Here is a 563,960-nt window from a genome sequence, read left to right on the forward strand (position 1 = left end):
ACCTCAGTGCATTCTCCAGGTTCCTGGGCTGCCTACGCCAGACGTGGGCCAGGCTGCCTAGGAGTAAAGGGGTCTGAAAGACCCGCCCGGAGGGTACGTGGGACGGGGCGCGAGTCGAGAGCACCAACGTGAAATCACCCCCCGCCTCTGGAGGTAAACTGAGGCCTGGGAGCGGAAGCCGCTGCTGCTAAATAACCTGTCACTTCGGGCAGTCTGAACACAGAGGGGAGGCGCCAGAGTTGACAGCTCCGCGCTCCGACCGCCCCTCCCCGCCGGGCTCCCAGTTCACCACTCCGCCCTAAAAGACGCTGTTCCCCTTTTAAAGAAGCGCCGGAGGCTCCCACCCTCGCCGCGTCAGCCCGTGCGGGGCTGCGGCGCCGTTGCCCTTTTAAGAGACAGCCTCTGTTAACCCTCTCTTAACAGGGCGTCCCGGCGGGGGGGGCTCCCGGCGCCCGCCAGCAGCCAGCCTCCTCCCCGCGCGGCACTTCCGGACCCCCGCCGTTGCCCTTTTAAGAGGCAGCCCCCAGCAGCGCTTTCCCCCGCCCCTTGTTGCCGGCGCGCGAGGCGGGGGAGCCCGGCTGGAGTGGAGAGCGCTGTCCGCGCGGCCACTGGAGACCGGGCGGCCGGCGGCCGGGCAGGCGGCGGCGGCGGCGGATGGGGACTTGGAGTCGGGCGACTGTGGCGGCTGTGGCTGTGGCAGCAGCGAGGAAGCAACTGACGGGCCGGCGGCGGCGGCGGCGCTGGCGGCGGTGACTGGTCCAGGCCCCGGCGGCGGCTGCAGCGACGCAGTGGCGGGCTGCGGGCTGGCGGCGTGAGGAGCGGCTGCGGAGAGCCGAGCGGCCGGGAACCGAGGGCGCCGGGCCGCCCCTTGCCCAGTCCTTGCAGGCCGCCAGGCCCCCTCCAACCGGGGCCGTGGAGCACCGGGGCAAAGGCCGGGGCCCCCCCATGAAGGAGCGCGACGCGACCCCGGCCGAGCGGGGCAAGCCGGCCACCTACACCGGGGACAAGAAGGCGAAGATGGCGGCCAAGACCAACAAGAAGTGGGTCCGGCTCGCCACCGTGTTCGCCTACGTGCTCTCCGTGTCGCTGGCCGCCATCGTGCTCGCCGTCTACTACAGCCTCATCTGGCAGCCGGTGGGCGCCGGGACCTCGGGGGGAGCCGCCGGCCCGCCCCCCGGCGGCTCCAACGCCACCGGCCCGTCCGGGACTTCGGGGGCGGCGGCGGGGCCCAACAGCACGGGATTGTCCCGCCGCGAGGCGCCGCGCGACGCGCCCCCGCTGCAGGCGGCGCGGCCCGTGTCTCCGGAGCCCTCTGCCGACAGCCCCCAGGCCGGGCCGCTGGAGCAGCCGCGGGGGGCCGAGGAGGACGAGGAGGAAGCGGCGGCAGCGCCGGGGAGTCGTTGAACCCCTCGGTGGCAGGGGCAGCCGGAAACCATCCTCCCCAAGCCCGGAGGCAGGACTTTGCAGCAGGACCGGGCGGGGAGCCCGCGGAAGTGACCCCCACGGGAGTGAACGCCTCTCTTCCTCCGATGATCGCCGGCTCGCCCCAGGGGTGAGGGCCCTGCAGCTCATCTTCAGCCAAGGGACCACTATTCCCCGGGGGCTCCGGGTTTGGTCTTCCTACGGACGGTGCTGCGCCAGGGCCCTGAGCCATAAGGGGGGTGGGGGAGGGGTGGGGAGATCCCAGCACTGAACCCTTCTGCGCCGCTAGCTCTTATGTATCCTACGTGGAGGGGTGACTTGGGCTTTCCCCCAAGACTTAAAGAAAGGAGGGAGCTGTAGGGGCTCTTCTTTAATAAGCCGAAGCTCTTGCAAGGAGGCAGGCACGGAAAGTAGTGGAGCTCAGGTACGTCAACCTAGTTGCAGTGGCCACAGATGCATTTAATTTATAGATCCCTGTATATAGTTGTTGACATATGCACTAGAAGCTATAATTACATAGAACTACATGTATCCTCCCACACCCTGGGTAGCTACTGACTGATGGGGTTAAGCAAGGGCTATTTGCTGGCCCCCAAAGTGCAGCTAGCCAGAAGGGCATAAACACTTTTTCATTACCCACTTTTTTACCTTTTCCCCCTCCTATTTCAGAAAGAGGTTTATGATACAAAAGAGTATAATCGTTCTCAAACCTGTTGAAAGGACAATGGAAAACCTTTGAAGAAGTAGAAGCAGTTTGGGGAGGGTGAGGAATGTACCCATCCCCTCCTCTTCCCACCCTAGTGCCCCCACCTAAGAGGCTTTCTATTCCAGCCCTAAGTATCTGGATACCCGCCAGGGAAGAAAGGAAGGGAAAGAGCAATGTCTCTGTGCTTCAACCCTTGGCCTTCTCACAGAGGTTAGGAAGAGCAAGCTTTTGTAAGTAGAATGGATCACAAATGTTTTATCTTTTTTTTTTTTCCCTGTTCTTCAAGGTTAGGTCTTGTTCTGTAATCACCTTCACCTTCCCTCTTGCCCTGAGCCTGTGGTGACAGTGTAGCCCTGTGATTAGAATGAAATCTGTTGTAAATCCAGAGCTTTGAGCACATCCTCTGGTTTTGAGTTGTACTATGGAACTCGAAGGGCTGCAAGATGGGCTTCAAGCTCAGGATTGTGTTTTGATAGCCAGATAATAGACCACCCATGGAAAGTTAAACTGGCTAGTCTTTACCTCTCCTGATAAGCCCTACTTACACACAGCCTATACTTTCATTGAGATGAGAAGCAGTAGGTGAAATGACAGATTTGTAAAGCTAGCTCTGGGGCCACAAGAATTCTACATCCTCAATTTGGATTCCATTTCCTTCAGCCACTTGCTTTTAGGCAATTGAGTGTGGGTAGTGACAAGATATCAAACCCCTTCATGTTTCCTTTTTGGGAAATGAGGCACTTTAAAACAACGACAACAACTTATCCACCTGAGTCCTGAAACAATTTGTCTCTCCAGTTTTCTGGCCTATACTCCAGTTAGCTCTGATCCAGGTTTACAGGACCACAGCCTCGATTTCAGCCATGTCCTGCTGTGGGCAAGATAAAAGCAGCTGAGCTGTCATTGCCTAGGGGCAGGCTGGTAGCACCCCCAAGGTGTCTTGGCTGAAGGAGATTTCCGAGCACTTGACTTTGGTCATCAGGAAGCCTTTGAGACCTTTTTAAATTTTTGGTGAGGGCCTGGAGGAAGAAACATAGAATGCCACTTTATAACTTCAATAATAACCTGTAATTTATATTTATTGTGTGAATTTTTAGTCCTATATTTTAATAATTTGTAAATCGATCTCTTATTCCAAGAATCCTTTGAACTGGCAGGAGAACATCTGGGAGTCCAGTCCCCTGTCCCCATTCTGACCCCTGCATTCTGGACTGTTGAATCCACTTTGGGATGGATCGGCGTCTAGAGAGACCACTTGTGGGTTCAGCTGTTGGCCTCCAGACTCTTAACACCTTCACTGGAATTGGGACATCAGCTCCAGCCCCAGCTGTGAGCGTGACCAGAGACATTATTTATAATTCAGCCATTTAAGATATACCTGTACTCAAAAAGTCCTGTATATTTTTTAAAAGTTTTATTTTTCAGGTGAACAAAAATACATTCTAAGAACTCTACGTCAGCCCGTGTAAGTTGATCGTTTCTCTTTTCATACTTCTTGGGGAAGGAGTTAGAGGTTGAAAGAGGCAGTGGTCTAAGGTGTGGTGGATGGGTGATGATAAATAAGTGTAGGAGGGAAAAGAAATTGCTCTAATGTTCTCTGTGCCTGATGGTTTGACCAAATTGATCAGTGAAGGGTGGCAGGAATCCTCTTAGTCCGGAAGCAATCTCGGGGTGGGAAGAACAGTGATATCTAGTTCAGCTACCTTTGGCTAACCTCACACTGGTTGGAAAAAGTTCTTTTAAAGGACTCTGAGCAGATGCCTAACTGAGGAAGCTAAGGGACCAGTAAGCGTGCATTTAAGAATTATTATAAACACTGAGCTGGCTGAGACCTAGAAGATCAGCTGCCTGATAGAATCGCTGTTCTCACCTTTAGACCATTGGCCCCTAGAAAGCTCAAGAAGCGCTAATATTGGGGGAGACAAATGGATGCATCTGCAGTGGTTGGTCAGAGCGTTGTCTACAACGGAGGAGGAGGCGAGAGAGCCACAGGGCAGAGAGAAGGTGTGGGTTGCTTCAAAGGTGAGGCTTTTTCTTCCCTAGAGCAAACAATAAAAGACTTGTGGGTGAAAAGCACAAATATGAGGAATTAGTTGTGCTGCAAAATACACAGCAAGCAATTGAGCTCAGCTCATTATTAGACAATGCTGCCCTGCGCAAACCAGAGTGAGAAGCCAGTGTCGGTGGAGCCCCCTGAGGCCTGCACTTCTCCAGAGCTGTTGGGGGTGGCTGCTGTGCTTTTATATCACCTTGTAGTCCACAGGGGAGCCAGGAAAAGTCCGCCCTTCTTTTCTTTCTTTCTTGAACCTACACAATGGCTTTCTGTGAGAGGGCTTGGTAAGGCAGAGCAGAAGGGGAGTGAAAGAGTTTCCAAGGTTTAGCCAGCCCCTCCTTTCTGGAGCCAGGAACATGTGGCTTCTGCCATTGAACACGGCTTCACACATTGGGCGCGTATAGCAGTGTGTGCAGCGGGAACCTGCTGACCAAAGTGAAGGGCACTGCTCCACCAGAGCAGGGCCTGGTGGTGAGAGCAGCGGTCAGAATCGGTTTATTTTCAAGGGTTAGAAATTAGCTGCAAAATTGCCCATCAGGTTTTGAGCCAGGAAGAAGTCTGGGCAAGATTACTTTCCTTTTAACTGCTTTGCACCAGGACTACCTGGACCATTTCTAGGTATTTGCTTATATTACAAGTGACTGTATGATTTATTTCCTGACAGCCTGAATTTGATGAAATAACCACCTCTTATGAAAGTGTATTTTGGAGAATGAGGGGTTTGCCGAGCCGTTTAGACTGGGCTTGTGTGGGTATCATTTCTGTCCCCCATTGTGCTGAGGAAGGGTTTCTCTGAAGTTTCCAGTATAAGAAACATTTTTCTTCCTAACAGCTCTAGATTTCCACACATATGAGACCACAGCTTTGGAATTTTTTCTGTCTACCTTGTTTTTTGCTTTTCACTAGGGAGTCCTAAGATAGTGTGTTCTTGCATTGAGTATTTATATCCTGTTTTGAAATGCTGAGTGGAGAGCATCAGCTTGTTTCTACATGTTTCTTTAAGGGGAACTGAAAGGTCAGGTCCCAAGCTTTAGGGCTACCACAGCTATTTAAAAGAGGTAGTAACTGTCCCCCCCTTCCTGTGTGCAGAGAATGGAGGGATTTCTGGAATTGCAGTGCACTTACAGAAGGGCCACCACGGTACTCTTTGTTGATCTCCCTCGGCGGAGGGAGGGACCACAGTGGCCTTGTTCGTTTCAAAGACCAGCACAGGGCCTGCACACAGGAACAGGCACTCAGGGTTGTCGATCATCTGCTTGATGTGTGTTGGCTAGAGCCAGCCCTAGTGTCATTGTGGTGTCACCATCGTGATCCACTTGTGTACCTACATCCACAGTCGATAACCTGGGTTCAGGGGTGAATTGCTAGATGACAGCCTCACTGGCCACTCTGGTCAGAGTTTCTTCACTGCCAAGTTGAGGGGCTTGGGCTTGGCTGCCTCTTCTCGCCAGGTGCAGGAAGTCCACAGTTGGGTTCCATGTGGTGCTGTTAACAGAGCAGCATGAACTATGTAACCCCTCCATTGTCCCCTTTGTTCTGGCTCCGTGGCCTAATCGTGAGTTATAAAAATATCTGCTCTACAGACAGTTTTTTGGTCACATTATGTCCCATAGGACATAGCCTGTGGGTTTCTACTACCAGAAAACCGGTGTTATGCTCTTTTTTCCCTCCAGTAGCTAATTTTAAAAGACAAAGACAAAATTCTTTTTTTCAACCACACACCCAGACTCTACCAGGCCCTCTATCCTGAGTGCAGAAACAGCCATGGCTCCCAGCAGCACACTGAGCATGTGAACCACCAGAACCAAACCAGCTTCCCGTGCCAGTGCCATTCTGTAAACAGTTGATAGACTACTGTGGGGCCAGAAAATTACCATACAGTGTTTGCCCACAAGGGATGTATAGTCATTCCAACAAGAATCTAGTCTTGTTACTTCTCTGTTTTCTTAACTTATCTGTTTTTGCAATAGCCTATCCGTTAATCAATGACAAGATTCTTTTTTAAAAAAATATTGATTTGGCTTCACTGGGTCTTTAGTTGCAGCTTGCCGGATCTTTGGTCTTCATTGCAGCATAAGGGATCTTTAACTGTGGCATGTGGGACCTAGTTCCCTGACCAGAGATCAAACCTGGGCCCCCTGCATTGAAAGTATGGAGTTTTATGCATTGGACCACCAATAAGTGCCAGCAATAAGATTCTAATTTTTCTTAGAACATTTTCCATAAACTGCTACCATTATTTCAAGAACTCTTTATTTATCGCTTATAGTGTGCCAAGCGAGCCTCAGAAGTCCCCAAACCAACTTGTTCAAAAAATTGGTTGTTGGTCACCAAGGATTTCCTTTTAGCCATCCCTCTCTGCTAGCTCAGTGTTCAGAGGATGAATTGAGGCCTCCTCTCACTTCGTCCTGGAGGCCACCTGTCCCCTTAAGCTCCCTGCTAGTAGTCTGGGTGTCTGGGCAGTGTTGAGTCACAGCCAGTCTCTGAGCTGTAGGCAACTCACAATATCACCAGGACCCAGGCTGACCCGGCAGCGGGCTCTGGGGAGGGACCCCTGAACTGGAAGAGACACAACCTACAGACTCAACATTGCATTAGTTATCACCCTTGACCCCTCTCTTTCCTTCTCACCAAATGGGAATTCATGAGAGCAGATGGAGCTAATAGATATGACAGGGCTTGGAGATCTTGGGAATAAAAGTACAGTATATCCACATGGGGTAATTAATATATTTTTAAGGGAGTGTCTGTCCCTTTGGGCAAAAATGCTGCATAGAAAGAAATGTGAAGGAGCAAGGAGTAAACATTACACCAGAGCCCAGATCATCAACATCAGCATCACCTGGGAACTTACAAGAAATGCCATGGCTTAGCTCCCATCCCACAACTACTGAATGAGAAAGTCAGGAGATGGAGCTGGGCAGGGCGTTAACTAGGCTTCCAGGTGATTCGGATGCACACTAACATGTGAGAAGCACCAGCCCACTCTCCCTCTGATTCAGTAAGTTGGGGTTAGGGTATTACTGTTTGGACAGATGGTTATCAAAGGTGACTTTTGACCTTCCTTCTTGGTTGAAGCCAGCTGCCCTGCTGGGGGAAGAGGAAGCACTGTGTCCCTAGAGTTTTAAAAGGGAAAAAGCCTTCATTGTTGGTTCTTTTTGAAGGTTGCAGGAGAACTTGCCCTGGAAAGCTTGTTAAGAAGGAGGCAGGCCTGAAAGAGTCCTCTCTCCCTGTCCCACAAAGATACTGATGTGTTTGCCTGACCTCCTGCCTTGGGGCCTGCTGCTCCTCGAGCCAGTCCTTAAAAGGAGCAGTGGGTGCCACATTTGTTCCTTCTGGTGCCAGGTCTGTGCTATTTCACTTTGCTGGCGTCAAGTGGATGCTTAATGAGAGGCCATGACGCAGGCCGGCAGACTCGTTGAGAGAAAGCAGCCTCGGACTGTGCTTTCTGCAGCTTCTCTCACTGCCTTCCCCAGCCTCCCATTCTCCCCCCACCTCCTGTGGGGCTGTGGTCACCGTGTGTCTGCTCTTCCGCATAAGCCCTGATAGCCCTCGCTCAGGACAAGATGCTTGTAGGATCTGTGGACACTGATAAATGACTCAAGAGGCAGAAGTGAAGCGGTGCCTTTCGTTTCTCCTATTCCCTTGAACTCCCTGCCCGGGAGTTATCTTAATCCCCCAATTAAGAAGATATGGCCATATTGGGATTTGGGGCATTTCCCTTATTCTTTTCTGGGGCCAGTGCCATCTTTTCCTTTTATTCCTGTCCTTGAGGCTAGGATTTGGGGCTGGAACTGATTGGTGGTCAAACCTTCCAAACTTGGACCTTTTTAGATAGCTGGGGATCCTCCACTTCCAGGGATCCCCAGTTACCCATCCCTTGATTATATGAAAATACAGACATGCTACTCCTTCGGGTGGTAAAACTTGGGGAGGCATGAAGCCAACTCCACAAAGGAGTCTGTTTCTGGGGAATGAGTTTGTGAGATTGCGGCTGATGTAAACAGAAGAAAAAAGGAAATGCCTGAACTGCAAAAGCCAGTGTCAAAGTTAGGGGGAAAAGTTGAGGACATCCTTGTGATCCAGTGGGTGGATGAGGGCAAAGAACATTTCCTGTAAGAGGAGAGTCGCTTCGTGATGCTTTTAACTCACCCAGACCACCCCAGGGAAGTAAGGCAGCTTACTGTCCTAGAAGGGAGTGCCCTTTACAGACCGCCCCTTCTTTTGAGAGTGCGTTGACCCCAGTGAAGATGAGACTAGAAGAGGAGGCAATGGAAAAGATAGAAGACAAAGTAGACCAAGATCACACCAAATCACTACTTCATTTATTCAACAAACATGTACTGAGTGTCTTCTTCATGCCAGGCAATAGAGTGCCAGGGGTATTTTGCATATTTTCACCTTTAATTTTCTTAACAATCCTTCAACATAGGTATTACTAGCTCCATTTTGCAAACAAGAAAACTGAGGCTTTTAGACATTAAAATTGACCAGAGTCATCCAGCTAGCAGGTGACAGACCTAGAATTCAGATTCAGTCTCTTGGATTCCAAGGCCCGGGTTTGTTCCGCTCTACCATACTGCCTGTCATCCCCCAAATACTTCCCTCACAGTGTGGTCTCCGCTCCCCTCTGTGAGGTGATCGGCGCCAGGATAGAGATGCTTTCCACCTCTTCTGCCTTGTTTTGAGACCTTGGGTAAAGCTGTCATGTCCCTGCTGGCCCCCTACTGCCCTCTGCACTCTCATCAATTCCTCCAGCTCTGTGCCTGGGCTCCTGAAGCCATGTCCCATGAAGAACTTCCCACCTTTGAGAAGCAGTTTTGTCTGTTGGTTGGAGAGGAGAAGGACATCCAAGAAGGCTCCCAGCCAGGCCTTTAACCAAAGGATCCAGGAAGAAGCAGAGCAGCCTTCCATGGCCCCGAGCTTTGTGGAGGGATGTTTACCCTTCCCTCCTGCCCCTTAGCTGGTTTCATCCTGGAGCAGGGTTTGTGGCCACCAGAAGTGCTGGCTCATTGCTCCTGAAGGAGGGCTCCCCTTTTCTAAGGAAAACTCAATGATACTTGCCTTGTGCTACAGTTCTTCCTATAATGAAGATATCCTATGCCAGACTCCATTCTCTCCAACTGCTCCTGACTCACTCCCATGACATCCCTTTCTCCTAACACCCGGAAAGAGAGAAGCCCATTTTTCCTTAGCCCTTTAGCCCAGCTTCCTCTCCCACTTAGGTCTTGTCATGAGGCCTCAAGCAGACCTCTGCCCAAACTACATCTCCAGCCCACAGTAAAACATGACTTAGCACATACCCTTTAATGAAGGCACATCTGTATAGTTGGTAGCATTGGCAGTTGGGGGAAGTTTGTAATTCTTAGAATCCAAATTCTGGTTCACAATTTGGGAGACATCTGAATTCAAGGGCTCTGCTTGAACCTGCTCTACTCCAGCTCCGTCCTTGGGAGTCATGGGTTCCAGGGCCAGTTTCATGCTCTGAAGTCACAAATGTGTGACCAAATGGCAAGAGGAAAACTTAAGCTTGGAATTTTTCACCCTTGCCTTTTCATATCTCACAGGGGTCTTCTCCCTACATGCACAGAATGTTCCTAAGCCTTTCTGGAATTCCTCTGATTAATCCTCACCTCTTCCAACCACCTTCACCTCACCCCATTCCCAATCAACTTTCTCACTCCCCACTACAGGAAGTTGGCACCACCAGCTCTCAAGCCTCTAACCCAAAGCCTCAGCTTCCCACCCGACTCTGAGACCAGGAAGCTCCCACCTGGCAGGGGCAGCCTGCCACCACCCCATGTAGAGCCAGCAGCCAGCCCTTAAGAGTCTAGAGTCTGTCTCTGTCCTCAGCCCTCCATATATTCTAATCTAAATCCTTCCTCTCAAAGTGTGGTCCAGGAACCCGCAGTAAAGGCAGCACCTGGAGCCTATGAGAAATGCAGGTTCCCAGGCCCAGCCCAGAGTTAGAGTCTGCATTCATCTGCACCTTAATGTGTAAGAAGCACTACTCGAAACAATCTGATCTGCTGAAAAGTCATCCCCTCCACCCTCCTCCTCAATAGAGGGGGTGGCTCGTGGAGCAAGAGCCAGTGAGGAAGCCTGGCCTCACAGTTGAGCCACAATTCAGACCTCTTTTTCACAGTGGAGAGAAATGCTGGGGATGATCTGGACACTCCAGAGAGAACCCTGAGAAGCCAGTGAAGCCTGGGACCATCAGCAGAGAGGAACAGCCACGGCCGGGCTATGTGGGGAGATCCAAGCAGGGGTTTGGGGGCAAAGGGGACACCCGATGAGAAAGAAAGGCGTGCCCACCTTTGCACACAGCGGTGGGGTGGTTCCCTCTGGGCTCCTGCCACCATCTTCAGCCCCTGTCGGGCACCTACAGCCAAGAACAGCTCCTGCTGTGCAGCCTGGATCTGCCGGATGACGAGGCTTCTTCCCTCCCTCTTGCTGGCAAAGTTACCATCGCCCACTGGCTGCATTGCTGGTAGTGGGTGCTCAGGAAATGTTTGTTGAATTGAGAGGAAGCCACAGCTTGTGCGGAGTCTGGATAATTCACCAGACGTGGGTCTCAGTGGTTGGGGTGGGGGGCGGGGAACAGGGACTAAGTAGGAAAGACGAGTCCTGATGTCGTACTTAGCTAGAGTTGCTGTTTCTCTGCCTCTTGAGTCCCTTCCTGAGACCTTGCTTTGGCATGACACAGTGCAGGGAAGTGGTGGGAAGAGGAAGTTGGAGATGGCAGAAAACGACCCCAGGTGGCAGGCTCCCCCTCCCCCATTCAGGATGCACTCAGGTCTAACCTGGGGGTGGAGGAGGAGATCCCTGAAGATGAGCTCCCCAACCCTGCTGTGGGGAGAGACAGCCATCTGTCCCCTCTTCACCCCACCCTGCTTCAGAGACTTTCTCGAGATCCTTCCTTTCACAGAGGAGACCTGAGCTCTGCTCTTCTGTCCCCAGCTCCGTCCCTGCCGGCTGTGGCCTCCCTTCCTCTGGGCCTCAGCCTCCTTTTCCCGAAAGGTAGTAGGCAGCCAGGTGATTGTGAGGTTCCCCCAATGGTCATCCAGTGATTCTGGGACTGAGAGTCACATGGGTGCAAGGCAGGGGAAAGTGTAGGAAAGGGCCCCAGGCCTGGGCTAGCCATGCCAGCTGCTGCGGCTGGCATCAGTTGACAAGCTGGCAGTACCTGACGAGCCAGGAGCCAGCAGCTGGAGAGGGTGGCCAGGCCCTGGGGGTGACGGGTGCTAGGTGAGCCAGCTGCTGAGTGCTTCCAAGCCTCGTCCTCTTGTCATGGCAGGGAGCCTGTGGCCTGGGCAGCAGCAGGCTTGGGACAGAGTTCACCAGCCTCACAGACCAGGCGTGGCGCGGGCGTGCACCAGGGGCTGTACCTGCAGGTGAGAGCACATGCGTGCACAGGGGGCACCTGTGAGGGCGGGGGCTGGCTCCTGGCCTTCACGGTCTCACTCCCCTGGAGAGTTTGCCAAACTGCTCAGCCAGGCCGCCACAGCCACCAGCCACCACACACCCATGGCGCAGACTCTGGACAGCGCCTCCCCTCCTCTCCCCAGCCTGGTCCCCTGCTCCCATGAGCTTTTCTCAGCATCTTCCTGCAGGGCCAGGACCCCCTGTCCTGCTCCTCACACCTCCTGCACCCCTCGCCCTTTGGCTGCCTCCTCTAGGGGCCCTGCTCCGAGGTGTCAGGCCCTGCTGGGCCCCAGCCTTGCCAGGCCTGTCTTCTCTGGGCTCCAGGGGCTCTGCCCCTTTGGGAGGCCTGGAACAAGTCTGGGCTTCTGGCCCGGCCTGGGGCTCGGTCGACCCTAGGGGCTGCTCCTGGCCCTCCAGCCGGGACACAGCGCTCTCCTGGGCCCCAGGCTTTGAACTGAGCATACACGTGCTCTCCTGAGGCCCAGAGCTACTGGCACCTCCTAGGGAGAGATCGAGGGGAACCAAGTCTGAGTTTGGTGGAGAGCCCGGACTGGCTGGACTGGCTGGACTGGCTGCCAAATCTCCCAACTCCTCTTTCAGCCCCTCTGGTGATTCCGATGCTGGGGTGGGGGTGGTTCCGCCACCCGGGGCACTGGTGGGTCCTCCAGGCTCCATCCTGCTCTGAATCTGCTCATGTTCCTTCTCATTCGGAGTCTTTCTGGTGCTTTGGCTTCCCTGAAAACAAGAGGTTGGCTCTACTGGTTGGTGAATTTAGGGCTCATGTCCCTAGCCCACCCCATCCTAGGTCCGAGTACCCACCTCCTGGCTCTCTGGCTCCTGCCTGTCTTCCTTCATTTCCCACCTGCAGAAACACAGCACTTGGCAGGTCCCACTCCCAACCCACCCCACCTCATGTCACCTGCTCCATAGCCGGCAGCCCACATCCCCCAGGGGGAACCGAAAGCCCAGGGGTCTCAGAGGAGAGTCAGAGCCACAACGAGGCCCCAGGATGTTTCCCTTCCAGCCTGACCTTCCGCCCCAAACCCAGCCATTTCCTCTGAACACTGCCCACTATAGCGGGTCCCCAGCTGCTGTTTATGGCCAAGCCTGCAGCACCTTGAGTTCTGTGGGGACGATGGGCGTGTCCCAGCCTGTGCTGCCTGGGAAAGGCGCGCCTGACTTCCCCCGGGGAAAGGAACTGCTGTAATTACCGCCGGCCTCCCAGGGCACCAGGCTCTTGCTGCAGCTGCCTTTGCCGATGGCCTCTCCCAGCATCTCATTAACCCGCCACCAGGCAGCAGTCAGCCAAGAGGCAGAGGCCCTGGGGGCTGGAGCAAGCACCTGGGCCAGGCGGCCTGACCTCCCAGAGGTAAGGCAGGGCCAGAAAGTCCAGGAGCCCAGAACCTCCCCCGATTTTGCTCCCTGTCTCACGTTACCTGCGGGCCCTGCCAGTCAGCCTCTCTGTCCCTCGAGCCTTGCTGCGTGTGGCCAGCGCCACCACGGGTCTGCCCTGTTGCCCACCCCAAGTAGCACTGCCTGCAAGAGATGGTACACATCAAGAGAGAAGAGGGTCATGGCAGCCCGGTTCCTTCACCAGCTCCTGGGACCTGATCCTCCTCCTCTCTCAACTCACCTTTGCCTTCAGGGGGCAGTGGTGGGGGCTGTAGCTTTCGCTGACTCCTGGGACCTAAAGGGGAAGAGGAAATTGGGAAAGGGTAGGATCACAAAAGAGCCAAAGCAGCAACATCAGCTCTTTCAGGACCAGGAAGTTGTCAGTCCTTCTCTTGGTCCAGTTGTGAGTGTTCTGGTTCCCAGAAAGATGTCTGGCCTGGGTGCTGGGTTTGGGGGGTGCGGTTAGGGCAGTATCAGGGGAGCTGGGCCCCTGTGCTAGCTTTGCCACTCTGGCTAGGTGACCAGCAGAGCAGCCTCTCCAGCCTTGGCTTCCTCATGTGTAAAATGAGGGGCCAGCGATGCAGTGGAATTATCCCTATATTAGACAAGGAGCAGCTGCCACCCAGGAGGGTCCAACACCTCAAAACGACCCCAGTACTGACTTCCTAGTGAGCCTTCTCTCCAGACCTTCTGGGGGCAGAACCCAGGACAAGGCTTGTAGGTTTAGAGGATGCGAAGAAAGGTCATGGTGCCTCCTCTGATAGGGAGCAGAGGAAGGAAGATGTTCTTTCATGCTTCTTTCCAGCTCTGAAAATAGGTGGTAAGCCAAGAGACAGAGGACAGAGAGAAAGAGGGAGCAAGGGGTGAAAAACTCCAGGAGGCGTGGGGTTGTGGGGTTTTGGCTCACCCCTCGTGCTGCCCACCCTGGCTGGGCCCTCTTCCCGAGGCTTGCTGGAGCCCTGTCGCCTGCATTGCAGAGAGAGGGAGTCAGGCTGGCTGGTGGCGGGAAGGACAGAGGCTGCAGAGCTGCTGGTGGGCCAACACCCCCTCCCCCACCCTAGCCCCAGGCCTAAGGACAGCAGGGAGAGGGTGGGCCCAAGAAATATGGGAAACCCAGTGCCTGCACAGAGCCCTTAGCCCAGGGCCCAACCGGAGGGCCCAGGCAGATCCTCACCACCCTGGGAAGGGTCCCAGCCGCCCTCCAAGAGGCGCCCACAGTTAGCCTGACACAGCCCCACAGCATGTCAACCCAGCAGCTGCCGGGCCCTGCCACCCACGTGGGCTTGGCCTTGTCCAGGTCCCACGGGCGGCGCCAGTCACCCTGTGCGTCTCTGTGCCGGGCCAGGCGGGCCTGGTCGATCTGCTCCCGCTCCTGCTTCCACTGGACATAGTCCCAGCTCACCTCCAGGGGGCCCCCCAGTGCCCGGCGGGGAGCTGGGCCTGGGACCAGGGCTGGACTCCCAGGCTCCCGGACACCCTGCAGGGAGAAGACACTAAGCACCATAGGGTGGAAGCAGAAACAGCCCTGGGTTTGGGATGGGGATCCAGAGAGTCTGCTAACCCCTTCCTCTCTGAAGGTTTTGACGTCCCCACCCCAAAATTAGATCCATTCCATGTCGGTTAAATCCTGTTTGCCATAGGCATGGTTTCCATCCAGGGTTAGCTGTGTCTTTGGGGCAAGATGACGTCTCTGTTGGTCATTTCCTCATCTGTGAAATGGGGATAATAATAGTGCTATTCACGGGGTTGTTGCTGGGGTGTGTGGTCAGGCCGAGGGTGGAGAGACACCCAGCTGCTGGGAGCAAGAGCCAAGACTAGGGACTGCTGCCATCTAGAGGTCACACCTGGCACATGGCCAGTCTCTCACACCCTAGACCCACCTCCAGACCCCACCAGCTTGCCACCAGAGGTCCAGGAGGGGTTAGGGGCTGGGACACATCTCTCACTTGCACTGTCTCTGCATGACCCACCCAATGTGAAGACTGGTCAGAGAAGGGAAGAAGGAGTGGGAATTCTTGCCGGTGCTGCCTGGGCCACATCCCCCCAGATGGGGACATATGTGACTCAGCTTCCATGCCTCCCCCAAATGGGGACCACCACATTCATGTCCCCATCCCTTCTTGGGAAGGTACCTTCCGTACAGAATCTGAGCTGATGGCCGTCGGCATGGAGGGGCTCCGGCCCAAGCCCCCTCCAGGTGACCCTTCTGCTCCCTGGTTCCGTGCTCTGGTGGGCTTCTCACTTACGATCCGCTTGGCCTGGGGGAGATGAGGATGGGCAGTGTGGCACAGGCAGGGAAGAAGAGGAGGCTTCCTGGCTCATAGGCTTCCCCTACCCACCCTGCTCACCTCAGCTTTGTTTTCCATGGTCACGGCCAGATCCACCCGCTCCCCTAAGCAGAAGGTGCCAGTGTGGGCCTCTGCCTGCTCATCCTCAAGCATCTCACTGGCTGTTCCAGGTCCACGGGCACTCCTTGCCCAGTTCCGGCTGACCACCCGCTTCCCCTGCAGAATGAGGTGCCATGCCGTGAGACCACATGGGCAGCACTGGGCAGAAGTTGGGGGTTGGGTCCTTTGGGTGCTTCCCCAGGCTGGGTTCAAGCCCTGGCCCTCCCTGGAATGCCCACTGAGGAGCTGCCTCTGTGAGGCGTTCACATACCAGTGGCATTAGGTTATCCAGGCCTGGGGCCACCCAGGGGCCCAAGACGCCACAGTGGCCCATCTCTGAGCTGGGAAATCCAAAGCACTCAGACAACGAGGCTCTGTTCTCAGACGCTGTTCCTGGCATTCAGCCCCAACGTCTCTGTGCCCTGGGACTTGGGGTTTAGGGGCAGCCTATGCGTGGGGGCACAGGTGCAGAGCTCTGGGGCTGGAGAAGGGCATGGTCACCTTCCAACTGTGGCTCTTTGGGGTGGGGGCCAGCAGTGGCCTGGGCTGCATGAGGTTGGTAGGTGTGCCCCTGAAGAGAAGTGGGAGAAGCAGAGGAGCAGGGGCAGCTGTGCTCCCCTGGCACAAGCTGGGCCGCCACCTCCCTGCCACCCCACCCTGTCTCCCAGGTGGGTCCTCCTCCAGGAACCTGGCTGACGGTGACAGTGAGGCCATCAGGACGAAGGAGCTCCGGCGTGGTCACAGCCATGCCCCCCTGCTCTGCCTGCCGTCGGTCTTCCTGGATCTCCTGTGGGAGGGCCCGGGGGTCAGCACAGGCCACGGCCCCCCAGAGGCACAGATACACAGACGCTGACAGGCCTACACAGAGAGACACCAGTGGGACACCAGGGGGCAGGCGCACCACGTCACAGAGTCCCCAAGACCCCTGCAGAGCCTCTGAGATGGAACACACCCACCCTCACCCTGGTCCCAGACCCAAGCCGGCACGGGAGAGACCACCGTGCCGGAGTCTGCAGGCCAGCCCCGGAGTGCCAGCCCAGTCGGTCCTCCCACCTGGCACAGCCCACTCACCTGGTACCTGCGCAGCAGGGCCTGGTTCTTCTTGCGAAGGGCAACTATCCTCCGGTCCAGCTCTGCGTCCTTCTCCTCCTGCCTGCTCATCGGGGACTCAGCCCCATGAGGCCCCTGTGGAGGGCAGGGGCCCAAGCTCCTGACTGCTGGGCCCATCCCTTACCAGTTCCTCAACTTCTACATCCGCCCATTCTACCCTATTCTTACCACCCAAGGAACAGCCCCAGACCCAGAGCTAGGGTCGCGTGGGGAGTCGGCCCATGGAAGGCCGTAAGCCCCCACCCTGCTAGGCCCGTCTTGCCATCTCCCTGCGTCCTCTCTGGGGGCTCAGGTCAGAGCTTCATGCCCAGGCCCACAGCTCCCAGCAGTGGCTGCCCCTCCCCCCGGCTCTCCAGGGAGCTCAGCTGCGGAGCAGAGCCCGGAATGGGAGTTATAAATGGCTCTGGCAGCGGAACCTGCCGTGACTGGGAAGTTGCCAGGGGATTCAGGAGGTCGAGGGGGGAGCTGTTGGGCTCCCAGGCCGAGAACCACAGTGAAAAGAGAGGCCCCTGCTCTGTGCTGGGCTCCCAGGCCATGGACCCCACTTCTCAGGCCTGCGCCCAGCCTGTGGGAAAGAGCCGCTCCCACAGGCCCAGCCTTTCCAGGCCGAGAGCAAGAGCTGCTGGCAAGAGTCAGCTCCGTGGGTGGGCCCCGCCGAGGAGACCCCTGGGCACACTGTGATCCCTGGGACCCTCCTTATCTGGCTGCAGGGACTCCGTCGTGGCCCACACCCCTGCCCAGCGCCCTCCCCTCCCGCCTAGGCACAGCCCTCTTCCTCCTGGGCCCAGCTGTCCCCGGCTGCCCTCAGAATGTGGCCGCCTGGCGTCCCAGCCCCAAGAAGCCCCCCGCCAAAGGCAAGGTGCCACTCACAGCTGAGTGCATGGCAACAGCGGGCACGGAGAGAATTCCAGAGCAGTCCTGGGGGGAGCTAGAGCGGGAGGGAAGCCGGAGCCACCGGAGCCGGGCCTCCCTCCGCCGGCCTCTCCCTGCCGGCTTCGCTGCTCAGCACACGAGATCATGTTGTGATTACAAAAGACTCCTCTGGGCTCCCAGCCAGGAACGCCGCGGCCACCGCCCCCACCATCCACTCTCAGAGGGCGAGGACCAGGGCACCGGCAGCCAGCTGGCCCTGCCCAGCACCTCTCCCTGCCCTGCCCCATGTCCCCAGACAGACTGGCAGGGACTTCTGCCTGGCGGGGCGAGCCCACACAGGGGGCCCTATGCTTCACTAGGACCCCAACTTGGGCCTGCCTGCAGACAGATGGGCAGCGGAGTAGGTCTCTGTCCCTCCCATTAGTAAAGAGAGGCCTATAGTCCAGCCTGTTGCCCTCCCTGGTCCAAAAGCCTCCACTCAAATGAGCGTCCCCTGGCCCCTCACTCTCCTCATCAGTTCTGGTTTAAGTAATGCGAAGGGATCAAGGAGTTCACCTCCCCTAGGCCATCAAGTACTACTGCATACCTAAAATAACACCGTTAGTCATTCATTCCTTTGGGTTCAGCGTTGTCTTCCCTGTACTTTCAAGTACACTTGCTCCTGGGACACTCAACTGTCCAGGTCACCCCTTGGTGTGGGGCGCCTCCCTCAGGGCCCATGCCGCCACAGCTCAGGCCTGGCCAACAGCCTTCCCCCTTGGCTCCTACCTGGGAGCCCTTCCTGGCCTTGCTCCCCAGGGCTGGCCCTCTCAGCCTCTCTGACCCTGAGACTGGAAGCAGCCTTTTCTGGGAAATTCTCCCCCCAGATCTTGCTGGTACACCCGAGGCTGCTGTCTCTGCCCTGGACAGCAGCTTGCCTGGCACCCCTAGTGCCTCCGAGACCAGGAGTTTGGGGGTGCCAGGGGGAGAGGTGGTCTCTGTATCAGGAGCACCTGGGGTCTGGTTCTGTAGTAACAGGTCCCCGATCTCCAGGCCCTGAAGGACAGGTCAGAGGTTCCTGCATTCCCCCTCAGCCTTGACTGACCGGGGCCTATTTCCCTAATCCCGTGGACACCTTGTCCCCTCCTGTTTCCAAAGCAGAAAGCCCTGCTGCCCTCTCCTTCCTACCCAGACCAGCCCAGGCAGCCAGAGAGCCAACCCGTGCTCCCCTTGAACCACCCCTTCCTATCTGCCCACCCCTGCGCACCACACTGAGCCTCTTTCCAGGCCAGGCCTTGGAGCAGCACCGCTGACCCAGCAGCCGATCTCCGCCACCCTAGAGTTCCATCCTGCTTGGAAATGCCACTGAGCTCTCTCTTCCTTTCATGCCGGATGTTCCCACTGAGTCAGACTCCTCTACATTCCCAGCTACAGTGACGCACCCAGGCTACATACACGCGCGCACACACACACACACACACACACACTTCTTCTCCTACCCTCTCCACGTGCTGCCTACTGAGTTCCAGTCTAGTCTCTGACAGCCGGAGCAGGGCCCTGGTGGGGTGGCAGTCGGGCCTCCTGTCACTTGCCCCATGCCCTGTGGTTGGAGCTGGAAGGCCCTTAGAGCCTGGGAGTGAAGGATGCAGCTGAGACCCAATGTTCTCCATGATCTTTGGAACCCAGGTCTGGGGAGGAGGAGTGGAGATAGAGGAGACGAGGTCTGCTCTCCCCATTGCGCCCGTTCCCAGCCAGGGTGGGGGCCAGACAGCAGTGGGGAGCAGCAGGCTGGGTAGAAATCCAGCCATTCTGCAGGGTGGGCGACCCAGATCTCTAGAAGGGCCTACAGGAAAAGACGCCCCTAACCTCGTGGCAAAGACCTCTGTATCTAGCAGCCTGAAGGCCCATGTGACCAGGATGGACGAATAGTCAGACAGCCCCACGGCTGCAGGCCATGTGCTTCCCAAGTGCTACTCACACAATGTCAGCCTCAGAGCAGACCCCACATTGTCCTATCTTCTCCAGAGTCTGTGGTGTGCCTGTCTGCTCCCTACTGGAGAGAGGCTCTCTAAGGGCAGGAATGGTGTATTGCTGTTGCTGCTGCTGCTGCTGCTAAGTGACTTCAGTCGTGTCGGACTCTGTGTGACCCCACAGACGGCAGCCCACCAGGCTCCCCCGTCCCTGGGATTCTCCAGGCAAGAACACTGGAGTGGGTTGCCATTTCCTTCTCCAATGCATGAAAGTGAAAAGTGAAAGTGAAGTCGTTCAGTAGTTTCTGAGTCTTAGTGACCTCATGGACTGCAGCCTACCAGGCTCCTCCGTCCATGGGATTTTCCAGGCAAGAGTCCTGGAGTGGGTTGCCATTGCCTTCTCCGGAATGGTGTATCGAGGGCCTCTAAATCCCCAGGGCCTGGCACAGTGTCCCTGAAAACTACAGTGCCTTCCTGAGGGGGCTTGCAGAATGAATACATGAGTGAGTAACCCATGCTGTCCCGCACATGGCTCTGGGTACCTGTGCTTCAACTGGGGCTGCTGTTCCCTCTACCCAGAATACTCGCAGTGCTGAGGGAGGAGGTGGCCGGTAACGTCGCTAACTGTGCATTTCCTTTCCCTGTCTGGTGAAGGTAGGGCGTGACCAGCATAATGGTCCCCGGTGTAGGGGATTGGGGACCACGCCGCTATTAGTCTGTGTCACCACTAGGGGGCAGCAGGGCTTCAAAAAGCCTGGTTAGAGGTGGGGGATGGCTCTTCCCTCGCTTCTGCCGGCAGCTCCTCTCCAGCAAGTCTGAATCAACCCCACCTCCCAGCTCCATCAAACTAGAGAAGCCACACAGGCTGTAGAAGCCCTATTTTATCGGTGATGAGACCAGAGAGGTAGCACCCACTACCTGGGCTGTTCAGCCTGTTTGTGGCTCAGAAGAAACCAGCAGCTAGACATCTGCCTCCTGCCCATTACTCTTCCTGGCTGCTACAACAACACTGTTTCTGTTGACACTTCATGCTGTGCCCTCCCTTTCTTTGCCCAGGAACAGGCCCATTGTCCCAATACCTCAACCACAGGTCTAGGTCATGTTTCTTCTGTGGCTGGTTCACCACCCTCTCAGGCAGCCTGCCAACTGGGCCTGTAGCCATAACTACTCACCTCCAGCACCTTCTTGGATCAAGAAACTGCTGTTACAATTCCTACTGACTAGGGCTTTAGTTTAGGCCTCTCAGCTCAGGCCAGGCCTGGCCCTGGGTAAGGAGGACTCAGAGTGCGTGATGTAAGGGCAGACGGATGAGCTCTTGTCAGGCTCCAGCTGCCAGGGACAGTCGGGGCCCTATGGCTCCAAGAACACACATGCCAGAGAAGTTGTTGTTGTTGCTGTTTAGTTGTCCAGTTGTGTCCGATTCTTTGTGACCCCATGAACTGCAGTACACTAGGCTTCCCTATCCTTTACCATCTCCTGGAATTTGCCCAAACTCATGTCAATTGAGTCGGTGATGCCCTCCAACCATCTCATCCTCTGTCGCCCCCTTTTCCTCCTGCCTTCAATCTTTCCCAGCATCAGGGTCCTTTCCAATGAGTTGGCTCTTCTCATCAGGTGGCCAAAGTATTGGAGCTTCAGCTTCAGCATCAGTCCTTCCAATGAATATTCAGGGTTGATTTCCTTCAGGATTGACTGGTTTGATCTCCTTGCTGTCCAAGGGATCTGGAAAGTATTCTCCAACATCGCAGTTCAAAAGCATCCATTCTTTGGTGATCAGCCTTCTTTATGGTCCAACTCTCATATCCATACATGACTACTGGAAAAATTATAGCTTTGACTAGATGGCCCTTTGTCAGCAAAGTCATGTCTCTGCTTTTAAACATGCTGTCTAGGTTTGTCATAACTTTTCTTCCAAGGAGCAAGTGTCCCTTAATTTCATGGCTGCAGTCACTGTCCGCAGTGATTTTGGAGCCCAAGGAAATAAAGTCTGTCACTATTTGCATTTTTCTCCCATCTATTTGCTATGAAATGATGGGAACAGTAGCAATGATCTTAGGTTTTTGAATGTTGAGTTTGAAGCCAGCTTTTTCACTCTCCTCTTTCACCCTCATCTAAAGGCTCTTTAGTTCCTCTTCACTTTCTACCATAAGGGTGGTGTCATCTGCATATCTGAGGTTATTGATATTTCTCCCAGCAATGTTGGTGCCAGAGCAGGGTGGAGCCGAAATCCTTTGAAGCAGCGGGTGGCAGAAAGATGGTCCAGGGACCCCTCTTCCATTCTGCTCTCCAGGGCACACCCTGGGCTGGGGTATCCTGAGCTTTCCAGCTCCAGACCAGCAGTGGGAGGAGAGCTCTGATATGGACTGAACTCCTGATCTACTTCACTGGCCCCCTTCAGCACAGGGAACAAAAAGTGAAGATCCAGGCTCCACCTCAGAGGTGTTTGAGGATACCAGGCCGCCTTAGCCTGAGGCCAGGGTGACATGGGACCCAGACCAACTGAGGAGTTTTCCAGAAGATAAGCTTCCAGGGGGATGAGCAAGACTCAGCAAGGGGCTGGCAGTGAGAATGTTGCACAAATGCAGCCTGAGAAGTGGTAGTGGCTTCTTACCAGTGAGGGAACATCAGCTTAGGAGGGTGCAGTCCTAAAGGGGAGGTCACTGAAGGGTAGACCAAGGGGGCAGAGGAGTCCAGAGGGGCTCACCGAAGGTTTCACAGTGGGGGCCAAGGAGTGCATGCAGCGGTTTAGGAAGCCAGGGAGGAGGCTGAGTCCAGATCCTGGAGGGAAGGGTCTGCACCAGGCAGGGCAGGGGACTTTACAGGGAAGAGTGAGCAGAAGCACCTCAGAACATCAGTGTGTGCTGGGGTGGGGTGGGGGTGGGGTGCGTGCATTCAGTGAGAGATGGGGCAGGGCAGCCAAGACAGTGTCAAGGACTGGAGCCTGGGGCCCTCATGGCTGTAGGGAGCAGGCGGGCTTGCCTGCACATGCCCGGGTGCTCCTTCCTCCCAGCAGGCAGAGAGGCTGGAAGGCTCTCCCCACCTTGACACCACAGAGGGCTGACTCTCTGGGGGGTGAGATGTGGGTGGGTTCACACCCTCCAGGGATGGAGAAAAGATCTGGCACAGTTCGGAGAGCAGGCCGCCTGTCCCACTGAGAAGATGACAGGGCCTTTGGAATGGTGGGGCGTGGCATGGGTGGCGTCACCCAGCCTGGAGGCTTCAAGGCGGGAGAGGGTGACTGGGTGAGAGAGAACCTGGTCACCACGGGGAAGAAAAAGCAGCCTGGGGGTGGGAGGGCAGTAGGTGACCTGTTGTCCAGGTTTGCCTAGAATGGAACCCAACTCAGCACTGACAGTCCTGTGTCCAGAGCTCCCTTGGTCATAGGTGAGCCTGGCTGTTTGGTCACTTTCTGGGGAAGGAGGCTGCAGCAAGTGGCTGGAGCAAGGAGGGAACCTCTCAGGAGCCTGTGAGTGAAATATTCTGAGTGAAGCTGGAGGCCAAAGGTAGGGATGTGTCCTGAAGAAAGATCCCAGTGTGAGCAAGGGGAAGAACAGTGAGGCCAGGAAGACACCTGGGTCATCAGTGCTGATACTACCAATCATCACAATAACACCTTGCACTTACACCCAGCACTGCCAAAGCCCTCACACACACTGTGTCATTTGATCTCATCAGGCTTTGAAATCTGTGAATTAGTCAGTGCTGGTGTTTTTCACTTTTTGGAGATCAGGGTCAGTGACCTGCCCAGAGGTCTCTGTAGTGAGGTGGAGGTCTCCCACCAAACCTGCCTGGTCCCCACGGCACTCTCTCCAGCCCAAGCCAGAGCCAGCCACCTGTGCCCTCCTGCCATGGGAAACTTGTCCACCCTCCCACCCCAAACCCTGCAAATGTGCCTGGCTCTCCTGTCTCCCTCTCCACCCTATAGGACAGTCCAGGAGCAGGGGCCTTGCTGGCTCTGCTGAAAGTGATTAGGGAGTCACAAAAAGGGCCGATATCCTGCCTTTTGGCCTTCACATGCTCCCTAGGACCGCCACCCTTGGCCTCTCAGCTTCTCTTCTCCCTGAGCCCAGAAATGTTTCTTCTTGTCCCCTGAGTGCCTTTATTCTCCATTTGGTGCCTTTCTGGCAGGGAAGGGCCACCTCTCTCTGCCAGGCAATAAACCCAAGCACTTGGTGAGAACTTAGTATCTGTCAACTAAAAAGATGCACAACGTAAGAGTTGCAAGTTCAGTTTTATTAGGGGCAAAATGAAGGCTGCAGCCTGGGAGACAGCACCTCAGATAGCTCTGAGAAACTGTTCCAAAGAGTAAGTGGGGGAAGGTCAGTAAAATGATTTTGGTGAAGGTGGAAAAGTAAAAGTGTTAGTTACTCAGTCGTGTCCAACTCTTTGCGACCCCATGGACTGTAGGCTACCAGGCTCCTCTGTCCATGGAATTCTCCAAGCAAGACTACTAGGGTGGGTTGCATGTTCTTCTCCAGGGAATCTTCCAGACCCAGGGATCAAACCTGGGTCTTCTACATTGCAGGCCGATTCTTTACCATCTGAGCCACAAATGGCAGAGTTTAGTGCAGTCAAGGCTTACTTTACAAAAGGTTTTCTTAGCCATGAGGAGCTGATGTCACCATGAAGGGATTTAGTGATTTTCTAGATATGAGGAGATGCGAGGGTTGGGATCTTGACATCAGTTCCTGCAAATATCTAACTATGTAAAGACCTGTTCCACCAGTTTCTCTGCAGCACAGAGTGCCTCAGTCTCCACCCTGAATCCCCCTCAGTGGGTATTGAAGGTCAGCAGCTGCACAGGATTCAATCTCCTCCGAAGAACAGATGGCAAATGCCCTTGCTACTGTTGTTCAGTCACTGGCAAATGCTCTTGGCTAGTGCCAATTTGTAGCTGACCTATCTGTAGTGCACAGTGCCAGAGGGTGGGGGGACTCACACGTGGTCTAGGCTCTGCTCACCCACAATATCTTAGGACTGGGAAGGGGGATCCCATGAACAACGTGCATGCTCAGTTGCTCAGTCGTGTCCGACTCTTTGTGACCTTATGGACTGTAGCCCGCCAGGCTCCTCTGCCCATGGGATTCTCCAGGCAAGAATACTGGAGTGTTGCCACGCCCTCCTCCAGGAGATCTTCCCAACCCAGTGATCGAACCCATGTCTCTTACATCTGCATTGACAGAAAAGTTCTTTACCCCTAGCACCACCTGGGAAGCCCCACATCATGCTCTGCTATAAATTGACTACAGTGTGCCCACCACTGCTATGGGAACTCTCCTCGCTTCCCAAAGGCCTGTGTGCCACCTGTCTGAGGACCCACTCAGATGGTTCTCACTTCTCTGTCCACCCCGTCAAGATGGGTCTCCCTCCTCAGCCCAAGACCTTGGTACTGCCTACTACCTACCTGCCTGTCATGACCCAGACCCTGAACCCAGACCCTGACTCCAGAGACACAGAAAACTGGGGTACGGAACTTCTAGCCCAGAGCTGCTACTGCCCTCCTCAGCCCTGCAGCCCCTCTCCCCTTGGGGGTCCATGAAGTCATAGGCCTCTTTTTTCAGCTTCCAGCTAAAGGCTGGGGCTGGAGGTGACAGTTCATGTCATCAGGGTCCCGGAAGGGGAAAAGGACGGTTCCTGAAAGAGGGGGCTGGGAGGGCTGGGGAGGATGGGGTGTGGTGGCCACAGGTGGTGCCATTCAGGCAGCCCAGGCTGCAGGGTGGAGCATTTCAGTCCCCTGCCTTTGTGAGCCTCTGCCCGCCCTCCATGCCCTGGATCCCTGAAGGCTCACAGCAAATGTGTGCATGATGGATTAATAACTCCCCACCCAGCCATAAACCAAAGCCCTTTGTCCACAGTGTTACCAAAGCAGGCTGGAATTTTTCAGAAGAGCATTCCTGAAAAGAGAGACAACATAATGTGGGAAAGGGGTCCAGGCTCTAGACTCAGATGGTCCCCAACCGGGACCAACTACACACGGGCTAGGTGACCTCAGGCAAGTGTCTTAACTTCTCTGAATCCTGGCTTTTTCTAATCTAGAAAAGAAGATAATAACACATATCCCCAAGACCTGATGTGAGATAATTGGTATTTTAAAAGAAGCTGACACACAAAATACTTTCCATGCCTGCCCACCATGGAAATAAAGGAGAATCACTATTTTCCGCCTCTCTATTTTTCAAATTGTTTTCTGATGTGGTTATGTTGCTTCTGTTTTTATGGCTCTGATGGAAGCCAAAATGATATACCAGAAATGGCACAAATTGTACAGTTTAATAAGTTTACGCCATGAAAACATCACCACAATCAAGATAATGAACACATCCATGAAACCCAAAACTTTCCTTGTGTCCCTTCCTAATGGCTCCCTCCAGCCCCTCCCCTTCCCACCTCATTTTCCCTGAGCAACCACTGATCTGCCGTCATTATCAATTAGTTCACGTTTTCTGGAATTTTACACCATTCTAGAATTTTATAGACAATTATATAGTGTGGATTCTTTATGTCTTACCTTCTTCACCAGCAGTGATTTTGCGGTTCCGCCCTGTTCTCTTGTGTAGTTCATTCCTTTTTACTCTGGTGTTCCACGGCGTTCATGTATCATTATCCATTTATTCATTCATGTACTGATGGATGTTTGAGAAGTCCTGCCATTTTAATTATTCCAAACAAAGTTACTATGAACATTCAAGTATAAACTTTACTGAGGCCCAGTTTTTCCCTTCTTACTTTTTTTAAATTTTTTTTTGGCTGCATCAGGTCTCAGCTGCAGTACTCTGGATACTTGGGTCATATGGAATCTTTCACTATGACATGTGAGATCTTAGTGTCCTGACCAGGGATCAAACCCGTGTCCCCTGCATTGAAAGGTGGATACTTAACCCCTGGACCACCAGGGGAGTCCTAGGTTACTTTTTTAAAATGAATTTAATGCAGTTCAGGTCAGGCTTTTTCCAGGCCAACCTGGAGACCGCAGCTGCTTTAACCTCTCTGCTTCCTCCTGTGTGTTCTAGATTTCACATGATCATTGTTCTCCTGGATTGAAACAGGGCCCGACCGAGCCCCTTGGCCTGAGGGTGGGAGTGTCAGTGGGCCTGTTTCATCCAGCACAGTGAGCCCAAGTGTAGGCAGCCTGAACTCAGGTCAGCTGAGGAGCTGCCTTTCTGGGAGAGATCCTCCTGCTCCTTTCTCTAGGAAGAAAAAAAAAAAAAAACCTTAAATTTGTAGAAGAGAGAGAAAAATAAGCACAGAAATCGAGACCAGTTATAACCCAACAGTAACTACGTGAAACAGATTCAAGTGATGGGTGTGTATTGATAAACATAAAGATTGCTTCCAGGACTATAGAGTGGATACTTTTCCCTCATGTGTTAAGCTTTTAAATTATCAGCTGTATTGATTTAGTGGCTTCCCAGGTGAAAGTGGTAAAGAATCCACCTGCCAATGCAGGAAATTCAGGAGACGAAGGTTCCATCCCTGAGTCAGGAAGATCCCCAGGAGGAGAAAATAGCAACCCATTCCAGTATCCTTGCCTGGGAAATCCCGTGGACAGAGGAACCTGGCAGGCTACACAATCCAAGGGTCGCAAAGAGTCGGACGTGACTAAGCAACGGAGCAAACAGCACACAACTACACTTGAACCTTGCCTTCATTCACCAGATTGTTACTGGACACCTGCTGAGGGCCAGGAGATCTGCTAAAGGCCAGTCCCTGGGAATACAAAGGTGAGCAGACAGTCCTGTGGAGCAGGAGACAGGAGAAGAAAGAACCCAGGGAGAGAGGGGAGCTTGTAACAGGGCACCTGATCTGTCTGAAAGGGCCTAAGGGAGGTCAAGGGGTGTGGCTCACAGCAGAGGCCAGTGGCTCAGGGGGCCCAGGCCCCAGGGGCTTACAGAGCACAGACAGCTGGCCCGCTGCAGTCTGGACTGCAAAACCCCTTCCTGCTTGTCGATATTCCATCTCCAAAGTCCTGCCTTTGTTTTGGTTTTCTTTTTTTTATATCCTGGCAAGTGATTAATCTCATCCCTAGTCCTGCTTGAAAACACTTTTTTAAGTTGAAATGTAGTTGACTGACAATTATTTTCATAGATTATATTCCATTAGAGGTTATTACAAGATGATGAGTATAGTTGCTTATCTTTGTTGCTTATCTATTTTATATATGGTACTTTGTATCTGTTACTCCCATACCCCTGATGTGTCCCTCCCCTCTTTGACAACAAGCTTTGTTTTGTTTTTTTCCTGACTCATTCAGTTTCCACTCCCAGGCAGCTCCCTGACCTGGGGTGCACATGGGAGAGGTCAGGCCTGGGGTTTGCTGTGCAGAGCAAAGGTTCCACAGGCCCCTCCACGAGGCGCATCGTTTCCTCCTCCACCCATGGGAACAGGCGATAATCTCACTATTCTGTATGACTCAGTGGGTTAACTAAAGAGTGTGAAGCACCTTGTGGCCTGACATTCAGTAGAAGCTTCGTAAGTGTTCAGAGATGGCCCCTGGGTGCTAAACAGCCTTGCCATGGTGTGGGCCCCCGGCCTTGGTTCTGTGGCATCTTGTTACCAGACTGATGGGGTACTGGGTTCTTCCCTGCTCCCTCCCACCCAGCCTCCTTACACACACACACACACACACCCTGCACGCATGCATGCACGCACACACACACACACACACACCCCACCCTGCTTCCAACCACTCTTTGCCCTGTTTAAGTTTAGCCCAGCCCTGTTCATTCCTCCACACCCTCTGCCCGGATCCTCCCTGTGGACCTGACCATGCTAGCCCCTCCCCATCCTTTACAAATACTCCTGAGGACAGCCAGCACCTTAGATCGCCTATTGCCCCCTGTTCTGCACTCCCAGGTAAGGGTCCAGCTCTGTGGGCTGTGGGAGGCGACAGGAGGGGCTCTGTGAGCTCGTGTTGTGGCCTTTGTGATCATGGTCCCCCTGGGTACGTGTGTATGTGTACTGAACTGGTATCTATGTCACTGTGTCGTATGTGGGTGTCGTGTGTGGGTGTCGGTCTGTTTCTCTCATAAATGCAATGTAGGCCTGTGTGCTGTGTCTAGGTGTCTGCCCCCTGCCCGGCCCTGCCCTGACTCCTGGGTCTACTCTCTACTTGAGTTAGAAGTGAATTTACAGCCTCTAATGTGCCAGGCACAGGGGTTTAGCTGAGGTCGAAGGGATTGTATTAGTTCCCTTCCAGAGCCACCAACTCCTCTCCCTCAAGCACCTTAGTCTGAACTGGGGAGGGACAGTCTAAGGCCTGTCTTTTTTTTTTAATTGAGGTATAATTATCGATATCAATGTCTATATCAGGTGTCCAACAGCTTGTACCATTTGACTGCCTTCACCCACTCCACCCAAGCTCCACTCACCACCTCTGGCAACCACCAATCTGTTCTCTGATTCTATGAGCTCAAAGTTTTGTTTGTGGATTTTTTTAGATCCCACATGTTAGTGAGATTATATAGTACTTGTCTTTCTCTGACTTAACTTCATTCAGCATAATGCCCTCAAGATCCATCTATGCTGTCACAAATGGCAAGATTTCATTCTTTCTTATGGCTAAATAATATTCATTGTGTATAATTTACATTTTATTTATCCATTCCTCTGTTGATGGACACTTAGACTGTTTTCATGTCTTGGCTGTTGTAAATAATGCTGCAATGAATATGTGAAGGTGCATAGATTTTTTCAAGTTAGGGTTTTTGTTTTCTTTGGATGAATACCCAACAGTGGAATTACTGGATCATATGGCAGTTCTATTTTTAATTTTTTGAGGAACCTCATAGTGTTTTCAGTAGTGGCTGTACCAATTTACATCCCCTTTTCTCCACATCCTTGCCAACATCTTTCTTATTTTTTGGATAACAGCCATTCTAACGAGTGTGAGGTGATATCTCATTGTGGTTTTGGCTTCCATTTCTCTGATGATTACTGATGTTGAGCACCTTTTCATGTACCTGCTGGCCATCTGTTTGTCTTCTCTGGGAAAAAAAATGTCAAGTTCTCTGCCCATTTCTTAATGGGATGGGGTTTTTTCCAAAGCCAGTCTTTTCTCTTTCTTCCAAGTCAGATCCTGGCTGGCCCTAACATTTTCTTTACCACTCCCTCCTCCAGAACTAGTCCCACGAATCTCTTCCAGACTCATCACTCATTAAGGGGAAGGAGGAGGGGGCAAGAAGGATCATAGCATAGCTCAGAGGCTGACCTCAGCTCAACATTTGTGGCCCAAGTAAAAGCCAACAAAATAGGTGACTCAAAAGGTGCCAGGGTCCTGTGTTGCAAGAGGCTTGGGCTGTTGTAGTACAGACGTGTGTGCGTGTATGTGGTATGTAAACATTTGTGCTTCTATGTTCAACAACCAGAGTAGCCTGGCATTTGGTCTGTATGTTACATATTATATTCTGAGTTGTGGGTCAGAAAAAAAAATGAATATACCGCATTCGCACTGGGTCCATTCTGGAATTGCCCATTATGACTTATGGACCAGCCCCATGCAAGACAATGCCAGCCTTGGCACCAGAGCACCTCAGAAGCCCAGAAGCTCCATCCTGTGGTAGCACACTTGTTGGCAGATGACAAATTGACTCAAACCACCAAGCCAGCTTCCACTCCTAGTGGGAAGAGGCAGGAACAAGCAGCTTGGATCAGGGAAGGTTTCCATTCATTTGTGGCTTGGAGGCACAGGTCTTAGGATCCCCTGCATCGCCCAGAAGCACCCACCCACTAACCCAGTCCTCCCAGCTTTGGGTGCACCGATCTCCAAGCTTCCCCCACTCCGACCCCACCACACATGCTGCCTTTATGCCAGACATCACACAGGGACAAAAGTCTCTAGGGACTGACTGAGTACTATGGCCTGACGCATGGCAGGCACGCTACACAAATAACTAACATGATTGAAACTGGCCCAAGTAGAAATGAGTTCATACATGATTGTGAGTCTGGGGGTGGATCTCGAGAGGTCACATGTAAGGGTATATGGTTCAGGGATACATAATGTTCTCATGTCTCTGTCTACATACCGGATGGATAAACCCACTGCATTCACTCAACACCCATGCCTGGCACCTACTCAGTGCCCAGCTCCATACGGAGTCCCAAGCTAAGCTAGAGGGAGCAGTTTATCCCTTTCATCTCTTAAGGGGCTATGTGTGTACATCCCTGGGAGGAAGAAGGAGAGATTGAGGTTTAGATTACAGTAAACTAAACTTTACCCTTTGACTCATAGGTGTTCCTTTTGTCATTCCCTGTGCCTGCTCCAAAAAGATGGAGCCACGTAAGTACTATGGTGGGAGGCCGTAGCGTGGAAGAAGGAATAAGAAGGAAGGGAGGGTCATGAAGTCAGGGGCAATCAGTCAGTCACATCTACTGCAAGCCGTGTGTGTGTGTGGTGGTAGGGTTCCAAAATGAAAACAAGCCCTATGTTTTTAATACACTCTACAGTTTAAGACACATGCCTACACATCCTTCATGTCACTAGGTCTTCAACTTCAGGAATGAAACAAACAGGGGCTCCCTCCATTGTACATGTGAGCTCCAGGGAAGTTATCGGTCTTTCTCAGGGTGAGGCCCTGGAGGTGTGGCAGGATCTGGGGCTCAGAACTCACCTCTCAGCAGCTATGACATTGGCTCCCCTCAAAAGGAACAAAAGACCATGATGGCCCTCAATATAAATCTCATCAAGTAGGTGATTCCCACCAACAGAGCACTACAAAATACTCAGGACCAGTCAGATAGGTTATGGCAAGAATGAGCCCACTGGACCCGAAGCTGGGCAGGCAAGGCAGGCAGGATGGTCCAACCCAAGCGAACTTCCTCCAGGAATGTAACACAGAGTGAAGCAAGAAAGATTTCCAAGTGGCAGGAGACAAGAGCAAAGTCTGAGAGCTGGAACCAGAAGGTTATAATCAGGAGCAAAGAAACAGCTGAGGATCTGAGCAGAGATCAGCCTGAGAAAAGTGGAATCTGGGGGGAGGGAGCAGAGGAGGAGGCTATGTGGGGCCCACCTGAAGATGTAAATAAAAGAACCAGGGCTCCTCCTTTAGCGTCATGGAGTTTGACATAGGTTGGGAGGGTACACTTTGTACAGTTTCTGTGTTGCAGAAATTAACACAACATTGTAAAACAATTATACTCCAATAATAAAATTAAATTATTTTTTTTAAAAAAAGGTTGAGGGACTTCCCTGATGGGCCAGGTGGCTAAGACTGTGCTCCCAGTGCAGGAAGTCAAGGTTTGATCCCTGTTCAGAGAACTAGATCCCACATGCCACAACTCAGAGTCCACACACTGCAACTATGACCTAATGCAGACAGATAAAAAAAAATTTAAAAAACAAAGGTCAAGGAGGCAGACAACTGACAGAGTGAGGACTAGAACCCACACTTTCTAACCAGCCCCACCCCACCCAGGAGAACTCAGCCAACTCTTAAGCAAACAGGGACACACCACTGAGCTTTGCATTTACACACACACACACACACACACATGTATGTATGTATTGAGTGAATGAATGAACGAAGGAATGATGGTCAAGCAACTGGTCAAGTCTGAGGAGCCTTGTTGGCGGAGGGCGGTGGAAGGTGGGCACACAATCAGCACCAGGAAGAAGACAGGATTCTCACTGCAGAACCAAATAACCAAAGCTCTTTGTTTTTTTTCTCCTTCCTCTCCCACAGGCCCACAGGTAGGAAAGTTTCCCAGCCATCTCCCTTTTCCCTCCCTGCTGTCAGTCCCCTTCCTAGACAGTCTGGCGGCCATGGCCACGGACATCCCCCAAATGTAGAGTAGGGAGGCCTCAGCCCCATGGGTTGGGGTGGGGTGGGGAGGGGAAGAGCATCACAATACAAGTCCAACCCCTGCTGGCGGCAGCCTTCTCCACTCCTCCCCAGTTTTCCCATCTGTCCCTCTTCTTTTCTCACATCCCCTCCCTGCCTCAGCAGCTCATTCTCTCTCCTGCTGCTTCCCCTCCTGTTCCATGCTTCTCTGCTTTCCTGGCTACCCACAGCCCTCTCAGATGGCTGGCTTGCTCCCAAATCCCAACCACACTGCAGGGCCCCCATGACCTGCCTCTGCCTGCCCTCCTCCCTGCTTCCCCTCCCCCAGCCCCCCACCACTAGCAGACCCAACTCCTAGGCCTGGAATGCCCCCACCACAAAAGAGTCATAGAAGAGGCAAGCAGGGTGGGAAGTGGCAATTTCCAGGCGTCACTGAGCCTGGATGGGGCAGCAGCTGCCTTGATATTGTCACAGAAAAGACTCCTAACCCTGGAGCCTGCCTCTTTCCCAGAGGTTATAGGCCATTATCAGGCCCTAGGAAGCAGAAGCAGACTGGGGAGTTATCCAACCCCTAGGGACTTCCCAGGTGGCGCTAGTGGTAAAGAATCTGCCTGCCCATGCAGGAGACTTAAGAGACATGGTTTGATCCCCGGGTCAGGAAGATCCCCTGGAGGAGGGCATGGCAACCCACTCCAGTATTCTTGGCAAAAGAAGAGTCAGGTCGCAGAGTCAGATACACCTGAAGCGACTTATGCACACACACAGAGTAGGGCCATAACCCTCCACTGCCTGCTCCCTTGGGGGGGCCCCAGGCCCCCAGTGCCCAGCACCAGAAGAAAAATTGTCTCCTCTCTCCCCTGGGCCTGTGCCAAGAGGCAAAGAAACTCCTCTGGCCTTGGGGCCTCAAGAGTGGTTCCAGCCAAGACAGAAGGTTAAACCACCCATTCCAGGACTCTTCTGTCTCAAGCAATAAAACCTTGATTTTACTCTCTGTTCTTCCTGATTTCATGAGTCTGGCACCTGCTCAGGGACAGGTATGGGCTCACATGTACTTCCGTTGACATGTACACACATCGCCAGGCACATGCACCCATAGGCATGTACCTGTGTACACAGAAGGCCTTTATAGGCTCATGTATATAGACATAACTATTTTTATGTAGAGGCAGTACAGATCTTTACCTGCACACATGTACTACCTACATAGAGAACAAGCACATCCTTACCTTTGTCTCCTCCCACCCTTCAGCTGACTCCTCCTTCCCCTTGGCTCCTGCATGTCTCCTCACTGTACCTCCTGTCTCTTCCATGCCCCTGGTTCTCACTGAGTTCCTCTGTAGCCTCCCCCAGCCCTACCTTCATTTCTAAGTAGTCAACATGGCAAAACCTCTAATCACTCTTCATGGGTTCTTGAGTGAAGGAAGGGAGAAGATGAGATACTTCAGCTTCTTAGTCACAGTTAAATAAACTGAGGTCCAGAGGATGGGAGTCATAGCTCAAGGAATAGAAACCAGTTGATCTGGTTTCCTCCCATTGTGTCTGCTCTGTGCTCTGGTTTCATCAAGGCAAAAGGCCTAAAACTAGGAGCAGTCACTTGCTATTTCTGCCTCCCAGACCTCTACCATGAGCCCCTACTAGTACCCAGGAATCCTGAGTCCTCTAGAGGAGGAGCAGCAGAGAGACAAGGGGAAGGGAGAGGAGGAGTTGATCTCAGGTAAGACTGGCACTGACCTCTGACTCTAATATTGTTCATCTGATTTTCCACAGGGGCACAGCCATGGCCATGGGCACCCCCCTGGCCCTGGGCACAGCCACGGAGGCAGCACCCCCCTGGCCCTGGGCACCACCCTGGCCCTGGGCACCCCCCTGGCCCTGGGCACCCTCACCCTCCATGTCCCCACCCTGGATCAGGGCACTGTCCTGGAGGGGGCCACCCACCTGGGCCCCCTGGGCATCCCCCCGGCCCACATCACTGAGGAAGCAGAAGAAACAAGACCCAAGAATGGGGAGCATGATCTAGCATGGGGCCTGAACCAGAATCTTCTGTTCCTAATAAACAGCCTCCTAGAGGCCATATTCTATTCTTAAAAGAGCCAATCTTCCTTCACATCCAACCTGACACTCAGGGAGCCCAGTGGTCTCTGAATTTCCTAGTTATGAAAATTGGTACCCAGTCAGGCATACTCAGTAGTTTGGTTCAGTGGTGTCCACAGCACATGGTTGAATAAGGTCACCCCTCCTTTGTTTTCACTTCTGCCCCATCCCCCATTAAAGGGTCTCAAGGATGGTCTCATCACCTCTACCACATCACATACACTCAGACACAGTGGGCTGTGCATGCCTCCTTCTAGAAGGATCCACAGACACCTTCAGTGGATCCTGAACTAACTATGCCCTGAAAATATATAGAACTTTCCAGACTCCTTAACTTTGCACAGTTTCTCCATCACTACCACCTCCACCTCAGCCCCGGTCAGGAATGCCTTCCTTCCAAGCCAACCAAAGCTCTACCATCAACATGAAGCCTTCCCTAAGGCCTTTAGGATGAGTGAGGTCCTTTCTGTCTTTGCACATTGCTCCTTTCTCTGTAGCTTATATCGACCATTGCATGGGCCCAACCACACCCTACCCAGTTGGCATCAACTAATGGGACAGCTTTTATCTCTCCAACCAAATTAAGCTACTCACCACTTCTACACCTCTAGACTCTCCCACCCTCATCCCCTACTGGTCTACATCTTGCATAGAGTGGCATTTGCACACAGTTTAGGGATACCCATAGTCCAGACACTACTGGGTTCTGACTCTTCCCAGCCCTATTCTTCGGCCAAGGCATCTCCCAAACATACAGACAGCCTACTTGCTGTAAAACCCCTTCTACCCAGTCAAATTCCACATTTGGGGGCCTCTCCACTTCCCAATTCCTAGGCTTCTCATAGGGACCCTACCTATTCTAGTGCTACCACAGCTCTCCAACCATGCCTCTCTACCTCCCAACACATTGCCCCTCTCTTACAGCCATTCCTTGATGGGGGAGACAGCAAGAACTCGGAAGTGAGTGGCTAATGATTACATTTCCAGGTTGAAGTGGGGTAGTTATAAGAAAAGGAGCTGGGGATTCTCTGAGTCGCTTCTCTCTCTTCCGGGTCATACTCGCACTTGAATAACAGAATCGAGGCTCCACATTTGAGGGGCACAGACCCAGGTCCAGACCAACTTGAAGAAAGACCCAACTTGAACAGGTGCCTAGCCTCACTGGGAAGTGGTGGGGGTCCGCTGAGGGAAGCTCAGAGAAATTTGGGAGTAAACGTAGCCCAAATTGTCAACCCCTCAGCATTCTGAGCAGTAAAGTGCCGGCATGGAACTGCTTGCTCTTCTGGGCTTGAAGAATCAGTTACAAGTTATGAGGCTCTCGACACGGAGCCCGGGGTCGGTTTTCCTGGTCCCTCACGGAAGACCGATCCCCCGCAGAAACGCCGGTGTGCGAGCTACAGCCAGATGGCCAGACTCCTAACAGCAGCTGTCAGACATGTCTTGGGTAGAGGGGCCCACAACAACGTTCGGGGGATATTTTAAAGACAGGGAGCCCCCAGCTCCTACAGCGCCGCGGCGGGAAGTCTCTGTCCCCGCCCCCCAGTGACGCGCCCATTGGCCAAGCTCTTCCTCGGCCCCGCCCAGCGACCGGCCCGCTTGGCGTCGACGCATGCGCAGAAACCCGCCGCCGCCGCCGCCGCCGCCGCCGCTTCAGCACCGGCGCCCGGACAGCGGCGCCGCCCACGGGCATGGACGGTGGTGGCGGCAGCAGCAGCAGCAGCGATCCGGTTCCCGGCCCGGGTCCGGAAGGGGAGCAGCGGCCCGAGGGGGAGCTTTTGGCCCCAGAAGGCAGCTCCCCGGACAGGTAGGGGCGGACTGTTCCGCAGACCCAGCTCTCTCTCAGTCCTTCCCAGAACCCGCGCCCCAGATATTCCCAGTAGCCGCCATATGTCGCCCCATTCATTCCCCAGACCCTCCCAGAGCCCGTTCTGGCGCCTCCAGACTCCTGGCCCCCTGGCCACGCCCTCTCTCTGCCGATTTTCATTCTCCCTGATACCCCCTAATATCAGCCCCCTTCGCCCTCGCTGCCCCCGGGACCTGCCCCACCCACTGTTTCTACCTTACCTCTAAGACCCCGAGTTCCCCCCACCCCTCCGGCCTCCAGAACCCCTCCCTCTAGGCCCTGCCCCCACGTCTTCTCTGTAAGCCCCAAGCCTGCAGCAACCTCAGTCCGGGTTCTAGCATGTCAATGTGCTCAAGGGTGCGTGTGTGTTGTAGATGGACTCGCCAAGGTGTATGTCCTAGGGAGACGCCAGACACTTGGCCGCCAAACTAGGGTCTGTCTTTGTCCATCACCATCAGTCTCCAGTCTGCCGCCCCGCATGGCCAGCTGCGCACGTGTGGGCTGGAGTCCCCACGTGTGGCAGCCACCTGCACTCTTTGGATGTGATGGGTTGGCAGGCTCTGAGACTCAGGTCACGGTCAGTACCTTCCCTGAAGGAGCACCCGGCTGGCAAGACAGAAGGAACACCTTCCTGCTGAGGGCCCAGATCTTGGTGCCTCTCCTCTCCCTTCCTCCACCATATGTGTGAGGGAACAGCCCAGCCAGGTAACAATATGGCGCAATTTCTGTGCCCTGCCTGTTCTGCCGCCCCCAGGATCCCTCACCTGACATGACGCTGCCTCTCTCTCCTGCCTGGACTGAAATAGGAAACATTCTTTGGGGGCAAAAGCAGAGGTGAACACATTATCTCCAGACTGCCCCAGTTAAATGTATAACCTGTACCTCAGAGTGAAGAAGAGATCCCACAAGCAGAGAGAAATGTTTCCTTCCCTCTACTGTCAAACCAGCCTGGATAGATTTAGCCACCTTTCAGACTGAAAGGCACAGAACTTTCTGCGATGGGATGAGAGACAGGATTAATGTGCTCCTTGGACCAGGGGACTGCCTGGCACTATGGCCTGACCAAAGAGCCAAGGATGGCCAAGGCAGAGATAGTGACAGGGCAGGGGCCAGGAGCATCCCTAGAAGGGGCTGGAGAGTCTTTTGCTGCCTCAGATATTTTGCCCAGGATCAGCCTTATCTTGGACTACTCACTTCCCCTGCACATAGGGCTCATACTTGAACACAGGAACTATTTGCTGTCTTCTAGTAACTCCCTGAGACCTCTGGCCCCTCTCTGCCCCTCCCCAGAGACCCTGGACAAATCAGGCAAAGGGACTCATTTCAGTCCAAGAAACAAAAATTCCTGCTGAACTAAGCAGCACCCTGGAGAATGAATAAGACAGCGCATGCATGCAGTCATGTGCGTGCATGTGTGCGCGTGTGCGCGCACACACACACACACACACACATTTACTAATGTAAAGACAACAGGGCAACTTGAAACAGTTAATTCTTTGCATCTTTAAAATTACTTTTTATTTTCCTAGTGGCATGAACTGGAACTCCCTCATCTGTCCTGACCATTCTGCCTGATCACATGGATGTTCATATAGCTATATGTCTGTGGCCTTGGGGCATGGTTAATACTCCTGTATATTTGCCCGTTATGGGGCTCCCAAGTGAGGGTCTGGGGCACTATTAGCCAGGCCCTGACTTCTATGGCCATGAGTCAGACCTGTGTCTTCCCTTTTCATTGACCTTCCTACCTGCCCCAGTCACTTGGCCAACAGGCCAATGTGCCCAGGCAAGCAGCCCAGGAAACTGCTCATCCCAGGCAGAGCCATGGAACTGAGGGTGAGAATGAAAGCCCCCAGGGGAAGCAAGGCAGACAGCTGATCCTAGGTTCCTGGAGAGGGATAAAAGGGATGGGGCTGGGCTAGGGAGATCCCAGTAGAAGCAAACCAATGGTGGAGACTTAATTTCCCCTTGAACAGGAGCCTGCTAAGCAAGGGGGGCGCTGATGAGATTTGGTAGGCTGGTTAAGGAGGACTGAGTTTCATTTCTCAGCCACTACCCCCTGGAGTGCTGGCTTCCCTTCATGAAAAAGAAACTGACACTCCAAGTGGGGACTTGACTCCTAAGACAAGCCCAAAGCTCAGTGATGCTTTAAGATCATGGGCAGCTGAAATAGGCACCCTGGCTGCCCCACCCTCCTGACTCTGGAAAGCAGGCCCTACTCTAAAGAGTGAGACCAAGACTAAAATGGGTCACCTTGTGCCTCCCTGGTGGTCCAGTGGTTAGGACTCCACCTTTCAAGGCAGGGGACATGGGTTCAATCCCTGATCTGGGAACTAAGGATCCACACCCCACAGGGTGCAACCAAAAATGTATACAAAATAAAATGGGTCACCTTCATGCCTTCAGGGTCCAACCCAGACCAAGCACAGTGCCCAGCATGTGGCAAGTGCTCAGAAAAGACCTGCAGAATAAAAATCTTAAAGAAATAGATATCCCCACTTATACATATGAAACCCAGGTCATTTTTCCAGCTTCCCTTTGGCCCATGGGGATGGATGTACAAGGGATTTATCTGCCAGGACACTGGTTGCTATATCATTAACTTTATGGGGTCATCTGAGGTCTTGCTTGAAAACAACTTCAGTCAAATTCCTATTTTTCTAAATGTAGAGTTAGTAAAAAAAAAAAAAAGAAGAAGAAGAAGAAGAAGTAGTGGTTTAAATCATGAGATAAATTCTAATGCAGCTGTTGATAACAAAAAGAAAAGTACTGAGACTTCCCTGATGGTCCAGTGATTAAGGCTCCATGCCCCTGATGTAGGGGGACTGGATTCTATCCCTGGTCAGGGAACTAGATCCCACATGCTGCAGCTAAGACCCAGCACAACCAGAAACAAATAAATATTTAAAAAAGAAAAGTAATTATAATTATATATGTAGAGAGATTCTTAAGGCGTGAGAAGTTCTCAAATGGAGACATATTATCTGAAGTGCCTAAAGAGTTCAAATTGTAAATATAAATATACTTCTTAATCTACACACTTCCTGCAGCACTGAGTGTGAAGAGGCAGGAAAGCAAATGTCTTCCACATGCCAGGCTCCATGCCAGGCACCTCACAGATCTTACCTCAGTTAATTCCCATACTAACTTGAGCTGCTGCTAAGCTGCTAAGTCACTTCAGTTGTGTCTGACTCTGTGCGACCCCATAGACGGCAGCCCACCAGGCTCCCCCATCCCTGGGATTCTCCAGGCAAGAACACTGGAGTGGGTTGCCATTTCCTTCTCCAATGCATGAAAGTGAAAAGTGAAAGTGAAGTCGCTCAGTCGTGTCCGACCCTCAGCGACCCCATGGACTGCAGCCTTCTAGGCTCGTCCGTCCATGGGATTTTCCAGGCAGGAGTACTGGAGTGGGTTGCCATTGCCTTCTCTGACTAACTTGAGAGGGGGGACCTTATTCTCATACCCCGACTCAGCAGACAAGGATGTCAATGTTCCAAGAACTGTGTATCTTTCCCAAGACCCCAGAGCTAAAGGATGATGAGGCCAGGATCCCACCTCCACTGCTCCCTCATTTTAGTTTCAGCACGAGGGTTATCCCCTCCCCCTCGACTGTCTGCCACCCAGCTTTCTGGCAGGAAGAGAAGGAGCTTATTTTTTTTCAGTTCCTCTACTTGATTTCTGGGCAGAACCCAGCCTCTTTGGGCAATGTCCACTTGCCATCACAGCCAGGACCCTGGCCCATGGCCCCTTCAGCAGTGCAGCAGGCAAGACTGGAAGCCAGGGTTGGATCAGCAGACACCTGGCTGTTCCATGGGAGCTATGCAAATTCTAGCAGGCCAGGTGAGCCAGGAGGATGGAAGGAAGGAGACTCACTGGTGGGCCCAGAACCCTCTGGGAATCACCCATGGCCCTCAGGCACTTGGTTCTGTGACCATCTTCTGTCCTAGGTCTAGCAATCCTGCCACTGGGGTAGGACTTCAACTCCTCCTGCACCCAAGGAGTGGGGCTGGGTCCATGCACAGAATACTGCCCCCATGAGTAATTTGGAAAGATGAATCTATTGCTGACTCCTTCCTGGCAAGTCCCTTGGGGGTCCTAACTCCCTTTCCCAACTGTGCACACTCTTGCAGAGCAAACCTCTTCCCAAAATCCTAGGGTTGGTAAAAAAAGGCAATAATTGCTTATGCCAAACTTTCCCTGGCTTTTAAGGTGGGAACAGAAGTGCAGCAGGTGCTTAATCAGCGTCTGACGAGAATGAAGAGACGATTGCAGCAGACAGAGCTGGGCTCAAGGCCCAGCTCTTCAGGGCTCACTGAACCTCAGTTCTCAAATCTATAAAAGGAAAGTACTTCCCCTGTACGGTTTTTAAAGGTGCAAATTAAGATCATATGTGTTTGGGGGTGCAGAGACCGATGAGGGAATGAGACAATGAACCCCAAGAAGTAGGCTGGAGGTGTAGACCCAGAACCCCCATCCTCGTCGCCTCCTGCCAGAACCAGTAACAGAAAAACCCAAGCCCCATCCATCTCAGCTCACTGAACACTGCTGGGGCATGGTATGGACCACCACTATCCCACCCCCATTTTCCCTGCCTCCTCCTCCCCCAGGTCCCAGAGCAAGGCTGTGGCCCCGGAGGCCAGCCCAGAGAGGAGCTGCTCCCTCCACAGCTGCCCCCTTGAGGACCCTTCCAGTTCTTCTGGACCACCACCAGCAACTTCCACCCTCCAGCCTGTGGGCCCGTCCAGCCCCTTGGCCCCTGCTCACTTTACCTATCCCCGAGTACAGCAGGAGTACCGGGGGGGAAGCTCCCTGCCAGGGCTTGGGGACCAGGCAGGACTGTGCTCCCATGGCTGCAGCCTCAGCCCTTCGCCAGCCCCCTCACAGCGTGATGGGACCTGGAAGCCAGCATCTGTGCAGCACCACGTGGTCAGCGTCAGGTAAGGAGGAGTCCAGTAGCTGGCCAGCTGCCCTGGAAGGTAGGGCAGGGCTTCAAAGTGGGGCCAACTCCCTGAGGTCTAGATTCCTTCCCTAGGAGGCAACCCAAGTGTCTCCTGTCTCTGATGGAGGAGGCAGCCTGGAGGGAAGAGGAAGGAAGGGTTGCAACTTGGGAGTGGGGAGGCTTGCAAGGGTCGATGCCAACTTCCTCTACCCTCTACCCCTACTCCAACCTCCCACCTTACAAGAGGACTCTAGCAAGCAAGTGTCTTTTCTTCTCTCCCATAGGCAGGAACGGGCCTTCCGGATGCCAAAGAGGTAGGCCTGGGCCTTCTCTGGACCCATGGGGTGACCAGGCCCAGTTTAGCTCCACCATCCCTTCTTGGTGGCTTCTAAGCTCACCCATTCCCTGCTGCCATGCCCAACGCCAACTCATGGGGGATCTCTTCCTCTTTCCCAGCTATTCCCAGCTGATTGCGGAGTGCCCAGTGGCCGTGCTGCTGCTGTGTCTGGCTTTCATCCTCCTCTGCACCCTGGCTGGACTGCTGGGGGGCCAGCTACCTGATTTCTCCAAGCCCTTACTGGTGAGGGGCCACAGGGAGGGACGGGGCCCCCATGCCTGACAACCTCAGCTCGATCTGGGGCAGAACTTTGGAGTGGTCCTGCTGGGAGTGGACTCTCCAGTGAGAGCTCAGAAAGGGTACAGAGGTGATCCTCGGGTCCAACCATACAGCCAGGCAGGCCAGCCCTCCCTGCTCCAGGGACCCAAAGGAGCAGAACTGAGAAGGAAGAACTCCCCCTCTTTCTGGTCTGATCTTCTCTGCCCTCCTCCCTCCAGGGCTTTGAGCCTCGGGACACGGACATTGGGCGCAAGCTAGTGGTCTGGAGAGCACTGCAGGCCCTCACAGGCCCCAGGAAGCTGCTTTCCCTTTCCCCAGACCTTGAGCTGAACAGGTAATGGCTTCCCATCTTTCCACTTTTGGGGGCAACCGGAAATAGAACGAGGTCTCCAGAGAGGAGCCAAAGACAGGTCAGGGGACTTCCCTGGCTATCCAGCAGTCGGGACTCTGCACTTCCACTGCAGGGGACACAGGTTTGATCCCTGGTCGGGGAACTAAGATTCCATATGCCATGTAGTGCAGGCAAAAAAAAGTAAAAAAAAAAAAAAAAAAGGCAGGTCAGAGGGCCTTGATGGAACCCCCTAGGCAATGGCATCTGGCCTCTTCTGAGCCCCTCACCTTCTGGAGAGTGCCTGGTAAAGATTTTTTCTCCACCTTAGCTCAAACCCCCACACCACCCTGAGCCCTGCCACACCCTGGAGCAGTGCCCAAGAGGGGATGGTCCGGCCTTGGAGGATGGTGGAGTCCTTGGAGGACAGAGGGCAGGACAGCTTCTTCTGTGGCCCCCCTGGTAAGCTGCAGCCTGGCCGGTTCCTGGCTTTAATGGTGGTTCTCCCTCTCCCCATCTACTAGAACTGGAGGGCCCAGGAGAACAAATCTGGGCAGACAGAAGGGGAAGGAGACTGGCCAGTCACATTCAAACCAAGGAAGTAGGGTTACAGATGGGAGGATGAGGCAGGTCTCAGTTGCTCCAGCCAGGAAGGGTCAAGCTGGACGGGGGTGTGGCACAGGGGAGGGATGTAGGCCCAGCATCAGGCAGCCAGGCACAGGTTTGAGGCTCCTGAGAATCTGAGCCTCATATGGTCCAGAGTAAGCATCTTCCCTTTGGTGGGCCCAGGATCTGGGGCCAAAGCACTAAGCTCTGGGCCGTGTGTTGCAGAGAAGAGCTACGCACAGCTGGTGTTCATGTCCACCTCAGCGGGCAGCCTGTGGAACCTGCACGCCATTCATTCTATGTGTCGCATGGAACATGACCAGGTGAGCCAGCTGAGGAGGTGCCGGGGCTTGGTGGGGTTGGGGAGAGCCAGGGACACCAGGGACCTGATCATAAGGAAATACAGTTGAACCAAGGTTGCCAGGCTGGGCTAGGAAAACACATTCCCTGCTTAGAAAATTATTGCAACCCTGCTAAGAGGCTCCAGGTTGTAGGGGAGAGGAAAGTGAAGAGTCAGCTGCTTCCAGAAGTGCCAAGACATAGCTGCTGGGAGACAGACCCTCAGAGCCCGGGGATTTTCAAAAGGTCCTGAGGCTCCTCCTTAAAGGAGTCAAGATGTAGCTGCTGGAACAGGGGCCTGACCAGTCAGGTCAAGATACCTCTCTGCCTCTGCCCTGCTGCCTCAAAAGAGGTGAGAGAGCCTGGGATAGTGCTTGGAAACCTGGGCTCCAGCAGTTCCCCTGAGCTCTCTCCTGCTGTGTGTGCCCTACAGATCCGCTCCCATCCCAGCTTTGGGGCTCTGTGCCAGCGTACAGCAGCCAACGAGTGCTGCCCAAGTTGGTCCCTGGGCAACTTTGTGGCTGTGCTCTCCAATCGCTCCTCCTGCCTAGACATTACTCAAGCCGATACAACGCGAACACTGGCCCTGCTGCGGGCCTGTGCCCTCTACTATCACCGTGGTGCCCTGGTGCCCTCCTGTCTGGGACCTGGAAATGACAAGCCCCCACGCTGTACCCAGGTTCCCACCAAGTGCTCCCAGAGCAGTGCTGTCTACCAACTCCTGCACTTCCTGCTGGACAGGGACTTTCTGAGTCCCCAGACTGCAGACTACCAGGTGCCCTCCCTCAAGTACAGCCTGCTCTTCCTGCCCACCCTGAAGGGTGCCTCCATGATGGGCATCTACCTGGACCGCCTCGCTATGCCCTGGGGGCTCTCCGACAACTACACGTCCGTCACCGGCATGGACCTGGGCCTCAAGCAGGAACTGCTGAGGCACTACCTGGCCCAGGACACGGTGTATCCCTTGCTGGCCCTGGCCGCCATTTTCCTCAGCATCGCCCTCTACCTGCGCTCGCTCTTCCTCACGCTCATGGTGCTGCTGGGGGTGCTGGGCTCTCTGCTGGTTGCCTTTTTTCTCTACCGAGTGGCCTTCCGGATGGCCTACTTCCCCTTCGTCAATCTGGCAGCCCTTGTCCTGCTGAGCAGCGTCTGCGCTAACCACACCCTCATCTTCTTCGACCTCTGGCGCCTCAGCAAGAGCCAGCTGCCCTCCGGGGGGCTGGCGCAGCGCGTGCGCCGCACCATGCACCACTTCGGCTACCTGCTGCTGGTCTCGGGCCTCACCACTGGCGCGGCCTTCTACGCCAGCTACCTGAGCCGCCTCCCGGCCGTGCGCTGCTTCGCGCTATACATGGGAACGGCTGTGCTGGCGCACCTGGCGCTCACGCTGGCCTGGCTGCCCTCCTCCGCGGTGCTGCACGAGCGCTACCTGGCGCGCGGCTGTGCGTCCCAGGCGCGTGGCCCGTGGGCCGGCAGCGCGCCCCGGCGACTGGCACTGGCACTCCACCGACGGCTCCGCGGCCTCCGGAGGGCGGCCGCCAGCACCTCGCGCCTGCTCTTCCAGCGCCTCCTGCCCTGCGGGGTCATCAAGTTCCGCTACATTTGGATCTGCTGGTTCGCCGCGCTGGCGGCTGGGGGCGCCTACATCGCAGGCGTCAGCCCCCGCCTGCGGCTGCCCACGCTGCCGCCGCCACGCGGCCAAGTCTTCCGGCCCAGCCACCCCTTCGAGCGCTTCGACGCCGAGTACCGTCAGCAGTTTCTGTTTGAGCGGCTGCCTCAGGGCGAGGGCGGCCACATGCCCGTGGTCTTGGTGTGGGGCATCCTGCCCGTGGACACGGGCGACCCCCTGGACCCTCGCAGCAACAGCTCGCTGGTGAGCGACCCTGCCTTCTCAGCCAGCGGTCCTGAGGCCCAGCGCTGGCTGCTAGCCCTCTGCCACGGAGCTCGGAATCAAAGCTTCTTCGGGGCCCAGCCGGAGGGCTGGCCCACATTGTGCTTCGTGGAGGCCCTCCAGCACTGGATGGAGAGCCCCGGCTGTGCCCGCCTGGGGCCGGGCCTCTGCTGTGGCCACTCGGGCTTCCCCTGGGCCCCGCAGCTTTTCCTGCACTGCCTCAAGATGATGGCTCTGGAGCAAGGCCCGGAGGGCCCCCGGGACCTGGGACCCCGCTTCAATACCCAGGGCGGCTTGGCTGCCCTGGTCCTGCAGTTCCAGACCAACTGCCCCTACAGTCCAGACTATAGCCAGGCTCACCACTTCTACACTGAGGTCAACCACTGGCTGGCAGCAGAGTTGGGGAGGGCACCCCCTGGCCTGCGCCGGGGTTGGTTCACCAGCCGTCTAGAGCTGTACAGCCTGCAGCACAGCCTAAGCACCGAGCCTGCAGTGGTGCTGGGCCTGGCGCTGGCGCTGGCCTTTGCCACACTGCTGCTGGGCACCTGGAATGTTCCACTTAGCCTGTTCTCAGTGGCAGCTGTGGCAGGCACCGTGCTGCTCACCGTGGGGCTCCTGGTTCTGCTTGAGTGGCAGCTCAACACTGCCGAGGCCCTCTTCCTCTCTGCCTCGGTGGGCCTCTCCGTGGACTTCACTGTCAACTACTGCATCTCCTACCACCTGTGCCCGCACCCTGACCGCCTGAGTCGAGTGGCCTTCTCACTGCGCCAGACCAGCTGCGCCACAGCAGTGGGGGCCGCAGCCCTGTTTGCAGCCGGCGTGCTCATGCTGCCTGCCACGGTGCTGCTCTATCGCAAGCTGGGCATCGTCCTCATGATGGTGAAGTGCGTCAGCTGCGGCTTCGCCAGCTTCTTCTTCCAATCTCTCTGCTGTTTCTTTGGACCAGAGAAGAACTGTGGGCAGATCCTCTGGCCTTGTGCACACCTGCCGTGGGATTCCGGAACAGGGGAGCCTGGTGGGGAGAAGGCAGGTCGACCACGACCGGGGCCGGTAGGAGGGGTACCCGGGTCCTGCTCAGAGCAGTACGAGCTACAGCCGCTGGCGCGACGCCGGAGTCCCAGCTTTGACACCAGTACAGCCACCAGCAAGCTGTCTCACCGGCCCTCAGTGCTCTCTGAAGATCTACAGCTGCATGATGGCCCCTACTGCTCCCGGCCCCCGCCAGGCCCTGCATCCCCAAGAGAGCTGTTCCTGGACCACCAGGCAGTTTTCAGTCAGTGCCCGGCCCTGCAGACTTCCTCTCCCTACAAGCAAGCTGGACCCAGCCCCAAAACCCGGGCCAGGCAGAACTCCCCAGGGAAGAAGGCTGAGCTGGTGCAGGCCTCACTAGAAGCCCCAGCCCACCCTCCCAGGCCCAAGCCCCAGGTCGTAGAGCCCTCTGATTGCCTCTGCTCCTCAGCCAGCACCCTGGAGGGGCTCAGCGTCTCTGATGAGACCTGCTTAAGCACCTCTGAGCCCAGTGCCCGTGTGCCAGATTCCGTGGGTGCCTCCCCAGAGGACCTGGATGAAGCTGAGCAGACAGTACCTGAACGGGGCCAGCTCAATGAGAAGCGGGACACACTGTGGCTGGCGCTCAAGGAGACTGTTTACGACCCTTCTCTGCCCACCTCACACCAGAGTAGCTTGTCCTGGAAAGGCCGTGGGGGGCCGGGGGATGGCAGCCCTGTGGTGCTGCCCAACAGCCAACCAGATCTGCCAGATGTTTGGGTCCGCAGGCCCAGTACCCACACTTCAGGCTACAGTAGCTGAGGGAGGCCCAGGGAGGCCCGAATGGGGCACAGAGCCTGTCAGGGATGATGAGGCCAGAGCAGCACCAGGCTAGAGCCTGATAGTGTTTCCCCACATCAGCGTGGGGAGGTCTCGCTCTCCAGTTGTGGACTTTAAACCCTGCCAGGTGTTCTAGCCCCGGTCTGGGCTGCTGCTTACTCCCCACACCTGGAGGATTGATAAGGGGGGTGGTCTCTGGAGTGAAATGCCAAGCTCTCCTTGTGACCTGTGAAGGGCTCATCTGCTCCCACAGTGCCAACCAGGACCCACCCTCTAGAAGGGCAAAGGTCATGTGTGCAGCTCCATGTATCAGGGGAGGCTGACTTGGCCCCCATGCCAAGGGGCATGAAGGTCAGTGGGACTAAGGGACCCAGTCCTTGGGATCCTATGGGCCCCTTCATCAACCAAGAGCCCTGGGAAACCTCAGCAGCCTCCTGGGCCTCTCTCACTTTTCAGAGGCTTTTTTTTATCAGGACACTTCCTTTTCTTTGGGAGAGCCTCTTGGAGTCATAATTGGGCTGGGGTCTCTGTCCTGAATGGTCTACCCCCCTCACATTACCCAATCTGTCAAGAAATTGGTGCCAGCCAAGCAAAGATGGCTTCTGGGAGTAAAGTAGGTGGTGGAGAGATGGTGAGTCCCAGAGCATCCCTGAATTGCTAACGGTCCCTCATGGGAAGATGCTCTGGCATGGAAGTGTCCTCTCCCCTGTTAACACCAGTAAGAATCCTTTACATCCCGCCTATTTTGGTTTGCAGAACACTTCCATACCCATTGTGTCCTGGGAATCTCACCACTTCTGTGTGAGGTAGCCTGTAGTTGGTTAGGTCCTTTGGCCCCCAGGTTGCAAAACTAAGGTTATCTGTTTTCACAAAGTCCCATAGTGAGTGGGTGGCAGAGCAGGTTTCCTAACTGACTCCACAGCAGCTCCCACTGTCCTCCTGTTTACCTGCCCAAGGGACGTTGGCCTACAGCTGTCTTGATCTTTGCTCTGGCACCTTTTAACAACCTGTCTTCAGAGGTGCCTCTGGGTACCACTTTAGGCCTCCGTCTGCAGAAGAAGCTACACTCTGAGCAAGCCTGGAGTTCCTCCCCATAGCCCCTGGGCTTCCTTCCAGCTCCAGGTGAGATGCCTACCATCCATGAGGCACCTAAGCTGATCTGATTCCCAAGTTCAGGGTCAGGAGAAGGCCTTGTCCATGGCTTCAGTGTGCGGAGAGCCCCTGCCAGGAGAGGCACTGAGGGCAGTTGAGGCTGAGCAGAATCCAGTTAAGGCAGGAACTCAGGCCTGCCCTCTTTGGGGGTATGGCAGTCTGAAGGTGTTTCGCAGGTCAGGGTTCTGGTTCCCAAAGGACAGGTCTCTCTAGGGGCACTCAGCAGACAAAAGGCTGACTCTCCTTCCCCAAAGCAAAGGGTCTCTCTGGAAGGTTTTATCTCACATGAGAGCTCATGACACCTGGAACATCAACAAATTTACTGAGCACCACTCCACCTCTGGCACTATAAGAGGACAGAGGCATGGAGGGAAAATCAGACATCTGCCCTCAAGGATCTCACCCTCTAGCTGGGGAAACAGCCCCCCCACCCCATACATGTAGGCATCAGTGGGTCACTGATGGCACCATACAGCACTTGCTGAGGGCCATATGCCTGTCACCATGAGCATTGCTGGAGCTCAAGCACCCAGGACTGGTAACCAGGAAGGATTCCTGAGCTGGGCTTCAGTATCTCAGTCTGGAAGTGACCTTAACAATCATTTGTTTCAGCAGTTCTCAAACTTTGGAGGCTCAGGACCCTTTGTTCAAAGAATCCTTGTGTGGAAACACTGCATATAAAGCTGAGAAAAAGCAACTACACTGTTGGGTGCTGGGGGTGGGGAAGTCCAGAGCCAGGTCAGCCTCCTTTTTTACTGTGCCTCTCAGGGGACCCTGGGGAACCCTGAAAGCTCTTGGTGGCTCTGAAGAATGTGTTTTGAAAACCACTGATCCAGGTTATTTTACAGATGAGCATCACAGAGGGGAAGGATTTTTCTGGGGCCAAAGAGACAGAACTGGAGGCAAATTCGGGGCTTTGGGCTTTTTATATATATATATATACCTGAGACTTACCTCCCACGCCAACTTATAAGAAGTGGGATATGGCGATATCAATGAGATATGGGAGTTGTGGAAGTGCCAGAAGACCATGGGCAGGAATGACAGGTACATCGGCTTTGCAAGATAAAGATGCCCATCTGACTCCCGGTGTCAGGAAGGAGAGACAGTGACTAGCACTAACTTGGACCATCTCCCTGGAGTTCTGAGGGACCTCTCTTCACGTCAGAGAGGAATTCAGCCTCTCTGGCCTAGGGCTGCTCATCCGCCTCTGAGTCCTGGCTTCCCTGACTACAGACTGTCTCCTGTTATCACACAGCCAGGTCGGCAGAGCTCTGGTCATCTGGGATCATCACCCAGAGGGAGGACAAGCTGAGCCCTTCCTCCTGAACATGAGCGGAAGTCTGGCCTTGACTCCATCGTTGTAGCTGCCTCTCAGTGACTCACTGCAGCGCTTCTGCCCTGTGATGTAGGAGGACAGCAGGGCCCTGGACCAAAAGAACCTGCTCCCTGACACCCTCTTTTGTGTCTTATAGGGGGAGACATTGGTGTCTGGGACTGAGGCTTCAGAAACTAGGCCTGAACACAACCACTGACATGTTTGAGAGAGTATGAAGGGATGGATGGGGTGGGCATCATCTGAGCACAACGAAGAGCCCTCCTCGGGGACTTCTGGGTGCCCTTCTCACAGGCCAGGGCCACACAACCCTTCAGGAAGGCAGATGAGCTGGAGCAGCCAAAGTACTGACTGGATTTGTTCTTTATACCAGCGTGCCCAAAGGACTGGAAGAACTCAGTGTAATCCCAGTCAGCACCTCGAACCTGGAGTGGCCCAAACCAACAGCAGGCATCACAGCAGTGGGTAATCCCACCTGCATCTCTAGCTCCAACTTTGGTGTTTTTTTTTTATTTGACAGGGTCTTAGTTCCCCAACAAGGGATCAAACCTGTGTCCCCTGTAGGGGAAGTGCAGAGTCTTAACCACTGGACTCCCAGGAAAGTCCCCCTTGCCCCAGCTTTGGAAAGCAATTTGAAGTATTTTCAAAAGATTTACTATCATCATTATGGTGGTTACAGAGTGTATGGCCCTGGACACACATAGAGAGAAGCTTAGAAGCATGCTGTGAGGCTCTGGAAAATTCAAGAAATGGCTCCTTAGCACTGAGACACTGCATTAACACTGATTTGGGACTTGCAGTCATTTCTCCTATTTGTGCCACAGATCCTTGAACTCATACACAGAGCATGAGTATGTGTTATTGTATGTTTTAAAAATGTAACTTGGTATAGTTTGTTACTATGGGAAAACCCATCCTTCCATGGCTGTGGCACTTTGGTGACAATGTCAGAGATTGAGTTGACTGGTAAATCTTAGATTTTACAGGCACAGGGCCTACCCTATACCATGATATTTAGGCAGTATCTCAGCTTGAGCCTGATTCTGAAAGAGACATCTCACGAGAGATTTATAAGCCAAATGCCCTTAGCCCCCTCAAACTCATTCCTCTCCTTCCAGTCCATGACAAGGCAAGTGAGGGGATCAGGAAAGAAGATACATTGGAGAGTTTCTGATCTTTTCTTTTGTGGTGGCCTTATCTTGGCCTTTGATAATACATGTGGGCAATTATGAGCTCTCTGGCATCCATGACATGCATCAAGATTTGCTTGGGAATGGGAAAAAACAGACATTCCTTACCCTTTCTACCCTCACCCTTGTTCACAGGGATGACAGTAGCTCAAGGTGGTGTAGAGGTATTTATGCTTAGGAGAAGTTGTCACTCAATTCACTGGGAAGATGAGAAACAAAAGAAAGCCACCGCGTGCTATGTAAATGGTGGGCTGTCCCAAGCCACCTTGTGCTGAAGAGCCCTGGAAGGACCTTGATAAACTTATCGTGATCATCAGGCCTCTGTGTGGTTATTCATGTTATACCTCAACATAAGGGGATGATCAACAGTTTACCAAATTCACAGACAACAGATTAGAGCTTCAAAATCACTAAAGAGAATCCCTCAGCTGGGCAGACTGATGTGGATTTGAATTCATGATCCCAGCCTCACCTGTAACCTCAGCTCTGCCTAGCCTGCTTCCATTCTAGTTACTAGTTTCAGTTCTTTGCAGCAGTCATTTCATACTTTCTCCTCTTGCTTCCAACATCAGATGCCCTTTACCTCTCTGCACACCTACTTTCAGTAGTCAAAAAACTCATTATTCATAATGGAATCTGGAGGCATCAGATAGAAATTTCCTCACCTTCAAGGCACCAAGTCCCCAGCTTACCTACCCTGCTCCTACTGGCTTCTCGCCTCATCCTTTCTGTTACAAAGAAGGAAGCACTTAATGTCCCCACCAATGATTTATAGCAGATAGGTAGATATAGATAGCTTGGAAGTCAATTTCAAGAGCTTCCTTCTTCATAAGTTCCCTCTCCTCATATTGATCAGCCTAAGAAGGAGTCTTTGGCCAGAAATCTCTCCCCTCCAGCAGTGACCCTTCCTTCATTCTGACTCCTACTACTCTGGCACCATTTTCTGCACTATAAAAAAATAAATAAAAGGACTACTTGAGAATGTTTTGCTTGAGGAAGTCTTTGAGAGAGCAAAGCCAAGAACATATGAACATTATCATAACTGTATTCCATATGGTCACATAGCTTAAGTAGAGACTTGGAGAATATATATGTATAAAGAAAATGGGGCTTCCCTGATGGCTCAGCAGGTAAAGAATCTGCAGGAGTTACAGGAGATATGGGTTTGATTCCTGGGTCAGGAAGATCCCCTGGAGGAGGGCATGGCAACCCACTCCAGTATTCTTGCTGGGAAAATCCCATGGACAGAGGAGCCTGGTGGACTATGGTCCATGGAGTCACAAAGAGTCTGAAGCAACTGAGCACATATTTTAAATACCCACATTGAACTTGTAGAGATGAAAACTAAAATGTCTGTGATTTAAAAAAAAAAAATCCCTGGATGAAATCAACAGTTTAGAAGTTTTAGATCAAAAGGATTAGTGGACTTGAAGATATAGCAATAGAAATTACCTAAAATGAAACATCAAGGGAAAAAATAAGTTTAGAAATAAATACAGAGCATATACAACAGGCAGAAAAAGTGTCCTTTACAGTTATTCAAAATTATGAAATAATTTAGGCAATAACCAAAAATGAAGAGGGTACCTTTTAAAAATAAATATTTTGTGAAGGAATATGAACAAAGGAGTCTGAAGATGCTGCTCTAGGTACCATCTCCCTTGCCCCTTTCTCTCTGACTTTGCTCCTTTGATCATCCCATCTTCCTTCTGAAGCATCCTTTTCTTTCAGCTGGCTCATTCCCATAAGCACATGTATCCACCAGTATCTACATCTTTGAGAAAGTTCTACCTTGACCACCAAAACCCACCTCCAGTTACTGCCCAATTGATCTAGTCCATTTACAAACTCTCTTTGACACCTGCCGTCTCTGCCTCCTCATCTCTCATGTACTCTTCATTCTGCTCCAAGGTAGCTTCCACTCCAGCCTCTCCACCAGAATTCCTCTTCCTAATACTCACCAATGACTTCTGTGTGTGTGTATGAGAAAACATACGCATGAGTTTATTCATTGCAGGATTTTGTACTCACCAATGACTTCTTTGTTGCTAAATTAAATGGATCCATTTAAATTCTCATCTTGCTTGCCCTTTATTTTTTTAATAGCTATTTTATTTTTATTTAACTGCAGTAGGTCTTTTGTAGCATGCGAGATCTTTTTAGTTGAGGCATGTGAATTCTTAGTTGCAGCATGTAAGATATCTAGTTCCCCAACCAGGGATGGAACCCAGAGCCTCTGCATCTGGAGCTTGGAGTCTTAGCCACTGGACCACCTGGGAAGTCTTGAGTTATTTTCAATAGTTTATCACTTCCTTCCTCAGCAGTTTACCACTTCCTCCTTCTTAGCTTCTAGGACCCCACTCTTTCTTTGTTTTCCTCTCACCTCTCTGGCACCTCTTTATCAGATTTCTTGGCTTGGCACCTTCTTATTATTGCAACTTCTGAGTACTGGCATCAATGTCCTAGGTCCTAAGGCTCTCTGTACATTTCTTCCCTTGGTAATCTCATCCAACACTGCAGTTTTAAATACGTGTGTGTGTGTGTGTGTGTGTTAGTCCCTCAGTCATGCCCATAACCAATCCAGGCTCTCCTCTGGGCTCAAAGGGTATGTTTTCAACTGCCTACTTGACAACCCCGCTTGAATGTCTCAAAGGCATTTCAGGTCTGTCATGCTCAAAACTGAACTCTTAATCTCTCTCCAACACAAAATAATGACTCTGATAGCTTACAGTGATTGATGTCAGATTCATGATCTCTGAAGAAGAAGATTTAGTTTTGGGACCAGGAACCAGGCTTGATCACTCAGAGCTTTTGTGTGGCAGAAGTTCTATTGTGACATAGACATCAGGAGGGGGACAGAGAGTGTCCCACTCCTAGTCTTATCAAGGCCTTATATGCTTTTACCAGACCCACTCCTACAACATACATCTTAAATTAACAAAATTAGAACTAATCACTAGGGCTTCCCTGTGGCTCAGAGGTTAAAGCATCTGCCTGGAATGCGGGAGACCTGGGTTCGATCCCTGGGTCGGGAAGATCCCCTGGAGAAGGAAATGGCCACCCACTCCAGTAGTCTTGCCTGGAGAATCCCATGGAGGGAGGAGCCTGGTAGGCTACAGTCCATGGGGTCACAAAGAGTCGACTGAGCGACTTCACTTTCACTTTCAGAACAACAGAAAAGTATTACCACACACACTCTTACAACATACACTTTGGATTAAAAGATTAATAGAATGTTATTGTTAGGAAGGAGAAACATGACCTTGAGCAAGATACATAGTGTTTCATAATCATTCAGTTCAGTTCAGTTGCTCAGTCTGACTCTTTGCGATCCCATGGACTTGCAGCGCACCAGGCCTTCCTGTCCATCACCAACTCCCGGAATTTACTCAGACTCATGTCCATTGAGTCAGTGATGCCATCCAACCATCTCATCCTCTGTCGTCCCCTTCTGCCCTCAATCTTTCCCAGCATCGGGGTCTTTTCAAATGAATCAGCTCTTTACATCAGGTGGCCAAAGTATTGAAGTTTCAGCTTCAACATCAGTTCTTCCAATAAACACCCAGGACTGATCTCCTTTAGGATTGACTGGTTAGATCTCCTAGAAGTCCAAGGGACTCTCAAGAGCCTTCTCCAACACCATAGTTCAAAAGCATCAATTCTTCAGTGCTCAGCTTTCTTTACAGTCCAACTCTTACATTCATACATGACTACTGGAAAAGCCATAGCCTTGGCTAGACGGACCTTTGTTGGCAAAATAACATCTCTGCTTGTTAATATGTTGTCTAGGTTGGTCATAACTTTTCTCCCAAGGGGTAAGTATCTTTTAATTTCATGGCTGCGGTCACCATCTGTAGTGATTTTGGAGCCCAAAGAAATAAAATCTGCCACTGTTCCCACTGTTTCTCCATCTATTTACCATGAAGTGAAGGGACCGGATGCCATGATCTTTGTTTTCTGAATGTTGAGTTTTAAGCCAACGTTTTCACTCTCCTCTTTCACTTTCATCAAGAGGCTCTTTAGTTCTTCTTCACTTTCTGCCATAAGGGTGGTGTCATTTGTATATATGAGATTATTGATATTTCTCCCAGCAATCTTGAGTCCAGCTTGTGCTTCATCCAGCCCAGCATTTCTCATGATGTCCTCTGCATATAAGTTAAATAAGTAGGGTGACAACATACAGCCTTGACATACTCCTTTTCCAACTTGGAACCAGTCTGTTGTTCCATGTCCAGTTCTAACTGTTGCTTCCTGACCTGCATACAGATTTCTCAGGAGGCAGGTCAGGTGGTCAGATAGTCCCATCTCTTTCAGAATTTTCCATTTTTTTGTGCTCCACACAGTCAAAGGCTTTGGCATAGTCAATAAAGCAGAAATAGATGTTTTTCTGCAACTGTCTTGCTTTTTCAATGATCCAGCGGATGTTGGCAATTTGATCTCTGGTTCCTCTGTCTTTTCTAAATCATATAATCATTAGTATAGGGCTTAAGGAAAAACATACCTTTGAACAAGATGAGTTGTTTTGTTATTTAATCACTGAAGTGAAAGTGAAAGTCGTTCAGTCCTGTCCAACTCTTTGCGACCCCATGGACTATACAGTCCATGGAATTCTCCAGGCCAGAATACTGATATAGGTAGCCTTTCCCTTCTCTGACTTCCCTGGTGGCTCAGACGGTAAAGCGTCTGCCTACAACGCGGGAGACCTGGGTTCAATCCCTGGGTTGAGAAGATCTCCTGAAGGAAATGGCAACCCACTCCAGTATTCTTGCCTGAAAAATCCCACAGACAGAGGAGCCTGGTAGGCTACAGTCCATGGGGTTGCAAAGAGTTGGACATGACTGTGCTACTTCACTTTCACTTTCCCTTCTTCGGGGGATCTTCCCAACCCAGGGATCAAACTGTCGACTGAAAAAAGATGTACAACTTGAGAGTTGAAAGTTAAGTTTTACTTGGGGCAAAATGAGGACTGCAGCCTAGGAGGCAGCATCTCAGATAGCTCTGAGAGACTGCTCCAAAGTAGCAGAGGGGGAAGGTCAATATATAAGGTTTTGGTGAAGGAGGAGTTCAATACCATGAAGCACTCATTTTTACAAAAGGTTTTTTGTTATTCATGAGGATCTGATGTCACCATGACAGGATTTAGTTCGTTTCTAGATATGAAGAGATTGAGGATTGAGATCATAAAATCTGTTCCTAAAAATATGCAACTATCTAAAGACCTGTCCCAGCAGATTCCCTGGAGCACAGAGTGCCTCACTCCACCCTGAATTCCCTCAGGGTTTTTTGAAGGTCAACAGCTATAGCAGCATGGGGTTCACTCTCCATAGAGGCAGATGGCAAATGCCTTTGTTGTTCAGTCATTGGCAATGCTCTTGGTAAGTGCCAATTTGTAGGTGACAGAACCCAGGTCTCCAGCATTGCAGGTGGATTCCTTACCAGCTGAGCCACAAGGGAAGCCCAAGAATACTGGAGTGGCTAGCCTATTCCTTCTCCAGTGGATCTTCCTGACCCAGGAATCAAACCAGGGTTTCTTGCATTGCAGGCAAATTCTTTACTGAGTTATCAGGGAAGCTAATAACCATTAGCTTTAATCATAAGCTAATAATCATTAGCTCTGAGCTTCAAGAAAGTTAGTCTTAAAGATTGTTGTCATAACAACTCAGAGTTTAAGAAAAAAATGTATTATGTGACTAAGACAAAGCAATGTAGAAAAAAAAAGTTTGTGCCTTTCTCCTCCTCCAGAGCCCTGGACCCCTTTCTCCTCCTTGAGGGCCCCAGACCCCTTCCTCCTTGAGGACCTTGGACTCTTTATCAACCTACCTAAGAATTAACTCTCTCAACTCTACCCACAAGATTATTCAAGCCTGGGAGTCATCCTTAAGATCTCTCTGCCCCTCAGCCCTCCTTCTCCCACATGCAATCTAGCACTGAGTCCTGAGATTCTGCCTTCAAAAATGGTGTTAAATATGTCTGCCTCTCTCCATCCAAGCCACCATAATCTCTCACTTGAATGATTAGAGTAGCCTCCCAACTCTTTCCAATCCCTCTCTTGCTCCCCTTCAATCCATTGTCCATGGAGTAACCAGAGGAAACTTTAAAAAATATAAATATAAATATATTTAAAATATTATATTTTAAAATATAAATTGGGGGGGGTTCCCTGGCAGTCCAGTGGTTAGGACTCTGGGCTCCTACTGCCAGCAGCTCAGGTTTGACCCCTGGTTGGGGAACTAAAATCCTGCAATTCAGACAGTGTGCCAAAAATATTTATATATTGAATGACACTCTCCTCTAATATTTCAATGACTTCTAATTAGTCTTAGGAAATCTCTCTACTTTTGGTCTACAAAGACTTTGATTTCCATTTGATTTCCTATCTCTCCACCTTTATCCCCAAGAAAAATAAATGTAAAAAGGCAAAATGGTTTTCTGAGGAGGACTTACAAATATCTGAGAAAAGAAGAGAAGTTAAAGGCAAAGAAGAAAAGGAAAGATATACCCATTTGAATGCAGAGTTCCAAAGAATAGCAAGGAGAGATAAGAAACCCTTCTTCAATGATCAATGCAAAGAAATAGAGAAAACAATAGAATGGGAAAGACTAGAGATCTCTTCAAGAAAGTTAGAGATACCAAGGGAACATTTCATGCAAATATGGGCACAATAAAGGACAGAAATGGTATGGCCCTAACAGAAGCAGAAGCTATTAAGAAGAGGTGGCAAGAATACACAGAAGAACTATACAAAAGAGATCTTCATGACCCAGATAACCATAATGGTGTGATCACTTACCTAGAGCCAGACATCCTGGAATGTGGGCCTTAGGAAGCATCACTACGAACAAAGCTAGTAGAGGTAATGGAATTCCAGGTGAGCTATTTCAAATCCTAAAAGATGATGTTGTGAAATGCTGCACTCAATATGCCAGCAAACTTGGAAAACTCAGCAGTGGCCACAGGACTGGAAAAGATCAGTTTTCATTCCAATCCCAAAGAAAGGCAATGCCAAAGAATGCTCAAACTACCACACAATTGCACTCATCTCACATGCTAGCAAAGTAATGCTCAAAATTCTCCAAGCCAGGCTTCAACAGTATGGGAACTGAGAACTTCCAGATGTTCAAGCTGGATTTAGAAAAGGCAGAGGAACCAGAGATCAAATTGCCAACATCTGTTGGATCACAGAGAAAGTAAGAAAGTTCCAGAAAACATATACTTCTGCTTTATTGATTACACCAAAGCCTTTGACTATGTGGATCACAATAAACTGTGGAAAATTCTTCAAGAGATGGGAATTGCAGACCATCTTACCTGCCTCCTGAGAAATCTGTATGCAGGTCAAGACGCAACAGTTAGAATTGGACATGGAAAAAAATAAATAAATACATAAAAAATATTAAAAAAAAATAAAAAGAATTGGACACAGAACAACAGACTGGTTCCAAATCGGGAAAGGAGTACGTAAAGGCCGTATATTATGACTCTGTTTATTTAACTTATATATTAAAGTTATATATGTTCTTTACAGGCTGGCTGTAACGAAGCACAAGCTGGAATCAAGATTGCAGGGAGAAATATCAATAATCTCATATATGCAGATGACACCACCCTTATGGTAGAAAGTGAATTAGAACTAAAGAGCCTCTTGATGAAAGTGAAGAGGAGAGTGAAAAAGTTGGCTTAAAACTGTTAGGTAGTTAGAATAGGCAAAAGGAGTCCAAAATGGCGGTGGCTAAAACACAAGGAAGGGAAAAGCCCACGAAAATAGAACAAAGGAAGGTCAAAGGAAGGTCCGAGGACTGGAGTGAAGACCTCAGGTAGAACAAACAGCACTCCTGGCGAAGCCCAATTTGCATAGGGCAGGCCCAGGTGGAGAAAAAACATAAAAGGAGAAGCCAAAGAACTTTCTCTCCCCTCATCCACCCTGCGCCTGCGCTCTTTCTCTCTCTCTTACTCTCTCTCTCTCTCCCCCTCCCCTGCCCGCTGGCACGCTCCTCCACTCTCTTAGTGTCTCTGGGTTGGCATGCCCTCACGCTTCGAGTATGGATTCTCCTGCTATCTTCTAAATAAAATAGAGCTGTCACACTGATTTGTCTAAGAGCTATAAACACAGTTTGTCCAAGACCTAAGAGCTGTGACACGCCGAGGGCTTTAATGTCCATCACTCCAACTCTTTGTTTGTGACGAGACAGAACCGAGGAGCATACAACTCGCCTGACAAAACTAAACGTTCAGAAAACTAAGATCATGGCATCCGATCCCATCAGTTCAGTTCAGTCACTCAGGTGTGTCCAACGCTTTGCAACCCCATGGACTCCAGCACACCAGGCCTCCCTGTTGTAGGGAATAGGCTATGCACAGGCCTCTACTATAATTAACAGGGCTTCTTTGAAAAATAAGAATGATTTTCTCATCACCCCAGGTGAAGGGCTCGGAGAAGTAAAAAGTACATTGTGGAAAAATATCTTGAAAACAAACTATTGATGTACTGATGTGACTGATGGAAAACCGTTAGTGACTGTTTCCATAACCAGAGCCTTTAAGGGAGTTGCTGAGAAAGGGCGTCACTAGCTGAAGGGCTAAACAGAGTCATGAAAGGCCTGAAGGTTTGACATTGAGGACTATGCATTTTATATCTTTATCCCCAATCTGAGATTGTAAAGAACAGATATCTCTAGAGCATGTACAAGGAAGTAGATGTTAACAATAAAAGGCATGCAAGGATTAGGATCTGGGCTTTTGCCTGTGAATGGCATCAGCCCCCTGATCCCCACTTTATTTCTGAGTCTTATTTTTCCTTATTCTTCTGCGGTACTGCTCCCTCAGGTCGGTTCATTGTTCAGCTGGTTCTGACACCTCTCCATCACCAACTCCAAGAGTTTACTCAAACTCATGTCCATCAAGTTGGTGATGCCATCTAACCATCTCATCCTCTGTCGTCCCCTTCTCCTCCCGCCTTCAATATTTCCCAGCATCAGGGTCTATTCCAATGAGTCAGTTCTTCACCTCAGGTGGCCAAAGCATTGGAGTTTCAGCTTCAACATCAGTCCTTCCGACGAATATTCAGGACTGATTTCCTTTAGGATGAACTGATTGGATCTCCTTGCAGTCCAAGGGGCTCTCAAGAGTCTCCAACACCACATTTCAAAAGTGTCAATTCTTCGGCGCTCAGCTTTCTGAGCCGGTCCCATCACTTCATGGCAAATAGATGGGGAAACAATGGAAACAGTGACAGACTTTATTTTGGGGGGCTCCAAAATCACTGCATATGGTGACTGAAGCCATGAAATTAAAAGATACTTGTTCCTTGGAAGAAAAGCTATGACCAACCTAGACAGCATATTAAAAAGTAGAGACATTACTTTGCCAACAAAGGTCCATCTAGCCAAGGCTATGGTTTTCCCAGTAGTCATGTATATAGTCATGGACTATAGAGAAAGCTGAGCGCCCAAGAATTGATGCTTTTGAACTATGGTATTGGAGAAGACTCTTGAGAGTCCCTTGGACTGCAAGGAGATCCAACCAGTCAATCCTAAAGGAAATCAGTCCTGAATATTCATTGAAGGGCTGATGTTGAAGTTGAAACTCCAATACTTTGGCCACCTGATGCAAAGAACTGACTCATTTGAAAAGACCCTGATGCTGGGAAAGATTGAAGGCAGGAGGAGAAGGGGACGACAGGGGATGAGATGGTTGGATGGCATCACCAACTCGATGGACATGAGTTTGAGCAAGTTCTGGGAGTTGGTGATGGACAGGGAGGCCTGGTGTGCTGCAGTCCATGGGGTCACAAAGAGTCAGACATGAATGAGTGACTGAACTGAACTGAAGAAAAGCCCATTCTTACCTTGGGATTATGGATTTCTCATCAGGTTAACTCCTACTCCCCCTTTTAGTCAAACATCACTTAAGATACCTTCCCTGACTCTGCAATTTAAACTAGGTTTCCCTGCTTTTCTCTCATAGCACGTTGTACTCTCCTCTAATAGTTTTACTATAGTTGATAAATACATGTTTGTTTTTTTTCCTAGTTTAATTGAGATATAATTGACAGGTTTGTATGATTATTTGCTGGTCACTGTGTTGTAAACTCCAGGAGGGCACAGTCCAAGTTAGTTTTTGATATTTGTTGTCCTCATCCCACCCGCCCACTTAGAATTATGGTCTGACACAAAGCAGGTGCTCAATGAATATTTGTCGAATGAAATGAATTAGCGCACTAAATGTTAGAGAACTCTGCCCCATTGGCTAGGAGTAGCTTTGAATTTCGGCTTAAATTCTGGATAAGTGTTTTAAAAGTTAGGACTGAGGACAGGTGTCTCAGGTATTTCAGCTCACAAGCCCTCTCCAAATCTCACCTGCCACTCTTCTCCGTGTAGTTTTTTTCTACCAATCCCTCTCTGCGCTCCTGGCTTTCCGGCATCATGCACCATCCCTAACAATCACAGACCAAATAAAGAGGATTGTGACAAAGACACTAAACGTGACTGCGTTTCCGTCCCAAGGCCAGAATATGACGCCAGTCGCTCATAGCTCCATTAAAGACGGCAAAGTGCACCACTTCCCTTCCCCCGCCCAGACCTGGGGACTCCTATACCCAGCGCCAGGAAGCTCAAACTCTGGCATCGACTCAGATCTTCCGTACAGCATGGCAGCTGCCGAAGACGTCGCCCACGCCAGTGACTGCCGTACAACATGGCCTCCTACGGAGAGCGCACCACACCTCCTTCCGCCCGGTCGCCGGAAGTTTCCCTTTGAAACCCAGGCGGCAGACGCGGTCGGTGGTACGGCAGTTATTGCCGAGCATCTTTTGAACCAGAGCGACGAGGCGTGCGGGCAGGAGCAGCAGGCACCTGGGTTCGGCTCTCCCGGGGCAGGAAACTGGGCTGGATGTGGGAAGTCGATGGGATGGGATGGGAATGGTGGATTTTCGCTCTCCTGAGTCGCGCTCTCCTGGGGCCTCCGCCTGCTTGGTCGCCTTGGCCCAGCCCTGGGTAACCATTCACCTTGTAACTTCTAGGCCCCAGCCGTGCCGCCTCGTTACGATGACCAGCGTGGTTAAGACAGTGTACACCCTGCAGCCCTCCTGTGTGCTGAGCAGCGGTCTGCCTGCAGGTGGGTGTCCACGGGGCTCTTGCCCCCTGGCACTGCGAACCGGCCCTGGAGTGGTCAGGCCAGGAGTCTGGGGGCGTCAAATCTGTTGTTGGGGATGGGTGGCACCGGCAAGGAAGGGCATTCTACCGGCTTTGACAGCTTACTAACTTCCCTAGAACCGGGCTGTCTAGTTTATGATGGGAGTTAGGGAAAGGGCAGTAAGGTAGAAATTTAGACTTGCCCCACCCCCCTGCTTCTTCAAACCGACCTCTGCTGCACTCACCAATTAGATTCAAGTTGCTAACTATTCTACAATATTATTCGCAGTAAGCTAGGGATCCCTTTTATACGTATCTGTTTTATTTCCAGAATTGGGCTGTCCTGAGGGACTGGGTTTGTTGTCAGGGAGGAGAGAAGAGAGTCATTTAAAAAGCAGCGTAGTTAGGGAGAAGCACTAGAGTTCACACTGTGTCTGGTTCCCATTTGTAACTGCACAGTGTCCTTTATATAGTACATTCTCAGCAAACATTTGTTGAGTAAAGTGAGAGAGAGGGATCAGGCCTAACTAATGCTCCAAAACTTTGGGAGAGGAGGCATGATTAAAAGCAATGTTTGATTGCTTTGCCATTTTGCTTTGTGTGACTCAGCTTGGAGTTGAAATCATCTCCTAAATTCTGCAACTGTTGAGCTGCCTAATCTAGAGATTATTGCAGAGAATTGGTTTTAAACATGAGAACTGGGTGGTGGTGGAAGGTTTTGAAGCAGCTATTTAAGATCGTTTCCCAGGTGACTCCATGCAACTGATTGATGAGGCTAGTAGGATTGACCTATGAAGTAAATAGGCTTTTCTCCAAAGGCCTTCCAGGATTTTGTTTGTCTTATATTGCTTCAGAACACCTGAATGGCAATCCTGTCATCAGCAGGGCTTAGGAGTTGATGGAAGAACTAGAGTCAGTCTTAACACTGCCTTTCCCTTAGAAAGCGGCATCTTTAGTGCAGTGGGGAGTGACTGGCATCTCCCCACCCAAACTGGAGGTTTTCATCTCTTTGCTTCTTTCCCTGTCACAGCTTTACAGTCATATGTAACCTCAATATTTAAAAAATTTTAGGCTGCCTCCCAGGTTTTTTGATGTTAGGCAAGGGTTGGTTGTTTTTTAGTTTTTTTTAACAGATAACATATCAGATCAAATCAGATCAGATCAGTCGCTCAGTTGTGTCCGACTCTTTTCGACCCCATGAATCGCAGCACGCCAGGCCTCCCTGTCCAGATAACATATACACCTGTTAAAAAAAAAATTCCAAAGTTTGGAAACGATATACAGTGAAAAATTAGTCTTTCCATCCTTGGCACTAGCCATTCAGTTCCCTCCTTAGCATCTCTCATTTTAAGAAGATAGTCTTTGTTAAACACTGCTAAATTTTTCCTACAATACCATCCTTAGGTTCTAACAAATATGGGTTATTGGAACCAATTCCAGTCAATGAAGAGTGTTAATTTTGATCAGTTTGCTGTTGATACCTTTTTACATGAGATATTTCTTATCATATATGACTTATTAATACCTGAGAGAGGAGAAGGTAAATTCATTCACCCAAGGTTACCTTTTTTGACAGATCTCAGAAAGAACCCTTTTAATACTTGCTTTGTGTGAAAGAGTGTGGAAAATAGGATGTAAGTGCCCATTGAGTGTACCTATAAGTGAAATAATTTGTTAGCCTGAGAAATCATATTTATTCCAAACTGTTGTGCAGCTAAAGTCATCAAAATAAATCTTTATCAAACACAAAGTTTCCTAATGCCTGCAATTCAGTGCTTTGTACCTCATTTCTTCATCTTGATTTAATCGTTGATTTCTTCAACTTAAGATAGGTCAAGGTTTTTAAAACTATTTTTGGTTGCGCAGTCTTTCTATAGTTTTGGAGAGCGGGAGATTCTTATTGTGGTGGCTTTTCCTGTTGCAGAGCACAGGCTCTAGGCAGGCTCAGTGATTGTGGCACGCAGGCTTAGTTGCCTTGGGGCGTATGAAATCTCAAAAAGCAGAGTATGGGCCCAGGTTTTTAAAGGGGCCATTTTACAATGAACAAAATGAAAGTTGGTATAAAGTAGAAGAATCCTTTGCATGTATTAGATGGGGTAGGGTGAGGACTTAACTCCAGAACAGGTTACTTGGATTTGCTATGGAATGAAAGTGGTAGAAAGAGATGTGTGGCAGAGGGCAGCATAAGGGCTAGGAGGCAGATGCTCTCTTCTAGGGAAGAAGAGTGTCATGTCAGGGCCATTTCTCTGGTTATCTGGCAATAGCCTACCAGGATCAGAACAGAATGCCAAATAAGGAACCTAATATGAAACTCTAAACTTAAAGATGGATAAACAAAAATGGATGATGGTAAAGGCCAGCATGGAAGAGGGAAGACAACGAAAGGAGCTACTTTAGAGATGGTCTGTGAAACTGACATGTTCCGTTTACTCAGTAAGCAGGTTTTGAATTTTTGCTAATATGCCAGGTACTCTCCTAGATGCTGAGGTACAAAGACATCTCCAAAGCAGGGGGCCCCAGCCTCCGGAATCTAATGCCTGATGATCTGAGGTGGAGCTGATGTAATAATCATAGAAATAGAGTGCAGGATAAATGTAATGCACTTGAAGCATTCTGAAACCATCCCCACCCCACCCCTGGTCTGAGGAAAAATTGTCTTCCAGGAAACTGGTCCCTGGTGCCAAACAGTTTGGGGACCACTGTCTTAGAGAGCTAGTTAGTGAGCCAGTCTGGTCAAAATAACTAAGCAACAGCTGAAGCTTGAAACAGCTTGCGTGTAGCTTAGGGGAGCAGGCAAAGTGCTTAAGAGCAGAATGAGATAGTTCATTGAATTGCTGTGTGAGGCAGGGTTCAGCTGTGTTTTGCCTTGCTGGCAGCCACACCGCCTCTTGTGGTCTTTGCTTATATGAATCTCCACCTTCACAGCTACACCCTCTGGCCATTCGGTTTGCTATATCGTCAAGCTTCTGGCCACTCTCAAACACACTGCATTGTCACATTTAAAGAATTTTTGGTTTCTATTCCCAATTGGTCTACAAGTCTTATTCTTCAGGATTTATAGAATTGGCAGCTGTTGGTCATGATATGTGAGGTTTCACCCTCTTGTTTTCCTTTGCAGATGCACAAACTCGAGCCACTTTTAAGAGCCAGTTACCTGTTAAGTCCAAAGAAGTTGATGTTTCCAGACCTCATTCAGGAGCTTCAGAGAATGATGTTACAAAAATCATCAAACCGAGACGAGAGAATGGGTGAGAGTCAGAACATCAGTATCCAAATAGAACTTCTTGTTAGAAATTGCTCAGTACCAAGAATTAGTGTTTTGAAGAGCAAAAGGTGTCTCATGGATTGGCCTGTAGTCAGTGGCCCAGAGCATCACAGCATTGCTGAGCTGTTTTTCAGAACCCTCAGTATTGATAGCTCAGAAGAGGTGCAGGCAGGGTTATAATAGATACTTTTTTCCTCTCTCAGCATTTGCTCTGCATGTGCAAATAGCAGCACTGCAGCCAAACACCAGCCCTAAGTGGTAGTCATGGCAGGTGGGTGCTAGTTGTGAGCCTAAGTTGCTAGTGTGAGCACAGGCCAGCCTGGTGTAGTGTGTGTGTGTGTCCTTCCCCCAGTGCTCAGCTCCCACTGAGTCAGGTTGACATGTGGGAGCCACACCATTCTGAGCAGGAGCAGGTCTCTCAGGCTGTCAAAGCGATCAGGAAGGGAGCCCATTCCCTATTCATAAGCCTTTTTCAATAGTCTGGGCGGAAACAAAAGTGTGTGGTGCCTCAGAGCTTCTCAAGCTTGTACTGTCTGCACTGTATGTAACCTTGGGTTCTTGCCTTAGAAAATCAAGCTCTTTTTGTTCTGCCTTGTTCACAACATACGTAACAACAGTACCATGATTCTCTGTGATTGATTCCTTTGTTGTTATTATTTAATTGAGGTGTAGTTGACATATGACATTGTGTTAGTTTCAAGTATACAACATAGTGATTTGATATTTGTGTATACTGTTAAATGATCACCACAGTAAGGCTAGTTAACATCCTGATTTGTTTTTGCTTCTCTAGGCAGGTGAAGGCTACAGACACCTCCAGGAGGAACCTCAGGAAGAGGTGAGCAGCAGGGTAAACAAAACTTGGCCACCACTTTAGGGTAGTGGGGCTTAATACAGAGTGTGGCTCTGGTTGTACCTCAGAAACACTCATGGGACTTGTTTTATCATGTTGGAGTCTGGTGCCACCTCAGAAATTGGAATGGAATTTTCAGGGGTGAGACACAGCCAGGCCTAAGACCCAATGTCAGGGCAAGAGTCGGTGATGCAACAATCTTGAGTTACAGACAGGAGTTTGGAGGCTCCATGCCAGGACCACGGCTTAAACCCAGTGATGGCCTATTAACAAGGGCAGGAAGCCCTCAGGATGGGAGAAGCTGCATGTGTTAGTGATTTCAAAATGAGTGTTCTGCTAGTGGTAAAATCTTGGAGAAAACTACATCTTGCTATGCTTGAGGCTTGCTTGGCCATTGTAGTCCCGAAGGCAGAAATAATATAAGCTGGAAAGTTTGTAGAAATATGTTGTAACTCCACATCTATTATTTGAGCATGTCTTAAAAGTTCTAAAGACAAAATACTATTAAAACAGACTCAGTTCAGTTCAGATCAGTCGCTCAGTCGTGTCCGACTCTTTGCGACCCCATGAATCGCAGCACGCCAGGCCTCCCTGTCCATCACCAACTCCCGGAGTTCACTCAGACTCATGTCCATCAAGTCAGTGATGCCATCCAGCCATCTCATCCTCTGTCGTCCCCTTCTCCTCCTGCCCCCAATCCCTCCCAGCACCAGAGTCTTTTCCAATGAGTCAACTCCTCGCATGAGGTGGCCAAAGTACTGGAGTTTCAGCTTTAGCATTATTCCTTCCAAAGAAATCCCAGGGCTGATCGCCTTCAGAATGGACTGGTTGGATCTCCTTGCAGTCCAAGGGACTCTCAAGAGTCTTCTCCAACACCACAGTTCAAAAGCATCAATTCTTCGGCGCTCAGCCTTCTTCACAGTCCAACTCTCACATCCATACATGACCACAGGAAAAACCATTGCCTTGACTAGACAGACCTTTGTTGGCAAAGTGATGTCTCTGCTTTTGAATATGTTATCTAGGTTGGTCATAACTTTCCTTCCAAGGAGTAAGTGTCTTTTAATTTCATGGCTGCAGTCACCATCTGCAGTGATTTTGGAACCCAAAAAAATAAAGTCTGACACTGTTTCCACTGTTTCCCCATCTATTTCCCATGAAGTGATGGGACCGGATGCCATAAAAAGATTCAGTATTGATGATGATAATGGTTATTACTGATTAAAATTTACTATGGGTCAGTAGCTCTGTCACAAATTGCATGTATATTCTCCTTTACCCTTCACAATAATAATAATATGAGGTGAGGGTATTAATTCTACAAATGAGGAAACAACCTGAGAGGTTACAGAGCTCCCTGAAGGTCATATTCCACTATGTGGTGAGGCCAGGATTTGAACCAGCCTGTTTGTGTAACTCCATAGCCCATACTCTTAACCCCTCCACCTCTTCATCTAAGTACAATTATCATTACAGCTACAAACCATTGAGTAAACAGAAATCGGAAGAAGAGCTCAAGGATAAGAACCAGCTCTTAGAGGCTGTCAACAAGCAGTTGCACCAGAAGTTGATTGAAACTCAGGTAAGAGACCCACCAGACCTCTGCCATCAGCTGCCCTGGTGATGCATGTGGACTCCTGAGGGACCACACCAAGTGGTCCTGAGGGCAGGCAGAAAAGACACTGGGCTTGTGCTGTGGCTGTTCCCAAGGAATGAGATGGGCCTGACCTGTCTGCATGTTCACCCCAACAGGGAGAGCTGAAAGACCTGACTCAAAAAGTAGAGCTGCTGGAGAAGTTTCAGGACAACTGTTTGGCAATTTTAGAAAGCAAAGGCCTCAACCCAGGTAAGAACTGCCTTCGGAGGAGTCTGTGCATGTGCCCTTTCCTGAGTGATTCTGGGCTGTGTGGCAGGAGTTCAGCATGGTGTCAGCTGACCTGGTCAGGGCAGGGGTTGCCTAGTAAAGCCCCGAAGATTTCAGGGAGCTCCTCTCTGGTCTCTGGTGGTGTTGACTCTGCCTGCCCAAAAGCGTTTCAGATGTTATGGAGACAGGGTTATCTCTTTCCTACCTGAACACTTTATGCCATTCTTTTGATGCTGACAGGTATGATCTTGCAAATAGATCAGAAATATCTTCTTTGTTTCAAGGGATATGGCACACAAGGAATCTTCATGGGTGGAGAGAGAGAGATGATACTGTTGAAAAGGTTCTGAAGCTGGCTAGTAATCTCTGAGTCATGATGGTCAAAATGTGATTCTTGTTCTTACCCTGTCCCTAGAGGGTAGTCTGTAACAAAGAGGAGACAACGGAAGGCATTACCCAGAGACTGTCAGAGAGCCTGAGTTGAGGAACTTGAGAATAACCAGGGAAGGAGCCCATGCTTTTTTGAGTTAGAGTACTGATTTTGAATACTGCCATTAAAATAGTGCATTTTAGGATATATTTGTTATAGTCACCATGTACGTTTTTGCATGATTTTAATTGCCTATGTATGTGCATTGTTTTTACAATAAAAATGTTGAAGGCCTGTAGAGATTTTAGAAATAGTTTTATGTACTGTAAACAGACCCAAAACCTATACATTTCTTTTGGACAAATTTTCTGCTGAGCTGAGAAGAAAGTTTTGGCCATATCCATACCTGGAGAGGAAGGGGAAGTAAAATCCAGCTCTGGAGAGCAGGCATGGGGGACACTGCCGAGGTGAAAGCTTAGGAGAGAAAGTCCAGGCCCAGACCCTCAGAGAAGTTTCCCTCATGAATACTCCTGTGGAGGGCTTTTTATTTTCTTTTAAGTTGCAGTTCCCTAGGCAGGGCTGACTCTGTTGTATCTACTGGTTTTAGGCAGTGAGACCCTGGCGTCACAGCAAGACTCCACCGCAGATCACGTGGACTCCATGGTGAGGGGGCAGGTGTGAGGGGGTGAGGGCCCAGTGAGCGTGGGGCCTTGCCGATCTAAGCAGTTCTCTGCCATATTGTCGGCAAAGCCCACGAAGCAGCCTTTGGTTATCCAGGAAGAGGGTTGGTGGATGTGTACTCAAAATAGCATATTTTCCTTAAGGGTGACTTTGTGCTTACAAATAAGAGTGAGTCTAAGTTGAAAATGTACTACTTTAAAACCCATAGTAGGGTGGACTAGTGGAGACAGCTTTCTGGTTTCTCTGTTGTATGCTTTACCAAATTTTTCCCCTTATTCCTTTGCTAAGAACTGTGTCTTACAAAGGCCCAGCCTGAATTAAATTAGTCCTCTCTTTGGTTCCTTCCCCGAAGTAGGAAGGTAATTTTTGGGGATTAAAGCCTTTTGAGCTTCTGTGATCTCTTCCCCAGGAAGATCAGTTGTCATCTTAGAATACTAGGCATGGACACCTTCCTCAGCTCCTCAAGGCAACTTAGTCAGCCCTTCAGTGGCTCCTGCCTTTTGTTCATAGTGCCTGTGTAGCACGGAGCATGTGGAGGTGTAGTCCTCTGTCCCTCCTGTGGACTCCGTTTCTCAGAGGAGCCTGGCACGTGTGTGGACACTCAGTAAATGACCGAATGCAAGGGATGTTAGTGATCATCTAATTCAACTCCTGTGAGGAGAAGAGTTTATATGAAGAAAAGTTCTTACCTTTCAATAAAGATCTGTTACTATATTTGCTACTGCTTTTCTCTTAGCTGCTGTTACAAACTTTGCAAGATGAACTGAAGCTTTTTAACGAAACAGCCAAAAAGCAGATGAAGGAGTTACAGGTGAGAGGCAGACATCACCCCAAGGCAAAATTACCATTTCTTACCACAATAGGAGGGTCTTTGGAGGACTCTTTTATTTATCTATTTATTCATTTTTAATAAACTATTTTGCAACAATTTTAGATTGTGACAAAGTTGCAAAAATAATAGAGAATTCAATTCCCCTAATATTAACATCTTACATTGTCGTGGTATATTTGTCAGGACTAAGAAACCAATATTGATGCATTACTATTAACTAAATTCCAAGACTTTGATTTCACTATTTTTTTCAACTAATTTTTTTGTTCTAAAGATGCGTAGAAATGTTCACATCCACAGGGCACAAGACAGTGTGCACATGCCAGATTACTCCAGGTGAGAGTTGACACCTGTGCAAAACCTATGCTGTGGACACTTGATATCTCAGGGAAACCTGTAATAGGAAACCCAGATTCTTGGGTCTGGACTTCTTTGAATTGTTTGGATGAACCGTGGGATACTACATGGAATCCTAGAGGATTTCATTGCTCCAGCTGAGATAACAGATTCTGTATTAAAGACAGTTCTTAAAGCCAACACAGATAAATCTAAAAAGAGACAGTGTGTGTTAGTATTCCAGTGGTCTTCCTCAATGGAACAGAATGTTCTGGTTATTGTCTTTTCTGAGTCAATGTTTTGTGGGGTTTTTTGTTTATTAATGTCTTTCTGTGCAGGCCTTAAAGGTAAAGTTGAAAATGAAAGAAGAAGAGAGAGCCCAGTTCCTTGAACAACAGACCTTATGTAGCAATCAAGTAAATGATTTCACAACAGCCCTTGAGGAAATGGAGCAGCTATTAGAAATATGATAAAAGCAGGTGGCCACATGGCTCTGTCTTGGAGATAGACTCTCAGAGGAAGCTACCTAGGACATCTGCTTCTTGGCCATGATCTTCTAGGACTCACCATCCCCAGAATGAAAACAGTTTCTGCAGTAGGATTAAAGATAGTTGATGTTGGAATGGCAATTCCTCCCTTAAGCAAGCATTCGTTCCCAGCCTCCAGATTGTCCAGCTCTCCTGAACCTCACAGTTCATAATTAGGGCCTACAGGAGAGGAGGCCTGAAAGCTTGGATCAGCCTCCTAGGATCAAAAAGCAGCACATCATTAGCATCAGGAGACTCTAAACCAGCCACAACCAGAGAAGCCAAAAGATGTGCAGGAAGAAACAGTGAAGCATACATGCTCCATGGGAGACATAACTGAAGAGTCACGTGGTCCCTTCCTAACTTGGAACACATTCTGTCCCATCCTGACTGGGCTCTGTAACCTCACTGTAAATTTATGAACTGAAAGTTACCTGAAGTGGCTTAATAATGGGGTGAAGGTATAGATAGCAATAACAGGTATGAAACAATACACCTTGGAGCTTTTAATCTAAATCATTTCTGTGTTGTTTTTTTTTTTATAAAGTGTTACTTTAAATAAATATTTCTGTAACTATTCAGACTGCAGCATTGACAAATGAAAATAGCTTTTTAATCTAAATATGGCCACTGAATACTACTGAACTAATCTGTTAACAAGTTCAAGGTTACAGTTTCACCCAGAATGTTTTTCTTCTATTTAACCCAGAGTATTTTTCTTCTACTCATTTTAAGTGCTCTATGACTGGCCCCCTTCCCCACCCCCTCTTCTGTGAGCATTAGTCAGTCTTCTGTGGGTGTTCCCTGTTTGCAGCAGTGTGTGCCAGACTCCTTCCACCAGGTTTGTGTCACCAGCTGCCTGTATTCCTAAATATGCTTAATCTCTGCTGTTGCCTTGCATGGCCAATCCTGGACCTGGCCCGCTGGATTATTAGTCAACTGAAGTCCACAGCAGACCTTCTCTCCCCCTCCTTCCCCCATGGTTCACCAAAGGTGCAGCTATAATTCCTTTTTTTTTCTTACTGGATCCCAGTTCTCCAACCAGGGATTGAACCCGGGCCCTCAGCAGTGAAAGTGTGGAGCCCTGACCACTGGTGTGCTTGGTCATTCAGTCATGTCCAACTCTTTATGACCCCATGGACTGTAGTCTGCCAGGCTCCTCTGTCCATGGGATTCTCCAGGCAAGATCGCTGGAGTGGGTTACCATGCCCTCCTCCAGGGGACTTTCCAACCCAGGAATTGAATGCAGGTCTCCCACATTGCAAACAGATCCTTAACATCTGAGCCACCAGGGAAGCCGATAACCACTGGACCTCCTAGGAATTCCCCATATTTCATTTCTTAGTCAAACTAGGCAGACTTTGACTTTAGCCATCTCCCATTTTTCCCTGGACCTCCCAATTTCTTCACCAACTCCCCCTACTCTTTATTATTACTGGAACTGTCCAGAGGCACCCAATCAACTCAAGTAACATCCCACCCTAATATATAGGGTTAAAATTCTTTGCCTTCATGCCCATATTGCATTCACACAGTTGATTATGTCTCAAATATTTTGAGGGGGAAACCCAGTTAAATAATTCACAGAAGAGCTGGATATTCTAACCATTTTCAGAATGTTTAAAAGGTTATTTGAAAGAAAAAAAGTGAAAGTGTTAGTTGCTCAGTTGTGTTCAATTCTTTGTGACACCATGGGCTATAGCCCACCAGGTTCCTCTGTCCATGGAATTCTCCAGTCAAGCATACTGGAGTGGGTGGCCATTCCCTTCTCCAGGAGACCTTCCTGATGCCGGGAATCAAACCCAGGTCTCCTGTGTTGCAGATAGATTCTTTACCATCTGAGCCATCAGGGAAGCCCCAAAAGGTTATTTACCCAAGTGAATCTGTAATTGGCGTTTCTGGTCCCCTTAAGAGTTCTACTTGCTTCTTGAGAGAAAGGGTAGGAAACTCAGCTGTGAGATCCTCACCTCCTTGTCCTGCCTCCCTAGTTAACTCCTAAGAATGAACCTATGTCAGCTCCTCCATGACTCATTTTTCCCAATGTACACACCCTGTTAGCTCGAGGCCTGGCCTCACAGGGGCCTTTTGCCCCACAGTTCTGCTTTGCTCCACCAATCAGCATTTGTGCACTTTGCCTTTTCTCCTGTGCCCTCTAACCTCTGCTCCATCTCCCTTTTGTACATGTGGAGGTATGTGGGTGTTTAATCTGGTCTGGAGCCTGAATAAATTCATGCATTACCTGAACTCCTTGTGATTTGCAACCTCCACGTTGCTAGTTGCTATAGGAAACTTTAATGTCACGTGACATTCTTAACCTCAAAGATGCTTGCAGTACACGCAACGAAACATTGCACAGGTGACATAAAGGTAAATAACAAAAGCAATGATTTATTACACAGTGGGTCCTGTGATGTGGTTATGTGCTATGGTAGTTAACAGTTTGGTAAGGAAAGGCTTGATGGAGGAGGTAGCCTGGGAGTTCACGGAAAAGTAATACTTGGAGAGGTTAGCTAGAGGGTTGAGAACTTCCCAGGTTGATGAATGTGCGGAGATTAGGGGAGAGGAGCGCACACAGGACCTTGAAGCTTCATGCCTTTTCCGCCTGCCTTGCCCCGTGTGTCTCTCCCATCTGGTTGTTACTGAGTTATATCCTTTTATAATAAACCAGATCTGAGTCTGTGAGCATTCTAGCGAGTCAAACCCAAGGAAGGGATAATTGGAACTTCCAAGGAGAAAAAACTATGAGAGATAGAGGAAAAAAAAAAAAAAACACTTGAGGGAATATCCAGATGAGTCTTGAAGAACTGAGTAAGAACACTGATTGGGCTTGGTCAGAGGGTTGAATTTAAGAGATTAGTTCTGATGCTTAAGGGAACACTTGTAATATACTATATGTGATGTTTATTTGTACATGTTTATGGGTACATGGTGTTACTAGAAGTTTTGAAGAACCTTAAGTTCTTCAAAGGCAGGCCAGAGGTTTCCAAACTGTCTTAGTTCAGTGTTCCTAGTATCTCAATATTTTATGACATGCCAAAATAAACATGTAAAAGTTCTATTTTTTTAATATCAAAATGATAAGCACTTAATGTCTGAACAACTTAATAGATATTTGAAAAAAGAATACACAAAAATCTAAAGGTATTTTTATTTTTAAATAACTGCAGTTATTACTAACAAGATGTTGGGCACCTTAGCTTCTCAGACCTTGGAATCAAACTGGACACTACCACCTTTCTTTCCTGTTTGATACTGAGAGGAATATTGCATGATCTAACCTTGAAATTAGCCTTCTTCAAGCTAGTAGTTCACATGTTGTCTAATATGTATCACTACGATTTCCCCTAAAGTTTATTCTGTAGCATCCCAGGGAGCTTGCTGCCCAGTGGTGTCGTGGATCACAATCTGGGAACCATTAATCTAGGTAATAATGACTCACTAACACATTTTGATCAGGTAATCATCATAATGAATGTTTAGAAAAATTAATCTAGCACTGTATGAAAGATGGATGGCAGGATTAAGAGAATAGGGTCAAAGACATCGGGAAAACAGGAATCAAATATATTAGGACCATGACAGCAAAGGTATAAAGAAAGATTTGACCACTATGGGGAACAGCATGGAGGCTCCTTTAAAAACTGAAAATAGAGCTACCACATGATCCAGCAATCCCACTCTTGAAGCGATTTAGCAGCAGCAGCAGCCAGACTTTGGTGCTGGCCATAGTTCACTTTTACAGCAATCCATTAAGACAGACATTATCTCTACTTAACAGGTAAGAAATTAGACTGAGAGAATTTGCAAAAGACCAGTTTTTAGTGAGTACGCTGGGAATGGGCTGCAAGCTGGTTTTTATATCCTAATTTTATAACCAATTCTTATTCTGTCACCCTCGCTCAAAACCTTTATGTATGTAGATTCTTTCCCCCCACACCCATATGCCATCAACTAAGCCCACCAGGCTTCCCTGTCCCTGGGATTGCCATTTCCTTCTCCAGTGCATGAAAGTGAAAAGTCAAAGTAAAGTCTCTCAGTCGTGTCTGACTCTTAGCGACTTCATGGACTGCAGCCTACCAGGCTCCTCCACCCATGGGATTTTCTAGGCAAGAGTACTGGAGTGGGGTGCCATTGCCTTCTCGTCTGGCAGAGGTACTCAAATCCTGATGATTATTGATAAAGCTCAAAATGTACCTTGGCAAATGATAATCTTCTTAATCTTGCCCTTTAACTTTCACTACTGTACACTATATCCTTCTTACTCTCTTCTCTCTTCTCTGTCTCTGGCTCTCTCTCCTTAGTTCCCTGATTTTACCTTGTATTGGCAAGCCTCCAATACTCAATATCCCTGTCAACTGGGAACTCTCAACTTTAACTGGGGCTCAAATTACAACCACCTTAAAAAACAAAGCACCCACTGCCATTCCCTCCAAGTTACTACCTACCCTCGATTAACAGTCAAAAGTCTCAAAATTAATAAATGAATATTTTTTAATTAAATAAATTGTTTTATCATTCCAGGACTTTCTTGGCAGTCCAGTGCAAGACTTTGCCTTCCGATACAGTGGATTGGGGTTCCATCCCACATGCTTCGAGGCCAAAAAAAACCTAAATAGAAAATAGAAACAGTATTATAATAATTTCAATAAAGACTTAAAAAAATATTCCACATTAAAAATGAATAAAGGGAATTCCCTGGCGGTCCAGTGTTTAAGACTCTGCTCTTCCACTGCAGGAGGCCCAGGTTCCATCCCTGATTAGCAAACTAGGATCCCACAAGCTGTGCCACACAGCCAAAACAAACAAACAATCTCAAGAACTCATTGTTCTCTTGCCTTCCAATTTGGCTTAAAAGCGAAAACGATTTTATAAGGTACCTAGAGTTGGCAAATTCAGAGGGACAGAAAGTATACAGGTTACAGGTTACCAGGGACAGAGAGGAAAAGTGAAGGGGAAGTTATTTTAACATCTGCAGTTTTTGTTTGGCATGATGAAAAAGTTCTGGGAATGGACAGTAGTGACAGCTGCACTGTATTGTGAACGTACTTAATGCCACTGAACCGAACACTTAAATACGGCAAATTTTACGTATATTTTACCCTGGCTCAGATGGTAAAGAATCTGCCTGCAGTGCAGATGACCCAGGTTTGATCCCTGGAGCAGGAAGATCCTCAGGAGAAAGGAATGGCTACCCACTCCAGTATTTTTGCCTGGAGAATCCCATCAGCTATAGATCAAAGAGTCAGACATGACTGAGTGACTAAGCACCACCACCACTAGAATTTTAAAATAAAATGTAATGAGGCTCAACAAAGTGTACCAACTTTAAGCATACAGGTCGATAAATTACTGCCCCCTCCAGAGATGAGCACTAATCTGACAGGAAATCACCCTCTATGAGTACTGTCTCTTCTCGAACTTCACATAAATTGATGTGTCCATTTCATCACTGTTAAATAGAACAGAACAAATTGCTCAACATATCGTTTTTTGAATCTATAAAGGATCTGAAGTCTGCCCTTTTATTCTCAATATTAGTAAATTGCAATTTATCTTTTTTCTTGATCTGTCTTGTTAGGGCTTATAATTTTTATATTGATTTTCTTGGTTATTTATTTCATAATTCTATTGTTTATTATTCACTTCCATCTATATTTGGGGTTATAATTTACTGTTCTTTTTCTAGATTCTTAAAATAGAAGGATAGATAAATCCATTTCAACTCTTACCTTTTACAGTATATGCATTGACAACTATAAACGTCCCTCTAAGGGCCAGGTAGTTGAATCTCGAAAGTTTTGCTAAGTCCTATTTTCATTATTTGTCTTTCCTTTAAAAGCATATTCTAATTTCCATTGTGATTTCATCTTTCACCTATGGGTAATCTGGCTTCATGTCTCATTACTCTACCAAAGCAGCTTTTGATAAGGTTGTATGAAAGAAAATTTTATGGCAAGACAAGAAAAATTGTCTATTTGGCCGAATCACATAGGATGTGGGATCTTAGTTCCCTGGGGCCAGGGCAACCTGGCATTGGAAGCTCAAGAGTCAACCACTGGACTGCCAGAGAAGTCCCAAGATAAGAATAAACAATATTTAAAAAATGTTCTCTGCCCTTTAGCTTCCTGTCTCCCCTCTATTGTGCATTGTGTATTTGCATTTTGCATCAGCAAAACCTTCCCCATTGGCAGGAATGGGGCACCACAGAGGCTGATAACTTAGCACTCCAAGCACACAAGACAGTCTAAAGAACATCTTTAGACTATTGTCTCAGTCTAAAGAAACTGAGACACGCAACAGAGACACACTGATGCAAGGGTAACTCCTGCTCGACCGCAAACAGCAACATTCCAGCATCAACAAGACGCCTTAAAATCAGATTCCTATGACAGTGCACTGATCTGGATTAAGTAAACTGCATAAACTGGATTGTGTAAACACATCATCTAATGATAATGATCTCCAAAGTTTTTGGCACCAGGGTCCAGTTTTGTGGAAGACCATTTTTCACAAGAGTAGGGCGGGGTGGGTGTGGTTTTTGGATGATTCAAGTGCATTACATTTATCATGTACTTTATTTCTATTGTAATTACATCAACTCCACCTCAGATCATCAGGCATTAGATCCCGGAGGTTGGGGACCCCAGATCTAATGTATGGCCCTCTGTCTCAGAAAGTTTATGTAACTGACTTCTCACAGGCAGAACAGTTCTCAGAACCCAAATTTGAGGGTTACAGTCCTCAAATTTGGCTCAAATTTCTTTCATAGATTGACTTGATTAATTTTTCATTGATATACGCTTGGTGTAGTGGGCAGAATACCAGAGACACCCACCAGAAGATACCTGGAAGACACCTCAAATTGGTACTCAGTACTAGCATGGGTATTTTGAGCCTCACTAGCTTCTCAGCATCTCTCACCAGGTGTTCTGGTGAGTTCTCCTCATACATCCAGAGCTCATGTATGCATCGTGATGATCCTGAAAGTTTTATTTGGACTAGTTTTTATTCATCTTAAGGGGCATCCATGCATTTCCTAGGCAGAGTCCCAAGGGGATCTGCAGAGTAAGTCCAGGGAAAACATATGTGGCTGACTTTTGTTAAGTTCAACTTAAACTAAAGAAAAAGGGTAAATTGATACATGGTCTGAACAAAATTTTTTGTTAGTGAAATGAGAGAGTTCTTCAGCTCTGAAGAATAAAGGGACATTTTGCTCCTATCGGCCACAGGCTACCCTCAGATGTGTCAATCCTTACCACATGCAGTGGTCCTACAAGGGAACCTGCTAGGAACCTGCTATGACCATTAAGTAAATACTGCCCCTCTGGGGGGCACCACAGAGGCTGATAACAGCGCTCCAAGCACGCATGACAGTCTAAAGACTGTCACCAGGAGAAACTGAGACACGTGACAGAGGCGCACTGACCCAAGGGTAACTCCTGGGGAAACTAGTGCACACCCAGTCCACCACACTGTCCTCAGAAAATTGTTCAGATGGTATCTCACACCTGAACCAGACTACCAAATCAATAATGGGAACCTGTGCCTCAAGGGCCCAGCAACTCTTGGATGAACAACTCTTGGATGAACCTATAGGAACTTCAGCTGGGTTTAAGAAACTGACACTTGCAAGTATGTAACTTAACGGCAAGGTCTGACCAAAAATCATTTGTTCCTGAGATGGCTAAAAGGGGGCACTTTTGATTTACCTAAGTTGGTTTATTTGCACACTAACTTAGAAAAAGTAGGCTTACGATCAAACAGCTAGAATGGAGACATTTTAATTGGCACCTGGAAGCCTCAAAGTAAGGGAAAGATAAAATGGCTTCACTGCAAGAGACAAATCAGAAATTATCAGAAACAGTGACTAGATTAGAAAAGACCTCATAAGTCATCACTGCTTCTCCTCCTTTCTCTTCTCCTACTTTGGCTCTTTTGTATCTTCTTTTTTCTGAGCATCCCTATCCTGATCTCTCTGCTCTTCCACCTGTAATCCCAAAGGAAGAACTTGTGGAATCTAAGGGAAAGGACAAAGATACCCCTTAGGTAATAGTCACCCTCTTTAAGGAGAAACCTACACGTAGAGGGGAGCCTGTTCTTACCTTTACACCCTTGGACTAGGACAGAATTTTAAGACCTTAACTAAGGAATTTCCAGATTGTTCACAGGATCCCTTGGGTTTTGCTAAATAATTTCATTTTATAGTAAGAATTTATAAGCCTGGATATTCAAACTTACACCAGCTTGTACTTACTAGTTCTTGACAGTGCAAGTAAAGCAAGGGAATGGCTCCAAGAGATAAACTGGAAGGCACCCATAGAAGATTTTCACAGTCATGAGTCTGCAGATCACCAGAAATGTAGAGAACTTGACCACAATCTATATCAGGTTATTCTGAAAATCTTCCCCACCTGTGGGGTAGGGGATAGGGCTTGATATGAAAGGCAGTGAGCTGAAGAAGAAAGCATTTTAGTCTAGACAAGCTGACAGAGCCTGGCTTCTGTCTTAGCTGTGTTTGAAACCTTGGACTAATGGGGTACTGTAAGAAGGATCAAAAAGCGTTGCTATTAAATATGTAATTTCCTTTATTCCTCTTTGCATTAGGTGGTATTATTTTCATTTAAAAATGATGAAAGGAGACACTTGCCTGGCAGTCCAGTGGTCAACATATTGAGCTTCCACTGCAGGGGGCACAGGTTCCTTCCCTGGATGGGGAACTAAAAGTTGCATGCAGCATTGCAGCCAAAAAATAGGGGAAAAATAAAAAATAAATAAATTTAAAAAATAAAGACAATGAAAGGGAATTCCCTGGCAGTCCAGTGGTTAGGATTCTGCACTCCCACTGCCAAAGGCACAGGTTCAACCCCTAAACTGTGAACTAAGATTCCACAAGTCATGTGGCACAGCCAAAAAAAAAATATATGTATATAATGAAGTAAAGTCTGAAAAGATCCAAGAAACTTGTCTAAATTCCATATCTAGACAGCAGGATTGCAACACTGTTCCTGGACTCAGGGCACTAAACTATCTGAGATGAATTGTTCAAGAGCATTGACATCATCCCCTACCCCTAAACACACACACACACACGCACACACACACACGCACACGCACACACATGAACTCACAACAGAAGTGGAAAACTGCAAAGCAGGGAAAGGGACAGAAGCTGAATTCTATCTGCTCTCTTCTTTCCCCTCATACATGATTCTTCCTTTCTGCCTCCCTGAAATGGAGCGGTGTTGCAGCAAAAACAGAGGTGAGTGAACAGCCTTTGGCACATAACAGCCAAACAGGCCTACGAGAGTTAAACAATCTCCATTATTCTTTATCTGTTATTACTAGCAAACACTTGTAGCTGGACTTGTACTTCACAAAGCTAATGTCTCTCTGACTCTCTATAGATTGCCCTCTGGACTTGGCATTCTTTCCCCCTACACTCTCTTGTAGCATTCTGCATTTCAGAAAGAAGGTCATGGGCTGATAACCTCAGGGACACAGATCGGTTGCTAAGTTGTCTGATGCCAGCTGTGGCCATCAGAAACTCTGCAAGAGAAAAAAAATAAAGTAAGACCTCCAAGAGGATATAAAACCTCTCCCTATTCCCCAAAAGGGGAGCATAGTTCTTGAGGCACTAGTTTGCTGTTTCCCTTTTGCTTGGCAAAAATAATAAAGCTCCTCTCTTCTGTTTCCTCCAAACCCTGTCTCTATATACCTATTTGGCATTGGTGGACAGGGAGCCAAGATTAGGACCCTGTGATGGGTACAAATCCTTTCTATGTCCCTATGTCCCTGTTTCTTATTTGTAGTAAAGAGGCTTCAGCCTCCTAGACCTTCCCTGAGTGCCAAAGGGCAGGTTTAAACAGTTGCTAAACAGAAAAATCACAATAAACTGTGGAAAATTCTGAAAGAGATGAGAATACCAGATCACCTGACGTGCCTTTTGAGAAACCTATATGCAGGTCAGGAAGCAACTGTTAGAACTGGACATGGAACAACAGACTGGTTCCAAATAGGACAAGGAGTACGTCAAAGCTGTATATTGTCACCCTGCTTATTTAACTTCTTTGCAGAGTACATCATGAGAAACGCTGGGCTGGAAGAAGCACAAGCTGGAATCAAGATTGCTGGGAGAAATGTCAATAACCTCAGATATGCAGATGACACCACCCTTATGGCAGAAAGTGAAGAGGAACTAAAAAGCCTCTTGATGAAAGTGAAAGAGGAGAGTGAAAAAGTTGGCTTAAAGCTCAACATTCAGAAAACGAAGATCATGGCATCTGGTCCCATCACTTCATGGGAAATAGATGGGGAAACAGTGGAAACAGTGTCAGACTTTATTTTTTTGGGCTCCAAAATCACTGCAGATGGTGACTGCAGCCATGAAATTAAAAGACGCTTACTCCTTGGAAGGAAAGTTATGACCAACCTAGACAGCATATTCAAAAGCAGAGACATTACTTTGCCAACAAAGGTCAGTCTAGTCAAGGCTATGGTTTTTCCAGTGGTCATGTATGGATGTGAGAGTTGGACTGTGAAGAAAGCTGAGCGGCGAAGAATTGATGCTTTTGAACTGTGGTGTTGGAGAAGACTCTTGAGAGTCCCTTGAACTGCAAGGAGATCCAACCAGTCCATCCTAAAGGAGATCAGTCCTGGGTGTTCTTTGGAAGGAATGATATTAAAGCTGAAACTCCAGTACTTTGGCCACCTGATGCAAAGAGTTGACTCATTGGAAAAGACTCTGATGTTGATAGGGATTGGGGGCAGAAGGAGAAGGGGACAACAGAGGATGAGATGGCTGGATGGCATCACCGACTTGATGGACGTGAGTTTGAGTGAACTCCGGGAGTTGGTGATGGACAGGGAGGCCTGGCGTGCTGCAATTCATGGGGTCGCAAAGAGTCGGACACGACTGAGCAACTGAACTGAACTGAAACAGAAAAATGAGGGACGACAGAAACAAAGGAGCAGTCAAGAAATTATAGTACAATAACAAAGCAGGGGACTGGTTCCTCCTCAAGGAATATACCTAACAATATTTTTGAGTTCTTCTGCTGGAACTAAGGCCACCCCTGTGGAGAACAGTAACTTTAGGCTGAGCACCAGATTTCTGGAATAACCCTGTTACCTCACCACCAACCGTTGAGAAGAAAGTCTGCACATAGTGGAAGATCAGGAAGACTCTGACCCCCATCCCCTTACCCACCACCCCAAATGGTTAACTGCAGTTAGCTTTCCCGCTCTCTCCCTTTAAAAACATTCAGTTAGTGCAAAATCTTCACAGAGTTGGTTCTTGGACAAGAATCTGCCTTCAACCCAGGTTGCCCTCTGAATAAAGCAATCCTTTCTATCCAACCAACACAAGTCTTTCCAGTGGGGAGCAGCTCAACCTGAGTTGGGTCCACCTCTACCCCACCCCTGTTAAAAATAAGCCCTGACTTCTGTTCTTAGGTACATTAATTAGGAAAACAGCAACTCCTTAACAACCCCCTTCCCATAAAATTCTATCAAAGTCAAACTCTGCTACATAATAAAGCAAATTTCCTGAGTTATAACCAGCGTGCACCCTAGAGCAAGGGTTCTTCTCCTAGATTTACTCTGACAATGTATTGCCAAGCATGGGGCATTCCATGTTTTTCCGTTTGCAGATTTGTTGTGGTTGTTAGGGCAGAAAGTGAAGAAGAACTAAAGAGCCTCTTGATGAAAGTGAAAGAGGAGAGTGAAAAAGTTGGCTTAAAGCTCAACATTCAGAAAACTAAGATCATAGCATCCGATCCCATCACTTATTTCAGAGCAAACAGATGGGGAAACAGTGGCTGACTTTATTTTTCTGGGCTCCAAAATCACTGCAGATGGTGATTGCAGCCATGAAATTAAAAGACACTTACTCCTGGAAGGAAAGTTATGACCAACCTGCTGCTGCTGCTGCTGCTAAGTCACTTCAATCGTGTCCGACTCTGTGCGACCCCATAGATGGCAGCCCACAAGGCTCCCCCGTCCCTGGGATTCTCCAGGCAAGAGCACTGGAGTGGGTTGCCATTTCCTTCTCCAATACATGAAAGTGAAAAGTGAAAGTGAAGTCGCTCAGTCGTGTCCAACTCTTAGCGACCCCATGGATTGCAGTCTACCAGGCTCCTCCGCCCATGGGATTTTCCAGGCAAGAGCACTGGAGTAGGGTGCCATTGCCTTCTCCCTATGACCAACCTAGATAGCATATTAAAAAGCAGAGACATTACTTTGTCAACAAAGGTTCGTTTAGTCAAGGCTATGGTTTTTCCAGTAGTCATGTATGGATGTGAGAGTTGGACTATAAAGAAAGCTGAGCAGCGAAGAATTGATGCTTTTGAACTGTGGTGTTGGAGAAGACTCTTGAGAGTCCCTTGGACTGCAAGGAGATCCAACCAGTCCATCCTAAAGGAGATCAGTCCTGGGTGTTCACTAGTAGGACTGATGTTGAAGCTGAAACTCCAGTACTTTGGCCACCTGATGCTAAGAGCTGACTCATTTGAAAAGACCCTGATGCTGGGAAAGATTGAGAGCAGGAGAAGGGGAGGACAAGATAGATAAGGACGTGTTTTTCCTTGGATAAGGACGACAGGAGAGGATAAGATGGTTGGATGGAATCACCGACTCAATGGACATGGGTTTGGGTGGACTTCGGGAGTTGGTGATGGACAGGGAGGCCTGGCGTGCTGCAATTCATGGGGTAGCAAAGAGTAGGACACGACTGAGGACTGAGCGACTGAACTGTGGTTGTTAACTATTTTGGCCCCGCCAGCGTCAAAAGTGAAAAAGTGAGTGTTAGTCGCTCAGTCTTCTCCGACTTTGCGACCCTATGAACTGTAGCCCGTCAGGCTCCTCTGTCCGTGGAATTCTCCAGGCAAGAATACTGGAGAGTGTTGCCATTTCCTTCTCCAGGGGACCTTCCCCACCCAGGGATCAAACCCGGGTCTCTGGCGGGTGAGATCCTATTTCTCCCACCAGGAATCGAACCTTCCTCGGTGAGTGGAAGCGTTGAGGGACGTTCAGCGAATTTCCTGATTATGGTTTTAACAGTTGTTTTCCCACAGATGTCTGCAATTAGGTACTGCTATTTTTAACGCCGCGGAGATACTGCATCCTCTACTCAAAAAGACTTTCTGCTCTTCCACTTTAAAAACAAAAACAAAAACAAAAACGCAACCCGGACAAGTCCCTGGCAGATCCAGCTTACTCGCCAAGCACACCCACCTCGCCGGGTTTGTGCCTGATTGGCTGGTGCCTGGATAGCTTGTCCTTCGGCGGTCAGCTGAGGATGATTGGCTGCTGGAGACCCACCCCCTCGCCGATTGGGTGGAGGCAGCAAAGCCGGGGATTGGTGGAGCTCGCAGGGCTGGCTCTCAGCTGCCTGGGCTTCAGCTCCAGGGGCAAGGCAGAAATGGCGACTGCGGCTTGGTTACTGGGTCGGCGCGTGGCGAGCTGGAGGATGCGACCGCCGCTGCAGTCTCTTGCTGGCCTGATTACCCAGCGGACCAACTCGCTGTTGCCTGTGGACGATGCAGTCAATGGGCTGAACGAGGAGCAGAAGCAGGTAGGGAGGCTCACCCTCCTGCCTCTTATCGGTGGTCTGTGGTCACCCGGGCGCTTTTCTGCCTGGCGCTCACACAGTAGCAATGAATGATCTGAGGACTCTGAGCTCGCCAGCGCAGGGGCGGCCGCGGGCCCGAGCATCCCGTTGTGGAGGCATCAAGGCCTGGTTACGGAAGTTAGGCGAGGAGTCGAGGACAGAAAATCTCCTGGGAGACAGGAGTCGGGGGAGCATGAGGGGATGTTTTGGTGAATCGGCAGAGGATTACCCTCGTTTGCCAAGAGGGCCCTCAATCTCTCTGAAGTCCTCTTACACCTCAATACTGTCTAAGGCTGTGGTTCTCAAACCTGGTTAATCATCACCATTAAATCTTTTTCAAATACACAACTTGGGGTTGAGGGTGGAGTTGAAATGCACAAGGGAGTTTGGCTATTTCTTCAACCTATGGGGTCAAAGCACAAAGCTGAAAAAAACTTTAAAGAGGTTGTTACAAATGAAGCGGAACCGGAGTTATTCCTGGCGGAAGGAGACTGTTCACTTGGACACTGGCTTGAATTTCCGAGAAATGTGGTTCTCCTGTGGGCCTAAGCTTGCTGAAAACTCCAAAAATCCAGTTGCAGTAGGCAGCAGACCGAGCTTTGTATCCTCTCAGGCAGGAAATGCTCAGTTCCAGTTCTCAAGATTTCCTGCCAGAAGGAGTTTCTAATTTCTTTTGTTCTTGTTATCCCTGTCCTTCAATATCTCCTAGAGCTTGCTCAAACTTGTATCCATTGAGTCGGTGATGCCATCCAACCATCTCATCCTCTGTCATCCCCTTCTCCCGCCTTCAATCTTTCCCAGCATCAGGGTCTTTTCTAATGAGTCAGTTCCTTGCATCAGGTGGCCAGAGTATTGGAGCTTCAGCTTCAGCATCAGTCCTTCCAATGAACATATGCTATCTAGGTTTGTCATAGCTTTCCTTCCAAGGAACAAGCTCTACTCTCTTTTTGAATTATTCCTTTTAGTCAAAAGTTAATGCGCAAAAAAAACCCCAAAAAACCTGACACGTGCCATGAACTGAAGGGAGCGTGTCTGGAGCACAGTGAATGGGAGATGAGAAGGGTACTGGGGAAGGCTAGAAGAGCTGCAGGGCTTACCTCACAGGGCCTTCTGGTCCTGGATAAGGAGTTTGTCTTTTTTTTTAACAATTAAAAATTGAAGTATAGTTAATTTACAACGTTGTGCTAGTTTCAGGTGTACGGCAAAGTGATTCAGTTATACATGTATAGGGAGTTTGTCTTTTAAAGACAATGGAAGCCCATGGAATGATATCCGTAGGGGAGTGACATTTAAAAAATAATCTTTAAAAAGAGAGGTGAGGATCACCTCTAAAGGAAGCATAAACTAGTGGGTCCTCTCAGTTTGATGCTGTTTGGTGAGGCTATTTGTGTCCTGTTTCCCTGAAAGTGTCCTCAGTAGTGGAGACACTGTCCCCAGCGGCAATTATGTACTGTTTTGGCAACATCCATCCACCTCTCTCCTTCTAGCTTCGTCAGACCGTGGCTAAATTCCTTCAGGAGCATCTAGCCCCCCAGGCCCAGGAGATCGACCAAAGTAATGAGTTCAAGAACCTGCGAGTAAGTCGTGAGGCCCAGACTGAGAGGGACAGGGGTGGGGCAGTCTGGGAGCTGGACCAGGCTGGGCTGGGAATTGCACTGTTTCCTGGCAAGACTCACACAGTCTTCTGGTGAATAAAAGCCCCCTAAGAATGCAGCCCCTTTTTGGGAAGCCCTTGCATCTCATTGTTCCAGAGGTGCCTGGCACCTGTAACTGGTTGCCTTCTCACAACCCACTGTGCGTCTCTGTTGGCAGGAGTTTTGGAAGCAGCTGGGGAACCTAGGAGTCTTGGGCATCACAGCCCCTGGTGAGTGTGGTTTCTTTCCCAAAAGAGAGCTTTTTTTTTTTTGCATGCCCTTTAACACATTCCCCAAAGAAGAAGGAAAGGAGAGAAAAGATCTTACTCAAAGTAACCCAGAGTCTCCTCCTCCTTGGACCTGAGAAAGTACCCAATAAATCACCCAGACAAGAATGAGCTATTTCTTTAGGCGGTGATGTTAACAAGATAAAGGATTTAGGTCAGTGTGGTTCACTTGGGTCACCCAGACTCTTGAACTCTGCACACTTAAGAAGTTCCCCCAAATGATCTGGGGAGTTTAGAAAACTCCAGATTGAGCAGTGATCTTAACACCCCAGGCTTACTGCCTCCCCTAGTCCCTAAGTTCTGCCCTACCAGTAGTGTGAAGGCAGAACCACTCAGGGCAGTGTGTCCCTGTGGGGGATGCCTGTGTGTCCTCTGCCTACAGCTTGGCCCAAGAGCTCATTTGGAAGCAGACTGGGGGGTGGTTTGGGAGAGGGGCACCCATCTGAGCCTCCATGTGAGGTGGCCAGATGGTATATTTAATAGACTATCCCTCGGCCCGTCCAGAGTCCCCTGTAGGCCTTACTGCTTGTTTCCAGGAGATGAGGGCAAGGAGCTGGTGGGCTTTGTTTCAGATGTTAGCCTCTGGTGCAAAGGCCAGCCTGGCTTTCAGTACCCAGTAAAGAGATCAGCCTGCAGCTTCACCGGCCAAAACCTGGATGGCCCACCCTGCTCTGGCCTGTGTTCACTGGGCATTAGAGTAAAGGTGGACCACAAAATTCTCCTTACACCACCCCCCTCACCACTTGGAGCAGTTCTTGGGATTTTAAGCTGATTGTAGAAATTTTACATCATGAGTAATGATGTAACCACTTAAAAATTAATTTAGACTTATGCACTTCTTAAGCTCTCTGAGTAGTGGATGCTCAGGTCTTCTTGTCTTCATTAAGAGATCTGTCTGAAATATGGAATTCCCCGGTGATCCACAGGTTAGGACTCCACGCTTTTACTGCCAAGGGCCTGGGTTCAATCCCTGGTTGGGGAATTAAGATCCCCAAAACTGCATGGTGTGGCCAAATAAATAAATAAAATCATTTTTAAAAAGAGCTCTGTTTGGGATAAAGCAGGAGTTGCAATGACTGTTTTCTGAACCACACCTTAGTTGACCAAGTGAAAGTGAAAGTGAATTCGCTCAGTCCTGTCTGACTCTTTTCGACCCCATGGACTGTAGCCTAGCTGGCTCCTCCATCCGTCCATGGGATTTTCCAGGCAAGACTACTGGAGTGGGTTGCCATTTCCTTCTCCAGGGGATCTTCCCAGCCCAGGAATTGAACCTGGGTCTCCCTCATTGTAGGCAGACACTTTTACCATCTGAGCCACCAGGGAAGTCCTTAGTTGACCAGAGGCGGCAGAAAAAACTAAAACGAGTCCTGTGAGCTTGCAAGCAGGGTCCACAGCCATCCGCCTGTTGACTTTGCTAGAGGGAACTTGAAATAGGTGCTGTCACAGTATTCCTCTACAGCAGGTAAGACAGTGTCTTCATTTAACCTGGTCTGCCTTTTCCACTCCCCTGCACCCCCCACTCCCCACCCCCAGTTCAGTACGGTGGTTCTGGCCTGGGCTTCCTGGAAAACGTGCTGGTGATGGAGGAGATATCCCGAGTGTCTGGAGCAGTGGGGCTCAGTTATGGAGCCCACTCCAACCTCTGTATCAACCAAATTGTGCGGAATGGAAACGAGACCCAGAAGGAGAAGTACCTCCCCAAGGTGAGGAAATGGGGCTGGAGGAACACACCAGCATGAGGCTCCTCTCCCACTGGGGAGGGCTGGTCAGACTTGCTTCCTGTAGTGGGCTGCCCTGAATTTGCTAGGGCTAGGAAGGGGTCAGAGATTTGCTTTATGATACTTCAGTCAAAAAAATAATTAAACAGGGCCAGAACACCCAAGGCGTCACTGAATGTTTACTTGAGCACTTTAATAAACAGAAGCCTCAGACTAGCTTCCCTTGCAAAGGGAATGATGGGAAAAGGAGAAAGAACTTCAGCCTTGTGGATACAGAGCTTCTCTTCTAGGACTTTTCCTGTACCCGGATCTGAGAGGACTTGTAGGGGTGTGACATGACCAGGCAAGAAGTGGTCCCAGTGAGCCCCTACTGGGTACTTCAGGTCATAATGAGGCCCTTTGGGGTTTTTCTTGCAGCTGATAAGTGGTGAATACATTGGAGCCCTGGCCATGAGTGAGCCCAATGCTGGCTCTGATGTTGTCTCCATGAAGCTGAAAGCAGAAAAGAAAGGTGAGGCTGCTCTTGATTTGGGAGCTGGAATGGGCAGAGGGACAGACCTATGGGTTGATTGGAGGTGCCTCTGATGGGTTTCCAGAAGCATTTGCCAGCTGGACAGTTTCTTGTCAACAGAAGTGGTGGTGGACTGACTGGTTGAGACAGGCCCACACCGCTTGTACAAGTAGCCAACTTCCTCTTCTTCAGTTCAGTTCAGTTCAGTTGCTCAGTTATGTTTGACTCTTTGCAACCCTATGGACTGTAGGACGCCATGGTTCCCTGTTCATCACCAACTCCTGGAGCTTGCTTAAATTCATGTTCATCAAGTCGGTGATGCCATTCAACCATCTCATCCTCTGTTGTCCCCTTCTCTTCCTGCCTTTCCCAGCATCAGGGTCTTTCCCAATGAGTCAACTCTTCGCATCAGGTGGCCAAAGTATTAGAGTTTCAGCTTCAGCATCAGTCCTTCCAATGAATATTCAGGGCTGATTTCCTTTAGGATGGACTGGTTTGATCTCCTTGCTGTCCAAGGGACTCTCAAGAGTCTTCTCCTACACCACAGTTCAAAAGCATCAATTCTTTTGTGCTCAGCTTTCTTCATGGTCTAACTCTCACATCCATACATGACTGCTGGAAAAACCATAGCTTTGACTAGATGGACCTTTGTTAGCAAAGTAATGTCTCTGCTTTTTAATATGCTAAGTTGGTCATAGCTTTTCTTCCAAGGAGCAAGCGTCCCTTAATTTCATGGCTGCAGTCACCATTTGCAGTGGATTTTGGAGCCCCCCAAAATAAAGTCTCTCACTGTTTCCGTTTCCCCATCTATTTGCCATGAAGTGATGGGACCTGACGTCATGATCTTAGTTTTTTGAATGGTGAGTTTTAAGCCAACTTTTTCGCTCTCTTCTTTCACTCTCACCAAGAGGCTCTTTAGTTCTTTGCTTTCTGCCATAAGGGTGGTGTCATCTGCATACCTGAGGTTATTGATATTTCTCCCGGCAATCTCCTTAGGAGATCACTATGTCCTGAATGGCAACAAGTTCTGGATCACCAATGGTCCTGATGCAGATGTCCTTGTTGTCTATGCCAAGACTGATGTGACTGCTGTGCCAGCTTCTCGGGGCATCACAGCCTTCATTGTGGAGAAGGTGAATGTGGGGGAGTTATGGTGGGAGGCTGAGAATGGCACCAGAGATGACCTCCTTCAAGTGATCGTACAGACCATCAGTGTGGTGCGCTCTGCCAAGGCTCCCTCCTGGGATGGGGCTGGAGCAAGAGAGGAGGCTGAAGGGAGGGTAGCCGAAAAGTGGAGCCCGGGGAGGAGGGGTCAAATCCGAGGACAGTGGAACCGTCCACAGAGCCAGGTTGTCTGGACATCCTGGAAGATGAGGGCCATCAGGGTGTCGGGTGGACCTGGAGCAAGCCACCCACAGGGTGAGGGTGGGAGGATGCTGGTGGGGACCAGAGACTGCACCTTCCAAGAATTGTTAGTAGAGGCACAGGCCAGACGGCAGGAGTTAGAGTGAAAAGTTGGCAGTTTCAGTTGGCTTTTAGGAATGGGAGAGAACTGAACCATTTTTTTGGTAAAGAGAAAAACAAAATAGGAGAGAGAGAAAGTGAGATGTGTGAGAGCGAGTAAGCAAAGCACAATGGTGAACTGAGGGAGAGGAAGCAAGGCGGGGTCGGAGGAACCCCGACCTTGTTAGTTAGTGGAGGAACCAGCTGCTTAATGGTTCCTAAGGAGGAGGCCAGGGCCCCAGGGAGGGTGGGCAGGGGAGTGGACAGTGGGTGGGACACTCACCCAAGGATGAGTGTTGTAAAGGTTTCCAGTACCCTGTGTGGGGAGAGGGTGGAGATTGTCCTACAGGGACTGGAGGACACGGACGTGGCCGAGACGAGAACTCTCCTGGCTGAGCCGAGGTGTTTGCGTCTCCTAGAGGAAAGGGAAGTGCCCTCCTGGAGGGCATTGCTCCGCTGGGCACCTGCCTGACCGACCATTCTGCATCTGATGAGTGCAAAGCGCACAAGTGGTTGAGTTGACCCCAGGGGGAGCTCCATGAGGTGCAGGTCGCAGAGGGACAAGGAGGGCAAAGGAACTGAGTGGGCCGGGGCAGTGTCTTAGAAATGACTTCCCCAGAGGAAAGGAACCACAGCCAGGAAGAGTCAGGAGGGCCCCGGGGATCAGGTATTTAGCTGGGAAAAACACTGCTCCTGTGAGAACTGGGGGAAATGCAGCCAACGGCAGAGAGGCTGGGGTAAGGTGTTAGGGCTGGCTTCTCCAGGAATGGGGCAGTCACACACAGAGTAGGGGCCTGGTGAGTGGAACGCTGGTGTATCAGGCAAGGATGGGGACTGGATGGGAGGATGGATGCTTCCCAGGGGTCTTCCCTTTCCTTGGCCCCCTGGGGGGCTGCTCTGTAATTAGGACCTCCTTTTATTCCCATAAAGGGGATGCCGGGCTTCAGCACCTCCAAGAAGCTGGACAAGCTAGGGATGAGGGGCTCCAATACCTGTGAGCTGGTCTTCGAAGACTGCGAGGTTCCTGGTGAGTCTCTGAAAATGAGGGAGGCCCTGTCCTGACCCCGTCACACGCTAAGAAAGCCTGACTCTTGGTCAGAGAGCCTCACCAGTGTTAGCTCACCAACCACATGTGGCCAGACAGTAGGCCTGCCACTGTGCCCTGGCCCACTAGCCCAGAAGTGTGGGTCTCAGGCTGGACAGCTGTCCTTCCTGGCCAGAGCCCCTGCAGCTGCATGCCCGAATGTCGCTGCAGAGATGGGTGATGCTTCCTGTGTGGACACACACCGTGCCTGGGGCTGGCATTGCAGTCTCTGGGCTAGAAAAGTAAGCTCTGCCCTCCCCCACTCTCATCCTTTGGATTGCCTCATACGTACAGTTGCCTGTGGAGCCAGTGTGAGGTAATCATTAACGATGCTGAAAAGCTGTCTGAATAAATGGGTGGAACTGGACTCAGTGAAGGAAAGGCAGTTCAGTCTACGAGTATTTCTGCCCTGAAGTGAAAATGCTCCATGCTGTGGGAGAGCCAGCAGCCCCGTGATGCACTGAGGAGATGGAGGGCACAGACTTGATCAGTTAAGCTGGCTCTGTGCCTTAGCCAGAAACCATCCCTTCCCTGCTGCAATCCACCATCTGAGGTTATAAGGTGCATCTAGAGAAGGGTGATCGGTGCAGACTCTCCTCTGTCGGCAAGAAAAAACTCCACTAACGTTAAAGACGGGTCAGGGGTGTCAACCCTTTGCACTCAGCTTCTCACCCACAGCCCCCGAGGCCACCCGGTGTCCTTGCTTCCAGGGTGGGGATGTGCTCAGCAGTTTCCGTCACCAGCTCCAAAGGGCCCATCTCCTGGACAGCTTCGTCCATGGACCTCGCTAGGGAGGGAGGAGGGTTGTATTGACCAGAGCCATCTCACATAACCTGGCTTGTGAGAGAGCCCTGTTACTAAACCCAGCAGCTTTTCTAAAAATGAAGAGGCTGTGGACTGCCCGCTCCCCTCTGACCGGCACTTTTCCCCGTAGCTGCCAACATCCTGGGTCACCTAGGTAAGGGCGTCTATGTGCTGATGAGTGGGCTGGACCTGGAGCGGCTGGTGCTGGCCGGTGGGCCCCTTGGGTGAGTGCAAGGCTTGGGGGTGGGGGTGGGGGGGCTGTCACAGCTCTTTGGCAGGTGGCCCCACTGCAGCTTCCCCTTGGGGGCCCACGGGGGCCACCTCCCAGCTGCTACGCCTCCTCTCCCAGAGACAAAAAAGTTACCTTTCCTGTCACATTTGCTTTCTTCACACTGAAGACAAATATCATTAGGTGACAGACAAAACCCTGAGGAGCCATCCTGACTAGCTACTCAGAACTTGAAGCAGCAGGGTGCCTGGGTTACATCTCTTCAGGGTCCCACCACTCCACCTGGTCTCAGGGGAAGGGACACAAGTGCTGGGCCGTCAGTGCAGTGCCTGAGCAGGGGTGATGAGCGTCCTCAGGCTCCTTACTCCTGCCTCGGACGCCAGCTCCTTGTCTCCCCTGGCTGCCCCCACCTCAGGCCTTTCCACACTAGCATCCCCCCCGCACACACACAGCTGGCAGTGGGATAAGAGCGAAGCCCCTCCTCAGTGTTTCTCTCCTTCTCGCAGGATCATGCAGGCCGTCCTCGACCACACTATTCCCTACCTGCACATGAGGGAGGCCTTTGGCCAGAAGATTGGCCACTTCCAGGTGAGTGGCATGGTTTTGTGAAGATGTACTCATTCTCTGGTTTCAGGTTTTAACAAATGAGCAAATGGGGCATGTGCTGTGGGCATTTACTCTTCTTTGTCCAAAAATGAGCTTGAGGGACTTCCCTGAGCAAGCCTCAGCAAGATCCGGCAAGCCTTGAGATATGGCCAAAAAACAAACAAAAAATGCATTTGAATACTTGGGGCACTGGTTTCCTCAGCCTGCTACCTGGCTTTGGAAGCCGTCAGGCAGTCTGTCTCCTGTCACCTTCCTGCTTGTTTGAGGTGAATAACCTAGGAGGGTTGGAGGGTGAAGCCCAGTTGGTTGTGGGGAGGGAGTAACATTCCAAGGCATGCTTTCTGGTCTGTGAGTAGATGACCAGGTCTGCGATTCAGCGGCAGCTCTCTGGCCTGAACTCCAGGCCCGCTGCCGGGTCTGCCCTCCTAGGCAAGTCCCATCGCCTCTCTGTGCCTGAGGGCCCCCAGTCCTGGCTCTCAGGTTGCTACTGCGGACAAGGGAGCGATTCTGAGAGGAGCGTGTCTCCAGCACACTGACCTGTGGCCTACTTTTGGGCACAGTTGATGCAGGGGAAGATGGCAGATATGTACACCCGTCTCATGGCCTGTCGTCAGTACGTCTACAACGTTGCCAAGGCCTGTGATGAGGGCCACTGCACTACCAAGGTGAGGGCCGGCCCCAGGGGATGGCACACACCAGGGAAGGGGCGGGGTTGGGCCCCCTCCGCGCAGTCCCGGCTGACCCTGCTGACCCGGAGCCTCCGCCCGCAGGACTGTGCAGGGGTGATTCTTTACTCGGCCGAGTGTGCCACACAGGTAGCCCTGGACGGCATCCAGTGTTTGGGTGAGTGCCCCTCTCGCTCCCTATTCCCAGAGCCTGTGGCTGCCTCCGGGAAGAGGCTCCCCTCCACTCCTCACCCTGTGCTGTAGCTGACCTGTACTTTTAGTACAGTTACCGGGAGGACATGGAAAAGCAAATGGGAAACCACCAGAGACCACAAGTTGCTACTGTCTTCGGCAGTGCCCTCCTCTCATCTCCCCAGCCTGGTCCCGTCACTGGGAAATGGGGGAAAGGAGACACTTCAGAGGTAGAACAGCCTCAGTTCACTGCTGCACAGTGGTTAAGAGCGCAGGCTTGGGCCAGATGGCTGGGTTCAAATCCTGGCTCTACCACTGGCTGGCTTTGTGACTTGTGCAGCTCTGGGCCTGGCACCCAATAACTACTGTGCAGTTTCCTCCCGCCGCCTTCTCCATGTCTGCCAGTGGTTCCCCTGCCTCTGCCAGGCATCCTCAGCACTCTGAGTGGCCTTCCGGCCACCCCCCGACCCCCATCCACCCTCCCTCTCACCACCTTTTGCTGCTTCTCTTCAATCAGTCTCTCCTCCTGGCCCATTTCTAGATGTTTGATCTTGTTTGCTTCCCTTGCTTTGCCCACTGCCTATCACTTTTCCCACTGTCTTTCTTCTCTGCCCCATCCATGGCTGCAGGTGGCAATGGCTACATCAACGACTTTCCCATGGGCCGCTTCCTGAGAGATGCCAAGCTGTATGAGATCGGGGCTGGGACCAGCGAAGTGAGGCGGCTCGTCATCGGCAGAGCTTTCAATGCAGACTTCCACTAACCCCTAGACCCTTCACCCTGCTTCCCAGCACCTTGAGGCCTTTCTCTGGAAGGACAACTGCCACATCTCTCCTCCCAACAAGCCCCACCCACCGGCCCAGAAGTGTGCAGTGATTTAACATGGACTCCTCAGGAAACAGGCTAGCTTCTCTGGGGCTTTGGTGACTGTGCCCTTGCTCTGTAACTTCAGAGCCTGCTGCTCCCACTCCCAGGAGGGGCACCTTTTCCTCGGATGAGCCTGTGCCAGGGAACCCTCTGCTCAAGTACACCAGAAGTATTACCAAGTTCATTAATTTGAACTTGGTAGTCTCTTTTCTTTATGGGGAAAAATACCCACAAAACCCAGCCTTTGTTTCTGCCAGTTTCTGTGGGGCATTAGCTTTCATCAGTGTGTCAGTGCAGCCTCCTCCGTCCCTCATTTTTTAGAGCTGGAATTCCATCACTTGGGCAGAGCTCTAGGAACAGGCATTTCAGAACACCTGTGCCACCCAGAGTCCACAGTGGGCAGAGGTCTGCATGCTCGTGAAGGCCGGGCTCGATGCCTCCAGCACTACCCTGCCAGTGTCACTGTCCATTCCTGGCCATGTGACAGCCCCCAGCTGACTGGGCAGCAGGCCTGGGTTGGCTGGCTCGACTCCAGCCGAGGCTGCCTGCGCACATTTCTCTGGACACCCTATGGCTATTTGTTATCACTCCACAGTGGCTGCTGCCATTTTGTATTAAACATATCATGAAGCAAACCCATCTGCTTCTAAACTGGTGTTTTGGGAGAGAAGCAGTCTACTTGTTCCTGCCTTCTGTCTGGCTCCAGCCCTGTGTCCTTGGAGCGCAGCTGATCCAGGCCCTGCTTCCAGCCTGCTCACTGGTGATGGGAGACGCAGGGGTGGAATCAACCCACAGGATAGAGGAGTACTCAGTCCTCCTTTTCCAGATCTTGCAGTGATTTTTAAAGAAAGGAGGGAGCCCAGGGTGGAAAAAGTCTTGGAGCCAGAAGGAAACATAAATTGCCGGAAACCATCCCCATGTTTTTTTAAAAGGATCAAAACAATTTGGTTTTCCCCAAATCAGAACTGGAGCTAGAATCCAGATCAGCAGAAATAGGGGTTCTGAGAATGCCAGCGTGGAGCCCCACTGCATGGCTGCTTGGATGGAGCACAGTCAGGGTGTGACAGTTTTGGGTTGTCCCACTCCATCTGAGTTCCCTAAAAGAGACCTGGTTTTCTTGGTCCGCAGCCCAGCGGCGCCTGTTCTGACGTTTGGTCCTGGCCTGTAGCCAGGAGCTGTTCCCAGCCTGATGCTTGTGACAGGTGCTATCCGTTCCTTGCCAACCCCAGCCCAGTCCTATGCTGAGGGGCTTGTAGCCCTGTCCCTTCAGTTTCCCACCCTGCTCCCTACTGTGTTGGAGATGAATGTGGCTAAAATGGTGGTCTTGCTGGACTTAAAATGTAACTGGGGACTTCCATGGCAATCCAATGGTTAAGACTCTGTGCTTGCAATGCAGTAGGTGCAGGTTTGATCCCTGGTTGGAGAATTAAGATCCCACATGCTTTGGCACCAACTGAAATGTGTTCTGGAAAAAAAAATAAAAAAATAAAAAAAGATCCCACATGCTGCATGGTGCAGACAAAAAATAAATAATAATAAAGTTTTCAAAATAATAAAGTGTAGCTGGAAGCCCAAAAACATCAGAATGGGGTATTTCAGCCAGTCAGTGAGGATAATGTAGCTCTGCCTCCAGCGTGGGGAGAACAATGATTTTACAGATGCTATATGTGAAATAAAAATATTTAAAAGTAAAGCCAAAAAAGTGAAGTCTGAGTCGTGAACAATGGGAAAGCAGGGGCCACGGGGTTCTTGGAGTGTGGGGTTGATTACATGCATTGTGCAACTCTGCAGCACGAGCTGCCAGCACCGCTCCTTCCGGGGGGCTGCCTCCTTCCACTCCAGTTTTAGGCAGGTCACTATCAGCCCAGTTCCCCTGCTGACGACCATCCCGTTCTTTGTTTTCCTACTTGCCTGCCTGTCCTGACGGCAACAGAAGCTAAGGGAATGGTTTTCCAAGTGTGGTCTGGGCACACCCTTTATCAAAACTTGGCAACCCTGTGGGGAAAACACACACACACACACACACACACACACACACACACACAGGGATTCCTATATGGGCCCCAGACCTAATCACACCTCCAGGGATAATGAGGAGGTACAGGCAATCTTTTAGAACAGCTGAGCTGGGGCCTTGAGGACACGCCTCCAGCGGCCCGAGTCCCAAACTCATATAACCTGGTAACGACACTTCTTCCCCTATATAAATATTTCAACTCTCATTTTGCAATACTAACTCCTTGATCATGACAATCCGGTCCAAGACACAAAGTTGGCGCCGGGCCCGCTTCCGGAAGATGGGTGAGTTGCCCACCGTAGGCGAAAAAACCGTAGGTGAACCAGCCACGCCCAGACGTGGAGCCAAGGCTGGTGTCAGCCAAGCGTGGGGGACTGAGAAGGAGCGCCTCTTTTTGATTTGGGGACGGACGCCCAGTCCACGTCCGCCTGATGGAACCGAGACCCGGGACCCTCAGTCGAGAACCCCAGCCTAGGGCAGGTCCAGGGTCCAGAGGGTCCAGGGCCCTTCCTCTGCCAGACCGTCTCACCCGAGGCGTCGCGCGCACCGCGGAGCTCGGCTCTGGCTCTGGCTCTGGCTCGCGAGCTCGGGCTCGGGCGCGGCTCCGCCAGTCCTGCGTGGAGCTCTCCTGACCCCTGTCGGCCGCTCGCCACATCTGCAGGGTGCTTGCGACTGGCGGCTACCAAACTCGTATCTCAAGATGCATAGGGCTCAACAACAGCCGGCTATTCTCTATCTTATATCGCTTCATACAAGAAAGGCCACTTTTTATCAATTAAAAAAAAACATAAATTCAGAACAAAGGCCGGTTTGTGCGGGGGTGGGAGTTATTTGTTTTATGTGAATGGTTTTTGAACTATGTTAATTTAAAGAAACAAAAACTGCAAACCCTCCCCTCCATCCAGTTCCACGGTGAAACTCCTTTTGAATCTTTAAGAGCTTTCTGTTGGTAATTCACTTCATGCTTTTAAGCGATATGGCTACTTTACTGGTTTAATTGCAGATAGATCTTTAAAGTGCACACGTTTGATTTATAAGAAGTTCACTACATGACTCATGTCCACAGGCCAGCATGTGGGGCCCTAGGATCAGATGATTCAAAGCCCCATCCACATTTCTGGCTGTCCCTGCCTCTGCCCACACTAGTCCCAGAGGGGAGCCCTGTGTGACACACCTGGTCACTCTGGCAAGGATCTGTTCCTGAAAATGGCCTCTCCTGCACCCACCACCCACTCTCAGACACAGCTAGCCTGTCAGAATAGTTCTTTGATCCACAACAACCTGACAACTTGCCTGTCTTCTTCCAATCCATATACCTCAACCCTTCCTCTGTATTGAGCTAGGGTAACTATCAAGCCCCTCTAAAGCCTCCAGTGGCTCCCAGCACTTATAAGATCTAAAGTTTGCCAGGCAAATGTGACCCTGATCTGCCTTGGCCATCCCTTCCAGCTGCTCCTCTCCCATCCCTGCTGAGTACTTGTATTCTGGTTGGAAACAGTCCTCCTGAAACTGTTTCTTACCCTGTACCTTTGCTCCAGCTTATCCCTCTGCAGAGGATGTCCTAGCCCTTCATCTTGGTCTTGTTTCCTCATCCCTGAAAGCTTCAGTTCAGGAACTGCCTCCTTCAGGAAGGCCTCCCTTCTCCAACCTTTCCTAGTCCTCTGTCCCCATCTCACCCATCCTGAGTGGTGCCTCTTCCTGCTTCTCCTGGGCATCTCTACATCAGGGGCTTTCCCCACTGTCATAGTTATCTCGTCTGTGTCTGTTCCCATGCATTAGACTAAGAACTTAAGGGTCAGGGTTGTGATTGAACTGCCTTTTTATGTTCACTATCCAGCACAGTTTCTGGCACATAATAGGTGTTCAACAAACATTTACTGAAAGTGCAAATGAGAGGTCATGTGATACTAAGCTCACATTTTGCCTGTATTGATACCATAGTTATTTGTATATGTGATTACCTCTGTATACGGTACAGATCTTTGAGGTCAAAGACCATTTCTCACTTATCTGAACCCTCCTGACAGCACCCAGTACTCACAGTAAGTGCTCAGTGGCTATGTTCACGCTGAATGAGTGAAACAACAGGTGGGCCAGAGCCCTGGCCTAATCCCCAGAGTTGGCAGAGACAGCAGAGCCAGCCGGCCTCTCCTGGCCCTGCTTCCCCCAGGCCTTCCCACTCTGGAGTAGCAGGGCCCAGCTGCAGAGGGAAGGCCCTCACCTCCCATAGTCCTCTGACCCCCTCAGAAACAGAAAGGAACTGTGATAAGGGACCCCCGCCCCCTCTCTGCCAGCTGAAGACAAGCGTAGAGATTGGATGTGAAAAGAGGGCAGAGTCAGGGCACACACCATCCTTTTTTTTTTCCTTAAATAAAACATATAGTATTGAACATATACAGAAAAGTATATAACATGTATGTATGCAGTGTGAAAAACGACAACAAACTCCTTTGTACCCGGCACCCAGGCCAATGAAGAGAACATTCTAAGTATTTTAGGAGCCTGTGTGCCTCATGATTCTGAATTTAGTGACAGTCCTCTCCTCACTTTTATGATTTCCTGCCTCTGTGTGTTTCCCTTAATGGTATTATTTTGATTATCTGTTTAAGCTTTGTGCAATGGGACTCATACTAAATATATACTTCTGTCTTGCTTCTCTGGCTCATCATTGTGTAGTTTTTAAAGATTCATTCCCATTAATGAGTGGAGCTTTAATTTGGTCACTTTTGCCCTGTATCATATTCCATTGTGTGAAAATACTACAATTTAATTATCCATTCTTGTGTTGATGGACACTTGGGTGGGTTCCAGTTTGGGGCTATTCTAAAATATTCTGTATATGTCTCCCGGTTTATAAGTCTCCAGGTACATTCCCAGGAATGGGATTTCTATGTTGTAGGTATACATGATCACCTTTATTAGGTAATTCCAAATTGTTTTCCAAAGCTGTTGTATGCCTATATTTTTTACAGTGATGCCACCAGAAGTGACCCAAGGTAGAGGTGGCATACCAGCCCTGTGGCCAATACCATGAGCTTCTTCTCAGCAAAAGGAATAGTCAGATAACAAAAGAGTGTGCATCACTGCTTTCCTGCCCAGGCCTATAAGCCATAGTCAACAAACCTTTATGGACAAGCTGAGAACCATGCCCTGGACCAGCACTGAATTAGCACAGACCAGCCTCAGAGAGGGACAGTTTTATTTCCACTTACTCTGCCAGGCAGCCTGATACAGCTTTACCCTGGAAGACATGGAAGAGTACAGGCTAAACAGGTAAGTGGGAGTGGTCTTGGAGAGAGGAATGATATTCCCAGCCTAGGGATATCTCAGCACAGGCAATATCTTCCCTCTGCAGAGGATAGGGGCTCAATGGAGGAAGTACAGAGGGCTTCCCTCACCAGCAATAGACCGAGGGACGAAAGGAGAGAAAAGTAGGGCCATGCAGGGAGCCCCAGAGATAGGCCCATCTCCATCCAAACACACCCATGCCCTGTGCCCACTGGGCAAACACACATGCACACATACAGATGCTCACATGGCTGCACTCACCAAGAGACAGGCTGTTAGACATGCCACAGGAATGGAGGCAAGGAGCGTGAGCTGGCAGCTGCCCGAGGGAGATAAGCCCTGCAATGGAGGCCACCTGCCTGGCCTGCCTTGAGAGTCCCTGGGGTGCATCTGCCTGGGTTTCAGGAGGCAGCCTCTGCAAAGCTGAATATTTTCAGGGCAATCCAGGACCCATCCCAAATGCTGGTTCTATTTATGGGAACAGAGTAGCAAAGTTTCTGTCCATACCTGTGTACCTTGCCTGATGCTGCCATGTTGGGCAAGGTTGGCTATACAGTAGGTCCTTTTACTTGCTAAAGTAAAATGATTTACTTAAATGTATTGTAAGATGAATTAAGATCTAAAATCAGGGGAGGAGGACTCGGAAATGAGAAGAGGCTAGGGATGTGAGACCTTACATCCTTCCTAACTGGGCTGCAGCCTACCCAGCCCTTTCTTTCTTTCCAGACTCCTGCTGTTGGCCCAGAGTGAAAGGCTGGGGTTGGGGCCATTGCAAGGTTGTTCATGAAGACTGCAGGGATGTGAATTTTGTATGACTGCACTGGCTGGGGAGAGCGGGGATCTGCTCTGCAATGCTGAGGCTACTTCCAAGGTCCAGAGCTAGCAGTTAACAGTTTCCGTTAAAGAATCACCACCTAGATGTGTAGATCCAGCAAGAGCTGGCCCCTCTCACTACCTCTTCCTGCCCCCATCTCCTGGGTGCCTCTGGGCACAGTACACTTTGTGGTAGGTCCTGCAAGGCTGAGAAGAGGGCCGTTGGGATCTCCACCTGCCCGCACACCCTCCTTTCCTGGGAGGCTGCCTGGCTCCAGAGAGAAGGAAGATGAAGTCCTCACTGGAAAGCAACTGGGACCGCTCTTGTCTTCTCCTATGCAGGATGCCCCGGTGCTTGAAACCCTGCCACACATACCCCTAAGCCCCATTCACTGATTCGTAGGGTCCTTTCAGAGTTTCATGCTGCAATTTTTTGGCCCTCCCCACCTGATCATCCAAACTTCCAAGTGGACTAGAGACTCATATCCTGGACTCCTGTGCCCTGAAGATGCCCTGGAGGTGCCTCAGAGTATCCCATATTTGGGACTTCCCTGCTAGTTCAGTGGCTAAGACTGTGCTTGCAAGGCAGAGGGCCTGAGTTCAATCCCTGGTCAGGGAACTAGATCCCACATGCCACAACCAAGACTTTGCACACTACAACTCTAAAGATCCCATGTGCTGGAACTACGACGAGGCACAGCCAAATAAATAAATATTTTTTAAAAATAGTATCCCATATTCTGCATTCCTTAAACTTCCACGTTCCCCTCTGCTCTGAGGATGGGAGCCCCAAGTGGCTCAGCCATTTTTCTTCCTCACTAGATTCTCTGATCTGCCCCTTCCCACCACTCCTTGCCACCCCAGCCTGCCCAATCACCAGGAAAAGCCAGTCAACTCATTTCCCTGCAGCCTCATGGAAACTCCATCACTCTGCACCTCAGAGTCTTGCAAGGGTTTCCTGGGGTCCACCACCCAGTCTCAGCATCTGTTGGTGGATGGACCAGTTTATCCAGTCTCGTCCTGCCCCTCAGCCTGGCACCCCAGGCTCAGAACACTTGAGTGACCCACCTCTCCATCTCCCGAATCTCCAGGTCAATGAAAAACAACCTTCATTTAGGGGTGCCAGGATTCAAAGGCAAGGAACAGTTATGGGGCCAAAGGAGTTTGCAGTCTACTTGGGGAGATAGATGTGAAAACACTGATAAGCACTTAATCACCCCAATTATTTCTTTTTCAAAGTATATTTTATTTTATTTTTTATCATTATTATTTTTGGCAGCACTCTTCGTTGCTGCTTGCGGGCTTTCTCCAGTTGCGGCGAGCAGGTGCTATTCCCTAGCTGCACTGCTCAGGTTTCTCATTTCAGTGGCATCTCTTGTTGCAAAGCACAGGCTCTAGGCACGTTGGCTTCAGTAGTTACAGCACACTGGTTTAGTTGCTTCACAGCACGTGGGGTAGTCCCAGTCCAGGGATCAAACCTGTGTCCCCCAGACTGGCAGGCGGACTCTTAACCGCTGGACCACCAGGGAAGTCCCCCCAGTGGGTTCTACTGTTATCCATTCCTTAAGACCCAGCATGAGCACTGCTCATCCAAATATTAGTATCTGGTTTGCTGCTGAATCCCCAGCACTGAGCCTGGCTTAACAGAGGTACCCACCATTAAATACTTGCATAATGAATGCCTTCCTTGGGGGGCTGCAGGAGGGGACCACCTCTCTTCCTGTCAACCTCCACCAAGCTCATTTAAATGAAGTCACATTTAACTAAAACATCCAGAGTGGACTTGCAAGAGGAGGGGCAGAAGAGGGCAGAGGAATCCCAAGGCTTTGCCTTGAACTGAGTTCTCCAATCTTTTAAGTAGCAGCTAAAAGAGCAGGATTCTGGGGCCACAGATTCTAACTTCTCTGCGAAGCCATCTGGACTGCCAAAGCCAGCACCATAACGTTTTTGTCTCCAGATTTCGAAGAGTCTTCCCTGTGGAACCCACAGGTATTGTAACCCAAGCACTGAATTAATCATCAGAAAATTTTATAGGAAGAATACACACAAATTATAAAACCCACATACACTGGAAACTTAGAGGCCAAGGTAACATCACAATTACTCCCGCATACAGGAAACCAGGCTGGGAGGAGAGAGTGTAAGGCCAGGAGCAGGGCCTGGCACGCAGTGTGGCTACAGGAGAGAGTTTTCTAAGCTGAAATGAAAGTCCAGCACTGTGACCACCTGGCAAAGCAGGCAGACCGCAGAGCTGCTGCTGAAGCACAGGCAAAGGCTTGCTTTTTCTGCCATTCATTTATTCATTCATCATTCAGTAACTGCTACTGAGAACTAGTGTGTGCAGGTACCCTGCCAAGCTGAGGGGAAACAGTAAGACCCAGTGCAGGCATGGTCTTCACCCCAGGCCTTACCCTCAGTGGCCCAGCAAGGTTTGGTGTGAGGGGAGCATTGCCGGTTCAGGGGTACAGCTGGAAGAGGTATGGGGGTAGGGATCAGAGAGCTTCCCAGCTGGAGCAGCCTCACTTTTCTGTTCCAGATTCGGATTTTATCCTGACAGCTAGCAGGAACCATAGAAGGGTTTAAGCAGGAGAAGAAGGCGATGTGATCCGTTTGGAAAGATCCCTCCAGCTGCTGTGTGGAGAACAGGCTTCGGGATTGGGTGGGGGGATGGGGTTGGTCTGAGCAGATGCCATGGCTGCTGTCGCTGGGGTGGGGAGGAGGTGCAAGGAGTGGAGGTAAATGACAATCAGGTTGTGGTGACAGATTAGATATGGATGGTGGCTGAAAAGGGAGAGGGAGGTGCCAAGGATGACTCGAGGGTTCCTGAAACACAGAGAGTGCTGGGTTCGCCTGTAGTTGGAAGCTGGTTAAGGTGTATCTGATGTCCTTGAAAGAGAACATTATTTCAGTGTCAAAATGAGTGCAGAGGGCAAGGAAAGGGTATTTTTGCTAAGGCTTTGCAAAAGGAATATTCTTTTTATAAAGAAATATGATAATACACTCACAACATTTTGCCTCCCAGTCTAATAGTGAGATGAATGTTGCTCACAGCAACTTCATGTGTAAAATTCAAACTAGTTGCTAACAGACATTTGGAAAATACAAGAATAGGGAATTGTTTGGAAAACCTCTTTTAGGAACAAGAGATGAAGGAACAATTAAAAGTGACAAGGCTAGGATTTGACTCCTGACTCTGCTACTTATTAACTGTGTGATTCTGGGCAAGCTATCAAACCTCTCTGCCTCAGTTTCTTCATCAGTAAAATGGGAATAATATCTTCCTGTTTCATAAGACTGGCTGAAGATTGGAAGAGAGTATATAAAGAACTTAGCTCATGGAATCTCTCCGAAAATGTTATCTGTCACTACAGAACACCCTCCAACAGAGAGAAATAAATGAAAATGAAAGTTGTTGATTTCCCCATATGCATTTCAGTAAAGAAGAGTTGCCCATATAACCAATCATGATTTTTGCAAATCCCCTCATAAGATGTTTAAAATTTAGGATAATATTCCCAAATCAGGGGAAGTGCTTGTCAGACCTCATGCCTGAGTCTGTCACCTGCCTCACTACTTACTCTCTGGCTCACTCTTGCTTGGGTCATGTACTCAGCTGGATTCTCCCGTTTCAGAGGGACTCTTCTTTGCTGCGTGGAGGGGAGGCTGTCCAAGTCAGACGCGATATAATTGCCATCACGTTCCAGGTCCACTGGCGCCAAGTATCAGTGGTGCTGTGGTTGGTCAGCACTGCCCTTGTGGCCCAGACTTTAGTTTGGGGACCTCTCCAGGAGGTGTCTCTGCTGGGAGGAGCTGATTCTGGGCTCCCGTGCGTTCACTGAGGTTAAAGGAAGATGGCAATTAGCCACTAGTGATTCTGCCTCTGCTCTAGGTTTCAGAAGACTCGGTGGGGAGGGGTCCGTGGCTATGGCTAAGAGCCTATAGGAGAAGGAGGCTTGGGGGATGTGATCAGCAATGCCATGGAAAATCTTTCCAAATGCAGAAGATGGCTGTAATCATGGAGACTGCTCTGGTGTTGGGAGGGTAAAGTGGGAAAGCCACGGGGAAATCAGCTGGCTCCTCCCCCAGATGCAGCAGAGAGGCACCCAGCCACCTGAGACCAGAGTGGGGCGCGCTGCAGTAGGGCAGACAGAATACAGCCCTGAGCACCAAGTAGTAGGGGCTCCCCATGTGAGACCAGTGAGGGGGCGAGGCTGGGGGTGGGCGGGGGGCAAACAGAGGTTGCAGGACTGCATTCCAATACCAATACAGAAACAGGGCAGATGGCAGGATGGATGGGGGAATGATTCATAACTGCTAGTGTTTTGAGGGGATTCACTGAGGGTCAGGCACTGTTTTAAGCACTTCGCATGTTTTAAAAAGCTATAGAGCCAGGACTCCAACTCAAGGAGTCTGGCTAAAAAAGTCTGTATACTTTAATCGCTACACTATGTGAAATGTGGAAAGAGCAAAGGTTTTAGACCCACAAAGGGTGAGACCTCAGTTAACCCTTTATGCTAAGTGCCATCCTTAAAAAAGCAAAGGTTTGGAACCACTCCAAGCCTGTGTGCTCTTGAGCTGTTACTTAAGACTCTACAGGTCTCAGTGTCCTTATTTATTTGTAAATTTGAGAATAATATTAAACAAAAAGGTTAAAGAAAGAAATGCATGCTGAGTGTCTACCCACACCTTCAGTAAGTCTCCTGGCTTTGGAGCACATGGTCCATTCCAGATCTCTGTTTTCTCATGGTCCCAGGAGTCTGCAGGTCTGAGTTCAAGGAATCACAGTGGGTACATCCCTGGATTTCCAGTTCACAGTCTTCTGGTTCCTCATAAGTGGGGTCCCCTTAACATACTTGCATTTGACATCTGAGTGGATGAGGGTCCTGATCTGATAGCAGTGACCCTGAGGAAGCTGAGGTCCCAGGTGACCCAGATCGTCACAGACATTTCATGTTTCTTGGAACTATTCCATTAATTTATTCAGTTCCCATTTACTAACTCATCAAACATTATTAGGCACCTACTATTTGCCAAGCATTACACCATGTTCTTCAAAGTAGTCACCAGAAGAGTCCACACACTCTGGACTACGTTGAAATTATCTTTTCATCTGCAACCTGGGTCCATGGGTCTTAGAGTGTGCTCAGTAAACAGTAAAGGTATTATGAGAAACAGGCTGTCGGGATGTAATGAGGCTCTCCCAGCAGGGCCCAGGGAGGCAGATACTCCAAAGGCCTGGACCATGACACCCACCTGTGTCTCTGTAGTCACAATGCAAGGATCACAACCTGAAGACTTTCAAGGATCAGCCACACAGAAATGCTGGAAGAGGGCAAGGTGGGACCATGGCACACTGAAGCACACCTGCCCTGTAAAGATGGCATTTACTACTTGGGACCAGCCTATTGTTGCAAGTGGAAATAGGGGCCAAAGGTAGCCAGATCTTCTGATTTTCCAAGAGGAACTATAAATCTGGATTTTTATTTGAAATCTCCAAGCATTTCAGCATTCATTCCTAATTTTAATCTTTTTTAAAAGGCTTGTGAGAAAGAAAAAGCTTGTCAAAAGGAACTTTCCTGCCTGCTAAAATCTGCTCAAAGATTGCCAAATTGGGACCCCTGAGTGGATCTGTTCAAGGGGAGGGGTCAAGGGCTGTACTGGAGCTAGGTTCTGAGGGACCTAGAATGCCATCCTTCCTTGAATCCAAGGGTGTGCAAGACACACAGGATACCATAAAGAGGAAGTCAAAGCCACAGTCCTGCCTTCCAGGGGCTTACAGTCTCAACACTGAGACCCAGGCAAAGAGGCAGATGGTCAGGAAGGCATAGCAGGAGGCAATGTGGGGCCTCTAGGAGTCCAGGACATTAGGGAGCAAGGCATTCTTAAGCTTTGGGAGAACTTCACCTGAGCTTCAGAAGACACTCCCAGGAAGTCAGGCTTGAGACTCTGAGGATAAGGATTCGGGAGGTAGAGAGCCCGGGGAGATCTGGGAACAAACTTTTCTGGAGACTCCAAAGAAAAGCCCTGTAAAGTTTGATTCCAGATGTCATGGGGAAAGGCTGGCTACAAAGTGCAGGGCTATAGTATAAAGCTTCACGGATACCTCCCACCCTGTCATACTCTGTCTGGCAATACCAGCAATGGTCTTGGTCCAAAGGGGCACACAGCCCAGCATGGCTGTCCAGACTCATAGAAAGCAGTGCTGTGGTCTGCTGCCAGGGGATCCAACCCTGACCTGAAAGTCGGGCAAACTGGGGTGTAAGTCTCACCTGTGCCACATGAGACAGGCATTAACTGCTTTAAGCCTCAGTTTTCTAATCTGTGAAATGGTGCCAGTGATCATGCCTGTCTCCTGGGATTGGGATGAGGATGCAACCAGCTCAACAGGGTTTTTATCATCAATGTCCACTGCCTGAGAGTTCCAGTCCCTAGTGGCAAGCAGGAGGGTAAAGGCGGTCTCCCTGCTTGCCGACGTCTCATCGCTGCTCCAGGAAATGGCAGGACTGCTTTGAAGGGGTGAGGGAGGAGATGGAGGCATTGGACACTCCCCATCCCTTTGGGGGAACAAAGGTAGAACCCATGCTGGGCGGTGGGAGCCGCGTTGAGAGAGGACTCTTCCCCAAGGGCAGACCTTTTCCTCCCAGTGCTTCTGGAAGGGAGCGGGGAGATCCGAGGTAAAACATCCCTCTGAGAAGCCAGCGCTGGGGGGGGACAGAGGGACAACATCACACCACTCCCACCCCCACCCCGCTCTGCTACTCCAGATCTCTGGCATACTCAGATCTGACCAGGACCTTCCTTCCCTTTAAGAGCCTCCGGTACGCGATGCTTTGGAAGGAAGCCCACTGGCAGGACTTACAAACCCGCGTGGCTCTTGCCGCTTCTCTGGCCTCAACTTCCGACTCACCCCCTACTTCACAGCTCTGCGCCTTTGCTCAGGCCAGAACCCCTGCCCGAGGCGTCCTTAACTTTGCCTCTACAGAAGGCAGGTCTGCGTGGAGAATGCCTGCTCCTTCATAAAGACGTTGTTCATGGCTTAGCCCCTTCTCGAACGTTCTCGCACCTCACCCCAGCGCCACACCAGGGGAGACCTTGGCACCCCTCCTTTGGCTTCCTTAGCAGCCACTGCGTGTTCCAGTCAAGCCACTGCGTGTTCCAGACAAACAAATTGTTTGTCAAGCTGTTTTCTGTGTACTTGTCCTTCTACCCCGAACACATCTCAGCCCCCGACTGGAAGCTTCTCGAGAGCAGAAAATTTAAAAAAAAAAAAAAAAAATCGGTCTAGTTACTCGTGGTAACCCAAGGGCTAGCCCTTTGGGTGGGGGCATTTTGGCCCCTCAAGAATCCCTCAAGGGGTGGACGGCTGGGCGGAGGCGAGGGCGAGTGGGTGGCTAGATGGAAGAACTAGAACGACGGATGGGGCCGCTTTTGCAGAACCGGCGGGGTGGGGGTGGGTGAGGTGAGTCTTTGACCCTCTGCAGTCTGCGCCCGTAGAACCCAGCCCACCCAGCCCCGCTCCCTCTCCCGCTCCCGGGGCCGGTGCCCACTGGGCCAGGTGATCTCGAACCTTCTCCCTCTCACACCCCAACAACAAACAACCCTCGCGCTCTCCCTCCGGAGAAAGGAGGTGGAGCCTGACCTCAGCCGGAGGCTGCAGCAGCTGCGGGAGGTGCGGGAGGGGGGTAGGGCTCGCAGCTCCGGTCCTTGGGGAAGCCTCTCCTCTAGGGAGTGGCACGGGTGGGGGCCTAGGCGGGTCCTAGGAGCCCGGGAAGCCCTCAGGCGGCAGCCTCGACCCTCCGCGGGCGAAGGGAGGAGGGGCAGAGGGGTGGCTTCATTGGGAGCCTGCTTCCGACTCTCCCTCTCGGTCTGGAGTGCCCTCGGAACCCCCTCCCCCCTTCATATCCACCCTTCTCGAACCCCAAGGGACCGGTGGGACTTGGTGCCGAGTAAGCGGGGTGGGAAGAGGATGCCGCTCGGCTGGGCTCCGAAGAGCCGAGATCTGCCCATCCCCCACCCCCTTGGCTGGGAGGGGGGTTGGAGGGCGCACGGGGGAGACACGAACCCCCGGGACTCGGCGACAAGAACAGGAAAGAACCTGAAATGGGGTTTGATCTGCAATTGTTGGGGCTTTGGTGGAGGCAATTTGGATGAGGGGCAGAGAGGGCACCCCAAAGGGAAGGCCTGGGGCCCTAAAGAGGGTGGGAGTCGGGAGTTGTGAGAAGGAAGGAGAAAGAATAAACAGCTTTTTCGGGGGCGGGAGGGCAGCCTGCAAAGACCTCCCCTGGCCAGCAATCTGGAGACTAGCACTGGACAGATGGGGGTTTTGGACACCGCGCCATGGACGTGTTCCCCAAGGTCTGATGCAGGAAGCCCCCCCCTCCAGCCCCCCTTGTTCATTGTGCAGACACTGGGCCCACACGAGCCGCTGCCTCACCTTGACCTTCCCCTCATCCTGTGGCAGTGGGTGCCATTAGAGGAAACAGAGGTCCTCTTCCTAGCTAGGCACTCAACACCTGGCTCTTTGGCGGCGCGGGGGAGGCTTTGCCCCTCCAGCTCAGAGTCACAGGGAGAGCACTACAATCTCCCCTGTCCCTAGGGGAAAGGGCCCCAGCAGGTAAAGACCAAACAGACGGCAGCACGTGGATTTGCCTGGGGGCAAATAATTTCTGGAGATCCCTTTAAGGAGGGGGTTTCGATCCCTTTAAGAGGGAGTGGGTCAGATAAAAAGGACTATAAAAGTCCAGCTTCCTTTATTTCCCAACACCCCCCTCCATGATGGGGGAGGGGGGCAAGTGCTGCGGCCGCTTTTAAATGGTGTGCTGGTATCCCTGCCCCAAGGCACCTTGACCTCCAGTTTGTCCAGTGAGGCTGAGGGACTAGGTAGCTCAGTTAGTGATCCTGACTCCTAGAGTTCAGGCATTCTTGGGCGGGGGGAGGGAGAAGGGGGAATGCAAGGGAGCTGCTGCCCCACTCTCAGGAAAGATGGGACCGGGGCGTGGAATGGAGGGGAAAGTGGTTACCGCCACCACTGCAAAGACTGCGCTGCCTCGGTGGGGTGCCTTGCCCGGTGCCAGGTGGTTGGAACCGAGGGCAGGCGGTCTGCAGGGACTGCGGCGGGCAGTGGGGGAGGTGCCTGGCGGCTGGACTGGAGATGACGGAGCAGCCAGTCTGTCCCGGCTGTCAGTCTGGTCGTACGTGGTGGGGGAGGGGTGTGCAGCGTGTTTTCTCTCAGCCCTGGATGTTTTCCCTCTCCGCATCTCCCTCTCACTGCTCTCCCGTTCTGAGGCAGTTAACCCTTCATGATGGGTCTGAAGGGGCAGGGAGAGTCCCTGCCTCCAGGCTCCAGGCTCTGGAGACCAGATGAATCCAGTCCTCTCTCCAGATGAAGCAACAAATCCTTTTCAGTGGGGGACCCCCTGGGCTGCTGGGTGTGCCAGGGTGACGAAAGGTGAGGGTTCCCTCTGGCTTTGGCACAGCCTTGGTGGAATGGGGTGGAGGCAGCATTCATTCAGGAAAGGTTTAGAGGAAGAGGTGGAGCCCTTCCACACCTGGGACTGGAAAGGAAGGAAGCCCAGGTGAAGAGGTCCCTGAAGTGGGGTGAAGAAGGAAGACCAAAATGTCCCTTGGAGAACAGGCATGGTGCAGCCCCTGGCTTCTTGGCTGGCTTGTTGACCAGCACTGACAAAGGGGATGCAGAACAGAGGTACATTGGGGGCTGACATAGGAGGAACATCAAGTGCCTTTCGCCAGCCTGTCTCCAAACCATAGCTCACCCAGAGCCTCCTGGGGCAAAGAAGACAGCCACCCACATGGGGGAGGCTCTGAGAGTAGAATTCCTCCAGCTGCTGGGCAGGCTGGGCAGGCTAGGTAGGCTGGAATGGGCTCTCATGACCACTCTGCCTCCTCTCCAATCATTGGTCCCTTTTATTCCTCCCACCAGGGTCCCAAATAAAGACAACTCTTTACCCACTATCCCAGCCCAGGGCCATTAGATCTTCACTACTAGATACTGGGGAAAAGTCCAGTCCTCCATCTTCATCCTGCAACTACTTCTTAGGCCGAGCTCAGGCTTCCTGCCACTTGGGTCTCCTTCCCTTTGACTAGGTACATTTTTCTGAACCTCTTGGCCTCGATCTCTGCCCATTAGTGGGCATGAAGCCAAGGTCACCATAGGCTGAGCTGCTGACGGGGGTCCCTTCCCCTCTTCTGTCTTGGTTCTAGGCTGCCAGAATGGCGTGGCTTAGCTCCAGCGGTCACTTATGCCGTTACCCTCTACCACTGGGCTCTGATGAGAGGTGGGGGGTGTCATCCTAAGGGACAGACTGTGACAGGGGGAGGGGGTATTTTGTGATGTGGGGGTAGGGCTGGCCTGATGGTAATGGGGAGACCGCTAGGAATCTTTGTCCTGGGAGGCTCAGAGAGGGGGAAAATCCCTTAGTGTTGTTCTACTTTTATAGGTGTAGAGACATTGCTTTCCATAAGGGTGTGAGGTAGGAGAAGTAGGGGACTGTTGTCTGAGAAGGACCTGGCCCTTTGAAAAGAGGTTGTGCCACTGTCTTAGCTTTCAGCTTCCATTCACACCCTGTTCAATGGCCTCCTCCTTTAAACATGTCCCCCAACACAGCAAAGACAGTCTGGGCCCCATTGACAGCTCTACAGGCAGACAACAGAACCGTCTTTAGAGTTCTACTTCCCAGCCATAGGGGTTGGCCGCCCTGATCTTCATAGAGAGCTGAGTCTCAAGGTCTAGGAAAAGCTAGGCATAATGTGTGGTGCAGGAGGAGAAACACGCCAAGGCTGGGTTTCTCCTCTAGGAGCCCCAGCACTGGGGTCCTTCTCTCTGTCAGAGGTGTTCCTCCACCCAGTCTCTCCCTGGGCTACTCCCAGGCTCTAGTGACTCGATACTACCCTTTTTGCTGCGCCTCCTTTTACCTCCCAAAGCTCCCCTCCCCCACCTGAATTGGGAATGAGGCTTTGTTCTAGGGTGGACTCAGCATTTCTCAAGAACCTACTATGTGCGCATCCAGTGCTTGCTGAAGTGAGGCCCTTGGCCGGCTCTGGCACTACAAGGTGCCCAAGACACAGCCCCTTCCCGCACCTCCCAAGGACTCCCACACCTCCATGTGACCTCAGCCTGCTGTGCCCACCCACCCCGCTGACCCCGCGGAGCGTGCTCGGGCTTGGAAAGGCACGTCTGTGGGTGTGAGACGGAGCCACAGCATTCGGTGACTAGGGGGAAGCCAGGTAAGTGTCCACACTTGGTCCCATCCTCGCTTGGGGACGCGAGGGAGGGAGTCCAGCCTGGGCTGTCAGGCTGCCCGCCCCCACCTCCCTCCCCCGGAGAGCTCGGATGTTCCCGCGGTGGTGGAAGAGGGTGTGTGGGTGTCAAGGACTCACAGACCAGGCTCTGCTGTCGGCTGCAAATGGATGAGGGTTCCACACTCTGCTTCTAAGAAGGGTGAATTAGGAGCTGGAGTGGGGGGTGGTAGGTGAAGGGGAGAAAGAGGAAAAAGAGATGCGGGTGAGGGGTTACCAAGCCAGGACCGACCTTGCTTGAAAGGAAAGGAGACGTGGCAGGCAGGGAAGTCGGAAAGATGAGGCAAGGGCGGGAGGGGCTTCTCAGCAGTCGGGGCCCTTTCGTTGGAGTCTGGGGCCCTTTCTGCGGGAAAGGGGGGTTGTCCTCGCTTGATTTTCAGCTGATCTTCCCGAAGCTTTGCCCTGGGGGCAGCAGCCGCTGGCGAGCGTGGGGGTGGTCCTCGGCCCGCAGTTTTCTCCCGAGGGTGTTGGAGAGGAGAAGGGGGACGAGGGATGGAGAGAGGTGACCGCCAGGGGGGGTGAGATTAGATTTCGGGGTGGGGGGTATCAGCTAGGGGATTGGGGCTCCAGGGTCGGGTCACCATGGGATACTGGCTCATGTTCCGGAGATGAGAAAACCCAAGAAGCCGGCAAAGAAAACCACCTTCCTCCACCACCCTTGGCACCGTACCCCTCCCCCCAGGCCCCACCACTCCCCGCACCGCCTCCCCCGGCCGCCTCGTGCTGCCCCCTGCGTTGGGACGACCGACCCACGGTTCTGATTGGTTGGAGACCGGGAGGGGGAGCCGAGGGCCGGATTGGCTGGCGGGGCCAGCGCAGGGCGGGGCGGCTGATTGGCGGAGCTGGCAGAGGGGCGCGCTGCTGATTGGCTGGGGACGAGGAAGCAGGAAGGAGGGCGGCGGAGGCTCAGCTCTCGGGGAGTTTGTGGGGGAACCGCGAGCGGCGTAGCGGATCCCGGAGCCCGGCCCCCGCCGCCCGCCCGTCCGGCTGCCTGCCCCGCCCGTCCGGCCCCCGCCGTCCGCCCGCCCCGGCCAGGCGCGCCCGCCCCCCCGACGGCCCCGCCCGGCTGCGGCCCCCGCTCCGCCCGCCCGGCCCCGGCCCCCAGGAGGAGGCGCTGACGCAGCAGCGTGGAGCCCGGGAATTGAGCGCCCCCGGGGGGTTCCAGCCGCCGGATTCCAGCCCGGCCGGGGCCTGCGGGCGCCCAGAGCCGCGCCGTCCGCGCCGCCGTCCCGGTGAGATAGGGGCCTCGGTCGAGGAGGGGGGAAGGGGCGAGCGGGCGGGCGGGAGCAAACGAGGGAGGCAGACGAGTGAAGGGGAGAGGACCGGTCGCCCGTCAGCGCGCCCCACCGAGCGCGCAGCGCCGCCGCCCCCGCCAGCCCGGGAAGGGACGGACGGACGGACGACGCGAAGCAGGTGCGGCCGCCCGCTCGCTCGCGCCGCCTCTCTCCCCCGGGTCCGGCGCCACGGTCCCGCCATCGGGGAGCGCGGAGCGCCTCGAGGTGACAGCCCCCGGGGGCCGCCCGCTTCGCAGGCCGGGGGCGGGGTGGGTGGCGGCCGCCGGGTGGCAGCTTGGCCGGGTGGCGGCGGCGCGGGCGTCCCGGGCCGCGGAGGGCGGGAGGACGCCGGTCGTTTCTTGGCCTCGGCGGAGCCGGCTCGCCTCCGAGTGCGCGGGCGGCGAGGCCCCCGCCCCCCCGTGCCCCCTCCCCCCATCGCGGTCCCTGAGGCAAGGGGCCGCGGCCGGGGGCGGCGCCGCGGGATCTCCCGCACAGGGTGGGGGGCGCCCTCCCGCGCTGGGAGCTGACCGGTTATTGCTGGATGGGGGAGCAGGGGATGGGGGCCACGCCAGGGCGGGGGGTAGTATAGACTCGACCTGATCGGACTGGGAAGAAGGGAGGCGCCGAAGAAGGAAAGGAACCGGTTCGAGAAGCGAGTGTGGGCCGCGGGAGGCCCGGCGAGGACCGTGCGGAGCGGCGGCCGAGTCCGAGGTGGGGCGGGGGGATCGAAGTTGTCAGACCGCCTCCAAGTGACAGCGGGACCCAGTGCTCGCGGCCGGGCCTGGCCCTGCCCTGCCCGCCTCGCCGCCTCTTCTCCGGGGCCGGGGGCCGGGTCAGGTCGGGCCCGAGGGGCCCGCTTGGCGGCGAAGCGCCGGACAAAGGCGGCGCCGGAGCGGGCGCAGGTGGTGGCGTCGGGGAGGGGAGCGGGTCCGAGCCACCCACCCCGAGGGGCGGGCGACCGGGCCGGACTCTGCCCCGGGGATTGCGGGGGCCGGGGCGACCGCCGGGAGGAGCTGCGGCACTGGCTCACTATTCCAGTCTCGGATCGACTTGCTGTTTTGGAAAGAGTGGGGTCGAGCCAGTGGGGCAGAGGTGGGGGTGTGCACGCGGTGGGCTTGGCCAGTGGCGACCCGGTTGCTGGACTTGCCCAAGAAACAGTTCGGTGAGGAGCTCTCGAGCCTGCCAGGAATGAGGTGTTTCAGCGAGAGGAGTCTGCCCAAAAGGTTAATCCCACCTGGGACATCTCCTAGTGTCCTGTTGTCACTAGTCTTAAGAGGGCAGAAGACCAGTTGGACTGGGGACTAGGAGATACCTCCCAGAAGTGCTCCTGGACAACCGTCTTCAGCACTTTTCTTTAGCGAAAGAAGGTACTCACAGAGAGAAAGGAGAAGCTGAGTTGAGGCAGGAATTTAATGATTAAGTTTAAAAGGTTTCCTATCCCCTGAGAGACTTTCCTCCCACCCTTGCCACGCCCGTGCCTTCTGAAAAAGAGTGAAAAGGGCCCTAGAGAGACCGTGTGTTCTGGAGGAACACCACTGTCCTTGACCAACTAGAGGACATTTGGGAACCAGTGGCTTAAGCCGTGAGCCCCTTTTGTCCCACCAGTGACCAAGCTGGGTGCTGTTTTTCCAGTTGTAAAAACCCACTCAAGAGTTCCTGTGCTCTATCTTGTGATCCCATATTTAATGGAAGAGTTGGGACCACAAAAACAGACTCAGGGTGTTTAGAGTGTAGACTTTTGTTAAAAATCCGGGTCCCACCGGGGGAAGGTTTTGATGATGAGCTGCTCCCAGCTGTGGTTGAGTGTAATCCCTCTTTGGGAAAGCAGCCTGTCACCCCTGCTTAGTCTGAGCATGGAGTTAATTCATGGCCACCCTCTGTCCCTCTCCCCAGGAGGGTCTAGACCCCAGCCTGGGTGGAGTTGAGGCTTGTGGGAAAGAAAGGGAGGTATTACCTCATGCAGGAGACTTAAAGTTTTTTTCTGAGGGAATTTAATTGTATGTCTAAGATCCAGAGGATGATGAAGCATCTCAAGGTCTTTGTGTCTTCTGTGGGGCTACCCAGTGTGCATGTGATTCTTCTGGGGGCATCAGAAGGGGGTGACCTGCTCTGGCCACCAGAACAGAAAGGAGAATGGCCAAAACAATGGTTCCCTCTTTGGCTCTCTGGCAGGAGACTTACGCAAGTCAGATCAAGTAGTTAAGAGTTTGCTCTGTAGAATTTAGCCAGTGAAGAGTTTCTCTCCTTTCTATCTCCCTCTCTTTCTTCCTTTCTGTTGCTCTGCTGTTCCCATGTCAGGCCTATGTTGTTGTCATGGCCTTCCTTTCCCTCCTGTTTGCATTGGCCCTTCTGATCCATTTCCGTACACAGCTGCTAGATCATTCTTCATAAAGCACTCCTTCCCCCATGTCACTCCCCTACCCACAAACTTACAGTGACTCCCCGTTTCCTGCAGTCTCATCCTGGACAGTGTCCCTTAAGGCTTTCCCCTAGCCCTGATGTGCTGAGCAGGTTTATCACCGTGCATCTTTGCTCCTCTTGACTTCCCCAGTTGTCCCCAGTTAAGAGTCCCTTGCTGCCTCCTTCTCCTGCCTGAACCCTACTCATTCTTCATTTCAGACCACTCCAGGCTAGCGTTGCTTGCCTCTGAGATTGTGACCCTGGGTTTTATAACATGGCATCCTCTTGAGTGCTTTTGTCCGTTGGAAGTTTCTTAAGGATAAGGACAGTATGAGTATTAAACCTGTGTGTGTGTGAGTATTCCAGGATTTGTGATACAGTGCTGTGCATGTCATTTTTATTGAATGAATAAAAGCAGTTGACTGCTTAGTTGAGTGGGAGCAGAGGGGAAACCTTCCCTTCTGTTTCCCCAGAACTCCAGAGAGTATGGAGTCCTCGGTGGTTTCCGACCTTTTCTGCCTAAGGCACATACATAGGGTGTGTTTGGGGTGCTTTAGCATGGGGAGCAAATGATTGCTTCTGATTTTCCAGCTGGTGAAGAGTCTGTCCTGTGGATTGCTCACATGACACCATATAGACATGAATTGGAAAAGGGCTGTAATCCTGTTTTCCTCCTACCTCACCAGGCCATTCTCCCCACCCGGCTTTGCTGCTCTTATGCAATTTTCCTTGTTGTCCATGCTAAATGAATCCATATGTTTTATCTCTTCTCAATCCTGGGTGTAAATAGGGGAGAAAACGCGATGCTGAGAGCAGAAGAGAAAGATTCCTGGTCTGGCCTGTGAATGGGGCTTTGGGGACTGATGTTGGAGATGTTTATAGGGGCATCGCTAACATGGGAGGCATGATCGGCCCCACACTGGACCCATCAGAAAGGACAGCTATGATCCCAGCTCTCTTGGAACTTCCATTTTTTGTTTACTACCAACCCTGGACCATGGGGAGATGGGAGAGGGGACTGGTGACTGGTTTGAGTCTAAACAGTGGAAAAAATAAATTCTGCATCCACCCCCTTTCCCCCAAACCTCCCTTTTGTGCCCCAGTTTGATGATTAATGGACCAGCATTTCCCTTCTAAGCGGGAAAGCCACCCCTCACAGTTGCCATGGCAATGCAGACCGCTCCCCCGTCAATTAAAAAAAAAAAATCTGTACTAGTTCTCTCCTCCTTGCTTCTACAGTAGCAGGAGACAGGCTACCTCTGAATGAATCTCCTGGCCTCTCTTCTCAGCTGCTCAGGCTGTTTTCTCTGTGTGTCCTAAAACACAGCCCTTCCTCTTTTCTGAGGTTCGTCTGAGTTTCTTCACTCTGAGCAAATCTTGCCCCTCTTAAATCCAGCAGCCCATGGAACACTTTTACAAAGAAGCAGAGAAATTTTCTGCCTTTTTATTCATCCACAATGTAGATTAAAAACCAGAAAGAACCTTCTATCTTTTCCTTTGGGGTTAAAAAAAATCCCTCCACACCATCTCTGGTTTGTAGAGGCTTAAGTTCGGGAGCATTTTGACATCCTTAAAGGAAGTTTCAGTAAACCTGGAAGGGATTCAACCTTCAACATGAGTAGTTCACATTGGAGTTCTATGGGGATTTTCGATTTATTTTCATTTCTCTCCACCTCTCCGTCCCAGCACTCAGGAGGGCTTGTGTGTTTTCATTTTTATCTGTTCTTACTCCTCTTGGCCTTGCTCCGGCAACATCTGGCCTGAGCGCCCTGTCGCAAGGTGAGTCATTAAAGAGGGAAAAAAAAAATCTTAAGGGGAAAAAGTTGAGAGGCAGCCTGTGTCAAACTAAAGCTGCCAGTTGAAGCTGCCGGGTTTATGGAGCATTATACGAACAGCCCCAACATTAAAGGGCCTCCGTTTTATGAATGGGTTGTGAGGAATGTAAATAAGGCAGCATCTCTCAATGGGGAAGCATTTTACATAAGCAGTACTACCCTGGCCCAAGCATTTATGGGAATTTGCTAGCATAGTCTGGCAGGACTCACTTCCTTTGTGAACTTGCCATTGTGCTGGGGACTTTGTTAGGGACAAGAAGAGTGCTCTTGGACACGGAGGGCAGCCCCAGCACTCTGCTCTGCGGGTCCCCAGCCTTGATGGGCCACCTCACCCTGAGAAGATGGAGTCAACAGCCTGTAGTGATTAGAAGCGTAGGCTTCCGGGGCCTGGGGTCCTGAGATTCTGCAGGTTCCCACTTCATCTTCAGGCTGCTTCGACCTCCAAGGAACAAGGGACAGGGAGGTCCTGGGTGATGAAATCCTGCTCGGTTTTATGGGAGGCACCTAACTGGAGTAAAATAGACTGGTTTGAATTTCAGCTCCTTTATGTTTCCCCTGCCCACCTCCTGGTTCTGCCACTAATGAGCAGTAAACCAGCTAATAGGGAGAAGGGAGGAAGAGCAGCAGCAGTCGGGGGTGCTGCAGGCTGCCTGCTCAGGGCCAGGCAAGTGCCCTTCGCTCCACTGAGCTGGCTTTGCAGAGTGGCTGAGCACTAGCCTGGCCCTGGGGTTCCAATGGAGGGATTGCTGTCCTGCCCTAGGCAACTTGGTCTAGAAGCTGAGGGTCTGAGGATTGTGGGTTTGGTGAGCAGGCCTCAGGGCAAAGTCATGTCCAGGACTTTGTGTCATGTCCTGGGAAGGATTTTCATCCAGATTCCATTTTTCCCAGTGAGAAACACCTGCAAAGTTGGGTGGTTATTAACCTGACTCAGCCTCCCACCAAATAATAATAATAAAAATAACACTACCCTTGAGATAGATCCTCTGCAAGCATTAGGAGTAAAAGAATGGCTTTTTTTCTCAGCCTCCCTGAGGTTTGAAACAGGAACTTATTTCTGAGGCACCATAATAACCAAGTTACCTGGACAAAAAAATGACAAGTAACTCGTCTTAGTTAACAGGATCAAGCCAGGCAGAAACTCAAGGTCTACATTTTTTGGTGTGTTGCTGCCTCTGTGATGCCCAGGTCTCATCTGGAGCGGTGCTGACCACCCTTAGTTCCTCCCATCTTCAAAGCCTGTTTAGGCCTTACCCTCCTTAGATGCAGCTCTCAGTTTCCTCCATGAAGAGGAGAGGGGTGGCCCACACTTAAGCCCTTCTCCAACTGCAGCTGAGTGTCTAAAAGTGTCTGGAGAAAATTCAGTTTGTTAATCACGTTTTCATCTGGTCAGATGGTTCAGAGGTGTATTATTATTGGCCATGCCATGTGACTTTAGTCCTCCAACCAGGATTTGAACCCCAGCCCGGCAGTGAAAGCATCATGTCCTAACTGCTGGACCGCCAGGGAATGCCCTAGAGTTGAATTCTTAGTTTTTAGAGGATCTTTGTAGATAACACAGGAAAGGTATTAGGGTGCTGCTTGATGCCAGGATATTGTGATGTGTATATCAGAATGGAAGATGGAGTCAGGTTTGGCAAGCCTGTCTCAATATTGGGGGCGGAGCTGTTCTCTGCCTGGAGGGTTTCACACAGTTTGGACAGAGTGTAGAAAAAATTGTAAAATAGATGAAATGACTGTAAGAGATGATCATCAGGGAGAATTGGAAGGACTTGAATTTATTCAGCCCAAAGAGGTAGCCAAGAGGTCAGGTAATATGTCTTTGAATATTAAGATGGCTGATTGGAGTGTGATGACCAAATTTCAGTCTTCATTGCAGTTCATGCTGGAGATTTCATTTGATTCAAGAGACGTGGTTAGGTGGGGGGGGGGGGGGGGGCGGACTCTAGATTCTTTTCCTAGATTTACTGTAAAATCAAGAAAACCTGTCTTTGCAGCCCCTACCCCTTTCAAGGATATAAAATGGGTTTGTTTTAGAAGTGCATCTAAGAACATACTGAGAACCTTGAGTAGACTTTTCTGTAATAACAGTCTGTAAAATTATGTATATGTTCCCTGACCAGTACATAGATGCCATTTAATTGTAGTACATCTTCAATTCCCTTGTTGTGAAAAATCAGGAAAAACTAATAATGTGTTAATGCCAATACTTAAAACAGCTCAGAAAAGCAAAATTGCACATGCAGGATTATTGGCCTGTGACTCAGCAGCCATCCTGTGTTGCGGTTCGGGGCGTGGACTTGGGGACTGACACCAGCCGCCCTGCCTCCACCCTTGATGGTGCGGGAGTGTGGGCAAGTTCTCTTACCTCTCTGTGCTTCTGTTTTCTCCTTGCTAGGATGAAATGATAACAGCCCCCAGGGGGTGGGGAGTGGCAAGGATGAATGAGAGTGATGGTGACTGTAAGATGTGGAATGAGAGAAATAGTCTCCCGAGATAGCTGGGCAGGTTGGGAGAGAGAAGGATGGTAGTGGAAGAAGGTTGTGCTGTGTAACATGAGAGAATTCCTAAAGTAGCCCATTGAACTGTGGATTACACTGAAGAGGCATGGTGGACTCCTGGGGATGAGGGAGAGCTTTGAGGTCAGAGTTTCTTGTCCTGGGCTCCAAGTGGTGCCATCAGTCTAGGGTAGAAATGTTATATGAAGGGAAGCAGGTGGGCAGCTAGATCTTCATTTGTTCAGCAAGCTCTTAATAAGCCCTATGGATGAGATTTACTGGTAAGGAAGGCAGACCCTGCCTGTCCTGGTAGAGCTTGCATAATGGGAGTGGCACTAAACACTTAGTTAATTAGTGAGATATTCAGGTTAGGTGCCTGTAACTCTAGTAGGGGCTGCCTGTGGTTCTGTTGGTGTTGGCGGAATGTTGGGAAGGCCTGGTCTTGGGTCTTGTTCCCCATGGCTGTTTCATTCAGGAGGTCAGCACTTCGCTGGGAAGCCCGAGGGCCGAACTCCCATGTTGGCCTGGTTGGCCAGTTTCTTCATTCAAGATACTAGATAGCACCTCTGGTCTTGGCAAGCCATCTTAGACATCTAAGTTATTGGTTCCTGGAGTGTCCTGGTGGTTGAACCAGCCACATATCCTTTGCCATTCCTGGGCAAGTGCCTGGAGCAAGCTAATGAGCTGTTGTGTTTTATGGAGAACAGGGCATCAGTTCTTGAGGCTTCCTCCTGGTGGGCCTGTTGCTGAGCCTTGAGGCTCTGTGGCCCTGTTCCTGCTGTATCTCTTCAGCACTTTCACCGCCAGGAACAAATAGGTCCTGCCCCAGCGGGAGATTTGCTTCTGGCAGGGGACTGAGTCTGAGAGGGGGAGGGTCTGCAGGAGACTTAGCCCAGAGCTCCACTGTCCCTCAGCCTGGAATAATCCTGTATGGAGCCAGTGGTGGGCAGTCTGGGGAAAGTTGCCTTTGTCTCCTGCCCTTTGCAAATGTTTGTGAAGCAAATTTTCTAGACTGCTACCCATTTCCCACTGGGCTTGGTACACCTGGCATGAAGTAGCCCCTCAGGAAGAAGCTGGAAGTCCTGGCTCGGGTGTGCCCTCTGGGAAGCTGCCTTGGAGCTGAGCTCTCTCCACTGAGCTCTGAGCACTCTGCCACAGCCCTCTCACACACTCTTGTCCTCTGTCTTCCTACCGGCTCAAGCTCCAGTTTCTCAGTTTTGCATTTTTTCATTTCATTTTTGCATTTCCAGTCTGTTTTGCATTTTTCTTCAGCTCTTTGCCTGATAACTTGACACGTAGGGGGCAAGAATGAGCTTGTGTTGATCGCCATTGTTGTATACCATTCTTATTTACCGGGTGCTCACAACTCTGCTGTGTCGATAAGGAAACCAGGGTTCGTGAAGTTCAAGCTGTTCGTTGATCAAGCCCACTTGGGATTAGTGGCGGCATAAAGTGGCTTCCAGCCCTGTGTGGGTCTCACCTCGCTGAGTTGTGGCGAGGGGCCAGCAAAATGTTGGCCGAATGAGCAAAGGTCACAAGAGGTGCCATGTGCCTGGGCATGAGTGGCGGGCGCTCTGGCTTAGCTAGACCGACACCTGCCCTGGGAGGTCTGCCTGGTGCACACTGGAGCAGGGCACCTGAAAGAAACTAGGGGAAGGCAAGTCGCCTTTGGCAAGGACTTGTGCCTTTAAAAGAAAGCCTCTAAAGACTAGTTTTGTATTGCATGTGATTACCTTCTAATTTGTCAGATTTGAGTTTCTTAGAGCAGAGCACTGAGATATGACTAAATACAATGCTCTCTGCCCACTGTCCGAGCTCAGGGGGCTGTGTGTATAGATTGACTTCTAGATCCAAGGGGTAGGTCTTGTCTGCCTTACTCTCAGCCCCCTCCCTGCAGGAGGGGCCTTGCCCTAAGACTAGGAACTGACTGTTTCCAGTGAGAAAGAGGAGATTCCACCTATTCTACTGTTCCTGTATTCCTGTGTGTGCATGCTAAGTCGCTCAGTCATGTCTGACTCTTTTGCAACCCTATGGACTGTAGCCTGCCAGGCTTCTCTGCCCATGGGATTCTCCAGACAAGAACACTGGAATGGGTTGCCATGGTCTCCTCCAGGGAAATCTTCCCAACCCATGGATTGAACCATCGTCTCTTACATATCCTGCATTGACAGGCGGGTTCTTTACCAGTCGGATACGGATCAACTTAGCACACACGTGCATGACATCTGACTTTGTGTCCAGAGCCAGAAGTTCTTGGAGGTTCTGGACACCTGTGTGTCTGGGCGCTCCTGTAGGGAGGGTCAGAGTGAACAGGAGTAGCCAACGCTAGGGCTGTGGGACTGGGCTGGTTGCCACACTGGACCCTGTGTCTGGTAGGGGTGGACCTTTCCTGTACCACTGCTCCCACCTCTCTGGGCTTTTGGGAGCCCCCAGTGTGAATTGTGAGGAGCAGGTGGTCTGACAGACCGGAGATAGGCTTGGTGCCTCCAGGCCAGGTGAACCCAGCTCCTCAGATGGTCGCCAGACCCCGGGGGCAGCCTATAAAACCAGCCGCATCCAGACGGGTCAGGCCAGTTCCCTTTGGTTGGCCGCAGCACTTCCTGCCCAGGTGTTTGTAGGAGCCCAGCCTGACTGCAGAGTGAATCGAGTACCCACAGCAAGTGAGGCTGAATGGGCACCAGGGAGGCCTTCTCTCCTCAGGGGCAGAACCCTGGGGCTTGAGCTCTGAGCTGCCAGAGCCAAGACTTCTGCTCTCTCTGGGTGCCTGTGCTGAAGCCACAGTCAGATGGTGGCAGCAGGCAGTGCATGCTCTCTGACCCCATCCCCTGGGTCTTTAGCATCTGAAGATCTCGCCTTTCTTGTTTCTTGGAGGCCTGGAGCAGTTGTTGAGGGTCTGTGGGATACAGTTTCTGCCCCTGCCGTCTCGCTGCATTGTAAACCGAGCCCCTCGCAGTTCACCTCACACTGGGTCTTTCTCGGGAAAGCAGTGGCACTGCCGTGTTCCCTGGGGTGGACTCTCAGGGGTTTTCAGTGGAACAGTTGCAGGGCAGGGTTCAGATGCAGGCTGCATTTTCAGATTTCTCACCACCCCCGCTGGCTCTGGACTCCTGGTGTGGGGATTTGAGGGCCACGGCTGGGCTGCCCTCCCCTGTCTGTGGGATCCCCAGGATGTTGGCCTGCCGGGTTCCTACTCTGCTTGGCTCCTGCGTGGTGACTAGTATCATTCTCACCAGCACTCTTAAGTAAGGTTCCTTCTGATGTGTCTCTTTGGGATGAGAAATCTGAAGTTCAGCAAATTTAAGTAAGTTATTCATGATGGGCAGACTTGGCATTTAAATCCAGGTCTACCTGACTTAAAGCTTTGGTTTTTTCCATTTTACCAGCTCTGGGGGATTCAAGAGAAATCAGCCGCATCTTTATCTGGCTTTATCACAAGAATTTCGGCAGCTTCACCTCTCTGTTTTTCTATGAAATAACATCAACTGAGTTTAAAAGAACAGTAGCTTGCCTTTGTGCTTTTGCTGCTTTTCTTTTCTGATAGAAGCTTCAAGAAACTCAGTGTCCATGAAAAAGTATTATTCCTTTGAGAGGTGGGGATTCTTCCAAAAGAGATTGCAGAGGTGGGCAGTGCTTAGCTCGGTGCCAGCTGCGTGGCTTTAGGTGTAATTGTAGGGAGGTGGCTTGGGACAGGGCCTTTCTTGACCCTCACCTAAGGGGCCACCTGGTCAGCTCTTGCCTAAGACCCCCCCCTCAAGTACTCCCTCCCGTTAAGAATAAACCAAAAAGACCGAAAGCCAAAATTTAAAGTGTAGTGGTAAGAGAAGTTTCAGGAAGAGCACTGGGGGGGACATGGGTCCTGAACCCCTAAGGGTGAGGTGGGGGTGTGGTCTAGAGCCGGGTAATTTAGGGAGACCTACTGGCAGGGTTGAGGGCCACTTTCCAACCCAGTGCAGTCTCTGCAGGAGTGAAGCAGACTTTATCTGCTCATTCAGGCCCCCACCTCCCTCCTCCTTTCCCCTCTGGTGCCCGTGGCCCATCTCCTCCAGGCCTTTGACCTGCTCTCAGACACAGTACCTTGGGGTGTGCGCCACCTGGCCTAGTGGGTGGTGGAGGCTGGGTATAAGGTGCTGCTACAGTTTGAGGGCAAACTCCCCTTTTTCTGTTTCTGTGGAGATAACTTCACCCAGCCAGGCAGACTTGTGATTTTGGATTCAACTTGTGATTCAATGTGTCTTCGGCTCTGAGGACCACCAGCCGGCCACTGTGCTTCATGGCAGCTGTCAGACTGGTTTTCTTCAGTGACAGCTTGCTTGACATGGTCTCGGCAAGCTGTAATATGCCCTAGGGAGTCTCTCCTAGGAACCTTCTCCCAAGGGGGCCCAGACTACCTGTCCCTGGGAGGACAGGGCTTCCCAAAGAAGAGGAAGGTAGTCCGAGAACCTAGGCACCCTGGTGGTGTGTTGGCAGTGGTAGGAAGTTCCTAGTCTGTAAGTGGGAGAGACAGACGGCAGGGGGCTTGGCAGGGCTGGAAGGGAAACCAAGCTTTCCTGGTTCAATGGGATCTTCCCCCATTGAGCTAGGCCCCCCTGCAGGTTAGAGGGGCCGTGGCAGGCTGGGCGCCCCCTCCAACCAGCCCCACCCAGGGAAAAGCTGCTGCCGAAGTTCTCACACGTCCATCTGGCTTCAAAGCATGACTCACTCTCTTCAGCCTGGAGTGAGTGTGGTAGGCAGCAGAGACCCCAGCCTCTCCTGGGGGGTTGTGGGGGAGTGCCGTGGCTGCCTTAGGCACCACATGAGAGCTGGGAGTTGTTCTGCGGGTGACAAGATTTGGCAGATTCAGGGGAGGCTTGCAGGAGGCCTTTATGCTTGATTTGGAAATGTGACTTGCACCCTGTGATTTAGAGGCTTCCCTGGAGCGTTAGCCTCAGGGACAGTGAGTGTCCCTGAGGGACTGGAGGGCTGAGAGGGAGATGTAAGAGTGAATCCTCTGCAGGAAACAAGTTCTCAGGTTCTGGGGACAGCTCCAGAAAGTGGAAGGCTCCTCTCCTAATCTTTCATGTTAGGAGGGAAAGACTGAGTGGGACCAAGTATCCCAGAATCCCTGGGCCATCCATGCATGTGGCCGGTCTACCAGCCAACTAGGGGTGGAGAACAGACCAAGTCCTTCCTCGGTCTGCTAAGAATTCTTCATTGACCAGACTTGAAAACACCTCCCTCTGTTCGCTTTCCATTTCTCATCTACCCCTCCTTATTCTGCACTTAGTGTCAATGTCCTTAAAGGCCAGGTGACCTCAGCCTTGGCCACCAGCCATTCCCAGGCTAATTGCTGTAGTAACCTGGGGCCTGTTGAGGGGCTTTGGCCCCTGCTCAGCTGTGTGATCTGTTCCCTGTTCTCCAGGCCTTTTGGGAGTGGAGGAGGCCTGGGTGCGGACTTGTCCAGGAAGTACAGATGTCTTTCTCCTTGTTCTTGCTCCTTCATCTCCGCACAGGGGTGCCCTGCCAGTGAGGGAAGGGCCTAGGGTTGTAAGCACCTGGGATGCTTTTGAAGGTGAAATGAGGCATTGCTAATAAGCGTGCTGAGCAATCAGGGATGGGTGGTCCCCCTGATGAGAAGCAAGAAAGAGTCTTAGGGAGCCTAGCAGATGCCTGGAATTTTTCAGGAGCACTGCAGTCTGTGCTTCAGGAATGAATGGATTTGCCTTCTGTGACTCTCTGTCCTGCCTGGGGCCTGGTCTCTGGATATGCAGGTCCCCGCACGTGGCCAGAGCAATGCCTGGCATGCTGCCTCCCTTTTCCAGTTTTCCAAGTTCGTTCTCAGGGGTGAGGGAAACCCACGCTGCCCTCAGCCTGGTTTTCGAAGCACTGTTTCTCGGCTAGCCTGGCTTATCTCTGGAGAGAAGAGACCCAGTGATCCCAGACACTGGCCCAAGGCCACAGGAGTTACTGGAAGGGCTCAGGACTTGGGATTTTCAGGGTTAAATCCTGGCCCTGCAGCGACTGCTCCCAGCTCCTCTTGTGGAGTGAGAGTGAATAACAATAGCAGTAGGGAAATTAAGCTGAAAAGCCGGAGTGGGGTCGCAGAATGCTGGCGAGGGCAGAGCCCAGTCTGACACCTTACTTGGCATCACCTTGCTTTGTTGGAGTATAGGTAGAGAGTGAACAGACCACCACCTGGGGAAGGGCCGGGGAGGCACCCGCCCACCCCGCCCCTCAGTTCTTCAGTGGCTATGCCATGCCAGCTTCCTGCACACAGCCTACTTTTTCATTTAGGAGGAGACTCAGGGGGGCCCAGGTATGTGGGAGGTGGGGGTGTCTGCCATGCACATTTAGGGGGTGATGCCTGGTCATGGGCATTGTCCTGGGGCTCTAGGTTTCCAGTGATTCTCTCCTCCATCCTGCCCCTTTCTGGCATCTTGCCTACCTGGAGGGAGTCCTGATAAAAAGGGCTGGACTAACATGGCTGAGCAGCTTTGTCCCCTGAGTCAGTTCTTCCCTTTGGTACTTTCTTTTCCCAGCTCTTGGTGGCTGGTGGGCTTTTAAGGTTGTACCACAGGTCTAGAGTGTGGTCCGTGGGTCTCCTACCTGGGAACCCTGGCCCCAACCTTACTGCCATCCCTCCCCCAGGTACTGGGCTGTTTGGAATCTGAACTAAGGTGGGGCTGGCTCCAGGGGCTGGGTGACAGGCCTTCATCCTTCAGGGGGCTTTGCAGCAATACCCAGGTTATGGCCATCCACTGTACTTGCCAGGCAGGTGTCCTCACAGACTAGACCTGGCGTTCTCCACAGCCCAGCAGGCAGGTTCCTCATCTCAGCTTCTCACTGTCCATCTCCTTATCCTCCTTGGACAATCTCCGAGGCCCCAGGAAGGGGGAGGGATTGATAGTATCTTTGAGGGACTAGATGGACTCCCACCACCCAAGCTCCTATCCTGCTTCAGTGTCTCAGAGTCTCTTCCTGTCCTGTGATGAATATCCAGTGGGAGAAAAACAGGTGGAAACAGCTGCATATTTTGTCCCCAGCCTTTTCTGTCTTCTGACTCTGGGTTTGCATCGCGCCATAGGCTCCCCAGGTGCTTGGTTCAGAGGAAAGTGGGGTAGCCAGTCCATGCACAGCTGCTGGTAGCCTGACCCCACTAGACTTTTGCACTCTGGAAGAGGGGTCCTAAGAAAATCCAGGCTGGAAATGCAGTGAGGGTAGGCCAGAGTTATTGCAGCGGATGCTGGAAGGGCTTCAGTGGGGAAGAAGGCAGACCAGGACAGGCTTCTCTCATTGCCTGTTTCTGTCCTGCAGGTTGGAGATACTCCATGACACACACTCGGAGGAAGTCTCTTCCCATGCTGAGTTCAGGCCCTACAGGCCGCCAGGAGCCCCTGCAAATGGAAGGCAGCAGTGTGGAGCAGCGGGCAGAGGGCGTGGAGCCAGGTCCTCCTGAGAGCTCGGAGCATCTTACAGGGCGCCGCAAGAACTACCCACTGCGGAAGCGCCCGTTAGTTCCCGAGAAGCCCAAGACCTGCAAAGTGCTGCTGACCCGCCTGGAGAATGTGGCTGGTCCACGGAGCGCAGATGAGGCTGATGAGCTGCCCCCCGACTTGCCCAAGCCCCCTAGCCCAACCCCATCCAGCGAGGACACTGCCCTCTCACAGCCCCGCAAGCGGCGCCTGGCCTCCCTCAATGCCGAGGCCCTCAATAACCTGCTGCTGGAGCGGGAGGAGACCAGCAGCCTGGTGGGCACTCGCCGCAGCCGAGGAGGAGACCCCCACCGCAGCCGGGACCGTGACCGGGCTACTGGAGGCTGGGCCTCCTCTAAGAAGCGGCCCCGGCTTGGGAACCTCGGAGAAGGAAGTCGGGACCTGTCTCCAGAGCCGGCACCGGATGAAGGGGCCCGCAGAGATGGTGATCCAACTCCCAAGAGGCTGGCCAGCCTGAATGCAGCTGCCTTCCTGAAGCTGAGCCAGGAGCGGGAGCTCCCCCTGCGGCCGCCTCGTGCCCACCCTGAAGCAGATGGGCACTCTGCGGAGCCATCAGCACCCAAGGGCCTGAGGCCTAAGTGGGCCAAGGTCAACAGCAAGAACTATCCCAAGGCCCGACAGGGAGCTGGCAGCTCTGGGGAGGCTGCAGGCCCACCCGGCTGGCAAGGGTGCCCCGAGGAGCCTTGGCCATCTTCCCCGCCTCGTGGGCCAGCCAGCCAGCCACTTTACCAGCCCCTGAGCAAGGCTCTGGAGAGCCCCTTAGGGCTGCGCCCACAGCTGCCCCTGCTGATGGGGGGCCAGGCAGCCCTGAAGCCGGAGCCTGGGCGCCCAGGCGAGGAGTCACCTGCCCCCAAGCAGGAACTGCACCAGCCCTCGTTCCCCACACCGCAACTCTCCCCGCTCCCGATGCCTGGCAACCCTGCTGACTACAATGGCCTGTATGGTCGGCCTGAGCTCACCGCATTGGGCAACTTCTATCTGTACTGCAGCCAAGACAGGTTGCAGTGTGGGGGCTACTCTTCCTGCCCTATGCTCCCTGAGGGCAAGCTGTCCCCAGTGGCTGCACCTAACGAGGGGCTTCTTTTGGCTCCAAGCTCAGTGCCTGCAGGCACCCCTTTCCAGCACCCTCCATGGGGTTCTCGCTATTGCCCCGACGAGGATACTGGAGCGAATGGCTACAGCATCTGTGAAATGTTGTCCACGTCTCTTACCCACATCGGCACTACCTGTGGCGGCTGCCCCTACAAAATGCCTTTTGCAGCAGGTATGCCTTCCCAGAGGTGGGGTATCTCAGGGCATCTCTGAGATGCGGTGTTCCAGGAGAGTGGGCCGTGGACTGGGGTGGGGTGTCTTGGCATCTACAACTGCATGGGAAGGCAAGGGGTTTTGAGAAGGGCGGATTCCCCTGATTTTGTGCGATCAGCCTAGGAAATTCCCAGGAAAGAGGCCCATGTTTAGTTCTCAGCAGCCCTGCTGTGTCCCCGCTGTCTGTAGAGGTTTCTCACCTTGGCAGTTGGCAGCGCTGTGGTGGTAGAAAGGGCGAGGACAGTCTCTCCTGCCTCCCCACTGGGATACCCATTCTTAGACTTTGAGTAGCAAGATAGATGTTGAAATTAGCACTTGTGCCATATTGTTCCCATGTCCCTTTTGCCTTTCTTGAGGAAAACTAGAATTCATTACTTCCCAGGAACCCAGACCATCTGCTTGCCAACCAAGTGCAGTATCCATGGGAGGGATGGTGGATACAGGCCTGGTAGGTGGTGCCAGCTGTATTAGGGTAGTTTCATCCTGGCCGTACAGGCCTTGAAAGAGAAGTAATGCTCAGACTTAGTATTACCTTGCTAGGTGTGGACCAGGTGGGTACACCCGGAGAACAGACAGGCTGCTGCTGGGGCCTCTGGCTTTGGTGTGTACCTTCTCAGCAAGATCAGACAACTGAGAGCTCATGCTGTAGCTGATGAGACAGCCCTAAGTGATCTCTCTGCCCCCAAACTGGCAGGAGTGTCTTCACATGCCTCTCCAGGCTCCCTTCTGGGTGGAAATGACATGACCAGAGCCATGCTGGCCAGGATGTCTGCTATGCTGCTGGTGAAGTGAGGGGCCATGCCTTCTCAGGGCTTTCTGCCTTCTCCTCCACAGCCCTTCTCGAAGGGGTCTATAAAACAACTTAATAGACCGCTTGACTCTCGCCAGACTGGTTGTTTCAGGTTCTGGCGTGAGTAGGAGCTCTGGAGAAATGAGAACAGGCTTCTTCTTAGGCTTTTATTTCTCTTCTGTACCACTCCCTAAGTTTAGTCACCTAACCCGTGGGACCCAAGACCCTTAGCCCTTTGCCCTGGGACACCGGTAAGTACCATGTGCCAGGTGCTTGTTCTTGGTGCTTTATATATTGGAGGCCATACAGCATGTTAATTGAGCACAGACTCTGTGGCCAGACTGAAATGTTCTCCCCAGCCACGTGATCGATCGTGTGACAAACCAGTAACTGCTCTGTGTCTCAGTTTCCTTAATTGTAAAAGGAGAGTAGTGGCACCCACCTCCTGGGCTTGTTGTGAGGATGAGATGAGTTGATAGAAAAATGCCTAGGACATACTACATGATACTTGAAATGACTGCTTTTGTGGCAAGGCACTGAGAGGTAAAGTGACTTGCCTGAGGTCACACAGCTGGCGAGTGGCAGATCAGGGACTCCCATCCTCATGTAGCTTCAGATCCCCTGTTCCCAATCACTGTGGAGGCCTTTAGAAAAGGAATATTAAGTCAGAGCTAGAGATGCTATTCCCATTCTACTTCTTTCAGGCTAGAAGCGGAGATGGAGATGGCTATGGGCCAGTCTCCCAAGGTCAAGGAAAACCATTGGCAGTCCCTGATCATCTACCTTAAGGGCCTCTGACCCCACCTGCCACTGCATTGGCCTTGGGTTCACACTTAGAATTAAGATGGAAGCAGGCTTCCCTGATAGCTCAGTTGGTAAAGAATCCGCCTGCAATGCGGGAGACCTGGGTTCAGTCCCTGGGTTGGGAAGATCCCCTGGAGAAGGGAAAGGCTATCCACTCCAGTATTCTGGCCTGGAGAATTCCACGGACTGTATAGTCCATGGGGTCGCAGAGTCAGACACAACTGAACAACTTTCACTTTCAGGCTGTGAAAGCAGAGGTGCTGGGGATTCACTGCTTGTCCTTACCTGCCTTGATTCCCTCTCTCATTTTCCCAGAAGGCTGCAGATCCCTGGGCCAGCTGGAATTTCCTCTCCCGGCAGCCGGCCACCCTGCCTCACCTGCCCACCCCCTCCTGGGGTGCCCTGTGCCCAGCGTGCCACCTGCAGCAGAGCCCGTCCCCCATCTTCAGACACCCACCTCGGAGCCCCAGACAGTAGCCCGTGCGTGCCCTCAGAGCGCCAAGCCTCCTAGTGGCTCCAAGTCAGGTCTGCGCACGGGCTCCAGCTGTAGGCACACTGCGCGGAGCAAGGCCGCCCGCAGGCCCAGCCACCCCAAGCAGCCTCGCGTCCAGCGCCCACGCCCCCGCCGCCGTCGCCGCCGCCGCACTAATGGCTGGGTGCCCGTCGGGGCTGCCTGCGAGAAGGCCGTCTATGTCTTGGTGAGCGCCAGCTCCCAGCCGATGGGGAGAAGGGAGGGTGGTGGCAGGGACACAGGACCTGCAGTGAGGTGGTTCCCAGCCACCCCTGTCTCTGGCCACTCTGAGAGGTGACAAGGGGTTCCAGCTCAGTTTTACCCTGGGGAAGTGATCACGCTGGCCCAGCCTGCTCCCCCAGCCCCTCCTGACCCGGTGCCCTGTGCCTTGGGGAGTCAGGGAATACACAGTCAGTCACAGCTGGTGGCTTCCATCTCCATCACTGACTCTCAGAGAGGCCTCCTGATGAGTCTTCACCTCTCTTCCTGGATTGTAAAGTAGAGGACTTCCCTGGAGACTTTTTGGATAAGTATGTACAGTGGAAATGGGGATAAGCATAGGAAATTAGTGACACAGGAATGTCTGGGATGATGAGAAGAATGTTGGCTAAAATGTATTGAGCACTTCTGAGGGGCCAGGACTGAGTGAAATTTTTGCATGCATTATCCGCTTTCATCCCCGCCACTGCCCTGTGAGGTACGCCGCACTCTGTGGTCCTGTAACTACCCTCATTTGAAGACAGGCTTAGCAGTAGATTAAATAATTTGCCCAAGGCTTCGCCACTTACCGTGGTGGTTTAAGAGTCAAAGTCAGACTGTCCATTAGGAAACTTGAGGACCGCCCGGTGCTGGGGGCTTGGAGCGCGAAAGCCGGCTGTCAGGGGTCAGGTGTTCAGACACAGCCCCAGAAGTTTCGAGTCACTCTCTTACCTCTGCTCTCATTTATCGCCCTTTCTCCCACTCTGCCCCGAAAGCCAGGCTCAGGGAGGAGGGGACAGAGCATTCACTGCTTTTGTAGTCTGCTGTCCTCAGTGGTTTGAGTGCTCTGAGGAGATCACAGAGGGAAACGATGTCATTCCCTCCCCGTGCTGAGTGTGGCCCCACAAGCCTTGTTTGTGTCACTGGGTTGTTGCTCAGGATGAACCGGAACCAGCCATCCGAAAGAGCTACCAGGCAGTGGAGCGGCATGGAGAGACGATCCGAGTCCGGGACACTGTCCTGCTCAAGTCAGGCCCTCGGAAGACGTCCACACCTTATGTGGCCAAGATCTCTGCCCTCTGGGAGAACCCCGAATCAGGTACCCCCTGCCTAGAGTTCAGCCGGGCACTAGTGTCCCGCATTCTTAGCAGAGTCTGCCTCCCTCTAAGCCAGCATCTGTCTGTTGCTCAGGGCTGCAGACAGCCTTGGGCTGGGCTTGGATCAGCTCATTAACCTTTGCAGCTATCAGGGACCGGGCACCCATCACCCTGCCTCACCTGTCAGTGCCTTTTTCTCCTTCCTCCACGCCTAACAGCATTCTCAGCCACTGAGTTACCAGACTTGGCCCAAGGCAGGGGATGGGGTGGCCAGAGCTCACAGGATTGGCCCAGGCTTTGAAGTTGGATGAGCCTCCAGGGCAGGTGGCCAGCCCGCCTGCCCATCTCAGCCATTCTGGAGTTGTCAGCTCAAGCCCTGATTGCTTCTGTTTCCCTCAGGAGAGCTGATGATGAGCCTCTTGTGGTATTACAGACCAGAGCACTTACAGGGTGGCCGTAGTCCCAGCATGCACGAGGTGAGCTACCTGGTGGCGGGGAGGCAGGGGCATGGAGAGTATGGTATGGGGCAGCAGCCTGGCTGGTCCGGTCCCTGGACTTGTCACCTTGGACACAGAGAACCTGGGGAAGGGCCTGAGTTGTAGCCTCTTTTGCTAACACTGCCTAGTTCATGTTTCAGTGGGTCTTTTGTCCTGAAAGGCGGGGCAGAAAGGGGCCCCCTAAGGCAGGGGGTGCCAGAATGGGAACAAGTATATACGTCCTCCTGGTGACAGGAAGGGGGAGTGCACACCTTTAGTGTCTGCAGCGTGAGAGGGAGGGGAGGGAACACTCTCCAGACACACCTGGGTATCTCCCAAGCCCTGCACTCGGAGAGGTGATGCCATCTGGGTGTCGTTGCTCCACCCCCAGACTGGACTCCCTTTTGCTCTTTTTCCCCTTGCTGGGACCTTTTTCCTCTAACCGGGAGGATGTGCACAGTTGTTGGGGGTCAGGAGGCTGATGTCAGTCAGGGGCCGGAGTAGGCACCTGGCTCCTCCTGAGAAGGACAGGACCTAGGAGGAATGCCCTGGGCTGTTTGATGAAAACGGTTAGGCTGAAATTCCAGGGAAGCTCCTTGGCTTCCTGGGCACTAGCTGGAGTTAATCTATTTCTGGTCAGGAGTCCCAGCAGAGTTCATGTCCATCTTGCTCTTGGAGTTAGGTGCTTCCCACCCTGGTAGCCAACCTCCTTCTGTCTCCCCTTGAGCCTTTGCAGAATGAAGTCTTTGCATCGCGACATCAAGACCAGAACAGTGTAGCCTGCATCGAAGAGAAGTGCTATGTGCTGACCTTTGCTGAGTACTGCAGGTGGGTGGCGCCCTGTACCTCTGGCTTGCCTCTCCCCTCAGACTCCCCAGACTATTCGTGGGTTGCCTGTGATCCCCAAGGGGATTTGACTCATTGGACCTGACCTCCTAGAACTTTTTTCCAGTCTGCTTCCATCATCTGATTTTTATAGGAAAAAAATAAAATTGTTCCCGTTTTGAGGCAGAGTGAATTGGGACAGAGTTTCAGGGGTGGGGATGGTCACAATACTGCTGTCAGAAGGAAATCAAGGAGAATTGGCAGGTGTTTGGTAGGGAGGTTCGGTAGGTGTGGGTCCCCAGTGACCAAGAAGATGGAGTGGTGGTTGGCAGAGAGGGCATAAACCCCAGGACAGGAATGGAGGCAGCAGCTGCCCTTGTGGAGGTGGGAGGGGATGTCCTGCTCTCTGGGCAGGGTAGGGAAGGAACTGGTTTTCCTGCTAAGACAGCTGTGAATGGTGTGTCACTGCAGATTCTGTGCCATGGCCAAGCGCCGGGGCGAGGGGCTCCCCAGCCGAAAGACAGCACTGGTGCCCCCATCTGTGGACTACTCCACCCCACCACACCGCACAGTGCCCGAGGACACGGACCCTGAGCTGGTGTTTCTTTGCCGCCATGTTTATGACTTCCGCCATGGCCGCATCCTCAAGAACCCCCAGTAGCCTCCTCACACCCATGCTGGGGCTGCCCACGGGCAAATGGGGCTCAGGGCAGGGGGCACTGCTTGAAGCACAGCACTTGGTTAAGGGGCCACAGGAGCTCAAGGTGGCTGGCCTGTGGTTCTCTTGTGGGGGAGGGCAGGGGCCCCTGTGGGATTGGGCCCCATGGGAGGGAAGGGGAGGCCAGGGTATAAGAAAAGCATCAGAACCTTCAGCTTGGCCCAGGGTGCCTCTCTGGGGTCCATGGGCAGAGGCTCCTAAAGAAGCAGTCTTCCCTGAGGCTGGGCCAAGCCTGAGGGGCATGGGCCCTGGAGGGACTGGGGGAAGGTCCTTCAGGAACCATGCCCTTCTTTATCCTCCCCTGGGCCCTTCAAGGGGGCATGGGAGCCAGCTTTACCTCACCCACTGTGACCCGCTGCCTCCCCATTAGCCTGGGACCAGGCTCTCCCAGATTCTAGCACAGCTCCGAGCCCATTCCTTTGAGACCTGGAGAGCCAGTGTCTGGCTCCCAGAGCGTTGACTTTCTCTTCCTGGACTTGGGGCCTTTCTCCGGCATTCCTCCTTTGCCCTTGCAGTAGCCCTTGGTGCTGGGACAAGTTACCAGCCCTCACAGTCATGGGTGTGGCCCCCTCGTGGGAGTCAGCTTCCTGTCCACCTCCTGGTGAAGGCCACCCAGCAGGTCTGGCTGCCCAGAAGTTAACTGATTAACGCGGGCTTTGTCATGTCTGGGAGAGCAGAAGGGAGCTGGGAGGGGGTGGGGGCAGGGGGCAAGGAAAATTGCTACCTGATTTATTGAAGACTTCTCCTCTTGCCTTACACTTGGAGGTTCTAGGAAACCTCTTGCAGAACTTCACACATGACTCTTCAAGCCACACCCACCTGAAATCAAACCAAAGGAGTGCTGTGGCTCCCTTTGCCTCTGACACCCCTTTCCCTAGTCTTTTGTAGATTGCACTAATTTACATCCCAGCAAGAATCAACACTGTATCAGTCCACAGACCTGCTGAGCTGCAGCCACTCACTCTAGGAGCTAAGGACCTGCATTTTTAGTTTGTTCCTGTTGCCAAGGGGCCCTGTTCTCACCTCATGCCGCTCCCCAGAGTAGATTAGGAGGCTCAGCCCCCTGCTGTCCTTGCCAGGACTAGGCCCTGGCCCTGGGGCACTTTGTGGGGGCTGGAGCAGCCTGGTTCTTTCCTATTTGTACCAAAGAGGAGCCTGACGGGGAGAGGGAGCGTGGCTTGGGCCTGGCGCTGGGCGCATGCTCAGCAGTTCTGCAGGGTACCACCTTGGGGACAGGAGCCAAGGAGGGCAGCACTGGGTCCCCCTCCCCTAGAGAGGGGCAGACACGGACCCCACAGGCTGAGGAGGTGGCACTGGGTGAGGACGGTTGGGCAGAAGCTGGAGAGGGAGGTGGAAGCAAACCCTGAGGGCACACCCAGCAGTCCCCAGCCCTGCCCTGTCCCTGAGCAGATGGCTCCTCCTGATTAGTCACCAGGCTCAGGTGAGGCCTGGACCATTCAGAGGTGAATTCACACATGGGAAACCCAATCTCAAACCCCAAGGGAAGAAACTTGGGTCCCTTCTTACTGAATAAGCTGTTTGGAGGAAAACATCAGTCAAGGAGGGTGGGGGAGTAAGAGAGGGTGGCAGAGTGGGAGCTGCTAAGGAGCCCAGCCTCACCCAGCGGGAGGTCAGGCCTCCTCCAGGGAGGCGGGGTCCACTGCCCAGAACTTAAATGCTTTTGAATCTCTTAGATGTGGAAATATTTTTCGAACCTGAAAATGCAGCTGGTAGAATTTCAGTGGAAGCATAATTCATGTAAAATATATTTTAGTTGATATTTTGTAAAATGCACTTTTTGTGTGTGTCGACCCTGGTTTCTCAGATCTGTATTTCAGTGTTTACAAGGGAGGGAGGACCTTTCCTCACCTCCCTTTTGACAGAGATTAGAAGTACTTCTTTAAGAAAAAAATAAATTTGAGAAATTGTATTAATTTAGAAAAGGACCATTTTCTGCGTGTCCTGTCATCTTTTTGTGTGTGGGCTCACACAGAGGGGCTCACTCCTCTTTATTTTGGTGGGGCTCCTTGCATTGCAGTGCAGGGACTCATTGAGGCCAATAAGCCAAGAGCACAGGAAAGGGGAGGGCGGGTGGAGAGCAGCATGAGGAGAGGACACAGGGACTGGCAACTTGGAGTTGACTTCTTCGCGTCGCAGTAGCTGAAGCCACCTGCCTGGGTGAGGGAAATCCTTGGGTCGCCAGTTCTCACCTGGCTGGTGACCTGGGAACTCGCCTCCAAGTGGTTGCATGGTGAAGATACTACTTCATCACCTTCGGTCATGCCCCTGGAGAACTGGTCAGCAGAAGCTGTTTGAGGGCCTTGGCATCTTGCAGCTATCACTCATGAGGAATTGAAGGCCACATCATGAGGCAAGGAGTCAAACCTGGACCATTGGTTCAGTCAATCCAGCCCTCGCCCCAAAGCCTCAGTGTTGACTGTGTCCAAGGTGGGCCGTCGTCTAAGGCTGGGGGTGTTCCCTGGAGGCAGTTAATGCTGCTTAGCCGTCTGCTGCGTTTTGTAAGCACGTCTGGGTAGGTGCATTTCCATAAGGGTTATTGGTGACACAAACACCACCATGGACCTACTGTAGCACTGACATCAGTGTGCTGCCCACAGGAGTCCCGTGAGATGGGCGGTATCCTATCATTTTACAGACAGGAAACTGGTCTGGAGACAAGTATTTTGTCTAGGGACTCCTTTAGAGTAAGTGGCTATTCCTGTATTCAGACTGCCTTACTGTGACTCTTAACAGAAAACTGCTCAGAGAAGTGAACACATGTGACCCATTCAGCAAACACTTTCTCAAAGTTGTTTTTTCTTCTGGTATAAAAAATGTTGTTCAGTCACTTTAGTCGTATCTGACTTTTGCAACCGCATAGACTGTAGCCCACCAGGCTCCTCTGTCCATGGGATTTCCTAGACAAGACTGTCAGAGTGGGTTGCCATTTCCTTCTCCAGTGGATCTTCCCAACCCAGGGATTGAACCTGCGTCTCCTGCATTGGCAGGCGGATTCTTTACCACTGAGCCACCTGGAAAAGCCCATAAAAGATGTACTTTTATTCTTTTTTTAAAAAGACTTCAGTAGAAGTAATCCCACTACCATAAATCTACCTTCGGTTCTCTTGGAAACAAGGAGCAGTTTAGTGAGGAGTGAACCCTGATGCAAACTTCTAAATCAGTGAATGGTGCAGCCTTAGCATTCAGACTGGGAGTATGGAGTCTGCTCTGAGGAGCTGAAGGCCTCCAGGCTTCCCATTCCTGAGGACTCCTCATCCTCTGAATTCCGCTCATCACTCACTAAACTCAGAGCCTCTGGCATCTTCTTTGCCATTTCCCCCTCAGTACAGTGTGTTCTGGGGTCAGCTGCTTTCTCCCTCCACATTTGTGCTCCATTAATCTCAGAAGGATTGTGATTGGGAATTTAGGTTTTAGAATCAGACCAATCCATGTAGAGTCTCAGCTTCCCTGAGCCTCTCTTGTTTCTTGAGCTGCTCAGTGGGAATGCGCAGCGTGGCTGTGACAACTAGAGATAATGAATACAAAACACTGATGACACCTGCCTCAACAACTGTGGACACTACTCTGTTTCAGAGCCTCGCTGGCTGCCCACTTTTAACAGTGAAGTGTGGATACAGTTCAGATCAATAAAAACTGTCCCCTGACATCCAAGTCTTTCCCTGTCTGCCTCTATCTACATGGCTAGCCTGGTGGGGTTGAGCACACAGTTTGGCTCCAGGCAAGGAAGTTGCTACTCAATGGCCCCAGCTTCTCATCCTTCAAATGTGTGCTGATCACACCAGTAGTCATGAGGTACCAACTTGTCACCGGCCCCTCACCAGAGAGTGTCCCAGCTCTTCAGGCCTGGAGGAGGGAAGACAGGAGATTCCATTTCAAGACATCCATTGGGTAAATGGATAAACACTGTAACCACCAGCTGCTGTTTTAAATCCTAAGGGTCACCATAGAGCTGATCCATTGTCTCTGCCTGACAGTCTAGTTGCTTTTTATTGGAGTAGCCCGACACAGCACATAGGGGAGCACACTGGGACCTCCAGAAATTTGGGAGAAGGGTGCAGCGGCGCCTTGCCTCCAGACCTGTTGGAGTAAGGGCTCTGCCGGGTCAGAGAGTGCGGCGGCCGGGCATTGCGTGCAGGTTCTGTCCGTCCAGCTTCCTGAGCACGCGGTGCCTGGGAGAGGGAACCGCGGCCTCGGTCTTTTCTGCCTTTGGGGCCTCGGCAGCTTTTGTGCCCGAAGGCCGGAGGACCAGAGCGACTCTGGCTCAGGCGCCCTTTCCAGGGTAGGGGTCGGCACACGCCCTCCCAGCCCGCTCACTGCAGGGGGCCCGCCCCTCTCCCCGCCCCTGGCCTGGGCCCGCCCCTGCGCCTGTGTCACCGCGGGGCCGGGGGAGGAGAGCGGCCGGGCGGGACATCCGGCCCAGGTCCCTCGCGCGCTGCCCGCTGCCCGCCGCCCGCTTCGGCGCCGCATCCCGGGAGTGGGCCACCCCGCGCGCGCCGGGGGCCTCCAGCCAGCGCTGCTCTCCCGGATCCCTTCCGGGCTCCGCGGGTCCAAGCCCTCGGGCCCGCCCCCAGCCCGAGCCCGCCTCCCGTACAGCCCTCGGATCAGCCTGGCCCACGCAGGCCCCCGCCCCGAGAGCACAATGTTCCCCCGCCCGCTGACCCCGCTGGCGGCCCCAGATGGCGCCGAGCCCCTGGGCCGGGCGCTGAGGCGGGCGCCCCTGGGCAGGGCCCGGCCTGGGCTGGGCGGGCCGCCCCTCCTGCTGCCGTCCATGCTGATGTTCGCGGTGATCGTGGCTTCCAGCGGGCTGCTGCTCATGATCGAGCGGGGCATCCTGGCCGAGATGAAGCCCCTTCCCCTGCACCCTCCCAATCGCGAGGACGCGGTCTGGCGCGGGACAGTCCCCAGGCCTGGGAGGCTGTCCCTGGATGCGGGGGACTCGGACCTGCAGGTGAGGCAGGACGTCCGGAACCGGACCTTGCGGGCAGTGTGCGGACAACCGGGCATGCCCCGGGACCCCTGGGACTTGCCGGTGGGGCAGCGGCGCACCCTGCTGCGCCACATCCTCGTGAGTGACCGCTACCGCTTCCTCTACTGCTATGTGCCCAAGGTGGCCTGCTCCAACTGGAAGCGGGTTCTGAAGGTGCTGGCGGGAGTCCTGGACAACGTGGACGTCCGCCTCAAGATGGACCACCGCAGCGACCTGGTGTTCCTGGCCGACCTGCGGCCTGACGAGATTCGCTACCGCCTCCAGCACTACTTCAAGTTCCTGTTTGTGCGGGACCCCTTGGAGCGTCTTCTCTCTGCTTACCGCAACAAGTTTGGTGAGATCCGAGAGTACCAGCAGCGCTACGGAGTTGAGATCGTGAAGCGGTACAGGGCTGGAGCGGGGCCCAGCCCTGCGGGGGACGATGTCACCTTCCCTGAGTTTCTGAGATACCTGGCGGATGAGGACCCCGAGCGCATGAACGAGCATTGGATGCCCGTGTACCACCTGTGCCAGCCTTGTGCGGTGCGCTATGACTTTGTGGGCTCCTATGAGCGGCTGGAGGCGGATGCCAACCAGGTGCTGGAGTGGGTGCGGGCACCGCCCCATGTCCGATTCCCAGCTCGCCAGGCCTGGTACAGGCCAGCCAGCCCCGAAAGCCTGCACTACCACCTGTGCAGTGCCCCACGGGCCCTGCTGCAGGACGTCCTGCCCAAGTATATCCTGGACTTCTCCCTCTTCGTCTACCCACTGCCTAATGTCACCAGGGAGGCCTGTCACCAGTGACCATGGGTGTGCGCCAGCAGTTTTGGGGGACTGGTTTTGACAATGCCAGCTTCTGTGTTGCCATACAGTGAAACCCTGGCTCCAGCGTGTCTCTTTGTCTAAATGCCTAGCTGGAAAGGACTGCCCTTGGAAATTCCTTGTCCAGGGCGGGTACCCACAGTGGCTCAGATGACAAGGTGGGACAGGTGGCCTGGTGCTCTCCATAGGGGCGTTTCTTGGGAGCCAATGTGATCCTTCTTGCCCTGGCAGGGCAAGATACCAGTTTTTCTAGTGAAGCAATACATCTCTTCTCAAGACCGGCTCCACGGCCCTGCCTGCAGGGATTTTACTGTCCACTTGATCAACCTTAATTTAACCTGTAGCCAAACCCAGAGGGGGTGCCAACCAGGAGCATGACCGGAACTGGGGGCCATGTGGCTGTGATCTCCTGTTCATCCACTTCATGTGCCTTAGGGCTGGAGTCAGTTGTGCCTTATAAATGACTTCTGTATCGTTCTGCTTCAGACTTAGAATTTCCTATGCTTGCCAGATTCTTTACATTTTTTCCAAGGAAAGGAAAACTGAAAGGGCCCCTGCCTGGTAGCTCTAGTACCTGGCCCTACAGCATCCAAAGACCCCTGTGCCCAGCCTCTTCTTGGGACTCTGGGCACTTCTCCCATCCCCCAGGGTTGTGACTGTGGCTGGTGTATGTGGCTGCCACTTTTCTGATGCATTTATTTAAAAATTGTACTTTTTTTATAGAACCTTTGAGAAGGCTTTGTTTTCCTAATTGCTGAATTTTTTAATAAAGCCATTTTGTATACAAGGTCAGTATCTCTGATTCTCCCTCTGAGCTCCTGTGTGTCCACCAAGTCCCCCTGATGTCCCTCTCCCCAGAACAGGGGAGAGAGCTTGCAGGTAGAGAAAGTTGTCACTTGCTAGGGCTAGTGCAGTGGGCCATCATCATACCACGGAGCCTTTGAGAGCTTCCCATAAGCCATACCAATCACTGACTCAGCTTCTGGGGCACCACCATTAAGAAAGGCCCTAGGCCTAGAGCACATCTACACGATTATTCCCTGAAGGTAAGTAAAGATATTTCTCCTCTTAGGCAGGAATACTTCTTGACTGAGGAGGCCCTCAGTTGAAAAGGGGGATCATTGCATGAGCTGGGGGAGGTTATTCCTGGCATTGAGAATTATAAGGAAGGCAAGGAGGTTGAGTGGAGGGGCCAGCTTTTGCTGACTTAGATTCAGAGGAAGTTGTGAGCAATGTGGGAGGAGTAGGATCAGGGTAGTAGAGGACAGGCCTCAGTGTGACTCATTCAGCTTCTTCTCTCCAGAGACCCCCAGACCCACCAGGGGATGAAGAACAGGAGGCAGGGCCTGCCAAGCCCCTGGGAGAGAGTCACGGCCAGAGCTGGCTCTAGTCCTAGTTCATACGTCCCCCATGGGAACCGCTGTAGTTCAGGGACCTGGGGCTGTGCTGAGAGGTGATGCCTGAGGGAGGGAGGGAGGGAAGCAGGAAGGGCCTCCTTGCAGATGTCACTTTTACCTGGCATTGCTATTGGCCTGACTTTGGAGAAGTAAACTAACCACATTTGGGGGAAGGGGCTTCTTTGGGCACTCATGTTTCTTTGCCGTGACTCAGCAGGAGGCCTTAACTGATCCCCTGTGTGGGATCCTCAGTTCCTGGAGGTTCCACCTCAGATAGCTCCTACCATGCTTGCCATATCTGCCCAGTTACTTATCAGTCTCTCACGCAATTCACAGAATGTGAATTGTGTGAAGGTGAGACTGAATCTGTCCTGTTCATGTGACATTCCCAGGACCTAGCCCAAGGGACCGGCAGGAGGTAGATGGCCTGGCAGAACCAAGGTGGACATCTTGATGCAGGATGGAGAGTACTGTGCTTGGAGTCACCTAGACTGATTGAGTCCCACCTCTGCTCCTCGCCAGCTCCCCAAACATCTCTCTGACCCTCCATGTGCTCCTCTGTATCATGGGAATAATAATGCTTATCTTACATGTAGATCACTGTGAGGAGTAACGAAGAAAAAATGAGTCAAAGGGCCCAACCCAGCACCTGGTTTGATAGATGCTCTCTGAAATGCTAATTGAACACCTGATCCCTTGGAGGCCAATGGGGACAGGGAGAACCCAGGACACTGTGTCCACTCAGCGCTGGGGATCAGAGCTGCCTCTCGGCAGGGCCCTTTGGCCCTTCACTTCCTCTGCCAACTGGTCAGATCTTCTCTGGGCTTCTGGCCCTTCAGGACCTCCCACTCCTACCCCCACCCTCATCTCCACTCTGTCCCCAGTCTCTTGCTCCTTGGCTGGGAACTGCAGCCCCAGATCCACGCCAGCTCCTCAGTCTTCCTCCCAAGGCCCTGCAGCATCGAGCCCAGCTGCTGTGTTTGCCTCATCTCCTTTCAACCCCACAACAGCCGGGTGCTACAGGTTTTAGCCTGTTCTACAGATGCAGAACCTGGCACAGAGAGAGTTAAGTATCCTAAGTGAAGTCCCTCCCAGGGACCTCCCAAATTGTAGGGGCATGGGTGTGCAGAGTGACAGAGGGAGAGATGGTAGAAGGTGAGGGTGTGGAGAGAAGAGGGGATGGAAAGGTTAAGGAAGATGAAGGAGGGTGGGGGGGGGTGGATGTGGGTGGGTTTAGGGGCATTCACACATGTTCTACCTCCGCAGTTCTTTCAGTCCTTCATTTGCAGAGAACCCAGTTCAGCCCAGCTGACATTTGCCAGTCCCTGCCCTGGAGGAGATGCCGTCCTTGATGTGGTTAGCTTATTGGCTACTCTCTACTAAACAGAAAAGGGTGCCAGGCCACAGAGCATCCCGACAGCCAGAACCAGACACCTTGTGGTGTGGGAGGAGGGTTTGAGGTAAAAGAGGGCCTGCTTAGATGAACTGCCGCCTTCTGTCCTTTTTCTCCCTAGAATCAGCCCCTGAGGAACTTCACTGGGGATCTACCTTTCCTTTCAGAAAAATGGACTTCTTCAAAGAAGCTGCCACGGAGGTAGCAGAGAGTTGTGTGGGTGCGGCTAGTCCTAGTGGGGCTTGCCTTATACTGGGTGCCCAGGCCAGAGCTGGAGGTGTGTGGTGAGCTGTGGGTCGTCAGGGATGGGCCGAGGGTATTCTCGGGACCAGACACCTGGCCTGTGTCTACTCAGGATTCCCCCTTTCACTGGGTCCACCCTCATCCCCACATGGAACCAAGCCCTACGCCACTGCCTGGTGACTCTGAAGACAAAGCCCCCTTTAAAACTCACTGCATCCCTACCACTGAGTCCTCTTGGGCACAGGAGCATGTTGCTGGCAGCTTAACTTCTCTCAGCTGAGGGTTATGAACAAAGGAAAGAAGAGGGACCCAAAGGGGCCTGGCCTTCTGGGTCTGGGTCCTGGCTTCACCTCCAGGATCCAGTTCTGATCCATCTTTCATCCGTCTGAAGCTACTGCCCAGAAACCATGTCACCTTAAATTCTAAGGTCCTTTCCCCTCCGCTTCCCATCTCTGTCCACCCACCACACGGATGCTCTGCAGGAAACACCAAAGTCCAAGTGGAACCACTGACCCTCCCCCTGGGTGAATACAGAGCCCTCCCCTTTCCCAGGGGCCAAAAGGAGAGCCCTCCCCCTCCCAGGGTGAACCCAGTGCTTTTATTTATTTATTGAACCAGTCCCTGCCTGGCCTCAAACAAGAGAAAAGACATTCTTTCTCTTCCTAAAGGGAAATAAGAATTCACAAGGGCCACTCTGATCTGAGAGTACCTGTGCCAGCCGCGCAGTGGAGTGCTTTAACTCATCATCCTCTCCCTTCTTACAACAACCCAACAAGGTAAGTAAAAGTATTCCCATTTTATAGATGAAGAAAGTAGGACTAAACGACTTACCCAAAGAGGTGGTGGGGCTGAGCTGAAAACCCAGCTCCATCGAGTGTTTGGTCCTCCATAGGTGAACATGTGTCACAAGTTACCCAGCTCATTGCGTTTGCTGCAAAGCATCATGTTCATTTTCTCTAATTTTTGAGCCCTTTTTCTCCAAATCTCCTTCCAACACTCCCCCAGCAATTCTGTTTGCAGGCCTCTCCAGCTATTATAAAACTGTCCAGAATTGCCCACCCTGAGAATCTACTTTCCAGTAGATCCAGACTGAATATAGTAGATTTTCAGTTTGGGTCTTCTGAGAAGCAGATACCAAGAACTAGATGTGCAAGAGATTAATAGGAGAAAACAGCTGTGAAGGGGGAAGGGGGCAGGAACAGGAGCAGAAATAGGCAGGCAGTGTCTCCTGACCCTTGAGAAAGGAGAGCAGGAAGGAAAAATTGGGTGGGAAGAGTCTTAGATTACAGTGCCCCTATAAGAAAGTCTCAGCAAGGCTAGTGGGGAGTCCCAGGCCAAGACTGCTTTTTGGAAGAGTCCTCCACTGAGCAGAAATGGGGGGACACGAACCTCATAGCAGACTGAGGTGCAGCAGCTGGGACCTATCAGCCAATTCTCTCCTCACAGCAGGTTCTCTTGAAAGGAGATGTGAGCCAGGCACTTTCACGGCTGCCACACAGACCTAGTTACTCCAATCTGTGGGCACTGGTCTCCATAGGTTCTGTTGACATAAAGACCTTTTTCACAAATAGAAAACAGCTGTTAGCCTAGCAAGAGCCTCTAGGTGTCGGGCATCTGTAAGTAAACTATTCCCCATGGTCATTCCTTGGCTTTATAGCAGGACTACTGCCCCTGCTCTTCGTCTGGGTGTTGGAAGACGTGTGCTATCACTGTTCCCAAGTGCCCGTACTGTAATTTTCATGATGTTTTCTCTGAAATTTACCCAACTCACTGCAGGTTTTGGTTATCTTTGTTCTGCATCATTGTCATTGATTGGGTGGATATTGATGATTATCTTTGCTTAGCTTCCATGTCTCATAGGCTCACCCTTTCAGCTGAGAGCAGAATCACCCAGAGATTGAGTCTGGGTGATGGAGCCCCAGATCCCCAGGGCATACAGTCTAGATTTTCTCCCAATAGGCTCATCCATATGGACTTAAGCCGCAGGACAGCCTGAGAGGGAAGCAAAATTCCCCTAAAGAGAGCTACTCTGTAGACTCCTCGACTGAGCTCTTTGTATTGCCTGGGCCCGGACCCCTCTGTAGAGGAGTCCCCATGGAAACAAAGAGAATCCTAGTGTTAGTCCTGATGGTGCCCTTGTGGGGAGATCAGGAGGACCAAGTTTGGGCCTGGTCTTCTGCTCCTCAACCCTCCAGCAGGAAAACTTTGCCGGTCTCAGCCTTTGGGTGGGGCTTGGGAGACAGAAACACTTGAGGAGCCTAGGAAGGAGGTGCCTGTTATGTTACTTTTTCCACTGGCCCTGCAGTGCCTGCCCCAGCTCTGCTGGGCCACCACTTCAGGGACAATTTGCAGATGGAGGGAGCCATCCATCTCACAGCAGCCTAGGAGGCAGGAAGTCATGAAGCCTCTACTGGACCATTTCTCTGTCCTTAGCCCTGGAGAGCTGAGTTGCATCTGAAACCCCCACCAGAGCCCTAGCAGAGTCCCAAGAGTCCAAGCACTGTGGTCAGAGGGACCATCAGGGCAGAAGAGTCTTTGGGAGCCAAGTTTCAGGCTGGCCCCGAGCACACTGCTGCCGAGGGCTGTGGGCTGCCTGGAGGAACGCACTAGAGGCAGGCCCAAGAACGTTGGTTTGGCTAGTTGAGGGGAATGGGGCAAAGCTTTCTGGATGAGGATTTAAGCCATACTGGGGGTCAACTGATCCCTGGAAACGCAGACATGCCTCCATCACACACACATACACACCCCCACGTCCCCCCTCCTACCCCCTGCTTAGTGAGAACCCATAACGAACCTCTTCCCCAGAAACTGCTGGGAAAGCAGCAGTGGTAGGCTGGTTCTCTGAAGGTGGGGGTAACTCCTGCTGCCTGAGTGCAAGTGATTGCAAGGGTCCAGTGATAAAAAGAGAGCTCTTCTGATAGATGAAAGCGAAGGCTGGCCTAACTAAAGCAAGAAAGCCAGGAGGTAAGCCAGGAGGTAAAACCCAGCCCCTGTGCAACTTTTGGGGAGGAGTCTTTGCTTTCTGTCCAATGGGACTGCCCTCAGCCCAAGCACACAGATAACAGAATGAATGAATGGAGTACAGGGGGAACGATGGGCGCAGAGGAAGGATAGAACCAAGAAGACTCGGAGTCAAAGCTCAGATACCTGGCCCTCCCTGAAGGCCAGTCAGAAAACTGGTCAGTTTTCTCCTGACTAGTTAGCCCCTTCCTCCTCTGAAGTCCCATGGTCCCTAGTACATACTTCTAGGAGAGCTTTCTACCCATGTTGTTACTTGTCTGCCCCTGCCCTATAGCCTGGGAGTTTCTCAAAGGCAAGAGTCAGACTGTTTCTCTTTGTATTTGTAGCACATAGTAGGTGCTCAATAAAGGCTGAATAAGTGGAAGGTCAGCAGAATAGATGGAGGAATACATGAATAAATGGATGAATGGATAGATGGATGGATGGATAGGTGTGTGTGTGCAATTCTGAATGGGAGGATGAATGGCTAAATGGATAAGTAATTGGATGGAGGGCGGGATGAATGGATGGATGGGTACGTGGATGGATGGATGGATAAACAGCAGCAAGGAGAATAGAGGAAGAGGAACTTCTGTAGGAAGAGAAATCAGGAATCACAGTGAACATCTACCTGGTGGCTAGCATATTGCTTTTAAAAGGAGAGAACTAGAAGGAAGGAGAGATATTCCACTAAGGAAGCAATGGCAGAGGTTTATGAGATGGAGCAAGCAGCCCAGGATTCGGCCGTAGGCTTGCTGTGATGCAGGACAGAAAGTAGTGCTACCAGGATTGGCAGGAAAATAGATGAGAGACAGATGTCATGAAAAGTAAAACTGAGAGAAGCCTGGGAGTTGAAGTGTGACCATGTGAATTCCCCAAAGGGAGGAACTTTCAACAGTCGAATGGCTTCCCTAAAGCAGAGGTGAAAGGGGGCCCTATTCGTTTGTTCCTAATCCAGCCAAGCTTCCAGAAGAGGTGGGTAGGAGTCTCCAGGGGTTAATAGGGAGGGAGTACCTTGGAGTACCCCTGGAGGAGGAAATGGCAACCCACTTCAGTGTTCTTGCCTAGGGAATTGCATGGACAGAGGAGACTGACAAGCTACAGTCCATGGGGTTGCAAAGAGTCAGATATGACAGAGCATGCATGAGCACAGTTAGGGTATTAAGGACACAGAGTGACCCGATTCCTGAATTCCAGTCCGCACTCTGCCACACGCCTCTGATGATCTGGAGCAAGCCCTTCTCTAAGGTTCACTTTCCTCACTTGTCATCTTCTCTACTTTGTGGGGTTATGGGGACTTGCAGACCACACAAGGAAAGGAGTTTGATGCGGCATAAAACTCTGTACCAACAGAAGGCTGGAGAGTGGTCATCCATGGGATGAGAGCTCAGGAGTCAAGCAGTCCTGGCTTCAGATGCTTGGTCTCTTGCTCAGACACTCACTAGCTAGGTCAATCAAACCAGCCTCTGAACTGTTTCCCCCACAAGTGAAATGAGCAAAATGAAACCTGTCCCGGAGGGTTGTTGTGAGGTTTCAAAATAAGTCACAGAACATGCCTGGCATTCAATAAATGAAAGCTATCATTACATTGTCATTATTCAGTCGTTCAGTCGTGTCCGACTCTTTGCGACCCATGAACTGCAGCACATCAGGCTTCCCTGTCCTTCACCATCTCCTGGAGTTTTCTCAATGTCCACTGAGTCAGTGATGACATCCAACCATCTCATCCTCTGTCACCCCCTTCTCCTGCCCTCAATCTTTCCCAGCATCAGGGTCTTTTCCAACAAGTAGGCTCTTTGCATCAGGTGGCCAAAGCGTTGGAGCTTCAGCTTCAGCATCAGTCCTTTCAATGAATATTCAGGGTTATATAGAAGGGATTAATCAGGGCTGCTGTGTGCAATTACATGGCTGGTGCCTGGACACAGACTGGATCTCCCAGAGGAAGAGCACCTGTTTTTCACACTCACAAAAGTATCATCCGCTCCACATCTAGGGGGCCGCAGCCGTCAAGCCTGGGATTAAGAGTGTTGTTTCCAGGTCTAATCTCTTATCCTGCCTAGAGGAGAAGTCTCAAGGCCAGGCTGTGAACAGGACCAATGGCCTGGGTTGGGCTGGCTGGGACGTCCTCCTCCCAGAGGTGAGAGAAGGGGCTCTTGCCTGTGTCATGGACACTGTCCTCACCCTTGGGGGCCGGCACAGCAGGAGCCCCAGCACTCCAAGTCCGGCCACCATCCAGCGTGAGAGCCTGTCATTCCATTTTCTATGGTCATTCTTTTGGTTTATGAAATCATCCCTTTGTAGATGCAAAGGTCAATCATAGTTTATTAATTACTTCCTTGTGCCAGGCCCTGTGTGAAGAGATTTCTGTACACCTCTTCTTCTTTTATTTTGAAAATGTACAAACCTACATAAAAGTTGTAAAATTAATACAGTTAACACCCATAGACCTGGATTCATCGGTTCACATTTTGCCACATTTATTTTATCTCTCTGTGTATGTTTTCCTGAACCATTTTAGGATGGATTTCAGACATCATAGTGCTTCACTCTCAAAGTATTTCAGCATGTATCCTGAGGAAAAGGACATTCTGCTAGGTAACCCCATACTACGATCAAACCTGGGTCATTTTATATTTATACAGCAGTATTAAGTCCATATTCAAATTTTCCCATTAGACTGGATAACGTGTTTTGACTTTTTATTTCTTAAATCAAGGCTCACACCCTGTACTTAGTCATGTCATGACTTCTTAGTATGCTTTCATCTAAAACAGTCTCCCACTCCCCCACCCCACCCCCGGCCTTTTTTGGTCTTTCATGCTGTTGACATTTTGAAGCATTCAAATCAGTTGTTTGCAGAATGTCCCTTAACTTAGATTTTTGGATAGGCTCCTCCTGGTTAGATTCAGGTTGGCAGGTCTGATACTCCTGGTGACTCTCTGATGGAATTTACCTCTTTATGTTACAGAAATGGAGGCTGAGGGGTCAGAGAGGGCTGTCACACACTTACTGAGAGGCTGACCCGGGGTTGATGCAGAGAGCTCGTTTCTCAGCCTGTGCTTGTTCTCCACACTGTTGGAAGCAGCTGGGAAGTCTTATCACTTGGATTCTTACAATGGATGTGTTTAGTAGTCACTTTTAGCCCCTTGACCATGAATAGAGAGCAGATTTTGATAGGATTTCAAAATAGTGTGGGAAGGAGAAGGACACCCCAAAGGGATAAGGGGAGGGGTGCCTTCAACATACTACGGTGAAGCCTAGCCTTCATTGTCAGCCTTGCTGGAACCCCAAATTCCCCTTTAAGTTCTTTTAGAAATTTCACTTTTTCTGCCCCTTTCTAGACCTCCAGGGAAGGGATGGGTCATATCATACACACACACCACGTGCCAGACTACCAAAGGTGTAACAGATTTCTGGGTACCATCATCAGTGAATTCTATCCTGTTGCCTAGCAATCCTAGGGCAATTCAGCCCTTCCTAGCCAGAGGGTGGGTAGAGAGGACAGTCAGGTGACTGGGGGTCTCTCGCTCTGGAGGTCTTCTGGGCCCCACTTCTTCATGACCTGTTGCCTAACAACCAGGGGGTCCCTGTACTCTATGTAATTACCCCCTCCCTCATAGGAAACGAGCAGAATCTCTTTAGGGCCTTTCTTCCTGACTTGGGATCCATACAAGTGCACTGTAAAATGTGGGGCTCCTCCCAGGGAGGAGTTTCTGAAGGCTAAGGGGAGGATACATACCTCACCCTGCAGTGAATCTTTGAAGAGAAAAAGGTAAAGGAGAAGATGGAAGTAAGAGCCTTCTCATGCCAGGACAGTTCAGCTCTTCATGGTATGTTGCCACAGAGACTCAGAGATCTGCTGGCCAGAAGTGCTGGGTTTGGGTCCGGGCCAGGGCAGCTCCTTAATCATCCAAGCTTGCCTTTAATCTTGAATACATGTATATAATTTTAACCATTTTATTTGGGTAAGATTTAGACCAAGCGTCCTTGTCTAGGGTCCTTGGGACCCCTTAGAGGTCTGACGACAGTTTTCAAGAGGTTGCTAATCTTGGGAAAAGTTGTATCTTTATTTTCTCTAACCTCCTCTGAAATATGAGATATTATAAATTCATAGTTTTATGAAATATTAGTAAAATTGGTGACTTTGACATTTAGAGACATCACAGATATTTTTAATATCACTTTACCATCGTTGAAGATATCACAAACTATCAATTATACTCATTACTACTTAGAAATTATGTTATCAGACCTGCCACTAGATCCTGTGAATAATATATTCATAAAGAAGCATGTATTAATACCACATTTTCATTTCTTAATATACTGATAGCTAAATTTCAATATAATTGGTTTCCTTTGCAATCCTATGATTTGTTTACGCAACATGCAATTCTGAAGCTTCACCAGACCACCAAAGGGAGCTGTGGTACAGAAAAGGTACCTCAGGTTTGGGCTTTGGAAATTTTTCTCAGACTATGACCTACAGACATATTCTGGGGAGTCTTATAATTTTGAATGTTCTTTGGTGGTGACCTAAGCAAATTATCGTATAATATTCCTGATGGTTTGAAGCACTACCTTATAATCCGGTGCTTCTGTGTCATCTCCGCTTCCAAGTTTGCATTTACAACAGAGGTGGTGCAAGCAACTCTACCAGAGCTCTTCCCTGATGATAGTACCAAAAAATGGTGTGGAAATTGATAGAAGGAAGCAAGCTGAACTCAGAGAACCTGCATCTTTGCAGTTGGCACCATAGTCGGGTGGACAGAATTCAGTGCAGCAACAGCACCATTTATCACATAAAATGAATGATTTTAATTTGAATGATTTTTAGCTGTGATTTTCTTTGAACCTGTAATTTTGTTTTTTTTTTTTACAGTAATATAATAAGTATTTCCATAAATCTACTTTGTTTTATACTTACTTGAGTAACAAGTGGATGCCAGAGAACTGGGCAATTTTTTTTCTCTTTTAATGGGGTGTATGTTCCTCAATGGCACCCCACTCCAGTACTCTTGCCTGGAAAATCCCATGGACAGAGGAGCCTGGTAGGCTGCAGTCCATGGGGTCGCTAGAGACACGACTGAGGGACTTCACTTTCACTTTTCACTTTCATGCATTGGAGAAGGAAATGGCAACCCACTCCAGTGTTCTTGCCTGGAGACTCCCAGGGACGGGGAAGCCTGGTGGGCTGCTGTCTATGGGGTCGCACAGAGTCGGACACGACTGAAGTGACTTAGCAGCATGTTCCTCAAGAGTGCAAAATGCTGGACCCTGGCACTTACTGGTAACTCTTCACATTTCCCTCTCTAACTCAACCCTTTTTCTTTTGAAGAATAACTGAGTTAGGGTCTCAAGCATTAGAGTGACTCGATTTCAAAGGCTTCCCAGATACAGGATTAAACAGCAAATTGCCTAGTAATTTCTGGAAACGTCAAATGTGTGATTCCTTGATTCGTCCAAAATGACTACATTGTGTGGACTGAAGTGTATAGGTACATTTATTCCGGGGAATGCTTTGGACTGTTATGACTTTCCCAGGATATGGCTTCCTTGTGATGTGAGCAGTAATCACTGTGGCGGGAGGTCAGGGGGGTGGGGGGATGGGGAGAGCACAGGAGGTGCCTTACTGTCATGAAGTCAAGGAGACAGGCCAGGCTGAGCATATGGTATATGTGAAATAGCCCTTCTTTCCTCATCTACTTTGCAAGGCATTTAAGTTATGTTTTCTATAGATCCATAGTTTAAAATTTTTATATATATATATAATATATATAATACATATTTTGGACTTCCATTATATTATATATAATATATATAATACATAATTGGACTTCCCAGGTGGCTCAGTGGTAAAGAATCCACCTGCCAAGCAGGAGACACTGGTTCAATACCCGGGTCAGAAAGATCCCCTGGAGAAGGAAATGACAACTCACTCAAGTATTCTTGCCTGGAGGATCACATCACAGAGGAGCCTGGTGGGCTACAGTCCTTGGAGTTGCAAGAGTTGGACACAACTTAGCAATTAAACAACAATATATATAATTATATATATGTGTGTGTGCTACAGAAAAAAGTATATATATAAAGTATAAATATATAAAAGTATATATATATTTTTTCTGTAGTAGGACCTAAAAACTTGAAAACCTAAAAAAGTATGAGTTCAACTTTAAAGTCTGTCTCAAAGGAATCAAAAATGGTGATTAACTTTGACCCTCTTGAGGATTAAATATCAAGCAATTTACCAGGATTGGCTTTTTGAAATAGTGCGTAGCCCTTGTTGGATTCTGAGTCTCATTCATTCTGGCAGTGTCATTCCCAGAACTAAAGGCTCCCTCTCTGAGAGTCTGAGTTGCTCACGTTGCCCTTCCACTGCTGGGGGCGCTTTTCCAGTTGTCCTGGTGACCTTCCTCTGTCTCCAGGCTGCACACCAGCCTGTAGAGTAGACCTTGGCCCCAGCTCTGCCCCTCCTCAGGGCAGCTTCCTCTGGCACCGCCTCCTGGCACCCACCCCACCAGTGTTACTCTGGGCTGTCGTGTCCTTACTTGCAAATACAGCTCCCTGTATTTGCCCTGAACTGCCCTGCCTGACTCCTTGAGGTCAGGATGGTTTCTCTTCCATCATTCTAGCTTTTGAAGTACCCGGAAAAGTCAGTTTTATATTTCTTTTCTAGAAGGAACTTGGAAAAGAAGTCTCCCAGGCTCTGACTGGAAGGTACTGCTTGAGGAACATTACTCAAAGCAGAATCTGAGGAGGTTACTGGACAAGGCATTTTTTTTGGCGTGTGGTAAAAAACATGTAACATAAACTTGCCCTCTTAATTTTTAGGTGTACAATATGATAGTGTCAACTAAACGCACATTGTTGCACAGTGATCTCTACAGCTGTTTCATCCTGCATGACTGAAATCTGCTCATTAAACTACTCGTTTCCCTTCCCCCCAGCCCCTGATAACCACCTTTCTACTTTCTGTTTCTATGAATTTGACTATGTTAGATACCTCATATAAGTAGAATCATGTAGCATTTGTGTTTTGTGGTTGGCTTATTTACATAACATAATATCCTCGAGGTTCTTCTGTGTTTTGGCAAATGACAGGACTTCCTTCTTTTTTAAATGGAATAGAATTCCATTGTATCTATATCCATTCATCTGTTGATGCGTGCAAATTTGCACTGGACATGGGTGTGCAAATAGCTCTTCAAGATGATTTTAAATTATTTTGGATATATACCTAGAAGTGGGATTGCTGAATCAGGTGGTAGTTCTGTTTTTATTATTTTGAGGAAACTCCATACTGTTTCCTAGTGCAGCTACACCATTTTGCAATCCTGTCAACAGTGTGCAAATGTTCTAATATCTCCAGATCCTTGCCAACACTTGCTATTTTCTGTTTGTTTGCTTGCCTTTTCTTTTTGATAGTGGCCATCCTAAAGGGTGTGAGGTGATATTGTGATTTTTATTTGCTTTCTCTGATGATTAGTGATGTTAAGCACCTCTTTATGTTTTCTTGGTCATTTTTACATCTTCTTTGGACAAATATCCATTAAAGTCCTTTCCTCATTTTAAAACTGGGTCTTTTGTGGGTGTTTTTGTTGTTACTGAGTTGTTTGAATTATTTATATATTCTAGATATTAATGCCTAATCAGATATATGCTTTGTAAATATTTTCTTGCATTTTGTATGTTGCCTTTTACTCTCCTGATTGCATCCTTTGCTGCACAGAGGTTTTTAAGTTTGGTGTAGTCCCGTTTGTCTATTTTTGCTTTCACTTTTGTTGCCTGTACTTTTGATACCATATTCAAAAAATCATTGCCCATTCCAATATCATGAAGGTTTCCTCTATGTTTTCTTCTAAGTTGTTTTATAGTTTCAGGTCTTACAGTTAGATCTTTAATCCATTTTGAGTTAATTTCTGTAGACGGTGTAAGAAAAGGGTCCGTGTTCAGATGCTGGGTGGGGGCAGCTTCACAGTGCATTGACACATGTTGCTTAGCAGCTTGTACTCTTAAACATAATAGGACTACAAAATTTTGTACAATAATTGTTAAGGCAATCATTGTTAATGAGACTGCTATGGACTGAATATTTATGCCCCCTCAAAATTCATATGTAGAAACCCTAATCCCCAGTGTAATAGTATTTGGAAGTGGGGCCTTTGGAAGGTAGTTAGGTTTAGATGAGTTCATTAGGATGATGTGACTAGTGTCCTTCCAAGAAGAGGGGGAGACTGGAGTTTTCTCTCTCTCTTCATGTGAGCGCACAGTGAGAAGGTGGCCATCTGCAAGCAAGGAAAAGAGCCCTCAGCAGATACCAAATCTGCCAGGACGTGGACTTCCTGGCCTCCAGAACTGTGAGCAATGAAAGTTTGTTGTTAAGCCTCCAGTCTGTGGCTCTCTGTTACAGTAGCCTGAACTAAGAGACTCCAACACAAACCAAGTAACAGGCTCTTATGCTTTATTTTTCATGGTCTCCTCCTGGAAACCACCAGCCAAGTTGCACAGCTGAAGGTAGTATTGCCCTGGACCAGCAGGGCAAACTTCTAATTTTGTGTTGGCTCTCACCTCTGCCCATGTCCTTGACTAGACTCCTCTGACTGTCCCCATTCCCCCAACCTCCTGAACCTCTACTTTTCTCAGGAGTCTAGAGGTTTGATCATTCATACTGTGCTCCATCAGCATCACCGTCAGGAAAGCTTCCATTTATGCCCTAGTCACCAGCAGGCACCTGTGCTGGCATTTCCCCAGAGAAGACAAGTTGCACTCAGGTTGAAACAGGCCACATAAAAGTTTTTGATGGTCAAATATGTTGGGGAAATCCAGAGTTTCTCAGAATTTACAAGATTTTTAAAGAACTACAAAAATTTAAGATTCCTGCACATTTAAAACATTCCTGATATGTTAATATGTCCCTTCCAGATTTGAGTGGAAGGTGGAGATGGAATATGCACTGTTCTTCCAAACTTATTTGACAATAGAATCCCTTTTTTCACAGGTCTGGGGTTCCTCTGAATCTATTTTGGAAAAGACAAGACTCTAAGAGGCTCAAACCAGCTCTTAAATCAGCTTTGCACTTTTGACTCTCTCTTATAGATTCCTTGGTGGCTCAGACAGTAGTCTGCCTGCTATGTGTAAGTCCCAAGTTTGATCCCTGGCTTGGGAAGATCCCCTGGAGAAGGAAATGGCAACCCACTCCAGTATTCTTGCCTGGAAAATCCCATGGACGGAGGAGCCTGGGGGGCTACAGTCCATAGGCTCACAAAGAGTCAGATATAACTGAGCGACTTCACTTTCGCTTTCATAGATAAGCACATGTACAAAATGTTTCCATCTACTTCTAATTTCCAAAAGTAGTAGAAAGTAGTAGATACAATTCAGGTAGAAAGATGGGTCCATGTGTGTTTATTTTATTACTCTTTGAAATGTAGATATATTTTATGTATGCCGTTTTATATATATATATATAGTCCAAAATTATTTTTCTCTTTTAATTCTAAGTATCATAGCTTTCATAACCCACATACCACTATTTGTGGACTCTAGAAATGGAGAAATGAGCTTCCTGAAGTTTTACATTACAGTAACCAAATCTAAAAATTGGTCATGTGGAACTCCCTGGTGGTCCAGCAGTTAGGACTTGTTTCACTGCCAAGGGCCTGGGTTCAATCCTTGGTAGGGAAACTAAGGTCCCACAAGCTGCACAGCATGGCTAAAAAAAATTTGGTGATGAAGAGGTTTATTGTTTTCTCACTTATCTACTATTTTAAATCTGTTTTTTTCAAAGTATACATAAAGAGACTGTGAGGCTTGGAGCACATGTAATTATCACTTAGTTAAACTGTGTACCACAGGATAGAAAGTGTCACCTTCTATCCTTATAAGCCCATGTTTTCTCCAGGATATCTAGCATAGTGGTTAAGAGCAAAGTGTTGGAAATCAAGGAGATCTTTATTCAAATCCCCACTTCATTACTTACCTCTATGACATTGGATAAATTGCTTTACTTCTCAAAGCCTCAGTTTCTGGATATATGGATTGTGGTTTGTTTGGAGATGGGATAATACATGTAATGCTCTTTAAATTGCAGCCTTTCATATAATACCAGCACCATTACTAGGTCTGGCCTTGTAAATGAGCCAGCAGAATGAATGACTTCTTGTTGATGTTAGGGGGAGCAAAAAGTATTCCTGACCTCTGCTTCTATGATGGGTAATTTTGTATATCAACTTACATGGGCCACAGATATTTGGTCAGACATGAGATTAACAGTTAAATCAGTAGACTGATTAAAGCAGATTGTGGTCCCTAATGTGGGTGGGCCACATCCAGTCAGTTGAAGGTCTGAATGAAAAAATGGCTGACCCTCCTGGGAGTAAGCTGGGACATGGTTTTTTTTTTCCCACCTTCAAACTCAAACAGAAACACTGATTTTTCTTGAGAATTGAGCCTGCTGGCTTTGGACTCTAACTAATACCATCAGCTCTCCTAGGTCTCCAGCTTGCTAACTGCAGATCTTAGGACTTTTCAGCTTTCATAATTGCTTGAATTAATTCCTTGTAATAAATATACATACACACACATAAACATGCACACACATGCACAACAGCCTATTGGTTTTGTTTCTTTGGAGAACCCTAATAATATAATTTTGAAGGATATTCTTAAAACGTCACAACTGAGGACTTCCCTGGTGGGCCAGTGGTTTGAGACTTCATCTTCCAAAGCAGGGGGTGAAGGTTTGATCCCTGGTTGGGGAGCTAGGATCCCACATGCCTCATGGCCAGAAAGCCAGAACATAGAACAGCAGTAATACTGTAACAAATTCAATAAAGACTTTTTTTAAAAGTCACACTTAAGGAAATTGGTTATGGGAATTTCCTGGTGGCCCAGTGGTTAGGACTCCACACTTTTATTGCCAAGGTTGTGGGTTTGATCCCTGGTCAGGGAACCAATGTCCCACAAGCTGCATGGTGCAGCAAAATTTTTTTTTTGAATTCACAATTAAGATAATCAAAATGACTAGAAAAATATCAACATAAGGACTGGTGTGAACATTAAATATAGGGTTACTCATAGGACTAAGATTGTGTGTGCATGCTAAGTTGCTTCAGTCGTGTCTGACTAGGACAGAGCAAGAGGTAAAACAGAAAATATAGGGCACCAAAGGCCATATTCTTGTATAATGTAGCTATGTTGTTGTTGTTTGGTTGGTAAGTTGTGTCAGACTCTGCGACCCCATGGACTGTAGGTCCCCCAGGCTCCTCTGTGCATGGGATTTCCCAGGCAAGAATACTAGAGTGAGTGCCCATTTCCTTCTCAGGGGGATCTTCCTGACCCAGGGATCAAACCTACGTCTCCTGCATTGGCAGGTGGATTCTCTACCACTGAGCCACCAGGGTAGCTATAGACAACTATAACAATGGGACAATGCAGAGAACATACGTAAAAACCAATTTTAATTGTTCTCAGTAATTACATTGATAGTGGTAGTATTAATGTTACTTTGAGACTATTGTGTGTGTGAAGTGGGATAAAGTAGATTATTAATTATGTGATATTCTAATTTTATCCTGCCCTGTGTCCTTGAGAACCAGGCTTCTTGGAGCAGAAGAATAAGATACAGATGTGATACGGAAAAGGTTAAGTGAAAACCCAGTAGTCCTGCATTCTTTTCACAAGCTACGGCCACCTTCCCTTGTGCCCACAGCCTTTATGTTCTCATACCCCTCATGACATGGACTCCACGTGACTGAGATTCCCTCTTGCCTGGGAACAGCCCTTCCTTTTCCAGCCCCAGTCTCCACCCCCAATACCCATGTTTGTAACACAGGAAAATGCTTACTGCCTAGAAGTGTTTGGACACCTTTTACCAAGCATGTGGATGATGAAGTGGAGAAAGTAAATTTGATGAAAGAAAAGCAAGAAGCTTCCCATGGAGAAGGGCTGCCCTGATCTCTGATAGCTTTCTTGCCCCTGGTTCCACCACCTTCTCGAGGCCTGGCTGCATTTGCATCTTTGAGCTCTGGGTATCCTTATACTAAATTTCCCTTTTCTGCTTAAGCTTGCTTGAGAACTTATTCTCATCTTTCAGTTTGGGAAGGGTCTAGCTAATTCTTGAGGGTTTCCCTGATAGCTAAGTCCTTAAAGAATCTACCTGCAATGCAGGAGACCCCAGTTTGATTCCTGGAAGGAAAGATCCCCTGAAAAAGAGATAGGCTACCCACTCCAGTATTTTTGGTCTTTTTGGTCTTCCCTTGTTGCTCAACTGGTAAAGAATCTGCCTGCAGTGTGGGAGACCTGGGTTCGATCTCTGGGTTGGGAAGATCCCCTGGAGAAGGGAAAGGCTATCCACTCCAGTATTCTGGCCTGGAGAATTCCATGGACTGTTTAGTCCATGGGGTTGCAAAGAGTCAGACATGACTGAGAGATTTTCACTTTCACTAGCTAATTCTTACTGAAGTATACATGACTAATAAAACTTCCTAAGATGAAAAACACAAAAAGCAGGAGAGTTCTCTGGCTGCCTAGTGGTTAGGATTCTTGGCTTTCACTGCTTGGCCCAGATTCAATCCCTGGTCAGGGAACTGAGACCCTGCAAGCTGCAGCCAAAACAAAAACAAACAAACAAATAAACAGAAAATATTTTAGTCCTGAGTCTGAATGGGAAGTATTAGTAGGAATTCATGAGATAGTTTATATTTATCTATTGATCTATCACTTGATCTATCCATCCTAGCTCTATCAGCTGAAGAGGCCTAGGAACAATGACCCATCCAGGAGCAATAAATATCTATAGTACCCAGACTGTAGTCTTGAAATACCATTTTCTACTAAAAATAAAAACAACAAAAACAACACACAAAAAAAATAGAGTTTGTTGGAGAAACGGTTGGTTCCAGTTCTGGAATAGGAGATATAAAAGACCAGCCTGGACATCATGTTTTATCAGATAGCAAGGGAATGATTAAAGACTTGTCATGAAAGTCAACTTAGAAAGACTCCCACAGCCAAAGATGGGACAATTGTAACTTCAGAAAAGATCATTGTAACCAACTGAAACAATCAGCTATGTCCAAATTTGAGTTCATACTGGTATTTTAAAAGTCATCTTCAGAAAATGATATTTCTTACCTTTAAAAACTAGTAAATTTAAAAGAATCAAGCATTTATTTTGACTTTCTATTGAATTTTACCACTTGGCTACCAAACAGTAAGGGCCTTGCTGGAGAAGGAAATGGCAACCCACTCCAGTATTCTTGTCTGGAAAATCCCATAGGCAGAGGAGCCAGATCGGCTACAGTCCACAGGGTTGCAAAAGTCGGACACAACTTAGCAACTAAACAACAACCAAGTAGTGGACGAAAGGAAGCATTTTTAAGATAAAGTACCCTAATTAATAATAAAAAAGTAAGTGATAGAATATCACCATTTTGCAATCCCCAATGAATTAAAGAATCTAGGCACTCAGCAACAGCAGCCACTAACACCACAAAACCTTAGACAACCAGCTGCCGATTTGCAGGAAATACAGAAGACAGAGGAACGTCTTAACCTGTGGCTTAGGGAACTAGAAGGATATAGGAAGCAAAACCCTAAACCACCAACAGAAGTGGCTGACATTTATTAGGTGCTACTACATGCCAGATATTGGCCTGACTTTCTATGTATGATTTCACTGCATCTTCATAACAACCCTAGGAAGCAGGTACAATTGTCATGTCTAATTTACAGATAAGGAAAGTAAGGCACAGAGAGGTTTAGTAATTTTCTCAGGGTCACTCAGCTAGCAGACAGGTGAACTGGAATTTAAACTCTGGCCATCTGGCTCCAGGACCTACTCCCTTAAACACTAGGTTATATTGTCTCTCACACACAAAAAAAAGTGTTGTTTTTTTTTAAAAAGAAATAAAAGTTTTAAGCTAATCATCATGGTAAGTTCGTGTATACCCAGACACATACAAACTCTTAAGATCCAAATGTTATTTAAGAATATATGTGCAAATGCTGCTGCTGCTGCTGCTAAGTCACTTCAGTCGTGTCCGACTCTGTGCGACCCCATAGACGGCAGCCCACCAGGCTCCCTGTCCCCGGGATTCTCCAGGCAAGAACACTGGAGTGGGTTGCCATTTCCCTCTCCAATGCATAAAAGTGAAAAGTGAAAGTGAAGTTGCTCAGTCGTGTCCGACTCTTAGTGACCCCATGGACTGCAGCCCACCAGGCTCCTCCGTCCATGGGATTTTCCAGGCAAGAGTACTGGAGTGGGGTGCCATTGCCTTCCATATTATTAAACTAGAGATAGACGAATTCAGCAGGGTCCTTCCCCTAAATCTGGTTTGGTCCCCACCAACTATCACTTTGAGTTTCTCAGAAAGTGAAGGTGATGGACAGGATTGATTCTTCTAAGCATATCCGAAAACGGTGTCTTGCAACCAATTTTAAGGTCCTGTGCCGATGTGGCAGTTGTCAAGATGGATGAAAAGACATTGGAGGCATCCTTGTGAATGAAGTGCCTGAGGCTTGCAGAGAAGGCAGCCAAAGGGTGGTATCTTTTTGAAATGCCTGCTCTCTGACAAGCCCATCATCCTGCTCCCAAGAGTACAGAAAACCCACTCCCATCTCTCACACTTTCTTTCTCTCTGTGTCTGCCTCCCCGTCAGACCCAAAGTGAAGTTCACTTAGTCGTGTCTGACTTTTTGCGACCCCATGGACTATACATGGAATTCTCCAGGCCAGAATACTGGGGTGGGTAGCCTTTCCCTTCTCCAGGGGATCTTCCCAGCCCAGGGATCGAACCCAGGTCTCCCACATTGCAGACTGATTCTTTACCAGTCATACCCAGTTCTGAACCAAAACCAGAATGTGGCTCCTGTCAGCCTTCCTTCACACCTCAGTCCTTGAAGCAGCCCTTGCCCTCCTGCCTGGTCTTTCTCCCACACTCCTTCCTTCAGGATCAACCGGTTTTCTGAAAGCATCATTTCCACCTGAGGGTGAATTTAAATCTCTGAATTATCTCCTGCAGAACCATAAGCATTTACATTTTATCTCTAGCTCCTGTTAGAGGGATTCCTGACTTACACAGTGGGGGAGTTTTATGGTTGTAATTCATCATCGTTCCCACCCACCTTCCTGAGGGTCCTTTCCAGGCACTCTAAAATCACCCCAGGCAAGAGGTTGTCTTCTCTTCCTGGTTATAAGGAGACCCCAGGGTCCTCTGACACCGCCCACACTGTCCTCAACCCACCTGCCTCGTTCTCCTCCTCCGAGGACTTGGAGACATCAGTATTTATTAAAGTGAATTGTGGTGTGAAAGAGATATTTTGGCAGTGTTGGCATCTTTCTTAAACCCAACGAGGAGCTCAGGCTTGAGAGACAAGCACCAGATGTCTGAACATAGATAACTGTCACTGTCAGATAACTGTTTCTGAAAACCCTTCCCTTTAATTTATGCATGCTCTATGAATAAATACGTTTCAAGTGTGCCCGAAGCCGTTTTTAAGTGAGTACCAGCGTTCTCACTGTATGGTATGTCTGCCGTCAATATGATGTGCTGTCAAGATACTTGCCTTAATGAACACCGATTTTAAGGTTTCAAACATTCTCTATTTTCCTGACATGTATTTCAACTTTCCAGGATCTGCTTCTTTCCAGGTAAAAAGGATAAAATATAAAAACAAGTATCTGCCTCTAAATCAGAGCCTTTGGTATCAGAATTTAGAGTTAGGAGTTTTGAGGCATATGTACACAGATCAAAAAAAAAAAAAAAAAAAAAAAATGCTGATTTAGAACCAAGTGAGTGTTGTCAGTGTCTTCAAATGAGTCAAAATGTCTGAAGTATTGGGATCCAAAATGACTGAAATAATCCTCTGCCTTTGACTTTAGGCATCAAAGCTGTGGGTACTAGTAAATGTTTCAGTTTCCAAAAATCTGGTCCCACACTCTTGCTTGCCCTTGTAGTTCACATTCGTCAGAGTTGAATAAATGGCACATGCCTGCGTTTCCATAGCAGACCCCCACCACCTTGGTTTTGCTGCTGCTGCTGCTGCTAAGTCGCTTCAGTCGTGTCTGACTCTGTGCGACCCCATAGACGGCAGCCCACCAGGCTCCCCCATCCCTGGGATTCTCCAGGCAAGAACACTGGAGTGGGGTGCCATTGCCTTCTCCGACCTTGGCTTTAAGATGGCTTTAATGCTGTTTGAAGTGTCATAGGCAGTGGTGGTGAGACCTGGGTGCTGATGCATGCTGTGAGTCAGGAATTCTGATGCACACATCCATCACTATGATTAGTCTCTTTTCCTGTCACTTCCTGTTCCTGGTAGATCAATGGGCTAAAAACACCTCCCCTCATCAGTAATTGTTTACAAAACCATCTGCATGTACAGATCATGCTGTTGAGGTTTACAAGTGCATACCCCAAATGAAAACATTTGTCTTGATGCCACGTTATATGTAGCAATCCCACCAGAATCCATGCTCCGCAGATTCATTAAGGAGGGCACTAGAGCTGTTAGTATGTGGATTTCCCATTGACCAATGGGGGCTCTCTTTCCACTGAAATATGATACTCACTTCAGTGAGTCCTGATGCACAGGATTCAAGTTCACATTTGCAAGCTCTAACAGAATAATCAAGCTTCTGGAAAGAGTTGTTTATACCTGTTGTCTCCATTTCCCAACTTACTATTTATTTCCAACCCCTAGCCCCCATCACTCCATAGAAACATCTTCCGCCAAAATAAAAAATGACCTATGACCCACTAGATCCAGTGGGCATCTTCAGGCTCCATTTTTTACTTCCTAGGAACATTCAACCCTGGGGAACCACACTCTCTTTCCTATAGCCTCCTTTAGCTTTCTGGACAACGTCCTCTCTGGGTGTCTCTCCTCACTGTCTGACCCTACTGCTCTGGCTGTCTTGTGGACTCATTTTCCTTCAGCTGTTGCATGTTGAGGCTCTTCAAGGTCTTTCCTGGACCCCTTTCTTTCTTCCTTTCTCCCCCAACCTTGCATTCATGCTTCAAGTGCTATGTATGTCAATGAGCTCACACACAGATCTCTAAGCCCTCTAAGGTTAGAGGTCTCCCCCTCTAAGTTGCAAACTAGTTACCTGTCCAGCCGCTAATTAACATCATTTGGATGTTTCAAAGGCACTTGCAACTTGACGTGTCCAAAACTACGGTTTTTCCCCAAGAAAAAGAAGGAGGAGGAAGAAACGAGAAGGGAAGGGAAAGGAAGAAAAGAGGAAGAGAGAAGGGGGAGAAGAGGGACGCAGCTCCCAAGTCTAGACATTCTTTTGGTGGTGGGGGTGGGGGGGCGGGGGGCGGTGGTGGGCCATGAAGCATGGCTTGTGGGATCTTAGTCCGCAGATCAGGGCTTGAACCTGGACACTCTGCAGTGGAACTGTGGAGTCCCAACCACTGGACCACCAGGGAAGTCCCAAATCTGGACATTTTTTTTGAGCTTTATATTCTCACAACCTGACAACCTGGAGGCCAGACATGGGCATTAAAAAATGCAGTAATCTCTAGTGACAAGCCCCCAATACATTGAACTCACTGGGTGAGACCCCAGCACCCCAATCCATCCTCTCCACTCCCTCAAACTCAGTGGAAGATGCCCTTGCTGTTCTTCCCTTTCCCACACCTACCACATTCCGTATCTGCTATTTCCTTATTGCTCCACCCACTTGTTGACAAAAGAGACCAGAGCCACCACCCTGCCCCTCATGACATTCAACTCTTGCTGCCATCAATGCAAGGGTGGGAAGATGGTTCCTCCACTGTTACCAGGTTCAGTTTTCTCAAGTCTGGACAAACCTGAAAGATCTGGCTTGTAAGCAGGACACCAGTCACTGCCCCCGGATGGTGCCCAAGTAGCCCAACCCTCTCCTACCTGGCCATCCAGCTTGCTTCTCTCAGAAGTTTGGGACAGCATTTTTCTCTTTCTTATTTAGGAGAGTTGATTTTTTTTTTTTTTTTTTTTTGCGTGGCCACGATAAACAGTTTGCAGGATCTTAGTTCCCTGACCAGGGATCGAATGGGATCCCCTACAGTGGAAGTGCTGAGTCCAGCCATTGAACTGCCAGGAATTCCCTTGGAGAGCTGATTTTGGAAACACCGTTTCTGTAGAACATACAGTGGACCTTTGTATAATAGAGAGTCTTGATATGCAGTCTATTATCCTAGACCTGAGATGACCCCAGCATAATCCTTGCTACACTTTCCCTTCTGCCAAGACACCTCTTCTATCCCTCCAGGCCCTCACTTACTCTAAGCCTCCTCAGCTCAGACCTTACTTTCTCAGGGCAACCTCCTCTGACCTGCACACCAGATCAGATCTCTCTGTGGTTTGCTCCCTCTCGTTTGTAGCTCTTACTACAGTTGGTAATTCTATATTTGATTTCTATCTACATCCCCCTCTAAAGATAAGGTCATTGAAGGCAGCAATTCTTTTCTGCCCTCCATAGCTTCCCCAGCACCCTGCACAACACCTGGTCCATGATAGGGGCTCAGTGAATATCTGTTGAATGGGTGAATGAACTATGATTCACTTCATTATGTGTCAATCTTTTGAGAGCCTGTGTTCAGTAAAGCCATTCCCTTTGATGACCAAGAAAACACTCTGTGGGGCAGCCATTAACCAGCATGCATTTCATGTGTGAGCACCACAATATTACTACTTGTGAGTTTAATACTCCAACTTCATATTTTATTAAAGTATTTCATTCAGGATGGTAAAAAAAAAAACACTGTTACTGGCTTGTGGGCAGTTAAACCTGGCTCTGGGGGAAGGGGTCATGTTACAACACTGCAGATAAGTGGGGATACCAGTGCCAGGCGGGGAGGAGACTATGTGAACACCCCAGCTTCTGCTTGGGGACATTCTACCTCCTGCCTTCAGCCCTGCAGATTGCAAAGGGCATGAAGAAGGGATTGGACAGTCCCTAACCAAGTGACAGGTACTCCTGCAATCCCTGCAGTCATGAGGGGGTTCTTCAAAATGGTCTCAGAATGAGACTGTGTGGCTGGCTTCCAACATTGCTGGGTTCATTAAGTCATCTCACCCTGTGCTATTGGAAGATGACAACAGCAAAAATGACAGCAAAGCAGCTGTAATGTATTGGGATGAGGCTGGTAGTAGAGTCAGAACCATCATCCAGTTCCTTGGTTCCTGGTGGAAGTCACACATTGAGAATGAACCCTTGGTGAATGGAAGGTGAGGCTCCAGGAAGCAGTGTGGGAAGGAGAGAGGAGCACTGGGCTTGTTGTCAAGGTGATAACCACGAGCTTCCATGGAGCCCTTGCCATGGTTGGGTGCTGCATTGAGCATTTTGCAGGCATCGTCTTATTTAATCCCACAATAGCCTATAAGTGTTCTTATTATCACCAGGTTTCAGCTAATGAAATAAGATGTCAGAGTGAAAAAAGCGTGCCTGAGGTAACACAGCTGAGCAAATGTCAGAGCCAGGATCTGAAGCCAGTTCTTTTGACTCCATGTCGGCCTACTTAACCCAAGATATGTTGCCCATCAGGAAGTGGGTTCCAGCCCCGACTCTTCCATTATGTCTGGATGTCTTGGAGTAATTACTTAATTTCTGTGAAAATTTTAAATCTGTAAAATGTGAATAATAATACCTTTGGCAGAAGGTTTCTATGAAGATTAAATGAGACAATGAACTCTTTAGAACTGTGCTCAGGCAGCAACCACTAGCCACGTGGGGCTACTAATACTTGGAACGTGTCTGGTGAACTGAGATGGGCTGCTAGTGTAACATATACACTCGATTTTGAATATTTGGTATGAAAAAAGGATAAAATATCTCATTAATAATTTTGCATATGGAATATATGTTGAGATGACCAGTCAAATAATATCTGTTACTTTTCCTGTGGTCATGTATGGATGTGAGAGTTGGACTGTGAAGAAGGCTGAGCGCCGAAGAATTGATGCTTTTGAACTGTGGTGTTGGAGAAGACTCTTGAGAGTCCCTTGGACTGCAAGGAGATCCAATCAGTCCATTCTGAAGGAGATTAGCCCTGGGATTTCTTTGGAAGGAATGATGCTTAAGCTGAAACTCCAGTACTTTGGCCACCTCATGTGAAGAGTTGACTCATTGGAAGAGACTCTGATGCTGGGAGCGATTGGGGGCAGGAGGAGAAGGGGACGACAGAGGATGAGATGGCTGGATGGCATCACTGACTCGATGGACGTGAGTCTCAGTAAACTCCGGGGGTTGGTGATGGACAGGGAGGCCTGGCGTGCTGCGATTCATGGGGTCGCAAAGAGTCGGACACGACTGAGCGACTGATCTGATCTGATCTGATTACTAAAATTAATTTCACCTGTTTCTTTTTCCTTTTTGATGTGGCTGCTAAAAAATTAAAAGTACATATGTGACTCACATTACATTTCCAGTGGACAGAACTGCTCTAGAGCACTATAAAGATGAGTGATTATTGTTATGGTAATTTCATACAGAACTCTATTTCCCCGCTGAGGTCAGCACCTAGAAGAGTCTGACATAGAATGAGTTCCCCTTTTTTCTGTAAACATGAGTTCTAATGAATTTTGGGGCTTCCCTTGTGGCTCAGCTGGTAAAGAATCCATCTGCAATGCGGGAGACCTGGGTTTGATCCCTGGGTTGGGAAGATGCCCTGGAGAAAGGAAAGGCTACCCACTCCAGTATTTTGGCCTGGGGAATTCCATGGACTGTTAGTTCAGTTGTTAAAGAATCTGCCTGCAACGCAGGAGACCTGGGTTCGATTCCTAGATCAGGAAGTTCCCCTGGAGAAGGAAATAGCAACTCACTCCAGTATTCTTGCCTGGAGAACCCCATAGACAGAGGAGCCTGACAGACACCTCTGTCAGAGTTGGACATGACTTAGAGACTGAACTACCACCACAGTGAATTTTTAAAACTGTGGGTTTTAATCTTTTAAATCCAGTCTTTCTGATGTGTGCTTTATTGTTGTTTTTCAAGTAAGGAAGGTTTTCCAAGTGAAAGGAACTCTCTATGTCTGAGCCGTATACACTTAAAGTATATAGATGACAATCTAACACATTCTGCCTCAGATTTTTTATTCAGATAACTGGAGAGTAAACTGCATCACTCAGAGCATTAGAATCACTTTTTCCTTACACATCCCTTTTTTCTTCCATTACTAATCAAACATTGCCTATCCCAGTTCATAATAATGTCTGAATCATTACAATTGTTTCAAACCACATCTATGAAAGTGTATCATTTTAATGCATGCCTAAATTTCATCTTGTTCCTTTTGACCAGTCTAGATAAATTTTGAATCTTGAGTCTCTCAAAGAACATCATGCTACCCCTTTCAGCTTTGTCTGCAAGTTTTTTTCTGGATGCTCTATTGTTCATTCAGGTCACTAAATGAGAACATGGCTAAAGACAGAACAGTTCACTAAATTATAACCTCCATAAGGACAGAGGGACCAAGCTTACACAGCTGAAACAGAGGAGTGAGCCACATTCCATCCTGGAATTATATTACAAAAAAATGAAATATAATGAAAGGTTTTTTTTTTTTTTTTTAATTAGGGTAACACTACCTGCTATAACACATAAACCCCAACATCTCAGAGATTCTGAGACAACAGAAGTGTATTTCTTCCTCATATAACAGCCTGGTGTTACTGTTCCTGCTCAGTGGGTATCTGTTTTCCCTCTGGTGATTCAGATCCAGGGGGTTCCTCCCCTCCCATGGCTCTGCCATCTCCCAAGCAAAGAGAGAACTTGGAGATGGCACTCACATTTCTTAAACCTGACCTGAAAGTGGTATACAACAGCTTCTGTTCATATTCCACCAATGCAAATTTAGCATGTGGTCCTCCCATAAGGGGAGCTGGAAATACAGATCCAGGATGGGAAGGCCCTTTCTAGAAATATATTACCCTATGAAAGAGGATCATGAAGTCAGGTCTACAGCTCCCTGTCTTTTATTTATTTGGCTGTATCAGGTCATAGTTGTGGCACGTGGGATATTTGTTGAATCATACAAGATCTTTCGTCATGGCTCACGGACTCTTTAGTTGCGGCATGTGGGCTTCAGAGTTGCTGTGCACGGGCTTAGTTTCTCTACAGCATGTGGGATCTTAGTTCCCCAACTGGGGATCCAAGCCTTGTCCCCTGCATTGCAAGGCTGACTCTTAACCACTGGACCACCAGGGAAGTACCCAATCTCTGCTATCTTCTAAATGGTACTTACTTCCATAAGGCTGCAAAAATGCATGCAAAATAATCTAGATGTATTTTCAGACTTCACAAACCTTTACATATTATCACTGTCCCCCAAACACATTAGATGTCACTTAAAATGCATGGCATAAAATAATAGAAATAACAAAAGACTGCAGAACCATTTACATTTTATAAGGATACTATTAATACACTAGTGCACCAAAGGCAATGATCATAAAACTGTATTCCTAAGATGGAAGGAGTTAGGCGTAGAGTGGCAAGATGACCAAACTTTACCTCTCTTCACCCCACTGTGGGAGCAGTTGCAGAGACAGCGCAAGATAAATCAATTTAAGGGAGGCTGCAGTTGGTCTCCTTCTTATGCCCTTCGAGTTTGTGAAGAAGTGAAATGTCAACTGTTTTCTTTCTTTAATTTTAGTAACAAAAATCTCATGGTTACTCATATTTGCTCTCTCTTGGCCAAACTTTCTAGATGACTTGCCAGCTAAATACCTTAGAAATATACCTTAATACCTAACTTATCACATAAATATGTGAAAAATAATATGAAATGTTGAAGAGTAAACATGAACAATGACCCCTCAATTTCTTTATATTCCCCATAGTGCCTAGCAGTGCCGTGCCACAGCAGGCACCTGCTAAATATGTATTGATTTTTGATGGATTAAGGTGGATCCAGAGTTTGTTATGACTGCCTTACCTGAATATTCAGTTCTGAAATATTTAATACTTATATATATATTATAGACATCAATCCCCTTCATGGAAATTCTTTCTTTGATGTGAAAATGTAACCCATTTAAATTTTTTTTAGTTTTTTTTTTTTTCCCCTTGCCACGCTGTGTGGCTTTTGGGATCTTAGTGCCCTGACCAGAGATTGAACTTGGGCCCTCAGCAGTGAGAGTGCAGAGTCCTAACCACTGGACCACTAGGGAATTCCCTTGCTGCTGCTGCTATGTCACTTCAGTCGTGTGCGACCCTATAGACGGCAGCCTACCAGGCTCCTCCGTCCATGGGATTTTCCAGGCAAGAGTACTGGAGTGGGGTGCCATTGCCTTCTCCGAGGGAATTCCCTTATTTGTGCTTTAATTTAATTTTTTTGAGGGGGGACTATATTCTAAATTGAGATCTTTTCATGTCTTTGGGCTTCCCTGATAGCTAGTTGGTAAAGAATCCGCCTGGGTTTGACCCCTGGGTTGGGAAGATCCCTGGAGAAGGGAAAGGCTACCCACTCCAGTATTCTGGCCTGGAAAAATCCACAGACTGTATAGTCCATGGGGTCGCAAAGAGCTGGACACGACTGAGTGACTTTCACTTTCACTTTCATGTCTTCAGTTTTGAACCTGCTATCTAGCTTTGAATGTGACAGTTAAGGTTTTCTGTTCTATATGTGGCTAGAATATAATAAATTAAAATGTCTAAAAATATCTGAATATGGGCATTTTTTCTGTTTAAAAGAGTAGTCACAGGACTTCCCTGGTGGTCCAGTGGCTAGGGCTGCATGCTCCCAATGCAGGGTGCCTGGGGTTCAATCCCCAGTCAGAGAACTAGATCCCACATGCTGCAACCAAGACTTGGCACAGTCAAATAAATAAATTAAGTAAGTAAATAAAAACAAATATTTTTTTAAAAAGAGTAGTCACTTTTGATCATACCATGCTTATCTAATGTACTGATGTGGGGCAAGGGAGGAGATCAATTTATGCAGTAAATGTCTTGTTGTAAATAATCATAAAAATATAATATGTTGAGCTGTTTTAATAAGCTCCTCTCTCAAAGTGGGAAAATATTTTTAACTATGAGTAAATTCCAACAGCCATACATACCAAAAAGACTGATATATTTAGCAACATTAAAAAGAAAATATTCCCACATGGCAAAAATACTATAAAGTCAAAAGACAATGTAAACTTTGAGGAAATATTTGTAACTTGTATAACTAGAAGCTAATTTTCCTATTATATAAAGAATCCATAAATAAAAACAAAAAGCAAAATCCACTAATAACCCAATGTAAAAATAAGCAAAGAAAAAAAACATAAAAATGAGCAAAGAGTATAAAAGACCACACAGAGAAAGGAAACACATGGGCCTTAAATATATGAAAAGATGTTCAACCTCATTCATAAAATAAGTGTAAATTAAAACTACACTGAAAACATATTTCACTAAGACTTTTCAACTTACAATAACACACTCTGTAGGCAAGGGCCTGGGGAAAATTAGGAGGATAATAGGGGACAACATCTGCAGAGAGCAGCTTGACAATATCTCTCAAAACTGAAGGTGCACTTACCTTCCCACCCAGCAATTCTACTTCTAGAAGTCTACCCGAAAGATATCATTCATGCATATAGTCACTTGTATACTGTCACTATGCATTCATTCCATTATTAGTTATGATAGCAAAAGTGTTGGAAGCAACCTAAATGTTCATAGACAAGAAGACTGGATAATTAATTTATGGCTCATTCATACAGTGAAACACTATCATATTTTGGGGAAAAATTTTTAATGAGGAAGCTCTCTGTGAGCAGATACAGAAAGATCCTCAAGCTATATATTAAGAGGAAAAAGTCAGATGTAGACCAGCATGAACAGTATGCTACACTGTGTAAAAGAAAGATTATTCCTGAATGCTTATTGGCACGTAAAGAAACTCAGACTAATAACAGTGGAGGAGAATCGATGGGAACCAAAGACTAAGAGAAGCCACAGAAGGGAGACTTTTGTGAAAACGCTTCAGATATCTTCTGATGTTTTAGCCTTGTTAATGTATTATCTATTCAAGAAGTTAAATTTTTAGAAGTAAAAGATCTCAGTGAACTTTTAATTCAGCTTTGGTGAGATGATGGTGGTCTAAGGAAAATGTGAATTTTCATGACTAGTGACATAACTGTATTATATAGATGGTCTTGTATGGCTCACTGACTTCTTCCGCCCAAGTCTCGTCTCCCCATTGAGATTGATGGCCCTCACCTCTTCTTGAGTGTCTACAGTATCTAACCTAGGTATCCCTTCAGGATCTGAGGAAATTTGCTGGTTGATTAGATCCCTGACTTTCATTTCTTTTCATCATGAGCATCTGTTGTGTGTCTCCATTTCTTCAAGTAAATCAAAATATTAGAGCAAAAGGACAAGTAGAGTAGAAAGTTGCCAGGTAAATTAGGCCTCCTGAGAGTACATCTTCAGGTTTAAAAAATGGCAGTCTCCATCTCACTGATGAAAATGTGTTTGCTTTCTATTCAGTCAATTACCTATTGTATGTTGGATGGTATTTTTCTGGTTCAAATGGCTGTCTGTATCAAATGCCAACATTTAAAAATCTTATTTCCTCACTATAATAAAAAGTCTATTTCCTCTGCTCCTGTTTCAATGTCGACAACTCTATTGTTAGAATCTGCAAGTTGGTGTCTTTCCAACCAGATGATAATTCAGCTGAGATGTTTGATTGTTACAATATAAATGTGATCTCACTTCTCCATGTGAGCTGCTTCCTGAAAAATCACTTAGTGGAACAAAGAGAAAAAGATGTAGAGAGTCCAGAGCATGCTGTGCTGACTGCTGGGGTTGGCGGCGGCAGGAGCAAACCAAGTTTGAAAGACTCCCGCCACCGGCTGAGGGGCCTCCTGGGATCCAGGTCCCACCCACAGGATCCACAGAGAATCGTCCTGGGCAAAGCATTCCAGCCTCATGCTTCCAAAGAGCTGAGAGAGCCGGGTGTAAAGAGCAGTTTACTGCCCTGCCTGCCCGCTGCTTCCTGGTCGGGGAGTCTGGCCAAGCAGTGGCACACCAGCGGGGCTGAGACGCGCAGTGAGGAAGGTGTCATCTGACACCCCCCAGACTGGACCCCCAAGGCCCAGCCTGGACAGCACTGCCCCTGTACACGGCCCCTCCACCAGGCAGAGAGACAGTGCTTTGGGCTGGATCCCCAGGGTTTAGCATCCTCTTTCCTCCCAGCATCAGCGTTCCCTTTCTTCAATTCATTCCCCATGGGAGAAACTCTAGAACACATATGCTTGGGCAAGCTATTCCAGGACAATTAATTAATCTGGCTGGGTCTCAGTTTCCTCTTTTTTATAGTAATATCAAACTTTACACCCTTTAGAAAGCTATTCGGTAGTTTCCTATAAAGTTAAATATACACCCTGTATTTGACTCCTAAGTATTTGCTCAAGAGAAACTAAAATCTGCTTTCACTGAAACGCTTGTCCACAAATATTCATAGCAGCTTAATTCACAATAGCCAAAGACTAGAAACAACTCGAATGTCCATGGACAAGTAAACTGAAAACACACTGTAATGTATTCATAAAACAGAATACCACTCAGCAATAAAAGGAACAACTCCTGACACATGCTTCAGCATGAGCGAATTTCAGAAGGGTTACACTAAATAAGCCAGACTATGATTTATAGGAATCATAGAATCATTTATAGGAAGTTTCTCGAAAAAACAAAGTGGATTTATGGTCTCAGAAATCAGAACAGTGTTTTCTTTGGATGGTAAAGACTGAGAAGGGCAGAAGGAAGTTTCTGGAGTGATGGAAATGTTCTGTGTTTTGATTAAGGTGAAGGTTACATGAGTATATATATTAATCAAAAATCATATAATTGTACTTTAAATTTTGTATGTTTTATTTTATGTAAATTAAACTTCAATTTTAATATCTTTGAACAAATAATAGGATATACCTTACAAGATTGTTTTAATTATTAAATGAGTACGTAAAGTGTTTAGAGTAATGCCTGGTATATAGATATTGCCATATGAGTATTTATGTAGCATTTGTAGTAGTATATACACGTAGTATTTATATAACATTTACTTTGGCTGCCTGATGCAACGAGCTGACTCATTGGAAAAGACCCTGATGCTGGGAAAGATTGAGGGCAGGAGCAGAGGAGGGCGACAGAGGATGAGATGGTTAGATAGCATCATCAACTCAGTGAACATGAGTTTGAGCAAACTCCGGGAGATAGTGATGGACAGGGAAGCTTGGCGTGCTGCAGTCCATGGGGTCACAAAGAGTTGAGTGACTGAACAACAACAAATAGTATTTATAATTAACCTGATATCTGTGGCATTATGGGGAAGACATTTTAAAGTACTATATGTCATATATATACTACTGTGTGTAAATAGATACCTAGTGGAAAGCTGTTATATAACACAAGGAGCCTAGCCGGGCACTCTGAAATGACCTACAGATGTGTAATTGGGGGCTGAAGGTGGGAGGGAAGTTCAAGAGGGAGGGACATATATACAGTTTTGACTGATTCGCTTTGTTATAGGACAGAAATCAGCACAACATTGTAAAGCAATTATACTCCAATTTTAAAAAGTAAGGTACTATATGTCAGAATTTTCTTTTTTTCTTTATTAATATATTTTATTTAACCCAACATATCCAAAACATCTTCATTTCAATATGTAATCAATATTAACTTATTAATGAGCTTTTTTTTTATTAATGAGCTTTTTATATTCTTTTTTTATGTCTTAAATTCTGTGTATATTTTGCCATTACATTATCTCAATTTGGATGATAAATTTTCATTACAAATATTTGATCTGTTTTTAGATTTTAAAAAACGTACAGCTGAAAAAGTAGATTCACATACCTAAATTTCTCCAAAGAAGCTTTAAAGTTTTCCAAGAGGGACTTCCAAGGTGGTAAAGTAGTTAAGAATCTGCCTGTTGGCATAGGGGACATCAGTTCAATCCCTGGTCTGGGAAGATCCCACATGTGACACAGCAAGTGTACCCATGCATCACAACTAACTGATCTGGTGCTCTAGAGCCTTCGAGCTGCAAGCAATGAAGCCTGAGTGCCTAAAGCCCGTTCTCTGCAAGCCACCGCAATGAAAAGCCCTTGCACTGGAATAAAGAGTAGCTCCTGCTCGCCGCAACCAGAGAAAGCCCAAGTGCAGCAAAGAAGACCCAGCACAGCAAAAATTTATAAATAAAACAAAACAAAACAAAAAACTCTTTGAAAAAAGTTTTCCAAGGAATGCATCCAAACTGCATTGCCTGTAAATTGAATAAGATAAAATGGAATTTAAAATGTGATTCTTCAGTCACACCAGCCATGTTACAAGGGCTGGACAGCCAAATGTAGGTAATGGCTACTGTATAGGACATCTAGTTTGTTTAGGTATTCATCCTTAGCACCAGAAGAGACTGCTGCATTTGGAGGCAACAGAATTCGCTATAAAGGAATTCACACTGGAGGAGGTAGAATCACTTTACCACTGTCCCTACCTTGTAGGGAGTTGTGAGGATTAAATGGGCCATGTTGCCCAGCTACATTTGTATGTGATTCATAATAATATAAATGTGGATAGTTAAGTCATCCAATTGAACTTTCTGACATAATTTCTATATCTGAGAAACGTTGCTTCAAGTCCTCATATCAAAGAACCACAGAATGATGCAAGGGACACCACATATGCAACAGTTCCATAACAAATACTTATGTGTGTGCATGCTAAATCACTTCAGTCATATCTGACTCTTTGCAACCCTGTGGACCATAGTTTACCAGGCTCCTCTGTCCATGGGATTCGCCAGGCAAGAATACTGGAGTGGGTTGCTATGCCCTCCTCTGGGGAAATCTTCCTGACCCAGGGATCAAATCCCTATGTCTTATATCTCCTGCATTGGCAGGCAGGTTCTTTACCACTAGTGCCACCTGAGATAGATGCCCCAAAAGATGTCACATCAGCTGTGGCTATTTAAACTGCCCCTTTAAGAGGCTGCTTGTGGCAAGAGAAAAAGCTTGACTGCCTAGGTTTGAATACTGGCTCAGCTCCTATTACATGTGATACTGAGGAAGTTACTTAATCTTCCTAAGCCTCGGTTTCCTTATCTGTAAAATGGGAAAAATACCAACCCCATGTGGATTTTTGGATGAAGAAGCCGTATGTTTCAGAAATAAAAATTGTTGCTGATCTCTGCAGAGAATGAATGCTGGTGATGAGAGGGTCTTTGTTGAGCAGGCTGTCTGGTCTGGGTGAGAGCATATGTTCCCATGAGCAGTTTAGGGAAGGCATGACCCAGCTGTTCTCTGCCTGAGGAAGGAGAAAAGATGCAGAAGCCCAGAGGAAGACCCTGGAGGGAGTGCCTGGGGCTGGGCAAGATTAAGAGGCCTCTCAGAGAAAGAGTGGTTGAGGAACAGTCAAAAAGGCAAATAAGGGAAGAGATGTCTAACAATGAAACTCTGCACCTATGCTGTATGTGCAAGGAAACCCCCTCTTTCCTTGGCCTGCCATATAAACCGTCAAACAACAACAGAAAAGCACTACAAGATTTACTAAAGGTCTTGTGTACGTGGATTTTTTTTTTTTTTTCTTTTTTGAGAGAACTGAGAGTAATTGCTAAGTCCTGCTTCAAGGGTGGCACAGGGAGGAAAGACAGTCTGCAAATACTCAAATCTGGGTTACCATGCGCTTTGCATAGTCCTGGGTTCAGGTTACCCGCTTAAAAAAAGATATTTTGTGCGCGTGTACTCATTTGGTGAAGAACGTGCCTGATTGAACGCGGTGAGCTCGCGTAACTGCTCCCGCCCAAATGTTTCCGTTAACAATAAAGGTGTCTTTGAGCCCTTGGGTGGGCGCGCGAATGTGGGGATGTGGCTACAGCGGGCACCTGTTTTGCTCGGCTAGTGGACAAGCAAAACCTCCCTCTTTGGGGTGCAAATTACTCTCTCCTGTTTAGCTTCAGGCTGGTGGGAGGCGCTAGGCAATGAACCCCGAGCAGTCTCCCAGCTGTCGCGCCCCGCGGCGGCCTGGTGTGACTCGCGTGCGTTCTCCCCGGCCCCGCGCAGCTCCAGGTCCCGCTCTGGGATCTGGCGAGTGGCCCGGACCCTGGGCGCTCCGCGAGCTTTCCGCGCTTCGGCCTCTTGCTCGTGACTCTGGCCTCACGCCCGCCAGCCGCCCAGACTCCGCACCGGGCGAGGCCCAGAGTGCGCCCAGACACGTTCCTCGGCCCCGCGCGCTTCTCCCCCGGGGCCGAGCCAGGGTCAAGGTCTCGGCCCTGTCCGCTCGCAGCGCCGCCTTCTGGCGCTGAGCCGGCGGGAACTTGCTGGCAGCTCCAGCGCGGATCTCGCACTGCCGGTTCCATCGCCGACAACAGGGCGGAGACTGGGCGCCCCTTTGGACCCCGAGGCCGGGAGGGGAGGGGCCACCTGCTGGGTGGTCACCCGGGTCTACCTTTGGGGCCTGCGCTTTGCCAGGTTGGAACAGAGTGTTTTAGACCGGAGGTTTGAGACGACGCTCCGGCTGTTGCTTGGATTGGACAGGAGTGTGTAAAATAGGGTCAGCAGCCGTAGTGAGCTCAGCTGGTGACGAGAGGCAAGACTTTTTGAGGGATGGTCCCAGGAAAGCAGCTCCCCACCCACCGAGGAGGTCAGGCGTTCTTGACCTGTCCCCATGGTCGCACCCCACCCGCCTTTGGCCCCGCCCCTCTACTCCCCAGACCTCCCCAGAGGTCTCTACCTCCCCAGAGGTCCCCAGACCTCTATTTTGGGACTAAGTAAAGAACCTGCCTGCCGATGCAGGAGGCGTAAGAGACAAGGGTTCGATCCCTGGGAGGAGAAAATCCCCTGGAAGAGGGCATGGTAACCTACTCCAGTATTCTTGCCTGAAGAATCACATGGACAGAGGAGCCTGGCGGGTTACAGCCCATGGGGTCACAAAGAGTCGGACACGACTGAAACGGCTTAGCAATACACAGCACGTGAACTCTCCTGGCTCTGACACCCTCTCCTGTGGAGTGTGCATCTGTAGGGACCTGGGTTGCCCTCTTTGTCCTCCAACCCTGTCCTGCCCAACCCCCCATCACCTTGTCTTCCCCAGTGACCCAGTCTCCCCAAGATCCTTCCTCAGCCCCACCCCTGACCCTTATCACAGCTCAAGCTCACTCACTCAGCAGCTTCAGCAATAACCCTAGTAGGCAGTCAACTCCCATCCCCATTCTCATCCCTGTTTCCCAGTTTTTACAACCCTGTAGCTATTTCTGGCTCCCTATTCCCCTACCTCACTAATCTCCATCTTTAACATGTGCCCCAAACTGTGCCCTCCCCCAGCTGTCATCATGGTCCCTGACTCAGGCCTCCACCACACCTCCCTTGAATCTGGAATCACTGTCCAAGTTCAGCACAGGAACTTATGACCCAGCTTGATGGACTGTATGTGACCCATTGGTGTCCCCACGGGAGACGTCAGCTCTTGTGCTGCCCTGGGTTCCACTCCCAGCTGTACCCTCAGTTGTGCTCACAGAGCTATCAGTGGAGCCCAGAGGCCTGGCAGGATCCTCTCTTCTTGTCCAATAGGCCTACCACAGTCCATGGAGCACATTCAGGATCCTGCTTTTTCTATCCAAAAGTTTGAAACCCCATTTCTTTTCTTTCTTTCTTAATTTTATTTAAGTATAGTTAATTTACAATGTTGTGTTAATTTCTGCTGTACAACAAAGTGCCTCAGATATATATACATATATATACTTTTTTATATTCTTTTCCATTATTTATCACATATTGAATTTGATATTGAACATAGTCCCTGCTATACAGGAGGACCTTGTTTATCCTTCCTATATATACTAGTTTGCATCTGTTAATCCCCAATTCCCAATCCTTCCCTCCCCCCATCTGCCATCCGCCTCGGCAAGCACGAGTCTGTTCTCTATGTCTGTGAGTCTGTTTCTGCTTTGTAGAAGTGTTCATTTGTTTTGTATTTTGGTGGTGGTTTAGTCGCTAAGTCGTGTCCAACTCTTGTGACCCCATGGACTGTAGCCCATCAGGCTCCTCTGTCCATGGGATTTTCCATGCAAGAATACTGGAGTGGGTTGCCATTTCCTTCTCCAGGGATCTTCCCAATCCAGTAAAAACCCGGGTCTCCTGCATTGGCGGCTGAGTCTTTACCAATTGAGCTATGAGGGAAGCCCTTGTTTTGTATTTTAGACTCCACATGTAAGTGATATCATATGGTATATGTCTTACTCTGTCTGAGTTATTTCACTTAGTATGATAATCTCTTGGTCATCTGTGTTCCTGCAAATCAAATGACATTATTTCATTCTTTTTTATGGCTGGATAATATTCCATTATATGTATATATATATATATATATACATACATACATACATATATATCACATCTTTATTCAGTTATCTGTTGGACATTAAGGTTGCTTCCATGATTGTAAATAGTGCCATTTATATGAGCATAGGTATGTGTATTCTTTGAAATGCAAAAACTTATAATTTTGTTTGGTTGTGTGCTCAGGCGTAGGATTAGTGGATCATATGGCAACTCTATTTTTAGTTTTTTGAGGAACCTCCATACTGTTTTCCATAATGGCTGCACCAATTTACATTCCCACCAACAGTGTAAGAGGGTTCCTTTTTCTCCACACCCTCTCCAACATTTATTATTTGTATACTTTCTAAAAATTTGTTTATTTATTTTATTGGCTGCACCATGTGGCATTTGGGATCTTAGTTCCTCTACCAGGGATTAAATCTGCACCCCCTGCATAAGAAGCAGAATATTAACCACTGGGCTGCCAGGGAAAATCCATTTGTAGACTTTTTAATGATTACCATTCTGACTGGTGTGAGGTGGTACCTCATTGTAGTTTTGATTTGCATTTCTCTAATAATTAGCAATCCAGTGCTAAGTCACCTGAGTCATGACTCTTTGCGACCCCATGGACTACAGTTCACCAAGCTCCTCTGTTCATAGATTCTCCAGGCAAGAACACTGGAGTGGGTTGCCATGCCCTCCTCCAGGGGATCTTCCCAACCCAGAATCAAACCCAGGTCTCTTATGTCTCCTGCATTGGCAGGTGGGTTCTTTACCTCTAGCGCCACCTGCTAAGCATAATTAGCAATAATGAGCAGCTTTTCATGTACTTATTGGCCATCTGTATGTCTTCTTTGGAGAAATGTCTATTTAGGTCTGCTGCCTATTTTTTGATTGGGTTGTTTGTTTTTTTGTAATTGAGTTGTGAGTAGTTTGTATATTTTGAAAGTTAGACCCTTATTGGTTGCATCATTTGCAAATATTTTCTCCCAGTCCATAAGTTGTCTTTTAATTCTGTTTATGGTTTCCCTAGCTGTACAGAAACCTGTACGTTTGATTATGTCCCATTTGTTTATTTTTGTTTTTATTTCTATTGCCTTAGGAACTGAGCTAAGAAAACATTAGTATGATTTAGATCAGAGAATGTTCTGCCCATGTTCTCGTCTAGCAGTTTTATAGTGTCATGTCTTATATTTGTCTTTAAACTATTTTGAGTTTATTTTTGTGTATGGTGTGATTGTGTGTTCTAACTTTATTGATTTACATGAGGCTGTCCAGCTTTCCCAACACCACTTGGTAAAGAGACTGTCTTTTCTCCATTGTATGTTCTTGCCTCCTTTGTTGGATATTCATTGTATATAGGTGTGTGGGTTTATTTCTGGGCTCTCTACTCTATTCCATTGATTCATATGTCTGCTTTTGTGCCAACATCACACTGTTTTGATTACTGTAGTTTTGTAGTATTGTCTGAAATCTGGGAGGGTTATGCCTCCTGTTTTGTTCTATTTCCTAAAGATTGCTTTGGCAATTCTGGATCTTTTATCAGATCAGTTCAGTCGCTCAGTCATGTCCGACTCTTTGCGACCCCATGAATCGCAGCACGCCAGGCCTCCCTGTCCATCACCAACTCCCTGAGTGCACTCAGACTCACATCCATCGAGTCAGTGATGCCATCCAGCCATCTCATCCTCTGTTGTCCCCTTCTCCTCTTGCCCCCAATCCCTCCCAGCATCAGAGTCTTTTCCAGTGAGTCAACTCTTTGCATCAGGTGGCCAAAGTACTGGACTTTCCGCTTTAGCATCATTCTTTCCAAAGAAATCCCAGGGCTGATCTCCTTCAGAATGGACTGGTTGGATCTCCTTGCAGTCCAAGGGACTCTCAAGAGTCTTCTCCAACACCACAATTCAAAAGCATCAATTCTTCGGTGCTCAGCCTTCTTCACAGTCCAATTCTCACATCCATACATGACCACAGGAAAAACCATAGCCTTGACTAGACGGAACTTTGTTGGCAAAGTAATGTCTCTGCTTTTGAATATGCTATCTAGGTTGGTCATAACTTTCCTTCCAAGAAGTAAGTGTCTTTTAATTTCATGGCTGCAGTCACCATCTGCAGTGATTTTGGAGCCCAGAAAAACAAAAGTCTGACAATGTTTCCACTGTTTCCCCAACTATTTCCCATGAAGTCATGGGACCAGATCCCATGATCTTCGTTTTCTGAATCTTGAGCTTTAAGCCAACTTTTTCACTCTCCACTTTCACTTTCATCAAGAGGCTTTTTAGTTCCTCTTCACTTTCTGCCATAAGGGTGGTGTCATCTGCATATCTGAGGTTATTGATATTTCTGCCGGCCATCTTGATTCCAGCTTGTGTTTCTTCCAGTCCAGCACTTCTCATGATGTACTCTGCATAGAAGTTAGATAAACAGGGTGACAATATACAGCCTTGACAAACTCCTTTTCCTATTTGGAACCAGTCTGTTTTTCCATGTCCAGTTCTAACTGTTGCTTCCTGACCTGCATACAAATTTCTCAAGAGGCAGATCAGGTGGTCTGGTATTCCCATCTCTTTCAGAATTTTCCACAGTTTATTGTGATCCACACAGTCAAAGGCTTTGGCATAGTCAATAAAGCAGAAATAGCTGTTTTTCTGGAACTCTCTTGCTTTTTTCCATGATCCAGCGGATGTTGGCAATTTGATCTCTGGTTCCTCTGCCTTTTCTAAAACCAGCTTGAACATCAGGAAGTTCACGGTTCACATATTGCTGAAGCCTGGCTTGGAGAATTTTGAGCATTACTTTACTAGTGTGTGAGATGAGTGCAATTGTGCGGTAGTTTGAGCATTCTTTGGCATTGCCTTTCTTTGGGATTGGAATGAAAACTGACCTTTTCCAGTCCTGTGGCCACTGCTGAGTTTTCCAAATTTGCTGGCATATTCAGTGCAGCACTTTCACAGCATCATCTTTCAGGATTTGGAATAGCTCAATTGGAATTCCATCACCTCCACTAGCTTTGTTCGTAGTGATGCTTTCCAAGGCCCACTTGACTTCACATTCCAGGATGTCTGGCTCTGGGTCAGTGATCATACCATCGTGATTATCTGGGTGGTGAAGATCTTTTTTGTACAGTTCTTCTGTGTATTCTTGCCATCTCTTCTTAATATCTTCTGCTTCTGTTAGGTCCATACCATTTCTGTCCTTTATCGAGCCCATCTTTGCATGAAATGTTCCTTTGGTATCTCTGATTTTCTTGGATCCATATAAATTTTAGAATTATTTCTTCTAATTCTGTGAAAAATGTCGTGAGTAATTTGATAGGGATTACATTAAATTGCTTTGAGTAATATGGCCATTTTAGCAATATTAATTCTTCCAATCTAAGAGCATGGAATATCTTTCCATTTCTTTGAGTCATCTTCAATTTCACTTATTAATGTTTTGTAGTTCTCGGTATATAAGTCCTTCACATCCTTGGTGAGGTTTATTCCTAAGTATTTTAATTTTTTGCTGCAATTTTAAAAGGGATTGTTTGCATTCCTTTTCTGATACTTCATTGTTGGTGTAAGGAAATGCAACTGATTTCTGTATGTTAATCTTGTATCCTGCTACCTTACTGAATTTGTTTATCAGTTCTAGTAGTTTTTGTGTGGAGTCTTTAGGGTTTTCTATATACAGTATCATGTCATCTGCATATAATGACAATTTGGAACGCTATTTCTTAATCTCACCTGCCATTGAGGGTCCTGCATCCTTCAAGAATCTCCTGGGATGATGGAAGTGGAGGGGAGCTTGCTTACCATCCCAGCACATCCAGGGATCCTCTTTGGTCAGCTAAACATTTCCACTGAGAATTGGTAAAGGAAGCAAGTCTGGCTTGATCCGGAGTCTGAGCTGCCCCTGTTTCCTGAAGTTGATGATGGCAACATAGCCACTTTCTGAGCACCTACTGAGTGTAGTAAGGGAAGATCATCACCCTCTCCCCCAGCTTAGCTAAATCCTACCCTTTCCATCAAGGTCCAAGCTCCATGCAGCTGAGGGCTTAATTAGGAGCCCTTATAACTTGCCATGTTTTTCTCGTTCTGTCTTTGCTATCTCCAGAAAGAGCCAGTAATGTTAACTCTGTCCCTTTGGTCAACTCTGGAGCACCCCATCACACCTTAGGCTGGACATCCAGGGACATGCCAAGAGGGGCAGGACTTCCATTTCCAAAGACACTCAGGAGGTGTGCTGTGGATGAGTGCTCAAGACGTATGTGTGCAGGTCTCTTACGCCCCACGTGGCCTCCACAGAGCTCTTCTTGGCTCATCCTGAAGACACAGGGCATCCTGCCCCTGGATGAAGGCAGGAGTCCATTCTTTCAGGGATACACACTAAAATAGTGCTTCTCACATTTTACAACATTTTTTTTGTACCAGGAAAGACACTGGAGAAGGGGCCAACAGGAAGTGGCTAACTTTTTAGTGTTCCAAGAAGTTCACTGATAATAATCACTATCATTTCATTCATAAACTTTTTTTAATTCTAAAAATATGGAAATGACATCATTGAAGGATTACTAATAGATTTTGCTTTTTTTTACTTTTTGTTTTGAAATTATTTCAAACTTACAAAAAGTTGCAAGAATAGCACAATGAGCTTTTCACTGAGATTTGCCAGTTACCAAATATTTCACCCTGTGGTTTGTCATTTTATACACACGCACACACAGACACAGAGAGAAAATAGTGTAGCTATTAATACATAAATTTCTTAACTGAACTGTTTGAGAATAAACTGTAGACACAGTATCTCTTAACCATGAAATACCACAATGCTCTTACCAAATCAGGAAGTCTGACATCTTTGGTGCAATGCTATTATCTAATCTGCATACCTTCTTCAGTTTTTGCCCGTTGTCCCAGTAATGTCTCCTCCCGTCCCTGCTACTGCTGCAGCTCCCCCTCCTCCTTCCTCTCCTCCTCCTCTCCCCTTCGTCTCATCCTTCCGTTCCTCCTCCTTCCAAGAGCTATTGTCTTTTCTGCTCTAGGGTCCAGCCCAGGATCACATGTTGCACTCAGTCGTCATGTCTGTTCAGTCCGCTACGGTCTGGAACAGCTCCTCAGCCTTTCTTTGTCTTTCATGACACTGATGGGGTTTTTTTTTTTAATATATGGGCCAGTCATTGTGTAGACTGTCCCTCAGTTGGAATTTGTCTGATGTTTCCTCATGATTCTATTCAGGTAATGCATTTTTGCCAAAAATACCACAGAAATGATGTGTCCCTCCTCCGTATATCACAGCAGGAAGTATGTGACATTGGTTTGTCCTATTTTGAGACAAGTTAACTTTAATCACATGGTTAGAATGGTGGCGACTACGTTTCTCCACTGTTACATTACTTTTTTCTCCTTTGGAATTGTTAAGTAATTTGTAAGGCGAATTAACAAGTTTTTTTAGAGGAAATATAATTGTCTTTTTGGAAATCTCTCTCTAGAGTCCTTCGTTTCCTCATTTGCTCTTGTCTAGTGAAAATATCTTCAAGATCATCAGCGATCCATATACTGGCTCTTGAAAATCACTGCAGAAGGATACAAGCAAATCATTCATTTATCAAACAAATACTTGAGTGCTATATAGGCCCGGCACTTCAGAGGAAAGGATGGAATACAGCTGGAACCAACAAATAATATAATCAAGTATAGTCCACCTCTTTTGTAGAGGGGTCTGGAAAACACAGGGAGTAGAGGAACAAGTTGAACAACACCTAGAGGAAACAATCATTAAATTCAGCGAGTGGAACATTCTGTAAGAAAGCTGGCCTGCAGTCTTCAAAAGAACAGTGTCTTCAAAGAGAAAGGAGTAGCTGACCTAGATCAAATGATACAACAGTTCAGAAGCTTTGATTCAATCTGATTTTTTTCCCTAAAGCTATAACTGGGGACAATTGGGGAAACTTCCATGTAGCCTTGTATTAGCTATATCATGGAATTATTCTTAGTTTTCTTAGATGTGACGGTGGTTTGTAGTTATGAAAGGAAATGCCCTTATTTTAGGAGATGCATGCTAATGTATTTAGGAGTGAAGTGGTGTGATGTTTGCAAATTACTTTCAAAAAGTTCAGCAAAAAATGTGTTTATGTATAGTGAGAGAGAGAGCAAAATGATCAAATATTAACCTTTGTTAAAGCTTGGTAGAAAGTGTAAAAGGGTGCTCATAGTACTATCTTTTCAACTTTTCTGTGGTTTTGGATGTTTTAAAATAAAAAATTTGAAGGAAAACTCTGTGGGTGTGATTGTGATTAATACAAGTAAAACTCCCTTTTAAACACTGCTGAACTTATAGTAGATTTCTTTTATCATTGTAAATTTTCTCTACCAATTTCTCTTCACTATCATATGAGGGAAAATGTCCTCAATTTTTTTATCTTTAAAAAGGCTCCCAATTCAGCCTCTCTGGAAAGTATCTGGGTAATATAAGAAACATCTTAAAAACTTCATGTCATCTTTGACTTGGGACTTTAATCAAGAAAATAACCGTGCATTTCTGTAAAGACTTAGCAATAAAGATGTTCATCCCAGTATAACAGTATGTCAGTGTAAAACTGGATATAATTTAAATGCTCACCAATAAAGAGTTGGTTAAATAAGTTATTATTTATTTAAACAGGGGCTTCCCTGGTGGCTCAGATGGTAAAGAATCTGCCACAATGTGGGAGACCCAGGTTCGATCTCCTGAAGAAAGGAATGGCTACCCACTCCAGTATTCTTGCCTGAAGAATTCCATGGACACAGGTAGGCTACATTCCATGGAATCAAAAAGAGTTGGACAAGACTGAGCAACTAACACTGTACTGTGCTGTGAATAAACTATGGCCCAGTCAGCCAAAGAAAGGAATATAATGCAGCCATCAAAAGTATTGTGGGGTCAGCTATGTGCAGATAGTAGTTGAAGCTGAGTAATTTGTATATAGAAGCCCATTATACTAGGCTCTCTGCTTTCCTACATTTTTGGAATTTTCCTTAATGGAAAAAAAAAAAAAAAGTTCCAGAACAATGTTTAACAATGAGTGGAAAGATATTTGGACAATATATTTACTTCATGAAAAAAAAAATCTGTATGTACTGTATAATGCCATTTTTGCTAAAAAAAAAAAAAAAAAAATTAGAAGAAAAATGAAAAACATTCACTCAAGTGGCCTTACTTTGCTTATCTCTGGGAGTTGGGCTTACAGATAATTTTTATTGTTTTCTTTAACTTTATTTCTACTTTCTAAAATTTATAAGGTGAACGTGAATTAACTTTATACTAAGAAAACAATAAAAATGAAATCTGAAGGAATGCTGCTGAGTTACTGAATGTGTTCCTTTGAGGAGTCTAAAGAAGCCGCACTGAGGGTCCCTGGGGCCGTATCCAGAAGTGGGACCATCCCCAGCCACGAGGTGGCAGTGCTGTTTGCTGAGGCCACCCTCCTTGCCTTGAGCACCCTGCCACACCCCTGAGCGAGCCTCCTAACCCTGAAAACCCAGGGACACGCCTGAAAGTAGAAAGACAAACTGGTGAGAACAGAGGTTCCTCCCCTCTCCGCACCTAGGTTAGGGATGCAAATGGTGTGAGCGAGTAGAGTAAATGTTCCTTTCCTTGGGGAAAATGGAAAGCCTTCGTCACTAGAGCTTGTCTAGTTATCTCTAGATGTGTCGGCAGCTGCCAGATTGAGTGTGTGTGTGTGTGTGTGTGTGTGTGTTTATGTTCTGCATGTTTTATTGATTGTGTCATTCTCCTTGTTTGTGTGTGTGTGTGTTTTAATGTTTAAGAACCTGTTCTTTATTTCAGAACAACATGGATAGAATGTTGACAAAAACACATTTACTTAGTACCCAATTCCATGTATGTTTTCTTCTGTTTCAGTTCACATATTGTTCATCATAATGGAAATCTTTTCTATACCTGCCTCTGAAGCAGGATCATTTTACTATACTAATATAATTTCAGCAAATAACTTGACAACCAATATGCAATGTATTGAGTAATGGTATCATTTTGCATTATGCTCTGTGAACTTGGTCCATTGGTAAAGAATCTGCCTGCCATGCAAGAGACCCAGGTTTGATCCCTGGGTTGGAAAGATGCTCTGGAGGAGAGAATGGCAACCCACTCTAATACTCTTGCCTGAAGAATCCCATGGACAGAGGAGCCTGGCAGGCTATAGTCCATATTGTCGCACAGAGTTGGGCATGACTGAAGTAATTAAGAAGCAGCCGCTGTGAACTTATCTTAAAAGTACTTTATCTACACAACAACAAGGTAAGTATATAAAATCATTTCCCAATTAATAATTTATAAAAGTTGACATTTGCACAATGTTTTTTAAATACAACTCACCTAATTGTTTAAAGTGTAAAGTGAGTGTGAATGAATGCTCATTCATTCAGTCATGTCTGTCTCTTTGTGACCCTATGGACTATAGCCTGCCAGGCTCCTCTGTCCATTGGATCATCCTGGCAGCAATACTGGAGTGGGTTGCCATTTCCTACTCCAGGGGACCTTCCTGACCTAGGAATCAAACCTGTGGCTCCTGCAGCTCCTGCAATAATATGGGGATCCTTTACCCCTGAGCCACCTGGGAAGCCTAAAGTGTAAAATTTAATGTTTTTTTAGTATATTCACAGAGTTCTTCACTCATCACCGCAATCAATTGTAGAATATTTTTGTCATCCCCAAAATAAATCTGTATCCATTCGTAGTCATTCCCCATTTCCCCCCAGTACCTTCCCTAAACAAGCACTAACCTGCTGTCTCTACATATTTGCCTGTTCTGAACATTTCATATAAATGGAATCATGCAATATATGGTCTTTTGTGACTGATTTGGCATGTTTTCAACATTCATGTATGTTGTCACATGTATCAGTAATTAAGTCCTTTTTGTATGGAATTTTACTTATCCATTCATCAGTTCATAGATATTTGAGTTGTTTCCACTTTTTGGTTATTATGAATAAAGCTGTATAAACATTCTATACATTTTTTGTATGGATATATGTTTTCATTTCTCCTGGGTACATACCTTGGTAACTCTGTGTTCATCTTTTGAGGAAATAGCAGGCTGTTTTCCAATAGCAATGTATGTGGGTTCCAATTTCTCCACATCCTAGACAATGATTTGGAGAAGGAAATGGCAACCCACTCCAGTGTTCTTGCCTGGAGAACCCCAGGGTTGGGTGGGCTGCTGTCTCTGGGGTCGCACAGAGTCGGACACGACTGAAGCGACTTAGCAGTAGCAGCAGTAGCAGACAATGATTGTTATCTGTCTTTTTGTCATAGGCAGCCTGGTAGATATGAAGTGGTATCTCATTGTGGTTTTGATTTGCATTTCCCTGTTGGCTAGTGGTCATTTGCCACTAGACATATTCTTCTTTGTAGAAAAGTCTGTTTAGATCCTTTGCTCATTTTTTAGTTGGATTATTTATCATTTTATTATTGTAAGAGTTCTTTGTATATACTAGATACAAGCACCTTATAAGACATCTAATTTGCAAATATTTTTGCAAATACTTTATCTGATTTGCCTTTTTACTTTCCTGATGGTGTTTATTCTCTGAAGCACAAAAGTTTTTAATTTTAATGAAGTTCAGTTGATCTATTTTCTCTTCTGTCATTTGTGTTTTGCTCAGCCCAGGGTTACAAGGATGTATGCTTGCATTTTCTTCCTGTATTTCTTCTAAGAAATATATGGTGCTTATGGTCTCAGGTAGGAGGCCAACTTTGGATAGCCAGTTGTCCCAGCAGCCTTTGTTGAAAAGACTCTTCTCTCCCCCTTCATTGAATTGTCTTGGCACTCTTATTGAAAATGAGTTGATCATAAGTTAAAGGATTATTTCTAGACTCCTAATTATATCCTATTGCTCTATACCTATCCTTATACCAGTATTACACTGTCTTGATTACTGTGAATTTGTATTAAGTTTTGAAACTGGGAACCATGAGTCTTTCAACTTTGTTCTTTTTCAAGAATGTTTTGGTAACTCTGGTTCCCTCTGATCTCCATATGAATCTTGAGTCAGCTTGTGAATTTCTACCAAAAAATCCAGTTAGGATTTTGTGGTGAATTATGTTGAATCTATAGATCAATTTTAGGATCATTGGCCTTAACCATATTAGGTCTTCTGATCCACGAATGTAGTATATCTGTTAATTAGGTGCACATATGACATTTTACTTTATTTTTACTAGACAGGAAGCTAAACTATCAGATGGTCCTGGTTCACTCTCAAACATCTGGGTACCTTGAACAAAGTCTACTAAGCAGGTAGGTGTCGTTCACAACAGCTTGAGGTTAACAGCCCCTTCTTTGCAGACAGTTGCTCAGAATAATTTAGACATACTGCCACAAATAGCTGGTTTTGTACTATAGGAAACTTTGGGTAAGTCTTATCTGGACTTACTTTCTTTGCCTGTAAAAAAAGCAAGGTAATCATGATTACCTCAATCACATCAGTAAAAATTTGCTAAATGAAAAACATTTTTAACATATTTATTTATTTATTGTTGGCTGCCCTGGGTCTTCACTGCTGTGTTCAGGCTTTCTCTAGTTGTGGTGAGTGGGGGCTCCCCGCTAGTTACGGTGCCCGGGCTTCTCACTGCAGTGGCTTCCCTTGTCGTGAACCACAGGCTCTAGGGCATGTGGGCTTCAGTAGTTGCGGCACATGGGCTTAGCTGTCCTGGAGCACGTGGAATCTTTCTGGACCAGGGAGTGAACCCATGTCCCGTGCATCGACAGGCAGATTCTTAAGCACCGGATCACCAGGGAAGTATGAAACAAATGTTTTTAATTATTAAAATTCGGTGGACAAAAGTTTGAACAGACATTTCATTAAAGAAGATATGCAAATGACCAATAAACAAATGAAAATATGCTCAGTATCTTTAGTTAACATTTGAATAAAGGCTGTGTTGAGATACATACCCACCAGAATGACTAAAATTTAAAAGACCAATAAGGCCATTTATTGGTGAGAATATAGAACAACTGGGACTCTCATTCACTGTTGGTGGGAGTGTTAAATGGTACGACCACTTTGGAAAACAGATTGGCCATTTTCTGTAATGTTAATATATGTAACAATATGTGATATTTACCCAAGAGAAATGAAAATATACATCTATAGAAAGATTTGTATATGAATAGTCAGAGCGGTTTTATTCACAGTAACCAAAAATCAGAAACAATCTAATACCTATTGACAGCTGAATGGATAAATAAATCATGATATATTTAATATAATTAAAGATAAGTCAGGGACTCCCGTGGTGATCCAGTGGTTAAGAGTTTCTCTTCCATCGCAGGGTTCAATCCCTGGTTGGGGAGCTAAGAACCAACATGCCTTGTGGTCAAAAAACCAAAACATAAAAACAACAGAAGCAATATTGTAGCAATACTATAATTATTGTAAAGACTTTAAAGATGGTCCATATTAAAAAAATCTTAAAAAAATAAAGACAAATCAGTAATTTAAAAGAACAAATTACAGATACACACACAGGCATGAATCTTAAAAATATGCTGAATGTGGAACCCAAACACAATGATTTTAGTTGTATGAAATTCTGGAGCAGACAAAACCAGGCTATAGTAACAGCAGGTCTGTGGTTTCCTGTGGACAATTTGGATGGGAGGAATGACTGAAGAGAAGTTTAAGGAAACTTTCTGAGGTGATGTAAGGGCTCTGTCTTCATTGGAGGGGTAGTTATATGAGTATATAGCCTTGGAAAAACTCATCAAGCTGCTTTTTGTGCACTTGATGTACGTTAAAATTAATATACCTAAAATGGATACATTCCTGATAAAATAAAATTAATATACTTAAAATGGAGTACATTTTATTGTATGTAAATTATACCTCAAAAAAGTTGATTTTAAAATGAGTCTATACTCCAGAATTAGCTATTACAAGTGCTCCAGCTATCTTTCTATCTTATCTGTATCAGGTGCTCACTAATTATCAGAATTAATGTTAGAAATGGGTTTTCCTTGGTGAAAATACTTAGTGATCTATAAATTAATAAATATCTCCCTCAGGAATTCCTTGGCAGTCCTGTGTTTAGAACTCTGAGCTTTCACTGCCAAGGGCCTGAGTTCAATCTCTGGTCAGAGAACTAAGATCCCACAAGCCATGCAGCGCAGCCAATAAGTAAATAAATAAATAGACGAATAAATAAATAAATGCCTCCCTCAGTATTATCGTGAGGATCAAATGTGATAACGTGCAAAAACATCTTTGATGGGCTTTACAAGCAAGTCTTGGCTTATAAATCAGAGATTCCCCCCAGAGTTTCAGCTTTTCCAGCTTCCCCACAGTCCTGACCTAAATGCTTGAGAGGTCCCCCTGGCGGTCCCCTGCCAGGGTCTGGGCTTGTTTACAGTCATCTCCAGGTCACACCAGTACCCAGGCCCCTGGGGGTTCTCTTTCTGGTGTCTCTCCTTAGGTATAAATAAAACAATGTCCTGAATAATTGGCTTTTTTCTCCCTGACCCTGCCAGTTACCCTGAGTGGTTGGAAGTAGTTGGGCTTTACTGTTCTTTCCCACTAAGAAAGCAGGACTGAAGACGCCTCCAACAAAGACTCCTCTGATGCTGGTGTACGGGTGGGCTGCCCACTGCAGCCTCACCTACCATGATGTGGGCTCTGTAGATCAGAGCCAGGGAAAGTTAAAGTTGCTCATACCCCAGGGGTAAACATGGTTGACAGTGTTCACTGTCCTTCCAGAACTTTCTTTAGGCACATGAAGATATATGGGCTTGTTCATAAGTGTGTGTTGGGTAGTAATTTGAAGGAAAAAAAAAAAACAAACAGACCGGGATCATAGTCTTTCAATTCAACAAGTATTTTGCTAACTATATGCTATATGCTAGGCATTTCTGAATTACTGAAAATAATTCTGCATCTTGCAGATTTTGTTTAAAAGTATAAAAATCTTTTATGCCAATACATAATGATCTGTCATTATTTTTTCATTATTGTAAAACACTACACTTATCACTTCAATGTATTTCATGCTCTGATAAATATGAAATTGATAGAGGTGCCCATAGCTATTTCTATCACCAGCATTGGATGGGATGCAATGAGCAGATTTCCTAAGATTAAAGAATCAGGCAATAGCATGGATGAAATGATCACCACAGTAAGTTTAGGTAACATCCATTACCTCATATAGTTATAATTTTTTTCTTGTGATGAGAGTTATTAAGATCTACTCTCTAAGCAACTTTCAAATGTACAATTCAGTTCTATTAATATAGTTACCATGCTGTGTATAACATCCCCAGAATTTATCTATCTTATAACTGGAAATTTGTACCTTTTGACAATCCTCACCCATTTCTCCCAATCCTACCCTCTATGCCCTGGCCCTGGCAACCAGCAGTCTGCTCTCTGTTTCTATGAATTGGGTTTTTGTTTGTTTTTAGTTAGTTTTGGCTGCGCCGGGTCTTTGTTGCAGCGCACGGACTTCCTGTAGTTCCGGAAAGTGAGGGCTCCTCTCTAGTTGCAGTGTTCTGGCTTCTCATTGTGATGGCTTCTCTTATTGAAGAGCACAGGCTCTGGGGCACAAGGGCTTCAACAGTTGTGGCTCGCAGGCCCTAGAGGGCGGGCTCAAAAGTTACGGTGCACAGGCTTAGTTGCCCCGTGGCATGTGGGATCTTCCAGGACCAAGGATGGAACCCATGTCTGCTGCATTGGCAGACAGATTCTTAACCACTGGACTACCAGGGAAGTCCAAGTTGGGTTTTTTAGGTTCAACATGTAAGTGAAATGATACAGCATTTGTCTTTCTCTGACTTATTTTGCTTAGCATAATGCCCTCAAGGCCCACCCATGTTTTTGCAAATGGCAGGATTTTCTTCTTTTTTGTGGCTGATTAATATACCATCATATATATATACACACACACATGTATATATATATACACACACACCATATTTTCTTTATCTATACCATATTTTCTTTGTCCACTCATCCATCAGTGGACACTTAAGTTGTTTCCATGTCTTGAATATTGTAAATAATGCTGCAGTGAACATGGGCGTCTAGACATCTTTCTGAGATAGTGATTTCATTTCCTTTGGCTGTGTATCCAGAAGTGGAATTGCTGGATCACATGGCAGTTCTATTTTTAATTTTTTGAGGAACTGTTTCCCACATGGCTACACCCATTTATATTCCCACCAACAGTTCACAGGGGTTCTATTCTCTCCACATCCTCTTCAACACTTATTTCTTGTCTTTTTAATAATACTCATTCTGACAGGTATGAGAAGATATCTTATTGTGGTTTTGATTTGCCTTTCCCTGTGATGTTGAGCATCTTTTCATGTGCTTATTGGCTCTCTGTATGTCTTCTATTCAGATCCTCTACCTATTTTTATTTTTTTTCCTCTACCTATTTTTAAAACCAGATTTTTTTCTATTGAGTTGTATGAATTTTTATATATTTTGGATATTAACCATTTATTAGACATATGATTTGCAAATATCTTCTCCCAGTACATAGGTTGCTGTTTCATTTTGTGGATGGTTTTCTTTGCTGTGCAGAAGTTTTGGATGTAGTCCGGCTTGTTCTTTGCTTTTGTTCCTTTTGAAATCCCCACTTTTAATGCCAAGGAGCTTTTTTTCTATAAGTTTTATGGTTTCAGGTCTTATGTTCAAGTTTTAGTTCACTTTGAGTGGATTTTATGTATGGTATTAGTTAATGGCCCAGTTTCTTTTGCATGTGGCTCTCCAGTTTTCCCAACACTATTTTTTTTTCAGTTTTTAAAATGTAATTTTTAATCAGAGGATAATTGCTTTACAATGTTATGTTGGTTTCTGCCATACAACAGTGAAAATCAGCCATAATCCCCTCTCTCGTGAGCCTCCCTCCTGCCTCCCATTCCATCCCCAACATCATTTATTGAAGAGGCTATCTTTTCCCCATTTTATATTCTTGGCTCTTGTCATAAATCAGTTGACCATATATGCATGGGTTTATCTCTGGGCTCTCTATTCTGTTCCACTGATCTATATGCATGTTTTTATGCCAATACCATACTGCTTTGATCACTATAGTTTTGTAATAAAGTGTGAAATCAAGTTTATGCCTCCAGCTATGCTCTTTCTCAAGATTGCTTTGGCTCTTTGGGGTCTTTTGTGGTTCCACCCAAATTTTAGAAGTATTTTTCATATTTCTGTGAAAAATGCCATTTGAATTTTGATAGGGAATACTAGGCTACAGTCTATGGGGTCGTGAAGAGTCAGACACGACTGAGCAACTTCACTTTCACTTTTCACTTTCATGCATTGGAGAAGGAAATGGCAACCCACTCCAATGTTCTTGCCTGGAGAATCCCAGGGACGGTGGAGCCTGGTGGGCTGCCGTCTATGGGGTTGCACAGAGTCGGACACGACTGAAGCGACTTAGCAGCAGCAGACATTCAGATTGTCTCCATATATTTTTCTATTACAAATAAGGCTTCAGTGAGTGCCTGCATCATATGATATTGTGCACATTTATGAATATTTCTGATACGTCTATGAGGTGAACTCATTATGTCATTTATAGATGAATAAACAAGTCCAGAGAGGTTGATGCCTCCAAATCACAAAGTTAACAAGTAACAGAGCCAGGGAGGAAGGAGCATCTGTGGGTGAAGGCAAGAGTAGCAAGGGCAAAGCCATTATTAACCCTGGGGCCTGCTGGGGACTAGGCTTGGGCCTCAAGGCCAGACCAGTGGGGTGAGGGCTGGAAATGAGACTAAATTCCTTCCCAGACTGCAGCTTGTGGGATCTGTTCTGCCTGGGTTTGTCCTGGTGGGGCAGGAGGCAGAGGCTGTGAATATGAAAAGACGGCCCTGGGTCTCCTAACTCAGAAGGACCAAGGGAGGAGTGGGGAGGACTGTTGCCCTGATGATGGTGGAGGTGTGTACAAGTTGATTACCTGTGTGCAGGCCTTGTCTAGATGCTAATGGGAGACCTCACCCCTCTGCCCAGCTGGCTGCTGCTAAGTCGCTGCCCAGAGCCCTCTGTAGAGACCTCTTTCCTCCAAATAAAAGCATCTCCTTAAACAATCCCTGCATGACTATGGCTGTAAGCCTCGGATCGCAAGGACAGACTCCTCTTTGACCATTTCTGATTCTAGCACTTGTAGATTGGTCCCCAGAACTCAGTGCTCTGAAGAAACATTCTCAGAAGTTTCTGGTAGACAGCTGAGTGCCTTTCCCCTGAGAGTCCATTCATTCTCCAGGGAAGCTCAGCTCCAGTGGATAAGCTCACAGGATCACAGAAACTTCTATGGCTCTACACCTGCAGAGTTTCAGTATGAAAACAGGAGCCTCCCCAGAGGCAGTACCAAAACCTAGGGGAAGGCACAAGATACCTTCCCCTATGCCAGGTGTGTTAAGGGGGCCCTGCCCACTGGCAGCATGATTGACCTGGTAGTTTTCTGCTGTTTTCAGATCTGAGGGGCCCAAGGGCTATAGAGAAGAGCCTTGTGTCCTAACGAGAATGCGGCCTAGGATCTCAGGAAGGTACAGTCGACTTTCTTATTTGTAAAATTAGTAGAAAGTTCTCCATGGTGTGGTGATGCAAGGGAATGTCTTTATTCTTAGAAAATTCTATATTTATATAGGGAAGGTGGGAGTGGAGAAAGGAAATACGCAAATAATTAGTGAATCTGAGTAAAAGGTATTTGGAAATCCCTTGTACTGTGCAACTTTTCTGTTAGTTTGAAATGGCATCAAAATTAAATGGTGACAGAGAAATACAATTACAAAAGTCAAAGGTGTATATTTAGGTATATACCCGACTAGCCCAGGAAAAGTCCTAATTTTGTGTAAATTTTGATTTATTTTTATCCAATTATAATCATGAACAATTTTATAGTCTTTTGTGCATGTGTGAACATAGGTCATAAACTGTTTTACGTGCTGGTACACATTCCTGGCAACCGTCATTTTAATGACTTACAATGTTCCATTAGATGTCATAACTTCTGCTCTCTTGCTGAGGGACATGCAAGAGGAAGAAGCGGATTGATATCAGTTCACCATGACTTGGCACCAGGTGCTAGCCACCACAGGCTATGCATTATCTTTTTTAAAAAATGTTGTTGAAATCTAGTTGATTTACAATATTGTGCTAATTTCTGCTGTACAGCAAAGTGACTATGTGATACACACATATATATATACTCTCTTTCACATTCTTTTCCATTGTGACTTATCACAGGATGTTGAGTATCGTTCCCTGTGCTGTACAGTAGGACCTTGTTATTTATCTGTCCTATATATATGCATTATCTTATTTGACCCTCACAATCCTACTATGGTAAATATTTTTTACCCATAATGTGTGGATGAGGCGCTTATAACAAGCCAATCTTATTCCACTGGGGCAGATTCCGGATTCAGCCCCAGTCCTTCTGACCCTTCAGCCCATCCTCTGCCCCTGCTCATGCCATCACTCTGTTTTTTTCATGACCGAAAGCTTTCTTTTCTTCCTCCTCTAACTGCCCAGCTCTTTTTCTGTACTTCAGTTTATGTCTTGTATTGTGATTAGCTCAGCGTCTCAACTCAAAGCTAGACTATGGGTTCTTTGAGTGTAGAGTCACAGCAGAGTCATCTCTGGAACAGACTCACCTCAACAGGCTTGGTCCAGCATCTTACACACAGCAGGAGTTCACATTGCTTATTCTCTCAACAAATTCTGTCTTTATGGAAGGCCCACCATGCCCTGGATAGTGTTCCAGATTCTTGGGATGTATCAGCAATTCAGTACACAATGGAGCTTACATTCTAGGGGAAGCAGATGTACAATAAAGAATATATATGACAAACAAGAAAAGTAATGTAGAAGGTGCCAAGTAATGTGGAAAAATAGAACCGAGTAAAGGGAATAAGCTGGTAAATAATCCATTTGCAGTGCAGGAGACCTGGGTTTGATCCCTGGGTCGGGAAGATCCCCTAGAGAAGGAAATAACAACCCACTCCAGTACTCTTGCCTGGAGAATTCCATGGACAGAGGAGCGAGACAGTCTTCAGTCCATGGAAATGCAAAGAGTCGGACACAACTCTGGGACTAACTTTAATTTTCACTTTTCAAGGGGAATAAAGGAGGAGGGGATGCTTCAATTTTAAATAGAATAATCAGGGTAGGCCACATTGAGAAGGTAACATTTGAGCAAAGACTTAGAGGAGAAAAGAGTGACTCACGTATACCACGTGAATGAGCAAGTGAATGAATAAAATGACTCATGATACATTCTAACTATGCAATTAGAAAGCAGGCATTAGAAGCGCTAGGACTCTAAACTCGGAAAGATAAATTCCAAGGAGAGATAAGATCAAAGTTTAAAAGATCATACGAAGCACAGATGGGGTGGACAATGACTCACTCCCCAAATAAAGCACAAATTTGCTACTTCAAAATAATTTTGGAGCAAAGAAAATTGCTTTCCATAGCAGGGAATAAACACGTGAGACTCACTCCCTAAAGATGGTATAGGCTGAAAGCACAGGACAGTTTTCATTAAACCAATAGATGTGGGCCCTGAGGTCAGTGACTGAAAGAAGTTGGGGATATTTTCAGGGTATGGAAAACAATAGAATGGAAAGACTAGAGATCTCTTCAAGAAAATTAGAGATAACCAATGGAACACTGCATGCAAAGATGGGCTCAATAAAGGACAGAAATGGTAGTGACCTAACAGAAGCAGAAGATATTAAGAAGAGGTGGCAAGAATACACAGAAGAACTGTACAAAAAAGAGCTTCACAACCCAGATAGTCAAGATGGTGTGATCACTCACACTCACCTAGAGCCAGACATCCTGGAATGTGAAGTCAAGTGAGCCTTAGAAAGCATCACTACAAACAAAGCTAGTGGAGGTGATGGAATTCCAGTTGAGCTATTTCAAATCCTGAAAGATGATACTGTGAAAGTGTTGCACTCAGTATGCCAGCAAATTTGGAAAACTCAGCAGTGGCCACAGGACTGGAAAAGGTCAGTTTTCATTCCAATCCCAAAGAAAGGCAATGCCAAAGAATACTCAAACTACTGTACAATTGCACTCATCTCACACACTAGTTAAGTAATGCTCAAAATTCTCCAAGCCAGGCTTCAGCAATATGTGAACCATGAACTTCCAGATGTTCAAGCTGGTTTTAGAAAAGGCAGAGGAACCAGAGATCAAATTGCCAACATTCACTGGAACATGGAAAAAGCAAGAGAGTTCCAGAAAAACATCAATTTCTGCTTTATTGACTGTGGCAAAGCCTTTGACTGTGTGGATCACAATAAACTGTGGAAAATTCTGAAAGAGATGGGAATCCCACACCACCTAACCTGCCTCTTGAGAAACCTATATGCAGGTCAGGAAGCAACAGTTAGAACTGGACATGGAACAACAGACTGGTTCCAAATAGGAAAAGGAGTACGTCAAGGCTGTATATTGTCACCCTGCTTAATTAACTTATATGCAGAGTATATCATGAGAAACACTGGGCTGGATGAAGCACAAGCTGGAATCAAGATTGCCGGGAGAAATATCAATAACCTCAGATATGCAGATGACACCACCCTTATGGCAGAAAGTGAAGAGGAACTAAAAAGCCTCTTGTTGAAAGTGAAAGAGGAGAGTGAAAAAGTTGGCTTAAAGCTCAACATTCAGAACACTAAGATCATGGCATCTGGTCCCATCACTTCATGGCAAATAGATGGGGAAACAGTGGAAACAGTGGCTGACTTTATTTTTCTGGGCTCCAAAATCACCACAGATGGTGATTGCAGCCATGAAATTAAAAGATGCTTACTCCTTGGAAGGAGAGTTATGACCAACCTAGACAGCATATTAAAAAGCAGAGACATTACTTTGTCAACAAAGGTCCGTCTAGTCGAGGCTATGGTTTTTCCAGTGGTTATGTATCAATGTGAGAGTTGGACTATAAAGAAAGCTGAGCACTGAAGAATTGATGCTTTTGAACTGTGCTGTTGGAGAAGACTCTTGAGAGTCCCTTGGACTGCAAGGAGATCCAACCAATCCATCATAAAGGAGATCAGTCCCGGGTATTCATTGGAAGGACTGATGTTGAAGCTGAAACTCCAATACTTTGGCCACCTGATGCGAAGAGCTGACTCATTTGAAAACACCCTGATGCTGGGAAAGATTGGGGGCAGGAGGAGAAGGGGACGACAGAGGATGAGATGGTTATATGGCATCACCAACTCAATGGACATGGGTTTGGGTGGACTCTGGGAGTTGGTGATGGACAGGGAGGCCTGGCCTGCTGCTGTTCACGGGGTTGCAAAGAGTCAGACATGATTGAGCAACTGAAATGAACTGAACTGAACTGATGCCCCAACTCTTTGTTGGGATCCTGGGTAAAAGTCTAGCCTCGTGCCATGTTAGAACGTAGAATCTTGGTAGATTGAGCCCTGGACTGTGTATCCTACATCAACCAACATTGAAAGTCCTTTCTTTTACACTTCACAGCTTTGATGTTTGTTAAATTACAAATTGGACAGGCAGAACGATTACATTTGTGGCTTTTTTTAAAGTACAGGAATTACATAGCATCAATTTTTTCAAACATATGATCACACTTTCTGACCAGGTCAGGATATGTCACCTTGTATAATCCTTAACAATTGATTTGCTTAATTATTTCAAAATTAAATGGCTTTTGTTCTTTACAGAACAAATTTCTATTAGAAATTGTTGTAATTGTTTAGTCACTAAGTCATGTCTGACTCTTGTGCAACCCCATGGACTATAGCCCGCCGGACTCCTCTGTCTATGGGATTTCCCAGGCAAGTATCCTGGAGTAGTTAGCCATTTCCTTCTAGAGGGGATCTTCTTGACCCAGGGATTGAATTCACGTCTCCTGCTTGGCAGGTGGATTCATTATCAGTGAGCCACCAGAGAAGACCTTTTATAGAACTATATAAACTTAATTTTGATGAAATGAATCATAGCTGAAATGTATGAAGTTGGCTTAATAGATAATTTCTTTACAACAGAGGCTCACTTGTGAGGCAAGTACCTCCTGAAAATTTTCTCTGTGTATATACATTTTTGTTTATAGAGAACACCCATTTGACATTACAGTTTTTAAAAAAGACTTAAACTTTTTACATACTGATATGGAATGTTCTCAAAAGACTGGCATGTATTTGATGCTGTTATTTCTATTAAAAATATACACATACAGCCTCATATATGTATAGAATATCCTTGGAAAGATGCACCAGGAATTGGGGATAGCATCTGTCTCCAGGGTAAGGAACAAGGTGATTAGAAAACAGAGGAAAGTGGCAGAGGTGATTTTTAACTCTATATCCTTTGATATCTTTGACCTTAGTACCATGTGTATATATTATTTAGTAAAAAACTAAAATAGTTTTAAACACAACATAAAAATAAATCATTTCTGTTCTAGGGTAATTATATAGTCACCAAAATGACTCAGAAATTAAATAATGAATGTTAGTGTTATGACACATTGACAAGGTCAGGGAAAGTATTGTCTGAGTCCAGGAAATGCCTTTTCCTAATTCTCCCTTTAAATGTAGACTAGTATTTCAAGCTAGTTGATCTCAATTTTGATTTAACAATTTACTCAAAATACAACTTATTTCCATGCCTTTATCAGATAAGGACCTCTGCTCTGATTTCACAGCATCCACCATATCTGCTCTTCCAGACTGCCTTTTCTTTTTAAATTGCAGCTTCTGAAACATGAAGGCTTTAATAATTATATGAACAATAGATATAAACACACAACTTGCACAAGATAAAATACAAGTAGTAAACCTAAGCATGGAAAATAGTCCATCTCAAGGATCAAAGAAATTCAAACTAAAAAAAAGAAATCCTGTATTCAATAAGCAATTTATTCAAAGGTTTACCCCAGTGGAAAGAAGGGTCTGGTAGAATCTGTATATATTTATATCACTGGCTAAAATATAAATCAGCTCAACCCTTTTACAAAGTGTACGTCAATTCATGCAGCCATAAAAATATTAATGTTTTTTGACCTGGTAATCCCACTCCTGGGAATTTGTCCTGAGAAAATTTTTCAAAAGAAGAGAAAAAGCTCAGCGTAGAAAGCTCGTCATTGCAGTTCTATTCATCAAAGTGAAGAAGTTACGGGCTAAGAAAGAGCGTTGGTTTGGGAGTCAGGTGTCTGGTGTTAGAGGTCTTGAGTAGTCTTGGGTAAATGACCTGAGCCTGCATCTGCCAGGCTGGAAGGAGGGAAATCAGGCTGGAAAAGTTGGGTAGAACCAGATTATGGAGGATCCTGGCTGCTAAGCCAAAGTCTCCAGGCCCTATACTGTCAGCCAGAGGAAGCATAGCAAATGCTGGATTAGAGCTCTGCATCAGGAAAATTAACCCAGCAGTGAGTTATAAGATGAACAGAACAAGCAAGAAGGTGGAGTGGGAAGCCACTTAGAAGGCTTCTGCAGTAGTCTCTGAGAGGCAACGACTAATTAAATGAAACAGCCTAAGATGTGTGAGTACCTTGTGGGTGATGAGCCATTATCATAAATCTCCAGCCTCCCCAAGCATCTGGTTTACAGTCTGCCTGAGCAGAAATATTTCATAATAACACCTTATACTTCTATAGCCCTTTAAAGTTTTATTTTTTTAAAGTGCTTTCATGTATATTATCTCATTTGATTTTCTAGGGTGTTTACAAGTTAATATTTGTAAAGTTTTCCCATGTAACAGACCTAGGTCTATGGGTTTATAATTTCCAGGGTCCACCCAACCTCTCCTCCTTCCTTCAAGCTTCCCTTTTTTGTTCAGTGTTCAGGCGCTCCATAGTTCTTTATTCCATTTCACTGCAAAAAAAAAAAAAAAAGTGACTGAACAATGCATAGACTCCTGGCTTAAGTCCCCCGCCGCCCCACACACACCACCCCAACAAGGCAGGTAAGTCATCAGTGTGCTGGATTTGAGCGCATTTGGTTTATTTAATCATTTGTCCATCGTTCTTGAATTGCAGTGGCATTTCACATGTTCCACCGTATGTTGTCCCCCGATGCTCTGCATACACGAGTGAGCCCACAAGGGGACCTAGCCTTCACTCACCTCCCTCCAGCTCCAACCCTTCTCCCATCCCAGGGAGGAACATCTCCCACAGGAGGCCCTCAAAGGGAGCCCAAGTCAGACAGACCCAATCCACAAGAAGTGGGTCTAGCGATCACCCAGGAAACCTGGGGCCTGGGCCTGCACTGTGCTGGGGACTTCATAACTCGGGGCTTCTCTGGCTTTCAGAGGCACTAATGAGCAGGGCTGAGCAGTAATTAAGTCTGTGCTCAGCTCCACATCAGGCAACACAGCTGCAGCCAGCCAGGAGGCGGGAGAGGGAGGAAGACAGGAAGGAGGCCCCAGCCCTCTCTTCCCACTCCAGGCCCGCTCTCGGGGGCTCTTTCAAGAGGAGGCCGTAAAGCCATAGGTTGAGGGAACAGCTATAGGAAACAGCTGCTCAGGGCTAGAGGGAAGGCACCCGGATGCCAACCAGGTGTTGCTCTCCAGCCCATGGGCTGCCAGTAGGCCAAGCTGCAGGTGTGTCAGAGGTGACGTTTACTCTGTCTTGCAACCAGCTTGGCACTACAGGGCCTGCAGCAGGGTGGGACTGAGGTCTGGCAGGAAAGAAGGATGACACATACCACCCAGTACTCATTGCCATGCAGGTACACCATTGTCTCTGGGGAGCCTGGGACCTTCTCCAGCCCACACCCCAGACCAAGCAGCTCTGGGTGAAAACCAACATCAATGTCCATTACTCAGGGAGTGATCCTCTGAAAGTCCCCGGGTCGATCGGACCCCCTCCACACCCTCCAGTGGGAAGGCTGATGTGAAAACAGAGACATGCCTTTATTTGGGTGTCTTTCTTTGGACGTTTGCATTTTTTATTTTCTATTTCTATTTTTGAAAGAATCATTTGGCGTTTCTTTATGTTTCAGCATATGTGTCTTGGAGCAATAAAGGCATTTGCAGTGTGGAAAAAGTGACATTTGATCTGAAGGAGTCTGGAGGGGATCTCTGAGTGTAGGGAGCTGACCTTTTGTAACCACCCACCCAGAGCATGGGCTGCGAAGTGTGAGCTGAGCCTCCAGGAAGGTTGTCTGGTGCCCTCCACAGGTCAAGTCACCATGGGAGCCTTGGTGACACCGCAAGAGCGTGTGCGTGCTGTACTCCGGTGCCTCTCTCCCGTGGTTTCTCTAGATGGCTGTGGCTAACCTTTTGTCCCTCTCTCACTGTGTCACCAGCTGTCCCGGTTCTCCGTCTCTCCCTCTCTCCTTTCCGCCCAGCCCGGATGCCTGAGGGCTGGGGCAAAGGGAAGCAGTTGTTGCTGTTTTTCCCCAGCTCCCGCTCAAACCCGACACCCACAGAAAGGTCAAGCCCACGTGGTTCAGCACATCCCTGCCTGGCCCGCCCCAGCTGTTGCCATGACGACTGCTGGGCTGGAAATGTCCTTAGCCACCTCTACTCAGCACATTGGGTGGCTGTCCCAGGCTCCGTTCTCAGAAAAGCCATTCCTGCCAGGCATTCCGGAGTTACAGGGCTTCCGGGAATACGGACAGACAGAAAAACAGACCAAGTTAGAGGCACACACTCTGACCTAGACAAAGAGAAGCAAACAGACTTAGGGACCCAGAGACTATGAAGATGCAAGAGAGATGGTGACAGAACCTTGGCAGCGCAGGACAGCGGGGAAAATAAAGTGAAACAGAGTCGGAGATGGAAATAAGAAAAAGAAAGAAAGAGAGGCACAGGGACCCCTGATGACATAAGCAGAGGGAACCCCAGGCTAAAAGGACAAAGGAGAGGCTCTGAGGGAGGGAGGGGAGAGGAAGAGGGCAGAGGTGTGAGAGAAGTCAGTTTTCACACCCTTTTGCTCCCATCCCAGTCAATTACCTTGTTATATGTGGGGCTCGGATCCAATATTTCTCTTTGTCTCATCCTCTCCAAGGGCTCAGGTGGAGTCTGAAAGGATTTGCTGGCCAGGCTCTTCCTCTGGCTGGATAATATTTGCCACCTTAGGGGAGCGATCTTGTCCTAAGCTAATAATGGTAAACTTGAACCTCATTCTACACCAGCACATAAACACACACGCACACACACCCCTCTTCCTGCCCTAGGGAGGTCCTTGGTTCCATCTCACCCCTAACTCATCATAAATACTCACTCTCAGCCTCACCTCTCCAAGGTGGTAAAATGGACATCAGAACACTGAGCAGGGATGAAAAGAAAAGAGCGAAAATTAAAGACTTGTGGATGTGAACATCAGAGATGATGAAGCAGCCCTGGAAGGTAATTAACATGGAAGAGGAGAGAAGAGCTGAGTACCAGACAGGAGTGTGGGAGTAAGAAGATAAGAGGAACCAAGGGAGGAAGAGAGAGAGGTGTTCAGCTCTGACCAAAGCAGGCCAGAGAAGTTAGAGGAGTGGTGAGCCAACTTGGATTGGTCCTCTGGGTCTGGCCAGGAACCCTGCCTCCAATGTTAGTGCTCTGATTTCCCATCTTTGAAGTGTCTCTATGGCCTTGAGTGAGGTTTCTTGGGGCCTTTGAGTTCTTGGTTGTGCTTAGCCTTTTCTTTTTAAGATATAGTGAGAGGAAACTCAGAGCCCATCCAGCCTTCAGCCTTCCCTGGCCTTGAACACAGTGTAGGACGATGGAGCCAATGTCCCTGATGTCACTGTTTCCAGCTCACATGTGGATGGAGAAGAGAGCAGGTGCCAGCTTAGAGGGCCCAGCCCGGTGCCCCCAGCCCAGAGAGCCCAGAGAGGGAGTCAGGCCCAGAAGGGAGACTGGAGCCCAGTAGAGCTGTGGGTGGACACTCAGACAGGGCTGTGCTGAACTAGCCAACCGGCAATGTGCCGTCAAAGGTTCTACACTGGAATGTGCACCACGGAGGCTGGAATGTGCAAATCAAAGGTCCCACGCTGCCCTGGAAGATAGGTCTGGGCCTGGGTGGGAAAGGGGCTGTAGCAGATGTTGTTGTTAGTGCCCATGTCCTTCCAGCCCACTTTTGTGTCCAGCTGCAGCTGCAGTGGATGGTTCTGACACAGCCTCTCTTCTGTCAGAGGCTCTCCTCAGCCCCTGCCAGGCAGCCTGGGAGTCTCAGGAGCTTAACTCTCCCAAGGGCAAACCTCAATCAACAAGGGAAGGCACTGGTGGAATTACTTTATCACTCGGGAGGAATTCTGATCAGTGATCTGTATGGTTCCTCAGAGTGGTCCCAGGAGGACTGAGCTGTAAGTACCCAGAGTGGTCCCCTCAATTCAATTTCCCCATCTCATTGCTCCCTCACTCCTACTCAGCCCCTAAAATAATGCCTACATCCAAGTCCTTGTCTCATGATATGTATTCAGAGAGCATAAATAGCATGAGTGCTGTCTTTCTGTGACCTTCAGAGCCAGAGTCAAAGTCAGTTCCCTTAGGGCTGAGCTAAGATAAGAAGTGTTGGAAAGGGACTTCCCTGGTGGCCCAGTGGCTAAGACTCCCAATGCTGGGGGACCTGGGTTTGATCCCTGGTCAGGGAACTAGATCCTCGCATGCTGCAACTGAGAATTTGCATATTGCAACTTCAAAAATCCAGAGTGCCACAACTAAGACCCTGTGCAGCCAAATAAATAAATATTAATTTTTTAAAAAAAAGTGTTGGAAGGCTCTGTTCCTGACTGCTGGTTGGTAGGTGATCAGGTATTTGTTGGAAGGGGTCATTATCATCTAGGGAAGGAAAAGCACTCACCAGCTCTACCTCCCAGATGTTGGGAAGGCCAGGGCAGACTTGTTAGCAGCAAGCTTACATAGATCTCCAACAGACAGCCATGAACTGTTGTAACTGGGAAGGAACCTCAGGGGGGTTACCTGATCCAATTTTCCAGCAATTTGGGAATTCCCTTTACAACCTCTCTGACACTTGCTTAAACACCTCTAGTGACAGGGAACTCACTACCTTCATAAGTAAGCATTGTCCATTCTTGGATAGCTGTTAGAAAGTTTTTATGTTAAATGGTCATTGGCCTCCTTGAGACTTCTCCACACTGGACCTAGTTGTCCTCTATACTTCGATGTCTCATCTTTCTATCCAAGGCTGCTCTGGATATTCTAAGGCCAACCATGGCTACTACATCTTCTCTTCTCTAGGCCAAAAACTCTTATTGCCCTGGTTCTTCAAATGACTCAATCTTCTGAGCCTCCTCATCCTGGACCCCTCCTCCAGGGAGCACTGTGATTTGCTAACATTCCTCTTTCAGTGTGGTGCCCCAATGATGCTTTGGAGCAGTACGACCAGTACAGAATGTATTTTTCACTACTATGGCCCTAAGTACATTTCCACTATTGATTTCTAGAATTATAATTTTTTGGCAGGTACACAAGTGGGCTTCCCTCATAGCTCAGTTGGTAAAGAATCTTCCTGCAGTGCTGAAGACCTGAGTTCAATTCCTGGCTTGGGAAGATCCCCTGGAGAAGGAAGCGGCAATCCACTCCAGTATTCTTGCCTGGAAAATCTCATGGACAGAGGAGCCTGGTGGGCTACAGTCCATGGGGTCGCAAGAGTCAGACATGACTTAGCGACTAAACCACCACCAACACTGTTGACTCAACTGAACCGAAGGCACTGAATGTCTGTGCTTTTGGCTTCTCTGCATCCCTTTTGCTTTTTTTTTTTTTTTTTTTTTAAGATTTATGTGTTTATTTTTGGCTGTGCTGGGTCTTTGTTGATGTGTGGGGGCCTTCTCTAGTTGCAGGAGCAGGGGCTACTGTTCATTGCTGTGAGTGGCCTTCTCATTGTGGTGGCTTCTTTTGTTGCAGAGAACAGGCTCTAGGCATGCACGCTTCAGAAGTTGTGGCTCTAGAGCACTGGCTTGTTAACTGTGGCGCATAAGCTTAGTTGCTCTGCAGCATGTGGGATCTCCCCAGACCAAGACCGGATCTTCCTGGATTGCACTCATGTGCCCTGCATTGGTAGGCAGATTTTTTAACCCCTGGATCACCAGGGAAGCCCCTCTTGCTCTTTTTTTCAGGTAACAGCAACTCTTCCCCCACTTGCCATTCTCAAATGGGTCTGGTCTAATTGCCAACCCCCAAACTCTGTACCTATTACCCTGGGGTTGGACCTAGGCTCAGACAAGAAATGAGTATCCTTTCCCTGGTCACAGTAATTGTTTCAATAAGCATGTGACCCAAGCCAGGCCAATCAGATTCCTTCCCTGAGATTTATTATATAGAGCTAGAAGGGAGAGCTCTACCTTTGGATTTGCTAAACTGGGATGATGTGCAGAACTCTCTGTGCCACACCAACACACACATCAAAGTTTATAGTGAAAAAAAGACTGAAGATACTGTTTGAGTCCTTAGATCTAGCTGGCCTTGAGGCCAGCTCCACTTCTGTTTTTTCCTGTCAGTGTCCCTTTATAGCTTAATCTAGTTTGAGTCTAGCTTCTGTTAGTTCCTTTCTCAAATTCATGGATTCTTTCCTCAGCTGTGCTACCTATTGACAAGCCCATTGAAGGAATTTATCTTTGATATCACATGTGTTTTATTTCTAGCCTTTCCTTTCCGCTTTCTTTTTATTTCTTTGGCTGTGCCGGGTCTTAGTTGCAGCACACAGAATCTTCGATCTTCACTGTGGCAGCAAAATCTTCAGTTGCAGCATGTGGGATCTAGTTCCCTGACCAGAAATTGAACCCGGGCCCCCTGCATTGGGAGCATGGAGTCAGCCAGGGAAATCCCTCCACTTGGCTTTCTTACAGTTTCTGTGTTTGTGCCAAAATTACCCCTTTGTTCATGTAAGCTGCCAACTTTTTTTCCCAACAGGCTGTTTAACATACTAAGTTGTTTCTATTTTTAAAGTTCCTGTCTGATGGTTTCAGTATCTGTGTCATTTGCCAGTCTAGCTCTGTTGATGTATCTTTTGACAATGGATTGGATTTTTTTCTTTGTTGACTTTTTGTATGTTTTGTAAATTCTTATTGAGTGCCTATCCTTTGTAGAACAGCAGAGACTGAGGTAAACGGTATTTCTGCCCGGAAATGGTCACGCCTCTTCTGTCCGCAAGTTGGTCTGAGGGGTGGGCGCAAGATGGAATTAATCTAGTTAGGAGTCAGGCAGGGTTTGGATTTTGTTGCTGCTGTCATTATCTCAGTGTGTCACAGACACATCCTTCTAGTGATGCTGCTTAGAGTGGAGACCACGTGTCAGAGGGTTTTTCTGTATTCCTGTATTTTTCTGTATTCCTGCTCCACTCTCACCTTTTCAGCCATCCCAGCATGCCAGCCCCTCGACCCAGAGGATACTCCCATAGCTTGCTCTTTGGTGCTAGGCTCACGGGGGTTAGAGCAGGGTCTCTGACATCCTGCTTCTGCTTCAGTCTTGGGCAGGTCCTATGTGAGTTTCAGAAGTGGATCTTTCTCAGTATTTCTGCTCCTGCTCCCAAACTCCACCTCCTACCTGTGGTTGGTTTTGGGTCAATCTTTCTTCCCTTTCCCCTAACAGAACAGACCTTGACTTGAATTTTCAGCCTGAGATAGTTCCCTGCTTCTCCCCTTGGAGTAGAGGTCTTTTGCTTCTGTTTTCCCCCAAAAATCAATGGGTTTTCAAGTGTCGAAGAAGGACAAGAAGGTTTTTTTACCCTTCACCTAGAAGTAGATGAGGGCTTCCCTGGTGGCTCAGTGGTAAAGAATCCACCTGCCAATGCAGGAGACGCGAGTTCGATCCCTGGGTCAGGAAGATCCCCTGGAGGAGGAAATGGCAACCCACTCCAGTATTCTTGCTTGGGAAATCTCATGGACAGAGCAGCTTGGTGGGCTACAGTCCACGGTTGCAAAGAGTTGGACATGACTTAGCAACTAAATGAAAACAATAACAACTTAAGCAAAACTCTGTTGCCCCTCCCTAACTTAAGGCTGTTGCTTATTGGAGAAAAGGATTGTGGGAGCAGCTGAGGCCTTTTGCCTTCCCCCAGCAGCTGCCTTAATCAATATATGCTTGCACCACCAAAGAGGAAAGCTCTCTCATTTCCTGCCCTGCTCTCACTTTTTCTCAGGAACCTCAGGGGGAGTCAGTAGAATAAAGCGTGCCTATGAGTATATAACACCCGCCGTGTCTGGAATGGTCTCCAGCTACCCTAAACTGACATGCTAGCCCATGACACCCTAGCTTTTAAACATTTGTTAAAATTTTTGTTGATTTCATCTTGCCCGCTTGTATGACAGCCACCCGTTTCCTGTGCTCTGCTAAAGTTGAAACAGTTCCTGTGTGTGTGTCTCTCTCTCTTGAAGGGGCTTTACTTAGTTGCCTGGTGACCTCAGCTTTCTGAGGACTCAAGAAAAGCTGTAATTTTGTCGATTATCTGGCTATTCCTCATTGTTAAGGTGGCAGTGATGTTTTCTTGCAGCATTGTTCACCCTCGGTAGAAATACAAGTCCTCAAGTCACTGTCACCTCTTAGGGAACTGCAACCACCTCACAGCTGGTGCCTGCACCCAATTTTGTTCCCCTCCATGCTACATCCAGCATAACTATTAAAATTTTGTAACCATCGGAAACTAAAAGGGGCTGCAAATTAGCTATAAAATCTGAAACCTAGGTTATGGGGTACACACGCACTCAGTCGCGTCCAACTCTTTGTGACCCTTCATGCTGTGCCCGCCAGGCTCCTCTGCCCTTCAGATTTTTCAGGAAAGAATACTGGAGTGGGTGCCATTTCCTTCTCCAGGGGATTTTCCCAAGCCAGGGATCAAACCCGCATCTCCTGTGTCTCCTGCATGGGCAGGCGGATTCTTTACCACTGAACCACCAGAGAAGCCCAGGTTATGGTGTATCTATCAGTTATCTATTGCTGAGTAACAATCCAACCCAAACCTTAGTGGCTTAAACCATGACATTTACTCTGTTCATGAATTTATAGGATTCACAGGGACAGCTTGTCTCTGTTCCACTTGGAGTCAGCTGGGGTAGTTTGAAGGCTGAGCCTGAACTTATTTGAATCACTGGGATGGGAAGACTCAAACAACTGGGGGCTAACCTGTGGGAGCCCCTCTGGCTCTCTGCCGGGCCTCTCTTATATGGAGGCTTCGAGGTTGCCAGACTTCTCACATGCTGGCTCAGAACTACCAAGGAACATTTTGAGAGAGAAAGAGAGAGGTCCCAGGTGGAATGCTTTTATGACCTCGCCTCAGAAGTCACATTATTTGTGCTGTGCTCTATTAGCGGGGCAGTTACATAGGTCTAACCGGGCTCCAGGGGAGGGAATATTGACCCCACATCTCAGCGGAAGAGTGTCCACACCACACTGTAAGATGAACGTGTGGGATGTGATATATTGATAATGGCCATCTTTGGAAAATACAAGCTGCAATACATGATTCTATTTGTTCTATAGTAGTGAAAAAAATAACTTCAAAGAAATCAAGCTAGAAAATAAAAACACAGAAAAACCAGAGCCATCTGATTGCATTATTTCGTGTCGACACATCATTTCCAAGTGTGAATTTGTGTTCCCCTCATCAATTTAAACACGTCAAACCCATGGCAGCTATAACCATCTTTCTAGATGCAATCCTGATCCTGTCACTGACCCTCTTAAAATGACCCTTTAGCTCCCTGTTGCTCCCCAAATAAATTCCAAACTTCTGAACGTGGCTTATAAGCCCTTCACACCTGGCCTTGCTTATTAACTTCCAACCTCACCTTTGATGCTGCCTCCCTTGTCCTTTATGCTCCAGCTACCCTGAACCTCTTGCCAGTTTCCAAACTTTGTTTGGCCTTTTGTACTTGCTGTTTTCCTCTTCTGGGACTTTTCTCTGCCACCGGGCTCTTACACCTCTCGTCTCTCCAGCTGCTATTCTTTTTTCTGGACTTAGCTTCCCTAACTTGAGCTTCCTCCTACCTCCCACCTAACTGGCCTAGGGCTCTCATCTCTCCTTCCCATACGCTCTCAAAGCACTCTGTGCCTCTGCTGAGGCCCTCCAGCACCAGTTAACCAGGCTGCATCACCCCCTCCATCAACCCACGTGGGAAGATAGTTTTATTTTATTCCCCACTGTGCGCAGTGCTTGAAGCATGGCAGGGGCTCAACAAATATTGGTTAGAGAAATGAATCTGTGCCTTAAATAGCCCACTAGGTTCAAGTAAACATCCCTCCCACAAGCCTGAGATAGCTTCGGCAGGGTCCCGTCTTGAATGTTATAACTGAGGTAGGACCAAAGCTGGTTGGGAGAGTTTGGAATTTTCAGGAAAATATCAGCTGCTTTATGTGGCTGGAGCTGTTCCTAGCTTTGGAGGACTCATTCCAAAGCAAGGCCAGGGAGTAGCTCCAGGACATTTTTCCTCTTCCCACAACAGTCCTGGTGGGCAGGCCTGCCTGACAGGGACACACCTCAGCAACAGCTGGTAGGATGTTTGTTTACTTGCTGTGCTCCATCCAGAGCCTATTTCTGGAGCAGGTACTGGACGCAAGCCTGTGCCGTTCCAGCACTGATCTTGCCAAGCCCTGCCCAGGAGAGACAGTGGCAGTCACTTACCTTATCTCCCTGGCTCCAACCCAACCTTCTCTGGATATACCCAGTCATGACCTTTTTGCCCTGCTGGGAATTGCCCTTCTCTGCCGCTAAGGTTTAGCAGTAAATATTGCTCCATGTGCTCTTTCTGTTTCATTAAGGACAAGAGGAAGGAAGAAAGTTAAGGGTGATAAGAAAGGCTCTCTCAACTCATAAATTTTACTGATTTGAGGAAGTCTTAACTGGAGTTCCTTGGGAGTTCCCAGGGTCAAAGGAAACAGATCAGCATTTTTGACCAATAGAATTTTTCCTATGGTTAGTCTCATTTCTGAAACGGGACTAGAATACTAAGAGGTCATTTGACTAACTTAACGATCACACAGTAAGCCACAGCATGGATAAAGATAGCACCCAAGACTCTTGGTTTCAAATTTAGGACTGATACATCCATTGCCTAAGTTAAATTTATATTAAAAAGCTAGCTTTGGAAACTAATACCAAATTTTTTTGGGGGGGTAAATAGTTTCACCTTGTTTTTAGACAAATCACTTAAGTTGTCAGCTCTAAACCAATTAAGAAACCACTGGACTCCAGTGGTTACAAACCACTGGACTCCCTTCTGTGGAAGCCTGTCTCTGCTAAGAGTGAAGTGAAAGAGCAGCCAGAGATCCAGGCCTTCCCCTCACCCCAGCCCCCAGTTTTCACCCTGGGCTAACCACCTTTCAGCCCTACAGTTCCTTCTCAGCTCCTCTAAATCAACTCCACCTTTATTCACACTAAGATTCCTGTTACTTAGGTCGAAAATAGGAGAAAGGGAAAAGGCAAAGTTGGAATCCTGCCTGAATGAGAGTAATGCTGTTTTCTGGTTCAGAAGCATTCTCTAACCATCGATGAGCAGCTGCTCTTTGGGAGAATATTTCAGACCTCACTGCTTTTCTTCTTAAATTGTTGTTACTGAGGAAAAATAATTTTGTTTATCATGCAAGGAGAAGGAAATCTTTTTTTTTTCCTTTCCTTTCTAAACATATCCATTCATCTGAAAGCCATCAGATGGCTCTTTAGGAAGAGTGAGGGCTGGCACCTGAACCAGGCAGAATCCTTTGCAATTTTAGTCCAGGACCAGATGATTGTCAGTGTCTGGCTTCCTCCAAGTGTTTGGGAAACAGAGGGTCACTCACTTTATCAAAGACATCCTACTAATAAAAGGCAGTAGGAATAAAGTTAGCACCAGTAGTCAATGGCAAAAAAAAAAAAAAAAGGGAAAATAAATCAGGAAATTATGACAAAAATATTCATATAACCTGATTGGTTCCCATCCTTTTGGACAAGGCAAAATTTCTGCTGCTGCTGCTGCTAAGTCGCTTCAGTCGTGTCCGACTCTTAGCGACCCCATGGACTGGAGCCTACCAGGCTCCTCCGTCCGTGGGATTTTCCAGGCAAGAGTACTGGAGTGGGGTGCCATCGCAAAATTTCTAAATCTACTTGAATTAGAAATGAGCAAATGTTCACTGGAGATTTTTATGGCTACCTGTTTATCATTAGGGATTTGGAACCTACTACCCAAAAAGAAGCTTCATTGGAGCCATAACCCCAGAGCTCCTACCCTCATAGCACTGAAGTTTGGCTTGTCAGAGGGCACGTGTTAAAAAAGGAATCTTCCCTGGTGGTCCAGTGGTTGAGAATCTGCCTGCCAATACAGGGGACCCCAGTTCGATCCCCACTGTGGGAAGATCCTACATGCCCAGGGGCAACTAAGCCCATGTGCCACAACTACTGAAGCCCATGTGACCTAGAGCCTGTGTTCCACAAGAGAAGCCACCGCAAAGAGAAGCCCACGCACTGAAACTAGAGAGTCGACCTCTTCTCTGCAACCAGAGAAAGCCTGCTCACAGCAACGAAGACCCAGCACAGCCATAAATAAATAAATAAACAAATATATATATATATATATTTTAAAAAACAGTAATCTGGCAGAGGTTATCAGCTCTCCTGCACTGACATGTGTTTGTCTTTAACTCCTCACTGCCTGGAAGCACCTCCCTCGGAGGAATCGGGTTAATAACACCACACACACGGCTAGTTTGAGGAGAAGAGTTTTATGTGGGCGATACAAACTGAACAGGAACACCATAAACAAGGAAGGAAGCACAGGCTCAGCCAGGAAAGCAGCCACAAGGAGCAGGCGTGGAATTATCCAGGAGCGGTTTCAAATACCAACACCATATTTACATGTCTAATTTGGAACCTGGCTCTTTTTAAGCATCAGAGGAAGTTAGGGGAGAAACCATGCATGAGATTAAAAATATATATACATGTATACACAGAGACACCAACATTTTCACACTTCTTTCGTTCATTTTCCCCACAAGAAACAAATCAGACGAAGGAAAAGCCCAGCCTCTTTTCCCTAAAGTCCCTATATTTATTATGGAGTTGGCAGAAGCCCCAGCTGGGGCTTGGATTCAAGGAGGCAGACTTCACTCTCTTTCACTCTACACACCCCTGACAGTTTACCAATGGAACACTTGGAACATGGGTGGGAACGTTCAGAAGAGGCAAGAAAAAGTACAGCTCATTTAACTTATGCATTATATACAAGGGCATCAGTTTTTCCCAATACCTTCACACTTCGTCCTTTACTAGGTTCTTAGCAGACTTCTGACCTGCAGCAACAGAGCTCAGACAAGCTGTGAGACATAGAGTAAGGTGGTACTTTGATCCAGTGCACACTGGGTCAGTCACTTTACTCAAGACAGTCACACATGCCAGGCCCTGGCAAATCCTCAGGGGGCTGTGGCTTCGTGCTTGGTGGAGTAGAAGGCTGGGCTTTTTCCCTCCCTAGATACCTCCTTGCTGCCGCCGTCACCACCAACGAGTGCTCCGCTTTTCCCTCAGGACCCAAGACAGCTGCTGGGCGTGTATGTGTGTAATTTATTGTTCTGCTGCTGTTGGCTCGTCCCCGGGCGCTGGCTTCTCAACCTGTGACTCTGGAGGAATCAGATACTGGACCTCCTCTGTACTGATGGCTACCTTATCTGGCTGGAGCCACCTCTTGAAATGTTCCAAGGTGCTAGGAAAGAAGAGGAGGACAGTGTGACTGCATCAGGCTTCACTGACTAATTACTTAATGATTATCTCAGATACTCCAAGACTGCCTTCCCACCCACCACCGATTCCTTCCTACAGTGGTTTTTCACTGCTAACACAGGGTGCGGGGCACAACAGCTCCTCTGACAGCTGTGCATCCTAGCAGCTCCATGGTATAATTTACCCGCTAGGGGGCACTTGGGCAATAAGCAGCACTAGCCCCCCTTCAAAGGCAGTTTCTGAAGACTTAATGAGAACAGCTGAAGAGCCTATGCCTGTCTGGGCTTTTTTCCTCCAAACTGGAGAGAAGAGAAATTTTCAAGGGGCAGGAAACATTTCAAATAAATACCAAATTATTGCATGTTAAGTTGCTTCAGTTGTGTCCGACTCTTTGTGACCCCATGGACTGTAGCCCACCAGGCTCCTCTGTCCAATGGGGATTTTCCAGGCAAGACTACTAGAGTGGGTTGCCATGCCCTTCTCCAGGGCATCTTCCCAACCCAGGGATTGAGCCCACGTCTCTTATGTCTTCTGTATTAGTAAGGCAGAAACCTGAGCATCTTGGTATCTCTGATACCTGAAGTAGTCTGAGGCTCAATTATACTTACAGCACTTAGTTGCACTAAGTGTGGTTTGTTTGGGTGTTTTTGTTTATTTAGTTCATTCTATAGCAAGATGCCAAGCTGGAAACATCTGAGTAGCAATGTCCCCCACAAAGGAATGGCCACTATGCCAGGGGGCTTTTTTTCATTTGGATCTGGGGGAAGGAGGAGGGCTTCCCTGGTAGCTCAGCTGGTAAAGAATCCACCTGCAATGTGGGAGACCCTGGTTCGACTCCTGGGTTGGGAAGATCCCCTGGAGAAGGGGTAGGCTATCCACTCCAGTATTCTTGGGCTTCTCTGGTGGCTCAGATGGTAAAAAATCCACCTTCAATGCAGGAGACATGGGTTTGATCCCTGGGTTGCGAAGATGCCCTAGAGGAGGGGATGGCAACCCATTCCAGTATTCTTGCCTGGAGAATCAATCCCATGGACAGAGGAGCCTACCAGACTACAGTTCATGGGGTTGCAAAAAGTTGGCCATGATTGAGCGACCAAGCACAGCACAGTGGCGAGGGGGAAGTATCCCCGCCTACCCTCCTTGAGCATCCAGGATCCTCCTCTAAAGGTATTAGACATTCACAGTAAACTACAAATGACCAGAAATAGTGGAAAGCTCATTCTATGCTCTTCAACAGCAAAAAGTCATAAGCCAAGAAATAAAGCCGTAACCAGCAGATTTCAGATACCTACCATGGGGGAGTCATGTGGACAGGAAGATTTCCCAGCCCATTGCTCCCTTGCCAAGAGCATTCGATGAGGAGGGGTCACCTATCTGGTCTTCACATACGTGAAGAAACACACAACTCCACTACAAAATGGCCTGTGCTTAAAACATACACTTTTAGGTTTAAAACCAAATGCATATCTGTTTCCTGTGCTTGTTCTGAACAGAAAGAAGCATTCCCACAGATGTAGGCTCAAGGCAACGCAATGTGGGTATTTAATCTTCATCTACCACACATTTCATAAAAGGGTTCCAGTTATTACTACAAGGAAGGGAAAACCACATTATTTTAGGTATTAATAAATACACAGAAACATGAACTTGAGTCTTGGTGCTGATCGTATTTCAGAGCAAAAGAATTCCTATTTAAGAATTATGCAAAAGAAAGTTGTCTTTGTTACTCAGAACTGGAAAGGAAGGAAATATTAATATTAGAGGGGAGAGAATATAATACCAAATTATTAGTGGCTCAGGAATCGGTGCGTCTTCATCTTTTGTGTTTGGGTCAGTTTACTGGGAAAAAAAAAAGAGTAAATTTTATATTATTTTCTGAACCCTTGGAGGGTAGCTGGCCTGACCTTAGATGCCATCCTGATTTCTGAAGGATCTGGGGCCACCTTGAGTATTTGAGATAATGTAAGTGAAAATACTTCGCAAGTTAAAAAATAAAATGTAACTATGAAGTTCTATTTACATACTGTCCATGATTTCAGCAGCAGTATTCATCTGATACCATGGGACTCTGAAAATCAATGTTAATGATAGGTTGTGAAAGTGAAGTCACTCAGTCGTGTCCGGCTCTTTGCGACCCCATGGACTGTAGCCCACCAGGTTCCTCCGTCCATGGGAGTCTCCAGGCAAGAATACTGGAGTGGGTTGCCATTTCCTTCTCCAGGGGATCTTCCCGACCCAGGGATCGAACCCAGGTCTCCTGCATTGCAGGCAGACACTTTAACCTCTGAGCCACCAGGGAAAGTTAAATCATAGTCCCTAAAACCATATGTTAAAATTCAGGTTTTTATTTCCCTCATTGATTTTCATTTTGAATAATTTCTTAGTGAATTTTAAAATTCTGTTAGGAAGAATAATATTAGGAATAGCTAACACTTTGTACTGACCCTGTGCCAGGCACAAGTTCTAAGTGCTTTATACACAGTAACTCATTTAAGGCTCATAATAACCTTATGTGGTAAGAGCTACTACTCCTGCTTCACCTGGAGCATGTCTAGGAAGCTGAGGCACACATGGGTTACTCAGCCAGTAAGTGGCAGAGCTCCTGTGCCCAGTGTCAAGCATCATCCTGCTCTTTGTGACAGAATGCTCTCTCCTCCTTTCTGCATCTGGCCCACCTGCAGATACTGTTTCCCTTTGGTACAAAACTAGAGCCCAGAGGGAGCTCAACGGTCTTTCAACTCTTAAAGCACATTGTCACTTCTGCTCATCTGGCTCTTATGTGCCTCGTTTTGTTAGCTATGTCTTCATATATATTCTTCTCTCCCCAAACTAGTTCTGATGACCAAAAGAAGGGTCTAGAATGTTGTTGCATCTCCCCCTTCATGCCCATGACATCAAGCACAGTCCCTTCACACCAGAGATGCTTAAGAAATTCATTCATTTGTGCTACACAAATTTGAGTGTCTACAATATGACAGAAACTCTGTAAGGCAGTGGAGATTCATAGGTAAGAAGACGGTTCCAGTTGTTGATTGATGACTAGCTTCTCAAGTGCAGTGTGTACTTAAAAATGAAGACGGTGGTTTATTCTCAACTCTGTTCAACCTGTGATCAAGATGTAGATGGGGTATTTGCTTTTTGGAAAAAATATCCTTTCGCAAAAATCTGCCACTGGACTAAGAGCAAATAAAACCACCTTAAAAAGAATGATATTTAGCTCAGAAAAGCTGCTGTTGATATCAACTTATATCTGGACTCAGATGTCACTCTCCCTGACTTCTTTAGAGGAAGAGAAATGCTTTTGGTGAAACATACTATCACCTGGAGAATGTCTAGGAATCAATTACCTCTCATCAGAATCAAGTCCATCCACAAAGAACTCAGATGCTAACTTCTCCTGGAGGAACCGGTCCCAGCATTCCTTCTTTGCTTGGGCCAGGGTTCGAAGCATGTCCTTCGAAGTCACTTCCTGATTTAAACCTTTGATTCTTCTCAGTTTCTTCTCTAAAGAGAGAGGAAGTTGAGCTTAACAAGGAAACTGAATATGAAACAAAAGTAATCTAAAATGCAAAATGCCAACTGAAAAATTCTTATTGATGAGTATAAGCACATTGCTCTCATTTTTTTAAGGACAAATGTACATTTTTCTTTTTCCTTCACAACATCTTCACTCTACATTGTATCAAACAAATGTTTAACTCCAGAAAAGGGAAAACTATAGATTCTCATAAATAAACTGATGGCATGTTTTCTTTGAAATCATAGAAGCCCAGCAGGTATCTCTCTAAAGAAAGCCTGTTTTCCCTGGCGTGTGATGTGTATACTGTCGTCTTTTTTCAACTCCTGAAAATAGTTTTTCTGAGGAGTAAATGGTTGCTGTTTTTTTTTTTTTTTTATAAGTGTCATAAAGTGGTTTTCAAACCTCATGAGAAAGAATCAGAGAAAATGGAGAGAGATTCATTCAGTGGTTCATTAGACACTAAAATTAACTTGATGAGAACACAATAATAAGAGACCTTTAAGATCATGATGTGTGATTAAAGTCTTGATTAAAGAAAAGGAATCTCCTAACAGTTTTTTCTAAAAGTTGTTCTACTTGTGTCCTGAATGTTGGAGTCTTAATAAAAGCAAACATCCTATAATCCCTGTGAGAGCAGTCCATATGGCTTCCTGACGATGCATGTTTAGTTACTCTTTGCAGTTTAAGTAAGAACACAAGAAAGAGGGACTTCTCTGGTGGTCCAGTGGCTAAGGATCCAAGCTCCCAATGTAGGTGGCTCAGGCCAAATCTTTAGTCAGAGAACTAGATCCTACATGGTGCAACTAAGATCAAAGATCCTGGGTGCCTCACTTAGACCTGGTGCAGTCAAATAAATAACGATTTAAGAATAAAGAATCCAAGAAAGGGTATCACCATTTGTCTTCTGCCTTAATTTAGTCTTGCCTCCAACTATAATAAATGGGTAAATGATGCCATTTTGGAGGGGATAAGTGGACATCAAGCCCAGGACCAACAGAAGCTTTATGATTCGCAATCTGGTTTTCATTTCTAAGCAAGCCACATCAACTTGAACCCACTTATCAAAACAAACACCTTTGTTGCTACAAGTTACCACCAAAAGCTCACCATGTAAAAAAAAAAAGAACAAACCTACAGTTGATAAATGTTAAATATTTGAGGAGTTTTTTCTCTCCAGGAGGATGTGAAAAGGATTATGTACATCTCACGTTGAATTGGTTAAAAGTTTTTAATTGTTGCTCTTAGTGGATTCTCTGACATAAGTTTATTTGGCAATAAAAACAATCTTTATATTGTTAGACCTTGTCAAGGTGGAAGTAGTCTTTGGGGCTGGAAGAAGTCTTCCCCTCTCTGTGTGCTGAGTCCCTAGTTAGGTGTGATCAGGCAGAAACAGGCACCCTTGCATCCTCCAAACCTGCCTGCCATTGTCACCCAGACTCTGCCATAGGCAACAGAAATGCCTCTTGCTTTCTTCAGGGAAGGACATTTTAATCATCATGTTAACTGATTTTAGAAAAGATGAGTGGAAATTTTAACTTCCTGAACCAGTCTTCACCAATCAAAGACATGACTGATTCCATGAAAGATTCTTCTTTTCCCAGGACACAGAGCACCAACAAGCCAGAGGATCTGGTTCTCCAGCTTCCTCAGACTGTTGCTTCTTCTCCTTACCATCACTGAAGACAGATTCTGACTGCCACAACAGAACTGTTAACCTCCTTGGCCATTACTGCATGGATGACTATCCTATTTCTGATGGCTTCCCAACAAATTTCACATTACACCCTCATCTTTTTCATTAGCCATCATTCCACATGTGTTTTTCTCATATTTTTTCTTGCACATCATTAACCAAATGCTTTTGTTTTTCCAAGACATTTCTTAGCAATATGTAAACCCTATTCTGACTCTTCTTTCTGTCCTTCCTCAAAAGCTTCTTCCAGAATTGTCTTTCCTTTTTCAAATAATTATTCCCAGGTTTGGCTTTGTGACATGTTGATGGGTCTCATGGATGTTTAATAAAACAGGATAACACAATTTTAAAGTTTGGCAATCCTGTCCAAGACTGATATTTGTCTTTCCCCTATCAAGGGACGATCTGCGTCTCTTTCCTGAGTTAGGAGTCTCTCTAAATACTTAAGGCCATAAAGATAAGTGAAGATGTGTCCAGGAAATATTTTAAAAGTGAAATGGCTAACAAGAGGACGAATGAACTGTATGTCAATATGTTGTTGTTTAGTTGGGAAGTTGTATCCAACTCTTGCAACCCCATGGACTGTATCCCACCAGGCTCCTCTGTCCATGGGATTTCCCAGGCCAGAATACTAGAGTGTTGTCATTTCCTTCTCCAGGGTATGTTCCCAATCCAGGGATCAAACCCAAGTCTCCTGCATTGGTAGGTGGATTCTTTACCACTGAGCCACCAGGGAAGCCCATTATGTCAATATACTCCCATCCCAACAATCATTCTATTAAATATAACAGTTTCTCAAACTGTAGCATCAGAAATCCAAATGGAGCTCTGGGGTCATGACCTTTTTCTTTCAGGAAGGTATAGGTTTGACACTTTTGGGTAACCTGAATACATGAGCCACTAAGAGTAGGTAAGAGTGTTCTGTAGAATGCCAACAAATAAAGCAAAATTTAGATGAAACAGAGGCCAGAGATGACAAAGATTGTTTTAAGGGATATACTGGGAAAAGGGGGCTCCTTCCCAACAACCAACCTGAAACCCCCTGTAGAATTACATCGGACAGATACATGTGGTGAGGACAAAAAGAAAAATTAAGAATAGAAAACCAGATTTGATGTAACAGAACTTCAACATGCTTCCTTAAAACCTCCAGCTTCAGATTTAAACAAACAAACAAAAAAGCCATCTAACTTACCTAAAGATGCTAAATACACTTCTGAATCCTGCAAGGGAGCCCAAGGCTTTACAGCTGGCTGTGCAGCAAAGTGTGGGGCCTCCCTCTGGCCTGTGCCTGCAGGGTAAGAATCCATAAAGGAGTCTGAGAAGGCATTGCTGGCACTGTCCTCTTGGTCAGGATGTGGCAGGCAGGAACAGATTTCAGCCCAAAGATCTGGGCCAGATCTTGTGGTTGTAGAGTCAATGCTTTCAAACATTTTCATTTGGAATCTGAGCTGAAAAACAAAATCTCAAGTGAATAAGAACTGACTTGGGAAGGAAAGTTACAGCCTTTTAATTAGTTTTTCCTAACAAAATTTAAAATGTCTTCTATTACATTCTTATGTTATAGATAAAAAGATGACAAAAGGGTAATTGGGTTTCTCTTCTGGCTTTGCACTTGGGTTGTTTTCATAATGAAGTCTGTCTTTTAAAATAGAATTTCTATAAGCCAGACACAAAAGACTGAATGATTGAATGATTCCATTTTCATTAGGTCTCTGCAGTCAAACTCACAGAGACAGAAAATAAAATTGTGGTTGGGATGGGGATGGGGTGGTTGGAATGGGAGTTATTGTTTAATGGATACAGAGTTTTAGTTTGGGAAGTTCTAGAAATGGATGGTGGTAATGGTTGTTTGATAATGTTAATACCATCGAACATTACATCTGCTGCTGCTGCTACTGCTGCTAAGTCGCTTCAGTCATGTCCGACTCTGTGCGACCCCGTAGACGGCAGCCCACCAGGCTCCCCCGTCCCTGGGATTCTCCAGGCAAAAACACTGGAGTGGGTTGCCATTTCCTTCTCCAATGTATGAAAGTGAAAGATGAAAGTGAAGTCGCTTAGTCATATCCAACTCTTAGCGACCCCATGGACTGCAGCCTACCAGGCTCCTCCGTCCATGGGATTCTCCAGGCAAGAGTACTGGAGTGGGGTGCCATTGCCTTCTCCGAACATTACATCTAAAGATGGTTAAAATGGTAAATATATGTTATGGATGTTTTACACATACGCAAGCACACACATAGAGGTATTTCTAGGACATTTCCAGTGAGGACAACCGTCCTGCACTTTCCTCCAAAGATCTCCAAGATGTGACCACTCTGTCCTCAACCAATTAAATTCTGTTTTCAATAGGACACAGACTAAAAGTCCTGCACAGTTCCATATACAGTACACCAGGATAATAAAACTGCTGCTTGGTGAAACCTGTCTGTCAGAGTACTGGCTCATTGGCTCCTTACATGGAGAAGCTGAGCTTATGCCTCCTGTTCTTATTTAAAAACAAAACAAAACAGAAAGATAGACATTTTCATCATTTTACAGATGAAAAAACTGAGGATCAGAAGCATAACTTGCCAAAGACACATTATTGGTATAGAGTGAATCCTTGATTGGAAACCAGACCCCCGCCGCTCCAAAAGCCATGTTTTTACCCAATAAAACTCAGCCTGTTTGTGACTATACTGAAAATAGCACGAGCAGAGCTAAGAGGGAATAGCTACCCACAAAGCCCTGGGGGCTTTCATAACTATCTAGTCTAGTAGGATGAACTGACACCTCCTTTCAGGAGGGACCTTTGAGATTAGGAAGGCTGCTGAGGAAAAGATCTGAATAATTTCAGGAGCGAGAGCCCAGGAAGCGCAGGGCCCGGAAGTAAAAGGCCAGATGTGACGGAGGCCCAGTATGAACTGATGCCAAGGGTCACAATGAGGCTCCACTCCCATCCCGAAGTCGTTTGAACCCACCCACACCAAAACTTTGCTAGCATCAGAGCCCTGGTCCCCCGGTCCCCACTAGGAAGTACCGTCCAGAGCGGAGAAAGAACCCTCGTGTCCAGATCCAGGGCCTCAATCACTCCAGCCTCAAGGACTGGCTAGGCGGGACGACTCAGGCCCCCAGGCACCTCTGTGGTATCTCGGAATGCGACCGGAGCCAAGGATAGAAAACGCTGCGCAACCCTGCGCCTCTTCGCCTTACCACAACCGCCTGCCAGCAGCCCGCAAACGCTCGGCTCAGTTTCTTTGCAGGCAGCAGGGAAGAAATAAGGAGGCGGAGTCTCCAGGTGACGGATCCCGGGAGTCCTCCAACCACCGCCCAACTTGGCGATGTTCTGTGCTTCGATTGGTCGAGAGGAGTTCGGCTGGGTAAGGAAGTGAGCTGCATAGCGCTTCGGAAACGACGGGCGGGACTGTTGTTGCCTGGATACGGTAGAGCACACACCCTCCGTCCCTGTTTTCCAAGGGACCAGGTTGATTCCACCTACATCAGTGCGTTCCAGCCGCGCGTACACCGCTTTCCACATGATTCCCGCTCGGTTAGGGAAGCCCAGTTTCCAAGGCCTTGACTTTTCTTGGTTCCCTAAGCAAGTTAGTCTCCTCAGCAGTTCTCTGGACTGGTGTTGGTCCCCGAAAATTTCAGACCTTAGACACGCAAATTAGAGAATTTAATGCACTTTGAATGGGGGACGCAGGCGATTACTTTCCTTACTCCCACAGGAGATCCCTGTCCTTTTCACCAGTTATGACGCTTTCCCACATTAATTTAGTCAATAGGCATCAAGATCCTGCTGTGTTCCAGGCATTGTGTTAAGCGGGAATTCAAGACAGGTAAGACTTCATATGGCTCCAAGCTTTATGGCTTAGGAGGAAGCTCCGTGGAGACAGACACGTTTACAAATCACAGCAAAGAGTTATAGAGATATGACGGAAATGTGGCCAGAGTACATAAAGGAGCCAGTGGTCATGGGAGGTGTGTGTCAGAAAGGCTTTGTGTGTCAGAAGATGACCTTTGATATCCTTCAGGGGTTCGCTGAGACATAACCCTCCCAACCTGATCTCCAATTTCCAGGGCCGATTACTCTCTCACAAAGCTATATGTGAGAAAAGACAGTAGCCACCCATCTGTAGAAGTAGGTTGGCTGAGGGTATAGTCTCTAGATGTGTCTGAAGCTTCTCAGTGTGGCTATGGTGGTGATAACTACCACCATGTGAAAGGCAACTACAAGGCACTCTTTTACTTACATTTATGACCATTCTTAGAAAATGCACACAGAAGGAAGTGGAAAGCAAGAAAGTTAGAAAACAAAGGAGCAAATAATAGGCAAGATTTTTGCCAGTGCTTATTCATAGAGAATATATGAGGATGGGTGGTTTCCCAGAGTCCTCCAACTGCTGCCTGACCTGGTGACATGAATCTTGTAGCATCTGATTCATAGAAAGGATGACTATCATAGATTTATGGGTGCTTCATTGAACTGCTCCATAGCCTTTCAAGTCACTTACGAAGTTTTCTCCAATTTCCCACTCACCAAAAAAATACCCTCTTGATTTCAAATTTGGCCACCCATATCTTACATATCTTACATATCTTGATACCAGAATGAGGGTTCCTTTAATAGTAGGCACAAATAGTGGCTAATGTAAAATTGAATACACCTTTCAACTTAAAGTGACAGTTGTAAATTAACAAATGGTCCCCTTTTCTGATAGGGTTGCTCAGGTGGTGCAGTGGTAAACAGTCTACCTGCCAATGCAGGAGATGCAGTTTCCTGGCTTGGGAAGATCCCCTGGAGAAGGAAATGGTAACCCACTCCAGTATTCTTGCCTGGAAAATTCCATTGACAGAGGAACCTGGCAGTGTACAGTCCATGGGGTTGCAAAGAGTTGGACACCACTGAGCACAGCACACCCTTAGTAATTCATCCATGTCGTTTGAGTTTAATTAGTGTGTGTGCTGAATAAATCCAAACCAGATCCTGGACTTGCAAAAGTGAAACCATAAGCCCTGATGATCTCCGTCTTCCCAAGGACTGCTCACACTTGGAAGCCACGTGACAGCAGTCAACATCCTTCTATCTTAGACTCTGCTTTCCCACAGTGTGATTAGTACAAATACGTTTTTTATTTGTATTCTCAAGCAGCCTAGGCCTTCACTGAGGTGAGAAACCATGTCTTTCTTACCTTTGTATCTCTGAAGCCAAGTGATGCTTGGCAAATGTTCCAAATTTGTTTGGTGTCTGAATGTTTAAATTAGAAACCTTTTGGTCAAAGACTACACTGAACTGGAGCTAGAGCTTGTGATTCACTCTTCAGTCTCTTCTCCAAGTGGCAACCAGTTAATCTTTTTGGAATGAAAATTGGATCATCACACACACACACAAATTGGATCATCACACACACAAACACACACACACACACACACACACACACACACACACACACACACCCCAGAAACTCTTTGATAATTCCCCATTGCTCTTAAAGGCTTAAATTCTTATCAGAGTAAGTTAGGTAGAGTTCTTAGTTCAAATAATAGAGCTCATTCTAGCCAGTTTAAGCGGTAAAAGGGATTAATTAAAGCTGCTCTGTACAATAAAATTTCTGTAATGATAGAAGTGTTCTGTATCTAAGTTGTCCAATAAGGTATCCACTAGTTTTATGTGATTCTTGAGCACATGAGATGCAGCTTCTGTAACTGAATAGCTGAATTTTAAATTTTCTTTCATTGTAAATAAATAGCCACATATGGCTAATGACTATTCTGTTGACCACAGGATTAAAATATATTAAACAGTTCACAGAACCTCAAGATGGGCCAGAGTCAGACTTGGGGTCTATATAGCCAGGAGTTTCTAAAACTCAGTGAAGGACTTCTCAGGGAGCACCCCAGTGCCACTCAATGTAGATACTGCAGCTGGGCACTGCTCACAGGAACTTCCCCCAGGTTAGTCCCCAATATAACTCCATATATAAATATATAAATCCCTCCAATGCTATCTTGTCAGACATGAATTCCACACTGCCTGCTTCCTCTGCTATTATGCCTCTTGAACCAAAGGCTCTGCCTGATCAAAGGAGCCCAGGTGATGGATGCCCAAGTTGCTAGGGAGTCTGAGAAGCCAGTTTCTAGATCCTACCTCTTGGAAACAGTACTTAATGTGGGAAATTCCCCCACACAAAGAAGAGTGTTGAGAAGATGCTGGATGTCCAAAGGTATGAGAACAGTCTACTTTGCATGGTTTATGTCAGTGCTTTCCAAACTTAAATATGCGGTCAGATCATCTGAGGATCTTGTTAAAACAGAGATTCTCACTCAGGGGGTCTGAAGGGAAGAGGGAAAAGATTCTGCAGTTCCAACAAGTTGCTAGATGTTTCCCACGTTGCTAATTCACAGACCACATTTTGAGCAGCAAGGCTTTATACAATTCCACAAGGACTCCCTCTCTAGACCTCTCTTATAGCTTTCTCCTTGTCTGTATTTCAGACACATTCTGAAACAAACAAACAAAAAAACACAAAAGACTTTATTGAAATACAATTCACACTCCATAAAATTCACCCTTTTGTCATGTGGTGGGTTCTCAGAAGTCTTGGCTTATCTTGATTTGGCTGTTTCTGAGCCTGTTCTCCAGCTCTCTTATGAATCCTATGAGGCACTAATATCCTTTCAATAATTCTGTCTCTTATGAAGTTAACTGGAGTTGGTTTCAGTATTTTGCATTTAAGAATTCTGACAAATACATCTTCTGATCCACTTGGAGTTTTAATCTCAGGACAGGAGCATATGGAAGGCAAGTGGGAGATCTCTAGTCCTCATGCTGTTAAGGAGAAGGACAAATGTAAAAATATTTTTCCTCGGGTGTGTGTGCTTAATTACATATATGACAGCTTTATTGAGTTACAAGAAGTGAAATTTAGTTGCTCATTAGTGTCTGACTCTTTGTGATCCCATGAACTGTAGCCTGCCAGGCTTCTCTGTCCATGGAATTCTCCAGGTAAGAGTACTGGAATGAGTTGCCAATTCCTTCTCCAAGGGATCTTCCCAACCCAGGGATCAAACCGCAGGCCAGGTCTCCCTGTCCATCACCAACTCCCAGAGTTTACTCAAACTCACGTCCATCGAGTCGGTGATGCCATCCAGCCATCTCATCCTCTGTCGTCCCCTTCTCCTCCTGCCCCCAATCCCTCCCAGCATCAGGGTCTTTTCCAATGAGTCAACTCTTCGCATGAGGTGGCCAAAGTACTGGAGTTTCAGCTTTAGCATCAGTCCTTCCAATGAACACCCAGGACTGATTTCCTTTAGAATGGACTGGTTGGATCTCCTTGCAGTCTAAGGGACTCTCAAGAGTCTTCTCCAACACCACAGTTCAAAAGCATCAATGTCTCTGCTTTTTAATATGCCATCTAGGTTGGTCATCTCTTCACGCAGCCTCTGCTTCTTACCTTGGAGGAGGGGTGTATCCTCACTGCCGCCCCTCCTGACCTTGAACGTTTAATGGGGAAACAGTGGAAACAGTGTTAGACTTTATTTTGGGGGGCTCCAAAATCACTGCAGATGGTGATTGCAGCCATGAAATTAAAAGACGCTTACTCCCTGGAAGGAAAGTAATGACCAACCTAGATGCATATTAAAAAGCAGAGTCATTACTTTGCCAACAAAGGTCCGTCTAGTCAAGGCTATGGTTTTTCCAGTAGTCATGTATGGATGTGAGAGTTGGACCGTGAAGAAAGCTGATCGCCGAAAAATTGATGCTTTTGAACCGTGGTGTTGGAGAAGACTCTTGAGAGTCCCTTAGACTGCAAGGAGATCCAACCAGTCCATTCTAAAGTAGATCAGTCCTGGGTGTTCTTTGGAAGGAATGATGCTAAAGCTGAAACTCCAGTACTTTGGCCACCTCATGTGAAGAGTTGACTCTTTGGAAAAGACTCTGATGCTGGGAGGGATTGGGGGCAGGAGGAGAAGGGGACGACAGAGGATGAGATGGCTGGATGGCATCACTGACTCGATGGACATGAGTTTGAGTGAACTCTGGGAGTTGGTGATGGACAGGGAGGCCTGGCATACAGCGATTCATGGGGTAGCAAAGAGTTGGACACGACTGAGCGACTGAACTGAACTGAACTGAGGTTGATCATAACTTTCCTTCCAAGGAGTAAGTGTCTTTTAATTTTATGGCTGCAATCACCATCTGCAGTGATTTTGGAGCCCCCCAAAATAAAATCTGACACTGTTTCCACTGTTTCCCCAACTATTTCCCATGAAGTGATGGGACCAGATCCCATGATTTTCGTTTTATGAATGTTGAGCTTTAAGCCAACTTTTTCAATCTCCTCTTTCACTTTCATCAAGAGGCTTTTTAGTTCCTCTTCACTTTCTGCCATGGAGTGGTATCATCTGCATATCTGAGGTTATTGCTATTTTCCCCAGTAATCTTGATTCCAGCTTGTGCTTCTTCCAGCCCACCATTTCTCATGATGTACTCTGCATATAAGTTAAATAAGCAGGGTGACAATATAGAGCCTTGATGTACTCCTTTTCCTATTTGGAACCAGTCTGTTGTTCCATATCCAGTTCTAACTGTTGCTTCCTGACCTGCATATAGGTTTCTCAAGAGGCAGGTCAGGTGGTCTGGGATTCCCATCTCTTGAAGAATTTTCCACAGTTTATTGTGATCCACACAATCAAAGGCTTTGGCATAGTCAATAAAGCAGAAATAGCTGTTTTTCTGGAACTCTCTTGCTTTTTCCATGTTCCAGTGAATGTTGGCAATTTGATCTCTGGTTCCTCTGCCTTTTCTAAAACCAGCTTGAACACCTGGAAGTTCGCGGTTCACGTATTGGTGAAGCCTGGCTTGGAGAATTTTGAGCATTACTTTACTAGCGTGTGAGATGAGTGCAATTGTGCGGTAGTTTGAGCATTCTTTGGCATTGCCTTTCTTTGGGATTGGAATGAAAACTGACCTTTACCAGTCCTGTGGCCACTGCTGGGTTTTCCAAATTTGCTGGCATATTGAGTGCAGCACTTTCACAGCATCATCTTTTAGGATTTGAAATAGCTCAACTGGGATTCCATCACCTCCACTAGGTTTGTTCGTAATGATGCTTTCTAAGGCCCACTTGACTTCACATTCCAGGACGTCTGGCTCTAGGTGAGTGATCACACCATTGTGATTATCTGGGTCATGAAGATCTTTTTTGCACAGTTCTTCTGTGTATTCTTGCCACCTCTTCTTAAGATCTTCTGCTCTGTTAGGTCCATACCATTTCTGTCCTTTATCAAGCCCATCTTTGCATGAAATGTTCCCTTGGTATCTCTAATTTTCTTGAAGAGATCTCTAGTCTTTCCCATTCTGTTGGTTTCCTCTATTTCTTTGCATTGATCGTTAATGAAGGCTTTCTTATCTCTCCTTGCTTATTCTTTGGAACTCTGCATTCAGATGGGAATATCTTTCCTTTTCTCCTTTGCTTTTCGCTTCTCTTCTTTTCACAGCTATTTGTAAGGCCTCCTCAGACAGCCATTTTGCTTTTGTGCATTTCTTTTTCTTGGGGATGGTCTTGATCCCTGTCTCCTGTACAATGTCATGAACCTCCGTCCATAGTTCATCAGGCACTCTATCAGATCTAGTCCCTTAAATCTATTTCTCACTTCCACTGTATAATCATAAGGGATTTGATTTAGAGTTATAAATCACAAAATATCCTCACCCTTTAAAGTATACAACGCAGTGTTTCTTAGTACATTCAGAGTTTAGCAATCTTCATTTTATTTTGTTTTGAAATATTAATAACTCTTTCAAGAGTTTTTCCAGAGTAAAGGAACTTCGAGCATATCTACATGGAATCTACACTTTTAATGAGTCATTCTTACAGCTTTCAACTCATTCAGCTACCTCCTTCACGCCTGTTCTCAACGCGGTCCCGCCTCGGCACTAGGTCTCACTGATTGGTTGGTGCCGAGTGACGCCCTCAGATCGCGACCCAGAGGCAGCGGCCGCTGGGTCATGTGGCTGGGAGGCCGGTTGTGGCTCCCGGTTCTTGGGCAAGTGTGCTCCAATCTCCGGTTCCTCGCAATTGCCAGGACTTGGAGTGCCTGTAGGGGACCCATGGCGGAAAGACTCTCGACCGGGGCTGAGGCAGCGAGCGGGCTGGGGGCTCCAGCTCAGCAAAACGGAGATGCGGGCGGCGCCGCGAGGGGTGAGCAGCCCCCTGGGCACCCGGAACCGGGGGGTCCAGGAGAGGAGCCGGTCTCGGGGGACGCGAAGCAGCCCTCAGGAAACGGGGAGCGGGCCCCGGCTGCAGCCCTGGGCCCTGGCAAGCGGAAGAAGCGGCGGGGCGCGGTTGGAGAGCGCGTTGTGCCGCCCCCGAAGAAGCGGCGGGCAGGGGTTAGCTTCGGCGATGAGCACTTTGCTGAGACCAGCTACTACTTTGAAGGCGGCTTGCGCAAAGTGCGGCCCTATTACTTTGACTTCCGAACTTATTGCAAAGGCCGCTGGGTGGGCCACAGCTTGCTGCACGTCTTCGGCACGGAGTTCAGAGCCCAGCCCCTGGCCTACTACGAGGCCGCTGTCCGGGCGGGACGCCTGCACCTCAACGAGGAGCCGGTACAGGACCTCAGCATTGTGCTCAAGGTGGAGTCCTGATGGGGCCTGCCCGAAAGGGGGCATGGTGTTTTCGGTTACTAGGGCATAGGTACCGGAGTAAATTCGGGGTCATTCTGAAGCGTTCTCGTTTTAACTTGTAACACTCTTTTACCGCTCCATTTCCTCAAGTAGACTGCCTGTATGTTTCAGACCTCAGCCGCCTTATCCCCTCCATCAAAGCGACCTTGGTGTTTCCAAGGCACAGAAGTTGGAATTCTTGTGAAAGTGAAAGTTGGTCGCTCAGTCGTGTCTAACCTTTTGCGATCCCATGAACTGCCAGGCCTCTCTGTCCATGGAATTCTCCAGGCAAGAGTACTGGTGTGGGTTGCCAATTCCTTTTCCAGGGGATCTTCCCAACTCAGGGATTGAACCCTGGTCTCCTGCATTGTAGGCAGATTCTTTACCGTTTGAGCCACCAGGGAAGCACCAGGGAATTCTTAACAGCTCCTTTTATGTAGTCTTCTGGCAGTGGCACTGATGATTTTCTGCCTTGCATTGTAGATCTCTGTACAAACGGTAATAATCGAGACTATCATTTGTATCTCCTGTGTGCTGGGCACAGCGTTAAGCATTTTATGTACTTTAACATTTAATTATAATGACAACCCTGTGGAGTAGATACTGTCACTTCATTTTGCCTGTGAGGAAGTTGAGGAAACCAAGATCAACCTCACAGAAGTAAGGCACAGTGCCACCTCCAACACCTGTGTTCTTGTAAGTGAAGTGAAAGTCAGTCAGTCGTGTCCAATTCTTTGCAACCCCATCTACTATACAATCCATGGAATTCTCCAGGCCATAATACTGGAGTGGATAGCCTTTCCCTTCTCCAGGGGATCTTCCCAACCCAGGGATTGAACCCAGGTCTCCCACATTGCAGGGGGATTCTTTACCAGCTGAGCCACAAGGGAAGCCCGTGTTCTTATAACTTCCACTTGAATTATTTATCCTAGAGCCTGATAGGATAGAACTGTGAAATGACAGAGATTGAGACCAGAATTGTGTAGCCCAGTGCTTTGACCCTTCTTTAAATTTCCATCACAGCTAAGAGGTACCAGACATTGTCATTAACAGTGTCTCACCATATTTGTGAGGGGATGGTAAGGCATTTGGAAAATGAGTGGTTTGAATCAGTCACAGTTTTGAAGCACAGATCTGGACTGACGCTCACATTTCACAGATAAGGGAACTGAGGCCTAGAGAAGTTAAGTGACTTCCCTAAGAGCATGCAGTAAGCCTGTAGCAAATCCAGGTCTAGAGCCCACATCTCTGGACTTACAGCTTGGTGTTTGTTCAAGGTCACAATAAGTGATGGTTTATGGAGGATTTTCCCCTTCATTTTAGAAAAATATATTGTTAAATATAACTTTATTGTAGAGAAAATACAAATAATCAGAACAGCAAAAACCATAATCACACCATCCAGAGATAGATAACATTTTGGGTATATCCTTCTAGCTCTTTTTCAATTCCTGCTTCTACCTGTGTGTCTGTGTGTTTACAAAATAAGAATACATGGTGTATACTGCTTTTTCTGCTTAAGGATGTACTATGCCCATTCTTTCATCCAGTAAGGAAGATGGGGGGAAGTTGTGTGTGAAGTTGACTGATCATAGGTGGCTGGACCCTGGGCTGACCAGTTGCCTGTGTCATTGGCAGGACAATGACTTCTTACGGAACACAGTGCACAGGCATGAGCCACCAGTTACCGCAGAGCCCATCCGCCTGCTAGCAGAGAACGAAGATGTGGTGGTTGTAGACAAGCCTTCTTCCATTCCTGTCCACCCCTGTGGCCGATTCCGACACAACACGGTCATCTTCATCCTGGGCAAGGAGCACCAACTAAAGGAGCTACACCCATTGCATCGGCTTGATCGCCTTACCTCTGGGGTCCTCATGTTTGCCAAGACAGCAGCCGTCTCAGAGAGAATTCATGAACAGGTTCGGGACCGGCAGGTGAGCCAAACTGAGTTTGCTTCTTGCAGGCCACTTCTGGACTCACAAATGCTCTTCATCGAAAGGGTGTCACTGAGTTCTAGATCTGAAATGAGCCTTTGTGTTTATCTGCTCAAGCTTCCCATCTTTAGGAAGGTCAGCACCTAAGGAGCCAGAGACAAGTTCTTATCTCTTAAGTTTCAAAAGATCTTTAGAGATAACATATACTGCCTCTCTTGGTAATTTGCTGTTTTGAAAATTTTAAATGCTGACAGGCTGAGCAAGGTTTTTAAGACTGTGGAGAGAGTCTACTTGGTGGAAAGATTCTGGATAGAGTTGGAAGAGGTTTGGGTAGAAGAGTTAAATAGTGGTGATTGTGGTCTTGAGACTTGTAATTCTGGGTCTGATTATAATGTATTTATTGTTTACTGTTTACCAGGCTCAATACCAAGTATGTTAGAGCCCAGCTAACTAAATCCTCGGAATAGCCCTGTTGCGATAAATGCTTTTCTAAGCAAACATTTTATAGACAAGTTAATGGGTTTTAAAGAAGCTGAGTACTGTAATGTGCCTAGGATTGTGCAACTGGTAAATGGTGGAGCTGGGGTTTGAACCCTCTTCTGTCTGATACGGATGCATTTGTCATCACTGAAAAGGGTTTGGGCTTCATGCACTGACTTTCTCCCTCTTCCCTCCTGTGTAGCTGGAGAAGGAGTACGTGTGCCGGGTGGTGGGGGAGTTCCCTACCGAGGAAGTAACCTGCAAGGAACCCATCTTGGTGGTATCTTACAAGGTAGGGGTGTGCCGTGTGGATCCTCAGGGCAAGCCCTGTGAGTCAGTGTTCCAGAGACTGAGCTACAATGGCCACTCCAGTGTGGTACGGTGCCGGCCACTTACAGGCCGCACCCACCAGATCCGAGTCCACCTCCAGTTCCTGGGCCACCCCATCCTCAATGACCCCATCTACAACTCAGCCGCCTGGGGTCCCTCACGAGGCCGAGGCGGCCACATTCCAAAGACAGATGAGGAACTCCTGCGGGACCTTGTGGCAGAGCACCAGGCCAAACAGAGTCTGGATGTGCTAGATCTCTATGAGGGTGACCTGTGCCCAGGAGCCCCAGACTCTACAGCACCTTCCTCAGAGCTCAGCAAGGACTGCCTAGAAGAGATGGCTGCATCTTCCCAGAAGATAGATGGAGCAGTTGAGGCAGCCCCTCGGGATCTGGATGGAGTGCCTGTGACATCAGAGAAGGCAACCAAAATGGATGTTGTGAATCAAGAGACAGACCCACTCTGTTCAGAGTGCCGGAGAGTGCCACAGGATCCCTCGCCCCAGGATCTTGTGATGTTTCTGCATGCCCTGCGCTATAAAGGGCCAGACTTTGAGTACTGTTCACCAATGCCTGCCTGGGCACGAGATGACTGGCAAGAACACTGAGGACTATGGCCAACGGAGGGATTATTTATTGGATTGGAACAGGAATGGGCCATGAAGTAGGAGCTAACCACATGGGCTGGTACAGAGTTTCTTGGGGGTGAAGTTGGGCTCTTAAAGGATCTGCTCATACTTGCTAGACCTTCCTCTCCTTCCAGCTAGAGTTTGGGAACTTTCTGGTTTGTAAATAGAGCTCTTTTTCTAATACCTTGTATGTCTAATGTTTTCACTAGTTGTTTCTTTTTTCCTTTTTTTAAGTGAAGTAAAATTGACAACACAATTGCCATTCTAAAACATAGAATTTAGTGGCCTTTCTTACGTTCACAATGATGTGCAACCCTCACCTCTTAATTAGTTCCAAAACATTTCATCACTCAAAAGGAAACCCATATTCATTAAACAGGCAATCCCCATTTCCTCTTCCACCTAGCTCCTGATTCAATTAGCCAATCTTCTGTCTTTATGGTTTTTGCCTATTCTGGACATTTCATACAAACGGAATCATACAACATGTGACCTTTTGTGTCTGTCGTCTTTTGTTTAGCATGATGTTTTCAGGCTTCATCCAATTCATAGCATGCATCAGTACTTCATTCCTGTTTATGGCTGAATAATATTTCATTGCATGGATATACCACATTTTGTTATACCCATTCATTGGGCGTTTGGGTTGTTCCCACTTTTTGGCTATTGTGAATAGTGCTGCTGTGCACATTTGTGTACAGATTTTTGTTTGAATACATGTTTTCTGTTCTTTCAAGTATATACCAAGGAGTGGGATTGCCAGGTCATATGGTAACTCTTTGTTTAATTTTTAGGGGAATCACCAAACTTTTCCACAGTAGCTGAACCATTTTACATTCCCATAGGAAATGCACAAGTGTTCCAATTTCTCTCCATCCTCACCAACACTTGTTATTTCCCATTGTTTTGATTATAGTCATCTTAGTGAGATTGAAGTAGTATTGTGGTTTTGATTTGCATTTCCCTTGGGACTAATAATGTTAAACATCTTTTCATATGCTTGTTGGATATTTGTGTACCTTGTTTGGAAAAATGTCTATTCAAATTTATTGCCCTTTTTTAATTTGGATTGGCTTGTTGTTGAATTATAAGACTATATATTCTGGGTATAAGACCCTTAAGAGATATATAATTTGCAAATATTTTCTCCCATTCTGTAGGTTGTCTTTTCACTTTATTGGCAGTGTCCTGTGACTCACAAAAGTTTTATTTTTTTATTATGGTGAAAACACTTAATGTGAGATCAGCCCCTTAGCAAATCCGTGTGTACAATATGATACTGTTAACTATAGGCACAGTATAGCATCTCTGGAACTTAAAATTATCATGCATAACTGAAACCTTATACTTGCTGAATAGCAGTTCCTTATTTCCCCCTGCCCCCAACCCCTGACATCACCATTCTACTCTCTGCTTCTGTGTTTATTTTAAATACCAGAAAAGAAAAACTCACTTTTCTTTATTCACAGAATACTCTGTACTTTTAAAATATGTGGTGGTTTCCCCACATCAAGCAATTCTCTGACACAGGCTGGGTATCCTACAATCTGACTCACCTCTGACACCATCTACCCAGAGATAGGGTCAGATCCCACAAATTAAGGACTCAGTCCCACAAAACTTGTCCCCACTTCAAATGACAATGGCAGGTCTAGATTGTTACCTGTGAATCAAAATTTCCCACAACTCCCTCCTCGGGTTCAACCATTTATTAGAATAACTCACAGAATTCAGGAAAACAGTTTCCTTTCTTGATTTATGGTTTATTACAAATGATATTAAAGGCTAGAAAAGACCAGCAAGATGAAGAGATACATAGGGCAAGGTCTGGAAGGGTCTGAGCACAGGCGCTTCTGACTCCATAGAGTGCAGGTGGGTCACTCTCCATATGTGGATGCCTTCTTGTTCCCTGACTCAGAAGCTTTCTGAACCTAGTCATTAGGGGTTTTCAGGGCCAATGGCCTTTTATTTAGCCCAAAGAGAAATATGAAAAACTTTCTACTCCACAGTACCACAATCAGAAAAGGAATTACTGCTTCTGTTTCTAACTCCATGGATCACCAGTCATGTCCTCAGGTCTTGCCATCATCTGTTAATTTCACCCTATTGAAGTTGAGTTTGACCCAGTTTTACTTCATTCTGAAGATCTCAAAAGAAAATTTTGAAATTTGAAATCTCGGGCATTGCTCATTCTCACTATGATCAGGAAAAGTGTACTGTTGCTTGCTATCTATTCATAGCTATCTTTGCAGAAGTTACAAAGCATGGGCTATAGCAAGTGTTATTCCCCATTTCCCCAGTTCTATTGGCATTTATTCATTTTGTCTTCCCCAAGCAAGTTTACTATAAGCTAGATTTCAATTTTTGCTCTAATTGATCTTCAATATGACATATTATTTAGTTTTCAGCTTACTAGGCATTCCCAGAAGTTATTTTGGCAAAGTAGAGGTTTTCATATGATAGCATGAAGCTAAGGGAATGATTTGAGAAAAAAGTTTTGAGTTGGTGTTGCACCAACTCAACAGAGAATTCTTGCATTAATTCTTGAACCTCTTCAGGCCTTGGAGCTTCCCTCATAGCTCAGTCAGTAAAGAATTTGCCTGCAGTGCAGGAGACCCAGGTTCGATCCCTAGATCGGGAAGTATTCCTCTAGAGAAGGAAATGACAACCCACTCAAGTATCCTTGCCAGAAAATCCCATGGACAGAGGAGCCTGGTGGTCTATAGCCCATGGGGTTGCGAAGAGTCCGGCCTGACTGAGTGACTAATGCATCACATCACAGACCTTGTCATGACTGTTTTCCCAGAGATGTTTCCCAGTGGGACTACACTTCCTAATGGTAAGGAATAGAAGGATTTAACTTATATCATTGCCTACCTCTCAAAACCAACCTTTGCAAGTCTTACAGCCCTGGGTCTGGGTTTTTCTTATAAGAGTTTAAGAAACAACGGGAGGCCGCACACGCACACACACACACATTTCACTTCTTCCTTTAGAACTTTGTGAGGGCTCACACACACACACATTTCACTTCTTCAGAGCTTTGTCTGTGAGGGAGGCTGACACATAAGGGCCTGCCCAGGCAGCAGACCATCACCAACTATACACTGGACAATTTTTTCCAGAGCACCTCATTCTCCATTGAGAATTGGTCTTCTTGAAGTTGGACTCAGAATGGAGATTCATTCCCTGGCACTGAAATAATAAAGAGATCTGGAATATCTTGGTAATGCAATTTGGCTGTACAGTAGTTCTTTATTTCTGGTCTTCCAGAGGTTGAGGGGTCCTGCAACAGTTCAGGATAGGACTTATGAAGAACTGGTGTTGATGGAGAATGATTTCCTTGATCTGTGGCTTGTGACAAATTGGGGGTGGGGGTCAGTAATGGGAATCTTGCAAAATGTATTAGCAGATCAGGCAGAACTGTCTTGTCCAAATCTTCAGTTGTAGCTCCTCCAGTAGATGGCGCCTCTAACTCTTACTGCCTTCATTTATTATAAATTTCTTTTTCCATTACTAATCCAAGTCCCCACACCACCACCCCTAGGCTTTTAAATAATCTGGCATGTTGTTAATCCTTTTTTTTTTTTTTTTCCAGCTGTGACTCCAGACAGAATCCAAGAGGAGATTTACAATCTTTTCTCTGGATTTGAGATTTACTCTACCTTACTGTGTTAGCCTTAATCCTTTTGAGTCTCGTAGAAAGAGGTAAAATAAGCACAACTCTTATACATCAATAGATCACAGAAATGCAAAAAAACTGGGACCATCACAGCAAGACTTACTGCAATTTCATATGAAAGAAACCACAAATGAACTAAGCATGAAAACAGGTAAAGAAATGAGGAATAGAAAAGTGAGTTTCCACTCATGATTTCTTCTTTTTAACCTCAAGACACTTCCAGTGCTTTATAGTTTCAGAATTTTTACAACTGAAGATCTTCCTTTGAGAAAACAACCCACTCACTTTTTATTTATAGAGACTAGACACATTGATAGACCTTATCAATTTTCCATAGGAAGTCATCACTGTGAGAAGCAGGCAAAACTCAGAAAAATGATGTAGACTTGCCACTCTTTGGAGAGGTCAAAGCACCAATGGACAATTTAAATACCATCTGGCAAATGCTGAGGAAGACACACAGAGCTACAGGAACATCTAGGAGGGGTACAAAGACCCAGAAGCAGAAGAGCATGGGACCAGGCGAGAGAAATCTAAGAAGGAGCTGCAGGTTGCAGGGCTAGGAAAGTCTTCATGATAGCGATGACATCAAAGCTGAGATCTGAAGGAGGAGCAGGAGCCAGCCAGGAAGGGGTTGATGGGAAGGAGGTGTTGGGCAGCAGGAGCATGATCCAGGGAGAGGAGTAAGTAAAGCATCTGCAAAGGTTTTGGGGAGACAGAAAAAGGCCTAATTCAGGGGAGGGGTTTTAAGACTAATGTGTTGAGGACACTTCAGAAAATCCCTCAGGAGCTCTTAACCTTTTCTTGTGACACAGATCTTGGGCAGTCTGGTGAAGCCTATGGGTCCCTTCTCAGAATATTGGTTTTAAATGCATAAAATTAAGTTTGTTGTAATATAAAGTCAACCAATTATGTTGGAATACAGTTATCAAAATAGAACAGATAAGAACAGAAGAGAGTTTATTTGAGCCAAACTAAGAAGTTTCAATAGTATGTGAACCGAGAACTAGGTTTCAACAGTACATGAACATCTTGAACTTCCAGATGTTCAAGCTGGATTAGAGAAGGCAAAGCAACCAGAAATCAAATTACAAACATCCACTGTATCAGAGAAAAAGCTAGAGAATTCCAGAAAAACATCTACTTCTGCTTCATTGACTATGTTAAAGCCTTTGACTGTGTTCAGTTCAGTGCAGTCGCTCAGTTGTGTCCGACTCTTTGCAATCCCATAATTGCATCACACCAGGCCTCCCTGTCCATCATCAACTCCCTGAGTTCACTCAAACTCACGTCCATCGAGTCGGTGATGCCATCCAGCCATCTCATCCTCTGTCGTCCCCTTCTCCTCCTGCCCCCAATCCCTCCCAGCATCAGGGTCTTTTCCCATGAGTCAACCCTTCGCATGAGGTGACCAAAGTATTGGAGTTTCAGCTTCAGCATCAGTCCTTCCAGTGAACACCCAGGACTGATCTCCTTTAGGATGGACTGGTTGGATCTCCTTGCAGTCCAAGGGACTCTCAAGAGTCTTCTCCAACACCACAGTTCAAAAGCATCAATTTTTTGGCACTCAGCTTTCTTCACAGTCCAACTCTCACATCCATACATGACCACTGGAAAAACCATAGCCTTGACTAGATGGAGCTTTGTTGGCAAAGTAATATCTCTGCTTTTCAATATACTATCTAGGCTGGGATTAGCAAATGCAAACTATTACATATAGAATGGATAAACAAGGTCCTACTGTATAGCACAGGGAACTACATCAATATCCTGTAATAAACCATAATAGAAAAGAATATGAAAATGTATGTGTATATATATATATATGAATTATTTTGCTGTACAGCAGAAATTAATAATTATAAATCAACTATAATAAAATTAAAAATAAAAAAATTGGTGAACCAACAATACAATGCATATACTTCCTCATGAATGCTTAAGTTTACAAGATCTAATGATAGGTCCAATAACTACCAGTATATTGAAGTACTATAGCAGTAATGAGCATAAAACAATAGCAGTATTGCATATTGCTAATATGATACAACAATATCTGTTATTTCAGTTGGTGACAAAAATCACAGGTAAGGTTAATAGAACTGTATTTTGTTGCTTACCTTTATTAATAGAAGGAAGTGTTTTCAATTAGAGATTAATGAAGATAAAGCTGCAATTTTTTTCTCCCAACCAAATAACCAATTCAGGTCTATCCATGGACCCCTTGGGAGTGTGTGGAACCCAGGTTGAAATCCTTTCAAGCAACAGGGTGGTGAATGGATTAGAAAGCAAAGTGCTCGGGTGACCCTCAGCCCTCAGCTGTGGGAGGTATCTACATTCCTAAGGGGTTTGGATTGGTGTGGGAGGAGTCACTGGAGCCTGATTTCCACTCTCAGGGCTGAAGGTATCTGCCGAGTGTCAGGTTCTGGGGTACCATTCAGTGCAGAGAGAATGTGTAAACCATGACCGCAAAGGATTGAAGAGCGCTTTTTACTAATTTCCAGGAGAAGGCAATGGCACCCCACTCCAGTACTCTTGCCTGGAAAATCCCATGGACGGAGGAGCCTGGTAGGCTGCAGTCCATGGGGTCGCTTAGAGTCAGGCACGACTGAGCGACTTGGCAACCCATTCCAGTATTCTTGCCTGGAGAATCGCAGGGACAGAGGAGCCTAGTGGGCTGCCGTCTATGGGGTCGCACAGAGTCGGACACGACTGAATCGACAGCAGCAGCAGCAGCAGCACCATATAGGGTGGCGGATAAGGGCCACCAGAGTTTGATAGACTTAAATAAATGCCTTTTCTGGAATTACAAAAGCTGTATAACCTTGGACAAGTTTATCTTTTAGTGTCCTCATCTGTAAAACGGAATAATAAACATGTCTGTCGTGATCACAGGATTATTGTGAATTAAAGTGCTGTAATTCATTGTGGTGCCTGTAGATAAATACCGGATAAATGACGGTGGTTAAATGTAGTTGAAAGACTGCCTGATGACCCTTCAGGAGGAGAATCTCTATTCTTTTTCTACTCCCTCTCTGCTTAAATCCAAGAGAAGAATTAAAACTTTCTCCTCTGGGAAGGCAGCTATGTCTTCACCTCTCTGACTTATAGATAACTACCAAGTTTCAAGTGCTGTCAACATCTTTTTTTAACGTTGAGTACTTTTCTTGAAGCACCTGCAGCCTTCTGGGGACTGAAAGAGAACCCTGAACACTGAGTCTCACGGTAGCTTTTGAAGTAAAATCTGATTTTTCATAGTAACGACAGGTATGAAAAACGCTGGGGTTAGAGTCCACAATAACCGAAGTTCCTCAATCAGGAGCTCGGTTAATTACTACTGAGCAGACCACCACTAGAACATATGTAAATAGCGATAATCGTGGGATTCTATGCACTGTTTTTCGCTACATTAGAAATACACTAAACGCATTATTTAACTCTGATTCCCAGAAAATGTCTCTTTCCCTTTTTCTTTATACGTGAGATCAGAATGCTCCAAAAGCTGTCTTTCAAGAGTCAAACCGGAGGTTTCGAAGTCGACTAGTAAATCATACTTGCAATGAATAAGCAACTCTTTCCATTCCGCAAGGAAATTTACCGTCATCGGTTCAAATCAGTGGCGAAAAAATAAAACCTACATTCGACGAGGATGGGATTCGAACCCACGCGTGCAGAGCACAATGGATTAGCAGTCCATCGCCTTAACCACTCGGCCACCTCGTCCCAGAAGCCTACTCCTTCCTGGTAGCTATAGGGAGTAAAACTAGGGGGATGTGACGCAATGGAATGGGAGCCGCCATTTTGTACGGAAGCAAAGCTCCGATCTTTTTTACAGCAAGAAATAAAAAGAAGATGGCCGCTCCCATGCAGTGAGGAATCTGCAGTGGGGAGGAATAATGGAAAATTCCGTAGAAAATGAGATAACCTTGAAAGAAATAAAATTGGCATACAAACTGGGAAAAATTTTTCATTGAAGTAATCTTAGGGAGGGTCTGCCGCCTAAGGGGCGGGGCTGACGCGTTGAGCGGCTTTGCGCCTGCGCTTCCGCTAGGCGGTTAGATTTGAATGCTTTACAGAGGTCCTCTGGGCGTTGTGAGGAGACGTGTGAAGGGGTGGGGGTGAGCTATGTGAGGAGTGTGCGGACCACAAACAAGTCTGAGGAGAATTTGTGAAGCCGTTGGGTCGCGGCGAGTAACTTTCGTCCTGGTCTTCGCCCGCGGGATTTAGGTTTTGTTAAAGCGGACTCAAGGCCCCACGCTGGGAGGAGAGGGACGCGCCTACAGCCAGGCTGCCTCAGCACTCGCTGGGCTCAGGTACGGACGCCCTCCCCCGGTGCAGGACTCGCTCTTCTCTCACCTCGGCCTGCACTTGGGCCACCTTTCGCCCCGCTAGCAGTCTCCATCCACACCTGGGCCCCACGAGCGGCCCTGGGTCGCTGGCCCGCGGCTCTCTCCGCGTCCCGCCCCGCCATCTTCTGTCAGGGCTCCAGGACTCCCTAGCACCTACCTCCTTTTCCCTTCTTTGGGGAACTCACGGGTGTTTGCATTTCTTACTCAGTCTTTTCTTAGCTATAAATGAAGTGACAGAAATGTGATTTTAAACTCTCGGTTTATGGTTTATTTACAGTGTCTGATCTGAGTGCTAGCGGCACTGAGCAGATTTTGAGTCTTCTGCGGATGTAATAACATAAATAAAGCCAGTATTAGTACGCCACAAATAAGTTTTTTAAAAATCCTCGGTGCATTATTAAGCCAGAGTTAAGGAGTCTTTTCTTGCTGTTTGTCTCAATAGTAGAGTTTCAGAAAAAAGTTCTAAAAATATATGTTTTGTCGATTGGAATTTTAAAGATAGGTTTATAGAGGTATGACAGAGAAGACCAAAGCAGAGCTTACTTTAGGTATGAAGATTGAAGTTTTCAGTTGAATTGGATCAGTCTAATTCCTCAGATCTGTATTGGATTCCTTGTCTTGTGCTCGGGCAGGGAGCAGATGATTCAGTCCCTCATCTAGAATTTACAGTCCAGAACGGGAAGGAATTGATATACACAGATAACTATAAAGCAAGACTGTAAAGGATTACAGGACATTCTAAAGGAATGTGGGAACACAGACCAGCTTATTTAATGCTTTTTGGCAATGGAGACTAGAGGAGGCTTCTTGGAGAAAGTGGTATTTGAGGTGGAACTTGAAGGAAAGAATGATTTGAAATGTGAATTTAACGTACTGTAAAGGTTGCGTTCCAAGTGATATGATTTTTCTTGACAACGTGAAATGGCTGGAAATTTTTACAAGGTGACAAGTAGATGTAAACTGAATGAAAAATACTTGGAGTGGTAATATTAATGATGTGTTTGATGCTAAGTAAGAGACAGTAAAAGATACCCTAGATATTGGTAGTAGGACAGTGCTGACCAATAAAACTTCCAGTGTTAATGGTAATGTTTAATTTCTGCATTGCTCAGCACGGTACTCATTAATCTCATATGACTGTTGAGCACCTACAGTGTGGCTAATTGTGACAAGAATGGTATTTTAAATTTTATTGCATTTTAATTAAATTTAAATTATCTGATATAGCACAGGTCTAGAGTCTATATCACTGGACACTATGAAATATATTAACTGTTGTTCAGTGGCTCAGTCGTGTCTGACTCTTTGAGAGCCCATGGACTGCAGCAAGCCAGCCTTCCCTGTCTTTCACCATTTCCCAGAGCTTGCTCAAAGTCATGTCCATTGAATCGGTGATGCCATCCAATCATCTTTCTCAGCGTCAGGGTCTTTTCCAATGAGTGGGCTCTTTGCATCAGGTGGCCAAAGTATTGGAACTTCAGCCTCAGCACCAATCCTTCCAATGAATATTCAAGGTTGATTTCCTTTAGGATGGACTGGTTTGATCTCCTTGCTTTCCAAAGGACTCTCAAGAGTCTTCTCCAACACCACAGTTCAGAAGCATCAATTCTTTGGCGCTCAGCTTTCTTTATAGTCCAACTCTCACATCCATACATGACTACTGGAAAAACCATAGCTTTGACTATGTGGACCTTTGTCGGCAAAGTAATGTCTCTGCTTTTTATTACACTGTCTAGGTTTGTCATAGCTTTTCTTGCAAAGAGCAAGCGTCTTAATTTCATGGCTGCAGTCACTGTCTGCAGTGATTTTGGAGCCCAAGGAAATAAAATCTGTCACTATTTCCATTGTTTCCCCATCTATTTGCCATGAAGTGATGGGATCGGGTGCCATAATCTTAGTTTTTTGGATGTTGAGTTTTAAGCCAGCTTTTTCACTCTCCTCTTTCACTTTCATCCAGAGGCTCTTTAGCTCCTCTTCACTTTCTGCCATAAGGGTGGTGTCATCTGAATATCTGAGATTATCGATATATACATAAACTGAATGAAAAGATATTTTATTTTGTTCTTAAATAATCGCAATTATTTGATTGGATATGTGCACCTGTTATAGCTGAAAATGGGGTCCAACTGCTTACCGCTCAAAAGTCAATAAAGAGGCAAGGTTGGTGGAAAGCAAAGTTTGCTTCTTTTTGGATGCTGGCAACAGGCTAGGAGGGCAGACTTCTGTTCAAAGCCCAACTCTCCCCCACTGATGATCAGTGGGCAACAGATTTTAAAGGGAGAGGCTACATGCAGAAACAGCACAGTCAGCTCTGACAGTCATCTTGAAATTGATCATGTGGTGGTCTGACCAACATCATCTTGATTGTTTTAAATACAGTTGATCTTCAGTTCTAGGATGGGCTTGTTCCCGTTTCTTTGAGACTAATTCTCTGAACAGTGGCAGCTTATGTCATGGCTACAGTCTAGTCATCGTGTAGTTCACTTCTTCCACCTGGTGGGGGTTTCAGTATCTTTAAGAGCTCACAGGATATGGCCCAGAATAATATCTATAGCCCTTGAGAAGGAACTAAAGGTCCTTTACTATGCTTGATGACTAAACTATTATTATGTGGTCTCTTTGGCTGTTTTCCTTTGTATCTGCATTTTCTCACTTCTCTGATTATGCTTATTCTTTGGGTAAAGTTTTTCCATAGACAAAAGGCAGGTGGAGAACATGAGGAACAAGGTTCATAGTGTCCTTCTCCATTTCATGTTGAACACTATGCAACTTTCAGATCTTGGAATCAGATACTGCCATGCTCATTTCTGGGGCCACATTGATCAAAAGTACTTGCTTTATATCACAGCAACTGCCAAAAATCCAGCTTTGCAATAATATGTAACCAAAACTAGTGTAAGGTCAATGGGTACTCTTTTGAACTAGCAGTAGATAGATGTTGAGAATTGTTTCTCTCAGAAATTTAAAATATTCCAGAACCCCTTTGTGAGTATGCTGTAGCACCCCTCCTTACGTGCCTGGTGCACAGTTTTGGAACCAATTAATAATCAATGAATGTGATGATGATCAAAAGTTCAACCATAACAGCATTTTACACATGAGGCTTAATGTGAGAATCTGCAGTCTATTTCTGTTGGAAGTGGAACTTACAGATATGTAATAAATAGACTATTTTTAAAAGAGGACATCAGTAAGCTTCAACTCTTTATCACTTAAGTGCTAACTAAGTCTGGCAGAGAGACAGGGCTTATGCACAATGACTGTTTCAAACAATGAATATGTTTAGATGACTCAAGGCTATGGTTTTTCCAGTAGTCATGTACAGATGTAGAAAGTGAAAGTGAAGTCACTCAGTTGTGTCTGACTCTTTGTGACCCCATAGACTGTAGCCTACCAGGCTCCTCTGTCCATGGGATTTTCCAGGCAATAGTACTTGAGTGGATTGCCATTTCCTTCTCCAGGGGATCTTCCTAACCCAGGGCTCGAACCCAGGTCTCCCACATTATAGACAAACGCTTTACCGTCTGAGCCACCAGGGAAGTCCAGATGTAGAACTGCACAATAAAGAAGGCAGAGTGCCATACAATTGATGATTTTGAACCGTGGCACTCTTGACAGTCCCTTGGAAAGCAAAGAGATCAAACCAGTCGATTTTTAAGGAAATCAACCCTGAATACTCTTCGGAAGGACTGATGCTGAAGCTCTGATACTTTGACTACCTGATGTGAAGAGGTGATTCATTGGAAAAGACCCTGATGCTGGGAAAGATTGAAGGCAGAAGGGGAAGAGGCTGACAAAGGATGAGATGGTTGAATGACATCACTGATTCACTGGACATGAACTTGGGCAAACTCTGGGAGGTGGTGAGGGACAGGGAAGCCTTGTGTGCTGCAGTCCATGGTGTTGTGAAGAGTTGGACACAACTTGGTGACTGAGCAACAAGTTTGATAGTACTTTAAGTTTTATCTGTGAATTTTGAATATGGACTTGAAAATATTTCTAAAAGGAGAAAAAAATATGGAAGGCATTGAGTTTATTGAGCTCATATTATTTACTAAGCACTGTGCCAAATTCTTAAAATGTGACAGTAAACGTAAGAGACACCAGCCCTATTCTCATGGAGTTTACTGTTTAGGCAAGGATATGTTGATGCAAATACTAATCAATCTATAAATAAGAACAGAAGAGAGTTTATTTGAGCCAAACTAAGAAGTATAGCCTGGGAGACAGCCTTTCAGTTCTGAAGAACTATTCCGGAGAAGCATGATTTTCAGTGCAGCTTTATATCTTGTCAGAACAAAGAACATCAAATATAACAAGGGTACCTTCCTTCAATGTTTCTTAAAGAAAGATTAACACATACACAGCCGGTCATTATGTTTTTGGAGCTTGGGAATGGAGCCTTATCATCAAAGGAGTACTAGCACTGACATCCCAGAAAGGGAGGCTTTTATGTCTATCTTCAAAACAGACATTCTTTACTTCTGGACAGTGTACCCTCTTCTTTAATGGCTAAAGCACATGTATAGTGTATTTTAGATAAGCTTTAATACTGGCTGTTCTAATTAGAATAAAGTTCAAGCCAAATCATGTGTAATCTGGCTTGATGACAATGGCTTCACCATACTTCAATATGTCAAAATTTCTTCCATCAGTTAGTTTGGGAAGATAAAAGGGATAATTAATTTACATAACAGACTTAAATTACAGTTGTGGTAATGCTACAAAGGAGACATACACAGTGATACAAATTGTACTTTTCTTGACTTTCTTGCCAAGAAATAATAGCAAATAAAAATTTGAAGACTTGGGAAAGAGCTTTGTTTGTGCAGGAATAGAAATGCAAATGTGTCTAGCACAGAGAGAGAAACAGTGGTATGAGATTTAAGTATGAAGTCTGAGAGGCAAGCAGGATCCAGATCTTGTAAAGCTTTGTAGGTCCTGGTAAAGAGTTTATTTTCAGTACAATGGTAAGCTTTTAAGGGGTTTTACATAGGGAATGTCTTAAAGATGATTTATGTTTAAGAACATAACTGCCTACTATGTGGAGAAAGGACTTCAGGGGGATAAGAGTGGAAGTAGGGAGACCAATGAGATGGAAATTGTAATATTCTACTTGAGAGATGAGGGCAGCTTGAATTATGGTGGTGAAGATAGAAGGGAATGAATTTGGGATATATATTGGATATAGAATCACTAAGACTTAGTGCTAGATTGAATAGAAGTGCAAACAGCTATCATACTTGGTTGATCTTGAAAAGTTTTCAGTTTTGCTGTTAAGTTGATGTTTGCTGCTTTTAAAATAGATACTGTTTGTTAGATTAAGGAATTTACTTTCTATTCCTAGTTTGCTAATTTTTTTAATTTGAAAGGATGTTAAAAATCATCAAACTTTCTTTAATCTGTTGAGATAATTTATGATTTTTCCCTTTTAATCTGTTAGGATAGTAAATTGTAAAAATGATTTTCTAATGTTGAACCAATTTTGCATTTCTGGAATATAAGCAATGTGACCATAACACATTCTTCTTTTCACAAATTGCTCCTTTTTGCTATTTTTTTTTTTTAGGATCTTATATTTTTTGTAGTAAAATTAGCATGTAATATTTACTTTGTTGTACTGTATATATCTGGATATAGAGTGTCTGTGTATGAGATGGAGATGATTGCAGTTAAGAGAGTTTTCTTTAAAACAAAATAATTAAAGTAGTGGAGGTAGTTGCTTTTGGGAAAGAGGATAGTATGTACTATCTTAAAACTTTAAATTAAAAATATTATTTTAAGTAGATATGGCTATAATCTGTGAACAAGAGATAAGTAAAACCAGAAAAATGGATAAACAGGCTGAGAAAGTGATGGAGGACAAAAGGAGAGTCAGAGATCAAATTCTAGGTGATTCCCATTGCCTTATATATCTATGCTGCTGCTGCTTCTGCTAAGTCGCTTCAGTCGTGTCTGACTCTGTGTGACCCAATGGACAGCAGCCCACCAGGCTCCCCTGTCCCTGGGATTCTCCAGGCAAAAACACTGGAGTGGGTTGCCATTGCCTTCTCCAATGCATGAAAGTGAAAAGTGAAAGTGAAGTCGCTCAGTCATGTCCGACTTTGTGTGACCGCGTGGACTGCAGCCCACCAGGCTCCTCCGTCCATGGGATTTTCCAGGCAAGAGTACTGGAGTGGGTTGCCATTGCCTTCTCCGAGGTAGGAGCTAAGACCAACTAAAGAAACTTCAGGTTATGCTTCTTTTGCACACTCTTTCCAAGACAGATAGATACTCACTGAGTGGGATTGTAAGCATAATCAAATACATTTTTTTTTTATATATAATTTTTCGATTGATTTTTTGGCTGCACTGGTCTTAGTTGCTTTGCGAGGTGAATGGGAGCTTTTCTTCATTACGATGCATGGGCTTCCCATTGCGATGGCTTCTCTTGTTGCAGAGCACAGGCTCTAAGCTCACGGGCTTTAGTAGTTGCAGCTTGCAGGCCCTAGAGTGCCTGGGCTTCAGTGGTTGTGGCGCATGGGCTTAGTTGCTCAGTGGCATGTGCAGTTTTCCTGGACCAGAGATTAAACCCGTGACCCTTGCATTGGCAGACAGATCTTATTCACCCACCACCAGGGTAGTCCCAATTACAGTGTTTACAGGGTTATTTTTATGTCTTAATTTTTTTTTTTTTCTGAGTAAAGTTAAATTTTCATGAGATAAATATTCATTTTGTGCAGATTTTATTAAGCTGTATTTTGATGGCTGATTGACTACATTTTGAGATTGAATTATTATGTAATCCATAAACTTCTATAAACTAGGACAGTTTTTTATTTGAAGCAATAAAGTCCATATCATCCCAATCAGTATTGGTCACTGATTTCATCTTGAATATGAGAATTTTCCAAGAGTGGTAATTAGAGCAGTGTAAAGTCCTCAAAATTTTTCATATTTCATATTCCTGTAATGAAAATTTTTCCTTCTTTCCTCCCTTTTTTGGCCCTCTCACAGAAAGTAATCCTAAAATCACAATTCTGTTCTTAATCTCTTCATTCATTACAGTTTCTCCTCCTTTTTTCTCACCTTTTCTCTTATTGTATATTTGTTACAGAAAAGTTTTTCTTCAAAAATGGATGGGATATCTTCAGAGGCTAATGACGAAAAGTAAGTTCTTGAAATGCAGCTAAAAACATTAACTCCTTATCAGAGAAAGATATTTTTCTAATCAGTAAGACATATGGATAACTTCTGAAATGTTTTCCCAATCTGTTCCAGGGAAAAGAAGTAAATGTTACAGAATCACGGCACTTCTTGTCATATCTTTGTATAAACTCATCTAGAATCAAAATTGAGACGGATTTAGAGACTGCCTCCCATCTCTTCAATTTAAGGATGAGAAAATTGAGGCCCAAGGAAATGATTTGTCTAAAGTTGGCATCACAAACTAGCAACTGTTTACAGCCTATAGGCATATGTATATATGACAAAGAAAAATATTGTTTAAACGTTGTTTTTTAATTTTTGAACTAGTTGCCAAAGTTTCATACAACAGTTAAGATTTTCAGTTTTTTCTGAAAAATCAAGTGTTACAACACTGGGCTCATATTCTTGCTTGGCAACAACTAGCCTAGTGAAGTACATAGTAGCTGTAATGATCAAACCAGGCAGGAAGGAATTCTCTGTAGTCTCAACACCACCTATTTTTCTTAACATCTGCTAAATTATCTGTTTGGCTTTTTCAGTATTCAAAGCCTGGTCTAAAAAATCACACAGTAGTAAAACCAGAGCTAGAGCCTTTTGATTTATGATCCATTTATCTTTTGGGTTTTTTTTAGCCCATACTGCTGCTTATAGAATCTTAGTTCCCTGACCAGGGATTGAACCCATGCCCCCTACCCTGGAAGCTCAGAGCCCTGACCACTGGACCACCAGGGAATTACCTTTCTTATTGGTTTTTTTTTTTTTTAGTCCATTTATCTTATAATCGTACTTATATCAATATGGTAAACTATGTTGTACTGATTGTTTTTCAGGAAATAGTTGTATGATATACCGTATGTATTTTAAAATGCTGACTTCCTAAATACTGAATTTAAGTCTTGTACTATAAAGTTTATTAAGTGAAAATGATGACTGATTTATAAGCATGGAAGAGATATTATAATGATGGGTTTTAGAATTCAGTCTTTTACCACTGTGTATGTAAAATTTTTTCCCTTTTTCAGTGGCAATGCGGAGAGACCTGTTGGAAGACGACATTCTTCAGTAAGAAACACTTATTTGAGCTATTGTTACCTTTTATTGATTGATGACTATATACCACAGTAATTTTGAATAGCATCATCATCCCAACCCTGCTGGCTTCTATTACTCTCTGGATAAAGACTCAAGTATTTAACCTGATTACACAATTCTGTAGATATACTAAAATTCCTATTTTATGGATTTCACGGTAATTTAATTCGTTGTGTTCTGTGTAAATTATTCTTTAATAAATCTGTTTAAAAATATATAAAAACTATTGTACAGAGCTGCAGCAAAACACAAAATAATCCAGCTAAAATCTATTTAAGCACAAAACTTTTTGAGTTATGAAATTGAAAAAAATCCAAAGATAGGGATGATATTAGGCACAAGTTAACTGACAAGGGGTTCCAGCAATAGCACCAGTGGTTCTGTGATGCTTTCGCCGTAAGAATCTTTGCCGCAAGCACTTTTGCCCCATTACTAATTGGCAGCAGTATTATCATTGTGGAAGGGTTTTATAACGCAATACAAAACTCAATTACAAATATGTATCCTAGTGTTTGAAAACTGATAACCTATCTTAGTAGAAGAAATTTTAGTGAAAAACTACGATGCCAAATGAAAAGTATGAATCAATAAATTTTTTTTAATGTATTAAATGTACTATGAGCGAAAGATAAAAGGCAAGTGCTTAGGTACAACCCGCAAAATAAAATCAGTTATTTATGCAGTATTGCCATGAATTTACACACATTTTAAATGTATTCAAGTATTCTGTATTTTGCAATAAAGTCTTTAACTTTGTTATTCATTTTTCATGTTTCATTATGTCCTTTTTAATGTCCCTCTTTTATCTTTTATAGCAAAATTGTTTTCTGGTCAATTAGTTATGCAGCAGAAGTGTTTGTAGGACAGATGTCTGTGCAAGGACACTTATGGTGAAAGTACTGGACCCAATTAGTACTTGATTTCCTTTCATTTTTATACTCTAATCTCTTCCTCTGGGTAGTGAACAGCTCTCTCTCTCTATTATTATTATTACTACTGTACAGCTAGCTCACCCAACTTCCAGGTTCCAGTTCTACATAAAAAATAGTGTCTGTTTCCCCAGGATTAAAAAATACATAAATAAACCCAGAATACTCAGGGTTGAATCATGTTGGCTCTGTTATTTTGATATGGGTCAAGTCCTCATTCCCAAACCAGTCACTATTGATGAAAGAATGTTTGTGCAGATTGATCTTGGCCCCAGGTTACCTGTTGAACCCTAGAGCTGAAGCAGAGTTTTACCCAGACCACGTGGGATGAGAGTAAGCAAATAACTGGAAATTGGAGGCAAGGAGAAGGGAATGGAGCCAAATATTTAAAACCGCCACAGAGTACAAAGCAGTATGAATTTGTGGTGTTTTAGAGGTTTCTACAGGAATTTTAGCATCTCTACCTTTCTGATCATGATATAACTTGAAGTGATTTCAAGTTATATCATGAAATAATAATAGATAATAGCAGACTTTCTTGAATATTTCTCTTCTAGATATTGAAACCCCCAAGGAGTCCTCTTCAGGACCTCAGAGGTGGAAATGGGAATGAAACTATTCAGGTAAGTCTCTGGTACAAATGCATCATAGATGACTATTTTCAGTGATACTTTCAATAAGTAGAAAATTTGCTAGCTATTGAAGGGAGAGCACCATAAATGATTCTCAGTTGAATATGTATAAGTAAGCATTCCATGGCCCTCAGGTTATAATCCAAACATTTGAGCAAGATGGCACTCTTGATTTTTAACCCCTATTTACTTTTCCAGACTTCTTGCCACTCTCATACATGTATCTCACCATTTAGAATTGCTTACCATTCCCCAAACAGACATGAACTGTCAAGGCTGCGGGTATTTATATGTGATATTACCTCTGTTAAGATGGCTTGTCCCTCATCCTTCATTTACCTGCCAGTATTTTATTAAAAATTTTTTGAAACACACTGAAAAGTAGAAAGAATTTTGTAGTGAATGTTCATATAGTCATTACCTAGATTCTACAGTTAATATTTTATCATACTTGGTTTATCACATATTTGTAGTCCTCTTTACCGCATAATTCCCGTTTGATCTCTAAGACTCAGCTTTGGTGTCACTTCTCTCAGAAAATCATCCCTTAACATATTCTGTTGTAGTTGTTTACTAATGTCCATTGTAAATTAAGAACTCTCTTGAGATTAACTTTGTTGTGTGTGTTTTTAGTGTATTATACGTGGTATATAATTCACTTTCAGTACATTTTGTTGAATGATGAAATGTGTATAGCTTTGGAGACCATTTAATTCTGAGTGCTTACCCTACTTTAGCCTCTATAAATAAATTTTTCTGTTTCTCAAATACATCAAGCCTTTGCACATGATCTGAATCAAATGCTTTCCTTCTGTTCAACTCTTCATCTGACTACTAATTAATCCTTCAGATCTCAAATGTACTTCTTCACAGAAATCTTCCATAATTCTCAGGCCAAATTATTATTTTTTAATGTAGTTTTTATTCATATCACTACATTTTGAATTTTATATTTGTGTAGATTTTTGTTTTAATGTCTGTGTTACCATTAATCCCCAGTAGAGTAGGGACTGTACTGTTTGCTTTACCATTCTTCTGTTGTCACTCAGCGTGAGATTTAGTATGTGTGGTTTTTTTTTTAGTTTAATGAATGTTTGAATGAGTAAATAATGTATTCAAAGATTCATAGAGCTTTAAAACTAACAGGACCTCAATAGTAATCTTGAATCTTATTCCTTAATTTTATAAATAAGAAATAGGAGGTCCAGAGAGGTTAAATGTTTGTCTAACCCCACACAATTAGTGGCAGACTTCAGATTGGAGCTGTAATCTCCTTAGTGCTCTTTCTAATATACCACACAAATTTCAGGGTTTTTTAAAAGGTAAGAAGTATAGTAGTATTTATTATGTCCATATTATTGTCATTATTAAGCTCAAGGCCACCTGTAGTGTCTGCCAGGATCTTAACAGAGAGTATGAACATTCCTGATTCTTTGTAACAAAATTTATGCTCAGGTATCCAGAATTAGGAAAGCAAAATTCTCTATGGATTTCATTTGGTTTTGTGTTTGGTATCGATATGAGTAAAAATGTTCGTCCTTGTTAAGGAAGATGAAGGAAAATAAAAATAGTATAATGAAAATATGTTCAGCATCACTAATCATTAGGGAAATGCAAGTCAAAACCACAGTAAGATATGAATTCATATCTGTTAGGATGGCTACTGTTAAAAAAAAAAACAAAAAATAGCAACAGTTGGCTAGGATGTAGAGTAATTGGAACCACCTGACTCTTGAGAAACCTATATGCAGGTCAGGAAGCAACAGTTAGAACTGGACATGGAACAACAGACTGGTTCCAAATAGGAAAAGGAAGTATGTCAAGGCTGTATATTGTCACCCTGCTTATTTAACTTCTATGCAAAGTACATCATGAGAAACGTTGGGCTGGAAGAAGCACAAGCTGGAATCAAGATTGCCGGGAGAAATATCAATAACCTCAGATATGCAGATGACACCACCCTTATGGCAGAAAGTGAAGAGGAACTCAAAAGCCTCTTGATGAAGGTGAAAGAGGAGAGTGAAAAAGTTGGCTTAAAGCTCAACATTCAGAAAACTAAGATCATGGCATCTGGTCCCATCACTTCATGGGAAATAGATGGGGAAAGAGTGGAAACAATGTCAGACTTTATTTTTCTGGGCTCCAAAATCACTACAGATGGTGATTGCAGCCATGAAATTTAAAGACGCTTACTCCTTGGAACGAAAGTTATGACCAACCTGGATAGCATATTGAAAGGCAGAGACATTATTTTGCTAACAAAGGTCCGTCTAGTCAAGGCTATGGTTTTTCCAGTAGTCATGTATGGATGTGAGAATTGGACTGTGAAGAAAGCTGAGCGCTGAAGAATTGATGCTTTTGAAATGTGGTGTGGGAGAAGACTCTTGAGTCCCATGGACTGCAAGGAGATCCAACCAGTTCATTGTAAAGGAGATCAGTCCTGGGTGTTCTTTGGAAGGAATGATGCTAAAGCTGAAACTCCAGTACTTTGGCCACCTCATGCGAAGAGTTGACTCATTGGAAAAGACTCTGATGCTCTGAGGGATTGGGGGCAGGAGGAGAAGGGGACGACAGAGGATGAAATGGCTGGATGGCATCACTGACTCGATGGACGTGAGTTTGAGTGAACTCCGAGAGTTGATGATGGACAGGGAGGCCTGGTGTGCTGTGATTCACGGGGTCGCAAAGAGTCGGACACGACTGAGCGACTGAACTGAACTGACTGTGTACTATTGGTGGGAATGTAAAATGGGTACAGCTGCTATAGAAAATAATGATTCCTCCAGAAACTAAAATAGATTTACCATATGATTCAGCAATTCCACTTCTGGGTATATACCCCAAAGAATTAAAAGCAGAGTCTTGAAGAGATGTACACCACTGTTCATAGCATGGTTATTCACAGTAGCCAAAAGGTGGCAGCAACCCAGAATCCATTGACAGATGAATGGATAAACAAAAGGTGGTATTAATGGAATATTATTCAGCCTTAAGAAGGTAATTCTGATACATACTACAATGTGAATGAACCTTGAGAACATGATGTTAAAAGAAAGAAAAAAGCCACAAAAGACAAATACTTTTATGAATTACCTGGACTAGTCAGATTCATAGAAACAGAAAGTAAAATTGTGGTTGTGGGGAAGTTGAGGCATATGAGGGAGTTGTTTGTTGAGTATAGTTTCAGTTTTGAAAGATGAAAAGATTTCTGGGGATTGGTTACACAACCATATATATGTATGTAACAGTACTGAAGCGTACACTTAAAAACAGTTAAAAGAGGCTTGAGTATGTTAAGTAAAATAGTCACAGAAGAACAAAAACTCCATGATTCCACTTATGTGCAATGTCCAAAAGAGCCAAATTCATAGAATCAGAAAGCGGGGGAGTGGTTATCAGAGACTGAAAGGAGAGGGAAATGGAGAGTTGCCAATCAATGGGTATAAAGTTTCGGTTATACATGGTGAATGAATTCTAGAGATGCACTGTATAACACTATGTCTATAGTTAACAACATTGTATTGTACACTTAAAAATCTGTTAAGAGAGTAGATCGCATCAAGTTCTTACCATAATAAAATTAGAAAAATTGTAAGTGATTTTATGTTAATTGTACTTTACCACAATTAAAAAAATTCTTTTAATCTTAAAAATAGCATAGTAAGGTTACCATGATAGGTAATATATCACTTGTTTTGTTTCCAGTCTTTCTTCTACTGGATAGCAAAATTACCATTTATTTAAAGGAGAGAGAAAAGGTTAAGGACAATAATCACCTTCCTTAAATATATGTTGTTTGTGTCAGTGAGCTTATCATCATTCACATTGAAAATCATATTCATGTTAAGTGCTTCTGTATTGGAATTTTTGAAGGATCAAATTATCAAAATTAATAATATCACATTAATTTAAAATAAGACCTGGTGTCTGTCATATCATACTCTTGGAAACATACTTCTTAGTGGTTTCATTAAGAATCTTACCATATATTCTCTACCCTTAGGAACCCAATGCTTTGAGAAATAAGAAAAACTCTCGTCGAGTGAGCTTTGCAGATACTATAAAGTAAGTTGAAAAAAATAATTTAAATGTTACTGGTAATACTTTTTTGTGTGTTACACCAAATATGTTGGTACTAACTGATTTGGATAATTGGTGTGTCAATTAGATAAACGTTAGAAAATTGTTATTTAAAAGTCTGTTATGCTTAAAAGACGGAGAAGGCAATGGCACCCCACTCCAGTATTCTTGCCTGGAAAATCCCATGGACGGAGGAGCCTGGAAGGCTCCAGTCCATGGGCTCACAAAGAGTCCGACACGACTGAGGGACTTCACTTTCACTTTTCACTTTCATGCATTGGAGAAGGAAATGGCAACCCACTCCAGTGTTCTTGCCTGGAGAATCCCAGGGATGGGGGAGCCTGGTGGGCTGCCATCTATGGGGTTGCACAGAGTCGGACACGACTGAAGCGACTTAGCAGCAAGCAGGAGCAGCATGCTTAAAAGAAACACTGAAAGCATCCCCTCTAAAGTCCAGAAGAAAAACAACTATGTTTTACTGCTGTTATTTAACATTTTTTTGAGGTGCTAAACAACAAAAATAGAGAAAAAAAACGGAGTTATAAAAATTTGAATATATTTCCTACATAATAATAATCAGAAGATAAATGTCTTTTTTTCTTTATATTTTGTTGCTATAAATTTAATAATAATAGCATATGAAGAATAAAACATTACTGAAGGATACTAAGTTAAGAATTGTACAGGGAATTCCCTGGTGTGGCCAAAAAAAAAAAAAAAGAATTGTACAAATGAAGACAAGTACCTAAATAAAAAGATTTAATATCATAAAGACGTCACTTCTCCCTGTTATTAATTTAATGTAATTCTTATATGTAGTATTTTTATGATTATTTTCTTGATGCTCATCAATATATTTGTATTTCCTCACTGAAGAGTTATTTGAGAATTTTAAAATTCATATCTAGTAAAGGCATTTTGTGGTCATTTTCAGTTATATTGTAGTGAGAAAATGCTAATCTGTATTATTTTGATTTTTATTGACATTTTCTGTGTGATCTTATGTATGATCAATTATTGTGAATTATCCATAAGTACTTGGAAAAGAAGATAATATTTTGACTATTGGAGTGTAGAATTTGGCATATCAATTCTATCCATTTTCTACCTTTTATTATTTGGGTCTTCTGTAATCTTATATAGTTTCAGTCACTCTAATTTCCATGAATTATGAGAGGTAAATTAGTCTCTAATTGATACTGCATCCCACTCTAACTCTTTATCCAATAGTTTTTCTCTGTGAATGTTTATTCTATGTTCATTGGTGCATATTATCATTGTTGATCTTTATTCAAGATTGTACTTTCTGGCATTACAAACTAATCATCTTTGCTTTGTTTATTGCTTTTTGATTCAGATTCTACCTAGACTGCTGTTAAGGTTTCTGTCTCTGCTAGATTTTTGCTTTCATATTTGTGGTACACCTTTTTGTATTGTTTGACCATGTATGAACAATTGTAAAGTTAGTCTGTTCCCTCCCTTACTTGTACTATTTAATATGCTTAAACTTCAGTTAAAACTTCATTGTTTTATATGATATCCTTTGGTATTTATAAAGGATGAGGTAGTTAGCCTACTTCTTCCTTTTATTTTTCCCCCATCCTCATTCCTTTCTTAATTTTTTTTTTTTTGAAATGTTTATCATGTCTCTTTTTCCCTCTCTCTTTCTCTCTCATATCTCTCTCTCTCTCTCTGGGAATTTGACGTTAGGGAATCTGTCACATTTGTGTATCAGTTCTATTATATATATTTAATTGTTCATATCAGTTCTGTCACAATAGTTGCCCTAATTATCTCTTGGTTGGTTGAAGCTTTTTCCCTTATATTTGAGGGCTCATTTGAACAATACTCTCTGAGTTCTTGGGTACTCAAACTGTTAGTTACAGGCTTTATACTTGACGATTTAGCTGAATATAAAATCTTCAGTTCACTTTCTCTTTAAAGAACTTGTTACTGTGGTTCTGTTCTTTTAGCATTGAATGCTTCCATGAACAAGTCAGAGGAGAGTCTTTTCATTTCCTATCTTTGAAGTTTATTGACTTTACTAGAATGCATCTTCATTTTGACTGCTTTGGGTCTTGAATCTTGAATCAACCTTTTAATATTTTTTCTATTCCATTATGTAAATTTCATTCAGTTCACTTCAGTCGCTCAGTCGTGTACGATCTTTTGTGACGCCATGGACTGCAGCATGCCATGCTTCCCTGTCCATCACCAACTCCTGGAGCTTGCTCAAACTCATGTCCATCCAGTTGGTGATGCCATCCAACCATCTCATCCTCTGTTGTCCCCTTCTCCTTTTGCCTTCAATCTTTCCCAGCATCAGGGTCTTTTCAAATGAGTCAGTTCTTCGAATCAGGTGGCCAAAGTGTCGGAGGTTCAGTTTCAGCATCAGTCATTTCAATGAATATTCAGGACTGATTTCCTTTAGGATGGACTGGTTGGATCTCCTTGCAGTCCAAAGGGCTCTCAAGAGTCCTCTCCAGCACCACAGTTCAAAAGCATCAATTCTTCAGCATTCAGCTTTCTCTATAGTCTAACTCTCACATCCATATATGACTACTGGAAAAACCACAGCTTTGACTAGACAGACCTTTGTTGGCAATGTAATGTCTCTGCTTTTTAATATACTGTCTAGCTTGGTCATAGCTTTTCTTTCAAGGAGCAAGTGTCTTTTAATTTCACGGCTGCAATCACCATCTGCAGTGATTTTGGAGCCCCCCAACATAAAGTCTGTCACTGTTTCCAGTGTTTCCCTATCTATTTGCCATGAAGTGATGGGACCAGATGCCATGATCTTCTTTTTCTGAGTGTTGAGTTTTCAGCCAACTTTTTCCCTCTCCTGTTTCACTTTCATCAAGAGGCTCTTTATCTTCTTTACATTCTGCCACAAGGGTGGTGTCATCTGTATATCTGAGGTTATTGATGTTTCTCCCTGCAATTTTGATTCCAGCTTGTACTTCATCCAGCCTGGCATTTCTCATGATGTACTCTACATATAAGTTAAATAAGTAGGGTAACAATATACAGCCTTGACGTACTTCCTTTTCCTATTTGGAACCAGTCTATTGTTCCATGTCCAGTTCTAACTGTTGCTTCCTGACCTGCATACAGATTGCTCAAGAGGCAGGTAAGGTGGTCTGGTGTTTCCATCTCTTTAAGAATTTTACAGTTTGTTTTGGTCCACACAGTCAAAGGCTTTGGTGTAGTCAATAAAGCAGAAGTAGATGTTTTCCTGGAACTCTCTTGCTTTTTTTATGATTCAACAGATGTTGACAATTTGATCTCTGGTTTCTCTGCCTTTTTCAAATATAGCTTGAACATATGGAAGTTCTCGTTCATGTACTGTTGAAGCCTCTCTTGGAGAATTTTGAGCTAGCATGTGAGATGAGTGCAGTTGTGTAGTAGTTTGAACATTCTTTGGCATTGCCTTTCTTTGGGATTGGAATGAAAACTGATCTTTTCCAGTCCTGTGGCCACTGCTGAGTTTTCCAAATTTGCTGGCACATTGAATGCAGCACTTTCACAGCATCATCTTTTAGGACTTGAAATAGCTCACCTGGAATTCCATCACCTCCACTAGCCTTGTTCATAGTGATGCTCCTAAGGCCCACTTGACTTCGCATTTCAGGATGTCTGGCTCTAGGTGAGTGATCACACCATCGTGGTTATCTGGGTCATGAAGATCTTTTTTGCATAGTTCTTCTGTGTATTCTTGCCACCTCTTCTTAAGATCTTCTGCTTCTGTTAGGTCCATACCATTTCTGTCCTTTATTGAGCCCATCTTTGCATGAAATGTTCCCTTGGTATCTCTAATTTTCTTGAAGAGATCTTTACGATCACTGAGGAATGCTTTCTTATCTCTCTTTGCTATTCTTTGAAACTCTGCATTCAGATGGATATATCTTTCCTTTTCTCTTTTGCCGTTCGCTTCTCTTCTTTTCTCAGCTATTTGTAAGGCCTCCTCAGTCAAACATTTTGCCTTTTTGCATTTCTTTTTCTTGGGGATGGTCTTGATCACCGCCTCCTATACAATGTCACGAACTTCCTTCCATAGTTCTTCAGGTGCTCTATCAAATCTAATTCCTTGAATCTGTTTGTCACTTCCACTGTATAATCATAAAGGATTTGATTTAGGTCATACCTGAATAGCCTAGTGGTTTTCCCTACTTTCTTCAGTTTAAGTCTGAATTTTGCAAGGAGTTCATGATCTGAGCCACAGTCAGCTCCCGGTCTTATTTTTTTGACTCTATGGAGCTTCTCCATTTTCTGCCACAAAGAATGTAATCGATCTGATTTTGGTATTGACCATCTGGTGATGTCCATGTGTAGAGTCTTTTCTTGTGTTGTTGGAAGAGGGTGTTTGCTATGACCAGTGCATTCTCTTGGCAAAACTCTGTTAGCCTTTGCCCTGATTCATTTTGTATTCCAAGCCCAAACTTTCTTATTACTCCAAGTATCTCTTGACTTCCTACTTTTGCATTCCAGTCCCCTATGATGAAAAGGACATCTTTTTTAGGTGTTAGTTCTAGAAGGTCTTGTAGGTCATCGTAGAACTGTTCAAATTCAGCTTCTTCGGCATTAGTGGTTAGGGCATAGACTTGGATTACTGTGATATTGAATGGTTTGCCTTCAAACAGAGATGACTCTATCATTTTTGAGATTGCACCCAAGTACCACATTTTGGACTCTTGTTAACTATGATGGCTACTCCATTTCTTCTAAGGGATTCTTGCCCACAGTAGTAGATATAATGGTCATCTGAATTAAACTCACCCCTTCCAGTGAATTTTAGTTCACTGATTCCTAAAACGTTGATGTTCACACTTGCCATCTCCTGTTTGACCACTTCCAATTTACCTTGATTCATGGACCTAACATTCCAGGTTCCTATGCAATATTGTTCTTTATAGCATCAGACTTTACGTCCATCACCAGTCATATCCACAACTGGGCATTGTTTTCGCTTTGGCTCCATGTCTTCTTTCTTTCTGGAGTGATTTCTCCATTCTTCTCCAGTAGCATATTGGGCACCTGTCAACCTGGGGAGTTCATCTTTCAGTGTCATATCTTTTTGCCTTTTCACTAGGGACTCAATACTTTATAAATACAATGTTTATAATCTTTGCTTTTCTGTGTTATAGTCTCTCTTAATTCCTTTTATTTTCTTTTACTTTGTTTAGTTAAATTTTTCTGTTCTTTATCATATTTTCCAAAGTACTTACTCACTCTGACTCTTCCAGTTTCACCTTCTTTCTGTTGATGATTATATTTTTTCTTCTGCTTCTTTCATTAATTTCATCTATTTGTGTGTCATTTTCTGTCTTCTTATCTTTTCCTTGAGTTCTTGCATTTCTGCCTTTCAGAGAGATGATTGCTTTGTTATGCTTTTTAAATCCATAGCAAACTGTGCATACAGTTTTCATCATCTTTGGGACATTTTTCTCAGTATTTTTTTTATGTTAATAAAGTATATTATGCTTTGCTTTCTTTTAATCTTTGGTGTCTTTCTGGATTGTATGCTTTTTCCTCATCATTGAATATGTTGGGTGTTCCTGAACCAGTTATTTTCAAGACATTTCTGTGGAGGAGGAGGGGATGTGGTGGTATTCCAGGGTAGCTGTTTTTCTATAAATAGGCTTTCTTTTTAGCTATTGTAAAGACAGACTGTCTATTTAATATCACCACCTTCAAATTTTATTTTCTGTATAACTTAGACTGCTTTGACTTGGCCTATAGTGAGATGAGTTCCTAGATCAATTTAACCTTGGATTTGAACAGTTTTGGATGAGACTTGATTGTTTTCATGTCCAGAAATCTTCTAGGCAAGTCTTGGGCTTTAATCTCCATTATTTCCCATTCCTCATTTGTTCCTCTGTCTCCTCCAAATTCTTTACCTTAATAAACCTTTAGGATCAGACAGATTAAAGAAATTCAGTTCTGCAGTTGCCACATAAAACATGATTTTGCACTAGGATGCCCAGGATTTCAGTTGTAGGGCTGCTGGGAAAATGTTTTCTTCTTTTCCTTAGAGGAAGAGTAAGTAGATGTTGGTAAGGGGTGAAGTAGGGAGTTCCCTCTTAGCAGACACTGTGTGACATCTTTCTGTTAACTGAGTAGTTCCAAACAGTAGGTGTCTTCTGAAATATAAATTTGTTGTTGTTGACTCACAGTAATTGTAATTGTTTTATTGCTCTTTTCTGTTTATCTTTTATCTGTAAGTCAATTAATGCCTTTATGGATAAACATGAGTTGTCAATGTTTTATATGTATTGAATTCCAAGGGTGGGGGGTGGGAGAGACATAAGATTTGGTATTACCGGGGAAGGCTAGCTATTGCCTGCCAGTAGGCTTCCCTTGGTGGTATATTCCTTGGTGAAGTTGCCACTATCTTCCTAAATCCTGAACTTGGTTTTGCAGACTACTATTTTTTTTTCCCCTGTACCAAACTGGGTGGATCTTTTAGAAATGGGCTTGTATTAAAGAGATTCACTAGAGATTTGTTTGTAAATAAGAATGCTACTACTAAATATGGGCTTCCTTGGTGGCTCAGATGGTAAAGAATCTGCCTGCATTACAGGAGACCTGGGTTCAATCCCTGGGTCAGGAATATCCCCTGGAGAAGGGAATGGCTACCCACTCCAGTATTCTTGCCTAGAGAATTCTGTGAATAGAGAAGCCTGGCAGGCTACAGTCCATGGGATTGCAAAGAGTCAGACACGAGTGAGTGACTAACCATTTCTTCACTTCACTACTAAATATATCATGAGAAACAAATGAATCAGAACCCTTATATGAGTACATCAATACATTCCTCAAAGGCATTCTACCTAAGAAAATAAATTATACTGTAAATATGGCTTGCTGATCATGGAATCTGAACTATTAGTTATGAATCTGAACTATTAGTTATAATTCAGAATGTTTAAAGGCACCAGGCTATGAAACCTAATGAATCTACCTCCACAGTAAATATATACACACCTATTATTGAATGTCTTAAAAGATTCTATTTGTACTCTCTGTATACTCCCTGAATAACTGTGGCCTGCTACTGCTGCTGCTGCTAAGTCGCTTCAGTCTTGTCCGACTGTGCGACCACATAGACAGCAGCCCACCAGGCTCCCCTGTCCCTGGGATTCTCCAGGCAAGAACACTGGAGTGGGTTGCCATTTCCTTCTCCAATGCATGAAAATGAAAAGTCAAAGTGAAGTCGCTCAGTCATGTCCGACTCTTAGCGACCCCATGGACTGCAGCCCACCAGGCTCCTCCATCCATGGGATTTTCCAGGCAAGAGTACTGGAGTAGGGTGCCATTGCCTTCTCCGAACTGTGGCCTAGGTTTGATTTAATAACTCACTTTCTCCACTTTGTTTCAGACTGACTTTTCCTTCACATGTTGTTGCTGCTGCTGTTGTTGTTGTTTTGTTGGCTTGCAAAATCTTAGTTCTCTGAGGAGAGATCGGACATGGATAATTTTACTTAATTGCGTGCTAAGTCACTTCAGTTGTGTCCAGCTTTTTGCAACCCTATGGACTATAGCTCACCAGGCTCCCCTGTCCATAGGATTCTTCAGTCAAGAATACTGGAGTGGGTTGCTATGCCCTTCTCCAGGGTATCTTCCTGACTCAGAGATCAAACCCTCATCTTTTAACATCTCCTGAATTGGCAGGGGGGTTCTTTACCACTAGTGCTGAATATTAATGTACAAATTACTATTTCAAGTTTTCTGTTAAGCATTTGTACTGTGTTAGATATTTTTATGTAAATTAACCTTTTTTCTTTTGAGTTACTTCGTTGGGATTATATTCCTCAAAGTAGAATTCCCAGGTTTAAAAGAAGGAGCAGTTACATAGTCATTACATTTTTGTTACTGGTTTTAGTAACTTTAGTAATGTACCTGTTTTTCCTCAGGGTATATTTTAACACTTAATTTTAGCTGATTTGATTGATTTTATTATCTTAGTTATTTTAATTTGGATTTTATTTGTCATTACTATTTTTTCTATATTTTGCTCATTTGTGCTTTTTTTCGTCTCATTTTGAAACGTTTTATTTTTCATTTCCTCATCTACCTAGACAATATTAAAGAAAATATTTTAAAGTTTTTGTGTGATTGAACTCTTTGTTATTAAAGCATGTGTCTTTCTTGGTTCATAAATATTTGCAACAGATTGTACCTTTGAAAGCTTTCCCTATATCATAGATACTGTATAGGTTGAAAAAAAATGAGAGAGCAAGGGATAACATAATTAAGATAAATTTACAGGAAAATGGAGGAAAGAACTATTTTGCCATTTCAGTTAAGTATCTCCATATGTTTGCTAAATATGCTTTAGTAAATATGTTTTATACATTTACAACTTACTATTTGCCTACTTAATGTGTGGTGTTCCAAAATTTGGATCTTATATATAAAATAGATAACTAATAATAACATGCTATATAGCACAAGGAACTCTACTCAGTACTCTATAATGGCCTATATGGGAAAAGAATCTTAAAAAAAAGAAGTAGATATATATATACATTATATTTAAAAAAAGTAGATATATATATATACACATATATATATATATGATCCACTTTGCTGTGCACTTGAAACTAACACAGCGTTATAAATCAACTATACTTCAGTAAAAATAAAAATTTGGATCTTGAGGCATCTAAATATATTTCGGCATTTTCTTGTTTGTATTTCTTTCATTTTTTTTTTCTCTGACTTTTTACATGTAAATTGGGTTATTCATTGTTAGTTTTCATTGATAACTTTCCTCTTAGTATATAATAGCAACCTTGTTTAGTTCTAATTCTTTTTTGCTATGAAACATAATGTGTTTAATTACTTCATAGTTATCTTCACTTTTCTGTTGTTTGTTAAAATATTTTTTTAAATATTTTTAATTTGTAACTTGCAGGTTGTAGATTGAGTTTAAAATTTTTAAAAATTTAGTCAATAGCCATTTTTAATAGGGTACTTCAACCTGTTTACATTTGTTAAAATCAGTACGCCTATTCTCTCTGTATTATTGGGTAAATTTAACTTCATTGTTGCAGATTTTTGGTTTTATTTTTAAATTTTTATTGGAATATAGTTGATTCACAATGTTGAGGGTTTTGTTTTGTTTTTAAACAAGAATGGGTTTTGTAAATGCTTTTAGAGCAATTATTAAAATAACTGAGTTTTTAGTAGTTTAATCTTTAATATGATAAAATAAATTTTTGGATGTTGTGTTATCTCTGCATTCCTGGGATAAATCCAATTTAATCATAAAATAACTTTGCTAGCGTTAGTTTCGGAGAAGGCAGTGGCACCCCACTCCAGTACTCTTGCCTGGAAAATCCCATGGACGGAGGAGCCTGGTGGGCTGCAGTCCATGGGGTCTCGAAGAGTCAGAAACGACTGAGCGACTTCACTTTCACTTTTTACTTTCATGCATTGGAGAAGGAAATGGCAACCCACTCCAGTGTTCTTGCCTGGAGAATCCCAGGGACAGGGCACCCTGGTGGGCTGCCGTCTATGGGGTCGCACAGAGTCAGGCACGACTGAAGCGACTTAGCAGCAGAAGCATTAGTTTGCTAATATTTTGGGTTTTCTGCACTAATATTCATATATGAGATTGGCCTATAGATTTTGTTATGTGGTATTCTTACTTGGTTTTACTACTGAGGTTCTATGAAGTTTTATAAATCAATCAGAAAGCTTTATCTTACTTATCTCAAAACATCATAGTGTTCTAATTAAAACTTGAAGATTTGGGGGAGTTCCCTGGTTGCCTAGGGATTAGGATTCCAGGCTGTCACTTCTGTGGCCTGACTTCAACCCCTGGTGGGCGAACTGAGATCCCACAAGCCATGCAGTTCAGTCAAAAAAAAAAAAAAAGCTTGCAGATTTTCAGTAATCTTTATTTTCTTTTCTAGAGTATTCCAGACAGAGTCTCATATGAAAATAGTGAAAAAGTCAGAAATTTCAGGTAAATTTGTTCTGTAACCCCTACTAAATCTGTTTTCTATATGATTATGCTGTGGTTATCTAACCAGATAACTGGTATAACTTAATATCTATCTTATTGCTTAAAAAGTGTAACTTGAGCTGTGAGGGGCAGAAGGTAATGTGCGGCATTAGTATTTTTTTATTGTTGTTAACATCCTTATGTAATTTTTCTAATACTTTATTACTGTATTTTTGAAAAACTTTAATAACCCTTTCTCTATTTATAGAAACAGAAGCAGGAGAAAATGTCCTGTTTATACAGTAAGTAAGAAAAGTGTGATGCAAATTATACTTTAAATGTTGTTTATTCCTATTATTTAAGTGTTTTTAAAGTTAATATTCTTTTTGTTTTTTATTTTAATTCCCTTTTGTGTAATACTTAGGATTAATTCTTAAAACACATTATTTGCATAATAATATGCTGCTATGGCTGTTAAATATAGCTTATCCTCTTAAGAGGGATGAAACATTCTACTTTCATATGTAAATCTTTAAAATACGTTCGCTAGTGGAAAACAATAAATACCAGGTCTTCAGATTTTTTTCATTAAATGTTTTTATTATAATATTAATTCAAAAATTAAATAATCATAGAGCTTGAACAGATGGAAAGATGCTTATCTTCCTCATAAAAGAAATATAACTTAGGCTATATTGAGATATAATGTTTATCTAATCAATTAAGAATCTAGATAAAAAGTCACTCATTGGTAGTAGGTAAATATTATAGAGGGCTTCCCAGGTGGCACTACTGGTAAAGAATCTGCTTGCCAGTGCAGGAGACACAAGAGACTTGAGTTTGATCCCTGGGTTGGGAAGATCCTCTGGAGGATGAAGTGGTACCCCACTTCAGTATTCTTGCCTGTAGAATCCCTGTTGGGCTACAGTCCATGGAGTCACAAAGAGTCAGACATGACTGAGCATCTGAGCATATACTGTAGAAGACAATTGCCAATGTCATTCCAGATTTTAACTTCACTTGCTCTTTGGCACAGAGATTTCATGTAAGATGCAAAAGATTCTAAAGGTCTATCACTAAGAGGTTGGTTAAATAAATATCAGTTTTTCCATGTAATTGACTAGAGCTGAGCTGGAAGGAAAAGATTCTCTGTATATACTTATACAGAAAAATCTCTAGGTCATATTACTCAGGCTTCTCACAGATAAACACTATTGATAATTTTGGATGTCCTTGGAGAAATTTTATATATATATATATATATATATATATATATATATATATATATATGTATGTATGTATATGTATATATATATATATGGAGAAGGCAATGGCAACCCACTCCAGTACTCTTGCCTGGAAAATCCCATGGACGGAGGAGCCTGGTAGGCTGCAGTCCATGGGGTCGAGAAGAGTCGGACACGACTGAGCGACTTCACTTTATTTTTTCACTTTCATGCATTGGAGAAGGCATTGGCAACCCACTCCAGTGTTCTTGCCTGAAGAATCCCAGGGACGGGGGAGCCTGGTGGGCTGCCGTCTATTGGGTCGCACAGAGTTGGACACGACTGAATCGACTTAGCAGCAGCGTATATGTGTGTGTGTGTGTATATATATGTATATATATCTAACTACATGTTAATCTTTAGCTTTAAAAAAAAGACAAAAATGGGATCACTTAATGTCTTGTAGCACTTCCCATGTTGTTACATATAGATCTACCTCAGTCTATTATAATATGCTGTATGTTAGCACCAATGTTTAGTCAGCTCCCCATTGATGGACATTTGGGTTGTTTCATTTTACTTACCTTTTTTTCCTAGAAAATGAGCTGCTTTAAAGATCATTCTTTTCCCAAAAATTAGGGAATTCCCTGATGTTCAATGGTTAGGACCCTGTGCTTCCTAACCACTGCAGGGGGCATGAGTTCAATCCTTTGTTGAGGAGCTAAGATCCTGCAAGCCACAAGGCACAGCCAAAAAAATTTAAGAAAAAAAAAGAAAAGAAAAAGCAAGCAGCATATGTTAAGCATATTTTTATAGTGTTCTTGATATTTAAATTTCTGAAAAAATTTAATGGTAAGTTCCTTTAATTGCCTTGTAATTTTTTCTTCCAGATTAGATGTGGTCAGTTGCTAAGTCATGTCCAATTCTTTGCGTCCCTGTGGACTGTAGCCTGCCAGGCTTCTCTGTCCATAGGTGTTTTCAGGCAAGAATACTGAAGTGGGTTGCAATTTCCTTCTTCAGGGGATCTTCCTGACCCAGGGATCAAACCCACTTCTCCAGGGGTGTCTCCTGCATTGGCAGGCATATTCTTTACCACTGATCTGTGTGGCAAGCCCACTTATTAGATGCTGCTGCTAAGTCACTTCAGTCATGTCTGACTCTGTGCGACCCCATAGACGGCAGCCCACCAGGTTCCCCTGTCCCTGGGATTCTTACTAGATGAGTCTTTTTTAAAAGATATCTTTGGGTCGTCCCAGTGCACTAGCCCAGAGGGATGGTATGGGGAGGGAGGAGGGAGGAGGGTTCAGGATGGGGAACACATGTATACCTGTGGCGGATTCATTTTGATATTTGGCAAAACTAATACAATTATGTAAAGTTTAAAAATAAAATAAAATTAGAAAAAAAAAAAAGAGTTGAAATAAAAAATAAATAAATAAATAAAAGATATCTTTGGAGTTTTCTGCCAGTTATCCTGTGAAAACATTTCACCTTCCCTCCTCTTTCAACTGTTGGAATTCTTGGTAATTGTCTGGAGTATAGATTTTTTAATTACTTATTAATTTTTAGGAATAAGAATCCAGAAGATAATTACTGTGAGATAACTGGTGAGTATGATCAGAATACTTTTCTTATTATCATGTGTTTTTCTCTTCATCTAGATTCCTTAAAAAGTAATATTTAAGAGTACCGTGAACAAAAAATATAGAGAAAGTGTTGATCTTTACACAAGCTCTTTAAAATTTAACAAACTTACTAATATTTCTCTCAAACCTGCTATTCCTCATTTCTATGTTGAACTCCCATTCACAGTCACTCACTCAAGTCAGGAATTGAGTCGTTTTTAAACTTTTCCTTCTTTCCATATATCCTTTTGGCCCTATTCTCTTTCAGTTCTGTCTTTGAAATATCTTGCCTATCTGTTACTTATTCTCTGTACCTTCTGCCAGTATTTGAATTCAAATCCTCACTTGAATTCTTTTTTGGACTATTGTATTTAGGTTCTTATCCTTCTAATTCATTCTATGTATTTTGAAATCTTATTGTATTACTCTCCATCCTAAAATTGTTCAAAAGACACTATTTTGCTTACAGGATAAAACCCATACTCCTTAGCATAAACTTAGAAAGCCTTTTATAATTTCACTTGTCTTTTTCTCCAACTTTATCTCAGGCCCTTTACAGGCATATTTTGCTCTGGCCCATGAATAACTACTTGCATTTTCCCATATGGTCTTTTTTCTGACTGTGTCCATTTGTAAATGCTGTTTCCTTTACCTAAAGAGATCTTCCTAATCCAGTTTGTCTAACAGTCTTCTCATCTTTCACTTAACTTAGGTTTTCCCTTAGCTTAACTTAAGTGCCATTCAAAGTAGCCAGTCCACAACTGTTATAGTCCATAATAAGAAAGGAACTTGCACTATGGTAGTAAGCTACTGTTTAGTTAGTGACTTTTTTTTTCTTAGTAAAGCTTTACTAACGAATTTTACAGTGGCTGCAAGCTCCTTATATTAAATTAATTGATATTAAGCAGTTCACAGACTGACACCATACATTAAGTGGTCCTGGCTTAAATTGAGCCTTCTCTATCAAAACCAAGCAGTTAGTTACTCTGATGTGTGCTCTCAAAATACCCTTTTTATTTTTCAGTCTATTGTAGAATTTATCATATTGTATTTTAGGTATTTATTTTTGGCTCTTTTATTAATCTAGAAATTCTTTGAGTCCAGAAACTTTGTCTTGTTTTTTTGTGCTTTGGCATATAGTTGAGTTTTGGGGCATATATATGTTCTGAATCAATATTTGTTAAATAAATGACAAGAATGCAAGCTTGATATGTAAATAAGGCTTTAATAAAAAGCCCATCATCACTTCATTATATTCAGTCAGGGTTGCCATAACTATTGAAAATATTCTAAAGATTTGTCTTAAACCTAAGTATTTTTAGATACATTTCTTGTTTTATTATAGCATCTTCAGTCACTTCCTTGTTTCCAAAGTCCAGTTTGTCCCCAAAACTTTATATTTCAGTTCTAAAGTGTCTTAAATCTAATCTCTTATTTCTGTTCTTACTGTCTGTTGCCCTAACACAAGTTCAACTCTCTACAGTGCTACATCTGAACTATTAGAGGAGCTTCCTCACTGGTTCATCTTCTCTTGAATCTATTTTCTAGCTTCCTCATTGGTTCATCTTCTCTTGAATCTATTTTCTTCTCTTGAATTATTTTTATAAAGTGCACATCTCATCTGGGAACATCTAGATTCCTTAGCATAGAATAAAAGATGCTCAAAATCTTACCCTAACAGGGACTTCCTTGGTGCTCCAGGGGCTAAGACTCCATGTTTGCAATGCAGGAGGCCTATGTTTCATCTCTAGTCAGGAAATCAGGTCCCACATGCTGCAACGAAGATCATGTGTGCCATAACTAAGACCCAGTGTAGCCAAATAAATACATTTTTTTAAATAAAAATGTTACCCTAACATTTCAGTCTTAGCAGTTGGTACTCTTTAGTGTGTAACTTCTACTATCCAGAAAATAAAAATGGAGACTTGAATGAGGAAAAAAATTAATCCATACTTTCCATCTTTAGAATCCAACCTTTAAAAATTTCTACCACATTCTAAAATTTCAGTATGCAGAGAATACAGTAATCACTGATCTGTCTGTTTCTAAAGTGGGACAATTTGAAAGTCTCAGTAAAATTTAATACCTAAGTCTTTACAAAAGACTTAGTAACCGAAAAAACTTAGTAAATACTTGTAACTAATGAAACTCCTATGAATAGAAAAATCAGGCTCTTTGTGATATATACATTTGTCATGACTATAGTTTTTCTTTTTACTCAATAGGAATGAACACATTGCTTTGTGCTCCCATTCAGACCCAGATGCCCCAGAGAGAGGTATGAGTTCATTCAAATGCCTTCATATTTTAATTTTGTTTGATAGTTTAAAACACAAAAAATTTAGTGTTAATGACATGATTTAGAAATTACTTACCAGAATGAACCAACATAGACTGGAAAAGCTACCTACCTTTCCAGTTAACTTGTTGTTCAGTCGCTACATCGTGTCCAACACTTTGCGACCCCATGAACTGCAGCACACCAGGCTTCCCTGTCCTTCACTATCTCCCAATTAACTAAGTATAGTTAAATCACTTCCAGTTTAAATAATACAGAAATATGTTAATTATATCAGAAATTCTCAAACTTTATGAGACATATGAATAATCTAAGAATTTGGTTAAAATATAGATTCTTATCCCCTAGATCTGGGATAGGTCCTGAACTTCTATACATCTCTCCCAGGTGACAGTAATGCACTGGTCCACAGACCATACTTTGAGTAGCAGTGTTAGACCATGTCTTTACAAGTAAAACTGCATTCAAAGAAAACTCAACCCCCAAGAACTTAGAGTGTACTATAATTTAGCCATCATGTGCTTATTCCTTCTAATTTTTTTTTTTACTTAGAATGAGAATGACCTATCTAATATAATTTTCATTTCAGTTACATTTGGTATTGTCAGTCTTTTCATTTTTTAGTTAATGGTTAATTATAATTAACCTTCAAAAACTGCAAGTATTCATAGACTTTAGAAAAACATTTTAATAATAAATTACATGCTACTCACCACACCATTGATTCACACAAACCAATGTATCATGAAACCATCATTTAGGATTGCCTATATAATCTTTCTATATAGCACATGTTATAAAATACCCTTTTAGAAGTTTGCACTTTATTTGATCCCTTACATTTTGCTTTTGCTGTAGATTTCAATGACAGAATACAGCCATGAAAGGAAACATGCAAATGACCAAACAGTCATCTTTTCAGATGAAAACCAGATGGACCTGACAGCAAGTCATACTGTGATGATCACCAAAGGCCTTTTAGATTGTACCAAAAGTGAAAAGTCCACCAAGATAGATACTACATCGTTTCTGGCTAACTTAAAACTCCACACTGAAGATTCAAGAATGAAGAAAGAATTAAATTTTTCCGTAGATCAAAACACTTCTTCAGAAAAGAAGATAAATTTTAATGACTTCATAAAAAGATTGAAAATAGGAAAATCAAATGCTTTTCCTTTTACAGGACCTGATAAAGAAAATTCTGAGATGCCTATTCATTCCAAAGAAGCAAATAAGACCACTTCTGTACATCAAATGCATGTATCTCTTGGTGTAGATGAAAATACCAGGAATATGACTAGACTCTTTAGAGAACAAGATGATGGAATGAATTTTACCCAGTGTCATACAACCAATATTCAGACTTTTGTTCCCACATCCAGTGAGGCCAGCTTAAGGGAATTTAAAGGTGATGATATTACAGTTTATGGCAATGACTTCATGGACTTGACAATTAGCCACACTGTACAGAAGTTACCTTCAGCAGATAATCTGCCTGAAATAGAAAATCAAACTCAGGATGTCATGATGGATGTTTCAACCTGTTATGAAACTAAAGCACTAGAACAGAAGACAGTCTTTAAGGATAAACCGAATGATGCTTTTCAAGACCTTTCCTTAAACCCTGAAGGTAACATACATATGATCAGAAGTCATATTACAGGGACAGAAATTCAAACAGGCACACAGGCTACCAACCAGAATATCAGACCATTGGCCACGATCCCAGAATCTAAATATTCTGGTCCAGTTATGCAAGATGATAAGACATTTTTCTATTCTAGTTGTAATGATGTCATGGAACTGACCAAGTGTCACTCAAGTATGAGAGAGGAGAAAAATTTGGTAAAGCATGACAATAATTATTCTAAAATGTATCCCAATCCAGATGGCAGCTCTCTTCTCGGAGAGAAAACTGTTTATTCAGGAGAAGATAGCATGGACATTACCAAGAGTCACACAGTTAAAATCGATAATCAAATTTTTAAACAAGTTCAGACAAATGTACAGAAAGCAACTGCACCAGTATCTGAAAAAGAAATGATGATCCAAAATCACATAATTGTGTCAGAGAATTGGGACATAAATGTAAATTGTCACTCTGTTCCTCTTGTATCTAAGGAAAGATTACAGCAGAGCCCGGAAAATCCTTTATTTGTTTCATTGACTGACAAAAGGACTGAAATCTTCATGGATGAAGATATGGATTTGACTAAAAGTCACACAGTTAATTTAGGAAGTCAGTTTCCTCTTCCATCTTATGATCTGACATCTGAAAATACCAGTAAATCTCACTCTCACAGCAAAAGCCTTTCAGATGAATGGGAAAAAATGACGAAAGATCATATTGACCTATCCCAACAACAAAACATAATATCTAAGAACATCCCAGCTAATACCTGGGACAAAGAAAAAAGTCAAGTTTTGAAGATTTCACCCTTTCTTGATAAAGATTCTCCTCAGTCACCTGATACTAACCAGGACGTAGCAACAAAACATAATATAGTATACTCTCGTGAAGATCTTGACAAACAGGTACCACTGGGAAATAACAGAAATACAATTTCATGTGAGCAAGCTTTGTTTCCTACTTCAAAGCCATTATTTTCATCAAGAGGATGGCCTGCCATGAGAAATCATAATGTTGTTAACAGTCAAACAGTAAAATCTGTACTAGGCCAGAATTCTAAACTGCCTGAGCCACTAAGGAAATGTTTAGGTAATCCCATTCCTGACTGTTCTGACAAGAAAGTTATTTGTTCAGAGAAGGAAGAAGATATGGATCTAACCAACAGTCACACTGTCATTACTGGATTTGGTCCTTCTGAAGTACTAGAACTAAGTAAGACTAATTTAGAAAACACTAATAGCCAGTTATCAACAGTAAACAGACAGAAAGCTGTAAAAGTTAAAAAATGTAATGAAAGTCCTATAGAAAAAATGGGAGTGTTTATTTCTAATGGTATCATGGATGTGTTGGAAGACAAAAATGTACAGAAATCTGGAATTCTGAATGAAAAACAAGACGTCAAAATTTGTGGAAGAAAAAGTCTTGGCAGGCTAAAAGTTGATAAGACTGTTGTATTTTCAGAGGGAAATGAGAATGATATGGATATCACCAAGAGTTGTACAGTGGAAATAAATCATAGACCTTTACTAGATGAACATGATTCCCATTTGGTGCCTTTGGCAGGAAATTCTAACACTGTTTTGTATGCATGTGGGCAAGATGACATGGAGGTCACCAGAAGTCACACAACTGCAATAGAATGTAAAACTGTCTCACCAGATAAAACAACTACTAGGCCTGTGGACAAAACTGTAGTGTTTGTAGATAATCATGATGAACTAGAAATGACAAAGTCCCATACTGTTTTCATTGACTGCCAAACAAAGGAGAGAACTGTGCTTCCAGATAGACCTGACTTTGAACTATCCAAAAGAAAAAGCCTAGAAAAATCAAAAGTTTCCCCTACTTCTACTGAAGAGAGTGTTTTTTTCCAGCAAAATGTCAAAAGGGATCATTCAGTCGCAAAAGTCAGCCAGCTGACACTACCAGGGAAATGGTCTAATCATGGTCCTTTAGAGAAAGCTGAAGCATTTATAGCTGATAACACGGAAGTGTCTAAATCAACCATTTGGAAAAATGACAGAAATGTACAAAAGCCTATATTGCTGAATGAACCTCTATCAGGCAAAAATCAGAGAAGGAAAAGCCTTAGACTCAAAAATGACACGACCATTGCATTTTCAAAGAATGATAAAAATGATATGGATGTCCTCCAGTGTTGTACAGTGGAAATAAATAACAAAAGTGTCCTGGAAGATAGAGAGGACTCCCATTTGGTGCCTTTGGAAGGAACTTCTAATACGGTTTTGTATACCTGTGGACAGGATGACATGGAGATCACCAGAAGTCACACGACTGCCTTAGAATATAAACCTCTCTCACCAGATAAAATAACCACTAGGACTACAGACAAAACTGTTATGTTTGTAGATAATCACAGTGATCTGGAAGTTACTAAGTCACACACTGTTCTCATTGATTGTCAAGCCACAGAGAAAATACTTCAAGAGTGCCCTGCATTTGGAATAGCAAAAAGAAAAACCTTGGGTGTTTCTTTTCCACAAGATGGTAATTCTATTCAAGAAGTCACTAAAAAACAAGCACTGGCTGTAGAAAACAAAATCGTTCTTCACAGTGAGCAAAAGCATAATGTGATACCCTTTGTTCCTACTAATACATTGTCTGGGGGTCAAGGTGAGACAGATGTCAAATTCCATAGCACTTCTGTGGAGGAAGAAGTCATGAAAGTTGTAGGCCAGGCCTATACATTGGAAAAAGCCAAAATTGAAAGCTGTCAGTTAAATAGTACAGATAGAAGAAATGTGGATTTTACAGGTAGTCCTGCAACTGCTATTTGTGGATGTGGTGATAATTATTCCTGTTTACCTAATGTTACTTCCTTTTTTGGTAATTTGGAAAAGAATGTCTTGTCCTTACATGATAAAGATGAAGATTTAAAAGCCAGTCATTGCCCAGTGCAAAATGATCTTCCTTATGCAAACAATTCAGCCAGTGATGATGATTTGAAATCTGAGGGACTGTCTCATTCTGTTCCTTGCTTGTTAGAGAAGGAAAAAGTCGTTCAAACCAATACCCAAGGACAGTTACATTGTGCCCCAAAAGTGCTAAAAGATCAAGATCTAATTAAGGAGCCCCCAAGTCTAATATCAAATGAAACTTTAGTATATGGTGAAGATTCAGGGAAGATGGCTAAACTTAACTCAAAGCCAGTGTCTTTTAAGCTTACAAGGGATCAAGTGGAGCCCTCTGTTGATAAGGCAGAACACAGTTTAAAGAAGACCTTTGTTGATGATGTTTCTCAGCATCATCTGTTAACCCAACTACCTCCATTACCTCAACAAGGACAGAATAGTGTCAATAAAGATGAAGCAATATTGTCTAAAGCTGGAAATAATTTAAATATTGTTGGAGGAAATTCCTCTGAACCCACATGTGAAAACAATTCCACAATGCTCTATAATGGGAAACAGTTTACTATGGCCTATAAAAAAGAACCAAAGAAAAATATTCAAACAGCTAAATGTAATACAGCTATAGATTTCCACAATAACTCAGCCTTGACTAAGCAAGTTATTCAAACTCTTATCAATCCTCGAGAAGCGTCAGATCCTGTGATTGCATCCAGTGTTGCAACTTGTAGTAGTGTCAAACCAAATCTGAATAACTTAAATGGAAAAACTGAAGAATTTTTAGATTTCCAACCAGTTCATTTACCACCTTCTCCAGAACAGTTGCTTGAATTAGTAAATAAGGCACACCGTGATATGAGTATAGTGCAAGCTACAGAAGCACATAATGTTAACACAGTGTCTAGCAGTGCTAAAGATGATAAAGATGAAGAAAATAACATTCCACATAATGGAGCTGAAGCCACCTCTGTACCATTAATGACAACTGTAAAAGATAAAATGAGGAGATGTTCTTTGGGAATATTTTTGCCCAGATTGCCAAACAAAAGAAATTGTAGTGTCACTGGTATTGATGATCTGAAGCAGGTTCCAGCAGACACAACTGATTTAAATCACTTAGAAACTCAGCCGGTTTCCAATAAGGATTCAGGCATTGGAATTGTTAGAGCTAAACTGAACTTAAGTCCATCTCAATATATAAATGAGGAAAATCTCCCTATATATCCTGGTGAGATTAATTCCTCAGACTCTATCAGCATAGATACTGAGGAAAAGGCTTTGACTGAGACATACCAAAAAGAGACTTCACCCTCTGAAAATAAAATGGAAGAAACCTGCAATAGCCAAAAAAGAACCTGGGTACAAGATGATGATGATATTCAGAATGAGAAAAAAATCAGAAAAAATGAAATTGTGTTTAGTGATACTGCACAAGATCAGGAGGTAAGCCCTGTCTTGAACTAAGAAATGTTCTTGATTGTCTTCTTTTAAATTATGAGTATTCTTGAATTTTAATTTTAGTGTTAGGTAAGCAGGAATTATTTCCAGTTATAGGCCTGGAGAAATATTCCTGTATAAAATCTTAAAGAAATTAATTGACTAGCAGGTAGACTTAAACACAGTTTGAAGTGACAAATGGTCACAAAAAATGAAATGGGAAGTAGAAAAAATTAATATTGATTGTGTAATTCTAAATATTCTGTCACTTCTAATGATCTGTCATTGTGACTTTGCATATAAAAATCTCTAGGCAGGGTACATGGAGTTTGATAAGTCATCTTCAGTGTTAAAATGTTTGGAGGGTAAAAAGATTTATTATGCAGACTGCATAAAGAAAAGATGGACTGAATTTTCTTGACGAATGAAAATATGTAGAAGCTGAGAGTCCATTTCTTTTGAGGATGGGAGAATGCCTAGATCAAACCCAGTACCTCAAAGTGAAGTAAGATTTTATGTTTATTTAAAAACACTGATTTGGATAACTTGGGGAGAATACAGGCTTCCCTGGTGGCTCAGCTGGTAAAGAATCCTCCTGCAATGCAGGAGACTCCAATTCGATTCCTGAGTCAGGAATATTCCCTGGAGGAGGGATAGGCTACCCACTCCAGTATTCATGGGCTTGTCATTTAGACTGAGTTTTGTAAGTGGAGAAATAAAGATTAGAAAGTATAGGTTCATAGAAACAAAGTTTAAATTCTGTTCAGAAGTTTGTAAGTAAGCTTAGAAGATGATTTCAGTTAGATGAAAATGGCAGATAGAAAATGGTTTCAGATAGATGAAAATGACACTTAAGTCTGTAAAGTAAAATAGTTAAAATGGTAAAACCAGGACCATGTGACTTATTTGACTTCAACCAAAGGAGTCTTGGTCATCTGGGGAAGGAAATACTAAAGCCTAGAAATAAATTTTTTCTCTGTACTCCAGACAGGGCTATTTTGTATAGTCAGTATTCTCTTCTGTTTTCTACAGTGTAGTAGCCCTGACCCTGGTGTCTAGTAGATGAATAACTGGATAGGTCAACATTTGGTAGCTCATAGGATCTGGTTATAACCTGGATACTGCTGAGAAACAATTTTCTCATATAGTATAATACATAATGTTATTTCATTATATTTTTAAATAAAATTACTTTGAACTTCTAAAAGCCTACTAAGCTGCTTGTTACTTATTCTAATTCTTTACTAAAGTATTTTATATGATTACAGATAAATTTTATGTTAGAAGTATTTCTCCTGGCATTCAGCATTTAGTCATTATAATTAATAGTGTAATAACTTTACTCTTATGATGTTCCTTTATTGATGATTTCAGATTTCTGATCTCCGTGCTGAAGGAGAGATGGATAAAAATGCTAACAGTGTATTGATAAAAAGCCTGAGCAGAACTCCGTCTAGTTGTAGCAGTTCTCTGGATTCAGTCAAGGTTGATGGGACCTCTCTGGACTTAAGCAGTAAGATTTTAATGAAGGCTAAATAAGAGAAATCATCTGTTACTTGACTAATAATACATGTATTTCAGTTTAGGAGATATTTGAAGTTTGTATAAGATTTTTGGGAGTTATAAATAGTTGATAAGTAAAATAATATTTAGTTTATTTTTAATTCTTAGTTGTTTTAACAAATTGAGAAGTGTTATATTACAAGAGTGATTTTCTTAAGAAGCTTAAAATTAGTAGAAAAATAATATGGAGCCCTTAAAACTAATATACTTTACCCTACAAATGACTGTCTTCCCAGAAGGATCCTAGCAGATAGCTTCAAGAGCATGAACCACACATAAACCTGAACAATAATTAAAACTAAGTTTATAATTTAATTTAACTTGTTCATCACTTGAATTTGCTTTACTTTTAGCACACCTTGGTAGTCAAATAGAATCACAGTTTCTCAGAGATACCGTTTGTGAAGAGAGCTTAAAGGAGGTATGAAAGTATTTCTCATTTTTAAAAATAATTTTATTTATATATTTTTTTGGCTGTGCTGGGTCATCTTTGCTTTGTGCAGGCTTTTTTCTAGTTGTAGCAAGCAGGGGCTACTCTCTGGTTGTGGTGCACGGGCTTCTCACTGTGGCTGTCTCTTGTTGAGGAGCACAAGCTCTAGGATGTGCAGGCTTCCGTAGTTGTGGCACGTGGACTCAGTAGTTGCGGTTTGTGGGCTGTGGAGCACAGGCTCATTAGTTGTGGAACATGGGCTTAGTTGCTTTGCAGCATGTGGGATAGTCTCGGATTGGGGATCGAACCTGTATCTCCTGCATTAGTAGGATTCTTTACCACTGAGCCACAAGGGAAGCCACTATTTCTCAAATGCACCTGATTTCCTCATTTTGTTTTCTCTTGTTTAATTTTTTTGAATTATGAACTATTTCAAATATACAGAAGGCTAGTTCTCTTTTTTTTTTGTTAAGGACAGGACATGTCAATTATGTGGAGTAGAATCACAATTGGAAGGCCTACGTTTTGTTGTTTTTTCCCCCCAATTTTACTATTACTGAATAAACTTAAGAAATAATATTAGATGAAATCTACTTGTGTATAGCCTACATCAGAATAATATTTACACATATGCAAAGTACTTTAAGCAATATAGAAACAAAAGAGGTGGTTCTAGTCAAAATTGCTCATAAAAACAAACTTTGAGCAATGGTCAAAGTTTGAGCAATGGTCAAGTTTTACCTTGAATGGTCATGCAAACTTTTTTTCTTCCTCAGAAACTCAAAGATGGAAGAATAACAATAAAGGAGTTCTTTATACTTCTTCAGGTACACATTCTGATACAGAAACCCAGACAGAGCAATCTTCCAGCCAAAGTAAGTACAATTTCTTGGCAAAATAGTCATCTCAGTTAAAATATATGTTTACTAAACTGTATCGAAGCAAGTGTTTATTAGAAAAACAAAAAAAAGAATCTAAGGAAGCAAATTTTCCTACAGAAAATTTTGCTATAGAAGGTACATTTGGGGTTAGCTTAAAAATTTATTTTTAAAAAATATGAATTTTGAAAAGGTGGAGTTTTTTTTTCATTTCTTGCCATCTGTTTTGTTTTTTATACTTTTTCCTGAACATATGCTTTCCCCTATTATTATAAAAAGCCAAGTATAGCAGAGGTTTTAATAAACATTTTTCAATATAAAAAATATTTAAAATCATAGAATATTTAAATAATGCAACCAAGAAGCTTAGTTTAAAAGATTAATAGAAAACTCATATCATTTACATATAAAATTACATAGTATTTTTTTTAACTTAAGTCTGTTGAACATTTACAAAAATTAGGTATACCCTTGATCACAAAGAAAAACATGAGAAATTGAAAAACGGAGACTTCATAGATATCTGATCTTAATCCAATAAAATTAGAACTATTAAAAACACAAACATCTTGGAAATTAAGAAACATGTTTCTAGATAATTCACATCAAAGAGGAAAGCAAAACTATTTAGAAAGTAAAGGAGAACAGTCTATGGGATATACAACAGAACATACACTTAGCAGGAAATTAAAAGCCTCATATCACTGTTATAGAAGAGAATCTAAAACTAAAGGACTTTTTAATACTTTAAGAAATTGGAAAATGAACAATAAAATGACATCTGTAAAAAAGGTAGGAAGACAGAATTCAGGTAAATAGAAAATTAATAAAATAGAAAACAAAAACTAGTAGAAAAGATAACAGATCTAAAAATTGGTACTTTGGGGGAATTCCCTGATAGTCCAGTGGTTAGGATTCTGTGTGCTCTCTGCCAAGGGTTTGGGTTCCACCTCTTGTCAGAGAGCTAAAATGAAGCATTTAGTGCTTCATTTATTAGTGCAATGCAGCTAATAAAATAAAAACTGGTACTTTGAAAACACAATTAAAAAAACTCTTAAAGAGCTTAATTAAGTCAAAGGAAGGCTTCTCCCTGTGATCCAGTATATAAGAATCCCCCTTGCAATGCAATGGACACCGGTTCAATCCCTGGTCTGGGAAGATCCCATGTGCCTCAGGACAACGGAGCCCCTGCGATGCAACTACTCTGCCATGCACTACTCTAGCCAGTACTCTAGAGCCCATGAACCATAACTGCTGAGCCCATGTACTACAGCTACTGAAGCCCATTAACCTTGAGCCTGTGCTTCCCAACAAGAGAAGGAAGCCAGTGCAATGAGAAGCCCATACTCGACATCTAGAGAAAGCCTGTGTGCAGCAGCAAAAACACAACACAGCCAAAAATAAATCTAAAAAAAAGGGGGGAGAGAGAAAGCTAAAATACATATAATTGAGAAAGACACATCCACAGATTAAAAGAAAGATAAAAAGAATTTTTTTTAATCCTTCAACTGTGATGACAACTTTTAAGACCTAGATGATTTTTTAGAAAAATACCAAATTTACAAAAATACCAAATACAAATTTTGTCATAATACAAAAATTACCAAAATTAACCCAAGAACTGGATAACTCTGATTAACTACCATTGACTATTTGTTTTGGGTACACCACCTGACTTGCAGGATCTTAGTTCCCTGACCAGGGATTGAACTCACACCCTTTGCCATGAAAGTGAGGAGTCCTAACCACTGGACAACCAGGAAATTCCCACCATTGAAATTTTTAGTTTGCAATTTACCATTAAAATTGTCACTAGGACCAGATGACTTCTAACTTTCAAAGAAGAGACCCACACATTTATGACTATTTGGTTTATGACAAAGATGCCCCTGTAGAATAGTGGCCTTTCCTATAAATGGTGTTGAATCAGTTGGCTATCTACAGGAAAAAAAATGAACCTTGATCCATACTTCACATTGTACATTAAAAAAATCAATCCTATACAACACCAAGGCACAAGTGCCAAAATTAAAAATTGGACTTCATCAAAATTTAAAACTTGTGTGCTGCAAATGATACCATCAAGAAAGGGCAAACACAACCCACAGAACAGGAGAAAACATTTGAAAATCATACAACTTAACTTAGCCTTGTATCCAGAATATTTAAAGCACTCTTACAACTCAAAAAAATAACCCAATTGGGGACTTCCCTGGTGGTCCAGTGGCTACAGCTCAGCGCTCCCAACTCAGGGGGCCTGGGTTAAATCCCTGGTCAGGGAACTGAAACCCATGTGCTGCAACTAAGACCCAGTGCAGCCAAATAAATAAAAAGAATTAAAAAAAAAAAAGATAACCCAATTAAAAATATCAAAGGATCAAAATAGACGTTTCTCCAAAGAAGATATATGAATGGCCAATTAGCAAAATAGTGATAAAGGAAGTACAAATTAAAATAAGTTACCACTTCACACCCACTAGGATGCCTGTAGCCAAAATGACAAAATAACAACTGCTGGCAAGGATGTGAAGAGGCTGGAATTTTCATACATTGCTGGTAGACTTGTAAAATGGTGTAGCCTATTTCCTCAAAAAGTTAAACAGAACTATTATATGATCCACCAATTCCAATTCTAGGTATTTACCTAAGAGAATTGAATATGTACCTCTACACAAAAACTGGTACATGAACATTATTCATAATAGCCAAAAAGTGAACTGATTAGTGGTTACCTGAGGCTAAGGTAGGGGTGGAGGAGGAAGGAATGACAGCTAATGGGTACAAGGTTTCTTTTAGAGGAAAGTGCTCTAAAATTAGCTGGTGATGATGTTGCACAACCTTGTGAATATATTTTATAAATCATTTAATTGCATACTTAGTGAACTATATGGTGTGTAAATTAAATCTCAATAAAGCTGTTTAGAAAGAAATCAATTACAGGAGCATTGATATCTAAAGGTGAAAAGTAAATCAAAGATAGAAAGGAGAAAGATACTCATGCATCTTTTGGGTCCCCAACCTCATTATTCTCATCACCATAGTAGTGTCCCTTCCCTGTAGAATCCCCTTGCCTCAGCTGCAGATGGGAGATAGAAAAGTGTCTAGGTATGTTATGTAGAGTCTTGGGAAATGCAGAAACAGTGCCAGGGGCCAGAGAAAGCAAAGGGGAAGCGTAGGAACAGAAAGGTTGCTGGCAGGGTAGAACAGTGGAGGATATCTGGGAAGCTAATCTTTGAGGGATGAATCAAGGGAATATTAGTATGAATTAGTATGACTCTTCCCCTTTGGTCTTAGGCTTTGTAGAGGTCAGGAAAGGCAGTGTTAGGGAAATGTATCTGGGAAAGAACCATCAAGAGGGTAAGACAAATCAACTATACTTCAGTTAAAAAAAAAAAAAAAAAGATGGTAAGAAGAGTTCATGCTATCGCGGGAAAGAAATTTAAAAATCCCAAAGTAGGGACTTCCCTGGCAGTCCAGTATTTAAGACTCCATGCTTCCAGTGCAGGAGGCACAAGTTCCATGTCTGGTTGGGGAACTAAGATCACACATGCTATGTGGTGCAGCCAAAAAAAGTATTTAAAAAAAAAATCCCAAAGTAGAGAAGGGCCAAAGAAATGGGTAATGTATGGGCTGTGGAAAAGGAGGTTCACAACTATGGGCATCTGTTACAGGAGTTAGATGACCATGAGTCTCCTCTAGGGTGGAACTGGGGAGGCATTCTTGAGGCAGACAGGGAGATGTATGTTTGGCACTCATGTGTGTGTGCAATTGTAGGAGTTCAGCTGGTAGGACCAGCTAAAGATACTATGTACAGATGCCATATTGCTATATTGTGTAAGAAGAACTAATAACATAGTATTGTAGGTCAGTTATATTTCAAAAACAAACAAACTCATAAAAAATGAGATCAGATTTGTGGTTTACCAATGGGATGAGGAGAGGGGGAATTGGATCAAGGCAGTTAAAAGGTACAAACTTCCAATTATAAGATAAATAAGCACTAGGGATGTAAAGTACAACATGATAAATACAATTAATACAGTAGTATGTTTTATATGAAAGTTGTTAAGAGAGTAAATACTAAGAGTTCTCATCACAAGGAAAATTTTTTTCTATTTCTTCAATTTTGTATCTGTATGAGGTGATCATTCAGTCAGTTCAGTCACTCAGTCATGTCCGACTCTTTGCAACCCAGGGACTGCAGCACACCAGACTTCCCTGTCCATCACCAACTCCTGGAGCTTACTCAAACTCATGTCCATCCAGTTGGTGATGCCATTCAACTATCTCATCCTCTGTCATCCCCTTCTCCTCCTGCCTTCAGTCTTTCACAGCATCAGGGTCTTTTCCAATGAGTCAGTTCTTCGCCTCAGGTGGCCAAAGTATTGGAGTTTCAGCTTCAGCATCAGTCCTTCCAATTAATATTCAGGACTGATTTTCTTTAGGATGGACTGGTTGGATCTGGTTACAGTCCAAGTGATTCTCAAGAGTATTCTCCAACACCATAGTTCAAAAGCATCAATTCTTCTGGTTGCAGCTTTCTTTATAGTCCAACTCTTATATCCATACATGACTACTGGAAAAGCCATAGCTTTGACTAAACAGACTTTATTGGCAAGGTAATGTCTTTGCTTTTTAATATGCTGTCTGGGTTGGTCATAGCTTTTCTTCCAAGAAACAAGCATCTTTTAATTTCATGGCTGTAGTCACTATCTACGGTGATTTTGGAGCCCACCCCCCCAAAAAAATCTCTCACTGTTTCCATTATTTCCCCATCTATTTGCCATGAAGTGATGGGCCCAGATGCCGTGATCTTAGTTTTCTGAATGTTGAGTTTTCAGCTAACTTTTTCACTCTCCTCTTTCACCTTCATCAAGAGTCTCTTTAGTTCTTCTTCACTTTCTGCCATAAGGGTGGTCATCTGCATAAATGAGGTTATTGATATTTCTCCCTGCAATCTTAATTCCAGCTTGTGCTTCATCCAGCCCGGCATTTCACATGATGTACTCTGCATATATGTTAAATAAGCCGGGCAACAGTATACAGCCTTGATGTACTGGTTCCCGATTTGGATGGTTCCATGTCTGTTGTTCCATGTGATAGATATTCATTAAACTTGTGATAATCATTTCATGATGTATGTAAGTCAAATCATTATGCTGTAAAGCTTAAACTGATACAGTGCTGTATGTCAATTATATCTCAATAAAACTGAGAGGGGAAAAAAAGGTTCTATGTTAGTGCCCCATGACCTCCTGCATGCCCAAGGAGTGTTTCATACCAAAATACTCCCTTTCAGTGCAGTTGTGGAACTATTGCAGGTACCCTTAGTTCAGTTCAGTTGCTCAGTCATGTCCGACTCTTTGAGACCCCATGAATCGCAGCACGCCAGGCCTCCCTGTCTATCACCAACTCCTGGAGTTCACCCAGACTCACGTCCTTCGAGTCGGTGATGCCATCCAGCCATCTCATCCTCTGTCATCCCCTTCTCCTCCTGCCCCAATCCCTCCCAGCATCAGAGTCTTTTCCAGTGAGTCAACTCTTCGCATGAGATGGCCAAAGTACTGGAGTTTCAGCTTTAGCATCATTCCTTCCAAAGAACACCCAGGGCTGATCTCCTTCAGAATGGACTGGTTGGATCTCCTTGCAGTCCATGGGACTCTCAAGAGTCTTCTCCAACACCACATTTCAAAAGCATCAATTCTTCGGTGCTCAGCTTTCTTCACAGTCCAACTCTCACATACATACATGACCACTGGAAAAACCATAGCCTTGATTAGACCTTTGTTGGCAAAGTAATGTCTCTGCTTTTCAATATGCTATCTAGGTTGGTCATAACTTTTCTTCCAAGGGGTAAGTGTCTTTTAATTTCATGGCTGCAGTCACCATCTGCAGTGATTTTGGAGCCCCAAAAAATAAAGTCTGACACTGTTTCCACTGTTTCCCCATCTATTTCCCATGAAGTGCTGGGACCAGATCCCATGATCTTCGTTTTCTGAATGTTGAGCTTTAAGCCAACGATTTCACTCTCCTCTTTCACTTTCATCAAGAGGCTTTGTAGTTCCTCTTCACTTTCTGCCATAAGGGTAGTGTCATCTGCATATCTGAGGTTATTGATATTTCTCCCGGCATTCGTGATTCCAGCTTGTGCTTCTTCCAGCCCACCGTTTCTCATGATGTACTCTGCATTTAAGTTACCCTTACCAGGCCTGAAATATCTAAGAGCTGATAGTGCATAAACTGGACACTTAATCAAAATAGATAAAGCAAGGGAAGGGAGTGACTTGTGCATGTAGTCCTGGAATCAAGGAGCAGCAGTTTAACCCATGTATTGCATTACAGCATAGGCAATTGCATTCAGTTGTATGCACAGTGCATAAGCCTGATATCCTTTGCATTTGGCATTCCTGGTGAATCTCTGGGAACTTAGTCCTGTGTTTCACTTTGTGGTTATGAAGGTTCAAGAGAAACCTTACTCTTTAAAGAAAGAAAACTTAGATGTTATAGGAATTTTCAAACATATACAAAAGTAAATAATAGTTTAATGAACTTCTCATGTATCTATCACCAAACTTCAAAAATTATCAACTTCTGGGACTTCCCTGGTAGTCCAGTGGTTAAGACTTCGCCTTCCAATGCAGGGAGTACAAGTTTGTTCCCTCATTGGGGAGCTAAGATCCCACGTGCCTCAGGGCCAAAAAACAAAAACATAGAACAGAAGCAATGTTGTAACAAATTCAATAAAGACTTGAAGAAAAATTATCAATCCTTGTCTCTATATTTCCCTACCTCCCCATCCTGTTATTTTGAAGGAAATCCCAGGTATCATCAATTTATCTGTATTTCAGTATGTATCCCTGAAAAGATGAGGACTCTTTAAACTATGTCCAAATATGATAATCTTATCTTTAAGTGATTAATTATTCAGTCAGTATTATATTTCCCTGATTGTCTGCATTATTTTCCAGTTTGTTAAATTGCAACCCAAATGAGATTGATAGCTCTTTCTTAATTATATTTTAAAGTATAAGGTCCCCTTCAATAACCCTCTGTCCCCCGATCTCCCTTCTCTCTCCCTCTTTTTTTTTTGGAGGAAACCAGGTTTTTCCATACTCTGCTAAGTATGTGTTTTGCCCATTTTTCATACCCTAACTTTAGTTTTAACGTGTCCTCCTGTCCTTTGTATTTTCTGTAAATCAGCAGAGGCTTTATCAGATGACATGTTTTTGTTTTGCAAGTTTACTTTATACTTGTCCTTCCATCAGGAGTTAATGTCTGGTGATGATCACCATTAAGTTATCATTATCTAGATCTAGCAATTTATTAAGAGTTGTAAAGTAGTGATATCATGATTTTCTTCATTTTTTCATATTATGTCCAAATACTTATGTAAAAAAAAAAATCTTTTATTAAGTATTTGGCTCCTATATGAAAGACAGTCAGCCATGTTCCCAAGGAGGCCTGATTTCTTTGAGAAGTATAGAGCTTTGATTTTTCTTTATAAATTTAGCCTTAAAACTACTTTTTAAGAAAGAGAGTCATCATCAGTAATCATTGCCTTTAGCACCTTTTTGCACTTTAACAACATGTTAGAAAACTAGTTACAGATGGAGAAATGAAATTAAAACCTCATTTGTATTTCCTTTTAATTTATCAACTGAAAGGAGAGCATGAGAGGAAACTAAAGTTTGTTAGATTATTTAGCAGGCCCTGAGCTTTGGTACCTTTTTTAAAAACTTTTACTTTGATCTTAAGAGGTTGGTCAATATTGTGCCCATTTTATAGATGAGGCCAAAACCTAGAATGCTAAAATGACTTATTCTGTGCCACACGGCCTATGAATAACGGACATTTGTAGTGTTTTCTTTGGATTTTATATGTAATAGGCTAACTTGGTTTTTCCAACACTGCATTAGGGACATCAGAAAGTCATTGGGTTAGAGCTATAAGACGTTTTTAAAAATGTCCAAAAGACATTATAAGACATTTAAAAAAATAACCAGATTTTTACTGCTTCATTTTATGTATGCCAGAAAAGTCTGAGTTCAACCTGGGATAGAAGTAAGGATCAGGGCTAGTGAATGAGAATAGAAAAGAATAATCTTAGAAACTGGCATCTTTTTTTTTTTCTTTCAATAAAGAGGTTTTTTATAAGTTTTAATTTTCAGATATTGATAGTTTTAAAACAATGTGTAAAATTCAAACAGGGTCTCTGTATCAATCTAGAGGGGTGGGATAGGGCGGGAGATGAAAGAGAGGTTCAAAAGGGAGGGATATATGTATACCCATGGCTGATTCATGTTGAGGTTTGACAAAAAACAACAAAATTCTGCAAAGCAGTTATCCTTCAAACACAATGTATAACCATTTCTCTCTCCCACCCAAGTTTATTGAGGTGTTTGTGCAAATAATGCATAAACATTTTCAAATCATTTTTAAGCCTATGTGTGGAACTTCCACAGTTCCTCTAAATATCAGTGGGAAATGGACTTTGATGTCAGAGACTTTATTTCAAATTCCAACTGTAGCTTACTAGGTATATGAATTTAAAGTTTTCCATTTTTCCTTTGTAGAACTTGTAAAAGTAAGCACTCACGTCTCAAGCACTGTTTTGAGACTCTTAACAGTCCTTGCACGTGGTTTGGTCCTCAAAATACCAGTTTTAAGGGATTTTTTTTTTTCCAGTTTGCTGTAAACACATCACCTACTCTGGAAGACCTGATGTTAAGTCAATATGTTTACCGACCCAAGATTCAGATTTATAAAGAAGATTGTGAAGTTCTTTGCCGGAAGATTGAAGAGTATGAAAGTTTCCATTTTTTGTGTGTTTTGTTGGATGGGTGAATAATCTGTGTGACAAGATTTTGATTAGAATAACACTGGCATAAGAAAAGCTGACCGCATTAATTGGCAGTATATATAGTATATGGGAAAGAATTTCAGGTTTGTAGTCAGATGGAAGTTCAACTCTTGGCTACTTATGTAAGTTATTTAACCTTCATTTCCACATTCATCAATTGAGGTTAATAATACCTACTTAGTAGTGTAGAAGTAGTGTATATAATGAGCAGTAGAAGTAGTATATATAAGTTTGCATGCCATTCTTAGCAAAGAGTATGTCCTTAATAGGGATTCCCAGGTGGCTCAGTTGTAAAGAATCCACCTACCAAGCAGGAGATTCAGGTTTAATCCCTGGGTGGGGAAGATCCCCTGGAGAAGGAAATAGCAACCTGCTCCAGTATTCTTTCCTGGAAAATTCCATGGACAAAGGAGCCTGGCAGGCTATAGCCTTGGGGTCACAAAAGAGTTGAACATGACTTGGTGATTAAACAACAACAACAGAGGTCCTTATAAGCAATAATTATTAGATTATGATATCATAAATTCCAAAAGAACATGTTTAAAAGAAGATAGTACCCTTTAGAGATTTATATAGTGCCTAAAAGTAAGATTGCCTTTGGGTTTATAGTTTTATCACACTTGCTCTTAGTTTGCTTTATAAAAGAACATGGTTTTAATCAAGACTGTAGCTCAGTGGTTTGGTGTAAGTAGATGCAGCAGACTAATTTACAAATTAGGTATATCTAGATTTTCACAGGTAAACCAAAACTTACAACTCAAGGCAGTGTTTATATCATACTTATCTAGAACTGTCAAACTGAATTTGAACCAATCTAACAAACAGAAAAGAAATGAAGTAATCTTTTAAGCATCATGTAGTTTTAAAACTTTTGGTGGTAAACACACTGTAGTGTACATAGATGTCAAAAGATAATGTACACATGAAACATATAACCAGTGTTTTAAACCAGTGTCTTAAACCAGTGTTACCTCAGTAAATAAAAATAAATTAAAGGGAATTATAGTTTTAAAGGGCTTCCCTTGTGGCTCAGCTGGTAAAGAACTACAACTTTCCAACAATTATGCATTCACAAGCCCTTAAAGGATTCTTTATAAGCAACATATTGAGTTGACCAAAAAGTTTGTTTGGTTTTAAGTAAAAATAAAAGACATATTTTTCATTTCACCAAGAACTTTATTGAACAGTGTATTCATTAACCGAATAAGCTTCTTGACCAAAACAGTATTTTCATTTTGAAACAAGTTGATGCCTTGAGATGAGAATTCTATTTGGGAGGGAAATCTTTTTGAATCATAACATTCTTGAACTGTTCTACAAGTGTTGAAATAGTCAGACGGGCCACTATTCCTGAGTGAATTCCCCTCTTTATGTAGAAAAGACCTAGGAAAAATTAAGTATGCCTGTAGATCTAAATTGAATCATTCGGGTTGACTTCTGAACTCTGTGCTAATTAACTTTTCTCTATTTAGATTAAAGCTTTCTGCACTAAACCAAGATAAACTGTTGACTGATATAAATAGGAACCTGTGGGAAAAAATGAAACACTGCTCTGATGAGGAGGTACTTTTGTCTTATTTTCTGAATGGGAATCACTATAGACATTACAGTGTTTATTGTGAAATTAGTACCTGTTACTTGATAATTGGACTTCACTGGTAGCTCAGCTGGTAAAGAATCTATCTGCCATGCAGGAGACCTCGCTTCAGTTCCTGGGTCGGGAAGATCCCCTGGAGGAGGGCATGGCAACCCATTCTTGTATTCTTGTCTGGAGAATCTCCATGGGCAGTAGAGCCTGGAGGGCTACAGTCCATGGGGTCACAAAGAGTAGGACACAACTGAGCGACTAAGCACTCACACACAAATACATACACATACTCACACTTGATAATTAGTGGTGAGTTCTTTAGTTTACTTCTCAGATATAATATGTCAGTAGGATTTTATTATACATGAATGATTGTTAGTATAGAATCTTACATTTCTTACATGATCAATTTAATATATGAAATACGTTTGAAATTTAGAGTTCCCTTCTTGTTTGCTTTTCACTTAGATTTAGATAGGGAAGAGATAGACTTTAATTGATTAAATAAGCAACTCATTTTATATTTGCCCTGATTGAAGTTTTATTAACTAAGAACCTGTCATTTTCTAATTTGTAATATAAATTAATTTTGTACTGGAATTATTCAACTGGAATCAAAGTTGAAATCTTTGGTTCTGGACTTAAGCTATTAAGTGAAATTAAATTTGCAAATAAGAAGCCTTAGGAATCATAGTCTAGGATGGGCAAATCTTAGCACATAGCAGCTGAACCAGCCTTCCCAGACCTTTTGCCTTTTCTAACTCGTTTGTTTTAATGCAGTGTAATCTTTGACTTTACAGCTGAAGGCCTTTGGAATTTACTTGAACAAAATAAAATCACGTTTTACCAAGATGACTAAAGTCTTCACTCACCAAGGAAAAGTGGCTTTATACAGCAAGCTGGTGCAGTCAGCTCAGGTAATTTGAGACTGTTAAGAGCTTAGAAAGATCTATTAAAATTACTTTATAGTGATTGTAGAATATGAAGAATGTTCCTTAGGAGACATGTGAATGAGAGTTGGGCAAAAACTTAAAATTATTCATAAGAAGTGAGGTTCAGTTTAACAAAAGTAGTAAATCCTGGCATATGTCTCGTCTCAAATTATATATATTGAAATAAAACAATATAGAATTATGATCTTCCTTTGCTAAGGAAGATCTGTGCTCTGGTATTATCTTCCTCATAGTCCATACTCAGCTATGCATGTGTATGTGTATTTTAAAAAAATAGATTTTCCGAAATTATCATCCTTGAAGAAAGGTCCTACATAAAAAAATTTTCATTGGCAAATAAGTCTGAAAAGTGTTACATACAGTGTCCCCCTTTTGGAGAAATATAATAGCTAACATATTAAAGTCTAAGGTCAGAATTTTTTTTTTTTTTTTGGTCTAAAAAGAAAAAATGCTATAATTCTATTTGAACAGTGTTTCCCAAATTTATTTGACCATAGATCATTTTTATAAACTCTAAGTTATATATATTAATAGAAATCTAAAATAAAGTATAAAATATGAATTAATATTAATCTGTTATGTATGCTTAAAAAACTTTTTTTAAGACAAGACTAGAAGTTTTGATCTTTTAGATTTGCCTGTTCATGGGACTTCCCTGGTGATCCAGTGGTTAAGACTCTGCACTTCCACTGCACGGGGCCAAAACAAAAATAACAACAAGCAAACAAAAAGATTTGCTTGATCATAAATTAGATGTAGCAGTTATGTTAGCAGTTTGAACTGTTTATAATGTTATAATGTTTTGTTTTGAGGTTTAACTTGACAGTCTATGATATTGTGTGTTTAGAGTGAGAGAGAGAAACTTCATAAAAGGATAAATGAGATGGACAACACACTTAAGAAGATTGATAACTATCTTACCGAGGTGGAAATAGGTAAAATATCTTGAATACTTTTCCAAAAGATAATTTAATTGTATCTAAATCCTTCCCTACTTTGCTAGTAGCACTATGCTGAAGCCTGGTTAGCAGCTTGAGACATTAAATTGGAGCAACTCCTTTACTGTGGTCATTCATAACATAATCAAGAAATACCCAAAATAATAAGTCTCTTTGGAAAACTCTTCATAACCTAGACCGTAATCTTGTGTTTTTTTTTTTAATAAATGAACTTATTTATCCTTTCAGTTTGGTCTCTCAGTATCCCAACTTGTTAGTTTTGTCTTGAAACTGCTTTTTCAAAGATCGCAAAATTTCACATAATCATCAAATTTGGTCGCTCTCAGTCCTTAGCCATCTAGACCTCTTTCAGTATTTGACACTGCTGATTATTCTTTTCTTCCTGTAACGTTCTTCTCCCTGAACTCTATGATATTGCTCTATCTTGATACTGTTCTTTTCTCCTGACTCTTCCTTTTAGCTCCTCTCTTGTCCCTTTTCTAACTAACCCCTTGTGTAACATTCATCTATTCATTTCTATATTTTCTCCCCTAATACTTTCATCTGCCTTAACAATTATGTTTATATGAATGATTCCCAAATTCAGTTAAATTCATCCAGCATTTGTTCAGCACCTACTACCTGCCAGATATTGCACTTAGTGTCAGAAAAAATATATACACAGATTTTTGCCCATTTTTAAATGTTTATTTATTTAGGCTGCTGTGGGTCTTCACTGTGGTGTGCAGGCTTCTCTAGTTGTGGCATGTGGGCTTAGGTACAGTATGTGGCATCTTGGTTCCCCAACCAGGGATGGAACCTGAACCCCATGCATTGGAAGCTTGGAGTCTTATCCACTGGACCACCCGGGATGTCCCAGATTTTTGCCTTCAAGTGACTTGTAATCATTTTGCATGAGGGCATCTTTCTCTTCTCTTGAGTTCCAGACTTAACATTTCCAGCTTCTTGCTGAACCTTTCAACAAAAGTGTCCTTTAAGCACCTTAAACATTATGTGAAAAAATGAAAGTTATTGTCTTCCATTTTCAAAATAATATCTGAAAATTTGTTGTCTATGATGCTTCTCATTTGTATTAAGTGTCACCATTCTTATAAATTGTAAAAGGCTCATAACTTTTATTGTCTTTGAGTTTTATTGTCTTTTATCAAATCCTGTTATATCCGCTTCAGTATCTTCTGTATTCTTCCCCATTCCCATTAACACTATCATTAATTCTGACATGTGCCATTTCAGATCTTCTAACTAATCTTTCTACACTCTTAATTTCATTCTCTCTCTTTCCAGTCCAACCTGTACATTGCTGCAGGATTAATAATTATAAAGGACAGTATTCATTATGTTCAGTTCAGTTCAGTCACTGTCGTGTCCGACTCTTTGCAACCCAGGGACTGCAGCACACCAGGCTTCCCTGTCCATCCCCAGCTCCTGGAGCCTGCTCAAATTCATGTCCATTGAGTTGGTGATGCCATCTAAACATCTCCTCTGTCGTCCCCTTCTCCTCCTGCCTTCCGTCTTTCCCAGCATCAGGGTCTTTTCCAATGTGTCAGTTCTAATCAGGTATCCAAAGTATTGGAGCTTCAGCATCAGTCCTTCCAATGAATATTCAGGGTTGATTTCCTTTAGGATTGACTGGTTGGATCTCCTTGCAATCCAAGGGACTCTCAAGAGTCTTCTCCAACACCACAGTTCAGAAGCATCAATTCTTTGGTGCTCAGTTTTCTTTATGGTCCAGCTCTCCCATCCATACATGACTACTGGAAAAACCATAGCTTTGACTAGATGGATCTTTGTTGGCAAAGTAATGTCTCTGCTTTTTAATATGCTGTCTAGGTCAGTTGTAGCTTTTCTTCCAAGGAACAAGCATATTTTAATTTCATGCCTGCAATCATCATCTGCAGTGATTTTGGAGCCCTCAAAATAAAGTCTGTCACTGTTTCCATTGTTTCCCCATCTATTTGCCATGAGGTGATGGGACTGGAGGGGACCCATGATAGGACTGGATGCCATGATCTTCATTTTCTGACTATTGAGTTCTAAGCCAGCTTTTTCACTCTTCTCTTTCACTTTCATCAAGAGGCTCCTCAGTTCCTCTTCAATTTCTGCCATAAGGATGGTATCATATGCATATCTGAGGTTATTGATATTTTTCCTGGCAATCTTGATTCCAGCTTGTGCTTCATCTAGCCCGGCATTTCGCATAATGTACTCTGCATATAAGTTAAATAAGTAGGGTGACAATATACAGCCTTGACGTACTCCTTTCTCAATTTGGAGCCAGTCTGTTGTTCCATGTCCAGTTCTAACTGTTGCTTCTTGACCTGCCTACAGATTTCTCAGGAGGCAGGTCAAGTGGTCTGGTATTTCCATCTCTTTAAGGATTTTCCACAGTGTGTTGTGATCCACACAGTCAAAGGCTTTGGTGTAGTCAATAAAGCAGAGTTCCTGGAACTCTCTTTTTCTACGATCCAGCAGATGTTGGCAATTTGATCTCTGGTTCCTCTGCCTTTTCTAAATCCAGTTTGAACTTCTGGAAGTTCTCGTTCACATACTGTTGAAGCCTCACTTGGAGAATTTTGAGCATTACTTTGCTAGTGTGTGAGATGAGTGCAATTGTGCCGTAGTTTAAACATTCTGTGACATTGCCTTTCTTTGGGATTGGAATGAAAACTGACCTTTTCCAGTCCTGTGGCCACTGCTGAATTTTCCAAATTTGCTGGCATATTGAGTGCAGCACTTTAACAATATCATCTTCTAGGACTTGAAATAGCTCACCTGGAATTCTACCACCTCCACTAGCTTTGTTCGTAGTGATGCTTCCTTAGGCCCACTTGACTTCAGACTCAGGGTGTCTGGCTCTAGGTGAGTGATCACACCATTGTGGTTGTCTGGATCATGAAGATCTGTTCTGTATAGTTCTTCCATGAATTCTTGCCACCTTTTTTGTGTTCCTACCCTGAGAAACTTCTGGCTTTCCATGTATTACAAAATAAAGTCCAAACTCCTGAGTTTGACATTTAGCGTTCTCAACCATCGTTTTCAGATATTCCCTTCTTACATGATTTTTACTATTACTCCCTTACACATTCTAAATTCCAACCAAATCTTGTCATTTCTATGCAGTTCTGCCACTTTGTGTTTGCCTAATACATTCTCCTTTTATTTTTTACCAAGGGATAGTGTTCTTTCTCTTGAGCTGCTATGGCTATTTTATTGTACCTATCATATCTAATTGTAATTATAGTTACTTCTTTATAGTTTACTTTCCTATCTAATTTGTAAGCTCCATTGAAGACAAAGATCAGCTTTTATTTTTCTTCATATCCTTCAAAATTCTTAGCACTATGCTTTACACAGAAAAAGTGCCTGGTGCATATTTTCTGCATTGAACTGGTAATAAATATATGAAGTCCATAATCTTAGACTGTCACACCCCTTTGTTCATTACCTTGCTTTTTCACTTCATGAAAAAAAATAGAAGCCAGAATTTCTAAACTTCCTGCTACAAAACAAACCAAACTTTTATATATCTGTATCCATTCTTTCATCCTTCCTTTCTTTTCCCTAAGATCAATCTCTCCACCTAAACTTTGAATTGCAGCCTCTCTTGTCTTCTCAGGAATCTTATCACACTGACTTTCCCTTATCTCTTGTATTTACAACCTCTCTGCCTCCTCCACTGAATATATTCACTTCTTACCTTTAAAAGTACCAACAATCACACTCTTTCTCTAGTTGCCACTGAATGGCTCTCTATTTCTGTCTTCTTTCTTCATTATTCCTTGAGCAAATTACGAAGTACCTATCATGTGCTTTGTATAGTGCTTGGTGCTAAGACTACTGTAGTGATTAAAAACAAAACTTTATGCCCTTGTGGAGTATTTTTTTTTTTTGTCAACTCTCCCATTACTATCTTTTAATTCAAACATTCATATATTAAGAAAGGCTTCCATACTTTAAGTTTTTACATTACTATACAGAGCTCCAATGCTATTTTAGTTTCATATTACAGGAGATCACATTCAAATATGTTTGGATTTGACAATTTGCTTTTACAATATTGAGGAAAGATTATAAGCATTAAATAGTGGAAGAGTGGTTCCAGGGTGCCGTAAGTTCCTGAAGTAGAAATCTGTCAGGTCAGGAGAGGCTTCCCTTTGAGGAAGTGGCATTTAAGCCAAGGTCTGAAGAATAAGTTGGGGCTAAAGTGAGAAGGGAGGGAAAAGCAGACTGCTCAATATGAATAACACAGGCAGAAGCCTTTCTATGGAAAAGAATATACCAAGTAAAAGGATCTGAAATAAGGCAAATGTGGCTAGAATAGAGAGAACAAAAGGGAACATAGTCTAAGATAAAGCTGGAGATGCCAGCTTTAGGGACCAGGTCAAGGAGGGCCTCTTAAGGAATTTTGACTTTTTCTGAGAACAGTGAATAGCCATTTGAAGGGTGTTAAGCATTGGCTGTAAATTAAGAAGTTAAGCAGTTATTGGATGGTATGGTTAATAAAGGACAATAGTTTATATAAAGGGAACTTAGTAGTGGTGAAGGAAAAAAGTAGATTCACAAAATATTTCTGAGGTAAAAGTCTAAAGTTGATTTGGATGTGGGGAGAGAGAAGGCTTTTAGGGATGATTCCAAAGTATCAGAAATAAATTTAAATATGTGTGTGTGCATTTATATATGTGTATGTGTTCCTGCTTAGTCCATGGGGTTGCCTAACAATAATTTTGATGTATGCAAATTATATATGAACAATTTCCATCTGCCACTAGAAGCAAGTCTTACGAAATTATTATTTTATCTCAATGCTTTTTTGTCAAGGAAGAGGTGGGTTAGCATAAATGCTTGTGAAATATTCTTAACACGACATTTTGGGACCATCTCTTCTTTTCATCTCTGGTTGTTTAGTTATTTTTGACTGAGTTATTTTAATCCATGGTCTACTTTAGAAACTAAGAGTTTGGAGGATGAACAGAAAGACAGTCCTGTGGAAGAACTGAATTCTGAAGTGAGAGCTGCAGAGAAAGGTAACTGATTTAATTAGGGAGGTAAATGGGGAAAAAATCCTCTGTTCTGAGTTTTTTATTTAAATGAGATTAATGAGATAGACTTTTCAATAAAACAGATGATTTGTATACCAGTATTTTAATGTGTACATTCTGATAGATTTGTTTTTGTTTTTCTTTTCAAAGAACTGGAACAGCTGAAAACTGAGGAAGAAAAGCTTCAAAGGTTAGCCTTCAGTTTGAGTGTTAGAAAATATGCTAACCTCTACATGGTTAAGTGATTTCCTACCTCCAGCAACTGACAAGATTGAGAACATGAATATTGACTAAGGTTGAGCCAGGGCTTCTACTCCACTTTGAACTTGACCTTGGAGGCCATCTTAGCAGTATTCTCTAAGCATTTATTGCTTACAAAGCATTAATCCAAGGCAGTAGTTCTCAAGCTTGTGTAATATCAGGATTCTGTTAAAGAAAATCTAGCATTAAACTACTTTTATATGACACTTAACTGTAAATAAATATAAAATGAGGTGTGTTTCTTATACTCTGGATCTTAATTTAACTGTAAGACTCAAAGAAATCAAATACAAATAATGACAAAACCAGTAAAATTCCAACTGGAAACATTAACTTGATAGGTGATAATAATTTAGCTAAAATTAAATTGATGCTAGCAAAATGACTAACAAAATATAAATTCTGTTTAGCTCTAATAAGCTAAACAAAACCAAATGCATGCACCAAAATTATGGCATGTTTAATTTTTAAGGTGGGCATTCTTATGGTCTATATTATGCTTATATTTTTAACATCAAAATGAAAATTAAATTTTTTTGAGGTTAGTTTTTGTTAATTTATTTTTAATTGGAGGATAATTGCTTTACAATATCGTGTTAGCTTCTGCCATACAACAATGTGAATCAGCCATAAGGATACATATTCTAGTGTGGTGGATGAACCTAGAGCTTGTTAGAAAGAGTGAATTAAGTCAGAAAGAGAAAAACAAATACCATATATTAATGCATGTATATGGGACCTAGAAAAATGGTACTGACGAACCTATTTGTAGTGCGGGAATAGAGACATAGACATAGAGAACGGACTTTAGACATAGCAGAAAGAGAGGATAGGATGAATTGTGAGACTAGCATTGAAACGTATGTATTACCACATGTAAAATAGATCAGTAATGGGAAGTGTTGTATAACACAGGGAGCTCGGTGTTTTTTAGCAACCTAGGAGGGTGGGATGGGGTGGAGGGGGGAATGTAAATTTTAATAATAATAGACCCAAACTTCTAGTTTAATGTTTATTTAAAAAAAACCTAAAAATGCAAAAATATACGTCATTCACCTCACTGGGAGAGCCATTTAGCACATGGCTTTTAGTCATAAACTTTTATTTTAATGATGTCTGAATTCTCTAGCAGTGACCTTATCTTTCTGTGAATACCTGGTTTGATTTGCAGAAATTTCTTAGAGCTGGAGATACAGAAAGAGCAGATCCTTGCTCAATTAGACTTTGTGCAAAAACAAACAAAGAGAACTGAAGAGCTACTGGATCAGTTGAGGTAAGGGAAAACAGGTAGCATTAATTTGTGTTTTATCCTGTACCTTTGTGGTTGTCTCAGTCCACTAGTGCAGTTGACATGTGTTTGTAATGTGTATCACTGTTTTTAAGCTATAATGCAATGTATTCTCAAAAAGAATAATTTTTGAAGCTGAAAGTATACAAGGTGGGAGAGCTATGAAATTTGTAATGTTAAAATATTTAATATTTTATATTGCCTAGACTTGGCTTTTCTCTGACATATAACTCAAAATTGAGTCAGTTCTTATTTCTTTCAAAAGCATAAGTTTGTACATTCACAGTCTTGGAATTAAAATAATGACTGTCTCCCAAGCCAGTAGAAAACTCCAGTAGCTGCTGATGGTACTATTCAGGTGGTAGAAGAAATTAACTCTCTTCTTTTATCTTAAAAATGTTTTTTTGTCTTTTCTCTTTCTTCAGCTTGTCTGAATGGGATGTCATTGAGTGGAGTGATGATCAAGCTGTATTCACCTTTCTTTATGACACAATAGAACTCATCATTACCTTTGGAGAGCCAGTAGGTAAGTAGCAATAATAAGATAATTCCTCTGCAGATAAATGTATGCTTAAACTTACTAAAGATTCATATCTTTGTTTTAATGTAATATTAACATGTATTGACATGATGAAAGTACTGCTGAAAATCTTAAAAGAGGCAATCACTTTAATTAGTGATAATAGAATTTTATTTTATTAAATAAAAAGTAAAAACCTTCAGCTGGTGAAAAGTTGCCCTTTGTTGAATTACATTAGATAATAGAATTTTTGCCTATCCAGAAAAATGGATCAACATGCTCTTCACATCTATTTAGTCTGACTTCTTTTTTTTCATCAGTCTGTCTGTTGTGATAGAGTATTTGCTCTAATGCTGATGATTCTTGACTGGGTTTTTGATGTACATAAGTTAACCCAAAAAGCTAATTGGAAATTCTCTGTATATTGATTGGTAGGTTTATCAAAATAGGTAAACATCACTAGATGGTAAGTTGATAGAGTCCTAGCTATTTTGTTATAATCTCCTGTCAGTATCTTTAGGTCTCTTCTCTTGAAACAACTTCAGCATGGCCAGCCCTGGGTGAACATGGCCAAACTGAAACTTTGAATCTTTATAATTTCTCAGCCTTGTCCAAGCCCAATTCTCCTTAACAGTTCCTGGGAACTCCTTGTCTGTTCAGTGATTAGGACTTGCGCTTTTACTACCATGGCCCCAGGTTCAGTCTCTGGTTGAGAAACTAAAATCCTGTAAATCGTGTGGAACAACCCCCCCACCACCACCGCCACCATAAAAAAGTTCCTTTTCTAAATGAATAGCATCAACTTCTGTTCAGGTCCGAAATTAAAAGTTAGGAATCACTCTGTACCGCTTTCTTCTTTACCTGGCATATCTAAATTATGACTTACTGATTCATATTTAACATTCTTCTACTTTTTTGTGTCTCTTCTGCCAAGAGACACCTTCAGTCTGTACAATAACATATAGATAGTCTTTCTGGAACTTTTTCTTTTCCCCTCTATTTCTTTCTCCTTCCTGTAGCTGTAGTAATTGTTGAAAATTTTATCATGTACCTCCTACTCTTAAACTGATGATCAAAATGCTTATAACCTGTAAAGCCTTGAATGAATTGAATTTTTCCTCCTTTTCCTGCCTCATCTGACACTGTTCTCTGCACATCGGCCACAGTGAATTTCTTTCATTTCTTTAAAAGATCATGGTCATTCATGCTCAGTCATATTCCATCCTACCTCAGGACATTCATCCTGATGTTTCTTATGCCTGGAAACTTTTGCCCTATCTTAGTCCTTCTGGGTTGCCATTTTAAAAATACCATAAACTGGGACTTCCCTGGTGGTCCAGTGGTATAGAATCCGCCTTCCAGTGCAAGGGACATGGGTTCAATCCCTGGATGGGGAACTAAGATCCCACACGTCTTGGGACAGCTAAGTCCATGCACTGAAACTATGGAGCCACCGGCACGTTCTAGAACCCATGTTCCACAACAAGAGAGGCCTGCATGCTGCAACTAGAGAAAATTTAAAAATATAAAATTTTACATACCATACACCAAGTAGCTTATAAACAACAGAAATTTATTTCTCACAGTTCTGGAGGCTGGAAGCTCAAGATACGGATGCCAGTATGGTCAGGCAAGGGCCCTCTTCCAGGCTGCAGACTCCATTGTATCCTCACATAACTAGCTAGCTCTTCAAGGTCTCTGTTTTAAGAGCACTAATCCCATTCATAAGGGCTCCATCCTTATGATCTAAGCACCTCCCAAAGGTCCCACCTCCTACAACTATCACAGGGGGCATTAAGTTTTCAGCCTATGAATTTTCAGACCATAGCACCTCCTCTTCACCAAGTAAATGTCTACTAATAGTCCTTAAGAGCTCAACTAAATTATCACTTTCTCAGGAAAGTTTTCCTTGACTCTTCTTTTACTCACTCCCTCTGCTATTTGCCCTCCTGGTATATGTTCTAATTGCTTCATGCAGTTTTCTTAATTGTGCTTATTACAGTTTGTAGTTCTTGGTGTGTTTATTAGTGCAATTATCTGTGTGTCCCCCTGAGCTGTAATTCCTTAGAGCATAGGTTGATCATGTTTGTTTGTCTCACTAGCATATCCTCAGTGCCTAACACGTAGAAAATATTCAATAGAGTGAAAAGAATCAGAATCTTAGAGACAAGAGATAACTCTGGTGTATGGAAGAACAATCAGCTCTCCTAGCTACCTAAAATTCATTGCTGTTATTTAGTCACTAAGTCACATCCAACTCTTATGTGACCCTATTCACTATAGCCCGCCAGACTCCTCTGTCTATGGGATTTCCCAGGCAAGAATACTGGAGTGGCTAAAATTACTGTGATGCTAAAAGCATAAATTGTTTTCACTGTATTTGTACAAAGATAATAGGTATGGGGAGGTTGTAGTCATCTTCTTTATATGATTCCTAAAAAGAATATTATTTTTTCACAGACGTTAGTGTTCAAAGGAGGAGGCCCTGATAAATTTACAAAAATGTCCCACACCTTAAATTTCCTTAAAGGCCTGCCAGTTAATATAGTTCAGTGTTCTCAGGGGAAACTTTACATACACAGAGAATAGTATGATTCAGGGATAAAGCTTCAACTGTCTATGAAAAAACCCTGCTACCCAGAAGGAATAGGATTCTAAAGTACTGAGTTGTATGTGGCTTTAAATCAGATGATAAAAAGAAATACTGTTTTTGTGCTGGTTTTTCCCTAGTTGGTCTCCCTTTCCTGGGCAAGGCTTATAGGAAGATTGTTGATCTGAATTTTCAGTCTCTGTTAGATGGTAAGTTCAGAACATTTAATCCAACAAAACTTTGTTGGAAATTTATTTAATATTGATTAAATTATTTAATAAGTGTATATTGCTCCTTGAGAACTCTTTTATATACTAAATTAAATATAAACAACAATAGTAATTAGAAATGTGTATTAGACCAAAAACTGCTTGAGAATTGTTCTAAATATTGTGTGGGCTTTAAAAGAAATTTTAAAAAATTATTACTAAATCTTGAGTAATAGCTATTTCCATAATTTAAAAATTACCATTATGGGTACTTACTCTGTATCAGACATGTGTATTACTCACATCAACACTATTCTCCATTTTGTGATTAGAGAACTATAGCTCAAAAGCAATTTTGTGCTTAGAATCACTCAGGTAGTAAGGAAAGCCAGAATTTAAACTCAGGGTTATGTTACATTTAAACCTACACATTTATCTCAGTTTTATTCTGTATGTGATAAAGGCTTGAGTTTATATCACAGTGACTTATGTTCACTATATATGATGATTTATGTGTTTGAAAATAAAATGGAGATGATAGTTAGATACCTAGTTGTTTGAAGGTATTTCTAGTTAATATTTCTAGTGTGTATGTGTGTGTGTGTGTGTGTGTGTGTGTGTGTGTGTGTATATATAATACATGAATGATAAGTAATAGCCTGCTTTTGATTTCTTTTTTTTTTTTTTTTTGCTTCCTCAGAGGATAAAGCTCCTCCTTCCTCCCTTTTAGTTCATAACCTTATTTTCCAGTACATTGAGCAACAGGAATCCTGGAAGAAGACATGTACAACACAACATCAGGTACCCAAGGTAAATTCCCACTGAAATATTTAAAGGAAATCACGTCAACTGTCCCAAAAAGCAGAACTGAAATTTTATATATGTAATAGTGAATCCTGAAATGATAAATATACTAAAGATATACTAAACTGTTTAACTTCGGGCCATTCTTTATAAAAGAGTCACTAAACCCTGAAATGTTTTTATACTTCCATCTTTTCTTTTTCTATTTTTCCCAGATGCTTCAAGAAATCTCACTGGTAGTGAGCCATTGCAAACTCCTTGGAGAGGAGATTGAGTTTTTAAAGCGATGGGGACCAAATTATAACCTAATAAGCATAGATGTGAATAATACTGAGTAAGTGTATTAGTTTCTGTAGAGCTGCCATGACAGAGTACTACAGACTGGGTGGCTTACACAATGGAAATTCATAGTCTCACAGTTCTGGAGGCTGGAAGTCTGAGGTCAGAGTGTCAGCAGGATCAGTTCCTTCTGATGGCTATGAAAGAGAATCTATTTCATGCCTCTCTCCTAATTTCTGGTGATTTGCTGGCAGTCTTTTGGCATTCCTTGTTTGTAAATATGTAATCCCGGTAGCTTCTTTTATCTTCACATGACATTCTTGCTGTGTGTATGTCTGTGTCCAAATGTTCCCTCTTTGTTAGGACACCAGTTATTTTGGATTAGGGGCCTACCCTACTCTGAAATGATCTCATCTTAACTAATTAATTCTTCAATGATCCTCTTTACAAATTAGGTCACATTCTGTTGTACTAGGGGTTAGGACTTTAATACATGAATTTTAGGAGACACAACCCATGACAGTAAGTAGTTAGTTGAAAACTTATTAAAATAATTAATAGTTTGATGACTAATGATGAAAATACAACCATAAGCATGCTTTGTTCCAGATGTTTTACCCTCTGTTCTTTTGGTAAGCAATGATGTATACCATAGTTTCAGTATAAAAAGAAAATGTATTTGTGTTTCATTCCATTTTTTTTTTGTATTTTTAATTGAGGACCTTGTCTTTTACAGATTGAAGCTTTTATTCTCCAGCTCAGCAGCATTTGCAAAGTTTGAGATAACTTTGTCTCTCTCAGCCCACTACCCATCAGTCCCATTACCTTTCTCTATTCAAAATCACCTTGGAAACATTGGGTGAGTAAAAAGCAAGCAAGAAAGGGCTCCCAACTACTTTTTTACCTTTGTTCTTTCCTTTGAAAGATTTCTCAAAGTGGTCAGAAAATGGATAGACCATAGTGAAAGCCAGAAGTCACCTCTCTCTCTCATTTCATTTTGAAGAATTTGTTCTTTTAAAGTCAGTGACCTTCATTGCTATCTCCAGTGAATACTGGAGACCATTGGTCTATTTTTTTATATTTGCTCCATTTTATGGTCACTCCTTCGTAAAACAGGAATCAAAAAGAAAAAAATCCTGCTTAAGTTTAGCCCAGATCACATCTGAACAACTTTTATGGCCTTAAAAACAGAGTAATCACTTTAAGAACTGTGTAGTCATAGTGCTTTTCTCAGTTTGTGGAACAGACTTAAAAGTACTTCATTTCTACTGTATGTTTTGTGACTTTTTGTATACACTGCTGACGGATTGCAAGGTGATAGAGTGTAGAATATGCCCACCCCAAATCCATCAGCAAACACCAATAGTTTAGATTTTTATTGCGAGAGAAAGCAGCTAAGTCACAGTACCTCACAATTACATACATAACTGGTTCTTAGACCTTATTTTTAGAATCTCAGTTCAGATTGGACAGTCTAATTATTTCCAGACATGCCTGTTTGTGCTTCCTAGTAGATAGAGAAACCCTACTCAAAAATATGAATTTCATTGAAATGAAGACAAGTTTCCAGAAAAATTAATTAGCCTTTTGTTCTTTCCAGCCAAGATGAAGTCACTGCCATTCTATCTAAAGTGCCACTGGAAGACAACTACCTAAAGAATGTAGTCAGACAAATTTACCGAGATCTGCTTCAGGACTGACTGCCATTTCTACCACTAGAATCATGGATTTCAGTTATAAAAATCAAACACAGTACACTTAATAATAATACTTCCAGCGTTTCAATTACTGTTTAATATTCATCTTTAGGTCATAGAAGCCTAGTAAAGTTTCTTCTGATGGAAATTTCTCCCACTAAAGTTATGCTCTCTGCTTTAGTACAAACCCTTTAAGAATTAACTTTTAAGTATAAGAGGAGGGGTCACCACAGACAAAAATATTAGCCATTTTCCCATATCTAGGGCTGTGATTTTTAGGTTTCTGCCTTCTGCCTACCAAATATTTCCAGGGTAGTCAGGTCTATCTACAAACCATTCATCCTCCTTTTTTCTCCATTCCAGAGATGTTATTAAGAGAAAGCAGTAGCACTCAGCTATTGGAGTGGTTGCCATCTTCTCTTAAACACCTTGTGTTCTTTTATATAGTGTCTACTAGTATTTTCCTAATAAATATAATTTTGTAGGGAAAAATTAATTTTTGGTCTGATACATATATGTAAATATATTAATACTGTTTTTGTGTTTGTGATATAGTAAAGAGATGTATATAGAAATACATAGAGATAAAACATCTTTCTGAAGGATGCTTTACAACAAGATTCTCAGTCTCTTTCATGTAATAATAGCTTCAAACAATATCACACCCAAAACACAGATTTGTCAAGTTTTGGTAATGGTAATGAACTTTTAAGTATTGTTTTCTGAAGCCAAACACTTTCTTATACACAAAAATAGGCATGTCCATTGATAACTGCATAATCAGTATTATCTGTAAGATAGACAAATGTGAAAAAACTTCATCTACTCTTTAGTCAAATCCTAATCATGATAATTTTTGTTTCCCTTATATATTTCTCAAATATATTTACATTTTTAAACTAATTTGTCTTAATATTTTGCTTTATATTTTGGGATCAGGTTAAAGTTCTATGGGTCCCATGAATGTTATCTGCCCTCTTGATTGGCTTTTACTCCTGAACTACTAGTCAAAATAGTAAATGGTCTTTTAAGCTTCAAAAGTCAACATAAAACTCATTTGCCATAAAAATCAATATTTAAATGCTCCCTGTTTCTGTAAACTCCTTGAAAAAATTTTAAGGTCATCAATATGATGTGTTTCCCTGAAACTGCCCATGAAATTTGTTTTCTTACTGGAGTTGTTTTCTTTCTTTCTGTAAACCTAAAAAAGTAGAAGTTTTGTTTTATGCATTTTGGCAACCTGGAATGACCAGTTCCAAGGATGATTTGGCTTGTAATGATAATCTCTGCTTTCTTGGGTTTGGAGAACATAATTGTATTATTTATCTAGTTATTTGCTTTTCTAGTTGTTCAAAGTATTGGCTATTTTTATAAAATTCTTTAGAAGTTTCTTCAGTAGTGATTGGAAATAGATTTTTTTGCACTATTAAAGTACGTTTATTATGTAAAATATGTTTAAAGTGGTATCTCTTTATGAAGTTTTTTTTTTTTTTTTTACCCTGTATCCAGTATATCCTTGAAGATATGCCTAAGCAAGCTCACTTTAGGAATAATCACCTGTTTGAAAACTCAGATAAAATTAAAGTATGTCAGGACCTTAATAAAAGAACCAGGTACAAACCGTAGTTATTCCTTTGTCTCTAAGGCACAGTAAAAGAAAACTATTTTGAAGTCCCTTAGGAAACTATCATTTCTTAAGAATTAATGTAGTGGTTCTTAAAGTATAGTCCCTAGACTAGTGGTCCCCAACCTTTTTGGCACCAGGGACCAGTTTCATGGAAGAAAATTTTTCGACAGATTGGGGGCCAGGGGAGGGGTATGGTTCAGGCAGTAATGTGAGCTATGGGGAGCAGCAGATGAAGCTTGCCCACCACTCACCTCCTGCTGTGCAACCTAGTTCCTAACATGTTGCAGACTGATACCAGTCTGTGGCCTGGGGGTTGGTGACCCCTGTTCCAGACAATCTTCCTTAGCTCTTCAAAAGTATCCATGTTGTTGACCTAAAGTCTAGACTGCCAGATATTTCTCCAACAAAAATGGATTTGGGATCAGAAGAAAACTGCAATTCACGGTCTGCAACCATGGTGGGCCACATGTAATTTCCCTCTCTACAAGGAAAGGGAAACACTTTATACAGAGGAAAGGAAAGCTAGGAGGCTACAGTAAACAAAGGCTTTTCATTGGCTCAACGCTTCCCAGAAAAGGAATCTTTCTTCTTTTTCTTGGACTCTGCCAACAATGCAAGCCATGAGAATTCCCCTTTCTGCTCTTCTTCTACTTAATTGAGGTTTTTGATTATTAATTTTTTAAAATGTCATGAAATCAAAACAGAAAGGCAGGGGAATGCTCCTAGATTACAGGAGACTAAAGAACTTTTGAAAGGCATTGCTTGATCCTTGATTGAAACAGTATTAAAAAAATTCATAAAGGATATTTTGGGGAGGTGGAAATTTGAATATTAAACTATATATTAGATAATAGTTTTGTATCAGTGTTAAATTTCTTGTGTGATAATGGTATTATGTAGGAGAATGCTCTTATTAGGAAACACATGTCTGCACTTTACTTTCAAATGATTTTTTGATCAGATCAGATCAGTCGCTCAGTCGTGTCCGACGCTTTGCGACCCCATGAATCGCAGCACGCCAGGCTTCCCTGTCCATCACCAACTCCCGGAGTTCACTGAGACTCACATCCATCGAGTCAGTGATGCCATCCAGCCATCTCATCCTCCATTGTCCCCTTCTCTTCTTGCCCCCAATCCCTCCCCGCATCAGAGTCTTTTCCAATGAGTCAACTCTTCACATGAGGTGGCCAAAGTACTGGAGTTTCAGCTTTAGCATCAGTCCTTCCAAAGAACACCCAGGACTGATCTCCTTCAGAACGGACTGGTTGGATCTCCTTGCAGTCCAAGGGACTCTCAAGAGTCTTCTCCAACACCACAGTTCAAAAGCATCAATTCTTCGGCGCTCAGCCTTCTTCACAGTCCAACTCTCACATCCATACATGACCACTGGAAAAACCATAGCCTTGACTAGACGGACCTTTGTTGGCAAAGTAATGTCTCTGCTTTTGAATATGCTATCTAGGTTGGTCATAACTTTCCTTCCAAGGAGTAAGCGTCTTTTAATTTCATGGCCGCGGTCACCATCTGCAGTGATTTTGGAGCCCAGAAAAATAAAGTCTGACACTGTTTCCACTGTTTCCCCATCTATTTCCCATGAAGTGATGGGACCGGATGCCATGATCTTAGTTTTCTGAATGTTGAGCTTTAAGCTAACTTTTTCACTCTCCACTTTTACTTTCATCAAGAGGCCTTTTAAGTTCCTCTTCACTTTCTGCCATTAGGGTGGTGTCATCTGCATATCTGAGGTTATTGATATTTCTCCCGGCAATCTTGATTCCAGCTTGTGCTTCTTCCAGCCCAGCGTTTCTCATGATGTACTCTGCATATAAGTTAAATAAGCAGGGTGACAATATACAGCCTTGACATACTCCTTTTCCTGTTTGGAACCAGTCTGTTGTTCCATGTCCAGTTCTAACTGTTGCTTCCTGACCTGCATACAGATTTCTCAAGAGGCAGGTCAGGTGGTCTGGGATTCCCATCTCTTTCAGAATTTTCCACAGTTTATTGTGATCCACACAGTCAAAGGCTTTGGCATAGTCAAGAAAGCAGAAATAGATGTTTTTCTGGAACTCTCTTGCTTTTTCCATGATCCAGCGGATGTTGGCAATTTGATCTCTGGTTCCTCTGCCTTTTCTAAAACCAGCTTGAACATCAGGAAGTTCACGGTTCACATATTGCTGAAGCCTGGCTTGGAGAATTTTGAGCATTACTTTACTAGCGTGTGAGATGAGTGCAATTGTGCAGTAGTTTGAGCATTCTTTGGCATTGCCTTTCTTTTATTTATTTTTGGCTGTGCTGGGTCTTCGTTGCTGAACAGGCTTTTCTCCAGTTGCAGCAAGTGGAGACTACTCTAGTTGCAGTGCATTGGCTTCTCGTGGTGGTGGCTTCTCTTGTTGTGCAGCACAGCTCTAGGGTGTTTGGGCTTCAGTAGTTGCAGTGTATAGACTCAGTAGTTGTGGCTCGGGGTTCTAGAACACAGGCTCAGTAGCTATGGTGCATGGGCTTAGTTGTTCCATGGCACATGGGATCTTCCCAGATCAGGGATCGAATGTGTGTATCCTCCATTGGCAAGAGGATTCTTTACCACTGAGCCATCAGGGAAACCCTCAAATGTTTTTTTAAAAAATATATGTGGGTATGTGCATATATGCATGTGTGTGAGAGACACAGAAAAAGTGAGAGAAAACAAATACAGCAATATGTACATAGGTGCTTAAATGCACTGTTCTTTCAACATTTCTTTAGGCTTCAATTTTTTCAAAATGAAAAATTGGAGATGAAGAGAGGTTTGCTTGCGGACTTCCCTGGTGGTCCAGTGGTTAAGGCTCTGCATTCCCATTGCAGGGGGCACAAATTCTATCCCTAGTCAGGAAACTAAGATCCCACATGCTGCACAGCGTGGCCAAAAAAGAGAGAGAGAAGAAAAAAAAGGTTTTCTTGGTGGCCAGGCACGAGAGGTAGTACAATTCTAAGATTTCATCGAGGCTCTAGGAAACACTGATGAATTGCTTTTGTTCCATAAGGAAGTATATCTTCCTGCAGCTGTTTCTGATGCAAATTTTAATCCTTCCTAGACTATGCCAAATTCTTTCTGGTGATGTTTCCCCATCCTTTAAAAATTTTTCCAAAATGAAAAATTGTATTGTGTTCTTTTTTAAAAATCGTGCTTAAATCACAAGGAAAGTAAACATTTCTCTTTTATTTTGCCCCTAGACACTCAGTTTCCCTTTTTAGAGACAACCAGTATTACCTGTTTCTTACCTGTTGTTCCAAACCTGTCTGTATACAAAAGTAAACATGTATGCAAGTAGGTATGAGTGTGTAAATATATATTTCTTCTCTCCTTTTTTACACAAATAGCCCATCAATACACACTGTCCTTTACTTTACTGTTTTCACTTAAGGACATATCTTGATAGGTTCAGATCAATACATAATGGACTTCCAACACATATTTTTGCTTTTAGTTAAATCATAGACCACTGGATAGATGTGCTATATCTATTGATAAGCATGTAGGTTGTTTATCACCTTCTGCTACTGTAAATTATGCTGAAATTTTGCATATGTGTAAGTTTATAGGAAAGCTTCCTAGAAATGGAGCTGTTAAGTCAAAGGCTAGTTGCATTTGTAACTTTAATAGATGTCAGCAAACTGCCCATTAAAATAGTCATATCAATCCTGCTAGGAATGAGTACCACAAACTTGCTAATACAGTGTGTCCCAAGCTTTTTGATGGTTATCTCAGTATGGTTTTGATTTATATTCTTCTCATGTGTGAGATTGTGCTTCTTCACATGTGCTTTAGAGCAATTTGTATGTCCTTTTCTGTGAACTGTCTGTTGATAATCTTTGCCCATTTTTCTGAGTTATCTTTCTCATTGACTTGTAGGATGTGTTTATAAAAGAACTCTTTTTGATATAGGTTGCCAAATGTCCCCCATTTGTTGGTTTACTTGACATTATTTACGATGGGTTTTGCCATTTAGAATATTAAAGATATATATATAATGATGAAATAAAATTAACATTTTAAGGCAAGACAAGAAAAAATTTTTCACTGCCCTTTCAGGCCTCCTCCCTTCCCTCTAGTGTGCATTGCACATCTGCATTATGCATTAACCAAACCTCCCCAACAGCAGAAATACCTGTTCAAACATAGAGACCAGTTTTTCTTCTGGCACCAACCGTGTAGTCCTTAGAAAAAAAATTCTTTTCTCAATCCTGTAAGAGGTCTCAATGAACTACCACCTACCTTGTATATGTGGACATCTTTGGTGAACTTATGTTTAAAGATTATGACTGGTACAGAACAGACTGGGTCAGGTGACCTGGACAACACCTAATGGAAGAAAGTTCTTATCTTAACTACTTAACGACTCTATTAATGTTGCTAGCCATATTACTTGTATTCTGCCTATTTCATAAGATTACTGGGTTGTTTAGTTGGTTTGTTTGTGTGTGTGTGTGTGTGTGTGTTTACATTACAGAATGTGTGACTGAGCCTCTAGTAAAATAATAATGACTAGGGAACTTGAAATGATTGACCAAATATATAGTTGGTGGCTCAGGTAGTAAAGAATCTGCCTCTAATGCAGGAAACCCAGGTTTGATGCCTGGGATGGGAAGATCCCCTGGAGAAGGGAGCGGCAACCCACTCTAGTATTCTTGCCTGGAGAATTCCATGGACAGAGGAGCCTGGCAGTCTACAACCCATGGAGTTGCAAAGAGTTGGACATGACTGAGCGACTAACACTTTCACTTTTTTGGGGACTTGAAATGATTGACCAAATGTATAGTTCGATAAGATCAATGTTTATAATAGTGTAGGTATGGGAATAAGCCATTTCCTGGACCATAAGAGACAAGACAGGCAATCCAGAGGCTTTGGGCAACTATTAATAGGCCCAAGTCCAGTAATAGCACAGTGAGTGGCATATCAATGAAATCCTCACCTGACCTGGGAATGAGTATTCCTAATGCTGTGGGACAAATTGGTCATGAAATGCCTCCCAAATCTTTGTCAAAATTGAGACACAAAAGGAGGGTTTTGTGAACAAAAAAATGTTGGCCACCATCCAGTTCTATAAGATTTGAGTCATTAGCAGTGTACATACAGTACATCCTAGAAAGGAATTCAGGGCAAAGACCAGGATGAGGCATTTCATGCTCTGGCAGAACTGGCCCTCAGATATTTTCTGGAGAAAATTTTATGAACCCAGTTTCTTACATCTTACCATACTTAGAAAAGTACTAACACCATTAACTAAGATATCTATTCTTTTTGAATAGTAGTCACCTACCAAGATGTGTGCTTGGTTGCACATACGCCTTTGTCAAAAGTCACGTATATACCTGGCTTCCCCCTTTATTTCTTTGGAACCTGTAAAGCCCATGGTTTCTCTTAGAACTTTTATGGTTTAACACTTTACATTTATATCTTTGATCCATTTAGAAATTTATCCTAAAACAGATATAAGAATCAAAATTAATTTTTTCCAGATGGCTATGTGGTTATCTCAGCACCATTTAATGAACACCCTTTTTTCCCAGTGATTCATAATTTCTCTCTTCTCATATACAAATTTCTCTATATATTCATATCTATAGCTGAGCATGGTAGACAGAATAATGACTAGGGGACTTGAAATGATTGACCAAATATATAGTTGGTGGCTCAGACAGTCCAGAGATGGCCCACAGATGTCCACATCTTAACTCCTGAAACCTATGAATGTAACCTTACATCACAGTAGGGACTTTGCAAATGTGCTGAAACATCTTGACATGTGGAACTATCCTGGATTAGCTGGGTGGATCCAATGTAATCACAAGGGTCCTTATAAGAGGGAGTCAGGATGTCAAGAGTCAGAGAAGGAGATGTGATGATGGAAGCTGAAATCAGAATGATTGTTGGCTTTGAAGATGGAGAAAGGGACCTCAAACCAGAGAAGGCAAATGCCTCTGAAAATTGGAAAAGACAAGGAAACAGACTCTCTTCTAGGACCTCCAGAAGGAACACAATCCTGCCAACACCTTGATTTTAGTTCATTGAGACTCAGAATTTAGGAATTCTGACTTCTAGAATTGTAAGACAATACATCTCTGTTGTTTTAAGCCACTAAATTTATGGTAATTTGTTACCAGCAGCAATAGGGAACTACAACACTGGGAAAACTAGTCTGTGCCATTGACCTACTTTTGTGTACAAGTACATTTTAATTATTACAGTTTTATAATTTAGTTTACTGGCTGGTTGGTTCAGACCCTTTTATTTCAGAATGTCCCTGACTCTTCCTGCTTTTTATTTTACCATATAAAGGTGAGAATTAGCTGGGTCAGTTGCAACAAATCCTTGTTGACATTTTTACTGAGATCATGTTGTATTAAATTTAAAGATCAACTAATGGAGGACTGCTATCTTAAAGATGCTGAATCTTCCATTACAAGTAGATAGTATGCTTTTCTGTTTTGTGTCCTTTATTATCTTAAAGTTCCTTTTAATGTGTACTTTTGTTGTTAAGTTTATTCCAAGACATTTTATATTTTGTTACAATTTAAAACTATCATTGTAAAGTCAAATTTGTACAAAAAATTCAAACAACACACAAAAGAATATGGATGAAGACAAATTCATTCATATCTTACTAGAGAGCATCCTTCCACATACTAAGTTTTTTTAGCCATACTATTGGATAGGCAACTGCCAGTGATTGACACAAATCCCACTGGGATTTCTATTGGAAATTCTGCCATAAAGATGGTGTCATCTGCATATCTGAGATTACTGATATTTCTCCCCAGCAGTCTTGATTCCAGCTTGTGTTTCATCCAGCCCAGTGTTTCACATGATGTACTCTGCCTGTAAGTTGAATAAGCAGAGTGAAAATATAGAGCCTTGATTTATTCCTTTCCAGATTTGGAACCAGTCATTGTTCCGTGTCTAGTTCTAACTTGCTTCCTAACCTGCATAAAGGTATCTCAGGAGGCAGATAAGGTGATCTGGTAATCCCATCTCTTTAAGAATTTTCCACAGTTTGTTGTGATCCACACAGGAAGCAACAGTTAGAACTGGACATGGAACAACAGACTGGTTCCAAATAGGAAAAGGAGTACGTCAAGGCTGTATATTGTCACCCTGCTTATTTAACATATGCAGAGTACATCATGAGAAACGCTGGGCTGGATGAAGCACAAGCTGGAATCAAGACTGCTGGGAGAAATATCAATAACCTCAGATATGCAGATGACACCACCCTTATGGCAGAAAGTGAAGAACTAAAGAGCCCCTTGATGAAAGTAAAAGAAGGGAGTGAAAAAGTTGGCTTAAAGCTTAACATTCAGAAAACGAAGATCATGGCATCTGGTCCCAGCACTTCGTGGGAAATAGATGGGGAAACAGTGGCTGACTTTATTTTGGGGGGCTCCAAAATCACTGCAGATGGTGACTGCAGCCATGAAGTAAAAAGACGCTTACTCCTTGGAAGAAAAGTTATGACCAACCTAGACAGCATATTAAAAAGCAGAGACATTACTTTGCCGACAAAGGTCCATCTCGTGAAGGCTATGGTTTTTCCAGTAGTCATGTATGGATGTGAGAGTTGGACTATAAAGAAAGCTGAGCGCTGAAGAATTGATGCCTTTGAACTGTGGTGTTTGAGAAGACTCTTGAGAGTGCCTTGGACTGCAAGGAGATCCAACTAGTCCATCCTAAAGGAAATCAATCCTGAATATTCATTGGAAGGACTGATGTTGAAGCTGAAACTCCAATGCTTTGGCTACCTGATGTGAAGAGCTGATTCATTTGAAGATCCTGATGCTGGGAAAGATTGAAGGTGGGAGGAGAAGGGGACGACAGAGGATGAGATGGTTGGATGGCATCACTGACTCAATGGACATGAATTTGAGTAAACTCCAGGAGTTCATGATGGACAGGGAGGCCTGGCATGCTGCAGTCCATGGGGTCTCAAAGAGTCAGACACAACTGAGTAACTAAACTGAACTGATGTTTAATTTTATTGGATATGTAGAACAGAATTTAGTACTCCAAAATATCTCTTTGGTTTGTAGGTTATTTCAAATTGAAAACAATCAAGACCTGATCAAGATCAGAAAGTAACTTTGACCTTTCCCCTGATTGCCTAAAAAAAATTCAGAGGTTTGTTCCTGGTACAGAGGTATCACGAGTCTACTCTGTGTTCCATTGTCTCTGCATGACCCAACAAATATTTATTTGCCAAACATTTGCCTTTCCATCTGCCTTCCTCTCCTTTAAAGTCCTAAGCCACTATCCCCAACATCCTGTTTTGTCTTTTGCTAAAGATGGTTTTTAAGGTGAGGGTTTCTGCTCTTTTGCAGAGTTACTCAGATTTCCTGCATCACTCCAGGTGTACATATTACTAAACTTTTGATTTTTCTCCTTTTGTCTTAATGTCAATTTCTCAGATCAGCCAGAAGAACCTATGAGGGTAGAGGAAAATTTCTTCCTGACAAATGCTTTCCAATGTGATAAAATTAGTCATTTGATTTTTCTCCTTGACCCATTAATATAGCCAAATAACTGACTTTTTCTAATATTGCATCATTCTTGTACTACTCAAATAGATCATTTGGACGTGACATGGGATTTCCTTTTTTGTGCTCCAGGTTGATTATGCTAATGAGATCATATTCTTGAACAAATGATCAGATTTCTGCTGATTAAGTTTTGGTTTTGTTAGAAGTTGCCTCCTTGAGATTTCAGATTGGTCACTTACCTTGTAACTTGGGATATATATATTCAAAACTTCAATTACACATTTATAGATATTCTCATGAATTGCTAATTGAACTGTTGGTAAGAAATCTGCTTTGTCTTACTTCCAGCTTAGTTGGTTGTCTTGGAAGAAAGGAACATAAAACTACTCAAATTTGTTTAAGCTGGGGAAAAAAAAGATTATTGGAATGTAGGGAGATTATTGGAATGTAGAGCTATCTCATGGACCTCAAGAGCATTAAGTGCTGCAGGGCCCCTGAGAAACTGGAAAGATCTGGGAAGCAGTCAGATTTCAAAACAGTTTCTTTCTGTTTGACTCTTTCCCACTTCCTTATCTCCATTTCTTAACCTTTCTGCAAATGGGTTTCTCTGGTTTGACATCCCCACAGCCACAGGAATTCTATTTTAATGAAAGGTCAAAGTTATGTATCATCACATAGCCAAGAGGGGCTGTGGGTTTGCAGGTGTTCTAAGGAGAGTATATGAAGAATAGGCATGAAGGTGTGTATCTCCGGTATGGATGGCAGTTCACTATTATCCCCAATTACTATCTAGAATCACTAGTTAGGTTAATTCTACCTTCAGAATGCTTCCTGAATCTGTTCTGTCATTGCTCTAATGCAAACCTTCATCTTGAGAAATGGAGTTATTTCCTGCCATATCAATTAACAAGGATCTCACGAGACTTTTGCATCTTCCCAGACATGGAAAATCACCAAATTTCTTAACTTGGAATATCTGGTTTCCTTTAACAATAATCTCTGATATTCAGCCTGCCTGTCCTTTGTTGTAGAACTTCTATATAACCTGGCTCCTCCCCTTGCCTCCTCTGAGCAGTTCTCTCAAGGCTACTTGAGATTCTGCCTCCTGGGTTTAAGTCCTAAAAATTCCCACCAAATAAAACATAACTCTCAACCTTTAGGTTGTGACTTTTTTAAATCGACAATCTCTTCCCTGAAATATTTAAAGCACTTCATAACAGTTTCTGTTGTTTTTACTCTATCCTGAAATCTGTCCTTCAATGCCACAGGGTAACCATGTGAGGATTAAATAAAAAGTTTATGAATTTTAAAGCACTCCATAAATATAAAGTAGTGCGGAACAAAAAACAGGTCTAAAGCATGAGATTCACTGGATTAAAAACTTTCAGATGTACCCATTACCTAAAGAATAAAGATCAAAGTTCTCTAATGGTCTTATACATCTCTTCATGCTGCTGCGAAGTCGCTTCAGTCGTGTCCGACTCTGTGCGACCCCATAGACGGCAGCCCACCAGGCTCCTCAGTCCCTGGGATTCTCCAGGCAAGAACACGAGTGGGTTGCCATTTCCTTCTCCAATGCATGAAAGTGAAAAGTGAAAGTGAAGTCGCTCAGTCGTGTCCGACTCTTTGAGACCCCATGGACTGCAGCCTACCAGGCTCCTCCGCCCATGGGGTTTTCCAGGCAAGAGTACTGGAGTGGGTTGCCATTGCCTTCTCCACCAGTAAACACTGCTGCAGCTGCTGCTGAGTCACTTCAGTCGTGTCCGACTCTGTGCGACCCCGTAGACGGCAGCCCACCAGGCTCCCCCGTCCCTGGGATTCTCCAGGCAAGAACACTGGAGTGGGTTGCCACTTCCTTCTCCAATGCATGCAAGTACCACTAATCACCCTTTAAAACTGGAATCAACTTTTAATAAACTACGAAAAGATTTACATTCTTAAAATCCGGAATCCTGCAAATTTCCAGTAAAGTACCACAGCTTGACTAATATTTCAGTCCTTTCTTTCTCTCCATTAGCTTTCTGTTCCAGTTTCACCCATGTACTTCAGCATCATCAGCTCCACCATCTATAAGAGCCTAGAAAGCACCTGAACTCCGTACTTGGTCTAAATTAGAGGCTCAGCGCAACCTGAAGGGCCAAATGCCCCAGGTTAGACACTTAAGAAGCATATTAAGAGATCCCAGTGCTGTGCTTAGTCGTTCAGTCATGTCCGACTCTGTCACTCCATGGGCTGTAACCCACCACTCCTTTGTCCATGGGGATTCTCCAGGCAAGATTACGGGACTGGGTTGCCATGCTCTCCTCCAGGGGATCTTCCCGACCCAGGGATCGAACCCAGGTCTCCTGCATTGTAGGCGGATTCTTTACTGTCTAAGCCACCAGTTCCCAAGAGTCTGGGTATTTCGGAGAGGGGCTGAGAAGCTACAGCTGAGTCGCCCGCCCGCGGTGCATACTGGGATATGTGGTCTCTGGCGGCCCACAACCTCTTGGGAGTTGTAGTCCTCGATCAGGTAAAGGGTGAGAAAAACGCAACTCTCAAGTTCTGGATTAGTCCTAACGGAGAAAAAGAAGACGGGAATCCATAACATCCTGCAAGCTCAAGTTCCTCGAGCCCAACTCGGTCTCACGAGTGGTCGAAGCGGCTGGAAGGCGGGTCAGAGAAGGGTGGGGAGACGTTACGTTGACGCGGGCGTGACCTTGCCCAATAGGATTTGGCGGGATTTCCGAAAGCTGTAGGCAGAGCGCGCGCTGCGGCTTGAGACCGAGGCCTAAGAGAAGGCGAGACGCGCCGCAGGAGCGCAGTTGGAAGCTGAAACTCGCCTGGGTTTTGTGCAGAAGGTCGAAGCAAGGGAGTAGAGAAGCGGGGCACAAGCGAGGGGATCTACAGTCCGTCCAGGATCGGGCGCGGGCGGGTCCAGCAGACGGTAGTCGGAGTGTGCAGCCTGCCCTAGCGAATACCAAAGCGCCGCAGGTCCAGGTGAGTGTGAGACGCAGACCAAGCCCCTTCCACCGCCAGGTTAGTCCCGGTATAAGCCGGACCCAGGCTTAGACCCAGATTTGGGCCCCAGCTCCGCAGCAGGCTTAGGGGCCCCTCCGTTTCTCCCAAGTGAGAAACTCGGAAATGGCGGGGCGGAGCCGGGACGTGTCCGGGCTACTTCGACCGTCGCAGTTCGCTGAGGGGAAAATAGAAGCGCACTCTAGCGTTTAGTTAGAGTTCCTGGGAGGAACCTTGGGAGGCCTGCATTTCCAACACCTACTTAATGGGCGTCCGCGAGGAATCCAGGATCCAGAGCTGTGTAGTGACAGAGTCACAGCTCTTAAGCCAGAACCACAGTTTCCAGGTTTCTGGTCAGTGCCCTTTCATTACACAAAATTTTGCTTACCAGAGTACCCACCTCCGGTTGCCGTAAGATAATTTGCTTTTCCTAGTGCGGAAGACCGTTTACGTTATGTCTAGGTAATGATCTGTAGTAACGTATGCTGTTTTTTCTTAATCTTGTAAGCCAAGTGTAGTATACAAATAGAAAAATGCACAGATCAAAAGTGTGTACAGCTCCATGAGTCATTACAAAATGAATATACCACTCAGATCAAGAAAGAATGCTGTCATCACCCAGAAGCCTCCCTTGTGCCCCCTTCTCTAATACTCACCCTCTCGCCAGAGGTAACCACTGTATTGACTACTAATACCATTGGTTAATTTTGCCTGTTTCTGAATTTTATGTAAAGAAAGACTATTTTTGTGTCTGGCTTTGCTCAACGTTCTGTCTGTAGGTTCGTAAGTGTCTTTGCATTTAGCAATACTTTCTCGTTGCTATGTTGTATTCCTCCTATTCATAATACCAATGATGGATATCAGGATTATTTCTAGTTTTTAGCTTTCAGGACAAAGATGGCTGAGAAAATTCCTGCATACAGTTTAGTGCACACGTATATGTTTTTCAGTGGGTTAATAATAGAGTGGCAAAAAAAAATAGAGTGGCAAAATTCCTGGGTCAAAGCATTTGTCTGTCTTCACCTTCCATATTTAATACAGTACCAGTACACTCGAACCAGAGATGAATGAGTGTTCAGTTGTTCCACACGTTTGCTAATAGTTAATGTTAATTTTTTAAAATTTTAGCTATTATCTTGTGGTTTTAATTTTAATTTTCCTGATTATTAATGAAATTGAGCATTTGTGGATACGTTTATTAACCATTTGAGTATCTTCTCCTATGAAGTGCTTGTTCAGATCTCTTTTGCCTGTTTTTTATTGGGTTGTCTTTCTTGCTGACTTGCAAGAATTCTTTATATATTCTCATTATCAGCCCTGAGTTATATTTGTGGTAAATATTTTCCCCCCTCACTATTGTTTAACTTTCCTTCTTGCTGTGGTGTCTTGATTAGATGTGCTCAGTCGCTCAGTCATCTGACTTTTTTTTTTTTTTACTAGTTTATTTGGCTGCACTTGGTCTCAGATGTGGCATGTGAATATCTAGTTCCCCAACCAGGGATCGAACTTGGGCCCTCTGCAATGGGCGTGTGCAGAGTCTTAGCCACTGGACCACCAGAGAAGTCCCAGTCCTCTGACATTTTGCAACACCATGGACTGTAACCCTCCCATCTCCTCTGTCCATGGCATTTTCCAGGTGCATTTCCTACTCCATGGGATCTTCCCAACCCAGGAATTGAACCCATTTCTCTTGCATCTCCTGCATTGGCAGGTAGATTCTTTATCACTGTGTCACCTGGGAAGCCATAGCCTTTTTTTTTTTTTTTGGCTGCACTGGGTATTAGCTCCCTGACCGTGGATTGAGCACCAGCCCCCTGCATTGGGAGCTTGGAGTCTTAGCCACTTGATGACCAGAGAAGTCCCAGCCATAGCATTTTGATGGATAGAATTTCCAAATTTAAATATAGTCCAGTTTTTAAGCCTATTGCTTTTTGGTTATTGCTTTATGTATACAGTTCAAGCCATCTTTTTCATAAATTATGAAGGAAGACACTTTAAGTTGCCTTCAGATGATTCTGATATTTGGAATTATAAACTCACATTATGCTAAGCATGCCATCTAAGAGAACTACACCAGAACCAGTCAAGAACAAATGGTTACCTTCTGTCAAGCCTCTAAGACTGGAGATTCCTTACCTGTTATTTTTTGAATTAAATTTATCTTGATTGTTACATTGTCCAGATTATTTTGGTGTGACTTAAGTATATTTATCCTTGTAGACATCATGACTTGTTTGCTTTTACTAATACCTCATGAAGATAATTAAAATTTTTTGTTCTCCATTCTTTCAATCAGTGCAATCTTAACTATTAAAATAATCTGACTTTTGGTATTGGCCTTATATGGAAGATTTCAAACTGAGCAGGGTACTTCACGTTACTTATTCATTTGTGCATTCAGTGAAGTCTGCAATTGGTTAAAATGTTGATCTTTAAATTTCATACACTTTTGTTACAATAGAAGCAAAATGTGGGACTACAAACTATGATCATTGCCTAAGGTGGGGAGAATTCTCATCTCAGTCCACTGTTTCTGTATCAGGAGTGGAGATTTATGGCAGTGATTCTGTACCTTCATTTCACTCCTTTCCCATCACCCCGAAACCCTGCTTTCTTGGAAGGGAACAGTGGAACTGAAACACTTTAATCCTATATCAGTTTGGGGTTTTTTTTTTAAGTAGAGTCCTGGAAAATCTGCATTCAGTTGCTGAATATTTAACAAACACCTAACATTTATGATGTATCATAAATTATACACAAATAAGACTTGGCCCTTATCTATAAGAAATATGAAGCAGGAGAACTGGGGGACATAGTTCATATAGTTAAGCTGTCTAGGTGGAAGGGAAAGCTGGTGAGGGATTTCTTCTTTTTCCTGCCACGGGTAGGTCAGTGATTAAACCAAAAGCCTAGTAGTCGTTTTTTTTTTCTTAATATATATATTTTATTGAACTATAGTTGACTTACAATGTTTCAGGTGCACAGAAAGGTGATTCAGTTAGACATATACACATATATTATTTTTCACTTTATTTCCCATTGTAGTTTATTACAAGATATTGACTGTAGTTCCCTGTGCTATACAGTAAACTTTTGTTGCTTATTGTGTATCTATTTTTTTTTAATTAAAAATCTAGCATTCTGTTCTGTTCTAGCATAAGTCAAACAAGTAGAATCAAAATGCCATACATTTTTTAGCTAGGCAAAAGTCCATAAGTTTTCTTAAATATATTATACATACTATTTATATATATATATATCCAGAGGAAAAGCCTAGTAAGTAATTCTTTAAGAGATTTACTGTAAAACTATGTTTGCGCGTCTGTACTTTCTCTAGTGTTCTTCCTGATGGTCATCTGTGTTTTTCAGTATTGAACACTAAGTAATGGCTATGCAAATGCAGCTTGAAGCAAATGCAGATACTTCTGTGGAAGAAGAAAGCTTTGGTCCACAACCTATTTCCCGACTAGAGGTATGTGCTTGGTTGTTAATTTTAAAATTATAATGCTGGATAAGATTGTTCTACCTACTGGGAGGAATCACAGCCTTTACATAAACTAAAGTCCAAATTAGAGTTTTCAGAAGTGTTGTCAAGGATCCTGTGGAAAGACTTAAGACAATTGCTAAACGTATCTGCCAGGTCCCTTTTTTGTCAAGAATTCTTCCCCTCTTTCATCATTTTTTTTTTCTTAGAACTGGATGTCAGAAACTAAGAAGCCCTAGGATCCCATGAGAATCTGTGCTGTTTGTACTAAGTATGAAATTACCATCCAGGGAATTGTAGTGTCCTGGGCCAGCTATGCAGGAAGTGGAGAGGAACAACATCTCTCCACCAACTTGGAACTCTGATGAACTTACTAAGAAGACAGCTGTCATAGACACACTGGCTTGGGGTTAAGATGTGAGAGTTCAAGACTCTGCGCAAGGACATCAAGCATGAAACCTGGGGCCTTGCACTATTTCTCCACATTGTACAGTGGTCCCAGAGTGAGTGCCATTGACTTGGGCTGAAAGAATCAGCAGAGTATACTGAGAAAGTCTTCATTCTTGTCTCTTTATGCATATTCCTCCCATCTCCCACCTAAGCTTCAGCTCTTCAGAGGATACTTAAACGGGTTTGTTAAACACATTGGAGAATTCAGAGTCAACTTTTGGTTTCAGTGAGCATCCTTATAACCACACATGTGTATTGCTTATGGCTTAAATCTTATGGCTTAAACCAACAGACCTGGTTTCTACATACATATCCCGCTAATAATGCATGCTTTCCCCAAAGTCATGGTTTTGGTGGCTAATAAAACCAAAGCTGACTTTGTTTATCAGGAGAAGGAAGTGCCTTTGGGTGGTTTGTTTTTGAGAAGTGGCATGTAAATCCCTGACCAAAAATAGTTTTCCTCATTCTTAATATCAGTTGTTAAAGCCGAGCTTTCCAGTTATTGGGCAACAAAGAATGTATGCTAAGATATGCTCCCCTTAGCTCTGGGACAGTCTTATCTGTTTACCCAGCTTAGTGTAAAACTTATTATTCTTGATGGGTGCTTGATGTAGAAAACTTTGGGAAGCACCAGTTTAAAGTGGCCTTTTAGGGCCCAGGTCTCAAAGTTCATTTAGAGTTCCAGTCAAAAGGTTTAGTTACAGGTTTAATCCCAATTCATGACGAGTCTTTTAATTACATAGTGCTAGCTTAAAACTACTGGTTTTGATAATGAATGAAAACTAAAAAAAAGTGAAAGTGAAGTCGCTCAATCATGTCTGACTCTTTGCGACCCCGTGGACTGTATGTAGCCTTCCAGGCTCCTCCGTCCTTGGGATTCTCCAGGCGAGAATACTGGAGTGGGTAGCCTTTCCCTTCTCTGGGGGATCTTCCCAACCCAGGGATCAAACCCAAATCTCCTGCGTTACAGGCAGACTCTTTACCATCTGAGCCACCAAGAGAATACCTTTGATGATGAATAGATTGGTAATTTGTTATGAAATGCATCATATGTAGGGCATACTTTTTAAAGCTTTTGCGTATAATATCACAGTTAAAAACAGCCCTGTGAAATAAGTAGGGCCAATATCCACATTCAACAGATGAGGGAACCAAAGCTTAGATTTATCCATAGTTTTCTTCACTTGCAGCAATGTGGTATAAATGCCAATGATGTGAAGAAATTGGAAGAAGCTGGATTTCATACTGTAGAGGCTGTTGCCTATGCACCGAAGAAGGAGCTAATAAATATTAAGGGGATTAGTGAAGCCAAAGCTGATAAAATTCTGGTAAGTACCGCTTGTGTGACCAAGAGAGGCAGCAGTGGGAGTGGTATAGAAGAGCATACGGTGAAAGGCCGCAGTCTTCCGTCTTCCATCCCCCGTGTGCCACCCTCTTCCCTTTTCCAGAAGTGACTGTATTACCAGCTAATTATCTTTGTATGTCTCCTTGAATAAACTGGGATTTTTCCTAGGGAACTGCAATATCATGGGGGTATGACATAAATACTGCCAAATTGACTACCAGTTTGCACTCCTCCCAGCCGTGAGTGATGTGTGCCTTACCATTTCTGGATGTTACAATGTCATGCCTTAGAAATATATTCATTAGTATGTAGCCACTGAAAATAGTTTTGAAGAACATTTATTGACATATGAAAATGTTCCTGATATAAGAAAGCAGGTTAAAAAATGTGTTTGTGTGCTTATGTCTTTATCTTTTTAAATGTGTGTATTTATATACACATATAAATTATCCCCAGCATATACATTGGGGATAACTACAGTCAAATACTAACACTGTTGTTTCTGGATGGTGAGAATGTGAACAGTTTTTTTTTTTTGCCTCAATTTTCTGAAGTTTCTGCAGTTTCTATAATAGACTTGTATTACTTTATTTTTAAAATATTTATTTATTTATTTGGCTGCACTGGGTCTTAATTGCAGCACGTGTGATCTAGTTCCCTGAAGAGGGATCAAAACCAGGCCCCTTGCATTGGGAGGGTGGACTCTTAGCTACTGGACCACTAGGAAAGTCCCCTAAACATGTATTACTTTAAATGGAAAAGTTGTTTTTATTCCTTGAATATTAGAGTCATGTTAATTAGGCTGCCAGTGTGTAGTCTATGAATTAACTAGTCATAAGCAAGATTCTTTAATCATAAGAAAGTGTAATTATACATCATTAATACTTAGGTTTTTTTAACTTTAGTAAATGATGTAAAAGTGATTTTACAGGCTTAACCAAAATAAGGTAATAATAATCCTTTATATTATATTGCACTTTAACTTTTTTAATTGAAATTTTACATTAGACTATAGTTGATTTGCCATGTTGTGTTTCAGGTGTATAGCTAAGTGATTCATATGTCAGTACATATACAATATCCATTCTTTTTAGATTCTTTTCCAGTATAGGTTATTATAGAATATTGAGTAGAGTTCCCTTATAGCACTTTAACTTTGAAATCCCATCCCTTTTGTATACACAGTATTCTCACTTGCCCTTCGTACCTACACTGGGAGAGAGAGGTAGGACCAGTGTTATCTCTGCCTTACAGATAAGGAAACTTGAGCACAGTGGTTCAGTTATTTATCCAACGTTACGCAGTTGATCGCAGAACTAAGACTAGAATCCAGTTAATTTCATCCTGATACACTGTGATCCTTTCTTATTTCCCTCCAATGTCTTGCAGCTACTATTCATTTTTCTTGCTTCATATATTCCTTTGGCACTCATAGTACCCTGTGATTACATTTTATTTTATGTATTTTATCCTTTCGTATTTATAGGCTATACCTTGGAGATAATTGCAGGTTAGGTTCCAGACCGCCACAACAAAGCAAATATTGCAGTGAAGCAAGTCACATGAATTTTTTGGTTTCCTGTTGCCTATGAAAATTATGTTTACACTATTTTGTAGTCTGTTAACTATACAATAGTATTAGATCTACAAAAACAGTGTGTATACCTTAATTTAAAAATACTTTACTATTAAAAAATGCTACCCATCATCTGAGCCTTCAGCAATTTATATTCTTTTTTTGGTGAGTCTTGCCTTGACGTTTATGACTGCTGACTGATCAGGGTGGTGGTTCTGAAGGTTGGGGTGGCTGCAGCAGTTTCTTAAAATAAGACCACAGTGAAGTTTGCCACATAGATTGAATCTTCCTTTCTTTCATGAATGATTTCTCTGTAGTATGCAATGCTATTTGATAGGATTGTAAAATTTTTATTTGTTTAATGTTTTGGCTGCCCTGGGCATTTGTTGCTGCATGAGGGCTATTATGGTTGCAGTGCATGGACTTTTCATTGGCTTCTCTTGTTGCGGAACACGGGCCCTAAGCGTGGGCTTAGTTGCCTCATCGCATGTGAATGGTCCCAGACCAGGGATTGAATCTGTGTCCCCTGCATTGGCAGATGGATTCTTAACCACTGGACCACCCGGGAAGTCCTATTTTACAGCATTTTATCCCCAGCAGAAATTTTTCTAGATTGGCATCAGCCCTCTCAAACCCTGCCACTGCTTTATCAACCAAGTTTATATCATATTCTAAATCTTTTGTTGTCATCTCACCAATCTTCACAGCATCTTCGCTAGTAGATTCTATTTCAAGAAACCACCCTTTGCTTATCCATAAGAAGCAGCTCCTTATCCATGAAAGTTTTATCATGATACTGCAGTATTTCAGCCACAACTTTAGGCTCCACTTCTAGTTCTTTTGCCGTTTCCACCATATCTGTATTTACTTCCTCTGCTAAAGTCTTGAACCTGTCAGAGTCATCCATGAGAGTGAAAACCAACTTCTTTCAGGCTCCTGTTAAATGACAGTTTGACCTTTTCCCATGAACCACGAATTTACTTTTTTTTTTTTTTTAACACTTTCATTTTTAACAAATGTACTTAATGGCATCTAGGATGGTAAGTCCTTTCCAGAAGATTTTCAACTGATTTTTCTCATATTCATCAGAGGAATCACTGTCTATGACAACTGTGGTCTTACAAGATGCATTTCTTAAATAATAAGATTTGAAAGGCAGAATTACTTCTGATTCACAGGGTGCAGAATGGATGTTGTGTTAGCTGGCATGAAAACAACATTAAATCTCATTGTGCATTTCCAAAGCTCTTGAGTAACCAAGTATGTTGTTGGTGAGCAATAATAGTTTGAAAGGATCTTTCCTAAGCAATTGGTCTCAACAGTGGGTTTAAAATATTCAGTAAACTGTTTTAAACAGGTGTGCCATCATCCAGACTTGTTGCATTTATAGAGCACAAGCAGAATAGATTTAGCATAATTCTTAAGGGCTCTAGGACTTTTAGTATGGTAAATGAACATTGGCTTCAACTTAAAGTCACCAGTGGCATTAGCTGCTAAAAAGAGAGTCGGCTGATTCTTTGAAAACTGTTGAAGCCAGGCATTGACTTCTTTTCTGTAGCTATGAAAGTCCTCGATGGCATCTTCTTCCAATATAACGTTATTTTGTCTACATTGAAAATCTGTTTAGTGTAGCCACCTTCATTCTTTATCTTAGCTAGATCTTCTGGATAATTTGATGCAGCTTCTACATTAGCCCTAGCTGCTTCACCTTGCTCTTAAATGTTATGGAGATGGCTTTTTTCCTAGCTTCAGACTTTTCTTCTGCAGCTTTCTCATCTCCCTTAGCCTTCCCTGAATTAAGAGAGTAGGACTTTGCTCTGAACTAGGCTTTGGCTAAAGGGAATGTTATGGCTGCTTTGATCTTCTACCCAAGCCACTAAAATTTTTCTTCATTATTAGCAATAAGGCTATTTGTTACTGTTCATGTATTCACTGGGGTAGTGCTTTTAATTTCCTTCAAGAAGTTCCTCTGCATTCACAACTTGGTTAACGGTTTGGCACAAGAGGCCTAGCTTTCAGCCTATTTCAACTTTTGACATGCCTTCCTCACTAAACCAAATCATTTCTAGTCTTTTTCTTTAAAGTGACAGGGGTACAGGTTCACTCCCTTCACTTGAAGACCTGAAGGCCGTTGTGCTGTGCTGTGCTTAGTTGCTCAGTCATGTTCAGCTCTTTGTGACCCATTAGACTGTAGCCTGCCAGGCTCCTCTGTTCATGGGGATTCTCCAGGCAAGAATATAGGAGTGGATTGCCATGCTCTCCTCCAGGGGATCTTCCCAACCCAGGGATCGAACCCAGGTCTCCCGCATTGCAGGTGGATTCTCTACCATCTGCGCCACCAGGGAAGCCCATTGTAGGGTTATTTATTGGCCTGATTTCAGTATGGTTGTGTCTTAAGGAACGGGAGACTTCAGGGGAGAGAGAGGTGGGGATATGGTCAGTGGGTAGAGCAGTCAGAACACACAGATTTATCAGTTAAGTTCATTGTCTTCTATAGGTGTAGTTTGTGGCACCCCAAAACAATTATAGTAACATCAAAGATTGCTGACCACAGATCACCATTGTGTAGTTAAAGAGTTTGATTAGCTTTGCTGTTGAAGTTTTCTATAATGTAAAGCAAGTGTTTAATTTATAAAATTATATTTTATACTTTTATGTTGATGGCTGTTATAGTTTCACAGAAATTTTCTCTGAGAAAAATCATCTTCAAAAGCTAAAGAATCTTCAAAAAAAACTTCCTGCAGCTTCAGTGCATGTAGTTCTACCACATAACCTAATCTGATGGACAATATCTGAGATTTATTTTAATGTCTCATATTATATATACAACCTAGTAAATTCTGTTTTATCAGGTATTATACTAAGAGCTTTGAATTTTTAAGTGCTAGCAAGTCTGTTATTTTATAGTATTAATTTATTCAGGGCGCAAATATCATAAGTAATCCTTAATTTAAATTCTTAAACATGTTGCCATCTATGGAAGTATGCAGTTGTCATTTATTGGATTGCTCAAATAAATAAATTTGTTAAAGTGGTGACTTAATTGAATAAGAATTCTGAATACCTAATACCTCTTTGAAAGATTGTGATACTATTAAGCCAGTAGGTGTCCCTAAAGTCTGTTTGTTGTTTCTCTCTGGGTATCAGTTTTTGTGACTCAGTGAATCCTGACCTTTGCTTATGCCTTGTCAGACATTAAAAAAAAAACTTTGTCAGACATTGAAAATTCCTACAGATATAAGACAGATGAAAGCAAGCTTATTATATAAACAAAAGAAGTCAAGTTCTGCCAGACTATGCAGTTGGCAGTTTGGCAAAACCATGCCAAATTACTTATGATATTTGTGCCCTGAATGAATGAAATTACTTCCAATTTCATATTGGTTATAATATGTTCCTTTAAAGTTCAACATTCAGAAAACTAAGATCATGGCATCCGGTCCCATCACTTCATGGCAAATAGATGGGAAAACAGTGGAAACAGTGGCTGACTTTATTTTTCGGGGCTCCAGAATCACTGCAGATGGTGATTGCAGCCATAAAATAAAAAGACACTTACTCCTTGGAAGGAAAGTTATGACCAACCTAGACAGCATATTAAAAAGCAGAGACATTACTTTGTCAACAAAGGTCCGTCTCGTGAAGGCTATGGTTTTTCCAGTGGTCATGTGTGGATGTGAGAGTTGGACTATAAAGAAAGCTGAGCACAGAAGAATTGATGCTTTTGAACTGTGGTTTTTGAGAGGACTCTTGAGAGTCCCTTGGACTGCAAGGAGATCCAACCAGTCCATCCTATAGGAGATCAGTCCTGGTGTTCATTGGAAGGACTGATGTTGAAGCTGAAACTCCAATATTTGGCCACCTGATGCGAAGAGCTGACTCATTTGAAAAGACCCTGATGCTGGGAAAGATTGAGGGCGGGAGGAAAAGGGAACGACAGAGGATGAGATGGTTGGATGGCATCACCGACTCAATGGACATGAGTTTGGGTGGACTCCGGGAGTTGGTGATGGACAGGGAGGCCTGTTGTGCTGCGATTCATGGGGTCGCAAAGAGTCAGACATGACTGAGCAACTGAAATGAACTGAAGAGCTCATAAACTAGAAAATGTAGGGGCTAAATGACATGAAGGGATAACATCTTCTGTGAGTTTGATATTTTCCTTCCACATTTTTGAGTAAAATTTTTGAACTTACTGTAAAGTTGAAAGAATTTTGAAGTGAACACTCATTTACCCACCACCTGGACACTACTATTAACATTTTAATATACTTGCTTTATCATCTATCTGTTTATCTCTCTAGCCATCAGTACATCTTGGCTCTTTTTGTGCTTTTTAAAGAAAGTTGCAGTACATTTCCCCCTAAATATTTTAGCATTTATTAAACTAGAGTTCCATATTGGCTTATAGTTTCTTCTCCCCTTTCTTTAGTATTCTTACTTTCTAATTTTCATTGATCTTCATTTATCCTAAAGATTGGTAGAAGTTATGGGAAAAATGAAGTAAAGAAATTCTCAAAAAAAAAATTAAGATTTCTCAGAGCTAAAGGCAAACAGAAGTCTATGCTATGCTATGCTATGCTAAGTTGCTTCAGTCGTGTCCGACTCTGTGCGACCCCGTAGACGGCAGCCCACCAGGCTCCCCCGTCCCTAGGACTCTCCAGGCAAGAACACTGGAGTGGGCTGCCATTTCCTTCTCCAGTGCATGAAAGTGAAAAGTGAAAGTGAAGTCGCTCAGTCTTGTCCAACTCCTAGCTACCCCATGGACTGCAGCCTTCCAGGCTCCTCCGTCCGTGGATTTTCCAGGCAAGAGTACTGGAGTGGGGTGCCATTGCCTTCTCTGAAACAGAAGCCTAAGGCCCCACAAAATGTCAAAGGCCCACACCTGGACTCCTGAGTGTGAAATTTTCAGTATACCAGTTATAAAGAGAAGACTGAAAGATTTCAGAGGAAAAAAAGTAAGTGACCTCTAAAGGAACAAAAATCAGAAAGATAGCACGTCTCTTATTAGAAATCTGGGTGGTGGAAGCTAGTAGAGCAATCCCTTCAAAATTCTTAGGGTAAATGATTTTAAACCTATAATTCTATTGGTAACAATATTACTCACCCAGTGTTAGGGCAGAATACACATTTTCAGAAATACAAGAATTCAGAACATTTTGCTCTTACCTATTGTTTCTTAGGAAGTTATCAATACTTGAGGATATGCTTTACTAAAATCAGAAAACACAGGACCTAGGTTGGAGTGGCTCTATGTCAGGTAGCCAGTGAAAGAGAGAGCAGAGAGCCCAGTTTGGAGAAAGAAGGAAAGGAGTCAGTAGAATACATAGTAAGACTGAGAGACTGAAGATTTTGAGAAGTGATTAAGTCAGAGAATACTAGAGAAAGATATGGCTCAGATATAAAAGCAGCGTAAAGTGGAGCATGATTTTGAAACTAGTGGCATTTAAAAAAATTTATTTGAACTTGACAGATAACTTTGAGAGACATCAGTTGTTAACATTGGAACCTTAGTGAAAGAAATGTATTTCTAGCACACCCTTTGGTTCTGCAATAACTATAATACAAACGTTATAATCAACTTTTAAGTGAAGTATTAAACATATAGAGAAGTTCAGAGAATAAAGCAAGACCACTATTTACCTCTTCATTAGATTTTTCCCTTTGTGGAAAGTTTTTAAATTACAAGTTTAATCTCTACTTGCTGTAGATTTATCCAGATTTTCTCCTCCCTCCCTCTCTCTTTTTCTCTCTTTTCCTCTCCCACTTTCTTTCTCTTTCTCTTCCTGCTTCTCTTTCTTTTAATTTCCTTCATTACTTCCTCCCTCCCTCTTTTCTTTCTTTCATTAGATTCAGTTTATTTTACTGAATTTAGATTCAAGTTTGGCTAATTAGTTGGGGCCTGGACTTGGATTCTTGTTCTACTTCAGTGAGTTTTGATAGTTTGTGTGTTTCTAGGGGTTTCTTTGTTTCTTGTAAATTATTTAATCTGTTGGCATAGATTTATTTTTGTAAGGGTTGTAGAAATGTCCTCTCTGTCATTTCTGATTTTAGTGATTTGACTCTTTATAAATCAGTTCTAAAAAAAAATAAATAATAAATCAGTTCTGTTGATTTTTTTTCAAAGAAGCAACTTCTGGTTTTAATGATTTTTCTCTATTGTATTTCTATTCTCTATTTCACCAGTTTCCACTCAGATTTTATCTTCTTCCTTCTGCTTGCTTTATGTTTAGTTTGCTCTTTTTTTCAGTAACTTAAGGTGGGAAGATTAGGCTATTAATTTAAGATCTTTCTAATATAGGTGTTTACAGCTATAAATCTCCCTTTAAATACTGCTTTTGCTACATCCCATAAGTTTTGGTGTGTTTTGTCTTAATTTCATTGATTTCAGTGACTTCGAAATTCCCCTGTGATTTCTTCTTTGGTTCATTGCTTATTTAGGAATATTATGTTTAATCGCCATGTATCTGAAAGCTTTTATTTTTAAATTTTGGAATCAACCTATAGACTGATCATTAATGGCTTATCAGTGACTACAAAGTAGGATTAAATGTTTTCAACCTGACAGGGTAAAAGAAAATGTACAGTTGACAGAGATGGAAAAGTAGATGAGGGAGCAAAGATCAAAGGACAAATGTCCTCATTTAACAAAGTAGAAAGTTAAGAGATACATTCTGTGGTTGATGGAACAGGAAACAAAGGTTTAAATACACTGGACTTTGTACTGTATTGTCAGGCAAACTATGTATGTGTTGGTGTATCAATTTGTTGTTTTTAACTACATGAGTGTATTATTTGAATGACAATTAAACTGTTGCCAGTCTTCTTGGAGTCTCTAAATTAGTTTATCCTTTATTTGCCAGAGAGAAAATAATCCTAGAACTAGAACTTACGAGTGTTTTGATAACTTTTTAAAGAGAAATCGTTCTGGAAATTTTGTTAGATGTTACCTCTTCCCACTACATGCCTGATTATTACTTTACTAAGTGTATTTCATCAGTTTGACATTTCTTATTTTACCCCAGACTGAGGCAGCTAAATTAGTTCCAATGGGTTTCACCACTGCAACTGAGTTCCACCAAAGGCGATCTGAGATCATACAGATTACTACTGGCTCCAAAGAACTTGACAAACTGCTTCAAGGTATCGTAATCTCTTATCCTATGTCGTGAACTGCGGTTGGCAAAGCATCCAGGTTATAGAACATAACTAAGATATTTGGTTCATGTTTATGTGTTAGATAGAATTAAGAAGTAAAGGAAAGTATTCAGTAAGACTGAAGGGTGAGGCTGACTTTAGAAATACTAAAATTATCTGCCAATTCAATAATTTAATCTCTAATTAATAATTGCATTCTTGAAAGTCATCTCCCTCTGCCTAAAGAAATAATATAACCTTTTACTCTACCACAAGGTAGAAAATCTGATGGCTGGTTAACATACTACACTGTAGTATCAGTACATTGTGGTGCACACTAATTTTCAGGACTTGATGGAAAGCTGTTAAGTTTTTGAACTTTTGAAAGCACTGCTGTCCTAAATTTTAGTGTTAGATTTGGTTCTTGTTGCTTCCCCAAATATTTGATCACATTCAGGCACAACATAGCATGAGTTCAGGAATCACACTCAGATTTGCTCGTTTGCTTTCCCTCCTGTTCCCCCTCTTAGCGTTTACTGGCCATGTTACATGGTGCAGATTACGTATTGTATTCTATGCCTCCATTTTCTTATCTTACTGAAGAAGATAAGGTCTTACCTTTGACCTCATAATGAGGTCAAAAAAAGCTTCCTACCTTATAAGTTATTGGAATTAAATGAATTGATAGCACAATGACAGATACACAAAAATTATTTGGTAAATGTTAGGTATTATCTATAATTTATTTTTTAAATGACTGCTTATTGACTTGTGATGGTATTGTTCTGTATATTGGTTGTGGTGATACTACATGAAGCTACAAATGTGATAAGTTGCATAGTACTACACAGACACACAAATGAGTACATATATAGCTGGAGAAATTGGAATAAGCTCTGTGAATCGTATGGGTGTCAATTTTCTGATATTTATACTATACTATAATTATATAAAACAAACATTGGGGGAGGCTGGATGAAGAATGCATGGAACCTCTGTATTTCTTTGCAGTTGTCTATGAATCTAGAATTATTTCCAAATGAGGTATTTTTAAAATTACTGCTTGTTGAAGACTGGGTCTCTAAATTATGTAAACATCTTTCTGATGAGCTACTGGGATGTTTCTATGGTTATGTTTCTAACATTTATATTGTGCTAAGAGATGTTTCTCTTTTTAGGAGGAATTGAGACTGGATCCATCACAGAGATGTTTGGAGAATTCCGAACTGGGAAGACCCAGATCTGTCATACATTGGCTGTAACATGCCAGGTGAGCTGTTGGGACTCTGCCTAATCATATCAGCAAGAATGAGTTGATTCCTGCTACTGGCAAGCATCTGTTCGCATGGACAAGAATGAGTTGATTGCTGCTACTGGCAAGCATCTGTTAGCATGGACCAAAAAAGCACTTTCTCTGTCTTCAAAAATGCTAGGGGGACTTTCCTGGCAGGGCCAGTGGTTAAGACTCTGAACTTCCTCTGCAGGGGGCACAGGTTCGATTCCTGGTTGGGTATTGAACCTGTGCATGCTGCATGACTCAGCCGAAAAAGAAAAAGAATGCTATAGCTAATTAGAAGACAGATTGCTACTGTAAGACTTCCAAACAGCTCGGAAACTTTCAGATTATTAATTTCACATACTTTCTTGCTATCCACTGGGCCTCTCCTGGCTTTTTCTTCCCTCTTCACTGGTTTATATTTATGACTCTTCATTAAAGTCATTCCTTTACAGATACCCTCAGATTTACATTCCCCATCTGAAGAGATGCCATTCTTAGATGAACCCTATCTATGTTTTCAGTGCCTGATTTCCCCAATAGCGGATCATACTAGAGAAAAATCTTAACATAAAGCTGACTGACCTCACTTAAATTTAAGATGACAGGCTTTAACATTCAATGATCTCCTGAAAATTTTTCATTCAGGCAACATTTTCCCCCACTCAGTAAGAATCTCGTAATTTGTCCTTTTTCCTCAAACTTTCATGCTTCTCTTCAGCCTCACTCTTAGGCAAATTAATCTAAACTGTTCTTCACGTTCTTCACGTCAAAACTATAAACTCATGTAGCTTTTATAAAAATTTTATGAAGTATAGTTGATTTACAATATTATGTTAATTTCTGCTGTCTAGTGAAGTGATTCAGTTATGCTAATATATACATTCTTTTTCATATTCTTTTCCATTGTGGTTTGTCACAGGATTTTATTTATTTATTTATCCGGCTGCATTAGGTCTTAGTTGCAGCGTGCGGGATCTTGTCTGTTGCATCATGTAGGATCCTTCATTGTGGCGCACAGACTCTCTAGTTGTGGCACGCGGGCTAGGTAGTTGCATTGCTCAGGTTCCAGAGCATGCGGGCTCTAGTTGTGGCTCATGGGCTTAACTGCCTCACAGCATGTGGGATCTTAGTTCTCCAGTGAAGGATTGAACCCATGCGCTTTGCATTGCATGGTGGATTCTTAACCACTGGATCACCAGGGAAGTCTCTTGTAACAGAACGTTGAATGTAGTTCCTTGTACTGTATAGTAGGACCTTGTTGTTTATCCATTCTCTATAATACTTTGCAACTGCTAATCCCAAACTCCCAATCTATCCATCCCCAGCATCCCCCTCCCTTTTTCTCTATATCTGTTTTGTAGATAAGTCGATTTGTGTCACATTTTAGATTCCACTTGTAAGCGATATCATATGGTATTTGTCTTTCTCTTTCAGACTTAGTTCACTTAGTATGACAATCTCTAGGTCCATCCGTGTTGCTGCAAATGGCAGTATTTCATTCATTTTTATGGCTGAGTAGTATTCCGTTGTATATATGTGTACTAATCCATGGGGTAGTATTCCATTGTATATATGTGTACTAATCCACGGAGTAGTATTCCATTGTATATATGCACATCTTCTTTATCCATCCATCTGTCAGTGGACATTTAGGTTGCTACTGTGTCTTAGCTGTTAGGATAGTGCTGCTGTGAACACAGGGGTGCATGTATCTTTTAGAACTAAAGTTTTATCTGGTTATATGCCCAAGAGTAGGATTGCTAGAGCATATGGTAACTCTATTTTTAGTTTTTTGAGGAACCTCCATACTGTTTTCCATAGTGGCTATACCAATTTACATTCCCACCAACAGTGTAGGAGGGTTCCTTTTTCTCCACACCCTCCCCAAAATTTGTTACTTGTAGGCTGTTTAATGAGGGCCATTCTGACTGGTGTGAGGTAAATCCATCTATCTATAGCCACCTTTTCTTACCTTGGGTTACAATAGAGAGTGTCTCTCTTCCTCTCAAAGGTCCTACCATTGTGATCTGGTTACCATGCCTTGCCACTTTTCCAAGGACTCTGCTCCTTCTATTTTCTGGTCTACCTCTCTATTAAATTATTTTCATTGTTACACAAGCATGCCTAGTATTTCCTACATTAGGGAAAAAACTTCCCCAGATGCCTTCTGTTTCTTCTTTGTTTGCTTTGCTAGGACGGATTTGGAAACAGAAACAATGAGTTAAACAATTCCTAAGATCATATCACATTTAAGTAGTAGCTACAGGAATCAAACCCAACTTCAGAGCCCATGCTCTTAAAACTCATTAAAGTAGTACCTGGCTTATAGTAACTGACTTGTTCTCTACTGTACTGCTAGTGCCTAAGTCAGTGCTCAGTAAATACTGGAATGAATGGAGATGATTGAATTAGATGTCCTAAGGCATGCCAGGCTTCAGCAATACGTGAACCGTGAACTTTCAGATGTTCAAGCTGGTTTTAGAAAAGGCAGAGGAACCAGCGATCAAATTGCCAACATCCGCTGGATCATAGAAAAAGCAAGAGAGTTCCAGAAAAACATCTATTTCTGCTTTATTGACTATGCCAAAGCCTTTGACTGTGTGGATCACAATAAACTGTGGAAAATTCTGAAAGAGATGGGAATCCCAGACCACCTGACCTGCCTCTTGAGAAACCTATATGCAGGTCAGGAAGCAATAGTTAGAACTGGATATGGAACAACAGACTGGTTCCAAATAGGAAAAGGAGTACGTCAAGGCTGTATATTGTCACCCTGCTTATTTAACTTATATGCAGAGTACAGCATGAGAAATGCTGGGTTGGAAGAAGCACAAGCTGGAATCAAGATTGCCGGGAGAAATATCAATAACCTCAGATACGCAGATGACACCACCCTTATGGCAGAAAGTGAAGAGGAACTAAAAAGCCTCTTGATGAAAGTGAAAGAGGAGAGTGAAAGGGTTGGCTTAAAGCTCAACATTCAGAAAACTAAGATCATGGCATCTGGTCCCATCACTTCATGGGAAATAGATGGGGAAACAGTGGAAACAGTGTCAGCCTTTATTTTTGGGGGGCTCCAAAATCACTGCAGATGGTGATTGCAGCTATGAAATTAAAAGACACTTACTCCTTGGAAGGAAAGTTATGACCAACCTAAACAGCATATTCAAAAGTGGAGACATTACTTTGCCAAAAAAGGTCTATCTAGTCAAGGCTATGGTTTTTCCAGTAGTCATGTATGGATGTGAGGGTTAGACTGTGAAGAAGGCTGAGTGCCGAAGAATTGATGCTTTTGAACTGTGGTGTTGGAGAAGACTCTTGAGAGTCCCTTGGACTGCAAGGAGATCCAACCAGTCCATTCTAAAGGAGATCAGTCCTGGTGTTCTTTGGAAGGACTGATGCTGAAGCTGAAAGTCCAGTACTTTGGCCACCTCATGCGAAGAGTTGACTCACTGGAAAAGACTCTGATGGGAGGGATTGGGGGCAGGAGGAGAAGGGGATGACAGAGGATGAGATGGCTGGGATGGCATCACCAACTCAATGGACATGAGTTTGGGTAAACTCCAGGAGTTGGTGATGGACAGGGAGGCCTGGCATGCTGCGGTTCATGGGGTCTCAAAGAGTCGGACACGACTGAGTGACTGAACTGAACTGAAGGCATACCTGATATATTAGTAAATAAAAAAATACAGGGGAAGTAGCGTAAGTATTTAAGGAAGAAACAGGATTCCATCACACTAATCATTGAATACTTTGTGGGAAAAAGAGATTAGACCAGGATCCTGAAGAATGCTAAATTTGACCAGGTAAATAAACTAAAAAGCATTTAACTATAGGGAATGGTATGAATAGGGCAGAGACAGGGGAGCATAACATAATAAGACAAAATAAGTCCGTTTACCTAGCTCAGAAGTTGTATTTGGACAAATAGTAGGAGACAAACCTTTAAAAAGGACACATCAAGACCATTTTACAAGGTCTTGACCAAAATATAAGAAGTATAGACTTGATTCTATAGAGAGTGGGGATCATTCAGCATTTTTCAAGAGAAGATAAGCATGAGCAAATTTTCAGAAATATTCTGGTAGCAACTTGTTTAATGAACTGAAAGGAGAGGCAGGAGCTAAGGATAGCTGAGGTATAATTATTATAAACTCATGTTCATCGAGTCGGTGATGCCATCCAACCATCTCATCCTCTGTCGTCCCCTTCTCCCGCCTTCAATCTTTCCCAGCATCAGGGTCTTTTCCAGTGAGTCAGCTCTTAGCATCAGGTGGCCAAAGTATTGGAGTTTCAGCTTCAGCATCAGTCCTTCCAATTAATATTCAAGACTGATTTCCTTTAGGGTGGATTGGCTGGATCTCCTGGCTGTCCAGGGGACTCTCAAGAGTCTTCTCCAACACCACAGTTCAAAAATATCAATTCTTCGGCACTCAGCTTTCTTCATAGACCAGCTGTCACATCCATACATGACTACTGGAAAAACCATAACTTTGACTAGACAGACCTTTGTTGGCAAAGTAATGTCTCTGCTTTTTAATGTAGTGTCTAGGTTGGTCATAACTTTTCTTCCAAGGAACAAGCGTCTTTTAATTTCATGACTGCAGTCACCATCTGCAGTGATTTCGGAGCCCAAAATAATGAAGTCTCACTGTTTCCATTGTTTCCTCATCTGTTTACAATGAAGTGATGGTATTGGATGCCATGATCTTAGTTTTCTGAATGTTGAGCTTTAAGCCAACTTTTTCACTCTCTTTCACTTTCATCAAGAGGCTCGTAGTTCTTCTTCGCTTTCAGCCATAAGAGTGGTGTCATCTGCATATGTGAGGTTATTGATATTTCTCCTGGCAATATTGATTCCAGCTTGTGCTTCATCCAGCCCAGCATTTCTCAAGATGTACTCCGCATAAAAGTTAAATAAGCAGAGTGACAATATACAGCCTTGACGTACTTTCCCAATTTGTAACCAAGTCTGTTGTTCCATGTCCAGTTCTAACTGTTGCTTCTTGACCTGGTACAGATTTCTCAGGAGGCAGGTCAGGTGGTCTGGTATTCCCATCTCTTTCAGAATTTTCCACAATTTGTTGTGATCCACACAGTAAAAGGCTTTGGTATAGTCAATAAAGCAGAGGTGGATGTTTTTCTGGCATTCTCTTGCTTTTTCGATGATCCAGTGGATGTTGGCAATTTGATCTCTGGTTCTCTGCCTTTTCTAAATTCAGATTGAATATCTGGAAGTTCACTGTTCACGTACTGTTGAAGCCTGGCTTGGAGAATTTTGAGCATTACTTTGCTAGCATGTGAGATGAGTACAACTGTGCGGTAGTTTTACAGGTTAAATATGCATTTAATGCACCTAGCCTACTGAACATCGTAGCTTAGCCCGGCTTACCTTAAACATGCTCAGAACACTTACATTAGCCTGCAGTTGGGCAAAATCATCTAACATAAAGCCTGTTTTGTAATAAAGTGCTGAATTTCTCATATGTAGTTTATTGAATACTATACTGAAAGTGAGAACCAGAATGTTTCTAAGTGTACCAGCTGTTTACCCTCCAGCTCAAGTGGCTGACTGGGAGCGCAGTGTGCTTGCCCAGTACCCTGAAAGTGTTGTACAGCAAATGACTCACCTGGGAAAGGACTGAAATTCAGATTTTTGGTTTGTACTGAATTCATATCACTTTCCCATGATGGTAAAGTTGAAAGATTGTAAATCAAGCCATAGTTAAGTTGGAAACTCTCTAGATAGATTACACTCACTTCTCCCAAGGACACAACTTACCAGTGGAGTTAGAGAATAACTGAAAGGAAATCTGCCTTCTTCAGTCAGTATGACAGAGGGGACTTCCTGGTATCTTACCATCCAATGTGAGTTCTTATCCTCTCAACAAAATAATATTCATTCTTGGAACTTATAAATTTAAACATCAAATATAAATTGTTCTCTTTTGTGCATTTTCCCTTATGAAACAAATTATGAACTACCATTTATAATTTATTCTGTATTTAAGAACACTTTATAAAAATGTTTGTTACATCACTGTAGTGCTATGTTATACAGATGGTATGTGCCATTAAAGAAATATGGATTTTGTTAGGACTGTGTCTTGGATAGAGTTCACATTTAGTGAAACACATATATCTGCAGAGGCTTATACTATGAGACTGATTCTCTCAAGTCACCCAAGAAAATCTGTCTCTCTCTTTTTTTTTTTCCCATTTTACAGATAATGTGCATCAGTCAACACTACTGTCTTGAAGTGGTCAATACCATTTCTTGAGATAGGAAAATATTTTCATTCTGCATGAATAAAAGTTTATCTACTAACAGGAGGCACAACTTGGTCTCCTGTTTTTCTCATCACTTTCCTTTCTCATTCTCATTTTGATTGTTTCTCTCCTCAGTAACTCTGCTGATCTTTTCCATTGCAACCAAAATGTCACCACATGTAGCCGCATTAGGATTCCAGTATCAAGTAGACATAAGCTATGTTGGCTCATCTCATAAATAACTCCGAGGAGAAAAGAGGGGGATATAAGAACTTTTAGGATAGAGGGGAAGCATTGAGAAGAGGAACAGTGGTACAGTCAAGCTGCCGGAGCTACAGCTTATTGCTCAAGCACCATTAGAAAATTTTAGCTAAAAGGAAATAGAACTATTTAAAATATCACTCAGATGTGGGTCATCTGATATGATATGTGACCTCTAAAAATAGAAATGTTTTCCCTATGTTGTTTTGACAGGGATTCACATGGAATAAATATTTAGGGTACATTACACAATATCTGTAGTTGCCATTGGCAACTCAGCATAGCATGCTGATGCTCTTAAGTTGTACAGACAGACTCCTATCTCGGGAATGTTTATTAGTCAGATAATGCCTGTTTACAATAAACTGAAGCAAAATTTTAAAACATACCCTCTCTATAAAAACAACTGAACATTCACAGTTGGCTGAATAACTGGATCTTTGATATTTTTGTCAGAGAAAAAAAGTTCTAATTCATTAGTAATGGAAAGGATTACATGTCGCTAGCCTAAGAGCTGGAACCAGAGGTATAAAGAGGCTGTTAGATTAGATTTAAATCTAAATATTATCACCTCTTATTTGTTCAGATTTTCTCAACTTAATGAAGTGAAACCCTGTTATGTATCAGATCTGTCTAATAGTGAAGTTATATAAAGTTAAGAGTCATACTTAGGTTATAAAAATGAATAGCCCATGTTTGTTCACAGTACTAGAATAATTTTAAAATCCTGAGCAGACAGTGTTAAGTACAAATTTTAAATGCACATGCCCTTGACAGAAAATGTGTCTTAGAAAACTCTTCACATACAATCAAGAATATATGTAGAAAGAATTTACACCATAGCATTATAAAATGGTGAAAGTTCAAAACAGCTTGCATGATTATGAAATAAGATTAAATTACGGTTGTTGTGGTTGTTCGGTCACTAAATCGTGTCCGACTCTTTGCAGCCTCATGAACTGCAGCACGCCAGCCTTCTCTGTCCTTCACTATTTCTGTGAGTTTGCTCAAACTTATGTTCACTGAGTCAGTGATGCCATCCAACTGTTTCATCCTCTGTCGCCCCCTTCTCTTGCCCTCAGTCTCTCCCAACATCAGAGTCTTTTCCAGTGAGTCAGCTCTTTGCATCAGGTGGCCAAAGTATTGGAGCTTCAGCATCAGTCCTTCCAATGAATATTCAGGGTTGATTTCCTTTAGGATTGATTGGTTTGATCTCCTTGGCTGTCCAAGGGACTCTCAAAAGTCTTCTCCAACACCACAGTTCAAAAGCATCAGTTCTTCAGCGCTGAGCCTTCTTTATGGTCCCACTCTCACATCCATACATGACTACTGGAAAAACCATAGCTTTGAGTATATGAACCTCTGTCGGCAAAGTGATGTCTCTGCTTATGGTACTAAGTGGTTATTACAAATAGCTACCTTGGTGGTCAGCCCAGCAACAGGAGATAGCTGAGGTGACACTGGAAGGGTGAGGCAAAGGAGACAAAATGAGCAGGGGTGTACAGCACATAGTCCATCCCCCTGTGACCAGGCCAGCAGTCCACTTCTCTGCTGTCAGTCTGCCTACCAATGCCCTGTCCAGACACTCATGGCTTCCCTTCTGCCCAAGGAGGTCTGTTTAGCTGGAAAAGAACTCATGCTAGTACTAAAGATGCAAGAAAGTGAGAGAAAGGAGAAGCTCATTCATTTTAATTCCTATGGACTTAGGCCCCTGAATGTCAAGATTTTCTCCTCCCCAAAAACCGAGGCAGTTTCTGCTTTCTGAAGACATTCTTCTGTTGTATATATATCTTTTGCTCTTTCCACAAATTCCTATAGTTTGAACAATTTTATCTGCCAGCCTACCAAATGACAACATAATCATTTTCCCCTTTCCAAATTAACGAAGCCTTCTGTAATTTAATATATGCTAAAGTCAGTGCCCTAGAGGTGGAGGACAGCTTGAGTCTTCCAGATGCCTTCTATGTATCAGGCACTGTGCTAAACACTTAGCGTGAATTATCTCATCTTCAAAACAGTGCCATAAGTAGGTTTTATTACATTTTACACAAAATGTAAAAACTGAGAAGTAATATTCTCAGGGTCACATACCAAGTGGCAGAATCATATAAAAAGTGTTCGTATGAAAATACACAGAAAATGATCTGGGAGATGGGAGTTTTTAAAAGAAGAAATTTTCCTTTTTTTTTTTTTTCCCCACTCATTTCTATATTGCTTGAATTTTTAATACAAGCATGTAGTACTTTTGTAATTTTGAAAAAAATCCTTTTTCTCAGAATCGGAAAAGACAAAATTTTGGCATTACCAGGCACTTAATGTAAACCGCTGTAAGGGATTCTCCTCAGAATTTAAAGGTTCCAAAGTAGATTTCAAGGGTGGAAACTACCATTTAGCCACATTCACTTAAAATTGGTAGAACTCAGTATCTGGGATGGGATAGGTACCTAAAGCAGATTTCCCTGAACAGCTCATGAGACAGTTTTCCTGGCATTCCTCCATTTTCTTTCTTTTTTTTTTAAACTCTGATTATTTTTCCTTTTCTATGTTTGTTTATTTTCAATATCTGTGTACTATTAGAGCAAACACCTATTAAATGTGCTAGGGATGCCCCTGGGGTATTTGCCAATCTCCTTCAGCAACCCGAAGGAATGAACTCTGCTCAGTAAATATGAGCTCTGCTCGTTTAAGTGTGATCTGGATATGATAAAATGATTTGGGTATTGGATCAGAGTCTCTTGCTTATTAAAGCTAAGTAAATGATCTTCCAAATTGCCTTGAGAGACTTGATCAGTCTTTTGCTGGTAAACAATGGTAGAAATTTTTTTTTTAATTGGAAGAAGTGTATGTTTTTAAAAAAAATAATTTTATCACTTACTTTGGTATATATTTCCAAGCACTCTTCAACTCTGGCCAGACTCTAGCCTCACAGTGACCTCCATACCTACTACTAGATGCACTTCTCTCAGAAGTGAGTGTCTCCTCCCTAGATCTTATTGTCACTTTATTTTTCTTTTTGCTTTACTGGGAGCGGAAGCGATTATAGGCCCGTCAGAAGGAAGTTGTTCAGTTATATCAGAAGTACAGTGTCATTTCCACTGTTCTTTTTCTCTCTAGCTTCCCATTGACCGAGGTGGAGGTGAAGGAAAGGCCATGTACATTGACACCGAAGGTACCTTTAGGCCAGAACGGCTGCTAGCAGTGGCTGAGAGGTAGGTTACTGGATCAGACAAGAGAAACATGGCTCCATCTGTCACTGTAGTGATTGCCAGGCTTAGTCTGGCTGAAGGGTATCTTTTCCTCTGTCTTATTGCTCCATATCCCAAAGTTGTATGTGTGTTTCAAAAGAATAACCTTAGAGAAAAACATGCTTCTTTAGTCAAAAAACCTGTGAGTTGCTGTCAAACTGGATAAAAAACAAGATCAACTGTATGCCGCCTTCCAGAGAACCAGTTTAGATTCAAAGACCCAAATAGGCTGAAACTAAAAAGATGAGAAAAAAATATTGCATGCAAATAGTAACCATAGAGGGCGGGAGTAGCTATACTAATACCAGACAAAATAGACTTTAAGACAAAAAAAAAGGTACTAATTGAGGCAAAGAGGAACATCTTATAAATAAAAGGTCAGTTCATCCAGACAGTATAACAAATATATACACACTTAATAGAGCCCCCAAATATGTGCATAATTGTTGGGGACTAATACCTTACTCTCCGTAATGGATACAGCATTTATCAGATGCCCTGATAAAGAGCATCTACAAAAACCTACAGCTGGCATCATTTTTAATGGTGAAAATCTGAATGTTTTCTCCTTAAGATTGGGAATAAGGCAAAGATCTCCACACTCACCACTTATATTCACATTGTACTGAAGGTCCCAGCCAGTACAAGAAAATAAAATAAAAAGCATCCAGATTGGAATAGAAAATATAAACTATCTTCATTAATCAATGAAATGATCCTATATGTAGAAAATCTTAAGAAGCTACATACACAAAAAACTACTAGAACTAAATTAGTTCAAAGGATGCAATTTCAATATACCAAAATCCATTGTATTTCTATATACTAGCAATGAACAATTCAAAACTTAAGAAAATAATTCCATTCGCAGTAGTATCAAAAAGAATGAAATAGTAATAAATTTAACAGAAGTCCAAGACTTGTACACTGATAGCTAACATTGCTGAAAGAAACTGAAGAATATCTACATAGAGAAACATTTCACATTCATGGATTGGAAGATGTGATATTATTAAAAATAATATCAAATTGATCTACAAATTCAATACAGTGCCTATTGAAATTCCACCAGCCTTTTTTCCAGATACTGACAAGCTGATTATAAAATTAATATAGAAACATCAAGGACCCAGAACAGCCAAAACATTCTTGGAGGAGAAAAAAAGAACAAAATTGGAGGTCTCAGTTTTCCCAATTTTAAAACTTACTATAAACAATAGTAATCAAGACAGTGTGGTGCTGCCTTAAGGATAGACATATGGATCAATGGAATAGAATCGAGACTTGACAATAAAAACTGTGACATTTAAACATAAATTTGCCATATAACCCAGCAATTACACTCTGGTTATGTACCCAAGAGGTATGTAAACATGTCCACACAGAGACTTGTTTGTGGATGTTTATAAGTATTATTAAATAGCCAAAACCTAGAAACAACCCAATTGTCCATCCACTGATGAATGAATAAATAAAATGTGGCATATCCATACTATGGAATACTACTAAACAGCTAAAAGGAATGAAGTAATGATACATGTTATAACATGGACAAACCCCAACAACATGCTAAATGACAGAAGCTAGACAGAAGAGACCAAATAGAATTACATTTATTTGAAATTCCCAGAAGGAAAATCTATAGAGACAGTAGATGCATGGTTGCCTGGGGCAGGGAGTAGGAACAGAAAGTAACTGCAGATAGATTGGAGAAATCTTTCTGAGCAATGGAAATGTTCTAAAATTGAATTATTAAAGTCATTGAATTTTACACTTAAAACACATCAATTTTATGGTATATAAATTATACCTCAGAAAAGCTGGTAAGGAATTTGTACATTTTTCGGGACCTCCCTAGTGGTCCAGTAGCTAAGACTCTGCACTCCCAGTGCAAGGGGGGCTGGGTTCAATCCCTTGTCAGGGAACTGTTAATAGATCCCACATTCTGCAACTAAGACCTGGTGCAGCCAAATAAGTAATAATTTATTTTATTTAAACAAAAGAATTGGTAATTTTCCTACATCCCCTAATACAGCTTTCAAATAAACTTTCAAAATTGTTTTCCTTAATTTTCCCTTGTCTAGGGTCAAATATGATAATTTGATTCCTACCACACATTTTACTGAAACCTAGTGATGATTAAATGAAATTTAATTGCATGTTGAGATGTTGGATTCACATTGGAACCTGCCTTGCTAAGTTAAGGAGAATTCGCTAGTTTTATAACAGAATTGTCTTTCCCATTTTACAATTGGAGGAATCCAAGTCATCAGATATACACCATTGAGGCATAAAATTAGGCTGGAACAATAACTGTAGCCCTTTGCTTCTTCTTAGAAAATCCCTGTCAGGAAAAAAGAATTACTTTCTTGCAACCTGATTTTAGTTTACCAAAGATGAGTATATCAAAATGTATATTCCTTCCCAAAGTTGATTTTAGTGTTCTACAGAAAACACTTTTAATTAAGTACGCTACTTTATTAGTTGAAGAGTTCTTTTGGTCCAATAGTATAAATGAGTGTTCAGATAGGATATATGAGATAGTAGAATGTTATGAGGACTGGGACTTTGTTTTGACCATTCACTGTATCCCCAAGCCCTAGAACAGCGCATTCGATGTTTGTTAATGAACTAATATTTATTAGAGCCATGTTTATGGCTGTTTTGTCAACTAAAAGAAAAATGTTTAGAAATTTAATTCATTTTAATCACTTCTATCAGGAAAATTTTTATAATTGAGTTTATATTTATGTATATTGCATTTAAATTTATATATCTGAGAAAGTTACAGGACAGGGCCTCCTAAGATAATTAATACCTAATTTCCTTCCACAAGAGAACAACCCTTATTGATAAATTTTTGCCATATTCTGTTGAAGAATATTAACTCACATTCAGGTGACTAGCTCAGAGGTTTCTAAGACTCTGCTGCTGCTAAGTCACTTCAGTCATGTCTGACTGTGCGACCCCATAGGCGGCAGCCCACCAGGCTCCCCCATCCCTGGGATTCTCCAGGCAGGAACACTGGAGTGGGTTGCCGTTTCCTTCTCCAATGCATGAAGGTGAAAAGTGAAAGTGAAGTCGCTCAGTCGTGTCCGACCCTCAGCGACCCCATGGACTGCAGCCTACCAGGCTCCTCCGTCCATGGGATTCTCCAGGCCAAGAGTACTGGAGTGGGTTGCCAGTGCCTTCTCTAAGACTCTAGTCCTCCCTATAACTGCATTACCATCACTTGGGAAATTGAAATGCAGATCCTCTGAATCCCTGTGGCTTCCCTGGTGGCTCAGAGGTTAAAGCGTCTGCCTATCCCATGGAGGGAGGAGCCTGGTAGGCTACAGTCCATGGGGTCGCAAAGAGTCCTGTCCTTCACTGTCCTCTGATTCCACTACAGATCTACAGAAATAGAGATGACCAAGAGACTGAGGATAGGGTCCAGCAGTGGTGTGCCAAGCTCCCCAGGTGATTGGGATGCTTGCTGAGTTGGAGAACCATGGCCACCATTGCTTGCCACAGTGTCCCTACCCTTTTGGAATGTATTTAAAATACTATGAAAGAAAGAATGACAGAACTCCCTTGAGGCAATACAGCTGAATTTTTCAAACTTACATGCTTTTTTGTTTTTACTATGAAAATTCCCATTTTATCTTCCAGTTTGATTGAGATATAATTGACATACAGCACTATATAAGTTTTTATGTGTGTATAGAATACTTGATGTATAGTTGATTTTTTTATATTTGGTTGCATCTGGTCTTTTTTGCTTTTTGATGGAATTCATTTTATTCTTATTTATTATTATTTTTAAAATATTTCATTGTTTGGCTGTGCCAGGTCTTAGTTGCAGCATGTGAGATTTAGTCCCCTGACTAAATCTCAAGGGATCAAACCCAAGCCCCACACATTGAGAGTTTGGAGTCTTAGCCACTGGACCACCAGAAGTCCCCGCAACTGGTCTTAGTTGTGGCACAGGGGCACAGTGGCCCTGCAGCATGTGGGATCTTAGTTCTTCAACCAGGGATTAAACTCATGTGCCCTGCATTGGAAGGTGGATTCTTAACCACTGGACCTCCAGGGAAGTTGATTACAATATTATATTAGTTTCAGGTGTATAACATACTGATTTAATATTTTTATAGATTATACTCCATTTAAAGTTATTAGAAAATATTGGCTATATTACCTGTGCAATATATCCTTGTGGCTTATTTATTTTGTTAATATATATAATAGTTTGTACCTCTTAATCCTTTACCCCTTTTTTGTCCCTCCCCCATTCTTCTCCGCCCTGGTAACTACTTGTTCTCTGTATCTTTGAGTCTGTTTCTGTTCTGTTCTATTTATTTATTAAGTCCCACATATAAGTGATAACATACAGTATTTGTCTTTCTTTGTCTGACTTATTTCACTAAGCATAATGCCCTCCAGGTCTATCCATGTTGTTACAAATGACAAGATTTCATTCTTTGTTACGGCTTAGTAATATTCTGTTGAATATATATACCACATCTTTATCCATTCCTCTGTTGTTGGCAGGTTAGGTTGCTTCCTTATCTTGGCTGTTGTGAATAATACTATGAACACTGGGATGCATACATCTTTTTGAATGTCTTTTTTCTTTAGATACATACACAGCAGTGAAATTACTCGATCATATGATAATTTAGTTTCCTGACAAACCTCCACACCATTCTCCACAGTGACTGTACCAGTTTATATTCCCACGAACAGTGCCTGAGGGTTCACTCTTCTCCGCATCCTCGGCAGCGTTTCTTTTCTTTGGGAGAACAGCCACCCTGACAGGTGATAGACTCCTGTGGTTCTGATTTGTATTTCCCTGGTGATGAGTGATACTGATTTCCAGCCAGCTTTTTCCAAGTTGTAGGAACTGAAAATTCTCTACTACTTCAAGAATATCAGCACAGAGATCCCCATAATCATCTTTATGAACTCTGCTGAAAGAAAGGCCAGGATGACTCTGTTTTTCTAGTAACATCTGTATTCTAACAGCAGAAGTTAGTCTCCATTCCTGATAGTAGATTATATCAATGTTTCTTGAGGCAAGACTAGAAGGTTTATGTAGTATAGTACTTAGGCCTCTTCAGTCTTTTTTCTATCTTATAGTTATGACTTAAATACAGAAAATTTATCTTTTTATCCCCATTTGGTCATGATCCTAAGGTAAAACTGTGTTGGCTTCATTTTCTTGTCTCCATGCCTAGACTCAACAAATTTATCATCATCAATCCACTTTAAAAAGCAAACAAAACAGCTAAACTTCCCTTTGTATTGATAATGGCAAAGAATAACTGGTGAACTGTCCAGGAAAGTGCAAAGACTGGGTTTGCCAAATATGATGAATCCATTGAAAGATGTAGAAAATTCAGTTGGGAGGAGTGGGATCTCCTGATATCGAGGCTCATCTTATTGCAGGGTTATTTCAAGTGCTAGACATTCTTTTGTTTTTCTATTCTTTTGGGTAGGAAAACAGAGGAAAGCTACTAAAGCTAAGTCTCAGAAGAGTAGGCTTGACGTAGTATATGCTTTTGTAATGATCAGAATCTTTACATAGAATAGATTGCTTCTCTTAAAAGATAAACTCTTAAGCATAGAGACTTCTGGATCTCAAGAAATTATAGCACATAGATTTTATTTCAACAGACTATCTTTTGAACTATTACATAAGGGAGTCAGTATTATACTTTTGAACTATAATGATTTTAGGTAACCTTAATCTGAAAATATTACTTGAGTTAAAGTGATGACATGATTCTCCTTTTGTTTGGATTATGGTTAAAAACTTCATATTCAGCAATGTTTATTCAGAATTTACTAGGTATAAAAAAAATGTGCTAGTTGGAAAGGCATAGTCTTTTCCCTCAAGGAATTTTTAGTCTAGTAAAAGAATGGCAGGTAGCTCCTCACAAGTGCCATAAAAAGGCCTAAATCAAGTTTTCTCAAAGTGCAGAAGAAGGGGAATCACATCTATTCAAGAGATACAGGGAAGCTTTTATAAAAGTACTGGCATTTAGCTGAGTCTTGATAGATGAATAAATCAAACCACTTTTGAAGAAATGGGATCCTATTAAGATACATTTAATGACAAGCTGACTATGCCAAAGCCTTTGACTGTGTGGATCATAAACTGTGGAAAATTCTGAAAGAGATGGGAATCCCAGACAACCTGACCTGCCTCTTGAGAAACCTATATGCAGGTCAGGAAGCAACAGTTAGAACTGGACATGGAACAACAGACTGGTTCCAAATAGGAAAAGGAGTACATCAAGGCTGTATATTGTCACCCTGCTTATTTAACTTCTTTGCAGAGTACATCATGAGAAACGCTGGGCTGGAAGAAGCACAAGCTGGAATCAAGATTGCCGGGAGAAATATCAATAACCTCAGATATGCAGATGACACCACCCTTATGGCAGAAAGTGAAGAGGAACTAAAAAGTCTCTTGATGAAAGTGAAAGAGGAGAGTGAAAAAGTTGGCTTAAAGCTCAACATTCAGAAAACGAAGATCATGGCATCTGGTCCCATCAGTTCATGGGAGATAGATAGGGAAACAGTGGAAACAGTGTCAGCCTTTATTTTTGGGGGGCTCCAAAATCACTGCAGATGGTGACTGCAGCCATGAAATTAAAAGACGCTTACTCCTTGGAAGGAAAGTTATGACCAACCTAGACAGCCCATTAAAAAGCAGAGATATTTAGAGAAAAAAAAAAAGCAGAGATATTACTTTGCCAACAAAGTATTACTTTGGCAAAGATATTACTTTGCCAACTAGGGCCACCTAGTCAAAGCTATGGTTTTTCCTGTGGTCATGTATGGATGTGAGAGTTGGACTGGGAAGAAAGCTGAGCACCAAAGAATTGATGCTTTTAAACTGTGGTGTTGGAGAAGACTCTTGAGAGTCCCTTGGACTGCAAGGAGATCCAACCAGTCCATTCTAAAGGAGATCAGCCCTGGGTGTTCTTTGGAAGGAATGATGCTAAAGCTGAAACTCCAGTACTTTAGCCACCTCATGCGAAGCGTTAACTCACTGGAAAAGACCCTGATGCTGGGAGGGATTGGGGGCAGGAGGAAAAGGGGTTCTAAGAAAGGTATTTTTTAATGTGAAGGTGAAAAATCATTATTGAAATATAAGATGAATTAAGGTATTACTTATTTAACCATAATAGATCCATGTCACAGATTCTATAACTTATTACTAGCAAGAAAAAGGGGAGAACAGATGGAGTACACTTATTTCTCTTAAGTATAGGACTCTTACAGTTTTGAGTCCTTAGGGTTTTGAGTTTAGGAGGTTTTATTCCTATATAACAAACAGTTTATATGATTTTGTTTAATTGATCTTTGAGTGATTGTTTTTGTTTCAGTCCTAAATCTGTCATGCTGCCTTTTGTTTTTCCAGGAGAACATTGATTGTTTCCTTATATTTGGAAATTTATCATTCTAGTTCAGGAATCCTCAAAGAATAGATTGATTTATTCTGAAGTCCTGCCAGGTAGATCTACTGTAACGCAGTTGCTGTTATATCTTTCTCTGTAGTTTCCCTGGGCTTCCTAATAGAAAGGGAATTATATTCTTTAGCCTTCTTACTATCACTTCTTACCTACCCATTCAGGTAATTTCATTGCCTTAGTTTTGTATCAGCCTCAACATGTTCTCTCTTCTAGATATGGCCTCTCTGGCAGTGATGTCCTGGATAATGTAGCATATGCCCGAGGGTTCAACACAGACCACCAGACCCAGCTCCTTTATCAGGCATCGGCCATGATGGTTGAGTCCAGGTATGTGGGCAGTAGAAGATACTGAACATGTTTTCCCAGAGCCCTTGGCTTGAATCTTGTACAGGCTGTGGCAAATTTGATAGTAGCTTGAATTAGAAATGGGAAGATTCGAGTTTTAGTTCCTATTTTGACACCCTTGCTTTGTGATTTAGGTCAAGTCACTGTTAAAATATGAAACTATAATTCACCTGAACTTGTTGGAAATTTTGTTATAGGATAACTCAAGTGCATGTTGTATAAATAAATAAGTGTAGCCATAAATATAAAATGTTAGGGTAGTGGGAAAGGGAGCAAAATCTGACATCGGCGTCTAGAAACAGGCTTCAGAGAATCTGTGTTCCCTGTAGGTATGCACTGCTAATTGTAGACAGTGCCACTGCCCTCTACAGAACGGACTATTCGGGTCGAGGTGAGCTTTCAGCCAGGCAGATGCACTTGGCCAGGTTTCTGCGGATGCTTTTGCGACTTGCTGATGAGGTAAGTTTTGGGGTAGGGACAGAGAATACCTAATTTCAAGAGCTATGAATTCCAGTAGCCTTGCCAGGAGGCCAATACTGGAGTCTGGTATCAAGATATCAGTTAGATATAGAGACTTTAGTCATTCATTGCTTTGTGGGGGATGGAGTGGCAGCAGTAAGGTTCTTGGAATGTCTGACCACAAAAAATGACGTTTATCCTTTCCCTGTCAGTTTGGTGTAGCAGTGGTAATCACCAACCAGGTGGTAGCCCAAGTGGATGGAGCAGCCATGTTTGCTGCAGATCCTAAAAAACCTATTGGAGGAAATATCATTGCTCACGCCTCAACAACAAGGTACAGTGATGGGACAGGCACTTCATTGTGGAATGTCATATTACTGTGAGGTGGACATGAAAAGAATATTTCCATTTACACCTTGTTAAAGGCCTAGTCTGTAATTAGACACAGGAGCCTTTGCTTAACCTAATTATCACGCTCTGGTTAAAACAAATGTTTGCTTTTAGTTCACAAAGGAATTAAAAGCTCAAGTGTGGAAGAATACATTTGAAGAATTAATGTCTCATCATTTTTTTAAAAAAGGTTTCAATATAGGAAATCCACTGGGGGCAGGGGGTGAGCAGAAATGGATTTCTCTGGATTAGAAGTACCCTAAGGAATACAGAAAGATCCCCTAAAATCCTTCCAGTTAGCATATACGTCTAAAAACCTTTTAGATCTACCATAAATAGATCAGGAATAGAATTTTTTAATTATAGTAATTTTGGTGCTTTGGTCTGTGTCTTTGCCGCAGACTGTACCTGCGAAAAGGAAGAGGGGAAACCAGAATCTGCAAAATCTATGACTCTCCTTGTCTTCCTGAAGCTGAAGCTATGTTTGCCATCAATGCAGATGGAGTGGGAGATGCCAAAGACTGAATTGTTTTTTTTCCTGTGATAAACCTTAAGCGCTGCAGACTAATGGAAAGGACTGCTCCCTGGAGTTTTTCACAGGCTTCTTCCTATTGTGACTGCAGAAAAAGGCTTTCAGGAAAACAGCTATTATATCAGCTTTTCTTACGGTGTAAACACGAGACAAGTCAGTAGTCACAAGCTGACCTGAAATGTTTATTCCTTCTAGAATATATTAATCTCTATGTGAATTCTTTGGTTTGGGGGGTAGGTGTGAAATACCTTTGACATCATAGCGCCTTGGGATTGACTCAGAACTAACTGCTGTTGGCCACTCTTATGTCTCCAAGAGAACTAACTAAAGCTGGAAAGACCTGACTTCTCTGTGTTAATGTTGGGAAAAAAATACCTGAGCTACGTAGCAAATGGAGTGGGTCGCCTCACAGGTTCTTTTCCCTTCATCAGTAAAAACTGTTAAATCAGAAGCAGGTTTTTAAGTTTGTATGTCTGAATTAGCTTATGTAAGAATTTTGTTTTAATATTAAGAGCAATTCAAGATACTCATTTCAGAAGCTCTTTAAGTAGATTCAGTGTGGGGCTGCTAATAAAGTAGTTATTTGTAGGGAATGTGCTATTTATAGGAGTTATCCTGGTACAAGCTGAATATTTCAACATAGGGCCTGCATAATACTGTTTTGGCTCTGGGAAGGAATGATCAGTTTCTATTACTTTACATTTTCAGTTTTAAAGGGGAAGTCCCAACCTTCAGGTGATTCCCTTTATTCTCCTTTAAACTCATAGAAAATATCGCAAGATAGCTACTCCATAGCATTCCTATGGCCTTTGTTTCTATTAAGGTTTGTACTGTATAAATCTGGTACTTGCCTAGATTATTCTGCTTTTTAGGGCTTTGAGATTACTCCTTCCCCTTCACTTCTACTCAGCATGAGTTTTAAGCAACTCTTCCACTTTCAGAGGGCCTCTTGGCTAGAATTGGGTGGAGAGGCAGTGCAAATCTCAGCTGTTGCCTGTGTTGAGCCTACTCTATGTAAGGAGATAGGAGGACAAAATTTAATGCAACTTTGTTTTAAAAACAGCTGTTCCCTGACTATAGACCAGAGTGCCTCCTAAATCTTCTTCCATTTTTTTCCATCACAAAACAAACCTGGAATGATGTAATAAACCCACAGTGACAGACTCTGGAATGAAAGCTTGGTTCTTATGTAAAAGCATCTCAGTCTTTTAGATCTATAAAGTATTTTAAGTGACCTTGACCTAAAAACTTGTCTCAATTTTTCTTTAACCAAAGAGCTTATTCTAAACTATTTGGTACTATTTTTCTACTTGTCTGCAATAGCCTCCCAGTAGGAAACAGTTATTGAAGTGCCAAGAAAGAATAAGGAGATGAAAACAAACATAGAAAGGGGATTATAATCACTTCTAGTTAAGTTTAAATTTTGGATTTATTTCAAGTTTGTACCAAAATATATTCCAGGCAACTCTTCAGATCATCATTTTCAGTCATAAGCCTTATGCACTGCTGTTCCAAAAGCTGCCAGGACACTGGAAGTCAGGTGGTCCCGCGCTCAGCCCAGGAGTACAGTTACGATCCACATGATAGATTGAGCAGAGGCAATACCCATGGACTCCCCGACCTTCCGCCCTGGTAGGTTGGGGTGTGTGATCTTAGGACTATATATTTTGGTTCTGAATATTAATCAGTGAAAAAGATTAGAGAGTACACATTCTGTGTTTTGTTCCTATAGCTCTTTGGAGTTCATCCACCTCAGCAGCAGTTGAAAGGGAGCCTCCAGTGTTTTATCCACACTCTACCCTAGGGCAGGTGTATACTAGTCTTGATTTTTTGAGAACTCACTTTATGGAAAAAGTAATAGAAACCCAGGTCTCAAGTACTTCCCCAATTTCAGATTAGGTAAGGGATTAGAATAAATTAACCAGTAGGAAGAAATTGGGGAATTGTAGCAAGCAGCAGTCAGACCTAGGAGTCAAGACACTCCCTTAAGCAGTCTTGCTCCGTTTCCTGATCTAAGCAGGACCTAAGGGGAAAAGACTTAATTTTTTTCCTTCCTTGAGTCATGAAGCCCACTGAAATGTGATTATTCTCCTAAAATTACTTCCAATTCTTCCAGGTCCTTCTGGAAAGCTGAATCCTAGGAAGACAAGAGAATAAGACTAGGACTTTAAATCCAAGCCAACATTTCCTAAACCATTGGTACCTGAGAATGGGCCCTTTGCTTCCTTGCTATTACCAGTCTTTTTCCCACTTTCCCAGGACAACCTGGAACCTACGAACTCTGTCTCCTCCCCAGGTGAGATGTATACGAAAAATCCCACATGCAAAGTGCAGACTCTCTTTTGGAGGGAAATAAGAACCACGGGAAGACATTCTTTCCTGAAAAGTCACATAATGACTCAGTGAAAGAACCCTGTATTAGAAAAGCTCTTAAGTATTACCTCTTTAGTGACATTTGGCAGCTCCAGGGCCAACTTCATCCACTCTTTAGCTTCAGGGTTTTTCCCTAGTTCTTTGTAGCACTGAGAAGAGACAACAGTGAAAACCTGGGAGAAATACCACCAGGAGACTAGAAGGGAATGAGTGTATGTTTTCAAGAAAAAGTATCAACATACATATATTTCATCTATGTTGAAATGGGCAGATGAGTTTACCTTACAAATATATATCCTTCCTGCTTTGGAAAATCCTGGCTGTAGTTCTTCAGCCTAGAGAAGGGAGAATGCATTTCAGTAAGAGGTTCCGAAATCCAAGTCAGGCTAAAGTTTATTAGAGTTCAGTATCCAACCTGGAGATTGATTCAGTGAGTCTACATTTTTTTAATAAGCCCTTCCAGTGGTTTCTCATTTTCCACAGAACAGGCACACATAAAACTCCCCTCTACCAGAAACCCCTCCCAATACACTAATGTCCTTAGGGAAAACAAGGTCACCCCGGCCTTTCTGGCTGCTGTCCACCCTTCCCTTCCCTCCCTGATACCTTTAGGAAGCTTGAGAGGGCATCCTGCACAGTAGCACCAAGGGGGCTTTCACTCAAGGCTGTCGCAGTTTTTTTTTCTAGCCAGCTCAGGTGAGAGACCTGCCATCAAAAGATCAAGGTGTAACTAAAAACTTAAGTATCTTTAAGAACAATAAATGTTCTGTACTGAAAGGAAAAGGGGCCAAATAGGACTGCATCCAGTCACCACTCCCATGACTGCCTGGAGGGAAGGACACATAAGCCAGACCATGCTGAGGTGACCTGATCTTCACTGCACGGTGATCAGTGTCTCAGGGTAGTTTGGGCCCTTGTGTCAAGCCCTGAAATCTAGCTCACCTGGTAGCACCACCTGCCGAGGAGAAAGTGAGCCATGGGGTTTTCTGGCTTGAGAGCAATGGCTTTGTCCACATGCTCCTAGAGCGGAAATACAAACAAGTTAACATCAGAGAGCAGAGTTACTAAGGGAAGAAAGGCAAGTCACAGAGCTGTAGGGTAGGAACACCTTTGCAGAGAGCTAGGTTGGAGCAGGTAATCTGCACGAGACCAGCACCAGGGAAGGAAGAGAAGCCTTTCTCACCTTGAAGCTAAAGCCACTCTGGATGCGCCTCTGGATGCCCTCATGCTCAGCCAGCTGACCACAAAGCACTGCATACCTAGGGGGAGAGCAGCGGCAGGCTCAGGACTGAGGACCGTCCCTGCCAGGAAGGGGCTTCCCACCCAGGGTTGACGGCACTGCCCAGTACTTCATCTGTACATAATTCCTCTTTTCACAGACCTATGGTCCCAATTCATATTCTTTAGCAGATACAGTGGTAGGTTCACAGTTCCCCAAAGTACACTGGGTACAAAAAGTGGGCTCTTTTATACTTAAAATTTAGACAAGGTCTCAATCCAAATGTCCCCTCATGATCAGTATAGCCATAGCTGTCATAAAAACTTAAGCAGGTCTCTAAAAATCAGCATCAATGTGTAAGAAACGTGAATACACTGTCTGCTTAGTTGGTGTCACTGGGAAGCTGTTTGGGAAGGGGATACTCTAAAATTAGCAACAGAAGCAGAGGAAGAAAAGGCCTCCGATTTCAGCCCTCTCCTCCACACCCTCCCAGGGAAACAAAGCCATCCAGCTTCCCATTTTCTGTCTTTAAAAACAAAGGTCTAAGAAACAGTGACCTGGCATCTAAAAAGAGGCACTGCAAAGTTTCAGCAACAGATGGGGAAACAAGGGCTCTCCAGCTCACAATCTGAGGGCAGAGTTACAGAAAGCAGCAGGGAGTGGAAAAGGAACACTGACTAAAACTGAGGTGCTAGAACCAGGCCTCCAGGTTGGCCCTGACCCACACAAGGTGGCAGGACTTTGCCCACATGAGATCACAAACAGGGCTGATGCTTTTGTGGACTAATACTGACTGCTGAACTTCCTGGGGGTGAGCTCACATCTATGTTTCCTCATGCCAGCAAAGCGAAGAAGCCAAAGTCCACCACCAGCCAGGGATCGCAGCTAGGGGAATGAAGAGCTTGTATGGGAGAGGGGAACGGCCAATGTCCCAACCTCCCTGAGGAGCCAGGAGCCTCAAGGTTGAAGCCAGGGATGACATAAGAAAGCTACTCATTTCTCCAAGTTTCAACAGGAAGCTGTACTACTCTTCCCTTGTCTCACTCCCAAGGCACTTCCCGAAGGAAACTCCCCTGGGTCCCTGGCTTGGGGGAGGATTGGGACATATGAAAATAAAGGCCAGAGCTTCCTCTCCTGGTGCCTCTGGCAAATGCCTGTTTGGCCAGGGCAGAGAAAAGAAAGGGCTCTGCTCCACTCTAACCCATGCTGGGCTCTTTCTGGGGCCCTGCAGGGTGTTATTACCACTGATGACACTCCGCATTCTCATTCCCCTTCTCCAGAGCGACCTCAGCTTCTTCTTTTCCTGTAAGACAGAAGTGATCCAGAGTTGACTCGGGCTCCCGTGACCCCTCCACGGGAAAGGCTGTGGGAGGATGGTCTGCTCTAGCTCTCACAGTTCCCACCCAAGCAGGACTTATAAATAGTTATGCACTTGAGCAGAGTGAAGAGATACAAATAGCTTTTCAAGGATAACTTCCACTTTGCCTTGCTTTCCCTATCTCTGTCATCAGCTGTCCCAGCTATACAACACCCACCCGACATGCTCAGAGCACTGCAAATATAAAAGGACTCGAAAGCAATCACAGTTGCCCTAGTAGATCATTACCTGGAGAGTTTTTGATTTGGGGTCTGTGGATAGGCCTTAGGGTGTCCATGAAATCCCACTGAAATATTAGGCATAAGTCCATTTTCTTGAGAGGGTCCACAGCTTTGATTGGATTCTCAAGAGGACCATGATCTAGGAACAGTAACCATGGCTCTGGGCCAGAACTCCTCACTAGAGCCAAATGACCTGGCATCTGACCAAGGATGACTTTCATGTAGTCCTTACCCAAGTTTTCCAGGCACCAAAACTAACAGAAATCAAGGCCTAATCACATGCAGGCTCTTGACAAGGGTCCCCTAGAACATCAAGAAGCTGGAGCCCTCCAGATCAGAACCGTTACACCTACGCACTGGAGAAAACAGAACACTGCGAAATGGGACATCTGATTAGAAGAGGGCTTCCATAAAAGAGAATGAAATAATGCCATTTTTAGCAACATGGACAGACCTAGAGATCATACTAAGTGAAATAAATAAGACAAAGAAAGACAAATATACATCACTTATGTGTGAAACATATTTTTTAAAAATGATACAAATGAACTTATTTACAAAACAGACTCAGAAAACAAACTAGTTACCAAAGGGGAGGGATAAATTTGGAATTCGAGATTAACAGATATGAACTACTATATATTAAATAGATAAACAACAAGGACCTACTGTGTAGCAGAGAACTATATTGAATATCTTGTAATAACCTATAATGGAAAAGAATCTGCAAAGTATATCTATGTATAACTGAATAACTTCGCTGTACCTCTGAAACATTATTAAGTCAACTGTATAATAAAAATTTGAAATAATAAAAAGAAATTTTCAATGGTGAGGGCTTGAAAGGGAACACAGGGAATGGAACAAAATTAAGGTGTTAAGGTGATAGGCTGGCTAATCTGAAATGTTTCCTCATGTATAAGTGATAGTAATCATGGTATAATTTTGTATATGCAACAAATACATTTAAAGAGAACAGGTGAGAACCCTACAATTCCCCTATCCAAGCAGAACCATGTGGCTCTACCACTGAGGGACACTGTCTTTTAGGGGACTTTACTCTGCCCGCTTCAAAGCACTCACTCACTAGGGAAATAACGGTGAAGAATAAGGCAACCAGTTCCTGCAGCCTCCTGATGGTCCAGCTTCTAGAGGCAACACAAAATGAACTTTAGATCCACCAACAATGGTCCTAAAAGGCTAGAATCACAGAGCAGAGCCTTCAAAGTCTCTCCATAGTCCCCTGACCTCCAGAAGGAACAGATCTGTCTGGGGGTGCTACAAGGAGCCATACCAGTGTGGGCATAGCTGCTTCTCTAACCACTGCTCCATCTCCACCTTCAGGGTTCACGTTGGCTATTAGTACTAAGAGATGATCAAAAGGAAAAGGAAAGGTGGTTGTTGCCACCAAGAGTCCAGACACCAGCCCCAAACGCTGATCAGAATCCTCACCTGAAACACAGGAAAGGTAGCAGAAACTTTTGAAAAGAAACAGACAGTAATTAAGCACCTTCAGTTAAAACTTCCAGGGATTTTTCTGAAGATCAAACATTCAGCTCAACTGACCTTTCTGTATTGGCAGAATTCTACAACAGTTTATAGAATGACGACCTTGAGGTACTGTCAGACTCTACATTATCAAAAATTCAATGTCTGCGAGGCTGTACTACGAGATGTGGAAGTCCACCGACGGTGCCTGACTCAGAGGCTGTGTAGCTAGGCGGGACACATCTTGCCCGTAAAACCAGTCTCTAAAATCTCAAGGGTCTTAACTTCACGACAGTAGAGGACAGGCCATGAACCTGGCATGAGTCAGATGCACCCTACATGCCCGGGGACAGGTTCTGACAACAGAGCTGGCTAGTAGACCCCACGGGCTTGTAGGCTAGTGGTATTCTCCCAAACTACTCCTTCCTGGCACTCACCAAACGTACTCCACTCATTATGTTCTTAAACACCTGCCCCACAGGCTCCATAACTGAAACTAGAGTCGTAAACAGCAGCAAAAAAAAAAACCCTCCTCAGGTTAAGAAAGGTTTTGCCCTTTGTAGTTAAAGAATTAGGACAAAGAACAGTGCTAATGAAACAACCACAAATGACCCTGAACAATGCAGGGGTTACTGGCCCTCTGCCCAGTCAGAAATCCACGTGTAACATAGTCAGCCCTCTGGCTCACCAGTAGAGGATCTGCCTGCCAGTACAGGAGACGAGGGTTCAATCCCTGGGTCAGAAAGATGCCCTGGAGAAGAAAATGGCAACTCCAGTGTTCTTGCCTGGGAAATCCCATGGACAGGAGCCTGGCAGGCTACAGTCCATGGAGTTGCAGAGTCCGACACAACTTAGCAACTAAGCAACAACAAATCCTCAGGCCCAAGCAACCACGGACTGTATGTGCTTGCACTGCTCAAATCACTGATGTTCAAGGCCAGCTGTGCTACAGTCACGTATGCCTGTGTGACTCAAGCCCCATACCGTGCAGAAAAGCAGAGACTATTCTGTGTCTCCAGGAGGAAATGGGTCTCTGGGAGCCAGTCTGTCCCTGCTGAGTACCTGAGCCCCAGCTGCCCTGATAGCCTGCGTCTTGGTGGGTCCCCTAGGCCCCAAGCCACTGGGCTGGCTCCACCCTCAGAATCAGTCAGCTGCACCAGGAGGCTGTCAGCACTTACCACTTAGGGCATAGGACCTCTTCTCACTCGCCTCCTCGGTAAGCTCACACATGTCACTGTAGGCCCGGGCCAGGCGCCAGAGAAAGTCCTGCCGGCTTCCATGCTGCAATCCAAAGAGAGGGATGAGGGCTCCTTCTCAGCTGCAGAGAACTGGAGCCCTGACCTTCTCTCTGTGTCGTAAACACTGATATCAGGCCATCTACATGGCCTCTCACCTGCAGTTAGGTGGTGACATCATCTCTAGTCAGTAGACTGCACAACCCACAAAGTGGGTGCCTCCTGGCCTCCCAATGCTATGAGGAGGGAAGGCCAACTCCAACATGTAATGAGTCACAGCAAGAGCATGTGGCAAGGCCCAGGAAAAGGGAAATTCTAACTGAGGGCATTTATAGCTCAGTTCACTTCAGTCGCGTCCAACTCTGCGACACCATGGACTGCAGCACGCCAGGCTTCCCTGTCCATCACCAACTCCCGGAGCCTACTCAAACTCATGTCCATCAAGTCGGTGATGCCACCGAACCAAACCATCTCATCCTGTCGTCCCCTTCTCCTGCCTTCAGTCTTTCTGCATAAATTCTGGCAGTGAACTTGAGAAGGGAACTGTGATTGAGTGACCCAGACACTTGTCACTGGTGATGAAAACTTCAAATGGGGCAAGCAGCTGTGGGTCTGCCTCAGGGAAATAAAAGGGGAAAGTTTCAGTTCTTTCCACATTTCTCCCTATGCTGAGAGCCAGAGCCAACTACCCAGGGGGTGGTGGGGGAGGAAGCGCTGGGGCAGGGAGTACACAGGCCCCTAGGGGCAGCACTTGGCCTCCTTGGAAAAGGGTGTACGACCCTGAGGGTAGATGCAGAAACTCGCCGTGTCACCCTCATTTCCCTTCCCATGTCACCTGGCAGGGTCACTGACATACTCGTGGGAGTGAGCAGGGGAAGGAGGGTAGACGGGCCGTTGGAGCCTCACCACCAGCTTGTTGTTGAGCAGCAGCTGGAAGCCCTCCCGCTTGCCCTGCTCACTGCCCTGGTGCAGCTCATCTGCCTGCTGCAGGAGCGGCATCACATCTTCCTGGCCAGGGGAGCCTCCAGCCTCCGGGGCTTCAGGCTCCAGACCCAAAGCCACCTCCACCTCCAGGTCCAAGGAGTCCTTTCTGCCCATCTTCACGGTCTCGCAGCTCACTTCATCTTCACCGTCACCGTCACTCTCCCTTTCAGAGTCCCGCTCATAGTCAGACTCAGCATTGGCTGTTGTGTAACTGTGGCGGGGAAACAAAGTGACAAGGGCAAGGGAGGGGATTACTTAACCTCAGACCACCAGGGGTCTAGCCTCCTCCACAGAGGGGCTCTCCACAGCGCTGCAGCCATCAGCACTGACCGTGAGCCATGCCCCTCACTGAGGGGGGACTCAGTCCTGAGAGAATGCTTCCTAGGGAACCACAGGAAAATGATCTCGGAGGGGAAGAGTGACCAACTCGGAGCCCTGTGACAGTCAGAGGCCGATATGAGAAGCCCCTGCTTAGCTACCACCACGTCTGCCAGAAAACAGAGAAAGCCTAGAAAGGTATCAACAAAATGTCAGTAGACCTCTCAGGGCAGAGGAATTAATATCCCCCCTATATTTTAGTATTAGATGGGATTGCTTTAGGGACCATATATTCTTATAAGTAAAGTAATAAAAGTTTAAGATAAAAACCTTCAGATGTAGGTGGAGCTCGATGGCTCACGAGGGGAAGGGTTTGTCAATCATTTTTGCTTTATCAGCCAAATGCACCTGCCAGAACCAACATGGGTGGATGCCAGCCTCTGTGGCTGTGGGTAGCCACAGATATACATATTTTCTTTCTCAATTCAATGTATACCTCTGTCCCAAGTCAGTAACCAAACCTCAACCACAACAGGAGTAGCCCTTGGAAACCTTGGGAACTGGTGGGGGGAGCGGGGGAGGGCTGCAGCTGGAAGCAAGAAAGGCCGAAGATGCAAGCAATCCCTTAGGAAGGTGTCTGTGGGGCTGCCATCCAGGTGTCTCCTGGGGAGCTCAACTCTGATTGCATCCACTGTTTCTCCTGGATCTTTGCCTCCACCAGCAGCTAATGATACTGTTTTCTCCAACTGCCAACTGAGTCAGACAAAAACTGAGCAGAGCAGAAGATAAGGCTTCGAGGGGTCACAACCAGACACCAAAGAGCCCCCAGGCTGAGTGAAGGAAAAGCAGGTTCTGTCTGAGCTAGCAGGTTCCAAGACACAGGGAAGATCCTTGAGTCACTTAAGGATAAGCCTTCCTCCGTCCTGAAATAAAAGAGAGGTAGGATCCCTGTGGCTGGAGCAAATCAGACCCGAAGGAGAGACACAAACAAAGTCACAACAAGATAGCCTAAGGTCAAGGGGTCTGAGTACTGCAGGTCCAAGTGCTGTCCTCCTTGTCTGCAAAGCCAGAGAGGACAGGGACCAAGTGAGTAACCAGACCTGGGGTCCAGTCCACCCATCCCATTTCTTTATAGAGGAGCTTTCAGATGCATTTAACAAAGGGGCTCCAGAAACATCTATTACAAGAAATTGGAAAATATTTAAAACCTTCTTAACCTTGCTTTTTAAAGAGGTTATAGAAGTATCTCCCCCCTCAAGCAATTTGCAGTAAAAAAAAGGGACAAGGACAAGTGGTATCAGATTTCACAACCAACCTGGGTGGTGGTGAGCAAGACCACACAGGGGCAGCCTAGAGAAACTCTCTTAGGCTCCTAGGCTTAGACAATAACCTGCCCCATCCAGAAAGTCAAATCAGTGGCTACCAGTGCCCCTACTCAGCCCAACCAGGCCCAGAGGCAAAATGAGTAAATGAATTTTTGGCAGGTGCAAGCTTGAGTCTCATCACTTCATGTTGCAAAAAGAACAGGAGACCCCACTCATTCCCTGCTCAGCTGAAGGCTGCCTCGGCATATGGGGAGAGACCCCTGCTCTCATCCTGCCTGAGCGCAGTCTCCAGGGAAGGAAGCAGGGAGGAAGGTCCTTCAGTGCTGTGATCGCTCTGGGCCGTAAAGGCCGGGGAGTTCACATGGGCAAGGAAAAGGAGAGGTCGGGGGACCTTGCTGCCACCCAGTGACAGCTGGTATCGCAGCATTCTCCCACATTTCTTGGACCACATACCCAGCTGCTGGTGAAATCCACCAGAGAAAAAGTGGTGACCCTTTTGTTCAACATGCCCGGCAGCTTTTGAGATGAGTACAGACCTCTGAAAAGGTCCTTTAGTCCTGTGCACTCAAGCTAGACACACTGTTCCCACTGTGGAGCAAGGACTCCAGGCTCCCTTGAGGCAAGGAGGCCAACTCTGCTCCTTAAGGAGAGCCCCCGCGTCAGGGATCAAGGACTCTTACACACACAGCCCTCCCAGCAATTACATTTCTTTCCTCCAACTGCTAAGCCCCATAAGAGGTGCTGAGCTGAGGCAAAGACAAGCAGGCCTGGGCCCTGACCCCACAGTGGCGGGGAAGATAAGACCAAGAGGAATGAGGTGATAAGCAAACACCCAAGGAGGAGTGGCAATGAGGCTGCCGGCAGTGGCTCCTGGCTGGAATGCCTGGGCAGGTTTGCCAGGGGAGCTGGTATTAGGGCGAGTTGGGTTTTGCAAGGAGGGAAGTAAAGCTGCATTTGCAACAAGGCTCTGGGAACAAGCTCACTGACCCACCCAGTGATTCGGACTCTGGCATATTCAGCTGATCCCCTGGGAGCTGTTTTATTTGGAAGAAAGCGAGAACACAGCTTTCAGTGGCGCAGAGCTGTCCATCAAATAGTCTTATTCTTTCATCCCTCAAAGAAGCTCTCCTTCCCCAGGGCCCACAGGTTTAAAGCCATTCCCAATATCATATATGGAACAAGTCGCCAGTCCAGGTTCGATGCACGATACTGGATGCTTGGGGCTGGTGCAGTGGGATGACCCAGAGGGATGGTATGGGGAAGGAGGAGGGAGGAGGGTTCAGGATGGGGAACACATGTATACCTGTGGCGGATTCATTTCGATATTTGGCAAAACCAATACAATATTGTAAAGTTTAAAAATAAAATAAAATTAAAAAAAAATAATAAGCCATTCCCAAGGCTTGGTCTCCTTGACCATGACCAAATGAATGATTCACCACGGCCATTGCTCCTGAGAGCAGTCGGCTAAACCAGTCTTGCACCATGCACGACCATCGGCTTCCACATGCCACAGGATCGGTCATAAGGCTAAGCCTGCTGGAGCTGTTATTAAGGAAGCCACCCTTTCTCTCCAGCTGCTACAGGCAGCTGGCAGCCCTGTCCTGCCCTGTATGGCTTTGGGAGCCCCAGTGAGCACCCTAAGCTACGAAGCACCCATAAACTTCCCTGGTTAATCACTCTGGCTCGTGCTGCCCCCAGAAGCCTGTACAATTTCTTAAAATCATCATGAAGGGGTTTGAGTTCTATTATCCTAGTCTTGGGCAGAGCTGTGACCTGTCCTTATGTTCCACACTCATAAAGTTCAAATGTCAAGTAAATGGCTTCCTTGGGTTGCTTAGAAATGCTCCTTAAGAGATGCTCCTCTCTCTCCTTTGTGAGACTAAGGAAATACCTCTGAAGTGCTTCCCACCTGTCTGTCACAAAGGAGGAATAAACTGGTTAATATTATGAAGTGTTTCAGCTGAAGAGGGACATGCTGCAAAGATCATGAATGACTGGTTTAGCTTCTGGTTTCCATGTGTATGTTTGGAGCTACACCAGTCGTTCTGCCCTGAAAGGACAGGCCTGACTGCTCACTACACCAGCCTCTTCTTTGAAGGGGGAGAAAGGTCAGCAAAGGCCACAAAGAGAGACCAGCCTCTAGACCCCACGTGGGCCACCTGGATGGCGGCCTTGAAGCAGACACGGGCAGACGCTGCTATTAACAGCACTGCAACGAAGATGTTCATTCAGACTCCATCCGTGGGATGGAAATTTCAAAATGGCACCCGTGGTTTAAAACCAAAAAGCCCTCAGCCTGACCAACCTGGGCGTTCCACCAGACTCCTGCCTGCAGCCCTGTCTCACAGTAAGGCCTATGGCCAGACCTGCTGGCCCACCAGTTACTCAGGTGAGTCACCGCCCACCTGTGAAGAGGGCGAGGGCGCACAAGCGGATCTCCCCGTGGGAAGAGAACTTCCCGAGGGAGGGAGCGTGCTTAGCGCTTAGACAGCTCTGTAGACCTGGCCCAGTCACTCAGTGAAGGAAATAAGGCCATTAAGACAAAGCTTACAAAGTCCTCCTGATAACAGGAAACCACCCAACCGACGTTACAATAAAACAAAAATAAAGGATCTAATAACTAGGTAAAAAGCAAACCTACTCTGAGAAAAATAACAGATGCAAACACTAACTGCTGTTAGACATTCCCATCTGTCCGGATGACATGTGGTGGATGGTTTTTCTTATTTCAACTGTTTTGTATTTCATTTGTTTATATCCTTACCTTGTTCTAAAAATTATTTACAGCAGCTTGGTGTGAACTTTTCATTCTGAACATTACTTTTACACAATGTAACCTGGCTGAAGCCACAGCTGTCTCCAGGAGACATGACTCACCCGCCTTCACTCTCGGCATCCGTGAACGTGGCTCCTGAGGCAGCCGTGAAGTAGACAGAGCTGGAGCCGGTAGAGTCACTCCTCTCCCGGGCAAATGGGAACCTTCGCCGCCGAGCCACTTTCTGGTTCTCTTCCATATGTGATCTGAAAAGTAAGCTCCTTTCCAGAGGGTGCCATTAGGCCCTTCCAGCCTGCCTTTCCCCTCACCATGAGGGAGCCTCTTACTACTGCTGCTCATTAAAGGGCCCAAAGCAGAGAAACTCTGGGGTCTCTGCCCTCAGGAGAGCAAGAAGGGCAGCTGGCGGGACCCAGCCTACAGAGCAGACCAGGTTAAACAGGACAAAGTATTTCAGCTGCTGCAATAGACCCTGAGGGCCCAAAGGCAGCAAGAACTCAGGTAAGGCAAGGAATCAAGCACATGGCTTCCCTGCCAGAGAGGTGAGAAGCCAGAAAACTGGCTGTGTCCTTACAGACAGACAACAAAGGCTGAGAAAGCTGTCGGGGCGAGGAAAAGCTAGGGTGCAGGGGCCAAGGCAGCAAGGAAGGCTGCAATACTCACCGGACCTCCCCCACAATCTGCCCAGCAAGCCCCTGCAGGCTGCTCCTCAGCTCTTCTACCTCCCGCCGCAGCGCCACCAGGCTGGTCAGCACGAACTCCAGGCGGTCCAGTACCACCTCCTGTCCTCGTGGAAGGCTTGAGAGCACTGCAGCATCACCAGCCTCACCCGGGGCTGCCCGCAACGGCCTGACTGGAGGACGGAGGACAGGAGACAGCGATGCCCGTGGGCTAGAGGGACGAGAAGATCCTGCACCCAGAACTCAAGAACTCTTACTTCTCACTGGAGTTCAATTTATAAAGATCTTTGAGGGTCAGATATTCACAAGTCCCAGGTAACAAACCCGGAAAAAAAAAAAATCAAGGTCCCAATCTTTAAACGAGAGCTCTCCAGGGAATTCTCTGGTGGTTTAGTGGCTAAGATTCCATGCTTTCACTACCAAGGGTCCAGGTTCAATCCCCGGCTAGGGGACTAAGATCTTGCAAGCATGGCCAAAGGGAAAAAAACAAAAAAGTCCACAAGAGCCCTTTGTTCCAAAAACCTTGCACCCAGGGCCCTTCATGAGCACTGTACACCTTGGCAGATAATGTAGAATGCTCTCGCAAGAGTGCGATACCTAGAAGGCAGGATAGCTGCCCTGCTGCCCAAATCCCAGGCAGTCAATCCTTACCACACAGCAAAACTGAAACTGAGCTCACTCAAATTCTGATCTTGCACTTTACAAAGAATAGCAAAGAACACTCTTTCCTCTCAAGAGCTTCATTTAGTATTATCAGAGAGTGGCAAGGTAAACAGGGGCAGTTACTGAGAGAAAAGGTACACCAGGAAAAACCCACCCAAACCCCACTGGGAAAAAACATCATCACCAAGCCCTGAATTGAGCTCTAAGTAAATTCTAAAATGCTAGAAAACGGATACCTAAGACAAGTGGACTGGGAAATGTAAAAACAGGAGAGAAACCAGAAAGGCAGGACCCACAGTCCAAGCAAGCATAAAGCTGTTAGAGGAAATCTAATAACAATAAAGGCTGGATTACTGTACAGACCCAACAATGTTCCAGTATGTAAAGCAAGAAAGATCCCTGGGAATGTGGCTACCACCTCCCAACCTCAGTAGAAGAAAGATTACAGCTGAGAAATTACAAACCAACAAACAAAATACAAGGAAAAGAAAGGAAGGGCAAGCACACTTGCAGCGCTCTTACTACCAGCTTATTAAAATGCTGACAAAAAAAAAAAAAAAAAAAATAAAATGCTGACAAACAATTTCAATCTAAGGTGAAAACTCTTAAGACTCTTCAAAAACTAACTGGCATTTGGTCATCAGAGGAAACATGTGTTTCCAATGAACATGAGGCAAGATGACTTGAACCCTCTTCTATCACACACACACATGAGGGGAGTAGTTTGGACGAGCCCTAGATGCTTTGCTCTAATGGGTTAACATTAAAGTTTTCCAAAACTGAAAGTACTAACCATTTGTGTCTGGCTCCCAGCCATATTCAGCTTCAACTGCAGTAAGTGCACTCCCGGCCCCATGCTGTGGGAAGTCCACAGGACCAGGTGACCAAGCCCAATCCTGCCACTTACTTGCTCTGTGACAGCCTTGGGAAAGTTACACAACTTTTTTCAATCTCAACTTACTCATAAGAAGGATTTAAAAAAACAAAACCTTGAACTATATAGTCTCCAAGGTGTCTTCGAATGTTAATATTAACCTAATTTAATACATAAGCCTCAAAAGATTTTAATTTCTCCAAGACTATTCTCTTTTTACTTTCTTTCGGACCTTTACTTATTAAACACCTCAACCACACTAAGCAAGTAACTTTAATACATACACAGCACTTCTGCGGCCAGAACTAAAAGTGAAAGCTAAGCCTTTTCACTATATACTTTCCTGGGATCACAGGAAAAAGACGACAGAAGAGGAAGACTGCTTTTCCTTTTCGATAAACTTTCCCCAAACTTGAAACTCTCGGGCCCCGCACCCACCCACCTCGTTTTTCCTGTTGTCCTGTCCCGCAGGTTCTGCTACGAGCAGCCCCGACCCCAAGCCCACCCCCTCAACAGTCACTGAGGCCTCAAAAGCCCCGCTCCTACCTTGGCGTCCAGGCTCTGAAGTCTGCGTGTAGTCCAGAGAGTTGGACTGACTCTGGCTCTGGCCGCGGCGCTGGGTCCGTTTCCACCGCTGGCTATAAAGGGCACATAGGAATCCAAGGCCCGCGGCGGTGCCCAGCAACAGTCCTAGCCCGGCGCGGGCGCCACCCAAGGTCCCCAGACTAGACATGCTACACCTGCAGCCCGCGTGAGCCACCAGGAGCAAGCGGGCGAAGGAAGGGAGAGAGATTCGTGAGTGTGGTCCACCCATCGCCAAAGCCGAACCCTGTAAGATAATCTCCCTGCCCAGACCCCGAGCATTCGCCACCCTCACCCTAGTCCCGACCTTAAGGTTTCTGCTAGCCCCCAGGCCTGACTACCACGCCGCCCACTCGGCCCTTCGCAGCCTCCACTCCAACACGCCCCCTAAGCCTGATACCGGAGTCAGGTCGATGGGCTTCCAAATCCACCCCCCAGCCTCACGACACTGCAGACCACAAACCCGCCGCCCTGGCTACAAAACCCTGGCCTTTCCGCCGCGCCCTTTGAAGGCGCCCCAGCCTGTCTGGACCTCAACTCACTCTTACTACCGCTAGCTACTGTGGCGAAGGCCGCGGCTTCTCTGTCAATGACTGTGACGTCATCAAACGGTGCCAACTAGCAGCCTCGCGCGCCTATAAGAAGGCGGGGGTGAGCAGCCCTTCGAGACTCCACCTCGTGGCCAGGTTTTTCCCTAGGGGGCGGGGCCACAGGCACTACCAGGGGGGCGGAGCCAGCAGAGATCTGGAAAGGCGAATCAAGAATGGGTTAGAAGGCGAGTAAAAGTGACCAGGGCTTCCCAGCTGGCGCCGCTAGTGTTAAAAAACCTGCCTGCCAATGCAGGAGATGTAAGAGACGCGGGTTCGATCCCTGGGTCAGGAAGATCCCCTGGAACAGGGCATGGCAATCCACTCCAGTATTCTTGCCTGAAGAATCCCATGGACAGAGGAGCCTGGCGGGCTACCGCCCATAGTGTCGCACAGAATCGGACACGACTGAGCGACTTAGCACGCACAAACAGGGGAAAGCTGAGAGACTGCCTGGAGTGGATGCTCAGAGCAGTAACTCCGTGGTCTGGCCAGCTGAGGTTCCATCTCCCTCCAATCACACCAGGTTACAGCTGAGGTTCCATTTCCCCTCAATCACACCAGGTTACTTAGTGTTCCCGGAATATGCTCCTAATACCCAACGTTTCTACCTTTTCCACTGCTGCTCTTTCTGTCTTGAACCCCTACCTGGAAAACGCCACCTCTCTCCACCTTTCCTTAACCCTCGGTCAAAACTCAGACTTTATTTGATTTCAGCTCAATTTGTTTACGTATTTTTACTCAAATCGTTGACTAAGCTCAACACAATAGTGCCTTTGGCAATTCAAGTTAAAACAGGTTAAGTTGTTGGTTATCCACAACAGGCCCTGAGTCCCCAGGGCCAGCTTCTGCCAGCTGACATCTGAAAAAGATGCACACCCCATCATTTAAAAAAATCTTAAACCTTAAATTGTTGTAACATTAAACAGGGACAGGCTTATAAAAACTCTTTTTAATATCCAGAATGAAAATTAAATTCATTAAATTCATTCCTCTAATGATAACATTTTAAATGTTTGCATGAGGCTGAAACTTGGGTTGATCTCTGTTTGCTTAAATTGGTTGATAGCATTTCAGATTTTGTTTTAATCATTTTTTTCTACCACCTGTGAACTGTACTTTTATAAATCTATTTTGATCCTATGATTTTATGCAACTTGTAGTTTTAGAAACTAAAAAGAAGAGAATCATCTGCAGTCCAGTTGTTAGGACTCTGTGCTTCCACTGCTGGGGGCTCAGGTTCTACCCCTGCATGGGGAACTAAGATCCCACAAGCCCTGCAGTATAAGTCAAAAATTAATTAATTACTTAAAAAGCAAACAACACATAGGGACTTCCCTGGTGGTCCAGTGATTAAGAATCTGCCTTCCAATGCAGGAGACATAGGTTCCATCCCTGGCCAGTGAACGTCTTAAGATCCCACATGCCTTCAGGGCAACTAAGCCTGCACACCAAAACTACAGAGCCCACGCATCTTAGGGAAAGATCCCCAGTGAAGACAAGATGCAGCCAAAAATAATAAATAAATATTTGAAAAAAATTAAAGACAAGATTTTTTTATGGATTATGGTTCTAATTTTATTGTCAGCATTTCTTAAAAGTTAAATTTTAGTTTAGTGGGAGTCAAAATATCTAAACCAGTCCTCCCAAATCCTTGACTAGATATTATATTTATTTACTTTTTAATTGTGAGATATTTTACACATATAGCAGTACATTTGGGACTTCCTTAAGTGGGCCAGTGGTTAAGAATCCGCCTGCCAATGCAGGAGACATGGGTTCAGTTCCTGGTCCAGGAAGATTCCACATGCCGCAGAGCAGCCAAGCCCTGTGCAACAACTTCTGAGCCTGCACTAGAGAACAGCTCCTGCTCACCACAACTAGCGAAAGCCCTCACAAAGCAATGAAGACCCAATGCAGCCAAAAATAAATAAAAAATTCCAGAGGTTGTGGTGAAGTCCTTTAAATAAAAAACTTCACCAATATCTGCTACTGATTTTTTTTTTCCAGCTACTCATTTTTAAGGATTCAGTTTCATTAGTATTAGTACCTCTTGCGATACGCTATTAAGTATGTTGTCTTGGTGGTGAGAAAGGAATGCTTTTAATATCTTGTCTGTATTTTTCCTCATTTTTCTGAAATAAGCATGTATTTCTTCTGTAATAAGAAAAAACTGAGTATTTTTACTTTGGAGGGAATAAAAACCTGTTTAATTAATTAATTCCTTAGTGGAATTAATATTTTCTTTCTTTGCCTTTGAGGCCTGGTTACCTGTATTACAATTGGTTCTATAAATATTTGCTTTCTAGACTCTCTACCCACTGGACTGCTTACTTTTCCAGGATGGAGTTCATGCCTGATCCATTCCCTATGCCTAGCACAGCTCTAATACAAAGACCATCCATAAAAGCTGCATGGAGGAAGGAAGGAAATAAGGAATGATGAATATCCAGCCCCTGCCACATTGATAATGCTTTTGTTACCAAACCAAATTTGTTTGCCCAAAGCATGGCAAGTCAAATGCTAAGACACAGAGGTTTGCAGCAGAAAAAGAATTCATTACCAAGGCAGCCAAGCCAGGGGACAGGAGAACAAATCTCAGATCCGCCTCTCTGAAGACTTGAGATATAAAGAAACAGGGTAGGGGACTTCCCTGGTGGTACAGTGTTAAGACTCCACCTTCCAATGCTGGGGACATGGATTTAATCCTTGGTGGGTGAACTAAGATTCCACATGCCGGGGAGCAACTAAGCCCCTCTAATCACAACTGGAGAATCCCACCTGCCACAACAAGAGCTAGCACAGCCAAAGTTAAAAAAAAAAAAAAAAAGAAAAGAAACAGGGTGATCTTAGGCATGGGGGAAGGTGATTAGAGATAGGAAAAGGTAAGGTAAATGGTGTTCTGTGTGGCCATATCTGGGTTATACGCTTCTTCATGGGATGTATGTTTAAAAATGCAGGCGCTTAGCATGATCTGTTGGTGGAGTTTTGACCCTCTTATGTCAAAAGGCTGTTCATTGGACACTTGTGTGGACCCAGTTTTAGGCTCAGTGGTCCCAGCCAGTCTTAGCCAGCTTGAACAGAACATGAACTGATTCCAAGTTCCCAAGAAACAACTTGAGCTCCCGTTGCTATAGCGACCCACACTTCAAAGGTGTTATCTGTAGGGGTGGTTAAGGAGTCTTGTGATATATTACCCAGGCTATGTGATGTTTGAAGGGTATGAAATTAGAGAGAGAAAAAAAAAAAAAAACAAATTAAAGCTAGCTTTAAAAACAAAAGCTAGCTTAATCAGTGAAGGGAGTTTACAAGCAGAGGGGGTTTTTAACAAGTTGTTTCTTATCTATTGTTCTGTAAAACAAGGTAATAATTTGCTAGTCATAAGCCTCTGTTAACCCTGTGGACACAGTTTGATTTTCATAATGAAAAGCTGAGTAGTAGAAGAACAATTTCTTCTCCTTTTATAGGGGAGGAAGATCTGCCAGATAAACTGATTGTGGCAAGAGGTGAAGCCAGATGGGAAAACCAAGTAGGGGAATTCATTTCCTCCTGGATATTAAAGATATTATCTGGTGTGCATGCCTCTGCTAGGGCAATCAGCATTGGGGTAGGTGATTCTGGATGGAGTACTCTATCTTATGCTGCATCTGCAGACCAGTTTTGCAAATTTAATAAATCCCTGGCAGTCTGAGATAGTCTGCCCTCCTGTTTCCTCCCCACCCCTCCACAGTCCAGCCTGAGAGAGTAGAGCACACCCCAAATCCCTGTCCTGGTCTCTGCCCAGAACATGAGAGCCTTATGTACCTGGCTCTTTCAAGAGAGGTGACATATGCCTTGGGATGGTGGCCTTACCTCTAAGACACTTGACATTTAAAAAGGATTGTTCTTACAAAATATTTAATGGCTACAAAATAATACTTATAATATATGTATAAAAACTGAGTACATTTATAATCCTTTGCACCCACATCCTAGTGTAAGAAGGAGAACATCATTTTTATCTTTTAAGAACCCTGCATTTCTGTCTCTCCTCCATCCCTTTCTCTTCTCTCAGAGGTAACCACTACCCTGAATATTATATTTATCATTTCCTTCAAATTGTTTAGTTTTGCATGTTTGTGAGCTTTAGGTAAATAGGATTATTCTGTATTTTCCCCAGTATTTGCTTTTTTATTCATTTTTATTGTAGTGTCCATTGTATGAATCAAGCAAAATCTTTTTCTACTTCAGATGGCAATAAAGACTGTTTCCAGTTTTTTGCTAATTACAGTGCTGTTATGAATATTCTTTTTTAATATTCTTGATGTAGTCAGTGAGTTTTCCTAGGTTTATCGATGAGAGGTCTGGTGGGTCACAGTAATGAACATCTTAAGCTTTACTGGATGATGCCAAATTGTTTTCCAAGGTGATTGTATCTATCATAACAATTTGTAATCCCAACAGTAACGTTTCACGTTTCAACTGTTAGACATCCTCACCAATACATGATGCTCACATATTTTGATTTTTTTTCAAATCTGTAAAGCATTATCTCGTTGTGGTTTAATATGCATTTCTGAATTTCTAATGATATTGAACATTATGTTTTATGTTTATTGCCTATTTCCACTCTCTTTTTTGAAAAGTGCCTAATTGAGTCATTTGCCCATTTTTCTTCTTTTTCTTCCTAATTTGTAAGATTTCTTTATATCCTGGGCATTAGTTTTTAGTTTAACAAATCCTTTGTTAAGCATAAATATGTCTTATCTCTCTAGCTAGACTTCTAGTCCTGGAGGTAGAGAATAGGGAAAGAGGGTACAGAAAAACAGATCAGACCAGGAAGTATACTTTAGGGTTGTTGTTTAGTTGCTAAGTCATGTCTGACTCTTTTGTGACCCCACAGGCTTATCCCGCCAGGCTCCTCTCTCCATGGGATTTCCCAGGCAAGAACACTGGAGTGGGTTGCCATTTCCTTCTCCAATGCTTGAAAGTGAAAAGTGAAAGTGAAAGTGAAGTCGTGTCCGACTCTTCGCGACCCCATGGACTGCAGCCTACCAGGCTCCTCCGTCCATGGGATTTTCCAGGCAAGAGTACTGGAGTGGGGTGCCATTGCCTTCTCCCTTTAGGGTTACAACTTGCTATTTATCCCTTGTACTTCTCTCCTCATCGGTCAAAGTGCTGGAGGCACAGAGAGAGCCCTGTAAGTGCCCTTCAGTGAAGTGAAGATTTTTCAAGAGCCTGGGAGGGAAGGTTACAGGCTGCCTTTGTTTTGCTTTTCTTTTTTAAAAAACCAATCACAACAAGGCAGATGTCACAAGGCAGATTAAGAATGTTGTCAGATTTTGATACATCCAGATGAGGGCGTGAACACGTGGAGGTGAACTCGCTGCTCTCTTTGGTGGCTGGTTCGGGTAAGTTTCTTTTGTCCCAGGTGTTGCCTTGTAGTCTCCTGCACGTGTGCCGTGTCTCTCTCGCTTCATGGAAAGCTCTCTGAACGGCCGGATTGCATTGGTTTCAGTCTCTCTAGGCCTGGCACTCTGCGAAGTGCTCAGTTCTCTTACATACTTACCCACAAGGCCACAGAAATGCAAGGTTCCGCCGCTGTACTAGGAACTACAGTGAGGAGGCAGGAATGCGCAGTGCACCGGAGGGGTCTCCTGCCTGTCTTCCATGCGCTTAAGGAATCTCCGGAGACCGTGTCTTGGGTCGGGAAGTAGGGATCCGATAAACATTTTAGAGGAGTCTTTGGGTGAGGTGGGCAGGAGCTTGGGAGACCTCAGTGGGGTCGCCCTTTGCTCCCTGTTGGGCTTCACAGAGGCTGGGACGGGGACCAGCAGGACTTTGGAACCTGTTACTGGAGGTGTTGCAGTAACGGGGTGCAAGGGCAACACACGCGCTGGGCGCCACGGCCCAACGCAGCCAGCAGAGCTCGGGGGCCGCTCCCAGCTCCGGCACGCCGGTGCGGGAGCGATCCCCCCACTACCCAACAGAGGTCCCTCCGCTCCGCTGGACGACCCTCGGGAGCGGCGGGTGACAACACAGGGTCCCAGTGAGCTGCCCCAGGGCAGGGGGCGGGTCTAGAATCACCGAGCTCTGGGCGCGTCAAGGGCGCCCGCTCCTGATTGGCCGGTCGAGGGGCTTACGGACCAGGAGCTCAGGGATTGGCGCAACCGGAGGCCAGAGTCGGAGTAACTGGACTCTAGGCTGCTGGTCTCAGTCCCGGAGCCTGAAGGGCTGGCGTCGGCGCCCTACCCAAAGTCCAGGGAAGGAGCCTGGCCGGGACGCGCGCACCATGCCCTACCTGCTCATCAGCACCCAGATACGCATGGTGAGTACCCGCTGCTCGTCCCTGGGAGTTGGCTTTGGGCCCAGGGCGGGGGGACGCTGCCGGCCGCACCTTGGCGCCTCCCTCCCGGGCCACGCCTGCGGGTGCCGAGACGCGGAAGCCGCCTGGGACACGCCCCCCGCGGGCGGCGGAGAGGAAGGTTGGAACTCGGACCCTGCCTGGATACTGGGACTAGGGAGCTCCGGCGGCCGGGCCCCTCCAGCGCCGGGAAGGGGGACTACGTGCGTGCGTCCCCGCCACTCAGGAGTTCCGGGCGCCTGCGGCTCGGGTCCTACCTGCCTGCGGGAGGTCGAAGCCTCTGAAAGGGACTCAGAAAGTCCTGCTCTCTCAAGTGCAGCAACCACTGCCCTACACAGAGCCGCTCCGCCGGGCAATGAGGGGTGGGAGGAGTGGACTAATCTAAGGAAAAGAGGTTTGAAAAAAGGATGTGCTACGACACTGAGACCCCTGTGCCAAGTGGCCCGCCTACAGCTACGACCTGCGCCCTTAGGCACTTCCAGGAAGAGCTCTTCTGAGACCTTAGAAAAGAAAGAGAAGAAAGAACCCGGAGACGACCAGGAAGGTTAGAGGTGTGAGAACATCCATTCAACAGTCAAGCCACGCCCCTTTCCCTGGGCACAGTTTCCTCTGCAAAAAGAAGGTGCTGACTGCTCACAATATGACTGGGTCCCCAACCTGGGCAGCAGGATGCTCGTCTGCCCCCTACCTCTCCAGTGCTCCGGTGATCCATCAGGAGGTACACGGTTCCCTAGAGATGCAGGAAATAGCAGACGCGCTCTCCACTGGATGGGAGAAGTCTTGGCAGTGGTTTAAGAGCCAGTCAGCTGTACAGATGGTAAAATGTAGACCCTGGGTCCCTTCCCAGATCTCCGGAAGCACTCTGTAAGCCTGGAGTTTGGGAATTCAGTGCTCCTGAAGCAATTTTTTAAACTAGCAGTTTCATTGGTATATGATACATATAACCACAGAATTCACCAATTTAAAGTGTAGAGTTCACGGCAGTGGGTTTGGGTTTGTTTTGGCTTATTCAGAATTGTTCAACCATCACCATAAGCAATTTTAGAACATTTAGAACAACATTTAGAACAATTGTCTTCTCCAAAGACTCCAATTGGGTCTTAGGAGAAGACCCACACCCTGAACCTTAGCTGTCACTCATTTCCCCGGGCCCCTCAGCCCTAGGTAACCACTCGCCTACTTTTCATCATAATATATGGTCTTTGGCCTCTTTCACTTACATGATGTTTTCAAGGTTCATCCGTATTGTAGCATGCATCAGTACTCACCCCTCTTAATAAAGAGGTCAAATAAAGGGGTCAAATAAAATTCCATTGAAAGGCTATATCACATTTCATTTATCCACTCATCAGTTGACAAACATTTGGGTTGTTTCTACTTTTTGGCTACTATGAATAATGCTACTGTGTGTGCAAGTTTTTATGTGGACATACATTTGCATTTCTCTGTTCTCTGGGTGATTCTGATACACAGATACACGCAGTGGTGCCTGGCATGAAGGTGCCAGTGTTGGGCACTGCCTGGTCCAGCCTAGAGGGGCCAAGGAGGCCCCACATTGCTCAGTCTGATGACTGATGGACTCTACCCCTTCCCAGCTTGTGTTTAGTCCCCAAGATTCCTTCCCTGTCCCTCCAGCCTTTAACTGAAGTGGGCTCAGATAAAGGCTAACTGCACACCTCGACCTGGCAGACAGCCAAGCAGCCTCTGTGGCTTACCTTGCAGGAGGTGGGCCCCACCGTGGTGGGCGATGAGCACTCAGATCCAGAACTGATGCAGCATCTGGGGGCCTCAAAAAGAAGTGTCCTGGGAAACAACTTGTAAGTAGTAGCATTCCTAAGACTCTTCTCCCCGCCAGCCCCGAGGCCTGTCTTTGTTCCATTTACACAAGAAAATGCCCCTGCCCAGCCTCAGGACCCCTCTGCCTGCATCCTGGGGATCTGTCCTCTGTAGGGTGGGTCCCATCTGCAGCCTCACCACAGCCCCCCAGGCTTGCTCTGAGAGCTTTTCCATTGGCCCTGCCTTCACAAGGGAGCCCGTGGACAAGGTACCAGGACAGAGTCCAGTCCCCTGAGTATAGACTTCTGCCAAGTGGACTGCTTCTTGCCTTACCTTTTCATCTCTAAGCTGAATCCCATCAAGGCCAAGACAGGCACAGAGAAAGGCTCTGGCTTGAAGAGCTGAATGAGTAACAAAGCTCAGCCCTAGGAACAGGATGCCTGGGTCCTGCTTCCAGTTCAGCTGCTGCCTGGGGACTTAACCACTTCTCTCGGCATCCTTCACCCCAACTCCAAGTCTAAACAGTGATCATTAATTCCTCTTCTGCCCCTCATTCCTTCCTACCCAGTGGACAGGGAGAACCCTGTTCACACAGGCTGGAACTCCTAAGAAAGGTCACCAGAGTGTACCCCAGTTAAAAGAAGGGAAAGAGTTGGTGAGCTGGCCCTAGCCCCTTGGTCAGGGTTGGAAGGCTGAAGCCAACTCCATCCCTTTGCCATGAGGCTTTTGTCTCTGAGATGCCCAGCCTGGGGCTTGAGCTCTTTATGTATCTGATGGCCCTTCAGAATCAATTAATCCTGAAAGAAGGGAAACCAAGCATTCTCCATCCTAGGGGGCGGCAGCCACAGCCAGGAGCTCTTGAAGGCCAACCTTATTGCTCCAGGACTACAGGACAGTCAGACAAGAGGACAGAGGCCTGGGGGATGGCCCTGGGGAAAGGAGGCTGCTCCCTCCAAATTGGCAGTGACCCAGGGCATGTGGGCTATTTTCAGACTAACGGGGGTGTTACTATCTGGATGACATCAGAAAAGCTGCTTTACTCCTCTTGATTTTCTCTTATAAATAGGAATAACAGTACCTCCCTTAGGTTGTTGAGAGGAATAAATGAGATGATGCAAAGAGCTAAGCAGGTGACGGGGCAGGGAACATTTGCAGAAGGCAACCTGAAAACAGCAGTCCTGTTAGGAGTACTTGTGACCAGACAGAGTCTGCAGCAGATACTAGGTTTGTAGGCGGGGCTGTGCTGTGTACCCTCTCATGCCACTCTCCTTCTCTTCGCAGCTCTGAGTACTACGTGAATGACCCTCCTCGAATCGTCCTGGACAAGCTGGAGCGCAGGGGCTTCCGTGTGCTGAGCATGACAGGGGTGGGCCAGACGCTGGTGTGGTGCCTGCACAAGGAGTGACCCTCCCACACGGAGGAGCGCCAGTCACACTTCTTTGGAGTGGCTGCCATGGGCCCCGACCCCAAGACCCTGCCTTGCTCACCACCCTGCCCCTTCTTCCCAAATCATCCTTCTCCTTGGCCCAGTACCACTGGGCAGTGAATGGCCTTCTCTGAAACCTGTCTCAGACAGTGTGGAAGGGTAGGGCCCCTGGCCCTGGTGCCCTCAGCTGCCCCTCCAGCATCAGGCCAGGCGCAGGCCCTGGAGGAGGCCCTGTTCTGTCAAAAACAGGGCCTGACGAGCCAGGCTGCCCCTGGCAGGGAGCTAGGTGCCCCTGTGGAGCATGGCTCCAGGACTGGGTGGGTAGGGCCTGCATAGCTAGTCCAAGCCAATAAAGGGCTGTGATGAGAGGTTGCTCCTCTGCTCTGCTGGCCACTGACTCTCACCAAGGGGAGCGCCTCCTTGGGGTCTGCCCACTCCCTGGGAGGGAGAGCCAGGCCTGGGCAGAGCCCAGAAACCAGGGCCACACTTGGGTAGGCCCACACCCTATACCTATGTATGCAGTAGAGGTAGACTCTTAAAAAACAGAAAGTTTATTGGTGATGTTTAAGAAAAGGGCTGTGGGAGGAGAGGGCTGGAGGCAGGAGGTTACGTTGGCTGCCCCGCCTGGTCCTCCTGCTGCATCTGGGCAATCAGCTGCTGCCTCTCAGCTGCCTGGCGCATGCGCATCATGACGAGGCTCTCGTAGTCCCTCTCGGACACCACTGAGCCCTGGGGACAGAGGGAGACAGGGAGGGATCAGGGTGGTAGGGCAGTGTCCCACAGATTCCAGACTTGGAGGACAGGGCCTAGGCAGAGCCGCCACCAATGGTCAAGGAGGGAGGCTGCCTGGGAAAGGGAGGATCCTGGAACATCCCGCAACCCCAAGCCACCCATATTCCCTCACAGCAAGCAGGCCTTTGGCACCAGGCCAGATGCTCGGCTGCCTCCCTCCAGCCCATCAAGCAGCTGCCACCCCACCCCGCCTCCCCCTCTCCCAGGTCCTTCGCATCTGCAGTCAGCTCAGTGACTCACTTGCTCATGCTCTAGCCAGGCCCTCATCTCCCCTCATGTCCTGTACCCCATGGTTTCTGCTTTCCACCAGTTCCCAGGGAAGAGGGCTTGTTGAAGGTGCAGAAATATACCAGCTCTGCCAGGAGGAGGTGAGAACACTGCCCCCTCCCAGTTGCCCTCCCTTCCTGTGGTCTGGCTCCTGCTAAGGACACAGAGGGAGCCCCACCCTAGGAGGAGAGGGAAACAAGAGGCCAGCCTGCCTCCTAAAAATACACACCAGGGCTCCCGGAGGGCAGGGCCCTGGCTTCTTTTATGATCTTGCCAGCACAGTGTGAGGGATTAAAGAGTGCAGTATTTTAATAATCAAAAGAATAATAAACAACCACCTTAGTAGGCCAAGGCTGTGGGCTGGAGAGGCGGCTCTGCAGGAGAGCCCTGAGCCACCGACCTCATGCCCTGATAATGTCTGCAGTGAGTCTTAGATCCACTTCCTCCCTCCGTGCAGCTGAAGCTATGTGAATACGGGTGAAGCCCACCAGAGGTGGCACAGAAGCGAGCCAGGTCAAAGGGGGCTGCACAGCAGAGAGCTTCTCATAGTACCCCAAGCTGGTGCACCTTCACGGAACAAGCCAAGAAGAAAGTCTGGTGGTCAGTGACCCAGGGAATTAGAAGGGAGTGGCTAGGGTTAAGATGCTAGGCCCTGGCCAACTGGTTTGGAGTCGGGCATGTACGGAACCAGGAAGTGTTACTCAGCCCAGATCCCCCTGTTCCTCCCAACAACCCCACGCCTCCTCCTCTCTCCCAAGTTGCAGCAACTTGAAGGAGAGTGGCCCTCCCCGCCAGGCCCACCTCTTAGGCTGGGCCCAGCCCCTTCCCCAGAGGACAGACCCCAGATGAGGTCCACACAGCCTGACAGGAAGGTAGGACCCTGGCCCTCAACTGTCCTTTCCTGCCCTGAGGCCATCTGGGTAAATCAAGGAAGGGAGAGGAAACAGCAGCCAGGTTTGAAGTCAGGGCAAGGGGAAGTCAGTTCTCCCGTCCCCAAGGTAATGCTATTCTGCTGAGAAAACCTGAAGTCACCCTTGGCACGCCCCTGGGAGGAGCCAGCACTTTATAGGTGCAGGGCTGCTCACCCTTAACACACCCTCTGCCTCTTTCCTCCTCCCCATCCCTGCGGGTTCTGCTAATGAGGGCCTGTCACTGGGCCCCAGGTCTGAGTCACCCACACCAGTGACAGGTCCCTTCCTTCCCCAACAGTCATTCCACACGCCAGTCTTTCAGTTAACTCCCACCTCTGAGTTCCTCACTCCAGACACACAGGAGCTGGAGAGCCAGGTTGCCCACCAGGCCCCAGAGCACTGGGGCTGTGGAGGAAGAGGAGGCAGCGTGGTGACACAGAGCAGGGCTGCCCGGACAGTCCCCAGAGGAATCCTCAGCTCCCTGGTGCCCCAGGGTGTTGGCCGCGCAGCCCAAACCCCAGCCTGCAGATGCTGCAATTACCTCAGAGCCTGAACGCCACTTCCCACCTGACTGAGTCAACTGAAGACAACAAAACATCTCCACCGCCACACGCGGTCACAAACAGCCAAGCTACTAATCACAGTCTGGGAGCTACCAGCAGAGAGGCCGGTCTCCTGCCAGGGCCAGGGAGAAGCCAGCAGAGCCGGTGAGAAGCCCAGCCCCACGGAAGACAATGCAGCTCTCATCTACCACAGCTGCCCGAACTCTAGCTCTGTAAGTGCAGTTTCCTCCTCCTGGGGTTTTTCCACTACCCTATTGAGTAACCGGGCCGCTCCTGCCCCTCTGGGAAACTCCTATCGCCAAGCACTCCCAGGTCTTGGCTCCCCTGGACTGCCCTGCATGCCCTCTCATCATCCAGGATGCTCGCCCACGCTCTGTGCTGAGCAGAAACCCGGAGGCCTCTGCTTCTGCCCGCGAGGGCTGCCTGATTCTCGCTGTTCACTGCTCCAGCAGGGCCCGATGGTCCCCAGCTGCCCTTGACCGGGCTTCTGAGGTACCAGGCTGGTCTGCGGGCTCCCCAGGGTCCCATGGAGACTTGGCGCAAAGGCTCCTTCCGCAGCCCCTCCTTCTTCAAGCGGCTGAGCCTGGGGCGGCCGCGGAGACTCCGGCGACAGGGCAGCGTGCTCAGCCAGGCCAGCACAGCTGGGGGGGACCATGAGGAGTACAGCAACCGAGAGGTCATACGGGAGCTGCGAGGGAGACCGGACGGCCGGCGCCTGCCACTGTGGGGGGACGAGCAGCCCCGGGCCACCCTGCTGGCCCCGCCCAAACCCCCGCGTCTCTACAGGGAAAGCTTCAGCTGCCCCAACATCCTAGAGGCCCCCTCCGCAGAGTACACTGCCACCTACTCTGCCACCCTGCCCTCCGCGCTCTCCGTGGCAGACAACCTCCACCGATCCTCCGAGGAGGACCTTACGGACACGCCCCCCTTCCAGAGGACACCTGCTCCGGACCTCAGCGATCCCTTCTTCTCTTTCAAAGTGGACCTGGGGATTTCACTTCTTGAGGAGGTTCTGCAGATGCTGAGAGAGCAATTTCCCAGTGAGCTCAGCTTCTGAATGGGGGGAGGGTGGGCAGAGGTGGGGTGACTGAAAGAGGTGGGAGCCTGGGGACCCAGAGAAGGAGGGGACAGTCGGGGATTAAGATAGGGATAGAAATCCAGGTCCCTGCCTGCCCCTACCCCCTGGAGTCCTGAACAGTTCTCTGAGTCACCCCAGGGTGGAGGGACAAAGGTATAGAGGCAAGCCAGAAATGTGAGGGGGGCACCTGCTGGCAGGAGCCCTGAAGACAGCTAGCTAGACTGGGAAGGGAGGCCATGCCTGCAGCCACAGGGACAGGCAGAGGCCTGGGTGGAGGCAGAGGGACGGTGGCATAAGGGGCAAGTCTGGGAGTGGAGGACAAAGACTGGCTCAAAGATGGATGCGCTGTGCCAGCTCCTACATGTGGCTGTTTAAAGTCACACTAATTAAAACTAAATACAATAAAAAAAGTCATCCCAGTCACACTAGCCACATTTAAAGTGCTCAGCAGCCACATATGACTAAGGGTTACCACGCTGAATGGCAAACGGTGAACGTTAAGGTCACTGGAGAAAGTTCTATTGGGCCACACAGGCCTAGACCATAGGCTGGTGGGGGAAGGGAAGCATATGGGACCTGCCAGGAGAGGGAGGGGCTTGTGGGGTGGGAAGATCGAGGCTGATGGAGATCCAGAGAGTGACTCAGGAAAAAGTCCAAAATCACTAGCAGGAAAGTGGGTGTGAGAGACTCAAAATGCCAACACAGCTGCCTGGAGCACTCCCTGGAGCCCAAGGAAGGAACTCGAGGGCATGTCAGGCATAGACAGCTTCAGAAGAGAGGCTGTGGGGAATTCTCGGAAAGATTTGGGATGGGAGCCCTGGGGAAATGCAATGAAATACAGTGCAGTTTTCCCTCCTTCCTGCACCCATGAGAATACGGGAGGTCTGATCAGGGGACGGACACAAAGCTCAAGGCTGTTACACTGAAGAGGCACAGCTGGTCTCCAGAATCGCCACCACGACCAAGGAGCCTTGCTCAAAGCCTCTGATGATGGGGGTTGCAGCACTGCCCTGACGCATGGCCAGAAGACCTGGAGGCGGAGCCTGGCTGGCGGCATGTGGTTCTGGCACACACTGCCTCCACAACGCGAGCCTTATGGCCTCCCCATTTCTACTCTGTGTGCATGTGCTGAGCGGAAAGCTCCCCTGGGGGTGCAGATGATAAATAAAGTTCTTTATCACACAGCCTATGGCGTGTCATCTGGGGCTGTGAAATGCTGGGACTTAACAGGGGTGAGGGGGGGAGAGAAACAGTCTCTAAAGAGTTCCAGGTGGGGCTCAGAGCAGTTCCTTTTCCTCCTCTGTCCAGGCTCTGGGACATACTCCAGAGAGCACCCCATCCTCACGGGTGCGGGCCATGTCAGAGAGCAGGGGACATGCCAGAGGCAGTGGGAGCAGAGGCCCTGCTGACCTGCTGAGGGGCACTCTTCCCCCCAGAGGGGCTGGAGCACATCAGCCTGAGGCACAGACCCCCAGATGCTTCTGAGAAGGGAGAGCTCTTTCCCCACCAAAGCGGGGGCAGGTGTGACCTGGGCCGAGTGTGTGTATATATATGTGTATGGAGGGGAAGTGAACACAAGCCTTCGTGGGGCCGTGGGGACTAAGAGCTGGTACATGGCATGTGTCAGCTCAAGTCTGTGCTTCCCCCCAAGAGGTGGGCACCAGGTAGCACCTCAGTGTTGGCAGGGTGACAGTGTTATTTCTAAGGAGGAAATGTTGCCTCTTGACAGTAGGTCCCTGTCTGGGACAGCCACAGACACACCTGGAAGGAAGTTGGGGAAGAAGGCAGCCACCCTCCTCACCAGCCCTTCCCTGAAGCGCCAGGTCATCTCAGCACCAAATGCTTCACACAGCAACCAAGCAACCCACAGGCCAGGGCAACACCTTTGGATGATGATGAGAGCTCCCAAAGGAGACCAGAACACAGAAAGTAAGGTCTAAGAGTTGTGGGTAGGGTAAGCCAGCCTGGAAAGAGGCAGCAAGGAATCACAGTCCTCCTGCTTGGGTAGGCAGACCTGACAATCTCTCCGTAGTCCCGATGACGGGTTTGTGAGGAAAAGGCCCTGAGAAGAGCCCAGATAGGAAGAGGCACCCCGAAGCTTGAGTAGGCCCAGTAGAGTGAGGCCTGGCTCCTTACCCGGGACAGTCCTGGGTGGTTGTGGCCCATCGCGCTCTGGGGCCGTCCCTCCAACCAGGAAATCTTCAGAGGGTTATCGACCAGGCCCACTTCATTCTGGACAGCCAGCTCCTGTCAAATACAACAGCCAGTCCCAGTCCCATCATTCCAGTCAGCTACACAATGGCTCTCTCTACCCCTACAGAAAGAACCAAAACCAGCACTCTCATCCTCCAAGCAAAGTGGAGCAGCCTTTGTGCGATGGTGTGCTGAAGCTCTGACGCTCATGGGAAACGTGAGTCTTCTGACTGGGCAGTGGGGGAGGGGAGAAGGCTCTGTGAGGGTCCCAACCTGGAGGCACACTGGCTTCCAGGGGAAGGTGAGGGGTGTGGAGCCAGGCAGTAGGAAATAACACCATCCCTGGAACATTCTCCTATTCATTCCTTCACTCACTCTGTCTCCTCTCCAAAGACCTGTGGGCCTCGGGGAGATCTTGGCTCTAAGCTGGCCCAAGGAGTGGGGACACCTAAGCTCAGAGGGCCCACAAAATTGAGTTCCTCCCCTGGAATGGCAGGGCTGCTGGTGGCCCCCAAAACCCCACAGAGCACTCACCGCAGCCTTGACGGTTGCAAACTCTACCACAGCGGTGCCTGCCTTCTTACTGGAGAGCACCAGGTTGAGCACCTCTCCGTACTGTGAGGATAAGGGGTCCCGGTAAGCATGGCCCAGCCTTCAGGATGGCCCAGCTCACACTGGAGATAAGCCTAGGCCACCCAGAGGCAACCAAGTCATTTTGGGTTGGGGATAACCTGTTGTTGCTAGGTTCCTAGAGAGGGGATATCAGAGATGGGAAAGAAAGGTTTTTGTGTTTGTTGTTTCTTTTTCTAAGAATACAGGAGACAGCAAAGGCGAGCTGGGCAGACGTGGGGATTTGGACCAGCAGAGACGCACAGCTGCCTCCATGATTGAAGGAGATGGAGAGGACGGAGCTTTAGTGCCAGACACCCACCTCCTCTCTCCCCATACACCCAGCCAAGCCCCTTACTTCTAAGGATGACAAGGGCTAGATCTGGCTGGAGGTGACACATGGCAACACGAGTGACTGGAGGGCCATGGCTCAAGTATAAGTCTTTAGACTATCCTATGGTTTATGGCTTCCCTGGTAGCTGAGCGGTAAAAAGATCCCCCTGCAATGCAGGAGCCACAGGATAAAAGGGTGCAATCCCTGGGTGGGGAAGATTTCCTGGAGGAGGGCATGACAACCCACTCCAGTATTCTCACCTAGAAAACCCCATGGACAGAGAAGCCTAACAGGCTACAGTAAATAGGGTCACAAAGAGACCCAACTGAAATGACTTACCACATAGTTTATGGCACAGAAAAAAAAAAAAAAAAAAGGCAGGTAGAGATGTGAAGGAAGGTTAGGCCTGGAGATCCTGAGGTTTGGGCTGACTGACATGGGGACTGAGATGATGGGTAAGAGGGAAGTAAGCAGAGCTGACCTTCTGAAAGAGCTGCAGGAGGACATCTCTGGAATAGCCGCCTTGTGACTCAGCTTCCTTCTTGCTCTTCCACTTGAGCTGAAAAGACGGCAGTGGGGGCCACTGTTAAACACTGACTTCTCAACAGGACCAGACCCTGCACCTGAGCTTTACAAACTGAGCAGACACCCCTCTGGCCTTCAAGGCACCAGTGATCTAGGGAGCACCCCCAAGAAATGCATTCCCCTTGGAAAATGGACAGGCAGGAGGCCTGCTCAGCCACAGTCTCAGGGCTCTTACAGAGCCTATAAGATGCTCTCCTTCAAGGGGCCTCAGGGAGGGCTGCCTTGCAGCCTTCAAGGCTAAGAACAGCCTTTCACGACCAGCTCTGATGGGCCATCCTGATGCTCAGGCCTTGGGAAGACGGAAGGATGGCATGTGGGCAGTGGTGTGGCTTCCAGAGATCCAGTGTCCGCACCACAAGCCCCGGTGACCCCAGAAGCATCTCTTCTTGCTGAGAGGAGGCAGTGTGAAGTGGCCCGTGGAGCCTGCAGGGCTCACCTTTAGCTTGGGGGTTTCTTTGTTTTCAGGATTTTTTGCCATTCCTAGAAAATTTAGGAAAATTAGCAAGGTAGAATGTGGAGAGGTTCCCCCAGGGGAGACACAGTCTAGGGCCACAAGGACCTGGCAAAGATCACTCCTGTCCATGGGCAGTGCCCCGCCCTGCTGTGGAGCCTGACAGGGCAAGTAGGAGCAATCCCACCCTTGCCCCCAGCTGCCACCTTAGGGTAGCAGCCCAGCTGCCTGCTGGAGGCCATGATTAGCACTCCACCAACGAGGGGCCATGAATGCCTTCTGGGGGCAAGAGTCAGAGGTATAGACCTCACAGTTCTACTGAAACAAAGGGTCCCAGAGCCTTCCCCTTGCCCTGGTGATCTGCTCCAAAAATAGAGCCAACATAAATGCGGCCAGGAGATCTCAGGCAGAGTGAAAAGCCAATAAGCCCCAGAGAACTGTAAGAAAGGACAGGTGGCGTGTGTCCAAGTGGGGTACCCGGAGGGTTCCAGCAGGTAGAAGCTTCCAGATCAACTTCACCGAGCAGCCAGTGTGGCCGCTGTGAGCCACCTCAGAGTGGGAGGCCGGTGTGGGGGCCAGACTCTCACCTGTCAACCTCTGCTCCTGTTCCTGACGTATCTGCTCCCGGATCAGCCTCTGCTGTTCCTCCAGCTGCCGGGAACCCTCTTCTCGCAGGCGTTCGATCTGCAGAGCGGGGGTTGGGGAGGGTGACAATTCTGTGCAGATCCAATTCCAGGTTGGCTCACCTTGCAAAGGTCCCTGGGACGTTCCACCTGCAAGCTAGGCTCAGCAACCTGTGGGTGGGACAGACGACCCAGATCCCACAGGGGAAGGCAGGAAGGGCATGCCCGCCCCAGACACAGCAGCCTCTAGTTGACCGGCCTCTTCCTCCTGAGGATGGTCGCAGGGCCTGGACGCTCACCTCCTGCTCTAGCGTCCTGGCGCTCCCGCTTTCCTCCTCCTCCTCGCTGCCGAGGGCCTGGGCCTGCCGCTCCCTGGCCTCCAGGTCTAGGCACAAGGGTTGAATGACCCAATGTCTGGTTTAAGCAGTTTCCACATGGCCCCAGCCCACCTGGCTCTGGCTGTACCCCAAAGTCTCATGTAGCATGAACCCATCCAGTAATTCTTCCTCCTCCCTCCATGCCCATGTGCTCCCAGATTCATTTCCATTGAGAAAAGTTGTCACAAGGAAGAGTATAGGCTCCAGCTGAGTGGCTGGGGTCTGGAAGAGTTACAGCAGCTCCCACTGACCAAGCTGGTTCTCTGAACAGTGAAGGTGTGGGTGGGTGCTGATGTCAGCAGCCTGGGGCCATGGGTCAGGGCTGCCAGTGGGTGGAGCCGCCGGCCTCTGTTCCTGCGGTTTGGCACCACAGCCTGCAACCTTGCCTGGGCTTCGATGCTCTTTCCCACCACTGTGCTCGAGTTTCCACTGTCTCCTCTACCTGCCCCTCAACTCACATTTACCAAGCCTCACTGCAGACCCAGCTATAGGGACAGAAGCCTCCATGCAAGGACATCACCCCAGGGCCTGGAGCCCTTCCCACCTTCCAAGAGAAACCTGCCTGTGGCTCTGTCCCAGGCCAGCTGCTGCGGCAAATGCTTCTCTCAGGTCTGGGACTCGCTGCTTTCTTTTCTGTTCACTTTACCTACCTAAACTCCAGGTTTATTTGTTTTTGATGGAGGTATGGGGATGGTATATGTACATAATAAATATATGGATGTGAAACAGGCAAGATGAAGGGGAGAAAAATTGAGTGAAGAATGCCTGAACCAATCTTGTGGGGGTAATGAAAATGTTCTAAAATTGATTTAGAGTCATAGTTGCACCATTTGTTAAATTTACTAAAAATCACTGAGTTGTTCACTTGAAATGGGTGGACAATGGGATATACAAAATAATGTCAATAAAGCTGTTTTTCAAAAGGTGAATGTCTGGCTCTCTTTGGATCCTTCTGAGGGGATTTCAGAGTGAGAGCTCTGTGCAGAACTTGGACAAACGACACAGATAAACAACAGCACGGCCAACAAAGACCTGACTGTGCTCGTGCCGTGTAGGTTCAAATCCTGGTTCCAGCAGGTTCTTATCTGTTTGGTGCCTTAGCCTCTTTTGTTTATAAAAATAGGTTTCGTAACACCCAGCTCTTTGGACAGTCATGATAATTAAAGGAGGCAGTAAAACATCTGTCACAATGCTTAGCTAATAGCACACCTAGTCATTGTTATTATTCCTCAGACTGTCCTTCAGGAGCCGCCCCTGAGAACGGGGTTCTGTCCAGGACTGGGGCCCAAAGCTCTGCGTGGCTGGAACTGAAGCTACAGGAGCAAAGGTGGCGGAGCTGCACAAAAACAACCCAGGGAAACCGCAGGGCGCCAGCACCACGATGCCGCCTACCGAGCTTTACTTTCTTCCTTCTCTCATCAAGTTTCTGGGTCCTCTCTGCCGCCTGCTTCTTGGCTTTCCTGACCTTGTCATACGCAGCCTGGCAGAAGGAAGAGTCAACAGGGTAACACACACAGCGCCAGGCCTCCTCCCTGGCCCCGCCACTAGCCCTGGAGCTAGTGAGGCAGTCTGGTGACAGTCTCCAGGCGAGGACAGTATGGCCGAGTATAGAGGATGAAGCACACAGTGGTCTCTAAATGTGGGGGACAATTCAGATAGAGGAGGATGTGCTTACCCTGGCGGCAGCATCGGTCAGTACCTCCAAGGCCTGAGAAAGCTGGTGGAAGAGTTCAGCTAAACATAGAGATCAAAAAAGAGAGAGGAGAAAAGTAAAGTTAGACTTGGTGACGGTGTGCTCCCTCAGAAAAGCACCTCAAAGAAGCCACAGGCTGCTGGAAAGGAAGACATCAACAGATGCCCAACCAACAAAGAAGAGTGAGTATATCAGCAATTGATCAGATGCCTTTAACGTGTGAAGTGCAGCCACGGGCCCAGTGCCCAAAGTCAGGCTGCGTGCATTGACCTCCATGGCACTCGCACCACACCCAGGTGGGTTGGGCTTCTCCTCATGCCTAGGAGAGGCTCACCTGCTCTCGGATTATCCGGGTTTTTGTCTGGGTGGCAGGAGAGGGCCTTCTGTCTATATGCCTTCTTCACCTGGAAGAGACAAGATTGGGTTATTCATTCTCTCACCCCAAGACAGACAGGAAAACACTGCTAACGGGATAAGGGAAATCCAGGGAGGGCTCTGCATCGCTACAAGAAGGTTGCCACACTGAAATAGTCATCTCACAACCACAGTGGAGATCTTCAGTGGAAGCAAAGGCTACGGAGGGAGCTGAAGGCTGCCCAGCAGCAGGGTTGGGCCTGCTTCCTGCTGAGCGCCCAGTCTCACCACTGTGGATGTCAGAGGCTCCTGGCAGGGGCAGATTCCCTCTAGCCATCCAGAAACAGGCACTCACACAGTCTTAGTGTAATGTAATGTATGCCAGGGCAACATTTCCGCAGGGAAACTTAGCCATCAACATTTTAAATGTACTTTCTCTTTGACTTATTATGGAATTTGGACTTGCAGAAGCATGCCAAAATAAATATACAAGGACGCCCACTAAAACATAGTTTATATAAGCCCCAAAGTAAAGCCAACCAAAATCTCCAACAATGGGGAGACTCATTTAAGAAATCATCATAGACAAAAGTCTGTATGTGCTGTCCAGAAATATCTTCAAGTCCTCATTACAAGAAAAAAAACTGATTAAGTATGATGACAAACAGCAAATCATTATGTTCTACACCTGAAACTAACCCAATGTGATGTGTCAATTATACCTCAACTTAAAAAAAACAAAGTATCTTCAAGGTACAGTGCATGAAAAAAACAAGGCTTAGAACAGTATATGTTAATATGACAATTTGGGGGTTAAAAATAAATCAAAAATAAAAGAAATGTAAATAGTTAGAAACACTCGAGCATGTGCAAGCCTTTGTTTTCCTGTTTTCCCTCACAGCAATCACAAGAAACAGTGGTTTCTTTTGGAGAGAAGCTGAAAGTGGAGGGGAAAGAAACATTCACTTCTCATTGTATACTTTTCTGTAGTTCTACTTTTCAAACCTTAAACTAGTTCTTTATTATTATTTTTTATTGATAACAGGGGTTATCTTGGTGGGGAAGCTATGGTCTATTTTTAGTTTTCATCTTTGTACCTCTTTATTAAAAAGAAAATAAGTATTATTTTTTATATTAGTAAAAATAAATAAACATAGCTACCAAGGTTCTCTTTTGTATATTTCCCACTCATAAGGGAAAGCAGAGCACAAAACCCAGAAATCCTCTGCTTTCTGAGGCCTTGCCCTCACTCTGCCTGTATACGTTACCTACTGCTCAAATCTCTTGGGAAGAGAAGCCTCTAGCCCAGAACCGCCACCAGTAGCTAAGCAGACTGGCTCTCCAGGCTTCCTACAGGGAACCAATAAACATTTCAATCCAAAGTGTGCTAGAAAAGGGCCTTCAGAGGCAAGCAGCCAGCACCCCCAGGGGAGGGTCTGTGGCCCAGTGCCCCCTGCACCTTCGGCTACACCTAGCCCAGGACCACTGGGGTGTGCTGCCACCTGCTGGGCCAGAGCTAGAAGCACACCTTCACTTGCCGGGGCAAGCAAGCCCATCTACTAACAGCTCTCCTGGCTGAGCCTGAGGAAGCAGGAACCACTCCCAGCACAGGCTTTGGGCAGAAAGTGTAAAAGTCCCTCCCTGCCCCCTAACCTTCTCAACTGCCCACCTATGTTCACTTCCTCACCCCAACCTAGGTCTTCACCAACAATAAGTAATGACAACAATAACAAAACCCAGCTTTTTTTTCACTATTTGTTGTTCAGTCACTCAGTCGAGTCTGACTCTTTGCCAGCCCATGGACTGCAGCTCACCAGGCTTCTCTGTCCTTCACTATCTCAAACCCATATCCATTGACTCTATGATGCCATCCAACCATCTCATCCTGTCGCCTTCTTCTCCTCATTAAAAAATAATAATAAGGGAAGAGGAGGTGATAGTTTCATAGTCTTACATCTGACATGTCATTTTTTACTCTTGAGGCAACTTATTTGTCATTCCTCCCTTTACTCTTTCTTTTCCCTTCTCCATTTATGCCTAGGGCCTTATTTCTTTTTTACTTTAAACCAAGCCTTTATTATGTATTCTTTATATTTGCAGGCTTCCCCCATGGCTCAGTAGTTAAAAAAATCCTCCTGCCAATGTAGAAGACCAAGCGTCTTTTGTTTCTTCAATAAGTAAAGCAATACAAAAGTATATAAGGAGAGAGAGAACTAAAAAGCTACTGTTGTTTCCCTATTTCCCCAGCCCTCTTTTCCAAGTCCTTCCCCCTGATCATTCCAACAAACAGAAGTCTTTGGGGTCTTGTTTCTGCCTCTCTGCCCCCACCTCTCCTCTCTCTGATCCCAGGCGCTGTGGCTGAACTGGCTGAGAGGAAGAGGAAGGGAGAACAGGGTGTCTCTTGCCTCAATTTGCAACACTGCCCTCAGGACCAGGATTAGCAGTCCTGCCCTACAAAGGCTGAATTTTGTGGAAGATGGTTTCTTTTGTATCATGGAGCTCTTTTAAAGTGTTACATGTTCGTGTTCTTTTTTGTAAATGCGAGAAAGGACAATAAGAGGGAGGGGAGGAGTAAGAAGGAATAGTAGGAAAGCAAAATAAGAGGCAAGAGGGGGCTAGGTGGTAGAACACTCTTCATTTTCTTTTCTTTCTTTAGAGAATGCTTTATAGTTTTTTATTCTAAAGGAATGATATTAAATAGCTTTCTGTTTTATATTTCATTTTAATGCTCTATATCAGAAAGTTGTTTTTTTTTTTTTAACTTAAACAGGAAAATTGTTCAAACAAAAAAACTAGTTATATAATAATAGGAAATTACTCTACATATATTAGTCTGTTTTCTCATCAATTCTCTTTCCAGAATATGTTCCTTCGACAAATGTCTTTACCAGTCTCATCAGATTTCATTTGAAGCAACAGTATAACTAGACCAAGGTCACCTCACTCCCCATCTGGGTGGACCCCCATTTTACTCCCACCCCTCCAGCCTCCCACACACTCAACATCTATAACCAAACACAACTGCCCCAATCAACTTGATGTATCCTGAACCCCTTTCCACTCAAGGCCTAGCCTGGGCCTCCATTTCCAAATCACCCCTTAAAGGTGTGAGGAGTTGAACATTCTGTATTTCAAAATCCTACTGGAAAAAATTACCGGTCTCATGCAGTGGCCTGATGAGTAAGGGGAGAGGTGAGGTAAGAAAGTCAAGGTCATGCTGGTATTCATTCTTAGAGAGCAATGTCTACAGATAGGAGGGAAGCTCTCTGAGAGCCCCTTGGTACAGCACCAAATCTACCCCACCTCCTGGGTCCACTTCTGGAGCATGGAGGATACGGAAGGACTGAGCTGAAGCTGGTAATACAGAGAATAATCGGGAATTTCCCTGACACTGAAGAGGAAGGACACTGCTTAGCAAGGAAAATGGCTGTGAAAACAATGAATACTACAGTTGTAAGATGCCTGTAAGTGAGGTCCCTTAGAGTGGAAAAAAAAAAAAGAGAGAGGAGTTAATTTTAGCCTTAAAGGCCTCACATAGGAGATAACATCTGAGCTGGATCTGAAAGGTGAGTAATAGTTCTTCAAGCAGAGCCAGAAAGGGCATTCAAGACAGAGGGTGTGGAAGAACCTGACTTCCTTCCCTTCAAGCCCCAGATCAGCTCAGAGGAGAAATATGTTTTCCTTTAATGAGGAAAAGGTACTGAGAACAGAAAAGGACATGAAAAAGCAGAGATGCAGTTGCAATAAAACATGGAAGTAAAAATAATGTTTTTGTCAAAGAATATTTTAATTAAAAAAAAAAAAAAAAAAAACCTTTGACCAAAGAAAAGTAACAGAAAAAAACCAGGAAAAGAATAAAATTCACACAAACAAGTTTTAAAAACACAAACTTGGGATGAAGAAATGCTAGGGAGCAAGGGCACATATAAAGGCAAAGAAATGCAAACTGGCCTGAGAAGAGAAACAGCGCTAAATTAGGTAACTCAGGTGTGACTCTGAAAATAAAGAAACTCAGCATGATTCATAAGGTATGTGTGATTCATAAAACAGAGAGTGGACCAATCAGAAGGAAAAGCCCCACAGTGCGTGAACAGGGCCAGATGTGGAAAGCCTTCTAAGATCAAAAGTAATGAATCAGGATGAATGACTAAAGAGGCTTTAGGGGTCTCCAAGCCCAAAGAATTTGAACCCCAAAGTTCACTTTGAGCTAATGAAAGTTTGTCGTGAAGCACAAAGACAAGATTAATGGAACATATAAGCATGGCCAAGAAACAAACAGTAATAAATGTAAAAATTCAATGTATGGTAAAAAGTATTATTAAAATCCAACATAGTGAGTGAAAAAAGTTAGTTCTTCATCTCAAGCCATATACCAAAATAATTCCAGATAGATTAAAAACAAAAAAACCTCAATACAAAAAATGAAACTAAAAGAACCTAAAGAAAGAAAATGATGGGACTATTAATCTACCTTTAGTGTGGGGAAGAAATTCCTAAGCATTAAAGCAAGGGAAGGAATCACACATACATGCAGACACATGTATATGTACACAAAATGAATGGATTTACAATGAAAATTTTTTAATTTAAGCAAAAAATCATAGACAAAATTAAAAGATGAGGGGGGTGGGAGGGAGGCCCAAGAGGGAGGGGCTATATATATACTTATAGCTGATTCACACTGATGTACAGTAGAAATCAACATAACATTGTAAAGCAATTATCCTCCAATTAAATATAAAAAAGAAGTTTTAAAAAAAAAGGACAAAGGAAATGATAACTGAGAGAAGTATGTGCATGACATCTTTACTATGCAAAGAAGCCATGCAGGAAAAAAAACACAAGAAAAAGACAAACTACAAGAAAACAGAGAACACGAACAGAGAGTCATAGAATATAAACGGCTGACACGAAAAATGTTCAGCCTTACACATAAAAGTTAAGTCCTTTTCACCTCTCAGCTGACAACAAGGAAAACAAAGGATGGTATTTAATGTTGGTGGCTTTGTGGTGAATATGTAAATTAACACAATGATTCTGGTCTGTTTGGGTTTTTTTGTCTGCACCCCGTGGCTTGCGGGATCTTAGTTCCCTGACTAGAGATCAAAGCCCTGCTCCCTACCCGCTGCAGTAGAAGAGCAGAGCCCTACCACTGGACTGCCAAGGAATTTCTTATACAATGATTCTGGAAAGTAATCTAGCAGTATATATCAGGAAGCTTTGAAAAGTGCAGACCCTTTGATCCAGCAAGGCCTTTTCTAAAGAAATACTTAGAAGTTTATACAGTATTTATAAACATTGCTGTTTATTATAGCATATTTATAAAAGAAAAAGTCAGAAATAATCTACATTCCAAGATGGTTGCTAGCACCTATCATGTAGCAAGCTCTTTTTGAAATGCTTTATATACAGTAACTTACTTTTTTTTTTTTTTTGAGGATAAAAAGGAGCTATTTATTTGTTAATGAAAAGAAAAATAGGTGAAAGATATAAACAGATATTTTACCAAGAAGACATACAGATGGCAAATAAACCATGTGGAAAAAGAAAGATCAACATCATAATTCTTTGCTGCTGCTAAGTCGCTTCAGTCATGTACGACTCTGTGCGACCCCAGAGACGGCAGCCCACCAGGCTCCCCGTCCCTGGGATTCTCCAGGCAAGAACACTGGAGTGGGTTGCCATTTCCTTCTCCAACACATGAAAGTGAAAAGTGAAATCGAAGTCATTCAGTCGTGTCCGATTCTTTGTGACCCCATGGACTGCAGCCTACCAGGCTCCTCCATCCATGGAATTTTCCAGGCAAGAGTACTGGAGTGGGGTGCCATTGCCTTCTCCTACAGTAACTTACTTAACTCTATTATTTTAAAATAGGATTTCTCTCCTTTAAAAAAAAAATCTATTTTATTTATTTAGCTTTGTCGGGTCTTAGTTGCAGCATATGGGATCTCTTGGTTGTGGCATGTGAACTCTTAGTTGGGGCAAGCAAACTTTAGCTGTGGCGTGAGAGATCCAGTTCCCTGACCAGGGATCAAACCTGGGGCCCCTGCATTGGGAACACAGAGTCTTAGCCACTGGATCACCACGAAGTCCCAGTAACTTACATAACTCTTAACACCTCCCTATGAGGTAGAAATTACTATCCTCATTTTACAAATGAGAAAACTGTGACATAATGAAGCAATCATTATGATACTGAAAATCCATTCAATGAAAAACTATGCAATCATTATTTCAGACAATAACTGTTCTATTCTAGCCATATACCATAGGGAAAACTGTGGCTCCCAATCACCCCTGCCATCAAAGAAGGAACTGGGAGTCTAGACTTCCATCCTCACCAGCTGTAACAAAGCACCCCAAACCTTTTGCCAGAGTGGTGTCAGAGAAGGCCAAGAAGGGACTTGACACTCACTAGATGAAAATATAAAAATATTTCCGAAAGAGAGCATTATAATTGACATTTACTTTTCACAGTGAGCTGTATTACACAAGCTCACTGTGTAATCACATCAAGAAAAAAAAAAAAATTGTTCAAACAAACAAACATAATTAGCCAGAGCAATTAGACAAGGTAAAGAAATAAAAGGCACCCAGGACTTCCATGGTGGTCCAGTGGGTAAGAATCCACCTTGCAACGCAAGGGACATGGGACTGATCCCTAGTCAGGGAACTAAGATCCCACATGCTGTGGAGCAACTAAGCCTGTACACCACTGAAGAAGGAATTCATAGGGCCTGGACTCCATCTTAGGCCTGTTCATGCTGATCATGCTCGGGCACCTTTCCAATGGACTCTGAACTCTGTTTCAGTTCAGTTCAGTTCAGTCACTCAGTCGTGTCCGACTCTCCTCGACCCCATGAATCGCAGCATGCCAGGCCTCCCTGTCCATCACCAACTCCCGGAGTTCACTCAGACTCACATCCATCGAGTCAGTAATGCCATCCAGCCATCTCATCCTCTGTCGTCTTCTCCTCTTGCCCCCAATCCCTCCCAGCATCAGAGTCTTTTCCAATGAGTCAACTCTTCGCATGAGGTGGCCAAAGTACTGGAGTTTCAGCTTCAGCATCATTCCCTCCAAAGAAATTCCAGGGCTGATCTCCTTCAGAATGGACTGGTTGGGTCTCCTTGCAGTCCAAGGGACTCTCAAGAGTCTTCTCCAACACCACAGTTCAAAAGCATCAATTCTTCGGCTCTCAGCCTTCTTCACAGTCCAACTCTCACATCCATACATGACCACAGGAAAAACCATAGCCTTGACTAGACGGACCTTTGTTGGCAAAGTAATGTCTCTGCTTTTGAATATGCTATCTAGATTGGTCATAACTTTCCTTCCAAGGAGTAAGCGTCTTTTAATTTCATGGCTGCAGTCACCATCTGCAGTGATGAACTATGTTTAGTGCCTATGAAAACAGCAACAGAAGGATAAGACCCCCTCCAGACAGGGGAACCTTGAAGATCGTATCTAGGTTACTCATTGCCTAAAAGAAACATACACTAATCACCCCTTCCTCCAGACAGGCCATAAATTTTTCTGTATCTATCGGAGTGTAACCTCGGGTTTATTGATTATTGGCTAATTGTTTGACTGTTTGAGCACATGAGCACATAGCGCGTGAATGATGGGGTTATTGGGATTGTATTTTCCTTGGTTTATGTAAGTCTCAAGGAATTTGGAGTGGAAGGGTTCAGACACGTACACATGGGGTATAAAAGATTTTTACAAATGCTGGTCGGGGTCCTTGGCTAAGAGGAGACTCTGCCTTGGGCCCACCGGTGTAATAAACTGCACTCCACTATCTGCACTGTCCTTCTGAGTGAGTTTGTTTCCCGGAACGTGTGGCTGCTGCTAAGTCACTTCAGTCGTGTCCGACTCTGTGCGACCCCATAGACGGCAGCCCACCAGGCTCCCCCATCCCTGGGATTCTCCAGGCAAGAACGCTGGAGTGGGTTGCCATTTCCTTCTCCAATGCATGAAAGTGAAAGTGAAGTCGCTCAGTCGTGTCCGACCCTCAGCGACCCCATGGACTGCAGCCTTCCAGGCTCCTCCATCCAAGGGATTTTCCATGCAAGAGTACTGGAGTGGGGTGCCATTGCCTTCTCCGGGAACGTGTGGCTACAACACCACAACTACTGAACTCACTCAAGATCACAAAGGATCCTAGCATGACACAACAAAGATCCCACGTGCCACAACTAAGACCCAAAACAGTCAAATAAATAAACTTTTTTAAAAAGAAAGAAACAAAATGTATCCAAATCAAAAAGGAAGAAGTAAAACTGTCATTACTTGCAGATGACATACCATATATAGAAAACCCTAAAGAGTTCACCAAAAAACTGTTAGAATAAAAGAATTCAGTAAAGTTTGAAGGATACAAAATCAATACACAAAGGTCTGTTGCATTTCTATACTCTAACAATGAACTATCAGAAAAGAGAAATTAAGAAAACAATTCCATTTACAATTTCATCAAAAAGAATAAAATAACTAGAAATAAATTTAGCCAAGAAGGTGAAAAACCTGTACACCAAAACTATAAGATACCGATTAAAGAAGTTGAAGAAGACCAAGTAAGAGGAAAGATATTCCAAGCTCATGGTTTCAAAGAATTAATACTACTAAAATGTCTTTACTACCCTAAGCAATCTGTGGATTCAATGCAATCCATATCAAAATTCCAAGAGCATTTTCACTAAAAAATTTTTAAAAATCCTAAAATGTTTATGGAGCCACAGAACACCCCAAATAGGCAAAGCAATCTTGAGAAAGAAGAACAAAGCTAGAAGCATCATACGTCCTGATTTCAAACTATATTACAAAGCTATAGTAATCAAAACTGTATGGTACTGGCATAAAAACAGACATCTCCATTAATGGAACAGAACAGACAGCTGAGAAATAAACCAACATGTATACAGTCAATTAATTTACAACACAGGAGCCAAGACTATGCTATGGGGAAAGAACAGTCTCCTTAATAAATAGTTTTGGAGTGGGGAGGAATAAACTAGGAGCTTGGGATTCACATACACACACTACTGTACATAAAAAAACCAACAAGGAGCTACTATAGAGCACAGGGAACTTATCCTATAATAACCTACATGGGTAAAGAATCTGAAAAAGAGAAATATATGTATACGGAAAATTGAATCACTTTGCTCTCCACCGGAAACTAACACAACATTTAAATCAACTATGTGCCAATAAAATTTTTCTTCAATAAAATTTTAAAAAATAAAAAATACTGTTAGGGAAACTAGGTAGTCACATGCAAAAGAATTAAACTGGATCACTATCTTACACATACACAAAAATAACTCGAAGTGGATTAAAGACTTGAACGTAAGACATGAAATCATAAAACTTCAAGCAGAATACATGGAAATTAGGCTCCTTAACACTGGTCCTGACAATGATGTCTTGTTTTTTCTGGATTTGAGAGCAAAAGCAAAAGCAACAAACAGAAGCAGAAACTAAACAAGTGGGACTACATCAAACTAAAAAGCTTCAGCAAATCAACAAAATAAAAAGGCAAACTATGGAATCAGAGAAAATACTTGCAAATCATATATCTGATAAGGGGTTAATAAAAAGACCCAAAATAAACAACAAAAAAACCAATGTCATTAACAGATAGGCAGAAGATCTGAATAGACATTTTTTCCAAGGAAGATATACAGATGGCCAATGGGTACATGAAAAGATGTTCAACATCTAACCATCAGGCAAATGCAAATCAAAACTACAATAAGATACTATTAATACCTTACACGTGTTAGTATAGCTATTGTCAAAAAACAGAATGTGAGGATGTGGAGAAAGTGATCCCAGTTATACTACTGCTGCTGCTGCTAAGTTGCTTCAGTCGTGTCCGACTCTGTGCAACTCCATAGACGGCAGCCCACCAGGCTCTCCTGTCCCTGGGATTCTCCAGGCAAGAACACTGGAGTAAGTTGCCATTTCCTTCTCTACTGGTGCAGCCACTACAAAAAACTGTATAGAGATTCCTCAAAAAATTCAAAATAGAACTACCAGGAATTCCCCGGAAGTCCAGTGGTTAGAACCCCACACTTTCACTGTCAAGGGCCAGGGATCGATCCCTGGTTGGGGAACAAAGATCCCACAGGCTGTGTGGCGTGGCCCAAATAAATATTAAAAAGATAAAAACAGAACTATCAAATGATCCAGCAATTCCACTTCTGAGTATTTATCCAAAAGAAATGAAAACACTAACTTGAAAATATAGTGCACCCTCATGTTCACTGAAGCATTATTTACTGTAGCCAAGACATGAAAGCAACCTAAGTGTCTTATGATGGATGAATGGACAAAGAAAATGTGAGATTATACATTCAGTTCAGTTCAGTTCAGTCGCTCAGTCGTGTCCGACTCTGCGACCCCATGAACTGCAGCACGCCAGGCCTCCCTGTCCATCACCAACTCCTGGAGTTTACCCAAACTCATGTCCATTGAGTCAGTGATGCCATCCAACCATCTCATCCTCTGTCATCCCCTTCTCCTCCTGCCCTCAATCTTTCCCAGCATCAGGGTCTTTTCCAATGAGTCAACTCTTCACATCAGGTGGCCAAAGTATTGGAGTTTCAGCCTCAACATCAGTCCTTCCAATGAACACCCAGAACTGATCTCCTTTAGGATGGACTGGTCGGATCTCCTTGCAGTCCAAAGGACTCTCAAGAGTCTTCTCCAACACCACAGGTCAAAAGCATCAATTCTTCAGCACTCAGCTTTCTTCACAGTCCAACTCTCGCATCCACACATGACTACTGGAAAAACCATAGCCTTGACTAGACGGACCTTTGTTGACAAAGTAATGTCTCTGCTTTTTAATATGCTGTCTAGGTTGGTCATAACTTTCCTTCCAAGGAGTAAGCGTCTTTTAATTTCATGGAGATTATACATACACATACACACACACACACACTCAGATAGATATACTCAATGAAATATTACTCAGCTATAAAAATGGAAATCTTGCCATCAGTGACAATATGGATGGACTTTGATGGCATTATGCTGAGTGTCAATGAGTCAGAGAAAAATACCATATAATCTCATATACCTGTGGAATCTAAAAAACAAACAAGAAACAACTCATAGAGAACAGATTGCCCCAGAGCAGGCAGTTGGCAGAATGGGGTAGCGAAATGGGTGAAGGGGATTAAAAGGTATAAATTTCCAGTTATAAAACAAATAGCCATGGGGATAAAATGTATAGCATGGCAACTATAGTTAGTTGTTGTTGTTTACTTGCTAAGCTGTTTCCTACTCTTTGCACCTGCTTGGATTGTAGCCCACCAGGCTCCTCTGTCCATGGGATTTCCCAGGCAAGAATACTAGAATGGGTTGCCATTTCCTTCTCCAGGGAATCTTCCTGACCCAGGGATAGAACCCAAGTCTCTTGCTTTGGCAGGTGGATTCTTCACTGTTGAGCCACCAGGGAAGCCCCATGCTATATATTTGAAAGTTATTAAGAGAGTAGATCTTAAAATTCTTATCACAAGGAAAAAAAATTATAACTATGTACAGTGATGGATGTAATTTAATTAGACTTATTTTGGTGATTATTTCACAATATATATCTCAAATATATCAAATCATTATGCTGTACACCTGAACTAATATAATGTTACATGTTAATTATATATTTAGAAAAACACAAAAAGCAAAAAACCAGGGATGTTTAGCTTCTTTCAATTATCCTAAGCTAGAAAGCAACATGGTTCACTGAAAGAAAGAAGGTTCTGGAGTCTAACAGATGATGTTTTAAAATTTTGAATCTTCTGCATGCTATTAGCACAATCTGGGGCAAATTACCAAATCTCACTCAGCCTTAGGTTCTTCAACTACAAAGTGTGGGAAGTATCCCCTACACATAGAGCCATTGTGAAGATTAAAGAAAATAATCCATGTGAAGTACCTAACAAAATCAGGTACTCAATGTAAGGTCCAAACCTCTTGTTTATCCACTCCTAGGAGGGAGGTAAATTGTGACACCAGCCCAGGATGATGCCAACCTGACTTCAGAAGCTTCAGGAAAGGACCCAGGTCAATCCAGTATGAATTCTCAAGGTGTACAAGGCTGGTTTCAGGAATGCTGGGGGCAGTTCTCAAATTCTATCCTTGGTCAGCCCCCAAGGGCTCTGAACTACCCTCATTCAAAGTATAGGTAGCCTGAGATCCTCCAGAGTGGCCATGAACAAAAACCCAGCTGGCCTAAGAATGCGGGTCAAGTGTGTCTGTCCTGATTAACTAGTTATTACAGTCTTTAGCTGCTAAGCTTGCCCTGGGCAAGGCCCATTGCTGGGTTTTAGCCTGGAAGGCCAGTTCTGACTTTGAATCAGCTGGCCTGCAGTTTGGTATTTTGTGCTACTAACAGGACTCCCAGCTCCGCCTAGCCCTCCTGGAGTGAGTAGTACCTGAAAAATTTCTCATCTCATAAACACAACTCTCCTACAACAGGTCTCTGAAAAGCTTCTGTGTCAATACTGTTTATTATGAAATAATTCCACCTTACTAGCAGCTCAAGAGGGCAAAAAAGATGCAATACTATTTTTCTTAATCATGATAAGTTGAGAAGGAAGAGGAACTTTCAGAAGAATAAAGAAACAGAACGACTTCTGTGTTATTATGTGAGAGAGACAGGACTATTTAATCCCAGGGTTGGCAGCTCCTTTATGAAACGGAGTCTGCAGGTGCTTGGACACCCAGGGAGGGTTGAAGCAGCCACTGAAAGTTGCCAAAAGCTACTGAATTATCTCAACACTTGCAGTTTTCCTTCTTTACCTATAGTTTTCTCCTAAAAACTCAGATCTCCCTAGCACTTGGAAATAGTTGTTTACATTTCCTGAGACTTCACAGAAAGGACCTAGGTGACAATTGAGGGGCTTCTCACCCAAAGCCCCTGCCCAGACCATGATTTTTCCAAGAACCAGGCTGTCTCCAAGACCCAGTCCCGGAATGACAGAGATCTCAGATGAACCTAAACTTTTTTTTTTTTTGAACCTAAACTTTATGAGGACTTTAAACTCCAATTTGCAAAAGTGTGGTCTTTTCTCTTGATGCCTTTCAAAAATACCACAGATTACTCCCTTCCCTTCTCCATCCTAGGACACTACTTGAGTTTGATCAGTCTTCTGTCACGCAGGATCATCACTCAGAACATAAACTACTGAACAGTACAAAATGTTCAGATGTTACTGAGGGCAGAGTCAGGCTTTTCCTATGCTTCCTCAGGTGGTGATGATCTTAAATTCTACTTTTAAAAAAAGTATATTTGACTGAGCTGGGTCTTAGTTGTGGCATGCAGGATCTAGTTCCCTGACCAGGGATGAAACAAGGGCCCCCTGCATTAGGAGCAGAGAGTCATAGCCTCTGGACCAACATGGAAGTCCCTCAAATTCTACTCTTTTATAGAAATATCTCTTCCCTACTAGACTGTGCCAGATACCAGCATATCTTTGGAAGTGCTTATAAATCTGCTGTTTCTTTTTTGGTATGGCCTGGAAAAACAGACACACCGGTTATGATTGTACTTCAAATGAGAGCACACAGGTATAGGGAATTATGGGGGTTCTTAGAAATAAAGGGAATGCGCTTTAGGGGACAGGGAATTTTGCTTATCCCTAGGGCCCAGAACAGTGCACTGGGCAGTGCCTGGCACTCAGTAGGCACACAATAAATACCTTTTGAATGAAAGGGGCAAACATCCATTTGTTCTCAACCAAACACAATTAGGAAAACTCAACTATGTCAATTGCTTCTGGCCTATTGAAGAGCAGAAGGAAGTGGGTGCTGTTCCAAGCCTTGGAGATCCTCCCACACTATTTCATAATTTCTCCTTCTACCTGCTAACACTTCCTCTTAAGGAGAAATCACTACAACAGACTATAAAAGAACCATAGTGGGAACTAAATGTTATCCCCCTGCATCACAGAGGGGAAGAATGAGTTATGCATTAGCCCAGCCCTTCCTGGAGGCTCCATAACTGGATTGGCCACTTGCAGCAACCTAAGCCCAGAGCAGGGAAAGGAGCTTGGAGCTGGGTCTCCCGCCGTCTCCACTGGGCTTGGTGCCAGGCACACAGGAGGGCCTCTGACAATCCACCTGCCTCCAGTTTCACCTCTTGAAAGGAATGAATTCCCAACTTAGACAAAAAAGCCAGGCGCTAAGGGGCCCAATAAATGTAAAATAGCCATCATTAACTTAAAAGAAAGGTGCCCTACAAAGAAGAGATCATTATTTTTTAGAAGGCTGTTATCCTTCCATATAATAAAACTTGGAGCCAAGTAAGTATTAATAGTACAAGTAAGTCCACAGGGTAGACTCAGATACAGAGGACACACAGGGAGGCCACTCCATGTGACAACAGATACTGAATGAACAAATCATGCTGGCGAATCAGCGAGAAGTCATTACAGGCCCAGTGCCAGAAGGAGGAAGAGTTAGTAATCTCAGCCTGGGCAGTATTTTCTTGCCAAGCCTGGGGGAGGCAGACATCTCATCAACCCTGCACTAGTCACAACCCCAAAGGTTATGTGACCGCCTGATGTCATAAGCAGGAAGTAAACCACAGAGCTCTAGGCACTTACCTGGAAGTCCCCTCTGCCTAAAAGATTGGTCACTTTCATTTCTTACAGCCTATGGTCTACACTGCAACAGCACTACGGAGAAATTTCTAAATTTCTGTGGAAACGGGACTGCTCCTAAGGCTCTGAGCAAAGAGGGTGCCAGCCACTGCCCAGACCAGTGCTCTCAGCTCAGCATTTCCAAATGTAGGCCTGCCAGTAGTACTGTGAGATGATTCTGGGGGCACCTGGACCTCACGCCAACATCTCTCGGTCTGCTAACCATGGTCCATGGTCCAGACTCAGGACAGTGACCTGTGCAGCCTGAACCAACCAAGACCATGCACAGGGCCTGGGCTGCTTCTGTCCATATGTTGCCCCTATGTGCCTTAAAGGATCCAGGTCCCCAGCCCATCCCTGAGGTCACTCCTCTGGTCCTCCCTCCCCTCAGGCTCTCCCTTTGGTGCTCCCAGTATCCATTCCTGGGCCTCAACCCCGGCCCTGCCCTCCTTCTCAGCCCACGTCCCCAAACCAGACTGGTCTACATCTGGAGGCCAGTCTCCTTTTCCACCTCCACCTCCTCAGATGCCCTCATCTCTCAGGCCTGCCTCTCCCTCCCACCCTTACCCTAAGCAGGCTTACATCATGCCCAGACTCTCAAATCCTCACCTGCCTTCTTCTCTCAGGTTGGAGATTCCCACCCCTCAGATCTGACAGATACCCTGGGTCCAGCGGCTCCTCACCTCACCCCCATGGCCTGCTATCACTCTCAACCCCTAACGTCCTCGGTCCCTACCCCCAAAGTCATTCTCTCTGCCTGGGCACAGAATTCTTTCTCTCTTGGCCCTGGTACTTCCTACATCTCGTTCTTTTTTCCCCTTAATGCACTGGTTTCCTTCATAAACAAAATTATATTAGTAAAAAGAAGAGAGTTGACTTAAAGAAAAACAATAATAACCAAATAAAAGTATTCAGAAGCAGCAAAAATAGGGAAAGCAGTTATGCAAATAGAGAATATTTTGAATTCTACCTTCACTAAGATGAAAACTCCACTATGGTAGTTTTAACACAAATTTTAATATACGTCCTCAAGTTGTCCAGGTTGGCTTAATATCCTTCAAGTTAACCCAGGTCGGGCAGCTTTACTCAGAGTCAAATCTCTATCTGTGTCAAGGATGGGAGCGAGAGGCTTTCTGGAGCCATCTCTTGTTGCCCTAATTGCTCCTAAGTTGTGGGTCATGGAAAACAACTCTGAAAGAGGCATATAAAATGCAGGTTTGGGCAGGTGCTCTGCATTTACTAGCCACCTTATGCTGGCCAAATCAATTAAACTCTGCAGGTCTCAGTCTTCTCATCTATAAATTGGAGCTAATAGTCCTTGCATACCTCACAGGCTTATTTTGAAGATCACATCAAATGAGATAATTTATGTGAAAGCACTTTAGTGTCATATAAACGTGAGGTATTATCTTGAACACTAATGAATAGCTTACAAACACAAATGAATCATTCCTTCTGACTTAACAGGTAGCCAAGTAACTTCAAAACTTCAGAGCTTCAGCCAGACAGCCAAACCCAGGAATGAGTTTATCAGAGAAATATCAAGAAGACTTGGAGGTTGGGCTCCTGGTCCCATCAAGTGCCGGTCAGGCCCTCAGTGAATGAATGAATGACAAGTGAAACCAGGCTCAGTGCCCAACCTTAGCGCCTCAGGGCCTGGTCTGGAGGCAAGAGGCTGGAGGCAAGGCAGCCATTTGGAGGCAGTGGACTGAGTCCCACACACCTCAAATCCAGAAATGGCCCCCAGACCCCCACAGAATCAAGTATAGCCACCCCAGGGCCTAGAGGCCCAGAGATACCACATTTTTCAGATTCATCTCCCGCCACATCCTCAACAAATCCTAGGCAATGCCCCAATCTTTGTCATGCCAAGCACTTTAACCTCATACCATTCCTTCAAGTCCTTCTCTGTCTTACTTTTCTTATATCGGTAAGAAACAATGGATGTCAGTGATCACATTCTAGGGTATAACTGAAACAAGTGATTTAAATACAAGTATTAGCTAACAAACAGGTAAAATCGCCTTTTCCTTAAAGCAATAATAAAATATAACCTGAAAAGGTCAATAGTAAGTTTCCATGGTAGTTTTCCTGGTAAATACATTTAAAAGTTGAGTCTTCAAAGGGTTGATCAAAACGCATTTTCAAGCACCTAGCTTTACCAAGTAATACCTGGCAAGATACAGTGAGTTACGTACCCTGCAAAGGGCTTCAAATGAAAAGCAAGGCTGCTATAAACAGGACAGAAATTCACATGTCAGCTTCCACGGATTTGTGCAGGGCAGTGGTAGGAACACTAAATTAGGGCTCCAATATGGCCCAACACTCACTCACTGGGTGATCTCAGCAAGTTCCATAACCTCCCTGAGCCTCCATCCTCCTGTCTATAAAATGAAGACAGTAAATGACCATGATGATCTTCTTTAACCCTGCTGCAAAATATTCCTTTCTCCCCTCAAGGTCTTGCATAAAGATACCTCCTCAGGGGAAGTCTTCATTGATCCTACCAATCACATGAATCATGCCTTCCTCTTTATTCTGACAGCATTTTCCATATAGGCTTTTAAAAAATTTTTTGTTTATTTTTGGCTGCTCTGGGTCTTCAGTGCTGCACAGGCTTTTCTCTAGTTGCGGCGTGCAGGCTTCTCATTGCGGTAGCCTCTCTTGTTGCAGAACATGGGCTCTAGGGCAGGCAGGCTTCAGTAGCTTTGATTCCTGGGCTCTAGAGCACAGGCTCAGTAGTTGTGGTGCATGGGCTTGGTTGCTCCACAGCACGTGGGATCTTCCCGGACTAGGGATCACAACCCTGTCTCCTGCATTCGCAGGCAGATTCTTTACCACTGAGCCATCAGGGAAGCCTTCCTTACATGCTTTTATTCAACCTCTTTCACTCTACCTCAGAATTCACTGTTTACTATATTGTGTGAGCTGTCAGAAAACAGAAGCGGTATCTTCTTCAGCTCTGAAGTCCCACCATGCCCAAACATTTGTGAACTCTGCTGATCCTCAATCTTGTTCTACCTCCCTGATGCCTCACCTCCCTTCTACTCTGACCACTGCCTTGGCTGAGAATAACTGGTGTAGTGTGAAGTGAATGAGGGACTCTAACAAATGAGAAGGGGTGAGGCGTGAAGGGCAACCTTAGACATGAGCTGTGGGAGACTGCACTGGACGTTAGAGCTTACAGTGTAGGAAGGTGAAGCTACAATGATAACAGCATGAATGAACTTGCAGCGAGTCTGTGCTAAGTGCCTTCTACGTGCTTTGCCTGGACTAAGCCAGACAACAAGGCAGGTGAGGAGGGACTGCCATCATTCCCATTTTGCAGATGGGGAAGCCAAGGCACACAGAAGTTAAATGTTTGTTCAAGGTCATGAACTAAGTAAGTAATGGAACCAATATGCATACAGTCTGACTCCAAAGTTCTCTTTCTTAACTGCCTGTGGTGATTAGTACAAAGATGATTATAAAGGCACATTTACAATCCCAATACACCTCAATGCTGTATTATGATTTCCATCCATTCTCAATACAGGGATGTAACAAGCAACAATTCTTGGCCTCACTTGTTAAGATTAGTTATAAATGCTGTCATTTTCTACACAAGTTACACTCTGTAGGAAACCGCCATCTGATTAGAAAGCATCACCTTCTAGAATTATCAACTTTTGACTTCTGCATTTCTAAACAATGAACTACAAAAGCAAGAGACAGAGAGCCTGGAAACAGACATGATGAGGTAACCCTCCAGGGACTGCTCTCTTCACTTGTAGACATTTAATAAAAGTTTGTGGAATCAAATGGTGTTTGGGGGAAAAAGTTTCTACCCTCTTCTAAAACACAGATGGAAGGACTTTCCTGGCAGTCCAGTGGTTAAGACTCTGCGCTTCCACTGCAGGGCACAGAGATTTGATGCCTAGTCAGGAAACTAAGATCCCACATGCCACGGAGAACTAAGCCTACATGCCGTAACGACTGAACCCATGTGCCCGCACCCTGCATGCTGCAACTAGAGTCCGTGTACCACAGTAAAAGATCCCACACAATGCAATGAAGATCCTATGTGCTGCAACTAAGATTCAGTACAGCCAATGCAGTCTTCTCACCTACCCCTTACTTCACCTGAGTGAAAACTGAATACCAACCTCATTGCCCTGCTTAGACCCCAGCCTCTTGACTAGACAACAGCCTCACCTGATCCCCCGGTGGCAGCTCCTCTACCCATCGCGTACTGTGTCCTTTCTGCAAATTGACTTTGAATATTTTCCTTAAAATCCGATTATGTCACTTTTCTGATTAATATATACATCAGTGGCTCATAACTGCCTTCCTCAGGAGTTCTCAACGTCAAGGTTCCAACACATTGGCTAGATCCAGTGTGAAATGTCCACTAATAATGAAGTACTAATTAAACAATTTATAAATATAGAATACTTAAAATAGTGTCCAGCACATGATATTATATAGGTGGTGCTGTGCTGTGCTGAGTCGTTTCTGACTCTTTTCGACATTATGGACTGTAGTCCACTAGGCTCCTCTGTCCGTGAGATTCTCCAGGCAAGAATATTGAAGTGGGTTACCATTTCCTCCTCCAGGGGATATTCCCAACCAAAATATCCAACCCGCATCTCCTGCATCTTCTGCATTAGCAGCTGAATTCTTTACCCCTGAGCCACCTGGGACCAGTTCTGTACTGACTGACTGTATCACTCCTCAAGGGCCCTGTGGTCTCCCTGCTTTTCTGTCCCAGAGTTTCCTCTTTCCACAAGCTCACTCAGACAATAAGCAGAGCAGCCTGGAAGTACAGGGGCATCTGTAGGCACTAATTTTCATTTGATAACTTATCTGCCTCCACTTCCTACACTGCTACAGCCACCACCATAATCCTGGGGGAAGTAACAGAGATCTTAGTTACAGCTTGATCAGTGTACCACTCCCTGGCACATTTATCAACCTGGAGTTTCCTGTGAAACTCCAATTCCAGGTCATCTGCCTACCCTTCTGATCCTCCTGCTTCTGGCCACTAGCACATGTTGAGAGGGCAACACCTGAGCATCTGCTACTAGAAAAGAGTCAATGGGCTGGGGTGTAAAAGAAAACAGAGATGGCAAAGTCATAGGTCACACTGCCACTGAAGGTATGAAAAAGGAATGGAGGAACCTTGAGACCTGGCCTTTCTTCCGCCCTAGGCTCTTAACATAGTTAAATCAGCCAGCAAGAGAGACAGAATGAAGCACCTTTAGCCGCAGTCTAGACAGAAGGGGCATCAGAGGCTGACACTGCGCAGGCGCAAGAAGTAGGGTAGGGTTGCCTCCCAGGCTCAGCCGGCGGCCTCCGCTACACAAGGGCCACCGAAGAGCACAGTACAGTGCCCCGCGGAGTAACCTCTCGCTCGTGCCACCTCTTCTTCCTGAGGCCCTCAGACCCCTGAGGTCTGAGGAAGGTCTGGGAATCCCCCTTCTGAAGCCATTGGGCCGCCTCTCGTTCCCCACTCAGGGCCCGGCGGAACCTAGAAAGATGTTGGTGCCAGCCTCAGGTGAGGCGCCAAGGCTGGGAGGGCCGCCAGGTCGCTCAGGATCGACTTTCCTCACCCCCGTTCTCACCTCTTTGTCCTCCGCCTTCTCCTCAATACCTAATAGCGCGTACAGGTCCATTTGTAGGAGCTCCTTGGTCACCGCCATGGTTCCAACTCTGATTGGATTAGTACTACAACTCCCAAAAGTCTACGCGTGTGGGGCTTCCCGCGGACTGTCGGCTCCAAGCCCGCTGAAATGGTGAACGAACTACGACTCCCGGCAGCCCTCGCGCCCGCCGCTGCTGCTCTCCGGCTGGGGTGACTGTCGTGAATCTCCTGTCGGAGGCCTTGGCTGGCCCGCGCAAGTGGGCGTGGTAGGTAGGGGCGGGGCTGGGTGAAGGTGCCTGGGGCCCGTACCTGACCCGCAAGAGGTCTGCTCTGCGGATCCTGCTGCGCTGCACCGGGAAACAGGATGGAGAGTAGGTGCTACGGATGCGCTGTCAAGTTCACCATCTTCAAGAAGGAGGCGAGTCTCTCTTCACGGGCTAGAGGGAGGACGCGAAGTGGAGGGAAATACACGGGACTTGCAGTCCTAGGCTTGGTTTTATGGCACCTCTCCAGACGTGTGGTTTTGATGAAGCCACAGAGCCTCAGTTAACATTTCTATAAAACGGGGCTAACACTCCCTTGCTTTCGGGGTTATGGTGCTGGATGTGAGTTCCCTGTAAACTGTAAATCGGGCTCCTGTCATTTTCGGAAAGCTAAGCTTTTCTGTCTGCCAAGTGTAGGATCTGGCTGTTTCCCTCCACCCTGCTCCTCCGCAGCCCGGTCTTAGTTAATACTCTGTGACCACTCTCCACTACACCATGCCCGTTACTCTTTCTGCTCTGAAGCCCTCACCATCAAGCAGCCTGCCCTTTCTCCTGTCTCCAGGGCAACATAGCAAAGTCTCACTTATCCTCAGCACAAACCTGCCAAGTTCCCATGGTAAACAGCAGGCTTCCTCTGCCTCAGTGTGACCAGGAGATAGGAACCGGATAGGCGGGATGAATAGCTGGTAGGGAAGCAGATCATGGAGCCCTCAGAAACCTGGGTTTTGTAGTCAAAGTGGTCAGAATTCAAATTGGGGCTCTGCTATCATTCACAGAGGTGACCTTGGTTTGGGCAAGTCTAGTAACCTCTCTGATCCTGTTTAAAATAAGAATGATAATGGTTGTCGTCAGGATTAAGTATGATAGTGTGTATAAATTGAGGATTAAATCAAGTGATGAATGTTAAGTACTGAATTTAGTGCCTGGCTCAGACAGTAAGGAATCTGCCTGCAGTGTGGGAGATGTGGATTCAATCCCTGGGTTGAGAAGATCCCGTGGAGAAGGGAGAGGCTACCTACTCCAGCGTTCTTGCCTGGATAATTCCATGGACAAAGGAGCCTGGCAGGCTACAGTCCATGGGGTCGCAAAGTGTCCAACATGACTGATAAACTTTCACTTTTCACTCACACAGTAAATGCTTAATAAATGGAGGCTATTGTTACTATCCCATCCTGAGTCAAACCTCCTTCCATCTCTGCTAGAACAGAGAAGGCATGGGCCCTGCATTCTTTTTCTCCTCTGTTGAAGAGTCAGTGACCTGAAGCATGGGACTTTGCCTATTTGTCATTTACACTCTTGTGTAAGGGAAGACCGAGTAGAAAGCATGTGAATTTTGCATGAAGCTTTATGAGATTTGAATAGAAAATTGGAGACAGGAATCGCTTTGCCCTCCACCCCACATCTCTCCCCAGGCCTTAGGGGCCCCATTCCCCATCCTCCTCCCAGCAGCTGGTCACAGCTTCAGTGTCTGCTCTGTGTGTGTGTTCAAAGAGTCCCCGTGAGGAGCCTTCAGGGGTGGGTGAGAGGTAGACTCCTTGCTTCATGTTTCTTGTAGTATGGCTGTAAGAACTGTGGCCGGGCCTTCTGTTCCGGCTGCCTTAGCTTCAGTGCAGCAGTTCCCCGAGCTGGAAACACTCAACAGAAGGTCTGCAAGCAGTGCCATGAGGTTCTGACCAGGTGAGAAGCCAACACGGGTGACGGTTCAGCCGAGCATGGCAGCTGGCAGCTGGCCAGGCCTCTCAGCCTTGTGCTCTGGGTCTAGAGGTCGACTCGGGATTGTTTGGGGTGGAGGGCACCGATAGGCAGATGGTGGGTGACTTCTGACACCAGATTTCTTCTCTGTAGAGGATCTTCTCCTGCCAGTGCCTCCAAGTGGTCACCACCTCAGAACTACAAGAAGTAAGTGCTGAAGGGACAGAGACAAATGGGGAGGGGAAAGGACACAGGAGCCATAGGATAGGAGTCTCTTCCCAGCCTGTAGCTTAAGTGAGCCCAGGATCAGGAGGATAGCTGACTCTCCAGCTCCTGAGTGCCCTCCTGGGCTCAGAGAGCAGCTCATCAGTCCGTTCCCCAGAAAAGGTTCTTGGTAGACCTCACCCTCTCAGCTGAACCCTCCTGCCAGTTGGCTGGGTTGGGGTGCAGGGTGACATGAGCGATGGCCCCAGAAGATGGTCCATTGGAGGCCTCCCTAGCTGCCTAGAAATGATTTGAATGGGAAACAGAGAGGGTGCCTTCACCCCTCCCTTCTGCATTCATCAAGAGCCTCTATCTCATATCCTACCAGGCGTGTGGCAGCATTGGAAGCCAAGCAGAAGCCCAGCACTCCCCGGAGCCATGGACTGACCCAGCAAGATCAAGTCATTGCTGAGCGCCTAGCACGGCTCCGCCGGGAGAACAAGCCCAGTGAGCAGGCCCAGACAGGGTGGAAAAGACACCATCCGGGGCTCCTGGGAGTAGGATCCCTCTGGATATTACAAGGCATCTCTATGCCAATTGCAGAGTCAGTGCCCTCGCAGGCGGAGATAGAAGCCAGGCTAGCTGCACTGAAGGATGCACCCCAGGGTCCTGTCCCTTCCACCAAGGAGATGGAGGCGCGGCTTGCTGTGCTGCAAGGCAGAGTTCCATCTTCTCAGGCCCCCCAGCTGGTGAGTGCTGTGACTTTGGAGGGATGGAGGTCCTGGGACAGGGACCCAGCAGAAGCCCAGATACATGTATGCTTAGATACTTTGCAGGAGTACCTCCTGCTCCTGAGGCCTGCTGCCAGGCCAAGGAACCAGGGACAAGCAGCAGGATTGGGTGGGGCAGCAAAGAGTGGCCCCTAGGTTCTGTTGGGGACTGCCAGACCTACCTGATTACATGGGCTCTTGGTTAGTCCCCTTTCCCTGAGTTTTGGGAACGCCTCAGCACCCAGCCCTGACCGGAACTGCTCTGAGCCTTATGATGTGGCTTCCCCACTACCCTGCTCCCCACTGAGGTTCCCTTCTCTGAGCAGGCACATCAACCACCGGACCCCAGGACCCAGGTGCAGCAGGCACAGGATCTGCTGACACAGCTAACAGCGGAGGTGGCTATTGATGAGAGTTGGGAACAAGAAGGCCCAGGTATATTCTCCACCTGGCTCCCCCAGGGACTCTTTCCCTACTCTTTTCCCTACTCTTTCCCCAGGTGGGAGAGGCTCCAATGCTGACACTCTGGGAGGTGAATATAAATTAGAGAATATCAACATTATAAGGATTGCCATTTATTGAATGTTTACTCCAGTGGGAGCCAGTGTAAGCCTAGTGGATTAGTGTGTAGGCATTAGGCTCAGACAGTGATTCTCTGTTCTACCACTTAGTAGCTGTGTGACCCTCAGCATGTTGCTTGACTGAAGTCTCACTTTCCTCATCTGTAAAATGGAAGGATGTGTGGTAAGACCTACCTCATGGAAAAGTCATGAGGAGTAAATGGGCTAATCCAGGAGTACTTAGGACCCTGCCTGGCTCATAGTAAGTGAATGTTCTCTGTGATGATGATGATGATAAGGAGGAAGAGGCTATTTACTTAAAATTAAATTTAAGATTGAGTTCCTCAATGGTACCACATTTCAAATGCTCAGTAGTCACAAGTGACTCATGGCTATGATCTTGGACAGCACAAATACAGACCATGACGTGACATGGAATGTTCCCATCATCATAAAAAATTCTTTTGGACAGAGCTCTTCAAAAGCTTCACATCAGTGGTTCTCAACTATGGTGATGATTTTCCCTGCAGGGCCCAATTGGCAACGTCTGGAGACATTTTGGGTATTGCAACTCAGAGGGTACCACTAGCATCTAGTGAGCAGAGGCTAAGGAAGCTGCTGAACATCATACAATACACAGGGCAGCCCCCACCACAAAGAATTACAGGCGTACCTCAGAGACATTATGGGTTCAGTTCAAGTTCACTGTAATAAAGTGAGGCACGTGAAGTTTTTGGTTTCCTGGTGCATATAAAAATTGTGTACAGTATACTATAGTCTATTAAGTGCACAATAGCATTATGTTTAAAAAAAATGTACCTACCTAATTTTAAAATATTTTATTGCTAAAAATTGTTAACCACCATCTGACAACATAGAGTTGCCACAAACTTTCAACTTCTAAGAAAAAAAAGAAAAAGCAATTATCTGTGAAGTGCAATAAAACAAGGTATGCCCATGTCCTGTCCAATATGTCAGTAGAACCAAGATTAAGAAACCTTGCTTTAACATGGAACTCTGCTCAATGTTATGTGGCAGCCTGGATGGGAGGGGAGTTGTGGGGTAGAATGGATACATGTATATGTATGGCTGCATCCCTCTGCTGTTTACCTGAAACTATCACAAATGCATGCATACCCCAATACAAAATAAAAAGTTTAAAAACCTTAAGAAACAAAAAAAAGAAACCCTGCTTTAGGGGAATTCCCTGGTAGTCCAGTGGTTAGGACTCTGTACTTCCACTGATGGGGGCAGAGGTTTGATCCCTAACTGGAGAACTAAGATCCTGCATGCCATGTTGTGCAGCCAAAAAAAAAAAAAGAAACCCTGCTTTAGAGATACAATCTCACTGAATATCCTCAGTAATCCTATGATTAATATTATTATCCATATTTTATAAACGAGGAAATTGAGGCCTGGTGAGCTTAAGGAACTTGACCAAGGTCACATAGCTATTAAGTAGCGAAGCTAGGACTTCAGCCCAAAGCTGTCTAACTTCAAATGTCTTATTCTAAAACTCTGAGCTGAAGAGGACCATGTCAGAGCCACACCCACTCAACTAAAATTCTTCCCCCCTAGTGACATTCAAGACCTCAGCTTCCCTCATGTCGTCTCTGTGCTGCTCCCTAGAAATGCTGATTCCAGCCTGTAAGGCAGAGGGCCTGGCTGGACCCTGGCCTCCCCATCTTCTGCTCCTTTCGGGCAGTGATTCTTATACCATGGGGCACCCACCCTAAGGGCAACATGTTAAAGTATCAGGTGGGTGGGGATGAATTTAATTGAAAAAAAAAGTCTAAGATTACTGGTTTCTTATATTTGGGAAAATGAATAAAAATAGCTAATTTTATTTGCAATATAAGCCACAGGAACTATTGTGGAACAAAAAGCTGGTAATTCATGGAGGGTTTTTTAAAGTTAGGAAATGGGCTCAGTGGTTTCTGATGAGAGATCCCGAAATGTCTCCCTCCCTGAATGCATCACTCTTTCTAGCCGCCTCTATCCAGAACGACCTCAACCGGGGGGGCCCAGGGGCCCAGAGCACCAGTTCCAGGGGGCAAGCCACCTGGTCCCTGGAGGAGGAAAAGAGCAGGTTGCTGGCTGAGGCAGCCGTCGAGCTTCGGGAGGAGAACACCCGGCAGGAGCGCATCCTGGCCCTCGCCAAGCGCCTGGCTGTGCTGCAGGGACGGGACCCTGACAGAGGTAAAGGCTGGTAAAACAGCCACTCACTCGTGTCCCCTGGGCCAAGCTCTGCACAGTGGCTGTACTCTCTGCCAGGCCGAGTCTACTGAGCACTGCCTAGAACCATGAGACAAGTGCTAGGGCAAAACGGTGGATGAAGAACAAGGGGCAGCCATCAGGGGGCAGGGGCCCCGGGTCCCTTCAGGTGCAGAACCTTCTGTTCATGCTGTGCAGCCCAGCAGAGGGGGCAGAATGGAGATCAGAGCAGAGGGGGGTCAGAGCCACTCTGATCAGAGTGGCTGCGGAGGCGGCTTAACTCTGGAACAAGTGCCTCTGGAAACCACACCACTCCTGGGGACAGCAGTACAGCCACTCCGGTGAGCTCTCCACCTCACTCCTCTTCCCCTGCTCCCTGCCCTCCATCTTCAAGTGACCCTCCAGGACTACTACCTTCCCGACAGCGATGATGAAGAGGAGGAAGAGAAGGCCATCCAGAGAGTCCTGCGGCAGGTTGGCCCTGCCTTACCCACCTGACCACCCCTTGTCTGGTCCCTGCTATGCTGCCCCACCACACCCCTGGCCCCATTCACTCTGTGCCCACCCTGGGGTTTGCTGGCCTGTCACTCTGCAGCTCCTGTTCTAGCTGGAGTTCCTCTACTCCCGTGACCCACACCTGCCCCTGGTCCCTTGAGATGGGACATCAGCAGCCACAGACAATAGATCAAGGAAGATGGGTTGAGAGCTTAGGCCACAGAGTGCAGAAATACTGTGCATTGGCGGGGTGCCTGGAGCTAGGAGCTGTACCTCTTCACTCTGTCCACAGCTCACCGAAGAAGCTGCCCTGGATGAGGCAAGTGGCTTTAACATCCCTGTGGAGCCAACTCCCCAACCCCAAGACCAGTCCTGCGGGGCAGAGCCTAAGGTGAGAAGAACCACAGACACAGACCCCCAGGCTGCCATCATAGCCTCCCTCCCACCTCCGTCAGGTACCTGATGTCCCCAATTCCTCTCTGGTCCTTAAAGGCCCAGGACATGGCCACCAGGCCTGAGGAAGAGGAAGAGGAGCTCCCTTGGTGCTGCATCTGCAATGAGGATGCCACCCTTCGCTGTGCTGGCTGCGACGGAGACCTCTACTGCAACCGCTGCTTCCGGTGGGTGAAGGTGGAATGTTCTTTGGGGCTGGGAGAGTTCCAGGGCTACCTGTGATCTCTGACCTATTTCTATGCTCCGCAGGGAAGGCCATGATGCCTTTGAGCTTAAAGAGCACCAGACATCTGCCTACCAGCCCCTGCATAAAGGCCAAGGGCACTGAGGGAGCCCTGGTCCTCCCGGGAACGTCATCCTACAGGCAAGCACACAGGCTGGGGCGCCCTCCAGGGCATCTGATGGGAGGACATGACAGGCTGGACTGCTTATGAATGTGCCCTTTCTTAAGCCTCCGTTCCTGGAAGGAGGAAGGATTCTCCATTGGAGACAATGACTGGAGGAGCCAGAGGGAAGGCAGAGGTCAGGAGCCTTCCAGCGCTGGAGTCTGGATTGGAAGTGAGAGACAGGGCAAGACCAGTCTGAATCTAAGGAGGAGCCTTGAAACTTGTTCAAGAGCCCAGGGCCCTCCGCTGGTACTTGGAGGATTTAATAAAGTGTGTGATTCATTGGACCAGCATCTTTTATCTATAGAACCCTATGGATCCTGAGCCTGGGCCCTCGGAGAGGTACAGGAGCAGAGTCCTGTGAAGTGAGGAAGAAGGAAAAAGTTTCTCTAGGCAGGAACAGCCCCACCCCTCCTGGTGGCCTCACATGCAGTAGGCATGCCCCCAGGCCCCACCATCTTGGATTATACAACCTTTCTAGTACTCAGACACTGCCTACACAAACAGTGAATGCATACCCTGCTTCTGGCCTTACTCCCAAAGGATGCCACCTCCAGGGCTCCTGTCCCCACCTGCCTGCCTTTCAGACCCACTGTCAGTTTCCACCAGCTCCCTCCTTACCTGACCACTGGGCTCTCAGCCTATACCCTTTACACCCCTCTGCTTAGTCCCTGTTTTTTCTCTTTTAGCCTCTGGCTTGGAGCTGGCTCAAGAAAGAGTCCTCAGCCTGAGGCCTCCTGGATCAGTTAGTGGGGGAGGAAGGTTTAGCTTCTGATGCCCCCGGACCCAACTAGGTTTTTCCAGTTAACTCTCCTATTGGTCTTTGCCACTTAGGCTCCTGTTGGTGGTGGCAGGATGCTGTGTGTCTTAGCCAGGTGCCTTCTGCTTGGCCTCTGGGACCTTGCATGATGGTGATTTCTCTGACACAGAACTGTGACCTGTATCTTTGAATTCTCAAGGCATGTGTGGGTGGGTGGCTGGACATGTGGACGGGTGAGGTATATGGGAGCCTAGTGACTTGGATGCTGGCCTTCTGGTATAAGACTTCACCCTCTCCCTCCCCCATCTGTCAGCACAGATATGCACCACACTCCATGAAGCTGGGGTTCCTGAAGGTTTTATCCACTTGGCTGATAGGAAGGCAGTGGGCAACAGCCATGACTGGTTCCCAGACAGTGCAGCTGACAGGAACCAGCTGTGGCTGCACACAGACAGTGGCGTTCAAATGTCCCTCCTCATTCTCCATGTTCCTCGTCTGGGTCCCAAGGAGTGGTTTCCCACCCAGCTGAAGATCCAGGGGTTCAGGGCAGACTGGGCAGTGCTGAGGCTGATGAAGCTAGTCTCACAAGGCTTATTTCTGAGGTCGACTGAGTCTCCGAAGTTTCTTTAGTTGACTGAGCAGCTCAGAGATAAAAGGCTGAGAAAGAAACAGAGGAGCAGAAGCAGGGATGAGATCAGGTTATGGGGTCACACCTACCCCACCACAGTGCTCCCCCTAGTCTCCACCTGATTCCATGGCCTCCAAGTCAGGAAAGGGGAGAAGGACCCAGGGCCAAACCTTCCTCTTCACTAGCTGCTGGCCCACTGGGCCCCCTCTTAGCCCAGACCACCAGAGCATCACTTACCTCTGTGGGGCGGGGGCAGTTTTGGAGAAGAGCCTGGTGGAAGAAAGCAGAGTGGGTCCCTGAGCCACAGCACTTTTTCACGAGTCCCCAGTCTCCCAGGAATTTCCCCCTCTGAACTGGTTCTCCCCACACTGGATGGGGAAGCAGAACCTGGGTTCTTGGGTTCCCCTTGGTCCCCAATTCTACCTCCAACTGAGTCTTCTGCTCCTCTGTGGATAGTTCCATGAGAGCCTCCAGGTCGATCTCAGGCTCTGAAGAAGTTGGTTGATCCTGTTTGGGAACCACATGGGGCTCAGAGGAGCCCAGCCAGCTGGTGCTGGAGTGAAAGGCAGTTGGGTTCACCCATCTCCCACTCTATTTTCCATGTTCAGTTCCTCTCCTTACTCGAACCACCCATTCATCCGTCCATTCAACAGTTACCAAACACCTACTATGTTCTACCTGAAAGTCTAGGGTTCTTTAAAAAGAGTATCTTTAATTTCAAGAGTTATAAACATTGTTAGTAGGGATATAAAATGGTACAGCTGCTTTGGAAAACAATTTGGCAGCTCCTTAATATGTTAAATATAGAGTTATCATTTGGCCCAGCAATTCCACTCCTAGGTCTATTTCCAAGACAAGTGAAAATATATATTCATGTAAAAATCACATATGAGTGCAGTTCAAAGCATTATTCTTATTCAAATGACCATCCACTGGTGAATGGATAAATAAATATTATGTAGCCATACAGTATTTTTCAGCAATAAGAAGAAATAAAGGACTGATTCATGCTACAACTGGGATTAACTTTGAAAACATGTTAGTGAAAGAAGCCAGTTACAAAGGCTTCATGTTATATGATTCGATTTGTATGAAACATCCAGAGTAGGATGTTTGTGTATAGAGACACAAAGTAGACTGGTGGTTGCCTAAGGCTGGGACTGGTGGTGATAAGGAATGGGGTGTGACTACCAACTGGTACAGGGCTTCTTTTATGGATAGTGAAATGTTCCAAAAGTAGACCATACTGGTGGTTGTACAACCTATGAAGATAGTTAAAACTATTTGGATTTTACACTTTAAGTGGGAATTGTATGGTATATGAATCATAGCTCAATAAAGCTAACTTTAAAAGTTATTATAGTCATTGCAAAAATTTAAGCAATACATAGTTTATAAAAGTAAAAATGAAAGAAGGTAAAGAGAGTAAGAAACCAAACCACTGACTGGGAGAACATATTTGTAAAAGATATATCTGATAAAGGATGTTATCTAAAATATACAAAGAACTCTCAAAACCAACAATGAGAAAGTAATAATCCAATTTAAAAACAGGGGGAAATTTTGTATATCTGCCTCACCAAAGAAGATACAAAGATAGCAAATAGCATATGATGCTAACATAATATGTCATTGCTGCTGCTGCTAAGTCACTTCAGTCGTGTCTGACTCTGTGTGACCCCATAGACGGCAGCCCACCAGGCTCCTCCATCCCCGGGATTCTCCAGGCAAGAACACTGGAGTGGGTTGCCATTTCATTAGGGAATTGCAAATTGAAATAACAATGAGATACCATTACATACCTATTAAAATGGCAAACAAAAACAAACTAAAATACCAAATGCTGATGAGGCTGTGGAGAGATAGGAATACCTGTTCACTGCTGGTGGGAATGCAAAATGGCATAGCCACTTTGGAAGACAGTTTGGTACTTTCTTACAACACAAAACATACTCCTATCATACAAAACAGCACTTGTGTTCCTTGATATTTATCCAAATGAGTTGAAAATATATCTGCACGGAAACCTGCACATGAACGTTTATAGCAGTTTTATTCATAATTGCCAAAACTTGGATGCAACCAAGATGTCCTTCAGTAGGTAAATGAATGAATGAATGGTGGTGCACCCAGACAATGGCATATTATTCAGTGCTAAAACAAAATGAACTATAAAACCATAAAAAGACATGGAGGAAGCCTAAATGCATATTATTAAGCAAAAGAAACCAACCTGAGAAGTCTACACACTGTACAATTCCAACCATATGACATTCTGGAAAATTACAGAGACAATAAAAAGACCAGGGGTTACAGTGGAGGAGTGGTGAATGGGTGGAACACAGAGGATTCTTAGGGCAGCCAAACCACTCTACGTGATGATACCAGGAGGGTAGACACACGTCATTACACATTTGTGAAAACCCTTAGAAGGTATAGCACCAAGAGTGAATCCCAATATAAACCCTGAATTTTGGGTAGTTATGATGTAGCAATATAAATTCATGAGCACTAGTGCTCTAGTAGGGGGGTGTTGATAGTGGGAAAGCTGTGCATGTGTGGGGACAGGGAGAATATGGAAATTCCCAGCACCTTCTGCTTAATTTTGCTGTGAACCTAAAACAATAAAGTCATTAAAATAAAAAATAGAGTCATTAAAAGAGAAAAGCTGCACAGCAAAAGAAACCATCAACAAAACGAAAAGGCAACCTACTGAATAGGATAAAATATTTGCAAATCATAAGGGGTTAGTATCTAAAATATATAAAGAACTGAGACAATTCAATAGCAAAAAAATCTAATTTTTAAAAATGGGCAGAGTATCTGAATAGACGTTTTTTTCAAAGAAGACATATAGATGGCCAACAGGCAAATGAAAAGATGTTCAAAATCACTCATCATTAGGGAAATGAAAATCAAAACCACAGTGAGATACAACCTCATATCTGTTAGAATGCTTCTGTGTTGCTTCAGTCGTGTCCGACTCTGTGCAACCACATAGACGACAGCCCACCAGGCTCCCCCGTCCCTGGGATTCTCCAGGCAAGAACACTGGAGTGGGTTGCCATTTCCTTCTCCAATGCATGAAAGTGAAAAGTGAAAGTGAAGTCGCTCAGTCGTGTCCAACTCTAGCAACCCCATGGTCTGCAGCCTACCAGGCCCCTAGGTCCATGGGATTTTCTAGGCAAAAGTACTGGAGTGGAGTGCCATTGCCTTCTCCTGTTAGAATAGCTATTATCAAAAGGACAATAACAAGTGTTTCTATAAGTTAGTAAAGACATATTTTTCATTTTACATCTTTGTGTACCATTTTATTATTTTTTAAAAAATTTACCATGTGCATGTATTTTTAAAATAAAGATAGCAAAAAAATAAATAACAAGTGTTGGTGAGGATGTGAGAAAAGGGAACCTCTGTGCCCTGTTGGTAGAAATGTAAATTGGTGCAGGCACTATGGAAAATGGTATGGAGGTCCCTCAAAAACTGAAAAATAGAACTACCATATAACCCAGTAATTCCATTTCTGGATATTAATCCAAAGAAAATGAAAACAATAATTCAAAAACATATATGAACCCCCATGTTCACTGCAGTGTTGATTTGCAGTAGCCAAGATATGGAAACCACATAGGCGTCCATCGATGGGTGAATAGATAAAGAAGCTGTGGTGTATACATATGCACTGGAAAACTATTCAGCCATAAAAAAGAAAGAAATCCTGCCATGTGCAACAACATGAATTACATTGACAGTATTACATTGAGTGAAATAAATCAAAGAAATCAAACACTGTATGATCTCACTTATATGTGGCATTAAAAAAAAGAGAACTCATCAATAAAAGAACAGATTGGTGGTTGCTGAGGTGGGGGTGGGGAAAGGCGAAATGAGTAAAACAAATCAAAAGGTACAAACTTCCAGTAATAAATAAGTCATGGGGCTCTAATGCACAGCATGGTGACTAGCATTAATAATGTTGTACCGCCTATTTGAAAGTTGCTAAAAGAATAAATCTTAAAAGTCCTCCTTGGGACTTCCCTAGTGGTCTGGTGGTTAAGAATCTTCCACTGCAGGGAGCATGGGTTTGAAAAAAGAAAAAAAAAAGTCCTCCTGTCAAGAAAAAAAATTTTGGTGGCTCAGTGGTAAAGAATCTGCCTTCCTACCTTCAGAATCAGAGGACACAGGTTCAGGTTTGATCTCTGATAAGGGGACTATGATCCCACGTGTCGCAGGTACCACAACTAGAGAGAAGCCCATGAGCCGCAACTAAAACCCAACACAGTCAAAAAAAAAAAAGAGAGAATCCAACTGCCAATGCAGGAGGCAAGGGTTCCATTCCTGGTCCGGAAAGATCCCACATGAGTCAGAGCAACTAAGCCTGCGCACCACAACTATTGCACCACAACTCTAGGGCCTGGGACCCACAGCTGTTGAGCCCGCACACTGCAACTACTGAGGCCCAGATGCCCTAGAGCTTGTGCTGTGCAATGAGAAGCCACCACAATGAGAAGCCCTCGCACCACAGCTAGAGAGAGGCTCGCCCGGCAGTGAAGACCCAGCACAGTCATAAATAAATAAAATTATTTTTAGAAAAAGAAATAATTTGTTGAAACTATGTATGAAGACAGCGGTTAACTAGGCTTATTATGGTAATCATTTTGCAATATACACAAATATAAAGTCATTACATTGTACACCTGAAACGAATATTGATTACACCTTAATAAAAATGTTTTTTTAAAATTTAAGATGTAAACTCAAGGTTTTGTAGTGCTTCATCAGGGACTTTCTTAAGTGAAAGTTGCCTGATGGGGAAGATCATGACTTCTAGAATAGGTTGGTGCAATTTTCTTGATTCATGCCAAGGTCCACCACTGATTTGCATCATCAGTGCGTATATCAATATAGTTGAAAAGGCAAACAACTTATTGCATTATTTATGAAAATAATTGTAGACCCTCTGAAAAGGTCTTGGGAACCCCTGGTGTCACCAGAACACACTGCAAGAACTGCTGCCTTCTCCATTTTTCTATGGGGTTGTTGAGGGGTTTTTTTAACTGACTAAAGAAGCTTATTTGTTTGTTTTGATTCAGATTATCCCTAGCATTCCATATATCATGGATATACTGTTTGGGGGAGGCATTGGAGAAATAGGTGTATTATATAATTGGAAATAATGTTTTTTTCCAGGTTGAGTTTTGCTTCATTTAAAAAAATTTTTTTTCTATGCTTAGTAGGTTCTTCCCATACTGATTTGGGTAAATATTTGATAGTCACCTTACATTTTCCTAGATATTTGATAATTTTACCTTTTCTATTTGAGTATTTAATTATCTGGAATCTATTCATTCAACAAGTGTGTCCACTGGCTACTATTAACCTGGCACTCTGACCTTGGGAATTTCGGTGAGCAAAACAAAGATCCTGCCCTCAAAGAACCTATCTTAGGGGCAGTTGAGGAGACATAGTAAAAACAGATGCATTAATTAATTTGGTTGTATAAATTGTTTAAAAGTAAGTGCTATTGGGGGGAACTTTTTGGGTGGTGGAAATGTTCCATATCTTGACAAGCTAATGCTTACCCCCTACTCTAAAAATAGGCACATTTTATTGTCTGCCGATTATGCTTCAATAAAGTTGATTTAGAAAAGAAAGAAGGGAAAAAATGCCTCAATTACCCTCTCATTCCTTCCACTGCCCATGGTTAATCATTGTTACTAGTTTTGGTCCTTCTATACCCTTTTAAAAGCAAATTAGTGCTAGGATTCTAAGTTAGTTCTTTCACCCTAAGCTCTAGACTTTCTCCTTTGTTTCCTCGGTTTCTAGCTCATCTGATTTAGCATTCATTTATTAAATGCATCCTTATTGAGAGCATGTTGTGCACCAAGCATTGTGATGAGTCCTGGGGCCATAACAGCAAGACAGGCAGATATGGTCTTGCTCTCGAAAAGCTTATATTCTCCTGAGGGATACTGACAAGCAAAATGGTAGTTATAATACAGGGTGATAAGCACTCTGAGGAGAAGGCAGTGGCACCCCACTCCAGTACTCCTGCCTGGAAAATCCCATGGATGGAGGAGCCTGGTGGGCTGAAGTCCAGGGGGTCTCGAAGAGTCGGACACGACTTCTCGACTTCACTTTCACTTTTCACTTTCATGCATTGGAGAAGGAAATGGCAACCCACTCCAGTGTTCTTACCTGGAGAATCCCAGGGACAGGGGAACCTGGTGGGCTGCCGTCTACGGGGTCGCACAGAGTCGGACACGACTGAAGTGACTTAGCTTAGCTAAGCACTCTGATGAGATATTATAGGAGCACATGAAAGGGGAACCTAGCCAAGACCGGGGTTTAGGAAGGGTTCCAGGAAGAAGTGATCTCTAATCTGAGACCTGAAGGCTGAGTAGGAGTTAACAAGATGTTTATACTTCTGATGATGGGGTAACAGGGACCAGATTTATTCTCTCAACATAAGTAACTAGTCAGAAAATAATTAGAAAACTAGACAAAAATATATGAACAGTGTTCTCAGACTTTAGACAACAGGTAACTCAGCACTACCTGGGAAAGAAGAGAAATGAAAGAGATAAACTCTACAATTGTCCTGGGTTTCATCCTGAAGGCAGTTTCCAGACCACAGAGCAGAGAGGCAGATCCCAAGCAGAGCGCAGTGGTCATACTAAATTGATATGACAGAGATCAGAGTTTGGGGTTGAGGTGGCTGTAAATGGACAAGTTCCAGAGAGGAGGGAGTTATGAAGAAAGAGACCTCCAAAAGTCTGCAGAAGTGTTCTCCTGAGCTTTTGCTGAACACAAGGTACACATTCAGAGGGTAAAACTTCACGAGGCCAGATACTATGAGACACGGCAGGCACAGAAATGAACAGTTCCCTGACCTCACAGAGGACTGATAGATAAATCAAGGTCCACTCAGCCAGAGTGGAGGGTCATCCCTGATCACCCAGGAACTCAAGAGAGACCTCGGGAGGTACAGGCGGTACATTTTTACGGTTGTAAGTTGAATAGATTGTTTTTTAAAATGTCATCACATCAAAAGGGCTGTGTCATGGAAACAACAGGAATGTTTCAAAACTCTGGGGTGGTCAACAGTGTCCCCTGCTGATATGTACACTATTTAGCCCCCCAGGTAGTGATCCTCGACTTTGCCAAGAGGTCTCAATAGAGTGGTGGGAACAGAAGTCAGGTTGCAGTGGTTTGTAGATTACAGTAGTTTGAATAGTGATAGGAAGAGAAGGGGGAAAGTTAGCAAAGGCTCTGAGTACAAATCCATTAAAGGGCCTTGTAAAGGAGACAGGAAGTAGGGGATGGTAACCAAACCGGAGCATAGTGTTAAACAGGAGAAGCTCACGAGTGTTTAAGTCCCTGCTTAAAAGCCGAATCTACACAATCATTTCTGGACAACAGGAGCTCCAGGGCCCCAAGTCAGTTTGCCTTGTTGAATCCAGACTTGGCTCTTCTTAAGACCCTAAAACAGGCTGCACACCCAGTGAGAAGAGGTGGGGCCCTTCAACAAAGGAAGGTTGGGTCCCATTAAACTAAACTAAAAGCAGTAATGCAACCTACTCCTGGAACCAATCCAGCAGTGCTATCCAGGGTGGGCATGTGGCCAGGGGTAGGCGGGCAGCTGGTAGAGAGGGACTCTATGAAGGTAGAACTGAAGCTGGGTAAGCTGAAGACTGAGTTGCCTCAATCCCTGCCCAAGGTGACCAGCCTCTACCTAGTGCTTCCCACCCACTTGCCTGCTTCCTGCTGAAAAGAGCAGAGATTAGGACAGGAACTCCCACCTGGCACCTTTGGACAATTGCCATGGCAACCACAGGTCAGGTATTTTATTCCAGTCATTTCCTGGGAGCAGTCTTCCCACATGTCCTGTTTTCTAACCTTATGAGCTCATAATTCTACAGCTTTTCCCCTGCCTTGATCTTGCAAAACAAGATTCTTTGGCTATTGTCTCTCTCTAATGCCTGGAAGGATTTGCCCTGAGGTGTCTGAAATATGAGACTTTTTATCCACAAGTCTAACAATCTGAAATTGAAACAGACCCAGAGAGGCAGGGTGCTGGCAGGAATGAAGGGCAGGGCAATGTCCAGTAAAGTCAGAGTAGACACGGGCCAAGAAAGCTTGCCTCTCCTGCTCCCAGCTCCAAGCCATCTCCCTCTCCTCCACAAGTGCTGCCAGGGACACTGTCAACACCTGGACCAAACTGATACGTGACACAGTGAGCCTGACAAGACAGCCTGGGCCACGGGTATCACTCTTCCCCACCCCCACTGCAGGACCACTGACACAGCTCTTACCTGGGAGAGTCACAAACCCTTGCTGTCCCCCAAGAAAAAGACAGGACCTGAGTAAGGAAGGAGAGAAACAAGGACCATGGCATGTGGACAAGGAGGACTCTGGCATGGTGCAGAGGTTCTTGCTAGCCACACACTAGGATCGGCAGTGGAGCTTATGAAAAAGACCAGTGCCTGGGCCCCACTCCAGTAGACTGAAATTTAGTTGAAGTGCAACAGGGGCATTGAATTATTTCTGAAGAACTTGGGGGAACCACTAAGCTACGTGAATAAACATTCGGACGCTACAGGCAGAGCCCCAGCTCAGCTCCTGGTCCCAGGGCTCTCTAGTGGTGTGACCCTGGGCTACTTATTCAACATTTCTAAGCCTCCATTTCCTCCACTGCTGCTGCTAACCCGCTTCAGTCGTGTCTGACTCTGTGCAACCCCATAGACGGCAGCCCACCAGGCTCCACCATACCTGGGATTCTCCAGGCAAGAACACTGGAGTGGGTTGCCATTTCCTTCTCCAGGGCATGAAAGTGAAAAGTGAAAGTGAAGTAGCTCAGTCGTGTCCAACTCCCAGCGACCCCATGGACTACAGCCTACCAGGCTCCTCCATCCATGGGATTTTCCAGGCAAGAGTACTGGAGTGGGCTGCCATTGCCTTGTCCTCATTTCCTCCACAGTAAAACAGTATCTGGGCTTCCCAGGTGGCTCAGTGGTAAAAAGTATGCCTGCCAAGCAGGTGATTTGGGTTGGATCCCTGGTTGGGAAGATGCGCTGGAGGAGGAAATGGCAACCCTCCCCAGTATTCTTGCCTGGGAAATCCCATGGACAGAGGAGCCTGGCAGGCTTCAAAAGAGTCAGAAAGGACTTTGTGACTAAACAACAACAAAACAGAATCTACCTAATGGACTTGTGGGGAGGGCTGAATGAAATAACGTAAGGCAGGTTCTGGACACTGTGCCTAGCGTATGGTTAAGTGCTCAAAATGTTATTCTTGTTGGAGCAACCTTTGTTACTACACTAGGATCTCGATTTGGAGGTATCTAGGTAAATAAAATGCTGCTCTCCCAGGATGTGGTTGAGGGGAATCAGTCGGAGCCAGGGCCAAGGCTAGGTCAGGCGCTCATATCAGTGGTCACTATTGGTCACTCTGACATTCTACTCCAGCACTATCCATTCTGAGATGAAGGAAAGGTTTTGTATCTGTCCTGGCAACTTGGTAGCCACTAGTCACCTGGAGGTATTGGGCACTTGAAATGTAGCTAGTGTGACTGAGGACTGAAGTTTTAATTGCATTTAATTTTCATCAGTTTAAAGTTAAATAGCTGCACATGGCTGATAGCTACAGGAGTGAACAGCGTTGCACTAGACAGGTATGTGTGTTGAGGATGAAAGTAAATACAGACCTAAAATACAAATATTCCTCTACCATCTCATCTGAGCCTCAAAAAGTTCTACAAAAGGGGTACAACAGGCATTGATAGCCCCATTTTATAGATAGAAAACTGAGTCTCAGAGATGTTAAAAGACCTGCTCCAGATTATAGAGTGGGAGGCAGAGCCCAGACCAATGGGAGGCCAGTTTCAGGACTGCGAACCCATGCCTTGCCTGTGGGAAAAGCTTCCTCTCCATAGAACACTTCTATTGTGCCCTCCAGTCCCCAGGCCCGCCAGGTCCTACCCACCTGGAAGAGCTCCTGAACCTGGGTGTCCACCCACTGCTCCATCTCCACCCAGCGCTGCAGCTGCCCCCGGTCATACTTCACCGTCAGCCGGCTGGGTTTCCGGGACCGGGGTCGGAAGGGGTCGGACTGGGACTTGGACTCGGAGTCTGTGGATGATGTCCTCCTCCTCCCAGAAGCCCAGTGGACCTTCTTACTTGGATTCTCCTTGTCCGGGTTGGGAGATGTGCAGGAAGCAGGGCTTGAAGACAGCATGGAAGGACTGGTTTGGGCAAAGAGTTGGGAAAAATTGCCAGTCAGAGCAGGAAAGCCAGGGAATGAGGAGCGAGAGCAGAGGGAGAGGCCAGCAGGGAAGAAAGAAAGGCGGGTGGAGGCAGGGCCAAGGCTTCTGGGGGGGCGGGGGTCAAAGATCAACTGGCCTTTGTCTGGTGCTGGGAATGCCAGGCTCCTGGCTCCAGGCTGCCAGTAAGTGGCACTCCCGCGCTGTGCCCCAGCCTTCCTTTCTGCAGCTGCTGCAAAACAGGGATATAAACTACACAGGAACAAAGGTCAAGAGGGTGCCATGCCTCGGAGGTGGAAGAGGCCCTTGGGTCCTGAGGGGTGCGGGGCTCTAACCTGAGTCACACTCACCAGAGAGACCTTAGCACCGCGTTTTCCTGGGACTAGATCCACTGGCCTTCAGAAGCTACGCTCACAGGGATCCTGCAGGAGTGGGGTCCCTGGCTGGCAAGGGCTCCTGCTCAGAGCGTGGTGCTGCTGAGAGCAGAGTTGCATCAGGGATAATTAGAGGGGTGGTGATCTCTGGCCCTCGTGGGGGCAGCATCCTCTTGTGTCTGAGTGTTAGCTGCCTTTAAGACTGTGAGGGAACAGGTACTCCCCTGGCCCTGTGTGTTTGCAGAGTTGAACTTGTCTCCCAAGCCCATTCCCCAGAGGCAACTGCTTAGAAAGCCATGTTTATCACCACATGACCCTCCCCTGACTGAGGTTCCACTGAGGAACCCTGTAGACCTAACATTTACCCCGGTGTCAAGGACTATTACTTCAAGACAGACTTGCATGCTAAAGGAAGGGTGTTTTTGTCTCTTCAGTCTTTTGTAATAAAAATTTCCAAACGTTTTAGAAAAGTTACACAACAGAAGAATATATATTATATATATAATATATATATATTTTAATGAAGAGCTAAGAAGGACAAATAAAGAATGAAAGTTTCTCTGTTCTCCCCAGCTCCACCCCCTAGAGGCAGCCTACCAACAGTTTCTGTTCTTAGTTCTCCTGTGATCACCATTATCTCTTTGTGTAATAACATAAATGTGTCCATTCTATTTATTTTTTATCTTCTTCACCATGCTGCGTTGCATGTGGGATCTTGGTTTTCTGACTAGAGTCTTAACCACTAGACTGCCAGGGAAATTCCAATTTGTCCATTTTAGACAGTATCTCTTGTCTCCTAATATGAATGATAAGAAATTAGCTCCCTCACTCATACTCCCTCATCCCCTTTACTTGCTACATTCATATTTTTATTTATGTATTTCTTTTTCACTAATTTCTTTTTAGGTCTTAGAGTGGTTGCCTTTGTGATGCTGAATTTGTCTCCAACTTATCAATTTCAACTCTCATACAGTGACACCTACAAGAGAGTTTTAGACAAAAACCAATTGATGAGTCTTTAATGGTGATATTCTAGGCCCTAAGTTAACCGGGTTGGGGAGGTGTTTGAGGGTTGGAAGCCAGGATGGTAGCCTAGAAACACCCGGGCTTCAGAGGAAGGCTGACAGATCCCAGTTCAAACTCAGCTTTGCCCCGCCTTGGTCTAATAACCCTCCAGTTTCACAACCTGAGTCTGCTTTCTCATTTGCAAAATGGAGTTTGAAGAGGATTCAATGAGATGGTGGGAACGTTCCTGGTGGTCCAGTGGTTAAGAATTCACCTTGTAATTCAGGAGACATGAGTTCAATCCCTGTCGGGGAACTATAGACCTCACATGCTGCAGAGCAATTAAGCATGTGCTGAAAATACTGAAGCCCCCAACTGCTAAAGCCGGAGTACCATGACAGATAGTCTGAGCTCCGCAAAGATTCCATGTACTGCCACTAAGACCTGAGGCAGTCAAATAAATATATATGTAAATATTAAATGAGATGATGTGTGTAAACATTTAGCATGATGTTCAATACAAAGTACTTTCTCAACAGACATCCTTTCTCTTCCTTTCTTTGCCTTCCCATCCTCCCTGCTTTCCCAGTGAGGCTCTGTCCATCAAAGGCTGGCTCTGGAATTCCTCTGCAGTGGCTTCCTTCCTGACCCTCTTTGGAAGAAGGTGGCAATAAGAAGGGGGTAGGGAGGCCTCTAAAATACAGCCTGTAGACTCAGTTGTTCTACCTTGATGACATGTTACACAGTGTGATAGGCATTATTATGATAGTTTCCTCCCCATTCTGTTTCTGTCTCCTGAATGGTTCAAGAGCCCATTCAGGAAAAGGAACCAGATCAGAAGAGCCCATGGTTTTGTTCATTCATTAACTCATTCATTTAACAAAGATTTTATGAACTCCTCTGGTAGGCAAACATTATGCTCAATACTGGAGACTGGTGATCCAAAAAAGACACGGTCTCAGCCTTCATGGAACTTACAGTCTAGTGTAAAAATAAACATTAATCAACTAATCAAATAAATGTAAAACTGCAACTATATTTCTTTTCTGAAGAAAAGGTAAGAGGTGATATAGAATGTCTAGAGAGGGTATGACCTAACAAGTGGTAACATTTGGACTGAGTTCTGAATGATAAGTAGGAGTTAACTAGGTACAGGGGAGAGGTGGGAGTTGGCAGAAGGCACAGCATATGCAAAGGCCCTGTGGCAGGAGGACGAGGGTAAGCACCAGGGACTGGAGAAGGTCAGTAGAGCTGGAACAAAGAGAGGAGGGAGGGGAAATCTGCTGGTAGTCCAGTGGCTAAAACTCAGTGCTTTCACTGCTGTGGACCCAGGTTCGATCCCTGGTCAGGGAACTAAGATTCCACAAACTGTGCAGTGCAGCCAATAAATAAAAATTTTTAAAGAGATGAGGGAGGCAGAAGTGAGTCTTGAGGCAGACAGGGTGGATCTATCCACTTAGGGCCCTGTGAACCATGGTAAGAAGTTTTGTCTCTATCCTAAGAGCATTGAGAGTCACTGCAAAATCTTAAGCCAGGGTGGTTGGGCAGACTGACATGTTCAGATTTTGAATAGAGAGAGGATCAGAGGGTGCAGAAGTCCTGGAGGTCAGTGGGGAGACCACTGCTGTAGGGCCTGACTGGGGGAGGTATTGCTGGTGATAGTGAGAAGTTGCGGATTGGAGAGCTATTTAGGGGGTAATATTTAACAGAACTTGGTGATGGATTGGAACATGCAAATTCCATGAATGCCAATACAGGAACACAGGTTCATACATGGGACCTCTCTGAGCATATTTCCTCATCTATAAGCTGGGCGTTGTTAAGACTCTGCAGGAACACACAACACAGTCCCAGAGACGCTCGATGGCACACGAAAGAGTAATGCCCATTATTTATGTATAAGTCTCCTTATTTACATTCTTTCATCTCAGCATTGACCTATGCGTGTCACCACTCATCAATAAGTTTGCCCAAGATAAGGGAACTCAAATTTCAAGAAAATAAAAACCACCAGGACCACAGGTTCATATCAGGGTGGGGAAATAAAGAGGGTGCAGGCTTGGGCAGAGGCGAGGGTGTCTGCCCTGCTGTCCCAGCCAGGCCTGGGTCCAGCGGTGGAATAAAATCAGCAGCAAGCAGGCCCCATCAGAGCTAGATGTTCTCTTTTTCTTATGTAAAAAAAAATTTTTTTGACCATGCTTCTTGGTTCTTAGTTCCTCAACCAGGGATGGAACCCTTACCACCTGCAGTGGAATGCCCCCTGGACCACCCTGTGTTTCCCCCCACCCCACTTCTAGGGAAATTCTAGAGGCTCCTTGAAAGATTGTACCAGATAAACTGTTTATAGTTTGATATCCTAATTTTTTAAATTAATGAATATGTTAGGGCTTCCCAGGTGGCTCAGTGGGTAAAGAATCCACCTACAATGCAGGAGACACAGGAGACTCGGGTTCAGTCCCTGGGTCAGGAAGATCCCCTGGAGGAGGGCATGGCAATCCACTCCAGTATTTTTGCCTGGAGAATCCCACGGACAGAGGAGCCTGGCAAGCTACAGTCCTTAGGGTCACAAAGAGTCGGACACAACTGAAGCGACTGGGCACACACCAGTTATATATTACTATATAACAAATTACCCCTAAATTTAGCAGCTTAAAACAATTGTTGAGTCGCTAAGTCATGTCAAACTATTTTGTTACCCCAGCACTGTGGCCTCCCAGGCTCCCCTGTCCAAGCGATTTCCCAGGCAAGTGGGTTGTCATTTCCTTCTCCAGAGTATCTTTCCAACCCAGGGGTCGAACCCATGTCTTCTGCATTGGCAGGCAATTCTTTACCTCTGAGCCACCAGCAAAGCCTGCTTAAAACAATGGGTATTTATTATATCAATTTCAGTACGTGGTTTAGCCGACTCCTCTGGTTCAGGGGTTCTCAGAAGGGTGCAAGCCAGCACAAGCCAGTGTTGTTGGTCAGACATCTGTTCCCTGCCATATGGACATCTCTAGTGGGCTACTCACCACATGGCAGCTGGTTTCCAACAGACACAGGGCGCTGAGAGAGGCAGAGGGACAGGTAAGATGGAAGTCACAGTCTTTTTGTAACCTAATCTAGGAAGTGACATCCCATGACTTGCTGTGCTGTATTCTATTCATCAGAGGCCAATCACTAAGTCCAGCGACACTGAAGGGAGGAGATTACACACACAGGCATGATTACTGGCCGGTATGGATCATTGGTGATCATTTAGAGGTTATCTACCACCCTGAACTATTGTGAACGTTTTTGACGTCAGCAGAATTCTTCAAAAATGTCCCTTTTAGAAAATTCCCTGGTGGTCCAGTGGTTAGGACTCCACACTTTTACTACTGAGAGCTGGGGTTCAACCCCTGGTTGGGGAACTGAGATCCCACAAGCTGTGCAGCATGGCCAAATAAATCAAGCCCTTTGAGGATTGCAGCAGTATCTGAGGGGGCTTGTCTCCTTTAAATGAAGATTAAACCAATGACAGTGGCCTCACCTTGACAAATATTGCATTACTTTCCTCAAAATTCTTTGGCCCTGCAGTGCTGCTGCTGCTAAGTCGCTTCGGTCGTGTCCGACTCTGTGCGACCCCATAGACGGCAGCCCACCAGGCTCCCCCTTCCCTGGGATTCTCCAGGCAAGAACACTGGAGTGGGTTGCCATTTCCTTCTCCAATCCATGAAAGTGAAAAGTGAAAGTGAAGTCGCTCAGTCGTGTCCAACTCCCAGCCACCCCATGGACTGCAGCCCACCAGGCTCTTCCATCCACGGGATTTTCCAGGCAAGAGTACTGGAGTGGGTTGCCATTGCCTTCTCCATGGCCCTGAATTATCAAGGGAATTATTGGTCTTTAGATCATTAAAATACAACTTATTTAGCTATAATTATTAGATGTGCTAGTGCTCAGTCGCTCAGTCATGTCCGACTCTTTGGTCCCCTATGGACTGTAGCCCACCAGGTTTCTCTGTCCACGGGATTCACCAGGCTAGAATACTGGAGTGGGTAGCCATTTCCTTCTCCAGATAATCAGATAATTAATACTAAAAATTGTTCTGTAAATATATTGTCCCTCTGTTTCAGTTATTTCCACAAAACAAACTGTTATCGGAGAAATGGGTTTGCCTCTCAGTGGCTGTCAAGCCAACAGAAACAATCAAGCCAAAGACTGGAAGAAGGAAGGATTTATTACTATTTGCAGCAAGTAATACCCCACTCCAGTACTCTTGCCTGGAAAATCCCATGGACGGAGGAAACTGGTGGGCTGCAGTCCATGGGGTCACTAAGAGTCAGACACGACTGAGCGACTTCACTTTCACTCTTCACTTTCACGCATTGGAGAAGGAAATGGCAACCCACTCCAGTGTTCTTGCCTTGAGAATCCCAGGGACAGGAGAGCCTGGTGGGCTGCCGTCTATGGGGTCGTACAGAATCAGACACGACTGAAGCGACTTAGCGGCAGCAAGTCAAATTATTACTTGCCTTGGGGATTCCCAGGTGGCACTAGTGGTAAAGAACCCACCTGAGCAGGAGACATAAGAGATGTGAGTTGAATTCCTGGGTGACGATGAAGATGCCCTGGAGAAGGAAATGGCAACCCACTCCAGTATTCTTGCCTGGGAAATCCCATGGACAGAGGAGCCTGATGGGCTACAGTCCATGGGGTCACAAAAGAGTCAGACATGACTTAGTGACTAAACAACAGCAATAGCAGCAAGTCAGGAGGAGACCAGGGAACTTTCTCAAAGCAGCCTCTCCCCTAACAGCAAAATTAGGGAAGTTTTGAGCTAAGGGTATATACATATGGTTTATCACAGGACTATTATTGGACTGTCTTCTCTGTTCTGACATTTCTTTGTTCACTCAGGATCCTTGTTACCTACACCTGTTCAAGGGCAAGCATTGTGACCATGGGGTCTCAAAGAGTCGGACATGACTGAGCGACTGAACTGAACTGAAAGTGTTGGTCGCTCAGTCGTGTCCTATTCTTTGCGACCCCATGGACTGTAGCCTGCCAGGCTCCTCTGTCCATGGAATTCTCCAGGCCAGAATATTGGAGTGAGTAGCCTTTCCCTTCTCCAGGGGATCTTCCCCACCCCGGGATCGAACCCAGGTCTCCCGCATTGTAGGCGGATTCTTTACCAGCTGAGCCACAAGGGAAGCCCGAGCTGAACTGAACTGATACGCATATTTAGGAAGAGGCTTGAGCAGAAAATTCTGCATAGAATTAGGGCGAAGTTTTAGGCATCCAAGTCTTGGTGGATTGAAGTCAGGAGGGTCAGTATCATTATTCTGTCCTCCACCAGGGTGGGGGCATTAACTCCAGCTGGAGTCAAAGATAAATTATTATGTATATTCCTTGAGGAGGAACTAGGACTCTGCTTTATCACAGGACTATTGTTTGACTGTCTTCTCTGTTCTTTCTTTGTTCCCTCAAGATCCTTGTTACCTAGACCTGTTCAAGGGCAAGCACTGTGGCCAGGCTTAGGTCACAAGATGAAAGTAAAAGTCGCTCAGTCATGTCTCTTTGCAACCCAGGAATTCTCCAGGCCAGAATATTGGAGTGGGTAGCCTTTCCCTTCTTCAGGGGATCTTCCCAACGCAGGGATCGAACCCAGGTCTCCCACACTACAAGTGGATTCTTTACCAGCTGAGCCATGAGGGAAACCCAAGAACACTGGAGTGGGAAGCCTATCCCTTCTCCAGGGGATCTTCCCAACCCAGAAATCGAACTGGGGTCTCCTGCAGTGCAGGCTGATTCTTTACAAACTGAGCTATCAGGGAACACAAGATAACTTCAGCCAAAATAGCTTCTCTCTCTTTTTTTCCTTCGGCTGCTCTGCACAGCTTGTGGGATCTTAGTTCCCTGTGTAGAGATTAAATTTGGGCCCCTGGCTGTGAAAGCCAGGAACCCTAACCATTGGACCACCACAGAATTCCCCACAATGGCTTCTCTTATGTCAAGAAGGCCATTCCTGATTCTCTTTCTTCAGGGACTCCCTAACTTATCTGCTTACAGATATCATCCCAAAATTTAAAGGCTTAAAATGAACACATTTCCTCATGATTCTGCAACATGGGCAGGGCTTTGAAGGTGTAGCTAACCTCTGTTGGAGCGAGTCAACTGGGGCTAAAGGCGAACAATGGTTTAATGAAGCTACTCAGCGGGGGTGGCTGTGAGATAGCCAGACACCTCCTTCTCCCATCACAACCTCTCATCCTCCGGTCTTGCTCTCCTCCGGTGGCCTCTCTCTCCCTCAGGGTTGTCAAACTTCTTTACCCAACAACTGGTTCTAAGAGGGAAAATGCAAGCCACAAGGCTGAGGTTTGAAAGCCACGTGGCACCGCTTCTACTCTGTCCTATTGGTCAAAGCAAGTTACAAATTCAAAGGGAAGGGAAAGGTAGACACCACCTCTTGGTGGGAGGAGCAGCATGCACTTACAAGGAAGGTGAGGGCCTGTCCACCATCGTTGATAGCGGTCTTTGTAGATAGTTCATTAAACCTAGTTATAGAAACCACCAGACCACCATCCAAGACAAGGCATTCAGTGTTCCTTTTCTAGTATGGTGTTAAGGACTGCATGTTCTCACCAAACCACCCACTCCTAACATCAGTGTTTGGTACTGGTGCAAATAAGAAGGAAGCCTATAGCATAAACCCTGGCTTTCTCTTCCCCAAGTTCATATAGGGAGTGTGAACCACGTGGCCTAACAAAAAAGCTAACTCACCTGGACAGCTCCCTTGGGCCTGCAATGTACAATCAGAAAACAATATCATCTGGGGGAATTCCCTGGTTGCTTAGTGGTTAGTGTTCTGGCCTTTCACTACCATGGCCCAGATTCAACCCCTGGTTGGAGAACTGAGATCCTATAAGCCACACAGCATGGCCAAAAAAGGAGAGAGAGAGAAAAGAAAACAATACCATCTGGAAATGCTTTGTAGGAAGTAAGTCAGAATCACAGAAAGGGCCCAATATTGGCAGTCAAGAGACCTGAAGTGTAGAGATGGCCTCTGCTACATGCTAGCTCTGTTTGTCTCTGAACAAACCAAAGACCGATCTCTGGGCCTATATAGGACACACAGCTTCCTATATGTAAGGGGAAGGGCTTTAACTGAGATCCCCAATAGCTCTGACGCTCTCTGCCTCTCCATAAACCAAAGTTTATGAACCCACCCAGAGGATAGATGGCTCTGTACATACTGCTAGAGAGGCTCTTGGGAGTCACTGAGGCCCTGAACAGGTGAAGGGCAGGGCTGGAGGAGGGAACCACATGCCACGTGCAGGGTGGCCTGGAGTACATCTGCAAGCTGGTAGAGAGCCCAAAACTAGGGCAGCAGTGGCCACAGACAAGCCGGGATGTCTGTGAGCAGTTACCGAAGAAGACTGCCACCACCCAGGGCTGGCCGGACGTTTGCAAGGGAAGCCCAAGGAAAGCCAAGGGGAACAGAGATACTGCGACAAAGTGGCTGGGTCGGTGAGATGAGGAGAGAATGTGGAAAAAGAAGTAATGCGGGGCTAAATATGAATGTGAAAGCTGTCATGATGTATTTTTCTCTTTCTCATGGAAACACTTCAAGCTCACCAAAAGAAACTTTGGTAATAATTGCTAAACTAGAAAAAAGAAAATGTTACCCCATATTTTCATCATTCAAATGCCATCACCTTTACCGCTTTGGTGAACTTAGTCTTTTTCCCTTCATGTGTAGCTTTTCTCTTTAGGATGTAAGAACCAGCATAAGGTAGTGTGAAAAGTGTAGGGTTGTTTTTTTTTTAATATATTTATTTGACTGTGTCAGGTCTTGCGGCACGCAGGGTCTTTGATCTTCCTTGCAGCATGTGGAATCTAGTTCCCTGAGCTGGTATCGAACCTGAGCCTCCTGCATTGGGAGCATGGAGTCTTGGCCACTGGCCCACCAGGAAGTTCCCAAAGAGTAGTTTTTGATGTCTGAGATACTTGAGATAAAATTCTGACTCTCGCTTTTTTCAGGTAACATTTATTGAGCACTCAGAGTCAAATGTTTTCTCTGTATTAACTCATTAATTCTCATACTAACCCTAGGAAGTCCCACGTTGTATACAAGAAGGCTAAGGCACAGAGGAGATAAATAAGTTGCCAAAGGCCACACTGACAGTAAGTGGCTGATGAAAGAGTTAAACCCTGTAATCTGAGTCTGAAGCCCACAAGCTGAACCCCTATAGCATCTTGCCTCCCACTCTTCACTACCTTACCTAGGTGGAGTTTAGTGAGCCTCCCTGCAAAGTAGAAACCACTCTCAGAGCTACTGTGAGCATTAGAAGGTCACAGATGTCATGTGTCTGGAACCCAGCAGGCATCTCAAATGGTGGCTGATCCCCACTTGAAAATCTGTTGATTTTCAAGGCAAGTTGATCTGAGCTGAGTGTGGAATTTCCAGCTGAAGTCAGAATTGAAAGTGCAGTAAAAGCACAGCGTTTATGTGCTAAAGCAGTGGACTTAGCCTGCCTGAACTCCGATCCCGGTTCCGCCACCAAAGTCACGTGACCTAACAAGTTTGTCCACCTGTCTGAGCCTGCTTGCTCATTTGTAAAATGGGGATTAAAATTAGTACCTACTATCTTGGTTTGTTTTGACTGAATGGGGCAATGTGTGGGAAATACTTGGGAACAGGTTTTGGGCATTATCAGATGTAGGTTTTTGTAATGGTATATATGATGGAAGTAATGATTAATCTGTAGTAATATTACCATAGGGTAAGTCTTCTGTGTTAGGATTTTTGTATGTATAAGGTATTAAAGGAAGCAGGAATCAAATCTCAACAAAATTCTTTCTTTCCACTAACTACACAATCATAAGCTTCATTCCCCAGCATATCATCCATGTTCCCCACCATGCCTGGGGCAGTGGAAAAAAACGGAAAATTCAGAGGGGAGACAGACTCCAGATTCCCACACCCAATACCCATACCCAAAATGTGTGCAGCTAGGGAATGTTGCAGTTAAGCTAAGAAAAAGGCTGAGGTTTGGCTACAGGATCTAGTGGGTAAGAAGACCGTTCCCATTGGGCTGGGGTTTGTTAAGTCATCGTGAAGGTGTGGAATCTCTTTTAAAAAAAAATTGTATTAACTTATTTTTGGTTGCGCTGGGTCTTCATTGCTGCGGGCCACTCTCTGTTGTGGTGCAAGGGTTTCCCACTGCTGCGATTTCTTTCGTTGCGGGGCTCGGACTCTAGGTGAACAGGTTCACTAGATGCAGCTCGTGGGCTTTAGTTGTTCCTGGCATATGGAGTCTTCCTGGATCAGGGCTTGAATCTGTGACCTCTGCATTGGCAGGCGGATTTCTATTCACTGTACTACCAGGGAAGTCCGGTATGGAATCTCTTTTGAGGAGAACATTAACAGGACCAACGCTGTTCTGTAAAGAATGGCCTTTAAGAGGAGTTCTTCACTCAGGAAAAGCAATGAGCCTGGTTTCAAGGAGTCCAGGGCTCAGTGAAGGCTCAGCTACTTTGGTGATCCGGAACCTCTAGCTTCCAAGGATGTTATTTTACTGAAACAAAGAACCAGCTCCTGACCAGGAGCACCCCACCTGGTGAGAGAGGAGAGGAATTCTGTGCTCTAGAGAACGCATCGTCTGACCAATGAAGCTAAGTCAGCTCGGACAACTACCCGAACGGAAACGTTAGTACAAAATGAGGAAGGGCCTCAAAACAAAAGGAACCACTAACCTGGCCCGGGGAAATCTGTTTCTCAACTGTAACTGAAAGGAGGATTTCCAGAGCTGGCAAAGGTGGTAATAATCCAGCAGGCATCTGGAATTCCAGTTATCAAAGGGGCAGCCACACAGCTTATGGGATCTCTTCCCGCCACAAGATGGAAATGACTTCCCGAGGGCTGACCACGACAGCGAAATCATTGGCGTCGGGCTTTCCCCCGTTTCTCCTCCCCCAGCCCCTTCCCTAGCGCCTCGGGCCTGGGTCTGGGAATGCTAGCCCGGACCGGAAAGGGAGTCGGGCGTCTCTGAGCACCTGACCCACCTTCGGGTGCCAGACGTCGTCGGCGCTTCCCGAAGTGTCTGGGCCTCCAGGGATAGGGGTGTACTTCTGGGGCGCATGGAGCCCCGCGAGGTTGGGACCGGGGCAGGGCGCGCCGGCCTCTGAGCCTGTTTGGGCACCAGATTGCAGAAGCAGGGTGGAAGATGGCAGGGATTGGGGGTAGGCGGCCCGGAAGCCCGGGCTGCAGGGGCGCACCGGGCGTGGGCGGGGCCGGCGACGCCGGGGTTAATGTTCGCCCCGCCCCGGCCGCACTGACTCAGTTTCACCAGAAACTAGACGGGTGGAGGTGCCGGAACCCCAGAGCACCCGACACCCGGGCGGAAACGGCCGTCCGAGCAGCGCAGGAAACCTGGACCGGAACCTCGGCAGGCCCGGCCCCACCCCACTCACCTGCGCAGGTAACCCGGGCCGAGGAGAGCCAGGAGGAGGCGGAGCGGGTTCGGAGCATGTCTGGCCCTTTGTTCTGCGCCGGTGCGTGTGTCCGGGTACGTGAGCTCTTTAGCCGTCCGACCGGCTGCGGGGTCACCGAAGTGTGCGTGGGAGCACCGGGCCCGCCTGCCCTTCTTCACTCCCGGGATGTTCGTGCTCCTCGGTCCTCCCATTCACTTCCTCCCGGCCGGCCCTCCTCCCTGGAAGTCTCTCGGCTGATCCGATGTCTCCTCCTCCGTCCCCTCCCTCTCGCAGGTCGCTAGCACCCTCGGAGCCCAGAGGCCCGCTCTTTGAAGGTGACCCCGGTGGTGAGGAGGGCGACGATCCCCGGGAGGACAATGGCCGGGGGCCGCCTCTCCCGGGCCCGCATCCCAGCGGTCGCCGTGTGGCTTCTCTGCGCGCTCGTCCTCCAGGGCGCCGAGGCCGGGCCGCCGCCGGTGACCCCCGGTCTCCTCACGGCCGACGGTTGCCTGAACCGCTTTACCCCCGGGGTGCCTGATTTCGTGCTCGACACGGACGCCTCGGTCAGAAACGGGGCCACCTTCCTGCGCTCCCTCACCGCGCGCCGCGGCAGGGACTGCGTGCACGCCTGCTGCAGCTCCAACGACTGCAATCTGGCGCTGGTGGAATTGCAGCCCGACGGCGGGGAGGACGCCATCGTCTCCTGCTTCCTCATCAACTGCCTCTACGAGCAGAACTTCGTGTGCAAGTTCGCGCCCAGGGAGGGTTTCATCAACTACCTCACGCGGGAGGTTTACCGCTCCTACCGCGAGCTGCGGACCCAGGGCTTCAGAGGTAAGGACGAGGGTGCCAGAATCTGGGGAGACTCACAAAAAGGACTGGTTATAGGGTCTTTGCGCGAAGCTGGAGGAGAGTCCCATTCGATCCTAACTCATCCTTAGAAGTAGGCATGGTATAAACAGTAAATAAAGAACAACCTACAGGAGGGGCAAGGGGGGACGTCCTAGAGCCCAGGCTGGCTCCTGAATTCAGGATGTTGAGTGGGCGGATGCTCTGGGATGTGTGAGTGGGAGCAAGCTCCTGGGGATTCCTACTTTGACCCCACTGGGCCAAATCAGGGAATGAGCTGTCTGGAGGCCACCTGATGACCAGATAGATAGATACTCCAGGCCAAGCACTGTGCTAGGTACCTTGGGGCCCTGTCAAGTGGACTGGTGAAGGCTGGGCTCCTCACTGCTGGGTCTGGGATTGGTTCTAGCATTTCTTGTACTCCTCTCCCCAGGTACTGGTCTTTAGTGGTCTGGGGGAAAACTGCCAGACCACCAGAGTCTAAAGAACAAACCCAGTTGGGGATGACCCAACTGGGGAGAAGGTGGTATTGTGGACACAGTAGCCTAGCCCTGGGGTCCAGGTGAGGAGGGTTGCTGGATGAGTCAGTCCACTGGTATGTATACCTGGTAGGGGAAGGAAGTCAGCTGTCCAGGCAAGTGTGTGTGTGCGTGTGTGTATACTTGTGTGTGCTCATAAGCCTGGCAGAGCTCTTCCTGCTTAAGATCTAGTAGCCAAGCTGTCTGCTCACCTTGTTTACTGCCAGGATAAGGGCAAAGTGGGGCCACGGCTCCTCCTCTTTCCTCCTGGGACTGAGCAGTTAGCTGGGATTGGGGTCCTTCCAGAGACCTTCGTTCCCCATCCTCTCCACCTGTTGTTCTGGCCAGGTGGGGCTCCAGGGCAGGGATGGGTCATGCTGATAACCTCTGTTAGTACTTTACTGTTTGCTGACTGCTATGCCACTCAGCCTCTCACTTAGGCATCATGACAACCGCCTCTGAAAAGGGTGCTATTAGTAGTCATTCCACTTTTTAGATTAGGAAACTGACTCCCGTCTTAAATATATACCATCCACAAATGGGACTCAACCCCAGGAAGGACCTCCTGCAGGGCTGTGCTATTTCTCACACAAGACCATCTCTCTGGTAGAAACCTGTCTCTGATCCAAGACAGCCCAGTGGACAGCAGAACCAGAGACTGGGGAGCCCAGGGCCAGGCTGGGGCTGGTCGGTCTCAGTCCTGGGAAGTAGAGAAAGGAGTTTCCCTCTCCAGCCTTTCCTCTTCTCCCTATCCTTTCAGAAGCTCTGGATCTCTGAGAAGAGGTGGGGTGGAGATTCCAGGAGGGGGACACTGTCTCCAGGCTAGGCTGGGCTACTGAGTCCCAGTGGGCCAGGGCCTGAGCGTATTTCACAAGGAAGCAGCAGGGAGTGTAGGTGGTGATGACCTAAGTGATCCGAGCTGCCTGCCCTCCCGGTTCTGACAGGACCCATCGGAGGGCCAGCACTAGAGGACCAACACCTGAAACTCTGGGGTCTGGGCAGGACGCTGAGCTGGACGGAGCCTTCCTCATCTGGGAACCTCCCCACCTCCTGACTTGCCTGGTTGGCACAAGACAGGACAGAGTGGGGATTTCCTGTCCCATGAGGTGCTGGGTAGAACTTGGATTAGTCTGGTCCCCAGGCCATTTCAGGGCACCACAGTGTTGGGGGAATGGGGGATGCTGTGTGCATGTGTCCAGGAGTCCATTCTCACCTGAGTCGCACTAGAGAGGTTGAAAGTACAAAGAGGGTCAAGCCATTATGGCCTTCTGGAAGCTGGGCTAGGGTAGACCGAGGCAGGCAAAGTGGGCAAGTGCTCAGGGCTTCTGAACCTTTGGTTCTTGTACTGGGGGAGCCCTTCCCAGGGTGGGTTGACCTATACCCCTTTCCCTGCCTGTGGCCAGGCCAATCCAGTCCAGATTACTGGGGCCTCCTAAACACCCTGCTCTTTCCTCCTCTCCCCTTCCCCTGCATTCCCCATCTTTGCATTGGAAGAGTGGCTTGGAAGATAGAGACTGCGTTTCCCTGGAGAGTCCTGAGGCCTGATGGCTGGGGGAGGGGCTGGCTTTATTGCTCCTCCGGCCCTTTGCTCTCTGTGGGTGGGAAGTAAGGAGTGGTATCTGTCCAGACATCTGCCCCTTGCTCCTGGGGACTGGGGCTTGGAGAGGACCAGCCTTGCGTGTGTGGGTAGACATTGCTGATTTGGCTCGAGGTCTGATATGTCACTCTGTGACTTCTACCTTGGGGCCAGTGGGGCTAGCCTATTTCTCTGCTAGGTAGACTGCCAAGTAGTCTGTCTTGTTTCCCCTTGTGGACTGCTGATTACTTTCTGGAAAAGGCAAGGAGGGAGGGACAGGCTCCTCCCAGTTCACTGCCCCCTTGGCTTGGCCTCTCACCTCAGGGCCTGGGCTAGCTCTCAGTGAGCCCTCAAGCCACTGGGTTGAGGCTTGGTTCCTGGCCCTGCTCTCCTGGTCTTATAATGGAGGTTTCCTTTTCTCTTTGCTGTCACTGTGTGTCCTGGTCTTTTCACCTCTGGGACCACCCTCTGTGACTCCCCTATTGGCTCTGCTTTCTCTGCCTCATCAAAGAGAGGCAGGGACGCAACCCTATGATTCAGCCTTCTATCAGTTGTTCTTATCTCTTTACCTTCTCTCCTTCCTTTGAACTCTTAGACTTCACTAACCTTCTGTGGTGCCTCTGTGAAGGGCAGGTTGGCAGTATCCACCAAAAGTGTAAATGCACATAACCCTCATCACAGTTCCACTTGCAGGAACTCATATTGTGGCTATGCTTAAACGTGTGTAAAACAACTTACCAGCCAGCCAGTCAACTGCACCATTGTTTATAATAGCAAGGAATTGGAAACAATCTCAGTGTCTGTCAACACATCCTATAATGTGTATAAAAACAGCTGTGGTGGTGTTTTAATCATAATATTACTAATAAACCCTGAGGCAGCATGGGCTAGTTTTTAGTAGGGAGGGAGGAAGGTAGGGAAGAAGGACCTAAATCAAGAGGGACTGATCAGATCAGATAAGTCGCTCAGTCGTGTCCGACTCTTTGCAACCCCATGAATCGCAGCACGCCAGGCCTCCCTGTCCATCACCAACTCCCGGAGTTCACTCAGACTCACGTCCATCGAGTCAGTGATGCCATCCAGCCATCTCATCCTCTGTCGTCCCCTTTTCCTCCTGCCCCCAATCCCTCCCAGCATCAGAGTCTTTGCCAATGAGTCAACTCTTCACATGAGGTGGCCAAAGTACTGGAGTTTTAGCTTTAGCATCATTCCTTCCAAAGAAATCCCAGGGCTGATCTCCTTCAGAATGGACTGGTTGGATCTCCTTGCAGTCCAAGGGACTCTCAAGAGTCTTCTCCAACACCACAGTTCAAAAGCATCAATTCTTTGGCGCTCAGCCTTCTTCACAGTCCAACTCTCACATCCATACATGACCACAGGAAAAACCATAGCCTTGACTAGACAAACCTTTGTTGGCAAAGTTATGTCTCAGCTTTTGAATATGCTATCTAGGTTGGTCATAACTTTTCTTCCAAGGAGCAAGCGTCTTTTAATTTCATGGCTGCAGTCACCATCTGCAGTGATTTTGGAGCCCAGAATAATAAAGTCTGACACTATTTCCACTATTTCCCCATCTATTTCCCATGAAGTGCTGGGACCAGATGCCATGATCTTCGTTTTCTGAATGTTGAGCTTTAAGACAACTTTTTCACTCTCCTCTTTCACCTTCATCAAGAGGCTTTTGAGTTCCTCTTCACTTTCTGCCATAAGGGTGGTGTCATCTGCATATCTGAGGTTATTGATATTTCTCCCGGCAATCTTGATTCCAGCTTGTGTTTCTTCCAGTCCGGCGTTTCTCATGATGTACTCTGCATATAAGTTAAATAAACAGGGTGACAATATACAGCCTTGAACTCCTTTTTCTATTTGGAACCAGTCTGTTGTTCCATGTCCAGTTCTAACTGCTGCTTCCTGACCTGCATACAAATTTCTCAAGAGGCAGGTCAGGTGGTCTGGTATTCCCATCTCTTTCAGAATTTTCCACAGTTTATTGTGATCCACACAGTCAAAGGCTTTGGCATAGTCAATAAAGCAGAAATAGATGTTTTCCTGGAACTCTCTTGCTTTTTCCATGATCCAGCGGTTGTTGACAATTTGATCTCTGGTTCCTCTGCCTTTTCTAAAACCAGCTTGAACATCAGGAAGTTCACGGTTCACATATTGCTGAAGCCTGGCTTGGAGAATTTTGAGCATTACTTTACTAGCGTGTGAGATGAGTGCAATTGTGCAGTAGTTTGAGCATTCTTTGGCATTGCCTTTCTTTGGGATTGGAATGAAAACTGACCTTTTCCAGTCCTGCAGCCACTGCTGAGTTTTCCAAATTTGCTGGCATATTGAGTGCAGCATTTTCACAGCATCATCTTTCAGGATTTGGAATAGCTCAACTGGAATTCCATCACCTCCACTAGCTTTGTTTGTAGTGATGCTTTCTAAGGCCCACTTGACTTCACATTCCAGGATGTCTGGCTATACATGGACGTCACCAGATGGTCAACACCAAAATCAGATTGATTATATTCTTTGAGGCCAAAGATGGAGAAGCTCTATACAGTCAGCAAAAACAAGACCAGGAGCTGACTGTGGCTCAGACCATGAACTCCTTATTGCCAAATTCAGACTTAAATTGAAGAAAGTAGGGAAAACCACTAGACCATTCAGATATGACCTAAATCAAATCCCTTATGATTATACAGTGGAAGTGAGAAATAGATTTTAAGGGCCTAGATCTGATAGATAGAGTGCCTGATGAGCTATGGAATGAGGTTCGTGACATTGTACAGGAGACAGGGATCAAGACCATCCCCATGGAAAAGAAATGCAAAAAAGCAAAATGGCTGTCTGGGGAGGCCTTACAAATAGCTGTGAAAAGAAGAGAAGTGAAAAGCAAAGGAGAAAAGGAACGATATAAGCATCTGAATGCAGAGTTCCAAAGAATAGCAAGAAGAGATAAGAAAACCTTCTTCAGCGATCAATGCAAAGAAATAGAGAAAAACAACAGAATGGGAAAGACTAGCGATCTCTTCAAGAAAATCAGAGATACCAAAGGAATATTTCATGCAAAGATGGGCTCGATAAAGGACAGAAATGGTATGGACCTAACAGAAGCAGAAGATATTAAGAAGAGATGGCAAGAATACACAGAAGAACTGTACAAAAAGATCTTCACGACCCAGAGGGACTGATGGACTGGTTAAATGTGTTAAAAGTGCTATGCAACCAAAAGTATGTATTACTGTGAATGATTTCCAGTATATATTAAGGGAAAAGCAAGATGAAGAACTTGCATGCTTATAAATTCAGTACTCTGTCTCCTGATAGTCACACATACACACGCCCCCAAACTAGTAACTGAGAATACCTCTGGAGAGAAGGTTCGTTCATGTCCTTATGCTAGTCATGTCCAGCTCTGCGACCCCATGGAGTGTAGCCAACCAGGTTTTTCTGTCCATGGGATTTTCCGGGCAAGAATACTGGAGTGGGTTGCCATTTCCTTCTCCAGGTCCATGTATTACCTAAGCTAAAAACAAAATTGAAGATTATAAAAGTAATAATAAAAAAAAGTCATCCTTCTAATCAGGTATAACCTGCAGCATGGTGTTTTGATGTTTTGCAGCAAGTATGAGTCAGACCAGGGTTCAAATCCTAGCTCTGCTGTTTAGAAACTGAGCAACCCTGGGCAAGTCATTTAACCTCTCTGGTGTCAGTTTCTCATCTGGAAAGAGGAGCAAGAATGTGGTTGTGGCAGGATGGTTAGGCAGGTCGGCAATATAGATGGGGGCAGCAAACCTCCTGTGAATATTCATATAGTAAATACTTTAGATTTTGTATTGGTTACAACTGCTCAGCTGCTGTTGTAACATGAAAGCAGCCATCCACAATTTGTAAACAATTTGGTAAGGCTGTATCTTAATTTATAGACACAAATTTGAATTTTATGGGCTTTTCACATGTCATGAAGTGTTGTTTAAGAATTCTTTTCAACCGTTAAAAAATATAACAGGTTGGACTAAATGTGGCCTGCAGGCCATAATTTGCCAGCTCTGATAAGATACTACAGATAAAGTACCTAGTGTGTGCCAGCCACACTTTTTTTTTAAAATTATTTTATTTTTGGCTGTGCTGGATCTTCATTCCTGTGCATAGGCTTTCTCTAGTTGCCAAATGGGGACTACTCTCTAGTTGCAGTGTGACAGCTTCTCATTATGGTGGCTTCTCTTGTGGAGTGTGGGATCTAGAGCCCAGACTCAGTAGTTGTGGTCCAGGGGCTTAGTTGCCCCAAGGCATGTGGGATCGTCCCAGACCAGGGATTGAACCTGTCCCCTGCATTGGCGGGCAGATTCTCAGCCACAGGACCACCAGGGAAGTCCTCTGAGCACAGTTTCCATTAGCAGCAGCTTTGTTAGTATGACTCTAGGTCTTTCTCCACCTCTGGCTTCTCTGGGGCTCCCACTGCACTCCTCCTCTCCCTTAAATTCAACTTCTCTATGGCTGAAGCCACATGTTCCTGCTAGATCTGGTTTCCCTTCTGCCCATGCCCTGGCTCTCCGTTGCCAGTTCCCTAGAGCTTGTCAGGCACAGCAGCCTGAAGCATCTGCCCGTTGTTTCTTAGATCCTCCTTTCCATCTCTGTCATCATTCAGTTGCTAAATTGTGTCCAGCTCTTTGTGGCCCCATGGACTGCAGCGTACCAAGCTTCCCTGTCCTTCAGTATCTCCCAGAGTTTGTTCACACTCATGTCCATTGAGTCAGTGAGGCTATCCAACCATTTCATCCTCTGTTGCCCCATTCTCCTCCTTGCCTCAATCTTTTCCAGCATCAGGATCCATCCCTAAGCTATCTCTTAATTCAGACTGCTTCTGTTGCATCTGCCTTGAACTACTGCACTGGTCCACTTGCTGGTCTCCTTGCTCCGTAGAAATAATTCTATTCCAGACAGATGGGTAAACAGCTGCTGCCGGGAGCTTAAGAATTCCCCTGCTACCCTAGCCCTTGGTCTTCCCTTAGTACTTCTGGAGCTTGATCAGGCTTTGCAGGAGGTCAGCTTCTAGTGCAGACTGGGCCTCCAGGCTTCTGTGCCACTATTCATTGCCAGTGTCTGTCCCCTTTCTGTACCATCAGTTGTCAAGTATTTGCATGTCAATCCTGTTTGTGCACATGCCCTGACCAAGTGTCCAGGGCCCTTGGAGATCTGGCCCAGCCCAGCTGGTCTCCTTAAAGTCCACCAAACCAGCCTTGCAAATTCCCCACTCCTTGTTTTGGCTCATCATGCTTTCTGCTATCATCAGCAACACAGAACATTCTTCCCCACAACCAAACAAAAAAAAAGTAAAAGAATTTTAAAAATCCTTTGTCTCAAAAAAAAAAATCCTTTGTCTTTTCTTCACAGAGCCTTGCCTTTTTCCTCTAACTTGCTATGATCTTTCCTTTCTTTAAACATCCATTTCCTTGTCTTGTACATGTACCACAAACCCCTTCATCTTGGTGGGTCTTTTCTCTGGTTTTGCTTCCTGTGGCTGGGTCTTAACCTGCCTAACGGGACCATGACACCCTCAAGGGCAGTATGTCAGTTTCCTAGGGCTGCTATGCCAAAGTAGTACAAAGTGGGTGGCTGAAAACAATAGCAATGTATTGTCTCAGTTCCAGAAGCCAGACGTCCAAAATCAAGATGTCCACAGGGCCATGCTCTCTCTGAAGACCCTGGCTGAGGGAGGGTATTTTGTGTCCCCTTGTAACTGGAGGAGGCACCCTCTTCATGTGCCCGGTCATCATGGGACCAGGCTTGACACAGTGCTGCCCAGGAACTCTGTACTTAAGGCCTCTGTCCGGATGGGCTTCTCAGCAGTGATCTGGGCTGCAGAGAGAAGGGTGATGATGTTAATTACACATTAACTTATCTGGCATTTCAAAAGTGTTGTTACTCTAACTTTTAAAAAAATATGTTTATTTGGTTGCGCCGCGTCTCAGAGGTGGCACGCGGGTTCTTTGATCTTCCTTGCAGCATGTGGGTTCTTTAGTTGTGGCATGCAGGATCTTCAGTTGTGGCATACAAACTTAGTTGAAGCATGTGGGATCTAGTTCCCTGAACAGGGATCAGACCCAGGCTCCCTGTTTTGGGAGTGCCAAGTCTTAGCCACTTGGACCACCACAGAAGTCCCCTGACTTTTTAAAGCAATTAGCACAAGTACCTGCTTATTGTAGAAAATAGGAAAATTCCTCCTTCCAAATATATGTGTGTATATGTATGTATATGTATATATACATATATATTTTTTTTTCCTAAATGGAATCAGATGGCAATGCATTCAGTTATTTGCTTCAGAAAGTGGCTTTACAACATTAGAATGTCTTAAGTGTAACATATCTAAATAGAGGACAAGAAGAATGGTTTCATTGCGAAATTGTATCTGTGTCTCACCAGGCTGCTGAGTCCTAGGTTGGTCTAGTTGCCACCCATAGGGCACCAGCCCCTCACTTGAGGAGGGATCCTTCCCATTCAGTGAGAGTTCACCTTACCTCACCTTCCTCCCAGGGTCCCGGATCCCCATGGCCTGGGACGGTATAGACTTGAAGGTACAGCCCCAGGAGCCCCTAGTGCTGAAGGGTGTGGAGAACACAGACTGGCGTCTGCTGCGGGGTGACACAGACATCAGGGTCGAGGTGAGACACTGGGTGGCTCTCGGACCCCCACCTCAGCTCTCCAGGGCTCCTTCCTGGGGCCATAGGCCCAACTGTGGCTCCAGGAGGGATGGGGTGGATAAAACCCGAGGATCCATTTAATACCAAGACCGTCTGCTCTCCCCAGTTGGGGCAGGGGCGGGGGAATGGCTTTTTGGGAGGGCCTGGAGCAGCCCCTGCCTGACGGCCATTCCTGTGCTTAGAGGAATGATCCAGACCAGGTGGAGCTGTGGGGACTCAAAGAAGGCAGCTACCTGTTCCAGCTGACGGCGACCGGTTCAGACCAGCCAGAGAGGACGTCCAACGTCACAGTCACTGTGCTGTCCCCTGAGCAGACGGAAGGTAAGGAAGCGGGGCGAGGAGGCCACCATGGGAGGCATCCCCCGCCCCAGTTGCCTGGCCCTTCAGACGCCCCTGACCAACTTCCCTGCCTGCCAGAATACTGCCTTGCATCCAGGAAGGTGGGCCGCTGTCGTGGTTCCTTCCCCCGCTGGTACTACGACCCCACAGAACAGATCTGCAAGAGTTTTGTTTATGGAGGTTGCCTGGGCAACAAGAACAACTACCTTCGGGAGGAAGAGTGCAAGCTCGCCTGCCGCAATGTGCAAGGTGGGCCTTTGCGAAGCAGTGTTGGGGCTCAGGTGACGTTCCCCCAGGGTAGGTGTTCTCTCTTCACGGATCAGGGAGGTGGGCATGGGCATACCCCCATCCCTAGGCCCCCCTATCAGCTCATCCCGGCTGGGGCCTGGCCCTGCCTCCTCTCACTCCTCTGTTTTTCTCTCCTAGGTCCCTCAGCAGAAAGGCATCATCCAGGTGGGCTTTGCTGCTTTCCTTGTTTCCCTTACCCCTGCCAGCTCTCCAGCCGGTATCAAGTCCAGGCCCCTGCCCACACTGCCCTGGCTCTACAACTCATTCCTGCCCTCAGAACGGAGGCCCACAAGTGCCTCACCCCCTGCAGCTCAGGATCCTCCCATCAGCCTTTGCCTGTTTTGTGTGAGGGTTTGAGGGGCAGGGGTGGAGAGGGAACAGGGGCTGTGTCATGATGCCGCCTGGGGGTAGAGAGGGCCAGGTAGATGATGGACTCGAGGTATTTGCTGGCCTCTGCACCCCCACCTGACCTCACCCTCCCCCTGGCCTCACCCCTACTCAGTGTGTTCTGGCAGCTGCCACTCCAGCAAGTTCCGCTGCGGTGATGGCTGCTGCATCGACAGCTTCCTGGAGTGTGACGACACTCCTGACTGCCCCGACGCCTCCGATGAGGCCACCTGTGAGAAATGTGAGGCCTGGGGGTGGAGGGCAGCGGGCAGGGCAGGGCAGAGCCAGCCCACTCACCCCACACCTCTGCGAGGCCCTTGTCAGGTCTGCACCTCTGATGATCTTTCATCTTTGCAGACACCAGAGACTTCGATAAACTCCAGAGGATCCATTTCCCCGGGGACAAAGGTGAGCTCCTGCCCTGGTCTCCTGGGTCAGGGCTGAACTACTCTCCTCACTCATGCCATCAGTGTGCTGAAGGGGCTTGCTGTGGATACCAGGCTGTGGGCAGAAAGCTGGGGGCAGGGGTGTCCTGTGCTTTTCTTTCTGTGTTTGCTAAGCATCAAACACCTCCTGAAATTCTTATTTTTTTTTAGGCCATGCCACATGGCATGTGGAATCTTAGTTCTCTAACCAGGGGTTGAGCTCATGCCCCTTGCAGTGGAAACTCAGGGTCTTAACCACTGGATTGCCAGGGGAGTTCCAACACCTTCAGAAATTTAACCATGCCTACATATCACTGAGATGTTATTGATTTAACTTAATATATTAAAAAGGAAATTTCCGGGACTTCCCTGGCAATCCAATGGTTAAGACTCCACACTTCCAATGCAGGGGGCATGGGTTTAATCCATGGTCAGGGAACTAAGATCCCGCATGCTACGCAGCACAGCCAAAAATAAATAACTGAAATTGGAGATTAAAAAAGAAAAAGGAACTTTCACATCAGTACTGTAAATGAAAAGCCACTATTATATGTCACAATTTGAGATTTGCTTTTAAAATAAGTATAATAAAACATATAATAAAAAATTTTAGCTGGATGCTGTTGGCTGCCAAGGTTCAGACTGAGTCTTCTTTGTTAGAAGGCAGACCATCAAGTGCTGGGGAGAAACCAAGACCTTGATACAGTCAGGAATGCTGAAAGAAAATTAAGAAATAGTTATATGAGTCAGCCTAGGGTAATTCTGGGCCCACACTTACTCTCTTGCATTTATCTTCCTTGCTTCTAGCAGCACTGCAAATGGCCCAGATATTCCTGGGGCCCCCAGGGCCCTCACTGAATCACAGCCATCCCCAGCCTGAGGAGGGTCGGGGGTGGCGGGCAGCAACCATGTGGAGCCTAGTGGTGGCAGGGAGGTCCCGTGGACATTCACACCTTCGTCTGCTCCTTACCCTGCAGGGCACTGTGTAGACATGCCAGACACGGGCCTCTGCTCAGAGAGCATCCCCCGCTGGTACTACAACCCCTTCACTGAACACTGTGCCCGCTTTACCTATGGCGGTTGTTATGGCAACAAGAACAACTTTGAGGAGGAGGAGCAGTGCCTTGAGTCCTGTCGTGGCATCTCCAGTGAGTGGGGCAGAGGGGGGCCGGAAGATGGGGAGGTGAAAGGCTTAGCTGGAGCATTCAGCTCTGTCTCAAGGCGTGGACTGGTCAGCCTTGTCGTCAGAGCACCTGAACTAAGGGTGGGAGAGGATGGCAGTGGGGTGTCTGGGGCACTACTGATGAGCAGCTGAGTCTTCAAACCTTTCATATTGACTTATCTCCCCCGCCTCCATTGGTTTGTAGAGAAGGATGTGTTTGGTCTGCGGCGGGAAAGCCCCGTTCCCAACACAGGTAAGCCTCCCGTCTGCCTGTCACCACTGAGTAGGTATCAACTGAAAGATCAACTCCACTCAATTGGTTGTGAGAGCCTAAGCCTGTGTTGAGAGGATCCTGAGGTTGGCTAAAGGGACAATGGTGGTACCTGCCGGGGCAAGGGAGAGAAGGATAGAAATACATGCCAGGTCTGCGGGCCATCAGTGTCCTCCCCGTATCAGCTGCAAGTAGAGTGACCTGGAGCCAAGACCCAGCAGAATCCCTCCCACCAAACTCCCAGCAGAGCAGTTTCAGCTGCTCACATGCCCAGGGTCCTTATTCCACCACCACCACCCACCGCGTCCGTTTGCCTAAGTCCCTTTGATACAGAGTAGGGGTGGGCGTCAGGACCCAGCAGGCTCTGGTAGTGCTTCATCCGGCCCTTCCTCCCCCAGGCTCCCTGCCTCCCCCAGGCCCCGTGGAGGTGGCCATTGCAGTGCTCCTGGGTACCTGCATCGTGGTGGTGGTAGCCATTCTGGGCTACTGCTTCTTCAAGAACCAGAGAAAGGACTTCCACAGACACCGCCACCCCCCACCTTCCACCCCCACCAGCTCCAAGGTCTCCACCACTGATGACATGGAACACCTGGTCTATTACCAAACAACTAGACCCCTCTGAGCCTGGGCCTCTCCAGGGCTCTCGCCATCTCTCACCCAGCCCTGCTTCCTAGCCAAGACGGAGGCCTGGGCTGGGCAAAGACTTCGGGACCAGACTTCTCCAGCCTGTTTCCCAGGGCTGTTCTGCCTCCAAGGCCAGGGCTTCAGCTCCTCTTGGAGGAGTCTCAGCTAAGTCCAGGCTACTTGTTCCTGAGAAAGCTCACAGGTCTGCAAGGAGCAGAAAACCTTTGAGCCAGGAGTCCCAAAGAAATGGACCTCTCCACGTAGGATTTCAGAGGAAGTTGGAGTTTTGCTTCCTGTTCCAAGCTGCCTGCCCCCATCCCATGACCTTGGGAAAGGGCTTGGGACAGCATCAGAGGCTAGAAGCCCCAACCCTTTCCTCCGCATCTGGCCCTCCCATTCTGCAAAGTCCAGGGCTCCAGTGGGCGGCGGTCTGTGGGGGGAAGGACTTCCCTGTATATTTTGTGTTGTACAGAGTTCCTTTTTGTTTATTTAATGCCATGGGGGGTGGGTGAGAGGAGTAGGAAGTGGCTCTCTGGCCCCACCCCTTCCCCTGCCCCCCATAGTAAGCCCCAAGCCAGCCCAGCCTGCACATGGAGCCAGATCCTCCGCACCCACTGGAGCTCCCTTGTTTCCACGGGCCAGAGTCCACTCAGTGGAATAAAGTGATTTATTCTGTGAGTCTCCTGCCTCTGCTCTGTGGGCCAGGAAAGGGACAGGCTGCTGGGGGGAGATGGGACCGTCCTGTCCAACCGGTTCCGGCTTTGGTCATCCTGTTCAGCAGGTTTTCCCACCCTTCCCGAAACTGTCCTAGCCCCAGCCCCTGAGGGTGGAGAGACTTGCCAAGTCTGACCACCAGGGGGGAGGGGAGAAAGAGCCCTGGGAGTAGGGACCTAGGGAGGCCATGGAGCTCTGTTTCTTCCTGGTTTGGGCCTGCAGTATGTAGTCGAGGACTTGGGGGGTGGGGGTGCATACACTTGAACCCTGGTTTGGTTTTTTCATTTTGTAGCCGAGGCTTTCAGGATCTTAGTTCCCTGACCAGGGATTGAACCTGGGCCCCTCCAGTGGAGCCACTGGACCGCCAGGGAATTTAACTGAACCCTGGTTCTTATCTCTACTCCCTTTGGTGTAGGGGCTGGGGACAAGGGGCCCATCTGGTCACCCACAGAAGCCTTTGCTTCTCACAGGAGTGTAGCTGCTCCCCAGGCTCTGAGCTCCTGCCATTAGTTCAGGTGCTCGCCTCCAATCCACACCCCTCTGTTTGTTTGAGCTACCTACCTGCTTGTGCAAAAAAAAATCATTCCGTTCATTCATTCATTTATTCAACCAATTATTTATTGAGCTATGTACCAGGCACCACCAGTCCTTAGAAGTTTGGTATTTTTAAGCATATAGGAAGCGCTGTGTAAGTGCTTTAACATATCTCAAGTGATTGCCTCAGCACACAATCCCAGGATGAAGGTATTACCATTATCCGCGTTTTACAGGCGAGGAAACTGACTCAGCAAAGATCATTTCCTAAGGTCTTAGAGCTGGTACCGGGGGATTGATTTAAACCTTTACATTACAAAAGAGAGACTTTTTTAAATTGTGGAAAGTGCCACACAGAAAAATCAAATAGCAGTGTGAGAGGTTGAGGACTACTTTTAAAGGGTTGAAGAGCAACTGAGGTTAATGTCCATATTTGAGTCCTAAGTGTACAGCTCAATAAATTTCCATAACTGCACACACCCAGGAGACAGGCACCCAGATCAAGAAGCGGAGCCTTGGGATTTCCCGGGTAGTCCAGTGGTGCTCCCAGTGCAGGGGGCCCGGTTTTGACCCCTGGCCAGGGGTGGCACTGGTGGTAAAGAACCCGCCTGCCAATGCAGGAGACTTAAGAGAGGCAGGTTTGATCCCTGGGTTGGGAAGATTCCCTGGAGGATGGCACGGCAACCCACTCTAGTATTCTTGCCTGGAGAATCCCATGGCCAGAGGAGCCTGGCGGGCTACAGTCCAGAGGCTCACAGAGTTGGACACGGCTGAAGCGACTTAGCACACACACAGGGAACTAGGTCCCACATACCATGACCAAGTGTTCACATGCCACAGCTAAGGCTTGGTGCAACCAAATAAGTAAATTAATTTTTTCTAAAAGAAGCAAAACCTTATTAGCAGCCCAGGACAGGCCTCTTTTTGATGGCTTTCTCACAGCCCTTGCGCCTGTGGTACTGAACTGGCCCATCTTCACCCTTCTCATGAGTGCTCATTCCTGAGATCCTCTCGGGATTACTCCCTGCTCTACATCCTGTGTCTGCTAACAGGACCCTCATCACCAAGCACCCCCTTTTCCATTTAGTTACCTGTCTTCCCACAGTGCTGCAGACACAGATGGCATCTTAAATCACCTGAGTCTGCAGCTCGCCACACCCCCTCTATGACCTTAGTAAATGGTAGTGGTTCAATAAACATTGAGTAGATGGCAGGGGTGGGGCCTTTACTGTGCTTTGGCTGTTTCCATTTCAAAGGGCATTGTATTTTGCTTCCTACTTTGCCAGCCACTCATGCATCCTTCAAGGTTCAAAATGGGCTTGATTCCTCCTCTCGTCCCCACAGCACCAGGAAACTTCATTATCCCTTGGTTCTCTATGAGCACTTCCAGGCTGATGTCAATTCTGTATCTCAATGCCTAGAAGAGTAATCAACACAGAATAAGAGCTTAATAAGTGTTTGTTGGACTGAAGGGAGCATCCTCCTCTTAGGGAGGGTGGAGATGAAGTGAGATGACGGCAGACAAAAGTTCCTTCCCTAGCAAGAGCTGCTGGGAGGCAGGCAGGGCTGAGTCAGCTGGCTGACGAGAGGTGGGAGTGCAGAGGAGCCACTAGGGGGCGCTCTTATCACTGCCAGGAGCTGTCTTTGCGGCAAGAGTTGAACCCAGAGTACACAGTCCCAGACAGGTGTCAGGTGTGGAGCAATAAAAGTTGACACACAGCACCTGCTTTTCTGGAACTTACACACTGGAGTGCAGGCGGAAGGAATGCAAATACTGTACCTAAACAATTTGGTCCCCGAACTGCTGAGACATTCCCAACTGTTCTCTGCTCTGTCCCCAGCCAAATGACTCCTTTTCCCAGAACTTTCACACCTCCTTTTCTTTGTATAGGCAGTTGCCTCCACCTTGAATATCTCTTTGCCTCTGGAAAGCTCCTACTTGATAATCCAGCTGAAAAAGCCACCCTCTCATAGCTGCCCTGCATACACATGACCGGGTGTTAGCTTAAGTGGGACAAGGCTCCTCCACTCTGGGATGGAGGCCGGGTCTTATTTACCTCAGTATCCACCGTGCCAGGATCCCCTTGGTTACAGCATATCCCACAAATGGATGTTGAATGAAACAGGCTGGTCAAGCCACAGAGATTAAGAAAGAGGTTGGGAAATGGCTTCATCAGTTCAGTTCAGTTGCTCAGTCTTGTCCGACTCTGCGACTCCACCGACTGCAGCACAGCAGGCTTCTCTGTCCATCACTAACTCCCGGAGTTTACTCAAACTCATGTCCATTGAGTCGGTGATGCCATCCAACCATTGTATCCTGTGTCATCCCCTTCTCTCGCCTTCAATCTTTCCCAGATCAGGGTCTTTTCAAATGAGTCAGTTCTTCGCCACAGGTGGCCAAAGTATTGGAGTTTCAGCTTCAGGATCAGTCCTTCCAATGAATATTCAGGACTGATTTCTTTTAGGATGGACTGGTTGGATCTCCTTGCAGTGCAAGTCTTCTGCAACACCACAGTTCAAAAGCATCAACTCTTTGGCGCTCAGCTTTCTTTATAGCCCAACTCTCACATCCATACATGACTACTGGAAAAACCATAGCTTTGACTAGACAGACCTTAGTTGTCTGCTTTTTAATATGCTGTCTAGGTTGGTCATAACTTTTCTTCCAATGAGCAAGCATCTTTTAATTTCATGGCTGCAGTCACCATCTGCAGTGATTTTGGAGCCCAAAAAATAAAGTCTGTCACTGTTTCCACTGTTTCCCCACCTATATGCCATAAAGTGATGGGACCAGATGCCATGATTTTAGTTTTCTGAATGTTGAGTTTTAAGCCAGCTTTTTCACTCTCCTCTTTCATCAAGAGGCTCTTTAGTTCCTCTTCACTTTCTGCCATAAGGGTGGTATCATCTGCATATCTGAGGTTATTGATATTTCTCCCAGCAATCTTGATTCCAGTTTGTGCTTCCTCCAGCCCAGCATTTCTCATAATGTACTCTGCATATAAGTTAAATAAACAGGGTGACAATATGCAGCCTTGACATACTCCTTTTCCTATTTGGAACCAGTCTGTTGTTCCATATCCAGTTCTAACTGTTGCTTCTTGACCTGCATACAGATTTCTCAAGAGGCAGGTCTGGTGGTCTGGTATTCCCATCTCTTTCAGAATTTTCCACAGTTTATTGTGATCCACACAGTCAAAGGTTTTGGTGTAGTCAATAAAGCAGAAGTAGGTGTTTTTCTGGAACTCTCTTGCTTTTTTGATGATCCAACGGATGCTGGCAATTTGATCTCTGGTTCCTGTGCCTTTTCTAAATCTAGCTTGAACATCTGGAATTTCATGGTTCACATACTGCTGAAGCTCAGCTTGGAGAATTTTGAGCATTACTTAAACTTGCTAACGTGTGAGATGAGTGCAGTTGTGTGGTAGTTTGAGCATTCTTTGGCATTACCTTTCTTTGGGATTGGAATGAAAACTGACCTTTTCCAGTCCTGTGGCCACTGCTGAGTTTTCCAAATTTGCTGGCATATTGAGTGCAGCACTTTCACAGCATCATCTTTCAGGATTTGAATTAGCTCAACTGGAATTCCATCACCTCCACTAGCTTTGTTTGTAGTGATGCTTTCTAAGGCCCACTTGACTTCACATTCCAGGATGTCTGGCTCTAGGTGAGTAATCACACCATCATGGTTATCTGGGTCATGAAAATCTTTTTTGTATAGTTGTTCTGTGTTTTCTTGCCACCTCTTCTTAATATCTTCTGCTTCTGTTCAGTCCATACCATTTCTGTCCTTATTGTGCCCATCTTGCATGAAATGTTCCCTTAGTATCTCTGATTTTCTTGAAGAGATCTTTAGTCTTTCCCATTCTATTGTTTTTCTCTGTTTCTTTGCACTGATCACTGAGGAAGGCTTTCTTATCTCTCCTTGCTATTCTTTGGAACACTGCATTCAAATGGATATATCTTTCCTTTTCTCCTTTGCCTTTCGCTTCTCTTCTTTTCTTAGGTATTTGTAAGGTCTTCTCAGACAACCATTTTGCCTTTTTGCATTTCATTTTCTTGGGGGTGGTCTTGATCACTGCCTCCTATACAATGTCACAAACCTCCATCCACAGCTCTTCAGGCATTCTGTCTATCAGATCTAATCCCTTGAATCTATTTGTCATTTCCACTGTATAATCATAAGTGATTTGATTTAGGTCATACCTGAATGCTCTAGTGGTTTTCCCTACTTTCTTCAATTTAAGTCTGAATTTGGCAATAAGGAGTTCATGATCTGAGCCACAGTCAGCTCCTGGTCTTGTTTTTGCTGACTGTATAGAGCTTCTCCATCTTTGGCTGCAAAGAATATAATCAACCTGATTTTGGTATTGACCATTTGGTGATGTCCATGTGTAAAGTCTTCTCTTGTGTTGTTGGAAAAGATGTTGGCTATGACCAGTGCATCTCTTGGCAAAACTGTTAGCCTTTGACCTGATTCGTTTTGTACTACAAGGCCAAATTTGCCTGTTACTCTGGTATCTCTTGACTTCCCATTTTTGCATTCCAGTCCCCTATAATGAAAACAACAACTTTTTTGGATATTAGTTCTAGAAGATCTTGTAGGTCTTCTTAGAACCATTCAACTTAAGCTTCTTCAGCATTACTGGTTGGGGCATAGGCTTGGATTACTGTGATATTGAATGGTTTGCCTTGGAAATGAACAGAGATCATTCTGTCATTTTTGAGATTGCATCCAAGTACTGCATTTTGGACTCTTTTGTTGACTATGAGGGCTAGTCCTTTTCTTCTTAGGGATTCTTGCCCACAGTAGTAGATAAATTCTGAGTTAAATTCACCCATTCCAGTCCATTTTAGTTCACGGATTCCTAAAATGTCGAGGTTCACTCTTGCCATCTCTTGTTTGACCACTTCTAATTTGCCTTGATTCATGGACCTAACATTCCAGGTTCCTATGCAATATTGCTCTTTACAACATCAGACTTTACTTCTATCACCAGTCACATCCACAACTGGGTATTGTTTTTGCTTTGGCTCCATCTCTTCAATCTTTCTGGAGTGATTTCTCCACTGATCTCCAGTAGCATATTGGGCACCTACTGACCTGGGGAGTTCATCTTTCAGTGCCCTATCTTTTGCCTTTTCATACTGTTCATGGCTTCTCAAGGCAAGAATACTGAAGTGGTTTGCCATTTCCTTCTCCAGTGGACCACGTTTTGTCAGAACTCTCCACCATGACCTGTCCATCTTGGGTGGTCTTACACAGCGTGGCTCATAGTTTCATTGAGTTGGACAAGGCTGTGGTCCATGTGATCAGATTGGTTAGTTTTCTGTGATTGTGGTTTTCAGTCTGTCTGCCCTCTAATGGAGAAGGATAAGAGGCTATGGAAGCTTCCTGATGGGATAGACAGACTGAGGGGGAAACTGGGTCTTGTTTTGATGGGCGGGGCCATGCTCAGTAAGTCTTTAATCCAATTTTCTATTGATGGGCAGGGCTGTGTTCCTTCCCTGTTGTTTGACCTGAGGCCAAACTATGGTGAAGCTAAATAAGACAATGCAACTCCTTCAAAAGTGCAGGCACTGCTGCACTCAGTGCCCCCAACCCTGCAGCAGGCCACCACTGACCCATGCCTCCACCAGAGACTCCTAGACACTCACGGGCAAGTCTGGGTCAGTCTCTTATGGGGCTCACTCCTCCTTTCTCCTGGGTGCTGGTGCACACAAGGTTTTGTTTGTGCCCTTCAAGAGTCTGTTTCCCCAGTCCTGTGTAAGTTCTGGTGGCTCTATGGTGGGGTTAATGGCAACCTCCTCCAAGAGTGCTTATGTCATACCCAGGTCTACTGCACCCAGAGCTCCTGCCCCTGAAGCAGTCCACTGCTGACCCGTGTCTCCACAGGAGACACTCAAACACAGTTCTGGCTCAGTCTCTGTGGGGTCTCTGGGTCCTGGTGTGCACAAGGTTTGTTTGAGCCCTCCAAGCATCTCTGATGGGTACGGGGTTTGATTCAAAATGTGATTTCTCCCCTCCTACCATCTTGCTGGGGCTTCTCCTTTGCCCTTGGACATGGGGTATCTTTTTTGGTGGGATCCAACAGTCTCCTGTCAACGGTTGTTCAGCAGTGTGTTGTAATTTTGGAATTCTCACAGAAGATGAGTGCATGTTCTTCTAGTCTGCCATCTTGGAGACAGCTTCATGAAGGAGGTATAAAATGAGATGAACAGGTGGCTGTGTGTGCTGCAGGCATAACAAAATCAAAGTGAGCAAAAGCTGGGCAGTGGAGATCATGGTTCTTGTTTTGACAGGGGTCCAGCCAGCTGCTCAGTTTGGCTCAAGCACTAAAAGGAAAAGCTGGGAGGCTGGTAGGTAGAGATCACATTGGTGGGCACTTGGGGATTTGAGCAGAGGGACAAGGGAAGGGAAATCCAAACTGAACTTTAAGAAGTGGACATATAAGCAGGCTATATCATTAAGAGGTGGAAACCCAGAGAGAGGGAAGGGAGGAGGAAGCCACATCAAGTAAGTTAGGCAGAGGGACCTTTGTGAAGTACATGGTAGACAGGCAGTAAAGCCTAGTTGGAAAGGTTGCATGCTGGCAGTCAGTTGGGCTGTGACCCAAACAGTGGTTTAATTTCTTTAATTAGTTATTACATTTAAAGAATCGGGAAACTTTATTTAAAACACACACACACACATATCTAGCTTGTGAAAACTTAAGACTCTGGCAATTGAGGTCCACATTCCTACAGTGATTTAGGCACTAGGTCCTCTTGATCCCCTCAGGCACTAACTGCCCCCATCCCCTATCCACCCTACATCTCCCTAGGTTAGGTGCTTGCCTGGGCCCTCCAGGCATTTGACTTTGGGCGTCTTATCCCTAATAACCCATCCTCCTTCCAGTGTTTTCTCTAGAACTTACTGGTCCTAGCAGCTCACATGAGGTGAGGTGAAAGTCACTCAGTCATATCTTTGCGACCCCATGAACTATACAGTCCATGGAAATCTCTAGGCCAGAATACTAGAGTGGGTAGCCTTTCCCTTCTCCAGGGGATCTTCCCAACCCAGGGATTGAACCTAGGTCTCCAGCATTGTAGGCAGATTCTTTACCAGCTGAGCCACAAGGGAAGCCCAAGAATATTGGCGTGGGTAGCCTATCCCTTCTCCAGGGGATCTTCCCGACCCAGGAATCAAACTGGGGTCTCCTGCATTGAAGGCAGATTCTTTAAAAACTGAGCTATCAGGGAAGCCAAATCAGATCAGAGATCAGATCAGTCGCTCAGTTGTGTCTGACTCTTTGCGACCCCATGAATAGCAGCACGCCAGGCCTCCCTGTCCATCACCAACTCCCGGAGTTCACTCAGACTCACGTCCATCGAGTCAGTGATGCCATCCAGCCATCTCATCCTCTGTCGTCCCCTTCTCCTCCCGCCCCCAGTCCCTCCCAGAATCAGAGTCTTTTCCAATGAGTCAACTCTTCACATGAGGTGGCCAAAGTACTGGAGTTTCAGCTTTAGCATCATTCCTTCCAAAGAAATCCCAGGGCTGATCTCCTTCAGAATGGACTGGTTGGATCTCCTTGCAGTCCAAGGGACTCTCAAGAGTCTTCTCCAACACCACAGTTCAAAAGCATCAATTCTTTGGCGCTCAGCCTTCTTCCCAGTCCAACTCTCACATCCATACATGACCACAGGAAAAACCATAGCCTTGACTAGACGAACCTTTGTTGGCAAAGTAATGTCTCTGCTTTTGAATATGCTATCTAGGTTGGTCATAACTTTCCTTCCAAGGAGCAAGCGTCTTTTAATTTCATGGCTGCAGTCACCATCTGCAGTGATTTTGGAGCCCAGAAAAATAAAGTCTGACACTATTTCCACTGTTTCCCCATCTATTTCCCATGAAGTGGTGGGACCAGATGCCATGATCTTCGTTTTCTGAATGTTGAGCTTTAAGCCGACTTTTTCACTCTCCACTTTCACTTTCACCAAGAGGCTTTTGAGTTCCTCTTCACTTTCTGCCATAAGGGTGGTGTCATCTGCATATCTGAGGTTATTGATATTTCTCCCGGAAATCTTGATTCCAGCTTGTGTTTCTTCCAGTCCGGCGTTTCTCATGATGTACTCTGCATATAAGTTAAATAAACAGGGTGACAATATACAGCCTTGATGTACTCCTTTTCCTATTTGGAACCAGTCTGTTGTTCCATGTCCAGTTCTAACTGCTGCTTTCTGACCTGCATACAGATTTCTCAAGAGGCAGGTCAGGTGGTCTGGTATTCCCATCTCTTTCAGAATTTTCCACAGTTTATTGTGATCCACACAGTCAAAGGCTTTGGCATAGTCAATAAAGCAGAAATAGATGTTTTCCTGGAACTCTCTTGCTTTTTCCATGATCCAACGGATGCTGGCAATTTGATCTCTGGTTCCTCTGCCTTTTCTAAAACCAGCTTGAACATCAGGAAGTTCATGGTTCACATATTGCTGAAGCCTGGCTTGGAGAATTTTGAGCATTACTTTACTAGCGTGTGAGATGAGTGCAATTGTGCGGTAGTTTGAGCATTCTTTGGCATTGCCTTTCTTTGGGATTGGAATGAAAACTGACCTTTTCCAGTCCTGTGGCCACTACTGAGTTTTCCAAATTTGCTGGCATATTGAGTGCAGCACTTTCACAGCATCATCTTTCAGGATTTGGAATAGCTCAACTGGAATTCCATCACCTCCACTAGCTTTGTTTGTAGTGATGCTTTCTAAGGCCCACTTGACTTCACATTCCAGGATGTCTGGCTCTAGGTCAGTGATCACACCATTGTGATTATCTGGGTCATGAAGATCTTTTTTGTACAGTTCTTCTGTGTATTCTTGCCATCTCTTCTTAATATCTTCTGCTTCTGTTAGGTCCATACCATTTCTGTCCTTTATCGAGCTCATCTTTGCATGAAATGTTCCTTTGGTATCTCTGATTTTCTTGAAGAGATCCCTAGTCTTTCCCATTCTGTTGTTTTCCTCTATTTCTTTGCATTGATTGCTGAAGAAGGCTTTCTTATCTCTCCTTGCTATTCTTTGGAACTCTGCATTCAGATGTTTATATCGTTCCTTTTCTCCTTTGCGTTTCGCTTTTCTTCTTTTCACAGCTATTTGTAAGGCCTCCCCAGACAGCCATTTTGCTTTTTTGCATTTCTTTTCTATGGGAATGGTCTTGATCCCTGTCTCCTGTACAATGTCACGAACCTCATTCCATAGTTCATCAGGCACTCTATCAGATCTAGGCCCTTAAATCTAATAAAGACTGACAAAAACTGTATTGCTTCTGAGGACTTCCCTGGTAGTCCAGTGGTTAGGAATCCATCTGCCAATGCAGGGGCCCCAGGTTAGATTCCTTGTCTGGGAAGATTCCACGTGCCACGGGGCGACTAAGCACGTGCACCACAACTACTGAGCCCACTCTCTAGAACTGGTGCGCTGCAACAAGAGCCACTGCAGTGAAAGAGCCCACACACTGCAAGAGTAGCCCCCACTCAGGGCAACTAGTGTGTTGTTCTTGCACAACAATGAAGACTCAGCACAGCCAATAAGTAAATAAATAAATTTTTAAAAAGAAAACAAAACAGGGTTGTTTCTCTGGAACCCATCCCTGCCCCTTTAAACAAACAGCCCTGAATGAGGAGTGGTTTGTCCTATTGCACAAGACCACTCCCTTCCCCACCTTCCCAGGCTTCAGCTAGACTGAAGCCTGGGAAGGCACTTCTCAGCCCACCCCCACCCTCCACCCCCAAGGTCAAGAGTGTCACCTGGAAACCACAAACCCAGAAGCTGGCTTCAGCCCCCGGGGGTGGCCGAAACTCCCCCACAGTACTCTCCTCCCCTACCTGCAGTAGCTCCTGGGGTTCCATCAGCTGAGCCCAGAACCAGGAAGACCAAAAAAATACACTGGGAAAGAAACTAAGAAGAGCTTAAAAAAAACACATGCACAAAAACTCTTTTACATAAAACTGAAAAAGATTTTTACCCAAATGCCTACAGTGTTTTCTTGTTGATAAAATTATAGGTGGTTTTCACATTCTTCTTTTTGTTGACTTGCATTTTTGAAAATTTTCTACAATGAATATCTATTGCTTTTCTACAATGAATAATGGTTTCGGAAGAGATATTGAGGTCTGTTTCGGAAAGAAACAAATCATTAGATCCGGAGTCTCTGAGATGGGATAGAGAATGAGGGGCTGGTAAAGGAGAGAGAAGCTCCAAGACTTGGTGACTGACTGGCTCGTGCAGACAGAGAAGCTGAGTCAGCGGGGCCTTCCGGTTTTCTGTGCCAGAAATCTGGCAGTGCCATCAATAGAAACAGGGCCCAGGGGAGGAAGGCAGCTTCAGGAGAACCAAGCAGAAGGTGAGGGCCATCAGGGACCAGATGGAGACTGGTTTTGTTGATCTTTTTGTAGGTCTTTGTGGCTCTTATTGTTGATCTTAGTTTTTGTTTGCTTTTGCATAGCCTTACTGGGGAAAGATTTAAAGGCAACTTAAAAGGGTCTATAAACTATGAGATGAGTACAAAGGAACAAGATTTAAAAAGAAACCTAAGAAGGAACATAAGATAGGGCTAGGAATAAGGCAAAAACATACGAGTCTTATAGTCTTTGGGCCATGCACTTAGCTCTGCGTCCCAGGTGTGGGGCCTCCTGGTGAGGCCCCCAACACCCTGGAGGTGAGTGTGTGGGCCTGGTGGAGAGAATAAGCCATGTGAGGGTGAAGGGCAGGAAGGAGGAGACTACTTATGGAGAGAGTCAACCTAGAGGGGAGAGCGGTAAGTAAAGACAGAGCCTCTGGAGGAAAAGGAAGCTGAGGAGGAGCAGTCGGAGGGGCAGCAGGAGACCCAGAAAGAAAGAGGCTCAAAGGTGAGGGGTTTCAAACCCTGCCAGGGTCAGGAAAGGAGGATGCTGGGAATGAGTTGCCAGCTGATCTTCATGAATGGTTGAGGAGCCAGGTGGAGTCCTAGCAGGTGGCAGAGAGCAGAGTCGGAATGAAATAGTGGGGAAGGGGAGGAGAGGCCCAGGCTGGGTTTCAGGCATGGCTGGAGAGGCTGAGAGGACTGGGGATGATCGAATACTGATGCAGTACAAAAGATTACATTGTTGACTCACCAACCCACTTGGAGTTGTCTCGCCAGTGGATTTTCTCTGATCCACTTACCCTCTCCTGCTCGATCCTCTTTGCAACCAGTTTATGATCCTAGGTTAACCAGAACTAGTCTGTGGCCCCCAGAAAATCCATAGTGCTCTATGAAAAGTGAAGGACTTGGACTAGGTGGCAAAATCCTTTCTAATCCCTAAACTATGGTTACAGGTTACAGATTCTAGGGCCCCCTGAATACACGACTGGTGGAGGCTGTCAGAGCCAAGTTGTTGAGGCCCAGAGATGGGCAGTGACTTGCCCATGGTCACATAGCCAGTGTCTGGGGACAGAATAGGCCAGGAAGTCTGAGCCCCAAACTTTTTGCTCGGAGGTCTCATCTTCTCCAGATGCCCAGGCTCCTGGGCTTAGTGTCTGTCATTTCTCTGGAAGTGGGACAAAGGAACCAGGCCAAGGAGCAGTCAGGGCTGTTCCCAAGCCTCAGGAGGCTGGGATCCCAAGGCCCACACACCCATGTAAACACAGGCCAGAACTGCTCCTTCACACACTGCACAGCTTCCTCCATATCAGTTCCCCACTCTTCTCGTGCTTCTCCCTGAAGGTCCCCTGGGAGCCAGGGAGGGGCAGAGAGTACTAACCCCGCTTCACAACTGGGAGAAACTTAGACAAGGAAGAAAGCAGTAATTTGGCCAAAGTCGCCCAGCGAGTTGGGGATAGAACTGAAACTGGAGAACCCATGGGAGATGGGGTGGTCGGCGGGACACATGGCCTGTTGGGCAGGGGTGGAACAGTGCCATAGGTAGAAAAACACACATATCCTGGGGAATAGAGGGTCCCTGTCTCACCAGGGGATGATCTTGCCATCTCCAGCAGGTATGGGGTGCTGGGGAGGGAGAGAAGATGGGCAGAAGCAGTGGAACATGACCACAGTGAGTACAGGTCTGAGGGGGAAACACACGATGGGTCAGGCGTCCCTGGTTGGGGGCTGGGCTGCTTGCTTTTCTGCCAGTTTCAAGGGGCCCCAGGGAATCACTGTGCCCCACCTGGCCCAAAGGCCCCCTTGCTACCCCTCACCGCCCAGGGGCCAGAGAGTCTGGTACAGACTGGTACAGGCAAAGGTCAAGCAAGCCAAGGAGCTGGCCAGGCAAGGAGACCGTTGACTGGCTCTGCCTTCCAGAAGGGTATGAGCAGGGTGACCATACGCCCAGGTTATTAATAGAGTTCCCATTCAATCTCAGAAATATCCCGAGTCTGACAATGAATTGCACGGTCATCCCAGTTAGGGGACAAATCTGTTCAGTGGAGGAAGCGTGGAGAACATTCCAGGAGGAGGGCAGGCCCGCTTCAGTGCCAACTTCCCTTCTCACATTCCACTCCGACCCTGTCTCCCTCTGTCCCACTCAGCCTAGAACGACCTAATCTGTCTGTCCCATCAACCATGCCTCCCAGCCCTGCCCTCTGGGAGGTCTATTTCTAGGGGGGCAGAGCCTCCAGGAGGCACCCTAGAAAGAAGCCTGGATGCAGGGTCAGGGCCCAGGTCCAAGCGCCATCTTGGCCTTGGCTTCAGTCTCATCTGAAAATCGGAGCTAATAAGAGCCCTCTGGCCCATCTGGAAGTTCAGTTGTAAGAATGGAAGACAATACTGGAGCAGACCAGGCTGCCTAAGCGTTGCCGCAACCAGGGACAGAAAACAGTGGTTTCCTGGGACAGTCAGCACTGCCCAGGCCTGGGAAGTCACTCCCTACTGTTGTCACAGCGTGACTAATGTGGCCTCTCGGCTGGCTGAGTTCCGCTCGCCAGAGGATTTGGCCCAAGCCCAGGGAGGGCGCTGACAGCGCAGCCCTGCTGGGAGCGGGGTTTCCTGGCAGCCAGGCACAGTGGGCAGGTCTGACCTGTGAGAGCCTGGTTACCGCCTGGGGCCTGGGCTGGTTGCAAAAGGGGCCGGTACTCCTGACGCAGTCTGCTCTCGGTCTCACTCACTCTCCCAAGCTGGTTCCCAGGAGAATGAGATCGGAGGGTGTGTCACCTCTGCCCTGGGCACCGCTCTGCTAACCAGGGGAAAGCGATTAAGGCCCAGCTCCCTCAAGTGTGCACTCACACACCAGCCCAGCACACACACACCCAGCACAAAGATGCTCATGGAGGAAACCCCCAGCCCCGCCCCCCGCCACCCCCCCCAACACACAGACCCACTCAGAATTGAGCCTGGGCACACACAGACACATAGACATACAGCCCCGAAGACACAAGACCCAAACCTAGATGTACACACGGAGGCACAGAGACCAACACACATCCAACACACCCATGCATACATGCTAAGTTAAAAAAAATTTTAGCTAGCTTAGGCAGAGTGTAAGATTAATAAAATAGTTTTATTTAGTGGAAAAACAAACACACACAAAAACTGAAACGTGGTCCTGACATTGAATCATGGCAGTCATAACGTTTTGTTTCCAAAGTGTCAACACAAGGTGTATGGAGCTTTAGACTTGTGAAGCTTCTTTAGTTTGCTCTATCTCATATGATATCCAAGTGCGACTGCTGAGCAGTTTGAGGGATGTGGGGGGAGTATACGGGGAGTCCAGCAAAGTTAGGAAACTAGCCTCAAGATCAAAGAGGCTCCTAAGTGGCAGACCATCCCAAAACTAGCAATCAATAGATTCACCAAAAGGCAATGGCACCCCACTCCAGTACTCTTTTGCTTGGAAAATCCCACGGATGGAGGAGCCTGACAGGCTTCAGTCCATGAGGTCGCTAAGAGTCGGACACGACTGAGCGACTTCACTTTCACTTTTCACTTTGATGCATTGGAGAAGGAAATGGCAACCCACTCCAGTGTTCTTGCCTGGAGAATCCCAGGGACCGGGGAGCCTGGTGGGCTGCTGTCTATGGGGTCACACAGAGTTGGACACGACTGAAGTGACTTAGCAGCCCCAGCAAGGGCAAGTATTATGTGGATACACAAATGTACACATGCGGAGCTACACACATCTCACATGAAGACAGACATCCACATTTACACATGTAGATACACAAACTTGCACACGCATGGAAGGGTTCAGAGGTCTGCACAAAGGTAATATCCACTTGAAATACACAAGAGCAAAAACAGGGATGCAGAGGGATGTACATGAACACAAATATGTCATATATACATACCTTGTCATCATGTAGTATTTATTGAACACCCACAATCTGCTAGTCATGCTTCAACAGAAAGAGCCTCTGACAAGTCAACAGGCAAAGCTCCCTCATAGGCCCCATTTACGACCATATGGTGGCCCAGTATCCAAGCCAAAATTGAAGGATGTTTTTTCTATAGATGGTCACCAATCCGTGGTGGAAAAAATAATCAACTGTGGATTTAATCTCATTTATAAAAGAAAAAAAGTATTTAAAGGAAAACAACCTGAATGCACCCAAATGGGGATCTAGTTGAAGAAATTATGATCAGAGTGAAATAGTAAACAAACATACATAAATGGTTACAGATTCTAATCAGAGTTTATAATAACATGAAAAAGCTGTTAAAATTTTAAACTGAAAATACAAAATTATATCTAGCATAATCACAAAAAATATTTCAAAAATATACAGAGAAAACCAAAAGGAAGTAACATCAAAATGTTACTATGGATTATCTTTGGGAATTAAGACTATTGGTACATTTCAATCTTCTAGTGCTTTGGATTTTCCAGTTTTTCTGTAAGCGAAGCATTTATTGTGAAAAAAGAAAATAGATATTTAAAAACATCAACTAAGGGTTGGTTCCACAGATATTAAAAATAATTTTACATCAATAAGCACTAATTTAAGACTGTATATGTAAGAAACATACATTTCTTTCCAGTTAATATAGTCAATGTTCCTTTAGATTCAAGAGCAGAGCAAAGAGGGGAAAAGAGGCAAATGAGAGAGATAAAGAGATAAAAACAGTCCCAGAAAAGCAGAGAGAGATCACACTGTAGAGACAGCGAGAGAGACGGTGGGTTTGGAACAAGAGGTAAATCCCCTTTTGCTCTGTACAGGCATGGGCCCAGTGCCTCAGAAGGCCTTTCCAGCAAGCCATCGCTCTTTTGAAAAAATATTTATCTCTACTGTGTCCAGGTCTTAGTTGCGTCATGTGAGATCTTCATTGTAGCATGCAGGATCATTTAGTTGATGCATGCGAGATCTTTAGTAGTAGCATTCGAACTCTTAGTTGTAGCACGTGAGATCTAGTCCCCTGACCAGGGATCAAACCCAGGCCCCCTGCAGTGGCATCAAGGAGCCTTAACCACTGGGCCACCAGGGAAGTCCAAGGCATTCCATTACTCTTTAGGCCTGTGGTAAGGCCCCTGGACACAGACCTGGAGATGAACTTTATCCTCGGGATCTCCTGCAGGGCTCACTGCTTGGCTTTTTATCTCAAGCACTTAATGAAACTGAAAGTCGCTCAGTTGTGTCCAACTCTTTTCGACCCCATGGACTATACAGCCCATGGAATTCTCCAGGCCAAATTACTGGAGTGGGTAGCCTTTCCCTTCTCTAGGGGATCTTCCCAACCCAAGGATCAAACCCAAGTCTCTCGAATTGCAGGCAGATTCTTTACCATCGGAGCCACAAGGGAAGCCCCAAGCACTAAATGGCCAGCAGCAAATGTTGCCTGGGCCCATGATCCTGTGGGAACACAGAGGCATGAATGGGACTTGTTCCCTCTCCATTTAGCTGGTGATGGTGGGTGGGGGGCAGTGGTGTAGTGTGAGCAAAAGACTAAATTCAGTGTCTCCTTAATGGGCCAAGACAGCAGTGCAGACATTAATGATACAGGTCCTGGAGAGTATTGACTGGAAGTATTGACTTGACTTGAGTAGTGACTAGAAGACGGTTAAAGGAGAAACCGGGCATCTGGTTGGGAGAGGAGGTGGGGGGCACTTTCTAGAGGATTTAGCAAAAGCAAAGACTTGGAGTCAGAAGTAAAAAATGATTGGGGATCAGGGAGTGGGGATCATTGGGACAATCTGGACTTGTCCAGGTTGGTGTCAGATTTGTGGTCTTGAGTGCTGAAATGAGAAGCTGGGAGTTCATTGCAGGCACTGAGATCTAGGAAGAGTCTTGAGTCAGGGAAGTGCCAGGAGAAAGGAAGCAGCACTAGGGGGACCGGGGTGGGAAGTGGGAGTGGCAGAGATGCAGGTGCGAGGCGAACAAGGCTCAGTGACCCAGCAGGAGAGAAGACAAAGCGACATGGGTATACTAGTACCATCAGAGGATTAGGGAAGAAGCTGGAATTGGGAGAGACCCCAAAGATCACTTGATTAGGCTTCCTCCCCCAACCCATAGCACCTTAAGTCACCTTAGAACGGTTTGAAAATCTCTAATCCAGAGACTTGAGTGTTTCATTTTGCGAATGAGGAAACTGAGGCATAGAGAAGGAAAAAAAAATTGCCTAAGGTCATGGTTGATGCCAGACCCTGAACTTGAACTGGGGTCTCTGCCCCCAGGAAAGGGAGTGTGTCAGGCTGGGCTGAGGTAACAGCCGGCCATGGAGCAGGGGCGTGAGACTCCATCCACATGAGGGGGCAAGGGGCAAAGGGAGACAGGTGGCCAGAGCTCTGGGGGAAGAGCCCAGGTGGGGCATAAGGTGGACAGTCTTGGCCAAAACTAAACTTGGGGATTATCTGAGGTTTCACTTGGCTAGGACTTTTGTCCCACAGCCACGTTCTTTCTCACACACACACAACTTCCTGCAGAGGGAGCTGGGCCGGGACAGAAGGCTCACCTGGCCCATTAGTTGCCTAGCAAGTGTCCCAGGTGTGCCTGGAGAAGGAAATGGCAGCCCACTCCAGTGCTCTTGCCTGGAGAATCCCAGGGACGGGGGAGCCTGCTGGGCTGCCACAGAGTCGGACACGACTGCAGCGACTCAGCAGCAGCAGCAGCAGAGTTTGCAAAGTTCTTATGGCCACTTATAATAGTATATTACTTGGGATATTACCTTTTTTTCTGTAAGCCTCCCTTTCCTTACAGGTAAAGTGGTGCCCATCCCACTCCAAATTCACCTGTTAAACGTCCTTCCAGCTCCAAGTCCAGGGAATGTTCTCTGAATCCCTGCTCCTTTCCAAGTCATCAATCAATGAACCTTCACTCTCAAAGGATTTCTGGGACCAAACTTCTATTTAAATTGTTAACCAGAGTTCCCTTGTGGCCCACTGGTTAGGACACTTCACTCTCACTGCTGAGGGCAGGTTCAATCCCTGGTTGGGGAACTTAGATCCCACAGCCTGCACAGAAGAGGCCAAAAAAAGAAAAAAAGCAATATAAATTGTTAACACTGGCATCTTGACCTTCACTAGGTCCTTATGTAGCCTTTGAGTGCTAAGTCTAAAGACTGAGTTCAACCAACCCAAGTCCAAGAAGTTTGGCCAGTGGTTGAGGTTTAAGTTGTATGGGGGTCCCTTCGTGTTTGGGGTCTGAATCAGAGGGCCCTCCCCAATCTGAAACCCTGGGGCACTGTAGACAGGAAGGTTAGAGGGCTCAGGATTGCCCCAGAGCCCAGGGCTGAGCACTGTGCTCCAGAAGGGAGGGGAAAAGGGGAGGGGCACCACCCGCCCGGTGAGGTCATGGGAAAGCAGCTCTGGCGCTGACACCTGGGGAAACCCGTTTCCAGGCTGCTTCCCACGCTAGCTCTCCTGGGAACCAGCTAAGCCCCAAACGGGGCGCCCCAAACCCCTCCCCACAGGCCAGTTCCCATCACTGTCCCATCTAGACCAGCCCTCACCTTTCAATCTAGCCTCAGTCTTTTGGTACCCAAGCTGTCTCCATCCAAACTGTTGGGTCTTGAGGGACCAACATGCTGACCTCTCCAGAAAAAGACACAGAGACAGCAGCTTCAGAAACTTAAGGCTTTATTTGCAGATTCCACATTGCCCTGTCTTCTAGGCTATGATTTTGGAGAAAGCCCCTTCTTCCTTTAGGCTCCGATTTGCAGCTCCTCCCCCTCCTCTTGCTGGGCCTTGCCTCTCACTTCCTGCACCACTCCTGTCCAGCCAGTTTGGGCAGTGCCTAGGGAGCCCCGAGACCCAGTTCTTCTCAGGCACCAGCCCCGCCCTCCCTGGCCTTGAGGCTTTGAGGACAGCCCAAGTGTCAGCCTTGCTCCTCAGCTGCCCCACTTCTCTACTCTCCTTTCTCTTCTTCGTTCCAAGAGAAGCCCTCTGATCTGTCTTCTCCCCAGCCTGCCTCTAGTCCTAAGGCTCCAAGGCTGTACTTTCTGCTCCTTCTCAATCTCTCACAGACCTCTGTCTTAGTCAATTCATTCTAAACTCTCCAAATCAGGGCTGGACACCTTCCAGCCTTCCGAGATGCCCAGCTGTTCCTCAGGCTCTTCCTCACCCCTGGGCCAAGGAAAGGGTGGGGACCACCACAAGGGGTCTTAATTCAGCCAGGCTGGCTTGAGGGCCCATAATAAGAAAATGGGAACTGGATCCCAAACTGCTTGGAGGCAGCTGACACTGTCAGGATCATCCCATGAAAATCAAAGTACTAGGATTTCTCTGTCAGCCTTGACCACAGAAATCCAAGTCAGAGCCTTCCCCCATCCAGGCCCTAGGCTCACCCTAGCATGTAAGAGCGGGCAGTTAAAGGCCCATGGCTCCACAGCGTTCAGACGGGAACTGAGTCCCATGGGGGTGGCCTGGCCCTGCCAGCAGAGCCTCTCAAAGGCCCCATGTCTCAGGTTCTAGAAGTCTGTGGCCATTGGCCTACTGATCATTTTGCTGCCACAGCTGTTCAAACAAAACAGAAGAACTTCTTCCAGCGGCAGCGGGAGAGAGTGCGCACACCTTTGGCGTTCAGTTTCTTCTCCAGCCGGGCTTTGTGCTCAATGGCACTGAGAATGGCCGAGTCAAACACCTCTTTCAAGTTCTTCTGCGTCAAGGCAGAGCACTCCAGGTAGCAGCAGGCCCGGATCTTCTCGGCCAGACCCTGAGCCTGGGGTTGAGGCACCGGGCCTTCCCGGCCCCCCTGGTCCAGCTGAATCAGTACATTGACATCATCCCTCAGGTCGGCCTGGGTACCCACCAGCAGCACGGGCGCCTGGGGATTGTGAGTACGAATCTCTGGCAGCCATTTCTCTGTGATGTTTTGGAAGGAGCTGGGCTGCACCACACTGAAGCAGGCCAGGAAGACATCTGTATCCGGGTAGCAGAGGGAGCGAAGGCGGTCAAGGTCTTCCTAGGATGGAAAGTTCAGGCCATTATTCCTTGCCACAGGATGCAGGGAATCCCTTGCCACCTGGGTTTTAGAGACTGAGACTCATAACTAAGTGCCCAAGGCCTTCTCCATTCCTGATGGACCCGGGATCTTCCCAGCCTCCAACCCACCTCACCCCAGACCAGTAGAGGATGCTCCTACTTCTCACCTGTCCCGCTGTGTCCCAGAGCTCAATGCGCACCGGGGCTCCATCAACCAGGACTTGCACTGCAGGGGAGAGGCAGGCGAAAGACTGAGTTAGAAAGAGCGTTCTGAGATTAGGTTTGACGTATTTACACTACCGTGTATAAAATAGATAGCTAGTGGGAACCTACAGTACAGCCCAGAGAGCTCAGCTCTGTGCTCTGTGATGGGTGGTATGGGGGGAGCCGAGTGTTCAAGAGGGAGGCATACGTGTATATATATAGCTGATTCACTTCGTTGCAGGGCAGAAACTAACACAACTTTGTAAAGAAATTATACTCGAATAAAGAAAAGAAAAAGAGGTTTCCCTGGTGGCTCAGTGGTAAAGAATCCATCTGCCAATGCAGGAGACACTGGTTCGAGCCTTGGTCCAGGAAGATCCCACATGCCTCACAGCAACTGAACCCATGACCACAACTATTGAGCCTGTGCTCCAGAGCCCTGGAACCGAAACGAAACATGAGGTAACTACTGAAGCCGGGACGCTCTAGAGCCGGTGCTCCGCAACAAGTGAAGCCGCCGCAGTGAGAAGCAGCGAACTACAATTTACAGTGGTCCCCGCTCGCCGCAACTAGAGAAAAACCTGCGCAGCAACGAAGACCCAGCACAGCCAAAGATAAATGAAAAAAAAAATTTTTTTAAGAAAAAGAAAGAGCGTACTTGATCCCACCAAGCCTCAGCAGCGCCACCTTGGGGCCTGCTCCAGCCAGCCTCCCGGGGGGGTTCGGTGCACTGGTTCCTCTGCTCCAGCCGCAGCCCCTGAGTGCACAACCCCACCCCCAGCCACGCGGCCGCCGCGGCCGTTGAACGTACCGGAGAAGGTGTCCAGCGCTGTGGGCCGGTAGCGCGCGGGGTACCCATTGCAGGTGTAGCTGACGATAAGGCTGCTCTTGCCCACCGCGCCGTCGCCCACCAGCACGCACTTTATGCCCAGCTCGGGGGAGGCGCTGCCCCGTCCCGGGGGAGGGGTCGGGGATCGGAGCGGGGACGACTCGGCTTCGCTTAGCTCCCGCGGGGGCATGACCCGCTCCGGGGACAGCCGAGGACCAGGCTCCGCTGTGATCGGTGAAGCACGTTCCGTAGGTTGCCTCTGACTGAATCCGCGGAAACCCAGCTCAACCGCCAGCCGCTACCCTTGGGTTTATGTGGACCCCGCCCACCTCATCTGCATACCCCAAGCGGCCTCGGACCCCGCCCACCCTCCGAGCCTCCTCTAGGACCTCCCTCTACAGCACGCCCCAAGAGGTCAGGCAGTCTCTAACATCAGGAGGTAGAGACGCGGGCCGAAAACTGACGCTCAGGGAATCACACAAGTTCGAGAACAAAGAATTGCCCAGATGAGGCAGATCTCGGTATCCTGGCAGAGACAGATATCCAGGATTTATTGTTAGGAAGAAGAAGCAAATTGCAGAACACATAATGCAACATTTTCAAATTAAACGTTTATTCAAATCAAAACAATAAAAAAGACATGTTTGAGTATTAAAAAGTCTGGATAATAATTTTATTAATGAATTACTTTTTAAAAATAAAGAGATCATGAAGAGGCAGAAGATAAGCTCAAGAGGGAACACGGCAGGCAAGAATGTATTGTACCTCTTCCACGGAAGAGCTTCCTCTAGATTCAGCCTGAAGGCAGGCTTTAAACACCTTCACTCTGCTCCTTTAAAGGATCTCGGGATGCTGGAGAAGCTAGCTGGGGAGGATCTTCAAGGACAATTCTCCAATTGAATATTTTCTGTATCCCCAAAGTCTCTAATATTATCTTCATCATCATCAAAAGCACATAATAATTACCTGTTTGCTGATGCTGTCCTGGGTCACCCATTGTCCTTGCCCTAGAAGATGTTTATAGATAGAGACATGATATCTCATGTAACTCTAGGAAGGTCACCAAGAGAGCAAGTGAAGAATAGCCTGATGCTAATTTCATCTCTTTATTGTAGCCACACCAGGTGACAACAGGCCCAGAATCCTTTCTCTGAATTCCAAGCCTGTACGAAGATCTCAGCCTATATAAAGATCATTGAAAACACCTCCTTCACGAGTTGTTGAAGGGAGAGTGTTGGGAGTAGGTCAGTGAAAATTGAAGAAAAGAAATCATTGTATTTTTCAAGCAGTAGGTAGTATAAAAATCCCTAAGTCCAAATCTCAAAATCTCTTGAAAAAATGTTTCAAGATTTCTGATTTTTATTCCTTACCCCACCCCCACCACCAACTGTTGATCAAATGTTGAGGACAACAACTAGAAAGTTGCCGATTTAATCATTAAAAACTTGACTGTGCGGAAATGGTAGGATCCCCAGTATTGACTTCTGTATCCCAGTGTCTACATCCTACATTCCTTACCTCCAAGTATCTGTGGATGCTAATAACCCCTAATTATAGCCCCTATGACTCCTCAGACACATCCACACAAGACATCTGGCAAGTGAAAGAAGCCTGAAAGTGCTGCCTTCACACTGTGTCGCCCAGAAGGTCTGAAAGCTATTCTTTTCGCTGTCCTGGAAAGGGAGGCAAGAATGGGGATTTGAAAAGACCTAGACATCAAGAGACCTGCCCCAGTATTCCCACTTCTTCAACTCATTAGCTGTGTAATTCCTGAGAGATCACTTGCTCCATCTCAGCTATAACATGCTAGGTGAAGCTTCCTTATTTCATATTTATTTCTTAAATATTTCTTATTTCTGGTGCTAGCAATCTGTGATTCAGGGAACCTAGGGAAATTGCCCCAGTCTGGGTGTCTGGGACAAAATTACTACACACACACTCTTCTTCACCATGCTCTTATCCTTTTACCCAAACTATTATTAAAAAAACTTTTATTGTAGCTGTAAATTTGAGAGTAATCATGTTTAATTCTTTCTGCAGGTAGAAGGGAATAGAAATAATACAAATGGGGGAGGTATCAGCTGGTCATGGTTAAACCCCACTTGGCCTGCAACAGGCCATTCTTTGCTGGCCCTGTGGGTGGGGACACTTTCTAACCTGGGTCTCTCTGTCTGAGCTGGTTTAGGGACAGACTTGTCAGCAAGAGGGGGGAAGGAGGAGACAACCTGGGGAGCTGGTGAGTCATCTATTTCTCACTAAAGACTTGCAATTCTGGTTGCTGCTGTTGCTGGGAAAGTCCCCTCCTGAGGGTGGCCTGAGTCTTATTCCTGTCCACCTGAGAAATTGTCCCAACTTCCAGTCAGATACACATTTGCTAAGATTAAAATGTTGCCTTGACTTTCTCCTTGGAGGGATGATCGAATTTAGGACTGGAGCAGGAAACATACAAGATGAGCCTGGAACATTTTGTAGTACAGAAAGTAAGGAAGTGCCAAACAAACAAAGCAACAGGAAGCTGGAGATACATTAGAGGACCCAGGAGCCAACTGAAAGAGCTTCCACAGGCCAAATCTGGGACAGTTTGAGCAATAAAATAAACCAGCATTGGATTATAACCCAAAATATAAAATAAATAGCATATCTATTCTGATATAAATAGGGGATAATATACAAACTTCCCATGAATGATCTTGTGAATGATTCTACTGTATGTAGATGCGCTACCCTTAAAGAAGAGAGTAAACCACCACTCCTGTGGGCCATGCATAGTGACTTCCTTGCAAAGATTGAAAAGGGTAGGGGAGAAAACAACTTTACAGTGGAAAATCCAGACAAACACCACCTCAAGCAGGTGATCAAGATTAAGATCAACATTGATAAGTCAAGTTGATGGTATGTACCTTTGATGTGATGCAAAGAGAATGACATTTTACCTCTGTGGCCTTCCTCTCAAGAATTCCAGTCTAATCGTGAGAAAAACAGGAAAAGTTCCAACTGAGAGACTCTACCAAAAGGTGGTCCAGTACTTCTCAAAACTGTCAAGGTCATCAAACAAGATAAGTATGGAAAACGGCCCCAGACAAGAGGAGCCCAAGGAGACATGACAATTAAACGTAATGTGGTATTCTGGGTGGGACTTTGGAAGAGAAAGAGGACATTAGGTAAAAACTAAGGAATTCTGAATAAAATGTAAACCTGAGTTAATAATAATGGACTAATTCTGGTTCATCAATTGTGATAAGCAGTGACATCAAAATGTACAATCAGTTCAGTTCAGTCACTCAGTCATGTCTGACTCTTTGAGACCCCATGGACTGCAGCATGCCAGGCCTCCCTGTTCATCACCAACTCCCGGAGTTGACTCAAACTCATGTCCATTGAGTCGGTGATGCCATCTAACCATCTCATCCTCTGTCGTCCCCTTCTCCTCCCGCCTTCAATCTTTCCCAGCATCAGGGTCTTTTCAAATGAGTCAGCTCTTCACATCAGGTGGCCAAAGTATTGGAGTTTCAGCTTCAACATCAGTCCTTTCAATGAACACCCAGGACTGATCTCCTTTAGGATGGACTGTCTGGATCTCCTTGCAGTCCAAGGGACTCTCAAGAGTCTTCTCCAACACCACAGTTCAAAAACATCAATTCTTCAGGGCTCAGCTTTCTTTATAGTCCAACTCTCACATCCATACATGACTACTGGAAAATATGTACAATATAATGTAAAATATTTATAATAGGGGAACCTGAGCATGAAAGACAGGGAAACGTTGTGCTATCTTCTTGATTTTTCTGTAAGTCTAAACTGTTCTAAAGTTTATTTAAAAAACAAACAAAAGACCCTAATGTATGGTATTAACACACAAAAAGACACATAGATCAATGGAACAGAATATAGAACCCAGAAATAAACCCACACTAATATGATCAATTAATCTACAATAAAGGAGGCAAGAATATAGAATGGGGAAAAGATAGGCTCTTCAATAAATGCTGTTGGTAACACTGGACAGCTACATGCAAAAGAATCAAACCTGGACTACTTTCTCATACCATATCCCAAAATAAACTCAAAATGGATTAAGACTTAAATGTAAGACCCGAAACCATAAAACGCCTAGAAGAATACATAAGCAATGTGCTCTCTGACATGATGTTAGCAATATTTTTTGGGGGGGTCTGTCTCCTAGAAAGGGAAATAAAAGCAAAAATAAGCAAACAGGACTACATCAAACTAAAAAGATTTTGCACATTGAAAGAAACTATCCACAAAACAAAAAGACAGCCTACTGAATAGGGAAGATATTTGCAAACAATATATTCAATAAAGGGACTATATTGAAAGTATATCCAAAATACACAAAGAACTCATACAGTTCAACAACAACAACAACAAAACACCTGATTTAAAAATGGGCAGAGGACCTGACTAGACATTTTTCTAAACAAGACACACAGATGGCCAACAGGCATATGAAAAGATGCTCAGTATCAGTCGTCATCAGGGAAAAGCAAATTAAAAGCACAACTGTGAGAATGGCTATCATCAAAAAGAACAATGTGTTGGTGAGAATGTGGAGAAAAGAGAACACTTGCACATTATTGGTGGGACTGTAAATTGATGCAGTCACTATGGAAAAGAGTATGAAGTTTCATCAAAAAATTAAAAATAGAACTACCGGGTGTTAGTCACTCAGTCATGTCCAACTCTTTGCTACCTCATGGACTGTAACCTGCCAGGCTCCCCTGTCCATGGAATGCCCCAGGCGAGAATACTGGAGCAGGTAGCCATTCCCTTCTCCAGGGGATCTTCGTGGCCCAAGGTGTCCTGCATTTCTGCTTCCCTAGTGGCTCAGACGGTAAAGAAGAGCTACCATATGATCCAGCAACTTCACTTCTGGGTATTTATCTGAAGAAAACAAAAAACAGTAATTCAAAAAGATACATGTACTCCAGTATTCATTGTAGCATTATTTACAATAGCCAGGAAACAACTTAAGTGTCCATCAATAGATGAATGGAAAAAGATGTTGTATACATGTACCAAGGAATATTACTCAGCCATAAAAGTGAAATTTTGCCATTTGTTACAACATGGATGGATCTAGAGGGTATTATGTTAAGTGAACTAAATCTGACAAAGAAAGACAAATACTCTACGACCTGACTCGTGTAGACTCTAAAAAACAAAACAATTAGGGACGTCTCAGGCAATTCCATGGTTAAGACTCCACCTTTCCACTGCAGAGGGTTCAGGTTCAGTCCTTGGTTGGGGGACTAAGATCTCAGATGCTGTGTGGTACAGCCTAAAAAAATTAATTAAAATGTTTAAAAAACAAAACAAAATAAAAACAGGCACATCTATGAGAACAAACAGGTAGATGCCAGAAGGAAGGAGGATGGGGGTGAAATACTTAGGAGGTTAAGAGGTACAAACCTCAAGTTATAAAATAAACCATGAGGATGTAATATACAGTGTAGCATAAGGTATATGGTCAATAATATTGTAATAACTTTGTGTGGTGACAGATGGTTACCAGACTTATGGTGATCATCTCATAATGTATGCAAATGTCAAATCACTATGTAGTACATCTAAAACTAATTTAATATTTTAAGTCAACTATATTAAAAAAAACTAAACCTTAAGTTAAAAAAAATTTTAGCTAGCTTAGGCAGAGTGTAAGATTAATAAAATAGTTTTATTTAGTGGAAAAACAAACACACACAAAAACTGAAACGTGGTCCTGACTTTGAATCATGGCAGTCATAACGTTTTGTTTCCAAAGTGTCAACACAAGGTGTATGGAGCTTTAGACTTGTGAAGCTTCTTTAGTTTGCTCTATCTCATATGATATCCAAGTGCGATTGCTGAGCGGTTTGAGGGATGTGGGGGGAGTATATGGGGAGTCCAGCAAAGTTAGGAAACTAGCCTCAAGATCAAAGAGGCTCCTAAGTGGCAGACCATCCCAAAACTAGCAATCAATAGATTCACCAAAAGGCAATGGCACCCCACTCCAGTACTCTTTTGCTTGGAAAATCCCATGGATGGAGGAGCCTGACAGGCTTCAGTCCATGGGGTCGCTAAGAGTCGGACACGACTGAGCGACTTCACTTTCACTTTTCACTTTCGTGCATTGGAGAAGGAAATGGCAACCCACTCCAGTGTTCTTGCCTGGAGAATCCCAGGGACGGGGGAGACTGGTGGGCTGCCATCTATGGGGTCACACAGAGTTGGACACAACTGAAGTGACTTAGCAGCAACAGTAGCAGGTGTGGTCAATTTCCTAGGCATTTCTGTTAAGCCCTGATCTTATTTAAAATTACTGCATACATTGGAATACCTCCAGCAAAACCTCAACTCAATAAACCAAAAGAAATCTACCCATACCCACCACCTGGATTCTCCTATTGTTGAAAAAAAGATTAGCACAAAAGGAAGAGTTTACCAAAAAAGTTCAGTGCTGAGGCCCTTTGTCAGTGAAACATGCCTCTTGTAATCTTTTTCTATATCCTCTGCATACTCCATTCCGAGACTTCTGAATCAGGCCTGCTGCTCAAAAGGAGCTCGGAGACTCAATGAGTAGGTCAGAAAGCTTTGAAATAAAAAGAGGATGAAATAAAAAGAATTTTATATCCAACACTTAATAAACCTGGAAAAAACTACTTATTTACCAACATACTGATGATAATAAGACAATAATTGGATTTTTCTCTACTCCCTGTGCTGCATCCTGGGAGGGTGTCAGAAGCAAAATTCAGTGGCCTGGACTGAGTTAGCCTCCTGGTACCAGGGGAACAGATCTTGTTCATCTCCCCTCCAGCCTCTCTATGCCATTTGTCCCAAGGATCTGGCTACTTCCTTAGCTTCTGCCCAGCCCTGCCCTCCTCCCAACATCCAGCCTTAGTCTTTTCTTCTCCCTGCCTTTCTCTCCACCTCATCTCTACCCACTTGATCTCACTGCTTCTACCTCCTCAAACCTCTCACTTATGCCCAGACTTTGCTTTTAAGCCCTGCCCAGTATTTTTATTTGTTTGTTTTTAACCTCCTGCAGGAGTTCCAGCTAAAAATGTTCATATAAAAGTACTCTTCTCTCATTTCATTAATAGAGCTCTCCTCCTAACTTCCTCATTTCTGAAAACGCTAACACAATTCTCTCCATCTAATAAATTGGAAAGAGTTGGAGCCGACTAGTCTTCAAACCTCACCATGTGCTTGGACTCCTTCCTCTCCATCTTCAGTCCTTTTTGTGAAGTACTTGACACTCCTCTTCCTTTTGGCATCCCTTGCCCAAAGAATCACCTCCTGCCTGCCTCCCTGACTTTGTTCTGCTCATTTCTAGTGGACTCAAGCTTCCTAAGACAACAAGTTTATTCTGTTACTCTCCCACTCAAAACACTACAGTGAATTCCTATTCACTGCCGGATAGTATATGAATCTCTGCTGTCATCCACAGCTTCTGATTACAGTACACTCCCAGGATGGGATAAACAGCCACTAAAATAATCCTTAAGAGAACTTCCAATGATGTAGGAAAGTGTTTTAAAAAATAATGTAAAATGATACAGAAGTATATAAACAGTTTGAGCCAAGTATTTTTTTTTAAGTGTACAGTTAGAATAAAAAAGTCCTATAAGAAGGATTTAGACCAAAATGTAGAGAGTCATTGTCACTGGCTGGGAAGCAGATTTTGCCTGATATATAATGAACACTAAGCACAAGTTAGCTATTAATATTATGTTGCTTTATCATCATTTTATCTCCCTTTTCTACAATGAACATGTTACTTCTATGCAAAAAAAAATACTAAAATAAAAAATACACGTTCAGGGACTTCCCTGGTGGTCCAGTGGCTAAGAATCCAAGTTCCCAACACATGGGGCCCAGGTTTGATCCCTGGTCAGGGAACTAGATCCCATATGCCACAACTAAAACTGAGAAGAGCCAAATAAATAAATATTTTTAAAAATACACATTCATTGTATATTTAGAAAAAAAGGAAACACGCCAACATGTCAACAATGTCAGAATGGCAGGATCATGAATTATGATTATGTTCTCATTCATCCCTTCATTCCATGAGGTTCTTTGCAAACCCACTGTGGGGTAAGCACTGTGGAAAGTGCTCAGTGCACAGCAATGAACAAATCCGGGCTCATGTGTTCCTCCACCTTGCTTATCCTATGTTAACCCTCCTTCTCTGAACTCAAGGTGTGTCTCACTCATTTTGAGAACACTCCGTGTTTCCTGTGTGCACGTCTTATACACAGGATAGGGGACAAGGAGGGTATCATACAACTTCTGGCTCTTACTGCCCTAGCCCAGTGGCATCCCACTTAAAGAGGAGCTTATTAACTCTTTGTGAAATAAATAAATGAATGGTGAGGTGTGATTTACCAAATGATAAAGAGACTACCCCCAAGTTCCTTGATGTCACAAGCACTTGTCCAAATGGCTCAGCTAATCCTCAAAGACTGGCTCCGCTGGCCCAAAGTCTCCGTGGATAGAAATTGGGGCCTGAGACCACCAAGGTCCACTCGACCTTCTGCGATTAACCCTAGAGCATGTGTTTTCCTTTGATGATCAAGATGAACATTAGCAGCTTTACAAAAAAGAGGACCCAATAAAGAAGTATTCAGTTAGTATTGATATCCAAATCCTCTCCTTGGCATTGCTTATACAAACTGCATTTTATATAGTTTGAACCAAGGATGACATTTACATTATTTAACAACTGATTTGGCCCACAGAGAGATGGTGGTCCTTGGGCTGGAGCAGCTTTTTAGAAAATCTCTAGTATGCTGGAGATTAAACCTTTAATGGCTGGCTCCTAGGGAAGAGTGATGGTGAGAGACACACTCAGGAAAGTGGATATTTTAACCGCTGGCGTGACCACATAGGTGTGTACCGGCCGAATTTCATCAGTCTGGTTGGGTTTGGGAATGAGTGTGAACCAAGCAAAGAGGGTTTGGAAACAGCCTGAAGGAATAGCAGGAATCCGGCCCAGAAGGGAAAGACTCTGGTCCATTGTGTAACTAAAACTAGCTCAGCTCACCAAGGAAGTGAGTGGGAGAAATGAGTTGGGAAGGGAGGCGAGAGCCCAATCCAGGTCACGTCACAGCTTTCATTTCCTTCAGGGTTATTTCAGCAGGGAACAGCTAGACCTAGGGATACCTCCCCAGGATACAGAACTTCAGCTCTAAAACCATGAGGACTGGTCTCCCTAACCCTGTTAGTAGGGTAGACTGCTCTTTAGCTGCTGCTGCCAAGTCGCTTCCGTTGTGTCCGACTCTGTGCAACCCCAGAGACGGCAGCCCACCAGACTTCCCCGCCCCTGGGATTCTCCAGGCAAGAACACTAGAGTAGGTTGCCATTTCCTTCTCCAGCTCTTTAGCTCTTTAGCTGAACCACAGCAATTGAAACTAGAAACAGAGCAGAATTTTCCACACCAACATAAAATTAGCTTTCACTATTTTTTATAAAAGTGTTGATATGAAAGGTACTGCATTTTGTTCACATTTGTTTGTATAAAGTTAGTATTTCTAAATCAAGTTCTTTTCCCCGACTTTATCACAAATTATGCTTTTGTCAACAAGAGATAAGTTAACTTGATGGTTAAGAGCACAGATTCTGGGTCAAAGCACCTGGATTGGTATCCAGGTTGCATCCCTTACTAACTGTTGCCTTTTTTTCTGGGCCTCAGTTTGCTTGTCTATAAAATGGGATTAAGATAGTGCCTGCCTCATAGAATGTTGTGAGGATTAAATGAATTATAGAGAATGCTTGGAATAGTGTTGTGCAGAGAAAGTACTCTGCAAGGGTGCACTAGTATTATAATTATCTTCCCCAGGGTCAGGTCAAGTTTTTTTTCAGATGAAGTCATAGCGCGGCCTAAGAGTGAACACACATTTGTCAGATAAGAAAGGTTCGGGGGCTTCCCTGGTGGTCCAGTGGTTAAGAATCCACCTGTCAATGCAGAGAACACAGTTTAAATCCCTGGTATGGGATGATCCCACACGCCTGGGAGTAACTAAGGCCCTGGGCCACAACAACTGAGCCCATGCTCTAGAGCCCATGAGCCTCAACTACTGAAGCCTGTGCACCTAGAGCCTGTGCTCTGCAGCAGGAGAAGCCACTGTAATGGGAAGCTTGAACACCGCAACTAGAGAGTAGCTCCAGCTCACCTCAACCAGAGAAAGCCCTCAGGCAGCAGCAGTGAAGAACTGGCGCAGCGGAAAACATATAAATAAATATTAATTAAAAAAACAGGTTCAGAATTTTGTCTTCTGTGACCCAGATAGGGAACACAAAGTCATCATTCTAATATACTGGTATTGTTATTATCTTTACTTTACAGATGGGGAAACTGAGTCTTCGCAGAAGTTACATGACTTGCCCAAGGCCTCACAGCTAAGATACAGCCAGGATTGCAGAGCCCCATTTGTTGCTCCACCAACACCTACTTTTCAGTCTACCCTTAAGGATGATGGGCTATCCCATCAAGAGATACGGTTTAGGAAAACACAATGTATAGATATAGACATCACACACAGAATGGAATATTACTCAGCTATAAAAAATGAAATATTGCCATTTGCAGCAGCATTGAAGAACCTAGAGAATATTATACTTGGTGAAGGAAGTCAGATATTATACGGTATCACTTATATGTGGAATCTAAAAAATAGTACAGATGAATCTATATACAAAACAGAAACAGACACAGACACAGAAAACAGGCTTACAGTTATGAAAAGGGAAGGTGAGGGAAGGGATAAATTAGGAATATGGGATTAACAGATACGAACTACTATGCCTAAAATAGATAAGCAACAAGGACTTATTGTATAACATAGGGAAATATATTCAATATCTTGCAATAACCTATAATGGAAGATAATCTGAAGATTATCTTCAGAAATATATGAAAAATATATATAACTGAATCACTTTGCTATCTGCCTGAAACTAACACATTATTGTAAACCAACTATACTTCAGTGTTTTTAAAAATGTAAATAAAAATAATTATGGGCTACAAAGCATGTTATCTTTTGTCTTATAAACTCTAATATCCATTCTGTCCATTCTGACATTTGGGCAAAGATCTTTTTAAAATTTGCTATTGCAGGGCTTCCCTGGTGGCTCAATGGTAAAGATCTGCCTGCCAATGCAAGAGACACGGGTTTGATCCCTGATCCAAGAAAATCCCACATGCTGAGGAGCAACTTAGCCTGAGCACCACAACTATTGAGCCTGTGCTCTAGAGTCCAGGAGTCACATCTACTGAGCCCACAGTCCACAACTACTGAAGCCCACACAGTGCCCACGCCCCACAGCATGAGAAGCCAGCACAGTGAGAAGTCTGTGCATCACAATGAGAGTAGCATTGTGAAGAGCAGCCCTCACTCTCCGCAGCTAGAGAAAAGCTTGCATGGCAACGAAGATCCTGCACAGCCAGAAATAAATAAGAAAAATAAATAAATAAAATTATTAAAAAATAAAATAACATTTGGTATAACAATAACCTCTACTGAGATATCATTTACATCTAAGATACACCCATTTTAACTGTATAGTTTAAGGAGTTTCAACCAATGTATTCACCGCCACCACAATCAAGATACTAAACATTTCCATTTCCTCTATAAAGTTCCTTCTTGCTTCTTTCTAGTCAATCCTCCGCCTCTAAGCCAGTTCCCAAGCAAACTGAACAGTTTTCTGTTGATAAAGTTTTATTTTTGCCTATTATAATTTTAAATAAACAGAATCAGGCTCTGTCTACTGTCTTATGTCTGACCTCTTAAAACTCAGCATGCTTTTGAGATTTATTCATGCTGTTGTATGTAAGGGTTGTTGTTATTTAGTAACTAAGTCGTGTCTGATTCTTTTGGATTGTAGCCCTCCAGGCTCCTCTGTCCATGAGATTTTCCAGGCAAGAATACTAAAGTGGGTTGCCATTTCTTTCTCCAGGGGATCTTCCTGACCCAGGGATGGAACATGCATCTCCTGAACTTCAGGCTGCTTCTTTACCACTGAGCTACTAGGGAAGCCCCGTGTGTAAGGATAATTTTTTCTTTTTTAATTCTGAATAGTATTGAATGGATGTACTACTACTTGTGTATTCTCTTATCGATAGACATTTGAGTTGTTTCCAGTTTGGGGCTATTATGAATAAAGCTGCTATAAACATTTGGTCCAAATCTTTAAGTGGGTATATATTTTCTTTCTCTCAGGTAAATACCCACGTATGGAAGTGCTGAGTCATAAAGTCAGTGCATGGCTAGGAACCGTTGCACCATTTTACATTCCCACCAGCAATGAGTTCCAGTTGCTTCACAGCCTCACAACACTACATATTAGTGGTCTTTTTGAACAATTTGGATTTTACTGTTTTTGTTGTGTTATTATTTTTATTCTTAATACAAAGATCTCATTATTTTTAAGTTTGAAACAGTTTCTGCAAGAGGACGTGTGGGTGAATACATAGACATACGTAGTGTGATGGTAGGCATGTAAATACACATTTATGTGTCAAGCCATGCATTAATACAGCAGACTCTTCTCAAGTGCTTACAGTGTATCAGGTCTTATGACCTAAAAGATTGGAGGCAGGATGAGGACTGGTTGTTAGATTTTATTTGGTTTCACATAATCAGAGAAGGCTTCCTGGCTGAGGCATCTTCTAAAATGTATCCTAGACTAAGGGATAGATAAGAAGCATAGAAACCAGCTTGGAGGCAGTCACGTGAAAACCATTATTCCCTGGGAGCTGTCCCCACGTGTCTCCAAACGGACTGTGAGAAAGGTTTGGGTTTCAGAGAACCACAGACTGTTAAGAGATACTCTAGTTCTACCTTCACCATTTACAGTTGAGGAAATGAGAGGCGTTCAGAGGGGCCAGGAGACTCGTCCAGCAGCATCTGACTGAGTTAGGTTCCACATTCTGAGAAGAAGAGCTTCTGGAGAAACAGCGCGGGAGGGTGGTGGTAGGAACAGCAACAGCCAGCCTGGGAGTGGCGCCTGGCAAGGTGGTGCTGGGACAAAGCATCTACCTCCCCCCTAAGACTCCCAAACTCCCTAAAAATGAATAAAACTATAGGTGCCTGCGTGCTAAGTCGCTTCAGTAGTGTCTGACTCTTTGAGACCTTACGGGCTGCAGCCCACCAGGCTCCTCTGTCCTCTTACTCTCCAGGCAAGAATACTGAAGTGGGTTGCCGTGTCCTCCTCCAGGGGATCTTCCTGACCCAGGGATCAAACCCGTATCTGTTATGTCTCCTGCATTGGCAGGCAGGTTCTTTACTACTAGTGCCACCTGGGAAGCCCCCAGACTATAGGTACTGACAACCAAAACTCTTCACCTTAAGACCAAGCAGCTGCAGAGAATGCCACTTCTAGTACACTGTGAATACTGACATTTAAATAAAACTCTGACCTCACTCTTTTACATACGCACATTGGAAACTAAAATACCAAACTCGTTTGATATCCTACCACATCCATTTAAAATAATGTGGGGGGCACTCTCCCATCCCCCTTCTGATGTCTATGTCAGAAGCTTTCTCTGTCCCTTTTTCACTTTAATAAAACTCTGCAACACACACACACACACAAGAATAATGTAAACAAGCTCCACTTTAACAGTTGGAAAATTTATGTTATTCATTTTCTCTTTCAATATTTCAGTCTTCCTCCCATGTATGTTATGATTGGAAGTTTTATTGGTATTGTATCCTAACTGGGTGTAATTAGTATATATATGTTTTTTAACATTATGTTATATATCTTGTGACTGTGAGGCTCTAAGTCTACTTGTTTTCTTTTAAATTTGAATTAAATTATCATTACAATCATTCAACATCAAAGCACAAATATATTACACATTTTGATAAAGTTATACATGAAAAGTAAAATTATACTAGAAATACATCTTTTGATGAAATGCATCAGGCTTTTTGGGGGTTCGTTTTCAATTAGGTTATGTATTCATGGATAGAATGCTTGAACGTGACAAAATTCATCATCAGTTCTCTTACTGTTTTGCTTTGTTTAATGTAAATGCAGAGAAGCCTTGTTTACACACATCTCCGTTCACAATAGTTATTTATTATTTTTGGCTGTGTCGGGTCTGAGTTGCAGCACGTGGGCTCTTTGTAGAGGTGTACGCACTTCTCTCTAGGTGCCCAGCCTCAGTGGTTGAGGCACAGGGGCTTAGTTGCCTCACAGCATGTGAGAGGTTAGGTCCCTGACCCAGGATTGAACCCATGTCCACGGCATTAGAAGGCAGATTCTTCACCATCGGACCACCAGGAAAGTCCTATTCACTGTTTTCTTGTCTTTATTCTCTTTGTGGGAGAACCAACAATTCCAGAGGTCTCTCTTCTGGGGTCCCTGCAGGTTTTTTAAGCTCTGAAGCAATGCACCAAGGGATGGGGTTTCTGTTTCGCCATCCAGGTGGGTGTGTGGTGTGCTTTTCTTCTGAAGAGTCAGGAGCAGCAGAGGTGGAAGGGGACATGACCTTGCTCCCAGGCACCTTCTCTCCTGCTGGTCACTTTTAGCCACAGATGCTCTGGGCACTGATTCTCATAAAATGACTTGGTGTGGTCTCCTTGGGAGAGACTTCCATACCCCATAAGGACCTGTGAACCCCAGTTTGAGGACCGCTGACCTAGGATGCCTTCATTTCCCACTTAGACAGTTGGGAAAAAATTTACCAACAATTCAAATATATGATTAAAATAAAAAGTTAAATTTATAAATAAATTCATAAATCTCCCATGTAAAAGAATTCCAAACCATTTGTATAATACTTAACCCCCAAGGAAGCAAAAATCTCCACTCGTTAGGTGTAGGCTGTGTATAGTGACTTCCATTCAAAGGGTACAGTCTAGAAAGGAGGATAAAAGCAGCTGCACAGTGGAGAAACCTGGCAAACCTCAGTCAGGGATCAATATCAACATCAACAGTGATAAGCAATGTTGATGGTATGCACCCTTGATATGAGGTGATGATAATGCGCCTTTACCTTTTAAAACTCAACAAATTCAGTCTAATCATGAAAAAAAGATAACAGACAAATTCCAATAGAGAGCATTCTACCTGCCCAGTGTTCCTCAAAATTGTCAAGGTCACCTAAAACAAGGAAAGTCAGAAAAAACTGCCACAGTCAAGAGTAGCCTAAGGAGAAATGATAACTAAATATAAGGTCAGGGACTTTCCTAGTGGTCCATTGGCTAAGACTCTGTGCTCCCAATGCTGGGGACCTGAGTTTGATCCCTGGTTGGGGAACTAGATCCCACAAGCCACAGCTAAAAGATCCTGCATGATGCAACAAGGATCGAAGATTCTGAATGCAACAATTAAGACTCAGCACAGGGAGGTGGGTGGGAGGTTCAGGAGGGAGGGGACATAGGCATACCTATGGCTGATTCATGTTGATGTTTGGCAGAAACCAGCACAATATTGTAAAGCAATTATCCTCCAATTAAAAAAAAAAAAGGCAAAGGAGCAGATAAGTGGGTAGATGAGGCAATGGATCTTATATAAATCCTCTCCTGCTTCTTTCTTCTCAGGAAGATAGGACACAGATTTATTAGCTGAGAGTTAGGAGGAGGGGAAAGTTTTGAATGGTGTCAAGGAAGACAGAAAGATGTGAAATAGTTACCTAAGACAGTAGGTCAAAGATCAGAGTAGGGAAATGCCACAGAATCCTGGGGCAGGACTGAGAGGCCCCATGGAGTCAAGAGTCATCTCCTGGCTGCGCATCTGAACACTGTGGTGAAGAGGGGGATGTCCACTGGGGTTCAGACTAAACAGGAGAGAAGTGGGCAGTAATTTTAAAGTCAGATAATTCATAAAGATTAAAGATAAAGAAGCAAACAGGTCCACAGTTCAAATATGAAAAGTGCCTGGAATCTTAAAGACAATTAGATGTAACTGAAACATATTCTTAGAAATAAAACCAGATAATTTTAGAGCTTAAAAATTACCCTAGTGAAAAAAAAGACCCAACACAGCCAAATAAATAAAAACAAACATTAAAAAAATCATTATAAAATAAATGCAAGGTCATCTGCCAAATGGGGTCCTGGAACAGAAAGGTTATTTGGTTAAACACTAAGGAAATCTGAATAAAGTATGGATTTCAGTGAATAAGAATATATCAATATTGGTTCACTAATTTTAACACAGAACACTGCAAGGTAGATTTTTCTCCTTTAACAAATGTAGAAACTAAAGCATGAGAAAACTCATTCATGCAATTGTTTAATAAATATTTATTAGTGAGTTAGGGAATGTCCAACAGGTGCTGGGTCTCTTGGAGTAAATGCCCTTCAGGGGCCTCAAATGCAATCATCCAGATTGAGCTCAATCATGTGACCTCTGCCCCACCCCAACCCAGCTCGTCCTCCTCCCAGACAAAGTTGTCACTGGACCATGTGCTAGGTCTCCTAGCAGCCGTCCTGCATGCTTCCTTGCCGGCTCTCTTCCCCCCCAGCCAGTGCCTAACTTGACACTAAGCCCAGTGGCCCTTCCTCAGAAATGTCTTCCCAGTCTACTCTCTCTTTTCCAGGCTGGGCCCTCTCCACTTCTCTGTTTCTGCCTCAGAGCTCATCCTCTCTGATATGGACTCCACCCAAGCCACCACCCATCTTTCCAGAACCCACATCAGGTGGTTTCATCCCCAGCCAAAACCTTCTGATGGCCCATCCAATAGCTTTCACAATCTGGCCACCACCAGTTCCATTTCACCCACTGCCCTACTCCCAGTGCTCCTCAGCCACCCCCCACCTCCCCCACCTCCCCCACCTCCCCACCAGCATCACTATTTACAGGTCTTTGCAGACTCAAAGCTGCTGCTTTCCCTTTTTGGCCCTTGGAAATCACACATGCACTTCAAGTCTTAGCTCAGATTCACTGGTTTTCATATGTGAATCCTCTCTCTCCCCGGCCCAGCAGTCAGCCCTTACCTGTTTCATGGCAACAACTACCGTATTTCTTAATATTTATTTATTTGATTGTACCACGTCTTAGTAGCAGCATGCAGGATCTTTTAGTTGAGGCATAAGAACTCTTAGCTGTAGAATGTGCGATCTACTTCCCTGACGAGGGATCGAACCTGGGCCCCCTGCATCAGAAGCTCTGTGTCTTAGCCACTAGACCACCAGGGAAGTTTCCCACAGGGGTTTTTTGGGTAGAAGTGAGTGGATATGCATCTCCAGCTGTAAGTTCCCTAAGGCATTTCTGTATTCAGGTGCTCAGAAGTATTTGAGATATTCCCCATAATCAGCATCCGTTACATCAAAACCAAATGCCCATGCTTCATAAATAGGTGGCTGCTGCTAAGTCGCTTCAGTCGCGTCCGACTCTGCGCGACCCCATAGATGGCAGCCCACCAGGCTCCCCCGTCCCTGGGATTCTCCAGGCAAGAACACTGGAGTGGGTTGCCATTTCCTTCTCCAATGCATGAAAGTGAAAAGTGAAAGTGAAGTCGCTCAGTCTGTGTCTGATTCTTTGCGACCCCATGGACTGCAGCCTACCAGGCTCCTCTGTCCATGGGATTTTCTAGGCAAGAGTACTGGAGTGGGGTGAAATAGGCGGCAGTAGAGGTCAATACAAGGAAATCCATAGTAGTTCTGAGGGAGATATTGTGATGCAGGGAGACTTCATGGAGGAGGTGGACTTGAGAGACTCTCAGGTTAAAGCCACATTTAGAGTTTATTGAGCACATGCTCTACGTTGAACATTGTGCTATCACAATGAGCTTTCACCTAGATCACCTCATTTACTGTTCCACATAGATCTACTAGGTATCATTATACCTATTTCTGTAGATGAGAAGATCAACGCTAAGAGCATCAAATGTACACAGTGTCACAGCTACCAAGTGACTAGGCATGAATAAGAAGGCTGGTCTCTGACTCTTACTCCAAAGTCCAGCCTAAGGTTGAAGACCCAGTATGCTGGGGGGGGGGGGGGGGGGGGGGGAACTGCTGTAATCAGCTCAACAGGGAGTAGTATTGAGTGTGTAGGCCCACTTAGGCTCCACCCCATACATCCCAGAGAGCACTGGAACTGAGAGGGAGGCTCTGGGGACAGTGAGGTGGCTGGAAGAGCTCTGTTTCCCTGAGACACCAGCTCCATGCAGGGGGTACACTCTCCCTGCACAGTCCAGACCTGAGGATTCAGCTGTGTCACCCTTCCCTCAGCTTGTTCTGGGGTCATGGACGGTGCGGTGGTAAACTCTTAAGCATTTGCTTGCATTTGAATATTGCTTCCTGGTTTCCTCACTTGCTGGCCACATGACCTTGGACAAAATGCTCCACCATGCTGAATTTCAGTTTTCGCTTTCCTAACATGGGGAAAAGAGCAGTACCTATTTTATATCATTAGTGTGAGGTAAGATGAAATAACACCGAATATTAGGAACTTAGTGTGGTTTTTGGCGCATCTGTAGGAAATGTACCTTTTCTGGTTATTTGACCTTCGTCTGGACCTATGTGTGTTTATCAAAATGCAGCCGGCAGGTGATCTGGGGTGGAGCCTTACATAGGAGTAGCTTCGGGGCTGGGATCACTTTTCTCCCGGCGGAAACCTCCCTACTTCGTAGCTTGGGCACCTTCCCTCCTGGGACCTAACCTGCTGCTCAGCACCCCTGGCGGCGTAGCCACGTTGCAGCCGCAGGTTTCAGATGGGAGAGGCCGGCCCAGGAGCTCTGGGAAGTTATTTAATATGTTGGACCGCGAAGCAGTCAGGGACACTCCAGGCCCAGAGAACCTTCGGTGAGGGCCGATGAGGGTCCAGTCCTCTGTGCCTACTAGGAAAGTTAAGCTAGAGAAGCATAACCACACCATGTACGTTGTACATCTGGAAGTTTTTGAGAACAAAGAGGGCACTCTTAGTCATTAATACAGGGCTGTGGGTTAAAGCCAGGACATTGGTAATCCTGCCTAGAGTCTTCCACTTTAGCAAGGTAGCAAGGCCCATGACCCCAAAGGAAGGAAAAGATTCTTTCTGGGTTGCCCCGGCAGGTGGAAGAGGGAAAACCAAGAGCAGTTGCACCCAAATCCTCACTGTTTCATTGCTCTGGACTCCCCATCCGCCTCCAACATCCCTCATCCCTTGTTCCAGCCAGGCTTTTCAGGCACTTGTGCTTCAACAGCGCTGTGGCCATGTCCCTTGTACATGTCTGGAGGGCAGATTTTTTCTGTTCTGTTCTGTGTGGTGTCCCCAGAGCCAGGAACAGAGTGTATGTGTGTGTGTGTGTGTGTGCGCGCGTGCACACACACACGCACTTGCTTGCTTGCATGCTCATTTGCGGAATGAGTGCGCTGCTGAACAAATCATAAATTGCTTTTCTAGCATTAATTAGGGCTTCTCTGGTGGCTCAGACCGGAAAGAAAAACACCAATACAGTATACTAGCACATATATATGGAATTTAGAAAGATGGTAACAATAACCCTGTGTACGAGACAGCAAAAGAGACACTGATGTATAGAACAGTCTTATGAACTCTGTGGGAGAGGGAGAGGGTGGGAAGATTTGGGAGAATGGCACTGAAGCATGTATAATATCATGTATGAAACGAGTCGCCAGTCCAGGTTCGATGCACGATACTGGATGCTTGGGGCTGGTGCACTGGGACGACCCAGAGGGATGGTATGGGGAGGGAGGAGGGAGGAGGGTTCAGGATGGGGAACACATGTATACGTGGCGGATTCATTTCGATATTTGGCAAAACTAACACAATATTGTAAAGTTTAAAAATTAAAAAAAAAAAAAAGAATCCACCTGCAATGCAGGAGACCTGGGTTTAATCCCTGGGTTGGGAAGATCCCCTGGAGAAAGGAAGAGCTATACCCACTCAAGTGTTCTGGCCTGGAGAATTCCCTGGACAGAGGAGATTGACAGGCTACAGTCCACGGGGTCACAAAGAGTAGGACAAGAGTGATTTTCACTTCACAATCAGCATTAACTACCTATTTATGGGCCCATCGCCCCTCTGGATTATGATCTTCCAGGACGGTTGTTGTACTTATATCTCTGTGACCCCAGCACCTAACTCAAGGCCAGACAGAGAGTAAGTGCTCAACACGGAGGAGCCACTACGAACCAGAGAAAGAGACTGGGTAGCACATAGCTTCCTATTGGCCGAGCCACCATCTCTGCCACTTTCTGGAAACTGGTGGGTCCCTGGATGTGGGAGAAGAGAGCCCAGGACCGCTTGCCTGTGCCGGGTGAAGGCAGGATTTAGGTGGCGTTTAGATTGAAGAAAGGAATGTTCTCCTGGGGACCTAGTGTGTGTGTTAGTCGCTTAGTCGTGTCCGACTCTTTGCGACCTCATGGACTGCAGCCCTCCAGGCTCCTCTGTCCATGGAATTCTCCAGGCAAGGGTACTGGAGTGGGTAGTCTTTTCCTTCACTGGGGACCTAGGGCAACGGACTATTTTTAAATGTGCGAGCGGGAGCTGACCAGAGAGGTTGAGTGGTCTTCTGCCGGAGGGAAGCCTGGGCGTGAAAAATGCTGGGGACCTTCTCAGAGGCTGAGGCTGGATTGCGCTGGGCGGGTCTGGGAAGGCGACTGAGAAAGCCAGGATTGCCTCCTGGTGTCAAAGTCTAGAACTGCAGCAGAGTCCAGGAGGGTGGGGCTTGTGTTCAGCGGGGCCCGTCCACCACCTAGGGGCTTCCTTGGTAGCTCAGTCGGTAAAGAAACTGCCTGCAGTGCAGGAGACCTGGGTTCAATCCCTGGGTCAGGAAGACCCCTGGAGAAGGAAATGGCAACCCACTCCAGTATCCTTGCCTGGAGAATCCCATGGACAGAGGAGCCTGGCGGGCTACATACAGTCCATGGGGTCACAAGAGTCGAACACGGTTTAGTGATTAAACCACCACCACCAGCTCGGACTCTCCGCAGCAGAGAACCGAGAACTCCACTGGAGAGCCAGCTAGGCCATATCCCCGCCCGTCCGCCACCCGACCCCGCCCCTACCACCATCCGGCCCCGCCCACCGCAGCCCTCACTGCACCTCCCAAGGGCCGGCTCCGCGATGTTCCTGCGCCAGCAAACGTGGGCCTCTGAGAACCCGGAAGTTACGTTATAGGCGTGCGTCCCAGGGGCGGGAGTCAGCTGAGCTGCTCGGGCGACGTTGGGATCACCTGAGATCGGCTAAGGGGAACCGGTGCTCTCTTGGGGGCGTGAGTTGGGTGCAGGACTGCGTCAAATTAAAGGAGGCGGGCTCTCTGATCTTCTCTCTCTATAAGGCGAGAGTGAAAAGATTCTTAGGATTTTAAAGAGGAGGAGTTGGCGGTGGCGGATTGCCAGGATCTGTCAGATTCCTGTCGAGGCTGGGGAGTCGCAGCTTCCAATCCGGGGAGACGGGGATCCCTGGGGGGAGCCCTGTTGTAATCCCTGGGACGGAGGACCCAGAGGCCGAGCACCATGGCGTCTATCCTGGATGAATACGAGGACTCCCTGTCCCGCTCGACCGTCTTGCAGCCCGGCTGCCCCAGCGTGGGCATCCCCCACTCGGGTAAGGGAAGTGAAGGCGCCGCTGCACCTCTCGGCTGTCCTGGCATCTGCATGGGAGGAGCGGAGCAGGTGGCTCCAGGAGCTCGGGTTCACCTCCTGGACCTGCAGTCTGGATTTAGGCCCTTGGTTCTCCTCAGGTTCTTATGGCCTCTAGGCCGTGGATGGTCGAAGTTTGTAAGAGCAGCAAGCACAGCCGCGTGATCTAGGCCATGCCACTAGAGTCCTTCTAAGAGGGAACTGGGACTCGGATAAGGAAGTGACTTGCTTAGAGGGCAGCAGTTGGGAAAACTGAGAATAGGTTCAGATGAGAATAGGCTTCATCTGATTCAGTGTTTTTCCCATCAGTCCCCTTGTGGAGGTAAGAGAAAGAATGAGTAAAGAACTGGTGAAAGGGGAGTGTTGTAGTGGAAGGAGGGATGAGCCTAGAGGGAACTCTGTCACTGAACAGGGGAAAATGAAGTATCTTAAGCTTTTGGTAGAGCTGTTTGCAGCTGGATGGTAAGGGGAAGTTTTTGTAGAAAGTAGTACAGAGTTGGCAGAGGCATCTGAAGTGCTGGAATATTTTGAGTAGTGATAGAGAAATGAAAGTAAAGGCTAGAGAGAAAGTACCAGCAGTTTGTTAACCAACTGATTGGAAGGGTTTCTCAGGGATCCCTCTGCCCTCATTCTTCTGGAGATTCATTGAGAGCATTATTGCATGGGCAGGGAGGAGGGAAGAAAGTGGAACTAGACGACTTTAGTTGAGCTCGGATTGCTTGACCAAAGACTGATAAGGGAGAACACTCAAACTTTACCTCATTACCACCAGGAGCAGGTACATAGTGGTTTAATAGCGTCCCAAGGGTTCAAAGAATCAACCCCTTACTGCTTTCAGAGGTGTGGGAAGAGCCCAGAACCTATAATGTAGCGTAGGACTAATGTAGAAGTGATTAGTAAAGTGCTTGATATATTGATATTTAAAGTGTCACTAACCAACATCCTGGGGTAGGAATATGTTAGAAGAAGGTGGAGAGGAGCAATCTGCCTCTTCTTGCCCTTCCTCTGTTTCATAGTTAACCTTTCTTTTGCTTCTTGCCTAGGATATGTGAATGCCCAGCTAGAGAAGGAAGCGCCCATCTTCACGAAGCAGCGCATTGACTTTACCCCTTCCGAGCGCATCACCAGTCTTGTCGTCTCCTGCAATCAGCTCTGCATGAGCCTTGGCAAGGATACACTACTCCGGTAAATGAAGACCCAGAAGGTTTACGAGTGTAGGAAGTGGATTGGTGGTATTTTGGAACTGTTGATTGACCAGGCCTTTCTTCCATTCTGGGCAGGTGAAACAGTGATTTGGGATTTGGGGGAAATATCCTATCCTTTGCAGAGAGAACTGATGTAGTGCAGTAGACCTGGACTCAGAGCTCAGCTCTGCCACTTACAGCAATGGAATCTTGAGCAAGTCACCTGGTCTTTCTGAACACGTCCCTTCATCTGTTACAGACTCTGTGTGTGTGTTTAGTCACCAAGTCATGTCCAACTCTTTGTGACCCCATGGACTGTAGCCCACCAGGCTTCTCTGTCCATGAGATTTCCCAGGCAAAAATACTAGAGTAGGTTGCTATTTCCTTCTCCAAGGGATTTTCTCAACCTAGGGATTGAGCCCCTGTCTCCTGTATTGCGGGCAAATTCTTTACCACTGGGCCACCAAGGAAGCCCATTATAGACAGTACCAACCCACAAAGTTAGTCAGGTAGATAAGTGGAACTGTCTAGAGTCCTGAAATAAATTCACTATAAGTAGAAATAAAATATCTCAATAAAACTGGAAATATCTCAAGTAAATGGAAATAATACATGACAAAAGGTGTTAGCAAAATTTTTTTATCTATTCAGAATAACCATCTGAGATGAAACAGAGCTAAATCTCTGTATCACAAAAATGAATTCTAAGTAGAATAATTATTTAAATATAAAAAAATAAGCAGTGTGAATATTAAAGAATATTTAATAAATTTCTGTGCCCTTGGGCTTAAGGGAGACCTTACTCAAGCTAGAAAATCAAGAATCCACAAAGGAAAAGGTAGATTTGACTATGTAATTTCTGTTATGACAGAATAAAAATAGAAAAGCATATGAGGCAGGTCAGGACAAAAGACAGTGGGAAAATAATGTTTTTCCATATATGACTAAAGATTTACATTCCTGTTCCTTAAAAAACCCTTTGAAATTAATAAGAAAAAGTTCAGTAGAAGAGGAAAGGTAAACAATATAAACAAGCAGTTCACAGAAGAGGAACTCCAAATTTCCAGTAAACATCTGAAAATAGTTTAAACCTGTGGGAAATGCACATTAAAATAACAGTAAGGGACTTCCCTGGTGGTCCGGTGATTAAGGCTCTGTGCTTCCAATGCAGGGGACGTGGGTTCAATCCCTGATTGGGGAACTAAGATCCCTCATGTTGTGCGGTATGGCCAAAAAATTGAAAAAAAAAAAAACAAAACAAAACAACTAAGATACTATTATTTTTAACCTGTAAGATTAGCAAGAGTTTAAAATGGCAATGCATGATGCTGGTGAAGATATAGAGAGATGAACTTATATATTGCTGGAAAGAGTATAAATTGCCACCACCTTTTGGAAAAGTAATGTCTGTTAAACTTTAAAATATCTGTGACATTTCCTGGCAGTCCCACTTTGGGGAATTCAAGTAATAGAAAGAAAACTACGAGTTTGAAAGGTATATATACAAGGATGTTGATTGCAGCCATGTTTCTGGTAGGAAAAAACTAGACCCAAGCTGAATGCCCATCAGTAGGAAAATGATTAAGTTATGATTCGGGCATAAAAGGAAATATTACGCAGTTATTAAAACAATGAGAGCTGTATCTGTTGACCCAGTGGAATGTTCATGATATCATTGAGAAAAGTAAGGTATAAATTATAAAAACAGTGATAAAATAACTTTATGTTGTGAACATGGAGAAAGACGTTAATATCACTTTTTTCTGCTGGGAATAACAGGAATTTGGAAGGAAAGTCATTAACTTTTTCTTCGTACATACTTACTTTTTGTTTTTAAATTTGATTGTGTGGGGTCTTAGTTGTGGCACATGGGATCTTCAATGCGGGTCTCAGGCTCAGTTGCCCTGAGGTTTGTGGGATATTAGTTCCCTGACCAGGGATCAAACTCGCATTCCCTGCATTGCAAGGTGGATTCTTAACCACTGGACCACCAGGGAAGTTCCCCTTCATACAATTTTGCATTGATTCTTTGGTTAGAATGAGCATATCATTTGAAAAGGTTTTAATAAGGGAAATACCTTAAATAGGGAATAACCTTAAGGAAATACCCATCAAGATTACTGTGAAGATTAATTGAGGTCATACTAGCTCAAGCTCTTAGCATGCTGCTGGGTATCTAGAAAGTGCTCAATAACCATTAGCTACTATTTGTGGTTCCCTTTTTACCCCAGCATTCTGGGATGTCCCTGCCCATCTTCCTGGAGGCACTGGGGATGTGTTGAGCAGAAGCAAAATACTTCTGCTTAGTGATTTCTCAAAATGAAGTAGATTCTCAGAGCTGAGGGTTCTGAAGGAGGACCCCTATGTGTTTCAGAGTTCCCTTGGGATTGTATTCAGAATTTTATGTGTCTGTGTAGATTTCAAGGAGGAAAGGTTGTGCCTTTCATCTGATTATAAAGAGGTCTGCTGCTGCTGCTGCTGCTGCTAAGTCGCTGTAGTTGTGTCTGACTCTGTGCGACCCCATAGACGTACCCCACAAGGCTCCCCCGTCCCTGGGATTCTCCAGGCAAGAACACTGGAGTGGGTTGCCATTTCCTTCTCCAATGCATGAAATTGAAAAGTGAAAGTGAAGTCGCTTAGTCGTGTCTGATTCTTAGTGACCCCATGGACTTTAGCCAACAAGGCTCCTCCATCCATGGGATTTTCCAGGCAAAGTACTGGAGTGGGGTGCCAGTGCCTTCTCCATAAAGAGGTCTGTGATTCAAAAAAAGGCTCTGCCCTCCTCTGGAGTCATGCTCTGACTCTTGTCTTGACAGCATTGACTTGGGCAAAGCAAATGAACCCAACCACATGGAGCTGGGGCGCAAGGATGATGCCAAAGTTCACAAGATGTTCCTGGACCCCACTGGTGAGTGGTGCTAGAGTTCTGAGGTGGGGGTGGGGACTTTTGAGGGCAGGTCACTGCCGGGGTGGGTGGGACCTGAGGGTGGGAAAGGCAGCATCCTCTAGGGTGCCATGCTTTGCCCTCCTCCAGGTTCTCATCTGCTGATCGCTCTGAGCAGCACTGAGGTCCTCTATGTGAATCGTAATGGACAGAAGGTTCGGCCCCTGGCACGCTGGAAGGGGCAGCTGGTGGAGAGTGTGGGCTGGAATAAGGCCCTGGGCACTGAGAGCAGCACGGGTCCCATCCTGGTTGGCACCGCCCAAGGGCAGATCTTTGAAGCAGAGCTTTCGGCCAGCGAGGGTGGGCTTTTTGGCCCTGCCCCGGATCTCTACTTCCGTCCATTGTACGTGCTAAATGAAGAAGGGGGCCCAGCACCTGTGTGCTCCCTTGAGGCTGAGCGGGGCCCTGAAGGGCGTGGTTTTGTCATCGCCACCACTCGGCAGCGCCTCTTCCAGTTCATAGGCCGAGTGGCGGAGGGAGCTGAGGCCCAGGGTTTCTCGGGGCTCTTTGCTGCCTATGCTGACCACCCACCCCCATTCCGTGAGTTCCCCAGCAGTCTGGGCTACAGCGAGCTGGCCTTCTACACCCCCAAGTTGCGCTCTGCACCCCGGGCCTTCGCCTGGATGATGGGAGATGGCGTGTTGTATGGATCGTTGGACTGCGGACGTCCGGACTCCCTGCTGAGTGAGGAGCGGGTCTGGGAGTACCCAGAGGGGGTGGGTCCCGGGGCCAGCCCACCCCTGGCCATTGTCCTGACCCAGTTCCACTTCCTGCTGCTGCTGGCAGACCGGGTGGAGGCAGTGTGCACGCTGACGGGACAGGTGGTGCTGCGGGACCACTTCCTGGAGAAGTTTGGGCCGCTGAAGCACATGGTGAAGGACTCCTCCACGGGTCACCTGTGGGCCCACACCGAGCGGGCTGTCTTCCGCTACCACGTACAGCGGGAGGCACGGGATGTCTGGCGCACCTACCTAGACATGAACCGCTTCGACCTGGCCAAGGAGTATTGTCGAGAGCGGCCTGACTGCCTGGACACAGTCCTGGCCCGGGAGGCTGACTTCTGCTTCCGCCAGCGTCGCTACCTGGAGAGCGCTCGCTGCTATGCCCTGACTCAGAGCTACTTTGAAGAGATTGCCCTTAAGTTCTTGGAGGCCCGACAGGAGGAGGCGCTGGCCGAGTTCCTGCAGCGAAAACTGGCCAGTTTGAAGCCTGCCGAACGAACCCAGGCAACCCTGCTGACCGCGTGGCTGACGGAGCTCTACTTGAGCCGGCTCGGGGCCCTGCAGGGTGACCCCGACGCCCTGAACCTCTACCGGGAAACCCGTGAGCGCTTCCGCTCCTTCCTCAGCAGCCCTCGCCACAAGGAGTGGCTCTTTGCCAGCCGGGCCTCCATCCACGAGCTGTTGGCCAGCCACGGGGACACGGAGCACATGGTGTACTTTGCTGTGATCATGCAGGACTACGAGCGCGTGGTGGCTTACCACTGCCAGCATGAGGCTTACGAGGAGGCCTTGGCCGTGCTGGCCCGCCACCGTGATCCCCAGCTCTTCTACAAGTTTTCGCCCATCCTTATCCGACACATCCCTCGCCAGCTGGTGGACGCCTGGATTGAGATGGGCAGCCGGCTGGATGCCCGGCAGCTCATCCCTGCCCTGGTGAACTATAGCCAAGGTGGCGAGGCCCAGCAGGTGAGCCAAGCCATCCGCTACATGGAGTTCTGCGTGAATGTGCTGGGCGAGACCGAGCAGGCTATTCACAATTACCTGCTGTCGCTCTATGCCCGGGGCCAGCCAGCCTCACTGCTGGCCTACCTGGAGCAGGCCGGGGCCAGCCCACATCGCGTGCATTATGATCTCAAGTATGCGCTGCGGCTCTGTGCTGAACACGGCCACCACCGTGCTTGTGTCCACGTCTACAAGGTCCTGGAGCTGTATGAGGAGGCTGTGGACCTGGCCCTGCAGGTGAGCCGGTGATCCTTGACCCCATCTGGGAGAGAGGACTAGAAAGCAAGACATGCTGAAAGTTGGGGGGGTTGGACCGTGGCTAAGGGGTGCTGGCCTCTCTCGCAGAGGAGCTGTTGTATAGAGGTGAAGAACACGACTCAGAAGTCAGGGTTTGAATTCTGGCTCTGTCTCGTACTAGGCTGTGTGACCTCAGACTGGTTTCTGAACCTCTTTTTGCCTCAGGTTATTCAGCTGCAAAATGGGGTTAATATAATAAGCACTTCCCTCACAGGTGAGTTCTGCATACATGCTAGCCACAATTGCAGAATGGGAAGATGCTGAGTTGCATTGCTCAGATCATGAATTATCACCTATTTAGGATTATAGAAAGTGCTATTTAAAATTTGAGGGAATTTCCTAGTGGTCCAGTGGTTAGGACTGTGCATTTTCACTGCCAAGGGCGCAGGTTCAATCCCTGGTCAGGGAACTAATATCCTGCCAACCATGCATTGCAGTCAAAAGAAAAAAAAAAAAAATCAAATTCCTGGGTTTGAATCCAAGACTTACTGAATCAGAATGTCTGGGTGAGGGCCCAAAAATCTGTATTTTGGGTATTTTCTGAGGTGATTTTTAACTTCACTAATATTGCAGGCCCACCATTAATAAGTAGCATTTGCATAGCTCTGACAGGGACAGGCCCGTTACTGACAGGCCTTCCTGTTTCAGGTTCCTTCCTGTTTCATTAGCCCCTATTTCAGCTCCCAGAAGCCCGATCTTTCTCGTTGCCAGGAGTGCTGGGCATCTGTTCTCTTGGGCATCTGTCTTTCCCACAGACTCTGCCCTGAGTGGGGAGGGGACTTGACCCTAACACTCTCAGCTTCCCCACAGGTGGATGTGGACCTGGCCAAGCAGTGTGCTGACCTGCCTGAGGAAGACGAGGAGCTGCGCAAGAAGCTGTGGCTAAAGATTGCGCGGCACGTGGTGCAGGAGGAAGAAGATGTACAGACGGCCATGGCCTGCCTGGCCAGCTGCCCCCTGCTCAAGATTGAAGATGTGCTGCCTTTCTTTCCTGACTTCGTCACCATTGACCACTTCAAGGAGGCCATCTGCAGCTCACTGAAGGCCTACAACCACCACATCCAAGAGCTACAGCGAGAGATGGAAGAGGCCACAGCCAGTGCCCAGCGCATCCGGAGAGACCTGCAGGAGCTGCGGGGCCGCTATGGCACCGTAGAGCCCCAGGACAAATGTGCCACCTGCGACTTTCCCCTGCTCAACCGCCCCTTTTACCTCTTCCTCTGTGGCCACATGTTCCATGCTGACTGCCTGCTGCAGGCTGTGCGGCCTGGCCTGCCGGCCTACAAGCAGGCCCGGCTCGAGGAGCTGCAGCGAAAGCTAGGGGCTGCTCCACCCCCTGCCAAGGGCTCTGCCCGGGCTAAGGAGGCTGAGGGGGGCACTGCTGCTGGGGGGCCCAGCCGGGAACAGCTCAAGGCTGACCTGGATGAACTTGTGGCCGCTGAGTGCGTGTACTGTGGGGAGCTGATGATCCGCTCTATTGACCGGCCCTTCATCGACCCCCAGCGCTACGAGGAGGAGCACCTCAGTTGGTTGTAGGAAGATGTCAACCCCGATAGGCGGGCAGGCAGTTGAGGGGCTGTCCCTTCTTGGGAAAGCCACAGCATTATCTGTGCTCAATCTCCTGGAGGCTGCTGGGCTGGGACGGTGGTGGGGGGACTGCAACTATCCCTGTTGCCCTCGGGTATCAGCTGATGCTTTCTGCCAGCTGCCTGTGCTGGTCTTCAGAGCTGCCTCAGAGCTGCTGTTTTGCCCAGGCCATAAGCCTGCTTCCCAGTAGAGGGCCATAGCCTGGAGAAGTCAGAATTGTGACCCCATCACTATCCCCATGCGTGTAACAGCTCTTTTCCTTTTCACTCTCCACACACCTGTTCTCCTGGAGCATTACCTCCTATCCTAGCCTTCCCTTTCACTGTGGCTTGTCTCTCTCAGAAGCGCTCTCTTCTGTCTGCCTCTCGGTCCCACAGGTGAAAAGGCCAGCCCCCCAAGCCCTGGGCATGGGTTGCGGTGAGAGGTGGGGCTGATGGTGGGCCTGCCCTTGTGCACACACTGTCTGGGGCTCCAGTGTGAGGGGTGCTCTGGGGCAGAGAGCCTCCTGGAGGACAGTGGGAGATGGTGATGAGGTGGAGAGCATTAAACTGTCTGCATTGCCCTGGTACTCTGGAGTTGGTGCCTTTGTGTTGATGCTGGGGAGAGCAGTGTGTGAGTGATCTCCAAGACGGGCTGGGGTGCCACAGGAAGCTGCCAAGGCCCTGTATACTTTCAAGCCTTGGCCCTTTTTCCTCCTGGAGATGTGACAGGATGATTTTTTGATTCTTTGCCTTCACTCTGTTCTTTCTGACTCCAAGCTTGGGTTGGGCTTTAAGGCCTACCCTCCCAAGTCTGGGCTTCCCTGGTAACTCAGCTGGTAAAGAATCCACCTGCAATGCAGGAGATCCCAGTTCGATTCCTAGGTCAGGAAGATCTCCTGGAGAAAGGATAGGCTACCCACTCTAGTATTCATGGGCTTCCCTGCTGGCTCAGATGGTAAAGAATCTGCCTGCAATGCGGGAGACCTGGGTTTGATCCCTGGGTCGGGAAGATCCCCTGGAGGAGGGCATGGCAACCCACTCCAGTATTCTTGCCTGGAGAATCCCATGGACAGAGGAGCCTGGCGGGCTACACACCTTGGGGTTGCAAAGAGTCTCAACTGAGCAACTCAGCACAGCACTCCCAAGTCTAGGAGCAGGGTCTGTTCTTCCCCTTGGCCAGCAGATGGTGCTGCTCCCCACAGAACTCTCCACACTCAGGCAGCTGGGGGCGCTGACTTCTCAAGTCTTGGTCTGTTCCCTCCCTGGTTGTCCCAGGAGTTTTCTGCTAATCTCAATGCCTAATCATAAATCTAAGCCCCTCATTCTTCCTACCTCCACTGGCTCATGTTAGATTTTGTTAGAATTTGCTTGCCTGTCTCTTCACCAGCCTGGAACCCTGCCTTCTCAACTTCTGCCCAATTTTGATACTGCCCTACAATCGATGTTTGTTTCATTTTTTTCATGGAGTCTTAACCACTGGACCACCAGGGAAGTCCCTTAACCGTAATGCAGAGGTCCACCATGGAGGTGAGACTGCTGCTGCTGCCATCCATAGCATTTGGCAGATATGTTTTCTCCCTATCTAGCTCCTATGACCTACCCATCCCCCCCAACTTATACTTCTTTAGTTGTGGCTTGAGGCTAAGCCCTAGGAAGTCCTGAAGCAGGGCCTTCCTGTGACATCAGCTGAGCACCCTTTGCTCCATGGACTAGTGTTCACAGTCCACTGCCCAGCTTTATGGGTGTGGTCAGTCAGCTGCCCAGACTGAGACGAAATAACTAGTGAGTGTTCCTGGAATCAGGCTGGGGTCAAGTCACCTGGCTAGTGATGACAGGCTTCTCTCTCTTGCCCGGGCAGCCTAATCCTCTCCCAAGACATTTATCCTCTGCAGTTCTGGGAGAATCTTGTCCTGCTGATTTCTTCCCCAACCACTAGAACAACAGGGTTTGTTCATGGCCCCTGCCAAGGGATAGGGCCAGAAGCTGTCCATCTTTGATGAGCCTCAGACTCTCCATCTTCCCCCTGAAACAAGAATGGAAACAAAGGGGACCCTACCCATCCTAATCCTGTTCGCTTTCCAGTGCCCCAGGAAGATTTGGGGGGCCTCCTGCTCCCTTCCTCTCCATGTGGCCTAAGGCTCCCCTCACACCTAGACATGACCAGTCCAGGGCTCAGGGTAATGCTCCCCACTGTCTGCTAGGTAAATCTTGGCCTACCACTGGCCTGGTCACTTGCTTACTTGGAACAGCTTGAGGCTTCTGTTTTTGCACATAATGTGTGCCTAATAACATGTTAGTTAAGCAAAGGCTGCCCTACTGTTCCCTCCTCCCAGAAGACTTGGCTAAGACAACCTGGGACACCCCTGCCCCTTCTGTCCTTTCTTAAGCCTGCCCATCTGGTCCTAGGCTGCTTCCTCTTTCCTGGAAAAAGGCCCCAATCTTCTCTGGCACCAACAGAATGGGGTTCCGTTGAGTCAGGGCAACGGGAAGCCACGGCTCTTAGATCCCTGGAAACCAAGCAAGGCCTGGAGTGGAGGGAAGAGAGAAGGCCCTCGGGGCCTTGGCCCTAAGCCTGGGGGAAGGACCAAGAGGGGGTGGGGTGGGGTGGGGGAGCAGCTGCGTGGGCAGGGGCCAAGATGAATGAGCTGCTTCTGGAGCGGTCACTGGAAATAGGAGGAGTGGCCACAGTCAGTGACGCTGGGATCAGGGCAGGAGGCCTGTAAACAAGGAAGCCACCTGGGGGAGATGCAGGGCGGCCACTGGTCCTGGGGAGCAGGTGCTTCCTGAGGCCCGCCCTTGAGAGGGCCCTTGTGGGGGGGCTGCGGGGGGCGCCTGGCTGAGTCAGCAGCGGGCACTAGGGGGCGCTGTCTACTGGCTTCCCTAACCCACCAGCTCCTTTCCTCTGCCCCAGGGGGAGTGGCCCCGAGGGTGTGCCCGCCCCATGTCTGAGGCTCGGCCGACTGCCCACCGCCCTTCTCCTGGCCAAAGCCAACCCTGGCAGGGAGGGCGCAGGGCTCAGAGCCCGGACAGCCCGGGAGTGAGTTCATTCCCCAGGGACCACCGCCTCCCAGCAGTTCCTGCTCAGCCCCCTCTTGCCCCGCTGCGCCCAACTCGTGTCGCAGGCGGGACACCCTAACCCCATTGGTTGGGAGGGGGCCACCAGGCTCCAGGCTGCCCTTGGCGCTGCCCCCCTGGCGCCAGGGAAACAAAAGGTTAGGGGGCCCAGAGGGAGTTATCTGGCCCCCCTACTAACACCGGGAGAGGGGGCAGGGAAGGGGGCCAAGAGGGGCACACCTCCTCCTCACTCCCTCAACTCTGCAGATTCTTCGAGACACTTTCACAGGCGGAAATTCCCAGAGGTCAGAGGAGGGAAACGGTTAATTCCTTTTATTCAATGGGTCCCCCCTACTCGCCTCCCCCCAACTTCCTCCCTCCACTTCCCGCCCCCCCCTGTGTGAACAGGAAGTGGAGAGGAAAAGGCTTTGAGCAGTGCAGCTGGGAGCAGGAGGCAGGGAGTGGGCGGCAGGCTTAGTGCCAGCCCTGCCCCTCACGGTTACTTGCTGGAGGGCCAGACCCACTGTGGTCTGGGAAAGAACCTGCAGTCCCGCGGGCGGGTGGCAGCAGAGCCGGGAAACTGCCTTGAGTGCGAGCGCCCTTCCCTCAGCCTGCTTCCAGGTCAGAGGCTGTTGCACCGAGGGTGCAAAGCGTCCTCGGCCGAGACCCAGCTGCCCTTGCCACTGCAGCCCCACCCCCACTGCAGGCTGGGCATCCCGAGGCTGGCAGGCATCTCTTCAGGCAGCCGCCGGTCCTGGCACCGGCTCCAGCCACTCAGCCCCTTGGCCCTGCCAGTTCTTTGAAGCTCATGCAGCGCTTCCTGTTTGGGGCAGGCGATGCCAGGGCCCCTCCCCCACCATTGTTCTGTAGAGACCATAGGTCCATCTGTTGCCCCATGGTGGGGCCCCTAGGCAGTGCCACAGGGGAGCAGCCCCACAAAGGACCCTGCTGGCAAGCTTTGCTTACATGGAGTGAGGCTGGGCCCTGCAGCAGGTTGAGGGTGAATGGTGGTCAGAGGCAGGGCCAGGATGAGCAGTGGGACAGAAGGAGAATGCTAGATAGTTCTAGGGCCACCCTCTGCTTCCTCCTTCACCTAGAGCATGGAGACTACACATGCTGGGAGCTATGCATGCTGAAGCCACCAGGAGAGGGACACCATTCTTACGCCCAGCTTCCAAAATGGAAAACGGAGGCACAGGGACAACTCTGTCTAGGGCTGGCCCATAAAGGAGCACCAAGTAGGGTCCTTCTTTCAAGGTGATTAGCCTTGCCCACTGAATGCCCTCTATTAGGGGCTTTCCTCTCTGTGAGCAGCTTTGCCTTTTCTCAGCTTTCACCTTGAAGTAGGCTGTGAACTGAGCAGCAGGAGCCAAGAGGTCATAGGAGGTTAGGGTGGTCCTTGGCTGGCGACCACAATTGATGTCCACTGAGAACAAGCCCAAGCAGGCCTGGAAGAAAAGGAGAAAGGGACATAGGTTTGACCCCCAGGAAGGTGGGTGCTACTTCTGGTTTCCAGGCTGCTGTGGCCAAAGGTCTATTTGTGTTTCTCGGGTGGAGAGGCAAGTGCCATGTGTCTCTAACTCACCTCCTCTGCCGAGGCCTGATCTCATGGCTCTGACCTTAACCTGCTTCCTGCCATAGGGCTAGGAGCCCAGACATGGCTTCCTGCATTTCCCTCACTAGATCCTCTGGCTTCTCTCCCCAGCCCAGGACCTGCCTTGATCACGGCTCCCAGAAGGTCAGAGTTGCAGGGACCTCAGGTGGAGGTCATAGAGTGCTGTGGGACCCTTATTCAAATAAAAGCGTCCCTTATGGATGTCCACTACCTTATATTGATATGCTGAGCTTCCCTGATGGGATCTGGGCTGGAAGAAGGCAGGGAACATCCCTACTCACCATCCTTTCTCCCCCATCCCAATTTCTATGAGATGCCAGGATGCCCAGAATCCAAGTTGGAAAAACCACTGAGCTGGCAACCCCACCTCCTGCTCTTATAGATGCTGAATCTAAGAGGAGAAATTTGTGATACACCAGGCTCCATCCAGGATCCAGTCCCTTCTCCGTGAGATTCAGCATCAGTCAGTAATGATCCCATACCTTCTGGGAGCCAGATGCGGTCCTAGACCCTTTATTGTGCTCGCTCTCCATCTCCAGTCAGGTGGGTTGAGCTGAGAGACAGGGAGGCGATCTGGAAAGAGCAAGTGCAAGTCTTTGCTCTACTATTTACCAGCTGTCAGTTTAATCACACCCTCAGAACCTCAATTTCTTCACCTGTTAAACTCAAACATAATAGACCTTGAGAGGCTCATGTGAGATTAAGGGAGAGCAGGGCAGCACATCTGTGGTTAACCCAGGGCCCAGCGCCCACACACCCCTGATGCTTGCTTCACCTCCACTCTCCTTGTGCCTGTTCCTCTAGAGCTGAGAGCCTGTGACCCCCTCTCATGGCTCTCTCCTCGTGAACCCTTCTGATCACGTCGGAAATCCGAGTAGAAATGGAAGAAAGACGCTTACTTGAGATTTTTCTGCTTCTCAAAAGATGGTGGTTCTGGGGAGGAGAGGTTCAGGATGAGTATTCGAGACGAAGCCCTCAAGCATATAGAGTGTGGCCAGTGAGGTGGGACGGGGTGCTGTTGGGGGGCGGGGTCTGATCTCCTGAAGGAGAGAGGGCACTACTCCAGCTCCAGGGAACAGATATGAGAGGCTGAGGGGACTAGGCCAGGCACGGCTCTTCTGCCAGCTTGCCCTTCTGGTTCAGCCCAGAGCTTGCACAACAGCCTGGCTGGCTGGCACTCCCCAGAGAGCCTCAGGAAGTCCCCCTTGTCCCCCCTTGACCTTTGACCTTTTGGGCCTGCTGCAGGCCAGAATTCCAGGCAGCTGTCCTTTCTTTACCTTCTGTTCCTGGCGATTTCCCTTTAAGGCTGGGACTCAGAGACACCCCAGACCCCCACCTTACAGTTCATCTTTTTACATGCTCCCAGTACAGACCAGCTGGAGCCTCCCCTAGGGCAACTCGCTCTGTGAGCCAATGGGGACCCCTGGCCACAAGCCAGGATCCTTGGCATCGGAACGGCCCTGTCTTTACAGGGGAGCCCCCCCCAACAAGTGCTCCTGAACTCCAGACATCCAACTTTAGCCAGACCCAACTTTTAGCCTTGTCTCAAAGTCCAGGGGGTAAAGCCAGAAACAGCAGACGGAACTCCTCTTCCTCCCCGTCATCCTCTGAGCACAGTCAGGAGAACCCTTGGTACTGTTCCACTTTAAACCATGTTCTACCTCACGGCACTGGGCTCCACAATCAAATAATTCCCTTTGGTTTTTCTAGCGGACTTTTTGCTTTTATTTTTTAGGGTTTCTAGGCCTTTTTTTTTTTTTTTTAAAGCAATCAGTCTAAATTTGTCATCACACATCCCCCATTTCCGCCCCCAAGGGCCTCCTTTTCATCCCTTGGAATCTGGAAACCATATGTGTGGGCAGAAACCCCCCAGCATCCCCCAGGCACCCTGGCTAGGCTTGGCCTCCACAGGGGCAGCCTGATAGCTGGGGAGAATCTAAGACCGGGCTGGGGCTGGAAAGGGAGTTTCTCTTTGGACCTTCCCAGCTCAGGCCATGGAGAAGCCGTGTGGTCTAGTGGTTAGGGCTGGAACACACGAGTTCTGTCCCCAGCCATCTCTTTGACTAATGCCAGAAGCCTGGGAAAGTCCCCTTGGTACCCAAGGGACTCAGTTTCCCCACCAGCTGACAGTCTCAGAGCTTCACTTGCTAGCTCATCTCCTATCTGCCTTGGTAAAGAGTTTTTGATCCAAAAATTTTTGCTCTGTCACAAGCTGTGTGATCTTGACAAATGGCTTCATCCTTCTGAACCTCAATTTCCTCTTCTGTTAATTAGAGAGTGTTATTCTGCCTGTCTCCTGGTTGTTTTTAGGCTTAAATAAGAAAACATACTCTCAAGGACCTAGCGTCAGGCCTGCTGTTAAAAAAAGCTCAATAAACAGTGGTTGTTATTGTTAGCAATAAGTAGAAATATGTAATGAGGTGGGAGTGTGTTCTCAGCAGGCATGGCTCCGAGGCCCAACCTGCCCCTGCCCCTCCTGCCTAGGCTGTCCGTCTGGACCTTCCATGGGCCTTCTCAGCTCTAGAAGGCGCAGGGATGCGTTACCAGTAACTGTGGATCAGGGCCGAGGCCCTGCTGCTCTTCCCTGTCTCCATGACGACCCCAGCCCCTCCCCTCCTTCCTTCCTCGGGAGCTTTCTGTTTACTGTAAACAGCTGCCCCAGCTCTGCCCTAGCCGATCCTGCCCAGGGCCAGCCAGACCCTCTCTGAAATGGGCACAGGCTAGATGTTTGAAGGTCTGGGCCCAGCATCTGGGCTCCACACAGCCTTGAACAGGCTCTGCTTGGCCACCTTGACCAAAGGGGAGGGAAGGAGGGGGAGAGGGGGTTACCTCAGCCTAGGGCAGCCAAAGCCTCAGAGACAAGGAGCAGATGGAGCATAACTGAAGAGAACCATGTTGAGAGAGCCTGACAGAGAGACCTCTGGCTTAGCCTTGGACTGACCTGCGTTCAAATGCTCACCTAGATTTGCTTACTGTGTGACCTCAGGCTGGTCATTTAGCTTTTCTCGATTTCACTCAGTTTATTGATTTGTAAAATGGCGATTATGATACCTTCCTCAGAGGATTGGTTGGTATTTAGATTGGTGATAATGCATGTACATTATCATGGTGTATTGCCAGCCTGCGCTGATGATATCTGAATTTATTATTTCACCTCTCAGATGCTCTCATGCTCAGGGACCTTGCACGAATCCCTGTCTCTTCCACCACCTCACATGCCTCAGTCACACTAACCTGCAGGCTTAGGTATGTATACATGCAGCAAACACATACAAGCCAGGCAACGAAGTGAAACTCACAAGTGTCTGAGGCACGAGAGAATCTTCATGAAAGTGGAGGAAGAGTCGAGCTGTTTCCTAAGCCATTATTGGGCCTAAGTGACCCGTCATTGGAGCTGGGGCGTCTGTGTGTAACACCATCACCAGGTCACCAAATCTGCCTAATTGTGTCTCCAATCAGCCCCCAGGATCACACCCACTCTCCTCACTCAGTTGACCACAGTGCGGGAAGAAAGGGGACGCTGTTAGGGCATGGCTCCCCTTTCCTGGGGTCAAGCTTTTGGGGCAAGATGTCTGGGACGTGAGGGTCCTGGCTCCCAGCTCCCAAGGGGCCCACATTGACTCCATTGATTCTCCAGCGTCCTTGGAAGGACCAGCCAGTTAGTAGAGCCAAAAAGGGAAAAATACAGACCTGCCATTCCCCTGACCACCAGAACCAGGGCAGGCTGGGGTTAGGCAGGGGCATTCATTGATTTGAGTCATTCCCCACAGGACCATGAGTAAGTGTGGCTCTGGATTTCCAGGTCCTACTCCCCACCAAGAGGCCTGCCGGGGTCTTCCAGGACTGGGTCCCTGTTGGCCCCAGGTGTGGCCCTGGGGCTCCGCCTTGGACTTGGCTCATTATGGAACAGGGAGTCACAGCTGGGGAGACTTGCGGGCTTAGCTGACTCTGCCCCCACACCCCTTGGCCGACAACCGGGCCCAACTCTGGGGTTTCTGTCCTCACCAGGGCCTGGGCTGCATGAGGAAGGAGAGGAGCCCCCAGCACTAAGTCAGCCCATGGACAGGGCTGGAAATCCCCCACTTCTTACCTTGGCTGGTTGAGGAAACAGCCTCCCGGCAGAGGGCCGCCTCCCGCCAGGGACTTTTCTCTTGGGGTGACACAGCATCCAGGGCAGCTAGAGGGACCCCAGCCGCACTTCAGCCAGCCTGGGGTATAGGGACCATCACACACAACCACTTTCTCCCTGGTGGGAAGCATGGCAGCCAAAGGTCCTAGAACCCAACGGGAACATAGAGGGCCTGAGAGGGTGGGCAGGGAGAGGGGAGGCCACAGCGGGTAGTGATGGCCCGGAAAGTCCACAATGCCGGTGACGTACGGGCATCCGACCTGGCCCAAATGGTTCTGCACCCAGAGCTCACCAGCCCCTCCTCCACAGTTCCCTTCCCCCACCCAGTCTGGAAGCTCTCACTGATCTCCCAGAGTAGTGGTCTCCGAATTTTTTAGATTATAAATATCTCTGTATAGGTTATATTCCAGTCAAAACACATATTAAGTATTATTAAAGTTCAACTTATTTTTTAGATAAACAATTAATCTCAATAGAAATTCTATTTCCTCACCCCCTGGACAGATAGCCTTGCTCACCCCTGCACACAGCCCACTGTGGAGCTATCACACAGAGATAGGAGGGTCCTTTTCAGAGCTGACCATCCACTTTGCAGGAGGGTGCAGGGCATGGGAGGGGGCGGGCTAGTTTTCTAAATACATTTGCAAACCACAAACAATAGAGTAATCCACATCTAAAGCCCTTCCGTTTGTTGTTGTGAACCTTAAAAAAAAACCTGGTCATCTTAGGTAAGGCCTTATTGCTGCAATCCTGGTTATGCTAAAGCTCCCCGCCCCAAAATCTCAGGCGGCCTCTCCCTAGAACCATAGCACCTCATGTAGAAAGTGAGCATTTATTGAGGAAGAATACAGAAGCCCAGGATGTGTGTGTGTGTGTTGTATATCCACAAATGTGACTGTGCGCCTAGGATGTGCCATTCAGACAGAACTTACCCGATGGGCACTGCTGAGTGGCCTGCTCTTCCTGGCCCGCTAGAGGGAAGGCAGGCCCCAGATCCTCTCCCTGCCCTTGGGCATGTGACCCAGACCATGGATCAGCCCTCTTAGCAGGGAGCAGGGCCCCCTCAGGCAGAGGATAGGGGCCTGACTTTTCTCCCAAGGCCAGAGTTGTCACTGGCTCCAGCTGGCCTGGCTGGCTCTTGGGCCAGCGCTTCCTCCTTGGTTCAAAAGCCCTGCCCTGGAAGGGTGGCAGAGAGGGAGGGTGAAGGGAGGGCTCAACCTCCAGCCCCCTCCCCCCTCACTGACAGCTGTAATCTGCTTGGGAAAATCTCTTTTTTTTCCGCACAGGAAAAAATATTAGTTGTCCCGATAACAAGGAAAACAAAATCCAGCGCAGGGCATCAGAGACTTCCTGAGGCGGGAAACAATGTCCAGGGAGCTCAGTGGAGAAGCCCGAGCTGGGAGGCTGAGGGGGAGCCGAGAGAGGACACTGGTCCAGGCCTATCCGGCCAGCCGGCGGGGCGGGGAGGTGGGCGGGGGGGTTGGGGAGTGGGATGACAGATCGAGGAACTTGGAAAAAAGATTTCCCCCTCAAAACCTTGAAGTCTGAGCTGTTGAGCTATATCCGGGAAATGATTCAGGACCAGCGCACGTCCCTGAACCGGGTCGGGCTCCATCAGCTCAGGTGCTCTGAGTCTATCTCTCTTCCCTCCTGCTCCCCTGTTCTCCTGGTGTTGTCTGGGGGGCTGGGGGTGAGGTAGGAGGGTCCCTTCCTGGGGGCCCGAAAAGGCCATGGGAACCTCCCCAGCCATCTTGCCTTGTCTGCCCAGAGCCGCTTCCCTAGGTAACTTTCCACTGGGTGAGGGGGTTTCAAGAAGAGGAGGACTTTCCCAAAGTCCCCACCCCCAGGCCTAGGAGACTCTGTTGTCCATTTCCCTCTCCGCCCGGGGCACCTGCACTGTTTGGTCCAGTAGGCAAGACCTCTGATCGCGATGGGCTTGGGGGAGGGGGAGGTGAAGCCCTAGGGTTTAAAACAGGGCCCTGTGCTCCCAACAAGTGATAGTTCTCAACTCTGGCTGCACTCTGGGTCACTTAGGAATCTTTTGGAAAATACCAGTGCCTCCTAGGCCTCGTCCCAGATCGATTACATCAGAACCTCTAGGGAGCAGCTCAGGTGATTCTTATGTATAGTCAGGGCTGAGAACCCCTGCTCCATGAACCTGTGACCCTTTGGTCACTTGCTGGCTGATCCCCTTCACCTCTAGCATCTGCACTGGCCTCACAGGATTCTAGCCCCTCCGAATTTACCACCTTGCCGGTGGCTCCAGAGGTGCCCACAGAGTTCCCTGACCAGCTGGAGGCCAGCTGCCCAACCCAATAGCAGGTTCTGGGATACCCCGCCCCCTCCCTCTGCTCCTTCTCCTTCCCTCTGGGCAATGACGCCTGGGGCCTTTGTTCTCAGCCAACAGGAGTGTGACCAGAAACCTACCCGCAGCTTAATTACAGCCCCATTCACTGGCCATAGGCTGGCCACGGTCCATACTCAACCTGCCCAGCTCTCCCGCCCAGCATCCCCCACCCCCACCCCACCCCCTACGGCCTGCAGCCCAGGCAAGCCCAGCACAGCTCCTCTCTACCTCCCAGGGTCATCTCCAGTTTTGTTCTCAGGATGACCAGAGGTTCCTTCCCCACAATGCCCTTAGCCCTTGCTGTCCACAAAACTTAGGGTCCTCAGGGAGATCTCTGCTCTGAGCCTTTGTGACTTTCCCCAGCAACCGGGGGGCCCTGCCAGAGTGCTGCTGCTGTGCCATGCCAAATACTGAGCTTACTCTAAAGTTAGACTATTTCTGATTCTTTTTTTTTCTTGGTTCATTTTTAAATGTTCATAAGCATGTCCCAGTCTCCTAAGAGCTTTGTCTACAAGGGGATGTGCACACACAGAAAGCCACAGCCCCTCCTCTCAAAGGCTTTCTCAAAACAGAGGGAGGGACTGTAATGAGCTATCACAAGGTAACTACCATCTAAATTCCTTGAAACCTTCTCATGAATTCCCCACCAGCACAGTGCATGGAGTATTTTGAACACTTCAGAAATGTTTGTTGAATGACTATTTGTTTCTTAAGTGGAGCACAGTATGCACCTGCCCTAGCTGCTGCTGCTGCTAACCTCCCCTAGCAGTATACATAAAAGATCTCTCGGGGGTCTGGGACAAGGTGGGGTTCCAGTGGCATCAGATGGGGGACAGTGGAGGGTAGAATGAGCTGGGGCCTGGGGCCTGACTGAAGAGAACTCACTAGGGTATTTTTTTGCTTCTGGCCAGGCTTTTACCAGGTGAAGGGCTTACAGGTCCTCAAGGTCTGTCCAGAGGGCCAGTGGGTTACCATTCCTTCTGTCCAAGTTGTCTTGCCCACCTGCAGAATCACCAGAGATCTTGAAAGGCTGGACTACAGACCAGGATTCTCCCTTCTTGGCCTGGGATTCTCAGGGGTCTCCCCTTTCCCCCTGGAGAAGACCACCCCGGCTCCCAACCTTCATCACAGCCCTTTCCAAACAGGTGGAAAATGCTGTGGACAAGTGGCCACCTGGCTACAGGAAAGGGGAAGCCCCAGTGCAGGTCCCTGGGGCTTCATCCTCCCCCAGGGGGAAATGATTGGCCAAGAAGCCACTGCCTGCTCCCCAGAAGCTAAGGCTCTGACCCTTGGCCTGGGCAGCACGCAGCAGGCTTCAGGAGCTTGGGGTGAGGGGGCTTAGAAGGGAGGGGCTCCAGTCCCAGCTGCCTAGCTTTGGGTACTAACAGGCCACGCCGGGGCAGCCGAGATTGGGGGGGGCACCACCACCTGCTTTTCCTTGTTTTGTTTTCAGGGCACTAATTACTGTGCTGAGCTCTGAGCTGCCTAATGAGGCCGTTTGGATTTCCTGTTGTTCTGGCTTCCCAAGACCCTTAAAGGGCCAGCATCACTCTAGGAGCGTGCCCGGTGGGACACCAAGTGCTCTGGTGAGGGTGAGCAAGAAGGGGCTATCCCCAGGCTTGGCCTGAATGCCAAGGGCAGTGAGGGGCTGATGCAGTAATTTCCCGGCCACCCTCTCGCCTTCCATGAGGACCTGCTCAGAAGTGCCCTTGCCGGAAGCAGGAGCTTCAGAACGTGTAGCCTGGCCAGAGTGTGCGGTGGGGGAAGGGAGAGGCAAGGAGGCCAGGACCAAGGAGGAAAGGCTGGTGATGTCACCAGTGCCCAGACTGTGAGAACCACTGCAGCACCAGGCAGGAGGGAAACGCGGTGACGTCCTGTTCCCCTCACCCTGGAAAATAAACACTTGTTGTCTGAGCAGCCAGCGCCGCTTCCGAAGGGCCAGGCCTGCCGAGTTAGAGGCTCGGAAATGGGCCTGAGCCCAGCTTTGAGCAAAGGTCTTTGCCCAAGTTGCATCCAGAAAGGCTTGTGGGTCAGGCTGCCTCGAGCTCAGCACCTCTACAGCACATCACCCAAATGGGGCATACAGGGTACATTCACCCCCTTCTGCACCTTAGCTCTCATCTTTGCACAGGGAGGAGCTGCAGACAGCTAGAGATGCCAGGGAAGCGCCTTCCATGCTTGCGGGCTGCAGATACACCAGCAGGGCATGCGGTGGCGGGGGGTCACCCGCCTCCTGAGTCCCCCTCAGATTTGAGGCACAGCCTCAGCCCTGAGACCTGTCCCGAGTGCTCCTCAGGTTGCCCTGAACTGTGGGTCCCATGGGCCCCAAGAGGCCTGGCCCACAATGCCCTCCCCCCACAGACGGGGTGACGACATTGTTGTTCTTATACGGGGCCTTCCGCCTGGAGTTCCGGCTCCGCTAAATGGTGGGAATGAGGGTCCCAGAGACAAAGCCAGCCTGGTTCCCGCAGCCACCTCAGAATGGACGGAATCCCCATTGTGTGCGGGCGCCCCGTGCCCGCCCTCCCCTTGCCCGCGCCGGACATGCCAACAAACAGCTCATTGAGCCCGGGGGAGGGGCCCAGGAGACAACAATGTCCCCCAGCGGGCCAGGGCAGTGAGCTCAGCTGGGGGTGGGGGCTGCCATGGAGGCCGGAGGGCGATGATCTCAGCCTGGGGAGGGCCGGCCTTTGCGACAGCCTGACCCTAGCCTGGCCTCCCGGTGAGGCTGACAAGGCTGACGGGGCTGGCCTGGCCTCGCCCTTGCTGCCCCACCTCCGGAGCCGAGCTGGGAATTGACTGGCACTTCTCACGGTTAAACTGCCCCAGCCCAGGGCGCCAGGCAGGCGCAGCAGGGAGGCCCTCAAGACCCAGCAGAGCCACCTTAGACCCAAGAGGCTGGTGGACCCTCCCTCTGGCAGTGCCACTCCAGAAGCCCCTCAGCGAGGCCCAAACAGAGCTCTCCCACACCACCAGTCTCTGATCACAGCAGGACTTTTGGATCAACCAGAGGATGTACTTTCTATAACCAGAACCACCTAAGGAGCAGGATCAGCCTGAGGAGGAGGTGAGGGTCCTGTCTCTAGAGGTATTCAAGCACATGGGTATAGAGTGTGGGGTGGGCCTAGGTGCTCTTGAGAGCTTACCTCATCCTGAGTTTCTAGATATAAGGCCCCAGCTCATTCCCTTGAGACACCTGTAGATTCCTGCAGTGGGTTTCAGGCCTGAAGATGGATGAACCCAAGCTTGACCCAACCCTTTACCCTCTTTCAGGCAGGCTGCCAGGAAGGGCCTCAGGCCTCTGAGGGAAAAAGGAGGAAAGGGGGCGGGATGGGTGCGAGAGGTGGCTTAGACAAAGCAGTCCCCATGCTCAGTATAGGAGTCAGGGATGCTCTGTCTAAGTTGGGGTGGAAGGAGAGAGCAGCTGCTGGCAAGGACAGCGTGGGGCCTCTCCCAGCAGGTCATCAGGGGTCTGGCAACCTCAGGTGCCCAGACATCTCAAGGACAGGACCCAGGCATTGGTGTATACCTGGCCACCAGCCACAGATGCAGAAAGGCTCGTAGCTGTCTCTGGCCCTCCCTCTGCACCTCCCTATTCCAGACCACCTGCGCACCACTGCCAGATAATGGCTGAACACCCTCCTCGGCTCAAGAACCCAAAGGCTCCCCGTTGTTGTTGTCGTTCAGTTGCTAAGTCGTGTACGGCTCTTTGCAACCCCATGAACTTCAGCACGCTTTATTCAGTTCAGCAGGCTTCCCTGTCCTTCACTATCTCCTGGAGCTTGTTCAAACTCAATATCCATTGAGTTAGTCATGCTATCCAACCATCTCATCCTCTGTCGTCCCTTCTCTTCCTGCCTTCAATGTTTCATAGCATCAGAGTCTTTTCTAATAAGTTGGTTCTTCACATCAGGTGGCCAAACTATTGGAGCCTCAGCTTCAGCATCAGTCCTTCCAATAAATATTCAGGGTTCATTTCCTTTAGTATTGACTGGTTTGATCTCCTTGGTCTCCAAGGGACTCTTAAGAATCTTCTCTAGCACCACAATTCGAAAGCCCATTGATCAAGGCTGAATTAATCTGCCTGATAGATCTCCATATTCTGTCCAATGTCACATCCGACCCTCCACATACAAAGTCCACTCCAGCCATACCTACTTCGTTTCTACCTGATCCTTTTCCTCCCTCCACCCTGCTTGGCAGGAATACCCTCTCTTCTCTTTTTCTATGTCCTGCTCTTTTTCTCCAGGTTCAGTGTGTTTCCCCAGTCCACCCAGAAAGCCTCCCTTGACTTGGGGTCCCCCATGCCTCTCTGAACCCTGGTTCCTCAGGACATCACATTCCTTTTCAGGACCGTCAATGTTATCTGCATGTCCCATAGGCATTAGCAACTGAATCTGATGTTCCTTTTAGCCTCACTGACCACAGCCCAGTGCTAGACACATAGTCAACCTCATTCACAACTGGTTTACTAATGGACCAAACTCTGAGTGTACATGTACCACATGCATAGGCCCTGACCCAGGAGGACCCATTATGGGGGTGCACAGAGCCATGCTGCAAATGGAGCAGGTCTTTTGCCTGCATTCTTTTGATGCCCACTTGATAGACCCATCCCAGGTCTTCCCAGCTTCCTCCTTACCTAGAGAAGGGTGGTGGTAATGGGGGTAGGGGATCAAGCCTCTTAGGAGAGGAAGGGAAGCAAGAGACAAGGGTGTCGACCATAGCCACGGGGCGACACACACAGGGATCTCAGTGCAGGATGACTCCAGCAGTGGAAATGTTCGTGCTGCCTGAGCAGGACTCATGAGAGTTGGGTGAATGGGCACAGAACCAAGCTAAAGCCTGTCTATTTCTAAACTTATAGAAATAGCTAAGGCTGGTGCTGAAGCCCCTGGTGGTGGAGATCCTAGGTATTCACCATTGCTTTGGAAATTCTCTGTGAGTTCCCAGACCTTAAAGTAAGCCTGCCCCTTTGCTGCAAAGTTCAGGTGGCTGGACAGCTCCACAGGGCTGGACCTAAGAGCAGCAGCCAGAGGACTGGGGGCAGGAGAGGCAGAGGACATTGACCCACAGTGGTCTAACACTGTCCCCAAACCCCTCAGGGCTGAGAGGAGGCCCAGGTCCTAGTGCCTCTCAGGCTTCCCTGGACTTCTTTCTGGACAAGGAAAATCCTCTGGGTTGGCAGTTCTTGACTAATCACAGGCAAGACAAGTTACTCATTAGCAGCATCAACATGCATTTCTCATCAACTCCAGGGGAGAGTTCAACGTGGATTAACGACTGGGATACATAGTGTAGACACTGTCACAGGAAGTTCTCCCATATGTCTAACCTAAATCCTTCCTGCCACGATTGAAGCCCATTTCCTCTCATTCTGACTGTGGTGGGAGACGGAGTCAGTTGGTCACCATTCTCTGCTTAAGACCCATCACCTACTTGACCATGGCAGTCAGACTGCTCCTCAGCCTTCCTCAGGGAGCTGTTCCTCAGGGACCTGCTCAGGCCGCTGTTCATGGAGCTGGCACCTGCCCCTGGCTTTTCTCTGTGTGTGAGAATATGTGAAGCACAGCACTTCCTGGTTCTAGCCCGACCTTTCCCCCCAGGGAGGCTGGAGGGGACCCTGGCCCATCTGAGGAGTCCCCACTCCCAGGCTCTGGGGCTGCAGAGAGGGAGAGCTGTGACCCCAGCACCTATCTCTTCCTCGCTTCAAGTCCTGGGTGGAGGCTGGGCCCAGAGATCAGAGGTCATGTGGAGAAATGAAGAGAGGTCAGAGTTTCTTCCAGGAGATGAGTTGTTGCTCAGCAGAGCAAGGTGAAGTGCACACGAGGACATGGAGGGGTCAGGTGCAATGTTGGGCCTTGATGCTAAACAGAGGCCAGGGCCAGGAGAGGAAAGTGAGGGCTGAGCAGGCGGGTGGGGCTGGCGAGAGCTTCCCACCTGTCAACGTTTACTGAAAAGAGAGGTTTCAGGGACAGGTGAGCTGTATGCTGGGGAGGGGACAAGAGCAGAGGACATGGAGGCTAGCACACTCAGGGCGGGGGCTAGTGAGTGAGAGGGAAGAAAGTCCTTGGGGCAGAGAAACTGGTCCCAGATAGAGGGCTGAGGAGGCGCCTGAACCTTTACCTTCAACTCAGGCTCTGCTCCCCATCCCATTCTGTCCTTCAGCACGGTTGGCAGAAGGTTCCCTGTTCTCAGCAATGCCTTTGTCCCATGCCCTCTGTTCTCTAGCCCCGTGAGCCCTCTCAGAGTCCCCTCTGTCCTGAGAGACCCAGCAGGAGGCAAGGGCAGGCTGGGCAAGGCCTGCAGCCTGAGGGTCTCCACGAAGCGCCTTCCCTCCCTTCCCCGGGGCCTCCCTCCTAATTTGTAGGGTGGGGACAGGAAGGAGCTAGGGAAGGGGAAGCCAGGGGATCTGGGAAAGTTGCCGTGGAGGCTGCCATAAACCCTGGACTCATCTGTGGCTGGAAATACCCGCGGCATGGCTCCTGGCCCTAGCTCTCCAGGCTTCCCCTGGGTTTGGCAAATGAAGCTGGGGCAGCTGCCAGGTCACCACCAATGAAGGCCCTTGCTTCCAGCCAGCAGGTCTCTGCCCTGCCTTCCTCTCTCTCCTTCTTTCCTTCTAACTAGCACACAGGAAGCCTAGGGAGCGCTTCCTTCCTACACAGTCAGAAGAGGCTTCCCAGGTCAGGGACGAAGAAGTTTCTCAGGTCAGGGACGGACCCTCAGCTGCTTCTCTCTTGGGCCCATTGTCTCTTCAGGCCAAAGCTGTTCTTGTTGAGAAGGAGAGGGCTCAGTCCAGAGCAGTTGCCCCAGCCCTAGGCACCATCTGCCCCAGTCTTCTGAGAAGGTAAAGGAGACAGAGAATGGGGCTAGCCCAGGCCTGCAGGCTTCTGGGAGCCTGGCAAAGAGAAGGTGGGAAGCCCTCCTGGTCTTATGCAGAGCCAGAGCAGGCACTCTGACTCATGTGTAATGGCCTCACCCACTTGGACATCCTTTCCTTGGGACATTTGGGTCATCAGTCACGAGCCATAAACCAGCGGACAGCTCAGCCCAGTCTGTGTGCCCTCTTGCTGATGCACAGAGGGCTGAGACCCCTCAATAAGCAGGGCTGTCCAGAAGTTGACTTCTCCTCCCAATGCCTCTGCTGTGAAACCCCACTGTGAAGGAGTAAGGGTGAGAGCTTGAGACCTACATTGGGCCCTGGCTGGAGGGTCATGTGGTCATGGGCAATTGGTTCTTCCAAACCATCTCTAAACCCATTCTCTAAGCTCCAGACTTCTGCTTTCAGTTGAGAACCTTCTGGTCCTCTTCTCACAAAAGACCCGCACAGGGCCTTTTCCAGTGGAGGTTGTGCAGTCTCCCTTCCAAGCCCCACCTAGCTTTCCTCGCTTTGTTTCCATCCTCTGCTCCTTTGCCTCATCCTTTATAACTGCCTTCAGCTCTCCTTTTTTTCTGCTCTTTTCTCCTGGAACTCATTTGCAAATGCATACTCAGTTGCCCTCCCATCCTTTATCCCCATTGCACAAATAGGAAAACTAAGGTGTAGAGCCATAGTTGAATTACACGCCCAAGACCATATGGTTGAGAAGTGCCCAGAGTCAGGTCTGCATCATGCTTATTCACCCCACTCAGGCAGAGGTGGAGGAGAGGCCCCACTCCAACTCAACCCTCCCGGGCTCTGCCATGGAGATTCTTCAGAACCCAGTGGCTGTCAGCACAAGTGTCCCAGGTGCTACCCCTTCCTCCTTCTCACAGGGGCTCTCACGTCTTATCATCAGCCACTGCATTGTCTTCCCCCTGTGAAGCCCCCAAGTAAGTCTTGAAGGCCACCACCAAGTCATCATCTTCCTCTCTCCTCCACCAGCTTCAGGCCTGTCCTATGGGAAACCCGCTCTGTCCCGCGGGAAAGACCCAGAGCAGGCAGTTCCTTGTAGGGACTCCAGAGAGAGGTGACAGAGGCCCCGCGGGGCGCCGCCTGCCGAGCGGGAATCCCGGCCCTAACCGCTGGCGCCCCTCGAGGGGAGGGGCGAGGGCGGAGGTGGTTCTGCGGCGGCATCTGTCCCAGGCGGGCGGGAAGCTGCTGCATTAAATTGTAAAATCGATTTATTGACCGGCAGGTGCGAGCAGCGGCAGATGGAGAGTAGCGCTGCTGGGGCGCATCTGCGGGGAGCGGCGGCATCGATCCCGGCCCCCCTCCGAAACCCGTCGGTCCTGGTCCTTTCACGTCGGCTCGCTCCCAACTGCAGGGCCAAGGTCCGCGAAACTGCGGCGCCTGAGCGGCTAGGGTAGCTCGGCCCCCCTCCCCCACCCGCCGCCTGGCCTCGGGGCCCGGGCTGCGCCCCCACGGCTGCCAGGCCCTGCCAGCCCCACTGCCCCAGTTGGCACGCGGCGGGCCGGGCTGACGCGTGGCAGCGCCCTGCGGCAGATGAGGCACGCGCCGGCCTCATTTCAATGTGAATGGATCGAATGGAGCAGCCATGTGGCAGCAACAGTTTGCAAATCTCCCCGCCTTCTGTGCAGCTCCCGGGCCGCCGCTCCCTGCACGTGGCCCCTTCTCCGCAGCGACCGCAGCGGCGCCCCTTAAGGCTTAAGCGCCCCGCCCAAGCCAGACTAGCTCCCCCACCCCTGGACCCCCTCGGCGGGCGCTGTCCCCTGCCCCTATCGCGCTCCTACCTGGGCGCAGGTCTTCCCGCAGAGAAGGCTGTCTCGGGGGTGGGTGTGCAATCCGGCGCTGAAAGCCGGGACGACGCGCCGCCCCCTCCCACCGGGTGGGGGCGCGAAGGCTACCGAGTAGGGGAAGGGGCCTGAGGCTCTACTCGGTCCCGGTCGCACCCTAATCATTGGGGGTCAGCTTGGGGGCAAGGCTTCAAGACAACTTTGCCCCCTCCAGGCCCCAGGTGCGGGTCTTGCCTGTTGGGGTCACTGTGTACAGCGGCCAAACGGAGAGGACAGCAGAAGCCAAAGGTTCTTGGGGTGGAGGCTGTGGGGCTTGCTTGAAGCCAGGCCTCGACCCTCCTTGGGCTCCAGACGTTGGGCAGTGTTGTGGATGCTGGTGGAGATGAGAAGCCGTGGACCCTCGAAGGCCCACAGTCAGTCCAAGGAAGCCCAGGTCCTTGGGGCCTTGCTTCCATGCCCTCTCTCCAGAGCCTGGCCCAGGGTCTGCATAGGAGCAGGGTCCACACACGTCCTCGTGGGTCCCACCCCACTGTGATTTTCATCCTCTGACACCCTCACAGCCTCTTGCTCCTGGGAGCCCGCGGACACGTTTTGGGCCACAAGTCACAAGTGGGAGGAAAGTGGAGGAGCTCCAGTTGTGAAGTCTTCACATTTCTATTTCTTGCCCACAAAGCGACCCTCTCCTGCTCACAAATGTGAGCAAAGCTGGACCCCAGAACACTGGAGTGGGTATTTAGGGCCAAAGACCACATCCTAGAGTCCTAGGGGAGTAAATGAACTTCTGAGACAGCATCCCTTAGCAAATAGGTGCTTTCTGAATGCCTTTTGATGGGGAAGATAATTTAACCCTTTCCTCTAGAGGTCAGAGGATTTCTATTTCTTGGATCCCTTGCAAGAATTCTTGATTCTGAGGATAATGATATTTGTGTTTGGTCCTTGACTATTTGCAAAGTGCTTATAGGCGCATTAGTACGGATGTGTAGAGGGATGGAGAGTGTTCCAGTTCTTCCAATACTGAGAAAGATGTCTCCAGTGGGACTGGATGTTTCCCTTGAGTGTCAGGCTAAAGCCAGAGCCAGATAAGGAGCCAGGTTTTTGGGTTTGTTTGTTTTTCTTATTAATGAACTCTCACGCTAGGATTTTTGGGTTGAAAAGGACAGAACTAGATAGGGTTGGATACCACCTCAGAGGAAAGTGAGGGGCACTCTTTGGCACCCTAGGCAGGACTAAGGGACCCGTAGGGTATGGGCGGAGAACCCACTTGTCAAGATCGCTGGGAGGCCAACCCTGGGCTCCCCCTCCCTCTGGCCTGGGGACTCCGCCTGTCCATAACCTACATTAACTCTGGAGCGCAGCCTGGGCCCATCTGCCGGCCCCCGCCCCACCTCGGTTCCCCACGCCAACCCGCTCGCGCCAGATGGTGGCTGGGAGGGGTGGCCGTGCGTGGGGGACCCCGGAGCCCGTCTCCTCACCTCGCCCCTCCCCCAACCCACGCTCCCAACCTCTTGTTTCTCATCCTTCTCCCCCAGTCCACACTACCACCCTCAAGTTAAAAAAAAAAAAAAAAAATCAGATCATACTCGATCTAGGCAGCTGTTGAGCTCTGCGCCGTGCCCCTCCAAGACTCCCCCGGGCCCGCGCCGCGTCCCTGCTCCCCCCGCACCGATCTTATCGCCCGACGACAGCCATAGCTGTGCGGGCGGCCTGACAGCTGAAGCCACAGGGCCCCGCCGCCCTCAGCGTCTCAGAGGGAGAGCTCTCCTGCACCCCCCGACACTCGGAGAAGCCGGCCCTCCGGGGTCTAAAGCCTCCGGGGATCACGCGGGTTCCGGGAAAGCAGCTGCACTGCCGCCGCTCTGAGAAGTGGGGCCACCCAGGGAAGACGCTAAGGAAAGACGGGGGAAGCCGCCTGAAACTCAAACGAGTCCGCGCGCTTCCAGTTCCAACCTACATGTCACCCAAGGAGGAGAGGACCCGGGTCTGCCGGACCTCGGCCCCTCACCCGGACTCTGGTGGCTTGAGCCAACTCTGGAGCCAGGAGAGTTCCTCCTTGCCCCAACGGAGCGACAGGACGCGGGGGCCAGGGCTTGAGGCTGTTGGGGTGGGGGGAGAAGGTAGGCGCTGGAGCTGAAGCTAAACCCAGGTGAGAAGAGGCGCTGAAGGCGGAACCAGACCCTTATTACCATACAGCTGAGGACGCGCCCCCCTTCTTCTATGTTGGGGACCACGCCCCCTTACCCCCAGCACGGGGACCACGCGTCTTGGGACTGGCACGCGCCGAGCCCAGGCGGGAAGCAGAAGGGAGGAGGCACGCGCTGGACACGCCCCCTGCAACTGGGGAGGGAGATGCCCATCAGGTGGAGGAACCGAGCCCCCGAGCCTTGGACACTTGGCCCCTCGCCTAGTCTGCACTGGCCATAGAGATGTTAATGCGTCCGCTGGCTTCCCTGCTGCGCAGGGTGGTGGTAGGGTGGTAGGGTGCGGGGCGGATGGACGCTCACAGGTTGGGGGCCGACGACGTCAGGGCTCCCGAAGCTCCGGGAGGGTAAAGGAGATCCGAGTCCTTCAGCGCTGGTTTCGCTTTCTGAGCTTAAGTTCCCTTTACCTGCTCGAGGGCTGCAGGTAACTAACGCCGGCCGTGGACACTCCGCCCACGGGGACTCCCCAGTGTCTCCGCCCCCTCTACCATCCGGGAACCACTAGCTCATCTTTCGCCCCATTCCCGCTGGTGCTCCCCCTAGTCCTCCCGAGGCCGATGTCTCCTCCTGTAACCCCGCAATTGCGGAGAACTGGTCACCTCGGCACGCTCTGAGCTGGGGGACCCAGGAGCTGAGTGAGAGCGGCCCAGAGGGGCGGGGACCTGTGCCTGACTGGCTGGCGGGGAGGGGGGAAGGCGGGGGCGGAGGCCCCTCCGGGCGGCGCTGGGACTGTAGCAGCTAGAGGCCGGAGGGGAGGGGAGAGTGACCACGAGTCTGAGTGACAGGCGGGTGAAGAGAGGAGCCAATATATATAAGGAAAGCTCGGGAGAGCGCAGGTTTCAGTAGCGGCGCTGAGCGCGGTCAGTGAACGCAAGGCCAAGAGCCGCAGCTCAAGCCGCCTCAGTGCCGCGTAGCCGGACACTAGCCTGCTTACAGCACCAGGATTAACCCGAGGACACGTCCTCAGAGCGGCTGCCACCCAGCCGCCCTCACCTGGATTACCTACCGCGGCAGTTGGAGCGCAGTTAGCGCGAAGGAGAGGCGGAAGGAAAGCCCCGAGCGGAGCCTGGCTTCTCAGGGACCCCTCCGGCGGTGGGACGCGCGGGAAAGCTTCCTAGCCCGCGGGTGGAGAGAGCGACGCCCCAGGGGATGGCAGTCGCGTCCCGTCGCGCCTCGGGCTGGGCGCTACTGCTGCTGGTGGCACTTTGGCAGCAGGTAACATCCCCACCACTCCCTCCCACCGCGCCCGGGGCCTGAGCCCCGGGCGTCCACCGAGCTGACCGCTCCCCTTCTTCTTTCTCTTGGTCCCTGTGCAATAGCCCGCGGCCGGCTCCGGAGTCTTCCAGTTGCAGCTGCAGGAGTTTGCCAACGAGCGCGGCGTACTAGCTAGCGGGCGGCCGTGCGAACCCGGCTGCCGAACCTTCTTCCGCGTCTGCCTTAAGCACTTCCAGGCGGTCGTCTCTCCCGGGCCCTGCACCTTCGGCAGCGTCTCCACGCCTGTGCTGGGCACCAACTCCTTCGCCGTCGGAGACAACAGTAGCGGCGGGGGACGCAACCCTCTCCAACTACCCTTCAATTTCACCTGGCCGGTGAGTACAGCGTTGGGCGCACTGGGAGATCACGAGAGAAGGGGGCTCTCCTGGGAACAAACCCTCTCTCTAGATTTCCTCACTCCCTCCAAAAAAAAAGGGGGGGCACTCTTTTCTGACCCTTCTTTCCGACTCTTTCCTGGGACCTCACCCTCCTGTAGGCTCTCACCAGTCTCTCTTTTCCCAGTTCTACGTCCCATCTTTTCCTAGACCTTGGGATACAATTTTCATCACCTGCCACCCCGGCTATTCCTCACCTCCGAAAGACTCCCCCGTACATTACCCCTTCTTCAACTCTCCTCCTACCCGGGATTCTCTCGCCTTCCCTGCTCGCGCGCGCTTCTGAGCACAGACCCGTTATGTTGACCCGGGTGCTGTAACTGTATCCTGCAATTAGATTAATTAAACCGGCTGCCGAAAGGCACCCCCACCATCCCCTGTTCATCTCGCCATCTCTCTGTCTTCCCCCGCCCCCTCCTTTCTGTTCCCAGGGTACCTTCTCACTCATTATTGAAGCTTGGCACGCACCAGGAGATGACCTGCGGCCAGGTGAGTAGCTCGCTTCGCGGCCACAGGGGGGCGACACGGCGCAGCGCCGAAAGAGTTAATCTGTAATAGGCGGGGGAAGTGCAGGGTGGGGGGTGGGGGGCAGGACGCTCAGCTAGGCTGGGAGCTGCGCCCCGCGCTGGACGCTCGGATTCCGCCCGCTGCCTGGACTCTGAGCACAATTGCGTTTCCTGCGGGTTATTTTTGGCGTGGGAACGCGGGGAGCACGGCGGTGAGAAAGGCCGAAGCTGCCAGCGCCGCTGACGGGCCCCTTCCTGTATTTTACACCTTTCGCGAATTCCGCTCCTTTGGAAAGGGAATAATGGCTTTGGGATGTTGTTCTGACACAGAGGAAAAGGATATTTCAGCAGCACAACAATTCTCACTTTGAAAAGGAAAAAGAAAAGCATTACCCATCTTTAAGGGCAGAACCCCTGAATGGGCACCAGAGGACCCTTTGCTCCCAGGGTCCTCAAAGGCCTGGAGAACTTTTCTTTTTTTTTTTCTTTTATCCCCTCATTTTGACCTCTTTTCCTCTTTCCCCTGCCTATCTGCCTCCAGAACACTGGGATATCTTAACATCCTTCTATTGTCCCCTTTTTGAATGGTATCAGGCTCTCTGCACATGCACATACAGAGCAGCTAAGCAGTGGGACGCTTGGGTTCCTGTGGCCCGTGCTTGCTGGCAGGTGGGGGTCATCTGGACAACTGGTTTGATCCAGCAGTTGCTGGCACTACTGGGGACTGGCTGCCCTTCCTTGACCCGGCCCTCTGCCCCTTCAGAGGCCTTGCCACCAGACGCGCTCATCAGCAAGATCGCCATCCAGGGCTCCCTAGCTGTGGGCCAGAACTGGTTACTGGATGAGCAGACCAGCCCTCTCACAAGGCTGCGCTACTCTTACCGGGTCATCTGCAGTGACAACTACTATGGGGACAGCTGCTCGCGTCTATGCAAGAAGCGCAATGACCACTTCGGCCACTACGTGTGTCAGCCAGATGGCAGCCTGTCTTGCCTGCCCGGCTGGACGGGGGAGTACTGCGAACAGCGTAAGCAGCCAAGCTCCCACCTGCCTGGAGGGGGGTCCCCGGAACAAGCACAGTGGCATCTTGTCGTCTGCAGTCTGCCTCCCTTGGAGAGCGGTCTGGGCTGTCCACTAACTGGGCCTCAGGAACAGCTGGGGATGCTTAGGACGGGCTTGGACTCTGCCCTCTCTCTTCTTAGCGTTCCTCCCCATCATGCTAAGTCCACAAACACCCCGTTATTGCACTGGATTCTCCTTCCCTGTGCCATTATTTCTCTTTAAGTCATCCATGGCTCCCTTGGGAGGCCAGGAGTGGGAAGTAAGCCCAGGAGAGCTGGGGGCACCCCCAGGGCAGGAGAGGAAGAATAGGACTTCAGAGTCATTGGCATCCCGCCCTCACCCAGCCCTGTTTTCTTCCCTCAGCTATCTGTCTTTCTGGCTGTCATGAACAGAATGGCTACTGCAGCAAGCCTGCAGAGTGCATGTGAGTAGGGGACCGGAAGCTGTGAGGGGGGAGCTGTCCCCTGGCCAGGCCTTCACCTCACCCCCAGCTTGTCTTTTGTTCTACAGCTGCCGCCCGGGTTGGCAGGGCCGCCTGTGCAACGAATGCATCCCCCACAATGGCTGTCGCCATGGCACCTGCAGCACCCCCTGGCAATGCACTTGTGATGAGGGCTGGGGAGGCCTGTTCTGTGACCAAGGTGAGTCAGGGCAGAGAGAAGGGATGGGCTGGGGGTGGAAACCAGAGCTGTCACCTGGACCTTTCCTACTTGATGACTGATGAACTTTCCCATTATACTTCAAGGAGCTTGGGACTTGGAAGGATCTTAACAACTGGCTTAACGTGAGCTGGTGGGTCCTTCTTCCTCAGGTGCTAGGGAAAGAGGGTGGCTGGAGAAGCCAGGAGGGTGACAAGTTGGCAGCCTGAAGGTGGCCTCATAAATTCCAACAAGGCCAGAGAGAGGGGTGCCAGGCTCAGTTCCTCTTTCGACCTTGTAGTTACCTATTAACCCCCTAAGTGTTTGCTTACCTGCCAGGGCTGTTTGAGCAGCTCTCCCCTAAACAGCTGTCTGGTGGGGTGTGCCCACGGGCTGCCCCGAGGCTGTGGGTGCGGGGGACCTCTGGGCGGAGTGACATCTAACCGCCTTCTCGGTGAGGCAGAAACAGCCTCCCTTGTTCTCCCCAGTAGCACTTGCCAGGCAGCTGCCTGAGCCCACAGTCTTCCTGGTGTTTGGGGGGCCGGTCACTCTTCTGGCTGTATGGGGGTCTGCCAGCCTCAGTGGTGGGGGAGGGAGCCTTTTCTCCTTCATCCTCATAGCCAGCTGCAGCGCGTTCCTCCCATTTTCAGGGTCAAATGGGGTGGCTGCTGCCATGGAGACACCAGCACAGGCCTGGGTAGGGTGGGCAGGACACTTGCCAGGATAGAAGGAACTTGCCTGGGCCCTGACTTGCTGGCAACAAGGGGCTTGGAATTCAGCCCCTGTATTCTTTGTGCGTGTGTGTGTGTGTCACTTTGTCCCCCCTCCACGCCCCTCAAACACACACACACACACACCTGGTTCCTGCCATGTCTCTTTCCTCGCCCCACATTTGCTCCCAGGTGACACAGTCATATACTCGTCTTATTCAAACATAGCCCTTACAGTCCCTGTATTTGCTCTGTCTGGTTCTCCCTCTCTGTCCTCCCTGAATAAGAAAACAAAGACTTATATTTCAAAATACCCCCGTAACACATTCCGCTTTTAAAAAATGCCTGGTAACCACCTATGATGGCTCTAGCCTTCCCACTACTCTTTCCACCTGTTAAAATTGCATCCCCCTTCCAGGCTTACCTCAGCTGCCCCTCCCCCGTGAAGCCTTTGCTGACTTCCTCCTCAGTATGTGGCCTTGCTGTCGCCTTCTCTTCCTTACCTTTATGTGTTTGTGAGCTGACCTGCAGGCAGGTGTCCAACTGTGTTTTTTCAACTTTGATTGATTGCACTCCTCAGATGTGGTTCTAGGTACTTCGATATACATAATTTCACTGGGGGAAGAAGAAGGGTATTTGGACCTGGAAGACTTTGGGTTGAAGCGCCAGGTCTGACCATGGACAGTGAACTTGCACTCCATGGAGCCTGGAAGTGGAGACCATTTTTTGGCTCTGCTCAGTTGGTTCCTGTCTCCACAGATCTCAACTACTGCACGCACCATTCCCCGTGCAAGAATGGGGCAACATGCTCCAACAGTGGGCAGCGGAGCTATACCTGCACCTGTCGCCCAGGCTACACTGGCGTAGACTGCGAGCTGGAGCTCAGCGAGTGTGATAGCAACCCCTGTCGCAACGGAGGCAGCTGTAAGGTGAGGCCTAGGCCAGCCCAGAAAGGCAGAGCTCTGGCCAGGTGGTACCCGGGCATCCCCACCCCAGGTGGCCAGTGAATGTGCAGCCATGGGCAGGCACTATGGGCAGGTGGGAGCTAGGTCCCAGCCATGAATCCCTGCTCCCCATGGTTTGACTTTGGCCCCTTTATGCTCTCATTCCAGGACCAGGAGGATGGCTACCACTGCCTGTGTCCCCCGGGCTACTATGGCCTGCACTGCGAACACAGCACCTTGAGTTGTGCTGACTCCCCCTGCTTCAATGGTGGCTCCTGTCGGGAGCGCAACCAGGGGACCAGCTACGCCTGTGAATGCCCCCCCAACTTCACTGGCTCCAACTGTGAGAAGAAAGTGGACAGGTGTACCAGCAACCCATGTGCCAATGGTGCGTCCTGTTGCCTTGCTAACATGCTGGATTGGCCCTGGGGCCCAGAGAACTTTCTGGTGAGGGAGGGTCACAAGAGGAGGAGAGAGGCCTTGTGTGTCACTCTGGGCAGGCTGAGATGGATCTGCATCTGCTCTGGATGCTGAAGAGCTTGTTTGATTATCTGGGTGGCTTTGGAAGAAGAGCAGGTTAGCAGTGGGTGCAGGCCGTTGGAGAGGAAGTAATATGCACACTGCCTGGCTTCCATTCCTATTCTCATGTCCTGATCTGGCTAGGGTGGCCTCTGACCCTCCCCAAGAAGTCCTGGCTAGAGAAAGGGACTTTGAAGGCCTCATGTCCCTCTTTGAAGGTGGCTAGCAGGTGAGGGCCCGGCTCATGGAGGCCTCACCTTGCCCCATGGCTATGGGGAACCCGGAACCTTAAGGTGTCTGGAATGTTCAGCATTTTGGGGGACACCACGTATGTTGTCTTTGGTCTTTGTCTCCTTGCTCCACTGGTGACCATCTGGGAGACAGACAGACAGCTGTGCCGGGGAGAAGGCTGGAGAGGGACCAGAAGGGCTGAGATGGAATCTGTTCTCTGGCTAGTCACTAGTTAACTCCCCGGAGCCATAGTTTCTTCATCACCAAGTGGGAAAATGTACTACCTGTCCTCTTTCATGTGGTTGTGATGCTTAAGTGAAACAATAATTTATTTGAGCGTTTACTATACACCAGGCACGGGCTCGTGTCTTCATGCATTATTTTACCTGACCTTCAAAAGACAGCCTATAGCATTCTTCTCCAATTTAACATATGAGGAAACTGAGGCTTAGAAATAAAATAAAGCAGCAGGTGCCAGATCCTTAGTTAGAGAGAGACAGCTGAGATTCAAACCCAAGCATATCTGCTTGATTCTACTGTAAAGCTCTGTAAGCAGCCAGTGGTTTTTCTACATGAGCCCACTGAGGCATAGAGGACCAGGGTCATCCTTAACTCAGGGTCTCCTGACTCTTCATGCAAAGAACTCTGTAGCGGGATCTGTACATGCTGGTTGTGTTCTGGAGGCAGGAGGACCTGAGCTCGGAGCTGGTTCCCGGGATGGGGCACCCTCTGCTCCAGGGAGCGTTCCCTGGAGATGGCTGACTTGTGGCCTGTGTGTACCCCACAGGGGGCCAGTGCCTGAACCGAGGTCCGAACCGCGTGTGCCGCTGCCGTCCTGGATTCACTGGCGCCCACTGTGAGATCAACATCAGCGACTGTGCCCGCAGCCCTTGTGTCCATGGTGGCACGTGCCACGACCTGGAGAATGGGTTTGTGTGCACCTGTCCAGCTGGCTTCTCTGGCCGGCGCTGCGAGGTGCGGATGCCTGCCGAAGCCTGTGCCTCGGGACCCTGCTTCAATGGGGCCACGTGCTACCCTGGCCTCCCTCCTGACAACTTCGTCTGCAACTGCCCCTATGGCTTCGTGGGCAGCCGCTGCGAGTTTCGCATGAGCATGCCCCCCACCTTCCCCTGGGTGGCCGTGTCCCTGGGCGTGGGGCTGGTGGTGGTGCTCGTGTTACTGTGCATGGTGGCAGTGGCGGTACGGCAGCTGCGGCTCAGGCGGCCCGACGGCGGCAGCAGGGAGGCCATGAACAATTTGTCGGACTTCCAAAAGGACAACCTGATCCCCACTGCCCAGCTCAAGAACACAAACCAGAAGAAGGAGCTGGAAGTAGACTGTGGCCTGGACAAGTCCAACTGTGGCAAACAGCAGAACCACACATTGGACTATAATCTGGCCCCAGGGCTCCTGGGGCGGGGGATCCTGCCCGGGAAGTATTCCCACAGTGATAAGAGCTTAGGGGAGAAGGCGCCACTGCGGATACACAGGTAAGCAGCACCTGGAGGCCCAGGGGCTTCCCAGGGTCACACCTATAGTCCTGCCTGGGCTCTCCCAGGACAGGTGGGAGGCTGGCCCCAGGCCCTTGACTGCTTTTAAGCAAATAGGGGCTCTTACCGCTGACAGGCTACAAATCCAATAAGATTTCTTCCAGGCTCTTTTTATCCCTCCTTCCCATTCATTCATTCATTCATTCAAATATCCACACTATGTCACTTGTGACTCCAATTTTCCCCCAGCATGGCTTGCCTCCAGTGGCAAACTGGCCTTTTCCAGCCCTGAGACCCTCTGTGGCTCTCTCAAGGCCTGTTCCCAACTGCCTACCAGGCTAGCACTGAGTATCCCTAATCCCTGTGTCTTCTCCCGGAGCCACCTTGGCCAGTTCCCTTTGGCTCTCCAGGGTCCAGCTTAGTGCCCCACCTCCTCCAGCCCTCTGCTCATCTCTCCCTCACCGGCCTGTCTTGTGTTCCCTCAGTGAAAAGCCAGAGTGTCGGATATCAGCCATATGCTCCCCCAGGGACTCCATGTACCAGTCTGTGTGTTTGATATCAGAAGAGAGGAATGAATGTGTCATTGCCACAGAGGTGAGTGATGGGCCCGCCTTCCCGTCTCGCATGTGCCCTCCTACCTTTAGGGAATGAGAAAGTGGTCCGGTTACTCTTGACCCCAGCGGCCGCTCCTGAAGGGTGGGTCGGAACCCCTCCTTGGCAGGCCTGGTTCAGTGGCTCTTGGATCTCTGCTGGCCTCGTTGCCACAGAGGGTGTGAAACAGGAGCCGCAGTGGTGAACCAGCCCGGTCTCTTCCTGCTGTGTTAGTGCTGGGCTGGGCGGCCGTGGCACCTGGCCAGCTCCCGGGAGCTGCTTCCCAGCTGCTGGTGGGTGAGGGTGGTTGCCTTGGGCCCCTCCTGCCCCTACTCACTGGCTTCCTTCACTGGCCCCCTCATGGGCACAGACTTCCAGGCATGGGTATGTGTTGGGCCGGAAGACCAGGAGGGCTGCCCCACTTCCTCTTCATACCACCTGCCTCACTGGCTTCTCCCAGGGAGGCCCAGGGCAGCCGTGGAGGGAGTGCTGGTACCCCAGGGTAACCCACTTTTTCCCTTTCCACATGCCACCCAGGTATAAGGCAGGAGCCTCCCCAGGACATCCCAGCTCCACCCCAGCAGCTGGACCTTCCTTCTGCATTGTTTACATTGCATCCTGGATGGGACATTTTTAATATGCAACGTGCTGCTCTCAGGAGGAAGAGGGAATGGCATGAACTGGACAGACTGTGAACCTGCCAAGAGATGCAGTACCCTTCCACATCTTTGGGTGTCTGTCTGGCATCAGATTGGCAGCCGCACCAGCCAGGGGAACAGAGGAGAGGAGAGGTGCCACTTGGACCCACCCTGCCGGCAGCGGCCTTCAGAGGGCTCCTTGGGGAGCCTATTTTCCAGAGGGAGGGGCAGTGGTCCCATGGGGCCTGGAGCTGCTCTGGCTTCCACTGGCATCTGTGTTTCCAAAAGTGCCTTGGCCCGGGCTCCATGGCGACAGCTGGGTCCAAATCAGAGAGGAGAGAGGAGGCCAGTAAGGGCAGGGCCATCCGCCAGCCAGGAAGCCACCTGGTGCAGCTCTTGGCAGGAGTGTCCCTGCAGGTGAGGTGAGCTCCCGGAGCGGAGAGGAGGAGCGCTTTCTGCCCCATGCTTCCAACGACTGCATGTGGGCCTTGCTCCTGACACCACCCCATCCTCTCCCTGGCCTGGGCTCTCTGGGTAAGGATATTGGTAAGCCTTCCCAGGCTTCCATAGCCTCTGGCCCTGGATGTCTCAGGCTCCTGTGAGCAGATGGGGGAGGGCCTGCCCCTCTTCCCAGCCAGGGGCACCAGGCCTAACTGGGGAGCTCCGGACAGAGATGATGGAAATTCTGGTGAGGGAGAAACTGGGTGCTGTGGACACCCAGATCCTTCCCTCCTTGAAGCCCATTCCAACGGCTTCGAGCCTGGGCTCTGCCCACACCCACTACTGCCCCCGGACTACCCTTGAAGCCGATCTTCAGAAATCAATAATATGAGTTTTTATTTTTTTTTGTAGTTTATTTTGGAGTCTAGTATTTCAATAATTTAAGAATCAGAAGCACTGACCTTTCTACATTTTATAACATTATTTTGTATATAATGTGTATTTATAATATGGAACAGATGTGTACAGGAGTTTATTACTTCTTGGGTCCTGTCTTTGTGATGACAGAGTGGGAATCCTTCTGAATCCCCTTCTCATATTTCTGCCGGCTTCCCCCCACATCCCCCGCAGAACTCCTGGGACCTGTGCGTGCACTTGGGATTGGCCTCCTGTGCTCTGGGCCCTCGTCTTCTTCTAGTCCTTGGTGAACCTGGCTTCACCCATCTAGTCCCCAGCCTGGGCCAGCCTTCTCTACCCGATGGCTTGAGTTTGGCTGCAACCCCCTCTTGCTCCTACCATTCCTTGGGGGATATGCCCCCTGACCTGACTTTACCCCTCTTTTCTCTCTTAGTCTGAAAAGGCTTATGGACACCCTAGTCAGCCTGGGAGATACAGGAATTCAGGGGAAGGAGACAATCCAGCCACTCTTGCTCTTTTCAAAAGGAGTCTCTTGTCAGAGCACGGGGTCTCTAAACCACGATAATGTCTGGGCCCTTCTTCCTGCTGCTGCAGGGTTTTAGATGGACTGGCACCCTGCTCTTTTTTTAAGCCGTGGCAAGGCACTGGTCTTTGTGCCAGGGGATTTGCCTTGGGTCTGTCCTCCTTGCAGCTGGGCAAGAGAGCTGGTGCACTGTGCCTGTTCTGCCCGGAGCTGCTAGAGTTTCCTGAAGACTGTAGAGAGGGGATGAGGAAGAGGAGGGAGGCTTCCCTGAGTCCGGGTTTCTCTGGCTGAGGCACTATTTTTTTGATGGAGTTTCCAGTCTCAACTTCATGGCTAGCTTCCTCTAAGGCTCAAGATGGTCCCTAGGGTGCCACAGTCTTCTTGCTACAGCCACAAACATATCCCCTGGAGAGCAAGTGATGAAAAATGAGCCACTGACAAAAAGCTGAGCAGATGCTCCTAGCTCTCCTTCTGTCCAGTAAAGCAAAATAGACCCAGCAGATGCTCCCAGTGGAGACCAAGCACATGCAGCACTTCGTGCTTCCCTTGTCTCCTTCTCCCTGACATACACAGCATACTCAGCCCTAATCTGGGTAGTTATGCCCAACACAAGGGAGCAAGAGACCGAGGCTCGTGCACACTCACCCAAGTGCACACATTCCACGCCTTGCCACTTCTCTCTGTTCCCCTCACCGCACACACAGGGTATCAAACAGGAAAGCATTCAGGGAACCGTTCCCACAGCCTGAGCCGGCAGCAGGGGGAAGAACAACACGACCTCACTCTTCCTGCCCAAAATGAAACAGGAAAGCAGCTCCCGGGCCCTGGGGGGCGGGGGGAACTGGGCTGGGACACGAAGGCGAGATGACGAGGCTCCCATGTGGGGGACAGGTAGGACACCCGCGGGCCTGCACGTCCACACCACCGTGTTGTGCTGGGCTGCACGGGCTGCCAGGTCCTGAGGAGAGAGTCCTGAGGGGAGCTGGCTGGTCAAACCCCCTCACCCGATCTGATACCAAGCCCGCTTTCTGGGGGAAGAGAGGATCTCCTCATGCACTTGGTCTGGGCAGCTTCACCCCGTAGCTTGTGCCAGGTTCCACCTCTACTGCCATGCACCAGGCACTAAGGGTGTGAACAGGCCACAGTGGAAGCCCTTCTTTCTCTGGGATGTCCAGGTCACTCCCTGAGGGTTTGGCCTCTTCTCATAGGTAAGGTACCCAAGTTTTTCCTGATGGAGTGTTCAGGTGTACAGGAGAGGCCCCAGGCTTGGCAGACACAAAGCCAGATGATAGCTGTGGACTCGCTGTGAAGTGTTCCTCATGGCTTATCAAAACACCCATGCTTAATCTGCACTGGCATTTCACAAGAGAATTCAGAGCTTAGCAGTTCCTTAGCCTGGAGGCAGTGACCCATCTAAAGGAAAGCCTAACCCACGGTGACTTCCAGTTCCGAGGACAATGGCTTTTCCAGGGCTTACTGGCTGGTAACCACCTGGATATTACCTTGGGAGGTGAGGTAGGGAGAGGCTGTGAAGAAGGGTGGTTCAGCTAGGGTTCCCTCTCCTGCCTCAGAGCCAGATTGGTCAGGGGATAGAAAAAAAGGAGAGTGGCTCTTACCTCGCCCTCCTTCCCCACCTCCTCCCCCGCCCCGTCCCGGGCTAGATGAGGCCACTAGAGAACTCAGGTTGTGCGGTTGTTCCACTTCTTACGAGGACCCACAAGGGTCCTCCTCCCTGCCACTCTCTCCCCGCGGGTCCGCAGGATGACGACCCAGCCCTCCGCCCCACGTGGCCAGCTGCATTCCGGGAAGGGATGGAAGTGATTCATTGACTCAGGGAACTGTGAGTGTCCCTTCCCGGGGAGAGGATGCGCCTGGGAGGTCCCAGTGGCCTTCCCCAAGCGGCCGTGCCCTCCCTCGCGCCCAGGGCGCACGGCACTGCTGGATCCCGGCCGGCCTGGAGCCTCGAGCGGCGGCGGAAGAGGCAGGTGCGGCGCGGGCGCACCTGCCGCCCCGGGCGCCCCGGAGGTCCCGCGGCTCCGCGCCCCCCGCCCCCCTCGAGCTCTTTGTTACAGCCCGACTTCCTGTTTGCGGCCTCCCGACCCCGGCTCACTTCCCGGGCCGGGAAGCCGCCGAAGGCCGCGAGTTTCTCGGAGACTCCCCGCCCGCTCGGCTCCGCCTCCTGCAGCCCCGAATCCCGCCCCCGGCCGGGGAGCCCGCGCCGGGCCGCGGCCGCGGGAAGCCGGTGTCGCCGGCGGGCCATCGGGCGGGACTGCCTGGGCCCCGTTGCCCGACAGCAGGGGGCGCTGAGCGGCCGCAGGGCCGCACCTGGACCGGGACCGCGGTCGCTTCGCGAGGCTCGGGGTCAGCCCGTCTCTGCCCTGGAGGTCACCAGGAGGAGCCGGAGGAGGGGGCAGCCCGACGCGAGTTCCGTGTCATCTTTGTCGCGCAGAGCTCCCTCCAGGCCTCGGCCCCCTAAGCAGAGAGAGTAGACTGGAGAAAGCTCAGCGCGATGCTTTCCCCTAACTATGCTTCAGCTGTGCCTGAGAAGCGAGCCCATCCCCAAACTCTGAGTTGTTTTCTCAGCCAGCGCCCTCCCCACCTCACGGCCCTCTGGGCCATCCCTGCCCTCATCTTGAGTGGAAGGAAACGGGGACCGGCCAGAAAGGACACCAGGTTTGAGCTGGGAGGCTGAAGCTTCTTCTAGGACCACCTGTCATTGCCAGGTGACCTGGGACAATCCATGCATTTCTTCATTCCTTCTACACTAACTGAGTAACTTTTATATGCCAGGCATTGGCGATAAAACATGATCTGTACCTAGGAAGCTAGGGGTCTAGTTAATTATCTTTAACCTCTCAGAGAATGGCAATACCTTGTGTACATTACTATGAGGTTGAAATGAGTTAGTGTATGAAAATATTTGTGAGCAACAAGGCTGTTCCCCCTCCCCTGCCACCCCAGGTAGGTTCAGTTCAGTTCAGTTGCTCAGTCGTGTCCGACTCTTTGCGACCCCATGAATCACAGCACAGCCAGGCCTCCCTGTCCATCACCAACTCCCAGAGTCTACCCAAACTCATGTCCATCGAGTTGGTGATGCCATCCAGCCATCTCATCCTCTGTTGTCCCCTTCTCCTCCTGCCCCCAATCCCTCCCAGCATCAGGGTCTTTTCCAATGAGTCAAAGTCAACTCTTCGCATGAGGTGGCCAAAGTACTGGAGTTTCAGCTTCAGCATCAGTCCTTCCAGTGAATACCCAGGACTGATCTTCTTTAGGATGGACTGGTTGGATCTCCTTGCAGTCCAAGGGACTCTCAAGAGTCTTCTCCAACACCACAGTTCAAAAGCATCAATTCTTTGGCGCTCAGCTTTCTTCACAGTCCAACTCTCACATCCATACATGACCACTGGAAAAACCATAGCCTTGACTAGACGGACCTTTGTTGGCAAAGTAATGTCTCTGCTTTTTAATATGCTATCTAGGTTGGTCATAACTTTCCTTCCAAGGATTAAGTGTCTTTTAATTTCATGCTTGCAGTCACCATCTGCAGTGATTTTGGAGCCCCCCAAAATAAAGTCTGACACTGTTTCCACTGTTTCTCCATCTATTTCCCATGAAGTGATGGGACCAGATGCCATGATCTTAGTTTTCTGAATTTTGAGCTTTAAGCCAACTTTTTCACTCTCCTCTTTCACTTTCATCAAGAGGCTCTTTAGTTCTTCACTTTCTGCCATAAGGGTGGTGTCTTCTGCATATCTGAGGTTATTGATATTTCTCCCAGGTAGGTTAATCTTTTTTAAATTTATGCCAGCAAACCACTTTGGGAGCTTTCACCATCCCAGTCCACAGGATGGAGGAGAGGTGCTAGTGAGGAGCTAGGAATCTGGTTGGATAGTCCCCAGCAGTAGCCCTGGACCAAGGAGGCAGCTGAGATGCCAGGTTGCCTCCACCATTTCTTCTCTTTGTGTCCCTGTCTTTAAGGAGCATCACTAGTCTAGGTCAACCTCCTCTGACGTGGGGAGTAACGGAAGAGAGACCTGGGCTGTGGGAAATGACGGCAGGACCCCGAGTCCTCTAGAGTCCCATTCCCCTTGGAGATCTACTACAAGTGGCTTTTAGCCCTGCACTTGCTAGTATTCTGGCCAAGAGTGGGCTCAGCATGTTCCCTTCATCCCCAAAGACCCTCTAAGGCCATGACGCAGGGTCCAAAAAAAGCCAGCTGCAGCTACAGTCAAAGCCAGCAGTCTGGATTTAGCCCTGGGCCCATGGCTGTCCTGTGTCATGGCACCCCCTGCAGGGCAGAGCCAAAACCCTGCCAGGCAGGGCGAACCGTCTGTCTCCAGTGATGCCTCCTCCTGACTCATGCTGGAGGCAAAGCAGGCCCTGGCGGTTAGCAGACAGGTGTGTGCCCTTGACCTGTGCTAGGACTGCTTTCCCTTCCCCACAGAGGCAGATATCTGGGCGAGGCCTATCCAACGACTGTAGGACGTTCAGTTTCACTTCCATCAGTGACTCCCTTCCCTCAGTGCTTCCTCTTCTAGCTCTCTGATAAAAGAGAACTAAAATGTTCTGGGATCTCCTGCCCCTTTGCAGTAGGCCCCTCAGGTTGTCATCCCAGCTGCTGTCATTTAAGGCCTTACTTCCCTGGCTCTCAAGAGTCTGCTTCCACAGTCAGGCCCATTTTGCGTAGGGCTGCTTTTCTAGGTTCACTTCTGAAGCCTGGTGCCACCACAGCCCAGCATTTCTGTGGGATCTGATGTTTGCCTCTGACCCTACAGTCTCCCCTCTTTGCAGCTCTGTCACTCCACTGAAGTGGGCCCCACTGTTGTTCTCCTCAGCCCTGAGCCAACCACTTCCTGCCCCCACAAACTACACCTTTCTTTTTCCTTGGAATTGGAAGAGAGACCCCACCATCTCAGTCCTCTGCTGGAGCCCTGGCCCCTCCCCTTCCAGGACTAAGCCCCACATCTGAATCTCCCAGGGTATCCTATCAGCTGTGTCTTCCCCGCTCCTTGGCAACTAGAAATGGGCAGGGAGCCAGGTTTTCCCACTTACCCATGCACCCCTCTGCCAGGGCATGAGTGACCCCTGACAGTCCCTGATTTTGTGGGCAGGGGACCAAGTGGCCTAGCTGCCCTTGGCTTTGGATTCAGTTGGTATAACCAGCAGAGCAGCTGTCTTCTCCACTTCTCTCCGTCTTCTGAGGTGGACTGTATCAAGGGTTTCAGCTCCTCCTTCCCATCCTGCCTGAGAGTTGGCTGGAGCACATGGGCCAAGGGCCTGAGGATATATTTATCACTCACAGGTTTGCAGGAGATATAGCCCCTAGTGGAATGTGGATTATTTAATTTATTTCTTCATTCATTTATTTAAGCATTACCCCGCTTCCCCCAAGCACACAAAGATAATCTCCCTCTTTGGTCGAGAAACTATTCTGTTAATAGCATGCTTGGATTTATTTACACTAACGATGAAATATCAGAAAGAGAAAGCAAACAAACAAACAAAAATCTTGTGTAAAATTGTGTCCAAAAGAAATACCTAGGAATAAACTTAATCAAGGAGGTGAAAGACCTAAATGCTGAAAACTTTAAAACACCGATAAAGGAAATTAAAGATGGTTCAAAGAAATGGAAAGATATCCCATGTGCTTGGATTGGAAGAATTAATATTATTAAACTGACCATACTACTTAAAGCAATCTACAGATTTAATGCAATCATAATCAAAATACCCATGATATTTTTCACAGAACTAGAATGAATAATCCTAAAATTTATATGGAACCACAAAGCAACTGCTAAAGCAATCCTGAAGAAAAAGAACACAGTGGGATGCATAACCCTCCCAAGCTTCAGAAAATACTACAAAGCTACAGTAATCAAAACAGCATAGAACTGGCACAAAAACAGACATGAAGATCAATGGAACAGAAAAGAAAGGTCAGAAATAAACCCATATACCTACAATAAATTAACGTATGACAAAAGAGGCAAGAATATACGATGGAAAAAAGACAGTCTCTTCAGTGAGTGGTGCTGGGAATGCTGGACAACAACAACCAAGGAAATTAGAACACTCCCTCACACCATACACAAGAATAACCTCTAAATGGTTTACAGACTTAAATCTAAAACAAGACATCATAACACTCCTAGAAGAGAACATAGGCAAAACATTCTGGACATAAATCACAGGAATATTTTCCCAAGGCTAAAAGAAATAAAAGCAAACATAAATAAATGGGTCCTAAGCAAACTTAACGGAAAAGGCGATGGCACCCCACTCCAGTACTCTTGCCTAGAAAATCCCATGGATGGAGGAGCCTGGTGGTCTGCAGTCCGTGGGGTCGCTAAGAGTCGGACACGACTGAGTGACTTCACTTTCACGTTTCACTTTCCTGCATTGGAGAAGGAAATGGCAACCCACTCCAGTGTTCTTGCCTGGAGAATCCCAGGGACGGGGCAGCCTGGTGGGCTGCCATCTATGGGGTCGCACAGAGTCGGACACGACTGAAGCGACTTAGCAGCAGCAGCAGCCGCAGCAAGCAAGCAAACTTAAAAGCGTTTACATAGCAAAGGAAAACATCAACAAAATGAAAAGAGAACTCAATCAATAAAAGGGCAGAAGATCTAAATAGACCTTTCTCCAAAGAAGATATACAAATGGCCCACCAGCACACGAGAAGATGCTCAACATCACTAATTGTTAGAGAAATGCAAAGCAAAACTACAATGAGGTGTCACCTCACACTGGTCAGAATGACCATCATCAAAAAGTCTATAAATAATAAAGGCTGGAGAGGGTGTGGAGTAAAAGGAGCACTTTTACAGTATTGATGGGGAAGTAAATTGGTGCAGGCACTATGGAAAACAATATGGAGGTTCCTTACAAAACTAAAAATAGAGCTGCCATATGATCCAGCCATCCCATTCCCGGACATATAACTGGAAAAAACAAAAACTTTCTTTTGAAAGGATACATGCACCCCCATGTAAATAGTAGCACTATATACAGTAGCCAAGACATGGAAACAACCCAATTGCTGATCAACAGATAACTAGTTTAAGAAGATGTGAGATATATATATCAATTCAGTTCAGTCACTCAGTCGTGTCTGACTCTTTGAGACCTCATGGACTGCAGCACGCCAGGCAGGCCTCTCTGTCCAGCACCAACTCCCAGAGTTTACTCAAACTCATGTTCATTGAGTTGGTGATGCCATCCAACCATCTCATCCTCTGTCGTCCCCTTCTCTCACCTTCAATCTTTCCCAGAATCAGGGTCTTTTCAAATGAGTCAGTTTTTCACATCAGGTGGCCAATTCTTGGGCGCTCAGATCTTTATAGTCTAACTCTCACATCCATATGACTACTGGAAAAACCATAGCTTTGACTAGATGGACCTTTGTTGGCAAAGTAATGTCTCTGCTTTTTAATATGCAGTCTAGGTTGGTCATAACTTTTCTTCCAAGGAGCAAGCATTTTCTAATTTCAGGCCACCATAGTGCCTGTGGTCACCCAGATGGTAAATGGTGGAACTAGGCTCAAATCTGGACAAGCTAGTATTAGAGCTCATGTATGGGAAGATTTTTCATTCCTCTGGAATCAGCAGCTTCATAAAGCAACTTCATCATTTAGCATAATAAATTTGCACAATCCCCAGGCTCCTAAGGTACAGCCTTCCCTCGTTTCAGATAATGGTGCCCACTAACACCAGGAGTTGATTACAGTGACTGGAACGAGGAGAAGGAAATTAGAAGTGACCGCTTGGAAGAACAATAAGGAAGGATTAATTTGGGAAAGATTCAGAGAAGGAAGCCACCATGAATGCATCATGTGCGACTCTGCAAGGTGGAGGCAATACCCTCTCATCAGCTGTTGTGAGCTGGCATCTCTGTGGGTATGACGTCTGTAGCCCCACCCTGAGGGGATTTTAGGAGGAAAGATGGGATTATTGCTGCCAGTGCTGGAGAGGAACTGGATGAGGTGGGCAGTTTACTGCCTGGGAGTGTCCCACTGGGAAGGAAAGAGACAGATGTTGGCAAGGATAAGCAAGGAAGAAACAGGTGAGACAACTTCCTGGGAAGGTGGTCAAGACCTCTGGGCCAACTTTTGTGGGGGTTCCTCTTTTGAAATGGCAACCCACTCCAGTATTCTTGCCTGGAAAATTCCACGGACAAAGCAGCCTAGTAGGCTACAGTCCATAGGGTCGCAAGAGTCAGACACGACTGAGTGACTGACACTTTTACACACTATTTTAAGAGGGTCAAAGTTAAACCTGTGTCTCACAGGATTCCTCCTCCTCTGAACTCCATGGTGCCCTGGACTTTTCTAAGAGCTTCAGTTCTTCTACCTCCCTTTGCAGAGAACCTTCCATGAGCCAGGACTGTGCTGGTTCTCCTGGGCCTTCAAAAATGACGTCTGCTCTCTGGGAGCTCTCAAGTTCATAGGAGACAGGGTGTCAAAAGTTCATTAACAAGAAGTCTCTGGGGTTGGACTGCCTGCCTTGGGCTCCAGGCTATACTTTGCTATTGTGTCACTGTAGCGGGTTACCTAACTTTCCTATGTTCCAGACTGCTCATCTGTGAAATGATATTTACCTCACAAAGCAGCAGAGCAAAATCACTTAGCAAACTGCCTAGCTCAAGATAAGCACTCGATTACACGTTTCTGTTATAAGCATGAAGTGGATGGGACAGAACTGAGGTAAGGGGTCTGGGAACACAGAGGAGGGAGTGACTAACTCTGCTTGGAGCAAGAGCTGGTCACTGATAAACTCTTCAAAGGTGACAGTCGCTCAGTCATGTTCGACTCTTTGCGACCCCACACACTGTGGCTTAACCAAGCTCCTCCGTCCATGGGATTTTCCAGGCAAGAGTACTGGAGTGGGTTGCCTTCTCCAGAGGATCTTCCGGACGCCGGGTTCGAACCCAGGTCTCCCGCATTGTAGGCAGACGCTTTACCGTCTGAGCCACCAGGAATGTTATTAAAGCCTGGGGCTTTTAGAAGAAAGTCATGGAGAGTTTAGGAGAGTGAGCATCATGAAGATATTGCCCAGGTGATTCTGATATGCTATATCAGAGAACCATTAACTACTTAGCCAACAGAGAACCATTAACTACTCTTTAAAAGTAACTTTGTATTGTTAAAAGGTACATTTCATAAGCCTTGCAAAATAGAGAAAAGAATCACCTATACTCTTAATACCCCAAATCCACCCAACATTAGTATATGGTGTCCCCATCTTTTTCCTCATGAATCTTGTTTTTGTTGTTTTAATGGTTTTAATTATAGGACATGTAATAGTTCCTATTTTTGCCTTACTATGCAATAATAAGAATTTTTACTACATTGTTTTCCTATTTTAAACTTCTTTTTCTAAACATAAGTAATTTATGTTCTCTTGAGAAATTCCCAATCTCAATCGGTATAAAAAAGGAAGTGCAGATCTCAGTAGTCCTACTACTAAGAGATAATCACTGAGCATTTTTATGTTCTTCTAGATTTTTTCCTATGGAAATGAACACATATAGACTTTTTAGGTTAAGAAAGTTATTTTAGGTTATTTTATAACCTGCTTTTCACTTAATTACATAAGTGTAGTCATACATAATTGTTCCCAATGACTGCAGATTTAATTTAATGTCTATATCAAATTTATGTAACTAATCATCTATTGCAGGATTTTAAGTCATTTTCTGTCTGTGTGTGCATTTCTCCACCTGTGGATTGACCATAATTTACTTTAACATTCAACTATTTTTGGATATTTAAGTAGCTTTACTTCTTTTGCTTTTGCTATAATAAGGAACAATGCACTGAAAAACCTTGAGGAATATGGCTTTCCACATATTTTTAATAATTTCCTGGAGTTGAAGTAATGGGTCAAAGGGCAGGCTATTTTATGATTCTTGATTTGTATCATGAAGCTGCTTTCAAAGGGTTGTCTGTATCAATTTAGATACTTTCAGCAATGTATTAGTATCAGATTTTCACCTTCCACCCAACTACCAAAGGAGATAGATGGAGGGGGGATATTTTCCCTGAGCAGCAAACGAGGTGCTCATATGGACCAAAGAGGACAGGATAGAGAGGAGAAGAGAAGAGGGGAGGGTGCACATGGCAAATGGAGGGAAGGAGGAAGGAAGAACCAGAAACAAATGTAAATATTTATGGAAAAGTTTGGATTTTCTTTGAGGAACATGAATTACTTTTCCAGAAAAATACAGACGAATGGTTAATATGAAAATCCTCCTCTGGTGACAGTCTCCGCTAACAGTTTAAATATATTATTCCATATTATTTCTTTTACTAATATTAATGTATAACTTATTTTGTTTTTAAAGATCTAGCTTCATACTATACACACCACAGTGCATTCCTACCGGAGATTTTATCTTAGGCACCTTCGGTGAGCAGATCATTTTTAGTTTAACCGTCTAATTGCTTTGCCCCCTTTCCCTGCCGGAGGACTCACCCTGCCCCTCATCAGCAGTTCCCCGACCTCGGCAGCAGTCCTTTGGAGCAGTTCTGCCAAGTGCAGGCCTTCTGCTGCCTCTGTTTGCCTTTGACCCTGGCCGCTGCTTAGGGGGTCAACTCCAGGCGGCCTGAAGACAATCCCTGGGTCGTGAAGACAGTAGCCAAGGGCGAAGGCTGGTAGCTGCTTACGGTCCTCTGGGGACCTCACCTGGGCCCTCCTTGCCTTCCACTTCCAGAACCTCCATGCCTACGATTAACCCCACCGTTGTTGCCAAAATCTCCTGTCCGAACAAAACTAAACCCATTGCCTTGGGGCAAGATTGGTCTGGCTTTGCTGGCTTTATGGCTTCTCTCCGCAGGTCTGGCCACCACCACTAGACTGCTGTTGCAAGCGCTCTGACCGGCTTTTCCCAGACCTTATTTTGGGCTTGGAGCGTCTTACATCTGGCCTGAGGCATAGCCCCCACGTGCTGCCCGCAAGCCCTGGCCGCCTGGTCTGACTCAGTCTCGAAGCTTCTGCAGAACCCCTTGGCAGCCTCGTGACTCAGTTTCTCCATTTGCTCACGCGCGCCAATAGCATGAGGCACTTATGCGGAATGCGGAGGTGCCTCCGATAGCTTCTCCAGAGTACGTGCTCCCAGGCGAGGCACCAGAGATGCGCGTCTACACCGCCCAGAGCTCTCGTTCTGGACGTGTCCTGCACTGACCCTGGTAATGAATCCGTGCTGCCTGGGGTGGCAGTGACTCGGCCAGGTGCACTGGCAGGAGTACTTGAGAGGCATCCTCCGGAGACCCGCCCATCATGGTTCCTGAAGGGACCAAGGCATAAAGGGGCTGCCGGGGAGACAAGCAGTGCCCGCGTCCGTGCCCACTGCCGGCCCCTGACGCAATCTGAAGCGCCCTTGCTGCATGCTTGATCTGGGAAAACCTCCTCCGCCGTTGCATCACTCCTGCCAGGTTTGCTACAGAGGTGGAGTCGAACCAATCAGCGGACGCGCTGGGCCCTGGGCAGGTCACGTAGTTACCCACTCAGAGGGCGGCGCGGTTAACTGAACAGGAAAGTCCGAAGGTGATTGGCCAAAAGGGAATTTGCCCCGCCCCAATAAACGCGAAAGCTGGCTGCGAGGGGTAGGGCTTCCCGGCTGGAGGGTTTAAAGAGCGCCTCTGACGGGGCCGCGCAGCTGGAGCGACCAGGCGGAGCCAGGCCAGGTGTGCGCGTCGGTCAGTCCTTTCGTGCCCCCGCCGGAGACCAGCCCCGGAGGCCGCCCGGGCCCGTCCCTGTGCCCGGCACCATGAAGCAGGAGCCTGCAGCCCAGAACTCCCCTCCCGCCTCTCCGCCCTCCTCACAACCCCTCTCCGAAGACGACGACCCCCAAACGTTGTGGATTTTTGGGTACGGCTCCCTGGTGTGGAGGCCCGACTTCGCCTACAGTGACAGCCGTGTGGGCTTCGTGCGCGGCTACAGCCGCCGCTTCTGGCAGGGAGACACCTTCCATCGTGGCAGTGACAAGATGGTGAGCATCGACCCTGCCCGGGTGAATGACGGGGGTTGGGGCAGGATAGTGGGCGCTGCGCTGGTGCCCTGGAGTATCCGGGCCTATCTGGGCTGACAGTGACTCCGTCCAGATGGGGGAAATGGGAGAACCTTTCAGGGCGTTGTGACTTAAATTTGTGTACCTAGTGGGTCATTGTGTGATGGCTAGAGCCTGATCCTGTGGATCACCGTGTTGATGAATATTTCTGATGACCAATCTGGGCCACTGCCATATGTCTACTCTTACATACATACATCACTCCCTCCACTCCTCCGCCCCCCACCCCGCCCGCCAAGAGTGGGGCTATTTGAGGCCTGGGATAGAAGGGTTACTAAGGGTTTTCTCTACCAGTGATGGCTGAACTCATTTCTAACTTGTTTTCTTTTTCAAAATCTCTCTTCCCTCCCTAGCCTGGTCGTGTGGTGACCCTCCTTGAAGATCATGAGGTAAGTGCCAGAGTCAAGAAAGAGATCCAGCATGGAGGGGTGCAGAAAGGCAGAGCTCATGGACCCTTGGCCTCAGGCTAGATTAGATAGATACCCCTCTGATTGAGAGGAAGGTTGAGTCTTGATAAGTGCTTCTCACAAGAATCACCTGAGGATCTTTTTAAAACATAGATTTTAATATAAGATTTAGAGTGGCCTGAAACGCATTCCTAACAAGCTTACAGGTGATGGCCACTGTTTCTCAGACCAAACTCTGAGCTGAATTTTTGTTCTCCCTGGGGCTAGTCCACCTTCTCAACCCTAGTTAAGGGAGGGTGAGGGTTTGCTATATTGATAGTAGAGGGCTCATCAGCAGACTGCCCACTTCCCTTATTGAGCACAGTCCTGGATGGGATCAGAAGGAACTTCGTGACTGACTCCGGTACCCATATTTTCTCCCAGGGCTGCACTTGGGGTGTGGCATACCAGGTGCAAGGAGAGCAGGTGAGCGAGGCCCTGAAGTACCTGAACGTGCGGGAGGCGGTGCTCGGCGGCTACGATACCAAGGAGGTCACCTTCTACCCTCAAGATACCCCTGACCAACCACTCAAGGCATTGGCCTACGTGGCCACTCCGCAGAACCCTGGCTACCTGGGTCCTGCCCCCGAGGAGGCCATTGCTACACAGATCTTGGCCTGCAGAGGCTTCTCCGGGCACAACCTTGAGTACTTGCTGCGCCTGGCGGACTTCATGCAGCTCTGTGGGCCCCAGGCTCAGGACGAGCACCTGGCCGCCATCGTGGACGCTGTAGGCACTATGCTGCCCTGCTTCTGTCCCACTGAGCAGGCTTTGGCACTGGTCTGAGGGGCTGAGCCCCTGCAGGGAGTGCCTACATGGACATGGGGGCCAGGTCCCCACTCCAGTGCACACAGACAGACTTGATACAGCTGGAGCTCACTGAGAGGACTCAGTGGGCCGACAGGGGCCTCTCTTAAGCCCCTGCCTGTCCACCAGCCCCTAGATCTCCTGCTTGACACCGATTTACTACTTGAAACTTTATTTATTGCACCATGTTGGTGTGGTGGGCAGGGTGGGGGGCCTGCCCTAGATTTAGGGGAACTGCTGAGCAGTGCCCCACCCCAGGTGCCTGGTGCCTGGCTGGAATCCCCCCAGTGCTGCTACTGTCTCCATGCTACCCAGGCCTCCATCTTCCCAGGGAGCCTCCAAGAGCCCTGACTGTCTGCCCGCCCCCTCCAGACCAACCATTTCCCAGCCCCAGAAACACCACCTGCCAAGGGTCCCAGCCTGCTGGTGAGGGTGTAGAAGGGAGTGAGGAGAGGGAGCCCTATAGGATCTGAGGCCCTGCAGCCTCACAGCTGCTGAGGCTGAGCCAAGGCCTCTTCCCCATTTGGCTTTGTTTCCCTGGTCCTCTGTCTTGTCTGTCTGGGCTACTTCTGTCTGTCGGTCTATTCCTGGGAAGCTTCTCACTGTAGGTAGGCCCTGGCCCCTTCCTAATCTGTCCCATACTGTAATCCATAAACTGACCTCATTATCTGTGCTGTGCTGGAATATGGTTCTTTCTTCAGATGGGGGTTTGGGATGAGTGAGGGGGTGTGGCCCCGAAAGACTCATTAGAGGGGGAAGGGCTCCCTCTTCATCCCCCATGGCTCTCCCAGAGAGGGACTGCTGAGCAGGCAGGACTGCAGGGTTCTTAGTGCACACGAAGAATGCCCCCCAAGGTATGCAGATTCTGCCTGGGCTGCTCCACTTGGCAGCCCTGCGAGTAGTCCTTGCCAGTGGCCTGGTAGCCTGCATCTCCCCCCAGCTGCTCTGAAGAGGTGGATAGGTGTGGCGTTCACATCAGGTTTTCCTCCAGTTGCAGGGTCAGCTGCTGCCTCTTCTTGACAGGGAGGCTAGACCTCTGGCTTCCTGATGAAGGAGCCATGTGGGTTCAAAGGGCTTCAAGGGCAAGGTGATGACAACTTGTGAGACAGTGCTGCCAGTGCAGGCCTGGAGGACCCTCTGGCCCTTTGACTTCTGAGGTTCAGGAGTTCGTTCTTGCCTCCTGGGCCTTGGTGTGGGCTGTGCCTTCCCTGTCACCCTGACCTACCTGCCAGGACTCAAATCCAAAAGGGAGGGGTGGCTGGGCACCCCTGGTCTGCTGTTTGTTCGCAAACATCTGCCTGCCTCTGGCTACTCTTCCCTCCCCCAGCCCTCCCCGCCGCCCCATGCAAGTCCCAGACCCCAAGATCTCAGCCTGGCCCTGGGCTCCTCAACTGGAAATGGCCCCTCAGTGGATTGACCCTTTACTCCTGGACCTGTGGAATGGGTGCAGGGACCAGATAAGGCTTTTGCAGCAGAAGCACCTGGCTGTAACCCAGCCTCTCCCTCACTTGCTCAGTGGCCTCCAGAAAAGCCACCTCTGAGCCTCTGTTTACCCTGGGGTGCTGTGTGGTGGGTGTTGCCACCACTCTTGTTACAGCTGGTGCCCTGGTTTGGTCTTGGTGTCCTCAGCAGGGTCAGCTCCGACCAAGCTGGGCAGCCGTTGTGCCTGGGAAGGGTGCCCATGTCTTGGCAGCCTCATGTCTTGGCCATTGATGGGAAAAGGAGTCCAGCCAAGTTCTTCTGGGAGCTTGGTCAGGACAGCACAACAGGAGGAGGTGACGGGAGGCAGGGAACCCTGGGCAGCTGCCTTCTGTGGCAGGGCAGGGCCAGACAGCCAATCCTGGTACTCACATCAGACCCTGCTCTATATGAATGAGTGTAAGGGTGTGGAGAAGGCAATGGCAACCCACTCCAGTACTCTTGCCTGGACAGTTCCATGGACGGAGGAGGCTGGTGGGCTGCAGTCCATTGGGTTGCTAAGAGTCAGACACGACTGAGTGTCTTCACTTTCACTTTTCACTTTCATGCATTGGAGAAGGAAATGGCAACCCACTCCAGTGTTCTTGCCTGGAGAATCCCAGGGATGGGGGAGCCTGGTGTGCTGCCGTCCATGGGGTCACACAAAGTTGACATGACTGAAGCGACTTAGCAGCAAGGGTGGGGAAGGTCACTTGCCTGCTGCACGTGGTCTCACATAGTTCAAGTCAGTCATTCATCAAGTATTTATTAAGGTGCTGCTACATGCTACGCACCAATTTAGACACTGGAGATACAACAGAGAAGAAATCCTGCTCCTCAAAGACCTCTGAATGGTGACCATTCAGCCTGAAATGTGTCATGATGGGAACAGGGCACTCAGTGTAGAAAAGGCTCTTGACCCTGAGGTTGAGAGGAGGTCAGGGAAGGCTTTCTGGAGAAATTATGAGCTTGAGAAGGTGACTCTAGCAAACAGAGGCAGGAACAGCTTGTACCAGAGGGGTGCAAGATCAGCCCTGCTGGGACAGTGTGGTGGGGAAGAGGGCATGGGGCAGGATGGGTGGCAAGACCTCATTTCACTGGCTGCTCTGGTGAGCTGTGCTGTGGAGGTGGAATTCCTCCTGGGTTAGTGGGGGCCCCCTGTGGATTCTGAGTGGGGAAGAGGCTACTAAAAAAGGAACACTGGCTGCTGTGTCAGACTGGAGGAGGAAGGTCAAAGGCCAGTGAGAGGGGAGGTGGCTGGAGCTGTGGGGTACGGTGGGAAAAGACAGGAGGGTAGATTCGAGAGCCATTTGGATAGTGAGGTCAGCGGGATTGCATGTGGCTGGCTGATGAGAGAGTAGAGGGCCAGGGTTCTCCGTGCAGTGGCAGCGTTGGAAAGGGTGGGGGTGGAGATCTGCCCGATGTTTGCCTTGGGGGCGCCTGTGGGGCAGTGGCATGCACATGGCATCCCTGGCAGCTGGATATGTGGGGTTGGGACTCAGGAAAGTCACATGGGTAGAGATTTAGGAGCTCCACCTATCAAGACAGTGCTTGAAGCAAAGAGAAAAGAGAACAAGCCCCAAGCCAACCCTGAGGCCTCCGGCCCTGGTAGGGTGAGCAAAGCAAAAAGGGTTGGAAACGAGCAGCTGGAGAGGCAGGAGGAGAACCAGGAGAGCGTGGTTTTCTGAGAGCCAGGGTCACACTGCTGGGATGTCAAGGGAAATGAGACCAGAGGAATGTCCACTGGATGAAATGCCAGGGGGTCCTCAGTGGTGTCAGTGGTGGGGAACCACAGGGTGCGGCTGAGAAGCTAGTGGGAGGGAAGTAGACAGCTCTGCAAAAAGTTGACTCTTGAGAGAAGAGAGAAGCTGAGGGGTGACCGAGAGTATGGAGAAGGCATGGAAGTCCGAGGACCCCAAGAGCTTCTGTTGATATAGCAATTGACAACATTTAGTGTATTAGGAATTGAGAAGTGTAAAACATATTTTATCAAATAAGAAAAACCCATTATATGTTAACATTTTAGGGAAAAATGATTCTACTTTTTTAATGGAAGCAGCTGAATTCTCATCCAAATTCACATATAGCTGTTGAAAACTCTCCTGTACCCTTGTGAGAAAATTAGAGTGAAAGGCTAATAACCTCTCAGTAGTGTTATAAAAATCGTTTTGACCTCACAGACCTCCTGAGAGGGGTTTGAGAACTCCCAGGAGTCCCTGAGCCATTTTTATTTATTTATCTTTTTATTTTCTTTTTTAGTTGAAGGGATTTAAGCAGGATGGGTGCCCAACCATAGACCACTGGCATTCTGGGATTCAGGAGTTAGCAGGGATCTTGGAAATCATGGCTCAGCGGTAAAGAATATGCCTGCAGTGCAGGAGACATAGGAGACATAGATTCCATCCCTGAGTTGGGAAAATCCCCTGGAGAAGGAAATGGCAACCCACTCCAGTATTCTTGCCTGGAAAATTCCATGGACAGAGGAGCCTGGCAGGCTACAGTCCATAGCACCGCAGAGTCCCATAGGGCCTCAAAGAGTCCAACACGACTGAGCGACTGAATACACACACAGAGAAATCATCATTTTGTCCATCATCCCTCAAGGGCATCCTTCTGGAGAACAGGGGATGAGTAGGAAGGATCAGTCAATTTACTCGAAGTTTATTGTGTCTACAGCAGGCTGAGGGGCCCTGGACCTCCAGCTGCGGGGGAGACGGACTAGCAGAGTCTCTCTCACACCTAGCCTGGGGCAACTCCAAGCTCAGGGAATGGGGCAGAGGCAGCCGGGTCAGGGATGGCCTTAAGGAAGCTGCTGGAATCCACGGAGAGGAGGCGCACTCCAGGTTTGTGGGGATGGCGTCAGCAAATGAGGGAGGGACAGCGAGGAGGAAGCCTGCGGGTGTTGGGGACAAGGTGGCAAGCTACCTTGGAGTCAGTCCTTAGAGCAAGTGTTAGACTTTATCTTGCAGGGAAGTAGAGTTCTGTGGTGATGTTTTTGTTTTTCCTCCCACAGAAGGGTCTTTGTTTGTTTTTGTTCTTTTTGTTTTGTCTGCTTGTCAAGCAGACCAAGTGTTGTGTTCGGGTCTGGGCTTAAGGAGGCTTGTGCTGTGGCAGGCGAAGGCCATGAGGCGGGCAGGGGCTGGGGAGGGCTGAGTTAAAACCAGGAGCAGGGAGTGTGGGGACACCTCCTGGCAGCCAGTTGAAACGGGGGATAAGCAGGAGGGGATCCCAGGGTTTTGCTGCGCGATACAGGGCACGTGAGCAAACACGACCCCCGCCTACAGGCACCTTTCTAGGGCTGACAGGCTCTGGGGGTGCTCCAGGTGGCCCCCACACTGGGTCCCAGGAGGGGGATTGTTCCTCTTAGGGCTGTCGTTTCTCTGAAGACAGTGATGGCAGAGACGCAAAAGGAGCTGGACCTCGAATGGGGAACACCTTGTCTTTCCCCAGGCCCGGGTCTGAGGAGGGTCAGGGTGCTCTGGGGCCAGGTTGTGGGGACAGGTCACTGTGGGCCTGGGTGGGCGCACGAACGCCAGCCTCCTGCCCCTGCTCTGGGATGACCACACACCCCACAGTGCCCGGTAGACAGTCAACAAGCCTAGTTTGCTCCTGTTGTCCTGAGGCTCCTGTTGTCCTGAGGTAGTTATTACTTTCACTCTCAGGAACATCCGGGTTTGGGTAGTTTAAATTGCATGGTGGCTGTGGGAACTGGGACCCAGCAGTTTTTTGCTGTTGTTGTGGTTTTTTTTCTTTTTTCCGTTTGTTTAGTTCTATTTTTCAGCCATGCAGGATCTTAATTCCCCCCCAGGGCCTGAGCCCACGTCCCCTGCAATGGAAGCACCCAGCCTTAACCCCTGGCCCTCCAGGGATGTCCTTGAGCAGGGCTGCTTTATTTGGTGCCTGTCAGAGGCAGCTGACCGAAGCCCCTGACCGCCCCCGTCCTGTCCTGCCCTCCTTGCCCTATCCCTGGATCCCTGGCCCCTGCCCAGGGGCGCGAAGGCACCACTCTTCTCTGCCCTTTCCAGGTGACCTTGGAGAGTCCTGCCAGGCCTGTGCTTCCTGGTTCAGGGTCACCCGGGCATTCCGTGGGCATGAGGGAGAGCAGACACACCCTGAAGGCGCAGCCACCAGGCACTCTCCCCCGTCATCAGCCCTGCCCCTCCAGGAAGGAGAGGGCACTGGGGGCGCCCACACCTCCCACTTGATCAGGGTCCCTGCCCTGCAAACACTCCTCAGGGTAGACCCTTCCCCCCACTACCACCCCCTCCAGGAAGGTAGAGCCCCAGAGTGAGCACCCACCTCTGTCACCCTTAAACATGGGCCCGGTCTCCTTTCTCAGACCTGCTGCTGTCCTCCCCGACCTAAGGGTGCCCTGTCCCGCCCTCCCAGCCCTCCCACCCCTGCCCTAACACTTGCCTCTTTCCCCAGACGACTGTCAAGCCCTCCAAACTGATCTGTGTCCCCACTTCGGTGCCCTCCTGGATATTCATCTTCTTCTTTTTTTTTTGGATATTCATCTTCTACACGATTTCAAATGTAACTCTGACCACCACTCTGCCCACGACAAATTCCCATAGCGCGTTGTGTCCCTCGAGGTAAACACCCCCACCCCCAGCCCCTCCATCCTGCTCCTGCTTGCTGTCTCCTCCCACCCCATGCTATTTCTGGTCACCATGCCTTTGCTTCTACTACTTTGCCCATGCGACACTGTGCCCAACCTTCTCACAGCCTTTGGAACTCAGTGCCAGCATCGTGCCTGCTGTTGACCTGGGCTGGGGCTGGCTGGGGCCCCACCTCGTGCCCAGGACCCTACCCACAGGGACGTGATCTGCTTCCAGAGATGTCCCCACTAGGCCCCGTCCATCCCCCTTCCCCAGGGTGGGAGCTGAATGTCATTCCGCACGTAGCACAGCTCTGGGCCCCACAGAAACTCAGGGGACCTATGGGGAGTGGGGTTTAATGAGACACCCCTTCTGAGTGCAGTGTCATGCTTCGCCTTGGAGGGAAAGGCCCTGTGAACACCACAGTCATGGCCAAGGGAGACGACGGCCAAGCTGCCTCCTAGGGCCAGCGTTCAAAGTGAATGTTTCTGAGCACGGCCCAGGAGTGTGGGACAGGGAGCTGCTGGGGCCAGGGCGGACCGGTGTGTGCCTGACTGGGGCGGCACTGACCTACCCCGGGCCGCCCCTTTCTCCCCTTCAGTCAGTCAGAGAGAGGTCGGGCCCTAAACACACACCAGGGGAAGGGCCGCCCTCTGCAGGCCGGTCAAGGGCAGGGTCCGAGCCCTTGCTAGTCTTCTCTGCTCGGGGCACCAAGCTGGAGGGCTGTTTGTCCTTGTCTCCTGGGCTAGGGCTCCCTTCCCCACAGGAGGGGGAGCTGGGCCCTCCTGAACAACCTGAGGGTGTTGGTGACTGGGGGAGGAGGGGACAGTAGTCTTGTACCCACCTGTGTCTCCTCCCCCACCGCCATGGTCAGACTCCTGCCAGGCAGGCTGTCATGCCCATGCCAGGTCAGGAGGGTGGCTCTGGCTGGGAGGATGCAGAGTCCATGGTGTGAAAGCTGCTCACGTGAGGTGCCTGAGTCATCCACCCACAGGAGTAGGCCCTCATTCGTGGGGATTTCTGCAGGAAGGGAGACCCACTTCCTGCTCACAGGTTGCTTGCTGCCCTGAGAGGCGTGACCCACACCTGACATGCCTGCCACACGCCTGCGATGACCAGGGTGCCTTCTCACTTTGTAATCCACTCTCCATTAAAGCCTCATCCCTGCTGGCTCTGGCCTGGCTAACTCATCACGCAGACCTGAGGGCTCAATTGAGATTTCAATTGACTTCTCTGGGAAGCCTTCTCTGAACCTTCTCTACCTGTCCATCATGGCTGGGCTTTGGGGCCCTGTCACGCATCTCTCATATCTGTGCTTTTTATCTTGCACATTTGATGGCACTGTGCTCCTGCTTGGCCTCCCCAGTGGACTGTGCGCCCTTGATGGGCTTCCCAGAGCCTGCACACAGTAGGTGCTCTCCTTGTTTGCTGAATGAAAGCCTACGCCCTCAGTAAGAAGCAGACCCTGGCAAGGGGAGGATGGGGTCTGGGGAAGCCGTTCTGGGCTCTATCTTCACAAAAGGGACAAAGCAGCAGACGCGGGTGGGCCAGTGGGGGCGCAGGGGATAGGAGGAGACAGACCTGCAGTGATTATCCTCGACCCCAGATCTGCCAGGGCCTTATACCCTGGGCAGGACATTGAATTGCTGTTCAGATGCAGAGGAAGAGAACTGGGCTGGGGTCCAGAGTTTCCAGTCCTGTTTTAAGCCTTGTGTCTTAGGCCAGGCACTTTTCTTCTCTCTAGGTCTTCATTTCCTCAAATGTAAAATGAAGAGCTGCGGGAGAAACCTACTCCCATCCAGCTCCAGGGGCTGCTCTTTTACAGGAAAGACATGGGCTTGCAGTTGGAGGGACTGAGTTCAAGAACCAGGGCTCTGTGTACCCTGTGGGACCTGGGCCAGGTTATTTAGCATCTCTGAGCTGCAGTTTCTTCGTCTTTAAAGCAGGAATGACAATCATATCTCTCGGCTTCTTGGGATTAGATGTGCTATCAGGTGGAGACCCTTACACACTTTAAAACAACATGTGAATGTTGGTTATTATTGAACGTTGTCATTTTCCACCAACACCTAATTAGTTACTCACCAGAGTATAAGCTCCACAAGGGCCAGAGCTGGCACCTCCCTGTTCATTGCTGTGTTCTTAGGGCCAAGCTTTGAGCCTGGCTTATCTCAGGCCTTCAAAAAATATTTGCTGGACAGAAAAATGGATAAATGAAGTTTGTTGAATGACTGTATGCATGAACTCCATTCACTTAGCAGAGCACTGAGGACAAGTCAGGTTGATGGGCAGAGGGAAAAGGGTGTGGAGGCACAGGAAGAAGGGGGGGTGTTCCCTGGGCTGCCCCACTTTGCTGTGTTAGGGAGGGTGAGTGGAGAAAGGCAGGAGGGGAAATGCAAAAAACAAACGTGGGCCATGAGACAAGGCCATACAATTCTGCTGGGCATCTTGCAGGTGGCCCCTCTGTGTGAGCCGTCTCCCTGGTGAGGGCCCGCCTCCACCTCTCACGGCACTGCCAGCAACTGGGGAAAGGGAGGAGAGAGGAGGGCTGGGCCATGGTGGTTTGTTTACCAATAGCACAGTCCTCCTGGGTCATGACACAGCCAGCAGCATCTGGCTCAGCTAAATATATCTCCTCTGCTGGCCTGGACCACACAGCCAGCCCCTCAAGGCCAGGGACCACCCGCTTGTCCCTCTGGGTTGGGCCCCGGGCCTCCTCCTGACCCCAGAGTTCTGTGTCCCCAGAGAGCCAAAGGCTAATCAGGGCCCAAACCAAATGCAGTTGCTGGCTGAACCCAGGAAGATGGTTTCATTTGGATGTCCCTCTGGGACTTATGGGGTGAAAATCCAAATTTTCCAGCAGTAAGACAACCAAATGGCCCATCTCCCCTCCATGGTGTATTTGCAGTCATTATGAATGTTTAGGAAGAATATTTATTACTGTTCAGAAAACATTTTACTCTTTTTGCAGTACTTTCTTAACATTGCTGTATAATGTTAAGTGGAAAAAAAGAGATACATAGTATGAATACAATCATGTATTTAAAAGCATAGAAATATGTCTGGAAGGAATCACTAGGAACTGTCAGCACAGTTTGCCTCCCAGGAGGGGAGCTGGGGGCCAGGGGTTGGGATGGAAGGGAGACTTTTTATTCTTATGCCCTTTTGTATGTTTTTGATTTTGAACTGTACAAATAATTACTTATTCATAAATAAGTCAAGTATATAATAAAATGCAGAGCGGCAAAACAAAAGTCCTGAGCACAGAGGCCCTGGATATCCTCTAAGAGGTTAAGAGCACTGATTTGGGTGATGGGCCATGCAGAGAGCTCCCTTTTCTACCCAGAGGAAAAGCTAGCCCCATGCCCAGGTAAATCAGAACACCTGTTCTGTAAACCCAGAGCAGATATTGATACTCAGAATCTAATGTGAGGGATGTGAAAAGCCATACCTGCCTGAAACTATCTCCGCATGGTATCTGAATTTCTAGTCTATGCTTTTCCCTGAAATTCAGCTTCTCTAAAGTCCCCCTGAAAACATTAAGGTGCTGGGGCGGTGCTGCCCTGTTATCATTTTATCAGGAGAACTGAATTGAAATTGGAAGACGCATTGTAAGAAAATTTTCACTATGGGAAATATCTTACTTTCGTTTGGCTTTTGAGTTTTTTCTAAATTTCCCTTAAAAACGTACTTCTTTTATTAAAGCACTTATAGTAATTATATAAAAAATAACACAGACTCATAATAGGAAGTTTGGAAAATACAGAATGGTATGAAGAGTTAAAATTCATTCATAATTCCACCATCCAAGAAAGCTTACTTTCTTCTAGTTCTTCTTACTACTCTATGAAAAAACTTACATATATACATAAAAACAAACTTCATCTATTTTGTGTCCTATTTTTTCAACCTAAGATTGAATTGTAAGCTTTTTTCCTATGTCATCAGATACTCTAGAAGATATGATTTTTAATGGTCACCTAATTCAACATAGTGATGTACAAAATTTATTTAACCAATTCTATGTCATTTCCATTTGGGTGGTTTCCAATTTTTTTGCTAAATTCTATTATGCTGCCACAAGCCCTTTGTTTTAATTGCATACAAAATGGTCTTAAGCCAAGGAGTTATTGGTGAAACTCAAAAGTTATGAGGAAGGGAGATTCTGACAAGACTCACTCTGGGTTCCTGCTCCATTCCCCTAAGGTTCAAAGCCCTGCCCTACATCACACTTGATTATTTCTGAAAATATACCCCTAAAAGTAGAGTGGCTAGGCCAAAGGCATGGCTCTTTCTAAAATTCCTGACACAGATTGTCAAACTGTCCTACACAAGGCCCTATCCCTTTTCATTCCCACCCTGGAACTGGGTGTGTGAAGCCTAAAGCTTATACAATTTGGGAAAGCCCCTTTTAAGAAAAAGTATACAAAATTAAGCACAAAAGTGAATATTTAGAACAGAAAAAGAAAAATACCTCAAAAATCATAAAATAACATTATTATAAATAGGTTGAAACATATGAAATTGCCATATTTGTAGATTAAAAAGCAGTTTCATGCTTTTCAACCTAAGATTTTTCCCTTATGTTTTTGGCTGCATCTTTTTTTTTTTTTTCCCTTCTTTTTTTAATGTCTACGATCCTGTTTATTTGGAAAGTCTATGAAATGTCTACACTGTAAACTATATATATTTTAAAATTTTTATTTATTTATTTTATTTTTGGCTACACTAGAACTTGGTTGCTGTGCACGAAGCTGCAGCAAGTGGGCCCCCTTTAGTTGTGGTGCGGAGTGTAGGCTCTAGGATTTGAGGGCTCCGGTAAGTAGCAGCTTGAGGGCTCAGTGATTGTGGCTCTGGGCTCTAGAGCAGGGGCTCAGCAGCTGCGATGCACAGGCTTAGTTGCTGCACAGCATATGGGCTCTTCCCAGACCAGGGACCAAGCTGGAGTCCCCTGTGTTAGCAGGCGGGTTCTTAACCATTGGGCCACCAAGTGCAGTTAAGGATCACAGGAGAAGTTCAATTAAGTATCTAACTTTTAAGACAGTAGGGGCACCTTGTCCCCAGACTTTCTTCTTCCTATATTTCTGCAAACCAGCACTAACCATGTAGATGAGGACAGAGCATGGAGATGGCAGAGAAAAATGAGGAAGAGAAACTGGGACCTTAAATGTGTAGTGAAAGTGTTAGTTGCTCAGTTATATCCGACTCTGTGCGACCCCATGGACAGAAGCCCATCAGGCTCCTCTGTCCATGGATTCCCCGGCAAGAATACTGGGTTGTTACGCCCTTCTCCAGAGGATCTTCCCAACCCAGGGATCAAACCTGGGTCTCCTGCATTGCAGGCAAATTCTTTACCATCTGATCCCCTGAAGGAAGTCCTGAAATGTGTAGAACATACTCAAATTCTTAAGGGAGAGATATATAGATTTGCCTTTTCATACTGTTCATGGGGTTCTCAAGGCAAGAATACTGAAGTGGTTTGCCATTCCCTTCTCCAGTGGACCACGTTTTGTCAGAACTCTCCACCATGACCCATCCATCTTGGGTGGCCCTACACGGCATGGCTCATAGTTTCACTGAGTTAGACAAGGCTCTGATCCAAGTGATCAGTTTGGTTAGTTTTCTGTAATTGTGGTTTGCACTCTGTCTGCCCTCTGATGGATAAGGATAAGAGGCTTGTGGAAGCTTCCTAATGGGAGAGACTGACAGTGGGGGAATCTGGGTCTTGCTCTGATGGGCAGGGCCATGCTCAGTAAATCTTTAATCCAATTTTTTTCTGTTGACATGTGGGGCTGTGTTCCTCCCATGTAGTTTGGCCTGAGGAAAAACAATGGTAGAGTAATGGCAGTAATGGTGACCTCCTTCAAAAGGATTTATGCCAGGACTGTTGTATTCAGTGCTCCTGACCCCCGGCAGGCCACTGTTGACCCACGCCTCCACTGGAGACCCCGGGATGCTCACAGGCAAGTCTGGCTCAGTCTCTTGTGTGGCCACTGCTCCTTTCTCCTGGGTCCTGGTCTGCACAAGGTTTTGTTTGTGCCCTCCACGAGTCTCTTTTCCCAGTCCTGTGGAAGTTTTGTAATCAAATCCCACTGGTCTTCAAAGTCAAAATTCCCCAGGGGTTCTCAGGCCCTTTGCTGGCTCCCCATGTTGGGAAGTCTGTTGTGGGCCCTAGAACTTTTGTAACGGTGCGAGAACTTCTTTGGTATTATTGTTCTCCAGTTTGTGGGTTGTCTGCTCAGTGACTCTATGGTGCGGTTCACATGCCATGCCCCCCTCTCTGCTACAGCCAGAGCCCTCATCCCCACCGCAGGTCACTGCTGACCCGTGGCTCCACAGGAGAGACTCAAACACTCAAAGGCAGGTCTGGCTCAGTCTCCTGTGGGGTCTCTGGGTCCTGGTGCACACAAGATTTTGTTTGAGCCCTCCGAGCATCTCTGAGCATACCCCGGTGGGTATGGGGTTTGATTCTAAATGCGATTTCATCTCTCCTACCATCTTGTTAGGGCTTCTCCTTTGCCCTTGGAAGTGGGGTATCTTTTTTTTTTTGGTGGGATCCAACATTCTCCTGTTGATGGTTGTTCAGCAGTTAGTTGCAATTTGGGAGTTCTCACAGAAGATGACCGCATGTCCTTCTACTCTGCCATCTTGTGGATTCAAGATCAAACAAGTCAATCCTAAAGGAAATCAGTCCTGAATTTTCATTGGAAGGACTGATGCTGAAGCTGAAACTCCAATACTTTGGCTCCCTGATGTGAAGAACCAACTCATTAGAAAAGACCCTGGTGCTGGAAAAGATTGAAGGCAGGAGGAGAAGGGGATGACAGATGATGAGATGGTTGGCACCACCGACTCGATGGGCATGAGTTTGAGCAAGCTCCGAGACTTGGTGATGGACAGGAAAGCCTGGAGTGCTGCAGTCCATGGGGTTGCAAAGAGTCAGATAGGACTGAGTGACTGAACTGAACTGATATGGATTTACATTTAGGAATTGCATTTCTGGATCTTTCTTATAGATGGTATGCTGCCTTAACCAATATAAATGATGACATTATTTGCTCAGAGAATTTATGGCCCAACCCATGGAGAGCTGTAATTGAACAGTCCCTAGGGATGACCAGACTTTTCCCATAGAAGTGAAGCATGGGGGAATGGAGATCAGGAGATCAGGTTCAATTACACAGGCCTTTGAGATCTACCAATTAATTTTTCTTGCTCTGGCTGAACCCTAATGATAGACTACATTTGTTTGCATTACCTCCAGCTCTTCCTTGGCAGAGGTGTTCCTAGGTGTTTAAGTTAATCAACTTTTTTTTTGGTTTTGTTTTTTAAAAGAGAGATTTAAAAAAGCTACAACTTTTAATGAACTGATTCAAACCAGAACAGCCAACCTAGAATACTGGGTTTATCCAGAACTCATGTACTAGAGCCCAGCAGAAGCCACAGGCATGCACCGAAGCTCAATGTCTTTATTCCCAGGAAACTGGGCAGTTCCTCCTTCAGGGAATTTACTTTTCCCTGGTTCAGAAGTTCTGAGCTAGGTTAAATGGCTTCTAGCTTCCAATTTGGAAAAGGTAGCTCTGAAAAGGGAGGTAAGTTAGATATCGGCACAAAGACACTTAAGGGGCACGGGTCCTGTTCAAAGCAGACTTGAACAGCATACCAGCGTAGCTGCCAGCATGGTTTAGTGTCGGGCACATGGCAGTCACAGTGAAGGGCACCAGATGCTTCTGTGACCCAGGTCCTCAGGAAGTGTTAAGATATGTTCAGAAGGGTTAAGCTGTGGTATTCATAAAATCTCTTAAAGAGAGTCCCGTGCGTGCATGCTAAATTGCTCCAGTTATGTCTGACCTTTTGAGACCCCATAGACTGTAGCCCACCAGACTCCTCTATGGGATTCTCCAGGCAAGAATACTGGAGTGGGTTGCCAGGCCCTCCTCCAGAGGATCTTTCCAACCCAGGGATTGAACCCTAGCCTCCCTGCGGCTCCTACATTGCAGGCTCCTACATTCTTTACCACTGAGCCACCCTGGGAAGCCCTAACCGAGATAAATTCTGATGCTTTAAAGTGTTATACATCAGCTCTCTGAAAGACCAAGCTATTCAGATTCTGCATGACGGGGCTCCTGCTGCCCTTTCCACATCCACGGGCTGAGACCTCTGAAACTGCATGGCCCTTCCAATCCACCAGATCACCCCTCAGTCCCGCACACCCTCCACTGTCCACCCTCCTCAGACTTTCCCAGGCAAGTGGCTTCACGGTGGCAAGGCATGAAGCTGCCTGGCGTCTTCTAGGCCCCCTCCCCTGGGAAATGTGAAGGAACAGTCCACAGGCAAGCCTGACTCAGGGTGGGGTTTAGGGTGGTGGGTGCTGGTGCAGGGTGTGAAATGTTGAGTGTTCCTGGGCGATCTCCCAGAGCGTGGCTCTCAGGAACAACAGCTGGGCTGGCGGTATGGGATGGGGTGGGAACGGGGCTTAGAAAGCTCCCCATCATCTCCTGCAGCTGTGACCCTCGATGGCCCTGCTTCCTTTTCCCTTCAGAGGCTGTGCAGTCTAACTTCCAGTCCAGACTAGACCCAGAGAGGTCACCTCATCCCTTGGCCCAGGCATTCATTCTTGGCCCTTGGGTCCCAGGACCTCAAAATCCCAAGGGGCAGGAGAGCAGAGAGGTGCAGGCCCTGCAGGGGTGCTCCCTACAGCCCATTGCCAGGCCTTTGGGGAGATACTCTTCCCTAAGAGAGAGTCTCATGCTCAGGAATCTGTGTTTCTCTCAGCCAAGGTGCCAAGAACTGAAGACCAGGGACTCAGAACTGTGAAATGTATCCTGAGCTTTGTAATTCCCAATGTCTGGTTCTGCTTTTACCTGCCCTTTGTTTTGATGAGCAAGAAAACCTTTACTATAAAAGGAAGCAAGATGCTCATTTTTTGGCAGCAAGGCAACCCACTCCAGTATTCTTGCCTGGGAAATCCCAAGGACAGAGGAGCCTGGTGGGCTACAGTCCATGGGGTCACAAAGAGTTAGACACGACTGAAGTGATTTAGCACGCGTGCACACAACAGGAGAGAACCAAGAGGACACCTCCTGCAGCTGGTGGTAAAGGAGGGAAACTGGGATGAGAATGGGCGGCGACGGAGTCCCAGGACCTGAAGCAAGGACGAAACAGGAACACAGGAAGAGTTCAGGGGCCTGGTGATAAGGGAGGCACCCAGCTTCCACAAGGACCCAGGAAGTGGGTCTCAGGCATGGCATCCCTCCTCTTTTCCTTTCCTTCTACCTTCCCCCACACCCAGCCCTGGGACTGGGATCTCTGTAATCCAGCCATGGCACTATTTGCCCCAGACACTTCCAGGATAACAGAAGGGGTTATTCTTTTTAGGGCTGACATAGCCCAAGCTCCTGCCACCCTAGAGTCCTTAGGAACTTCCATGCAGGGACCTACCCTCCAGGCAGATGCCTCTCTAGCAGCACCATTTGCTTCCATGCAGCAAGCACTGGGGTGCACGGTTTTAAGACAACGAGAAGCCCTGTGTTCTCTAGAACAGAACCTGCTCTCCACAGCCAAGT

General features: G+C 46.5%; 22 protein-coding genes, 1 long non-coding RNA gene and 2 other non-coding genes across 64 annotated transcripts; 17 read left to right on the plus strand and 8 right to left on the minus strand.

The window, feature by feature from the left end:
- Window positions 1-574: 574 nt before the first annotated feature.
- Window positions 575-3,582, plus strand: INAFM2 (InaF motif containing 2). Its single transcript, XM_070797272.1, has 2 exons — window positions 575-1,552; window positions 3,268-3,582. Exon 1 carries the CDS (start codon window positions 946-948, stop codon window positions 1,402-1,404), a length of 459 nt encoding a protein of 152 aa, XP_070653373.1. The 5' UTR covers window positions 575-945; the 3' UTR covers window positions 1,405-1,552; window positions 3,268-3,582.
- Window positions 3,583-8,484: 4,902 nt separating this feature from the next.
- CCDC9B (coiled-coil domain containing 9B) lies at window positions 8,485-17,522 on the minus strand. 11 transcript variants are annotated; one of them, XR_011568801.1, is made up of 11 exons: window positions 16,457-17,199; window positions 16,074-16,172; window positions 15,347-15,502; window positions 15,131-15,256; window positions 14,319-14,475; window positions 13,686-13,964; window positions 13,240-13,293; window positions 13,043-13,142; window positions 12,426-12,468; window positions 11,368-12,341; window positions 8,485-10,730 (listed from the first exon to the last, which is right to left on the minus strand). XR_011568801.1 is itself a non-coding variant. In XM_019968510.2 (11 exons), the coding sequence occupies exons 1-11, from the start codon at window positions 17,375-17,377 to the stop codon at window positions 11,778-11,780; spliced, it is 1,704 nt and encodes a 567-aa protein (XP_019824069.2). In that variant the 5' UTR covers window positions 17,378-17,522; the 3' UTR covers window positions 8,485-11,777. The 11 variants fall into 11 exon arrangements, 10 of the variants coding, with proteins under 10 accessions (XP_019824069.2, XP_070653366.1, XP_019824068.2 ...); XM_019968510.2 differs by adding an exon at window positions 17,366-17,522 and having other exon boundaries at window positions 8,485-12,341; window positions 16,457-16,570; XM_070797265.1 differs by having other exon boundaries at window positions 8,485-12,341; window positions 15,140-15,256; window positions 16,457-17,204.
- Window positions 17,523-22,604: 5,082 nt separating this feature from the next.
- LOC109564931 (uncharacterized) lies at window positions 22,605-34,186 on the plus strand. Of its 2 annotated transcripts, XR_011568803.1 has the most exons (4): window positions 22,605-22,701; window positions 26,974-27,038; window positions 30,548-30,595; window positions 33,864-34,186. It is a non-coding gene; the product is annotated as an uncharacterized lncRNA (long non-coding RNA). The 2 variants fall into 2 exon arrangements; XR_011568802.1 differs by lacking the exon at window positions 22,605-22,701 and having other exon boundaries at window positions 26,840-27,038.
- Window positions 34,187-35,816: 1,630 nt separating this feature from the next.
- On the plus strand, window positions 35,817-50,573 carry DISP2 (dispatched RND transporter family member 2). The gene is made up of 8 exons (XM_019967814.2): window positions 35,817-35,994; window positions 40,641-40,970; window positions 41,257-41,286; window positions 41,429-41,552; window positions 41,807-41,922; window positions 42,248-42,378; window positions 42,748-42,845; window positions 43,295-50,573. Exons 1-8 carry the CDS (start codon window positions 35,879-35,881, stop codon window positions 46,559-46,561), a joined length of 4,212 nt encoding a protein of 1,403 aa, XP_019823373.2. The 5' UTR covers window positions 35,817-35,878; the 3' UTR covers window positions 46,562-50,573.
- A 10,179-nt stretch (window positions 50,574-60,752) lies between these two features.
- On the plus strand, window positions 60,753-70,702 carry KNSTRN (kinetochore localized astrin (SPAG5) binding protein). The gene is made up of 9 exons (XM_019968518.2): window positions 60,753-61,111; window positions 61,275-61,369; window positions 64,505-64,634; window positions 65,445-65,489; window positions 66,981-67,086; window positions 67,257-67,350; window positions 68,346-68,401; window positions 69,156-69,230; window positions 69,926-70,702. Exons 1-9 carry the CDS (start codon window positions 60,768-60,770, stop codon window positions 70,055-70,057), a joined length of 1,077 nt encoding a protein of 358 aa, XP_019824077.2. The 5' UTR covers window positions 60,753-60,767; the 3' UTR covers window positions 70,058-70,702.
- Window positions 70,703-83,490: 12,788 nt separating this feature from the next.
- IVD (isovaleryl-CoA dehydrogenase) lies at window positions 83,491-95,513 on the plus strand. Its single transcript, XM_019968520.2, has 12 exons — window positions 83,491-83,684; window positions 85,208-85,297; window positions 85,533-85,584; window positions 87,175-87,344; window positions 87,777-87,870; window positions 88,867-89,003; window positions 90,304-90,400; window positions 91,392-91,485; window positions 91,997-92,078; window positions 92,657-92,761; window positions 92,867-92,939; window positions 93,583-95,513. Exons 1-12 carry the CDS (start codon window positions 83,532-83,534, stop codon window positions 93,714-93,716), a joined length of 1,281 nt encoding a protein of 426 aa, XP_019824079.1. The 5' UTR covers window positions 83,491-83,531; the 3' UTR covers window positions 93,717-95,513.
- A 16,634-nt stretch (window positions 95,514-112,147) lies between these two features.
- BAHD1 (bromo adjacent homology domain containing 1) lies at window positions 112,148-135,397 on the plus strand. Of its 4 annotated transcripts, none has more exons than XM_070797273.1 (7): window positions 112,148-112,486; window positions 126,549-127,991; window positions 129,942-130,324; window positions 131,275-131,434; window positions 131,832-131,908; window positions 132,636-132,736; window positions 133,205-135,397. In XM_070797273.1, exons 2-7 carry the CDS (start codon window positions 126,563-126,565, stop codon window positions 133,392-133,394), a joined length of 2,340 nt encoding a protein of 779 aa, XP_070653374.1. In that variant the 5' UTR covers window positions 112,148-112,486; window positions 126,549-126,562; the 3' UTR covers window positions 133,395-135,397. The 4 variants fall into 4 exon arrangements, with proteins under 4 accessions (XP_070653374.1, XP_070653377.1, XP_070653378.1 ...); XM_070797276.1 differs by having other exon boundaries at window positions 129,945-130,324; XM_070797277.1 differs by having other exon boundaries at window positions 112,149-112,486; window positions 132,645-132,736.
- Window positions 135,398-137,894: 2,497 nt separating this feature from the next.
- CHST14 (carbohydrate sulfotransferase 14) lies at window positions 137,895-140,047 on the plus strand. The gene has a single exon (XM_019968524.2). The coding sequence runs from the start codon at window positions 138,112-138,114 to the stop codon at window positions 139,240-139,242; it is 1,131 nt and encodes a 376-aa protein (XP_019824083.2). The 5' UTR covers window positions 137,895-138,111; the 3' UTR covers window positions 139,243-140,047.
- A 72,161-nt stretch (window positions 140,048-212,208) lies between these two features.
- On the minus strand, window positions 212,209-221,749 carry CCDC32 (coiled-coil domain containing 32). Of its 4 annotated transcripts, none has more exons than XM_019968527.2 (4): window positions 221,624-221,748; window positions 219,624-219,879; window positions 216,563-216,719; window positions 212,209-213,198 (listed from the first exon to the last, which is right to left on the minus strand). In XM_019968527.2, exons 2-4 carry the CDS (start codon window positions 219,865-219,867, stop codon window positions 213,060-213,062), a joined length of 540 nt encoding a protein of 179 aa, XP_019824086.2. In that variant the 5' UTR covers window positions 219,868-219,879; window positions 221,624-221,748; the 3' UTR covers window positions 212,209-213,059. The 4 variants fall into 4 exon arrangements, with proteins under 4 accessions (XP_019824086.2, XP_019824084.2, XP_019824085.2 ...); XM_019968525.2 differs by having other exon boundaries at window positions 219,624-219,874; window positions 221,451-221,687; XM_019968526.2 differs by having other exon boundaries at window positions 221,451-221,686.
- A 6,645-nt stretch (window positions 221,750-228,394) lies between these two features.
- Window positions 228,395-233,524, plus strand: RPUSD2 (RNA pseudouridine synthase domain containing 2). The gene is made up of 3 exons (XM_019968528.2): window positions 228,395-229,052; window positions 230,721-231,017; window positions 231,700-233,524. The coding sequence occupies exons 1-3, from the start codon at window positions 228,426-228,428 to the stop codon at window positions 232,432-232,434; spliced, it is 1,659 nt and encodes a 552-aa protein (XP_019824087.2). The 5' UTR covers window positions 228,395-228,425; the 3' UTR covers window positions 232,435-233,524.
- A 2,527-nt stretch (window positions 233,525-236,051) lies between these two features.
- LOC139185510 (small nucleolar RNA SNORA26) lies at window positions 236,052-236,167 on the minus strand. Its single transcript, XR_011569090.1, has one exon. It is a non-coding gene; the product is annotated as a small nucleolar RNA SNORA26 (small nucleolar RNA).
- Window positions 236,168-239,778: 3,611 nt separating this feature from the next.
- TRNAS-GCU (transfer RNA serine (anticodon GCU)) lies at window positions 239,779-239,860 on the minus strand. The gene has a single exon. It is a non-coding gene; the product is annotated as a tRNA-Ser (tRNA).
- A 102-nt stretch (window positions 239,861-239,962) lies between these two features.
- On the plus strand, window positions 239,963-304,816 carry KNL1 (kinetochore scaffold 1). Its single transcript, XM_019968529.2, is given in 27 exon segments — window positions 239,963-240,450; window positions 247,583-247,635; window positions 248,697-248,736; window positions 250,253-250,318; window positions 254,331-254,392; window positions 264,328-264,380; window positions 264,628-264,661; window positions 267,155-267,192; window positions 269,436-269,488; window positions 270,368-275,452; window positions 276,821-276,959; window positions 277,363-277,430; window positions 278,216-278,314; window positions 287,003-287,118; window positions 288,650-288,740; window positions 289,566-289,682; window positions 290,566-290,653; window positions 295,624-295,701; window positions 295,867-295,906; window positions 297,149-297,250; window positions 297,691-297,791; window positions 300,516-300,584; window positions 301,285-301,394; window positions 301,604-301,722; window positions 302,404-302,526; window positions 303,268-303,361; window positions 303,363-304,816. Coding segments are annotated over 26 exon segments (7,044 nt in total). The 5' UTR covers window positions 239,963-240,450; window positions 247,583-247,600; the 3' UTR covers window positions 303,387-304,816.
- Window positions 304,817-316,004: 11,188 nt separating this feature from the next.
- RAD51 (RAD51 recombinase) lies at window positions 316,005-351,978 on the plus strand. Of its 2 annotated transcripts, none has more exons than XM_019968534.2 (10): window positions 316,005-316,487; window positions 319,875-319,977; window positions 321,630-321,767; window positions 330,386-330,503; window positions 331,676-331,767; window positions 341,422-341,516; window positions 349,232-349,345; window positions 349,693-349,822; window positions 350,035-350,156; window positions 350,614-351,978. In XM_019968534.2, the coding sequence occupies exons 2-10, from the start codon at window positions 319,891-319,893 to the stop codon at window positions 350,735-350,737; spliced, it is 1,020 nt and encodes a 339-aa protein (XP_019824093.1). In that variant the 5' UTR covers window positions 316,005-316,487; window positions 319,875-319,890; the 3' UTR covers window positions 350,738-351,978. The 2 variants fall into 2 exon arrangements, with proteins under 2 accessions (XP_019824093.1, XP_070653386.1); XM_070797285.1 differs by lacking the exon at window positions 316,005-316,487 and adding an exon at window positions 320,199-320,492.
- A 176-nt stretch (window positions 351,979-352,154) lies between these two features.
- Window positions 352,155-367,547, minus strand: RMDN3 (regulator of microtubule dynamics 3). Of its 6 annotated transcripts, none has more exons than XM_070797281.1 (14): window positions 367,403-367,547; window positions 366,825-367,018; window positions 364,725-364,971; window positions 364,166-364,309; window positions 359,565-359,853; window positions 358,602-358,704; window positions 358,112-358,174; window positions 355,579-355,639; window positions 354,301-354,376; window positions 354,060-354,137; window positions 353,724-353,822; window positions 353,399-353,452; window positions 353,186-353,266; window positions 352,155-352,881 (listed from the first exon to the last, which is right to left on the minus strand). In XM_070797281.1, the coding sequence occupies exons 2-14, from the start codon at window positions 367,009-367,011 to the stop codon at window positions 352,828-352,830; spliced, it is 1,536 nt and encodes a 511-aa protein (XP_070653382.1). In that variant the 5' UTR covers window positions 367,012-367,018; window positions 367,403-367,547; the 3' UTR covers window positions 352,155-352,827. The 6 variants fall into 6 exon arrangements, 5 of the variants coding, with proteins under 5 accessions (XP_070653382.1, XP_070653381.1, XP_070653383.1 ...); XM_070797280.1 differs by having other exon boundaries at window positions 367,261-367,451; XM_070797282.1 differs by having other exon boundaries at window positions 364,725-364,914; window positions 367,261-367,449.
- A 5,751-nt stretch (window positions 367,548-373,298) lies between these two features.
- Window positions 373,299-377,360, plus strand: GCHFR (GTP cyclohydrolase I feedback regulator). 2 transcript variants are annotated; one of them, XM_019968553.2, is made up of 3 exons: window positions 373,299-373,754; window positions 375,513-375,607; window positions 376,848-377,360. In XM_019968553.2, exons 1-3 carry the CDS (start codon window positions 373,719-373,721, stop codon window positions 376,969-376,971), a joined length of 255 nt encoding a protein of 84 aa, XP_019824112.1. In that variant the 5' UTR covers window positions 373,299-373,718; the 3' UTR covers window positions 376,972-377,360. The 2 variants fall into 2 exon arrangements, with proteins under 2 accessions (XP_019824112.1, XP_019824111.1); XM_019968552.2 differs by lacking the exon at window positions 373,299-373,754 and adding an exon at window positions 373,813-374,508.
- Window positions 377,361-377,527: 167 nt separating this feature from the next.
- DNAJC17 (DnaJ heat shock protein family (Hsp40) member C17) lies at window positions 377,528-408,233 on the minus strand. Of its 2 annotated transcripts, XM_019968542.2 has the most exons (11): window positions 408,078-408,231; window positions 387,803-387,872; window positions 387,451-387,509; window positions 387,168-387,255; window positions 385,698-385,783; window positions 385,363-385,459; window positions 384,761-384,804; window positions 384,221-384,298; window positions 383,331-383,411; window positions 382,740-382,850; window positions 377,528-377,721 (listed from the first exon to the last, which is right to left on the minus strand). In XM_019968542.2, the coding sequence occupies exons 1-11, from the start codon at window positions 408,153-408,155 to the stop codon at window positions 377,599-377,601; spliced, it is 915 nt and encodes a 304-aa protein (XP_019824101.1). In that variant the 5' UTR covers window positions 408,156-408,231; the 3' UTR covers window positions 377,528-377,598. The 2 variants fall into 2 exon arrangements, with proteins under 2 accessions (XP_019824101.1, XP_019824102.1); XM_019968543.2 differs by lacking the exons at window positions 385,698-385,783; window positions 387,168-387,255 and having other exon boundaries at window positions 408,078-408,233.
- On the plus strand, window positions 377,721-384,226 carry C10H15orf62 (chromosome 10 C15orf62 homolog). Of its 6 annotated transcripts, none has more exons than XM_070797289.1 (3): window positions 377,721-380,565; window positions 382,924-383,013; window positions 383,608-384,226. In XM_070797289.1, the coding sequence occupies exons 1-2, from the start codon at window positions 380,052-380,054 to the stop codon at window positions 382,989-382,991; spliced, it is 582 nt and encodes a 193-aa protein (XP_070653390.1). In that variant the 5' UTR covers window positions 377,721-380,051; the 3' UTR covers window positions 382,992-383,013; window positions 383,608-384,226. The 6 variants fall into 6 exon arrangements, with proteins under 6 accessions (XP_070653390.1, XP_019824110.2, XP_019824107.2 ...); XM_019968551.2 differs by having other exon boundaries at window positions 383,615-384,226; XM_019968548.2 differs by lacking the exons at window positions 382,924-383,013; window positions 383,608-384,226 and adding an exon at window positions 381,476-381,787 and having other exon boundaries at window positions 377,721-379,737; window positions 379,883-380,565.
- A 138-nt stretch (window positions 408,234-408,371) lies between the features above and the next one.
- ZFYVE19 (zinc finger FYVE-type containing 19) lies at window positions 408,372-415,421 on the plus strand. Of its 2 annotated transcripts, XM_070797284.1 has the most exons (12): window positions 408,372-408,515; window positions 409,916-410,037; window positions 410,206-410,259; window positions 410,645-410,763; window positions 410,860-411,005; window positions 411,353-411,461; window positions 413,576-413,785; window positions 414,195-414,274; window positions 414,588-414,686; window positions 414,788-414,915; window positions 414,998-415,112; window positions 415,200-415,421. In XM_070797284.1, exons 1-11 carry the CDS (start codon window positions 408,462-408,464, stop codon window positions 415,074-415,076), a joined length of 1,200 nt encoding a protein of 399 aa, XP_070653385.1. In that variant the 5' UTR covers window positions 408,372-408,461; the 3' UTR covers window positions 415,077-415,112; window positions 415,200-415,421. The 2 variants fall into 2 exon arrangements, with proteins under 2 accessions (XP_070653385.1, XP_019824100.2); XM_019968541.2 differs by having other exon boundaries at window positions 414,998-415,421.
- An 814-nt stretch (window positions 415,422-416,235) lies between these two features.
- PPP1R14D (protein phosphatase 1 regulatory inhibitor subunit 14D) lies at window positions 416,236-438,892 on the minus strand. Of its 3 annotated transcripts, XM_070797287.1 has the most exons (7): window positions 438,597-438,731; window positions 437,280-437,740; window positions 426,923-427,015; window positions 426,507-426,765; window positions 416,946-417,029; window positions 416,760-416,792; window positions 416,236-416,551 (listed from the first exon to the last, which is right to left on the minus strand). In XM_070797287.1, exons 4-7 carry the CDS (start codon window positions 426,756-426,758, stop codon window positions 416,486-416,488), a joined length of 435 nt encoding a protein of 144 aa, XP_070653388.1. In that variant the 5' UTR covers window positions 426,759-426,765; window positions 426,923-427,015; window positions 437,280-437,740; window positions 438,597-438,731; the 3' UTR covers window positions 416,236-416,485. The 3 variants fall into 3 exon arrangements, with proteins under 3 accessions (XP_070653388.1, XP_070653387.1, XP_019824103.2); XM_070797286.1 differs by lacking the exon at window positions 426,923-427,015; XM_019968544.2 differs by lacking the exons at window positions 426,923-427,015; window positions 437,280-437,740 and having other exon boundaries at window positions 438,597-438,892.
- Window positions 438,893-438,973: 81 nt separating this feature from the next.
- SPINT1 (serine peptidase inhibitor, Kunitz type 1) lies at window positions 438,974-452,408 on the plus strand. 5 transcript variants are annotated; one of them, XM_019968536.2, is made up of 10 exons: window positions 438,974-439,430; window positions 448,068-448,195; window positions 448,417-448,555; window positions 448,652-448,870; window positions 449,000-449,026; window positions 449,364-449,489; window positions 449,606-449,656; window positions 450,651-450,821; window positions 451,041-451,088; window positions 451,505-452,408. In XM_019968536.2, exons 1-10 carry the CDS (start codon window positions 438,974-438,976, stop codon window positions 451,726-451,728), a joined length of 1,590 nt encoding a protein of 529 aa, XP_019824095.1. In that variant the 3' UTR covers window positions 451,729-452,408. The 5 variants fall into 5 exon arrangements, with proteins under 5 accessions (XP_019824095.1, XP_019824096.1, XP_019824097.1 ...); XM_019968537.2 differs by having other exon boundaries at window positions 448,652-448,822; XM_019968538.2 differs by lacking the exon at window positions 449,364-449,489.
- An 18,555-nt stretch (window positions 452,409-470,963) lies between these two features.
- Window positions 470,964-473,663, minus strand: RHOV (ras homolog family member V). The gene is made up of 3 exons (XM_019968554.2): window positions 473,340-473,663; window positions 472,492-472,550; window positions 470,964-472,304 (listed from the first exon to the last, which is right to left on the minus strand). The coding sequence occupies exons 1-3, from the start codon at window positions 473,545-473,547 to the stop codon at window positions 471,861-471,863; spliced, it is 711 nt and encodes a 236-aa protein (XP_019824113.2). The 5' UTR covers window positions 473,548-473,663; the 3' UTR covers window positions 470,964-471,860.
- A 20,777-nt stretch (window positions 473,664-494,440) lies between these two features.
- On the plus strand, window positions 494,441-503,221 carry VPS18 (VPS18 core subunit of CORVET and HOPS complexes). 3 transcript variants are annotated; one of them, XM_070797290.1, is made up of 6 exons: window positions 494,441-494,882; window positions 495,961-496,102; window positions 498,918-499,009; window positions 499,136-499,729; window positions 499,832-501,006; window positions 501,877-503,221. In XM_070797290.1, exons 1-6 carry the CDS (start codon window positions 494,792-494,794, stop codon window positions 502,600-502,602), a joined length of 2,820 nt encoding a protein of 939 aa, XP_070653391.1. In that variant the 5' UTR covers window positions 494,441-494,791; the 3' UTR covers window positions 502,603-503,221. The 3 variants fall into 3 exon arrangements, with proteins under 3 accessions (XP_070653391.1, XP_019824114.2, XP_070653392.1); XM_019968555.2 differs by having other exon boundaries at window positions 494,442-494,882; window positions 499,136-501,006; XM_070797291.1 differs by lacking the exon at window positions 494,441-494,882 and having other exon boundaries at window positions 495,991-496,131; window positions 499,136-501,006.
- Window positions 503,222-525,451: 22,230 nt separating this feature from the next.
- On the plus strand, window positions 525,452-534,602 carry DLL4 (delta like canonical Notch ligand 4). The gene is made up of 11 exons (XM_019968556.2): window positions 525,452-525,868; window positions 525,973-526,242; window positions 526,734-526,791; window positions 527,572-527,835; window positions 528,234-528,294; window positions 528,381-528,511; window positions 529,978-530,147; window positions 530,331-530,550; window positions 531,700-532,402; window positions 532,888-532,996; window positions 533,531-534,602. Exons 1-11 carry the CDS (start codon window positions 525,803-525,805, stop codon window positions 533,534-533,536), a joined length of 2,058 nt encoding a protein of 685 aa, XP_019824115.1. The 5' UTR covers window positions 525,452-525,802; the 3' UTR covers window positions 533,537-534,602.
- A 12,028-nt stretch (window positions 534,603-546,630) lies between these two features.
- CHAC1 (ChaC glutathione specific gamma-glutamylcyclotransferase 1) lies at window positions 546,631-549,009 on the plus strand. The gene is made up of 3 exons (XM_019967961.2): window positions 546,631-547,004; window positions 547,436-547,471; window positions 547,913-549,009. Exons 1-3 carry the CDS (start codon window positions 546,783-546,785, stop codon window positions 548,312-548,314), a joined length of 660 nt encoding a protein of 219 aa, XP_019823520.1. The 5' UTR covers window positions 546,631-546,782; the 3' UTR covers window positions 548,315-549,009.
- Window positions 549,010-563,960: the final 14,951 nt, after the last annotated feature.

The sequence above is a fragment of the Bos indicus genome, chromosome 10 (assembly GCF_029378745.1).
Source record: "Bos indicus isolate NIAB-ARS_2022 breed Sahiwal x Tharparkar chromosome 10, NIAB-ARS_B.indTharparkar_mat_pri_1.0, whole genome shotgun sequence".
NCBI lineage: Eukaryota > Metazoa > Chordata > Mammalia > Artiodactyla > Bovidae > Bos > Bos indicus.

What these genes read in the sequence shown, in the direction of transcription:
- PPP1R14D (XM_019968544.2), bottom strand. Translation starts at nt 438,808, where the DNA reads ATGGGAGGACCGAGGAGCACGAACATCCCGGGAGTGAAGAAGGGCAGG. An exon ending in GGCCCGGGTTACCTGCGCAG is followed by an intron (nt 426,766 to 438,596) that starts GTGAGTGGGGTG and finishes TGCCCAAACCAG; the next exon opens with TCCTTCCATGCTGTCTTCAA. An exon ending in AGCAGAAGACTCAGTTGGAG is followed by an intron (nt 416,793 to 416,945) that starts GTAGAATTGGGG and finishes TTCTTCCACCAG; the next exon opens with GCTCTTCTCCAAAACTGCCC.
- INAFM2 (XM_070797272.1), top strand. Translation starts at nt 946, where the DNA reads ATGAAGGAGCGCGACGCGACCCCGGCCGAGCGGGGCAAGCCGGCCACC.
- RAD51 (XM_019968534.2), top strand. Translation starts at nt 319,891, where the DNA reads ATGGCTATGCAAATGCAGCTTGAAGCAAATGCAGATACTTCTGTGGAA. An exon ending in CCAAAGCTGATAAAATTCTG is followed by an intron (nt 321,768 to 330,385) that starts GTAAGTACCGCT and finishes ATTTTACCCCAG; the next exon opens with ACTGAGGCAGCTAAATTAGT. An exon ending in GCTCACGCCTCAACAACAAG is followed by an intron (nt 350,157 to 350,613) that starts GTACAGTGATGG and finishes TCTTTGCCGCAG; the next exon opens with ACTGTACCTGCGAAAAGGAA.
- CHAC1 (XM_019967961.2), top strand. Translation starts at nt 546,783, where the DNA reads ATGAAGCAGGAGCCTGCAGCCCAGAACTCCCCTCCCGCCTCTCCGCCC. An exon ending in ATCGTGGCAGTGACAAGATG is followed by an intron (nt 547,005 to 547,435) that starts GTGAGCATCGAC and finishes TTCCCTCCCTAG; the next exon opens with CCTGGTCGTGTGGTGACCCT. An exon ending in CCCTCCTTGAAGATCATGAG is followed by an intron (nt 547,472 to 547,912) that starts GTAAGTGCCAGA and finishes ATTTTCTCCCAG; the next exon opens with GGCTGCACTTGGGGTGTGGC.
- VPS18 (XM_019968555.2), top strand. Translation starts at nt 494,792, where the DNA reads ATGGCGTCTATCCTGGATGAATACGAGGACTCCCTGTCCCGCTCGACC. An exon ending in GATGTTCCTGGACCCCACTG is followed by an intron (nt 499,010 to 499,135) that starts GTGAGTGGTGCT and finishes GCCCTCCTCCAG; the next exon opens with GTTCTCATCTGCTGATCGCT. An exon ending in CTGTGGACCTGGCCCTGCAG is followed by an intron (nt 501,007 to 501,876) that starts GTGAGCCGGTGA and finishes GCTTCCCCACAG; the next exon opens with GTGGATGTGGACCTGGCCAA.
- CCDC9B (XM_019968509.2), bottom strand. Translation starts at nt 16,612, where the DNA reads ATGGGCCCAGCAGTCAGGAGCTTGGGCCCCTGCCCTCCACAGGGGCCT. An exon ending in GCTCAGATTCTGTACGGAAG is followed by an intron (nt 14,476 to 15,130) that starts GTACCTTCCCAA and finishes TTCTCCCTGCAG; the next exon opens with GGTGTCCGGGAGCCTGGGAG. An exon ending in CCGGCACAGAGACGCACAGG is followed by an intron (nt 13,965 to 14,318) that starts GTGACTGGCGCC and finishes TCTGCAATGCAG; the next exon opens with GCGACAGGGCTCCAGCAAGC.
- RMDN3 (XM_070797281.1), bottom strand. Translation starts at nt 367,011, where the DNA reads ATGTCTAGTCTGGGGACCTTGGGTGGCGCCCGCGCCGGGCTAGGACTG. An exon ending in CAGATTGTGGGGGAGGTCCG is followed by an intron (nt 364,310 to 364,724) that starts GTGAGTATTGCA and finishes CTTACTTTTCAG; the next exon opens with ATCACATATGGAAGAGAACC. An exon ending in GATGCCGAGAGTGAAGGCGG is followed by an intron (nt 359,854 to 364,165) that starts GTGAGTCATGTC and finishes TCCCCGCCACAG; the next exon opens with TTACACAACAGCCAATGCTG.
- RHOV (XM_019968554.2), bottom strand. Translation starts at nt 473,547, where the DNA reads ATGCCCCCGCGGGAGCTAAGCGAAGCCGAGTCGTCCCCGCTCCGATCC. An exon ending in AGCGCTGGACACCTTCTCCG is followed by an intron (nt 472,551 to 473,339) that starts GTACGTTCAACG and finishes TCTCCCCTGCAG; the next exon opens with TGCAAGTCCTGGTTGATGGA. An exon ending in TCTGGGACACAGCGGGACAG is followed by an intron (nt 472,305 to 472,491) that starts GTGAGAAGTAGG and finishes TTTCCATCCTAG; the next exon opens with GAAGACCTTGACCGCCTTCG.
- SPINT1 (XM_019968536.2), top strand. Translation starts at nt 438,974, where the DNA reads ATGGCCGGGGGCCGCCTCTCCCGGGCCCGCATCCCAGCGGTCGCCGTG. An exon ending in AGCAGAAAGGCATCATCCAG is followed by an intron (nt 449,027 to 449,363) that starts GTGGGCTTTGCT and finishes ACCCCTACTCAG; the next exon opens with TGTGTTCTGGCAGCTGCCAC. An exon ending in AAGCCCCGTTCCCAACACAG is followed by an intron (nt 451,089 to 451,504) that starts GTAAGCCTCCCG and finishes TTCCTCCCCCAG; the next exon opens with GCTCCCTGCCTCCCCCAGGC.
- GCHFR (XM_019968552.2), top strand. Translation starts at nt 374,431, where the DNA reads ATGACTGGGTCCCCAACCTGGGCAGCAGGATGCTCGTCTGCCCCCTAC. An exon ending in CTCCGGTGATCCATCAGGAG is followed by an intron (nt 374,509 to 375,512) that starts GTACACGGTTCC and finishes CTTACCTTGCAG; the next exon opens with GAGGTGGGCCCCACCGTGGT. An exon ending in AGTGTCCTGGGAAACAACTT is followed by an intron (nt 375,608 to 376,847) that starts GTAAGTAGTAGC and finishes TTCTCTTCGCAG; the next exon opens with CTCTGAGTACTACGTGAATG.
- DNAJC17 (XM_019968542.2), bottom strand. Translation starts at nt 408,155, where the DNA reads ATGGCGGTGACCAAGGAGCTCCTACAAATGGACCTGTACGCGCTATTA. An exon ending in CCAGGACGCTAGAGCAGGAG is followed by an intron (nt 385,460 to 385,697) that starts GTGAGCGTCCAG and finishes CCCGCTCTGCAG; the next exon opens with ATCGAACGCCTGCGAGAAGA. An exon ending in AAGAAACCCCCAAGCTAAAG is followed by an intron (nt 384,299 to 384,760) that starts GTGAGCCCTGCA and finishes CCGTCTTTTCAG; the next exon opens with CTCAAGTGGAAGAGCAAGAA.
- IVD (XM_019968520.2), top strand. Translation starts at nt 83,532, where the DNA reads ATGGCGACTGCGGCTTGGTTACTGGGTCGGCGCGTGGCGAGCTGGAGG. An exon ending in CTTGGGCATCACAGCCCCTG is followed by an intron (nt 85,585 to 87,174) that starts GTGAGTGTGGTT and finishes CCCCACCCCCAG; the next exon opens with TTCAGTACGGTGGTTCTGGC. An exon ending in AGGGCCACTGCACTACCAAG is followed by an intron (nt 92,762 to 92,866) that starts GTGAGGGCCGGC and finishes CTCCGCCCGCAG; the next exon opens with GACTGTGCAGGGGTGATTCT.
- C10H15orf62 (XM_019968548.2), top strand. Translation starts at nt 380,052, where the DNA reads ATGGAGACTTGGCGCAAAGGCTCCTTCCGCAGCCCCTCCTTCTTCAAG. An exon ending in GCTGAGAGAGCAATTTCCCA is followed by an intron (nt 380,566 to 381,475) that starts GTGAGCTCAGCT and finishes TGCACCCATGAG; the next exon opens with AATACGGGAGGTCTGATCAG.
- BAHD1 (XM_070797273.1), top strand. Translation starts at nt 126,563, where the DNA reads ATGACACACACTCGGAGGAAGTCTCTTCCCATGCTGAGTTCAGGCCCT. An exon ending in CTGGGAGAACCCCGAATCAG is followed by an intron (nt 131,435 to 131,831) that starts GTACCCCCTGCC and finishes TGTTTCCCTCAG; the next exon opens with GAGAGCTGATGATGAGCCTC. An exon ending in ACCTTTGCTGAGTACTGCAG is followed by an intron (nt 132,737 to 133,204) that starts GTGGGTGGCGCC and finishes GTGTCACTGCAG; the next exon opens with ATTCTGTGCCATGGCCAAGC.
- DLL4 (XM_019968556.2), top strand. Translation starts at nt 525,803, where the DNA reads ATGGCAGTCGCGTCCCGTCGCGCCTCGGGCTGGGCGCTACTGCTGCTG. An exon ending in AGGCCTGTTCTGTGACCAAG is followed by an intron (nt 528,512 to 529,977) that starts GTGAGTCAGGGC and finishes CTGTCTCCACAG; the next exon opens with ATCTCAACTACTGCACGCAC. An exon ending in GCAACGGAGGCAGCTGTAAG is followed by an intron (nt 530,148 to 530,330) that starts GTGAGGCCTAGG and finishes CTCTCATTCCAG; the next exon opens with GACCAGGAGGATGGCTACCA.
- ZFYVE19 (XM_019968541.2), top strand. Translation starts at nt 408,462, where the DNA reads ATGGAGAGTAGGTGCTACGGATGCGCTGTCAAGTTCACCATCTTCAAG. An exon ending in TCACCATCTTCAAGAAGGAG is followed by an intron (nt 408,516 to 409,915) that starts GCGAGTCTCTCT and finishes TGTTTCTTGTAG; the next exon opens with TATGGCTGTAAGAACTGTGG. An exon ending in CCGCCGGGAGAACAAGCCCA is followed by an intron (nt 410,764 to 410,859) that starts GTGAGCAGGCCC and finishes TGCCAATTGCAG; the next exon opens with AGTCAGTGCCCTCGCAGGCG.
- RPUSD2 (XM_019968528.2), top strand. Translation starts at nt 228,426, where the DNA reads ATGTGGCTGGGAGGCCGGTTGTGGCTCCCGGTTCTTGGGCAAGTGTGC. An exon ending in ACCTCAGCATTGTGCTCAAG is followed by an intron (nt 229,053 to 230,720) that starts GTGGAGTCCTGA and finishes TGTCATTGGCAG; the next exon opens with GACAATGACTTCTTACGGAA. An exon ending in AACAGGTTCGGGACCGGCAG is followed by an intron (nt 231,018 to 231,699) that starts GTGAGCCAAACT and finishes CCTCCTGTGTAG; the next exon opens with CTGGAGAAGGAGTACGTGTG.
- DISP2 (XM_019967814.2), top strand. Translation starts at nt 35,879, where the DNA reads ATGGACGGTGGTGGCGGCAGCAGCAGCAGCAGCGATCCGGTTCCCGGC. An exon ending in ATTTCTCCAAGCCCTTACTG is followed by an intron (nt 41,553 to 41,806) that starts GTGAGGGGCCAC and finishes TCCTCCCTCCAG; the next exon opens with GGCTTTGAGCCTCGGGACAC. An exon ending in CCAGACCTTGAGCTGAACAG is followed by an intron (nt 41,923 to 42,247) that starts GTAATGGCTTCC and finishes TCTCCACCTTAG; the next exon opens with CTCAAACCCCCACACCACCC.
- CHST14 (XM_019968524.2), top strand. Translation starts at nt 138,112, where the DNA reads ATGTTCCCCCGCCCGCTGACCCCGCTGGCGGCCCCAGATGGCGCCGAG.
- CCDC32 (XM_019968527.2), bottom strand. Translation starts at nt 219,867, where the DNA reads ATGAAAATGTTTGAAAGCATTGACTCTACAACCACAAGATCTGGCCCA. An exon ending in AGTGTATTTAGCATCTTTAG is followed by an intron (nt 216,720 to 219,623) that starts GTAAGTTAGATG and finishes CTCTCTCTTTAG; the next exon opens with AGAAGAAACTGAGAAGAATC. An exon ending in GGACTTGATTCTGATGAGAG is followed by an intron (nt 213,199 to 216,562) that starts GTAATTGATTCC and finishes CTTCTTTCCTAG; the next exon opens with CACCTTGGAACATTTCAAGA.
- KNSTRN (XM_019968518.2), top strand. Translation starts at nt 60,768, where the DNA reads ATGACGCCAGTCGCTCATAGCTCCATTAAAGACGGCAAAGTGCACCAC. An exon ending in AGGAGGAACCTCAGGAAGAG is followed by an intron (nt 65,490 to 66,980) that starts GTGAGCAGCAGG and finishes TTATCATTACAG; the next exon opens with CTACAAACCATTGAGTAAAC. An exon ending in AGAAGTTGATTGAAACTCAG is followed by an intron (nt 67,087 to 67,256) that starts GTAAGAGACCCA and finishes TCACCCCAACAG; the next exon opens with GGAGAGCTGAAAGACCTGAC.